The sequence below is a fragment of the Bufo bufo genome, chromosome 1 (assembly GCF_905171765.1).
Source record: "Bufo bufo chromosome 1, aBufBuf1.1, whole genome shotgun sequence".
In the NCBI taxonomy this organism is placed as follows: domain Eukaryota; kingdom Metazoa; phylum Chordata; class Amphibia; order Anura; family Bufonidae; genus Bufo; species Bufo bufo.
Window position 1 is genome coordinate 710,831,594 of NC_053389.1, and position 405,732 is coordinate 711,237,325.

Genomic DNA, 405,732 nt, shown 5'->3' on the forward strand with positions numbered 1-405,732 from the left:
GTAGACATTACTGATTGTCTCCCTGCTGGGAAGGCTGGGAGGGTCCATAGTGGCATGTATGGGGATAGATACATAGGTAATCGGAAAAGTTTACGAATCCCTCTCCACGTAGCCAAAGTGTCTTTCAGAAGCGTATATTTCCTCAAAGCCAGAGGAATGTCTCGGATTCTGGTGTGTAGAATAGCACTCAATTCCCATGGAGCGGCTAATTCCTTCTCCAAGGGGGTATTAGAAAAGTTTGAGGAACCAGATAACCAATCTTTAATATGTCTCCAGAGGGAGGCTAGGTTATAATTCCTAATATTTGGCATCTGTATGCCCCCCTCCCACTTCAATAAACATAACTTCGCATATGCGATCCTCGGCCTCCTGCCTCGCCATAAAAAGCGTGAGAAAGCCCTTTGGATCCTGGCAGCATCTGTATGTGTCATCAGGAGAGGAATTGTTTGCATGGGATAAAGTAATCTAGCAAAGCTGACCATCTTCACTAGATGGGCTCTCCCGAATAAAGACAATGGCAAATTCATCCACTTATCAAGTTCTTCCTCTATTTTTTTGATTAGTGGACTATAGTTTAATTTATAAAGGGACAGCGCACTTCTACCTATTTTAATCCCCAAATAGGTCAAATACTGGGGGACTACCTCCACCTCCTGGAGCATAATTGGTGCGGTGCGATCTCTAGTAAAACCTTTTAAATATAACAATTGACTTTTACTCACGTTTACCCGATAGCCTGTCACCTCCCCAAAATATTGTAGGGAATCTAACACTTTATTAAGATCTGTTTCTGGAGAGTTTAGGAAAATAAGTATGTCATCTGCGAAACATATAAGTTTAGTTTCTTTAGTTCCCACCTTTATCCCTTGATACACATCAGAATGTATCAGGAATCTAACTAAAGGTTCCAGGGCTAAGTTAAAGAGGAGCGGGGACAGGGGACAACCCTGCCTCGTGCCTCTGTGGAGGCGGAAAGGCGTCAACAAAAAACCAGGTAGATGGACCTGGGCCGTTGGACCTGCATATAATTTATCTAGGAACGTCCGGAAAGGTCCTGTAAAGCCAAAGGCCTCCAGTGTTTTCCCAAGCCAATTCCAATTAACATTGTCGAAAGCCTTTTCCGCGTCCACAGACAGCAGAGCAGGGCAGCCATCTGGACTCTGATTATAAAAAAGGTGATCTTGTATCGTTAAGACTGTTCTGATATTGGTGACTGCTGCTCTCCCCTTTGTGAACCCGACCTGGTGTGGTCCTATCAGGGATGGCATGAGATCCGCTAGTCTATTGGTCATTAGCTTAGTCATGATTTTAAGGTCCTGGTTAAATAGCGATATTGGACGGTAAGATCCCATCTGAGCAATATCTTTACCTGGTTTAGGAATCAATTTGATATGGGCCAGCTTACCTGTAGACATAATGTCCCCCCCATGTAGACATGAATCAAAAAGCTCCTGTAGAACTGGTGAGACATCTGCCGCTAGGGCCTTGAAGAACTCCGCCGGGAATCCATCCGGACCCGGAGCTTTCCCATTACCAAGTGATTTAATCGTACCCTGGACCTCCTCTACTGTAATTGGCTTATTAAGGCTATTTAGCATATCTTCTGAAAGTTTGGGGAGAGAGATATTAGCTAGAAGTTCTTCCGCTCGTGTCTGGTCAAACTCGTCTTGGGAATAGAGTGCTTCATAATATTTTCTAAAACATTCAATTATGTCTTTCGGGTTAGTGAGCTTTTTCCCTTCTTCATCTAAAATTGATTTAATGGCAGGGTTATAGCGTTGTGTGTTAATTAAGTTAGCTAGCATTCTACCTGCCTTGTTGCCATATTTAAACAGCTTGGCCGAGTGGTAATCCATATGGAGCTTGACTTGCTGCTCTAGCTTGTAGTCGTAATTGTGTTTTGCTGTCACCCACTTAGTCCTATTTATGTCGGTTGGACTCGCCAAGTATGAAGTGTAAGCAGAGCGGACCTCATCTGTGGCATGCTGGAGCCCTAGCCACATTTTTTTCGCTGCTGTATATGAAATGATATTACCGCGAATGACTGCTTTAGCCGTGTCCCACAGGAGGCAAGGATTATCCCGATGGCCCGAATTGTTGTCCAGGAATTCCCACCACCATCCTTTCAATCTATCTAAAAAATCCTCATCAGACATAAGGTAGCTAGGCAAACGCCAAACTCTATTAGTGCCTCTGGGGGTGCTTTCTGTAATAGTGATGCATACCGGGGCGTGGTCAGATATCACCATGTCCGTGATCTCAGCCTGAAGGACTTTTTTCGAAAGTTGTGGCGAGGTCAAGGCATAATCAATCCTGGACCACGACCGGTGAACATGCGAAAAATGGGTAAATTCCCTTTCTACTGGGTTCAGGAATCTCCAAATATCTATCAAACCTGTGGATTTAATAAAAGGTTCTAAAGAATATCTTCCGCCCCTGATAGGTTGCGTAAATTGGAGCGGAGACTGCGTCTGTTTCCTATCTTCCTCTAGATTATGCACTGCGTTCAGATCTCCCATAACTAAAATCTGATTTCCTGCCTCCTGTAGAATTTGGCTTTCCAAGGCCTTAAAAAAGGGGGCCTGACCAGTGTTAGGTCCATATACATTGAATAGGTCTATAGGACCCGCGTCTGTGGACATTTTAAGATGTATAATCCTGCCCTCTCCATCACATTCAGTAACGATAACATTATGGCTTACTCGCTTATGTATAAGAATTATCACCCCCGCTTTCCTACCACATGATGGGGATCCCATGACATGTCCTACCCAAAGACGTTTCATGCGCCCTAGATCAGCCTCCCCCAGGTGCGTTTCCTGCAGTAATGCAATATCTGCTTTCAATTTCTTAAGGTGTTTGAGAACCATCATTCTTTTCTGCGGGGCCCTGAGGCCCTTTACGTTCCAAGTGACTATTTTCATAATTTGTTCCTAATAAAGGGTTTGTAGAGGGTATCACCTGGTGGAGGCCTCCCCCAGCCGCTTATGCTAAATAAAGACAGTGCAGAACATCCATGGAGCATGACCGTAAAAATGGCAGAAAACATTTCCCCCAACCTGTAAATAACAACATTAACAAAAAACCATTGAGTGAGTATAACCCACATAAATCCGCCATAAGGCACTTTAGACTTCACTTTTTTCGCACTGAACTGGCGAGTACATTCGGACTCTGTCCCGCCAGATTCCCTTCTATGAAAATACATTTTATATATAACTCCACAACCCATAGATGAATAACCCACAAGACCCTCCACTCTGTTCTCCTCTCCCTCCTCCCTTCTGCTTTCACTTGAAGATATACATCTAAATGACCATCTAGAACAGCGGTTCTCAACCTAGGGGTCGCGACCCCTTTGGGGGTCGATCGGCCCTTTCCGGGGGGTCGCCTGAGGCTTCCTATTGTGGGTCGCCCGCACAACGGCAGCGGCCCCTTATCCTCGTGCACAGGAAGTGATGTCCTATCACTGCCTGTGCTTGAAGGAGCCTGACGTCTGGACGGGTAAGTCGGGCCGCCTGTCTGCTGAGGTCCGAGTTTTTTCGTTAATGACACCGCCGCTGAGCACCACTGCCACCAATGATTTAATTGAGCCTGGCTGAGCATGGCTAATTTTATTTTAAATTTTTGGCTGAGCAAGGCTTAATTTATTTGGGGGGACATGAAGCACCGCTGATTTATTTATTTGGGGGACCCTGAGCACTTCTGATTTATTTATTTGGGGGACCCTGAGCACCATTGATTTATTTATTTGGGGGGACATGAAGCCCCGCTGATTTATTTATTTGGGGGACCCTGAGCACTTCTGATTTATTTATTTGGGGGACCCTGAGCACCATTGATTTATTTATTTGGCGGAAACCTGATGCACCACTGATTTATTTATTTGGGGGGTACCCTGAGCACCGCTGATTTATTTATTTGGGGGAGACCTAAGCCCCGCTGATTTATTTATTTGGGGGACCCTGAGCACCATTGATTTATTTATTTGGGGGAAACCTGATGCACCACTGATTTATTTATTTGGAAGACCCTGAGCACCGCTGATTTATTTATTTGGGGGAGACCTGAAGCCCCGCTGTTTTATTTATTTGGGGGACCCTGAGCACTTCTGATTTATTTTTTAGGGGGTATTTGTTGTTTATTATTTATTTTAAAGTTATTTATTTGGTTTACAAATATTTTGTATTTATGCTAAAGTTCTGTGGTTATGAATGAATACTTGTGTATTTGAATTAACATTTGGTGCATTGGTGTCTGTGCGTGTTTTTGGTGGGTCATCATAACAGTAGCAAAATTAGTTATGATGTAGCAAGGAAAAAAATGTAATGGTTGGGGGTCACCACAACATGAGGAACTGTATTAAGGGGTCACGGCTTTAGAAAGGTTGAGAACCACTGATCTAGAAGGTAGCGGCATGGGAATAAACATAGTCCCGACAATATCAGGTTAATAACTCACAAATTATGCATATTCATCTTTCCGCCATAGCTGTTTGTCACAGCAGATATCAGTCCCAGTCTGATCGGGATATCTGGCTAAAGGCTTCGCCGGGCCTATTCTGAGACATGTCACCAGGTCTCTGTGATAATTGATCCCCAGAGCGTCTTCCCCTGGGTGAAGTACGACCCCTGGGTGATGATCTGGGCCTCGTGCCGTCCGAGAAGTCGCCGTCTTCTAAGGCCTCTGTCGCATCTCTCGGCGTTAAGTAGGTGTCGGTTCCTCCATTTTGTTTAAATACACGCAATACAGCCGGATAAATGAGGGAAAAGCGGATTTTCCTCTGGACCAGCTGTGTGCATATCTGGGAAAACGCTCTCCTTCTCTTAGCTACTTCCATAGAATAATCGCCAAATAAAAGGAGCTTATTCCCTTTAACTCTGAGAGGTTGAGTCAGGCGTCTGTATTTCCCCAGGACGGCCTCCTTGTCGGCATAGTTGAGAAATTTAACAATGACCGGTCTCGGTCTGGATGGCTGGTTATCAACGCGTGGTTCTCTGGGGGGGCCAATTCTGTGGGCCCTCTCTACAGTAAGCGGCGACTCAAATCCCAGCGCTTGTGGGAGTTCAGAGGAGCAGAAACGCGTCAAATGATGTGCTGGGATATCTTCAGGTAGACCCACTATCCGAATATTGCTCCTGCGGGAGCGATTCTCCAGGTCTTCCACTTTATCTTGCAGGGCCTGGTTAATACGAACTATGGGCCAGATTTATCATTAGCTCAGGTCAGAATAATGGAGTGAAAAAGTCCCAAAAAAGTCCCAAACGCTAAAACTGCGCACAAATTTGCGACTTTTTTCTGCTCTGCACTATGCTCGCCAGTTTTCTGAAAGTGGGCGTGTTTTCTTATGTAAATGAATCTCTAGACAGATTTACTATTGGGACTATTTAAAAAAGTCGCAAAAAAGTCCCAATTTTACTCCAGTGAGGACCATGCTTATCTTATGAGACTTTTTAATTGAACATGCGACTTTTTCATAAAAACGTGCGACTTTTTCGTAAAGATGTGCGACTTTTGTAAAGCTGCTTACTGACGGATAAACTGCTACCGTCAAACCACATTTATTACAGTCTTAAAGGGCCGATCATAAATCTGACTTGGCTAAAACTGACTTTAGCCCTATGTTAAAGTGGAGTGAGCTGTCAGAGTAATGATAAATCTGGCCCCTTGTCTCTTACTTGAGACTGAGTTTTGCAAAGCTCGTCTTCCAGGGTCCCTGTCCTCTGCTCTAATTCCCTAATATGGGAAGAGTTTTGCGCAATGTCCAGCTGCAACTGTTTCATAGTCCCAGCAATAGTGGACTCCAACGTGGCCTTAATATCTGGGGCCAGTATTTGCGCCACCGCCAATGCAATTTCCTTGCTAGGGAGCTCCAGTTCCTGAAGCTGCAGCGACTGCTGCGATTGCGGTGGCATTTCCCCACTAGATGATTCTTCTGCCTCGGGGGGTAGGGGGGGCTGTGAAGAGGAGCGGGTTGCTCTCCGCTTACCCTCCGCCATCTTGCCGGATCGCGTCAGCACCGAATCTAGCTGCAGGAGTGAAGAGGTCGTCAGTGGGGGGCCGCTGCGGACCAGGTATCTGTCCATGAGCCACCCGGTACAAGGTAGGTGGCCACGGTCCCGCCTCCGGTCACAGCAAACCCCCGATATATAGCAGGGTGTACGGAGCTCCTCCACCGCACGTCCTTACATGTGCGCGCCGGAACCGGAAGTATTTTGACTTGTTTTAAGGACATTACATCAAAGTTGGATCAGCCTGTAGTGTGTTTTTCCACTTTAAGTTTGAGTGTGACTCCAAATCCAGACCTCCATGGGTTGAAAAATTTGATTTCCATTTTTTAATTTTTGTGTGATTTTGTTGTCAGCACATTCAACTATGTAAAGAACAAAGTATTTCAGAAGAATATTTAATTAATTCAGATCTAGGATGTGTTGTTTTTGTGTTCCCTATATATATATATAGAAATTCCATCACCGAAAGGTCTAGTCTACATCATGAGTGGTGTTCTTGAGATATTTCACTCTAGGGCTCTCACACCTTATGAAAAATGCCATACCTGCAGTTTAGTTCAAACTAACTTTGCTCACCTAAGCATGCTATGGTGTTCTAGTTTTGGGTGCTGCTGAAAGCCACCTTAGGGTGGCTGCACAATTTATGTGCAGAAAATCCACATGTAAATCTGCATTATATCACATTTTCGGTGCAGATTTGATGCAGTTTTGCCACAGATCTCACCCTTCTATTGAAAAGGGTGAAATCCGCACACAAAAAAATGCAGTAACAATTGACATGCTGCAGATTTCAAAATCCACACAGCAGGTCAATTTCTACATCAAACAAAAAAGCAAAGTGTACATGGGATTTGTCTAATCTCATACACTTTGCTGGTACTGTATTATGCTGCGTTCAATCTGCACCGTCTGCAGCCACCCTTTGCAAAACCTTCAACCAGTAAGACTGCCATTCCTGCCGCAGGTGTTATTAATCATCACTACTGTACAAAAATGTACACTGTCAGCTGTAAAGAACCTGTTTTATAGGTCTCCCTCATCTCGTCAAACTGCTGTCGGTGAGACATGGCCTAATAGTTACCTGGCAGTAGCTATCGGACTGCATAATATACTGTACTACATAAATAGTACAATGTATTATGGAAGCGATTTGGTATCGCTGTAATTGTACTGACCCAGAGAGTAAAATTATTGTGTTATTTTTGCCGCAATATGAATGTCGCCAAGATCCTTACGTTTGCTGCTTAAAACAAACAATTGAATGTTGAATCATTTAATTTTGATGTTCCGGATGCAAGGGAGGATATTAGTAACCAATCAATGACTGATTTATTTAGGGAGGCTGAATCTCTGCTGTTGAAACAACTGCGGCAGAGATGGGAAATAAAATCCTTACAGCAATATATCCGTCGGGATATCATCCCAAGGGGCCTGAGCCTAACCAAAACACCAGCTCAGGACCTATGGGATCCTGAATTTGAAATAGAATGAAATACATTGCTGAAGGAACAATCAAAACTATTAATTTTATTGATTATTAAAAGGAAGACGGTAATTTTAGATAAAATAGTAAGTCAACTGAATCTTGTGAAAGAAAAAATAGAGAAACTGCCAAGGGATGACGAATATGAGGTGTGGCAACAAAGATTATGTAAAAGTCTTGATAAAACAGAACAAGATATTATAAATAAAAAAATCCCAAAAAATTGTGAAAAATCCTTCAACGAATAAACAAGATACCAATAGACAACAAGGAGTGCAAAATGGGAGTAGGGGTCCATTAGGGGAAAGACGAGAGAGAGAGATGATCAAGGCAACAGATATACAATACCAGTTAGCAATAAATTTGAATCATTAACAGATGAACATTTTTTAGATATAACTCCTTCACATTACAAGGTGCGAACACGAGGGAGGTCACAACATTCTCCAACAGAGTCATCAACTATTGTAATTTGGGGAGTGGAAGAATATGAGTACCTAAAGCAATTGTAAGATGAGGCCACGTACATTAAATTGAAATCGGACCCAACTAGGCTATATCAGGAGGAATTGAAACAATTATGTGAGAGAGGTCTCTCTAGAAATATATTAAATAAACAAGAATATGAATTTATATGCAACACACAAGCAAGAATGCCTATTTTTTTTACTGTCTGCCAAAAATTCATAAGAACCCTGCACAGCCACCGGATCGACCTATCGTATCTGGGATAGACTCTATCACATGTAATTTGTCAAAATACATTGATAGACATCTTCAGCCGACAGTAAAAAATATGAAGACATATATTCGAAACACAACACAAATTATCGAAATTTTTGAAAGGTTGAAATTTAACCCTAACTGGATAATGTGCACATTGGATGTACAGTCGTTATATACGATTATTGACCACCAACAAGGTGTAGAGGCTATGAGGGAACAATTAGTAATGGAAGGCAGACTGAAGAGGGAACAAATTGAATTTCTGGAAGAAAGTGTGAATTTTATCCTATCTCACAATTATTTCTATTTTGGGTCAAAAAAATTTGTACAGAAATGTGGCACTGCCATGGGCACCAGGTTCACCCCAAGCAATGCAAACCTCTTCATGGCTGATTGGGAGGAGAGTTGCATTGTGCCAAGGCTAGGGGCAGACCTAGTGCTATGGTATAGGTATATAGACGATATTATTTTAGTGTGGAATGGGGATCAAGATTCCTTAGTTTCCTTCATAGAATCATTAAATAAAAATGATAGGAATATACATCTTTCCTCAAATACTTATGTTAAAAATATAGAATTTCTGGATTTGAATATTCACATTGAGGGCGAAAATGTAATTTGTAATACATTTCAGAAAGATGTAGCCAAAAATGGTTTTATTCACTACACCAGCAGCCATCTACCAAGGTGGCTGCTAAATATACCTTATGGACAATTTTGGCGTATCAAACGCAATTGTACCAGAGATGAAAAATTTGAAGAAGAGGCAGGGAGAATGAAGGAACAATTTTTAACTAAGCAATATCCCCAAACCCTTGTAGATGCATCCCTAGCGAAAATACGGCAATTGGATAGACAATCGTTTTTTGAATCAGCACAATCCAAGAGAATAAATAGGGATGAGGAAACCATGAGAATAGTACTACCTTTTAATGTACAGTACAGAAAAATCCAACAAATAATTAAGAAGCATTGGCACTTTCTGAAGGGAGATAAGGTGATAGGTCCAATTTATCCCCACTATACCACAAATAGTGTATAAAAAAAGCACCAAATTTGGGATTGAAGATAGCCCCTACAACAAAAGTAAAGCAAACCAACCGACCTACAATACAGGCAGATGCGGTATGTGCCTCAATTGCCGCTCAACATGTTTTCCGCGTAAAACTTCAGAATTAATATCTCCGGTAAACCAATTCAGACCTAAAATAAGGGAATATCTTACATGCAGTACTACAAGTGTTATCTACATAATAAGATGTCTGTGTAACAAAATATATGTGGGAAGGACTAAAAGGACATTAAAGAAAAGGATTGCGGAACATCTCAATAATATTAGGAAAGAGTATATGGATCACCCACTCAAGACATTTTAACCCCTTAAGGACATAGGACGTACCGGTACGCCCTATTTCCCGAGTCCTTAAGGACACAGGACGTTCCGGTACGTCCTAACTTAAAATCAGGATTCCGGCGCCGCGGGGGTTAATCGCAACGGGATGCCGGCTGAAATCATTCAGCCGGCATCCTGTCACAACGCCAGGGGGGGGGGTCATGTGACCCCCCCCCCCCCCCCGTATCGGCGATCGCCGCAAACCGCAGGTCAATTCAGACCTGCAGTTTGATGCGCTTTTTGCAGTTTCTGATCCCCGCGGTCCCTGACCGCAGGGATCATAAACTTTATAATGCCCAAAATATATATATTTCACCTCCCCTGCACCCCTGCATGATTTTAGCCCGGTGGGAGGTGCAGGGGGAGGGTTGCAGGCGGTGCAGGAGGCTTGCGGTGCGGCTGGCGGGATTGCGATCCCCCGCCCGCATCCCCTTGAATAATCGTTGGCGTCTAGTGGGTATACCAGGGTGTCAGCACATTGCTGGCACCCTGGTATAAACGGCTGACATCTGCGATGCGATGTCAGCCGTTTAACCCTTTCCATACAGCGGTCCGTACGGACCGCTGTATGGAAAAGGTTAACAGCTCAGGGAGCTCCCTCCCTCTCCCATCGGGGGGCTGCTGTGCCTTTGCAGCCTCCCGATGGAGAGGGAGAGAGCCCCCAGACAGCCCCCTGACAGATCCCCTCCTTACCCTTCCCCGTCTGCACAGTTCTGGCCAGTACTGAGCAGACGGGGAAGGTTCCCATGGCAACAGGACGCCGTCTCAGGCATCCTGCTGTCCATGGTGCTGAACAGATCTGTGCTAAAAGGCATAGATCTGTTAAGACAAAGTGTAAAATACAGTACAGTACAATATATATTGTACTGTACTGTATTATACAGACATCAGACCCACTGGATCTTCAAGAACCAAGTGAGTCTGGGTCAAAAAAAAAAAAAAGTGAATAAAAGTGAAAATAAAGTAAAAATCAAAAAACACATTTATCACTGATTAAAAATGAAAAAAAAAAAAAAATTCCCTACACGTTTGGTATCGCCGCGTCCGTAACGACCTGATCTATAAAACGGTCATGTTACTTTACCCGAACGGTGAACGCCATAAAAATAAAAAATTAAAAACTATGATGAAATTGAAATTTTGCCCACCTTACTTCCCAAAAAAGGTAATAAAAGTGATCAAAAAAGTCGCATGTACGCCAAAATTGTAACAATCAAACAGTCATCTCATCCCGCAAAAATCATACCCTACCCAAGATAATCGCCCAAAAACTGAAAAAACAATGGCTCTTAGACTATGGAAACACTAAAACATGATTTTTTTTTTGTTTCAAAAATGAAATCATTGTGTAAAACTTACATAAATAAAAAAAAGTATACATATTAGGTATCGCCGCGTCCGTATCGACCGGCTCTATAAAAATATCACATGATCTAACCCCTCAGGTGACCACCGTAAAAAAATAAAAATAAAAACTGTGTAAAAAAAGCCATTTTTTGTCATCTTACGTAAGTGTAATAGCAAGCAATCAAAAATTCATATGCACCCCAAAATAGATGCCAATCAAACCGTCATCTCATCCCGCAAAAAATGAGACCCTACTTAAGATAATCGCCCAAAAACTGAAAAAACTATGGCTCTTAGACTATGTAGACACTAAAACATTTTTTTTGTTTTAAAAATGAAATCATTGTGTAAAACTTACATAAATAAAAAAAATTGTATACATATTAGGTATCGCCGAGTCCGTGACAACCTGCTCTATAAAATTACCACATGATCTAACCTGTCAGATGAATGTTGTAAATAACAAAAAAAAACGGTGCCAAAAAAGCTATTTCTTGTTACCTTGCCGCAACAAAAAGTGTAATATAGAGCAACCAAAAATCATATGTACCCTAAACTAGTACCAACAAAACTGCCAACCTATCCCGTAGTTTCTAAAATGGGGTCACTTTTTTGGAGTTTCTACTCTAGGGGTGCATCAGGGGGGCTTCAAATGGGACATGGTGTAAAAAAAAAAACAGTCCAGCAAAACCTGCCTTCCAAAAACCGTATGGCATTCCTTTCCTTCTGCGCCCTGCCGTGTGCCCGTACAGAGGTTTACGACCTTATATGGGGTGTTTCTGTAAACTACAGAATCAGGGCCATAAATAATGAGTTTTGTTTGGCTGTTAACCCTTGCTTTGTAACTGGAAAAAAAAATATTAAAATGGAAAATCTGCCAAAAAAGTGAAATTTTGAAATTGTATCTCTATTTTCCATTAAATCTTGTGCAACACCTAAAGGGTTAACAAAGTTTGTAAAATCAGTTTTGAATACCTTGAGGGGTCTAGTTTCTTAGATGGGGTCACTTTTATGGAGTTTCTACTCTAGGGGTGCATCAAGGGGGCTTCAAATGGGACATGGTGTCAAAAAAACAGTCCAGCAAAATCAGCCCTCCAAAAACCATACGGCGCACCTTTCACTCTACGCCCCGCTGTGTGGCCGTACAGTAGTTCACGGGGTGTTTCTGTAAACAGCAGAGTCAGGGCAATAAAGATACAGTCTTGTTTGGCTGTTAACCCTTGCTTTGTTAGTGGAAAAAATGGGTTAAAATGAAAAATTAGACAAAAAAATGAAATTCTCAAATTTCCTCCCCATTTGCCAATAACTCTTGTGCAACACCTAAAGGGTTAACAACATATGCAAAATCAGTTTTGAATACCTTGAGAGGTGTAGTTTCTTAGATGGGGTCATTTTTGGGTGGTTTCTATTATGTAAGCCTCGCAAAGTGACTTGAGACCTGAACTGGACCCTAAAACTTGAGTTTTTGTAAATTTCTGAAAAATTTCAAGATTTGCTTCTAAACTTCTAAGCCTTATAACATCCCCAAAAAATAAAATATCATTCCCAAAATAATTCAAACATGAAGTAGACTTATGGGGAATGTAAAGTCATCACAATTTTTGGGGGTATTACTATGTATTTCAGAAGTAGAGAAACTGAAACTTTGAAATTTGTAAATTTTTGGTAAATTAGGTATTTTTTTGTGGAAAATTTTTATTTTTTTTTTACTTCATTTTACCAGTGTCATGAAGTACAATATGTGACGAAAAAACAAACTCAGAATGGCCTGGATAAGTCAAAGCGTTTTAAAGTTATTAGCACTTAAAGTGACACTGGTCAGATTTGCAAAAAATGGCCTGGTCCTAAGGTGAAAAAAGGCTGTGTCCTTAAGGGGTTAAGGAACATCATGACCAACAAGTTAAAAACCTAAGCTTTGCTGCAATAGAGAAGGTGGAAATGAACTGGAGAGGTGGGAACCATATTGATAAAATGTCTAGGATTGAATCAAGATGGATCTTTGAGTTGAATACCCTTATCTCATTTGGACTAAATGCAGAGTTGGAAATCTTTGGCTTTTTGATATAAAGAGACAGAATAAGTCTAAATAATCGTATTTTAACATTAATTACTTTGCAGATTGTTCTTTGGATCACAATCCGGGCCGGGATTCTGTTGCAGCTATTGGTATGATCCAGGTCAGGATTTGGCTATAACTGGATCCAATTAGGAAATAAGGTATAAAAAAAGGTGTTGCGATATGTGCCAGGTTACCACTGAGGAAAAAGTCAGTCACCTATAGGACTTCGAAACGCGTCTGGGAGAAATCTGGACTTTGCAACACCATTGTCTCTGCGTACGCTGAAGATCGCTTACTTACCTGCCGATTAGGAAACTGAACCGTCCTCTCGCAAACAACTGCTCCAAAGAACACTTGGAGTCTGGCGAATCTACTCTCACGTGACTGGAGCAAGCGAGGATTGAAGCACGAGGGACGCTGAAGCGGCGGAGTTCAGAGGAGCAAGCCGAACACTGACTTGGAGGTAAGCGAATAATATAGCTCCAAACAGGTGGGACGCCACCTAGAGCTTAATTCCCCCACTGTTAAGCATCTGTAACTATACCTTACACAGAGATGATAATGGCAACGTGACTTTTTGAAACATATGGTGCGGCTATATCCTATACTTACCATTCAAATTGACGACCTGAACTTAATCCTATGTGAAGCTGATTGATCTATGGAGATGCAATATTTGTAACCCGGTATACCCGAGTTAATTATGGTGGCTACTATTTAGTCCTATTTTAAACTATTTATTCCTAATTACGTCATTTTAGTGGTGTTATAATATATCATATTATATTATTTTGTTGTATGTTTTTATGGATGAAATTTATGGTTTTTATTACTTACTGTTATGATATATGAATTAATAATAAATCAAGGTTATTCAATAATTTAAAATGGCTGCAGGCAACCTGTCATAAAATGTGAGCAGGATTGGTTGCTTCCATTTATAGAGCTGCCTAGGGGGTGAAGGGTGAGGGCCTCACTATGCTCTGGCACCACTTTTTGACACATTGCTGAGTGTTCCTGTCGGGCTGCTCAGCCATGATGGCATATCATAGGCAGGATCACATTGTTACCATCTATTGGAAAGCAGTGAAGTGGGGGTGCAGCCAATAGCAGGCCGTGACGGCGACCAGCCTCCCTAGCAGCTCACGCGGATCAAAACATTGGGTGACAGGGAGATGCGGCAGCCGTGCAGGGATCCAGAGGGAGGCGGGTGCCAGGGAAAAGGTAACTATGCTCTAGAGGAGGTGGTCATTATAAAGATTGGATAACCCCTCTGAGTCCTTAAACAAGCAAAAAAAATAAAAAAAGCCTTTTACTAAAAATTGCCATCAGACCAAATTTTCCCAAATATGCAATAATTCCAGGTATAAAGCTGCGATCTTCAGTCTCCACACATGCAGATACTAGTACCTCTCCTGGATTTCGGGGTGGGTCATTAAGCTTCTTCTATTTTGTGGATGAGGAAGCGCAAAATTACCTGTTGCTTTTCTAGGTGAGCTAAGGCAGGTGCAGAATTGTGAAATAAGTATAAACAGCTTCATCTTGGACAGAAATATATTTATTGTCCCCCCCCCCCCCCCAATCATTATACAAAATCATAGACAAGCTTTTTCCTTCATAGAAGAAAAGGTTATTCAGTGTTCAGTATGGTGGACTGGGTCGCCTGGAGCACTGTGCTTCGAGCAGATACCATGACACTTGCTGCAATATCTCCACATCATTGCAAAGTTCATAACTATAGCAGCGCAATAGACTATTATGGAACTTGTGGCACTGCTATTGAGAGAAGATTGGATTGCATTGGATTATTCCCTGAGTTCACCCCCTGATTTTTCAACCAACACACAGTAGAGAAAACTTCCTGAAGAGTAAATTCAACTGCTAATGTAGTGTAAGGCTACTTTCACACTGCTGTTTGGTGCGGATCCATCATGGATCTGCACCGACGGATCCGCACTGATAATACAACCGTCTGCATCCGTTCCGAACGGATCCGTTTGGATTATCTTCAACATAGCCAAGACGGATCCGTCTTGAACACCACTGAAAGTCAATGGGGGACGGATACGTTTTTTATTGTGTCAGTGAAAACGGATCCATCCCCATGGACTTACATTGTGCGTCAGGATGGATCAGTTTGGCTTAGTTTTGTCAGACGGACACCAAAGAGCTGTAAGCAGTGTTTTGTTGTCCGCCTCTAAAGCGGAACGGAGCCAAACTGATGCATTCTGAGCGGATCCTTTTCCATTCAGAATGCATTAGGGCAAAACTGATCCGTTTTGGACCGCTGGTGAGAGCCCTGAACGGATCTCACAAACGGAAAGCCAAAACGCCAGTGTGAAAGTAGCCTAAGTCTGAGTAGGACTCACCTGATACTTGGGTTATATATAGAGCTGTACTACCAAAAGCTAATAAGGCAGCACATGAGGCACTGAGGGGAGGAGGAGGGGGGGGGGGGGAACCTAGTGAGAACAGGGTTCATGGTATAGGAAGAGCCATGAGCAGCACTTGAGGGCTGATTTAGAGTGATTTGGGGATAAGGGCTCAAGCACACAAACATATTATATTTTTTTTTTTGCAGCCTGTAGGCCATGCACTTCAATGGAAGCACAAAAAATAAAACTCGGTGTCCATTCTGCAAAAAAACAGAACAAGAACAAGTCCTATTATTGTCCACATTACGGACAAGAATAGGACTGTTCTATAAGGGGGCCGGTCTTTCCGTTTTGCGGAATGTACATGGCCGATATCCATGTTTTGCAGATATGCAAAACATCCAACAGTTGTGTGCATGAGCCCTAAATGCTGGAGTGCAGTTCCTAGGACATTCAGGATAGGTTCAGACAGCTAAAGTCTGCTGCTTAGAAAACAATGGCAGAGCTGTAGGCTAATCTGCATCTGGGAGCAGCATGGTTTTGGTGGTGGAAACATTGCCAAAAATGCACAAAAACCGCTAGCGATTTTAGCTCTTCCCCAACATCAATGGGGAACACGGCTGTGAAGTGGACTGGACCACGATGTCCACAATTTCCCGATTAAAGTCGAAGGGACGCTGCTGTTGTAATTTTGAAAAGGGATTACACAGCAAATATGGCTCTTTTCCACTATGGAATCTATGGCGGATTTTAGCCATGGGAGCATAGCTTCAGTCAGAGGTAAAGTCCAGAACAGCTCTGATCATTCATGCTCTCCAGTTCTCCCGTCCTCCTCAGTGTCACAAGAAAGGTGAATTGGGCTGCTATCCCCCACCCTTTTGTCACCTACAGCTAGGGGGTGTGACAGAATGTAGGAATACAATAAAGACACTTTGCAGGTTACTTTACTCTGGGACCTGCACCTACCTCTAAAACAGAGCCCGCAAAGAGAAGGAGAGCACACTACACATGCACGACCGCCCTCCATTCATTTGTGTGGGAGGGCTGAAAATAGACGAGTGGTGCTCTTGGCCACTTTTGGAAATCCAAAAGAAATGAATGGGAAGTGCACAACACAAGCATGGCCACTGCTTTATTCACTTCTATGGGGCTGACAGAAATAGCCAAGCTGGCTCGGCTGTTTTCGGCAGTCCCATAGAAACAAATGGAAGGGGTGGCCGCAAACGGGCAGTTTGCTCTCCTTCTCTTTGCAGGCTCCATTTTAGAGATAGGTGCCGCCTCTAGGACCCACACCTAATGGATATTGGGGGCATATCCTAGCGACATGTCCCCAATGTATGAGATGACATGACCCCTTTAAGACTTCTTGTACCATCCAATAGCAGCAGGTGGGAAAATAAAAAGTCTGATAGTAGCGGAAACCTGTACTTTAACAAAACTGATCAGCTATGACCTATGCCTTCACTTGTAGCTCACACTTGGATCAGAAGTAGCTGATACGTCATGTGAAGCCTGTGCCCATGCACACGACCGTTGGATGCTTTGTGGTCTGTAAACTGTGGATCCGAAAAACACAGATACTGGCCATATGCATTCTGTATTTTACGGAACAGCTGGCCCCTAAGTGAACAGTCCTATCCTTGTCCGTAAAGCAATTACTGACGTGTCCAATTATCGGACATGTTCTATTTATTTTTTGCGGAACGGACATACAGAAACAGAATGCACGTGGAGACATTTCAATTTTTTTTCCCTTTGCCACCCAATTGAAGTGAATTTTACCACTTATGGGCCAGAAAAACACTCAGAGCAGACTCCTGTTCCTGTGCATGAGACCTTAACTGTAAAAGGAAGTCTTCAAAAAGGTGATGGCCATCTCTACTAGGTGGACATGCCTCATTTAAAATCACTGAAGGACGCTATATGTGAACATTTGTAAAGCTTCATACCACTTATTAAAAACCAAATACACAGATACAACACTATACCATCACTTTATGATCACTAGGACCCCCATCGATCTGGAAAATAAAAAGGCAGTGGCTCTGGCTTAGCTCTGCGTCTCCTTCAGTTTTTCCAGCACTCGTCCCTTCTCATAGGCCTTCTTTTTTCCTTTTAGCTAAATGATTTTAAAACAGACAGACATGTCCCACAGAGGAGCCAATAAGAGAGTCTGAGGGCAAACCAATACCCAGAGTGATTCATGAGTAATGCCCTGTGTCATCACCCTCACTGGCCCTGTACTGGGCACAATACGGGGTACCAGCTCTCCAGGCCAAGCAGCAGCCGGCATCTATGATCCTTCTGCTCTCAAATAGAATACACTCATCTTACATGATGTTCTGCCAAATCAGTGAGAGCGTGATCCCAATGCCTCTACCTCTCCGATGGCATAAACTAAGTGAAGGATTTTACTTGGATTCTCACTAGGCTTTTTTCTAATATTTTTAACCACAGTGGTATTTCACTGCCACATGTACAATATTAATAAATTATCAATTTGGGGTTAACTGTACAAACACCCAGACATTAATTATTAGTAAAGCTTGGTGTCATCGGGCCTGTACCATTCTGTTCTGGGTCTATAACCATGGAATACCAGTGTGTTCTTTCTGCTGCATGATCGTACATTTGCTGGGCAAACTGAAATAGTTATAATACAAAGATAAATATCACTAAGGCTTAAAAGAAAAAAATTTGCCAAAAGCAAACACTACCATAAAAAAAAAAAACAGGGGGGAAGCAAAGCTCTAGTCTGCAATATCAGGAAACAAAGGACAAATTTAGCAGCACTTTATAACCATCCGGAGCTTTATACAGTCCTGACATCTTGAAGCTGGCTCTTGGATGAAGATTATTTGGTAAAACAACAGAATATGGGATAAGAGTCCATAAGACGGTAGTGTGTCGAGCATTTTTTTTTCTTATATTACTCTGATCATGTAAAACACCTTTCGATAAATGCTCCTGGTGGTGAATCCCACCAATGAACACAAAGTTATTATACTGGTGTAGATAAAGTGACAAGCTGGTTCTGTTAAGACTGCATACATCTATTCCTCCTTGAGATCTCAGCCTCCTGTATCAACAGGTCTCTTTGTATACTGCACAGGGTTGGGCATTTGATCTGCCAGCAATCTGCTCATGTTTGACATAACATTAATTGTGACATTGGCAGAGTGTGATTTTTCTTTCCATGTTTCATAGTATATGATATAAAATACTGGCAGCACAATCCCAATTAAAAGCATAATACAAACAGCATTCCACCATCGTATGCCCCAGTCTGCTCCTAGATTGGGTTCTTTATGCTTCATGATGGTGGAGAGGTGATGGTTGCCTTTCCCAAGGTCCAGTGAGTCACTGAATAGCTCCTGGTTCTGCGCTGCAGCCTCAATGTTCTGGTCGATCTCCCGGAAGTACTGGGTTATATCTTGGTTTTCCGTTGGCGTGACCGATGCCTCATCACCAGACTCAATGACAACGTCGATAGAATCTGCTGATCGGTGTCCCTCTGTTAAAATGCCATGAACTTTGACTGGAATCTTGATGGTCTTTAAGGCGTACATGTCCTGCTCTTTCAGAAAGTTGTTGATCCTCTTAATATCAGCAACCTGCAGAAAAGAAATGACACATCAACGTGGAAAGTTAGTGCAGTTTGCATAGAACAGTGTACATTACAAATACAGTTACATACATGTGGGTAATGACAAGAATTCAGTGCAATTTAAATAAGACTGAATAATATATAGCATATCCCTACAAAAGGTGTAGAACTTAAATAGCCATCCCACACCGGTATCTGGACGCAAGGCAACTGACTACACCAGTAGCTTTTTCCTATAGTGTGCAAGCACGGCCACCACTGAAGGACTGCAGGGTGCTCTGTAACCATGGAAACAAGCAGTGTATAATGTGATGGAAAAAATGAATCCAGCCAGCAAAGGAAGCAATATGGATAACAATAATATATTAGTAAGTGACTTGTATTAACTTTCTCTACATGATAAATGCCATTTGCTGAAGTGAGACAACGCCCTTTTTTTTTTTTTTAAATCAGATCATTTTTTTTGTAAAAATGTACATCAATAGAACATGGTTACAAATACAAGCATATTATATCCCATATTTTGATATACAAAGACAGTTCCATTGGTGAGTATAATACAACAGGTATCTATATAAATTATAATACTACCGCAACATACCCTTCCCACCCCCCCAACTCCCACTTAAGCACTTTATGGACTTATCCGATTTTATTCGGTGATAAACCTCCAGCGGCCCCACAATTTTTCTAATTTTTGCGGGCATCCTCTCTTCTTAAACACCATTTTCTCATAAACTAACATCGTGTTTACTTTCCTTCTAAATTCTTCAATGACTGGAGGGCATGACTGAATCCAGTGTAGGGCAATGAACTTCCTTGCCACATATAATAGTCTGCTCGCTACAATCCTATCTGTCTCTTCTTTCCCAATATCTGACACAAAACCTAAGACACATACTTTTGGTTCCCGAAGTATCTGCAGTGAAAAGATATTTAGAATCATTGCCAAAACGTCCAACCAGAAGCCATCTAATTGTGAACATTGCCACAGCATATGCAATAAATCCGCCGATTCTGCTTGGCATCGCGGACACTTTGCATCCGCTCTGATGCCAATGCGGTGTAAAAGGACCAGAGTTTTATAGACTCTGTGTACAATGAAAAGTTGAGACAACTTCCCACCTTCGCTCAATGATACTGTCTGTATGGCTTCTAATATAGCTTTCCACTGCTCCTGAGATATTTCCCCTATATCTTTCTCCCAGGCCTTCATTCTGGACAGGGGAAACGCTTCCAGATATTTATTCAGTAACATTTTATATATCATTAAAATGATCCTTTTTTATCCCCTTTCTCCACTATTAAATGTAAAGACGCGTCTTTATGTATCTTGGTATTGTCATTTTTACACATCTCATTACCAGTAAAAACTGGTAAAAGCTGTTCTTTGGTATACCGTACTCCTCCTGTAATTTAATAAACAGTTTTGAGTACCCCTTTCTCCATTATATCTCCAAATTTGGTCACTCCCCTATACTGCCATTGTTTGATAAATCCTCTGAGATGTAAGAATTCAGGTACATTGCGATTGTTCCATAAAGGTATAAGTTCCGTGATTCCGACTGCACCCCTCAACTGCTTGACCTTCTCCCAAACCTTCCTCATCAGACACATCAAATGTGAGCGATTATCTACAAAGGGTGTTCCTGATCCTTCCAATATCCACAATAACTCCTTACCCCCCAATGCATGTTTCAATATTTGACCTGTCATGTCCGTCATGTCACTATTTATCCATCCCCTAAAGTGCTGACATTGTGCCGCCAGGTAATATAACCATGGATTGGGCACTGCCAGACCCCCTGCTTCCTTTGGATATTGTAAGGTCTCTAATTTAATTCTGGATTGGCCTTTCTTCCATATCAGGTCTCTAAATATAGAATTGATTTTCCGAAATCTGTCAAGTGGTATCCACGTCGGAGCATTGTGTAGTATATATAATAACTGGGGCATCATAACCATCTTGATCAGATTAACCCTGCCTATCACTGACAAAAAACAGTTTGCACCATGTCTTGGAGCAAAGCCTGAATTTTATCAGTATTGGGGACAGGTTCAACGCCTCAAAGTCCGTCAGTTTAGGTGATATGTTGATCCCTAAATATTTAATAGTTTTAACGCATGGGATATTGTTTAATGTAGCTTTTGCCGAGGATGCCTGTCCATCTAAGAACATAAGAGCCGATTTGTGCCAGTTTATAGTCAGGCCTGATAACCCTCCAAAGCGACCAAGCAATGACATAGACTCGGCCAGGGATGTCGACGTGTCTCCCAGAAACAGCAAGGTGTCATCAGCATACATGGCCACCTTATTGTGAAAAGAACCATATTTAAATCCCACGATCGCCTGTGAACACCTGATCGCAGCCGCTAGGGGCTCAATTGCAAGCGCAAACAACTAGGGGTGCACCGAAATGAAAATTCTGGTCCGAAACCGAAACCGAAAATTCAGGATGCCCTTGACCGAAAACCGAAACCGAAACCGAAACTGCCTTTTTGCCCAAATACTTTTAAAATACTTTTTTTTTAATGATTTTATTAATAATTCTTTTTCATGAATGAAATTCATCTGTGGGTGGCTCTGTTATGGAGAGGGGGATCTGTGGGTGGCGCCGTTATGGAGAGGGGGATCTGTGGGTGGCTCTGTTATGGAGAGGGGGATCTGTGGGTGGCGCTGTTATGGAGAGGGGGATCTGTGGGTGGCGCTGTTATGGAGAGGGGGATCTGTGGGTGGCGCTGTTATGGAGAGGGGGATCTGTGGGTGGCACTGTTATGGAGAGGGGGATCTGTGGGTGGCGCTGTTATGGAGAGGGGGATCTGTGGGTGGCGCTGTTATGGAGAGGGGGATCTGTGGGTGGCGCTGTTATGGAGAGGGGGATCTGTGGGTGGCGCTGTTATGGAGAGGGGGATCTGTGGGTGGCGCTGTTATGGAGAGGGGGATCTGTGGGTGGCGCTGTTATGGAGAGGGGGATCTGTGCACTGTTATGGGCATAACAGTGCACAGATCCCTTTCCCCATAACAGTGCACAGATCCCTTTCCCCATAACAGTGCACAGATCCCTTTCCCCATAACAGTGCACAGATCCCCCCTCCCCATAGCAGTGCACAGATCCCCCCTCCCCATAGCAGTGCACAGATCCCCCCTCCCCATAGCAGTGCACAGATCCCCCCTCCCCATAGCAGTTCCATAGACCGATCCCCCTACCCATAACAGCCCCGGCCCTGCTGCTCACAGCATCTTTATTTTACCTTACAATCGTGAGGCTCCAGTAACTAACAACTCTGCAGGCAGAGCGGAGGGCGGCGTAACGTCACTTACTCACGTGACGCACCTGCTCCGCCCACTTTATGAATGAAGGAGGCGGAGCAGGCGCGTCACGTGAGTAAGTGACGTTACGCCGGCCTCCGCTCTGCCTGCAGAGTTGTTAGTTACTGGAGCCTCACGATTGTAAGGTAAAATAAAGATGCAGTGACAAAGTAAACCGCCCGCCCGGCGCCCGCCCGCAGATGGTGGGTGACAAATCCCACACCCCATATTTTCGGCCGATATGTAACAATATCGGCCGAAGTGGATTTGGTGCATTTTCGGCCGATATTTTCGGCTGCCGAAATTTCGGTGCACCCCTACAAACAACAAAGGAGACAGTGGACATCCCTGCCGTGTCCCCCGAAACAGCTTGAAGCTTGATGACAACTCTCCGTTAACTCTAATACGTGCCCTTGGTGCAGAGTATAGCGTTTGTGCCCACTTAATGAAGCATTTCCCAAAGCCCATTGTCCGCAGTGTACACCATAGATAGCCCTACTCTATACTATCAAACGCCTTGGCCGCGTCTAGTGATAAAATCGCTCTGTCACCCTCATTATCTGCTGTACACTGTATACTAGCAAATACTCTTCTTATGTTTATAGAAGTGGATTTCTGAGGCATAAAACCAGTCTGTCAGGGTGCACTATTGTCAGTATTACCTTTGATAATCTCATCGCCAAAACTTTAGCTAATATTTTAACATCCGCCGCTAATAGTGAGATGGGCCTATAGGAATCAGGTAACTTGGGGTCCTTGTCTGGCTTAGGCAGTACCACTATAAGAGCATCTTGCATTGAAGCTGGAAGGGAACCTGCTTCTAAGGACTGTTGGAGAACCTTTAGTAACTCCGGGAGCAGAACACCCCTAAATTTCTTGTATATCTCCGCAGGGAGCCCATCTGAGCCCAGGGCCTTGTCATTTGCCATGGAGTCTAGTGCTACATCCAGTTCCTCTAAACTAATAGGGGCATCTAGCATTATTCTATTCTCAGGTGACAGCTTAGGGAGGTCAATGCCATGCAGGAAATCTACCATCTCTGACTCCACACAACTAGTCTTGGATGTGTAAAGATCAGAATAGAAGTCCTCCATAACCTTTAGAATGTCCCCAGTGGTCCGCTTACTCTGACCCTGCTCATTTACTAACTCTGTTATACACGTTGACCCCTGTTGAGCTTTTGAAATAACCGAGAGTAAATGTCCTACACTTTCCCACACTTGCATGGGATAGGCATAAGGCCATCTTTCATATAAGATAGGGCCAGGGGCTATCCATAGTATTTAGTATATTGGGCAGACTAGATGGGCCAAATGGTTCTTATCTGCCGACACATTCTATGTTTCCCCTTCTGTAAAGAACTGCTGTTTGTAGAACTGTCTCTTCCTATCTGCCACCTGAATCAAATGGCATCTTAAATCTTCCTGAGCTAACTTCAAGTTCCGGCTCGCCCCCTCTGACGGATCTAATACATATGCCACTTCTGCATCTTTGACAGCTGCATGCATACGAACATCAGGTCTCCCTAGAGCGAGATTTATGTCTGTTAATCTGTTGGATTAGTACACCTCGCAGGAACCCCTTCATGGCGTCCCAGACAATGTGCAAAGGGGCTGTACCTGTGTTAAAACAAAAATACTCCTTCAACGCCCATTTCACATCTTCCAGCCCACCTAGCGTCTGCAACCAAAAAGCATTACATTTCCACAGTTTGGAGCCCAGTCCAGCTTTTCTTACTAAAGCCAATATTCTATTTTAAGAGGGGAGTAGTCTGAGAGGTATCTGGGGAGATTCTCTGGGGAGTGCACCACAGGAAACGCAGCTGCGTTAATCAAGGTTAAATCTATTCTCGATAGCGATGCAAAGGTGGATGAATTACAGGAATAATTGCGAGACCCTGGGTGCTGTATCCTCCAGATGTCCAGCAGTCCCACTTCCGTCATTATATTATTAAGAGGAGACGTTCTCCGATACCTGCCAATATCGTGAACTCTGCATCTATCTATTCGCTCATCTGGGACATTATTAAAATCCCCAATTATTAACCAAGGGACACTAGCATATTGCGCTAAGATATCAAATATTTTCCTTAAAATGGACCACCGAAAACGGAGGAGGACTGTAAACTGATATCAGAACCATGCGCACTCCATCTATTTCACAAAATAAACATATAAACCTGCCCTCCTCATCTACATGCTGCTGTAAACATAAGAAGCGGATACTTCTGTGTACCATTATGCTTACCCCCATTGAATGTTAGGAGAAAATCCCACCCAGGCCTTACTCACAGTATGCAGTGATCGTTTATTCAAATGAGTCTCCTGTAAACAGTATATAGCTGGGTGAAACCGCATCATATAATTAAACACACTTTGGCGTTTCGTCGCATCAGCTAGTCCCCGCACATTACAACTATTTTAGTCACTTGAGTCATTGACAATTATGTTCCTATAATTATGCAACACATTTGTTTGAACTTGTAGGTACCCTAATGTCTCTCCTCGCCACCACTGCCATTTAGTGCTGAAGCATGATAGCCAGCCCAGCCCCCCCCCCCCCCCCCCCATGTTAACTCCCCATTCCAACAACAGGTAAATTGATTTCTTATACTGAACATTTCCCGCCCTAGGTGGGCAGCTACAGCAAACACTACCTAGCTTGCGATGCAGCATAGCCTAGCTCTGTGTTAAACACTCACACAGGCTAGAGTCCTTGGTAAGGTTATGCACGCTGCTCGTGCTCCTGCCATCAAAATGTCACCGTCACCATATGAATAATAATAAAAATTAACATTAAAACTAAACAGATTCCGCACTCCGGGCCGGTCAGAAGACTGTTCTCTCCATAACAAGTGCAGGTTCTCCCCAACCGTAGGGGGGTCAAGGAATGCAAACAAAGAATTGGACAACATTACCACCAGCATTGTCCACTTCAAGTGTCCGGTTCTTTATGCTTCAGACGCTTTTCATGTAGATCCAGCCACTTTAGCGCGTCTTCCGGATTTCCAAAGAAATGAGTGGCTCCCAAGGCTGCCACCCTCAATTTTGCCGGGAACAACATGGAGTATGGTACTTGAAGGATTCTCAGCCTCCGTTTTATATCCAGGAAGCGCGCCCTGCGCTTTTGAACCTCTGAGGAGTAGTCGGGGTATATTGAGATCGTCGCTCCATTAATGGATAGTTCCGGAAGGTCACGCCCTTTCTTCAAAATAGTGTCCCTATCTTTGTAGTGTAGTATCTTAGCTAGGATCGGACGTGGGGGGCTCCCCGGAGGAAGCGGTCTAGTGGGCACCCTGTGTGCCCTTTATCTTGAAAGTTTTCCAGCAGCCACTTTTCAATAAAATCTGTGGAGTGAGCTCCCCCAGCTTTTTCAGGGATACCCACGATTCTAATATTGTTGCGTCGCGACCTATTCTCAAGGTCGTCTGTTTTAGCAAATAACTGTGCAATGTCCCGTCCAGACATCTTGGCAGCCATTTTAAGGGGTGTCATTTCATCCTCTAAGCCAGACACTCGTTTTTCCACCTCAGTGGTTCTTTCAGATATCTTGTGCAGGTCCAATAATCACCAAATCTTCTCTAAGTCCCCCCACTTGCAATGTCAGGGACTTAAGGGTGCTGCTGCACTGTGTCACTGCTCTCATGACATCCTGTAGTGTTGGCTCTTTATCATGAGGCGCTTTTCCCCCCTCAGCTGCATGGCTCTGCTTACCAGATCTCACAGAGGCCCGGGCTCCCTCCAGACCGCTCTCTCCCTCCACCGAGGAGTCTCTCTCCCCATCCAAGGACACCTCCGTCTCCTCACGTTCCTTCAAGCCCGCTCATGTCTCTCCCAAATCGCGGGCATATCTGCTGAGCCGCGCCGCCACATTACAACTCATCTCTTCTTGCGGGTCCTCCCCCTCGGCGCCATGTTGCGGCCGTTCCTCCCGCTCCTCTCTGAAGCTTACCCGGGGTCCCTTTAGACATTTTCACCGGCTTCTGCGAGCTCCTGACCATTGTCCCCAGGATCGGGCGGCTGTTACACCGCTGCAGAGACTCGGTAAGTGCCTTGGTGACGACTATCAGGATAAACGGCAGGAGCTCTTCACATGTGCGCCTTACTCCATGCCGCGCTAGGCCACGCCCGAGAAAACCCCTTTAACGTAATAATGACCAAGCATTATACATGTACAGTGTGGGATAAAGCTCCTGCAATCTAGCAGGTGGTCAGTGACAGCAGAGTACCTCTTCTGCTTTCTCCTTTCCTCAGTACAGAGCACTCAATGAGCGTTATGCAGTGAAATTTTGTGTCATTAAGACTTCCTGTCTTGGGGGCAGAGCAGAGCTGCTGGGTCTTAGCAGACCCTGATTAGCTCTGCCTGTGTTTAAAGGGACATGTCCACAGGTTAGAGGTCACAGTACTTGGCAACCCATGATACACCACTGCATGTGTATACAAGTAGACTCTCATGCAGCAGATATTTCTGATATCTGTGTGCCTACAAAAAACAACTCCATTCATACAAGTGGAGATGATTTTAATTCACAGAAATTTCTGCTTCAAATCTACAGCATGTACAGCCACTCAAGGGAGAGAATTTATCAAGCCCTGCACTCCAGAATTCTGACGATTATAAAAAAAAATCTCGTGGCTGCGCATCTGCCTAGTGATCTCCAACCCTGTACTATGAAAGGGGCTCATTAGCATGCCATTGTTAGAATTGGGACCACTGATCAGAACGGGAGAAAGTCCAGTGCATTCAAGGGGAAAGTGCACATTTACAAAGCGGTTTGTGTTCAGTTACAGGGATGTCCCGACAGATTCCCTTTAACCCCTTAAGGACTCGGCCGCATTTCACCTTACGGACTTGGCCATTTTTTTGCAAATCTGACCAGTGTCACTTTAAGGGCTGTTTCACACGAGCGGATGCCGTGCGTGACATCCGCTCCGTGAATGACAGCCAAGACCCGATGCAGACTGCAGAAGCACGGAGCATTAACATGATTGATAATGCTCCGTGCCTCTCTGTGATCTCTTTACTACGAAATCACAGTGAGATAAAGTTGTGAAACAGCTTTAAGTGCAGATAACTTTAAAACGCTTTGACTTATCCAGGCCATTCTGAGATTGTTTTTTCGTCACATATTGTACTTCATGACACTGGTAAAATGAAGTAAAAAAAAATAATCATTTGTATTTATTAAAAAATATCAAATTTACCCCAAAAAAAAAAAAAAAATATTGCAAATTTCCAAGTTTCAATTTCTCTACTTCTATAATACATAGCAATACCTCCAAAAATAGTTATTACTTTACATTCCCCATATGTCTACTTCATGTCTGGATCATTTTGGGAATATTTTATTTTTGGGGGATGTTACAAGGCTTCGAAGTTTTAACCCCTAAAGGACACAGCCCTATTTCACCTTAAGGACCAGGCCATTTTTTGCAAATCTGACCAGTGTCACTAAGTGCTGATAACTTTAAAACGCTTTTACTTATCCAGGCCGTTCTGAGATTGTTTTTTTCGTCACATATTGTACTTCATGACACTGCTAAAATTGGTTCAAAAAGTTAATTTTTTTGCATAAAAAAAATACCAAATTTACCAAAAATTTTGAAAAATTTGCAAATTTCAAAGTTTCAGTTTCTCTACTTCTGTAATACCCCCAAAAATTGTGATGACTTTACATTCCCCATATGTCTACTTCATGTTTGTATCATTTTGGGAATGATATTTTATTTTTTGGGGATGTTACATAGCTTAGAAGTTTAGAAGCAAATCTTGAAATTTTTCAGAAATTTTCAAAAACCCAATTTTTAGGGACCAGTTCAGTCACTTTGCGGGGCTTACATAATAGAAACTAGGGGTGGGCGATATAGGCGATATAAATTTGTGCCACGATATGGATTTTGAGCATATCGCCGGACTGCGATATGATCGCGCACCATGTTCTCCTGAGCCGGCACAGTGGAGAAGGAGGGAGTCCCTCCCTCCCCACTGAGCGCGGCTGCCGCTGACTACTAATGACAACAGAGTAGGAGGAGGAGGGTAGGGAATGTGGCCACTGCGTCACCAATGAATGCCTGAATAACAACGTAGCGTTCATGTGCCGGCCATATCCCGGCCCCTATCACTGCACGCTGCGATCCGCCGAAATGAACCCCTCAGTTGAGGGGTTAATCGCGCGGATCACAGCATCCTGTCAGAGGTAGGGTGCCAGGAATGTTCTTCAGTCTCTGCATTGGTGGCAGTGGGCAGTTCCGATCGGAGTCCCAGCAGTGTAATGCTGGGGCTTCGATCGGTTACCATGGCAGACAGGAGTCACACTACTGAAGTCCTGGCTGCCATGGTATGTTAGTGAGCAGCATTATACTCACGTGCGCTGTGGCCGCCGGTCGCTCCTTCTTCTGTCTGTACGGCGCATCGCACCGCACAGATCTATGAGAAGAAGGAGCGTCCGGCGGCCACGGCGCACGCGAGTATAATGCTGCTCACTAACATACCATGGCAGTCAGGACTTCAGTAGCGTCCTGGCTGCCATGGTAACCGATCGGAGCCCCAGCATTACACTGCTGGAACTCCGATCTGAACTGCCCACTGCCAGCAATGATGGGGGGGGGGGGGGGGGAGAGGAGGGGACCCTGTGGCCACTGCCACTAATGATTAATACTGGGGAAGGAGGTTTGAGTTACCAGAGGGGGCTGATAAGAGGGAGAGGCTGGGGGGCAGATCAGAGGCTGGCTGCCATGGTCAGCTCCCTGCTGTTGTGTGCACAAAGCACAGGGCAGCAGGGAGAGTGTAAAGTCCTACTCACCCTAATAGAGCTCTATTAGGGTGAATATGACAAGGGTTCTAGCCCTTAAGGAGGCTAATAGTTATTAAATAAAAAGTAAAAAAAAGTAAAAAAAAAAAAAAAAAGAAGTTTAAACATCCCCCCCCCCCAAATATAGAAAACAATATATCGCGATATATATCGCACATGCTTAAAATTATAATCGCAATATAGATTTTAGGCCATATCGCCCACCCCTAATAGATCCCACCCAAAAATTACCCCATTCTAGAAACTACACCCCTCAAGGTATTCAAAACTGATTTTACAAACTTTGTTAACCCTTTAGGTGTTCCACAAGAATTAATGGAAAATAGAGATACAATTTCAAAATTTCACTTTTTTGGCAGATTTTCCATTTTAATAATTTTTTCCCAGTTACAAAGCAAGGGTTAACAGCCAAACCAAACTCAATATTTATGGCCCTGATTCTGTAGTATACGACCACATATGGGGTGTTTCTGTAAACTACTGTATGGGCACATGGCAGGGCGCAGAAGGAAAGGAATGCCATACGGTTTTTGGAAGGCAGATTTTGCTGGACTGTTTTTTTTGACACCATGTCCCATTTGAAGCCCCCCTGATGCACCCCTAGAGTAGAAACTCCAAAAAAGTGGCCCCATTTTAGAAACAATAAGAATTAACAGCTGCCTTAGATATCGATGCTTAGGTACATTTATTGATGTTAGTTTAGTTAGTTTGAAACTAACATCAATAAATGTACCTAAGCATCGATATCTAAGGCTGATGTTAATTCTTATTGGATCTATTGGGGTGGAACCCTACAGTCAGTCTCCATACAGAGTGCGCTGAATACAGATCCCATTTTAGAAACTACGGGATAGGGTGGCAGTATTGTTGGTACTAGTTTAGGGTACATATGATTTTTGGTTGCTCTATATTACTTTTTGTGAGGCAAGATAACAAGAAATAGCTGTTTTGGCACAGTTTTTATTTTTTGTTATTTACAACATTCATCTGACAGGTTAGATCATGTGATATTTCTATAGACCAGGTTGTCACGGATGCGGCGATACCTAATATGTATACTTTTTTTTTTATTTATGCAAGTTTTACACAATGATTTCTTTTTTGAAGCCAAAAAAATAATCATGTTTTAGTGTTTCCATAGTTTGAGAGACATAATTTTTTCAGTTTTTGGGCGATTACCTTAGGTAGGGTATGATTTTTGTGGGATCAGATGACGGTTTTATTGGCACTATTTTGGGGTGCGTGTGACTTTTTGATCGCTTGCTATTACACTTTTTGTGATGTAAGGTGACAAAAAAAATTGTTTATTTAGCACAGTTTTTACGGTGTTCATCTGAGGGGTTAGGTCATGTGATATGTTTATAGAGCCGGGCGATACCCAATGTGTATACTTTTTTTTTCCCCCCCTATTTTTTACCAATTTTTTTAAACTTTATTTGCGGAAAATGAAGTTTTTGTTTGTTTTTACTTGAAACTTAATTTTTTTGGGGGGAAAACTTTATTTTTTCAACTTTTTTTTTGTCCCACTTTGGGACTTGAACTTTTGGGGGTCTAATCCTTTACAATGCATTCCAATACTTCTGTATTGGAATGCATTAGCTGTATGAGTAATACTGTGTGTATTACTCATACAGCTTTCGGCCTGTGAGATCCAGGTGGCTGGATCTCACAGGCTCATCACAGGAAGGCAACGCCGATGCCTCAGGAAGGCATGGCGCTGCCTTCCATGCCATCAGGTCCCCCCTACAGCCCCATGGGAACCCGATGGCACTGCCGCCACCGCAACTTAGAAAAGCCGCAGGTCTGAATTGACCTGCGGTTTGACCTGCGGACCGCGCATTTAGCCAAGGGGCCTGCTCAATGATTTGAGCAGGCACCTTGTTCCAATCACCACCTGCCACACTCACGCGGAAAAATCGCGCATTTTCCCGCAACGCACCCACCTCTTATTCGGGCAAAAAACATAGCGCCCGTGTGAAAGAGGCCTTAACCGCCTAACGCAGGATCGCGTTCCGGAGGCGGCAGCTCTGCGCAGAGTCACGCATATACGCGTGATTTCGCTCAAAGCCGGCCCGCACATGCGCATCGCGGGCCGGCAAAAGTTGGAGGGGGGTCACGTCATCAGCTTGGCAGCCAATGATCGTGGCTGGCAAGCTGATGATTTAAAAAAAAATAAAAAATAAAAAAAATCGAATCAGAAGCCAACACATTATATTTGTAAATATGATGTGTTAAATGGCTTCTCCGCTCCTGGTCCTTTTCGTCGGTTGGTTCCAGCAGAGGAGCAGACATCACAGTGAGTAGCACCCAACACTTCACTTAGCCCCAGATCACCCCCCATCACCCCAATTAACCCCTTGATCGCCCCTGTCAATCACCTAGTGAAAGGAAAAAAGTGATCAGTGTAAACTGTCACTTTTTTTTTCACTGGTATTGACTGTTAGGTTTTAGGATAGTTTAGGTCCCTTGGTTAGGTAGTTTAGCGATTGTTTAGCACCCAGCCCACCGCACCGCAGTCACTTATTCGCTGATTAGCGTATTGCTAATCATCATTTGTACTTTTATAGTATCTGTAAGTGATCAAAACTGATCACAGTCAGATCTATAATTGTATTAGTGTCACCTTAGCTTGCCCTCCACCCAAAACGCAGTGTTTGCCCGATCAGGCCTGATCGGTCGCCCACACGTGCGTTCACCCACGCCCGCCCCGCAGCAGTGACAAATTTTTTTTTATTTTTTGATCACTGCACAATCACTTTACAAGCGCTGCGGCGATAAAAAAAATCTGTTTTGATATTTTTTATCAATCGCAGCGGCCTCCGGTACTTCGCTAGCCTCCCCTTTGTAAGACAGGCTTTCTTTTTTTTCTTGGGTAGTCTCAGGGAATACCCCTAAATTTAGTAGTCCAAATGTCAAACAGGGGGTATTCTTCTGAAGAGGCCTACAGGATTCTGACCCAGTCGGATGAGGAATGGGAACCCTCATCTGACGAATCTAGCGAGTCAGAATATGAACCTGTAGAAAGCAGTGGCAGTCTGACCCAAAGTTCGGACGAGGAGGTTGAGGTCCCTGATAGCACCAGGCGTACCCGGCCCCGTGTCGCTAGACCACAGGTTGTGCAGGATCCGTTTCAAGGGCAGCAGAGTGGGGCTGGCGCTGTCGGATCACGTGGTGAGGCATACACCAGCAGCGCAGCCCTCCCTAGTACCAGCACTGCCGTACAACATGGTGAAGTGGCGAGCACCAGAAGGGCAGTTGAAGCTGGTACGGTGGCACGTGCAGTAGTCACCCCGTTGCAGCCACCGCACAGACAGGCCCCTAGAGTCCCTGAGGTGCTGGCAAACCCTGATTGGCAGTCCCCAACTTCAGCCGCACCTGTAGTTCCCCCTTTCACCGCCCAGTCTGGAGTTCGGGTTGAGACAGCTCAGATCGGTTCGGCCCTGGGATTTTTTGAGCTGTTGACTGCGGAGCTCTTGGACTTAGTCGTGGCAGAAACAAATCAGTATGCCACTCAATTTATAGCCGCCAACCCGGGAAGCTATTATGCCCAGCCTTTCCAGTGGAAACCAGTCCAAGTTTCCGAATTAAAAAAAAATTCTGGGCCTTCTCCTGAACATGGGTCTAACCAAAAAGCATGAATTGCGGTCATATTGGTCCACGAACCCGATTCATCACATGCCCATGTTCTCTGCTGCTATGTCCAGGGCACGTTTTGAGACCATCCTGCGTTTCCTGCACTTTAGCGACAACAGCACCTCCCGTCCCAGATGCTACCCAGCTTTTGACCGGCTCCACAAAATTCGGCCCCTCATAGACCACTTCAACCAGAAATTTGCAGATTTGTATACCCCTGAGCAAAACATCTGCGTAGACGAGTCCCTTATACATTTTACCGGGTGCCTTGGCTTCAAACAATACATCCCAAGCAAGCGCGCCCGGTATGGGGTCAAATTGTATAAGCTCTGTGAAAGGGCCACAGGCTATACCCACAAATTTCGGATCTATGAGGGAAAAGATCAGACCCTGGAGCCGGTCGGTTGCCCTGACTAACTGGGGAGCAGTGGGAAGTCTGGGACTTGGTGTCACCCTTATTTGGCAAGGGGTACCATCTTTATGTGGACAATTTCTACACAAGTGTGGCCCTCTTCAGGCATTTGTTCCTAGATTGGCTGCTGTGGCACCGTGCGACCTAGTCGCTGGGGCTTCCCCCAACGGCTCGTTACCACCCGTCTTGCAAGGGGGGAGAGGGCTGCCTTGTGTAACCAAGAACTGCTTGCGGTGAAATGGAGAGACAAGCGTGACGTTTACATGCTCTCATCCATTCACGCAGACACGACAATACAAATTGAACGGGCAACCAGTGTCATTGAATAGCCCCTCTCAATCCACTACTATAATGCGCTCATGGGAGGGGTGGACTTCAATGACCAGATGTTGGCTCCCTATTTAGTTTCCCGACGCACCAGACGCTGGTATAAGAAGGTGTCTGTATATTTGATTCAATTGGCGATGTACAAATAGTTTTGTTCTCTACAGTAAGGCTGGGAGAACGGGATCCTTCCTCAAATTTCAGGAAGAGATCATCGCGAACCTCCTGTATCCAGGAGGTTCTGTGGCCCCATCCACCAGTGTAGTTAGTAGTCTACACAAGCGACATTTCCCCAGTGTCGTTGCTGGTACCTCAACCCAACCGTCACCCCGAAAAAGATGTCGTGTCTGTAGCAGGAGTGGAATAAGGCGTGACACCCGCTATTTCTGTCCTGACCACCCTGCCCTATGCTTTGGAGAGTGTTTCCGGAAGTACCACACACAGGTACACCTAGCATAGGGATTGCATCTCACAGGACAGGCACACAGGGCTATTAGGGCCCTTACACTCACAGCTGCTGCAAACCTCTCCTTTCACCTGGGATAAAGTGCATAATGTACTTCGCCACATCTTTGGGCAATTTGCGCTTTGCACATTGTCCCATGGGGAAGGAGAGATTTGTCCTATAAAAAGGTAAAAAAAAAAATAATCACCGGTAAGCAAAAAAAGTTAACGTTCAGTTCAAAAGTTTATATGTTATGTTCAAAAGTTATTATAAAGTTAATAAATTTATTGCGTTGCGGCCTGTTTTTTTGTTTTGTTTTTTTTACCTTCCAGGTGGACCAACCGATCGACTAGCTGCAGCACTGATGTGCATTCTGACAGAAGCATTGCGCTGCTGTCAGATTACACACAATTAGGTGTATGCGGCGCTGCAAGACGAGATTTCTCCTCTGCAGTAAAAGATACGTTTGCCGAGGCATATGAGCTGAGGAGGTGGCGGTGTTCATATACTTTGGCAAACACTTTGTATATATATAAAAAAAAAAATCCCGGCAATGATTTATTCATCCACATCGATTGATGTGAATGGAGAAAAATCGGGTTTGCCAGGGCATACGGGCTAAGTGGGTATGGATGTTGGGCGGAGCTCCTACGTCCTGGCAGACGCCTTTCCCCTCCTTTTTATTTTTTGGCAGAGATTTTTTCATCCACATTGATCGATGCGAATGAAGAAATCTGTGCCGTTCATTTTTTCTTTCAGCCCAGAGGCTGAACGGAAAAAAAAAAAAATCTCATTACCCGTATGCTCAATATAAGGAGCATAGCAGAAACTCCTAATGCTGGCCGTACATGTAATGATTGCGGAGACCCTCAAATGCCAGGGCAGTACAAACACCCCACAAATAACACCATTTTGGAAAGAAGACACCCCAAGGTATTCACTGAGGGGCATATCGAGTCCATTAAAGATTGAAATTTTTGTCACAAGTTAGCGGAAAGGGAGACTTTGTGAGAGAAAAAAAAAAAAAAAATTTCCGCTAACTTGTGGCAAAAAAAAAAATAATTTCTATGAACTCGCCATGCTCCTCATTGAATACCTTGGGGTGTCTTCTTTCCAAAATGGGGTCACATGTGGGGTATTTATACTGCCCTGGCATTTTAGGGGCCCTAAAGAGTGAGAAGAAGTCTGGGATCCAAATGTCTAAAAATGCCCTCCTAAAAAGGAATGTGGGCCCCTTTGCGCATCTAGGCTGCAGAAAAGTGTCACACATGTGGTATCGCCGTACTCAGGAGAAGTTGGGGAATGTGTTTTGGGGTGTCATTTTACATATACCCATGCTGGGTGAGAGAAATATCTCGGTCAAATGCCAACTTTGTATAAAAAAAAAAAAAAAAGGGAAAAGTTGTCTTTTGCCGAGATATTTATCTCACCCAGCATGGGTATATGTAAAATGACACCCCAAAACACATTGCCCAACTTCTCCTGAGTACGGCAATACCACATGTGTGACACTTTTTTGCAGCCTAGGTGGGCAAAGGGGCCCACATTCCAAAGAGCACCTTTTGGATTTCACCGGCCATTTTTTACAGATTTTGATTTCAAACTACTTACCACACATTAGGGCCCCTAGAATGCCAGGGCAGTATAACTACCCCACAAGTGACCCCATTTTGGAAAGAAGACACCCCAAGGTATTTCGTGATGGGCATAGTGAGTTCATGGAAGTTTTTATTTTTTGTCACAAGTTAGTGGAATATGAGACTTTGTTAAAAAAAAAAAAAAATTATAATTTTCCGCTTACTTGTGACAAAAAATAAAAAGTTCTAATGAACTCACTATGCCCATCAGCGAATACCTTAGGGTGTCTACTTTCCGAAAAGGGGTCATTTGTGGGGTGTTTGTACTGTCTGGCCATTGTACAGTCGTGGCCAAAAGTTTTGAGAATTACATAAATATTGGAAATTGGAAAAGTTGCTGCTTAAGTTTTTATAATAGCAATTTGCATATACTCCAGAATGTTATGAAGAGTGATCAGATGAATTGCATAGTCCTTCTTTGCCATGAAAATGAACTTAATCCCCAAAAAACCTTTCCACTGCATTTCATTGCTGTCATTAAAGGACCTGCTGAGATCATTTCAGTAATCGTCTTGTTAACTCAGGTGAGAATGTTGACGAGCACAAGGCTGGAGATCATTATGTCAGGCTGATTGCCATTTTAACCCAGACTTGACATGTTAAAAAGGAGGGTGATGCTTGAAAACATTGTTCTTCCATTGATAACCATGGTGACCTGCAAAGAAACGCGTGCAGCCATCATTGCGTTGCATAAAAATGGCTTCACAGGCAAGGATATTGTGGCTACTAAGATTGCACCTCAATCAACAATTTATAGGATCATCAAGAACTTCAAGGAAAGAGGTTCAATTCTTGTTAAGAAGGCTTCAGGGCGTCCAAGAAAGTCCAGCAAGCGCCAGGATCGTCTCCTAAAGAGGATTCAGCTGCGGGATCGGAGTGCCACCAGTGCAGAGCTTGCTCAGGAATGGCAGCAGGCAGGTGTGAGCGCATCTGCACGCACAGTGAGGCGAAGACTTTTGGAAGATGGCCTGGTGTCAAGAAGGCCAGCAAAGAAGCCACTTCTCTCCAAAAAAAACAATCAGGGACAGATTGATCTTCTGCAGAAAGTATGGTGAATGGACTGCTGAGGACTGGGGCAAAGTCATATTCTCCGATGAAGCCTCTTTCCGATTGTTTGGGGCATCTGGAAAAAGGCTTGTCCGGAGAAGAAAAGGTGAGCGCTACCATCAGTCCTGTGTCATGCCAACAGTAAAGCATCCTGAGACCATTCATGTGTGGGGCTGCTTCTCATCCAAGGGAGTGGGCTCACTCACAATTTTGCCCAAAAACACAGCCATGAATAAAGAATGGTACCAAAACACCCTCCAACAGCAACTTCTTCCAACAATCCAACAACAGTTTGGTGAAGAACAATGCATTTTCCAGCATGATGGAGCACCGTGCCATAAGGCAAAAGTGATAACTAAGTGGCTCGGGGACCAAAACGTTGACATTTTGGGTCCATGGCCTGGAAACTCCCCAGATCTTAATCCCATTGAGAACTTGTGGTCAATCCTCAAGAGGCGGGTGGACAAACAAAAACCCACTAATTCTGACAAACTCCAAGAAGTGATTATGAAAGAATGGGCTGCTATCAGTCAGGAATTGGCCCAGAAGTTGATTGAGAGCATGCCCAGTCGAATTGCAGAGGTCCTGAAAAAGAAGGGCCAACACTGCAAATACTGACTCTTTGCATAAATGTCATGTAATTGTCGATAAAAGCCTTTGAAACGTATGAAGTGCGTGTAATTATATTTCACTACATCACAGAAACAACTGAAACAAAGATCTAAAAGCAGTTTAGCAGCAAACTTTGTGAAAACTAATATTTGTGTCATTCTCAAAACTTTTGGCCACGTCTGTAGAACCTCAGGAAACATGACAGGTGCTCAGAAAGTCAGAGCTGCTTCAAAAAGCGGAAATTCACATTTTTGTACCATAGTTTTTAAACGCTATATCTTTTACCCAAACATTTTTTTTTTATCAAAGACATGTAGAACAATAAATTTAGAGAAAAATTTATATGTGGATGTCGTTTTTTTTGCAAAATTTTACAACTGAAAGTGAAAAATGTCATTTTTTTGCAAAAAAAATGTTAAATTTCGATTAATAACAAAAAAAGTAAAAATGTCAGCAGCAATGAAATACCACCAAATGAAAGCTCTATTAGTGAGAAGAAAGGGAGGTAAAATTCATTTGGGTGGTAAGTTGCATGACCGAGAAATAAACGGTGAAAGTAGTGTAGGTCAGAAGTGTAAAAAGTGGCCTGGTCATTAAGGGTGTTTAAGCTAGGGGGGCTGAAGTGGTTTTCCACGATTTTGATACCGATGACCTACCCTTAGAAATAGGTCATCAGTATCTGATCAGTGGGGTTCCGACACCCAGGACCCACGTTGATCAGCTGTTTGAGAAGGCACAGGTGCTCACCAAGCACAGTCCTGTACATTCTATAGCGGCTGTGCTCATCGCCACTCGCTTCTATGGGGCTGAGCGCGATACCAAGCACAGCTGCTATTCAATGTACGGTACTATGCTTTGTGAGCCGCGAGAAGGCTGCGGCACTCACAGGAATGCCAGTGCCTTCTCTAACAGCTGATTGGTGGTGGTCCTGCGTGTCAGACCCCCACCGATCAGATTCTGAGGATAGGTCATTATTATCAAAATCTCGGACAAAACTCCTTTAATAAATAAATTTGTGACAATGGCCTGCAATGCATTTATTCAAGTGTGTGTGGGGGTGTAAATTATTACCTTGCAGCCATACTGCAGTGCCAGTTTGTTAAGGTTGTCATTCTCTGTAATGGCATGCTCCAGCAGAACGATATCGCCAACTTTTTCCCTCGATGCACTCTGTCTATGAAGCTTTCCTCCTCTCGCTCGCAGCTCCAAGATGTTAAGTTCTTCTTCTGAGGAGCTGTCGAGGTCTGATGACCCATTAGTAAATGTGTAAACATGGCTTCCTCGAGATGAATGGACGGTAGCTGGTGGATGGAAGGAATGAGAAGGTCCCTTTTTCAGACGCATGGTTATCACAGCCCTGGAGAGGCAATGCAGACATTGAGCATGAAGTTACTGAAGCAGAGGTTAGGTATGTAACGTAACATAAGGAAGACAGCAGCAGACCAACGCTTACATGGCAACCTCAATCACAGTAATGTATCATGTAGCTTCAGGGAGGCACATCTGAAATTACATGGGCACGCTGTGCTCAGCACTGAAGGTTAATGCAATTAAAATCTCATCCCGTTTCAGACGGTGTTCATAATCTTGTGGCTGACTGAACTGTGCTCCATGTACCCAACCAAGACGTTGCAGTCTGTGTGGTCAGCATTCCTGATAAGACTAGAAGCTGGGTGTTGAAGTGTGTACACAGCGGGAGCGACACGTCCAAATAAGAGACTCACCTGGATGTATGGCCGCTTGCTGCAGGTCAGCCAACATTACACGTGTAAGGTAGTAAACATGTCACTGTATGCTCTTCCTTTCCAACAAATCCTGACAAACCGCCAAAGAGGACGGACAGACTAAGGCTACTTTCACACTAGCGTTTTTTTGCGGATCCGTTACGCTTCCATTACAATAATACAACCGCATGCATCAGTCATGAACGGATCCGGTTGTATTATGTCTTCTATAGCCATGACTGATCCGTCTTGAACACCATTGAAAGTCAATGGGGGATGGATTTATCAATGCTTTATACCAGTTTCCACCACTTTTTTTACCATGACAAATCCTGCATGGTGTGGTTTTTAGCCTAGCCTGAATTGATTAAAGGCAAGTTCCCAACCAGCAGTCAACCAGAGCACACAGTGCTGCAAGGTTAAGCATGGGGGATGAGGGGCACCTGACTGAGCATGTGAGGGATTCCAGACCTCCATTAGACAATGTTTTTTTTTTTTTTGAGTGCTTTAAAGGGCGCCTGTCACCTAATATAATAAAAAATATATATATATATATGTTGCACGACAAATATGGTTGTGTAGCCCTAGCCTTATGCAGCACTTCACCCCAGATTTCTCCTCTCATACGCTTTACCTGGCATCCTCTGCCCTGATGTCACTGAGCTGCCTTCTGAAATCTTGTGTAGGCGCCATGCATTGTGCTGCCTGCACCTGTGCACAATGTTCCCTCAAGTGGACAAGCACCTCACAAACTGGATCTGCACATGCGCAGGGGCCTACGCTCAGGAGAGGGTCGTCAGAAGCGGAGCATTAGACTCACAGGTGGCTGCCCAAGTTGAAATACTGGACTGGATGCCTCCACACGCTAGCTACACCATCTGCAAAGGCAAGTACGCCCATCTGCACTAGGAATTATGGCTCATTCACACATCAGTGTTCGGTCAGTGATTTCCATCAGCGATTGTGAGCCAAAACCAAGTGCGGCTCTAAACACAGAACAGGTGCAGATCTTTCCCTAATACCTTATGGGCTCCAATCCGGGTTTTGGCTCAATCACAATGAGGCTTTCAACACCCTTTCGGTGACAAACGTATCAGGGAGTGATTACAGCAGGCATCCTCAAACTGCGGCCCTCCAGCTGTTGCAAAACTACAACTCCCAGCATGCCCGAACAGCCTGCAGGTATCAGCCTACAGCAGGGCATTGTGGGAGTTGTAGTTTTACAACAGCTGGAGGGCCACATTTTGAGGATGCCTGGGATTACAGCAACCAAAATACTTCCTTTACTACTCCACATCTTGTAGACCAGGGCTTGACAAATTTCCTTGGAATCTAGGAGCCAGCTAAAAAAGTTAGGAGCCAGGCGGAGACGCGTCATAAAATCTATATTGCGATATAATTTTAAGCATGTATATCGCAATATATTGTTTTCTATATTGGGGGGGGTGTTTAAACTTTTTTTTTTTTACTTTATTTAACCACCTCAGCCCCCAGTGCTTAAACACCCTGAAAGACCAGGCCACTTTTTACACTTCTGACCTACACTACTTTCACCGTTTATTGCTCGGTCATGCAACTTACCACCCAAATGAATTTTACCTCCTTTTCTTCTCACTAATAGAGCTTTCATTTGGTGGTATTTCATTGCTGCTGACATTTTTACTTTTTTTGTTATTAATCGAAATTTAACGTTTTTTTTGCAAAAAAATGACATTTTTCACTTTCAGTTGTAAAATTTTGCAAAAAAAACGACATCCATATAGAAATTTTGCTCTAAATTTATAGTTCTACATGTCTTTGATAAAAAAAAAATGTTTGGGTAAAAAAAAAATGGTTTGGGTAAAAGTTATAGCGTTTACAAACTATGGTACAAAAATGTGAATTTCCGCTTTTTGAAGCAGCTCTGACTTTCTGAGCACCTGTCATGTTTCCTGAGGTTCTACAATGCCCAGACAGTACAAACACCCCACAAATGACCCCATTTCTGAAAGTACACACCCTAAGGTATTCGCTGATGGGCATAGTGAGTTCATAGAACTTTTTATTTTTTGTCACAAGTTAGCGGAAAATGATGATTTTTTTTTTTTTTTTTTTTTTCCTTACAAAGTCTCATATTCCACTAACTTGTGACAAAAAATAAAAACTTCTATGAACTCACTATGCCCATCAGCGAATACCTTGGGGTCTCTTCTTTCCAAAATGGGGTCACTTGTGGGGTAGTTATACTGCCCTGGCATTCTAGGGGCCCAAATGTGTGGTAAGGAGTTTGAAATCAAATTCTGTAAAAAATGACCTGTGAAATCCGAAAGGTGCTCTTTGGAATATGGGCCCCTTTGCCCACCTAGGCTGCAAAAAAGTGTCACACATCTGGTATCTCCGTACTCAGGAGAAGGTGGGGAATGTGTTTTGGGGTGTCATTTTATATATACCCATGCTGGGTGAGAGAAATATCTTGGCAAAAGACAACTTTTCCCATTTTTTTATACAAAGTTGTCATTTGACCAAGATATTTATCTCACCCAGCATGGGTATATGTAAAAAGACACCCCAAAACACATTCCTCAACTTCTCCTGAGTACGGGGATACCAGATGTGTGACACTTTTTTGCAGCCTAGGTGGGCAAAGGGGCCCATATTCCAAAGAGCACCTTTCGGATTTCACTCCTCATTTTTTCCTGAATTTGATTTCAAACTCCTTACCACACATTTGGGCCCCTAGAATACCAGGGCAGTATAACTACCCCACAAGTGACCCCATTTTGGAAAGAAGACACCCCAAGGTATTCCGTGAGGGGCATGGCGAGTTCCTAGAATTTTTTATTTTTTGTCACAAGTTAGTGGAAAATGATGATTTTTTTTTTTTTTTTTTTTTTTTCATACAAAGTCTCATATTCCACAAACTTGTGACAAAAAATAAAAACTTCCATGAACTCACTATGCCCATCAGCGAATACCTTGGGGTCTCTTCTTTCCAAAATGGGGTCACTTGTGGGGTAGTTATACTGCCCTGGCATTCTAGGGGCCCAAATGTGTGGTAAGTAGGTAAATGACCTGTGAAATCCGAAAGGTGCTCTTTGGAATGTGGGCCCCTTTGCCCACCTAGGCTGCAAAAAAGTGTCACACATCTGGTATCTCTGTATTCAGGAGAAGTTGAGGAATGTGTTTTGGGGTGTCTTTTTACATATACCCATGCTGGGTGAGATAAATATCTTGGTCAAATGCCAACTTTGTATAAAAAAATGGGAAAAGTTGTCTTTTGCCAAGATATTTCTCTTACCCAGCATGGGTATATGTAAAATGACACCCCAAAACACATTCCCCAACTTCTCCCGATTACGGAGATACCAGATGTGTGACACTTTTTTGCAGCCGAGGTGGGCAAAGGGGCCCATATTCAAAAGAGCACCTTTCGGATTTCACAGGTCATTTTTTACAGAATTTGATTTCAAACTCCTTACCACACATTTGGGCCCCTAGAATGCCAGGGCAGTATAACTACCCCACAAGTGACCCCATTTTGGAAAGAAGAGACCCCAAGGTATTCGCTGATGGGCAAAGTGAGTTCATGGAAGTTTTTATTTTTTGTCACAAGTTAGTGGAATATGAGACTTTGTATGAAAAAAAAAAAAAAAAAAAAAATAAGCATTTTCCACTAACTTGTGACAAAAAATAAAAAATTCTAGGAACTCGCCATGCCCCTCACGGAATACCTTGGGGTGTCTTCTTTCCAAAATGGGGTCACTTGTGGGGTAGTTATACTGCCCTGGCATTTTCCAGGGGCCCTAATGTGTGGTAAGTAGGTAAATGACCTGTGAAATCCTAAAGGTGCTCTTTGGAATATGGGCCCCTTTGCCCACCTAGGCTGCAAAAAAGTGTCACACATGTGGTATCGCCGTATTCAGGAGAAGTTGGGGAATGTGTTTTGGGGTGTCATTTTACATATACCCATGCTGGGTGAGAGAAATATCTTGGCAAAAGACAACTTTTCCCATTTTTTTATACAAAGTTGGCATTTGACCAAGATATTTATCTCACCCAGCATGGGTATATGTAAAATGACACCCCAAAACACATTCCCCAACTTCTCCTGAGTACGGCGATACCAGATGTGTGACACTTTTTTGCAGCCTAGATGCGCAAAGGTGCCCAAATTCCTTTTAGGAGGGCATTTTTAGACATTTGGATACCAGACTTCTTCTCACGCTTTGGGGCCCCTAGAATGCCAGGGCAGTATAAATACCCCACATGTGACCCCATTTTGGAAAGAAGACACCCCAAGGTATTCAATGAGGGGCATGGCGAGTTCATAGAAATTTTTTTTTTTTGGCACAAGTTAGCGGAAATTGATATTTTTAATTTTTTTCTCACAAAGTCTCCCGTTCCGCTAACTTGGGACAAAAATTTCAATCTTTCATGGACTCAATATGCCCCTCACGGAATACCTGGGGGTGTCTTCTTTCCGAAATGGGGTCACATGTGGGGTATTTATACTGCCCTGGCATTCTAGGGGCCCTAAAGCGTGAGAAGAAGTCTGGAATATAAATGTCTAAAAAATTTTACGCATTTGGATTCCGTGAGGGGTATGGTGAGTTCATGTGAGATTTTATTTTTTGACACAAGTTAGTGGAATATGAGACTTTGTAAGAAAAAAAAAAAAAAAATTCTGCTAACTTGGGCCAAAAAAATATCTGAATGGAGCCTTACAGAGGGGTGATCAATGACAGGGGGGGTGATCAATGACAGGGGGGGTGATCAATGACAGGGGGGTGATCAATGACAGGGGGGTGATCAGGGAGTCTATATGGGGTGATAACCACAGTCATTGATCACGCCCGTGTAAGGCTTCATTCAGACGTCCGGATGCGTTTTGCGGATCCGATCCATCTATCAGTGCATCCGTAAAAATCATGCGGACATCTGAATGGAGCTTTACAGGGGGGTAATCAATGACAGGGGGGTGATCAATGACAGGGGGGTGATCAGGGAGTCTATATGGGGTGATCACCACAGTCATTGATCATGCCCCTGTAAGGCTTCATTCAGACGTCCGGATGCGTTTTGCGGATCCGATCCATCTATCAGTGCATCCGTAAAAATCATGCGGACATCTGAATGGAGCTTTACAGGGGGGTAATCAATGACAGGGGGGTGATCAATGACAGGGGGGTGATCAGGGAGTCTATATGGGGTGATCACCACAGTCATTGATCATGCCCCTGTAAGGCTTCATTCAGACGTCCGGATGCGTTTTGCGGATCGGATCCATCTATCAGTGCATCCGTAAAAATCATGCGGACATCTGAATGGAGCTTTACAGGGGGGTAATCAATGACAGGGGGGTGATCACCACAGTCATTGATCATGCCCCTGTAAGGCTTCATTCAGACGACCGGATGCGTTTTGCGGATCCGATCCATGTATCAGTGCATCCGTAAAAATCATGCGGACATCTGAATGGAGCTTTACAGGGGGGTGATCAGGGAGTCTATATGGGGTGATAACCACAGTCATTGATCATGCCCCTGTAAGGCTTCATTCAGACGTCCGGATGCGTTTTGCGGATCCGATCCATCTATCAGTGCATCCGTAAAAATCATGCGGACATCTGAATGGAGCTTTACAGGGGGGTAATCAATGACAGGGGGGTAATCAATGACAGGGGGGTGATCAGGGAGTCTATATGGGGTGATCACCACAGTCATTGATCATGCCCCTGTAAGGCTTCATTCAGACGTCCGGATGCGTTTTGCGGATCCGATCCATCTATCAGTGCATCCGTAAAAATCATGCGGACATCTGAATGGAGCTTTACAGGGGGGTGATCAATGACAGGGGGGTGATCACCACAGTCATTGATCATGCCCCTGTAAGGCTTCATTCAGACGACCGGATGCGTTTTGCGGATCCGATCCATGTATCAGTGCATCCGTAAAAATCATGCGGACATCTGAATGGAGCTTTACAGGGGGGTAATCAATGACAGGGGGGTAATCAATGACAGGGGGGTGATCAGGGAGTCTATATGGGGTGATCACCACAGTCATTGATCACGCCCCTGTAAGGCTTCATTCAGACGTCCGGATGCGTTTTGCGGATCCGATCCATCTATCAGTGGATCCGTAAAAATCATGCGGACGTCTGAATGGAGCTTTACAGGGGGTTGATCAATGACAGGGGGGTAATCAATGACAGGGGGGTGATCAGGGAGTCTATATGGGGTGATCAGGGGTGATTAGGGGTGATCAGGGGCTAATAAGGGGTTAATAAGTGATGGGGGGGGGGGTGTAGTGTAGTGTAGTGGTGCTTGGTGCTACTTTACTGAGCTACCTGTGTCCTCTGGTGGTCGATCCAAACAAATGGGACCACCAGAGGACCAGGTAGCAGGTATATTAGACGCTGTTATCAAAACAGCGTCTAATATACCTGTTAGGGGTTAAAAAAAACACATCTCCAGCCTGCCAGCGAACGATCGCCGCTGGCAGGCTGGAGATCAACTCTCTTACCTTCCGTTCCTGTGAGCGCGCGCGCCTGTGTGCGCGCGTTCACAGGAAATCTCGCGTCTCGCGAGATGACGCGTATATGCGTGACTGTGCGCAGCGCTGCCACCTCCGGAACGCGATCCTGCGTTAGGCGGTCCGGAGGTGGTTAATAACTATTAGCCTTCTTAAGGGCTAGAACCCTTGTCATATTCACCCTAATAGAGCTCTATTAGGGTGAATAGGACTTTACACTCTCCCTGCTGCCCTGTGCTTTGTGCACACAGCAGGGAGCTGACCATGGCAGCCAGCCTCTGATCAGCCCCTCCCCCCCTCCCTCTGATCAGCCCCTCCCAGCCTCCCTCTGATCAGCCCCTCCCCCCCTCCCTCTGATCAGCCCCTCCCCCCCTCCCTCTGATCAGCCCCTCCCCCCCTCCCTCTGATCAGCCCCTCCAGCCTCCCTCTGATCAGCCCCTCCAGCCTCCCTCTGATCAGCCCCTCCAGCCTCCCTCTGATCAGCCCCTCCAGCCTCCCTCTGATCAGCCCCTCCAGCCTCCCTCTGATCAGCCCCTCCAGCCTCCCTCTGATCAGCCCCTCCAGCCTCCCTCTGATCAGCCCCTCCAGCCTCCCTCTTATCAGCCCCCTCTGGTAACAAACCCACCCCGCCTCCCTCCCCAGTATTAATCATTGGTGGCAGTGGCCACAGGGTCCCCCTCCTTCTCCTCCCCCCATCATTGGTGGCAGTGGGCAGTTCCGATCGGAGTCCCAGCAGTGTAATGCTGGGGCTCCGATCGGTTACCATGGCAGCCAGGACGCTACTGAAGTCCTGGCTGCAATGGTATGTTAGTAAGCAGCATTATACTCACGTGCACCGTGATCGCCGGGAGCTCCTTCTTCTCATAGGTCTGTGCGGCGCATTGCTAATGCTATAAGCATTAGCAATGAGCCGCACAGACAGAAGAAGGAGCGACCGGCGGCCACGGCGCACGTGAGTATAATGCTGCTCACTAACATACCATCGCAGCCAGGACTTCAGTAGCGCGACTCCTGGCTGCCATGGTAACCGATCGGAGCCCCAGCATTACACTGCTGGAACTCTGATCAGAACTGCCCACTGATGCAGAGAGTCGAGACTGAAGAACCCGGCACCCGACCTCTGACAGGACGCTGTAATCCGCGCGAATAACCCCTCAACTGAGGGGTTAATCGCGCGGATCACAGCGTGCAGTCATAGGGGCCGGGATATGGCCGACACATTCATTGGTGGCGCAGTGGCCACAGTCCCTCCCCTCCTCCTCCTACTCTGTTCTTAGTGGCCAGCGGCAGCCGCGCACAGTGGGGAGGGAGGGACTCCTCTCCTTCTCCACTGTGCCGGCTCAGGAAACCATGGTGCGCGCCGAGAGCGCATCTTTGAAAACGGGCTGACAAATACCCAAGCGCCAGGACCAAATTCCTGGTCGCCATGGCGACCTGGCGCCCGGGATTTGTCGAGCCCTGTTGTAGACCACATAAAGAGAAAAGCTTGCTTACACAGATGTAATATTAACAGATTTTTTAGATAGATAGGAGACTGTCCATATTGTGTCCTTTGCTGGCTTGATTAATTTTTCCATTACAATCTACACTGCTCTTATCCAGGGGTTGTGACCACCCTACAATCCAGCAGTGGTGGCCGTGGCTTGCATACTATAGGAAAAAGAACCGGCCTCTCTGGCAACCAGGGACTGTGGGAGCGCGCATAGGCAACATATGCTCAGCAGCTCTATTCTCGGCCACCTCGTGTCTGCGCTGCGGCAGTGGTCGTAATCCCTGGATATGAACAGTGTACAATGCGATGGAAAAAAGGAATCAAGCCAGCAAAGGAGACAATATGGACAATGTAGCATCTCAAGACACAAGTGGTAGACTTAAAGATGCACCAAATTTATTAAAACAACATCGCATTGCCGTAATGTTGCACAAACTCCTGCCAAACTGACTTTAAAAATTCACCTCGTGATAAAGCTCTCCTATAGTAGGAAATTAAGCAGAGCTGAAAGATGGACCAAAACCATTTTCCTCTATATCATATTAGCACAACCTACAATGAGGAAGATCATGAAGTTGGGCACCAGGTGGGAGGACTGAAATCAGGTCCATGAGATCCAAGACCAAACATCACGCCTCGAGGCGGCAGTTCAGGGTAACGTCGGCCCTGCAGATACTGACCTTGTTCGCACCGCACGATAGCGCGCTGCAGCAGAAGGCTTCCTCCCCTTCGGTGCACTGATGTCTGCTTCTTACATGCAGGGCTGTTGACATTTCCTCCCAAGAAATGGCTGTGTACACAACTTTTCAACAAGCGCTCACAGACGCGGCCTTGTATGACAGATGCGACTACAGAGCCCAGCAGAAATATATAGTGGCAGACATCCATAGCCCACAGCAAAGGAAACCACAATTACAGCAGTCAATTCATGGCTTTACTTAATGAACATCAAACGTGGTTCAGATGAATTGACCTCTGCATTTCTCACCGGGGATGAGAAGTCGCCACTGAATGAAGAATGCACTCGTGTCTAGGAATACAGGGCTCAGATTTACAGAATATACTGGATTTGAGCATTTGGATTCTACCCAGGAACATCTAAAGCTGTATAAAGAGTAACTAAACCTTTGAGTAAATGTCAATAAGATGTCCCTAATGCCCTAATAAATGTTTTTCTAATATACTTTATTTATGGATTTTGTATTTTTATTAGACTTTTCCCTACCTAAAGCGCACCATTCCCTGTACGCTTAAAACTGAAATTTCTGTACCCCGCTGACTGCTCGATGGTGTACGGAGTACACATTTTATCAATGGGGCCACAGCAGCAGGGAGTATGGGCAGGAGCACATATTTCTGCTCCTGCCCGTGCACCGTTCCCCCCGTACCCATGTAGCTGAGAGGAGCGGGCTCCCGCTTGTGCCTGCTCCGCTAAGATAAGAGTCCTGCATGTCAGCTCTAAGCTTAGCTGAGCAGGCAGAAGCAGGAGCCCGCTCCTCTCAGCTAATCCTGGCATAGCACATGGGTAAGAGTATCCATGTGCTATGCCAGGACTTAGTAAACCTCTGGTGGGCACGGGCAGCAATATGCGCTCCTGCCCGTAGGCACTGCTGCTGTGGCCCCATTGATAAAATGTGTACTCCGTACACCACTGAGCAGTCAGCAGGGTACAGAAATGTCATTTTTAAGCGCACAGGGAATGGTGCGCTTTAGGTAGGGAAAAGTTTAATAAAAATACAAAATCCATAAATAAAGTATATTAGAAAAACTTTTATTAGGGCATTAGGAACATCTTATTAAAATTTTAGTAAAAAGGTTTAGTTACTCTTTAAAAATAAGGTCAATGTTACATCACATGTCTTTTTAAATCAAAAGGCGGCTCTAATAAGTGGTCCTTCATCTAAAAAGATGCACAGTACGGGGAAAGAGGTCTACCATCCGTAATGATATAATCCACGTCACTGGAAATTCTGCATTGACATAGCACACGTTCTGATAACAGGCTGTGGCGATACATCAGGGACACGTGGCGCTGCACAGGCTCTACTTATCTCACAGGGTCGCTCCGTCACAGATCACTTTTGATGTAGGTTCCTTCTCCAACCCTTGATATGTAGGTCTGTCCCCTAGTTAAAAAGTGGTTCTGTGGCCCAGCTGCAGCAGGCATTATATAGCATGCATAGTTCTGTGGCCCAGCTGCAGCAGGCATTATATAGCATGCATAGTTCTGTGGCCCAGCTGCAGCAGGCATTATATAGCATGCATAGTTCTGTGGCCTGTACACAAGTATTTGTATCTGTCCATCTTATTGGTTTTCACCTAGAAACCATAGAAAATCTGATGTGTTTAACAGGCACATAGTCTTCTATAGAAAAAAAAAACGCCAAACGTGCATACATTTTCTCTAATTTGCATTCTTGTCGGTTTTATATATTTTTTTTTAACTAGATAAAATGCCATTTGATTTTGGAGGGAACTGCCGGCGTGCAATGATCTCATCCTTGTGAGATCAGGAATACACTCACGGATTTAGCAGTGATGTGAACCATTAGCAATGTATTTTCACATTGATCCTCCATGGTTGTTTAAGAACTACTTAACTTCTAAAAATCCCTAATCTCTAGGAATGAGAGAGCACGTGGAAGTTCGGGTTCGCCAGGTTCGGCTGAACTTCAGGTCCATTATAACATTATTATGTTGGAAAATAATAGCAGTCTTAAAGGGCTTCTGTCACCCCCAAAACCCCTTTTTTTTTTTTTTTGGGCTTGTTAAAATCCTTTTATATATAACTACTATTCCCTATATAGGGCTCTTACCTTTGGCTGTGGCTTCTTTTCCTTAAAAAACGATCTTTTAAAATATACAAATCACTTCACTACCAGCAAGAAGGGCGTCTACTTGCTGGTAGCCGCCGCAAAAAAACGCCCCCTCCTCCTGCTGATTGACAGGGCCAGCGAGCGCTCTCCTCCTCCGGCTGGCCCCGTCATCATTTCAAATCCCACGCCTGTCTTCATTCGGCGCGGGCGCACTGAGAGGAGGACGCTCGCCTCCTCAGCACTCCCCCAGTGCGCCTGTTCCGACGACGTCACCGAAAGAGAAGACGTCATCGGCGCAGGCGCACTGAGGGAGTGCTGAGGAGGCGAGCCTCCTTCTCTCAGTGCACCCGCGCCGAATGAAGACAGGCGCGGGATTTGAAATGATGACAGGGCCAGCCGGAGGAGGAGAGCGCTCGCTGGCCCTGTCAATCAACAGGAGGAGGGGGCGGTTTTTTGCAGCGGCTACCAGCAAGTAGACGCCCTTCTTGCTGGTAGTGAAGTGATTTGTATATTTTAAAAGATTGTTTTTTAAGGAAAAGAAGCCACAGACAAAAGGTAAGAGCCCTATATAGGGAATAGTAGTTAAATAAGGATTTAAACAAGCACAAAAAAAAAAAAGAAAAATGTGTTTTGGGGGTGACAGAAGCCCTTTAAGACAGAAAGCAAAACAATATGGCCATTTAGGGGTTAAAAACAACTTACCTCATCCACCTGATCGCGCTGCAGCAGCTTCTACCATCCTCACTGAACAGGACCTGCGATATGCATGATGATGTCACCACAAGGGAGAGCGCGGGACATCATAGCGCACATTGCAGGTCCTGTTCAGAAGAAGGTGTTGCAGTGTGATCAAGTGGATGAGGCGAGTTGTTTTTTCTTTTTAACCCCTAAATGGCCATATTCTTTTGCATTCTGTCTTAAGAATGCTATTATTTTCCGATATAACCATGTTAGAACGGAAAATAATAAAATCAACCGAACACTGAACCCGGACTTGAGTGATAAAGTCCAGGTTCAGGTCTGGGTACCAGAACTCGCAAAGTTCGGTACGAACCCGAACTTTGCAGTTCGGATTCACTCATCCCTACTAATTAGGGGTCCTATTTGTCAAATGTTGCAGTTAAGGGCTCACATACACAAACGTATTTTCTTTCAGTGTCCGTTTTTTTTGCAAACCGTATGCGGAACAATTAATTTCAATGGGTCTGAAGAAAAAACAGAAGGTACTCAGTGTGCATTCCATTTCCGTATCTCCGTTCCGCAAAAAAATAGAACCTGTCCTATTATTGTCCGTATTACGTTCAAGGATAGTACTGTTCTATTATGGGCCGGCTGTTCCGTTCCGCAAAATACGGAATTCACATGGACGACATCCGTATTTTTTTCCGGACTGCAAAATACATATGGTCGTGTGCATGAGCCCTAAGACTGAGAAATATATAAGAATGTGAGTCCCGATAGGGGAGCTATTACCCACCCTGTGTATCTCGTGTAAAGAGAACTGGCGGCAGGAGACTTCCCCCACTGCTCTATTGGCAGTAGGAAACTAAGAATGTTAAAGGCGTCATGCATCCTCCATTGGCCTGTTCTTAAGACAGAAGACCAATATTAGATGGGTGGGGGTGCCGAGATTCAGACTCCCACCAATCAGCTGCTTGAAGGGGCCATGGCGTTGGAGAGATACAGCTTCTTCATTATTTACATTGGTCTAGACACTGTTCATACTGCGCATGTTATACTGTTACTTGTGGCTGTTCTGGGTATTGCAGCTTTGTTTCCGTCACTTGATGCCCCCTGTATTACATCAGATAGTCCCATAAAATGCAGAGTAAGCATACGTACAAGAAATACTGCCTCTGTGACCCGCTACCGGTGAACTTCTAGCTGAGCGAGAACATCCATTAGAACTAGGTGGAAGAATAAAAACATAATTAATAAAAAGACATAAAATAACACAACTATATTAACGTTACAAGTTTCTATCACCGCTTGGGTTCTCATCAGGTATTTCTCCTACCACAGGTGGTGTACGTACAATGTCCACTCCCTGAAAAATAACCCTACCTTTCTTGTGAAATTCTGGTCCTCTGATCTTGAGAAATGCTTTTTTTATTTTATTTATTTTTATGCAAATGTGGTCTCCGGTGCACAGTGGGCGGGGCCACTCCGTTCTGTGCACCTGGCATCCCCTGTGCCATTACTACCAGCTCTGAAATCTCAGGGACGTCTACTGAACAAGAGGGAGAGGCACTGGGTGACGTTACTAGCGGGGACATGGTGGACCAAATGCCCATGGTGCTCCAAAAACCTTATCTGCATAAAGATATGAAGAAGCGTTCCTCAGGATTAGAGGGGCAGATATTCACAATAAAGGCATGGCTATATTTCTGGGCACCTACTGTACATGGCAGTGTGCTTACTCTGAAGCCGATAAAGGACCTCCCCTATGACACTGGCTGACCTGTTACATGTGCTCTTGGCAGCTGAAGGCATCTGTGTGGGTCCCATATTCATATGTGCCCGCATTGCTGAGAAAAATAATGTTTTAATACATGCAAATGAGCCTCTAGGAGCAACAGGGGCGTTGTCATTACACCTAGAGGCTCTGTTCTCTCTGCAACTGCTGTGCCGTCTGCACTGTGATTGACAGGGCCAGACATAATGATGTTGTCAAAGTGTAGCGGGCGCAGCAATTGCAGAGAGAGCAGAGCCTCTAGGTGTAATGGTAACGCCCCTGTTGCTCCTAGAGGCTCATTTGCATATATTAAGACTTACTTTTTCTCAGCAATGCAGGCACATATGCACTAGGACCCCCACCGATGTGATAGTTATCAGTAGTTAATAGTCTATTTAATCTAACCAGAATACCCCTTTACCGATGATGCATAAGAGTGAGATTTGGGGCAAATCCACGTTGAAACCAGCAAATGCACGTACAGATTTCAGTGCAGAAAAGTAAAAGAAAACAGATGAACATTTGCATAAACTACACTGGAATAATGTGTATGATGGGTCCCCGCTCTCCCCGCACCACAGATATTAGGGGAAAGAAGGATCCGGCAGGCTGAATTTCAGCATGCCCAGCACTTCTATTCTCACCTCCAGAGCCGGTGCCAGGTAGAGGCTTACTCCCCACTGAGGACACATGCATGCCCAGCCGAGCCAAGCTTGCATGTGTGCTGCTGGAAGCAATAGTCGAGTATTTGGCAGACACCAATGTACGTAGCGGTCTGACATCTTCCCAGCTGTCCACTGGGAACTGACCGCTGTAATGCTGGTTGTACTGGGAACATCAGTACAGCTGTTATATGGGGGGTCGGAGGTAGGCTCTTTACAAGGTTACAGCCCTGTGGAATCAAACCTGTCTGGATGACCTTACAATAGGGATCTGCTGCAGAGATCAGCCTGGCAGTGTGGAACTACAAGTCCCATCATGACCTGCAAAGCCCTGCTCAGAAGAACTACAAGTACCATAACTCCCAGCCTTTCCCGTATATGCAGGACGCAGCCTAGAAGTACATAGTCCGTCACATTCCGTCTACCAGAAACTACCATTACTCTCCGGCAGCCATACACATCATACATGCGCCCAGCTACCTGCGTGGCTTTCTCCTTTCACAGCGGAACAGGCCCGAAATCCCCGAGCTGTGCCGCCCCCCGTGGCCGCTTTCCTCCTCCCCTTTCTCGGTTGCAGCGCTCAGCCTGATGATCCCAGCCACCAGGACTTGCGGTACATGGAAAGCCTAAGTCCAGGTGCACTTGACCAATCACCTTCAGGGATGGCGGCGCCGCAGCCAATCACAGTCCACCTAGATCAGGAGTGGCCAATGAGAAGGCGGAATACTTTGGCAGAGCCAATGGGAAAGGGCGGAAGCGCTGAGGTAACGGAGGGCGGGCCGGCAGCTGCCGGGCTGTGACGTGTCTGTGTGAGAACTGAGGGCACTGGGGCTTGGACCTTTGCTCTGGGGCGTCGGCCATTGGTTAGTGAAGAAGGTTGGATGTGGAGGAGCGGGTGGAAAGTAAAGGAGGGAGTTTTATCAAAACTGGTGTAAAAAAAAACTGGCCTAGTTGCCCATAGCAACCAATCAGATTCCACCTTTTATTCTTCACAGCTCCTTTGGAAAATGAAAGGTGGAATCTGGTTGCTATGGGCAACTAAGCCAGTTCTACTTTACCCCAGTTTTGATAAATCTCCCCCAAGATATTTAGTCCGTCCCCAGCCTGGAATGGCTGCCAACAGAGAAAACTAGCTGACATTTACAGGCTCAGGAAATGTAGACAAGGCTGTGTTCACATCACGTTTTTCCCATCCTTTGAACGTATCCAAAAAACGTATACGTTAAACGTTTGCCATACAGTGGCATCAATTCACCATGGAGTTCCACTGTAAAAAAAAAAAGAATATACTTTATTGTTTTACAGATACAAGAACATTGTGTGTTGCGTTTTTGTATCCTTTATTTTGTAACGTATACGTTAAATGGAGGCATAAAACGTGATGTGAACTGACCCTTAGTGCCGCAGTATCACCCAGACCGCCACAAGTGAGCACAATACTGCCGAACCCCAACAGAGGTATTTTTTTTGTGAAAGTGACAACAGGAAGTGCGGCCATATTGGTTGTCACCTTAGCGACCACCAAAACACATTTTTACCACTTAAACCTGCACTTCCGCCTTTTTTACCGCTCGGCCGGTTTTCTAATGACAGCTGGGATCGAAGGAACCCCTTACGCTGGGTTCACACCTGAGCGTTTTACAGCGCGTTCCTACGCGCTGTAAAACGCTCAACAGGCAAGAACCAATGATCCCCTATGGGCATGGTTTCTTACCTGAGCGTTTTACAGCGCGTACGAACGCTGCAAAATGCCCTACGCCCCAAGAAGTACAGGAGCTTCTTTGGGGCGTATGGTCGCGCATTCCCGTACATAGACTTCCGGGAACGCGCGACAATGGGCGTTGCTTGTTGCCGGAGCCGCGTCTGAAAACGCCCGATAAAATCGCGCAATACAGAGCGCTCCTTCGGTACGCTCAGGTGTGAACCCAGCTTTAGATGTCGCAGTCAATAGCCACTGTGAGATCTGAGTTGTTTCGGAAAGTTCCTGGCGTTCTTTTTTTTCACCTTGTGATGCAGCGCTATGTGACGTTGGTTACTATGGCAACTAGAGCCCTAACATTAGACCCTGCCAGAGGTAATAGGGTCCATGGTAGTGTACAGGAAAGGCATAATATGCAAAAAAATGAAAAAGCTATAAAATGATGTCAATAAAAACTGCAACTTGTCCTGCAAACAATACGGCCTCGTACAGAGCTCTGCCAATGGTAAAATCAGACAATGATGGCCCTTGTTATGTGCAACCGAAATACTACGTTCTTTTTTAAGTGTTTTTATTATGAAATAGTAACAAAACTGTAAAAAGCTACAATAAATAAATCTGGTATTGCTGTAATCCTACTTACCAGAGAATAACTTTATCATATTATTTATACTGCACGGGGAACACTGTAAAAAGAAAAATTCTTGTTTTTTCCCCAAACATGTACCCAAAAATGGTGTCTTTAACCCCTTAAAGGGGTATTCCCATCACAATGATCACTGTTAAATTGTTAATGATTTGACAGTGATCATTTTTGTAAATACATTTAATTACCCAATTCCCACCCTTTTTGAGAAAATAAGTCCCCTCTTACCTTATCGTTGTCTTTGGTCTTCCCTGGTTATGGCCACCTCTCCTGTCGAATCCCATCGGGCCGCGCTTGCGCAGAAGACTGAAGATTTTCTCCCGGCCGCGCAATGTCCTGAACGCGCACGCCGCCGCGCATGCGCCATGATGACTTCTTCCTGGCCACTATAGTACAGAGCCGCGAACGCGCACGCCGGCTCTGTACTATACAGGCCAGGAATAAGTCACCATGGCGCGTGCGCGTTCAGGACATTGCTCGGCCTGGCCGGGAGAAAATCTTCAGTCTTCTGCGCAAGCACGGCCCGGCCGGGAGAAGAATCCAGGAAGTGAACGTCGCGCTCAACGTCATTCTAAATAAAAGTGGTACAATACCGACTATACAGTCCTGATCAAAAGTTTAAGACCACTTGAAAATGGCAAAAAATCTTATTTTACATTGTTGGATCTTAACAAGGTTCCAAGTAGAGCAACAAGAAGAAATGAGAGTGAGACAAAACATTTATTCAGCATTCAATTAATTGAAAATAACGATTAAACTGAAACAGGCTGTTTTTCAGCTGATCCAAGTTTTAGGACCACATGCCTTTAAAAGGCCAAATCTGTGCAAAGATATGGATTCATTGTCATTTTCTGTCAGGTAGTCACACGTTGTGATGGCAAAGGCGAAAAAACTCTCCCTTTTTGAACTTGGTCGGGTTGTTGAACTACATAAGCAGGGTCTCTCACAGCTGCTGAGGTGGGACGCAGTAAGACAGTCATTTGGAATTTCTTAAATGATCCTGAGGGTTATGGAACAAAATAGTCAAGTGGAAGACCCAAAAAAACTTAATCAGCACTGAGCCGGAGGATCCAATTGGCTGTCCGTCAAGACACTGGACGATCCTCGACCCAAATGAAGGCCCTTACTGGTGCTGACTGCAGCCCCATAACCATCAGACGGCATCTGAGTCTGAAGGGCTTCAAAAACAAAAAACGTCTTCAAGGACCTCGTCTCCTTGAACGCCACAGAACTGCTCGTTTGGACTTTGCAAGAGAGCACCAAACATGGGACATTCAAAGGTGGAAGAAAGTTTTATTCTCTGATGAGAAAAAATGTAACCTTGATGGTTTCCAACGTTACTGGCATGACAAGCAGATCCCACCTGAGATGTTTTCTACACGCCACAGTGGAGGGGGCGCCATAATGGTCTGGGGTGCTTTTTCCTTCAGTGGAACAATGGAGCTTCAGGAAGTGCAGGGGCGTCAAACGGCCGCTGGCTATGTCCAGATGTTGCAGAGAGCATTCCTCATGACTGAGGGCCCTCGTCTGTGTGGTAACGACTGGGTTTTTCAACAGGACAACGCTACAGTACACAATGCCCGCAGGACAAGGGACTTCTTCCAAGAGAATAACATCACTCTTTTGGCCCATCCTGCGTGTTCCCCTGATCTAAATCCAATTGAGAACCTTTGGGGATGGATGGCAAGGGAAGTTTACAAAAATGGACAACAGTTCCAGACAGTAGATGGCCTTCGTGCGGCCGTCTTCACCACTTGGAGAAATGTTCCCACTCCCCTCATGGAAACGCTTGCATCAAGCACGCCGAAACGAATTTTGGAAGTGATAAACAATAACGGCGGAGCTACTCATTACTGAGTTCATGTTTGGAAGTTGGATTTCTGTTTTGGGGGGGTTTATTTTTTTTTTGGAGTTGTGGTCCTAAACTTTTGATCAAAACAGCCGGTTTCAGTTTATTCGTTGTTTTCACTAAATTGAAAGCTCCAAAAATGTTTTGTCTCACTCCCATTTCTTCTTGTTGCATGTTGAAGCTCTACTTGGAACCTTGTTAAGATCCAGCCATGCTAAATAGGATTTTTTGCCATTTTTCAAGTGGTCTTAAACTTTTGATCAGGACTGGATATATGCGCTAAGAGCTTCCATTACTCATTTATAGTCGGTATTGTACCACTTTTATTTAGAATGACCCCCATTTCTTAGCTCTATTGTTTGTATATATAACGGTGTGCAGCCATTTATTTATTTTTTTATTATGTTTGCTTCATGGATATGCACCTGCGATTATGAAGGTTCTAGTCTAAATTTTCTTGCAATATATTGAGGGTAGCGCCTCTTTTAGACTTCTGAGCAGAGTACGTATGTAGCTGGTTCCTACACTGCCCTGAATATTGTAGGCTTAAGTAAGTCCAAAGAGAGGCAGTATATTTAGTGTTAGGGACCCATCTGCGGAAGCCACCTTGACGCCTGGTAGATGGGCCCGACACGTATATGCGCTAAGAGCTTCCATTACTCATTTATAGTCGGTATTGTACCACTTTTATCTAGAATGACCCCCATTTCTTAGCTCTATTGTTTGTATATATAACGGTGTGCAGCCATTTTGTTATTTGTAATTATGTCCTATTATTGTCCGCATTTCAGACAAGGATAGTGCTGTTCTATCAGGGGCCAGCTGTTCCGTTCCGCAAAATACGGGATGCACACGGACATCATCCGTATTTTTTGTGGATCCATGTTTTGCGGACTGCAAAATACATACGGTCGTATGCATGAGGCCTAATTGACAATCAAAAAATGAAATGACTTGGGGTGTGAGTTGATGGCTGAGCTCTGTCTGCCGTCCTGTACTCCCCGGATGCGCGGGCACAGGGCAGTAGACCTGCAGTCTATTACATTCCTATTGGGTTACTTTACGTATTTCCTTTGTCTCAGCCAAAGCTAATCTTAGTTTGTCTGTTTTTTTTATATAATTCTGTAGCCACATTGCATCATCTGATTGTTCTAAGCAGACGACATGGGTGACCTGGTACGATGTAACATCTGCTTTTGGCAGCCTGGCAGGGAAACCTCTCGATTTGCCATTTCAAACTGTGGTCATGTCTTCTGTGAACGCTGCCTGCAGAAAGGTACGGTAAATATGTGTTACATGTGTAGTGACTGTTAAAGGACATCTGTCAGCAGATTTGTACCTATGACACTGGCTGACCTGTCACATGTGCACTTGGCAGCTGAAGGCATCTGTGTTGGTCCCATGTTCATATGTGCCCGCATTGCTGAGAAAAATGATGTTTTATTCTATGCAAATGAGCCTCTAGGAGCAATGGAAGCGTTACCATTACACCTAGAGGCTCTGCTCTCTCTGCAACTGCTGTGCCGTCTGCACTCTGATTCACAGGGCCAGGCATGATCACATTTTCACTGCCTGGTTCTGTCAAAGTGCAGAAGGTTCAGCAGCTGCAGAGAGAGCTGAGCCTCTAGGAGTAATGACAACGCCTCGGTTTCTCCTAGAGGCTCATTTGCATATACCGTTTTTCTCAGCAAGGAGGGCACATATGACCATGGGACCAGCACAGATGCCTTCAGCTGCCAAGCGCACATGTAACAGGTCAGCCAGTTTCATAGATACAAATTTGCAGACAGTTATACAACCCCTATAATGCCCCTCTAATGCCCAGGCCCGCTTCGCTTTTGATTCCTGCACGGCTGCTGCATCTCCCTGAATCGCGGATCAAATATCCCATGACGGGGGGGGGTTGTTGCAGCCAATAGCAAGCCGCGACGGGAACAATCCTTCCTAGCATCGCAGGTAACGCTAAGAAGGCTCGTTCCCATTGTGGCCTGCTGTTGGCTGCTACCCGATTGCCAGATGGTTTAGTCTGTGCAACTCAGAGATGCAGCTGCAGCCGTGCGGACATCAGAAGCGATGCGGGTTCCAGGGAGCAAGGTAAGTACAAACCTGTGTGAGGGGCCCAGGCATTAGAGAAGGCATTGTAGTGTTTGGATAACCCCTTAACTATTCCCACTGCATACACCTTCTGATACACATTTAAGCCTCATTCACACATCAGTATTTGGTCAGTGATTTTCATCAGTGATTGTGAGACAAAAAGAGGAGTGGAGCCTCCACAGACATAAGGTATAAGGCCTCTTTCACATGACCGTATGGCTTTTTCAGTGTTTTGCGGTCCGTTTTTCACAGATCCGTTGTTCCGTTTTTTGTTTCCATTGTGTTTACGTTTCTGTTCCGTTTTTCCGCACACACTATGTGCTCTCCGCATCCACATTTCCGGAGCGCGGCCCCGAACTTCCAGGCTTCGGCCCTGAACTTCCAGGCTGCGGCTCCGCAAAAAAATAGAACATGTCCTATTCTTGTCTGCAATTGCGGACAAGAATATGCAGTTCTATGGGGGGTGCCGGCCAGGTGTATTGCGGATCCGCAATACACCACGGACATGTGAATGGACCCTTATGTAGCTGTAAAAAAAACAGAGGTGAGGAAGAGTACAGGGTTACCGTTTGTGACAACCGCCAGCAAACTGTAAGGCTGGGTTCACACGAGCGGATGCCGTGCGTGGCATCCGCTCCGTTAAAGAGTGCCATGACCCGATGCAGACTGCAGAGGCACGGAGCATTAACATGACTGATAATGCTCCGTGCCTCTCTGTGATCTCTTTACTACGAAATCACAGTGACAACTTTATCTCACTGTGATTTCGTAGTAAAGAGGTCACAGAGAGGCACGGAGCATTATCAGTCATGTTAATGCTCCGTGCCTCTGCAGTCTGCATCGGGTCTTGGCACTCTTTAACGGAGCGGATGCCACGCACGGCATCCGCTCGTGTGAACCCAGCCTAAATCTACCACTTATCCTCTTTTACTACTCCAGTTTGTAGAGCTAAGGCTACCCCTAGGTGTTCACCAGAGCCTGCTGCAAGGCAGGATGAACTTGGCTGCTAGAGACTCAGGCTATGTCTGTGGAGTAAGGTAGCAAAAAACTGGTGCAAGCTCAGGGCTAGCAGGCCTATCAGATAGCTAAGAGTAGCAGGAGAGTTAAACAAGCCTGAGTCAGGAGGGACCATAAAGTCAAAACAGCAGACAAGAGATAAGCCAGAAACAGGCAGAGGATTCAAAGCCAGGAGAAACTTAGGCTACTTTCACACTCGCGTTTTGGATTTCCATTTGTGAGATCCGTTCAGGGCTCTCACAAGCGGTCCAAAACGGATCAGTTTTGCCCTAATGCATTCTGAATGTCAAAGGATCCGCTCAGAATGCATCAGTTTGCATTGCAGCGTTTTGCTGTCCGTCTGATGAAACTGAGCCAAACGGATCCGTCCTGGCACACAATGTAAGTCAATGGGGACGGATCCGTTATTTACTAACACAATCTGGCACAATTGAAAACGGATCCGTCCTCCATTGACTTTCAATGGAGTTCATGACGGATTAGTCTTGGCCATGTTAAAGATAATACAAACGGATCCATTCTGAACAGATGCAGATTGTTGTATTATCTGAACGGATCCGTCTGTGTAGATCCATGACGGATCCGCACCAAACGCGAGTGTGAAAGTAGCCTAACTGAGGTCAACACACAGGAAGATCAAACGGAAATGCAGCAGACAGAACAAACTGGAGCCAGGAAAAGAAAATCACAGGTAAGGGCAACAGTAAACACGCTGACAAGCTCTGGGATTGGAGCCAGAAATCTTATTGACTTGGCGTCCAGTCTCACAGGATAGATTGATCAGTTGGGGCTTGGCCAGTTGGCACAGCAATTCTCCTAAAACAGCCATGCTCTCGATCACGGCTAGGTCATTTCCTGACAGTAGCACTATCTTTACCTGGTAGAGTGTTGTGGCATTGTAAATCTGAACAGAGCCTGAAATGTTGATCATGTGTTTATGATGCTTATATTCTCCTTGCAGGAAAAAATGAAGAGTGCGGTGTGTGCAAGTCACGTTGTCGCACAATATTTCTTTCCAATGAGGTATGTGAAGGATATATGAAAAATCTCAATGACCGTCTGAGTCTAAACATAATGGGTAGATTTCAGTTGCACCCAGCGTGCAGTGTGTGTGCAGTGAGACGAGGTGTCCTCAGCTTCATCTCCATAGACCAATCACCTGTAGTTTATATATCCTGTAACTTAATGTGCCAATGCTGGTTTTGATACAGGCAAGTTGGTTTTGGTAACTACTTATATTCTACATGGAATAGCAATTCTGGAGCATCTATTTTTATAATTGTATGTTGTGCCATTCCTCTGTTATTCCTGCTATACAATATGAAAAAAAATTGTAAACTGGATGTTACCATTCCCCTTGTTAAAATAGTGTGTTCCTGCAACGTCTGTTTGGACAGTGTTACGCTGGGCAGGGACAAACCCCCTAACTGGTAACACCCAATTGTCAATTTATTCATATATTTCTAGTAGGGATATAAGGCTACATGCACATGACCGTATGTGTTTTGCGGTCCGCAAAAAAAACTGATGACGTTCTGTATGGCATCCGTTTTTTTTGCGGATCCATTGTAATAATGCCTATCCTTGTCCGCAAAGTAGAAAAAAATAGGACATGCACTATTTTTTTTTTGCGGAGGAACGGACATACTGATGCGGACAGCACACGGTGTGCTGTCCGCGTTTTTTGCGGACCCATTGAAATGAATGGGTCCGCATCTTATCCGCCAAAAAAAACGGATCGGACACGGAAATACGGTCGTGTGCATGAGGCCTAATAGAGGAACAGCACAATGTAGAGGTAGAACAAAAGATTTTCCAGAATCGTCATGCCATGTGGAATACAGTTATGTACATTTATAGACAGACATGTCAGGAGTGGTGACACGTAATCTTTAGGTTGCTCATTTGTCATGATGTTTTCTTATTACTTATGTGCAACAAGGCAGAAAACGGTTACACATAAGTTGTGCTTGCTGGAGTTACACACAGTTTATGTAACAGCCATCACTGGGGCTGCATTTAGGGCTTATGTGCTCACACCCCTATTAGATTAGCTGTAGCTGCCTGTTGACCTAAGGGTATACAGTAGCAGCATAAAATGATTTTGACCACGCAGTAAAAATGCTGTTGAAAATGCATGATTGCTGTGGTTTTGTGATGTTTATTGGCCATGCAGTTTATAAAAGTGAAGTACATTATGTTACAATTGTAACCTGGAAAAGGCACGGCAAATAACCACATCACAAACCACAGCAAACCTGGTAAAACTAAATGTAATTTTGACTCATCTAAATATTCCTTTACAGAACTGCCTAAACCTAATACACAAGTCCTGAGGTATCTCCATCAAGGGATGGTGCATGCTATAATTGGGAAAATCATAGCATGCTCCATCCAGCCATCATTGTCCCTCAAGATTCATTCACTCAAGTGCGTGGGTCTGCAAGAAAAACAGACAGGAGAGATACTGGAGTCACCTTTCTCCTCATTTGACCAATCCAATGTCTCCTTATCACTTACTTTGATTAACTGCAGCACCAAGGTAGGGGATTTAACCTGGAGAGATTACTGTTACAGTAGCTGCAGGTAAGCAGTGTGAGGGTTACCTCTCCTTGTAGCAACAATAAACCAGTTAGTGATAAGGAGACATGAGAAGCAGCACTAAGGTGAAAGAATCTACATACATTATTAGGCCTCTTTCACACAGGCTTTGCGGGAAAAGGTGCGGGTGCGTTGCGGGAACATGCGCGATTTTTCCACGCGAGTGCAAAACATTGTAATGCGTTTTGCACTCGCGTGAGAAAAATCGCTTATGTTTGGTACCCAAACCCGAACTTCTTCACAGAAGTTCGGGCTTGGGATCCGTGTTCTGTAGATTGTATTATTTTCCCTTATAACATGGTTATAAGGGAAAATAATAGCATTTTTAATACAGAATGCATAGTACAATAGCACTGGAGGGGTTAAAAAAAATAAATTAAACTCACCTTAATCCACTTGCTCGCGCAGCCCGGCATCTCTTCTGTTTTTTTTTTTGGGTTGTGCAGGAAAAGGACCTGTGGTGACGTCACTCCGGTCATCACATGGTCCATCACATGATCCATCACCATGGTAAAAAATCATGTGACGGACCATGTGATAGAAACATAGAATGTGTCGGCAGATAAGAACCATTTGGCCCATCTAGTCTGCCCAATATATCTGAATCCTATTAATAGTCCCTGGCCCTATCTTATATGAAGGATAGCCTTATGCCTATCCCATGATGACCGGAGTGACGTCACCACAGGTCCTTTTCCTGCACACAGCAAAAAAGAAGACAGAAGAGAAGCTGGGCTGCGCGAACAAGTGGCTTAAGGTGAGTTTAATTATTTGAAATTTTTTTTAACCCCTCCAGCCCTATTTTACTATGCATTCTGTATTCAGAATGCTATTATTTTCCCTTATAACCATGTTATAAGGGAAAATAATAATGATCGGGTCCCCATCCCGATCGCCTCCTAGCAACCGTGCGTGAAAATCGCACCGCATCCGCACTTGCTTGCGGATGCCTGCGATTTTCACGCAACCCCATTCATTTCTATGGGGCCTGCGTTACGTGAAAAACGCACAAAGAGGAGCATGCTGCGATTTTCATGCAAACCACAAATGATGCGTGAAAATCACCTCCCGTGTGCACAGCCCCATAGAAATGAATGGGTCCGGATTCAGTGCGGGTGCAATGCGTTCAACTCACGCATCGCATCTGTGCAGAATACTCGCCCGTGTGAAAGGGGCCTTAGTCTTCTCTGTGAAGTGCCATCCCCACTCCTTCCAATGACCTAGGCACCCGCCTTTATATGCCTTTGTGAAAAAATGGCCCTGGCTATCACACTAAAAAAAGTCAAGTCACTGTCGACTGTCAGCAGGGTACTGTGCATTTAGTGACTCTTATTTTTGTCTTCACAGACAGATCCTGAAATAAAAATGTTGTTTATGGATATAAATGTTCTTTGCAAAAAGTTTTCAAATGAGCTTACACAAGTAAGTAGCAAGTCATTCATTGAGTTGCCACATAATTTTTTTCAGCGATCCAAAATACAAGGAAGTCAAGGAACATCGATATAAACTATATAGTACAGACAAACCAATCATAGCCTTAGTGGTAGGCACATCATGGCTTCTATTTATGACCCAACATGACAGATTTTGTCTCAAGAAAATCCAGATGGACACAGAAGGCTCTCACAAACTTTTATGGGTTCCAAAAACATTGTTGCAGACTGAGCTGTTCTTGCTGTCAAAAATACTGAGTAGTTAGACAGACTCCTCCAGTGATTGTGAGAACAAAGTCTAATTTATGATTACCGCCTGATAGATTTCTTAAAGTGGTTATCTCAAATCAATGTAAAAAAAATTAAAATTAGACATCATATAGTACATGGCATTCATTTTCTAACAAAGCTAGGGCCAGCCCTGTACCTCACATGGATCCAGAGATCTCTCCATTCATTGCTCCATTTGTTCTGCTAGATTTATTTCAAGCTGGCAGCTCAGGGGTCGTGTGCTTTCTGCTGCAGCTCTCTTCCTATAAGGCCTCATGCACACGACCGTTGTTTGCTTCCGCGTCCGTTCCACCGATTTTAGCGTTTCAGGTGCGGACCCATTCATTTCTATGGAGCTGTTGAAAATGCGGATGGTGCACCGTTTGCCATCCGCGTCCGTGGTTCCAGTACGTCCAAAAAATATAACCGGTCCTATTTCCGCGGAAAATGGTTCGCGGACCCATTCAAGTCAATGGGACCGCTAAAAAACGCGGAGGCACACATGGTTATAAGTTAAAATAATAGCATTCTGAATAAAGAATGCTAAGTAAAATAGGGCTGGAGGGGTTAAAAAATAATTTAACTCACCTTAATCCACTTGTTCGCGCAGCCGGCTTCTCTTCTTTCTTCTTCTTTGAGGAAAAGGACCTGTGGTGATGTCACTGCACTCATCACATGGTCCATCACCATGGTGATGGATCATGTGATGGACCATGTGATGAGCGTAGTGACGTCATCAAAGGTCCTATTCCTTACAGAAGAAGACAGAAGAGATGCCGGCTGCGCGAACAAGTGGATTAAGGTGAGTTAAATTATTATGATTTTTTTTTAACCCCTCCAGCCCTATTTTACTTAGCATTCTGTATTCAGAATGCTATTATGTTCCCTTATAACCATGTTATAAGGGAAAATAATACAATCTACACAACCTTGAACCCAAACCTGAACTTCTGTGAAGAAGTTCGGGTCTGGGTACCACATTCAGTTTTTTATCATGCGCGTGCAAAACGCATTGCACCCGCGCGATAAAAACCTGAACGGAACGCAATCGCAGTCAAAACTGACTGCAATTGCGTAACTACTCGCGCGGGTTTGCCGCAACGCATCCGGACCTTATTCGGACACGCTCGTGTGAAAGAGGCCTAAGTGTCATAGCTTTTAACAGAGGATACAGCTGGTGGCATTTTAAGGAAGGAACTGAGCATGTGCAACCACCACAGCAAGGTGGACAGAGAAAAGAGGAAAAGAACAAACAGCAGGTGATGCTACACAGATACATTTTATTGAATAACTCAGTGTCAACATTTTTAACTACATTCAGTTACAAAAAATATTCAGATCCAGGTACTGGTTTAAAAAATTTAGAGTAGGCCTTGTAAATTGGTAGATGTGTTGTACTTTACTGTGATTGGATCAAAGAAAGAGGTGTAGTATAATTCTTTTCTCAGCTCCACCTTATATTTTGACCTTAGTATGGTAGCTGGCAGTGCAGGGCCACATAGGATAATAGAGCTTGGTATTATAGGGGCACTATGGCTGGCACCACTTATACACATTTCTCTATAAGAATAATTCTTTAGTTTCTATTCTAATGTAAATATTTATTTGCAGGTTGTAGAATTTCAAGGGAGTCATAGGAATCGATTACTAGCACATTACAAGAGAAAAGTAAGTGCCATTGGCTAAATGAAGGGTTAATTTACACATACTATTTTTGTTCTTTTAGCGTTTTTTTTTTTACTGTTGCCGTATTTTACTACAGACACTCTTTACCAACATGGTGGAAAATTACTGTTTTTCAGAGCACACTTCAGTTTTATGTTTCTTATTTCTTTTATATTATTGTTACATTGACATCGAAGTACCATTTTTAGATTTATCTTAAAAAATCTATATTAAAAAACAAACAAATTAATATAGGTATGTTCGAATTTTTACAATCATCCCCAGTCTGAGCAGTGGTACTTTTTATTACTGTCCTGTTAGTGTCTCCTGGCTGCAAACTGATCGATTTGGTACCCATGCTTTTGTCTTGAGTTTACCCTGATCATTTGTTTTAGGCCGAATGCACACGGTCGTGTTCCGCGGCCGTGAACGGTCCGTGGTATCTTGGCCTGGCATCCTGCTGACAGCAGGAGCGCACGGCGTCATTGGTTGCTATGACGCCGTGCGCTTCATGCCGCCGCTGCACTACAGTAATACACTGGTATGATCTATACGAGTGTATTACTGTAGTGCAGCGGCGGCATGAAGCGCACGGCGTCATAGCAACCATTGACACCGTGCGCTCCTGCTGTCAGCAGGATGCCAGGCCAGGATACCACGGACAGCTCACGGCCGTGTGAATTCGGCCTAATTCATTTGTTTCTGATGGGTTTTTTTCTCCGCCTGGTTCAGCAGTTTGGGTTTGACTTTAGTGTGTGAATCTGGTGACACTATGTGCTAATACTCCTTACAAAGGACCTGTTTAAAGGGTAACTGTCATATATATATATTTTTTATGTAATTGGATTGGTCTGACTAAGTTTACCTTAGTTCCCTAGTTAATACTTTTGTATAGGTGTTGAATTACCCAGTAATTGCAGCTTGTTCTTTCCTCCCCCAGGCATTTCAGTGGTGCGGCTAAAACAGCGTTGCTAGGTGTCCTCCGTCCCCCATCTTCTATATACAGAAGACAGAGGACGTAGTAGTGGGCAGTCCCGAACGCTGCGTGAGTGCTCCCGTCGGACCGGGATAGTGCCGATATTCGCAATAGAAATACTTGCGATAAGAATTTGCGATTAGAGTATTCAACTACTCAGGAGAAAGCTGATTGGTTGGGGTGAGGCTCTGCGTTCCCGAGATGAGCCGAATGAATTCTGGGTAGTTAGGGAGGGAGTTCTTAGCCTCAGGGTATGGGCATCGGCGGCCATCTTGAGAAGATAGTCAGAAAGAAGTCTTGTGAGGAGCGGTTGCTATGGACAGAATCTTATTAAACAAGTGGTATGTGAGCACGATAATTTGTGATTATGGATTACCACAGCAGTAACAACATATATGAAAATTGAATTTTGAGTGAAAATATGACAGTTATCCTTTAAGTAATCTGGTGGCCATTCCTTTCCTTAAGGCTACATTCACACGACCGTATGTGTTTTGCGGTCCGCAAATTGCGGATCCGCAAAACACGGATACCGGCCGCGTGAATGTAGCCGCCCCTATGATAGAAATGCCTATTCTTGTCCGCGATTGCGGACAAGAATAGGACATGCTCTATCTTTTTTGCGGGGCCGCGGAACGGATCTACGGATGCGGACAGCACATTGTGTGCTGTCCGCATCTTTTGCGGCCCCATTGAAATGAATGGGTCCGCACCCGTTCCGCAAAATTGCGGAACGGATGCGGAGCCAAAAATACGGTCGTGTGAATGCACCCTAAACATGTGATTTTTTTTTATAGGGCAGATATACAAATGCTCAATTCTGAGTAATGGCTCAGTGTAAACAAATTATCATTTGTGAGCAGCATGTTGCCCCAAACAATGAAACTGTATGGAGACGAGTGATCGTAGTAATTATCTTCATCCCCATACAGCGGTGATGATTGCCGCATGTAAATGCAGCTTATTGAGGGGGCATTGATCGGGAATGAACAATTCGTTCAAGATCATTCCCCTGCATATCAGCCCATGATATTTACAGCTACTTTTGGAGTTGTAACATTTTTTTGGAACAATAGCAGTGCCCAAAGAAAAATTCAGTGATCCAAGTCTGCTTGCAGATCACCTGCAGAGATTTTAAAGGCTATATTATACACCCTCCGAGGCAATTTTTGTTTATGATTGCATTTTACTCATTTTTGGCTAAGGGTACTTTCACACTAGCGTTGTTAGAATCCGGCAGGCAGTTCTGTTGCCGGAACTGCCTGCCGGATCCGGAAATCCGTATGCAAACGGATATCTTTTTTTTACGGATCCTTTAGACTTATTCACTGAAATACTGGATCCGTCTTTCCAGAATAACAGATCCGGTATTTAATTTTTTCAACGCTAGAAAGAACTGCGCATGCGCAGACTGAAACCGGATCCGGCGATGCAGCAATTTCTGGAATACTTGGTACCGGATCCGGCATTAATACATTTCAATGGAAATTAATGACGGATCCGGCAAGTGCGGTAGTGTTACGGAATTTTGTCTGGAAAAAATACAGCAGCAAGCTGTGGTATTTTGTCTGGTCAAATACCGTACAAGGGACGGAACGGAAGATTCCTGATGCATACTGAATGGATTGCTTTCTATTCAGAATGCATTGGGACAAAACGAAAGCGTTTTTTTCCGGTATTGAGACCCTTTACTGGATTTCAATACCGGGAAACAATAACGCTAGTGTGAAAGTCCCCCAAAAATCTTCAATTAGTGTTTATTTAAAATATTGAGTAATTCTGTCAAAGGGTTAACAGTTTTTCTAACTGTGTGACTGGTACTTTCACTTTGTGCTGGTCATCTAATAACCCTTATCTCTAAACTACTGAGAGGTCATAAACACTTATTTAAGCCACAATTATATCAGTAGGATAAGGGTACTTTCATACTTGCGGTAGAGGAATCCGGCAGGCAGTTCCGTCGCCAGAACTGCCTGCCGGATCCGTCAAAACGTATGCAAAATGATGGCATTTGTAAGACTGATCAGGATCCTGATCAGTCTTACAAATGCATTGAAATGTCGGATCCGTCTTTCCGGTGTCACCCGGAAAAACGGATCCGGCATAAATTTATTTCGGTCTGCGTATGCGTAGACCGGAAGGACGGATCCGGCATTGTGGTGTTTTGAATGCCGAATCTGGCACTAATAGATTCCTATAGAAAAAAATGCCTGATCTGGCATTCCAGCAAGTGTTCCGGATTTTTGGCCGGAGAAAAAACTGTAGCATGCTGCGGTATTATCTCTGTCCTGAACAGTCAAAAAGACTGAACTGAAGACATCCTGATACATCCTGAATGGAATGCTCAGTTCTTTTACGGTATAGAGCCCCTAGGGCGGAAGTCAATGCCGGAAAAGAAAAACTCTAGTGTGAAAGTACCCTAAGGACTGAGCTATAACGAGTGTTTATAATTTCAGAGAGCAGAGATAAGGAGTCCATATGCTCCCCAGATGACGGAAAAGACAGCTCTGTACACAAAAAAGGATTCCATATTTTTTAATAAAAATAAATAGAAAAAAATGATTTTTAGCTTAAAATAAGTACAATGCAATTAATAAAAAATTGTCCCCAAAGGTGTACATAGCCTTTAACCCCTTCCCGACATATGACGTAATAGTACGTCATGGCGGTAGGTGCATTCCCGCATTTTGACGGGAACCTCCTAGGCAACCTGTTAGTGTATTACACTAACAGGCAATGCATTACAATACAGTTGTATTGTAATGCATTGCAGAGGGGATCAGACCCCCAAAAAATTAAAAAAAAATTAAGTTTCAAGTAAAAAAAGAAAAAAAACGTCCTTTCCCCTGATTTTATGAAAAAAAAAAAAACACACACATATTAGGTATCACCACGTCTGTAACGACCGGCTCTATAAATATATCACATGATCCACCCCAGCCGATAAACACTGGAAAAAATTAAAATAAAAACTGTTTAAAAAAAAGCTATTTTTGTCACCTTACATCACAAAAAGTGCAACACCAAGCGATCAAAAAGCCGTATGCCCCCCAAAATAGTACCAATCAAACCGTCACCTCATCCTGCAAAAAAAGAGACCTTGGGGGGCGGAGCCAACTGAGCATGGTGGAAGACGTGTGAGCTCTGAGCTCCTCTCCATAGCACCCGACCAACAGCCTTTTTTACAGCTCTGACCGAATCGATAATGGGCAAACTCAACAAGGAGAGAGGTGGAGAGGTCACCCAGTCGACCAAGGTGAAAAAGTCGCATGGAGACTTGAATAAATGCATCTACAAGAAGACGGCGTCTCCAGCAGTGAGGGGGAAGATGGCGGCGGCTGAGGAAACTGCCGCGGCTCTGGACATGGAGTCGGATGACGCTAGCTCATGTGCCCCGTCGGACCTGCCGGAAGATTCGGACCCTGCTCCGATTACCAGAGCCTTCTTACAGCACTCCCTACAGCAATCTTTGGCCCAGGCGTTGTCACCAGTGCTGACGGAGCTGGCGGCCATTAGAACGGAGGTAACACACGTGGGGCAAAGAGTGGAAGCGCTGGAAGATTTCCAGATAGCAGTAGTACACCATAGCAAAGGCCTCCAAAATCAAATGAAGTCTCTCAGTTCCCAGGTGGATAACGTATACCTCCACTTAGAGGACCAAGAGAATAGGGGGAGAAGGAAGAATGTGAGGTTAAGGGGCATGCCCGAATCAGTGGCGGCAGAAGCACTATTGGACAGTGTCAGGCAGATATTTGCCATGCTTGTAGGAGAAGAGCGGGCTGAGGTTATCACCATCGAAAGGGCGCACAGGGCGCTTAGGCCTAAACCTGCTGCAAGCGACCCGCCAAGGGATACAGTTTGTGCCCTCTTGAATTATCTTGACACAGCGGCAGTTCTCAAAGCGGCAAGGGAGAGAGAAGAAATAATCTATGAGGGGAACAAAATCCTGTTGTTTCAGGACTTAGCAGCTAGCACCCTAGCAAAACGCAAGGCGTTGAAACCCCTTACAGCTGCATTGAGGGAGAGGAAGCTGCCTATGAGGTGGCTTTTCCCCTTTGGACTTAGCACCACAATCAATGGCAGACAGATAATAATCCGTCATCCTGATGATCTCTCCAAGATGTGGGAAGCCCTGGAGATTTCGCCTCTGGACATACCGTCCTGGCTCCCGTCTGCCAACATGGAAAAGTTACCAAAGCTTGCGGCACCATCACCCTGGCAAGCGATGTCCAAACAAAAGTACACCAAGAAGAAGACACTGACAGGGGACTGATTTGCTTCCCGTTGTTGTTAAAGAATCCAGGTTTATTATCTCTCGCTGTTGTTGTTTCAGTGAGCGCCATTTTTCTCCCTATTTTATAAGTAGGCATTATAGTGCTTGAAACTCGTTGTTTCTAATGTTTAATAGTGTTGATAAATGCTATTCCAAGCACACTACTTTTATATTCTACATGATGTCACTTTGAGACCGAAAGTGTGGTTTTGCTGTTTGAGCTTACTGCAGATATTGAGGAGATGGGTGATGACATCTTCCCTGTCTCTTTAAACTGCCTGTCAGAATCAAAGGTTAACAGGTTTAAGTTATCGGTCAGTTTGATTGCTAATACTTAAGAGGTCGGGTGAGTGGTACATCTAGATTTTTCTAGTAGTCTCTACCTATGTCCCCTCCCCCAATCTCTTACCTTAAACATGTCATTGCTAAATTGCGCATTGTAGCGCCTATGGGGCTCCTAAGCCCTTTTATTCTGTTGATATTTGTTTTATTGTTTTTTGCTTTTATTTTTCTGAATCGAGCTTTAAGGTTCACGAACACCAGTCTTAAAAGTAACACAAGCCTTAAATCCCATTGATATGGCACACGTCACAATTTACTCACTAAATGTGAATGGAATGAACATCCCACAGAAACGCAGTCAGGTTTACCACACCCTTAGGAAAGAAAACCCTGATATTGTGCTTTTACAGGAAACACATTATAGACACGACCACGTCCCCAACATGTCCAGTAGACACTTCCCAGATTGGCATCATGCCACCCACTCCTCGGCATCAAGAGGTATCTCTATCGGTTTTAGCAAAAACCTCCCATTTAAAGTGACAGCAAAGTTGATAGATCCTAATGGAAGATTTCTATTTATAAAAGGGAAAGTCCTTAACTCAATGATCACTATAGCTGCTATATATGCTCCAAATAAGGGGCAAGTTAAATGGCTTATTCAGATGCTAGAATCTTTGAAAACCTTCACAGAAGGGCTCTTGATATTGGGTGGAGATTTTAATCTCACACTGGATCATGAGATGGACTCCACATCTGCCACACCCCATATTTCAGAAAAACAAAAGCGTAGATTACAAATTGCTTTGGCGGAGGGGAATTTATCTGACGTATGGAGATTACTTCACCCAGAAGTCAGGGACTTCACCTTCTTTTCTAAGGTCCATGGCTCTTATCAGCGCCTGGACTACATATTTTTATCCAATATTGCTATACCCGCAATTAAAGAGACTTCCATAGGATCTATCACGATTTCGGATCATGCCCCTGTGCTGTTGAAGATATGCCAGGGAAGACCTGGACATGGAGGCTTAACTCAACTTTGTTAGAAGAAAAAGAACACAAGGAAAAGATCAATAAAACACTCATAGATTATTTTAGTCTAAATGAGTCCCCGCAGACAACGTGCCCGATTTTATGGGAAGCCCATAAGACTGTAGTAAGGGGGGAATTTATTAGCATAGGTGCCAGAGTTAAAAAACAGAGGACACAGATAATAAATTCCCTGCTCTTGCAGATTTCCACGCTAGAAAAGCTTCATAAAACAGATCAGACGGAGGATGTACTGAAACAACTGAAATCCTACCTTGTCTGCCAATGATAAGACAAACCTGTTGAGACCATTTACAGAGGAGGAAGTTACTAAAGTCCTTCAAAGCATCCCTATCGGGAAAAGCCCAGGTCCGGACGGCCTCCCCATTGTATATTACAAGAAATTTGCTGATGTACTGAATCCGCACTTTACTAAACTGTGTAATTCTCTCCTCAGTGAATAATAGGTCGTCAGCAAATGGCAGCATTTGCTGACGACCTATTATTAATGGTCACCAATCCTATTGAGGCGATGAAACATATACTAGAGACCTTCCGTGTCTTTGGGGAAATCTCTAATTTTAAAATTAATTTAGAAAAATCTGAGGCCATTGGAGTTTCTTTGACTCCCACACAAATGAGAAAGTTGAAGGATATGTCCCCCTTTAAGTGGCCATCCACAGCGTTAAAGTATTTGGGAGTGATGATACCAGCCAATCCTACCCATCTGTTTCACCTGAACTACCCACCACTATTAGCTAAAATCCAAGTGTTTCTAAATAAACCCTTGAAACCCAGGATTTCCTGGATAGGCAGGAAAAATGTTATAACCACATATATTCTGCCACAAATGCTATACCTGTTACGCTCTCCCCCAATAGAAATACCTAGATCCTTTCTGGACAAAATAAGGTCTATTATTGGTAAATTTTTATGGGCTAATAAGAAAGCTAGGCTGCCATTCTCCCTGCTCACCAGGAAAAAGAAACATGGAGGGATCTCATTACCTGACATGTATGCGTACGTGCAGGCAATTCATCTAGAGAGATGGTTAGCTTTAGCTAGACAGAAAGAACCTCCCCTGCATGTGCGTATGGAAAGAGAAATACTAGGGAAACAAGGTGCATGTCTGCTATGGCACAAAACCCCTTCTTTGGGTCCACTGGGACTCATAAGTGCCATTACCAAGGGCACTATTAAGGAATGCCAGAAGTCACCTGCACTGAATCTTAGTAGAGGGGGATTATCCCCGGTTATGCCTCTTGATGTATTACCCTATACTCTCTCGGACAAGGTGATGGAGGCTAGCCCAGTTTGGGACTCAGTGTCTGAGTTCAGAATAGGAGATCTATTGAAGTTAACTTCCACCTCTGATTTCTATAAATCTCTCAGTGGTGAACCGCCGAGAGTTGGTTCAGATATACAGAGATGGGATTTTGAAGTTACATGTAGGAAGTTTCTTTCTTCTAATCGCCTGCAGAAGGTTGACCCCTCTTGGCTGGAGACCATGGTACTGCTACCAAAATCACCAACTAAGGGCCTATCACTAATATATCGTCAGATTTTAGAAAAAAGAGGAGATTTGGCCCCTTCTTACATAGGTGATTGGGAAAAAGAATTAGGTATTAGTTTAGATAACTCGAGCAGATCCTTCATTATGTCACATTCGCATGGATTCTCTAGATGTGTCAAAGTGCAAGAGAACTCACTTAAAACCCTCACTAGATGGTATCGTACACCTAAATTTCTATATAAAATCCACATCAGTAACTCGAGTGAATGCTGGAGATGCTTAGAAGGTCTAGGTAGCCTTTCCCACATATGGTGGTATTGCCCGAAAATTAAGCAATTCTGGAAATTAGTGGAGGACACCATAAATAAGATCTGCCCAGGACATTTATCACTCACTGCTTCCCTAGTTTTACTATGGAAACCAGAAGGCAAATTTTTTCCCCATAAAAAAAACTTTCAGACACATATGATTGCAGCGGCCAAATTACTCATCCCAACATTATGGAGAAACCCCGATCCACCTAGTATAACAATGTGGTATGAAAAAATGAATCACATATGTAGAATGGAGGAGCTAGCGAGCTGGGAAAACCATAATAGACAAGGTTTTCTGGACACTTGGGAACCATGGAAGTTGCATATGGAAACTCAACAATGAGAGTAAATACAACCTAGATGTATGTACTGGGGTTCTCGTTCTTCCCCTACTCTTCTTCCCTCCTTATGAGGGGGTTGGAGTGGGTGAATTAGGAGACCTTCTAGGGGTTAACAAGAGAAGATGGAGTTGAAAGTCAAACAACATATCATCTACAGGGATAAGTATAAATTTGTGTGAAAGGATTGTGTATCCAGACTAAAATATAATATAGTGATCTTGACCAAAAGCTATAAAGATATAGCTTCTATTGGAGTGAACCTACTCAACATTTCAATGTATTTTATTTTTATACATCGATTCAGTGTTCTATGTGTTTTATGTTTTCTTACTTGTGAAAAGACTTTCACTACAGAACTTTTGAATTAACAATGTATGTGAACCGTATGTCTCATAATGCGTGATGAGTCAGGTTGGAAGACTATTGCTTAAATAGGAAACAGGTTATATGTGTGACATGCGATGTAATTCTTTACTGACCAGTTGTTCTGGTATGCTTCTTTCTCAAAAGTACTTAAATATTTGTAATGTATGATTTATTTTGTTGATAATATATTAATAAAAAGAGAATTATTAAAAAAAGAGACCTTACATAAGACAATCGCCCAAAAAAAAAAAAAAAAAACTATAGCTCTCAGAACATGGAGACACTAAAACATCATTTTTCGGGTTTCAAAAATGCAATTGTGTTAAAGTGAAATAAATAAAAAAAAGTGTACATAAATATCACATGAATTAACCTCACACAGTAAAAAAATAAAAACAAAAACAGTGTCAAACACCTTACATCACAAAAACTGCAACACCAAGCGATCAAAAAGGTGTATGCCCCCCAAAATAGGACCAATCAAACCGTCCCCTCATCCGGCAAAAATTGAGATCCTACTGAAGGCAATCGCCCAAAAAAAGAAATAAAAATTATATGATTCTCAGCCAGTGGAGACACTAAAATATTCTTTGCTTCAAAAATGCTATTATTGTGTTAAAGTGAAAAAAAAATAAGTCAATATCGCCGTGTCCGTAACAACCTGCTCTATAAAAATATCACATGACCTACTGTAACTCCTCAGATGAATAACGTAATTTAAAAATAAAATAAAAACAGTGCCAAAAAAAGCCATTTTTTGTCACCTAACATCATTTAAAGTGCAACACCAAGCGATCAAAAAGGCGTATGCCCCCCAAAATAGAACCAATCAAACCATTATCTCATCCCACAAAAAATGAGCCCCTAACTAAGACAATCGGTCAAAAAATAAAAAAGCTATTACTCTCAGACTATGGAGACACTAAAACATCATTTTTTTTTTCAAAAATGCTATTATTGTGTAAAACTTAAATAAATAAGAAAAAGTATACATATTAGGTATTGCCACATCCGTAACGATCTGCTCTATAAAAATATCACATGACCCTCAGGTGAACGCTGTAAAAATAAATAAATAAAAACTGTGCCAAAACAACAAATTTTTTTGGTCACCTTGCCTCATAAAGTGTAATAATGAATGATCAAAAAATCATATGTGCCCAAAAATGATACCAATAAAAACGTCAACTCTTCCTGCAAAAAATGAGCACCTGCACAAGACAATTGGCAGAAAAAATAAAATAAAATATGGCGTTCAGAAAATGGAGACACAAAAACATATTTTTTTTCCAAAAATGCTTTATTATGTAAAACTCAAACAAACAAAGTAGACATATTTTATATCACCGCATCCATAGCAACCTGCTCTATAAAAATAGCGCATGATCTAACCTGTCAGATAAACGTAAAAAATAAAAACTGTGCCAAAACAGACATTTTTTTGTTACCTTGCCTCACAAAAAACATAATATAGAGCGATTAAAAATCATATGTACCCCAAAATAGTACCAATAAAACTTTCACCTTGTCCCCTAGTTTCTAAAAATGGGGTCACTTTTGGGAGTTTCTACTGTAGGGGTGCATCAGGGGGGCTTCAAATGGGACATGATGTCTAAAAACCAGTGCAGCAAAATCTGCCTTCCAAAAACCATGCGGCAGTCCTTTCCTTCTGTGCCCTGCCATGTGCCCTTAAATCAATTTACGACCACATGTGGGGTGTTTCTTCAAACCTCAGAATCAGGGTAATAAATGTTGAGTTTGGCTGTTAACACCCGATTAAAATGGAAAATCTGCCAAAAAAGTGAAATTTTTACATTTTATCTCCATTTTCCTTTAATTCTTGTGGAACACCTAAAGGGTTAACAAAGTTTCTAAAATCAGTTTTGAGTAACTTGAGCGGTGTAGTTTCTATTATGTAAGCCCAACAAAGTGACTTCAGACCTGAACTGGTCCTTAAAAAGTGGATTTTGGAAATTTTCTTAATTTTTTAGAATTGCTTCTAAAATTCTAAGCCTTCTAACGTCCCCAAAAAATAAAATGACATTTACAAAATTATGCCAACATAAAGTAGACATATGGGGAATGTAAAGTAATAAATATTTTATGAGGTATCACTTTCTGTTTTAAAAGCAGAGAAATAGAAATTTTGAAAATTGCAAATTTTTTTTAAAATTTTGGTAAATTTGGGATTTTTTCATAAGTAAAGGTGAACTATATTGACTCAAATTTATGACTGTCATGAAATACAATGTGTCACGAGAAAACAATCTCAGAATGGCTTGGATAAGTAAAAGCGTTCCAAAGTTATTACCACATAAAGTGACACGTCAGATTTTAAAAAAAATGGCCTAGGCAGGAAGGTGACAACTGGCCTGGGGTAGAAGGGGTTAAGAAATTTCCTCATATACCTTTTTAATCAGTAACATTTGGTGACCTAGTTTTGCTCATTACATCTATTGGCTCCACGTGTTCACATTGGAGATCCGGGTGAAAGTTGAAAGTTATCTGAACCCACTGATTTTAGCAGAAGCAGCTGACTGTTTACGGTAATGTACACATTAGGCTCCATTCACACGTCCGCAAATGGGTCCGCATTCGTTCCGCAATTTTGCGGGAACGGGTGCGGACCCATTCATTTTCTATGGGGACGGAATGGATGCGGACAGCACACAGTGTGCTGTCAGCATCCGCATTTGCGGAGCGCGGCCCCGATCTTCAGGTCCGCAGCTCTGCAAACGATAGAACATGTCCTATTCTTGTCCGCAGCTTGCGGACAAGAATAGGCATTTCTATAGGGGTGCCGAGCGGGTGTGTTGCGGATCTGCAATTTGCGGGTCCGCAACACACCACGAACGTGTGAATGGAGCCTAAAGCCTCATTCACACATCAGTGTTTTTGTCAGTGATTGGAGCCTCCACAGACATAAGGTATAAGGGAAAGATCTGCACCTGTTCTGTGTTTAGAGCCGCACCCGGTTTTGGCTCAAAATCACTGATGGAAATCACTGACCGAACACTGACGTTTAAGGCTAGGTCTACACAACGACATTTGTCGCACGACAATTTTTATAATGACAGTCTATGGTGTCGCACTGCAACATGCGACATGCTGCGACTGAGACGCGACAGTTGCAAAGAATCCATTCGAGATGGATTTTTCTGCGACTCTCGTCGCAGTCGCAGCATGTCGCAGTGCGGCACCATAGACTACCATTATAAAAATTGTCGCGCAACAAATTTTGTGGTGTAGACCTAGCCTAAGGCCTAGTTCACACAAACTTTTTTTTGCAAGTGTATGGGACGTTTTTTTGTGTTCCGTATACGGTCCGTATACAGAACCATTCATTTCAATGGTTCCACAAAAAAAACGGAATGTGCTCCGTATGCTTTCCGTATTTCCGTTTTTCCGTTCCGTTGAAAGATAGAACATGTCCTATATTTGGCCGCAAATCACGTTCCGTGGCTCCATTAAAGTCAATGGGTCCGCAAAAAAAAAGGAACACATATGGAAATGCATCCGTATGTCTTCCGTATCTGTTCCGTTTTTGCTGAACCATCTATTGAAAATGTTATGCCCAGCCCAATTTTTTCTATGTAATTACTGTATACTGTATATGCCATATGGAAAAACGGAACGGAAAAACGGAAACACAACGGAACTCAAAAACGGAACAACGGATCCGTGAAAAACGGACCGCAAAAAACTATAAAAGCCATACATTCGTATGAACTAGGCCTAATGCTACTTTCACACTAGCGTTTTTGCTAGATCTGGCAGGGTTCAGCAAAAACACTTCCGTTACTGATAATACAACCATCTGCATCCGTTACGAACGGATCCGGTTGTATCATCTGTAACATACCCAAGACGGATCAGTCATGAACTTCATTGAAAGTCAATGAGAACGGATCCGTTTTCTATTGTGTCAGAGAAAACGGATCCGTCCCCATTAACTTGTATTGGGGGTAATGCTGGATCAGTCTTCCAGAGCTGGTGATTTTTTTTTTCATGGAATCCCATATTTCTCTCCAAATACAAACATTTCAAGATGATCACATGGTAAACTTCTTGTTGGTTTAGATCGCAAAGCTAGAAGAGACAATTAAGGACCTCACACAACAACTACAGAGGTAAGATGGCTTTTTTGTCAGTCATTACACACCTTATTTTTTTGTGCTTTTCATTAGTTTTCATGGCAAAATTTTTATTATATTTTCTGGCCAACTCCTCCACATTTTATGCTTTGGACTTATTTATTAATTTAATGTGAACTCACTTTTATATCACACATTTCTTCTTAAGTTGTAGTTTAAGAGCTTCTCAGTCTTACAGTCGACTGCCATCATCCAGTTCATTAAGGAATATGGACCCAAGTAAGTTGAATTAAACATAATACGTATTCACAGCCAGACTCATATTTACTATAGTTTGCTTTCCTGATATTCAAATACTTGCTGCTCCAAGTCCGTCTCCCTAGTTTTCTGTTTTGTAATGAACATGACATAAAGGGATGAGTGCACATCCACAATGTGGTTATTCTTAAGTGAAGTGATGTTGCAGTATTACGTGATGTTACATACATGAGAAAGACCTGGGACCCAGGGAAGGATGACCCAGAGTAAGTAAGTACCACGCTGAATATTGAGCCACAATTACAAAATAAATGTGTATTTTAGGCTCTGCTCACAGTGGTGTGATGGTCTCTGTTTTTACAGGATCCTTGGCAGATATATCTAATCTGTTGTGATCCATCTTTTGTTTCTGGCTTCAGGTGGATCTATTACAATAAGTTGAGATCTGCTTGATTTGCACAATTTATTTATGATGTTTCCATTGGGTATCTCTTGATTTTTTTTTAATGGACAGAATATTGCTTTATGCTTCAAAGAGCAACCTGATGGAAAAGAACGAATCAAAGTGTAAACAGGACCTGACAAATGCTTTTTTCTCCCTGGCTGTGACGCTCTGCGCTGCGATTGGACAGCGCTAAAGCCAGGGAGAAGGAGACGTCTCAGTCTCCTCCTCATTTTTCCGATGCTCAGTATTAGCATACTGAGCGGGAGAAATCAAGCGGGGCACAGCCGGGGCATAGGAGGCATATTTTAAAAAATCAAGCAGTGTGGCAGCATCAGCAAGTATAGGTACAGTACAGACCAAAAGTTTGGCCACACCTTCTCATTCAAAGAGTTTTCTTTATTTTCATGACTATGAAGGCATCAAAACTATGAATTAACACATGTGGAATTATATACATAACAAACAAGTGTGAAGCAACTGAAAATATGTCATATTCTAGGTTCTTCAAAGTAGCCACCTTTTGCTTTGATTACTGCTTTGCACACTCTTGGCATTCTCTTGATGAGCTTCAAGAGGTAGTCCCCTGAAATGGTCTTCCAACAGTCTTGAAGGAGTTCCCAGAGATGCTTAGCACTTGTTGGCTCTTTTGTCTTCACTCTGCGGTCCAGCTCACCCCAAACCATCTCGATTGGGTTCAGGTCCGGTGACTGTGGCAGCCAGGTCATCTGGCGCAGCACCCCATCACTCTCCTTCATGGTCAAATAGCCCTTACTTTCAAAGTTTTCCCAATTTTTCGGCTGACTGACTGACCTTCATTTCTTAAAGTAATGATGGCCACTCGTTTTTCTTTACTTAGCTGCTTTTTTCTTGCCATAATACAAATTCTAACAGTCTATTCAGTAGGACTATCAGCTGTGTATCCACCTGACTTCTCCTCAATGCAACTGATGGTCCCAACCCCATTTATAAGGCAAGAAGTCCCACTTATTAAACCTGACAGGGCACACCTGTGAAGTGAAAACCATTTCAGGGGACTACCTCTTGAAGCTCATCAAGAGAATGCCAAGAGTGTGCAAATCAGTAATCAAAGCAAAAGGTGGCTACTTTGAAGAACCTAGAATATGACATATTTTCAGTTGTTTCACACTTGTTTGTTATGTATATAATTCCACATGTGTTAATTCATAGTTTTGATGCCTTCAGTGTGAATCTACAATTTTCATAGTCATGAAAATAAAGAAAACTCTTTGAATGAGAAGGTGTGTCCAAACTTTTGGTCTGTACTGTATATATCTCCCTTAATAAAATCGCATGAAAGGTCCTCTTTAAAGGGTTATTCTGGATTTTTACTTTTTTCATACTTGGTATTTTATTCTCTTGCAGTGTCAAGGATACTTACCTCTAGCAGTATCTCTCCTTCCATCCTGCTCATGTACTCTGCATGATAACGCCATAGGTGCATACAGTACTGTTAAGGTGGTCATATATATTAGTCTAAAGTTGATCACAACAAATAATTTCAACCAAAATGATTGTTTTAGCCAACTGATGACAGACCATTGGAAAATAAGTTGGCCATATTTAAAAATTTTCGGCCAATAGACTAAAGATATTTTGTTTGTCACCTATGTTATTGAACATGTATGACCAGTTCAGATCACTGCAATGGCCAATATGGACTAAAATATGTGTGGCTGTGTCTGCAAAATGATCAATAGTGGATTAAAGTGGGGGCCCAGAGGCTCCTGGGGGCTCCATGGCTGCTCAAAATACCTATCAATATTCCTGGGCGTCTCTAGGCCAAAACCCAGGGCCCCGCCGTTCACTCTCATAGACCACAGGCCACTAGACCTGAAGCCTATAAGTCATTACCCGTCAGTGTGTTTGCTTTTTGCTCAGAAATCTAGCTCTAAATCATATAAATCTATAGGTCAAAGAGCTCAGCTTCTCTCCCTCTATCATATCCTGATCTCAGTTAGGACAGAAAAAAATCACCTGACAAGTTCACTTTAAGATGGTTCTCTGCAGAAATAGTCCAAGTATTGATGATGCCAAAACAAACAAGAGGAACTGCAGCACTCACCATAAAATATCCTTTATTGTATGTACAGCCTCAACAAGGCAGTAAGGATGTGAGATCACTGGTGGTGGATGTTTTGCATCTAGTTGCCCTTCATCATGTGACATACAACACATTTAATAGGCAGTCTGCCCCCCATGATCCTGTATATTGCTTAAAGTGTAACAAATGTTTCTTTTTTTTGCTAGTTTATTAGAGCTAGGCACGTATACCTGAGTTAGTCTGTAATTACCTTATAATAACAGCTTTCATTAATGTCATTGCTCTCTCTTTCCACTGCTCCCTTAAAAGACCATTGCTATGGCTCGTCTGTCTCTGGCTAAGAAGACAGGAAGACGGACGGGCGGTCCTCCACACCGCATGCCTGCATTAGGCTTCAGAGTGAGGAGGCGTGTCTCTCAGTAATCCAATCTGATTGGCTCCCAGGGAGCTGCTGGCTACAGCAAGTGTGTATGTGAAGTGAGGGAATGCAATTTTGGCCTCAGAGAACTGGCAGAGAAGTCACCTTGAGAAGATCCTCATATTGTAACTGTTTAAACAGCCGTAACTAAGGGAAAAACTTAAGGAAAACAGTGGTATGTGAAGAAACTAAAGATTGCTTTATGCATAATGCTGCTGCAGCAGTAACATATGCTAAATTATTTTTTTATTTTTATGAAAATTTTATGAAAACATGACAGTTACCCTTTGAAGGGGTTTTCCAAGTGTTTTTTTACTGATGACCTATCCTCTAGGTAGGTCATCAGTATCTGATTGGTCTGGGTCTGACACCTGGGACCCCCGCCTATCAGCTGTCTGAGAAGGCAACAGCGCATTCAGAAGTGCTGTGGCCTTCTCTCTGCTTACCAAGCAAAGTGCTTGGTATCACAGCCTACCTCCATTCACTTCAGTGGGGCTGAGCTGTGCGTAGGCCATGTGACCAATGTACATTGACGTCACATGACCTAAGAAAAGCTGTAGAAGGCCGCAGCAGAGCGCAGGTGCCTTCTCAAACAGCTGATCGGCCGGGGTCCTCTGTGTCTGACCCCCACTGATTAGATACTGATGATCTATCCGGAGAATAGGTCATCAGTAAAAAACACTTAGGGAAACTCTTTTAAATAGCACTTACTTAAAATAAATTGGAAATACAAGTAGAATATATCAGTTATTATACACAGTGTTCACTAGTTAACAGATTATGGCAATAACATATGTGTGTGTGTGTGTGTGTGTGTGTGTGGGGGGGGGGTTATTATACCCATATGCCAGTTTTAGCTTTTTACAGCACCTTTCCCACTTTCCCCAAAAGCAAACATTACACCAGTAATCTACTTCAGCTCTTGGCTGGAGTAGATTTCATTTGTGGCACACGGGCAGCTTACATGCACCACTATTATTAGGAGGTGTGCACGGCTTCCTAATTGTGGCACACACAATGCCGGTCCTAACCCCCTTAGTGACCACCCATACGCCTTTTTTACGGGGGTCACTAAGGGGCCTTAGGCTGGGTCGCTGTAAAAAAGCAGGGAGCGGGGAACCGGCTATCACACATTTATCTTACCGTTTTCCCTCTAACTGGCAAAAGATTAAATACATGTTGATACCACCCAAATTGTTATCCGAGTCTTCAAAAGATATTTGCAGTATGCAGATTTATTATAATTTTTTTATGTAATGATTAAAACAGCCTTGTTTTATTTCTACTTCAGTACGTACGGAAGAACAATATTCTCCATCTGTTTCACAAATGCCCAGTATAAAGAAGTAAGTATGGTGCACAGAGGTCTCTAACATAGCCCTCAAGTACAGTATAGACCACAGCAGACCTCGCTGCTTGGATAGTGCCTTAACTAGTTAAACATCTTTGCAGTTTACTCTTCCAGATGCACCAAATTCCTGTCACATAGGTGTTAAAAAAAAATATTATTTTACACAGAAATGTAACTTGAAAGTCCAAATGCTGCATCTGTAAAAGATCTTTGTGTACCCCATGCCATAGCGCAGTTATTTTCTCAAACAGCAGATAGGCTATTGGGCCTCGTTAGGGCCAGGATGTGATTGCAGCCACTGTAGTTACACCCCTAGTTTTACATTATATTATATTATATGTGTGGTGTACTAATCATTTATGTTTGCACAGGATTGAGGTAACAGACTTCACTTCTAGTGCAGCCAGGAAGAAGAATGTAAGTCTAAGTGTAAATGTATAAGCTACGTGTCCATCAGGCATTTATACTGTATTATTGGTATAAACTATACATTTTGTATTTACAGTTAACCACATCTGGTCCAACTAGATTTTCACTGATAAGCCCTCCTCGAAGTGGGCTCATAGGTAAGCTTATGCATTTTGTTAAACTGTTAATTAATGTAATTCTAATCACACACCCATTGAGGAAGATTTACTGAAGGCCTTTTTACATGGGCCAGTGCCCAGGAATTGTTTTTGTTTTTTTAGCGTTTTAGGCTACTTTCACACTCGCGTTTTGGTTTCCATTTGTGAGACCCGTTCAGGGCTCTCACAAGCGGTCCAAAACGGATCAGTTTTGCCCTAATGTATTCTGAATGGAAAAGGATCAGATTGTCTCACTTTGCCTCCATTCCGTCTCCATTCTGCTTTGCAGCGTTTTGGTGTCCGTCTAACGAAACTGAGCCAAACAGATCCGTTATGACACACAATGTAAGTCAATGGGGACGGATCCGTTTTCTATGACACAATAGAATAAGGATCCGCCCTCTATTGACTTTCAATTGTGTTCAAGACGGATCCGTCTTGGCTATGTTAAAGATAATACAGACTGATCCGTTGTATTATCTGAACGGATCAGTCTGTGCAGATCCATGACTGATCTGCACCAAATGTGAGTGTGAAAATAGCCTTACTCTGCACTTGCAAAAATCAGAACCTGCTTTTTGCTGAACGATTCTTACTGTTATTTAGGGTATGTTCACATACGTTATGGTGCAGTTTTGCCATAAAGACAGTACATAAAACATATATACAAGGCATTCGTAAAGTCTTCAGACCCATTCACTTTTTCACATTAATGTTCTGTTGCGTCCTTGTACTAAAAAAAAATAAAAAATTGTTTTCCCTGACCAATCGGCACTCAGTATCCTATAAAACAGAATTTTCTGACATTTTTGCAAATTTATTAAAAGGGAGTACAAAAATTTCACATGGATATAAGTATTCAGACCCTTTGCTATGACATTTTAAACATTTAGCTCTGGAGCCTCCTATTTCTCTTGATCATCTTTCAGATTTTTCTTCAACTTGATTGGAGCAGTCCACCTATGGTTATTTCAGTTGATTGGACATGATTTGCAAAGACCAACATCTCTCTATATAAGGTTTCACAGCTGACAGAGCAAAAAACAAGCCATGTGGAGGACCTGTAGAACTCAGAGATGTGTGATGTGCAGAAGGGTACAAAAATGTTTGCTGCACTAAAGTTTCCCAAGAGCACAGTGGCTTCCATAATTCTTAAATGGAAGAACTTTGGAAAAACCTGGAATCTTTCTAGAGCTGGCCGCCCCACCAAAATAAGTAATCAGGGGGAAAGGACCTTGGTAAGAGAGGTGACCAAGAACCCAATGGTCACTCTGGCTGAGCTCCAAAGATCCTGTGTGCAGATAGATAAACTTCCAGAAGGTCAGCCATCACTGCAGCATTCCACCAATCTGGGCTTTATGGTAGAATGCCCAGAAAGAAGCCTCTCCTAAGTAAAAGACACATAAAATCCCTCCTTGAGTTTGCAAGAAAGCTCCTAAGGGTCTCCCAGACTGTGAGAAAGAAAATTTCCTGGTCTGATGAAACCAAGATTGAACTTTTTGGACTTAATTCTAAGCGTCATGTCTGGAGGAAACTAGGCACTACTCAATACCTGTCCAATACCATACCTAAAGTGAAGCATGGTGGTTTCACTATCATGCCAGGAAGGAGGGGTTCAGAGACTGGGGCAGGGAGACTGGTCAGAGATGAGTAAAAGCTGAATTGAGCAAACAGTTGAGATATTCCTAATGAAAACCTGATCCAGAGTGGACCTCAGACTGGGCTTAAGGTTCATCTTCCAACAAGACTGGCTTGGGGACAACTCTGTGAATGTCCATGAGTGGCCCAACCAGAGCCCTGACTTGAACCCAGTCGAACATCTCTGGAGAGACCTGAAAATGGTTATCCACGAATGGTCTCCATCCAACCAAACACAGCTTGGGAGGATCTGCAGACAAGAATGGCAAAAAATCCCCAAGTCCAGATGTTCAAACCTTGTGGCATCATACTCCAGAAGACTGGAGGCTGAAATCGCTGCCAAGTCCTGACTAAAGGGTCTGAATACTTATGTCAATGCAAGATTTTAGTTTTTCCTTTTCAATAAATTAGATTTAGATTTCAAACCTTCTGTTTTCATTTTGTCATTATTGGATATTGAGTGCAGATTATTATTATTTATTTATTATTAAAGCACCATTCATCCCATAGCGCTGTACATATGAAAAGGGGTATACATACATAATACAGACAATTGCACTTAGGGTACTTTCACACTAGCGTTTTTCTTTTCCGGCACTGAGTTCCGTCCTAAGGACTCAATACCGGAAAAGAACTGATCAGTTTTATCCCCATGCATTTTGAATAGAGAGCAATCCGTTCAGGATGCATCAGGATGTCTTCAGTTCAGTCTTTTTGACTGTTCAGGACAGAGATAAAACCGCAGCATGCTGCGGTTTTATCTCCGTCCAAAATTCCGGAACACTTGCCGGAATGCCGGAATCCGGCATTAATTTACATTGAAATGTATTAGTGCCGGATCCGGCATTAAAAATACTGCAATTCCGGATGCGTCCTTCTGGTCTTCGCATGCGCAGACCTTTTAAAATGTGAAAGAAAAAAAAAGAAACTGATCCATTTGTCCGTATGACAGACGGATCCGTTCTTGTAATGCATTTGTGAGACGGATCCGCATCCAGATCTGTCTACAAATGCTGTGTGTTTGCATGCAGATTGCTGGATCAGCTCTGCTGGATCACTCTGCCGCAAGTGTGAAAGTAGCCTAAGCATGAACAAGACAAGTTACAAACTGGTACAGAAGGAGAGAGGGCCCTGCCTGTAAGGGCTTACAATCTACATTGATGGGAAAAACTTTTTTTCTAAATTTTAGCACAAGGCTGCAACATAATAAAATGTGAAAAGGCCTGAAGACTTTCCAACCGCATTATATAACACTGTGATGATTGGTTGTGGACAGCATTCTTATCACCCGACACATAGCAATAAATGACATCTGTGACAAACCCAGAAAATCCTTGCAACAGCTGATGGTTTTTCTGTAGTAAATGTAAGTTCTGAGCGTGCATGTGTGTGGCTGGGCTGTCATCTACTGAAAGTTTATGGTCACCTTGAATAAGAGTAGGGAAAGTTTAAGGCCCCTTTCACACGCGGGTGCAATGCATGACGTGTTGCACCCGCACTGAATCCGGACCCATTAATTTCTATGGGGCTGTGCACACGATCTGTGATTTTCACGCATCACTTGTGCGTTGCGTGAAAATCGCAGCATGTTCTATATTCTGCGTTTTTCACGCAACGCAGCCCCCATAGAAGTGAATGGGGCTGTGTAAAAATCGCAAGCATCCGCAAGCAAGTGCGGATGCGGTGCGATTTTCACGCATGGTTGCTAGGAGACGATCGGGATGGGGACCCGATCATTATTATTTTCCCTTATAACATGGTTATAAGGGAAAATAATAGCATTCTTAATACATAATACATACAATAGGGCTGGAGGGGTTACATTTTTTTTTTATAATAATATAACTCACCTTAATCCACTTGATCGCGCAGCCCGGCTTCTCTTCTGTCGTCTTCTTTGCTGTGCACAGGAAAAGGACCTTTGATCACGTCACTGTGCTCATCACATGGTCCATCACATGATCCATCATCATGGTAAAAGATCATGTGATGGACCATGTGATGAGCGTAGTGACGTCATCAAAGGTCCTATTCCTCAAAGAAGAAGACAGAAGAGAAACCAGGCTGCGCAATCAAGTGGAATAAGGTGAGTTAAATTTTATTTTTATTTTTTTAACCCCTCCAGCCCTATTGTACTATGCATTCTGTATTAAGAATGCTATTATTTTCCCTTATAGCCATGTTATAAGGGAAAATAATAATAGCTACACAACACCGATCCCAAACCCGAACTTCTGTGAAGAAGTTCGGGTCTGGTTACCAAACATGCAGATTTTTCTCACGCGCGTGCAAAACGCATTACAATGTTTTGAACCCGCCCGGAAAAAACGCAAACATGGAACGCAATTGCAGTGAAAACTGACTTGTTTTAGTGTCAAAATCGCACCATTTTCCCTGAACGCATCCGGCCCCAATCCGCAACGCCCGTGTGAAAGGGGCCTAAGAGCACAGTCTAAAGGGATTGAGGCCAGGGGGTTTAAAGTGTCACAAAGTTTTCATAAAACTTTTGATATGTCATAGAGACATGTTTTGATCATGGCGGTCCAAGTGCTGTGAACCCCACCGAATGCAAGATCGAGGAGAGGCAGCGTGATATGCAAGCACTTCACTGCCTTACGTCTTTATTCTAGCGATCGAGGGTCAATCAAAGCCCCACCAGTCAAAACCATTGAAACGTCTCTATGACATATCAGAAGTTTCATGAAAACCCACTGACCCTACAGATGTCTAGCGGCAGTGCATAGGGAGCTTAATTTTGACAATTAGCTAGTCTTTTTTTTTTTTTTTTTTTCATCAAATTCACAGTCTTTTATGTTCCCGACTTTTATCTTCTCATAAATATCAAATACAATATAGTATTTCATTTTACAGATTCCTATAGAAGTAATACTTCAGGTGGATCTGGTTTAAGGTAAAACATTATTTGGGTGATAAGTAGGTATGGATTTTTTTTGTCTTGGTTCACACCAGTTTGGGGGCTTACATTCAGTGTGTGTTTTAGCTGGGCTACTAAAAGCTTGCCGCAGATATACACAACTGTAAGCTTATAGATATGTCTTCCACTGAGCGCAGAAAAGACGGCACTGTACGTGTTTTTTTTTTTGCATACAGATGTGTAGAAAGGTGCAGTTAACAATCTTTTTCAGTGCAGTTGAATAAAAGCTATACCGATATATAGCTGCCAAACAATTGCCAACAAGGTATATTTTTGGCATTTGCTTGACCAATAGAACTCTATGGGCACATTCAATGTATGTGTCGAGAGTATTGTCTAAAGCACAGCCGGAAGCAACAGAGCCTTATTAAAGGGAACCTGTCACCAGAATTTTGTGTATAGAGCTGAGGACATGGGTATCTAGATGGCCACTAGCACATCCGCAATACCCAGTCCCCATAGCTCTGTGTGCTTTTATTGTGTATAAAACCCGATTTGATACATATGCAAATTAACCTGAGATGAGTCAGAGCTTGAAAATATGACTCTTCTCTGGTCACACAAGTAAGATATGACTCTTTTATGTTAATTTGCATATGTATCAAATCGTTTTTTTTACACAATAAAAGCACAGAGAGCTATGGGGACTGGGTATTGCGGATGTGCTAGCGGCCATCTAGCAACCCGTGTCCTCAGCTCTATACACAAAATCCCGGTGACAGGTTCCCTTTAAGGTTATTTTTACAAAGATAAAGTTAGGCTTCATGTCCACATACAGACCAAAAGTTTGGACACACCTTCTCATTCAAAGAGTTTTCTTTATTTTCATGACTATGAAAATTGTAGATTCACACTGAAGGCATCAAAACTATGAATTAACACATGTGGAATTATATACATAACAAACAAGTGTGAAACAACTGAAAATATGTCATATTCTAGGTTCTTCAAAGTAGCCACCTTTTGGCAACTCTTGGCATTCTCTTGATGAGCTTCAAGAGGTAGTCCCCTGAAATGGTTTTCACTTCACAGGTGTGCCCTGTCAGGTTTAATAAGTGGGATTTCTTGCCTTATAAATGGGGTTGGGACCATCATTTGCATTGAGGAGAAGTCAGGTGGATACACAGCTGATAGTCCTACTGAATAGACTGTTAGAATTTGTATTATGGCAAGAAAAAAGCAGCTAAGTAAAGAAAAACGAGTGGCCATCATTACATTAAGAAATGAAGGTCAGTCAGTCAGACGAAAAATTGGGAAAACTTTGAAAGTAAGGGCTATTTGACCATGAAGGAGAGTGATGGGGTGCTGCGCCAGATGACCTGGCCTCCACAGTCACCGGACCTGAACCCAATCGAGATGGTTTGGGGTGAGCTGGACCGCAGAGTGAAGGCAAAAGGGCCAACAAGTGCTAAGCATCTCTGGGAACTCCTTCAAGACTATTGGAAGACCATTTCAGGGGACTAACTATTGAAGCTCATCAAGAGAATGCCAAGAGTGTGCAAAGCAGTAATCAAAGCAAAAGGTGGCTACTTTGAAGAACCTAGAATATGACATATTTTCAGTTGTTTCACACTTGTTTGTTATGTATACACTGCTCAAAAAAATAAAGGGAACACAAAAATAACACATCCTAGATCTGAGTTAATTAAATATTCTTCTGAAATACTTTGTTCTTTACATAGTTGAATGTGCTGACAACAAAATCACACAAAAATAAAAAATGGAAATCAAATTTTTCAACCCATGGAGGTCTGGATTTGGAGTCAAAATTAAAGTGGAAAAACACACTACAGGCTGATCCAACTTTGATGTAATGTCCTTAAAACAAGTCAAAATGAGGCTCAGTAGTGTGTGTGGCCTCCACGTGCCTGTATGACCTCCCTACAACGCCTGTGCATGCTCCTGATGAGGTGGCGGACGGTCTCCTGAGAGATCTCCTCCCAGACCTGGACTAAAGCATCTGCCAACTCCTGGACAGTCTGTGGTGCAACGTGATGTTGGTGGATAGAGCGAGACATGATGTCCCAGATGTGCTCAATTGGATTCAGGTCTGGGGAACGGGCGGGCCAGTCCATAGCATCAATGCCTTCGTCTTGCAGGAACTGCTGACACAATCCAGCCACATGAGGTCTAGCATTGTCTTGCATTAGGAGGAACCCAGGGCCAACCGCACCAGCATATGGTCTCACAAGGGGTCTGAGGATCACATCTCGGTACCTAATGGCAGTCAGGCTACCTCTGGCGAGCACATGGAGGGCTGTGCGGCCCTCTAAAGAAATGCCACCCCACACCATTACTAACCCAATGCCAAACCGGTCATGCTGGAGGATGTTGCAGGCAGCAGAACGTTCTCCACGGCGTCTCCAGACTCTGTCACGTCTGTCACATGTGCTCAGTGTGAACCTGCTTTCATCTGTGAAGAGCACAGGGCGCCAGTGGCGAATTTGCCAATCTTGGTGTTCTCTGGCAAATGCCAAACGTCCTGCACGGTGTTGGGCTGTAAGCACAACCCCCACCTGTGGACGTCGGGCCCTCATATCACCCTCATGGAGTCTGTTTCTGACCGTTTGAGCAGACACATGCACATTTGTGGCCTGCTGGAGGTCATTTTGCAGGGCTTTGGCAGTGCTCCTCCTCTTCCTCCTTGCACAAAGGCAGAGGTAGCGGTCCTGCTGCTGGGTTGTTGCCCTCCTACGGCCTCCTCCACGTCTCCTGATGTACTGGCCTGTCTCCTGGTAGCGCCTTCATGCTCTGGACACTACGCTGACAGACACAGCAAACCTTCTTGCCACAGCTCGCATTGATGTGCCATCCTGGATAAGCTGCACTACCTGAGCCACTTGTGTGGGTTGTAGACTCTGTCTCATGCTACCACTAGAGTGAAAGCACCGCCAGCATTCTAAAATGACCAAAACATCAGCCAGGAAGCATAGGAACTGAGAAGTGGTCTGTGATCACCACCTGCAGAACCACTCCTTTATTGGGGGTGTCTTGCTAATTGCCTATAATTTCCACCTGTTGTCTATCCCATTTGCACAACAGCATGTGAAATTGATTGTCACTCAGTGTTGCTTCCTAAGTGGACAGTTTGATTTCACAGAAGTGTGATTGACTTGGAGTTACATTGTGTTGTTTAAGTGTTCCCTTTATTTTTTTGAGCAGTGTATAATTCCATATGTGTTAATTCATAGTTTTGATGCCTTCATAGTCATGAAAATAAAGAAAACTCTTTGAATAAGAAGGTGTGTCCAAACTTTTGGTCTGTACTGTACATGTCAGTATTTCAGTACACAAACAATGGATACGGATATAAATACGGATACCTTCTGTATGTACGCCACATTTTTCTTACTCTGATCAATAGAAAGGACTATTCTCATCTGAAATACAGTAAAAAAAAATAGGACATTTGTGGTACAGCCATGTGGATCTTAAAAAAATACAGATGTTAATGGCCCTGTAGAAATGAATGGGTCAGTGTTATGTCCGCAAAATATTTGGATAGCACAGGGATGAAAATAACGGTCATGTCCTTGAGGCCTTAATTTGGTGTAGTAGAAGTCCGTCTTCAGCTCAGAGGCCATTCTGCCGTGATGTATAGAAGTAAGAATAATGGCTGTCAGACAACCCCAGTGAAACTTGTGCGGTTGTTAGGGCTCATGCATATGAACGTGCCATGTTTTGTGGTCCGCAAATTGCAGATATGTAAAACATGGATACCGCCCTTGTGCGTTATACAATTTGCAGAACAGAACAGGCCGCCCATAAAATAAATGCAATTTCTTGTCTGCAAAACGGACAAGGACATGTTCTATTTTTTTTGTGCCCCACAGAATGGAGCAACGGATGCGGACATTTAAGTGAATGGGTCCACATCAGAGCCGCAAAAAATGCGACTCGGATGCAGAACCAAACCACATTTGTGTATATGAGCCCTTAGGCAGTAAATTCTTTTCTGGAAGAGATTTTGGGGAGAACCATTTTAGAATATGTTAGCTCTCACCTTGCGGTTTAGTATAATGATAGATGATAAAAATCCATATACTGTACTAGACATACAGTATGTGCCAATTACAGGATTTGTTTAAACCTGTTATACAGGTTTCCCTCCTGTTCATGTTGAGTCAAAAGCATGAAGTGCTGCACAAGAACTTTATATTTTGTATAAACACAATTCACATATGACCACCAATATATGCAAAATGTCAAGACTAAAATACATTGCAAGTAATACCTTGGCATATATCGAAGCTAGCTGCATTCAAGTTTTCAATATACTTAGTCAGGTCCATAAATATTGGGACATCTACACAATTGTAACATTTTTGGCTCTATACACCACCACGATGGATTTGAAATGAAACGAACAAGATGTGCTTTAACTGCAGACTGTCAGCTTTAATTTGAGAGTATTTACATCCAAATCAGGTGAACGGTGAAGGAATTACAGCAGTTTGCATATGTGCCTCCCACTTGTTAAGGGACCAAAAGTAATGGGACAATTGGCTTCTCAGCTGTTCCATGGCCAGGTGTGTGTTTAGAGATTAGAGTTTGCCAAACGACATCTAAAAAAGCCTTCACAGTTCTGGAACAACATCCTATGGACAGATGAGACCAAGATCAACTTGTACCAGAGTAATGGGAAGAGAAGAGTATGGAGAAGGAAAGGAACTGCTCATGATCCTAAGCATACCACCTCATCAGTGAAGCATGGTGGTGGTAGTGTCATGGCGTGGTCATGTATCGCTGCCAATGGAACTGGTTCTCTTGTATTTATTGATGATGTGACTGCTGACAAAAGCAGCAGGATGAATTCTGAAGTGTTTCGGGCAATATTATCTGCTCATATTCAGCCAAATGCTTCAGAACTCATTGGACGGCACTTCACAGTGCAGATAGACAATGACCCAAAGCATACTGCAAAAGCAACCAAAGAGTTTTTTAAGGGAAAGAAGTGGAATGTTATGCAATGGCCAAGTCAATCACCTGACCTGAATCCGATTGAGCATGCATTTCACTTGCTGAAGACAAAACTGAAGGGAAAATGCCCCAAGAACAAGCAGGAACTGAAGACAGTTGCAGTAGAGGCCTGGCAGAGCATCACCAGGGATGAAACCCAGCGTCTGGTGATGTCTATGCGTTCCAGACTTCAGGCTGTAATTGACTGCAAAGGATTTGCAACCAAGTATTAAAAAGTGAAAGTTTGATTTATGATTATTATTCTGTCCCATTACTTTTAGTCCCTTAACAAGTGGGAGGCACATATGCAAACTGTTGTAATTCCTACACCGTTCACCTGATTTGGATGTAAATACCCTCAAATTAAAGCTGACAGTCTGCAGTTAAAGCACATCTTGGTCGTTTCATTTCAAATCCATTGTGGTGGAGTATAGAGCCAAAAATGTTAGAATTGTGTCCATGTCCCAATATTTATGGACCTGACTGTACCTTACTGTTCTTACTCCACGCTCAGCCACTGTGGTTTTCCAAATGATGATGTGTTGTGACCAATCAGTATGGACAACTCCTCTTCACATAGGCATATCCGTGCACTAAAAATTATAATGTTACGGTTTTAGGCTCATAAAAAGTATTCCATTTCTCAGAATATTCTATTAAAGGCGTTGTCTCACTTCTGCAAATGGCATTGTTTATGTAGAAAAAGTTAATACTTACTAATCTATTGTGATTGTCCATATTGCCTCCTTTGCTGGCTGGATTAATTTTTCCATCACATTATATTGTTTACCGTATTTTTCGCCCCAAAAGAAGCACTTTTCCAAAAAGTGGGGGGGAAATGTGCAGCCAGCCAGTCGCAGGGGGTACACGTGAGGTTCACGGTAGACCATATCGGGGTCAAATGGTATAACACACAGTTCATCAGTTTACTCACGGTTAGCAGATAGCCTCCCTGGGCTGGCAGCACAGTGTTGAGGTGGACAGCACGAAATCCTCCGGGGCACGCTCTGCGGTAGAAAGCATCAGCCAAGATGTTGGTTGAGGTGCCCTTGATGATAAGGGTGCTTGTTGCGGCTGAGTCCTTTGATGAAATTTGTCATGACACCAGTACCGTTAATGGTGGTACAACCATAGGTAGTAATAATGAGGTAGACAGTGGTAAAATGCAACTCACAACTTTTACTTCAGTGGATTTTCAGTTGCTGTGGTACACTTATGCAGTCTTTAGATGGTACAGAGACGATACTGCAAATCCACTGTTTAGGGCTTGTCAGGTGCTTGGTTGGTTTTGGAGCAGTGGGTTAGGTGTACCTGGTTCCTTTAGATGCCTTGGATCCTATTCCTTGTCTTTCCCCTACAAGCTAAGTATGTGTAGACAGGAAAACTCAACTGTCCCTCAGAAGAATGGTGTGGCTGCCTGAATCTATAAACCTCCACCATGCAAAGGTGTCTGTGGCCCTGAATAATGGCTCTTATCACCGATGAATTCCTAGGAATGCTTGTTTCTTTTCCAGGGAGGCAAACTCTTCTCCTACTGGTTGAGGATGCAAGTCTATAGTCCAGCTACAGAAGGAAAACGCTCTTCTGCGCCTAAACATCTGAGTAAACACCTCCTAGCGAAGTTGGCTCCTCTCACTACATCCTAGTTAATCTGATCTGCCTTGACTAATCTGTCTCACTAGGCCTGACCTGAATATATATAGGACATGCACTTCATTCCCATCTAGTGGTGGGATGTATAAATTGCACCTAATAGGCCTGTTAACAGGGATTTTGCAGTCACACAAATGCGAAGTTACACATAACAACCAAATGCTTGTAATAATATAAAAAAGTGCTTTTAAGCAGTGCCCACACACACGTAGTGGGACACTGCAAATGCCCCTGCGTCTTATGGGGCGAATGCTGCCATTTTACATCGCAGACTGCGATGTATCAGCTGGACGGGGGAGGGGCCGGTGTCATGCAAATGCGGCAGGGCGGTGCGGTCACTGTACTCCGGCCCCACCGCTCACTCACTTCCTTAATGCCTAAACATTTTATAATAATAGCTCTCATTGAAGTTCCGATCCCCAGCCCCATCTGTACTACTTACTAAATGTCCTGTAGCAGGCAGAGCAGGGCGGGCGGCCGGCCGTAACTCGCTGACTTCATTCATAAAGTAGGCGGCGCAGGCACGTGACGTCAGTGAGTTACGGCCGGCCGCCCGCCCTGCTCTGCCTGCTACAGGACATTTAGTAAGTAGTACAGATGGGGCTGGGGATCGGAACTTCAATGAAAGCTATTATTATAAAATGTTTAGGCAATAAAGCAGTGAGTGAGCGGTGGGGCCGGAGTACAGTGACCATACCGCCCCGCTGCATTTGCATGACACCGGCCCCTCAGTATATTATATATTAGGGCATCTGTGGATGCCACTATTATGGGGTGGGGAATATGTGGATGGCACTGTCATGGGGGGGGGGGAAGAGATCTGTGGATGGCACTGTTATGGGGGGTGATCTGTGGATGGCACTGTTATGGGGTGGGGGATATGTGGGTGACACATATATAGCAGTGCCATCCACAGATCCACCCCCCATAACAGTGCCATCCACAGATCACCCCCCCATAACAGTGCCATCCACAGATCTCCCCCCCATAACAGTGCCATCCACAGATCTCCCCCCCATAACAGTGACATCCACAGATCCCCCATAGTAGTGTCATGCACAGACCACCATTAGTTCAAAACCCACCAAAAGCACACCTTTTGGTTAAAACATTTTTTTTTCTTATTTTCCTCCTCAAAAACCTAGGTGCGTCTTATGGGCCGGTGCGTCTTATAGGGCAAAAATACGGTGTATATATAGTTCATATCCAACGGTTATGACCACAATGCAATGCAATTCTTACTTGTCATACTTGCATACTATAGATCAGTGATGGTGAACCTTTTAGAGACCGAGAGCCCAAACTGCAACCCAAAACCCATTATTTATCGCAAAGTGCCAACACGGCAATTTAACCTGAATACTACAGTCCAATATAGTATATCTTCCATGTATTTTATCATTTAGCTATAATAGCCTGCCTACATTCAGTGCGCTGCCTGTGCCCTTCATAGCGCGCCCTGCGCTGATGAATGGCAGGAAAAGTCTAGGGCATATTGGTACACCATAGACTTTTTCCAGGGTGCGAGTGCCCCACAGATAGGGCTCTGAGTGCTGCCTCTGGCACCCGTGCCATAGGTTCGCCACCACTGCTATAGGAAAAAGCCCTCACTGCTACTGTTTAAACTGTTTATTAGTCTGTTATTCTGTAATGTCTGATCTTGCCTGTACATGTACTCTCTGAAAATGTAAAGCAGTATGGAATATGGTGGTGCTGTATAAATAAAGTTTATTACTTTATTTTATTAAATTGACAATCAGGTGTTACTATTCCCCTTCTCAAAAGTCTGATGCTGTCAGCACTGATTGTTCTGTGCAGGGACACCATTTGACAAGAGGAATAGTAACGCCCAGTTACCAATTTATTCTTATACTGTACTTCAGGGAGTACTGTATATTTCGGGTTTTAGAGGAGGACAATAAGAAAAAAATATTTTTCATTAGACCTCAGGTCAGACCACCAATCAGGCCCTCAATGTTAATAAGACCCTCAATCAGACCTCAGATTAGACCCCAATGTGAATGACCCCCAATCATGCCTCAGATAAGAGCCCCAATATAAATAAGACCCCCATTCAGGCCTCAGATCAGCCCCCGTGCCTCACTCATGTCATCAGCCCCCGTGCCTCACTCATGTCATCAGCCCCCCGTGCCTCACTCATGTCATCAGCCCCCCGTGCCTCACTCATGTCATCAGCCCCCCGTGCCTCACTCATGTCATCAGCCCCCCGTGCCTCACTCATGTCATCAGCCCCCCGTGCCTCACTCATGTCATCAGCCCCCCGTGCCTCACTCATGTCATCAGCCCCCCGTGCCTCACTCATGTCATCAGCCCCCCGTGCCTCACTCATGTCATCAGCCCCCCGTGCCTCACTCATGTCATCAGCCCCCCGTGCCTCACTCATGTCATCAGCCCCCCGTGCCTCACTCATGTCATCAGCCCCCCGTGCCTCACTCATGTCATCAGCCCCCCGTGCCTCACTCATGTCATCAGCCCCCCGTGCCTCACTCATGTCATCAGCCCCCCGTGCCTCACTCATGTCATCAGCCCCCCGTGCCTCACTCATGTCATCAGCCCCCCGTGCCTCACTCATGTCATCAGCCCCCCGTGCCTCACTCATGTCATCAGCCCCCCGTGCCTCACTCATGTCATCAGCCCCCCGTGCCTCACGTCACATAAAATAAAAAAAATACACTTACCTCTCCTACTCTGGATGCCACTGCTCCTCTACTCCAGCGCTCTTCTTCTTCCTGCCGCGGCTGCGCTGTGACCAGACGTGCACAGCATAAGGTCACAGAGCGCCCTAATGCTGTACGCAGCCACAGCACAGCCGATGGCCGAGGAACAGGAGATGGCGAGTACAGTGCCCGGGGAGTGCTACATTCACTGCTTCCCGGTCCTCCGGTACTAATGAGCGCTTCCATAATGGAAATGCTCATTAGTATTCGCCCATGAGACGCACTGACATTTTCATCCCATCTTATGGGGCAAAAATAGAATAGTTACTTTATGGGGATTTTCCATGGGGATTTTTGTGTACGTTTCTGTGCTGAGTCTGCACTGAATTTCACATGTTACATGCTGATTTTGTCGCAGTATTTGTACCAGATCTCACCCACTGCATTGCGAAATCAGGGTGAAATAAACAATAAAAATCCCCACAAACAATTGTCATGCTGCAGATTTTAAAATCCACACCGCAGGTCAATTTCCACGTGGAAAACGTCTGCATTTAGAAAATGTCATCTACCTAGCTGATACTAGATTTATATTGGATAGGTCATCAGTATCAGCACCCCCACCAATCAGCTGTTTCAAGAGAGGGCAGTGCTTTCTCTTCAAACAGCTGATTGGCGGGGGTGCCGTCAGTCGGACCGCCGCCAATCTGATATTGATAACCTATCCGGAGGATAGATCATCAATGTAAAAAAAAAAGCAAACACTTTAAGCTGCTGGGTTTCCACACAAAATCTTTGATGCAATGTGATATACACTGCTCAAAAAAATAAAGGGAACACAAAAATAACACATCCTAGATCTGAATTAATTAAATATTCTTCTGAAATACTTTGTTCTTTACATAGTTGAATGTGCTGACAACAAAATCACACAAAAATAAAAAATGGAAATCTAATTTTTCAACCCATGGAGGTCTGGATTTGGAGTCACACTCAAAATTAAAGTGGAAAAACACACTGCAGGCTGATCCAACTTTGATGTAATGTCCTTAACACAAGTCAAAATGAGGCTCAGTAGTGTGTGTGGTCTCCACGTGCCTGTATGACCTCCCTACAACGCCTGTGCATGCTCCTGATGAGGTGGCGGACGGTCTCCTGAGGGATATCCTCCCAGACCTGGACTAAAGCATCTGCCAACTCCTGGACAGTCTGTGGTGCAACGTGACGTTGGTGGATAGAGCGAGACATGATGTCCCAGATGTGCTCAATTGGATTCAGGTCTGGGGAACAGGCGGGCCAGTCCATAGCATCAATGCCTTCATCTTGCAGGAACTGCTGACATACTCCAGCCACATGAGGTCTAGCATTGTCTTGCATTAGGAGGAACCCAGGGCCAACCGCACCAGCATATGGTCTCACAAGGGGTCTGAGGATCTCATCTCGGTACCTAATGGCAGTCAGGCTACCTCTGGCGAGCACATGGAGGGCTGTGCGGCCCTCCAAAGAAATGCCACCCCACACCATTACGGACCCAATGCCAAACCGGTCATGCTGGAGGATGTTGCAGGTAGCAGAACGTTCTCCACGGCATCTCCAGGCTGTCACATGTGCTCAGTGTGAACCTGCTTTCATCTGTGAAGAGCACAGGGCGCCAGTGGCGAATTTGCCAATCTTGGTGTTCTCTGGCAAATGCCAAACGTCCTGCACGGTGTTGGGCTGTAAGCACAACCCCCACCTGTGGATGTCGGGCCCTCATATCACCCTCATGGAGTCTGTTTCTGACCGTTTGAGCAGACACATGCACATTTGTGGCCTGCTGGAGGTCATTTTGCAGGGCTCTGGCAGTGCTCCTCCTGTTCCTCCTTTCACAAAGGCGGAGGTAGCGGTCCTGCTGATGGGTTGTTGCCCTCCTACGGCCTCCTCCACGTCTCCTGATGTACTGACCTGTCTCCTGGTAGCGCCTCCATGCTCTGGACACTACGCTGACAGACACAGCAAACCTTCTTGCCACAGCTCGCATTGATGTGCCATCCTGGATAAGCTGCACTACCTGAGCCACTTGTGTGGGTTGTAGACTCCGTCTCATGCTACCACTAGAGTGAAAGCACTGCCAGCATTCAAAAGTGACCAAAACATCAGCCAGGAAGCATAGGAACTGAGAAGTGGTCTGTTGTCATCACCTGCTGTAAGGGTACGCTCGGTTGCGTTCCAGCGTGGAACGCAGAGGCCATCTGTAATAGGACGCTGGTTTGCGTTCCAGCGTGGAACGCAACGGCCGCCGGGCCATCTAGTGGCTCCGCCCACTCACGCTCCGGCCAATAAATGGCAGCCAGGGGCTGTACAGGGTGTTCCACTAATTTGGAGTGCGCACCCTGTTAACGCCATTCACCTAGAGGACGCAATTCCCGATTGGAACCCCAACACCCTGGAGGACTCCCCACCTTCGTCCACTGGCTCCCCCGCTGCTGGCTCCCACGCCACTGACTTCTAACTGCAAGTATCTGGCCGCAATCAGGCTTATTATTACAACAGCAATTGAAAGTGGAGGGAACCCCCGGTGCTGAGAGAGGGTATTGCAGGCTAACTCCTCACCTGAGGACATGATATGAAATACTTTGTATCCCCTTCAACTAATAGGGGACATTCCTCCTCATAGCTACCAATTAGATTGTTATGCGGTATATGATTTTGTTAACCCCAAACTCTCCGCTTGAGATTGAGAGAGCCGCCTGGGGTTGATACTGAGCAGCCGCAATTCACACAGCCAAACACTCAGGCAGTGTGGTAGAAGTGGATGTCCTTTGTTTCCGCAGTTGAGATCCTAACTGATCAACTTGGTGCGTTACACCTGCAGAACCACTCCTTTATTGGGGGTGTCTTGCTAATTGCCTATAATTTCCACCTGTTGTCTATCCCATTTGCACAACAGCATGTGAAATTGATTGTCACTCAGTGTTGCTTCCTAAGTGGACAGTTTGATTTCACAGAAGTGTGATTGACTTGGAGTTACATTGTGTTGTTTAAGTGTTCCCTTTATTTTTTTGAGGAGTGTAGTTTCACACTAGCAATGGATTTTTGGCATGTTGTTCCGGTAGAGCAGGGATGCTCAACCTGCGGCCCTCCAGCTTTGCAAAACTACAACTCCCAGCATGCTCGGACAGCCTACAGCTATCGTCCTACAGCAGGGCATGCTGGGAGTTGTAGTTTTACAACAGCTGGAGGGCCGCAGGTTGAGCATCCCTGCGGTAGAGGAACCTCCTGCTGGAGTTGATTGTATCCAGCATAGCCGGATACTACCCTTTTCCCTCTGAGCCCAATGACTATAATTGGACCTGGTGGGGATCCGGCATTAGTGCCGGGATTCAGTCAGACAAAAAACTATGCTTTTCGGGTATGCCGACTGTCCCTGTTTAGCGCTAGTGTGAAACTAGCCTTATACATTTAGCAACAAACATGAATATTTATGCATTTTTACAAAGTGTTGCATGAAGGCATCTAGTAGTGTAAAGTGTCATTTTCATAATGTACCAGGTGTCTTCTTTTAGAAAATATATTTGCGGATTAATTATGAAAACTGCCCTGCAACCCTTGACAGAGAAAGAATTAACGCATATATTGGTGGTAATATCTGAAAACTCCTTTAATTTAGGCTACATGCTAAATCTAACTTACCTCTTTCTATACAGATCAAGTGTTGGATCTTCACAGCACAATATTTTCCAGCAGCGTTCAAAGTCTCCGTCACCAACACACCAAGGAAGCAGCTGGCACTTGTCTGGCTATAGATCCGCACAGATATTATTACAGACACCCTTGCCTTCCCAGACATCCAGTGCTAGGCAGCCCATTACTCTTGCCAACATTTTGCAGCGTCATCTTTAAATAGTAATAGAAAAATGTCATTTTCTTAACTTTATGTCTTTAGGGAAGTGGGCCATATGACCTGCCTAATACTGCTAATACATAATGTAATACATAGATTTTTTTAAATTGAAACTCTGAGCAAAATGAATAATTATTAAAATTGAATTGCTGACTGTTTGCTTGCTGTCATGTGTGTCTTGTAGTGTAAATGACTGGCAGCAGTGGTTGTCATTACCACTCCCCTGTTTCTACCATTATTCAGGGCTCTGGAATTATTGGCTGAACTGCAGAGTACTGACTGATGTCAGGAGGGTGAGGTCAGTGCTCCACATATTACTGGAGGTCCAGTAGCTGCAGAGTACTGACTGATGTCAGGAGGGTGAGGTAAAGACTCTACGTATTACTGGAGGTCCAGTAGCTGCAGAGTACTGACTGATGTCAGGAGGGTGAGGTCAGTGCTCCACATATTACTGGAGGTCCAGTAGCTGCAGAGTACTGACTGATGTCAGGAGGGTGAGGTAAAGACTCTACGTATTACTGGAGGTCCAGTAGCTGCAGAGTACTGACTGATGTCAGGAGGGTGAGGTCAGTGCTCCACATATTACTGGAGGTCCAGTAGCTGCAGAGTACTGACTGATGTCAGGAGGGTGAGGCAAAGACTCTACATATTATTGTACGTCCACAGGGCCGTCTTTGCCGCAGGGCAAAAGGGGCAGCTGCCCTGGGCCCAGTTGCTCCTGGGGGCCCAAGGCATCTCCGTTTCCCGACTCCCACATTCACTTGTTGTCTATGCGAGCGAGCGGCGTGTGGCTCGCTGCTCGCATTAGTGAAGGACTTGTCTGTCAATTACAATTACTTACTGCCGAGTCTGCCGGCCAGTGCCATGCTAGCTCCTCCTCCCGACCTCCAACCAGTGCCTGCCCTTGCGTCCCTACGGTACGTACGCTGCCTGCCTCTGCGCCACATTCTCCCGCTGCCGCCTGCCTCGGCCCTCAAGTTCCTCAACTTGCAAAGGCAGCCGCGTCACAGAGGAGACACCCAGTCCATCACCACCACCATCACTAGTCTAGACACTCAGTAACAGTTTGGTTACTCACCTGAGTCACGGTCACCTCTAGACTATCTGTAAGTATGGCTGTACAGTACAGTCAGAGTGGCATGTGAGTCTGTGACACACGATGTGGCAATAATAATGTGTCTGCTGGCCTACAGCCTGGACCAGTATCTGTACACGTATGTATGGCATAATTAATGGAATGACACATCACACATGACATGACATGAATGACACAGGTCTTTACCAGGCAGCCTGGTAAAGACCTGGGTCACTCATGTCATGTGTGATGTGTCATTCCATTAATTATGTCATACATACGTGTACAGATACTGGTCCTGTTCTCCTGTGAGGCTGCAAGGCAGGGGTGTGGTGTGGAGTAATTAGCGTTTATCACCAATCCTCAGGACGACCGTCGCTTGGTAAAGCTTAAAGTGTAACTGCCATTTAATTTATTTTTTTGCTAAAGTGTAGGGCAAGTGATAGGTAACATTTTTAGAATATAGTTTATTTAGCCAAAACGTTTAATTTTAGTAGAAAACTGTGGCTGAAATGGCCCTTAGCAGCGCTCTCTGAAATGAGCGGTGCTAAGGGCCACCCGTCTTCTATTTGAAAAGGGGAGACGGGCTGTGCGGGAGCTGTGCTTCTGCCTCCTGTGCCCCCGCGGTGGCCACAGGCGTCTTAAAATCTAATGCTCGGGTACACTAACTAACCTGCCTTCCCTGCGATAATCACTCATGAAGAGGGATGGACCTTAGCATTTCAGGGGGCCCAAGGAAATTCTTGCCCAGGGTCCAATCAATATTAAAGACGGCCCTGTGTCCAGTAGCTGCAGAGTACTGACTGATGTCAGGAGGGTGAGGTCAGTGCTCCACATATTACTGTACGTCCAGTAGCTGCAGAGTACTGACTGATGTCAGGAGGGTGAAGTCAGTGCTCCACATATTACTGTACATCCAGTAGCTGCAGAGTACTGACTGATGTCAGGAGGGTGAGGCAAAGACTCTACATATTACTGTACATCCAGTAGCTGCAGAGCACTGACTGATGTCAGGAGGGTGAGGTCAGTACTCTACATATTACTGTACATCCAGTAGCTGCAGAGTACTGACTGATGTCAGGAGGGTGAGGCAAAGACTCTACATATTACTGTACATCCAGTAGCTGCAGAGTCAGACTGATGTCAGGAGGGTGAGGTCAGTGCTCCACATATTACTGTACGTCCAGTAGCTGCAGAGTACTGACTGATGTCAGGAGGGTGAGGCAAAGACTCTACATATTACTGTATGTCCAGTAGCTGCAGAGTACTGACTGATGTCAGGAGGGTGAGGTCAGTGCTCCACATGTTACTGTACGTCCAATAGCTGCAGAGTACTGACTGATGTCAGGAGGGTGAGGTAAAGACTACATATTACTGTATGTCCAGTAGCTGCAGAGTACTGACTGATGTCAGGAGGGTGAGGTCAGTGCTCTAGGTATTACTGTACGTCCAGTAGCTGCAGAGTACTGACTGATGTCAGGAGGGTGAGGTCAGTGCTCTAGGTATTACTGTACACCCAGTAGCTGCAGAGTACTGACTGATGTCAGGAGGGTGAGGTCAGTGCTCTACATATTACTGTACGTCCAGTAGCTGCAGAGTACTGACTGATGTCAGGAGGGTGAGGTCAGTGCTCTACATATTACTGTACGTCCAGTAGCTGCAGAGTACTGACTGATGTCAGGAGGGTGAGGTCAGTGCTCTATGTATTACTATAGGCCCAGTAGCTGCAGAGCACTGGCTGTTGTCAGGAGGGTGAGGTAAAGACTACATATTACTGTATGTCCAGTAGCTGCAGAGTACTGACTGATGTCAGGAGGGTGAGGTCAGTGCTCTAGGTATTAATGTATGTCCAGTAGCTGCAGAGTACTGACTGATGTCAGGAGGGTGAGGTCAGTGCTCTACATATTACTGTACGTCCAGTAGCTGCAGAGTACTGACTGATGTCAGGAGGGTGAGGTCAGTGCTCTAGGTATTACTGTACGTCCAGTAGCTGCAGAGTACTGACTGATGTCAGGAGGGTGAGGTCAGTGCTCTAGGTATTACTGTACGTCCAGTAGCTGCAGAGTACTGACTGATGTCAGGAGGGTGAGGTCAGTGCTCTAGGTATTACTGTACACCCAGTAGCTGCAGAGTACTGACTGATGTCAGGAGGGTGAGGTCAGTGCTCTACATATTACTGTACGTCCAGTAGCTGCAGAGTACTGACTGATGTCAGGAGGGTGAGGTCAGTGCTCTAGGTATTACTGTACACCCAGTAGCTGCAGAGTACTGACTGATGTCAGGAGGGTGAGGTCAGTGCTCTACATATTACTGTACGTCCAGTAGCTGCAGAGTACTGACTGATGTCAGGAGGGTGAGGTCAGTGCTCTACATATTACTGTACGTCCAGTAGCTGCAGAGCACTGACTGATGTCAGGAGGGTGAGGTCAGTGCTCTAGGTATTACTGTACACCCAGTAGCTGCAGAGTACTGACTGATGTCAGGAGGGTGAGGTCAGTGCTCTACATATTACTGTACGTCCAGTAGCTGCAGAGCACTGACTGATGTCAGGAGGGTGAGGTCAGTGCTCTAGGTATTACTGTACGCCCAGTAGCTGCAGAGCACTGACTGATGTCAGGAGGGTGAGGTCAGTGCTCTAGGTATTACTGTACACCCAGTAGCTGCAGAGTACTGACTGATGTCAGGAGGGTGAGGTCAGTGCTCTACATATTACTGTACGTCCAGTAGCTGCAGAGCACTGACTGATGTCAGGAGGGTGAGGTCAGTGCTCTAGGTATTACTGTACGCCCAGTAGCTGCAGAGTACTGACTGATGTCAGGAGGGTGAGGTCAGTGCTCTATGTATTACTATAGGCCCAGTAGCTGCAGAGCACTGGCTGTTGTCAGGAGCGTGAAAAATAAAAAAGTTATGGCTTCGGGAAAACAGGAAAGAAAAATGAAAACACAAAAAAAAAAAAAACCTCAGGTATCCAAGGGGTTAAATAGTAATGCTAGGTATGTTTAGATTTTACCTTGTATTACACTGTGTATTCACTAGCAGGAACCTGTCATATGATTAATACAAGCTAGACTTGTAAATGTAACCCTGCTATGTATATAAGCAATAGAACATAAAAATGTCTGCAAATAATCCTCAGTTCTAAATATAACGTCTCATTTGTGTACTTGTGATAAGTATGCAGCAGCCATAGGAGGAGGTCCGGCTATATCACTTGTGGCTCACATCAGAGCATATTAGTTAATCAGAAAATAACCGTATAAATGACACTGTAGAATACTGACTGCAGTACAATGGAAAGACATGTACAGTATGAGCTGCCCACTGTCACAAGTCTGTGCAACTATATAAATACAGTTGTCAATGAAATTGGCATTTATTACATAGGTGCCCAAAATGAATATGGATCTTAATTTTTTGTTGCAAGCTGAATCTGTTGCGGGATACTGCTGAAAGCTAGCATTGTATGGGAGAACTATCGGTGCTGTGGTATGACTGCTTTGCGACAGGCGCTATGAGGGGATTAAAGAGGATGACTCTGTTAAAGAGGCACTGTGGAACCTAATAAACTTGCCAACGCTTGAACTCATATTTATGTCTCTTTCCCACCTCCAACAGTTCTAGATATGCATTCAGCACTCTCTACAGCACCGCATCTCTTTCCTATGACTCTTTCCAAAGCTCCCAACCAACAGTTAAAACTATTTGGTTAAAATCTTTTTTCACTGGTTGCACTTGACATAGAAACTTTAAAGGGGTTGTCCAGGTTCAGAGCTGAATCTGGACATACCCCTATTTTCACCCACACTGCCCCTCTGATATGAGCATTGGAGCCTCTCATGCTCCGATGCTCTCCTTTGCCTTGGGCTAAATCGCGCAGGGCAAATCCTTTTTCTGGATATCTGGTGACTTACTGGGTTCTCCATGGGTAAGCTAGGCAGAGGCTTCTGTGTAGCAGTGTGCCCGCTGACGTCACCAGCACTAATGGGCGGGCTTTAGCGCTGCCATGGCCTGTAAAACAGTAGGTAGCTGGAGGCCTCCGCCTAGTAGTGTTAAAAACATAAACAAACAGCCCTTGACCTGCGCCATCCAGCTCAGAGCAAGGGAGAGCATTGGAGCATGAAATGCTCCGATGCTAATAGCAAGGGGGCCGGAACGGTGAAAATGGGGTTATGTCTGGGTTCAGCTCTGAACCTGGACAACCCCTTTAAGAACCACCCATGGCATATCTGGTTCATTGAAGGCTACGCAAATGAATGATCTAAATCCTGTGTACAGTGATTTACAGGTATGTCCAAGAACAAATAGGAACAATTGGATTTCGATTTGAACTCCTTCTAGCAGGTATACTCCACCTGTACATCATATTTTGAGTCGGTAGAAGAGGACCTATAAAGGCATACATATCATCTGATGGGGGGAATCCCATGATGTCATTATGACATTACATGGTTCGATTTCTACGCTATCACTACCCAGTCTACCACATGCTGGTTCAGAATGGCTTTAAATGGGTTCTCTTAGCTCTCAAATGGGAGAACATAACAAAAGAACATACACTTTATCACGTTTGTGGACACGTGGGAAGTTGTCTTATAAATTGGTCAACCTGTCACCTTAGTTAGGGAACAGTGCAGCCCTGTGCTCCAACCAAACTGCCTACTTGGATGATCTGTCGTAAATAGCAGCCCCCAACTGGGCGACGATCCCTAACCTAAGTGCATGAGACCTAAACTGGTTAAAGGGGTCAAAACCTGAGTATCATGTCACAGAACCAAAGGAGAGAAAGCATGCAGGGTCAAATTCCAGGCAGAATCAAAAACAGAAGATAACGTTAGAGGCAAAGTGAGCATGACAGAGGTGAAGTCACAAAGAAAAGCAGGTCAGAGATCCAGAAAGCAAACAACAAAGCTTGTGAGGCAGGAAGACAAATCACAGGCAACTGTGGGCAGCAGATGCCTATTTAAATAAATAACCTACCGACAGGAAGCACATGACACCAGCGCTGAGCCTGATTGGCCCCGCGTCCCTGCTCCCTGCTAGCCCAATAAGCCTCACAGTCAGCTGGGCTTGTTGCCACAGTAATGAAGTGATGCCAGCAGTGCCACATTAGAGAGGTGAGGTTGGCTGCACGAGTGTAGACAGGTAAGTACGACACAACCCTTTTAAGCAAACAGGTATTTTTTTTATATTAGGAGATCTGTGAGAACAACGTAGCCCATAGCAATTGGCCAAAACTTTATTTTCTAAACTCTTGTATACGATGACCACGTGGCTTTATGACATTTTCCTGGACGTGGCTTCGAGTATTATGCTTATTTATTACCAGAATTTAAAGCAATTCAGAAATAATGCACACAACATAGAGGTTATAACCCTGTGTTATATTGTAACAAAGCAAAAATTACATCACTTTTTCATCTCAATACAAAAATAGCACCACAAATAATTGTAAAGTATACAGTACCATAGTAACAGTGGAACATTGTAGTGATCAGTCAGCACCATTGTAAAATGCTACAAATAGCTAATTTAGTCCATGCAACAGACTAACATACAAACCTAATGTAAAAGCAACATCACTGGTTTGTTGGGGCTTGTTCATAGTGTGTATCTGCATCAGACTGAACTGCTACATAGTAGTAGGATTTACATACATTGGGAGGTATATTCTTTTATTTCTGTTCGTATATCCATTATGTGCTACAGTATATTGTGGTAGAAGGTAAAATATACAAACTGCTCACTCACCAGTCACACATTAGTCCAAACCCATCTCACTACCCTCCAGTTCATCAAAGTTGTTTATTTAGTAGCCAACCCCCATTTTAGCTAGGGGGAAGAAAGCACTGTAGCTACAGTTAAAAGAAAGGCACCCATCTGCTCCCTGCATCTCTATGACAGAACTAAAGGGTCCAATCCAGCTCCTTTTACCAGACATACCAGCAGCGATGTGCTGGTTGGAAAAAGGTCACCGCTGAAGCCACAGATTGGCTACAGCGGCACATGTGACCCTAAGCCAGAAGTTTACACGTCAGGGACTGGACCAGACCTTCAGCACAGGAACACAATAGCGGGGAACAGGTAAGTGCATTTTTTATTTTAGCTACAGAACTGTCCTGACCCTAGCTAAAAAAAAGTGTTGAAGCTGGAATACCCCTTTAAGCTGCCCATACACATTGGATGAGGCGAACCTGCTGATTTTGGCAGGGGCGGACGACCATCTTATATATAGGGGGGCTTACCAATTGTCTCCAGATGGCAGATGTTACGGGAGTTCAGCTGCCTGGTCCTTTTGTTCTTGAGGAGATGCTTGGCTGATCCAGGCTTACATGTGTATGGAGGAGTTTATCCTAAGCCTCCACTCCCTTGTTCTTGTGTGGAGTTTTTCATGAAAAACACTTCCCTCCTTATTTATGCCTTTAAAATATTTCAAGGTTTCGATCATGTCCCCCTTTTCCTTTCTTTCCTTATCGCTATACAAATTAAGTTATTTAAGCCTCTCCTGATATATTTTATGCTTCAGACCCTCTTTTGCACCCGTTCCATTTTATCTACCGTATATCTTTTTGTAGGGGGGGGGGGGGGGGGGTCTCCGGAACTGGACACAGTATTCCAGATACACAAGTGCTCCATACAGCGGGATCATGATTTCCCTCTTCCTACTGGTTATACATCTACACAGCCAAGCATCCTACGTGCTTTCCCAGCTGCCTGCCTACACTGGGCACTCATTTTGAAGCTGTCTGATCTCAGGACCTCTGTTATCCTTCTCTTCTGAAGTCTTGGCAAAGAACCGCCAATATAATAATCAGATAGAGGGTTCCTTCTCCCCACGTGCATTATTTTACATCTGGACACATTGCACTGCAGTTTCCATCTTTTGGACCAATTATTCAGAGAAGTGTGTTAGCACCAACATTGGATCTAGAGGTAAACTAGGAGGTTCGCACCATGCTTGGGGTTTCTGTTTGAAACGATGTGCAAAACTTATGCCCCAGACGTATGCAGCTGTTCAATTCAACAGCATGTACCTGCATATCACTTGTATACAGCTCTATTGAAAAGCGTAGTCGGCTACTCCCAGCCAAACGTTCCCACAAATGCACTTGTCCAATTACCTGTTCTAAAGTTTGGCTTTCATTTTTGTAACTGCACCATATGGTTGCTGGCAGTTTACATAAAGTATAGACTCCCCCTATATTTCAATCACCTTAGTGTAACCACATGCTAGTGAGTTGTAGTTCCTATTGTTATCCACCAGGTGTCAGTAAATAACAGTATAATAAGGAGAGGGATGTGTGACTGGGTGAACTGACAGCTGATGACCTCCTGTATGTTCTGCCTCCCACCCCCCAAATTATTAAATTATCAACTATCTAAGGCTCTACAAATAAAACGTACTCACTGCATCTGAATCTTCTTTGTACAATGCTGAGTACTTTGTTTTATATGATAATTATCATATTTTTATCACAACTTAGTGTCTGTGTTTATATACAGAATTTAGCAATACATAATATATATATATATACACACGTTTCACCTGTGGTATGCCTTGTGCTAGTGGTATAGATGTCTAGATCTCAGCCCAATACACATCTAATGGCAATTATATAAACATCATGGATAAATCCAATAATGAGAACACCTATCCACTCTGTGGCAACCTTCAAACACCTACTGCAAGGTGGGGCAGGGGTCTGAGAACTAAAGCAATAGAGTAAATGGGGACATTAGGTTGCCATACATTTGCTTCCAGAATACAATGGCTTCCTCCAGTGGACTTCAGTTACAATGTACAAAGTGCATGGTAAGGGCTCGTTCACACGATCGTGCCCTTTTTTGTGGTCCGCAAAACACGAATGGCGCCCGTGTGCCTCCCGCAATTTGCGGAATGGAACAGGAGGCCTATTATAGAAATGCCTATTCTTGTCTGCAAAACGGACAAGAATAGGACAGAACTCATAATTTTTGCGAGGCCACAGAACGGAGTAACGGATGCGGACAGCACACAGAGTGCTGTCCGCATCTTTTGCGGACCCATTGAAATGAATGGTTCCGGATACGGAACGCATGCGGAACGCAAAAAACGGCCTGTATACGGAATGCAAAGTACATTCGTGTGAACGAGCCCTAAAACAGATTTTTTTTTTTTTTTACTTTGGCAAATCAGGCGTGCTCTCTTTTGCATCTAGGAATGTGAAGCGATGGTAAAATGGTAAACTAAAAAAAAAAATGATACACTGGGGTATTCCCAATTCTTGGTGCATCCGTTTTTCACTGAAGACTGATCGGAGATGCTTTGGACATACATTTTCAGCTGCGCAACGACAGAAAATTAGGTATGACACATGGATGGGAAAAACAGACACACACACAGACCAACCATGGATCCTTCACGGACATCTTCACAGATGAAACACGTACGCTTTTTTTCACGGACGTGTCACTGTGGACGAGGCCTAAATCTGCATGTATTGAGCTCCCTCCAGTGGAGACTGTAGGTAGTACTTGATAGTCTTAGCTGAGACCAAATGTGAATTGACTGTGAGGATCCACCTCTCCATTCAAGGGCTTATGCACACAACCGTATGTATTTTGCGTTCCGCAAAAAATACGGATGACGTCTGTGTGCATTCTCTATTTTGCGGAACAGAATAGCTGGCCCCTAATAGAACAGTACTATTTTTGTCCGTAATGTGGACAATAATAGGACATGTTCTATTTTTTTGCAAAATGGAATTACGGAATGCACACAGAGTAACTTATTATTTTTTTGGGCGGACCCATTGAAGTGAATGGTTCCTCATACGGTCCGCAAAAAAAAAATGGAACGGACATTGAAAGAAAATATGTCCGCATGAGCCCTAAGTCAGTGGATATTGTGGAAACATACAAGGGTGGGACGCCTTTTCTTATGGCCAGAAATAAATTGCCAGCACTGAATTCATGCACATCTCTTGGCTGGACAGTTCCCTTCAATTCTATTTGGGAATAAGTGCTCTTGAGCCTATTACCCTTAGGCCCCTTTCACACGGGCGAGTATTCCGCGCGGATGCGATGCGTGAGTTGAACGCATTGCACCCGCACTGAATACCGACCCATTCATTTCTATGGGGCTGTTCACATCACTTGTGCGTTGCGTGAAAATCGCAGCATGCTCTATATTCTGCGTTTTTCACGCAACGCAGGCCCCATAGAAGTGAATGGGGTTGCGTGAAAATCACAAGCATCCGCAAGCAAGTGCGGATGCGGTACGATTTTCACGCACGGTTGCTAGGAAACGATCAGGATGGAGACCCGATCATTATTATTTTCCCTTATAACATGGTTATAAGGGAAAATAATAGCATTCTGAATACAGAATGCATAGTAAAATAGCGCTGGAGGTGTTAAAAAAAATAAAAATAAAAATTTAACTCACCTTAATCCACTTGCTCGAGCTGCCGGCATCTCGTCTGTCTCCTTCTTTGCTGAACAGGACCTGTGGTGAGCATTCATTGCAGCAACAAGACCTGTGGTGACGTCACTCCGGTCATCACATGATCTTTTACCATGGTGATGGGTCATGTGATGGATCATGTGATGACCGGAGTGACGTCACCACAGGTCCTGTTCCTGGAATGAATGCTCACCACAGGTCCTGTTCAGCAAAGAAGGAGACAGAAGAGATGCTGGCAGCGCGAGCAAGTGGATTAAGGTGAGTAAAAAAATTTTTAATTTTTTTTTTAACCCCTCCAGCGCTATTGTACTATGCATTCTGTATTCAGAATGCTATTATTTTCCCTTATAACCATGTTATAAGGGGAAATAATACAATCTACACAACCCCGATCCCAAGGCCGAACTTCTGTGAAGAAGTTCGGGTTTGGGTACCAAACATGCGCGATTTTTCTCACGCGAGTGCAAAACACATTACAATGTTTTGCACTCGCGCGGAAAAATTGTGCGTGTTCCCGCAACGCACCCGCACATTTTCCCGCAACGCCCGTGTGAAAGAGGCCTAACAGTTGTTAAACCATTACTTAAGTATTAACGGTATTTGCACAAACTGAACCACTTCATGGTCCAGATTATACTCTGTGAATTACGTTTTTTGGTGGTAAGAAGCTATAATGGTTCTGCCTTTATTGCACTTGTCATGTACACAACTAGCCTTGTACCCACTGTCTGTAGCCAGGCTAAAGCTAGTAAATGGGTTACCCACCCTTAGGTTTAACTTGGTGCATTCTGACTCTCTGCGCCCCTGCCGATCAGTTGTGCTCAGTCCGGGTGCTGTTGTACCCGGGGCACTGTACTTTTAGTAGTGTTGCAATTATACTGGGTATTGCGGCTTTGTTTCAGAAAAGCAGCTACTATTAGTATGAACAGCATCCAAAACAAAGAGGAGGCTGCAGCGCACCTTCCTCAAACACCTGATTGTCAGGGGTGCCGGGAGTCGGACCTCCACCCATGTAATACTGAAGGCCAATCTTAGGTACAGGCCATGAATAACTACCACCGCTTTAAGCACTGAGTGCCAGGATAGCACAGTCAACAGAATTCTGTCCACAGACACACTGCACCGCATGTGGCACAATATATAAGCTAATGGCAATACTAGAATGAAGCTTTTCTATGTTCTAAAATCACCTGCTGATTAGCAAATGATGTCACCTCGTGACATCATCATTATTGCACTTGTTAATACAGGTAAAATAATCAGAGACATGCCTTGTTTTCAGTATTTTTCAGCTTACTGAGGGACTATGGATGAATTCACACAGTTAAAAAAAAAAAAAACATTTTTCATGGTGTTTTTAACAGTTTTTTTTTGGTGCATTTTTACGTGATGATTTATTAAAGTCTACAGGGAAATATGAAATGCACTACCAAAAATGCTTTTTTTTCGGGAGCTTTGGTGCCGTTTTTGAGTCAGTGGAAGTGTCTTTTTTGACATTTTTCCCTTCTCTATGGGACTTGATATATGCCGAAAAATTGCATTTTACTAGTAAAACACGACCAAAACTTTTTAGTGCACAGTGAGTATATTCTGCTGCTGATGGATTAAAAGCTGCATCTTGGAGGCATTTTGTAACTGAAGTCCACTGTGTTCACAACCGGTCCCAATATATATGTATCCTGCTAAAATATATATATATATGGCTGTAGAATATAAGGACGGAATATAAAACAGGGTAACAAAAAATATACAAGGAGATATACATAGAAGCTGATACATCAAAGTATCAATCTCAACTTTTTTTTTAACAACCTTTAAAATTCACAAAGGGTTTGTGCGACAGGAGCTGTGGAAGACTTTCCACCTGTCAAAAAAAAAAAAAAAGACACAAAAAGTATATAGACATTAACACAAGGATGGAGAAAAGTGATAGCTGTCTGGTAACTACAGGGAGCGTGAGAAAATAGTGGTATTCTGCTGTGCTCATCGCCACTCACTCTGTAGTAATGGGGCAGATTTATCATAGCCTGGCGGTGTACACCGGGCTATAGTAAACAGGCGCACTGCCTGTGCTTGATTTGTGACGAGGCGTATGCCAGGCCTTGGTTTCAGTGTTCTTCAATGTCAGAAAACTGATGAAGAAGAAGATGATAAATGTGGTCTGGCACCCCGCCCCCCCTTACTACACCCCCTTTTCGGTGGCACTTGTGTAAAAAATTTTTTGGGTAAGTGCCACTAAAAAAGTAACAAACGTGCAGTCTGCGACTTTTTCACGCCACATCTTATGATACATCTGCCCCTATGGGTTACAGCCACATTATTATGTCCATAATTAAAATGGAACGAAAATGGTGTTTTCCATAAATCTAAGTAACGGTGGATTAATTGCACAAAAATTGAAGAAGGGCTTTAAAACTGTTTAGTGCACCCCAGATATGCGAATAGAGGGATCCATAAATGACCAATTAAGTAATGTAACATCTGGCTTCTGCATGTATTACCAGTAGAAAAATAAATGCACCCTCTGTTGCTTGACCGAACAAATGGAAGCAGTAACTGATGGAGGAACCTTACACAGCTCCTTATCCTGTGTTGTTGCTGATTGAGATTACATCCAACCTCGAATATAAAACAGTGCTTCCATTTAAAGGGGTTCTCCAAGATTTACATATTGATGACCTATCCTAACGAGGTCCGACTCCCGCCAACCATGCCGATCAGCTGTACAAAGAGGCAGCGGTGCTCAGTGAGCACTTTGGCCTCTTCCTAGGCCATGTGAAGTCACGTTCATCGGTCACATGGCCTAGGCGCAGCTCAGTCCCATTCAAGTGAATAGAGCTGAGCTGCAATACCAAGCACAGCCGCCATACAATGTACATGAATGGATCCACAGGATTTACTTTATGCTGTTAAAAACAAAGCAGGGCGCACCATAGGGTAATACCGTTGGTAGACAGATAAAATAAATGGTTCCAGTACAGGGCTTACCTTTTGTGGTTGTGCTATCTGTAGGCACAACTCTAGTAAAAGCTTGTCAATACATGTGATGGAGTCACGGTTCGCTGGTGGATCTGCAGCCGCGGAGGGATGACTTCTTGTCGGAGATCCCTGAAGTCTCCAAGAAGTGATAGGATACAGAGGTAAAGAGATAAAATATCCCAGGGCGCAAGAATCCAATCCAGATAGTTGTAGTAAATAGAAAACTTATTTATTGCAGAAGTACAACGCGTTTCGGGGAGTAGTTCCCCTTCATCAGGTACATATGCAGTGTTATGTACCTGATGAAGGGGAACTACTCCCCGAAACGCGTTGTACTTCTGCAATAAATAAGTTTTCTATTTACTACAACTATCTGGATTGGATTCTTGCGCCCTGGGATATTTTATCTCTTTACCTCTGTAGCCATACAATGTACAGCACTGCACTTGGTAAGCTGCCAGGAGGCTGCAACACTTACTGGAATGCTGTAGCCTCTTAAAACAGCTGATTGCCAGGGGTGTCGGGAGTCGGACCCCCGCCGATCTCATATTGATGGCCTACCCTATCACAGGCTACAAAACTGTAAAATCTGCCAGCATATAGTTTCAAAGTAAAAATTACAAGGAAAAGAACTATAAATGAGTGGTGTATTCTAGAAGACACATCCCTCTCTTCTGGCACATTACACAGTAAACGGCAAGTTGCGTCCCCCATATTCACATTTTACAACAGTAAAACCTAATGGATTTACTGTTATGTCTAATGTTCATGGTGTGAATTTACCCAGACAAAAAAAAATAACTAGTGAAGGTGTAGATGTAGACATGTAGCTTTTGTTAAAGACATAGGTTGTCATCAGTATGCACCATTTGTGCAAATATCCAGTACTCACTAAGCACCATAGTACGGGCCAGTGCTTTGTATCAAGCACCACTTTACAGTTGATTTCTTAGCACAGCAGATTAACCTAGTGTGCAACTGGCACCCATGAAAAGAATGTCATTTTGCATCTCATTTTCAATTTTTGAGCAAACCATTAAAATACATCACAGTTTCTCCAGCCTGCCTGATTTGCCTGAGAATAGGTTTGCGTAATTCAGATTAAGTCATTTAGCGTGATCCAAGAGATACCCAATGAAGCTTGAGAACAAACTCGACAGTATACAGTGTATCTGCCACTTGTTCTTTGATTTCAGATCTGACAACCTGGGTCCCCTGGCATCAATCACCCAGCACCATTGTGTTCAAGTCTTGTTTGGTATCGTAGCACTGCTGTTCTGTGTTGCAATGCTTGGTTCAGCGCTGTGGGTCACTAGCTTTGTGGCTGCAGTTGGGTAGCGTAGAAGTCCCTGCATGTCTGGCAGCAGCGCTGGTACCACCGCATGTCCTGGCACAGATTTTTTTCTCGAATAACCCTGCAGTAGACTGTCCATTGGTCACCTGTACACTTGTAAGTCAGGGCAGCTGTAAGAAAATAATCAAAATAATTAAGAGAATGGTATATCACAGACCTTTAGCAATGGTAAAGCTTCAGTATAAATTAAAGGGGTTGTTTGCGTTATTTTTTTGTACTTTGCATGTTTCTAACTAATTAAGTGGTTTACCATTGACTTACTTCATCTGCAGTGGCTCCTTTCTGAGATTTCACTGAGGGTCACATGACCTGTGATGTCAGCTTCTCTCCCTGCTCTAATGATGTCTACACAAGCCTAGTCTGTGTCTGTGCATGTCACTCTGCTGGCCACGCCCCCTGCACTGCTGCTGCTGTCTGCCCTGTGTCTCCGCCCACTGGATTCTTCAGTTAAGTTTAAGCCCTTCTACCACCAGCAGCACAGATTCAGGGCTGGAGACTTTGCTGAGCAGCTGCAGGCAGTGAACTTGATAGACATGTTGTCTTTTCAACCTATGTAACTAATTGCAGTGCCACATAAGCAGAGCTCATAGCCAGGTAACAATGCCCAAACAGTTATGTAGTAATGGCGTAATGCCCATAAAATAGTGCCAGTCAGACAGTATGCTCAAAAGTGCTGTCAGCAACAGTCCAATATTACAGATTGCTTGTCTACAGATTTATTTCCCAACATCTGTCTCTACTATAAGATGGTTTGGAAGTATGAATTAAAACCCAGTGTCCATCCTACATCAGCTTAACAACCAACAATATAACAAGGGAAATCTTTCCATATTACTAACCAAGTCTGGGCGATGTGATGGTGTTGGCATTCACTTTTTCATTACAGGCTTCTTGGTGACATTGCCTGTAGGCCACTGGCTTGAATAAGAAGGAACATTCATTTCCATGACGGCCGGTCACCTTGTGCATACACTGTACCACTCGAGACTGCAAGCCTTTCCCACAGGTGGAGGAGCACTGCAAGTGGAAAATATTGGGGTGACAAGGGAACTCCACTAGCATGATACAAATGAAACATATTCACGTGTGAAAAGAAAAGAGTCAAAGTTAACACCCATGTGAAGTACAGTAATACAACCCTATGTTCCCTGTTATCAGCCAGTTCAGGCTGACTTGTATTATTAAAGGGGTTGTGCCATGATTCATGTAAAAAAATGAAAATCATACATAATCTAGAAAAAGACAACCTCTTTCTAACAAAGCTAGAACCAGCCCTGTACCTTATTGTTCCAATTGTTCTGCTAGATTTATTTCCAGCTGGCAGCTTTCGGTGTGTGTCCTTTCTCAGTGGGTGTGGTATTTCTGCTGCAGTTGATGGAACTGAGCATGTGCTTCCACATCAGTGAGCAGGACAGAGAAATTTGAAAAAGTGCAAACAGCAGGAGGCGCTATACAGATAGCTATAATAAATGTTTAATCACATGCAATTACAAAAGTAGTCAGAATCAGGTGCTGGTTTGAAAACTGCAGAATATTATTTGTGGGACAACCCCTTTAAATATGAATGTAAATCGAGAGGGAGTCTAGAAAAATTCCTGACACTATTATCACTACTTTATGACACTTATCACCAGGTTTAGGAACCTCCAGAGACATTTACATACATACATGTGAAACTCGAAAAATTTGAATATTGTGCAAAGTTCATTTATTTCAGTAATGCAACTTAAAGGTGAAACTAATATATGAGATAGACTCATTACATGCAAAGCGAGATATTTCAAGCCTTTATTTGTTATAATTTGGATGATTATGGCTTACAGCTTATGAAACCCCAAAGTCACAATTTTGAGGTACCCTTTTGCTCAGGGGGTATGAATTAATTAGCTGACTAGAGTGTGACACTTTGAGCCTAGAATATTGAACCTTTTCACAAAATTCTAATTTTAAGCTGCATTAATGCAATTACTTTTAATTTGTATTACTGAAAAAAATGGACTTTTGCACGATATTCCTATTTTTCGAGTTTCACCTGTATGTGATATGGTGCACTGACGACAGATCAGTCGACAGATCTTTGAAAACAGCCTAAGCTGTACCTTTTAAATCTTTAAACTTTAGTTTTAACGTCCCTTTAAATGGGAATTATTGGGATGTTCTTAATCAATTATGCATTTGTAATCGCAAAGATCTGTCATCCATGCACCATTTTTGGAGCTGACCCAAGTTCACAGCAAGGAACCTAACAACTAAGTGAGAATTAGATGTCGTGAATGTTCTTCTTAAGGACCTCAGTGACGTCAGTGTTTTTCACATTTAATAGGCAACACATGTGCTTTAAAGAAGAGACCACTTGCTGTTTCAGCATTATTGCTTTACAATTCAATAAGTTACGCATGCAAATTTCTTCATGAAATGAGTCTATGAACATTCTGTGATCTACTAACTTTGGACCAGTCTCCAGTCTTCCACTCATAGCAGCCAGTGTAGTCCTCACATTCTTCCTCCTCTCTTGGCATTGTTGTGGAATCACATTTACCCCTGGTATTGGTGCAGGATATTCGTCTCTTCTTGGTGCCTCGGCCACAGTCAGAAGAGCACTAAAATACATGTATATAAGTGGAGTGATGTAACTGATGAGCACTTAAAAAAAGGGGGTTGACCTCCACATTGACAAATGACTCTCCTAACATGTCTTACAGTAAATAACTGTTTTTCCCATGAAACACCGTTGTGCTATTCTACTACTGGAAATGCATAAAAAAAACTGGGCATCACCATTCCCCTTTGCCAATGGGGAGTGTCCTTACGCAGTCTTGTCCCCTTTGCCCCCTCCATCAATAACAAATGTAGCTGTCCTAGTGGAGGGTACCCTACATTAGAACACTTCTTTCCATGAAGGTACGGCAAGGTCAAGGCATCATTGCAGTAAGGCTTCAGGATCTATAGAATAGGTCCATATAGTGCTGAATGTCCATCTGAATGAGGACTAAACCCTTGACTTTTGTGTTGCATAAAGGCAGCGGGCTATCTATGGTGTGAGGATGCATCCAACAACCCTTCAAATGTCAGCTTCCTAGACCCCTTTGAACGCAGTTATACCTGCATGTTTAGGTTTTCGGTATAGTAGGGTTCTAAACACATAAATTTTATTCAAATCATATTACAAAAAATGTACAAAAAATATCACACCAAGAAAGAGTTGTTGGACTCAAATAAAACATTGTATGTGTGAATGTAATGATGATATACGTAAGTGATTACAATATTAGAACAAAGGATATTTATTGGGAAAAACTGTACAATTGAAAGGAGGCTCTAGAACCCTGTTGGGTCACCTCTAGCCTTGTTACAAGATGAGATACAGTTGGACATGGAGGTATACGGGTTCTTTATGATATCCTGCGACAATTTTGACCACATATGTTGCAGCTGGACCTGTAGATCCTGCACACTTGTAGGTTTCCGAACATGGTATCCTAGCTGGTCCAATAAATGCTCGATTTGGCAGTAAATTGGGTGACTGGGCCGGCCAAGGAAGTGTTGTAATCTGGTAGATACTTTACTTGGAAACCCTTGATGTGTGGGTGAGCATCTTGCTGATAAATATATATCGCTGACCTGTTAGTGTCCCTCGTATCACTACTAGGGCTGACCGACTGTGGCTCCCCAGATCATCACACCAGCAGTTGGGGCAGTGTGTTGCTGCACAACAAAGGCAGAATTGAAGCATCAAACCTGACCGTCGGTGGATTCCAAACCTGGATACAGTTTTATTCTGTAGCATTTCAGGTTCCTTCACAGCACCACTGCAAACAAAGGCTGGCTGTCAATGGCAGGGCACATAATGGATGCCGTGACACCAAATTTGCTTCTGCTAAGCCAGTGTTTCCCAACCAGCGTGCCTCCAGCTGTTGCAAAACTACAACTCCCAGCATGCCCGGACAGCCTTTGGCTGTGCAGGCATGCTGGGAGTTGTAGTTTTTCAACACCTGGAGGCACACTGGTTGGGAAACACTGTGCTAAGCAACTGGAAATGGTCCAGGTGAAGACAGGGGTGTGTGATGAAGGTGCCACATGTGTATAAATGGTGGACAATAAGATAGTGGGAGCTGCTCATGCTTTTTGGTGGATCAATTGATCCTCTCTCCTGGTGATCTGTCTGAGCCATCTGGAGCTTGTTCACCATGTGTGCATGCTCTCATGTAACCGCTGTTCCCAACACCTCCTATCAGCTACGCTACAGGTGAAACTCCAAAAATTAGAATATTGTGCAAAAGTCCATTTATTTCAGTAATGCAAATTAAAAGGAATTGCATTAATGCAGCTTAAAATTAGAATTTTGTGAAAAGGTTCAATATTCTAGGCTCAAAGTGTCACACTCTAGTCAGCTAATTAGTCCATACCTCCTGAGCAAAGGGGACCTCAAAATTGTGACTTTGGGGTTTCATAAGCTGTAAGCCATAATCATCCAAATTATAACAAATAAAGGCTTGAAATATCTCACTTTGCATGTAATGAGTCTATCTCATATGTTAGTTTCACCTTTTAAGTTGCATTACTGAAATAAATGAACTTTGCACAATAGTCAAATTTTTCAAGTTTCACCTGTAGGTCAGAACAGCCTAGATGGCGGGCAATCATAGAAACAACTATCCTGCTTCTCTCAGTCTGATGATGCGCCCCTCTAAAAGTCTGTAAATTGTGGCAAAATGTCTTTGAATGCGATGTAGAGGCATGTTTAGCAGTCAACAATCTCTTGACAAGAGGTACACTACCCAAAGGTAGCCTCTGAGAGCCTTTTTATAGACCAGCAGGGAAAGCACTTTTGGAACCAGTGTCTAATCAGACTACACCTGTAATCATTTACAGTGTACATGTCTGCCTGAGACATAACGGCAGGTCGTGTTTTGCAGCAATCAGACATTTCTATCTCTGTGCATTATTTATTTATTTTGTCAATGAGTGTAGTACATAGATAGCATATAATTGGCCCTGAGGTATGCAGAATTTGATCTGTGAGCTGAACTGACTGAACAGTGGCCAACAAGAAAAATAAACCCTCTAATCAAAGCAGCAGCAAAAGTATTTGATATTTGGAAATCATCCATTTTATATTTTATAAGCCGTGACTTATTGACCTTCAGTCGGAAGTAATTCCTTAATAATGAATATAAAGCAGCAGAACCCACTTGTGCCCACTTTAAAGCAGAATCATTCATTCATTGGGAATGTGACTCCATCCTAGTGCCTGGCATCTAAACTGACCTAGGTCTAAATGTAAGACTAGTCCATTTTGGTCTGAGTTCACATCTGTGCCAGGTTTCCCACTTTCTGTTCTGTTCCAGGAGCATAAACAAAAAAATATCAGCACTGGATCATATGACGGGAACAAACAGCACCCGACGGACCCCACTGATTATAATGGGTTCTGCTAGGCTTCCATCAGGGAGCCTGACATTTTACTGAACAAAGTAGTGCAGTATGCTATGCTACAGTTTTTTAATGGAACCTCCAACTCATGTGGATACAGCCTAAGGCCTCATGCACACTACCGTTCAATTTTCTGCGGTCTGCAAAACACAGAAGCCGCCCGCAATTTGCGGAACGGAACAGGCGGCCCATTGTAGAAATGCCTATTCTTGTCCGCAAAATGGACAAGTATAGGACATGTTATATTTTTTTTGCGGGGCCACGGAACGGAGCAACGGAGGTGGACAACACACGGAGTGCTGTCCGCATCTTTTGCAGCCCCATTGAAGTGAATGGGTCCGCACCCGAGCCGCAAAAACTGCGGCTTGGATGCGGACCAGAACAACGGTTGTGTGCATGAGGCCTAACAGGGTTAAAGGAACACTAAACATCAAATGCACAAAAAAAAATTACAAATATCCAAGCACTTCCTCCCTTCATCTTATCCTTTCCTTTAATCCTACTGTATATTCTATTACAAATAAAACTGTGAAATATATACCGTAAATTAATCTTCTTTGCATGTCCCAGGAGCTCAGCCATAACCTTCTCTTATCAATAAAGTTCAATGCTGTCCTATTGCGTTTTTTGGCATCATTTTTACAAATCCAAGCAATTTGCAACACTTTTGAGAAATTCATATCAAAGACGTGTGAATATATCATTGTAGGGTCAACTTTTAAGATAAAAACCAGAATGTTATTGGTAACCTGCATCGTTTCTTAGGACACTTCTACGTCCTCCACCCCAGCTCACAGTTATCAGTAATCCATAGCATGGAAATGGAACTTGGGACATTTAAGAGATGATTTACTCTAGAGGGTGAAGGGTCGGTTATGCTAAAAAAAATACACATTTTATGTTGAGCATTTAAACAATGACATCAAGCTCCAACTTAGACGACTGTAATGTTATTGAATCCATACCTTTGACCACTCTGAAGCCTCCCAGATAGACAGGCAGTCTTGACCTTCACACATCTGTCTGGTTTCTGGTTTGGGTCCTGTGCAGTAGATATCCCGGGTGTTGACATAAGTGCCATTCTGCAGCTGGAATACACAGGACACTTCCCTCTGCTGAAAGCCTCTTTCGCAGGTGGCTGAGCACTGACCCCATGAACCTGTCATCCATCTGAGGAATGAAAGTCAGGATTACATTGTCTACAGATCACAATGAAACTTTAGCGGATAAAGATGGTAGTGAACTTTTCTCAAGATCCATGTAATTAAAGCGTAATCTAATTATAATGGGTTGCTACGCAACTTGTGGAAGTAGTCCGGGAAAATACTCCTAAAGGGCAGGAGATGCCCTGCAACAACCCCATCAGGCGTGTAAGTGCGGGTTCACAGCACCGTTATGGATTCCGTTTTTGTTTTCCGTTATAATCATGTTAAAATAATGGAGTCCATATGATGGAAGTCAAAACGGAAGCCTTTAAGAGGTATTCCGTTTTGATCCCTCATAATAGAAGTCTATGGGGAGCATAACGGATCCGTCCTGGTTTCAGTTATGCAGGACTGGACTCCTGCATAATGGAAACCAGGACGGATCCGTTCTGCTGCCCATAGACTTGTATTATGAAGGATCAAAACAGAATGCGCCATTCAGCGCATGGCAAGGGAGAGCATCGGAGCATGAAATACATATCAAGGGGGCTGCCTGTGTGAAAATGGGGGTATGTCTGGATTCTGCTTTGAACCTGGAAAACCCCTTTTTAAGGGTTCGGTCATACTTGGTGGGTCCGCAGCCGTAGCGTGAAATCTGCCAGGATTCTACAACAGCTAAATCTGCAGCAAGCAGGGCAGAATTTGTCAATGAGATACTGCAGATTAGTGGCGTCATAACAAAGAGCGAAATCCGAGTAAACATTCGCAACATAAACCGGCATGCTGTGGATATAAAATCTGCGCCGCATGTCAAGTTTAGTACGGATTGTTGCAAAAAATCTCAGCCACTTTGCTGCTACTGCAAACACTGCAGATTTTCAACATGCACTTCCACTGCGGAAAAAAAGCTTTTACACCACATTTGGCCATAACCTTATAGCGACCTGCACACAGGTGTGAGATGTCGTGCAGAAATTCTCCACAAACTTCCATGCAGATTTCTGTGTGAATTCCCACTATGTCTTAGGGCTCATGCACACGAATGTATTTTCTTTCCGTGTCCATTCCGTATTTCCGTTCCGTTGAAAGATTGTACTGCGTATGTCTTCTGTATCCGTTCCGTTTTTGCGGAACCATCTATTGAAAATTTTATGCCCAGCCCAATTTTTTCTATGCAATTACTGTACACTGTATATGCCATACGGAAAAACGGAACGGCACAGGAAACACTACTGACGGAACGGCACAGGAAACACGTTTTTGTAGATGGGAAAAAATACTGCGTGCAGGACTTTTTTCCATCTAAAAACCGATCTCAGACGGAAATGGGTCAAACAGATGCCAAATGTGCATAACTGATGCACAGGATCCATTTTTTCCCATTATTTTTCAGTTTTTCTGACGGATCAGAAGAACTGAAAAATAATGGTCATGTGAACTCTCACTTATAGGCCTCATGCGCACGCCCGTGCCGTTTTTTGCGGTCCGCAAAACACGGAAGCCGCCCGTGTGCCTTCCGCAATTTGCGGAACGGGCGGCCCATTCTAGACATGCCTATTCTTGTCCGCAAAATGGACAAGAATAGTACATGCCACATGGAGTGCTGTCCGCATCCTTTGCGGCCTCATTGAAGTGAATGGGTCTGCACCCGAGCCGCAAAAACTGCGGCTCGGATGCGGACCAGAACAAAGGTTGTGTGCATGAGGCCATAGTGTAACAGTTGAAATTTAATAGCACTCAACTCACAGCCACAAGATCTGGTGATAACACGTCCTCCAGGCTCTCGAGGTGAGAGGAATATTTTGTATTTTTTTCTTATATTTTTATCCCAGAAAATTGTTGTACAGGGCTTAATAAATCTCCTGGGTCAGTGTCGGGGTAGATGGTTAGCATTACTGGTAAAGCTATTCCCTTATCTTCTAATATTCAGTGCCGGCTTTATAACGGACTGAACACCTTTTATAGTCTGGCGATGAAAAGTGAGGCGGCGTCACAGGACACACAATACCAGAACTTTCTTTTCATCTCTGCTTTTCATAAAATGTCACAGACTGTCCACCTGCCACTGGAGACCAGTGAATTTTTCCAGATGCCACATAACCCTTTGTATGCTGGAAGCGTCCGTTTTCTCAGATGCAGAGGTGGTTTCCTGATGGATCAGTGACTGAAGCCATGCTCCTCTCTGCATGTGAACGGTCTCCTGTCCCAGGAGCGTAGTAAAAGCCAGCCACTTACCATGTGCCACTTCTGCACTGTGTCACATAAAACTTTATGGAGTAAATGGCTGAGAAGAAGACAACCCATTTTACCAACATATTCTGGAACGCTGCCCCTAAAGAGAACACAGGATGGCGAGTGGGACGTATAATAAAATATGTTAGGGATAATGTATCGCATCGAGTCATAATTTAATGGCCATTGTGTCTGGTTAGTGTAAGGTAATGAGTCGATATGACAACTGGGAGTGCAGCTCCACTGAAGCGTATTGCTTGGTATACAGGCTCCTCCATCTATTTTCTATACGGGATGTGGAATGGATCAAGAACTTCTCCTCAGTCTTCTCGTGGTTGGAAGAGGGCATCTTATGGCTAAACTGTAACTTAGGAACCACTTTAATGGTATGTCCACACACGAGGTGACTTGCAGCAGCAAAATCCGCAACCAACCCACTGAGTTAGGCCTCATGCACACGACCATATTTTGTTTCCGTGTCCGTTCCGTTTTTTTTGCGGATAGGATGCGGACCCATCGCATCAGTATGTCCATTCCGTTGCTCCGCAAAAAAAAATTGTTCATGTCCTATTTTTTTCTAGTTTGCGGACAAGGATAGGCATTATTACAATGGATCCGCAAAAAAAACGGATGCCATACGGAACGTCATCAGTTTTTTTGGCGGATCCGCAATTTTCGGACCGCAAAACACATACAGTCATGTGCATGTAGCCTAATACACAGATTTGCTGTGGATCTGTCATGGATTTCATTGCGAAGGTAGCAATCTGCAGCGTTCTGCACATTTAAAATCCAGACTCAATTTAGGCCATGATTACACAGCAAATTTCCCTCGTGGAATTTGGCCAGCTTTCCGCACCAAGATGCGCCTGGATTCTGTTTTCACACCACCTCCCATTGTTTTCAATGGGACATCCACGAAAAAATTTAATAAACATCACCACAGCATTTTCAATTTTGGTGCAGATTCTGCGGGGAAATTCCCATGGGAGACCTAAAAACCACATTAATATCCACGTGAAAGATGCACCCAAAAGGCGTCAAACTGAAAACCACATTAGGGTACAGCCACACGGTAAAGTTTCTGCATGCAGTTTTGGAAGCCTAAACCAGGAGTGAATTAAAAAAAGAGAATTATTTATATTTGTGCTTTATATTTTCTCTCCTTTTAATATCCACTTCTGATTTTGGCTTTTAAAACTGCTTGCGGAAAAAGCATGACATTTTTATGTGGATTTCTCACTTAAATTTTCAGTGTGCCAATACAACAATGTGAACATACCCCCAGGCCGAGTCCATACGTGAATGAACAGCTGCGGATCTGCCCTCACAGATTTTTATGCAGAGTTGTACAGTGCTGGCAAAGTGGATGAGAACTTTTAAATTCTCATCCATATGCGTACAAAATATGCGAAAGATTTTTCCGCTGAATTTTCAGTCGCTTGTGAAACTAGCCTTAGGCCTCATCTACACTTCTGTTTTTCACGGACAGCACATGTACCCATTGATTTCCATGTGTCTGTTTACACATCTGCATTATTTAACTGACCGTGGATCAGTTGGGTGAATGGGTGTGGTTCACAGTCTGGCTTTGTTCACATTGCACTGGCTGTCCTGCTAGGCGGTTGTGTGGAAGCTGGATTACATCACCTTCAGACCGTGTTCACACCATAGTTAGCGTAGTGGTAGGACCCTTTGCCATGCTGAGTGACCTTGACGTGGTGCATGAAGGGCTCCGATATTTTCCTGACAGGAATATATTGGCGAAAGTCTCAGCTTTTAATATCTGCATTTATAACTAGCCAGTATAGTCAGTGGCATATCCGTGTGATGCATTTTTTTGCTATATGATTGTATTTACATCCGCACAATGCTCCGTTTTGTGTAGGATGTCCTTGTGGTGCATGTGGACCGCGCCGACATCCTCCACCGTATGCATTTTTTGCTGGGGATAGTCGTTTGCTGCGGTCCACATGCGGTGGGGCTGCTCCCCCAATGAAAAACACGCTACAGTGTTAGGGGCTGAGCAGCTCCTCCAGAATTGCCACTATATTTCTGTGTTTTTGTCTTGTTTTATATGTAGTGTATATGCCTTTACCTGGCATTCAAACACTTTTATGCACCTGGTGACCTCCATCACATGGTCTGATATGGGTGTGGTTCACAGTCTGGCTTTGTTCACATTGCACTGGCTGTCCTGCTAGGCGGTTGTGTGGAAGCCTGGCTGTGAGCTGGATTACATCACCTTCAGACCGTGTTCACACCATAGTTAGCGTAGTGGTAGGACCCTTTGCCATGCTGAGTGACCGTGACGTGGTGCATGAAGGGCTCCGATATTTTCCTGACAGGAATATATTGGCGAAAGTCTCAGCTTTTAATATCTGCATTTATGACTAGCCAGTATAGTCAGTGGCATATCCGTGTGGTGCATTTTTTTGCTATATCAGTAAAAAAATCACGGAGACTTGCACTTCTTTGGTCCGTGAAGTCTATGGGTCTCTGAAAATCACAGACACAACACAGATGGCATCTGTGGTGCGTCCGTTTTTTCTGGAAGACAGATAAGAAATGCTCTTGAAATTAATTTTCAGCTGAGCAACGTCCGTGCATTACAGATGAGACACAGGTTAAATAAGGATGTTTTTTTCACGTACGTAATACTCACACGGAAATGTGAAAGAGGCCTTGGGGCTATTACCAACAAACGTAAGGGCTATGTGCCCATATTGCGGACCACAATGCTGCGGATTGACTTGAATGGGTCCATGATCCACAAGATATCATCAAAGATAGGACAAGTGCTATCTTTTGCAGAGCGGAGGCACGGATCAGAAGCCCACCGTGCCTCTGCACCACAAAAGATAAGACATGTCCTATCTTTGTGAACATGTCCTATCTTGCGTTCAGTACGCTCTGGTGTGAACCCAGCGTAAATGTTTGTGGGCATGAGCTTTTAGGGTGGGTTCACACCTGAGCGTATTGGGTATGCGAATTTTACAGGCGTTTTTATCAGGCGTTTTTGTATTTAGGAAATGCTCGTAATACGCGCGTTTGTGTGATTGACAACAGAGGCATCCAATGAAAAACTGTCTGGATGACGCTGTTATGTGGGGGATCTGTGGATGACTCTGTTATGTGGGGGATCTGTAAAGGACACTGTTATGGGGGATCTGTGGAGGACACTGTTATGTGGGGGATCTGTGGAGGACACTTATGGGGATCTGTGGAGGACACTGTTATGGGGGATCTGTGGAGGACACTGTTATGGGGGATCTGTAGAGGACACTGTTATGGGGGATCTGTGGAGGACACTGTTATGGGGGATCTGTGGAGGACACTGTTATGGGGGATCTGTGGAGGACACTTTTATGGGGGATCTGTGGAGGACACTGTTATGGGGGATCTGTGGAGGACACTGTTATGGGGGATCTGTGGAGGACAATGTTATGGGGGATCTGTGGAGGAAATTGTTATGGGGGATCTGTGGAGGAAACTGTTATGGGGGATCTGTGGAGGACACTGTTATGGGGGATCTGTGGAGGACACTGTTATGGGGGATCTGTGGAGGACACTGTTATGGGGGATCTGTGGAGGACACTGTTATGGGGAATCTGTGGAGGACACTTATGGGGGACCTGTGGATGACGCTGTTATGTGGGGGATCTGTGGAGGACACTGTTATGGGGGATCTGTGGAGGACACTGTTATGGGGGATCTGTGGAGGACACTGTTATGGGGGATCTGTGGAGGACACTGTTATGGGGGATCTGTGGAGGACACTGTTATGGGGGATATGTGGAGGACACTGTTATGGGGGATCTGTGGAGGATACTGTTATGGGGGATCTGTGGAGGTCAGTGTTATGGGGGATCTGTGGAGGACACTTATGGGGGACCTGTGGATGACGCTGTTATGTGGGGGATCTGTGGAGGACAGTGTTATGGGGGATCTGTGGAGGACACTGTTATGGGGGATCTGTGGAGGACACTGTTATGGGGGATCTGTGGAGGACACTGTTATGGGGGATCTGTGGAGGACACTGTTATGGGGGATCTGTGGAGGACACTGTTATGGGGGATCTGTGGAGGTCAGTGTTATGGGGGATCTGTGGAGGACACTTATGGGGGACCTGTGGATGACGCTGTTATGTGGGGGATCTGTGGAGGACACTGTTATGGGGGATCTGTGGAGGACACTGTTATGGGGGATCTGTGGAGGACACTGTTATGGGGATCTGTGGAGGATACTGTTATGGGGGATCTGTGGAGGACACTGTTATGGGGGATCTGTGGAGGACACTGTTATGGGGGATCTGTGGAGGACACTGTTATGGGGGATCTGTGGAGGACAGTGTTATGGGTGTCTTCTTTCCATTTTGGAAAGAAGACACCCCAAGGTATTTCTTGATGAGCATAGTGAGTTCATGGAAGTTTTTATTTTTTGTCACAAGTTAGTGGAATATGAGACTTTGTAAGAAAAAAAAAAATCATCCTTTTCCGCTAACTTGTGACAAAAAATAAAAAATTCGAGGAACTCGCCATGCCCCTCATGGAATACCTTGGGGTGTCTTCTTTCCAAAATGGGGTCACTTGTGGGGTAATTATACTGCCCTGGCAATTTAGGGGCCCTAATGTGTGGGAAGTAGTTTGAAATCAAAATGTGTAAAAAATGACCTGTGAAATCCTAAAGGTGCTCTTTGGAATGTGGGCCCCTTTGCCCACCTAGGCTGCAAAAAAGTGTCACACATCTGGTATCGCCATACTCAGGAGAAGTTAGGCAATGTGTTTTGGGGTGTCTTTTTACATATACCCATGCTGGGTGAGAGAAATATCTCGGCAAAAGACAACTTTTCCCATTTTTTTTATACAAAGTTGGCATTTGACCAAGATATTTATCTCACCCAGCATGGGTATATGTAAACTGACACCCCAAAACACATTCCGCAACTTCTCCTGAGTACAGCGATACCACATGTGTGACACTTTTTTGCAGCCTAGATGCGCAAAGGGGCCCACATTCCTTTTAGGAGGGCATTTTTAGACATTTGGATTCCAGAGTTCTTCTCACGCTTTAGGGCCCCTAAAATGCCAGAGCAGTATAAATACCCCACATGTGACCCCAATTTGGAAAGAAGACACCCCAAGGTATTCAATGAGGGGCATGGCGAGTTCATAGAAATTTTTTTTTTTGGCACAAGTTAGCGGAAATTGATTTTTTATTTTTTTTTTCTCACAAAGTCTCCCTTTCCTCTAACTTGGGACAAAAATTTCAATCTTTCATGGACTCAATATGCCCCTCACGGAATACCTTGGGGTGTCTTAAAATGGGGTCACATGTGGGGTATTTATACTGCCCTGGCATTTTAGGGGCCCTAAAGCGTGAGAAGAAGTCTGGAATATAAATGTCTAAAATTTTTTACGCATTTGGATTCCGTGAGGGGTATGGTGAGTTCATGTGAGATTTTATTTTTTGACACATGTTAGAGGAATATGAGACTTTGTAAGAAAAAACTAAAAAACCAAAAAAATAAATAAAAAATTCCGCTAACTTGTGACAAAAAAAAAATAATCTTCTATGAACTCGCCATGCCCCTCAAAAGTGATCTTTTTATAGCGCCGCAGCGATTTTACGGTGTTTTTGCAGTGATCATTAAAAAGAAAATTTCTGTCACTGCGGTGGGGCGGACTGAACGCAAGTGTGCGCACAAGATCAGGCCTGATCGGGCGAACACTGCGTTTTTTGTAGAGCCTATGGAACAGGTCCTATTCTTGTCCGCAATTGCAGACAAGAAAAGGCATTTTCTATATAGTTCTGGCAATGTGCGGATCCGCAAAATGCGGAAAGCACATTGCCGGTGTCCGTGTTTTGCGGATCCGCGGATATGGGGTGATCACCCCCCTGTAAGGCTCCATTCAGACATCCGTACGTGTTTTGCGGATCCGTGGATCCGCAAAACACATACTGACGTCTGAATGGAGCCTTACAGGGGGGGTGATCAATGACAGGGGGTGATCAGGGAGTCTATATGGGGTGATCAGGGGGTAATAAGGGGTTAATAATTGACAAGGGGGGGTGTAGTGTAGTGGTGATTGGTGCTACTTACAGAGCTGCCTGTGGTCTCTGGTGGTCGATCCAAGCAAAAGGGACCACCAGAGGACCAGGTAGCAGGTATATTAGACGCTGTTATCAAAACAGCGTCTAATATACCTTTTAAGGGGTTAAAAAAATATTTATACTGCCCTGGCATTTTAGGGGCCCTAAAGCGTGAGAAGAAGTCTGGAATATAAATGTCTAAAAATTTTTACGCATTTGGATTCCGTGAGGGGTATGGTGAGTTCATGTGAGATTTTATTTTTTGACACATGTTAGAGGAATATGAGACTTTGTAAGAAAAAAATAAAAAACCAAAAAAAAATTCCGCTAACTTGTGACAAAAAAAAAAAAAATCTTCTATGAACTCGCCATGCCCCTCAAAAGTGATCTTTTTATAGCGCCGCACCGATTTTACGGTATTTTTGCAGTGATCATTAAAAAAAAAATTTCTGTCACTGCGGTGGGGCGGACTGAACGCAAGTGTGCGCACAAGATCAGGCCTGATCGGGCGAACACTGCGTTTTTTGTAGAGCCTATGGAACAGGTCCTATTCTTGTCCGCAATTGCAGACAAGAAAAGGCATTTTCTATATAGTTCTGGCAATGTGCGGATCCGCAAAATGCGGAAAGCACATTGCCGGTGTCCGTGTTTTGCGGATCCGCGGTGTCCGTGTTTTGCGGATTCGCGGATATGGGGTGATCACCCCCCTGTAAGGTTCCATTCAGACCTCCGTACGTGTTTTGCGGATCCGTGGATCCGCAAAACACATACTGACGTCTGAATGGAGCCTTACAGGGGGGTGATCAATGACAGGGGGGTGATCAGGGAGTCTATATGGGGTGATCAGGGGGTAATAAGGGGTTAATAATTGACAAGGGGGGGTGTAGTGTAGTGGTGATTGGTGCTACTTACAGAGCTGCCTGTGGTCTCTGGTGGTCGATCCAAGCAAAAGGGACCACCAGAGGACCAGGTAGCAGGTATATTAGACGCTGTTATCAAAACAGCGTCTAATATACCTTTAAGGGGTTAAAAAAATCGCATCTACAGCCTGCCAGCGAACGATCGCCGCTGGCAGGCTGCAGATCCACTTGTTTACCTCCGGTTCCTGTGAACGCGCGCTCCTGTGCGTTCACAGGAAATCTTGCCTCTCGCGAGATGACGCGCCGGCGCGTCCAGGAGGAATGAATCGACCGCCTCCGGAACGCAATCCTGCGTTAGGCGGTCCAAAGGCGGTTAATGTCATTTACATATCTCTCTTATTTACTCCAGTTTTTCTTTCCCTTATCTTTCCTTACACATTAGCAACATGAATCCCTCACAAGAACAACCGACTAGTCAACCCATGCCGGTTAACTATGAAGTAGTAACCACGGAGTCCATCCAACATATGGTGGACCAATCTGTTTCTAGATCAGTATCAGTGGCCATACAATCTGCCATGGTTTCTCTCCAAGACTCCATTTCAAAATCTCTTTCTTTAGTAATAGACCAAAGAACACCTCAGGTCTACCCGTCTACCCCTTCAGATAACTTCCTTTCCGCAGAAGATTCCATCACGGAATTAGCTAAAGGATTCAAAAAATCAGGCAAGATTGCCAGAAAGAGGAGGTTCTGTAGCGACCCTAATATCCCCAATATTTCTAAAACCCAGACCATGAGGACGGGTCAAATACCCAATGAAAACCCGCATATTTTAAGCGGTAATGATAAAGGTGGCGAAAAATCACACAAAAGACCCTCCGCCCGGGAGGAGACTAATAGCTGGGCTATGACAGCCAGTAAGAGGGCTAAGAATATCTCTTACAAAGAAATGTCTTCCATATCCCCTTCCAGTGAGTCTGACTCTGACTCGGAAGACGGATTGCCTTTTTATTCTGAAGAGGACTCATCAGATAATCCTGAAGAGTCAGTCCCAACTATCCAGCTCTCGGACTCCCTAATACTAGATAGTCAGGGCATTCCCTTTTTCAGCCCTGACCAAATAAAACACCCCAGATCTGGGGAGTGGGTTCCCCACTCTCAAATCTCAAAATTATTATCTTTATGGGTCAACAAATCCCTAGACAAAGCTTCCAGGAATAAATTGATAGTGGAGTGTCCCGAGACCTACCCTGCCTCAGAAAATTTCCCAGACTCCGGAATTAGACCCCATCATCACCAAATACCTAAATAAAACGGGTAGAAATCCCAAAAGAGGCCTGGACAGATCATTCAAATGATGTCAAGACAAACTCCAAGACCTATTAGGACTTTCCGAACAAGTGGCTGCTACAGGCCAACCAGTAGATGCTGCAGTACTCCGCGGCTGGGCCCAAAGAGCCATATGCTTCTTCGGCAATATTAATTCTGCCATCAGCGCAGAGAGAAGACAAAATATCTTAATGAAGCTGGACCCACAGCTTTCTCACCTGGCTAACTCAGAACCAGATTCCTCGGCAGCCAGGACGCTACTGCAGGCCTGGTTGCCATGGTTACTTAGCAATATTACAATATTAGAAGCATCATACTTACCTGCTGCGCTGTCTGTGACCGGCCGGGAGCTCCTCCTACTGGTAAGTGACAGATCATTAAGCAATGCGCCACACAAACCTGTCACTTACCAGTAGGAGGAGCTCCCGGCCGGTCACAGACAGCGCAGCAGGTAAGTATGATGCTTCTAATATTGTAATATTGCTAAGTAACCATGGCAACCAGGCCTGCAGTAGCGTCCTGGTTGCCATGGTTACCGATCGGAGCCCCAGCGATTAAACTGGGACTCCGATCGGAACTCTCCGCTGCCACCAATGATCGGGGGGAGAGGGGAGGCCGCACACTGGCCACCAATGATATTAATACAATAGAGGGGGGGCCTCACACTGGCCACCAATGATAATACAATAGAGGGAGGGAGCGGGGGGCCGCACACTGGCCACCAATGATATTACAATAGAGGGGGGGCCGCACGCTGGCCACCAATGATATTACAATAAAGGGAGGGGGGGCCGACGGAGGCCGCACACTGGCTACCAATGATATTACAATAGAGGGAGGGAGGGGGGGCCGGGGGAGGCCACACACTGGCCACCAATGATATTACAATAGAGGGAGGGGGGGGGGCGACGGAGGCTGCACACTGGCCACCAATGATATTACAATAGAGGGAGGGGGGGGGCGCACTGGCCACCAATGAAATTAAAACTGGGGAGGGAGGGGGGTCTGCCCCCTGCTGCCTGGCAGCCCCTGATCTCTTATAGGGGGCTATGATATGCACAATTAACCCCTCAGGTGCAGCACCTGAGGGGTTAATTGTGCGGATCACAGCCCCCTGTAAGAGATCGGATGCTGCCAGGCAGCAGGGGGCAGTCATGTACACAGTTCGTAGTATATTCTAACTAGAAGCGTCCCCATCACTATGGGAACGCCTCTGTGTTAGAATATACTGTCGGATATGAGTTTTCACGCACACTGGCCACCAATGATATTACAATAGAGGGAGGGGGGGGGCCGGGGGAGACCGCACACTGGCCACCAATGATATTACAATAAAGGGAAGGAGGGGGGGGCGAGGGAGGCCGCACACTGGCCACCAATGATATTACAATAGAGGGAGGGAGGGGGGGCCGGGGGAGGTCGCACACTGGCCACCAATGATATTACAATAGAGCGGGGGGGGGGGGGGGGGGCGCACGCTGGCCACCAATGATATTACAATAAAGGGAGGGAGGGGGGGCCGACGGAGGCCGCACACTGGCCACCAATGATATCACAATAGAGGGAGGGGGGGCCGGGGGGGGGGGGGCCGCACACTGGCCACCAATGATATTCAAACTGGGGAGGGAGGGGGGTCTGCCCCCTGCTGCCTGGCAGCCCCTGATCTCTTACAGGGGGCTATGATACGCACAGTTAACCCCTTCAGGTGCGGCACCTGAAGGGTTAATTGTGCTGATCACAGCCCCCTGTAAGAGATCGGGTGCTGCCAGGCAGCAGGGGGCAGTCATGTACACAGTTCGTAGTATATTCTAACTAGAAGCGTCCCCATCACTATAGGAACGCCTCTGTGTTAGAATATACTGTCGGATCTGAGTTTCACGATGTAACTTAAATCCGATGGTATATTCTAACATAGAGGCGTTCCCATGGTGATGGGGACGCTTCAAGTTAAAATATACCATCGGATTGGAGAAAACTCAGATCCTATGGTATATTAACTCCTGACTTTACATTGAAAGTCAATGGGGGACGGATCCGTTTGCAATTGCACCATATTGTGTCAACGTCAAACGGATCCGTCCACATTGACTTGCATTGTAAGTCAGGACGGATCCGTTTGGATCCGCACGCCAAGGCGGACACCAAAACGACTTTTTTTTCATGTCCGTGGATCCTCCAAAAATCAAGGAAGACCTACGGACGAAAAAACGGTCACGGATCACGGAAAAAAAACGGTCGTGTGCATGAGGCCTTATCAAATAGATTTCCTATCCCCTCCATCCCAAAACCACATACCTCAACCAATACTCTTCTCTACCACAGACCAAAACCTCATAGAATCAGAGATAAAAGATCTCTTCTACAAAGGAGCCATCATCCAAGTTCCCCTCCTATCACCGGGTTTCATCAGCAACATCTTTCTAGTAAAAAAGAAAGATGGGGGTCACAGACCGGTCATAAATTTAAGAACCCTCAACGACTTTGCAACTTACCATCACTTCAAGATGGAGGGAATCCATCTTCTCAGGGACTTGTTACTCCCTCAGGATTGGCTCATAAATATAGACCTAAAAGACGCCTATCTTACTGTTCCTATACACTCTCCCCATCAATCTTACCTACAATTCTTTTGGAACGACCAAAAATGGCAATTTACTTGCCTCCCATTCGGCCTATCATCGGCCCCTTGGTGCTTCACCAAGCTAATGAAACCAGTGATCTCATCATTAAGATCCCGGGGTGTACTTCTAATCATCTATTTGGATGACATCCTAATTATGGCACAGTCCCTTCCTCTAATTCGACTTCATGCACAGTGGACATTATCCCTTCTCACCAATCTGGGGTTCCTAATCAATTCCAAGAAATCCATTCTTTCCCCATCCAAGGAAATATAATTTCTAGGTTTCAATATAAATACTGTTTCCGCTCTCCTGAGTCTTCCTACCAGGAAACTCTCCCTGATTCGGAAGGAAATCCAATCAGTATTAAACAAACATTTGGTATCCCTACGCACTATTGCACGGATAGTAGGACTGTTATCGGCCTCCATACAAGCCATCTTTCCTGCCCCCTTACACTACAGGGCCCTTCAACGACTCATGGCACAACATCTACGGGAAGGCCTACAATATTTCAACAAACTTTCCCTATCTCCAGAAGCCAAAGAAGAACTTCTATGGAGGCTCCAACACATCCAGATCTGGAATGGTAAAATGATATTCAATTCCTTACCAGATCTGGTCCTAGAATCAGACGCCAGTCAATCAGGCTGGGGCGCTCGTTGCGGCCCTTATTCCTCAGGAGGGAAATGGTCAGAAACAGAATCTCTCCTACACATCAACTGCTTGGAGCTCCTGGCAGCTTCATTCGCTCTTAAGAGCTTTGCGAAAGACAAGTCACACTGCTTTATCCTACTGCGTATGGACAATATTGCCGCAGTACAGTACATCAATCGTTTAGGGGGCACCACTTCCAAAATGTTGAGCGACATTGCCAAGGATTTTTGGCCTTTCTGCTTGGACAAGGACATTACCCTGAAAGCAGAATACATTCTGGGTTTGATCAATTCGGTTGCCAATTGGAACTCCTGATACCTATCGGAATCCAGCGACTGGCAACTGAATCCTCTCCTTTTACAACAAATCAACAACTTATGGGGTCCCCTCCACATGGATCTATTTGTGTCACGACTAAACACCCAACTACCTATCTTTTTCAGCTGGCGCCCAGATCCGGATGCTCTGGCCATGGATGCCCTTCGCCAAATCTGGCCACAGAGACGCCTTTACGCTTTTCCCCCCTTCGCTTTAATCCCCAGAGTTCTGCTTCAGACGATATCCCAGAGATCCACATTAGTGATCATCACTCCTTGGTGGCCGTCTCAAACATGGTTCCTCACTCTACTCAGCCTGGCCATAGATATTCCAAGAATTCTCCCACTTTCCCAGGATCTCCTCCAAGATCCTTTAGGACATCCTCACCCTCTGATCTTGTCGGGACACCTATCATTAGTAGCCTGGTTGATCTCAGGCAATCAAGATTCGATCACGGCCTTTCACAATCTACTCTCGACATCCTCTCTGACGCATGGGCACCAGGTACCAGAAAGGCTTATAGATCAGCCTGGAAAATTTGGCTTCATTGGTGCTCTCAACGGAACTTGGATCCCGTTCATGCATCTATTACCCACATCTTACATTTTTTATCCGCATCCTTTGAATCAGGAAAAGCCTATAGAACCATAAACCTTTACCGATCTGCCATATCATCGGAACATACCCCCGTTAACTCCATCCCTGTTGGTAAACACCCGATGGTCTGCAGACTTATGAAGGTCATACGTTTTAGGAATCCCCCTGAGCCTAGATATCATTCTACTTGGGATATTACCCTCCTCCTAAACCTCTTCTCATCTTGGAAAGACAACGAACACCTATCTCTAAAACTACTTTCCTTTAAACTCACGGTTCTCTTATGTCTCATCTCTATTAAGAGAGTCTCAGACGTCAGAGCGTTGGACATCTCTAACAGATCTTTTACCCCTAACGGAGTAACCTTCCCGTATTGTTAGACGAGCCAAAACCAATCTGGCTCGGCTATTTCCGTCGGCCCCATCGAAATGAATAGGGGCGGTGGACGCTTCTACCCAGCTTTCCCCTCCCATAATAAATTATGTGTTGTCCGTTGTCTAAAGACATATGAACTTATGACCCAAACTCTACACACCCCTCATGCGTCCCAACTTCTTATCTCTTTTCGTAAACCACATCTTCCGGGATCCTCTCTTACGCTACCCAGATGGGTTAAGCTCACCATGCAGATGGCTGGGATTAACACATCAATCTTTGGTGCCCATTCAGTTCGAGGCGCAGTATCCACTAAAGTATTCCAAAAAGGAGGCTCCCTCTCTGATATTCTGAAGGCCGCAGACTGGTCTTCAGAATCCACTTTTAAAACGTTTTATTTCAAACCTGACTCTCATGTCTCTATGTCTATGTTATGAATCTTTATTACTTAGCTTTAAACTTGCACAATGAGAGCCTCCTGTTGCAATAAAATTGAAGATTTTCCTAGCTATTGTAACGGAAAATATAGATTCTCCTTCTCTATGGCTGAGGAGATCAAAGGTGTGGATTAGCCTGCCCTTCCTCCTCAGCTGCAGAGTTAACCCCTTCAGTACTACTCACACATCCATAGCCCTTCCTTAGTGCTATGTTTGGGGACCTGTGTGACCAGTGAATGTCATTTACAAAATGATCCAAACATGAAGTAGACATATGGGAAATGTAAAGTAAACTATTCTAGGAGGTATTACTGTCTGTTTTAAAAGCAGAGAAATAGAAATTTAGAAAATTATGAATTTTTCCAAATTTTTTGTAAATTTGGTATTTTTTTATAAATAAAAATGAAATATTTTGACTCAAATTTACCACTGTCATAAAGTACAATGTGTGACGAGAAAACAATCTCAGAATGGCTTGGATAAGTAAAAGTATTCCAAAGTTATTACCACATAAAGTGACACATGTCAGATTTGCAAAAAATGGAAATGGCAGGGTCCTTAAGGGGTTAAAGCTGTTATCCCATTAGACAATGGGGGCATATCGCTAGGATATGCTCCCATTGTCTGATAGGTGCGGGTCCCACCTCTGCGCATGCGCCCTCCATTCATTTCTATGGAGCCGCCGAAAATAGGCGAGCGCTGGCTCGGCTATTTCCGTCGGCCCCATCGAAATGAATAGGGGCGGTGGACGCGAATGGCGGTGCGCTCCCATTCACTTCAATGGGAGAGGCGGGGAGCTGCGCCTGGTGGTGGACGGACCCGGGAAACCCGGAGTCCTCCAGCCACAACTCTCCCCGGCTCCGTTCTCCTTGTAGGACCCGCACCTATCAGACAATGGGGGCATATCCTAGCGATATGCCCCCATTGTCTAAGATGGGATAACCCCTTTAAAAACTGCAACAAAAAATGCATGTGTGTTTCCATCCTAGTTGGTTGAAAGAAAAAGGAAAAAGTCTGGTACCGTGTTAGCCAATAGAAAACTAGTTTAGTGCTCTCGTTAAGAGAAACAAAGTATTGCAGGTTAAAAGGTATCAAACCTGCAATACTTTGTTTCTCTTAATGAGAGCACTAAACTTGTTTCCATCCTAATCATGGGCATAACTATAGCCATAGCACTTGCTATGGAGCCCAGAGATTGGGAGAGCCCAAACAGATTCAAGAACATTGTACATTTTTGTTGGGAATAAACATATGGCGGCTTTTTGCTATAATGTGCGTTTTCTGACATATGGTGTTATTATACAGTATAGTACATGACTTTAAATGTGATCCAACAGCAGATTTGTACCTATGACACTGGCTGACTTGTTACATGTGCGCTTAGCAGCTGAAGTCATCTGTGTTGGTCCCATGTTCATATGTGCCAGCATTGCAGAAAAAAATAATGTTTTAATATATGCAAATGAGCCTCTAGGAGCAATGGGGGTTTTGCCGTTACACCTAGAGGTTCAGCTCTCTCTGCAACTGCTGCGCACCTCTGACCAGGGAGGCATGTTCACATTTAGGGCTCATGCACACGAACGTATTTTCTTTCCGTGTCCGTTCCGGGGTTTTTTGCGGACCGTATGTGGAACCATTCACCTCAATGGGTCCTCAAAAAAACGGAAGGTACTCCGTGTGCATTCCGTTTCCGTATGTCTGTATTTCCGTTCCGCAAAAAAATATAACATGTCCTATTATTTTCCTCATTATGGACAAGGATAGGACTGTTCTATGAAGGGCCAGCTGTTCCGTTCCACAAAATACGGAATGCACACGGATGTCATCCGTATTTTTGCGGATCCGTTTTTTGCGCACCGCAAAATACATACGGTCGTGTGCATGATCCCTTAGGGTGCCTTAAAAAAAACTGCTGGCCATAGACTTCTATTATGATGGAATGCAATACAGAATGCCTCTTATAGGCTTCCATGGTGCATGCCGTCATAGAATTCCGTTATGGTCCGTGGTAGCGGAATCCATAACGGGATTCTTGGATAACCTGAACCCAACTTTGGACGCCGAACTTAAAACAAAAGTTCGCTCAACACTACTCATGAACCATTGCTAGGAGGTGCTCTGGAAATAAATATTCAGCCTAGCAGTGTCATGGTGTCTGTCATCTTACTGAGTTTGCTTCACTATTCTGTCTGGCATTTTTGCCAGAATCTGAGATGTAGGTCCTAACAGACCCTTCCAGGAACAAAGCCTTAAGTTCTCATGAATTTACCGGTTTACAGCCTAAAGAGAGATTCGAACGACATTATTTGTCATGGGGACCATATGACTTTTGGGCATCTGTCAATACATGCATCATTTTAAATTGTGTCAAATTTCAAGGAATTTCATATGGAGTATATAGAGTGTAGTTAATCACCTGACCAGCAGAGGGTGCAGCTAGACATAACATGGCAAACAGACTAAATGAGACACAGCTAAGGGGTTAAACTCATGCATCCATCCAGACAGAAAATAATCAGGTAAATGTGGGTTTGGGTAGCAGGTCCCACCACACCCAGTCCCTCCAGAGTAGCAGGGAACGTTTTAGGATAATACAGCTGCACCAGTCCAACCTTGCAGTCCAACACTAACATTCCACTGTGATTGCAGAGAGAGGCTCCCTGCACATTTTCCAACCCGGTAGTCTGACTGTCTGGGCTGCCAGCACTAACAAGGAGAAATCCCTGCTCTGCTGATTAACACAGATCAGTTGCAATTCTGAAAGCACCTATGTGGAGCTGCCAGTTCAATACCATGAAAGGGGCCCATACTGTATGAAAGAAGCGCTGTACATCTCCTCTGCGCCTAATACGCTGTGTACACGGCTTAGAATACTGATGTGCAGCATGCACCAGAGTGAAAAGTAGTTAATGGAAAAAGTTACATTATAAATTATATAAATTTCACAAATATGTATAGGGGGGTTCTGCTTTTCTGACTGCTATATGATATAATTCTAGTTACCAGTATCCTCCACTAGGGGGAGCAAATTGCATGCGGATTTATATAGGTCGTTTTGAACTCAATGGGAGCAGCATAGATCTGTATGCATGATGCTCCCCAGATTCGCAAGCAGGGTAAGCAGATCAGTACCTGGCCCCATAATCATTGTATTCTTGTGATTCCCACCCCCTTAAATTATTGCCCAGCATTTTTAGTAGTGTTCTTTTCATATGGGGTATTGGGACATTTTGGGCCCCTCAGGGACTGGGTACAATTGTTACCTTTGCACTACTTACATCCAGTTTTAACCCCTTGAGGACATGGTAATTTTCTACTTTTGGGTTTTCATTTTTTACTTTCTGCCTTTGGGAGCCAAAATCTTTTTATTTTTCCATTCACATAGACAGGCTTGTTTTTTGAGGGAAAAGTTGTAGTTTCTAATGGCACCATTTAATATTGCAAGCGATGTAGTGGGAAGCTGGAAATTTTTTTCCAAATGGGGTTGGAATTGGAAAAAAATGTTGGAGTGTGTGAGGTTTTTTTAATCACTTTTTATTAAATTCTTTGGGTAGTGAAGTGATGGCAAATTGGCCATTACGCTATTCACTATATGGGATCAATATGTTTATATTTTAATAGTACAGGCATTTTGGGGTGCAGCAGTGCAAATTATCTTTTTTATGTTTAATGTTATTTTTAATATGAGGAAAAGGAAGCGATTAGAATTCTGTAATATTTTTTAAAACTTTTATCCACACATACTTTAAGCCTTTGGAACTACGCTATCACAAGGAATAAACAGATCCTCAGATCGCAACGCTGCGCTCCAGGGGAAAGCTGTTTCGCGTGTTGTCCGCATCCATGAATCCATTCCGAAAAATGTAAAACATATCCTATTCTTGTCCGTTTTGCAGACAAGAATAGTCGTTTCGAGTAGAAAACTGTGGAATGCACGCGGACGGTATCTGTGTATTGTAGTTCTGCGACATGGTCATGGGTGTGAGGCCTTAAAGGGGTATTCCAGTTATGTAAAGTTATCCCTTATCCACAGGACAGGGGATAGCTATTAGATCGTTGAGGGTCCGACCGCTTGGACCCCCACCAGTCACAGGACACAGCAGCTAGGGAGAGACAGAGGCAAATACAAATGGAAATGCTGCTGGTAACTCTAGCAGGTTTTCTGTCTCACTACCGTGAAGGATTCACAGCTACACTGCTCAGTACTGCTGTATAATGTCTTCTATACTTGGTGCTGCTTTTGAGAGTGTGCTACAAAGGGATAAGGAAGCAGTATCTCTTCTCTGTATGTTCAGTGTATTGAGGACATCACAGCAGCTTATCTCTGCCCACTAGATCAGGGAAAAATGACAATTAAGACTCGGACCAACGCTATCACAAGGAATGAACACTTGCGGTGTGCCTTTACGGTTTTGAGATCCGGCAGAGGATCTCAAAACCAGGTCAAAATGGATCAGCTGCGCTTTTGTGTCTGGTCTGCGAAACAGAACTTTAGTTTAGATTAGTTTTTTTTGTTAGCAAAAAAACGGATCCGGCGCTCATTCACTTACAATGATTTTCATACCATATCCATTTTTTTCAGTTAAGATTTAATACAACAGGATGTATTAAATGACCAAAACGGATGAACCCGGATGTATTAAATGGCAAGGATCCGTTTAATTCTGGTTTTGAGATCCTCTACGATCTCAAAACTGGAATTAACAACGCACGTGTGAAACAGACCTTAGAGATGGAGTCTACAGAGGGGAGAACTGGTGAAAAATGAAGAGTACAAGAAGAATGTCCTTTTGGGCTTTGGCCAGTCCTGACTGCAAAGTTCAGCGGTCAATAGAATTAGTATTTTTTTTTTGTTGCCTTTTGTGATTTAATTTTGCTATGTGATAATAATATTAAAGAATACATTTTGTGGTGATTTACTGTTAATATGTATAAAGCAAAGTGGAGATTTAGGGTTGTTTTACTTGTAGAGCAGGCAGAACTCTGCATCCCACATATTAACTGTCTATGGAGGATGGGGACAGAAGAGTGACGTAACAATAGTGGTGGGTATAGGGGTATGGAATAAATCCTGCTGTCCAGTATAACTGTAGGTCACATTTGAAGAACAGTCACTCTTCTGAATCAAGGCCAAAGTGGTAATCTCTGCTAAGCGAGGAGATACACCTTTCAGTCCGGAAAGTGTGGGCAGCTCCATGCAATATCCTTAGTGTCCCTGGAAGCACACTCTCAGGGATTTGAGGTTGCTTTACATCCCCCGGACATGTGCTTAAGGCTTGCACACAAAGCTTGCCATTCACACAGCGCCCCTGAGAAGGATCTGGCATATTGGGTTTCAGTTTTTATTTCCACTACACGAAGAAATAGAAAAGATCCTTTCTATAGCAAGAAAGTTACAAGACTGAACTTCACATACCCTCTGTTTAAACAGCCAGGACTTCCTCTAAATCAATCACCCCTTTCTACACACAAACACATGAAGTATATTTTATATCAGATATAAGACGCTCTCAGCAAGAGCGCACAAATACGGCGGACATGGACTAAACCTGTGGCTTTGATCAACTTGGGGCAATGTTCCAAAAATGATTTTCTGAATAGAACAATAAAATAAAAATGGCGTTTTTTGGCCAAGATCACACTTTACTGTTTTCTGCAAATTTTCCACTTCACTTTTTTTTTTTAAAACAAGGAGACCAAATGTTACATGAATGTGAATTAGGGCTCCTCGGTACAGTAAAGCCATGTGCACGGATCCTGTACAACTGGACCCATCTGTACGTCACCACGTTACCTCCTAGAAGTAATATGTGACAGCAACTGCGCCATAATATGCCATAAGATTGAGCATGCCATGGTCTTTTTTCATAAGGACTCACAGTCTCTAGTAAAAAGAATCCTTCACATAAAATCACATATCACAAACTATGAGGCCATAGCAGGTTATGGACGTTGTTATTGTGGGAATGGAAGATGTATTAGTTATAGCTGTTTCTACACGCAGTAGAAGAATTTACAAGCAGGAAAGATCCAACATTAAGGTCTCTTTCACTTTCAGTGATGACATCCGTGACAAGATAATCAGTAGTTCATCCGTGAAGGATCCATGTTGGGCTCATGTGTCCGTTTTTTGCTCTCCATGTGTCATCCGTATTCCACTGCTAGGCTGAAACCAGCGTGACAACCACTACCAGACATAGATGGCATCCGTGTTGCGTCTGTGGTTTTCACAGATTCATAGGGATCCGTAATCATGAACAAAAATAGGGCATGCTTTCCATGGTCTGTGGAAAACCACTGATATGTGAATACACACAGTCAATGGATACATGTGTAGAGAACAGGAGACGGTACATGTCGTGATTCACTGACACGTGAAAGAGGCCTAACTCTGCAGAACTGTGGGGAGGAAATACCCCATGGTTTCCCTGCAGGTGCTGTCAGAAGAATATAACTATGCCAGCCAGTATTTTATCAATAAAGTGCTGAAGTACTGCCAGGCATGATGCCATCTGTTTGCACTTTACTGAAACAATGCAAGCTGTAAATGACGTATGCACTCTGCCAATGGGTCCTGTGGGGAAGGGGAGGGGAATTTTAAGTTCCAGGAACACTGAAGGGGTTACACTATAATTGAAAGAAAAAATTCAGTGGCAAATCGCTAGAATATGCCACAAATGTCCGATAGGTGCAGGTGCCACCTCTGGAAGCAGAGTCTTCTTCATTCACTGCTATGGGACTTCTAAAAATACAGTAACCGAGCAAGCACGCACAGCTATTTTCGCGCAGCTAAGTCCCATAGCAGGGAATGGCTGCTCTCCCGGCACCCCATTCTGGAGATAGGAGCATGTCCCAGAGGTGGGACCTGCACCTATCTGACCTAGCGATATGCCCTAAAAAGGGTGTTTTATTATATCCAAGGGTCCTAAAAATACAGACAGGGGAGCAGCTTTACTAATCCTGTCTAATATTTAGACAGAGTAAACTGTGTAAACCAGGCAGTCAAGATGGCACCAAATTGGTGGTTCATGCTGGACAATAAATCTGGTGCGTTTTCAGGCACTTTTTTCTATTGGTTGGTTTATTTGTGCCATACTTTTGACACGTTTCCCATAAGCCACAGCTCTACAGCTCTTGGGTTTTGCTGCAAATTAAGCCAGAATTCTGGCACATTAACCTTAAAATTTCAGACACAATATTTTATGTATCACGGGCTGTTTAAAAAATTGAAAAGACTGATGTGATTGGTTGTTATTGGTATGAATCCACTTTTTCTCTGCATTATTTGTTACCTATATCCCCTACTGGGGTTTCGAATAGCACTAAAGGGGTTTTTTGGATGTAAAATATTGATGACCTATGAAAATCAGATGAGTGGGGTCTGACTCTCAGCACCTCCACCAACCACCAGTTTGAACAGCCCGATACGGCCTCTTCCCAGACCAGTGACATCGCATTCATCGGTCACATGACCTATGTGCAGCTCTGTCCCATTCATGTGAATGGGCCTTCGTTGTAATACCAACCACATCCACTATACCAACGTACAGCGCTGTGCTGTGTTAGCTGTGAGGAGGCTGCAGCACCTAGCAGAATGCCGCGGCCTCTTCAAGAAGCTGATCGGCGGTGGGGCTGGGAGCCCAACCCCTACCGATCCTGAGGATAGATCATCAATCCTGTATTCCCAAAAACCCTTTAAATAAAAGTGAAACGAAAGAATATTTTTCGTATTATGTAGATTTTTTTTTTTTATGCTTACATTTCCATTAACAATAGTTCAACTGATGTATACTAATCTGAGAAGGGTTACAGTTGCTTTTTTATGGGTTCTAGGTAACCTCATAAGCCAGGGAACCCCTTTAATGATCTGTTTTATATGTCAGACTATTCTAAAGCAGCAAGTCTAAAGTGAGTGAACCATCTTCCCAACCAGTAGCCAAAAAATATTAAGGGTTGGTCTTCTTCCATGATCAGCCTACAGAAGCAGCTGTTAAGCTGATGTCAAAGTGAGAAGTCGGCAGTAGAGTCAGCGAGTGGGTGGAATGGCGAGATGTGTAAATTCAGATCCAGAGTGTGGAGCCTAGACTGCTCCTGGAACCTGCATCTGCACAGTCAGCACGTCCAGTACCTGGAAACTGAGATGTTATCAATAGGTTTAAAAAAGAAAACCATGCTGCTGACAGAGATCCCAGGACCGGCGCTGCAAGTGTGAATGCGGTCAGCGAGCGTGGGAATGCGGTATGTCAAGTCAATATAGAGCTGCCAAGTCTCCAGGAATTTCAGCACTTTCACACAGCTATGTACTTCTAGTTAAAGAGGCAGTAACAGAGACAGCAAAAGGTGAGAGGGGCCTGGGAAAGAGAAAAGAGGTTTATAACAACGCTTGCTCGGCAGACGTTAACACCTGCTAATGAAAACACATGAAAGCTGTAACTGGCCCAGTAAAAGGGATTACAGATCAGTAAAATTAAAGACAGGCTGAGCACAGTGCACCCTGAAAAACGCTCGGATTGTGAAATGTGAGAGAGAGAAAAGGAGCCGCTAATATTGCAATTTCCTTTGCACACCTGAAACCACAAGCACTTAGGCAGCATGGCGGCTCAGTGGTTAGCACTACTGTATTGCAGCACCAGGGAGGGTTCTTGTGTCCAAATATGACCAAGGAGAGCATATGCATGGAGTTTGTATGTTCTTCCCTGTTATGGAAGCGGATGTGGATCTGCTGTCTCATGGAACCGATTTGGCTTTAACCACCTCAGCCCCCAGTGCTTAAACACCCTGAAAGACCAGGCCACTTTTTACACTTCTGACCTACACTACTTTCACCGTTTATTGCTCGGTCATGCAACTTACCACCCAAATGAATTTTACCTCCTTTTCTTCTCACTAATAGAGCTTTCATTTGGTGGTATTTCATTGCTGCTGACATTTTTACTTTTTTTGTTATTAATCGAAATTTAACGATTTTTTTGCAAAAAAATGACATTTTTCACTTTCAGTTGTAAAATTTTGCAAAAAAAACGACATCCATATAGAAATTTTGCTCTAAATTTATAGTTCTACATGTCTTTGATAAAAAAAAAATGTTTGGGTAAAAAAAAAATGGTTTGGGTAAAAGTTATAGCGTTTACAAACTATGGTACAAAAATGTGAATTTCCGCTTTTTGAAGCAGCTCTGACTTTCTGAGCACCTGTCATGTTTCCTGAGGTTCTACAATGCCCAGACAGTACAAACACCCCACAAATGACCCCATTTCTGAAAGTACACACCCTAAGGTATTCGCTGATGGGCATAGTGAGTTCATAGAACTTTTTATTTTTTGTCACAAGTTAGCGGAAAATGATGATTTTTTTTTTTTTCCTTACAAAGTCTCATATTCCACTAACTTGTGACAAAAAATAAAAACTTCTATGAACTCACTATGCCCATCAGCGAATACCTTGGGGTCTCTTCTTTCCAAAATGGGGTCACTTGTGGGGTAGTTATACTGCCCTGGCATTCTAGGGGCCCAAATGTGTGGTAAGGAGTTTGAAATCAAATTCTGTAAAAAATGACCTGTGAAATCCGAAAGGTGCTCTTTGGAATATGGGCCCCTTTGCCCACCTAGGCTGCAAAAAAGTGTCACACATCTGGTATCTCCGTACTCAGGAGAAGGTGGGGAATGTGTTTTGGGGTGTCATTTTATATATACCCATGCTGGGTGAGAGAAATATCTTGGCAAAAGACAACTTTTCCCATTTTTTTATACAAAGTTGTCATTTGACCAAGATATTTATCTCACCCAGCATGGGTATATGTAAAAAGACACCCCAAAACACATTCCTCAACTTCTCCTGAGTACGGGGATACCAGATGTGTGACACTTTTTTGCAGCCTAGGTGGGCAAAGGGGCCCATATTCCAAAGAGCACCTTTCGGATTTCACTCCTCATTTTTTCCTGAATTTGATTTCAAACTCCTTACCACACATTTGGGCCCCTAGAATACCAGGGCAGTATAACTACCCCACAAGTGACCCCATTTTGGAAAGAAGACACCCCAAGGTATTCCGTGAGGGGCATGGCGAGTTCCTAGAATTTTTTTTTTTTTGTCACAAGTTAGTGGAAAATTATGATTTTTTTTTTTTTTTTTTTTTTTTCATACAAAGTCTCATATTCCACAAACTTGTGACAAAAAATAAAAACTTCCATGAACTCACTATGCCCATCAGCGAATACCTTGGGGTCTCTTCTTTCCAAAATGGGGTCACTTGTGGGGTAGTTATACTGCCCTGGCATTCTAGGGGCCCAAATGTGTGGTAAGTAGGTAAATGACCTGTGAAATCCGAAAGGTGCTCTTTGGAATGTGGGCCCCTTTGCCCACCTAGGCTGCAAAAAAGTGTCACACATCTGGTATCTCTGTATTCAGGAGAAGTTGAGGAATGTGTTTTGGGGTGTCTTTTTACATATACCCATGCTGGGTGAGATAAATATCTTGGTCAAATGCCAACTTTGTATAAAAAAATGGGAAAAGTTGTCTTTTGCCAAGATATTTCTCTCACCCAGCATGGGTATATGTAAAATGACACCCCAAAACACATTCCCCAACTTCTCCCGATTACGGAGATACCAGATGTGTGACACTTTTTTGCAGCCGAGGTGGGCAAAGGGGCCCATATTCAAAAGAGCACCTTTCGGATTTCACAGGTCATTTTTTACAGAATTTGATTTCAAACTCCTTACCACACATTTGGGCCCCTAGAATGCCAGGGCAGTATAACTACCCCACAAGTGACCCCATTTTGGAAAGAAGAGACCCCAAGGTATTCGCTGATGGGCAAAGTGAGTTCATGGAAGTTTTTATTTTTTGTCACAAGTTAGTGGAATATGAGACTTTGTATGAAAAAAAAAAAAAAAATAAGCATTTTCCACTAACTTGTGACAAAAAATAAAAAATTCTAGGAACTCGCCATGCCCCTCACGGAATACCTTGGGGTGTCTTCTTTCCAAAATGGGGTCACTTGTGGGGTAGTTATACTGCCCTGGCATTTTCCAGGGGCCCTAATGTGTGGTAAGTAGGTAAATGACCTGTGAAATCCTAAAGGTGCTCTTTGGAATATGGGCCCCTTTGCCCACCTAGGCTGCAAAAAAGTGTCACACATGTGGTATCGCCGTATTCAGGAGAAGTTGGGGAATGTGTTTTGGGGTGTCATTTTACATATACCCATGCTGGGTGAGAGAAATATCTTGGCAAAAGACAACTTTTCCCATTTTTTTATACAAAGTTGGCATTTGACCAAGATATTTCTCTCACCCAGCATGGGTATATGTAAAATGACACCCCAAAACACATTCCCCAACTTCTCCTGAGTACGGCGATACCAGATGTGTGACACTTTTTTGCAGCCTAGATGCGCAAAGGTGCCCAAATTCCTTTTAGGAGGGCATTTTTAGACATTTGGATACCAGACTTCTTCTCACGCTTTGGGGCCCCTAGAATGCCAGGGCGTATAAATACCCCACATGTGACCCCATTTTGGAAAGAAGACACCCCAAGGTATTCAATGAGGGGCATGGCGAGTTCATAGAAATTTTTTTTTTTTGGCACAAGTTAGCGGAAATTGATATTTTTAATTTTTTTCTCACAAAGTCTCCCGTTCCGCTAACTTGGGACAAAAATTTCAATCTTTCATGGACTCAATATGCCCCTCACGGAATACCTGGGGGTGTCTTCTTTCCGAAATGGGGTCACATGTGGGGTATTTATACTGCCCTGGCATTCTAGGGGCCCTAAAGCGTGAGAAGAAGTCTGGAATATAAATGTCTAAAAAATTTTACGCATTTGGATTCCGTGAGGGGTATGGTGAGTTCATGTGAGATTTTATTTTTTGACACAAGTTAGTGGAATATGAGACTTTGTAAGAAAAAAAAAAAAAAATTCTGCTAACTTGGGCCAAAAAAATATCTGAATGGAGCCTTACAGAGGGGTGCTAAATGACAGGGGGGTGATAAATGACAGGGGGGTGATAAATGACAGGGGGGTGATAAATGACAGGGGGGTGATCAATGACAGGGGGGTGATCAGGGAGTCTATATGGGGTGATAACCACAGTCATTGATCACGCCCGTGTAAGGCTTCATTCAGACGTCCGGATGCGTTTTGCGGATCCGATCCATCTATCAGTGCATCCGTAAAAATCATGCGGACATCTGAATGGAGCTTTACAGGGGGGTAATCAATGACAGGGGGGTGATCAATGACAGGGGGGTGATCAGGGAGTCTATATGGGGTGATCACCACAGTCATTGATCATGCCCCTGTAAGGCTTCATTCAGACGTCCGGATGCGTTTTGCGGATCCGATCCATCTATCAGTGCATCCGTAAAAATCATGCGGACATCTGAATGGAGCTTTACAGGGGGGTAATCAATGACAGGGGGGTGATCAATGACAGGGGGGTGATCAGGGAGTCTATATGGGGTGATCACCACAGTCATTGATCATGCCCCTGTAAGGCTTCATTCAGACGTCCGGATGCGTTTTGCGGATCGGATCCATCTATCAGTGCATCCGTAAAAATCATGCGGACATCTGAATGGAGCTTTACAGGGGGGTAATCAATGACAGGGGGGTGATCACCACAGTCATTGATCATGCCCCTGTAAGGCTTCATTCAGACGACCGGATGCGTTTTGCGGATCCGATCCATGTATCAGTGCATCCGTAAAAATCATGCGGACATCTGAATGGAGCTTTACAGGGGGGTGATCAGGGAGTCTATATGGGGTGATCACCACAGTCATTGATCATGCCCCTGTAAGGCTTCATTCAGACGTCCGGATGCGTTTTGCGGATCCGATCCATCTATCAGTGCATCCGTAAAAATCATGCGGACATCTGAATGGAGCTTTACAGGGGGGTAATCAATGACAGGGGGGTAATCAATGACAGGGGGGTGATCAGGGAGTCTATATGGGGTGATCACCACAGTCATTGATCATGCCCCTGTAAGGCTTCATTCAGACGTCCGGATGCGTTTTGCGGATCCGATCCATCTATCAGTGCATCCGTAAAAATCATGCGGACATCTGAATGGAGCTTTACAGGGGGGTAATCAATGACAGGGGGGTGATCACCACAGTCATTGATCATGCCCCTGTAAGGCTTCATTCAGACGACCGGATGCGTTTTGCGGATCCGATCCATGTATCAGTGCATCCGTAAAAATCATGCGGACATCTGAATGGAGCTTTACAGGGGGGTAATCAATGACAGGGGGGTGATCAGGGAGTCTATATGGGGTGATCACCACAGTCATTGATCATGCCCCTGTAAGGCTTCATTCAGACGTCCGGATGCGTTTTGCGGATCCGATCCATCTATCAGTGGATCCGTAAAAATCATGCGGATGTCTGAATGGAGCTTTACAGGGGGTTGATCAATGACAGGGGGGTAATCAATGACAGGGGGGTGATCAGGGAGTCTATATGGGGTGATCAGGGGTGATTAGGGGTGATCAGGGGCTAATAAGGGGTTAATAAGTGATGGGGGGGGGGGTGTAGTGTAGTGTAGTGGTGCTTGGTGCTACTTTACTGAGCTACCTGTGTCCTCTGGTGGTCGATCCAAACAAAGGGGACCACCAGAGGACCAGGTAGCAGGTATATTAGACGCTGTTATCAAAACAGCGTCTAATATACCTGTTAGGGGTTAAAAAAACACATCTCCAGCCTGCCAGCGAACGATCGCCGCTGGCAGGCTGGAGATCAACTCTCTTACCTTCCGTTCCTGTGAGCGCGCGCGCCTGTGTGCGCGCGTTCACAGGAAATCTCGCGTCTCGCGAGATGACGCGTATATGCGTGACTGTGCGCAGCGCTGCCACCTCCGGAACGCGATCCTGCGTTAGGCGGTCCGGAGGTGGTTAAAGTACTCCTGAGGACATTAAGTGGCCCCTGGTCTTCACCCTTTAACCCCTATACAGGGATCTAGACACTGCAGGGGAACCACCAGGCGCTACCTGGTCGAGAAACACCAGTGCGGAGCACTGAGGGATCAGGCAAAACCGTAATCAGGAAACAAGTCGAGGTCAGCACAGGCAGATTGCATGCAATCCAATAAACAGTCCAAAGGTCAGGTTGCCGGCAGCACTGGGTCAATAACAGGAATAGGCAGAGGTCAGGTTAAGAAGCAAAGGGTTAATAGGCAGGGGTCAATACAAGGGCAAACAAACAGAAGAATTGCACACCTTTCCAGGAGACTAGCAATGATAGACTACTGCATAGATTAAAGCGGTTCTCCGGGAAAGATAATAATGAAAATACTAGGGGACAATCAGTGAAGGAGATAAAATGGCGGCTCTTAGATCTATGATCATAAAATCCGTCTTTCTTGTGTCACTGCAGGACGGCCGGTGTGAGAAAGCAAAGCACAGAGCCCTATGTAAAGTCTGCCGATGTCAGCGCTGTGAAGCTGTATATTATGTGCAGATGACAGCTGAGATAACTGCTCCGCTGTGTCCCTGTGCTTCAGAAAGGAGTTTACCTCACCCCATACTCCGAGACTGAAGGGTAGGAATGAGGACCAGACGCGCTGCTGTGGGGGAAGAGCGTCATTAGAAAACACTTCAGCCTGTGAGTACGGGATGAGGAAACTCCTTTCTGAAGCACAGGGACACAGCGGAGCAGTTATCTCAGCTGTCATCTGCATATAAGGGCTTTACATAGGGCTCTGTGCTCTGCTTTCTCACACCGGCCGTCCTGCAGTGTCACGAGAAAGACGGATTTTATGATCATAAATCTAAGAGCCACCATTTTAGCTCCTTCACTTATTGTCCCCTAGACTAAACGAGCCATTATAAATAATTAAAGGAATTTAAGAGTTTTAATGTAATAGCATGTTTTTTCAGTATTTTCATTATTATCTTTCTTGGAGAACCCCTTTAAGATCTGCGTCCTGGGCCTTTAGGAGCTGGAGGAAGTTCATGCACTCTACAGAGATAGGCATACCAGGCCACAGACCAGCGTGGAGTGAATAGAGCAGCAAGATGCTAAAGGACACATACTGCCGAAGCACAGGAGCCTGTAATCAGGTAAGCACACTGGAGGCCATGTTCCCCGGGGAACAGAGGAATGGCAGCGGTCATGTTTGTGCAGTTTCTTCAGGGTACACCGGTTTATTCCCATGCCCTAAAAACATACTGTGGGGATTTGCTCTGGTAGACAGATTAGCCCCAGCCATTTTTCAGATCCCAAAACACACAGGGACTGACAGCACTCCACTGTCAGAGAGTTGTAATCCACACACAGCTGAGACTGCTGGCTGGGTTTGATATAGGCCAGTAAAGACCCGGCCTGGAGCGTGGGGAGCAGCCACCCACCCAGCACTTTGGCTACTCCCAGTAAGAGCCGGCCCGGATCGACTTACAGCCATACTAAAATAGCAACGTGTCAACCAGCACTAGCTGCCGCTGACACTTGAAAATACCGGCTCTTACTTCACCGAGGCCAGCATAATATGCTAGATGCCATTAGACAGGGTGTGATGCAAACTATAGCAAGACCCAAAACATTCATGGCACATGAAAAAAATCTATTGTCCAAAAACAGAACAAGTACTGTGACTATCAAATAATATGGGGTTTTCTGGGATTTTGACACTTATAATCTATCCTTAGGATAGGTCATCAGTATCTGATCGTTTGGAGTCTGAATCCCGGGACCAATCAGCTGTTTGCAAAGGCACCGGGGATCCTATGAGCACTGCGGCCTTCTCTGTGCTCGCCAAGCGTAGTGCTGTACATAGTATAGCAGCTGTGGTTGGTATTGCGCTCAGCCCCATTCAGCACACTGTGTGCTGTCTGCATCCGTAGTTCCGATCCGCGGCCCCGCAAAAAAGATAGAGCATGTCCTATTCTTGTCCGCAGTTGCATTTCTGTCATAGAGACAGCTACATTCACACGACCAGTATCCGTGTTTTTGCGTATCCGCAATTTGCGGAACGCAAAACATATACGGTCATGTGAATGTAGCCTTAAACCAGACACAATGCCTTATTGGGCTAGCTCAGCTAAATGTAACAATACCTTTCACTTAGCAATCCGATGCTTCATTCTGGAGAAATGAGCAGTTAAGTGCACCGAGGACGGGCCCAAGCAACTCTGTGCACCCTTGTTCCTCCTGCTTCCTTTGCCAGCCCCCTACTCTTCTTCTTGATTGACAGGGGAGGGGCAGGCAAGATGACTATGCAGGAACCTGTGTCAACCAAAAAGGGGAGGTAAGGGCTGCCGGAGGAAGCATGAAGAGCAAGCCACCGCTGCAGCTCAGATACAAGGTGGCTGGGACAGGAGCTGCGGTGCATGCATGTCTTTATGCTCGCTCCCACTGTCCTAGCTACCAGAGAGGCCAGCACTTTTTCTATATAGTGCAAGCACGGCCACCGTTGCAGGATTGCAGGGTGGTCGTAACCCCTGGATACGAGCAATGTATAATGTGATTGAAAAATGAATCCAGCCAGCAAAGGAGGCAATTCATTAGTAAGTGCCTTGTTTTAACTTGCCTGCATGATAAATGCCATTTGCTGAAATAAGACAACCCCTTAAGCCTGGAATTTTAATAAAACTGTCAAGAAGGCTTATGTATGTAGCATATTATATGTTCCCTTTGTTAGGCACATCATAAAGTACTATGTCCCTTGTTTATTAATAACGTCATATTTTACACCATCTATTAAAAGATGCAAGCTGTTATAGACAAAGTTGATAATGTGTTCCATCTGGAAGAACTGGCTAAATGGGACTCGAAGAACCACACCTCCTTTAAGACAGTATGGGTCCGTTTCAGGGGGTACACTACATAAAAATGGACACACAGTACGAGGACCTGCGGTCCTAGAATTGATACATCAATTCTTGGGTCTCACCTCTCCTATTGTAACAGCACTCTACAATAACAACGTGTGGCACCTTATCTGACCACAGTGTAACATACATAGTTTGGCCATGCTTCTCAGGCAAACCCCCCCCCCCCTTTTGTTCCTCCTGCCCCCCCCCACCCTTCATTATGCTTATGTTTTTCAGCGTTTATTGGGAATTATATATTTGTGACTCATACCGGTACACACATGTCAATTAGCTGTATACTAAATTCAGAGGGGGCTTTCCTCCTGGTTTCTGTAGTTCTGATATTATGCTTGTTATGTATATGGTTCTCTCCTTCTACCTCCTTTCTAATGAGGTCCATCCTGACACGATGTACCGTTATCTGATGAACCAATGTACAATAAGTGATTTATTATTTTTCTGTATTTCTTGAAAATCAATAAAAATAATTTTAAAAAGATGCACAAATGTGGTACTCATTTTTATTCGTGGTGGAGTCTTTTAATAAAAAAAAGTCAAAAAGTCACAATTATTCCCACGTCTATGTTGGAAAAAGTGGAACAGGTGCTTTATAAATATGGCACCCATTCTGAACACCATACTTCTCAATGTATTTACACCAGACAACTGCCATAAACACATTGATAGAAATCCTATATGCAGCTGTAAATCTACGGGTTCCTCTCACAGTTTATTATAAAACTGGCTGCCTGAATCCACTACTAGGAAAAGCTCAGTGCAGGAATTTATACACCTTCTGCTGAGCTCAGTGGAAGCTGTAAAGTGTCAGCTCCCCCTAGTGGCAGCTGCAGGACAATCCTGTTTATTTATGTAGGTAAACAGAAGAAGGAGTTTATTGTGAGTTCCCCTTCCACCCCGGGCCCCATAGCAATAGTGTGGTCTGCCTCCATGGTAAGTATGCTGACTGATCTGTACCTACACTGCACTTTTTTTTTAACTCTCCCCATTTGATAAATGTGTTCCAAACTACAACTCCTACAAGAGCATGCCCACTTTTCTTAATTTTGGAAAGAGTTAGGAAAAGTTTTTGAAAAAATGCACAACCACACAATAACAAACATTTTTTTTTAAATTTCACCAAAAACTGTGTACACGTGGACACGGTCAGGATGTGCACTAGGCAAATCCATTACAAATTCTGAAGATAATCCATCAGCAGATCAACCAATGAGTCCATCCATGAATTTTCTCTATTGTACCTCAGTGGAGTTTGCTTGAGTTTTACAATGGAATCCACACCAATAATGAACATACCATAGATTTAGAAATCTGTTTCACATTTAATATTCTGCACTACTTTTTCTACAGCATGTGAACGAGGCATAAAATATGAAATGTGTTGCTGGATGAATGGGATTTAGGTGCAGAAGCCGCAAATCATTATGATCTGCTGCCTGTGCAAGACTCACCTTGACTGGCATGGATGCATGTTGCACTTCCGGATCTGTGGGTCAGGACGTGGCACGTGAAGGCACATGCTGTCATTTACAATCAGCATGGTTTTGTTCACCAGTTTTGTGCAGGACACAAGAGTCTTTCGTTCACCTGGAATGATGGGGTTTTCTACATCAGTAAATGCATTACAGACAGCCTATTCACAAAGCAGCATCCAGAAAACCTTACAAATTGCAGCATGTACTTTCTGCACTGAGTGATACTTGCCACATCTTTACAATGCCAGTATATCTATGTTTTACAGAATAATTCACTGTGGGACTTTATGACCTCATATAAAATCTGTTTGAGTGTGTGGCTCCAGCTATCCAAGACAATTTTGCATTGTAAAGGAAATGTTCTAATGAACACACTGTACAAGTCTTGTGAAAGCACAGTTTCTTCTTTGATATTTCCACTACACACATCTGTTCTATTGTATGTGCTCTAAGCTCTGGAACATATGAAGCCAGCATCTGGTATACAACACAAGAAGGCTCTCATTAATGACACATGTAATAAGCACATAAAAAGACTAAAACATCACAGAAGTTCACCATGCAGACAGATACTACCAAGATGGCCTATACAATAATATATGTTTACAACAAGGTCACAGAAGTTAGTCACAATGTGGTGTGTCCAATGTCACCTCAGTATAGAAAGATACAGGCTGTACCTACAGATAACCGTTATATGCTAGAAACAATGCAAATAAGCTCAAGTCATGCAGACTTCTCCAAAACGAAGAGCAATCATGGCAGCTGTTTTGGGGTTTCTGCCCCTTATTAGTACAGAGCAGGTTACTGGTTGGATGGATGAGCTGCCTTAGATGTAGTTCAGTACGGGTACAGGTTCTCATTAAAGTGACCCTGCCGGTATCGGATAAGAACACCAAAACAGCTGTCTACAGATGGCTTGGCTGACATGAGTTAATTTGCATACTTTTTCCCATGGAGCAGGGTCTTCAAATTAAGGGGGTCATTTACTATGCCAAAACACGCTCACACCAGGTCTAAAATTGTTGGCGGGGAAGGGGACAGGCTGTTTTAGGCATAGAAAAAAGTCTAAATGTAAGACCGCTCAGAAGCTGACTTACATTTAGAACTGGTGCTGGATGCGCTGAAGTTATGGCGAGGCCTGCTCCTCCTTATAACTTTGGCAGATCCACCGTCAGTTTAGGGCTTTATTAAGACCGGCGTCTAAAACTCCGGTCCTAATAAATGTGCCCCTAAGTCTAAGTCATACATGCACTGGATCTCTTCTAGAAACAAAAAAAAATACTACTTCTGTGGGTACATGGACCAAAATGGGTTCAGACTGAAAAGTGGTCACCTGGTTCCTGCTGATTTCACAAAAGTAGCATGAATCCAAATCTGATGAGGGTTGTACAATGACACGAGGGAGTTTTATCTTAACGGCTTATATAACTTGGAATACCGAACATTTATTACATTTGAGCATATTACTACACCAGTAGCTCAAGCTTTACTTCATTGTTTGTTAATGGTGACTAGTTCTAGGCACTTAGAAAAAGAAGGACAGGTGCTCTTGTTGTGACTCTGGGTAGATGGCTACTTGTGTAGTTTTCACTAGCATCTAGTGCTATGAAAGAAAATCATGGTCAAATGGGAATACTGTACAGCTACAAATGTAGAGAACGGCAATGTACAACATTAGCAATGGCTAGTAAACGGTCAGACTGTTCATAACTACCTGATGAATAACCCAGAATAAACTGGTGGTTGAAGCTTGTCTTTATGCAAGGAAATGGTAGAGCTTCTCTTTTATTAATTTCCTTGCATCTGCATATCTCACAATGTATAATAATTGTCAGACATCTTTGCTTTACAAATCAGTATATGGCAAACTTGTAGGATACTGTAACTCTTAGACATGAATGCTGTATAGCCAGCTGTTTCCCTTTAGGTGTCATGGGAAGACATACAGTATAATCCATATAATGAAGGAATCACAGTCCTTGGATCTCCATGAAGTTGAATTTTTATCAGTGCATACCTCCCAACTTTTGAAAATCATAAAGAGGGACAATATATGCCGGCATGCATCGCGGCAATTTTTTTAATACTAGGCCTCTAACTCCGCCCAAAGCTGACCCTCGTCACAACTGCAGTAGCTGGGGATCGGTTGGGTGAGTGCAAGTTCTTATTTTTTTTTACAGCATGTGGAGCCCCTGGGACAATTATTTCTTGCGCTTCAATATCCATTTAAATATTAGCTCATAAATGATCGGATTATAGATATTTTAAGTTAGAAATTGCACAAAATAATAAAGTTCTGGTCTAATATACAGGTAGAAACCATACAGACACTTTAGTAAGGCGCAATTTAGTACATTTATCAATGCACATTTATGCATTAAATCCCCAGGTCAAAAAGAGGGACATTTAAGGGTCAAAGAAGGACAGAGGGACTTGGGTCAAAAAAGAGGGACTGTCTCTCCAAAAGAGGGACACTTGGGAGGTATGTCAGTGCCCTGCATAAGCCTTAATTCTTTAGGTATCCGGATACATTCTGCAGTACGTGTGGCATCTGGCTCCTTGCAAATCTTTTTTGTATGTGTCCAATTGCCATTCAAATACTTATAGGATTACAGTCTAAAATCCTAGGTAGCGTGAGTATTTCTGATAAACCTGATGTACAGGTAAGAACCCTGTTCCCCCAATGTCTTTGTAGCTCTGTACATTGGCGACGGCCATCAATATTAAGGTTATCACTGTAGTGTGCTACCTACGGTACTGGAATATCCTAAAGACTGTATTCTTTGCTGCCATCAATCAGTGTTACCTTACCTCCTCCACACTGTACGCTGCACCCCTCCCAACTGCTGTGTGTCCACATGTACAGATGATCTGGTTGTCTTTCCACCTCAGTCTTCTGCTCTGTTGACTGGTTCACTGGGATGGTATATTCATAATGAATGCCATAGTTCTGATCGTGGAAAAGCAAGACCTATTCATATATATAAATAAAAAAAGCTATTAATGACAAGATATTTATGTGCATGTAATGTGGTTTTATTATTAATATGGATTAACTAAGGAGAGCAGTCACTAGTGCCTGTCTGCTATCACGCATATTATTATTGTTTTTATTATACTCACAGGCATTAGCATCATGCTGTCCCCAATGGGGCTCACAATCATATGGTTAAGCTTTACTGTTACTGCCCTAACTGGCCATTATCTGCATCTTTGTTCATTTCTTTTCTTCCGCAATGAAAAGGAAATATTTGCCTCCCCTTGCTAAGCCAACTACCAGCATAGGAAGGAACACCTTGGGGGTGTAGAGACTCTAGTGGGGAACAGATCTTATAAGGTCTGTGACAAAGGTGGCAGTCACTAAGAGCTGTCTTGAGCCAAGATTATCAGAAATGTTCTCACTTGTAAAGTGAGAAATTCCAATAATAACATTACAAATAATTACAGTAATAGTTTAAGTGCCTCTAAACTGGAGCTTGACTTGAAGAATCCGATTTGTAATATACAGTATATACTGCATACACCTGTCATCCATAATATTTAAACCACCTGCCTAATATTATGGATCCTTCAAGCCCTGGACTCTACAAGACCTCTAAAGGTATACATGTGGTATCTCTATGGTTAAGTAAGCCTTGGGCATCAATGACCCCACAGCTGGCTCACCAGTTGTCCTTCTGTGAACCACTGTTGGTGGTATGTATTAGATAGACGTCCAGTCAGTTTTGAGATAAGCCAACACAGACAACTACCAATCACCGTTTTGGCCCTTGTCAAAGTTGCTCACATCCTTATGCTTGACATCTTTCCTGCTTTTTCCACCCCTTTACAGGTGCCAACGTTATAAGATAATCAATATATATATATATATATACATACAGTATATATATATACAGTATATATATATATATATATATATATATATATACACTGCTCAAAAAAATAAAGGGAACACTTAAACAACACAATGTAACTCCAAGTCAATCACACTTCTGTGAAATCAAACTGTCCACTTAGGAAGCAACACTGAGTGACAATCAATTTCACATGCTGTTGTGCAAATGGGATAGACAACAGGTGGAAATTATAGGCAATTAGCAAGACACCCCCAATAAAGGAGTGGTTCTGCAGGTGGTCACCACAGACCACTTCTCAGTTCCTATGCTTCCTGGCTGATGTTTTGGTCACTTTTGAATGCTGGCGGTGCTTTCACTCTAGTGGTAGCATGAGACGGAGTCTACAACCCACACAAGTGGCTCAGGTAGTGCAGCTTATCCAGGATGGCACATCAATGCGAGCTGTGGCAAGAAGGTTTGCTGTGTCTGTCAGCGTAGTGTCCAGAGCATGGAGGCGCTACCAGGAGACAGGCCAGTACATCAGGAGACGTGGAGGAGGCCGTAGGAGGGCAACAACCCAGCAGCAGGACCGATACCTCCTCCTTTGTGCAAGGAGGAACAGGAGGAGCACTGCCAGAACCCTGCAAAATGACCTCCAGCAGGCTACAAATGTGCATGTGTCTGCTCAAATGGTCAGAAACAGACTCCATGAGGGTGATATGAGGGCCCGACGTCCACAGGTGGGGGTTGTGCTTACAGCCCAACACCGTGCAGGACGTTTGGCATTTGCCAGAGAACACCAAGATTGGCAAATTCGCCACTGGCGCCCTGTGCTCTTCACAGATGAAAGCAGGTTCACACTGAGCACATGTGACAGACGTGACAGAGTCTTGAGACGCCGTGGAGAACGTTCTGCTGCCTGCAACATCCTCCAGCATGACCGGTTTGGCATTGGGTCAGTAATGGTGTGGGGTGGCATTTCTTTGGAGGGCCGCACAGCCCTCCATGTGCTCGCCAGACTGCCATTAGGTACCGAGATGAGATCCTCAGACCCCTTGTGAGACCATATGCTGGTGCGGTTGGCCCTGGGTTCCTCCTAATGTAAGACAATGCTAGACCTCATGTGGCTGGAGTGTGTCAGCAGTTCCTGCAAGACAAAGGCATTGATGCTATGGACTGGCCCGCCCGTTCCCCAGACCTGAATCCAATTGAGCACATCTGGGACATCATGTCTCGCTCTATCCACCAACGTCACGTTGCACCACAGACTGTCCAGGAGTTGACAGATGCTTTAGTCCAGGTCTGGGAGGAGAACTCATCAGGAGCATGCACAGGCGTTGTAGGGAGGTCATACAGGCACGTGGAGGCCACACACACTACTGAGCCTCATTTTGACTTGTTTTAAGGACATTACATCAAAGTTGGATCAGCCTGTAGTGTGTTTTTCCACTTTAATTTTGAGAGTGACTCCAAATCCAGACCTCCATGGGTTGAAAAATTTGATTTCCATTTTTTAATTTTTGTGTGATTTTGTTCTCAGCACATTCAAATATGTAAAGAACAAAGTATTTCAGAAGAATATTTAATTAATTCAGATCTAGGATGTGTTATTTTTGTGTTCCCTTTATTTTTTTGAGCAGTGTATATATATATATATATATATATATATATATACACTGCTCAAAAAAATACACAATTTGCATTCTAATGAACCCGAATTTCTTCTGATTTGTTTTAGGTGAATCAGAAAGAGACATGAGTAATGCTATACCTGAAAAGAGAAGTGCAAGACAGTTCTCCTCCCAAAAGGAAAAGAGTACTGAATGTATTATGCTTCTGTAAATGACATGTGCAAATCACTTTTCCTTCTGCAAAGGAAAAAAAAAACGGAGTGTCTCAAGAGAAAGTTGTCCTTGTTAGCTGAGTGGCCTTTGTGGTGGTCTTGGGGATGGTCTTTCTCATTAGGGAGACCACCTAGTATGCATGAGGAGTATTGTAGTCCAGCCAATGCTGCTCTGCATTTCTGGGAAACATATAGGAAAATTAGCATATCTTACTTCTGATGGAATCAGAGAGGTTTAGTGTTCTTTTCTTTTTGAAAGGAAAGCTAATTTGCATACCTTTGGGTCTCTCTCACACACATCTTCTAGGGCTTATATTTTTACTCTGGTTTTTGACAAAATACGTTTCAAGAAATTCGCTAATTTCTATAGATAATCTATGGACTAATTGAGAAGTAAAATTGCCTACTATTGTATTAATGTCATTTTTGAATGTATCACCTTTTCATTGTTTTACGAATTATTGTTTATGTGTGTATATACTGTATGCTTTATATAATATTTACTATATAGCTTAATATTTTTTTTCATCTGGTTACGGAGCGGCTATCTTGCTGAGCAGCTGCCAGGATTTGCTTTACAGCAGTCACATGGACATGAGAAGCTGAAATCAATCTATTGACTTCCATGGGAGAGTGCTCTGTTACATGTATGGAAGTTACTGCTCAGGTAGGGGGAGAAGTGAGCTGTGTCCAATGATTGATCCTGTGTTATGTGCCTCCAACTAACTGAGATGTTCTATTTTATTACAATCCTGCCTGTGATGATAATGTGTTGACTACTGAGATCTCTACAGAACATGAAGTATGAGCCTTACTTGTGTGCTCAGGGTGAAAAAAACATGAAAAAGACAGAGTCAAAAACGTGGAAAGACTATACTTAACATATAAACTTGATTTAAACATTAGGTCATTTTCTCAGACTACATTCCTTTTAAAGCCATTTTATTGATGCGGTGGGGGTCATTTGCTAAAGACTGGCGTTTCACTCGTCAGTCTTAGTAATACCCCGCTGGAGAAAGTTATTAAAGAGTAACTAAACCTTTTTATAACTTTCTTTAAAACTATTGTAAATAGCCCAAAAATTCATTTTGTAATCAATTATGTTGTTTTCCTATTCAAAAAAGGACCCAAAGTCTTGGATTTTACAGCGCTGACATGGATATAACAGGGGTCTGCAGCGAACACTGCACTGGCCGGAGCAGAGATCGCTGTTCCTACCTGTGCTCCCCTCAAGCTTGGCTTAATTCTGGCACAGCACATCAGTACCCTGTGCCCTGTACAGATGTGCTATGCCAGGATTTAGCTGAGAGGAGTGGGCTCCTGCCTAAGTCCGCTCCTCTCAGCTCAAGGCTCTCTACAGCACATCAGTACAGGAACAGCAATGTGCTATAGAGAGCATTAAGCAGGGCGAGCTCAGGCAGTTGCTCGCTCCGCTTAATTCTGGAATAGCACATCTGTACAGGGCACAGGGTACCGATGTGCTGTGCCACAATTAAGCCAAACTTGAGGGGGGCACAGGCAGGAGCAGCGATGTGTGCTCCGGCCTGCGTAGTGTTAACTGTGGCACCCTGCTAAAATCCATACACCATTACAATGCAGAGAGGTCAGGGCTGTATAAGAATGATGAATTTAAGATGATTGAAAGAAGCAGTAAAATCCAGGACTTTTTTAAGTAAGAAATCACCATAATTGATTAAATAAATAGATTACAAAAATTATTTTTAGGCTATTTAGAACAGTTTTAAAAAAAAGTTGTAAAAGGGTTAAGAGGTGCAAGGTTCTTAATAAATTTGTTCTTTTGCTGACTGTGCGTTTCTGGTGCATATGTTAAATAAGTCAAGCTGCAGAGCTCCTGCCAACGGCCTGCCTCCTCCCCGCACCCCACCCAATTTTTGGAAAAGTGGAGAGGGTGTCAGAAAAAGCTAAAAAGTTTAAAAATTTGTTGCAAAATGGCATTTGCGACAAAATTTGTGATTTCTCTACACATAAATGATGACCTTTAAGATACAGAAATACAGTTGGAAAATGCTGTTTTGTGGAAGAACATGTTTATTGCTTGCTATTATTACTGCAGGCAAGCAAGTCCCTGAAATCTTTTCAGAGTGCTGGATTTTCACTGTCAGCGTAAGTTTTGGATCAGGCTTTGTTCTGATGTGGCTCTATAATTGTTTTCTGATGCTGCTCACAAAAGCTCCAGACTCTTTGCAAAATGCTGCATCTTCTTCTACATTGTTTAAATCGCATCCCTCTATTCACATCCCCTCTTTCAATCCTCTCTTTGATTAGGTTTTTCAGGTCAGCCCATTTCCAATGTGAGGTGCTGTTGGGTGTCAACTCCCTCCCTGAATGCTTGCCTGTTCAGGGAAATAATTTTCTGATGCGTTAGTTAAAAGCAGCAGAAAGCTTTGTCTATACTGGGATTGCTGCCCAGCAAAATACAGCACCAGAAAAGTCCCCCTGCAATGGCTTCCTTTGATGTTTACCATGGGACACTTTAGAAGTGCTAGATGCATGCAGTATTCTTCTCCGTGTGTCCACTACTGGAACTTGTCGACATTGCAACAATGCTATTCTAGGTCCAGTCTGAATCTGTCTTTATTAAAGGGAATGTGTTATCAGAAAATGACTTATTGTTTACATCACGTTTTTATGTTTAACATACTGTATTTTTAAAGAATTTTATATGATGCCATTTTTGCACTGACAACTAAGCCTTCTAAAAGATATCACTTCTTGGTCTGTACAGATGACTTTACTGCAGTTACCTGCTTATCTGTCATTATAATCCAGCCTATAATGCTATCACCTCTGTGTATGGATAAGACAGGATCCTCCATTCATAATAGATGATTGTCAAATCTTATCTACAAACCGGATTCCAAAAAAGTTGGGACACTAAACAAATTGTGAATAAAAACTGAATGCAATGATGTGGAGATGGCAAATGTCAATATTTTATTTGTAATAGAACGTAGATGACAGATCAAATGTTTAATCCGAGTAAATGTATCATTTTAAAGGAAAAATACGTTGATTCCAATTTTCACGGTGTCAACAAATCCCCAAAAAGTTGGGACAAGTAGCAATAAGAGGCTGGAAAAAGTAAATTTGAGCATAACGAAGAGCTGGAAGACCAATTAACACTAATTAGGTCAATTGGCAACATGATTGGGTATAAAAAGAGCTTCTCAGAGTGGCAGTGTCTCTCAGAAGCCAAGATGGGTAGAGTATCACCAATTCAAACAATGTTGTGCAGAAAGATAGTGGAGCAATATCAGAAAGGTGTTACCCAGCGAAAAATTGCAAAGACTTTGCATCTATCATCATCAACTGTGCATAACATCATCCGAAGATTCAGAGAATCTGGAACAATCTCTGTGCGTAAGGGTCAAGGCCGTAAAACCATACTGGATGCCCGTGATCTCCGGGCCCTTAAACGACACTGCACCACAAACAGGAATGCTACTGTAAAGGAAATCACAGAATGGGCTCAGGAATACTTCCAGAAACCATTGTCAGTGAACACAATCCACCGTGCCATCCGCCGTTGCCAGCTGAAACTCTACAATGCAAAGAAGAAGCCATTTCTAAGCAAGATCCACAAGCTCAGGCGTTTTCACTGGGCCAGGGATCATTTAAAATGGAGTGTGGCAAAATGGAAGACTGTTCTGTGGTCAGACGAGTCACGATTCGAAGTTCTTTTTGGAAATCTGGGACGCCATGTCATCCGGACCAAAGAGGACAAGGACAACCCAAGTTGTTATCAACGCTCAGTTCAGAAGCCTGCATCTCTGATGGTATGGGGTTGCATGAGTGCGTGTGGCATGGGCAGCTTGCATGTCTGGAAAGGCACCATCAATGCAGAAAAATATATTCAGGTTCTAGAACAACATATGCTCCCATCCAGACGTCATCTCTTTCAGGGAAGACCCTGCATTTTTCAACAAGATAATGCCAGACCACATTCTGCATCAATCACAACATCATGGCTGCGTAGGAGAAGGATCCGGGTACTGAAATGGCCAGTCTGCAGTCCAGATCTTTCACCTATAGAGAACATTTGGCGCATCATAAAGAGGAAGGTGCAACAAAGAAGGCCCAAGACGATTGAACAGTTAGAGGCCTGTATTAAACAAGAATGGGAGAGCATTCCTTTTTCTAAACTTGAGAAACTGGTCTCCTCGGTCCCCAGACGTCTGTTGAGTGTTGTAAGAAGAAGGGGAGATGCCACACAGTGGTGAAAATGGCCTTGTCCCAACTTTTTGGGGATTTGTTGACACCATCAAATTCTGATTCAACATATTTTTCCCTTAAAATGGTACATTTTCTCAGTTTAAACTTTTGTTCCGTGATTTATGTTCTATTCTGAATAAAATATTAGAAGTTGGCACCTCCACATCATTGCATTCAGTTTTTATTCACGATTGTATAGTGTCCCAACTTTTTTGGAATCCGGTTTGTATTCTTTCTTGTACAATGAGCTCTGCACAGGTCACAGAACATGCCTAGAAAACTCTCCCATATAAGTCAATGAGGTCCCCTCCTGATCATTGTGTCTATAGCCCATGGGGCTGCTGTAAAGCAATTTTCTTAATACTTTCTAAATGCTGTTAAAACAGACAAGATGGCCGCCCCCATAATCATGTTCAGGAAATAGAATAAATAAATCTGTAATCAGAAAATAAAAACAGATTATATATGTAAAAAAAAAAGGATATGCTGTATGTCGCTATCTGGTTTTAATTGATCGATAAGATTTTTCACACATTTAATGGTGTAGCCATGCAGGGAATTAAAATGTTTTTTTATTATGTGATTTGTACAGTAGTACTGATTTGATAATTTTTTAAAATTGTTATAAAGAAAATCTTAAAATATTACGGTTTTCATATTGGCCACAAGAGAATGCACAATTGGGTGACACTTCCAGTTTTTGGCAGATCAATGTGTCAGCTGTGTTGTGTAGTCTGGGGCAGGGTCAGAACTGGGGGAACCATGAAAATACAGTCCAATCTGAAGGTAACATGTTGCAGAACAAGAGGAGCTGAGTAGATTTGTGACATATTTGTAACATATTAAATTTAATTTGTAATCAACTCTTTGTGTTTCCTATGTTCATGCTCAGTGTTTCAAAGATTTAATGGCCGAATTGTAGCGTGTTGACCAGCTGACTACCCCCTGCTGGTTTATGGCCTTATATTCTTTTCCTAGACTGGGCAAGGTGAGTGGAGGATTAAGGGATTGTTAAGGCTCCATCTTGAGTTTAGTTTTTTTTTTTTAAGAGACTAGAAATGGACCTCAAACCCATCAAAGCTCTGGTTATCAAATGGATTGGCTGGAGGGCAGGACACATCTGATAACATTATTAGTTAACCATCTGGTTGGGCAAAGGAAACAGAGTGTGTTTGCCCAGGAACAGTGAGAGTGGGGACTACGAGATCTGAATGCCGAGCTCCACTGGCAGGAATACCTGAACCACATCTTTTAGGGATGTGAGTTTAGTTTTTATGTAAAGTTATTGTCCTTCTGTAACTTGTATGCACTGTTGTTTACTCATATTCAACCATTAAGTTTAATAGATGCTGTGCAGTCCTGTTGATGGACCCCGGTTATATTTAGTATTGCACTCTACTGTGTAAAGCAGTGTATTGGTTCAGATGCAGAGCGGTAACCTCTCCAGTTGCTGTGCAGTGGGTGGTAATATTCCTAGCAAAGATAGGAGTCCCAGCAGATAAGGGTTGGGTCCTATAATATAGTTTTATAATAGTTTCATAATATACTGGTTAAGGGGAGCCGTGATTTATATCTGTATTGGGGAGATTTATCAGTGTAGTAATGCCAGTTTTCTGGTGTCAATACATTGACAAATATGGTGTTCAGAATGTGCGCCATATTTCTAAAGTTTCTTTTATTTCCGTTAGCAGTTGGGTAAAGTGGGTGACGCAGAGAACAACTTTTCTTAAAAATTGCCTCCACTTAAAAAAAAAATTGTCATTGGGAGACATACCACTGTATTTTTCGGACTATAATACGCACTTGGTTGGGAATGACAGTGCGCCTTATGGTGCAAATGCAAATGACCGCTTCCATTATGGTTATTAGTATGCAGAAGACGCCGGAAGAGTTAATTAAAGTCCTGGTCTGGCTGTACTTACGACTCCCCAGTCTTCTTCCTGGTGCCGCACTGCACATGTCCTGACTGCATACAGCATCAGGACGTAGTGCACATAGGCACGAATTATGACCTGACGCTGTGCGACTTCAGGTCACAGTGCAGCGCAGGCCAGAAGAAGACCAAGGAGCGATGAATGTCAACGCAGTCCGGAGCAGGAGAGGTAAGTTAATTTATTTATTTATTTTTTGTCTGATGGACCTTATGGGTCTGATCTGAGGAGGAATGGGGGTATGATGGGAGTCTGATACAGAGGTCTGATGGAGCTTGGGGGTTCGATGGGGGTCTGATTTAAGGTCTGAGGAGGAATGGGGGTCTGGTGGTGGTCTGATCTAATGGCTAAGAAGGAATGGGGTCTGTTACAGAGTTTTGATGGAGCTTGGGGGTGTGATCTGAGGTCCAAAGAGGAATTGGGGCCTAATCTGAGATCTAAGAAGGAATAGGCGTCAGATCTGATGTCTGATGGAGATTCGGGGTCTGATGGGGTTCTGATCTGAGGTCTGATGACTTTTTATTTTATTTTACTTCTCTATATCTTAGGTGTTTCTTATGGTTCAGTGTGTCTTATAGAGCGACAAATATGATACGTTTTGCTGTGCACACCCCTGGTTATTCTACAGAATTCCCTGAACTACATTATGCTAATACAGTATAATTACTCTCGTGGAAGTCTTTATGAAGTTCCTGTGTGTCATAGGATGACAGATCGTAAAGGAGAGTACATTGGCCACCCTTTGTTTTATGACACTTGCTGCAGCTTGTCCAAATGGGGGAAAGTGATGAAAAACGTGACTTTTTTTATTAAAAGATTTCTGCATAAACATAAAAATTAGCACATTTTAAAAAAATATCACATAGGTAGCTCTTTACTATAGGTTCCTATGATATCTTTTTTATGCTTAGGAGTCCAGTGGGTTGTTATCTGCTTGCACAGCACCAAGGTAAGGCTGTCAATCACTGATAGGACTGTCCACTGGACTCCTAAGCAAATAAAAAGAATTTAAACAACTGAAATACAAGTTATACAAATTTTTTCCCCACAAAGTATACATATCGATCTGCTCATCTCATCCTGACTGCTTGAACAAAATGACAGGTTGCCTGTATTAACAGGTCTATATAAGGCAAGATAATAGCACTATATAACACAGATAAGGTTCTCAACTAGAGATGAGCAAATTTCCGCTTATGAAATTTGTTTGCGATTCGTTTACTGGTAAAAGCAGAATTGCATTATGGATTCCGTTACCACGGACCATAACGCAATTCTATGACGGAATGCATAATGGAATGCCTTTAGAGGCATTTCGTTATTCATTCCGTCATAATAGAAGTCTATGGGCTGCATAACGGATCCGTCCCATTTCCGTTATGCAGGGGAGTCAAAATATGAAATTCGCTTATCTCTATTCTCAACCTTTAGTTTTTGGTGGAGGAGCGGTAATTCATCACTTACTGGAAACTGTAATAGTCTATGATATTAAAGGCTCCTTTACACTGCTGGAGCACACAATTGTCCCCATGCAGAATCATTGTTTACCAGCAGCAGAGTGCTGTTAAGACGGTATGATCTGCTGCCCACAAACAATAATTTAGGTGACTGCCCCATTGATCTATTATCCAATGAATGGCCATGTTGCTCATGCATTGGGTAATCGGCAGCAACTTTAAATGGGCCAATTATTACTAACGAGCGTATATACTAACAATCGTTAGCAATAATCTGCCCGAATATAGGGCAGTGTAAAGGGGCCTTAACTCTTATTACAGCTGCCACAAACAGCACACACCCTGCTATACTGTACATTTTTGTACAGCTTTACAGTGCCAATTTTTGGCCCAATTTTGGCCAAACTTTTTACCCAATGTTAGCGCATGCTATTGCTAAGCCACAACCGACCTGTCAGGGAAAGTACAAAAAGTGTGTAATAAAAATATTTGATGTAAATTGAGCCAGGATTCTAGAACATTTAGCTTAATACATCTCCCTTGCTGTGTTGTGACTATTATGGTAGAAAGAATCTGGACCTACTGAGAGCTATCATTTCAGTGTCAACTGTAATAACCAATCCAGCAATGAGCAAAAAAGATCCCCACTACACAGTACAAATGTAAATGCACAATTATGTTTTGTCAGGCTAAAACCCAAAAAGGAGATGCTTTTTTAGCTGCAAGAAATCAAAAAACATATTCATGTTATTCAGCCTAGACCATCGTACAGGCCTAAAATCCTCAATGAGTGTCTTGTATACAAAGAAGGGTAAATATATTACCATCAGATGCAAAGGAGTTTTTGTAGGTCCCTTGGCAGACATCTTCTCCCAGAGTCCCCGGCGTACATAACGGATGGTGGTCCCTGCAATTTGAAACTCACCAGGTAGCTCAATTTTCCAGTCGCTGTTAATGGACTTCTTAACAGAGTCTCTCAGAGCTGAAAGAGTTAAGCATAAGGTATATAAGATATGATATAAGGTGCGCATATTCCATTTATCCATTTAAAGTCCTCATTCTCATCTACAATGCTCTCCACAGTGCTGCACCCCCTACAACTCTTCCATCATTTATGTCTACCATCCTACCTGTGCCCTCTGTTCAGCTAATGAGTTACAACTAGCATCCTCCATAATCCGAACCTCTCACTCCCAACTCCAAGACTTCTCTCAAGCTGCACCAGTTCTCTGGAATGCCCTACCCCAAGCAATTAGGTTAATTCATAAGATCCACAGTTTTAGGCGCTCCCTAAAAACATATCTTTTGAGTTAAGCCTACTGATCTAACTCTCCTCCATTCACCCCCCCCCCCCCCGCCACTTCAGAATCATTCTTCTGAACCTGATCCATCAGTATCCACTAGTTAGCCAAGAAATTCGATTCTTTAACATTAATTTGTCACGAATAGCTATAAATCAGGTATATCCAAGCCACTTTGCCTTAGAGTACAGCCACACGGACTGGCTGTGCTGCGGGCGGGTTGCGGCGATGCTGAGGTGAGTCGCAGTGCAACACCATAGACTCATTATAAAAAATGTTGCGCAACACATGTTTCCAGTGTAGTTGTGCCCTATGTGTCGCACGACTTATTGTCGCGCAACACATGTCGTCATGTAGCCCTAGCTTAATTGTTGACCTGTTTGCTGCAGGAAATATTTACCATGGTGTAAAGTGACAATTAAGCTCTGGGCACCTTACAGGGCTCTGGTCTCTGTGCACATGCGCTTATTGCAATATAATCTCCTGTTTCTGCTCTTTGCTCCCCAGAACAGTATAACAAATTCCCACATTCTCTTTTCTCATTTTACAGTTTTTCCATCACTTTTTCTGCCAAATTCTCTTCTCTTCTGCTACCTATAGCCCATGTGCTCCTGCTCAGCATCCAAGAGCTGAAATGGCTACAAGCATCAAATTACTTTCTACATCCCTGATTTGTTTGTTAGCAAACATTTTGTTTTCTTTGGCTACTGCAGACAGAGGGGTCTATGCAAGGCCTGTTGCTGGTGCCTGCACACATTTCTGCATGGGATGTGATCTTATGATGAGGATTTTTTTTTTCTCTATTCATCAAAAAACTAAAATAACCTTTAAAATATTGAGCTGGGTCTCAATTTTAAGTGAATGTTAAATTTTGTTTTAGATCCAAGTACCCACACATGTCTGAGTATATCTTAATAGTATAGCCCCAAATCACCTGTATAGACATAGAGTTGCCTGCAGCCACCACCAGTTGGAGATAGAAGATATATCACATACCGTTTTATAACCGAGTTCACAATACAAATAATGTCAGTAAACTCTAAAAGTGATAATCCTATCTCAAAAACTGATGGCAAATCATTGGGATATGTCATCAGTTTATGAGTGATGCGGATCCCCCACACACCTAAGAATGAAGGGGACGCAGCGCTGGTTTAGTGCTGCATCCCCTTCTAATATTTCCCTGTTGATGGGCTCCCAGCCACCCAGCTGTGCAGGGAACCACAGCCAGAACCACCGAGGCAGGGGAAAAACAGTTATAAGCTGATGTTGGAAGCCCCCGGCATTCCCTTTACTCTCAGGATCATTGGGGGTCCCAGAGGTCTAACCCTCACCAATCATGCAGTGCTATTTGCCGCCCCTTTAAGCTTCCCCCTAACGATGGCTGCCTGCATTCAGAGTTTAATCATTTTATGTACTGTATATGTTTAAATCAGAGCTCAAACCACCATAACAATGGTATTTAAAAGAGTGGATATTCACCTCAAGCTTCTTAGTGTCACATGCCCTATACAAACTTAAATATAAACACTGAATATCCTCTCAATAATTCTGTTATACAGTGCCTTGTGAAAGCATTTACCCCACTTAAACAGATTTTTGTGGGTACAATTAAGTAAAACCTGTAATTTATACATTTATATCTTTGCTTTTTCCACTTCCTGTTATTAGCTATTGGTACAGGTTATAACACCTCCCTCCTGTACTGATAGGAGGTAGAAAATGCAAAGAAATAAATGTATAAATTACAGGTTTTATTTAATTTTACCCCAAAAAATATAGGGTATATCAATCTGCTTGGCTTCTCCTGCCATATAAAATGCCGCTTTCAGAATGCATTGCATTTTGTGGCAAAAGGTCCTCTTTAAGTGCAGAATGATGGGGAAAATTTTTGTTTGTTTTTATTTTAGAAAATAACAAAATGTGAAAATGTGAAAGGGTCTGAAAACTTTCCGAATGCATTGTAAGTCATACACTCCACAGAGTGGGGGTTGTATAGAAGAGTGGCCAGAAAAGGCCATTGCTTCAAGAAAAAACAGAAAACATGTCTGGAGTTCACCAAACAGCTTGTGTCAAACACATGTGACTAAAACTGAATTTTTTGGCCATGATGGGAAATGATATGAGTGGTGCAAACCTAACATTTCCTATCACTCTTCAGGATTATAAGAAAGATTGATTCATAGTAAATACAGGACAATTCTTGGGGAAAACCAATTTCAGTCTACCAGATATTTGAGACTGTAATGGAGGCTTACCATCCAGCAGGACAATGGCCCAGATTTAGTAATGTGTCTGCACCTAAAATCTATCTAAAATGTGTTGCAATTTAGTGCAGTTTGGTGTAACCAGGGGTTGTGCAGTTTTGCTTGAAGGGGAGTTGCAGAGCTTTGTGCAAAGTGGGCATGGCCTAAAATGTGCCAATTTATACCAAGATTGTGCCACAATTTCAATTCTGTCTCAAAGTAAGCCAATACTTGGTGTAGAGCTAGGCAAAAGTGTTTATCCCTGCACCACATTTATCATCCAGCCTGAGCCACTGATAAATCTGGTGCAGGGATAAACATGTTTTCTCCATCTTTAGGATTAGCAAACCTGGGCCAGTGGAAGGTTTCAAGGGGGGGATATTAAAACATCTTAGAACAGACTAGCCAAAGCCCAGACCTCAATCAAGCTGAGAATCAGAGGCATGACTCCAAGAATGATGTACACCAACACAATTTAAAAGAGTTGAAGCAGAAATTGGAGCCTGGTCTCTAGATGTGCTAAGCTAAGGCTACTTTCACACTAGTGTTTCTATTTTCCGGTATTGATATCCGTCATAAGATCTCAATACCGGAGAAAAACGCTTCTGTTTTGTCCCCATTCATTGTCAATGGGGACAAAACGTAACTGAACAGAACGGAAGGCTCCAAAAAGCATTACGTTCCATTTGGTTGCATTCCCATACCAGAGAGCAAACCAAAGCAAGCTGCAGTTTTCTTTCCGTCATAGGATGCGGAGCAAGACGAATCCCTCATGACACACAATGCAAGTCAATGAGGACGGATCCGTTTAACTCTGACACAATAGAAAACAGATCCGTCCCCCATTAACTTTCAATGGAATTCATGACAGATCCGTCTTGTCAATGTTAAAGATAATACAACCGGATCCGTTCATAACGGATGCAGATGGTTGTATTATCAGTAACGGAAGCATTTTTGCTGAGCCCTGCCGGATTCAGCAAAGACGCTAGTGTGAAAGTAGCGTTAGAAGGACATACCCAAGAGACTTCTGCACCTGTAATTGCACCAAAAAGCCGCTCCACAAATTATTGACTTTTAGTGGGTGAATACTTATGCACATTACAGTTCTCGTTTTTGTCCTAACCATTATTAGTGCTATAGTAAAAATATTTTGCACATTTACAAGGCATGTTGTGTAACTTAAAATGATACAAACTCCACAAAATCCATTTTAATTACAAGCTATAATGCAACAAAACAGGAAAAACAAAAGGAGTTGGTAAATACCGTCACAAGGCACTGTATAAACTACATAATATTTTAATTATAACACCTTTTCCATATGCTACATCGTAATACTACCAAGTGCTATGTCAAGTCATCTGAAGCCATTTTCATTCCAAGAAACATTTGCATTGTTTTGCTTCAATGTCATTTAATACCCATGTGGTAAGGTGTATGGTAAAGTGCTGGAAGGCGTGTATATTTCGCCCAGAGTCCTCAGATAGGTGAGGTAAATGAAATCCAGTTGTTCTATTCTGTTAGTTTTTGTTCTGGGCTGGATTTTATTTGGATTGGTGGGTAGGTTTGGTAGAGGGATCTGCCAGTCCACACGCTTCCAAAACGGCTGTTTCCTGTAGCCAGAGATGATCCCAGGTCTGATTTCTGGGATCGTTACTGGGCAATAAAAGAGACCTCAGAATGTCAGCCAGGGTCAGAAAGCCTGGGAAGTTAGCTGATCTGCTAGCTGTTTGAGTCTGATTCCCTTTGTGTGTGAACTGCACTCTATAGGTGAGATAGAGACGACCTGTCTAGGTAGTTCCCAGATGGGCAGGAGTTTATATTGCTGTTTATGTGGCGCTAGTGCTGCAGTTTCACCCCACCAAGTGAAGTTATCACTTAGATGCTGTTTGTTAGTTATGTTGAGTACCAGAAAATAAACAGTTTGAACTTTTTAATCTGCTGTTTTTGCTGAAGTCTGTCATTGCTGACCTCACCCTGAGTACAGATATCTACACCCAGTACAAGAAGTTCTCCCAAAACAGTAAGATGAAAGGGCTCATATGAGATTCTGTAGTGTGACTTTCATAAATCTATATCATAATACTGTAACTGTCTTTTTTATGCCCCATCAGTGACCCAAGCATTATGTGATTTAGCAGTACACTCCCAGGACCCCTCTTTCAGACTTCTGCTGCTTAAAGTCTATGGACTGAAATACATGTACTTTTGGATTAAAATCATTTTTACAATTATGTTTTATTAAAAATGTTTAACGGTTTGGCTTATGCAGCTTCTAAGTATCACAGAACATAGCAAGCTGCCCTTTGCCGTTCAGTCAAATCTGTCAAAGAGCTCATCTGACAGCCCTGTCTCCAGCGACTTCTGCATTCTCCTTAGCTATCATCTATTCTCAATTATGATCAAATCAAAGTTGATCAAGTTTAATGTGATCATAATAGAGCTTTTATTACTCAGAAGAACACAGGAGTGGCTGGAGACCAAGTTACCAGACAAGCTCTCTGACGGATTTTCAAGGAGAATCACTTTAAAACCATGGAATAGGTGCCGTATGTTTGCTGGTTCACAGTAACAATGATGTCATGTTTTACTGATGCCTCTAGTTCTCATGATCAGATATCAACATATTTTACCCAGAAAACTATGTGCTGGCTTATCTTCTACTACACGAATCCTCCTTGCTCCCGCGGGGATGATAGCTGCTTCAATATAACCTGCAAAGAAATGAAAACTATGAATTTACTATGTCTGGACAGAGAACACTGATGGAGCCCCAAGAACACCTGAAATGTGAAATGGCTGTATAATGTAATAGCTAGAACAAGCTATAAAATGCTGAAAGTGTACGCTAACCTTTGGACATAATTTTACAGCTGACATATAGGTATAATTTACATATAAAAACATAGTAAAACTGCAAGTATTTTGCATTATGAATGCTGTAGGGATAGAGGGCAATAGTATGTATTATAGCCCAATGCTGCTTTATACACTTTGGAGGCTTCAGAGCTGAAACTCCCACCATTCTTTGCTGATTCAGTATCTGCTAAGTGATTGCTCTGATCAACCGCAGTCAAGGAAGTGTAAGGCTAGGGCTACATGACGACATGTGTCGTGCGACATTTTGTCGCAGCAATGTGGCGTGACAATTTTTATATTGATAGTCTATGGTGTCGCACTGCGACATGCGACGCCATAGACTATCATTATAAAAATAGTTGCGCGACATCAATGTCATGCAACACATGTTGCAGTGTAGTTGTGCCCTATGTGTCGCGCAACTTATTGTCGCGCGACACATGACGTCGTTTAGCACTAGCCTAATCCTACAGCAGGCCCTCTACAATCTTCTGTCCTGATGCATTATATGAACTTGTCAACTGTTTCCACCAATATCAACATCTTAAATTGTGACTGCAGCTCTGGCCGTATCATTATGGGGAAAATAAAAGTCTTACAATGTATCAACAAAGTTCATCAATGTTGTATGACGATTATATCAATACATGAAATGTAAGACTGTGTTCAAAAGTGAGCATACTCTTTAAGCATGATAGAGACAATATAAAGAGGAAGAAGAATGTACATTGGTTGGCATGCATTCTATGAAAAGAAGGACACTTTACAGTGGAAAAGACATACGGGCCACACATAGTGTTCTCATTTGTCTCAATCTATAGGGTCATGAACTTGGTTGGCCGATAGGTCAGATTTCATCTTGCAACCCTCAGTTCTTAGTGGTACTAAGGTTGAGTTATAAGGCTTTCCCATGCTGGTATATTTTTAATTGGTTCTTCCTCTGATTTATTTTGTGTCAGGATCTGTTGGAGGACAGATAATCTGGTAACAGGGCATTGACCTCTATTGAGTATTAAAGTGCCCCTGGGCATAGATCTGAGACCTGTCATCTGTCCTGCAAAGGCACTCAAATACTCTGTACGTTACTTACGGTATATGTTTTGCCCACCTCCGATTAATAATGAAGAGGATCTTGATTATAAAATACTTGTGCACAAAAAGTGATCCACCTGATCTGGTCTATTGATGGGAAACCGGAAGACCACTGTCTGCAGTATGTATGGCCAGTATGAAGAACATAGGGAACATATTATATACTTGAATAGACAATATATGGATAAACACGTGCATCATGTGAAAGTTTATTGGAGGCAAAAAAAATCCATTCCTGAAAACCAGCAAAAGATCAACATCAAAAGGTCTTTGCAAAATCCTGCAGATAGCCAATGGATTTGCACACGAGAAGAGGTCACACAAGGAAGTCAATGTCAGCCCGAGCAAAGCCCAAGATCAGCATAAAATTTCTTTTGTAACTGTTTTGTAGTCTAGCAAAGCTTGAACAAATACATGACATCACAAAGGCTTACCAAACATGCGTGAGAGCTGCTACATTGTAAACAGTCTGTAGATGTTGGGTTTGGCAATGAGATGCTGACGTTGTTCTCATGCCAGACAGTCTGACACTTCGTCTGTCATCATGAGGGATGGTGCTGCAGGCCTCTGGTTCCTTAAGTTTGCTAAGCAAGGACTCAAGAGGACGCCATGGAGAGGTCAGATCTTGGTTTATGCCCAGGATGACATCACAACAATGTTTTTTGACACAAACGTTGCGTTCATTGGTACCAGGAAGCACTGGGACTTCCATGATAGGCCAGGCATGCACGTTCAAAGTCACAATACCTTGCAAGCAGATACTAAAAACACATTCATCAAAGTGTTTCTTCAATTGTGTGTTCTGATTTGACAAAGAGGACAAGAATGACTATTCTGTATTTACTAATGATATTGCCCAGAGACCCACAGTAAATGTGATATGAGCTATAAAGAGTTAAAGAGGAAAAGTCTAGGCAGGTGTAGTGACTGTTACAGTATGGTTTCTACACTTTAGCAGCTTGTTACTATTGTAATTATGACATTTTATTCCCTGTGTCAGCCATATGTAAATGACCTGGTTTTACTTAGTTGGTAGATACACACAACCATGTGATAGCTAAACTCCACCATTATACAATTTCAATGAAAGCTCATCATTTGAATCCGATGGAGTTGGGTTATTAGTGCAAAATTATATAATAATTGATGTTTTTTGTTTTTGAACTAAAATTGTGACTTGATAACAGATTCTTTAGCTTGGAACTGTTCATTTTTTAATCAGCACTTTAACTCTTTTTAACACTTAGGGCTCATCTGTCTAATGGACCCCTAGGCTGCCATATGGGGCCTCTAAGCGTCTAGAGGAGACTACCTCTGTAATATGGCACGCCACACTCTGTCTTAGCATGGACTTAAAGGGGTTGTTCTCACCTGAGGGGCCTTTCAGGTAGACCCCCGATGTGGCCGGACCTGCAGAGGGCATCATACTTACCTAATCCCTGCTGCTTCGTTCCCCCGTAGCCAAAGCAGTTCTCTCCCTGGCAACATCCGGTTTCACGCCAATGACTGGCCGCAGATGTGACATGTTCTCCATGTGTCCAGTGACTCAGTGACATGACGCATGGGGGAACTCGTCACCACTACAGCCAGTCATTGGCTGCAGTGGCCAGGTGACCCACTTCAAACTGGGATGTTAATGCAGGGAGAAGGGACAGCTTCAGTGGCGCTGGGGCAACGAAGGAGCCAGAACCCAGTGGCGGGTATTAGGTAAGTATGATTCCCTCTGCACGTCCAGCCATGTTGGGGGATCTACCCAAAAGACCCTGAGGGGTGAAAAACCCCTTTAATATGAATATGAGAAAAAAAAAAAGCTGTGTGCCTCTGTATAAAGCAGACTACAGACCCATAAAAGAGCCATGTGCATAAGGCCTATGTCTGCCTCTTAAATCAATAATCCTTACCTCTTTGAAGTAACACTTTGATAAATTGTTATTTACATGACCAACCAATTATGAAAGGAAGCGTCTCAACCCCTTCATTACCAGCAAGCATTTACTATACACTCTGCTATGACCTATGCGTCTTAGTATATGGTGAGATATTTCATATAGGGGTCCTTTCTTAGCAATGTGTTCGCATCTTGAGGACATAATAATGAAATAATAACATTTATTATTCACTGTAGAAACTATGCAAAGTCTTATCAGATATTCCTCTGCATGGGGTATTAGGCCGGCGCTGGCGTCTGTCCAGATTTGTTGGACATGTGATTCTATTTTCTTTGCAATTGAGCGATAATTGTTCATACTGATATCATAGGCAGGTTTTCCATCCCGTCTGCGAAGTCTGACAATGTAACGGAGTGACCAAGCAGGGAAATGTAGACTCTGCCTAGTACAGTCGTTTGTAGTACTTTTGGGAATGAAGGGGTTAATTGCCGTGCACAAGTGATGGAAACCATTGACACTTTGCAGTTCTTGTAAAAATGACAAATCCCAAAGAAACACCAAGCAAACACCAAGCAGAGGCACCACACAATGACCACACCGCTCTTACATGTGAAACACTTGGGAACGGTCTTTGGCTTTGGCATGACACATGTGGAAACCTTCTTACAATGACTACTGCTGACTGGGGAACACAAATGGTTCATAAAGTCACAATGTGACAAGCAGATACCTGATACGGTCACTACTTCTAAGCTGGTGAAGATTTGGATTGGCTGAATATTGGAAGATAATGCACTGTGAAACTTTGCAAAACAATATCTAAGTACTGTTTGTCATCGAAGAGACCTGGAAACTTATTTTAGAGAAAGTTCCATGGGAAATATATGCACATTAGCTCATAGCTGTAGACAGCCCTGTTTCTGGGTTCTCACCGGTACAGATCCAGCACAGGGGAGTACTGGTTCTCTTTGAGAAGATCCAGTGATGTATGGAGAATTAGTCAGTAATGCTTCATGTGAAAAAGTTTGCAAAGAAACCTAAACAATGTCTGTCAACAGATGGGCATCGCTGTACTCGGCCAACTCTGACGTTCCCATAGAGAATGAATGGATCGACAGTGCGCACACACGACCTGTCCCTCCATCAGAATGGGGGCAATGGGACCACCAATCTCGTGATCGGACCCCCCCCCCCCCCCCCAGTGATCATCTAGTTATTCCCTATCCACAGGATAACTTGAGAACTTGACACAGCCCCTTTAAGATGTTAAGATGAAATTACTATTCTTGAGCATCTTTTCTTATATCTCTATGTTGTGCCGTTCCTCTAGCATTCCTGCTGGAAGTTTAGGAATAAAGGTATAACTGGGTGTTACTAGACACTGTCCAATCAGGGCTGGCTATGGCAGACTGCGCTGGACCCCCCCACAACTGGTAACACCCAGCTAGTACTTTTATTCATAAACTTCTAACAGGAATAAGGTACGGCACAACATAGAATAGTTGCTCCAGAATTTTTATTCCATGGGGAATGCAGGCAGCTATTAAAACACACACTGGTCACTGATCAAACACTGACTGTGTGAAAGCAGCCTTATCCTGGGCCATAGGTCACCTTCAGTGGTGCCTGGTGGCAACTTTTCGCCGTCTCCCTATTGAATAAGCTTGTTCGGCTGATATACAGTCAGGTCCATAAATATTGGGACACCGACACAATTGTAACATTTTTGGCTCTATACACCACCACAATGGATATGAAATGAAACAAACAAGATGTGCTTTATCTGCAGACTGTCAGCTTTAATTTGAGGGTATTTACATCCAAATCAGGTGAACAGTGTAGGAATTACAACAGTTTGCATATGTGCCTCCCAATTGTTAAGGAACCAAAAGTAATGGGACAATTGGCTTCTCAGCTGTTCCATGGCCAGGTGTGTGTTATTCCCTCATTATCCCAATTACAATGAGCAGATAAAAATCCAGAGTTCATTTCAAGTGCGCTATTTGCATTTGGAATATGTTGCTGTCAACTCTCAAGATTAGATCCAAAGAGCTGTCACTATCAGTGAAGCAAGCCACCATTAGGCTGAAAAAACAAAACAAAGCCATCAGAGAGATAGCAAAAACATTAGGCGTGGCCAAAACAACTGTTTGAGACATTCTTAAAAAGAAGGAACGCACTGGTGAGCTCAGCAACACCAAAAGACCCGGAAGACCACGGAAAACAACTGTGGTGGATGACCGAAGAATTCTTTCCCTGGTGAAGAAAACACCCTTCACAACAGTTGGCCAGATCAAGAACACTCTCCAGGAGGTAGGTGTGTCATAGTCAACAATCAAGAGAAGACTTCACCAGAGTGAATACAGAGGGTTCACCACAAGATGGAAACCATTGGTGAGCCTCAAAAACAGGAAGGCCAGATTTGAATTTGCCAAACGACATCTAAAAAAGCCTTTACAGTTCTGGAACAACATCCTATGGACAGATGAGACCAAGATCAACTTGTACCAGAGTGATGGGAAGAGAAGAGTATGGAGAAGGAAAGGAGCTGCTCATGATCCTAAGCATACCACCTCATCAGTGAAGCATGGTGGTGGTAGTGTCATGGCGTGGGAATGTATGGCTGCCAATGGAACTGGTTCTCTTGTATTTATTGATGATGTGACTGCTGACAAAAGCAGCAGGATGAATTCTGAAGTGTTTCGGGCAATTTTATCTGCTCATATTCAGCCAACTGCTTCAGAACTCATTGGATGGCGCTTCACAGTGCAGATGGACAATGACCCTAAGCATACTGCAAAAGCAACCAAAGAGTTTTTTAAGGGAAATAAGTGGAATGTTATGCAATGGCCAAGTCAATCACCTGAGCTGAATCCGATTGAGAATGCATTTCACTTGCTGAAGACAAAACTGAAGGGAAAATGCCCCAAGAACAAGCAGGAACTGAAGACAGTTGCAGTAGAGGCCTGGCAGAGCATCACCAGGGATGAAACCCAGCGACTGGTGATGTCTATGCGTTCCAGACTTCAGGCTGTAATTGACTGCAAAGGATTTGCAACCAAGTATTAAAAAGTGAAAGTTTCATTTATGATTATTATTCTGTCCTATTACTTTTGGTTCCTTATAAAGTGGGAGGCACATATGCAAAGTGTTGTAATTCCTACACCGTTTACCTGATTTGGATGTAAATACCCTCAAATTAAAGCTGACAGTCTGCAGTTAAAGCACATCTAGTTAATTTAATTTCAAATCCATTGTGGTGGTGTACAGAGCCAAAAATGTTAGAATTCTGTCGATGTCCCAATATTTATGGACCTGACTGTAAGTCTACATGCATGTTCATGGAAGAAATACTGTAACTGATGGCCATCAACTAACTCATGTATAAAGACCGTAAGTTCATCTCTGCTACTTTTACATCTTATTACATGTTATTAGTCTGTGTAGCGGATATCTACCTTTCTATTCACATTTGCTATATTGCTGTTGTGTACTGGATTACCAATAACTAATTGTAACAAGTTTAATATTGAGAAAGGTTTGATATATATTTGCACTTTTTTAAATCAATCTCCCCAAATGTGTCCTTAAACAGTAGGTGGCTATCAAACGCTGACAGCATCCGTGTTACTTACTCACCCATCCCCTTGGTGTGGTTGAAGTCCCCTTTGACAACTTTGCAGGTTTTGCCATCACCGTTGCAGACCCCACAACGATCTTCTTTTGCAGTTGAACCGATAATCCCATCACAGCCGATTTTCTAAAAGAAAGATAAGCTGTTACAAATGGATCTTATTTGGAAGAGGCACAATGTGACATACGGACAACTGAAAGGAGCCTTGTTAAGTTAGGCCTCATGCACATGACCGTGTTTTCAGTCTGCATCCGATTCGCTTTTTTTGCGGATTGGATGCAGATACATTCATTTCAATGGAGCTGCAGAAGATGTGGACGACACAGTTTGCTGTTCACATCCGTATGTCCATTCCACGACTCCGCAAAAAAAAAAAAAAATCCTATTCTTCTCCATTTTGCAGACAATATTAGGCATTGTGACATAGTGCGGGACCGACCTGCAGAAGGGGAAAATGCAGGATGCACATGGCTGATATCTCAGATAAAGTCGTGTCCATGAGGTCTTAAAGGGAATGCATCACCTATGTTTCTTGTGCTAATTAAAGCCAGATAGTGAAATCTTTCTAGGCATGATTTGTGACCTGTGCAGAAGTTACTACACAGGGGGGAGAGTAAGATAATTTGGGACCATCACCTATTGTGAATGGTGGATTCTGTTTTATCTATACATAGGTGTTATCTGTCATTGCAATCCTGCCTGTGATAATAATGAGATGATTACTGAGAAGTGATCTCTATAGAACAGAAAGTCTCAACATATTATTAGGCTTAGTGGCCAGAGTGAACACTGCAGGACCTCTCCAAAAATTCTTATTACTTATGTTTAACATAAAAATGGTACTGATCCAGCAATGTTTATGCAAATGATAGAGGAGAGAAATTATTTTGTTATTATAGTATTGAGTGAGAGTGAGGGCTAGCAACAATAGGTGTGGATGCCATCTTATTACTTAATGTCATATTTGACACCATGTACTGAACGGTTTTTGTACGGATGCGCCAACTGTATCTGGGCCTCCTTCCGTTTACTCTGTACTCCGCTTGAATCTATTTAATTATCTTTTATCTATAACCCCCTGATGATCCCACACCGTGGGGGAAACGCGTTGGGGGTTTACCACGGGTTATTTCTGTGGCATCTAGAGCTATCTTACCTAGGAGTTTTTTGTAGTTTTGTAATTGGATGCACCGTGTACCTGATGATAGACCCTATCGTCGGGGCCGTATACACTGTGCTTTTTTATCATTTTTTGTTTTGATCCTCTCTGTCCATGCCCACACCAGCCCAACATCCTGTACCATACCTAATAGCCATCCCCTTAGGGTTGTACAGGAGTTGTTAGCCAGGTTGGAGGACAGGGGGGCTCCACCACTAGGAGCCGCCTCTGGGCTTAGGGCCTAGCTATAGTATATGTCAATAGGGTCAGTTACCCCACTCCCTAACAGTTATATGGTTGGCCTGGTGTGCGCCTGGACATATAAAGGATAAGATTTTGTAATTTATTAATAAATATTTACCTATAGATTAGTTAGGGTTATGCTTCATCTGGACTACTATGTGGATGCCACAAGGCCTGGTAGATTAAAGAGCTACTTTACTGTGTGTACTCTACACACAATTCCATTTAATTTACTAGAGAATGGTGTAACTACCACATTTCTAAATCACTTCATATAAAAAAAATATGCCTGCATCCAACAGAAAAAAACGGTTATGGCCACTAGGGGTCTCACTTCCACCTAAATTGCGGTCCACTGCCTGTTGTCAGGCAAGATCAGTCCTTAGTAACAGAGACACAGAAGACAGTGGGGAAGAAGTGGGGTCGTGTCAGAGCTAAGATCCGGAGCCTGATAACAGAACTGCTTTTACACAACTCCTGAAGATTTATGAAAACTCAGGTACATTTTAAAAGGTGTCCAAGATTAGAAAAAAGGGTCTTTTTCCCAGAACAGTGCCATATCTGTTCTACAGAGAAGATGATAGGGAAAATGGCAGAACAAAAAACACACCTTATCTAGTACATGCTATGTTTTGAAAAAGAAAAAACCACTGACCCAAAATAAAATAAAAAGCCACCAAATCGGTATAAACAAAAAAGCATTTTTGCATCCACATTTGGATGGGGAAGGGGGTGAACAAACACCAGGGAAATGTAGCTTTTGTTCCCCCCAAAAATTCTGTGTGTGAAACCCCCCTAAAGACCATCTGTCAGCTCTCCCTTTCTCTTCCCCATAAATTAATGAATAAATTGACAACAAGGTGTTACCCTTCCCCTTGTCCTCTTGTCCCTACACCGTCTGACACTGTCAGCACTGATTGGACAGTGTCTGAGAGTGGTACCCTCAGTTCTCAATTTATGCATACATTTCTAGCAAGAATAACAGAGGAAAGCTCATTGCAGTGTGCTAAGAAATGAGGCCCCAGTATAAGAACGGAATGGAACGCATTTTGGAGCCTTCCGTTCTGTTCAGTTACGGTTTTTCCCCATTGATAATGAATGGGGACAAAACGGAAGCCTTTTTTCCACTATTAAGACCCTATGAGGGAACTCAATACTGGAAAATATTAACGCTAGTGTGAAAGTAGACTTAGTTTTCTCCCTAGAAGAAAACTGCCAATCTGGTGGGTGAGGAGAGAGGGAGCTCATGAATAACCAGGACTCTTCTCAGGCAGCGGGGACTCATTTGCAGGCCTAGGCTGCTTTGATTATCCTGCCTGTTCTCTGCAACCACTTAAAGAAGACCTGTCCCCGCTCCTGACCTGCCTGTTGTAATAGCTTCATGTATTACCCATGTAATAACAATTCTGGAGCCTCTATTCTTATGGCTCTATGCTGTGCAATTCCTCTATTATTTCAACTAGAAGTTATGAATTGCTAGCAGTCTGCAGTAAGGGTATGGAGGGGGGGGGGGGGGGGGGGGGTGTACCTGCACAGACTCACTCTATCCAATCAGTGCTATTGTTAGACTGTGCAGGTACACCCCCCCCCCCCAACTGGTTACTACCCCTCTGTACCCTTACTGCAGACTGCTAGCAATTCATTCATAACTTCTAGAAGAAATAATAAAGGAATGGCACAACATAGAGTCATAAGAATAGAGGCTCCAGAATTGTTACATGGGGAATCCATGTAGCTATTAGAACAGGCATGTCAGGAGTGGTGAAAAGTCCTCTTTAATATTAGCTTATCAGTGACAAACCACTGAAAGCAACAGGTTTGTCACTACTATATGCTGTTTTCCCTTTAAAGAGAACCTGTCACCAAGAAAATGCTAAGTAATCTGCAGGCAGAATGTTATAAAGCAGGAGGAGCTGAGCGGACTAATATATAATTTTATGGGAAAAGATTCAGAACAACATCTAATCTACTCATTTATATCCATTCTCATTCTGGGCTTTGAAGTTGAGGAGGCGGTCCTGTCGGTGATTGACAGCTCTCTCTGTATACACAGTCATAGAGGGAAGGCTGTCAGTCACTGATAGGACCGCCTCCTGGAATACAGAGCCCAGAATGAGCACGGCTATAAATGTATAAAATACAAATTATACTGAATCTTTTCCCATAAAACTATATATCAGTCTGCTCAGCTCCTCCTGCTCTATAACATGCTGCCTGCAGCTCAGACTTTATGTTCAACCTGACAGGTTCTCTTTGACTTATAATCCCATACTTGTGGTGTCAGGCTCTGCATTATGCAGAGCAGTATGCTATGTGGTCAAACCTTAGTTTGCCGGTTATGTTCGGGTTACTATTTCTCTTGATTTTGGAGGGTATGCATTGGGGAGTCTAAAACAAAAAACTCAAAATGTCTGGCATTGAAACAACCAAGGTAGTTAAGAGCGGATGAAAAGACGGCTTTGTGATTTGAGACTCAATGGTCTGTAAGCAGTTTCAGCTGTCAAAATAACATAAAGATAGGAGAAAATGAGCTTAACGTGTCCATTTTAGAGTGCGGTGCTCAGGGACGGTGGTGGTCGCCCCTTAATACTAATTTAATGAGGAAGCAGGCTAGGAAAGAAGAGCAGAGCATGACATGAGGGAAGTTGATACCATCTCTCCATAATACTCTAAGTACACACAGGCCAGCTGGGAAATGGAGGTTCAATGTTACTGTAATCAAGGTGATATGGAGAGGGGCCTCACAGGGATTCAGGTCGACGACTAGCCAAGACAGCTTAACTGCAACTCTTAACCCATTTCCCACAGGGATCACACTCATCCAGTCTACTGTCATGCCATAGGGGATGCATTACGGTGCTGATCACCTTTCACAGGCACTTCCAGGAGATTACAGGTTAAAGCAATGGCAGCAGGGGAGTAATATCTGGAATTAGGCACAACAGTGTCGGCCCAGTTACTGTGGTTTTTACAGAAAACAAGGTTAATACGTCAACCCAAATCAAGTCAGAAACGTCTCAATAAGTTGACGTAGTTACTAATGTCTCCCACATGTTGCTGTATTAATGTTCCCTCACAGGGTGATTTACCCTTATGGATGCCAGATGTTACGTCAGGGACTGTATTTTCCGATGTTAAGTAGTAATAATATAAGGGAAGGCTACTATGCATTTTAGGTATATAGAGGATCAGTGATCACAATAAGGTGGTAAAGTGGTGGATGGCAGGTATGTGTTACTGAGGCTTCTTGTCTTGGGGGGGGGGGGGGGGGGGGGGGATTTAGGACCGGTGATGCTTTGTCACTGTGTCGGGTCCAGGACTTAGGAGTGAATGAGGAACCAGGGTGGGAAGGTCGCTCCCATACTCCTGTCTACCTGAACAGGAGACCAGGTGGATGATGAAAGGCAAACTGCCCAAGAAAGCAGAAGAAAAGTATGTGAGCCTAAAATCATCACTATGCAAAATGAACTGGATCTGCAAACTGGGTGACAAGCACTGGATTTTGAGTTTCCGGTATGAATCCCGACAATAAGGACCTTTAACTTCTGATTTTGTTGCTGCAGTGAGCCTGTGGAAGTTGCTCTCTTTGGCATGCATATAATAAACCCTGGACAATTGAACTTCCTAATTTGCTGGTACGTGTCTGTCTGTGTGACTACTATACTGTGTCTGCTGGGTCCCTTCTCACAATATAAAGGATTTCTATTGAAATTGGTGCGCTCAGATTTCCATAGATTCCCCAGGTGTCAATCCCGTGCATCATAAAGATCATGTTATATGTCTCTCTGTTTGATCAAGAATGTTGCAGTGATGATTAGATTAGTTCCTGTTAAGTTCACAATAGCATTTCTTTTTTTAAATTAACAAAGGGTTAAGAAAACGAATGCAATTAATCCATCAGTCTTTCATCCCACTTTCCTTTTAATTCATTCCATGTAAATGCTATGGTACATTTTCCTGAAGTCTTCCAGAACTATATAAACACATTTTACATTAAAGTGACTCTTCAGTTCTGGTAAAAAATAAAAAAAAAGTGAAATGTGAAATAACAGGGGAGTGTATGCAGTTATCCAGCAGATCACTGCTAAAAGGGTTAGTCTACCAGTAAGGGTTAATGTACTTTCCCATGCCATTTATGTGATTGGAAGAGCTGAACAGGGAAAACAGTTTAGTTCTTGTGCAGCAGGAAGCTTGGACCGTCCCCCTCTGAGCCAGGCTGGTCTAGGCAGCCGAAGTGTCAGGAGCTGCATGTGCCTGCGAAGTGTGAGGCCTACTACAGGGACTCTCCATCCCTGCATGCTGAGGAAAAGTGCCACACCTATGAGAAAAAGAATCTACAAACTGATGAGTGCCATTACAAAGGGCTGGTGCAAGAAGAATTAGTGAGGTAATCGCTCGTTTATGGCAACTGTAAGAGATCAGCTCTATTTCGGGGGTCATTGTCACAATTACTTCGCCACAGACGGGTTGCAGGTCCAAAGGTGAGATTTATTTTACAGCAACAACAAAACAGTACAAAATAAAAGCCTGCCCGTCTCTAAACATAACATAACCCTACCTCATTTATAGCACCATTCACACACGGTACCAACATGCGGCTTTCTTAGCCAATACTCCAGCACTTCCAGGCTGTAACAAAGTCCAGTAACTTTGGGGGATTGTGGCCCAGAAGTCCGCCTGACTCTGGGCTAGCGACCGTCGATTCCCAGACCTCGCAGAGTCCCCCAATGTTCAGGCTAACACCTAGCCCTATGGCTCCTCAGCTCAGCCAGTCTGGCTGAGACCACCCTTCCAGAGCCTCCAGCAGGCCTCTGTTGCACCAAGACTCTCTCTCTGACTGACAGTCTGGGCTGGGCTCTTATCCCAGACTGATTGTGTCACCTGGTGCTGCCTCAGACCTGATGACTGACGGGGAAGACACAGAAACTCCTGCCATGAATCTCCCATAGCAGCTATGAGGCCTATCACTGCCTCACACAACATACCTTACTGCTGGTGGAGAGGGTATATTGCTTTGGTGCCCATTTATACGGCTGAGCCATCCATTTGAAGATCTGCACCCTTCCATGGGATCTGTAGTGCATAGTCAGAGAGACATTTTGCACCCCTTACCGATTTGGGAAGTTGTTTGGATGTTAGAGAGAGACTTATTGTCAGCTACTATACAGCCTGCTTTCCCATATACAGTCATGGAAAGATTGTGTGTGTGTGTAATCTGAAGAGAATGAACTTATCCTCCCAAGTATGATTTGCCAAGATTATCTCAGTAAAGTTTGTTGGACTTGTTACCTTACACTGGACTCCTTATTGCCTTCACCACAAGGGAGCCTTGCACCTCACAAACCCATCTACACCAAGGGCACCCTGCCTAACACCAGGGAGAAGCCCCCAAAAGTTCAGGGTGTGCCCCGAAGAAAAGAAGAGGTGTGTCCTTCCCATCACTGCACGTGTGGAGCCACAGGGAATGCTGGGGAGTAGGATTAGCCACAGTGAGAACTACAACCACTGACACCACTGCCATGCTCTCCAGCTCCAGCCACCACACCTCCCCCAGCGGACCGCTGCATTGCATGTATAGTGAAAGGGGGTCTGACCCTAATGTCTCAGAGCTCTTGCGCCAATATACTCCTGGCTTAGAGGGTACAATGCTGTCTGTTTACCATTATTAACCACTTCCAGACCAGGCCATTTACCCTCTTTCTGACCAAGCCTGATTTTGGGAATCTGTGATATATATAAAACCGCGGCACTCGTGTAAATAGATAAATTGTACTTCTTTATTATTCATGCCAACACTTGGTATCGATACATAGACGACGTCTTCTGTATCTGGAAGGGGGACACTACGTCTTTTTTTGATTATATCAACCGACAGGACCCTGACCTAACTTTCACCTCTCATGTTGATTTACAATCCATCAGTTTTCTGGACACCGTAGTCATTAAAACACAGACGGGCAAACTTACTACGGATTTACATAGAAAACCCACGGACCGCAATACATTACTCCACTATTCTAGCTGCCATCCTAAAAATACTAAACATTCGCTTCCCCGCTCCCAGTTTAAACGAGTAGCTAGAATTGTTGAAGATCCGGTGCTCAAGAACAAGCGCCTGACCGAAATGGCACAAAAATTCCAAGAGAGAGGTTACCCTACTACACTTCTCCAGCAGGAACTCTCCTCAGTCCAGTCTAGTTCCTCCACCATACCCAAATCATCATCCCCTCAACGTGTTCCCTTGGTACTGACCTACCATCCATTCGCACCTAAAATCCAGTCAATAGTCAAAAAACACTGGCCCATTTTACATCAATCCTATCCAAACGTTACTGAATTCCAACACCCCGTCCGCATGTGCTACAAGAGACCGGCTAACCTAAAAGATAAACTAGTACGTGTCGATATAGGTCCACTTAAACCTAGACTGAGACAAATAATCACTCTAGCACCCAAAAAAACAGGTACATATCCTTGCCTCAATTGTGCCCAATGTACCAATGTAATTAGAGGCAATAGAATCATACACCCACATTCAGGCAAGGTATACCATTCTGAGAGATTTCATTACTTGCAATTCTTCCTATGTAGTTTATTTAATTAAGTGCCCATGTGGACTAGCCTATGTAGGTGAGACTACTCAGAACGTTCGAGAACATATCTCAAAACATAAGTCTCACATTCGATGCCATAAAACTGAACTTCCCATCCCATGTCACTTCTTCTCCGTGAAGCATCATATCAATCAACTTAAATTTCAAGTTTTGGAACAAATACCGATTAAGGGGTTCTATATACCTGCTTCCACAAAATACTGATTGAGGGGTGCAATGTATCGGCTTCCACCAAATACTGATTGAGGCCTGCGATATACCTGCTTCCACAAATATTGCTCTTCTCTAGGGACTTTGCCACAATATCATGTTGAAAATGACAGGCAGAGGAAGAGGCAGGCCGTTCCGCAGGGGTGGTTGGGGTCGGGGAGGTGCGCCAGGCCGGAGCCTAAGTGGGAAGTTGGAGAAGGTGTGTGTGATTACGTCAAAGGACGCACCAGTGTTTGTTGAGTGACTCACTCAGACTTCCGCTTCTGCACCCTCCTCACTCTCTGCTGTGTGCAACCCCAAAGACACCACCACCACCATAGCCCCTCCAATAAGGTGAGAGGAATTATTTTCCCATCCATTCCCAGACCTTACCGATGCGCAGCTATTCTTGGCATCGGATGAGGAAGAGGAGGTAGCAACGGCCGCCACCCAGCGGTCTGACGACAGTACCTAGATCAGCCCAAGAATGGTGGTCCCCGCTGTTGCTGCCTACTCCGAGATCTCTAATGTCAGTGGTGGTGAAGGTGATGATGATGACCTGTCAATGGACTTCACGTGGGTGCCCACAAGAGAGAAAGAGGAGGGGAGTTCAGAGGGAGAGACGGAGCAGCAGATAAGGAGGAGAAGGAGGAGAAACAGGGAGAACTCGCAGTGCACAGGAGGCAAAAAGCAGACTGCAAATGTATCTGGAGCGAGCCATCCACCATGCACGGTCACATCTTACGCTGGCACATGGCTCCGCATGGTGTGGGCTTTTTTTAACATGTCAGCTGCTGACAATAGTGTTGCCATCTGCAGCCTGTGCTGTCAACGCATAAGTCGCGGTAAGCCCAACACTCACCTAGGGATGACCGCCTTAAGAAGGTACCGGGCCCAATGGGAGCAACACTGTCAGAATCCACAAAGCCACACTCCCGGCGCTCCGCGTCCTGCCTCTTCTCCTCTCTCCTCCCATTTGTCATCAACTCCACCTTCCCCCATGCCGTCGTCGCGTTCATATGGCAGAAGGCAGGCTTCTGTGGCCTAAATTTTCGAGCTTAAAAAGTTGATGACGCCGGATAATCCTCTTGCCCAACGGCTGACCACTGGCTTGTCGAAACTGCTAGCCCGCCAACTACAGCCATATAAACTGGTGGACTCGGAGGCCTTTAGAAAATTTGTGGCCATTGGCACACCGCAATGGAAGGTCCCTGGAAGAAGTATTTCTCCCAGAAGGGCATCCCAGAGCTCTATGGCCACGTTCAACGGCAATTAAATATATCTCTGGCACACTGTGTCGGTGCCAAGATACATCTGACCACAGACACGTGGTCTAGCAAACACGGGCAGGGAAGGTACATAACTTTTACTGCCCACTGAGTGAACCTTCTGACGGCCATCAAGCATGTAACCTGTGGCACCCGTGTGCCATGGATAGCATGCAGGCCTGCCTCTTCTTCTCCTACTCCATCCTCCGTCTCCTCCTCGGCTGACTCCTCCTTTTCCACTGCTACCGTCTCTTCCACTGCACCCCCAAGCTCGCCAGAACCTATTCGATGTGCCAGGTGAGACGTTGCCATGCTGTGCTGCGGCTGTTGTGCCTGGAAGCCAAGAGCCACACCGGTCCTGCACTGCTTTCAGCTCTGTGGTCACAGGCCGATCAGTTGCTAACCCCGCTCAATTTGACAGTTGGTAAAGTGGTGTGCAACAACGGCCCAACGCACTGGAAGTGCACCTTCTATATGCTTGATAGGTTGCTCCAGCAGCAACGTGCCGTTAACGACTACCTGTACGAACTCTGCAGCAGGACAGGTTCTGGGGAGCTTGGTTTCTTTTCACCGCGCCAGTGGCTGCTCATGTGCGATGCATGCAGACTTCTGCGGCCATTTGATGAGATCACCAAAGTGCTCAGTCGCAGCCAGGGCACCATCAGTGACATCGTACCTTACGCCTTCTTTCTGGAGCGTGCATTGCGTCGTGTCATTGATCAAGCCGTCGAGGAGCTGGAAGATGAGGAAGTCGCAATGCTGAATGAATTCCCATGGAGACAAGTCAGCAGGAGTCTGAAGAGGAGTCAGAGAAGGATGGTGGCTGGGGGGAGGAGGAGTAGGAGGAGCAAAAAAAAGCAGGCTTTGAGGGGGACTTGAAACTTTTCGGGGATCCCTGGTGTTGTCTGTGGCTGGGGGGGGGGAGGAGACCCAGGATGACATTCTCTTGGGCAATGAGCAGGAGCCAGGGCGCTCCACCGCTTCCAATTTAGTGCAAATGGGGGCCTTCATGCTCCAGTGTTTGAAGAGGGACCCCTGTATAAAAAGCATAAAGGGAAATTACCAATACTGGGTGGCAACGTACTTAGATCCCTGGTACAAACACAAAATGGCAGACATGTTACCATTATCACAGAGGACTGTCAGAATGCAACATTTCCAGGCCTTGCTGCGAGAGATGCTGCATTCTGCTGAGGAATTTCCACCCACAGCAAAACAGGTGCGGGTACCAATCCTACCACGCCTGCAAGAAGAGGGCGGTTTGAAGATGTGTTGGTCACTTCGGATATGAGATCATTCTTGCAGCCAGCCCATCGAGAGCCGCCCTCCGGATGCAGCCTCAGAGAACGCCTAGACCGACAGGTGTCCGACTACATCGGGTTAAAGGCTGATGTGGACGCTCTGAGAATCGAGGAACCCCTGGACTACTGGGTGTGCAGTCTTGACCTGTGGTCAGAGTTGGCACAATTTGCCATGGAACTTTGGGCTGGCCCCTCGTCGAATGTCCTGTCCGAAGGACGTTCAACGCAGCAGGGGCGATCGTGACTGATAAGCGCACTCGCCTAGCTCACGACAGTGTGGACTACCTCACAATTCTAAAAATGAATGAGGCATGGATCTCGGAGGAATTCAACACCTGTGACGACCACATATAATTGAATTTCCTCATGCCAGCCCACACATATTCGCCACCACCCAGAACAAAGAATGGTCCTTGTCTTATGTATATACAGCGGCATAAAAGGCCTTTTCAGTCAAGTGAATGCCTAATTTTTGGGGCCTCTACTCCAGTGGCCTACAGTAAAATTGTTATCCAGTGACCGCCTAATGTACCTCCAGACACATAATCACTAGTTCTTTTCTGTCAGGTGAATGCCTAATTTTTGGGGCCTGTACTGGCCTGCAGTAAAATTTTTAGCCTGTGACCGCCTATTGTACCTCCAGCCACATGATCACAAGTTCTTTTCTGTCAGGTGAATGCCTAATTTTTGGGGCCTGTACTGGCCTACAGTAAAATTGTTATCCACTGACCGTCTAATATACCTCCAGCCACATAATCACTTGTTCTTTTCTATCACGTGAATGTATAATTTTTTTGGGGCCTTTACTCCACTGGCCTGCAGTAAAATTGTTATGCACTGACCGCCTAATATACCACCAGCCACATAATCACTTGTTCTTTTTTGTCAGGTGAATGCATAATTCATGGGGCCTGTACTCCACTCTCATGCAGTAAAATTGTTATCCACTGACCGTCTAATACCCCTCCAGCCACATAATCACTTGTTCTTTTCTGTCTGGTGAATGCCTAATGTTTGGGCCCTGTACTCCACTGGCCTGCAGTAAAATTGTTATCCACTGACAGTCTAATATACCTCCAGCCACATAATCACTTGTTCTTTTCTGTCAGGTGAATGCCTAATTTTTGGGGCCCGTAATCCCGTGGCCTAAAATAAAAAAAATTTAGGCTCCAGCCGGGCACATTTTTGAGAGTTTCCCTTTAAGACGCATATAATTGAGCCCTGATTAAAATACATATTTTTTGTGGGAATTTTTGCCATTGATCCCCCTCTGGTATGTCACTGTCCATGTTGTAGGACTATTTGTGCACTTCTAGTAAGTATTTGGTGGCTGCAAATATGACCTGAAGGTTTTTCAGGTTCGTCTGCCATTAAAGTGAATAGGGCCCGCCGCAAACGCGTGGTTCGCGAACATTTGATCGCGAACGCGCTATTTGGAAAAAGCTTTCCTCCTGAGTCCCTTTAAAAACTGTGTGTAACTGTTCCTGGAACTAATGCTGTTCTGAAGCAAATACCGATACAACAAATACAGATTTTATTTTCATTCACTATGTATTTTGTTAATTCATAAAACAAAACTATTTACACTTCTATTTTTGAAAGAATTATTACTTTAATTTAAAACTTTTGCACAGTACTGTAAATTCCACCAGCATACTGTAACAGCCAAGAGTGTATCATATCCATACAAAGAAGGTTAAAGACAAGAATATGGGATAATAGATTGAGACTTTTTTCCCATAAAGGCCGAAAACCATATCGCAAAAACAAAAAGTAACAGGGAAAGGCAAACATTATCTTGAAGACAAAAGATACACATTTGGTCGCTGATACCAGTTATTGCTTCACAGTATACAAGCTGAGATTCGGTTACCTCTCTTCACAAGGATGAGGGAGGTCTCTCCCTGTGACTGACTGCCAAGAAAAGCTGAAAAAGAGATGATAGAGGAGCTACAATGGCTACAACAGTAGCTATCAGATTGCTGCTTTCTGTCTTAGAAGGTGAAGGCAGGGGAAGTCTACATACAACAGCTTACTACTACAACAACAATAAAATGGATGGATATAGAACACTGTCACAGAAAATAATATGAGTTAATATAATGTGAACAGCTACGACACTTGTTATTGGAAAGGAACCAGCTGCATAGTGATACAAGAACAGACCATTCTTTTCTATGATGAGAAGTACTCTCGTCCAAATCTAACTGTCAGCTACAACTTTCAGGGTCATTCCCACAATGAACACTTATCACCTAAATGTTATACTACTGGCATCTTCAAGATCCCTGGAATGGGGATCCACGGTCAACTGTTCCGCTACACCCTCAAGAAAGAGGTAAGGAGGAGTATGAATGGAGCAGCAGTCAAGCATTTCTCCATTGATACACCAGCTCCGACCCCTTTGCGAACCGACGCGGGGATGCGTTCGCATGTGCGCCGGAGGGGAAGACAGAATGGCTTTCGGGGACAGGTTGGCCGGGCTAGTGGCAGTACTCTGCGGCCGAGCTTGTCTCCGGTGCCTATTGCAGATTCCATTCCGGTGGCCATGTCGACGCGCTCGCGCACTCTCGCAGAGCCTGTCGTGCATCCGCATTTACGTTAGAAAACGGCTTCGCAAGGGGATACGCGGTCGCGCGTACACGCTTCTTATGCGCTTCGCCGACCAGCGAAGGGAATAGCACCTGGCCGCAAGTTCAAGGTAGATTAGGGGGCCGGCATTGGTCTAATTGACAAATGACCGACCAAAGCCTTGTACAACAGGTGTAGGGCAGGATCATGACCTATGGGGAGTGGACACTTGGCGCCCTGGGATTTGTTAGCAGGCACATAAAAGGTGGCCTCCCAGGTCGGTCAGTGCCCACTGTTATCCTTCCTTATCCAGGTGCAGGTCAGTACTGCTAGCTACTGACTGAAGATTACTGGGACTTCGTCCGTTCCAGTGGGACCCAGGACCCGGGACTTTCCGTGACGCATCCGTTTACCTGGCAAGTTGCACAGAGACTTATGCACGGATCGGGACTACTCCTGACTTTCCTTCGTTTTTTGTTTGCCTGATATTTGCCCAGTGAAGTTTACCTGGACTTTGTTTATTTTGTTAATAAACCCCTTTGACTTCATCCTCACTGGTCTGTTTCGTTGGTGCCTTGCATTACAGCTCATTTATGAGACACACTTCGGGAATTAGCTCCAATCTTGGCACTTTTCTGTAACACAAAGTGACCATTGCAATGGTCAAGTTTTCTCTTTGCTACTACGTGTTCCAGCACATGGCTTCTCTCATGTTTACTGCATCATGGACCTACACATAGTACACATTAAAAAAAAAAAGCAATTGTGTCACCCTTGTGTTTAGGAAAGTATGACTAGTCTTCTGGAGAAGAGTCTTGGGAAAACATAAAGGCTGAAAATATTTACAAAGGTGTCTTTAAAATGAGGTTCGACCTTGTGGGATGTATCAGATACTTCTCATGAGAAAAAGTAAAAATACATCCAACACTTGCAAAGATTTATGCTACCAGTATTTACCAGTAGAATGAATTGTGCAACACACTGAATAATAGATGTTCTCCCCAAATGCACTCCATCAGACAATGGGAAGGTTAGCAAACTTGAACTAAAAACGCAAGCTTCAGCACAAAAGAATAAAAAAGCTTAGACCGCTATTTACTGCCATGTTCTAGAAACTCACTTGCTGGATATTCACTGAACAGCGAAATCCTATGCTGCAATAGTAACCTTTTCTGCAGAATATGTCCCTTGGTTCTTTATCCACGTCCCAAAGCTGCTGATTGAGCACTTCCAGCAGTTTGCTGGCATAAAACTTTCCCAGCTGTTCCGTAAAACTATTTCTGTCTGATTAACACAGTTCTATGAGACCTAATCGGAATAACATGCACTTATTAGCTCTCACCCCAAAGTAAGAACATGTACATAGAGCACTTATGTAGGCAGGATTTGCTGTAACTTCAGTATGCACTCAGATAAACAGAATGGGATGCATAACTTGTAGTTCTTGGGCCCCAATTCAAAATCATTAACAGGGCTCCCACCTATCATGCATTATAGTACTGCTCTCCTCATATGAGTAAGAAAGACATTATGGCCCCGGATTCAAACACACTTTCTATAGTCATCCCCAACGTAGTGCCCCTAAGCCCTCATGCACACAACTGTATTTATGGTCCTTATCTGATCCCCATTTTTTGGATTGGATGTGGACCCATTCATTTCAATTGGGCCGCAAAAGGTGCAGAGAGTACACTGCATCCGTGTGTCCGTTCCGCAGCTGTCACGGACGTTCCCGTGACAGGTGGCAGGAGATCGGTGAGAATGGCAACACGTGGTTTGATCTGACATATTTTCCGTTTGGATCAAATGACGTCTGTGTTTTTTCTGGTGCTTGCCACACCTTCTTTCCCCAGGTGAGGCTATTATGAGCAAACCTTATTGCGGATGCAAAAAGGGGGGGCATGGTGCCATGAACCCTCAAGGTTTGCATGAGCAATATATTGATTGGAAATATAAACTTACCTGGGTTTCAGATACAGATGCTGTAGTCTGTGTGTCCTCGAGGCTGGGGACGAAGATGTTGATTGGAGAATCGGGTAACTGTCGTCTCGGAGCACCTGTATTTGTGCTTATATTTACAGTTTGCTTGCCATTTACAATTGGTTTCGTTGAATGAAAAGCAAACTCCTTTCTTTGGAAGTTGTTGACGAAAATTATGGGACCTTTGTGGAAGCATAAGATTTATCCATAGCCCCACATCTTTATGCCCTTAATTTAAATCAGAATATACTGCAAGCTTTTGGCGAAAGGATTCCTCGTATGAATACTATGCTGAACCGCCAAAATTTCTATACGCCTCCAAAATGGAATCAAGATGTTGGAATAAACCGCTGCAGTGTTTAGGATGTTTTTCTCCTAAAACCGCGGAATAAATGCAAAATCCCTGTAACCAATTAAAAAACAATTTTTGAGGACTTCTTTTCTATTCATCATCCTCCTTTTTGCAATCGGTTTTGTTTGATGGTAAAAGAGAAAATATATCTACGTATTCTTTATGCCATATTTTCTCTTTTACAGCTTTGGACAAATTAAACCCCAGAGGGGATATCTGGCAAGGCATGGTCTCTCCAAAGGCGCTCTCTCTAATTCCACTACTCGCAACTACCGAAGGTAAAAGGCACTTGTCTTTACTTAAAGATTTAGAGGGTTCTGGATAAATTTGATTATCAGAATCAGAAGACGCGTCCTGAGAGGACCACGCTGATTCCTGAATATGAACTTTGTCCTTTTGCGACATAAATGACAGGAATTCCTTAAATAGTTGAATCTTATCCTGAGGAACATCTTGTGTTAGCTGATCATTGGGAATACCTGGGGATCTAGTGCCCTGTAATAAACAGTCACTATTAATGTTGACAGATACATGCTCACCGTCCTGAATGTTAACTGATGGCTTTTATTTTTCAGGTGCTCGCGATCTTCTTGTCGCCGTTGAGGAGGATTGTTGGTGAGTATTGGATCCTTGTCGTTGGTCTCTTCTCGCGCCATGTGTCGCAAAAATTTTCCTAATCCTGCGTCTTCTGCTGTCCTGTGAAGGTGAGAAAGCCCTCTATTCTTTTCTAATTCTTTTTTGCGGAGGAGAGGAGGTAGAAGCGTCACTGATTGGCACCGCAATAAGATCTGCGATCCCGTCCAGCCCTGCGTTCCTGTTGACGGAGGAAGCGGCGGCTGAATTAATCGATGACCTGTTGCAGGTAAGAACGAAGCCATGCTTCTCCCCCATGTTCCTCTGCCTTCTGGATCAGCTGCAGTATTAGGTCTTCCATAGCTTGACAAGCGCAGGTCTGTTTTCTTCTTCGTTCCTGACGAGAATGGGTAATAGTCGCTCATAGAGCGGACTAAATATTTAAGGTTATTGGTTAATGGTAACTATTTAATAGTTTATAAATGGTTGAAAATTAAAATGGTTGATAATTTAGTGTAAGGTAACCATAAACACCGTGGCCAATTATATGCCAACATATATACAATTATTTATTAAAGAGGACCTTTCACTAAAATAAAAAATGTAAACTAAGTATACAGACATGGAGAGCGGCGCCCAGGGATCTCCCTGCACTTACTATTATCCCTGGGCGCCGAGAGAAAAAAAAACCTCTCAGGCTATGAGCTGAGCGCTGCGATTGGCCAGCGCTACAGCCTGGGAGAAGGAGACGCCGGCAGGCTCCACCCAATTGAGCCGAACATATGAAGATACCGGAGCCTATACCAGGAGAACAGAGCGGCGCCCAGGGATAATAGTAAGTGCAGGGGGATCCCTGGGTGCCGCTTTCCATGTCTGTATACTTAGTTTACATTTTTTATTCTAGTGAAAGGTCCTCTTTAATCTATCGAGGTCTTTGTCTGGATTAATTATTAGGTAATAGATGGGTAAATATGACACCATGGTCATTTAACCTCCTCTATTTATTGTTGTTTCTTCCACTATGCTATGCGGTTTATAGCTTCTGTTTGAATTGTGGATTGCTGGTGTGTGGATCTCGGCTGTGTTTTCTTTCCCTTTTGTATTTTGTTTGGGTTATTTTGTGTGTTACATTGTGTGTTCTTCCTTCCTTTCGGAGGAAAAGGTTGTCTCAGTCCTGACATTGGTAACAGGGTCCTTTAGGGTGAGTTAGGACACTAGGTATATACTAGTATATATATATATGTATGAACTCACCTACCTCTGGGGTCTGTTCATACTGGTAGTTAGTCAGGACTTTGATTAGGGTTTTACTAGGAGGTGTCCATCTCCTTTCCCTAGTTTCCAGGCCTTATTACCTCACCCCCTTTCCCTCCTATGTTCGGTGTGGTGTTTCCCTCCCACACCCGTGACGTGACAGCAGCCCCGCATGAAAAACAGAACATGTCCTATTCTTGTCTGTTTTGCAGAGAAGAATAGGCATTTTTAAAAATAGGACAGGACGTGCAGAAGAGAAAAATATGGCATGCACACGGCAGGTATCCGTGATCTGCGGGCCATAAAAATGGCTTGTCAATGGGCTTGTCAATTTATACTGCAGATCTCCACTGCAGATTTCACCCTTTACAATGAAGAAGGTAAAATCCATTCTCTCTAGCGCCACCTATAGATGGCAGCCACCCTGTAAGTCAACGTCTGACCATATAGGGCAAGTTTACACATGACAGACTTGTTGCAGACATTTTTTTGACAAAAAAATTGTTCTATTTATCTGAACGGGGATGTTTCTGCAGTACAGCTGGTGGTGGCTATAATAAACAGATATACAAAAAAGATATACCACGGCACTCATGTCTTCATCATTCCAACATTTAATCACCAAATCACAGCGACGTTTCGACCGGTGTGGTCTTTTTCAAGCCGAAAGGTCGCTGTGATTTTGTGATTAAATGTTGGAATGATGAAGACATGAGAGTGCCGTGGTATATCTTTTTTTGTATTTGCGGGGTGCTACGGACTGGCACCTGACACCGCGGGCACCACCACTGAAGGATCCAATTGTTGTGCTGCTATATCTCCTTTTTTTGTCTATAATAAACAGATGTCATCCTCTGATCCTATTTAACCCCTTCGATTCTACAGTCAATAGCAACTGGTTTTAAAAGGCCCACGCCCTTACAAGATATACCAAAAATATACCAAGTATACTGAGTATACCAAGCTTTATAGAAGCAATCAAACATTGTGAAGTCCCCTAGTTGGCTAAAGTAATATGTTAAAAATATATAAGCTATAGCTCTTGAAATGCACTAAAAAGGCCTGTAGGGGAAGGGGAAAGGAAGAGGAAGGAACAGCTGGAGACAGAAACACACGAACAGATGCTGCTGGATGTAGTAAGTTTTCTGTCTCACAGAGAGATAAAGTAACTGCATCTCCTCTTCTCTGTTTGCTGTGTATGGGAGATATCATAGCAGCTAATCTCTGCCCAATAGTTCAGGGAAGCTAACAAGTAGAGATGGAACATGCAGGCTAGAAAACTGGTGAAAAATGCAGGTTCTGTCCCAATCTAAATTATAGATGTAATTTTCTGAATTGCTATGCACCTTGCATGAGCCTACTACACAGGAACAGCACTGTCTATATACCACAAAATGGTTCCCTAAATATACAGGGAGTGCAGAATTATTAGGCAAGTTGTATTTTTGAGGATTAATTTTATTATTGAACAACAACCATGTTCTCAATGAACCCAAAAAACTCATTAATATCAAAGCTGAATATTTTTGGAAGTAGTTTTTAGTTTGTTTTTAGTTTTAGCTATTTTAGGGGGATATCTGTGTGTGCAGGTGACTATTACTGTGCATAATTATTAGGCAACTTAACAAAAAACAAATATATACCCATTTCAATTATTTATTTTTACCAGTGAAACCAATATAACATCTCAACATTCACAAATATACATTTCTGACATTCAAAAACAAAACAAAAACAAATCAGTGACCAATATAGCCACCTTTCTTTGCAAGGACACTCAAAAGCCTGCCATCCATGGATTCTGTCAGTGTTTTGATCTGTTCACCATCAACATTGCGTGCAGCAGCAACCACAGCCTCCCAGACACTGTTCAGAGAGGTGTACTGTTTTCCCTCCTTGTAAATCTCACATTTGATGATGGACCACAGGTTCTCAATAGGGTTCAGATCAGGTGAACAAGGAGGCCATGTCATTAGATTTTCTTCTTTTATACCCTTTCTTGCCAGCCACGCTGTGGAGTACTTGGACGCGTGTGATGGAGCATTGTCCTGCATGAAAATCATGTTTTTCTTGAAGGATGCAGACTTCTTCCTGTACCACTGCTTGAAGAAGGTGTCTTCCAGAAACTGGCAGTAGGACTGGGAGTTAAGCTTGACTCCATCCTCAACCCGAAAAGGCCCCACAAGCTCATCTTTGATGATACCAGCCCAAACCAGTACTCCACCTTGCTGGCGTCTGAGTCGGACTGGAGCTCTCTGCCCTTTACCAATCCAGCCACGGGCCCATCCATCTGGCCCATCAAGACTCACTCTCATTTCATCAGTCCATAAAACCTTAGAAAAATCAGTCTTGAGATATTTCTTGGCCCAGTCTTGACGTTTCAGCTTGTGTGTCTTGTTCAGTGGTGGTCGTCTTTCAGCCTTTCTTACCTTGGCCATGTCTCTGAGTATTGCACACCTTGTGCTTTTGGGCACTCCAGTGATGTTGCAGCTCTGAAATATGGCCAAACTGGTGGCAAGTGGCATCTTGGCAGCTGCACGCTTGACTTTTCTCAGTTCATGGGCAGTTATTTTGCGCCTTGGTTTTTCCACACGCTTCTTGCGACCCTGTTGACTATTTTGAATGAAACGCTTGATTGTTCGATGATCACGCTTCAGAAGCTTTGCAATTTTAAGAGTGCTGCATCCCTCTGCAAGATATCTCACTATTTTTGACTTTTCTGAGCCTGTCAAGTCCTTCTTTTGACCCATTTTGCCAAAGGAAAGGAAGTTGCCTAATAATTATGCACACCTAATATAGGGTGTTGATGTCATTAGACCACACCCCTTCTCATTACAGAGATGCACATCACCTAATATGCTTAATTGGTAGTAGGCTTTCGAGCCTATACAGCTTGGAGTAAGACAACATGCATAAAGAGGATGATGTGGTCAAAATACTCATTTGCCTAATAATTCTGCACTCCCTGTATATATATATATATATATATATACACATAATGAAAAAGTAATAGTTCTGTTGTTAGATCCCATACATTAGTTTATGAGTCAAACACCGTTCATAATATCTATTTTGACACCAGTGTACATTCTTGCCATAAAGGTCCATGTTTTCTAGTGGATAATACATTAAATTACAAATCACATTGGAAATAAATTAAATTTGTTCATCAGTTCTCTGATCCATTTGGATCAGTTCTTCAATAAAGCCAGAAAGGAAAAAGTGCTGGAATATTAGAAATCAAGAGGCACTTATATACTGAAAAAACATAATGTTTGGTCAAGGTCTCAATATTTCCTATCAGACACATATATAGTAAAAGCCGACATCTATTACATTCTGGAGCATTGCTTCCTATCAGACACAAATACAGTAAAAGCCGACATCTAACAGAAGGTGTTAGCGTATTTAAATGACAAAGTGGCTCCCCTGTTGGCTGATATGGATAGGTGCACTTATCAGTGTGATTCACCCAATCACGTTTGTTTTTAGTTTTGTCGCAAAAGATAATGATAATGATAGGCACTCAACATCCGAAATCGCATCAAATGTGTAACATTTATTCATTAAAAACTCATCACTATAAATTTAAAAATGAATATTCCAGATGACTAAAACAATAAAAATTGTAAAAATGGCGATAAATCTTAGTAGTAGGAGATCCTCATGTGAGATATCGCCACATTTGTGGCATGTGTATATGTACCACATGTCACAAATACTCCAAGATATATGCCTTCATTCAATGTAACTCAGAATATTAATGCACATTATATGACAAACTAGCAAGTCGGCGAGTATCGCATAAGGTTCTAATACAGTCGGTTGTCTATTATATCAGTCACGTTGAGACACTATGTAGACTAAAGAATTGTTGGATACTTGTATCAATCTTGTTTATATTTCAATTGAACGATATATTGTACCTCAGCAAGTCCAAAGCTCCGAAACGCGTATGGTATGGTTGGGGACAGTCCTATGTGCAAGTACCTTCACAGCAACTTTTAAATCTACTTCATATGGAGCGCTCCAGAAATCTCATCTGAAAAAAATCCCGCTGAACAAAGGAGATTGGCTGGTAGAGATTCCACTTACTGAACACGTGAGACGCCGACCGACTCTCCGAACCACACGAGAGTCAGTGTGACAATACACTACTCACCATCAGAGGGTGGATACGGAGGCAAGATCGATCGGTGCTGTGCACCACATGGGACGCCACGGCCGGCACTCGACTCCGTTTTCCATGCATCATCGGTGAGTAATCAAAACCATATTGTGCAACTGTGAGGGTAATCAGTTCAAACTATTACTGACAAATATTCGAACAATACTCGGTCAGGCCACTTAAGGTGAAAAGGAATTTTATAATCTGAACGAACTAACAATTCCACCTTGTGAGAGACTGGCCCTACTCTGAGGTACAATATATCGTTCAATTGAAATATAAACAAGATTGATACAAGTATCCAACAATTCTTTAGTCTACATAGTGTCTCAACGTAAATGATATAATAGACAACCGACTGCATTAGAACCTTATGCGATACTCGCCCACTTGCTCGTTTGTCATGTATAATGTGCATTAATATTCTGAGTTACATTGAATGAAGGCATATATCTTGGAGTGGCAGCTTCTCCGGCAGGGCTTTTGTCACACCGGTTATTTGTGACGTGTGGTACATATACACATGCCACAAGTGTGGCGGTATCTCACATGAGGATTTCCTACTACTAAGATTTATCGTCATTTTTACTATTTTTATTTAGTCATCTGGAATATTCATTCTTAAAATTATAGTGATCATTTTTTATTGAGTAAATGTTACATATTTGATTCCAGATGTTGAGTGCCTATCATTATCTAACAGGAGGTGCCAGATAGACCCCAGTGACCTATAATAAGGTCTGAACCCTCTGTAAAAACTTTATTTTCTCTGACAATAGGACCAGGTTTACTTTGATGCCCTCCATCCGAATTTTTGCCTGAATGGACGTTATGTCAGAACCATATGATCTTGGAATGGGTTGGTCGACACTCTCAATCCAAAAGCAGGGTAGGTGTCATATCAATGCTGTGCAGGCGGAAACATTAGGAGGAAACATCAAGGGGATGGTGGAGGCTACAGTAGACAGAGTTTTCAGCTCAGGGAAGGGTGTAGTAGGGGTTTAAATTTCTGGCTGATCTTGCAGTACTAAGGGAAGTGTTGTGGATGCAGCTCATCGACGTCCACAACCTGGAAGTTCAGGTTAAACAATGGAGCACAGCTGGAACTTAGGCTGAAACAATTACTCAAATTAATCGAGTAACTTGATACACCAAAAAATCCTCTATGCAAATTTTGTGCATTGAGGATTCTTTTGTGCCATGTGACCACGGAGCGTGAGTGAAGCACTTGCTATTACTCACCATTCCGTGGTCTCCCGCCGGCCCACACAGTGCTGCACTGTATCCTAAAGTACACACGCACTATGACCTGATGCTGTGTGACGTCAGGTCCCAGTGCAACGCGTGAAGAAGAGGATATAAATACAGAAAATAAATATAGAAAGCATAATTATCTGAAATGGAAATCTCTGATCTGCTTCAACACGTCCTGCACTAAGAAACAAAGAAACCTGAGAAGAGGGAAAGGTTTGCAAAAAAGCATGTGAGCTACTCCACCTGGCACCTGCCATGAACGCAGAGATCCGCCTCATAAGGACCACACGGTGTTCCATCCAGGACTCTATCTGACACCAGCATTGGGGTATCTCGGCCAACGGGAGTACAGTACAGCTCACATGGTTTATCTAGAAAATAAATATAAAAGCCACATATATTTTTATTGAAATGCTCAAATTCTGTAAAATGATCAAAGAGGTAATACATTACCGATCTCCCACTGCTCTTATTCAGTACTTCCCGTGTTCCCCACTGGTCTCTGTACTGCCAGGTCCCTCTCAACATGGATGTGTGACTGCTGCAGCCAATCACTAGCTGTCATTGCTGCAGCCAGAGATTGCCTGTAACATTCCAAGTGTGTGTTGAGAAGGACCAGGAAGTACACAGACTGGGACCAGGGACCCTGGAAGTGTCTGCATAGGAGCGTCAGGGATTGGTGAGTATGGCCTCTTTGTTCATTTTACACCATTGTGAGTTTTTTTATTTTATTAAATAGCTTAAGAACCCCTTTAATAAGACATATTGATAAGACCTACCATCCATGATTACAGCTGTAAGGAGGTTTTTCTTCTTGTTGACACTGCGGTCATGAGATTGACACTGATGATCCCGAAAACTGGAAACTCCTTTGGGACAGGGTGAATTCTCACAAACCATGTGCTCTACACTTGTTCCTTTACAGCTCTGACCACCAAGTCCAGGACTGCCAAAAAGAGAACACCTGATCACAATCTGAAGGCTCGTTAACCAGGACATTCTGATCTCTGATGTGTATTGTTTCGGCTACATCCTTTTTGTAATACCAGAATTGGAAAAAAACTAATTCCAGGCCTCCTTTGTGTTTCCTGGAAGTCTTTCAGTCTGCAGGTTAATAAATCTGAACTTGAACTAGTTCTGGACTAATGCTATGTCTATCTACATAACAGAGTTACATTTCCGTTCCTTCTCCTACTAATACAAACAGCTCATTACAATGATTTATGGAACGCATTTGCAAACTCTTCTGAAACACAAAATAATAATTCTTCAGAAATACTGAATTAAATGTCCACTTTACTATAGAAAACAATGAAAGCACCAAGCCATCGTCAGGAATGCATGAAGTACGAACAGACATTTATATGGTGCATGAAACAAATTGAAGTTGCAATCCTTAGAAGGTGCATCTCACATAGAAGGCATGATACATAGTTTAAGGCTTCAAAGCCCTAAGAACTACACATTGGTCCTCATATAACAAGGCATATGACTGGGCAGGGGCATGCACAGATCTTATAGGACCCTTAGCAAAGCTTAGTTTGACGCCCCCACTGCACCACTAATTTTCCAGTTTGCATGCGTCAAACACTCCCAGGCAATGCTGAACACAAAGTGTAACGCCCAAGATTTCTGATGAATGTATTATCTTTTTCATTAAGGTGCAGAATTTGGAATTTAAAAAATTGTTATAATAAAAAGTTGTCACTACCTATTTTATCTGACCTCTATATTGGAAAAAGTGGAAGTAGTGCTTCAAAATATGGCGCTCATCCCGAGCACCCTTTTTATCAATGTATTTACACCACACAAGTGGCATAAATAGATTGATAAATCTCCTGCTTCACTTCACATATCAGAAAGCTGTCTGCCGGCAGCTACCACTAGGGGGAGCTCAGTACGTAGGAGTTTATACAGTTAGCATACAATCAAGCAGTGTTTTCACATAGGAAACAAATGAAGGAGCTCAGCTCTGGGACCCTTCTCCCCCGGGCCTCGTAGCAGTTAGACATAATAACCCGTATTTCTCAATACATTTTCTCCTTGTTCGGCTCATTTTACTCTATAGTGGCGTCTTGCTGTACAACATATTTATTAACCATTTGTTCCACAATTTAGGGACATAATAGAAGTGAACAGTACTTGGCCTGGACACACTAATGAAATACGACTCAAATTACAAAGAATAAAAATTCTCAACTCTACTTATCTCTACACTTCATCCACACCAAACAGACACTGGCATAGAAAAAGTACTGTCATTTTTACATTTTATTTTAAAGTGATAGGATATACCATTAAAAGGGTTTTCTGGTACTTAGATTCTTAGGATAGTTCATCGGTATCAGATCAGTGGCGGTCTATCACCTGGCACCCCCACCAATCAGCTGCTTCGGGTAGCCACTGTGCAGTGACTGCACTCGGGAACTGCAGCTCAGCTCCACACAGCTGCAGTACACCAGCACCGGAAAACTACACAATGGAAGGAGCCTTCCTCCACTGTTTATTTTACGGTGCCGGAGGCCGCCCAAAACAACTGATAGGTGGGGGTTCATGTGTGGCTCTCTCAATTAACTTGCATTTGTATGCCAAATAGGCATATTCAGCTAATTTCAGAGCAACTATCGGACATTAACAGAATGTCCCGTTGATATTCTATAAATTTCCAGATGGAAATACCCATCTTAATGCAGTCGTGCATGTTGTTACAGATTTAAAAAAGGGGCTGATGAAGCTATATATTTGCAGCAACATATACCAGGCTAAAATGACCCCACTTTTGACAAATGTGGGCCATAATCTAGCTATTGTCCTAACTAGGGATGAGCGAATCGATTTCGGATGAAACATCCAAAGTCGATTCGCATAAAACTTTGTTTGAATACTGTATGGAGCGAACGCTCCATACAGTTTTGCAATGTTGCAATGAACTGAAGTTATTACTTCGCGAAGTCTCGCGGAACTTCGTGTAATAACTTCATAAATTGATTTCTACTGTGGTACCTTGGAACCGAACACGAGTTCGGGAAAAAGTTTTTAACAGTAGAAATGTATTTTTGAAGTTATTACCCGAAGTCTCGCAAGACTTCGCGAAGTAGTAACTTTGGCTCATCGAAGCCAATACATTCTAATACTGTACGGAGCGCTCGCTCCATAGAGTATTCTAACAAAGTTTCATCCAAAGTCGATACGCTCATCCCTAGTCCTAACCTACCTGAGTAGTGCTACATTACAGTCTTCAGTGGTAGTTTTCATAGCTCCAGTCAAATCTGAATTCAGCTGCAACATGTTCCAAAAGTTTTCCAAACAAGAGACACTCAGATGACCGTAAGTGTTTTGCGGTCCGCGGAACGCACATGGCCAGCCCTATATAGAAATGCCTATTCTTGTCTGGGATTGCGGACAAGAATATGACATGCTCTATCTTTTTTGCAGAGCCATCTTTTGCGGCACCAATGAAATGAATGGGTCCGCACTCGTTCCGCAAAATTGCGGAACGGATGCGGACCCAGAACTACAGTTGTGTGAATGCACCCTAATACAGTGTTGCCTTGTTCAAGCCTTACTTCTTTATTGTAAAATCATGGCATCCGGCAACACGGGAGACTTGTGTGCCTCCTCTGGATGGTAGACTGTGCTGACATAAGCAGTTCTTTTGGTAGTCACATAAATTGAGTGAATTGTCATCATTTACTTGTAAGCTCGTATTTTATCCAATTCACTCTATAAACCCTTAAAGGGATTGTCCAGCTTCTTAGAATTTTTTTACATTCTACCCACTCCCCACCAGACTTGTGGACTAAGCATACCTACCTGCTCTCCACCACTGCGTTATGGCTCATTTGGTCCACCATTCTCTTCCCCATTTTCTGGTCCCTGCATGTATACTTCCAGCATGGACAGGGGGCACGTGTTCCACTGCAACCAACTGGCCACAGCGGTGATGTATCCACCAAGTGGCATGTGACCCAGTGATGTGCTGCTTGGGGAACATGACACCGCCAGTCACCGACAGTGCGTTGAAGAAAGCAGTATACCGAAGAATCCAAAACCAAGTGGCAGAGAGCAGATAAGTATGATCGAGTCCACTGTTCTGAGGAGAGGAATTTAAATGAAATGCTAAAAAGCTGGATAACCCCTTTAAAGCGGTTGTCTCACTTCAGCAAGTGGCATTTATCATGTAGAGAAAGTTAATACAAGCCACTTACTAATGTATTGTGACTGTCAATATTGCCTCCTTTGCTGGCTAGATACATTATCCTCACATTATACACTGCTCCTATCCAGGGATTACGGCTTCTGCTGCAGCGCAGACACAAGTAAGCCGGGATGGGAGCCGCTGCGGATGTGCACCTATGTGAGGTCCCACAGTCCTGGCCAGCAGAAAGGCCGGCGCTTTTTCCTATAGTGTGCACTGGATTGCAGGGTGGTCATAACCTCGGCATACAAGGAGTGTATAATGCGATGGAAAGATGAATCAGGCCAGCAAAGAAGGCAATATGGACAATCACAATACATTAGTAAGTGCCTTTCTCTACATTATAAGTGTCATTTGCTGAAGTGAGACAGGGGTTGTCCCATGAAAAATAGTCTACAGTTTTCAAACCAGTACCTGGATCTGAATACTTTTGTAATTGCATTTACCGCATTTTTCGCTTTATAAGATGCACTCCCCCCCCCCCCCAAAAAAAAAGTGGGGGGAAGTGGCCATGCGTCTTATAATGCGAACAGAGCAGTATTACATGGCCGGCACATCGCAAGTCGTGCTGTGCTGCATAGGCATAGCGGCCTGCGATGTGCCAGTGACATGTAAATAGGGGAGCTATCAGGGTAGTAGCGGGGCCCGACGCAGCCACTGAACTTCATTAAGCCGGGCCCAGGTCAGTGCCGCCATCACATTGAAAGTGTATGCAGCAGCCCCTAGCAGTGCTACTTTGCTAAACTAGCTGTAATCGCTTCTCTGCAGTACTCACTATGCATGCAGCGGGCAGGGCGGCAGCGCACCTCAGTCACTCACTCACTCAGTCACGCTCTGGCCCCGCCCACTTCATTAATGAAGTGGGCGGGGCCGGAGCATGACTGAGTGAGTGACATTCAAAATATATTAACTTCCTGCACAAAAATAAAATTTAGCCCAGCCAGTGAGTTATTCAATAAAATGTATCTATATTGCGCCACCTGCTGTTCTTTGTCCTGCTCACTGAGATGGCCGCACATGCTCAGTTTCATCCTTCAGCTGCCTCCTGAGCTGTGATTCGCAGAGAGCTGCAGCAGGACACGCCCCCTGAGCTGCAGCAGAGAAGACACTCCCCTTTAACTTTTCAGCTTGATATAAATCTAGCAGAGCAATGAATGGAGAGATCTCTGGATCCATGTGACGTACAGGGCTGGTTCTAGCTTTGCTAGAAAGAGATTATCATGTACGTACCATATGAGCTCTGATTTCCATTTTTTACATTAATCATGGGATAATTCTCCAATAACTGTACCATGTATTCTCGTTACTTTACACAGTGTAAAACTTCTTTCTTAAGACCGAAACTATGCAGCACTAAGGGGGAGTAACAGGTCACTTGAGACAAGTTAATTAATACATACAAAATATATGTCTAGTGTTAGAAATGACAACGTTGATACTATTTGCCAGCCTGTCAACCCCCTTGACCCTTTGTACTGTTTTCTTTGCTGAGTAATCTGCCTTGCTAAGTAACAGAAAAAAATGGAGAGCTTGATTTCATGCCCTAGTTATACATGTAGGACCACCAGCTACACTGCTTGTGGGCGGATTATTCATTTCATCAAAACCCTCTGCCCTGGAGTCAATTTGCCAATGCCGAGTCTGCATATTATTATTATTCCATACCACAGACAAGTCCTTTGGAGCTGTGAAAACCTATGAGGTGACACATAACGTGATAATTTCAGCATCTCTAACATGATGCTTCCTGCCATGATTCAAATAGCTCCATAACACATATGTGTCAGGTTCTAGGCATACATAGGAAATACTGAGATATACTTCAATGACATGCTGCCAGGAGAACCATATGGATGTTGGTTAGAATGTATAATTTAGAAACCAACTAAGCTTTTCCTAGTAATCATCCACTGGTGACTGCTTCAGGATCTCTAATTAGTATAATACGAGTTGTAGGCTGTCTACTACGATAATATATTCCAGCCATTGCTGGGCCGGAGGTAGTGTACTCAGCAGGTATTTATACAAGATCTCCTGTCTACTCGGAGAGCTTCCTCACCAAGAAATACCCCTAGGAACTTGGGTCATCATAGGAGAATACTACACACACTAAGCAACAATGTACTGTACATGGCTCATCCTCAGAGTTTTCATATAGTGAGTATGTAAAGCGAGACACACTGCAGATAAAATGTCGCCATTGGAGTCAATATCTTTGCACTTTTAAAACAGCATAAACTGCAAAGTCAGCTTACAGTCATGAGAAAAGCACCCTCTTTGAATTCTATGGTTTTACGTACCAGGAGATATAAATAAAAAATCTGTTCCTTAGAGGCTTAGAGGGTCTTGAAAGTAGGTAAATACAACCTCAGATGAACAGTACACAACCGAATCCACCGGGTCATTATTTATTTTAAAAGAAAATTAAGCCAAAATGGAAAAGTGTAAAAAGCTAAGTCCACCCCAAGAATCAGTAGCTTGTAGAACCACCTTTATCAGCAATAACTTGAAGGAATGGTTTTCTCTATGACTTTGGCGCGGCCGAGAGCGGTCCGTGGTATGCCGGGCTGGATTCCTGTTCAGAGCAGGAGCCCACGGCGTCATTGGTTGCTATGACGCCGTGCGCTTCATGCCGCCGCTGCACTACAGTAATACACTCGTATAGTGTATAACTGTAGTGCAGCGGCGACATGAAGCGCACGGCGTCATAGCAACCAATGACGCCGTGCACTCCTGCTCTGAACAGGAATCCAGCCCGGCATACCACGGACCACTCTCGGCCGCGGAACACGGCCGTTTGCATTCAGCCTTTATCTTGCACAGTGTTCTGGAGGAATTTTGTCCTACTCTCCTTGTTCGTTCACAGAACATTGTTCCAGAAGTCTTGTAGTTTCTTCATATGCAACATTGCAAACTTAACCCTTTCATGACCAGGCCCAAAAAAGGCCTGAATGTTCAAGCAACTTTGTGATTTTGTGCACGTGGTGGTTTAGTGACCGTAGCTAATTTGTTTGACTACCAAAATAATTTTTGATTTTTTTTTTAACTTGTTTTAGGTTTAATTTGGAAGAAAACTGCTAATTATTATTAAAAAGTATATATTTTTTTAATTATAGCTTTTTATTTCTTAAATATTTAAACTGACACAAAAATGTATTATTGCAATGGGTTCCCTATTTTGTGCCGATCGATTTTCATATATAATATGTATAGGTTTGAGAGAATGGGGCGAGTACATTAAAAAAAAAAATTTCATTTTTTTTATTTGTTTTTTTTTACATATATTTTAATTTCTTTTTGCCACATAATATGTCCCCCAGGAGGTCATTAAAGACCTCTAGAAGATACAGATTTTTTTTATTTTTTTTACTTTTTTTTGCACCCGCAGGAGACCCAGTTACAGGGGGAAACAACCCCCTGTGGGGGCATGACACACAGGCAGAGCTGATCAGGGTCTCCTTGGACCCAGCAGCTCTGCTCCTGTCCCTGCTCCAGACACCCCCGGTGGTCACGTGACCGCCGGGACTAAAAGACGAAGCGTCTTTGCCGCTTTCTGCTCCCTGCAACATGTGCTCGTTCAGCGCTTTCCTGATGGCACAGGAGAAGGCAGAAGCGGTAATAAACCTCTGCTGTCTTCTCCTCAGGGTCCCTGCTGTGTCTGTCAGCCGGGACCCGACCTGCTCCTGCTAGATTGCAGAAGCAGGAGCTTTAATCCCAGCACTGAGATTAAAGCGCTGCCTGCACATGTATATACGTCCTATCTGCATGGGGCATGTGCAGATAGGACGTAAATACACAGTGGGAAGTCGGCAAGGGGTTAAGGCATTCTGCAATGAACCCTTCTAAACAAGCCATACTTGTTCAGTCTTTTTCTAATTGTACTGTCATTAACATGTAACAATGTAACATGCTAAATGAGTCCTGTAAAGTTTTGGATGTAGCACTTGGTTTTTTTGCAGTGTCACTGATCATTGCACAGTCTGAATTTGGGGTGAATTTGCTGGGACTTCCACTCCTGAGCAGACTATCAACTGTCTCGAATGTTTTCCACTTGTGAATAATCTTTCTCACTATAGTGGAAATGGCCTCATAATTCTTGCTAGATTGACAGGCAGCAACAATTGCATCTCTAAGATTATTGCTGATGTCTTTCCTCCTTGGCATTATGTTTACCAATACCTGAATGCTCCAGACCAGCAAACTGCCATAACTTCTTATAGAGGTAGTCACACTTGCTGATGATCAATTAATCAAGGGTATTTAACTAGAGGCACCTGACTGCTACTTGCCTTCTTATAGGGAATCTGTTACCAGCATAGACACATTGCTCTGGTTCACTTGATTAAATGCTGTTTTTCTTTTCTTGATCAGAGCCCCCGTTCCTAAGTTCCCATACTTTTCTTAATATGCAAATTAGACTTTTGGCTCAATGAAGGAGTCACCATTTCTCTTGTTGCACCCAAACTCCGCTCCTTTCTGTGGCCTGGTCAATTAAAGTAAAAGGAGGGGCTGGCCACAGAAATGAGTGGAGCATGGATGCATCAAGAGCAATGGAGATGCCCTATTTGCACCAAAAGTCTAATTTGCATATTAAGAAAAAATATTAGTCGGGAAAGGAGCCTCAGATTATTAAAAGAAAAACAGTGTTTTAATCAGGTGAACCACAGCGCTGTGTCTATGCAAATAGCTGCACAGGGAGGTCGCAGTAGGAGTGTACTTTGGCCTAGTTTTTGTTAAATAAATAATGACACGGTATAATTCATCATGTGCTGTTGTTCATATGAGTATTTAGTTTACCTAATTTTAAGGCGATCTAGGGACCAGATGTATTTTATTATGTCCTGTTACGTGAAACCATAGAATTCAAAGAGAATGTACTTTGTTTTTCTCATGACTGTATGGCATTCAGTAAAATAAAAGCTCCATTCACAGCTCTTTTTGAGCCTCCATTGGAGGTATATGTGAGAATCTTTTGAGTCTATGTCAGGAGGACCTCAAATGACTTACGGTACCTCTGACACAATGATGTGACATATCCTACTGTAGAGGCACACAATGAGATATGTCACCTATAGGCTTCCTGTAATGGCGGTTGCTGACCGCTGATGTTCCCCTACACACCACCTCTGTACTCCCTGGCCCCCTCCATCAATGTCCGCGTCTGGCTGCATTGCAGGGTGATCAGCTGCCGTTGTCTTCCCATTCACCACCGTGGTCCTGGGCTCTGTCATTACAGACACCATCCTTCCTGGAATCCGCTCCACGGTTTCCTTCTATCCCTGGATACAGCATGCCTTCCAGTCTGTTCCACTGTATCACCTGGTCAAGGGCCAGCACATGTCACTTCCTGTGATTTAAGGGGTTTTGCACCTGTGACCAGTGCGACCAATCCCAACCATCCTGCACCTATATAAGTGGTCCAGCCCCCTTCCCAGGTGACTGAGCGTCAAAGGTCCTTGTGTCCTGCAAAGGTTTCTGTTGTTTGTGCCTGTGTTGCTGCATTTTTGACCCATGCTTAAATTCTGGACTTCGCTTCTTGTATGATACTTATCTGCCCTGTCTAGTCTCGCCTGTTGCTAACCCAGATTGCCTGACCTGTATCTGAGCCACCTGCCCTGACCCATTCCTTGTTCGACTTCACCTCTGCCTCATCCTTTGGTCCTGGGCAGTTGATCCTGGTTACGACTCGGCCTGCTGACTGCGTCTGTACCTCTGGTACTTTGCACTGGTCCGCCTGGACCAGCTAGTTCTTGTGCCAATCCAGCTCAAAAGGTAGCGACCTGGTGTTCCGCTCGGGAAAGCCTATCCCCACCATCATGGGTACTGTGAAGAACGAGGGGTTCACTTAGGCAACACCCTTAGAGGAAGATGGTCATGTGGCACAGTGGGTTCACACCCGCTGGTTCGTAACACTTCCGTTGAAAAAAAAAAAGTATATAGTACGGTATACATTTTTTACTGTGTCTCTCTGCATAAGAAAGTGAATGCCAAAAGTATAGGCCAAAGGACACGTGGGGGAATACTCCCAATGAATACCTCTGTAGCGAAACGGGATGTAAACATACACTACTAACTGTTAATGCCAAAGAAACCTTTACTACTTTGCTCACACTGTATTGTAGTTAATTGAGTTTATTTGAATATATTAATATTAACTGCCTCACTCCTAAAAATGATGTACATATCACAGGAATTTATGGTATATCCACTGGATATGCCATAAAAGTCCTATAGATGTGAGTCCCATGAGCAAATGTGCTCAGCTTTTAGTAGTGAAAGGAGAGAGCTACACGTGCCTCTCCATTCACATTGAAATTGCCACCAATTTCCACACCTAGAGCATGCTAAATGTGAGACACCATAAAACACAATATGTAAACTGGACCATAATGGGCACCACATCATGGATGCTAAAGGTATCAGGGAGGTCACTACTGAAACTTGTTACCAGAGACAAAACAAGTCACAGTAAACACTAGAGTAAGAGCCATGGCACTTGCTCATGATATCAATAGGCTTTTCCCTTTTTAATACTCAATGTGGGTCAAAACCACCAGTCAATATAGAAAGTAGCTTGCAACCTGCAAAATATTGGGGACCTTTGGTACTCTACTAAAATATTGGGGACCTTTGGTACTCTACAAAAATTTTGGGGGCCTCTGGTACTCTACTAAAAATGTTGAGTAGAATGTTGGACCTCTGGTAACATACATAGTAACAGTTTGTAAAGCTTAAAAAAGACATCTGTCCTTCCAGTTTAGCCTGTTATCCTGCTAGTTGATCCAGTAAGGTAGAAGCCAATGTTCCTGATTTTAGGGGGGGGGGGGGGGGGGGGGGGGAAATCCTTCCTGACTCCAATCAAGCAATAACTCCTTAGATCAACAGCCCATCTCTAGTAACTATATAACATGTAATATTATTACACTCTTGAATTCTTTTAGTGAATTCCCCATCACCACCTCCTCAGGCAGAGAGTTCCATAGTCTCACTGCTCTTACCGTAAAGAATCCTATTCTATGTTTGTGTACAAACCTTCTTTCTCATAAACAACCCCTCAATCTCACCCTCAGACTGTCCCTGCGTGGGACGTAACTTGTTCATTGTTTAGTTTACCTGAGCGTCAAGGCCTTGACGGCTCAGTGTTGTTACCATCTTTCTGTACCTCTTTTTGCTTTGGGCGAATGATCGGGCAGCCCACTTTGGCGCCGCACGCAGGGACAGTCTGAGGGTGAGATTGAGGGGGTTGTTTATGAGGTAGATGCAGGGCAACTATAGGTCTGAGAGACCCGATCCTGTATCTTTTCCATTTTCACCTCCTATGCCTCCCTTGGTCTCTAACAGTGTATACGCACCTTGTATGCTACTGGTATTCATATTCACCATTCACAGTGGTGGGGCTTATTTTATTGATTGATTGATTGAATAAACGTTATGTTTTAAAGGGTTACCACATATATATTTTTGATCTATCCCAGGTACCTCGCTTTGCAAGGTTAGATCCCCTTACACGGGGTCAATTCTCTTCCTTGCGTGCTATACATATATTTTTTCACAAACCTTCTTTCCTCCAGACACAGAGGATGTCCCCTCATCACAGTCACGGGGATAAATAGATGATGGGAGAGATCTCTGTAATTAGATCTCCCCTCAGTCGTCTTTTTTCTAAAGTGAATAACCCTAATTTTGATAATCTTTCAGGGTACTGTAGTCCACCCATTTCAGTTATTACTTTAGTTGCCCTCCTCTGAACCCTCTCCAGCCCTGCTATGTCTGCCTTGTTCACAGGAGCCCAGAACCAGTGATTTTTAAAGTGGTAGGACTATGTTCTCATCACGGGCATCTATGCCCCTTTTGATGCAATCCATTATCTTATTTGCCTTGACAGCAGCTGCCTAACACTGGTTTCTACAGTTTAGTTTGCTGTCCACTAAGATTCCTAAGTCCTTTTCCATGTCAGTGTTACCCAGTGTTTTACCATTTAGTATGTACGAGTGACTTGCATTATTCCTTCCCATGTGCATAACCTTACATTTAAACCTCATCTGCCACTTCTCTTCCCAAGCCTTCAACATAGTCAGATCCATCTGTAGCAGTATACTGTCCTCTCCCGTGTTAATTACTTTACACAGTTTAGTGTCACCTGAAAAAATTTATATTTTACTGTGCAAGCCTTCTACAAGATCATTAATATATTAAAAATAATAAGGCCCAACACTGACCCCTGAGGTACCCTACTAGTGAAGGTGACCCAATCTGAGTGTGTACCATTAATAACCACCCTCTGTTTTCTATCACTAAGCCAGTTACTTACCCACATACACACTAAAAAGAGTAGGTACCTCTGATACTCTACTAAAAAGAGTGGGAACCTCTGGTCCTCTACTAAATGCTAAGGACCTCTGGTTACTAAAATACTGGGGATATCTGGTACTCTACTAAAAAGAGTGGGGACCTCTGGTTCTCTACTAAAAAGAGTGGGGACCTCTGGTTCTCTACTCTATTAAAATGCTGAGGACCTCTGGTACGCGACTAAAAATACTGGGGACCTCTGGTACTCTACTAAAAAAATACTGGGGACCTCTGGTACTCTACTAAAAATACTGGGGACCTCTGGTACTCTACTAAAAATATTGGGGACCTCAAAATGCTGGGGACCTCTGGTACTCTACTATAAATGCTAGGGACCTCTGGTACTCTATTGAAAATGCTGGGGACACGCACAATGGGCTTTGGCCAACGTTTTAATGGGTACAAGTACTATATTCGGACCCAAGAGCGTATATTAGAGCTAATGGAGGGGTATCCTCTATTTTTTAGGCTAGTCAGAGGGACCCGGCAGGGATTTCCACTGTCCCCTTTGCTATTTGCAATAGCGATTGAACCGCTAGCGACAGCAGTGCATAGTTCGCCAACAATAAAGGGCTTCCAATATGGCCCGATACACAACAAAGTAACTATGTACGCGGATGACACCCTGCTGTTTCTAGGGGACACGTTGGCATCTCTGTCCGAAGCCATGTCTCTGATTGGCCGCTTTGGGGAAATTTCAGGTCTGAATATAAATTCAGCGACTGCTATAGAGAACAATATACCATGTGTGGACAGCATTAAATATTTGGGGATTAATATCTCACCCCATCTATTGGACTTTGAGGAGCTAAACTTAATACCAATACTCATTAAATTTCAACAAAAGACCAAGGCATGGTGTCAGCTGTTTTTGTCAGTAGTGGGGAGAGTTAATCTCTTAAAAATGATAATGATGCCTCAACTCTTATATATATTACATAATGCCTCGGTATGGATACCATTACATAAGTTCCAGAAGAACAATACTATTTTTAGGGAACTGGTATGGCGGAGGGGTCACCCTAGATGGAAACACTACAATACGCAAAATCGGCTGGGGTTTGGCCCTACCTAACCCGTGGATATATTATCTGGCGGCACAATGCCAGCATTACAGGGGTTGGATAGACTAGAATAGGCAATTTATTAGAAAAGGGGGTACTTAGAACATTTACTAACATGCAGGAGATCTACAACATACCAAGAGGGAACTTCTATCAATACTTGCAGATAAGGCACGCATATAACTACGTCTAAATCCGGTAATGTCGTGATCTCTACATTTAATGATCTCGGGAGAGGACAAAAAAGGAATAATATCTACAATATACCAAATGCTCCGAGATAAGTTTCTGGAATCTCACCCACTGTCCAGAATGAGAGCTTGGGAGAAAGATGTAGGGGAGATAACTAAGGAACAATGGGAAGACATCTTAGAGGCAGTAACGAAATCGTCTTTAAATGAAAATGGGAAACTATCACAGCTGTTTATCATACAAAGGGTCTACGAAACGCCACTGTTTTTACATCGCATTGATGTCAGTGCAGATGCAAAATGCCCAAGATGCCAGATGGAACCAGCAGATTTACTACACATGCTGTGGCAATGCCCAAGACTGTATACGTTTTGGACGAGTATATTGGAACTAATTCAGAGAGTCTTCTCAATACGGGTTCCTCATGAACCTAAAGTATGCGTTTTGGGATATATGGCTGAGGTTCGTGCAGACGAGGTGGGTAGGATTGAAATAGGGAGGCTATTATATGTAGCCAGGAAATTAATTGGATTCAATCGTGACCCCCAAGGGTGGAGGAATTTCGAAGTAAGGTTATTCTATTCTGATGTATGAGAAAGCGGGATTCTTGAAGCGTGGTTGCTCTCATAAGTTCAATAAGTTATGGAGTCTTTGGATGGGAAACGGTGGTCTTACCAGATAATTACTACCGGGTATACTAATGCTGGAGTGTGGGGGTGGTGGCGAGGTGGGGAATGGGAAATGGGGGGCTATACTTATAGTAAGGGAGGGAGATATGGGAGGGGGGCCAGAATAATTGTCTTAATTACCTTTGTAATTGCTCATATTGCTTGCAATAGACGTTCTATTCTGAGTGTATTGTAAACATAAGAAGACACAACTTGTATTGATTATACCTATTGTATTTTATTGAGCTGCAAATTACAATAAAAAGAATCTGATTTAAAAGAAATGCTGGGGACCTCTGGTACGCTATTAAAAATGCTGGGGACCTCTGGTACTCTACTAAAAATACTAGGGACCCCTGGTACTCTATTAAATAAAGCTCCAGTATCTGTGCTTGACTTACAGCTGTGAGACCCTACCTGACATCATAGTGATGGCTGCTGAAGCCTGTACACGATACTGTAGTGTGTGCATTGCAGAAATCGCCTTCAGAAATAGTTACATGATAAGAAATACAGATTATGCTTCCAGCAGAAATCTCCAGGGCTGGACATGACCTCGAGCAGCTTGGCTGGGACCACAACACTGTCCAACATGCATTTGATTAGTACTGCAGGCACAGCTCAATTTCAAGATATGGTCTCTGTGTACTTGGAAGGGTCACTTGCCCCACCTCATTTCCCTTTTTCGGGCTTGGCTCATACAACTGTTAGGGTGAAGCTGCCAGCAGCAATGTTTTATTTTCACTAAACACAGGAAAGCTCTGCTGTCCCTAGGATCAAAAAGTCACGCATTCTGCACTCACCAAGCATCCTCAAGGTGGTGTTACCTCCTCAACGCTCGGTGGAGTACCCTGTCATCTTGGTGCCAAGCAGAAGAGTGATCTACTTACAGAGTTCACCATGTAACATTTTATTATAACTAAAAGTCTAGACACAAGCTATTGAGGTCATACACAGAACTGAAAACATGGTGGCACAAAATATATGGGGGTTATTTGGGGGATATCCCAAAATGGACAGTACTGCAAAGAAGGAAATGTTTCATAGGTGTAAAAGATATGTCTAAAAAGTCTTCAAATATGAAAAGTATATGAGAAAGAGATGGAAGGTGGATCTCAAAAAGACAGTACAGTAAAATGATGCCATAGGAACAAAAGACAGAAGGGGAACCAAAATTGCCACTTCATTCTCTCTGACAATGAAGGAGTATATGAGGAAGGATAAATGTCTAAAGGAGGGATCAGCAACCTTCGGCACTCCAGCTGCTGTGAAACTACAACTCCCAAAATGCACATTTGCTCAGCTGTTCTTGTAACTCATAGAAGTCAAAGGAAGATTCTGGGAGTTGTAGTTTCAGAACAGCTGGAGTGCCAGAGATTGCTGATCCCTGGTCTAAAGTAATGGAGGCCTGGAAGTTGACCTGGCTATTATGGAACACAGGACAGTCAGGTACCTAAAGAGAGAATTAAAGCTGGCCATACACATGATATATCTGTTGGCCGAGCACTCATTTGGCCAACAGTTTTCTGTCCTGATCCTCTCATACATATGTATGTTTGGCTCGACCAGACACCTCTGACTGTTTTTTTTCTTAGCAGGACATACAGTATTAACAGCATTGCTCAGCAGGCAATGATGATGTTCAGGTAAATGTCCAGTCTGAAACATGATGTGATTGACACAAAGAATTCAAAAGATTAGTTAGGCCCCTTTCACACGGGCGAGTATTCCGCGCGGGTGCAATGCGTGAGTTGAACGCATTGCACCCGCACTGAATCCTGACCCATTCATTTCTATGGGGCTGTGCACACGAGCAGTGATTTTCATGCATCACTTGTGCGTTGCGTGAAAATCGCAGCATGCTCCTCTTTGTGCGTTTTTCACGTAACGCAGGCCCCATAGAAATGAATGGGGTTGCGTGAAAATCGCAAGCATCCGAAAGCAAGTGCGGATGCGGTGCGATTTTTATGCACGGTTGCTAGGTGACGATCGGGATGGGGACCCGATCATTATTATTTTCCCTTATAACATGGTTATAAGGGAAAATAATAGCATTCTGAATACAGAATGCATAGTACAATAGGGCTGGAGGGGTTAAAAAAATATATATAATAATTTAACTCACCTGAATCCACTTGTTCGCGCAGCCGGCATCTCTTCTGTCTTCTTTTGTGAAGAATAGGACCTTTGATGACGTCACTACGTTCATCACATGGTCCGTCACATGACCCATCACCATCAGCTTTGGATAACCCCTTTAAGACTCTTTGCTAAACTGTCTACAGTCTAATTTATTAATTTATTCTGTCACAATTATCAGTTCGGAGATGACTCCTGACCAGGTTGTTCTCAATGCTCCAATACTGAATATGCCCCAACTTTCTAGAACATGTGTTCTTGGCAGAGAGAATTTCCTTTGCAGGAACAAGGAAATCTTGTACTGTTCCTCTTGAGTGGCTGAAGGCTAAATTAAATTAAATTATGGTAAAGCATAAAATCAACAAGTTTTCTTAAATAAAAAGATGTGATATTCAGAGGTGGGGGTCCCAGGATCATCTACTATACTACTGATTGATGTGCAGGTTCCTTCCCATCCTTTCCCCATATGAGTTGCTCCATATGTGTTACATGTTTGCCAAATGTGCTTGTCTCAGTGACGTCCTAATGAAGTGCAATTTTCCAAAAATGTTACTGTTTGTTTTGTTCCTAAGCCTTTTGATGAATAGCATTCTCTTTTCTTTAACTTTGATAAATTCAAAAAAATTAAAAACAGAACAAAAAAAATCCCAAAATGCAAAAAAAATATTTTTTCTCCATTTAACACATATTGTTTACTGCACCACTGATATTAATGATATATTAATGCAGACAGTAGAGACACCACATTGACAAAGGAAAGGGGAACCCCAGTTGTCAATTCATTCATGCGCCTTCGGGAGGAATAAATCACACAATGCAGATATCTAAGTAAAGATGCTCTAGAATTATTATTTATGCAGAATAGAAGGCTTCCCCAGGCATGTCAGAGAGGTGACAGGTTTAGGCGTTACAGGTACGCCAGGGACACTGGCATAAGGGACAGTGGACTAAAGTATGAGGTAGACTAGGGGACATAGTGATATATGCAAAAAACATTACAGAGATTAACATCTGCAAAAGAAATGCAGAGAACCCAATAAGTAGGAGAGCACAACTACAAAACCAGAGGAAGGGATAAGAAACATGCAATGGCACACTAGACACTCACGGTGGGTTGTCACATTTTCTCTGCCGGAATCTTGCTCCAGTTCCACAAGTGCGGCTGCACATGCTCCAGGGGCTCCATGCACTCCAGTCTCCATCTACATGCTGAGGGATCGGGGTCTTGCTCACACACTCCCCAGCTCTGCACCACTGTAATACAAATTCCCAACACTGACTGGACTATCCAAACAAAATGTATAGTATTGGCCCTGCATGACCGCTTACAGATCTATGAGCAACTAGATGAGCATAAGGCCTCATGCACATGACCATGCTGTTTTTTGCGGACTGCAAACCGCGGATCCGCAAAAAACGGAAGCCGCCTGTATGCCTTCCACAATTTGCGGAACGGAATGGGCGGCCCATTGTAGACATGCCTATTCTTGTCCGCAAAACGGACAAGAATAGGACATGCTATATTTTTTTTGCGGGGCCTCGGAACGGAGCAACGAATGCGGACAGCACACGGAGTGCTGTCCGCATCTTTTGCGGCCCCATTGAAGTGAATGGGTCCGCACCCGAGCCGTAAGGCACTTGTCTGAGCTCTCAGTGGTGCTGGTGTCATTGAAGAGATTCAGCTGGGCTATGGAGTCTTACAATTAATGCTCCACGGGGGAAAGAGTATGAAAATTTGTTCTTATTCAGAATGAAAAAATCAGTTTCTCCAGTGATTCCTATAGCTAGCTACACTGTAAGTCACTGTCTAACCCATTAAAGATCAATGACACATGACTTGGGATATTAGCCTAACTAAATAAGGGTCTGGGTTGGCTAACATCGCTAGTCATGGTTCAAGGCTCTATTATGGGTCAGACATTGACTTACATGGTAGCTGCCTATAGGTGGCAGTAGAGAGACAGTTTTCTTCCTTCTGGATCAGAGTAATCTGCATGCACTTGCCTGAGAAATGTCTAAGTATTTGAGGTAATACCTGATCTTCATTATTGTGTGTCTCCTCTTTAGCCAGATTCAGTATTCATTCATATATGTCTCATGTAAATGATGGCCTCAGCTACTTCAGAGATGCTGATGCAGTGAAGGCTTGTAACGGAAGCCAATATCTGAAGGGCCGATCTCTATGAACTTATTTGGACCCTTAGTTCTACTATTTTTCATGGTTAGAACAGTGCAGCAGACTGAGAGATTATTGCCGTCACAAATATCTGAATGGCCAACAAAATCCTCAACAGAAGCTCCTAAGACATGTGTGAAAATAGCTTAAAGGCTATGAACACCTTTGGGAGCATTCTACCCATTTTGGGCTACAAATCATTTTTTCATTTGGTCGTCATTAAAAATTTCTATCCCTTTTCTCTGGATAGACGTCAATCTCTGTCTATTTGTAGACTAGCAGGCTTTCTGCTCACAGTGAGTCCCATCAGATAGAAGCCCCGACCCTTCTCTCTAAATTCTTGGCAGCTCATAAACACTAATTTAAGCCATATTCTTATCAGTTTGATAAGGATTTAGCCATAATGAATGTTTATGAGGTAAGGAGATTAGAGATAAGAGCTACACAGGAGCTGACAGGACTCAATGTGATCAGAAAGTGACAGTCTGCAAATAGACAGAAATTTAACCCTTGTATCACAAAAACTGCTGAAAATGATCAACAAAGACCAATTTAAAAATATATATTTTTTAGACCAAATTGAGTATAATGCAGTCATTAAAAAAAATTGCTCCGTGGGCATCAATAGCCTTTAAATAGCAGGACAGCTTAAATGCAAAGTTAAATGCAAAGAGTATCTATAGTTTGTGATATCATACCAAATTGTTTTCACATTTAAAGGGAAACTGTTGAACATACAGTCTAATCTGATCGTGTTACACAGCAGGAGGAGCAGAGCAATTGATACACAGCTTTTATAGAAAAGCTCCAGTATTACTTCTCATTTAAACTTCTGCTCATTCAGGGCTTAGGAGTCCAGTAGGTCCTATTTAGTAACTGACAGCTATCTCTGTATGCATACTCACACAGGGAAGGCTGGCAGTTACTAAGTAGGTCCGCCCACTGGACTCCTCCGCCCAGAAAGAGTGGAGAGGTAGAAAAATAACTGACAAGTTTTACTGAATCTATTCCCAAAACTAGCTATCAGTCCGCTCAGGTCCTCCTGCTCTATAACATACTGACTGTGCACTGGACTGCATTTTTAATGTGAGGGGGTTGTTTTAAAGGGTTGTCTCACGAAAAATAATTCACGCTTTTCAAACCAGCACCAGCATCTGAATACTTTTGTAATTGCATGTGATTAAAATTTTAGCATAGCCACTCAATTATTCAATAAAATGTAATCGGTATAGCGCCACCTGCAGTTTTTTTTCTTATTTCTTTGACCTGCTCACTGAGAAGGCCTTTCATCCTTCAACTGCCCCCTGAGCTGTGATAAGAAGAGCACGGACACACCCCCTTAGCGGTGATAGGGAGAGCTTAGACACGCCCCCTTATCTGCAGCAGAAAAGACACTCCCCTTGAGCTCTCAGCTTGATATAAATCTAGCAGAGCAATGAATGTGGAGATCTCTGGATCCAGGTGAGGTACAGGGCTGGTTCTAGCTTTGGTAGAAAGAGATTGTCATGTACTATATGATGTCTGATTTTCATTTTTTACATTAGTCATGAGAAAACCCCTTTAAGTTTACAGACTTTATTACAATCCATCACATATGCTCACCTTATCTGCTCCACATTCAGTCCCATCCAGTGGTGGGTCCAGTTTGGTTTTGCAAGAAACATCTCCTTCTACCAGACACCACAGACCAGCACACATCAGATGCTGAAATTAAAATTGTACACACAAGTGACATTAACATCGTTATAATGTGTGCAGAAGTAAAGTTTATCAGAATACACCATAGGGACACAACATACACTACTGCCGTGGTGGCTAACCTCCGGTACTCTAGCTGTTGTGAAACTACAATTCCCAGCATTCCCCATTCATTTTTATGAGCGTTCTGAAAACAGCAGAGCAACAATGCATGCTGGGAGTTGTAGTTTCAAAACAGCTGGAGTGCTGGAGGTTAGCCACCACTGCACTACTGCAATGTGTTATGTCTCACGTACAGTAGCTGCTTTTAGAAGTTGCAGCAGGAAGGAGGACACTCTACTTGCAGTCAGGGCTGGGACAAGGTCCACCACCAACAGAGGCTGAGCTTGCCCAAGTGCCTCAGATCAGACCTCAGATGAGACGGAAAAGAATATTATCTTTATTTAAGAACTCTTACTTTACTTCAGGGCAGACTCTCACACTCTATCCCTGCTTGGGCCTGGGCTGGGTGGTGACACAGTGCTGTGCTGCTGCCTGCTGCTGCCCGCACTGCTCCTGGTCTCCAGAGGGCGCACATGTGACCTGACTGCGTACAGCGCGTCAGGTCAAAGTGCGCGCTGTACGCAGCCAGTCAGGCAACGACTGAGCAGAGACCAGAGCAGCGGAGCGGCCGAGCCAGGAGGCGGAGCGGGGAGGGAGCACGTAAGTCAGTGCCAAGTGCTCACTACTCCCTCCGTCCTCCAGCGCGGCCGGCGCGGCAGCAGCAGCGACGTGGTCAGTGGCCTGTCTGCCGCCCAGAGGCTGGCCTGTGCCCTGAGGCTGGAGCCTCCCCAGCCTCTGTGTCGGCCCGGCCCTGCTTGTAGTGGCTCTTAGCAGCACACCTATTTGACGAAACATAAACCAAGTTGTTGCAGGAAACTTCAAGTAAAATATATTGCAGAATTTTTATATAATTGTGAATTTATATTTGTACCGCAATCTCCAAATTTACTTAGAACGATTAATGAGAGCCATGCACATAATATTCCCGTTGTAGAACTCTTGCTAGCTTATGTAAAAGTGTCTTGAATATATACCAATTGGCTGGTAAGTCCTCTGTAAAATCCCATGTGCATATGCTGATGTCACAGGTGTAGTGACAACATAATGAGAACTGTCATTGACACTGCCTGACATGCCCTCTTTATGGCATTTGAGCAGGTGAGGATGTCACAGTTGAGGACATGTTGGGCAGGCAGCTCGATAAATTGAGCGCCGGCTGCCAGACAACTGCTGCTGCACTCAGTAGCAGTGGTGTATATCACCTTTACAGCTCCATAGTGGGTAATGACACCATGGGTGCGATGTCACAGGGGATAATGTCAAAGCCTGACGTGCCATGCATGATGAATGATGTCATAGGTGAGGGTGTGGTTGGTAATTACATCATAAGGGGTAATAGCTGGGACCCACAACTAGCAGACAGCCTCACTGCCTACACCTGGAAGCAGAGACTTAAAGGGGTTCTGCACTTTGTTTTAACTGATGATCTATCCTCTGGATAGATCATCAGCTTCTGATCGGCGGGGGTCCGACACTCGGAACCCCCTCCGATCAGCTGTTTGAGAAGGCAGCGGCGCTCCAGTAGCGCCGCGGCCTTCTCCCTGTTTACCGCCTGCCCACTGACGTCACGACTAGTATCAACTAGCGTGGGCGGGGCTAAGCTCTGTTCACTTGAATGGAGCTTAGCCCCGCCCACGCTAGTTGATACTAGTCGTGACGTCAGTGGGCCGGCGGTAAACAGTGAGAAGGCCGCGACGCTACTGGAGCGCCGCTGCCTTCTCAAACAGCTGATCGGCGGGGGTCCCGGGTGTCTGACCCGCACCGATCAGATGCTGATGATCTATCCAGAGGATATATCATCAGTTAAAACAAAGTGCAGAACCCCTTTAAGACTACATAATTTCAGGGGTTGGCAAGGGGAAAAGTGCCAGTTAGCTTTTCAGTTTACTACTAGCTGAAGGACCCGGCTTCGCACGGGTATATTTAATCTATTTAATTTAATGTTTGTGCATGTCGTTAAAATATATCGACAGTATCCACTATAAGGCCTCATGCACATGACAGTTGTTTTTTGCGTCCGCAAATTGTGCATCCGCAAAAAAAAAACGGATGCGGCATCCGTTTTTTTGGGAGGAATTGTTTTTTTCCACAGATCCCTTGTAATAAATGCCTATCCTTGTCCGCAAATGTGAAAAAAGTAGGACATGCACTATTTTTTTTGCTGAAGGGAAACACAGACAATGGACGCGGAACACAAACGGATAAACTATCATCATTTTTTTGCTGACCCATTGAAATGAATGGGTCCCCATCTTATTTGCAAAAAAAACGGAACGGAGGCAGAGAAAAACAACTGTCGTGTGCATGAGGCCTAACAGTGACATCTACAGCCCCCCCCCACCCCTTAACACTGCCCCCCCCCCCACACAGTGCTCCGTCTCCTTAAAATGGGACCTCCACAGCAGCCCACCCCCTTAACTTTGACCTTTACAGCGGCCTGCCCCTTTAACAGTGAGTTCCACAGCACCCCACCCCCTTGACAGTGACCTCCACAGGGGCCCGTCTCCTTAACAGTGACCTCTACAGCACCTGCCCCTTAACACTGATCATAGGTTACAGTCCCCTTAACTGACCTCCACCATTCCCGGCCCCCTTAACAGAGGCCTCCAGAGCGACTACCCTTTTAACATTGACTGCCACAGTACCCCGCTCCCTTAACAGTGACCTCCACTGTACCCCACCCCTTTAACAATGACCTCCACAGTGCTCTGTTCACTTAAAATGTGACTTCCACAACACCCCACTCCCTTAACACTGACCTCCATAGCGGACCGTCCCCTTAACTGTGACCTCCACCATTCCCTGCCCCCTTAACAGAGACCTCCACAGTGCCCGCCCCCTTAACAGTGACCTCCACAGCGGCTGCCCCTTTATTAGTGACCTGCACAGTACCCCATCTCCTTTACAGTGATTTCCACAACACCCCACCCCCTTAACAATGGCTTCTACAGCAATCTGCCCCTTAACACTGACCTCCATAGCGGACCGCCCCCTTTACTGTGACCTCCATGGCAGTCTGCCCCTAGGGTGGCCAAAGGTCTGGTTTTAGGCCGGACAGTCCAGCTTTCAGACTCCCTGTCCTCCGTCCAGTACAGGGCCTGGACGGACACAGGGATGTCCTTTTGAACAGCTCACTTTAGACAGCAGCACTGTGCTGTCTTGAGCGTGAGATGCAGGGAGAAAGTCACCCTCCCACCCCTGCAGCTGACAGAAGTTGATTTTTACCTTCATTTTTTGGGAGTGGGAGGGGGCATGGACAAACCAGATCGGGTGGCGTGGCTTAGTGGGACCTAGGGGCAGGGTTTTTAAGTCCGTCTTTTGAGGGTGGCCCTACCTGCCCCCTGAACTGTGACCTCCACAGCACTCCGCTCCCTTAACAGTGTCATCCACAGTGCACTGCCCCTTTAAAGCTGACCTACAGCAGTGAAGATAAATGGCTGGATTGTTATGGAAACCTGGAGTAAAACTGTGTGTATGATATCCCTGATAAGGGTCATGTGACCGTGTGTATGGCAGTTGGGATATGAAGAGAAAGACCTGTAGGCTTCTAATGACTAATGTAGGTCATGTGTTGTGCCATATTTGCATTTTTTGGGAATATCTCAGGAATGGTACATGCTAGAGAATTGAGACCTGATCTAAAACCTTCCCGGACACCTGATGTACCTGTGTGCCAAATTTCGTGATTTTAAATGCAACAGTGCTGATTCCTTAAGCGGACATACACACACACACATACATACACTCAGCTTTACATAGTATATTTAATTAGATATGTTATACTCCATGAATAAGTGAACCTTACTATGCATAGATTTTGGTAGGTAGATTTTTAATCTCTTTTTATACCTATACTTGTGCATTACAAAACTGTATAATGAGCAATTAGCACATTCATATAGTATAACTATTTACTGAATATACAAGCAATGTAGAAATCAGAGGAGCTGTAGCAACACCCATTAGCGCAACAGCTCCCATGCTCTCTCCATTTATACAATACAGGCTGGAAGACAATCAACTGTATTGTGTGGATAGTGGAGCACAAGGTCCAAAGTCATCTTGTTCAAGGAACTTGTCGCTGCTGCACAACCAGACATGACCACTGGCGGGAACTGCAGTCACTTGGTGGGATGTAGCTCGGGTGAGGTAAGTAACAAGCAGATTTACTGGTTTAAAGGGCATCTGTCAGCAGATTTGTACCTATGAAACTGGCTGACCTGTTACATGTGCACTTGGCAGCCAAAGGCATCTGTGTTGGTCCCATGTTCATATGTCAAACTAATTTAATCAGTTTCTATGAGGAGGTAAGTTCAATGGATGTCGTATATCTGGACTTCTCCAAAGCATTTGACACTGTACCACATAAAAGGTTAGTATATAAAATGAGAATGCTTGGACTGGGAGAAAACGTCTGTATGTGGGTAAGTAACTGGCTCAGTGATAGAAAACAGAGGGTGGTAATTAACGGTACACACTCAGATTGGGTCACCTTCACTAGTGGGGTACCTCAGGGGTCAGTACTGGGCCCTATTCTCTTCAATATATTTATTAATGATCTTGTAGAAGGCTTGCATAGTAAAATATACATTTTTGCAGATGACACTAAACTGTGTAAAGTAATTAACGCGTAAGAGGACAGTATACTACAACAGAGGGATCTGGATAGATTGGAGGCTTGGGCAGATAAGTGGCAGATGAGGTTTAACACTGACAAATGTAAGGTTATGCACATGGGAAGGAATAATGCAAGTCACCCGTACGTACTAAATGGTAAAACACTGGGTAAAGGCTCATGCACACGAACATATTTTCTTTCCGTGTCCGTTCCGTTCTTTTTGCGGACCGTATGCGGAACCATTCACTTCAATGGGTCCGCAAAAAAAATGGAAGTTACTCTGTGTGCATTCAGTTTCCGTATGTGGGTATTTCCATTCTGCAAAAAAGTAGAACATGTCCTATTGTTGGCTGCATTACGGACTTGGATAGTAGGGTTTTATTAGGGGCCAGCTGTTCCTCAAAATACGGAATTCACACGGATGTCATCTGTATTTTTTGCGGATCCGTTTTTTGTGGACCGCAAAATATATCCGGTCGTGTGCATGAGCCCTTACACTGACATGGAAAAGGACCTAGAATTTTTGTGAACAGCAAACTAAGCTGTAGAAACCAGTGTCAGGCAGCTGCTGCCAAGGCCAATAAGATAATGGGTTGCATCAGAAGGGGCATAGATGCCCATGATGAGAACATAGTCCTACCACTTTACAAATCACTAGTTAGGCCACACATGGAGTACTGTGTACAGTTCTGGGCTCCTGTAAACAAGGCAGACATAGCAGAGCTGGAGAGGGTTCAGAGGAGGGCAACTAAAGTAATAACTGGAATGGGGCAACTACAGTACCGAGAAAGATTATCAAAATTAGGGTTATTCACTTTAGAAAAAAAGACGACTGAGGGGAGATCTAAAAACTATGTATAAATATATCAGGGATCTCTCCCATCATCTATTTATCCCCAGGACTGTGTCTGTGATGAGGGGACATCCTCTGCGTCTGGAGGAAAGAAGGTTTGTACACAAACATAGAAGAGGATTCTTTACGGTAAGAGCAGTGAGACTATGGAACTCTCTGCCTGAGGAGGTGGTGATGGTGAGTACAATAAAGGAATTCAAGAGGAGCCTGTATGTATTTCTGGAGTGTAATAATATTACAGGCTATAGCTACTAGAGAGGGGTCGTTGATTCAGGGAGTTATTCTGATTGCCTGATTGGAGTCGGAAAGGAATTTTTTCCCCTTAAGTGAGGGAAATTGTCTTCTACCCCACACAGTTTTTTTTTTTGCCTTCCTCTGGATCAACTTGCAGGATAACAGGCCGAACTGGATGGACAGATGTCTTTTTTCAGGCATACAAACTATGTTACTATGTTATATGTGCCCACACTGCTGAGAAAAATGATGTTTTAATATATGCAAATAAGCCTCTAGGAACAACAGAGCCAGGCAGTATAAATGTAATCACACCTACCTGGCCCTGTCAATAAAGCGTAATGGGCGTGGCAGTTGGAGAGAGAGCAGAGTCTCTAAGAGTAATGGCAACGCCCCCGTTGCTCCTAGAGGCTCATTTGCATATATTACAACACCATTTTTCTCAGCAGTGCGGGCACATATGAACATGGGACCAACACAGATGCTTTCAGTCAGTGTCATATGTACAAATCTGCTGACAGATGCCCTTTAAGGTCATTGTCATGTTGGAAAGCCCACTTTCGGGGAGTTTAATTCTTCCAGACAGATGGTATAAAAAGAATTCAATATACAATATACCAAATAGAATCCATCTTGGATTTTATGGTGGACAGCAGGGAAGCAGCCCTGAACTATAACATTTCCATCATCATGCTTTAACGTTGGTATCAGGTTTTTCTGGTTAAATGTTTTTTTCTGTTTTTCGTCTAACATGTTATGTAAGCCTGTATTTCCCTTGTCTGCCCTGAGCACACTGTTAGGCTACTTTCACACTAGCTACCGCAAGTCCACAGTGCTGATGGAAGTCCGCTTCGGCCCCCTTCACTATAATGGAGGTCCAGCCGCAGCACGGCAAACATGCCAAGAGGCAGCCGGACAAAAACCGCAGCGTGTTGTAGTTTTATTCTGGCCGCCTCTCGGCATGTTGGCCGTTCTGCGGCCGGACCACCCTCATTATAGTGAATGGGGCCGGAGCGGACTTCCGCTAGTGTGAAAGTAGCCTTACAGACGTTTTTGTGTTCATGGGCAAACTTAAAGTCTTGCACTGTTGTTCTTTCTGGACCAAAACATTCAAGAGATGGATCGGAGACGGGAAGAGAGGTATAATAAACTCCTGGTAAAGGGTATTTCTGCCAAACAAGTACGGTACATGCCAGGTATTACTTACTTTTTCCACTGGCATAAATAGTATAACTGCAAATTTAATGTTTAATGAATTGTTTCAAATACTGCTTATTGTTCCTTGTTCAGTTATATGTCTGCAATGGGCAGTGGGTGTGAGCCTACTGTACCAACATGGCTGTGGGCAACTTCTAAGGGCGTTATTCTGAAAGTCCCCTGGTATTCACCCTTTGACAAGGATCTGGTCTTCCCTGCAGGGGAGCCACCAGGCCACTACCTCTTGATACACTCCCGGGGTAGTTGGCAGTTAACCCATGGGGTTCAGAGACACCGATGTGACGCACCGAGGGGTCAGGCAATAATCGTAGGCTAGGGCTAAACGGCGACATATAGGGTACAACTACAGTATGACATTCATGTCGCATTAATGTTGCGCAACATATTTTATAATTGTAGTCTATTGTGTTGCACTGCGACATGCTGCGACTGTGACACGACAGTCGCACAAAAATCCATCTTGGATGGGGTTATTGGGACTGTCGAGTCGCAGTCACAGCATGTAGCAGTTCGACACCATAGACTACCATTATAAAATGTGTCACGCAACATTACTGCGTCAAATAGTCTCGCAACACATGTCATCATGTAGCCCCAGCCCAATACTGATGACCCATAGCGACTGTGTTTGATATCACAGTTGAGCCCCATTCACTTGAATGGGACTGAGCTGCGCCCAGGCCATGAGACCTATGAACGTGGAGTCACAGGCCTAGGATAGGTCATCAGTATAAAACATTTGGAAAACCCCTTTTACATACAGTATGTTAAAAATTAATTAAAAAAAAAGATTACAAGCTGTCTTTACTTTTTCACATAAAACTGTACGATTTATTAAGACCTGTGTTTTATACATCAGTCGTAAATTGTGATCCACTGGTATCAAATGCTCCACAATTATTAGAGGAGCACACGTCCTCAGACAGTGGCGCATCACGAGCTGTCAATGCACCAGAACTGAAATCTATGCCAGTTAAGAGCTACTGTAGATTTTGGGTATATTTTATGAAATTTTTCTGATGTAGATTATAAAAAATGTGCAGGGCTGCCTAAACCCTGAGTGCGGAACACCTCCTAAAATGTGAAAATTATTTGTGCGAGTTAAGCCTGTGCTCATATTTACCGTACTTTTTTACAATAGAAACCTGCAGTTTCTTTCTTTTTAGACATCACATGTATGACCGTATCCAAAAATTTCAGATCCACAAAATACGGATCCCAGCCATGTACATGTCACTGTTTTTTTCAAATTCCTGTAGAAATGTCTTATCTTTTTCTGCAAAACGGACAAAAACAGGACATGTTCTATCTTTTTTGCGGGGCCGTGGAACAGACTTACGGATGTAGACATCACACAGTGTGCTGTTCGCATCTTTTGCGGCCCCATTGAAATGAATGGCTCCGCATCCCAAAAAATCTGCAAAAAATGTGGATCGGAAGCGGACCGTAAATACGGTTGTTCTGCCAAAACAAAGAAATATAGATATTATAAAACCAAAAACCTAAAAAATAAGATGCAGACAGAACGAGGCTGAAAAATCTACTCTTACTGCACATGAGATTATTAGTTCAGCAAACTGCAGTCTCTTTAATTAGGAAATAGCAGAATTCCATGGCACAACGGCTTGTGACGTGGGAGGATAAATGCAAAGCACATTGCTGGAAGCAATGTCAGAGATACAAGTGACTTATTTAGGTTGTCCTCCAGCTTCACCACTAAGAATCTGAGAAACTTGTCACTGTCTATAACCCTCACTACATCTCACCTATGCTTGGGTGTCTATGAGAACACTAGTGCAAAATCAAGCAATAAATGTTATGTAAGCACTGCAGATGTTCTTCAGTTCTTGCATAAGAGGCAGGCGACTCTAGCTGTCCCTGCGAGAGCCAGGAACAAAGAAGTGGAGAAACCGAATTTGTAAAAGAAAACTTCATATTACATGGATATCATATCAGGCTGAAGTTGGCTAGAACTGATGGAAAGAAAAGATAACAAAGGTCCAGTAGAAGACAACCTATTAGACACTGATTGCTGATGAGCAGTGATAACAAAGATGACAATAAAATTAAAAGTGGACATGGACATGCTCTTAATGGATGGGATATTCTCCTCTGGTGGGTCCAAGGACCGCAGCGCGATGTTTGGAGACCTATAAATTACTGAGATACTAAATTCAATTTCAAGAATATATTTAGGGAAGTGCTTGAGTTTTAAGGCTACTTTCACACTCGCATTTTGGCTTTCCGTTTCCGAGATCCGTTCAGGGCTCTCACAAGCGGTCCAAAACGGATCAGTTTTGCCCTAATGCATTCTGAATGGAAAAGGATCCGCTCAGAATGCATCAGTTTGCCTCTGTTCCGTCACCATTCCGCTCTGGAGGCGGACAACAAAACGCTGCCTGCAGACGAAACTGAGCCAACGGATCCGTTTTTGCAGATCCATGACGGATCCGCCCAAAACGCAAGTGGGAAAGTAGCAATGCTTCATAATCTTTACAATGGGCTGCCCTAATGGAGGAGGTAAAGTAACCTATACTGTATTATCGGAGACAAGTGTCTTTCAGGGCAGAGAGGACTGAGCTTGGAGCGATGATACTACAAGTAAGAAGTATTATTTGGCGGCGACAGCTAAAGAAGGGAAAGGAGGAGCAGTGGGTGCCACTATTAGGCAGTTCACACTTGGTGGATACACTGTGGATTTGATGTTGCAAAGTTTTGTGGCAAATCTACAGCACTGTACAGTAATATCAAAGAGGATGAGATTGTAAGAAATATCATCCACATGTTGCAAAAAAAGAGCTAATAGAATACCACGGTAGCTTGCTTGGCCACGTCTCAAGCGTGTCACGGCCGAACTGTCAGTATTTATGGAGAGTGGGTCCCATTTTCTTTGGTGTAATAGCTTGAGGTTCTGGATGTTAGAGGGATATCAGGACAATGTAATTTTCTCAGTCCACCTGCTGAGCTATCACAAAATGTGATACACCTGAGGATCCTGAGTTTAGAATGCACCGTTCAAATCCGTCAGCAGATTTGTACCTATGACACTGGCTGACCTGTTACATGTGCACTTGGCAGCTGAAGACGTCTGTGTGGGTCCCATCTCCATATGTGCCTGCATTGCTGAGAAAAATGATGTTTTAATATATGCAAATGAGCCTCTAGGAGCAATGGGGGCGTTGTCGTTACACTTAGAGGCCCCACATTCTCTGCAACTGCTCCACCATCTCCACTTTGATTGACATTTACACTGCCTGGCTTTATCAATCAAAGTGCAGGGAAAGTGGCAGTTGTGGAGAGAGCAAAGTCTCTTGGTGTAATGGCAACGCCCCCGTTGCTCCTAGAGGCTCATTTGCATATATGAAAACTTCATTTTACTCAGCAGTGAGAGCAGATATGAACATGGGACCAACACAGATGCCTTCAGCTGCCAAGCGCATATGCAACAGGTCAATCAGTTTCATAGGTACAAATACCTATACTTTAAAAGTATTTATATTTAAGAGGCTATTAATGAAATCTTTAGTATTATCCATTTTAAATGTGTTGGTTGCTTTATTGGCACTTATAATACAGATGACTTATGTGGTAGACTGAGCACACTCGAGTACTAGGGATCGGATCCCATTGCTTTCTCTGCCCCTCATGTAGTTACCCAACTACCTGACCCCCCGGCCTCTTAGTACTTTAGACGATAAATCCACTTCTGGCTAAACTTCTCTTTTAACAAGGCAAATCGGCAGCTTCTTCTTGATATATGGGAAAATAATGTAGTTCAAAATAGCAGTAAAAACAGCATACACGGAAGCAAGCAGATAATACAACAGAAAGAGAAATCTCATGAAATGTCAAAGTATATGACTATACCACATTTACTGACCAGAAGTTCCATGGTCCCTTCCTTTACTCTCTCACCTCCATGTTTTTGCAGAAGGTGGCGTTGCTGCCAAACAGGATCTGGCACTGCTCGCTGGCACTGTAATGCATCCCAGGCAGCTTATGGGGAAGCCTGACGGCATGATGACTGCGAGGGTCTGTCACTAGCAGACATGAGCTCACTTTGGACCTGTATGAAATTCAAATGACTGTGAGGTTCAGCACAATACAATGAGACCTACGTATTAAGTCCAAAGTGGAAAATACCAGTAATAAAGAAATGAATTCCTCACTTACAATGCAGAGTATACTGAAAATTACATAAACCGTTATATACAGTTGTACAGAATAAGCAAGAATAAAGTGAATGTCCACTCTCAATACTACTTTTTTAATATAAACAGGTCCAAATCCAGTGCTGATTAATTTTTCAGTATTTCTTTATCAGCTGATAATAATGTGCACTTTGCAATATTCTATATATTGTAGATGAATTTTTAACTTAGTCAATGATTGTCTTAGCTTTTTTTTAATACGTTTTCCTGACTTCTAAAGACATCCACTGTGTCTGGAAATAGGCCTAACTACCAGATGCAAGAGGATGCAAAAGTAAAGTAGGTCCCTTTGTAGTCTGCACTGCTCGCTACAAGTGACAAACTCCAAAGCAATCATTAGTTCACAGTCTATCATTTCTTCTTCTGGAAAGCACATTTTCTTCTGCATCCTCTGGCAGAATGTCTGGCTACCTCCATTCACAGACCTTGGTGAATGATAATACTTTCAGATTCTTGTGTCCACATTACCGACCATCTTGAATTGGCCTCTTTATACTGATGGCCTATGAAGCTCCAATTGTTTTCTTCTCACCCTAATTTGGAAGCAAGACTGGTCTATCAAGAGCACAGATGTGGGCCATACTATGACCTCTGCCAGTGAAAGCAATGATGGCCAATTCTTTAAAGGAAACATAAACCTTCAAGAAATGAAGGGGGAATATGAATTAAAACGTAACTTTTACTAAGTATGCAATAAAAAGTGTCGAAAAAAACACCATTAAAGGAAACCTGTCACCAGGATTTTGTGCATAGAGCTGGGGACATGGGCTGCTAGATGGCCGCTAGCACATCTGCAATACCCAGTCCCCACAGCTCTCTGTTTTTTTAACACAATAAAAGCACAAAGAGCTGTGGGGACTGGGTATTGCAGATGTGCTAGCGGCCATCTAGCAGCCCATGTCCCCAGCTCTATGCACAAAATCCTGGTGACAAGTTTTCTTTAATGTAGTACATCCATCAAGGAATATAGCTGGGGGGGAATTCCCAATAATCGTGCGTACCCCAGTGATTGGTAGTAATCACAAAAAAGATGTCCAGAATAAATTATATTTGAACTGTCTTACCAGATCCAATGTAGATCTGTTACTCAAATTAAAAATTCGAGCCAGGGACCAGGTCCACTGAGAGTCATTCAGATAGGATCCAGTGGAGGATTACTCAGAAGGTCCTGGAGTCTGTGTAGCGTACATCATAGACATAGTAGCCAGTCCCTAGTTGACCCTAACAAGGAGGGAGGGAGCTAGTTAGGTCCTACCTATCTACACAGAGCACCCGCCCCGAAAGGGGGGACCCTGTCTGGATACATGCCCCTAAACACGGCCAATTCCCTAAACTAGAGTCCCTAGTGCCCAATCCCGACGTGGCACGTTTTTCTCAATGATAACTCATCAGGGGAGAAGAAAAGGGTATCCATTCAGAGACTAAACTGTAGTGGTTTAAGAAATTGCAGTAGACCAGACTAATAGAAAACATAATTAAAGAAAATATATATAGCATGCCATGCTTGATGGATGTACTACATTAATGGTGTTTTTGCGACACTTTTTATTGCTTACTTAGTAAAAATTAGGTTTTAATTCACCCCCCCTTCATTTCTTGAAGGTTTATGTTTGATTTGAAATTGGGAGTGCCACAGGGGCCAATTATTGGGACTACCTGATTTTTGTCTTCAATACTTTAAAAGCCTGAAATGTTGTCTGCATTTTGATGTCTTCATTTGTGGAATCAAGAAGTACTTTTTCCTCTGGTCATGAAGACATTTTGCAACTACTTAACTGGGGTGTATCGAACCCAATACACTATGGCCATCTACTGTATGTGGCCATTTTACCACCAAATTTTATACTTTTCTAACACATTCATCGATGATTTAAGAGGAATCTATTCAGAAGGTGGAGACAGCTGCTATAAGCACATCTTATGAAGATAAACTCACTTCAGGAAGTTCTCCAGCTCCTCACGACTGCAGGTTGACCATGAGAGATCACTTGGGCTCCGACCTTTAACCCACTCTCCAGACATTATGTGTGAACGACCAGCACAAGATGGCTGGTCATCGTCATGACTCATACCCATGCTGCAGAATAAAACAAGACAATTACAGTCACAAAGTAATATCCACACAACATAAGTGTCACACCAAATGTATCTGATCTTTACTCAAAATGTAGACAATGCAAGTAAACAGATAATACAACTTGTAAATGTCTAAACTGTCATTATTTATTAAAGAAGTATACCAAATCCCCACATTAGTATGTGACCCCTAACGACCATCAAGACCTCCAACAATCATTTGGACATGGTGGTCATAATGTTTTCAGTTCACTGTGTGCCCTTGTAGGCTTTTCTTGGCTGAGAAGCTGTTGGTCACTCATCAAACTGCAGAAGATAACAAGTGCACATTTATTTTAAGGGCCAGTTGCTCTTTAACACAAGTAATATAGGCTGGATATCCTTGTGTGCTGAAAAATAAAAAAGTGAATTGGGCTATCTCATGACAATCCATTCTTTTTCCCCTTTTATGAGGTTTTTAATTAGGACAAGTTTTAAAAGTGTGATAAATGGAAGTCTGGCTTCTAGCGCTACCACCATTGGTCAGAGGCCCCATGTCCCCGTTGGCAGCCAGAGATTTGGCCAGAAACTCTCCAAAGAGAAAGGGGACCTGAGTTTTTTTTTGTTCTCAGTATATAGGTGGCAATAAACTTTAAATAGCTGACAACTATTTCTCCTGACCCCCAACCGACCATTCTCCACTCAGCCAGGCATACATGTGTTCTCGGTAGGGACGGTGGAGTAAACCTATGCCAGACAACTCTTGGAGTGGGTTATGTCTCTTGAAAACAAAAAACTGATATGTTGAAATTTAACATGCCCAACTCCCCCGAAATCTGGTACTGGGATCCCACCAGCGTTTTCAGTCAACATTTATCTAATGTGTATGGCCACCTTCAATATGGGTAGCAGGAATCAGACTCATGCCTAGAGCATCATACTTTTATGACCTGTCAAACTTACCCTGTAACTCCATCATTTTACTTCGTACTTTATTAGACTAACAGGGGTCAAGGAAGCAGATCACTGGTATTTTCATTTTAGAAAAATTTTAGGAAAAAATTATTCCTGAACCTGTAGAGCCACTGAACATAGTGCTCCCAACATGTCAGAGGCAGATATAGGATCACCTATACCAGCTCCACAATATGAGGACTCCCAATGAACCTGACATGGGGTGATGGGATATTAGTGTTAACTATAGTCAAAGCTGAGTTTACACGTTTTGTGTTAAGTACATGCAGGAATGATTCAGAATCTGTATAATGTGTTTACTCAGGTTCTCATTGTCTAATATTACATTTTGCTTAAAGATCAGAAAATACTGAGGGTGACAAGTATGTAATAATTGGGGACATTTGGAAGTGGACAAATAGTTTTTTACAGCACTGACCTCACAGGTGGATAACTATCTCAATTTTCAAAATATAAAACCAGAACAATTCATTCAGCTCGACTTTTAGGTGCTCCATGCGGTCTACATTCAGACAGCCTGTTCTCACAAGTTCACATGGGGAAATATTTGGCAAACAGAGGTGTACTTGAGCTAAAGCAAAGTCATGTTTAGGTGGCATGTCTAGAAGCCAAGAGATGTGGATGTTGTTTTGCATACAGAGGAAAAAGCTACACTTAGGCCACAGAATGATTAACATTGCCCAATATGGGGCTGGATCCTGTACCAGCAATGCAGGAGGGGGTTAGGCTCAATTCACACATTTTCTGAGGTCCAGGCCAGTATATGATGGGAAAGTCTCCTGACGTACATGTCAATGTGTTTATATGGCATATGTTTGGGTGGGACTCATCTGGACCCCATAGCTCAAACAATATTCAACGCTAATGTATTACCAGTCAATGGAAATTTATTTGGCATTTATTTGGCAGGACCTTTCAAATATAATCTGGCTACCTATGCACGCCTCAAACGTAATGGTAACCTTTTGTGTTACGTAAACCATGCTAAAGCTTTGTTCAAACTGGTAGCATTTTTGGCAACAAAAATAGTGTACTCTGCAGTGCTATTCTTGGCAACGGAAACCTGACAGACCCTAAAATAAGGGTCCATTCACATGTTGATCCGCAAAACACGGAAACCGGCCATGTGTGTTTCGCATTTTGCGGAACGCACATGGCCGCCACTATAATAGAAATGCCTTTTCTTGTCTGTGTTTGCGGACAAGAATAGGACATGTTTTCTTTTTTTTGCAGGGCCACGGAATGGAAGTCCTGATACGGACAGCACACAGTGTGCTGTCCGCATCTTTTGCAGCCCCATTGAAAATGAATAGGTCCACACCCGTTCCGCAAAATTGCGGAACGGATGCGGACCCATTTTGCGAACGTGTGAATGGACCCCTAGTCAGGTGGGGTTCATCAGGATTTGATGGTATGCGACTGCAAAAAAAATCCAGCATAGCTGTCATACCACCATTATTATTAATGGAAGCCGTTATTATAATGCAGAAAGATCCTAATGACTGCCAGGAGCAGTATATTACATGTGCAGTTCTGCCTAAAGCACCCAGAGACTTTTTTCAGCCTCCAACTTTCAACTCAAATTCTGGCTATATTATCCTCCATAAGATACATTTATTGGTTCACTTGGTGTAGCAAATTTGTAAAGTTAAGGCTGGTTTACACGAGCGTATTCAGTCCGGGTAACACGCTCCGCGTGGCAGCTGTGTTTCCCAGACTGAACACTGCTCCTCTTAAGTCATAAGTAGACTCACAGTCAGGAAGGAATTCACAACATCATAAATAATTATGACGCTGCGAGTTCAGTCCAGAGGAGCAGTGTTCAGTCTGGGAAATACAACGGCCATACAGAGCTTGTTCCTCAGACTGAATATGCTCTGTGTGAATCTGGCCTTACACTATAACTTGGTACGTGTTACATGCATATACTGTATTTTGCAGTATTCCATGAGGTTAAAGATATAAATGTGTTTACAAAATATATTTCCATTTTCCCATGAAAATTGTCTATTCTTGCTACTGACAACCAAGCATGTTTTCAGGGTTTGAATGCTATTTTAGATATTATACATCTAACGGATCTTTACAGATACCAAAGGGCAGAAACCATCTGGTGAATAGCCAGCCTAACATTTCTCTATTTCTCTATTTCAGGAATGCTATCAATAAAAACTCCAATAAAAAGGTGACACCGGCTTTTTTGGATTGCTAATACAGGAAACTCGCCTATTTTCCTGACGTTGCATAGTAGAATATCTTAGTTCTGCTTTGCAACATTGTAAAATATGGATTTTTTGGGCTTAGTTTTCAGCCTCCGACCATCTGGAAAGATGTGGATATTTTACTAAGAAAAGTGGTGGATGCATGACCATGACCCTGGTGCTAAGAGCAGCTTACAGATTCCCACATTTCAGACTTCTTTCTCCCAGTGCTGGTGGATATTTCTATCAATCTTTTTCAGGGGTATTGGGTTCACCCTGTGAATTTACACAGCCTAAACTAAGCATTTTGGATTATTTGGTTGCTGTAGGAATTAGTCATGGTGCCAGGTGCTCTTGTTCTTAAAGCTCCAAAACCTTGTTGCTCAACTTTCAACTAAGAAATAATAAAAGAGCTGCAGTTCACCAACAGCCGGGGAGGACTATGCTAATTTTGCTATTTCCAACTAATACATTCTAATCTCCACCATGCAAATGTCTGCACAGAACTATTCTTTTGTAGCACTACCCAAAAACTTCCAAAAGCAACGGCATTTGTGTGTGAACAGAAATTATGGTGCACTGGAGGAAAGTTTTGCCACATTTTAATAAAATAATAAACTTATTATAAGTGAGATTCTCCTTGACAAAACATCCTTTTTTGGTATTATATTTCTTAGACATCAAAGGTCCAGTACAAATTGCAAAATGGGTGAACTTTGAGCACCTCACCAGACTGCCCATTACATGCCAACTCAAATAGGAAGTGCTCTGATAAATACCTCTTTGAGAAAATTCAGTGAGGCGTACAAAGCAATATAGAACACACATGTTGGGATATCCTTAGTACTTGTATTGTACTTTTGTGTTTTTATCATCATTGGGCTACAGTTTACTGAGATGTGCCAAAACACAAGTCATGTCCAAATGCGGAATGAAGAGAAGTACAAGGGCTGCAATGCAGACTACAAAAGCTGTATTATAGTTCTTAAGACCGTAGGCATCATGCACATGATGGTATAGTCCCCTAATTGTATGAAGCATAATATGACCCCAAAGACTTGAGAGGTCTTTATATCATACCATATGAATCTGACAGATAAAGAAACTAGTGACATGCTCCCTTGGATGTCCTATTACTGGCATTCTCCTCTCAAAGAATTATTAACATATGTTTTAGAGACTGAATACAGCTTATGATAGCCTAAACATACAATATATGATTTTGGCTGATAGGCAGCCACCTGGCCTCCACTTCTCCAATCTGCCCTGCATCTGATCTTCTACAAACACTCATCCAGCACGTGATAACACTAATCCAGGCAACTATGTGGTCAAAAAGAATTTCTATTTTAGTATGTATAATTTGTATTTTACTAAGCTATAATTTTTACTATTTTTAGCTTTGAGGTTGAGCGCCATGTTCTGAAACACGATCCTGGATTCCCTTGAATCTATTATTGTTGGCAGCTTTGTCCTTACAAGTGATTTGAAATATTAAAAAAGTCTCTTCCCTATTCAGAGCCTCATGTGTTTTTGGAAAACTTACTTTTGGACAAGGACATGTTTATTACTGCATGTCCTTGTTAGTGGTAAATCTGACCAAGTATGTTAGTCCTAGTATGAATGTAAAGAAATGACATACTCTCCTCATTACTGAAAGTGCAAGACCATAAAGGAAATTTCATGGAATTAAGGAAATCGCAGGATTGATGGACATCTTAACTGGATGACAAGTTTAGGGACTACAGATGATCTTTGGACAGAATGTATGCAGGGAAAAGAACGGAACCGGTAAATGAAGTATATTCGTAAGCTGTAACTATGCACTAACACTGTCTGGGGAAAAAAAAAGTTTAGTTACTATTTAAGGCTACAAGAGGAAATGTCAGAAGATCATCTTTAATTGAGATGGCAAATATTATTTTACCATGTCCCCCTCCCCAGTTGATTTACAGGTGTCCTGGAGGTAGTTATATAAACCAGTTACAGCCCAATAGCTAGGAAGAAATTGGTGTTCAAAAGACAGATATACAGTATGACCTCTTTCCCTCAAATAATTTAGTTAGGTTGGGCTATTCAAAGTGTATCATGGGGACCAATACATTTATTTTGGGCCTCAACCACAAATTTCAATAACAATTTGGTGGGGGGGGGGGAGCAAAAAATAATTTCTACAAGTTCCAGCTTTTCAGGCATGACAGCAGAGCAGATGTTCAAACTAGAAGAGCTCAGGTAGTTTTTTTTGCACAGCAATTGTTTACTACAATACAGTACCTGTCACTTATGACGATACTCTGCTATATTACATAAAAATATGACTCAAAACATGTTTGCGTGTTATAGTTTTATGGAAATCTATCTAAAATGAGGAAGAGGAGCCACTGGACTTGCCTGAGGTCATGGATGCCTGAAAAGAACATACCTCGCACATGCATCTTAGACCTACCCCTGCTTTGTCCTATCCATGCCTCTCAGTAGTGGATGAGGGCAGCCAGAATTTATCATTACCTCTATGAGTGTATAAAGCGACGAAAGAGGTTTGGGGTTCTGTAGAAGAAAATCAACCCTAAAAATACACACTATGAAGTTAATCAGCACAGAATTTTGTATATAAAATCCTTGTAATAATATTTTATTGTTTGCGTAAACATTAGATAATACATATTAAAAACACAGTAAAAAGCTTAAAGGGGTCTGCCACTTTAAAGTTTATAAATGTGAATGGTAATGTTCATTATTGTATGGCACCTACCTTTATTTGGGGGTTGAAGCCACAGCACAACCCTAAGCCACCTACCCACTCAAATAACATCATCATGCCTCCTCCACTTAAACATGGTGCGCTTGTCAACTGCACATGCGCAGGCATGGATATCTGGACAATGCTGTGTTTGGTTGTGTGTCCCTCCTTGTGCAGCCATTTTATGCATGGGAGTGCCATCTGAACAGCTGGCCAGATAGGTAATGGGGGGTAGGGTTCGGGTGTGCCTTTTTTTTAATGAGAAAACAGCCCCAAATATGAAATAAAGATATTGTAATCAGTGCCATGTAATAATGTCGGACTGACTTTCATTGGGCCCACCAGAGGAAATGATTCTGAGGGCACTCTCATATACCCATTCCCTGTTAGGCCATTTTTCATATCACTGCATATTCAGGACTTATTCTCTATAAGGTTTAATAGTATATCTGCTGGTTATTGGTTTCTAGGTCCATTCCAAATTATCTTCTGCTGGACCTCAGGGGCCCTGCATTATAAGGGTCCCATTATTGTGTCAGAGCTTGGATCCTCTGGTACTATGGTGGGCCAGCCTGATCCTGCAAAAATGGACATTACTATTCACACGTAGAAAGGAATGCAAATGAGCTGTTAACAAGCTCTGCCTCTGATGCCACCAGATGTAAGGCAGCTATCCTATAAGTCAATGTTCGACCCTTTAAATAGGCCTTGAGACATGACTCGGATTTTAAATAAGCCAGCATCTCATCTGCAGACACCTGTATTGGGGTGATTGTCCCTCATCAATGCAAAGCAGAGAGTACTGTCCTTAACTGGGTGAGATGCCTAAATCAGGATTTGGGGGAGCACTATCTCTCCTTGGGGAGAGAGCACCTTAAATCGGTGTGATAAGAATTATAGGCCATACATGCTCCTCTGGATTTCTGCCTTCTCTTCAAACTTCAAGCTAATCTGCGGGGATGACGATAGGTCACCAATATAAAACACGTGGACAGCCCCTTTATTATAGGAATTATATTTTCTAGTATTTTTCTTAATTTTTACTGGCTCTGTAAAGGGTTTCTCCAAAATGTAAACATTGATGTATAACCTTGTCCCCTTCATTCATCTAGACAGGCACAACAGCTCATCCAGACAAATGACTGTGCCTGGTACCTCTGCTAATGCCATTCAAATGAATGGGACTGAACTGCAGAACGAGGCAGAGCTGTCATGTGGACAAGACACTGTGTCTTTAAACAATAAAAGGAGGCATGAGGTCAGACTCCCACTGATCAAACAACCTAGGATAGGCCATCAATGCTTATGACCCTGTGAGACTCTTTAAAGAGAACTGGTTCCCTCCAAAAACTCCCCTGGTGCATAGAGAGGACTCCTAGGACTTGTTTATCAGCATGCAGCACACCCACAATGGGGGAACGCAAGTGGGTAGACATCAAAATGGCATTCAGAATCAGTGTCTACTGATTACTGTAGTATAGGGGGTTTTCAGAGGTGACAGATGGTCATTTATAGCATATTCACAGGACCGGCACTTATCTCAAGAACCGAGACCTGTCTCACAGCTGCATTGAAAGGAGAGGTGGCCGCACCTGCGTGATTCTCTCCCTTAACCTCTATGAGAGTTCCAAAAATTGTCGATCACGCGTCCTCTGATATGTTCGTAACTTCCACAGAAGTGAATGGAGAGAGCTGAACAAGTGTGGCCACCTCTCCACTCAGAGCAGCTGCGAGACAGGGGTCAAGGGACCTCTGTTCTTGAGATAGGCGTGGGTATCACATCTGCGGATATGTCATAAATTTCCAGATGGTAACAGCCTTTAAGCTACAGAAAAGAGAAGTGATAGTCAGCACCAAGTCTTTGAGTATTTTGGCCATATAATACTAGAAATATCATCTACGTTTCGACTGTCATTTCCAAGCCTATGTTGTTTCTTTAGGTAAATTACCGTAATGTCAATGACACTGTTTATTTCTTAGTCCTTCAGACTAACGCATTAGCATTAGCTGCACATTATGATGAACGAACTTCATGTTCCTATACCATCCATTTGTATATTTATATCACTCATAAACATGGTACACGATCATCCTGGTCACATCCCTTTGGTATTCGATTTGTAGACAGATTAATGTATTCTGCATTCTCCAGATAAAAATAAGCAAATCCTACAGATGAAAAACAACTGCTCTAGCTTGGATTTACAAGGACATTAAAGAAGCAGGACAGGTAAAAAGCTTACTGCTTTTGAACTTTGGATCTGAAAACGTTTGAGAACAGTGATGGCCAGTTCACAGTGTTCGCCAGCGATGCACAGGTAAACCCTTATCTGTGCCGGGAGCCGGTCTGAAACAAATGCGATCACCGGGAGCAGGCAGTTCCGAGAACAGCCCGATGAAGGCCCCCGGCGGCTGTTCTCAGAACTGCCTGCTCCCGGTGACCGCATTTGTTTTAGACCGGCTCCCGGCACAGGCACAGGTAAGGGCTTACCTGTGCATCGCCGGACTTGTGAGTCAAGATGGCAGCCCGCATGTGTTCACTGGCGAACTGGTCATCACTGTTTGAGAATACTATGGTCTACAAATACTTGTACCTAATTTCACTTGCAGCACCAAGAAATAGAATCGATAGTACATAACAAACAGCAATAATAAAAGACAATTAAGCAATATAAACATGAAGAACAATACGATTTTTGCAAGATTTCTCACAAAGTGACATCTATGAAAAGACCCCTGCATGGACCACTGACAGGATGGAGTACACTACGTTTGCACTGGCGCACATGTACTTTTCATGGACTATGCAGTGCTATAAATCTAGCGTCAGACTATGAGTGTAACATATCAGTAGCAGCCATAACAGCTGCTATGGGGCCCAGATGTTCAGTCAGGTGCAAGAACATTGTATTTTTTTTTTAGGAAATAGCAATTTGGTGTCTTTCTGCGATCTAGCACTACTATTATCCATACCTCTGAAGGGGTTTCTCTGGGACTTAAAGAGGACCTTTCACCGATTCTTACCCTATGAACTAACTATACAGATATGTAGAGCGGCGCCCAGGGATCTCACTGCACTTACTATTATCCCCGGGCGCCGCTCCGTTCTCCTGCTATGCCCTCCGGTATCTCCGCTCACTAAGTTATAGTAGGCGGAGATACCAGTCCCTAAGTTATGGTAGGCGGAGTCTGCCCTTGTTCTGCTCTAGCGCTGGCCAATCGCAGCGCAGAGCTCACAGCCTGTGAGGTTATTTTCTCCCAGGCTGTGAGCTCTGCAATGCGATTGGCCAGCGCTAGGGCAGACTCCGCCTACCATAACTTAGGGAACGGAGATACCGGAGGACATAGCAGGAGAACGGAGCGGCGCCCGGGGATAATAGTAAGTGCAGAGAGATCCCCGGGCGCCGCTCTCCATGTATGTATACTTAGTTCATAGGGTAAGAATCGGTGAAAGGTCCTCTTTAAATATTGATGACATCCTCAAGGATAGGTCCTCAATATCAGACCAGTGGGGGTCCAGCTCCTGGAACCCCAACTGATCAGTTGCTTGGAAGAGCTTGGGGTGCAGCTAACGGCTGTGCTTGTTATTGCAGCTCATTCCCTAGGGACTGAGTTACAGAAAGCAATGTGACTGATGGATGTGATGTCACAGCCCATAGAAGAGGCCGTTCCACTTTGAAAAGCCGATTGACGGGGATGCCCAGAGACCCCCACCAATATGATATTGATGACCTATCCTGAGGACAGGTCACTAATAAGAAACAGCTGCTTCAGTTTCCTGTTATCTTGTGCTGGGGGCCCATCTGATTTTGCTATGGGGCCCTATAAATTCTATGTTTATTCTATGGGGAAAGTGGAGAAAGCTGCTGTCAGACACTTCTGGCAGCGGCTTATCTCCCGGGAGAACAAAATGATCAGGTCAAAATATTCATATAAGTGTGTTGGCCGAACCTGCCATTCTTTGCAAAAGAATAATTTCTATGGCCAGCTTAAAAGGGAAAACGCCCTGTGGTCAATTTGGACAGTGTATAGCATTTTCTGGGCACTGTATAGATGTGTAATTTGGGCAGTATATGGTGTGATTATTCAGCAGTCTGTGGCAGCATTATTTAGGCACTTAGAGCCTAATGTATCATGGGCTGGTGCATCCTGAACAAGCGACCCAGACTAGTAAGACTATGTTCACATTGCGTTTTTGCCCTATGTTTAATCTATATACATTGGGAAAAAAGAGGACGCCACGCTTTTCCATCCTGCAGAATCCACAAGAAAATGTATACGTTAACGGATATATTTTGTTTACAATGGAACTCTATAGTGACGGGTGCCACTGTATGGAATCCGTCAAAGGCATCCATTTGACGTATACCTTTTTTGCCTACATTAAACACAAGACAAAAGCGTCAAGCGAACCCAGCCTTAAACGGATGTGTCCTTTCTTTCCCCAATGTACATCTTAAATGTGGGATTAAAACATGATGTGAACAGCTTTATTATTTAAAGGGGTTGTCCAAGATTTTGATATTGATGACCCATCCTCAAGATAAGTCATCAATATCAGATTTGCAGTGGTCGGACTGATCAGCTGTTTGAAGAGGTAAGCGACGGTTGTGCACGAACTGCTTCCCCTTCAAGATTACCTGCACGCTGTCTCCTTTGCAGCAGCGCAATGCAATTATACCTGCTCGTTCCATTCAGTGCTGTGATTGAAGTGCTGTGCTGTACACCAGTGATGTCACATTCATCGGTCACATGGCCTAGGCGCAGCTCAGTCCCATTTAAATGAATCCGGATGTGTTGCGATACCAAGCACAGCCACTATCCAATGGATGTTGCTGTGCTAGATAAGCTGAGAGGAGACCGCAGCGCTCACTCAAGTGCTGTGACTTCATCTACCAGCTGATCAATGGAGTGCCGGGTATCGAACCCCCACTGATCTGGATAGGTCATCAATAAGGATGAGTGAAGTCGATTCGCATAAAACTTCGTTTTAATACTGTACGGAGCAGGAGCTTCGTACAGTATTAGAATGTATTGGCTCCGATGAGCCGAAGTTATTGCTTTGCGAAGTCTTGCAAGTCTTGGGTAATAACTTCATAAATGAATTTGGACTGTAAAAAAACATTTCCCGAAATCGGGTTCTGTTCCAAGTTACCACCATGTTTCATCCGAAGTCGATTTGCTCATCCCTAGTCATCAATATCAAACACCTGGAAAACCTCTTTAAACATATAGCATTCATATTAGGCCACTGTATGATACAGCTATTAGTAAAATGTGGTGGTGTTACAGTACTTTGTTTTTTTTCGTACTTTTTTTTTACTTTTTGCACTTCTAAACTTCACTGCTTACAGATGATGTCTCTTAAAGTGGTTGTCCAGCCTTCACTAACTGATGGTCTATCATCAGGGTAGGCAATTACTAGCTGATCAGCCGGGGCCAACACCCTTGCACACCTGCTGATCAGCTAGGTTGACAGAGATGGGTAGTTCCAGTGCCAACATCCATCGACACAGCTACATCGACGCAGCTGATCAGCGGGGGTGCAAGGTGTTGGACTCCCGCCAATTCAGCTAGTAATGGCCTATCATAAGGATAGGCTATCACTTAGTAAAAACTGGACAACCCCTTTAAAAATGAATATGCAGTGTCCTGGAAGCCCACTGCAAAGGGTACTATATTTTACGCACTGTGTATGTCCCATAGGCTGTATATGGAGTGGGAGGTTTCTAGTTACTGTTTCTAGTCAGAACTGGCACCACCTCTCCATCTCTAGGAGGAAGCTGCTTGAGTCTAGCATGCCCTGTGGAAACATCTAAGAGCAGTGAAGAGCAGATTTACAGGGAGATCTGTTGCCCTGTGTATGAAATGCAGACAAAGCTTTAGTGTATGTTCCAGCCCTTTAGGGAAAAAGAGTTTACTGAATGCAGCAGAAAGTTCAGCAGCCATGCCAGGAAGATTACCTTTCTCTAACAAATGCTTTGTAACTATCCTATATTCAGACTACAGACTTCTCTGCATACTGGTGGGAGAAAATAGCTTCAGGTTCCTCATCATATCAAAAGGATAGAAGAGCCCTCTGTTCAGAGACTGTATTTCACTGAGGATACTACACATCGCCAAAGTGAGAGAGATTAACTGCACTCCTTGGTCGAGTTGGAAGGATTGTGCAGAATTTAAGAAAGAGGCTCAGTCCTCTCTCTGTCATACACAGCCTTAGCAATTGCATATGAAAACTGTAAAGACTGCCATCAATATGTACGGTGTTTGTGTAAAATATGGCCTCACCATTGTATGCACTAACACCAGCACCATCACAGTGCATCATTGCGTGAAGTTTCAGGGAACCCTGCCTTGCACCTCGAAACCTTACACCACCAGGGGACCCCAAGCCACCATTAGGCAGGAGAAGTCCCAAAGCCAGGGAGTGCCCTGAAGAGGGAAAAAAGCTGTGTCCTTCTCATCATTGCATGGCCCAGGGGAGCGTCAGAGTGAGTCACTACAACCTCCATTATTGCTACTACTACCACTCCTATCCTGCAAGGTAAATAAGTTGTAAAAACAATCCCAAGCCTCAAGACTTAGCTTATTTTGGGAAATCATCCATAATAACTGCAATTACATTGCTCTATTAGTGAGATCACTGCAGAATACAGGTAAAGTGGTGAAAGCCTAAATATACCTAAATATAGACCTTTACCTCATTATATACACATTGAAAAAAACTGTGTGTGATCTCAATAACCACAACATTTCAAGCCTATACATGTACATGCAGATCACTATACCCATTATATAAGTATATTGTCAGGACCTAATTTGTTCAGCCTCTGATGTGTGCCGCTTAATGCATACGATGGAATCATTCCCCGGAAATAGCTTTGCAACACTCACCTACTGTCAGTATACAGGCATCAGTATACTTAATAATGACTTGTACAAAGAGATGCTGAGATGTGCTGTCATAATATGTCACTGGAGATGTGATCTCAGGTGAACACAAATCATATCACACCTTCTCAAAGCGTAAGAAGTAGTGTCATCATCATTATCATCACTGAAAGCAAGCAGACTTTATCCTAGTGAAGGTTAGCATTGGATCCTCACTAGCTTATAACATCACTGGTTTATTGGAAGCACATCACATGAAATGCTAACGAAAGTCAATGATTGTTTTATACAAGCGAATAGTACAAGTGGTACCGCAGGCTTCAAAGTCCTGCCGCTAGTTAGATGGCTGGATGCTATCCAATAAACTAAGTACAGGCTCACACTGAGCACTTACAAATTACAAGCACACAAATTCAAAGGAGCCACAAAAGGCCACGTACACATAGTTGACCAAGTCAAATCCATAATTACGTACAAATGCATTTTTTCTCAAGGAAGTTAATTGCTTATACTAATTATAAGCCAGCCTTATGTGCATTACCTAATAAGAGATCTGTAGGAAACCCTTTCAAAATTCAAAAGCTTTTCCAGACTTTTAATCACTGAGCAGAACTACTTATTAGACGTCAATCCTTCAGACATTTGGAGTTCAAGTTTGGAAAATGTACTGCCCCAACGTCTTATAATTATTTCCCCCGGTAGTACAACTCTAGATATGAGATCGTATCACTTAGGCTTCTTATTACAATTCCATAAAAGAGCACCTCCTGGCGTCAGAGATGATTAACTAATCAATATGTGTTCTCTAGTCAATATCTCGAGCAAACCGATGGCGATACAGAACGAAGAAAAGATGTATGTTTACATCTGTCTTGGGCTTAGGGTTCATGCACATGAATGTGTGTCGCCTGTGGCGTGCATTGGGGACTGCAAATTGCGATCCCGAATGCGTGGGCACGATCTGTGTGGCCTGCACTGACGGATCCAGACCCACCGTCTGTGTGGCCTGCGCTGAAGGGTGCAGACCCACCGTCTGTGTGGCCTGCGCTGAAGGGTGCAGACCCACCGTCTGTGTGTTGCCTGCGCTGAAGGGTGCAGACCCACCGTCTGTGTGGCCTGCGCTGAAGGGTGCAGGCCCAATCAACTTGAATGGGTCCACGATCTGTCCGCATGGCTAAAAAATTAGAGCATGTTCTATTTTTCTTCCAGGGCGGAGGCGTGGACCGAAATGCCACAGAAGCGCTCCATAGTGCTTCCGTGGCCTTCCGCTCCGTGCCTCCACTCTGTATCTTCTCGATTGCGGACCCATTCAAGTGATACGATGCACGTGGCCGGTGCCCGTATATTGCGGACCCGCTGTTTGTGGGACGCAATACGGGCATGGCCAGCACATGTTTGTGTGCATGAGCTAACAGAAAAACAGAATTCAATGTGGTGATGGATCTGTCACATAATGGACACCAGGGGAGCCTGAAAGACCTCTCTGACTAAAATCCGGTCTATCTCACCAGGAGAGAGATAGTTTGTGGACTCTCATTGCAGTCTTTGGTGGCCATTTGGCACCGGGAGTGGTGTGGAGTGGGCCCGACATGCATGTTGGTGCCTGCATTCCTTGGATATAATGGAGGCCATTTTGGCACCAAAAATGACAGAAAGTAAAGAAGGCCCAGCATGCATGTGGAACCTACACTCGCTGAGTTGTGTGGTAGCCGTCATGGCACATAACGGGTAGAATTTGGTGTTGGGAACCCGTCTTACAGAGATCGCCTTGACGTGCGGCAGACGGGCTCAAATAATTTTGTACAAAATGATTTGCCAAGCATCTCTAATTTATAAGTATAGCACTAGCAATTATTATGCAATTTTGTACTTTATTTGGTTTGCAGAGAGCTGTTGCATTGCATGTTTTGTTTTACAGTGTTGTTATCAGCCATAGCAATGTGCCCCTGCGCTTTGGGATGTGCTGACTGACCCCCTTTTTCTTTATTGGTTTATGTTATGGTATCCATCACTTTTTAACACTTTTTTTCTGGAATTTTTTACGGAATCTGAAACAGATTCTCCTAACAGAGTCTCGAACCCAGAAGTGAACCTGTCACCTGGAATTTGGCAATAGAGCTGAGGACATGGGCTGCTTGATCACCGCTAGCACATCCGCAATACCCAGTCCCCATAGCTCTGTGTGCTTTTATTGTGTAAAAAAAAAACTATTTGATAGATATGCAAAATAACCTGAGATGTGTCCTGTCCCTGAGATGAGTCCAGTGTGAAGGAACCCAGCACCGCCCCGCATACTCCGAATCTCCTTCTTGCTCCCCGACGTCACAAAGCTAGAGCGCCGTAATCTCGCGATGCGTGAGCTAGTGCATGCGCAGTGTCGTCATAGTGTTCCTTCCCTGTGCTGGCATCAGTTTCAGGGAACGAACTGCGCATTCGCTAGCTCGCGCATCGCGAGATTACGGCGCTCTAGCTTTGTGACGTCGGGGAGCAAGGAGGAGATTCGGAGGATGAGGGGCGGTGCTGGGCTCCTTCACACTGGACTCATCTCACGTACAGGACACATCTCGGTAATTTACATATCTATCAAATAGTTTTTTTGACACAATAAAAACACACAGAGCTATGGGGACTGGGTATTGCAGAAGTGCTAGCGGCCATCTAGAAGCCCATGTTCTCAGCTATATTGCCAAATTCCAGGTGACAGGTTTCCTTTAAAGGGGTCTTTCAACATTTCACAAGTGATGGTCTATCCTCAAGTATCCATTTGATTGGCAGGGGTCCGACAACCCGCGACCCTGACTATGAGTCGCTCCATGTCGGAACTACTCCCGTCCGTTGTGTAGTCAATGGAGCTGGTTACTGAAACATTTACTTCAATGGAAGCGGCGCTGCAGTAACCAGCACTGCAAATGAAAGGAGCCGTGTAGCTCTGGCGCCAGAGCTACTGAAAAACAGATGTTGGACCCCACCCCCAATTATAAAAAAAAATGGGCTATCATGAGGATAGGCCATCACTTGCAAGCATTTGGACAATCCCTTTAATGGTGCAACCTAACCACTGTTGAGTAAAAACATTTTCTGTGGATAAAGGTTTTTCGTGAATAAAGATTATTTTATTTGTAAGGAAAATGTATTAAATATTTTTGTTTAAAATAAGCATTAAGTATAATTTTCACCATGATAAGGATTTATTCTATAAAACTGGAAGACTGATGCACAAATTAAAGATAAAGATAAATCTAAGCTGAACGTCTGATTATTCATGTGTCATGGCATGGTAAATCCAAGTGCGTGGTGACATCACAATGTGTTAAACGGCATATTCAGCTCTGCTATACTTTAATGTTGGCCCAAGATGTATAGAAGAGACTGCTTATAACAGGCTGACTTACCTGATGGGTGCTCTCTCCAATAATTATTTTAGCTAATATCTTAATATGCTGTGGCGGGAGACAGACTGTAAGCATTAATTATATCAGAAAGCTGGGAATTAACACATAATATCAATGGGCATGTTTTGAGCAACACATAGCACAGAGGACAATGCTGAAATGATGTCTTACTTGTGACCAAGCTCATGTGCTATAGTAAAAGCCAGGTTGAGGCCATTGTCTTCTGCCAGGACACACTTCCGTTTAGGGCTGCATGCTCCTCCGAGGTAGGCAATTCCTGCAGATGAAATTGAAAACCATTAGTTCTGAGAGTTTATGTCAATTTAAAGGAAAAGTTAAAGACTGATCATTTGGGTATGTTAACAAGGGGCAGATTTGTTGCAAAAATGGCAGAAATGGTCCAGTTCATCTGAACTGAGCTGTATGGGATTACTTTTGCAGAGAACAAATTTAAGAAAAATGCACAACCTATCCTGTCGCTGTCCTTTTCCCCTAATAGAGCGTGTTTTCCATTGGTTTACAAAAAAATGCAGGACTGCAAACACTTCTAGGAAAATACTCACCTTTGTGCTCCTTAGGGTGCATTCACAGAACTGTATCCGTTTGCAGTCCGCAAATTGTGGATCTGCAAAATATGGATGTAGTCCGTGTTTATCCCGCACTTTTCAGGGGCCCCATTAAAAAATGCTTATTCTTGTCTGCAAAATGCACAACAATTGGACATGTTTTATAATTTTACAAAATGTTTTATAATTTGCGGCTCGGCTGCACGCATGTGAACAGCACAGAGATATGTTGTCCGCATTTTTTGCAGTCCCTTATAAATGAATGAATCCGTGTGCGATCCACAAAAAATGCAGATTGGAAGCGGACCGAAAATACGGTCGTGTGAATGCACCTTTAGTTTAAATAGCACATGGTCTGCTGTAATGTAACTAAGCCACATCACATAATCATGATGAGCATGCTGAAATATGAATGGTGTTTTGTGATGTGACATTCTGATGTGATGGTGCAACATTATGTGACATCACCTACATAATAAATAAAAATGGAGGAAAATGCATGTATTAGGGCAGTGTGTAAATGATGTTTTTCTGATACAAATCCCCTTCAGATCCATTAAGTTCAATTATAAAGAATAGGTCTGCTGCAACTACCACTAGGGGGAGCTTAGGAGCTTACTGCCTACTGTTTATTATTAAAAATCAATGTATGAGATGTATGCAGTAAGCTCACATGGTTCCCCTACAAACAGCCAGAACTGTATCATTATGGCGGTTTTTCCAGAAGTTAAATATTGATGACCTAGGTCAGGGATAGCCAACCTGCGGCTCTCCAGCTGTTGCAAAACTACAACTCCCAGCATGCCCACACTGCTTACAGGTATCATCCTACAGCAGGGCATGGTGGGAGTTGTAGTTTTACAACAGCTGGAGAGCCGCGGGTTGACCATCCCTGACCTAGGTCATCAAAATAAGATCCAAATAAGATTGCTGACACCGCCCCCACCATTCAGCTGTTTTAACAGGCGGTGGCGCTCACCTTCCTAGGTCGGCAATGTCATGTTCAGTGGTCAGATGGCTTATGTGCAGCTCAGTCCCTTTCAGGTGAATGGGCCTAGGCTGTAATACCAAGCACCGCCACTATACAATGTATGGAAACTTAAAGCTCACTGGAGTGATGAGACCTCTTCAAACAGCTGATCAGCGGACCCCCACTCATCTGATATTAATGACATAGGCCATCAACATCGAACTCCTGAATAACCGCTTTAACTCAAAAAGAATCAAGATGAGGATTGCTACATCTGTACAAGTGAATTGTATATGAGATGAATGGATGGATAGATGACAGATAAATAGATAGACCAATAGATAGATAGATAAACAAGTAACAAATAAGATATCCCTCCAAAATCAGGTGACAGGGTGGTAGACCCGCTTTATTTACACCAAATGCAAAGTTTCATCCTAACACAATAAGGCCTTTCTCAAGGCTTGAGAAAAGCCTCAAGTGTTGGTCTGAAATGGTGCATTTAGAGTGAAAAAAGTGGGTCTACCTCCCTTTCACCTGAGTTTGGAAGGATACCTTATTTGTTACTTGTATACCTTTCGACCTAAAACCCACTGTCTTGGAGGGATTGAACCCAGGCTCGGACTGGCCCACAGGGGTACAGGGGAATCTGCCGATGGGCCCCTGAGCAAGGTGGGCCCCTAGTCTCCCACCACCTGCACAAGTAGCACATAACACTTTAGATTTACTGCACTACTTACATATATTCAATGTACGGCATCTCAACCAGCCTATGTTCATATAAAAAACCTGATAGATTATTTATTATACTTGAATGTATCCGTATGGTGGGCCCCCAAAATAAATTTTACTGCTCGGCCCTAGGTACCCCAGTCCGACACGGATTGAACCCACAGCTATCTGGACTGAGAGTGCTGCTATTATTTTCATTCTAGATAGATAGATAGATAGATAGATAGATAGATAGATAGATAGATATTAGTGAGGCAGACAGAAATTTCCATCTTCTACATCTGATTTGGCAAGAACTTTGCATACTCTAATTAGAGTTTCCTTTTCTCCTCCCTTATAATCTGCAGGCTGAGAAGCTTCAATTACATTAATACAGATGGATCCCTTATGGGCGATTATTTTATTAACCTATGACTAACAAACAAGTGATTTGCTGCCATTTACAGGGCTTCACTCTATTTCTAGACTGCATTAATCATTACAAAAACACTGATTTATGAGGCCAGGATAAGGATAAATGCTATCATGTCTATCATTAGCTTTGGTACTCCTCTATATATCTCATTCATTTATGTGTTGGGGCAGTGCTGATGTTATTATACCAAAAGTGTAAATGAGCTCATGTAACCAAAGAGTCTACTAAGAATAATTGCTTCCTTTTCCAATCTCACATTCCAGGCGAGCAAAACTGCAAGCTTGCACATCAGTGAGACACAATACCGTGTAGTGGTAGCATTGCTTACAGACATGTAGTGAGGCCTGTACACACTTGCTGGCAGGGTTACATTCAGCTTCCTCGCACACTGCTACTAGTGGGTTACCCCAGGACAAGTCCTGAAGAAACTGTGGTGGAATTTCATTGCTTAAATGGAAAATGTGATGGGATCTTCTCATATAAACTACGGTATTTTCATTCCTACAAGTGACTTCAGATAAAACATCTGTAGCTCACGCTTTTCATGTCATTACCTTCAGTGGTGTAACATGGGGGGATGGAGGGGCAGTTGCCACGGGTGCCATTCACTGTGTCCAGGCCCGGTGGACCTGTCTGTCAGGGGGCTGCTTAACAAGATTAAAGGGGTTGGCCACTCTGTTAGCACTTATTAAAACTTAAAAAAAAAGTAGGGAGATATTACACTTAGGCCCTTTTTTTTTTCCGTTTCCGTTTCATTTTTTGCCTTCTGTATACGGACCGTATACGGAACCATTCATTTCAATGCATCCGCAAAAAAAAACAGAAGGTACTCCATATGCCTTCCGTTTCCGTATTTCCGTTCCGTTCAAAGACAGAACATGTCCTATTATACTATACTATAACGGACAAGGATAGTACTGTTCTATCAGGGGCCAGCTGTTCTGTTCCGCAAAATGCGAAATGCACACGGACGTTATCCGTATTTTTTGTGGATCCGTTTTTTGCGGACTGCAAAATACTGAAAAAGCCATACGGTTGTGTGCAAGAGGCCTTACTAATATATCTTCTTAAGCAGATCTGCCTGGTTTTCCTGCTATTGGCAGCCACGCCCCCTCCTGTCCTGCTCTCACAGCCACGCCCCCTCCTGTCCTGCTCTCACCACGCCCCCTCCTGTCCTGCTCTCACATCCACACCCCCTCCTGTCCTGCTCTCACCACGCCCCCTCTTGTCCTGCTCTCACATCCACGCCCCCTCCTGTCCTGCTCTCACCACGTCCCCTCCTGTCCTGCTCTCACCAGCCCCCTCCTGTCCTGCTCTCACATCCACGCCCCCTCCTGTCCTGCTCTCACCACGCCCCCTCCTGTCCTGCTCTCACCACGCCCCTCCTGTCCTGCTCTCACCACGCCCCCTCCTGTCCTGCTCTCACATCCACACCCCCTCCTGTCCTGCTCTCACCACGCCCCCTCTTGTCCTGCTCTCACATCCACGCCCCCTCCTGTCCTGCTCTCACCAGCCCCCTCCTGTCCTGCTCTCACATCCACGCCCCCTCCTGTCCTGCTCTCACCAGCCCCCTCCTGTCCTGCTCTCACCACGCCCCCTCTTGTCCTGCTCTCACCAGCCCCCTCCTGTCCTGCTCTCACAGCCACGCCCCCTCCTGTCCTGCTCTCACCAGCCCCCTCCTGTCCTGATCTCACCACGCCCCCTCCTTTCCTGCTCTCACAGCCACGCCCCCTCCTGTCCTGCTCTCACCACGCCCCCTCCTCTCCTGCTCTAACATCCACGCCCCCTCCTGTCCTGCTCTCACCACGCCCCCTCTTTTCCTGCTCTCACCAGCCCCCTCCTGTCCTGCTCTCACCAGCCCCCTCCTGTCCTGCTTTCACCACGCCCCCTCCTGTCCTGATCTCACCACGCCCCCTCCTTTCCTGCTCTCACAGCCACGCCCCCTCCTGTCCTGCTCTCACCACGCCCCCTCCTGTCCTGCTCTAACATCCACGCCCCCTCCTGTCCTGCTCTCACCACGCCCCCTGTCTCCTCCATCCCTGCACATGCCATGAAGGAGCTACCTGGTCCCTGCCTGAAGGAGTGTGCTGCTGTTTGGGTCCTAAAGCACCCTGCTTGTATCAGAGGTGCTTTCCTTCTGTGACTGGCACTCCTGGCCGTGCAGGGCTGGCAGGGGCTTAGTAGGGACACTTGTTAAAAGCTAAAATAAATAAACTTTTGCAGGAGGAAGGGAGACTGAGGGGAAGCTGTGATGGCTGATCTGACTGCAGGCTCTGCCCCCTCTGTTTCCCCTGTACTGAGAGGATCCTGTGGGGATGTAGCAGAGCCAGGGAAGCGCTGTGGACCACAAACTGTGAGCAATCCCAGTGTCTGTCCTGTTTATGGCCCCTCTGCTCTGTGTTCTTATCACAGACATGGCAATACATGGCATATATGCCCATACTTACACCATTCACCCAGACAATTAATAAATAACATTAAATAAAAAATAAAAAAAACACAGACTAGAGAGTGGAGATAAAAATTGGCCATGGCCTGTTTATTAAACTCAAACTTTCAACTTGAACTTTAATATACCAACTCTGAGCCTAGTCATAAACTCCGACTCAATCAAACCATAACCGTACATCAGAGTCCATCCCATCACGGGATGACTATCCAAACCACCCTCCTTAGAACCATGGCCATCATTCAACCATTGGGGCGGGCGGAGAGGGGGCACGAAGGATTCGGCTCCACGGGCAGGTGCAAACGAAAGGCAACCCAACCGGCGGAGCACGGACATTTATAGCCCATCCACCGACCCCTTCAACCAATCCTACCATTGTTACCAGGGTCTGGGTAACCCTACCCGGAACCCTTGGTCACAATAGGTCAATCAAAGGGGGATCACTGCACTAAATCCGCATTGTGGATAATGTAAAGAAAGAAAAATTCAACGTATTGTATTATGTTATATTATGTATTTATTGTTTAATAAAAACGATTTGATTTAAAAAAAAGGGGGATCACTGGGCAGCATCAAACTTCTGCCCAGAGATCCAGGCAGAAGTGGGACAACTTTTCCCTCCAAAACTAACAGGCTAAAAATAGGCTGTCATCACTGGGCAGAAAACCTATATACCCAAGTGATGGTCACCTAAAGGTCAGCAGGCAATGCAAATATTGCCATGTGTACCCCTCCTTAATGTCCGGGGTCCCTCCATGATATTACAGCCAGACCAACAGTTCAGGAGCTTTAACCCCTTGTGAGCTGTCAGTTTGGCTGAGGTCAGTGATGTCAGCAGTAGTCACCGGTCTCACCATCTATAAATGTGTGCCCTCTCCTTCCTGCACTCTGTATATGGTGATATGTGACCCCCACCACTGCATATCGAGATCCGGGACCCCCTGTACACTGTTTATAGTGATCTGTGCTAACGGTAGGCTACGAGTGCCGCCGGAAGTCCGCTCCGGCCCCATTCACTTTTATGGGGACAGGTCGGCGATGAGGCCACAGCACGGAAAACATGCCGAGAGGCGGCCGGATAAAAAAGGCAGCGTGCTGGGCATCAGTGAATGTGAATGGGCCGGAGCGGAGTTCCGGCGGCACTCGTGGGCTACCGTTAGCACGGATCACTGTATACAGTGTAAAGGGGGTCACGGATCTCGATATGCAGTGGTGGGGGTCACATATTACCATATACAGAGTGCAGGAAGGAGAGGGCACACATTTATAGATGGTGAGACCAGTGACTACTGCTGATATCACTGACCTCAGCAAAACACTCGTAGGCTAGCATTCGCACGGATCCGGCAGGGGAACAGCCTGCCGGACCCTGCTAACGCTAGTGTGAAAGTAGCCTTAGTCGTGTGATGATAGAGAGGAGGCTCTTCTCTATGTGAGCAGAAATCTGAAATCTACTGAAATGTATCTAAAAAGATAAATTTTCCGGGCCACTGGCCCCGCCACACTCCATTTTCGGGAAAGTGCTGAGGGTGGTGTAAAAACTTAGATCGGCTGTCTAGACCTGCAGCAGATTTAGCACAGGGGCTCAGGCTGGATGTTAAAGGGAACCTGTCACCTCAAAAACGCATATAAAACTGCCAGCATTACCTTATAGTAGCCCCCAGTCTGTTCATAATCATATGTTTAATCCGGTAGTCTGATGCTCAATAGCTTAAAAAAACTATATTTTAAGCGCCATCAGCGCTATCTTGCCGGTCAGATTCAAGTCAAGGTAAGCACGCCCCCTAACCGTCCCCTCTGATTGACAGCCAGAAGTCTCGCGCATGCGCGGTGCACTCCTTGGTAAGGCACGATCCCGTCTCCGGCTGTCGCTGTTAGCCGGATTTTAGGCAGTCTTCTGCGATCCCGTTAGACTTCTGCGATCCCGGCCGCACTTCAGGCAGTCAATCAAGAGAGAGGACGGTTAGGGGGCGTGCTTACCTTGACTTGAAGCAAGAAAGCCGCTGCCCCCTTGACTTGAAGCTGACCGGCAAGATAGTGCTGATGGCGCTAAAAATATAGTTTTTTTTAAGCTATTGAGCATCAGACTACCGGATCAAACATATGATTATGAACAGACTGGGGGCTACTATAAGGTAATACTGGCAGTTTTATATGCGTTTTTGAGGTGACAGGTTCGGTTTAAATGTGGGGCAGGGAGAGACACTTTTCTGTGACTCCACAATAACTATTTGTGGCAGAATTTCCCCATCCTTTCATATCCCTTGGTCGAACTTCTTAGGGCTCATGCACACGAACATATGTATTTGGTGGTCCGCAAAAAACGGATCCGCCAAAAATACGACAGATGACATCCGTGTGCATTCCGTATTTTGCGGAATGGAACAGCTGGCTCCTAATAAAACAGTCCTATCCTTGTCTGTAATGCGGACAATAATAGGACATGCTCTATTTTTTTGCGGAACAGACATACGGACACAGAATGCACACAGAGTCACTGCCGTTTTTTTTACGGACCCACTAAAGTGAATGGTTCCACATACGTTCCGCAAAAAAAACAGAACAGACCTTACACATGGCAATTTGGGTGCAAAATGTTGGATCCTTGTCTGCGGAGCCACATCCCATCCCTGCTAAGCACAACTTGGTGCAGTGGATTTTTCTAAAACTAGACACATAAAAGTTTGCCAAGAGTGCACCAAATTTTGCCGCATTTTGAGACAAGGTCTTCACATTATTAAATCTTAAGGCAATGAAGCACTTTACATTTACTAACACAACAGTTCCTGAACTAGTGTAGATGATAAAAATAAGAAGAATATAACACTACTAGCACAAAACATATACAGAATTAAGAACTTTATAAAGAATGAGAGAAACATACTGTATTTTATTTGAATACTAGCAGAAGGCCCAGCTTTCCACGGGTATATTTAATCTATTTAATTGAATGTTTGTGTATGTCGTTAAAAGATATCGACAGCATCCACTATAACAGTGACATCTACAGTACCCTGCCCCTTTAACAGTGACCTCCACAGCGGACTGCCCCCTTAACAGTAATATCCACAGCATCCCGCCCCCTTTAACAGTGACCTCCACAGCAGCCGCCCCTTTATTAGTGACCTCCACAGTACCCTGTCTCGTTAACAGCGATTTCCACAATAACCCGCCCCTTTAACAGTGACCTCCACAGAGCTCTGTTGCCTTAAAATGTGACCTCCACAACACCACGCACCCTTAACAGTGACCTCCACAACACCCCGCCCCTTAACAGTGGCCTCTACAGCAATCTGCCCCTTAACACTGACCTCCATAGAGGACCGTCCCCTTTACTGTGACTTCCACAGCAGCCTGCCCCTAGGGTGGCCAGAGGTCCGGATTTAGGACGGACAGTCCAGCTTTCAGACTCCCTGTTCTCCGTCCGGCGCAGCTCACTCTCAGATAGTAGCAATGTGCTGTCTGAGCGTGAGCTGCAGGGAGAAAGTCACCCTCCCCCCCACCCCTGCAGCGGACAGAAGTTGATTTTTACCTTCATTTTTTAATCCCCGTCGGCTGTGGAGTGGTTGTGGGCGTGGCTTAACCTGATCGGGGCGTGGTTTAGTGGGACCTGGTGGCAGGCTTTTAAGTCCATCTTTTGAAAGTGGCCTGAATGGCCACCCTACCTGCCCCGTGAACTGTCACTTCCACAGCACTCCGCTCCCTTAACAGTGTCATCCACAGCGCCCTGCCCCTTTAAAGCTGACCTACAGCAGTGAAGAAAAATGGTTCGGTTGTTATGGAAACCTGGTGTAAAACTGTGTGTATTTGGAGACTAAGGGCCTGCGAGCTTCTATTGGCTGATAACGATCATGTGACCAGGCTTCTATTGGCTAATGCATTATTTTTTATTTATTTATTTTTTGTATCTCAGGAACGGTACATCCTAGAGAGCGGAGACCTGGTCTAAAACCTTTCCGGACACCTGATGTACCTGTGTGCCAAATTTCGTGATTGTAAATGCCATGGTGCAGATTCCTTTAGCGGACGGACATACATACACTCAGCTTTATATATTAGAAGATGGGGGAAACCAATAACCAATTTAGAAAATACACATAGAAGTGCAAGAATAAACCTGGGGTGTCACTATAGGGAGTGCAGAGGCTGTATCCAGAACCCGGAGCCTGAGGGAAGCCACAAGATACCTGGTCTCTTTATATGGGGAACAGAAATCTGGTGGACCCCCTCTGGCTCCAAGGCATGGGGGGGACACATCAACATCTACCAGATCCCATCATTCTCGATTCCTGTGCATGTGTTTGCATATATTTCATATATCACTGAATAACATGTAAGGGGGTTATGTAGCTTTGTAAGGGCTCATGCAAACGAATATGTCCTGGCCAGGCCCGTATTGCGGCCCACAAACAGCGGGTCCGCAATATACGGGCACCGGCTGTTTGACCCATTCACACGTGCAGTGCGGAACGTAGACATGGAACCCCACAAAAGCACTACGGAGTGCTTCCATGGTTTTCTGTCCGTGCATGTTCTATTTTTTTGCGGTGCGGACGGATCACAGACCCATTCAAATTGAATGGGTCTGCACCCGTCTGCAGCAGCCACATGGATGGTGCCCATGCATTTTCACGATCCCCAATGCCTAGAACAAACAGCAAGCGTTCGTGTGCATGAGCTCTAATACTGATGACCTATCCCCAGGACACATTATTGGTGGAGTTTCGAATCTCGGCACCCCCACTAATCAGCTGTTTAAAGTGGCTGCAGCGCTTGCGCAGCAGCTGCTTAAATATTTACATCACTCTGAATGATGTTCATACTCCTCACACCATATTTTTCGCAGCATTTGTTCCGAGTATTGTTCTGTTCACTAGAAATCTGGATAACCTCCTTTTAATTGTGGTTTCCAAAATCACAGCATCATGGCCAACAAATAATACATTTATCCAGATGCTGTTCTTATAGTCTTTGTGGGTAGAAACAGATCGTTTTCATCACTTATAAAATAAGAACCTTAACTGTTTGGTACAGAATGTCCTAATCACAAGTTGCAGAGTTAATCTCCATATAACTATAGCATCTTTATAGTGAAAGAATAACCACAGCTTCTACCAGATGTTACCAGACACTGAGGATGCTCTCCCTGCATTGTTCAGTAGAGTGCAATCCATGCGCAGCAACTTAACAGCAGTCATTATATTGTCTATGTTAATATTTTCTCTTTGAGGAAAACAAAAGGGCAGATACTAATGTGTATATTTCCATGACTTCCTCCTTCACCCGTCCAGATGTTACTGATCTATATACTGTATGACATATTCCCCTCAGTCATAGGCACTGACCCAGATGGCTATCTTACTAATTGGCTTTGATGTCATTCATTCTTATGTCAATGGGATTTGTTAAATCCAATCTTAGTAAATACGAGAGCTGGCTTGTGACCCGCCGCATTTTCCTTGAGTCGGGAACAGACCAGCAGGGACCTGGTGAGAGTCAAAACACAAAAGGAAGGGGACTGGTGAGGGACAGTAGCCTATCTGACAAACTGTGACTGTAAAACAAAGATTTAAAGGGGTTGTCCAGGCTACAGACAGGTCATTAATATGAGATGTTCTGTTCACTGTGTAGTTTCCGGCACCAGCGTACTGCAGTGAAGTTCCCATTCATGTCAATGGAAGCTGATCTGTTGTATCCCAGGCATGATAACTACACCGTGTACGGGCATGTTCTCTGTACACAACATTGTATACATGTATTATGCCGTGGCTGCCCAAAACAGATAATCAGTGGGGTTCCTGGGTGTTAGACCCCCCCACTTATCTGATACTGATGAGCTATCCTAAGGATAGGTCATTAATATCTGTAGCCCTGACAACCCCTTTAACTTCCTCCGCAGATTTTTCACAGATTCCTTCAAGAACTTATTGGGGGAAATTTAGCAAAACTGATGTAGAGGAAAACTGGCTTATTTGCCCATAGAAACCAATCAGATTCATCCTTTCATTTTCCAAAGGAGCTCTGAAAAAATAACACCTGGAATCTGATTGGTTGCTATGGGCAACTAAACAAGTTTTCCTTTACATCAGCTGTGATAAATCTCCCCCACTGAGTATGCCATGCATAATTTAAGGTAATGTTTGTGTACAGTCGTGGCCAAAAGTTTTGAGAATTACATAAATATTGGAAATTGGAAAAGTTGCTGCTTAAGTTTTTATAATAGCAATTTGCATATACTCCAGAATGTTATGAAGAGTGATCAGATAAATTACATAGTCCTTCTTTGCCATGAAAATTAACTTAATCCCAAAAAAACCTTTCCACTGCATTTCAATGCTGTCATTAAAGGACCTGCTGAGATCATTTCAGTAATCGTCTTGTTAACTCAGGTGAGAATGTTGACGAGCACAAGGCTGGAGATCATTATGTCAGGCTGATTGGGTTAAAATGGCAGACTTGACATGTTAAAAGGAGGGTGATGCTTGAAATCATTGTTCTTCCATTGTTAACCATGGTGACCTGCAAATAAACGCGTGCAGCCATCATTGCGTTGCATAAAAATGGCTTCACAGGCAAGGATATTGTGGCTACTAAGATTGCACCTCAATCAACAATTTATAGGATCATCAAGAACTTCAAGGAAAGAGGTTCAATTCTTGTTAAGAAGGCTTCAGGGCGTCCAAGAAAGTCCAGCAAGCGCCAGGATCGTCTCCTAAAGAGGATTCAGCTGCGGGATCGGAGTGCCACCAGTGCAGAGCTTGCTCAGGAATGGCAGCAGGCAGGTGTGAGCGCATCTGCACGCACAGTGAGGCAAAGACTTTTGGAAGATGGCCTGGTGTCAAGAAGGGCAGCAAAGAAGCCACTTCTCTCCAAAAAAAACATCAGGGACAGATTGATCTTCTGCAGAAAGTTTGGTGAATAGACTGCTGAGGACTGGGGCAAAGTCATATTCTCCGATGAAGCCTCTTTCCGATTGTTTGGGGCATCTGGAAAAAGGCTTGTCCGGAGAAGAAAAGGTGAGCGCTACCATCAGTCCTGTGTCATGCCAACAGTAAAGCATCCTGAGACCATTCATGTGTGGGGTTGCTTCTCATCCAAGGGAGTGGGCTCACTCACAATTTTGCCCAAAAACACAGCCATGAATAAAGAATGGTACCAAAACACAATCCAACAGCAACTTCTTCCAACAATCCAACAACAGTTTGGTGAAGAACAATGCATTTTCCAGCACGATGGAGCACCGTGCCATAAGGCAAAAGTGATAACTAAGTGTCTCGGGGACCAAAACGTTGACATTTTGGGTCCATGGCCTGGAAACTCCCCAGATCTATATCCCATTGAGAACTTGTGGTCAATCCTCAAGAGGCGGGTGGACAAACAAAAACCCACTAATTCTGACAAACTCCAAGAAGTGACTATGAAAGAATGGGTTGCTATCAGTCAGGAATTGGCCCAGAAGTTGATTGAGAGCATGCCCAGTCGAATTGCAGAGGTCCTGAAAAAGAAGGGCCAACACTGCAAATACTGACTCTTTGCATAAATGTCATGTAATTGTCGATAAAAGCCTTTGAAACGTATGAAGTGCGTGTAATTATATTTCACTACATCACAGAAACAACTGAAACAAAGATCTAAAAGCAGTTTAGCAGCAAACTTTGTGAAAACTAATATTTTTGTCATTCTCAAAACTTTTGGCCACGACTGTACATGGCAAATTTGTGGCAGAAATAAAAAAAAAATGCATTACCTAAACGTGAATGGGGTTGTTTCTGCAGCATGTGCATGGATTTCTGCACGTCCCATTTAGGTGAATAGGAAAGTTGCAGAAACTTATGTAGCGTAAAGAATTTGTTATAGAAAAAAAAGGGTTAACTGTGTTATTGAAAAAGTGTGGCTCAATGTAGGGACTGTAATACAAACCGGATTCCAAAAAAGTTGGGACACTATACAAATCGTGAATAAAAACTGAATGCAATGATGTGGAGGTGCCAACTTCTAATATTTTATTCAGAATAGAACTGAGCGGGAGCGGAGCAGTCTGACGAGGTAAGTATTTTTTTTTTAAATGTGCACACCACCACTGCCTGGCTATAACTCACAGGGGGGCACCTGGCATGGAACTAAATGTCAGGCAAGAAATCCTCCACAGGGGACCAATGGGGAACACAAATATATTTCAATAAGAAAAAAAGGCAAAAAAAAATGGAAAAAAAATTAAACAGATAACAGAGGGGGCAAAAATGCAATATATACACACAGGGGATAAATGATTATGGAATATATACAGAGGGGGCAAAATGGATATATACAGGGCCCCTCTATTTATATCCATTTTGCCCCCTCTGTATATATTCCATTTTCCCCTCTTTATCGATATTCCACTTTCCCCACCTGTGGAGCAAAATTGTATATATCTTATTTTGCCCCCTCTCACATTGTATATATTCTGAGTGAGAGGGGGCAAAATAAAAATATATTCTGAGTGAGAGGGGGCAAAATAAAATGTATTGTGAGTGAGAGGGGGCAAAATAAAATGTATTGTGAGTGAGAGGGGGCAAAATAAAATGTATTCTGAGTGAGAGGGGGCAAAATAAAATGTATTCTGAGTGAGAGGGGGCAAAATAAAATGTATTCTGAGTTTGCTGACATTGCTGTTCTGATGGGGACATTGCTGTGCTGATGGGGACACCGCTGATGGGGACATTGCTGTGCTGATGGGGACACCGCTGATGGGGACATTGCTGTGCTGATGGGGACAACGCTGATAGGGACACGGGTGTCCCCATCAATGGTGTCCCCATCAGTGGTGTCCCCATCAGCACAGCAATGTCCCCAACAGCAGCGTCCCCATCAGTGGTGTCCCCATCAGCACAGCAATGTCCCCAACAGCAGCGTCCCCATCAGTGGGTGTCCCCATGATGGGAATATTGTTTTTCTGATGGGAATATTGTTTTTTTGATGGGAATATTTTTTTTTTTATGGTAATATATTGCTTTTCTGATGGGGACATTGCTGTTCTGATTTGGCCATTGCTGTTCTGATGGGGACACCGCTGATAGGGACACGGGTGTCCCCATCAATGGTGTCCCCATCAGCCGCGTCCCCAACAGCAGTGTCCCCATCAGTGGTGGCCCCTATCAGCTGCTAATGGGGACTCCGCTGATGGGGACATTGCTGTGCTGATGGGGACATCGTTGATGGGGACATTGCTGTGCTTAAGGGTGACACGGCTGATGGGGACATTGCTGTGCTGATGCTGACATTGCTGTGCTGATGCTGACATTGCTGTGCTGATGCTGACATTGCTGTGCTGATGGGGACATTGCTGTGCTGATGGGGACATTGTTGTGCTGATGCTGACATTGCTGTGCTGATGCTGACATTGCTGTGCTGATGGGGACATTGCTGTGCTGATGGGGACATTGCTGTGCTGATGGGGACATTGCTGTGCTGATGGGGACATTGCTGTGCTGATGGGGACATTGCTGTGCTGATGGGGACATTGCTGTGCTGATGGGGACATTTTTGTGCTGATGGGGACACCGCTGATAGGGACACGGGTGTCTTTGCGTTGTTTTGCTAAAGTTTTTTCTCTTTTGTTCTCAGTCATATCATGCTGATTACAAAAACGATCCATGTAAAATATATACATTTAATTTAATACATAACTGATTTTTTTTTCCGGCCCCCGAATACTTGTAAAATCTTCAATGTGGCCCTCCTGTTGAAAAGTTTGGAGACCCCTGCTTTATAATATTCAGAGGCAAAGGCGTCAGTTCTGGAGCTGAAGTGAGTGCAAAATCTCCTCCTCAGTTTTAGATGAGTTTAAAGACGCTAGGTCTGAAGGGGACAGTGAGGGCAAGGAAAGTGATGCCAAAAAGGAAGCTATACAAGCTGGGGAGGGTGGAGGGTGGTCTCATCTTGTTGTAAGTTATATGGGAAGAATAAAATGAGGCAAAAGTATTTGCGATTTCTTGCGGATGGGTAACAGGGAGTTTTAATCTCTCTATTTTAGATTCCGCCATTTTACGCTTCAGTTGGTGGGCTAGCAACGCACCTACTCTTTCACCCATATGTTAAAAGTTGGTTTTCATGGTCTCAACACCTGCTCATGATGGTATAGGAGAAGGTGCGTGTGTAGAGTCTGCACCTCGCCGAACAAGGTGGGGGATGGATGAGTCTTATACTGTCTGTTCAGTGGCAGCAAGTTTTTGTAAAGCGTCTTGAAGTTGCTGTTCTCTACATTTTTTGAGACGAGTGTCAGACTGAGGAAAGATCCCTCTCATGTACGCTTTATGTGTGAGCTATAAAGGATTAATGGATTAATGGGTGTCATTAGTATAAAAGAACTCCTCTAAATGAGCACAGTAGTCATCCCCCCTTCCAGCACACTTGAGAAGATAAGAGTCTAACCGCCACTGTGGGGGTGGGGGATGCCATCATCTATCACGATACTGACAGGCGCATGATCAGGCCAAGTAGCACACCCAATGTCCAACCTGACAACTTTATGTATTAATGGGGTCATGTATCAAACTGGTGTAAAGTAGAACTGGCTGAGTTGCCCATAGCAACCAATCAGATTCCACCTTTCACTTTCAAAAGCAGCTCCGAAAAATGAAAGGAGGAATCTGATTGGATGCTATGGGTAACTAGGCCAGTTCTACTTTATACCAGTTTAATAAATGACCCAGAAGTCTTCTAGTAACCAAAAAATAGTCTATACGGGATTTATATAAATGCACTAGTGAAATAAAAGTAAAATCTCGCTGATCGGCATGCTGGTATCTCCAAATATCATAAGGTATGTCTCTAAGAACATCCTGCAGATCCGCACAATGATCGCCTGTCACAGTGCAGTGATCAAGATCTGCATTTACGAGGATATTAAAATCACTGCCAATAACCACTGGACCTTTCGTCTTACGCTGTATCTTTTTGTAAAGTCTGTTAAAAACGCTACCTGTTGGACATTGAGTGCGTACACAGAAACAATAGTATATTATACACATCAAGCAAGCAAAGGAGAATAACATATCTCCCTGCTGAGTCTATTATACACTTATGTAAGGTAAATGCCACAGAGGAGCAGACGCACATAAATATCCCCGCCTTCCGTCGCTTAACAGCAGGTGAATGGAAAATATCAGGGAACCATCGGTGGGTACACCTGTGCAAGTTTGGCTCTAACAAATGTGATTCCTCTATCAAGGCAATGTAACATGTAGACGTAAAGGAGTTTTCCGGGAGTTTCCAAAGGATAGGTCATCAGTATCTGATTGGTGGGCGTCTGACACCCAGGACCCCCGCCCATCAGCTCTCTGAGAAGGCACTCGCAATACCAAGCACGGCAGCTATACAATGTATGGCACTGTGCAAGGTAACATGCAAAAAAGGAGATGCCTTCTCAAAACAGCTGATCGACGGGGTTCCGGGATGGCGGACCCCCACCGATCAGACATTGATGACCTATCCAGTCAGACCACTGTTGGTAAACCCAACGCCTCATTCACACGTCAGTGTTTTGGTCAGTGAATTCTATCAGTGATTGTGAGCCAAAACCAGGATTGAAGCCTTCACAGACATAAGGTATAAGGAAAGATCTGCACATGTTCTGTGTTTAGAGCCGCAACTGGTTTTGGCTCAAAATCACTGATAGAAATCACTGACCAAACCACTGACGTGTGAATGAGGCATAAGGTCGTTTCAGCAGAAAAAGCAGAACAACAATGGATCCTTGCAGATGAAAAGTCACTTACACGGCTTGACCATGAAACACCCTGAGAGCACAGAGCAGATAACCTTCTCAGGCAATGTCGCAGTCAGATGATATCTTATCTGGTCTGGCAGATACTTATTTAAGAGACTGTGGTAAGGCCCCATTTGTGCAGCCTATGAGCCACTGCTTGCGGCGTGCGACGGACATGCTGAGCCGCGTTAACAATCAAAAGCTTAACCCGGTGTTCAATGTGATGCTCCTTCAACACCTTGGTAAGTGGGGCATATTTGGGGCACGTTTGGCCAGAGTGGCCGCAGAGAGATCAAGGAATACTGAGATTCCTTGAAAAACATCCGTGGGTGTAGGATTTTGCCTCAGGGCCCATAGAAACAGCTCTCTGACCTGATAGAAATGGATCCACTGCACAACATCGCGTGGGAGTGAGGAATCCGATTAATGCGAGCTATGAGTAAATCCATCTCCGAAACGGATGGTAGTGCTGCTTTAAGAAGGCCCTTAAGAAGAGATTCTAAAGTTTCTGCTTCCACTGACTCTGGTATACCCCAAAGACGCACATTATTTCAGTGGTGGCGATCCTTCATATCTTGCACTTTTGCTGTGAGTTTAGCCAGGTCATCCTCCACAGCAACATGGGCATCAATAAGGGTGTTGTAGGAGGCATCAAATTCCGCCATCTTGCCCTCTAGGTATGATGTGTGTTCCCCAAGGCTCTGTAGTTCTCGGTTGAATTCTTTCAGTAGGTCCAGCATGTCCTCTTTAAGGGAAGAGTGCAGGGTATCCAACATGAAGAGCATGGCTACCTCAGTGACAGGGTGAGAGGGCTGCCCGGTGTAGTCTGCCGCTCTAGGGAAGAGCCAGGTGATGAAGCAGGTGAGGCAGAAATAGAGTGAACAGGCAGAGAAGTCCGCGGTGCCCGGCTTGCCAAAAAAAATGTTTGTTTTTATCGGAGCTGGTCTCTTTTTAATTCTCCCCCTCTTACAGCCAGGTAATTTGTTCTCTGTGCTCATTTTAATGTTTCTGATAGAGCCGTTGTGAGCCACTTTCGGGTGCAGGGGATCAGTGAGCGGATCAAGTGACTGGCGCCATCTGCATGCAGGCCATGCCCCCCGTAATACATGAGTAGTATTGCAAATAAGGAGTATAGATTGCCATTTTTATTTTTCTTACTGCCCCCACTGTCAGCGCTCAAAGCTGCCCTGAATTGCACAGTCCAGACTGCTGGGCTGTGCTAACCTAATGGAGAGGACTCATGTGCACAACAGTCCTGACAATGTACTTCTTCTGCCCAGTGTTAAACAGACTGTGAGGGAAAGGGAGACAGTAGCAAAATAAACAAATATGAATGTGGACCACTTATCTACAGTGCTAGTGCTATTTGTGTATTACTAAAGATAATAGTCTAAGATCATGGTGATAGACTCCCTTTAAATCTGTGCCTAGTTATGAAATGATACATACCCTGGTCTGAACACTGCCTTGCACAATGGATTTTATGAAAGCAGGTTGGCAACCTTTGTGATTGCTATAAGCCAAATTGAGTATCCATTAGCTTTCCAAAAACATATAATCAATTTGAAGTCCACCCAGGAGCTGCAGCACGTGTCCACAAGTGGATTAGCCACACTAAATAGGATCAATCTGTGTTTGGATCTGCAGGACTAAAGCCTCATTCACACGTCCGTGCTCAAATCCGTGAGAAGGTGGTCAGTGATGCATCCGTGAAGCTGTCCGTGAAGGATCCGTATTGGGTCCATGGGTCCCAACACTGAACAACACTGAACAGCTGAAAAATAATTTTCAAGGCATCTCTTCCTAATGATCCGTGAAATACAGATGCAACACGGACAAAATAGAGCATGCATCCGTGCTAAAAACACGGACCCACAGACCGTGCTAAAACACTGATGTCTGAATACACACATTAAAATAAATGGGGACGTGTGCTGTCCGTGGAGAACACATACAGCACATGTCCGTGAAACACTGAGGTGTGAATGAGGCTTAAAGAGGACCTTTCACTAGAATAAAACATCTAAACTAACTATACAGACATGTAGAGCGGTGCCCAGGGATCACCCTGCACTTACTATTATCCCTGGGCGCCGCTCCGTTCTCCCGTTATAGCCTCCGGTATCTTCATAGTTAGGCTCCACCCAGGGGAACCTGCCAGCGTCTCCTTCTCCCAGGCTGTAGCGCTGGCCAATCGCAGCGCTCAGCTCATAGCCTGAGAGGCTGCTTTTTTTCTCTCAGGATATGAGCTGAGCGCTGCGATTGGCCAGCGCTACAGCATGGGAGAATGGTAACCTGCAAAGAAACGCGTGCAGCCATCATTGCGTTGCATAAAAATGGCTTCACAGGCAAGGATATTGTGGCTACTAAGATTGCACCTCAATCAACAATTTATAGGATCATCAAGAACTTCAAGGAAAGAGGTTCAATTCTTGTTAAGAAGGCTTCAGGGCGTCCAAGAAAGTCCAGCAAGCGCCAGGATCGTCTCCTAAAGAAGATTCAGCTGCGGGATCGGAGTGCCACCAGTGCAGAGCTTGCTCAGGAATGACAGCAGGCAGGTGTGAGCGCATCTGCACGCACAGTGAGGCGAAGACTTTTGGAAGATACCCTGGTGTCAAGAAGGGCAGCAAAGAAACCACTTCTCTCCAAAAAAAAAAATCTGATTGATCTTCTGCAGAAAGTTTGGTGAATGGACTGCTGAGGACTGGGGCAAAGTCATATTCTCCGATGAAGCCTCTTTCCGATTGTTTGGGGCATCTGGAAAAAGGCTTGTCCAGAGAAGAAAAGGTGAGCGCTACCATCAGTCCTGTGTCATGCCAACAGTAAAGCATCCTGAGACCATTCATGTGTGTGATTGCTTCTCATCCAAGGGAGTGGGCTCACTCACAATTTTGCCCAAAAACACAGCCATGAATAAAGAATGGTACCAAAACACCCTCCAACAGCAACTTCTTCCAACAATCCAACAACAGTTTGGTGAAGAACAATGCATTTTCCAGCACGATGGAGCACCGTGCAATAAGGCAAAAGTGATAACTAAGTGGCTCGGGGACCAAAACGTTGACATTTTGGGTCCATGGCCTGGAAACTCCCCAGATCTTAATCCCATTGAGAACTTGTGGTCAATCCTCAAGAGGCGGGTGGACAAACAAAAACCCACTAATTCTGACAAACTCCAAGAAGTGATTATGAAAGAATGGGCTGCTATCAGTCAGAAATTGGCCCAGAAGTTGAATTGCAGAGGTCCTGAAAAAGAAGGGCCAACACTGCAAATACTGACTCTTTGCATAAATGTCATGTAATTGTCGATAAAAGCCTTTGAAACGTATGAAGTGCATGTAATTATATTTCACTACATCACAGAAACAACTGAAACAAAGATCTAAAAGCAGTTTAGCAGCAAACTTTGTGAAAACTAATATTTGTGTCATTCTCAAAACTTTTGGCCACGACTGTACTTGAACTTTGGCAAAATCCAAGAAATACGACATCATCTGTCTCGTGTCTTAGAGTACTTTCTCAATATTCGGCTCATACTGTGCAAATATGTTTTTAGTCTACTAAAATGTTTACCTGACATCTGAATCACGAGTGAAGAATAGAGACCTTTATACCTATTGCTGCATTTTATTAGGTGTTTCAGTTAGACAGCAATTCACTGAAATGTTACGTTCCTGGAACCCAGAGGAATCCTACATTTTTGAGACCAACTTGAATCTTAGCACACTTGTAATTTTATTGAACTCTAGTGACTGACAAGATGCTTCAGGTACAGAATGATTTATAGACAACCTGATGACCCCTGCAGGAAGAGCTTCCCTTGTGCGAGGTGATATCACTCCCTACACATGTAAGAACCTATTTGGATTATGAAGGCCTGGGGCACTAAAGAGGAATCCCTTTTATGTCTTTGCCGTTACCCAGTGAGATAGATCACACAGAATTAATTTTGGCTCTGAACACAATTTTTGTTATCCTCAGGAAGATATCCCACTCACGGACGTTCTCCTTATATAAAATGAACATTTCGTTGTGGCTAATGTGTTCAGTAGATAGTGTATCTTTCTGATATACAAATCTGAGCTACCTCTACAGGAAGCAGGTTACTTTGAGGATCATTTTGTGATCTTACATTTCCTTTTTAAGGCCAGGTGTAATGTATCTTACAAGATCAATTTCATAAATTCCATTTCTGGGCTAGGTGCATAATTTTAGGTTAATATATTTTAGTTACCTGTTAATGTCAAAGGAAATTTATACAAAGTTGTAATATTTGAGGCAGGCATAGATCATCAATCAAAAAATAGATCATCAATCAAAGTTTGAGGGTTTTTAGTCTAGAAACATGGGAAGAGGGTACGCAAATATTATGTTACTCTGCCTCTAATGCCACCAGATGTAAGGTAGCTATCCTATAAGTCAATTTCCAAAATTTTAAACAAGCCTAGAGACATGACTTGGATAATAGTTAAGACAGCATCTAATCTGCAAACAGCCATTTTGGTGTGATTGCCCCTCATCAGTGCCGAGCAGAGAGGGCTAGCTTAACTGGGTACCTTACATCTGATGGCATTAGAATAAAAACTTGTTAAGAGCTCATTTGCATAACTTCTTCTCAGAATTCCAGAGAAGCATTGCTTAACCTATAAGTCTTCATGCCAATTAGGCACTCTCCATTAGATGATATAGTATACCCCGGAGCCAAGAAACATGGAAGACAGGAGCATAAGGGCAGAAAAAGACTGTATGGTCCATTTAGTCTGGTAGATTTTTATTCCTTTTATTGTTCTCTTATGATATATATTTATTATCTGTCCAACAAGGGCCAGGTTAAGGCTACATGCACACGGCAGTGGAAAAACGGACATATGATGGACGTTTTTTTAACGGCCATCACACGTCCATTTTAAGACCAATGGTAGTCTACGGGGTTATTCACGTGGCATTTTTTTTTTACTGTGAAAAACGGACGTCAAAAAAATAAAACATGTTCTATCTTGCCCGTTTTTCATTGACAGACGTTTTTAGCGTCCGTTTCTCAGAAAGGCATCAGTGAAAAAAACGTCCATTAAAAATGTCAGTTTTTAACGGTCGTTTTTTTTCACTGTCGTGTGCATGTAGCCTAACACATATAGTTTAAACTAAGTTCACATTGTAAACAAAAATAAATAAACTGACATATATCTTTCTGGCAACCAGTGAAAAGGAGAGTCATCTAGGCTTTAGATATAAAATAAAAGGTATGCCAGCCAAAATTCCATCTTGGACATTGGGGGCTAGGATATGATAGGTGCGGGTCCCAGAAGTCTATACTGCCCTTCATTCATTCCTGTGGGGGGCTTTCGTCCCACTGGAATGAATGGGAAGCGCACCACGCAAGCGAGGCCACTGCTCCATTGACTTTTATGGGGCTTTTGGAAAGAGCTGAGCTTGGCCATTGTTGGCGCTCCCAGAGGAATGGAGAGAGGCTGCACATGCGCGGTGCACCCTCTGGCACTTTGAAGGCTCCGTTATAAGTATAGGTGCTGGTCCCTGGGCGATATTTCCCCAATGTCTAAGAAGGGAAAAGCCCTTTAACTTCTGTTCACATCTGTGTCAGAGGCTCAGTTGCAGATTCCAACATTTTTGATGGGAAAGACAGCACTGCATGCACAACATAACAAATGTGAAAGACAGATGAATTACAAGTAGGTCATCCAAGTCCAGAATACTGTGAATATTAAAGGGATTGCCCACTTTCTGGCTACTTGTGACCAATGTGTATGTAAGATGACTAGGCGGCACTTACTCATATGGCCTTTGTTGACATTCTGTTCCATTTATTTCATAAGCCATGTGCCTTTGCTGAGCAAACCTTCTCTGCTGTCCCCATAGAGGTCCTGCTCATAGGATGGCCGCTGAAGGAGGGTAAAGTGACAAGGCAAATGACTCAGTCTCCTCCATTCAAACACATTGCACCCGCACTAATCCCAACAGTTTGAGTGTAGATGAATAGAGGAGTGATTGTCCTGGTCACATGACCCTCCATCAGCAGCCATTTTATGGACAGGACCGCTGTGTGGACAGCACAAAAGTCTTGGCCAACAAAGTGCCATAGAGTCATGTTACTAACACATTGGAGGAGATTTATCAACACTGGTGTAAAATAAAACCAGCTTAGTTCCCCATAGCAGCCAATCAGATTCAACCTTTCATTTTTCAAAGCAGCTCTGCAAAATGTAAGGTGGAATCTGACATTTTTAGACATTTTGCTGTAATTAGTTATTATTACTGCGGATAAACCACACACTCCCATTCCTACAGAACATCTCTGGTCAGTCAGCAACATAAGGAGATAGAAGTACATAAAACAAATCAAAACAAAAAAAAAAACATTTTGAGGGAGATTTATCAAAACTGGTGAAAAAGGAAAACTGGCCTAGTTGCCCCTTTTGCAACCAATCAGATGCCACCTGTCATTTTTCAGAGCTCCACTGCAAAATGTAGGTGGAATCTGATTGCTTGCTATGCATAACTAAGATAACTAAGCCAGTTTTTCTTTATACCAGTTTGGATAAATCTCCCCCTTTGACTGTAGGATATATTTAGTAATATTTTGCAGTACCTGCAGAAAGCAGTATTTTTAAGAGCATTTGCATCTGAAAGTCTGCCACGGTATTCAACTGTTATCTGAGTATGTAAAACTAAAAATCTTGAAGACTTAAAGGGGCTTTGTTGGATTATTTAACTGATGACCTATCCTCTGGATAGGTTATCAGTATCTGATCAGTGGGGGTCCGACGCACGAGAACCCCACCAATCAGCTGTTTGAGAAGGCAGCAACACAGAAATTAGGGATTTGTTTCTTTATTCCTCTGCTGAAATTCAATAAAACAGATATAAAAGCAACACAAACAACAATAATCATGTGAAAATATTATTTAACTCATGACCTATCATCTGGATAGGTCATCAGTATCTGATTGGTGGATAGGTCCGACACACGAGACCCACACCAATCTGCTGTTTGAGAAGGCAGTGGTGCTTGCAGTAGCGCTGCAGCCTTCTCTCAGCTTTCCCTACGCCATTGTTCATTGGTCACATTGCCAAGGCGGAGCTCAGCCCCATGGAAGTGAATGGGACTGAGCTGCGAGACCCAGCACAGCCGCTATACAATTTACTTGGTGAGCAGAGAGAAGGCTGTAACCCTATTGCGAGCGCCGATGCCTTCACAAACAGCTGATCAGTAGGGTTCCCAGGTGTCGCACCTCCATCAATCAGATATTGATGACCTAACCAAAGGTATATTTCCCCTTGAGGCCAAATGGAAATGAAGGCTATAGGTTTATAAGGATGTAGGTGAAGGATTAATTTCTACTCTCAATCTTTCTGGGTTCTTTTGTCCCTTGGTTACTACAAGTATACACAGCATGCAGGTAGATATGGTGGAAGAGGAATACACAGCAAATAGTAGTAATACACATGAAGCAAGTCACAGATACAGAAGTTATATGAAACTAAAGGCACATAATGTGGTGCTAGTCAATATTTATTTGCCCAAAAGCCTATTTTTAAATCTTGAGGTCCTCATATATATTAGAGTATTTCTGGCCAAACCTGAAGAACCATCTAATGTGTGTATGAGGGCTCCCTAATTTTAACACCCTATCCTTCTGTTGTCCCAGGAAATAAGCCACCATCAGAGGTGTCTGACAGTGGTTTTCTCCTCGCTTCCCCATACGTACATGTGGAAATCGAAAGTGATAGCTGTCAGCTGAGCGCTATTGAGGGTGTATAAGCACCTTTAGCATCCATTTCCAGCCTCACATCATCAGTGGAATGTGTTTATTTATGAGGACAGATTAGCACTTTTATTGGACGACAATTCTTTGCTGTTATCCGTTCCTTGTAACCACCAGCTTGAAGAAACTCTGTAATTTACACCTAGGTAATTTTGTAGAACATCTGCACCAATAAAACGAGCTTCCGCCAGGATGAGGTCCTGCATCTTCTACACACATTTATTTCCTTTTACGTGTTATGTTTTCAAAGCCACCAAACAATTTATTCCAAGAAAGTCAGGTTTCAATCTGTAAAAGCTTATATCAGTCATTTTTGGTATTGGTAAGTCTCTAGAATACTGTTCTCTGTAGACCAGATTCAACAAATTGTGTAAACGGTATGCAGGGGTGTAGCTTTAGGGCAGCGATGCACAAACTGCGGCCCTAGAGCTGTTGCAAAACTACAACTCCCAGCATGCCTGGACAGCCAACAGCTATTAGGGCATGATGGGAGTTGTAGTTTTACAACAGCTGAAGGGCCGCAGGTTGAGCATCCCTGCTTTAGGGGATGCACATTCAGGCTCTGGTGCCTTAAAGGATTCAATGCCAGAAAAAGAATAAGACACCAGTATTATAAATGGCACATGGTAGGTGGGGGGGGGGGGGGGGGGGGGGGGGGGGGGGGGGGGGGCGCTTTCTCATTGGGTCACAGAAGCACCTCAATTATACTCAAAATATGACTGTTGAGAATACATCTAGCTCCTAGCAAACAGTCTTTCCCAAACCAAACACAATCAGCACCGAAATCCTCCATGAAAGCTATTGCATTAAAAGCAAAGTAAGAGGGAGCGTGCATGCAGCTCGTCTGTGCAGCTAATGTGACCACTGTGGAGCTTGCAGCTATCGGACCACCTGCAGCACTGGGCAGACAACCCACAAGCAGCAACCTCCCTGTTTCCTATTGCAGAACGCAGCTCCTGTCCACCATCTCAGCCTCCATTACAGAGACATTTCTATTCAGCTCAGGATCCCATATGTTGGCGTTAGTCTCTCATCCCTAGACTAGGACCAGATGGCATAGAAACTTGTCTGTCCTGTAACGGTAAACCGGACCGTGCTGAGCTAGTCCACATTATCCAACAACTCTTCTGAGGCAAGCTTTCTTGGCCCATTATTGATTTTACATTACAAGACTTGGGTCAAAGAATTGCCGACGTGGAGGTCCAAAATGATGACGTTATCACGACTCTGTATGCAGGTGGTATGGAATCAGAATGCCACATCTTCCAATTGCATGCAGTAAAAATGAAGCAAACCTGGGAGTAGGTCCAGGAAGCAAACTTCAGCCTAAAGGCTTGTTCATACGACTGTTGCCCCACCGTGCTGTGGAATGCAATTGCTGTGCTGTGGGGCTGCCGCATGCAGATTGCGACCCCATTCACTTGAATGGGGTCCGCGATCCGTCCGTTACGCAAAAAGATAGAGCAAGTTCTATCTTTTTGCGGTGCTGAGGCACGGAACCGAACCCAGGAAAGCATTCCGCATCTCTGGATTTGCAGACCTATTCAAGTAAATGGGTCCGCATCCACGATGCAGAATGCACACGGCCGGTGCCCCGTGTATTGCGGACCTGCCGTATGCGGGCCGTAATACGACAACAGAGGGGCAACGGTCGTGTAAACAAGCCCTAAGGGTGTATTCACATCACCATATGTATTTTGCAGTCTGCAATACATGGATCCGCAAAATATGGATGATGTCCGTGTGATGTCTTTGTTGCATCTGTTTTTTAGCAGACCCATTGAATTCATTGGGTCTGTGGTCCACATTTGAGCCCAAGAATAGGACATGTTCGGTCTTTTGCAAAAGGGACATACAGATGTGGAAATCACATGGAAGACACCAATATGTAAGCATCCATATGTCCATTCCGCAAAATATAGAATATGTGCTATACTTGACTAATTAGTAGAGGACGTACCTGCTCTTACCTAAGTTTTTTACAATTTATATATTGAAAGAATTTTTAGGGTATTTTCTTTTTTTTGCTCTCTTTGGCCACCTGCCATTAATTTTGTATATTTGCAGATTTTCTCTTTTTTTTTTTTACAGATTTTATTAAGCCCTTTGTATACTAACACACTAACACACCCCCGCAGGAATCTTAAACATGTCGACTTTCGCTTGCTTTCTGACTCTCTTCTCCCACTCTCTACCATCTATTTCCTCCAAGACCCAGATGCCGCCCCCACCCTATATAACACCACAATAAGTACAGCTCTGGACTCTGTTGCCACCCTCACACACAACAAAACCCGAAAAATCAACAGACAACCATGGCACACCAACCTGACCAAAAAACTCAGACAAGCTTCCAGGGCTGCTGAGCGGCGATGGAAGAAATCCCATTGTAAAGATCAATTCCCCGCATACAAGCAATCCCTCCTCATATTCAGATCCTCACTCGCTGATGTAAAACAGGTCTACCTCTCATCTCTCATATCTTCCCTGGCCCACAGCCCTAAACAACTTTTTAACACTTTTAACTCCCTTCTCCGTCCCCCAGCGCCCCCACCCTCTCCTCTCATCTCAGCTGAGGACTTTGCCACATACTTCAAACAAAAGATAGTCAACATCAGAGAAAGCTTCAGTACACAGTCCCCACAGACGCTCTACACAACTGCTCGGTCCTCTTCTCCCAAAACCCACTTCTCCACCATTAGAGAAGAAAAACTCTCCACTCTACTCTCCAGATCCCATCTCACCACCTGTGCACTTGACCCAATCCCATCCCATCCCTAACCTTACCACAGTGTTTATCCCAGCCCTAACTCATCTCTTCAACCTATCACTAACCTCTGTCTTCCCCTCTGCTTTAAAACATGCTACCATTACACCCATCCTCAAAAAGCCTTCACTTGACCCATATTCTTTGTCCAGTTATCGCCCCCTATCACTTCTTCTGTATGCTCAAAGCTACTTGAACAACATGTCCATTCGGAACTGTCCTTTCACCTCTCCTCCTGCTCCCTCTTTGACCGGCTACAATCTGGCTTCCGACCCCACCACTCGACTGAGACTGCCCTTACTAAAGTCACCAATGACCTACTAACAGCCAAAACCAAAAAAACATTACTCTGTCCTCCTTCTCCTTGACCTGTCCTCTGCCTTTGACACTGTCGACCAATCCCTTCTGTTGCAAACTCTCTCATTTCTTGACATCACTGACCTGGCCCTCTCCTGGATCACATCATACCTCACAGACCGGACGTTTAGCGTCTCCCACTCACACACCACCTCCTCGTCTCATTCCCTCTCTGTTGGTGTCCCGCAAGGCTCTGTCCTAGGACCCCTGCTCTTCTCTATTTACACTTTTGTCCTAGGACATCTCATAGAGTCCCATGGCTTTCAGTATCACTCTTATGCTGACGACACACAAATCTACCTCTCTGGTCCAGACATCACCACCTTATTATCCAGAATCCCACAATGTCTATCTACTATATCATCCTTCTTCTCCTCCTCTCGCTTTCTAAAACTTAACATGGATAAAACAGAATTCATCAACTTTCCCCATCTTGCTCAACCCCCCGAACAGACCTACAGTGGATATAAAAAGTCTACACACCCCTGTTAAAATGTCAGGTTTCTGTGCTATAAAAAAATGAGACAAAGATAAATCATTTCAGAACTTATTCCACCTTTAATGTGACCTATAAACTGTACCACTCAATTGAAAAACAAACTGAAATCTATTAGGTACAGGGAAAAAAAATATTAAAATAAAATAATATGGGTGCACAAGTGTGCACACCCTTAAACTAATACTTTGTTGAAGCACCTTTTGATTTTATTACAGCAGTCAGTCTTTTTGGGTATGAGTCTATCAGCATGGCACATTTTGACTTGGCAAGATTTGCCCACTTTTCTTTGCAAAAACACTCTAAATCTGTCAGATTGCGAGGGCATCTCCTGTGCACAACCCTCTTCAGATCACCCCACAGATTTTCAATCGGATTCAGGTCTGGGCTCTGGCTGGACCATTCCAAAACTTTAATCTTCTTCTGGTGAAGCCATTCCTTTGTTGATTTGGATGTATGCTTTGGGTCGTTGTCATGCTGAAAGATGACAAAGTGTTCTTTTGGTGATGTGCAGCGTTGTTTTTGCACTAAACATATCTTTTGGAATTATGGCCAAAAAGTTCAACCTTGGTTTCATCAGACCATAACACCTTTTCCCACATGCTTTTGGGAGACTTCAGATGTGTTCTTGCAAAATGTAGCCTGGCTTGGATGTTTTTATTCGTAAGAAAAGGCTTTCGTCTTGCCACTCTACCCCATAGCCCAGACATATGAAGAATACGGGAGATTGTTGTCACAAGTACCACACAGCCAGTACTTGCCAGATATTCCTGCAGCTTCTTTAATGTTGCTGTAGGCCTCTCGGTAGCCTTCCAGACCAGTTTTCTTCTCGTCTTTTCATCAATTTTGGAGGGACGTCCAGTTCTTGGTAATGTCACTGTTGTGCCATATTTTCTCCACTTGATGATGACTGTCTTCACTGTGTTCCATGGTATATCTAATGCCTTGGAAATTCTTTTGTACCCTTCTCCTGACTGATACCTTTTAACAATGAGATCCCTCTGATGCTTTGGAAGCTCTCTGTGGACCATAGCTTTTGCTGTGGGATGCAACTAGAAAATTTCAGGAAAGACCAACTACAGCAGCTGAACTTTATTTGGGGTTAATCAGAGGCACTTTAAATGATGGCAGATGTACGCTGACTCCTATTTAACATGATTTTGAATGTGATTGCTTAATTCTGAACACAGCTACATCCCCAGTTATAAGAGGGTGTGCACACTTGTGCAACCACATTATTTATTTTTTCTTCCCTTCAACTCAAAAACATCTCCCGCTTCCGTGCTTTCCTTAACTTTGAATCTGCGAAAATGCTTGTACATGCCCTCATCATCTCCCGCCTAGACTACTGCAACAATCTCCTCTGTGGCCTTCCATCTAGCACTCTCGCACCCCTCCATTTTATCCTCAACTCCGCTGCCTGACTAATACACCTCTCACCCTGTTACTCCTCTGCCTCTCCCCTCTGCCAATCCCTTCACTGGCTCCCCAAGTGAATTCAGTTTAAAATACTAACAAATACATACAAGGCCGCCCACAACCTGTCCCCTCCCTACATCTCTGAGCTACTTTCCCGATACATCCCCACATGCAATCTCCGATCCTCACAAGACCTCCTTCTCTCCTCTCCTCTTATCACCTCTTCCTACAATCGCCCCCAAGATTTCTCCCGTGCATCCCCCACACTCTGGAACTCACTACCCCAACATATCAGACTATCACCGAAAGTGGAATCCTTCAAAAGAAACCTGAAAACCCACCTCTTCAGACAAGCCTACAACCAGGGACCCTGCTGCTTCTATACAGCCATGACCAACTTCACCCTCACCTACTGTGTCCTTCTCCCATAGCATGTAGATTGTAAGCCCGCACGGGCAGGGCCCTCTCTCCTTCTGTACCAGTTTGTACCTCGTCTTGTTCATGCTTAGTGCAATTGTCTGTATTATGTATGTATACCCCTTTTTATATGTACAGCCCTATGGAATGAATGGCGCTTATAATAAATAATAATAATAATTTCAAAGGCTACAGCTGACCCCTCAGATTAGTATTTTTAAATACTTTTGTCATTTATTGCACTTTTTACAGTAGCAATAAGCCATGTTAGGTTTAATTTTAGCCGTTTATACCTACAGGAATACATTTTGCAGTATATTTACCCAACTCAACCTGGGGAAATTGACCTTTTTAAAATTAAGTTTTTTTGCCTTCCCAGCCAGAGTTTGTTTTGTACAATTAAGGGGGAATATAATTATATTGTGGTCACTATTACCAAGTGTTTCATGAACAGCGACATTTCCAACAAGTTCTACATTGTTAGAAATTACTAAATCCAACAAAGCATCGCCCCTAGTGGGAGCTTCTACAAACTGGCCCATAAAGTTAAGGAATTTTATCTCTTTTGCAGTTGTTTTCTACTGGCTTTCTTACACTGTCTATACTGATAGTGGTTCAAGAGAGCTGTACTCCAGATTTTACAGTAAGTGTCAGGCTTATTTGCCATTTGCCACTGGGCAAACAAGAGACAGACATGAGGAAGAACCTTATCTAGACAGAATGCTACAGCCTTAGTTAGGCTAGTTTCACACTATCGCTAAAATGTTCTGGCAGAGGAACAGCCTTCCTAATGCCAGGCCCCATTGACAGACATATACCAGCGATTTTTGCCTGGCCGAATCCTGACACTAATGCTGGAAACAGGCCGGATCCCCACTTGGTCCTATTATAGTCAATGGGACGCAGCAGGGATCCGGAACAGCCTGCCGGAACATTTTAATGCTAGTATGAAACTAGCCTCAAAGGGGATGTCTAGCCTAGTGATGGCCTGTTCTCAGTATAGGCTATTACTAGCTGACCATCAACATCCCACACCCCTGCCGATCAGATGTTCAGGTGTAGCTCCATCACTGGAAGTCAGTGCCAGAACTACACAGGGAGCCTACTAGTACAGTGCAGCCCCCATTGAAGTGCTGTGTAGTTCTAGTGATGAAGCTACACCCAAACAGCTAAATGGCAGGGTTGCAGGTGTCGGACCCCACAGATCAGATCAGTGATGGCCATCACTGGACAACCCCTTTAAACTGGGTCAGCAATGTGTCTTGGCCGTTTCATGCATATTGCTAAAAAAAAAAAAAAGGACATTGCGGATGCAGCTTTCATGCTGTATTCTATACAGTATGTATCTATATACGTAATATACAGTACAGACCAAAAGTTTGGACACACCTTCTCATTCAAAGAGTTTTCTTTATTTTCATGACTATGAAAATTGTAGATTCACACTGAAGGCATCAAAACTATGAATTAACACATGTGGAATTATATACATAACAAACAAGTGTGAAACAACTGAAAATATGTCATATTCTAGGTTCTTCAAAGTAGCCACCTTTTGCTTTGATTACTGCTTTGCACACTCTTGGCATTCTCTTGATGAGCTTCAAGAGGTAGTCCCCTGAAATGGTTTTCACTTCACAGGTGTGCCCTGTCAGGTTTAATAAGTTGGATTTCTTGCCTTATAAATGGGGTTTGGACCATCAGTGGCGTTGAGGAGAAGTCAGGTGGATACACAGCTGATAGTCCTACTGAATAGACTGTTAGAATTTGTATTATGGCAAGAAAAAAGCAGCTAAGGCTAGTTTCACACTTGCGGCAGGACGGATCCGACATGCTGTTTACCATGTCGGATCCGTCCTGTGGCTGTTCGCCGTGCCCCCGCTCCGTCCCCATTGACTATAATGGGGATGGGGGCGGAGCTCCGGCGCAGCACGGCGGTCCACGGAGAAAGCCGCCGGACTAAAAAACCTGACATGCAGTAATTTTAGTCCGGCGGCCTTAAGCCGTGCACCGCCGTGCTGCGCCGGAGCTCCGCCCCCATCCCCATTATAGTCAATGGGGACGGAGCGGCGGCCCGGGGGCACGGCGAAACAGCCGCAGGACTGATCCGACATGGTGAACAGCCTGTCGGATCCGTCCTGCCGCAAGTGTGAAAATACCCTTAGTAAAGAAAAACGAGTGGCCATTATTACTTTAAGAAATGAAGGTCAGTCAGTCAGCTGAAAAATTGCGAAAACATTGAAAGTAAGGGCTATTTGACCATGAAGGAGAGTGATGGGGTGCTGCGCCAGATGACCTGGCCTCTACAGTCACCGGACCTGAACCCAATCAAAATAGTTTGGGGTGAGTTGGACCGCAGAGTGAAGGCAAAAGGGCCAACAAGTGCTAAGCATCTCTGGGAACTCCTTCAAGACTGTTGGAAGACCATTTCAGGGGACTACCTCTTGAAGCTCATCAAGAGAATGCCAAGAGTGTGCAAAGCAGTAATCAAAGCAAAAGGTGGCTACTTTGAAGAACCTAGAATATGACATATTTTCAGTTGTTTCACACTTGTTTGTTATGTATATAATTCCACATGTGTTAATTCATAGTTTTGATGCCTGCAGTGTGAATCTACAATTTTCATAGTCATGAAAATAAAGAAAACTCTTTGAATGAGAAGGTGTGTCCAAACTTTTGGTCTGTACTGTATATACCTAACAACTATTCCTAATCAAGGTGTAAAATGGCTTTATAGAGAGTTATTTTCTATTCTATGCTCATATATTGAATGAACACAATATAACAGACTTGTAGACATATGATAGTTCACACACCCAGCTTTATATACAGTCAGTTACTTCTGGGCTGATGTCTATAAATGAGCTTTTATTCAATCAGTGCCAGACAGGCTGAGGTCATGTAAAATATTGTTTTTACCATTCAACCATCAGAAGTGCAGGAGTTAACTGGAAGCTTCTGCGGCAGCCCCACCACAGGCAGACTGGGTACCCTGTCTTTCCACTGGTCGATCTATGAGGTAATGCAAGGTATATGGAAAAGACATTCTGTTTTATGCACATCTCTCCACGTGAACAGCCCTAGATGAGAACCTCACAGAACCCACCATCAAATTCTGATTCCAGCACCCCCTCATCATTACATCAACATGCTGCTAAATATGGCTATGGACTAGATAAATTATCCTAAGTGTGCATGTGTGCTCTACCATTAGATACATAAGTGCCAGAGACTTGGAACAAAATACGCAGTGTAGGATTAGTCCTTCCAATGAAGACGTCAGCTTCTCTGAAGGGTAAATTAGCATGACATGATGGTGGTAAATCGGTAATTGGATGTCAGCACTCTTTTCTGCTGTCTCCACAAGACGGCACTAAACATATTACACAAAGAAGATGCCAGCCAAGTATGACAGCACTTGATTCATATATTTCTAAATGTGTTAATGAAATAACTGTTAAAATAAATTATACTCACAGGGAAAGAACATTTATCTCCACAAAATATAATGAATCATGGCACTATACTACTGCCACCTGTTACTCAAGTCTGGGTATAACCGCCATCTATCTGTTTAGTGAATTATTTATAATGGCCTACAGAAATATTACAGCTGGTGAACCAACTTATCTACAGTACTGCAAAATGAAAAAAGAACGCCTGCAAAACGTAATGCTATTGAGCTGAGATTGACAAAGTATAAACTGCTGGTGGGGCTTGGTCAATGATCACACAAGTAAGGCCGAATGCACACGGCCGTGTTCCGCGGCCATGGTATGCGACCTGGTTTCCTGCTGACAGCAGGAGCGCACTGCGTCATTGGTTGCTATGACGCCGTGCGCTTCATGCCGCCGCTGCACTACAGTAATACACTGGTATGATCTATACAAGTGTATTACTGTAGTGCAGCGGCGGCATGAAGCGAACGGCGTCATAGCAACCAATGACGCCGTGCGCTCCTGCTGTCAGCAGGAATCCAGGCCGGCATACCACGGACCGCTCACGGCCGTGTTCCGCCTAAAGTGGTGTCCCCTTTATTTTGTATTCTGTAGCAGGGTATATGATGAGGCAGGGTCATATTAATACTAGGTGGCATCTCCCGTAGTTCCGCAAGGCGGTTGTTGGCTGGTGTGCATGGGAGATCCTTCGCCCCATCCAGTCCTAGATATTCCCGATGGGGGAGAGATCTGGCGATCGATTTGGCCAGGAGAGCTGCTGGATACCCTGAAGAGCATGTTGTGCAGGGCAGGCAGTGTGTGGGCAGGCATTATCTTGTTGGAACTCCATGATTCCTAACGAGTCAAAAAAGGCAGTAGAACTGGTTCCACAATGTCCTGGACATACTGAAGGCAAGTCTATGTTCCCTCCACAAATACCAGACTGGAAGAGCCATGATAGCTAATGGCACCCTACACCAGTGGTCCACAACATTTTTTGCACTCACCACATAGGATTTTTTTAAAATATTTTAATAGTTTGGACTTTTCAGGCGTGGCGATATGTAATATGTTTATTTATTTATTGTTTATATATATTTAGAGCGGCATGAGCACCTCCCTCTTTCTACTGGTAATGCCTCTCCCCAAGCATTCTGCTAGCATTTCCTGCTGTTCTATGACATTGTCTGCCTACCTTTAAGTCTTCTGAAATAATGACCCCTAAATCCCTTTCCTCAGATACTGAGGTTAGGACTGTATCACTGATTTTATATTCTGCTCTTGGGTTTTTACGCCCCAGGTGCATTATCTTGCACTTATCAACATTAAATTTTAGTTTGCCAGATTGTTGATCATTCCTCTAGTTTTCCTAAATCCTTTTTCATTTGGTGTATCCCTCCAGGAACATCAACCCTGTTACAAATTTTTTGGTCATCAGCAAAAAGACACACCTTACCATCGAGGCCTTCTGCAATTTTGCTGATAAAGATATTAAACAATATGGGTCCCAGAACAGATCCCTGAGGTACCCCACTGGTAACAAGACCATGGTCTGAATATACTCCATTGACTACAACCCTCTGTTGTCTGTCCCTCAGCCACTGCCTAATCCATTCAACAATATGGGAGTCCACGCACAAAGACTGCAATTTATTAATAAGCCTTCTATGTGGGACAGTATCAAAAGCCTTACTAATGTCTAGATAAGCGATGTCTACTGCACCTCCGCCATCTATTATTTTAGTCACCCAATCAAAAAATAAAAATAAAAAATATCTAAAAAAATAATAATCAATAAGATTAGTTTGCCATGATCTCCCTGAAGTAAACCCATGCTGTTTTTTAATTTTCAATCCATGGGATTTTAGTTGTTCCACAGACCTCTTCTTAAGTATGGTTTCCATTAATTTCCCCACTATTGATGTCAGGCTTACAGGCCTATAGTTGCCCGATTCCTCCCTACTACCTTTCTTGTGAATGGGCACAACATTTGCTAATTTCCAATCTTCTGGGACGACTCCTGTTGCCAGTGATTGGTTAAATAAATCTGTTAATGGTTTTGCTAGTTCACCGCTGAGCTCTTTTAATAGCTTTGGGTGTATCCCATCAGGCTCCTGTGACTTATTTGTATTAATTTTAGACAGCTGACTTAGAACCTCTTCCTCTGTAAAGACACATGCATCAAAAGATTCATTAGTCTTCTTTCCTAACTGAGGTCCTTTTCCTTCATTTTCCTTTGTAAAAACTGAACAGAAGTATTCATTGAGGCAGTCAGCTAGTTCTTAATCTTCTTCCATATACCTTCCTTCTTTTGTTTTTAATTTGGTAATTCCTTGTTTTAGTTTCCTTTTTCATTTATGTATCTGAAGAATGCCTTATCGCCTTTTTTCACTGACTGAGCTAATTTCTCTTCTGCCTGTGCATTAAAAGCTCTTATAACTTGTTTGGCCTCTCTCTGCCTAATCTTATAAATTTGCCTGTCATCCTGTTTTTTTTATTTTATTTTTATTACTAAATGGTATCTTTTTGTTTTTAATGATTTTGGCCACTTCTGCTGAGTACCACAGTGGTCTCTTCCTTTTTTTGCTTTTACTGACAAGCCTAATGCAATTTTCTGTTGCCTTCAATAGTGCCACTTTTAAGTAGTCCCATTTCTCCTGGACTCCATTGAAACTGGCCGGCATCACAGTTGGAAGGAACGCTCTCCTTCCTGCCCACTGTGTGTGACGTGCGCGTCTGGCGTGCATGCGCCTGGCGTCTCCGCTCCTCTGTATTGTTGCTGCCCGGCAAAAAATCCACCAGAGCCAGGGCTGCGGCCCAGTGGTTGGGGACCGCTGCCCTACTCTCCAATCTTCCTGCGAACTCTGATGTGGCCATCGAAGGCAAACAATAGTGTTCAAAGGAAAAAAAATCACTTTCTGCCTTGGTACTAATGATAGCCACATCAGACTGGAAGAGGGTGACCGATCTCCCATGCACACCTTGTCCGAACTACAGGTCCAAGGTGAAAGACCTTGGAATGACATACCACAGGAGAATATCCAGTATCTGTATGACCGTTACCATGCCAGAGTTGGACAAGGGGAGATGACACCCAATATTAATGTGACCCTGCCTCAATATATACCCTGATGCAGAACCCAAAATAAAGGGTGCACCATCTTGGTTGTGTGACCAAGAACCACTAGCAGTTTAAACTTTTTCAATCTCAGCTCAATCACATTAAGTTTTCCAGGTCTTCTTTTTTTATGTGTGTAGTTCTTTGGACAAGAAAGAAAGCCATCAGTTCGTTTCAAGGCCATGTTCATGGAGGCGGTATATTTTGTCAAGTAAGTCAGGGGCAGAAGAAAATAGCTTAAATGAGTTGTCCGACGTCCACCACAATTGGAGTTACATGCCCGAATCTGCACTGTCTAAATAAAGATCGTCACTTACCCAGTCACTTGGGCTCCGTTTCAGAACAGAGTGTCTCTACCCTGCTGCATCTGGCCCCTGTGGATCGAATGTGCAATGTCCCTTCCGTCATCACGGGGTACTGCTGCAGTCATTCACTGGTCTACTTCCGTCATCACGGGGTACTGCTGCAGTCATTCACTGGTCTACTTCCGTCATCACGGGGTACTGCTGCAGTCACATGATGCTTGGGGACACATCACCACTTAGGACAGTGAATGATTGCAGTGGTGCAGGTGACAACAAATTGTCACACTTCAGAGCCCTTAGGCTCATGTATATGGCAAGGTCACACAGAGATATAGTATGGCCACACGTGTATCCATACTGCACTGATTTGTAATACTGCAGTGTGCATCAACCCTAGGTCCACAAAGTAAGCTCCAGTTCTTAGCCACTCTGGATTTATTTTTTATTTTTTTATGTACACTGTGTTGTAAAAATGGATATCACACATTTTTCTGAATAGAAAAGCTGCTCCATTCAGAAGTATAATGGGGACTTTAGTCACTGTTTCCTTGCAGCAGTGAGGTTCTGAGTACAAATACATATTCTCCAGTTTCTTCACACACTTCAAAAATATACTGATACACCAATTCCTAAAGCTTGCCATACACATGAGTGCTGGCCAAATAATCCGACAAATATCTCTCCTCATCCTTCTATACATATACAGTGCTGCCCATAATTATTCCTACCCCTGGCAAATTTTGACTTAAAGTTACTTTTATTCAACCAGCAAGTCATTTTTTGACGGGAAATGACATAGGTGTCTCCCAAAAGATAATAAGACGATGTACAAGAGGCATTATTGTGGAAAAAATTTCAGCTTTTATTTACATTTGAGCAAAAAATACAAGATGTTCCGCACTGTGGAAAATCTCAGGGGACGTGGTGGGAAGCCAAAAGTGACACCTGTGCTGGCCAGGGGGATAGTTAGAGAGGTGAAAAAGAATTCAAGGATCACCACCAAGGCCATCCTGGTGAATCTGGGCTCTGCTTGTGGCAATGTCTCAAGGCAGACAATCCAACGGACACTGCACACTGCTGGGTTCCACGGATGCAGACCAAGAAGGACGCCACTTCTCCAGATAAGGCACACAAAAGCTCGCTTGGCCTTTGCAAAAGCTCATCTGGACAAAGAAGAAGACTTTTGGTCTTCTGTGTTATGGTCAGATGAAACAAAAATTTAATTGTTTGGTCACAATGATGTTTCCTTCATTTGGCGTTAAAAAGGAGAAGCCTTCAACCCAAAGAACACCATCCCCACTGTCAAACATGGTGGTGGGAACCTAATGCTTTGGGGGTGTTTTTCTGCCAATGGACCAGGGAACCTAATCACAGTAAACAGCACCATGAAAAAAGAGCAATACATGAGGATTCTCAACGACAACATCAGGCAGTCTGCAGAGAAACTTGGCCTTGGGCACCAGTGGACATTTCAGCATGACAATGACCCAAAACACACAGCAAAAGTGGTGAAGAAATGGTTAGCAGACAACAACATTAACGTTTTGGAGTGGCCCAGCTAGAGTCCAGACTTGAATCCAATTGAGAATCTGTGGAGGGAGCTAAAAATCAGGGTGATGGCACGAAGACCCTCCAACCTGAAAGATTTGGAGCTCATTGCTAAAGATGAATAGGCAAAAATACCTGTGGAGACATGCAAAAAGCGGGTCTTCAATTATAGGAAGTGTTTGATTGCTGTAATAGCCAATAAAGGATTTTCTATTGATTATTGAGAAGGGTATGAATAATTTTTGACTGGACACATTTTGCTCAAATGTAAATAAAAGCTGAGAAATGTTTTTTTTTCCACAATAATGCCTCTTGTACATAGTCTTATTATCTTTAGGGAGACACCTATGTCATTTCCCATCAAAAAATTACTTGCTGGTTGAATAAAAGTAACTTTAAGTCAAAATTTGCCTGGGGTATGAATAATTATGGGCAGCACTGTACATGCTTGGCTCAGCCAAGAAGGGAGAAAACTGCTGCCAGACAACTCTGGAGACAGATTATCTTATCGTGAAAAAAAGAACTGGGCAATTTAAATTTTACATCCCCAATCCTTCAGCCATCAATAGATGGTTGAATAAACCTGCCAAAATCGGAAGGTTCGGCTTACATAGAACTAATGAGTATGGCCTGCTAGTGTGTGTGTGTGTGTGTGCGTAGGACACAAGAAATCAGACTGATGTGAATGATGATGATCACTGTACAGCACTGCAGAATATGGTGGCGCCATATAAGTCACAAGAAATAAATAATATTATATTTTGAACCAACTTTTCACAAGCTTACAGTGTTAAAAATGAGGAAGAAGATAAATTGGAGCAATCATATGTAACCATCTATATACCATAGTACAGCTGGAACTGGACCTGATTTATTACTTTGTCATGCCGGTCCGGCTGGTCACTTTGTAAATAAGAGATTAATGATGTTTCACAGGTAGGAGCTGCCAGCTGACTCCATCACTGGACTCCCTCCCAGGGAACTCCTGCTTACGACTGGGCTTTTTAAATGTCCTGAGTTCCCCCCTCTCGGTATTCCTGTCTGACCCCGTCCTGACAGCTCTGTCAAAACACTTTCCCACATCCTGTGAACTGACTGCAGCAAAGATGATGCCAATGCAGCTGCTGTGTATCTGTTTTAATTGTAAAGTTAGACATCCAGACCAAGCCATATAATGCACACTTAGTACTGCGCTACACCCCCCACTACCACCTATTAACGCCAGCCTTTGCTAACTGTATAAATATATATAGGAGGGACAAAAAATATATAATAAGGCACCGAGAAGGAATTGTTGGAATCGAATGAAACTTTCTATATGTGAATGTAATGATGATATACAGTGGATATAAAAAGTCTAAAAAAACCCTGTTAAAATGTCAGGTTTCTGTGCTGTAAAAAAATGAGACAAAGATAAATCATTTCAGAACTTTTTCCACCTTTAATGTGACCTATAAACTGTACAACTCAATTGAAAAACAAACTCAAATCTATTAGGTAGAGTGAAGAAAAAAATATAAAAATAAAATAATATGGTTGCATAAGTGTGCACACCCTTAAACTAATACTTTGTTCAAGCACCTTTTGATTTTATTACAGCAGTCAGTCTTTTGGGTATGAGTCTATCAGCATGGCACATTTTGACAAAAACACTCCAAATCTGTCAGATTGCGAGGGCATCTCCTGTGCACAGCCCTCTTCAGATCACCCCACAGATTTTCAATTGGATTCAGGTTTGGGCTCTGGCTGGGCCATTCCAAAACTTTAATCTTCTTCTGGTGAAGCCATTCTTTTGTTGATTTGGGTCGCTGTCATGCTGAAAGATGACGTTCCTCTTCATGTTCAGCTTTCTAGCAGAAGCCTGAAGGTTTTGTTCCAATATTGACTGGTATTTGGAACTGTTCATAATTCCCTCTAGCTTAACTAAGGCCCCAGTTCCAGCTGAAGAAAAACAGCCCCTTGGCATGATGCTGCCACCACCATGCTTCACTGTGGGTATGGTGTTCTTTTGGAGACGTGCAGTGTTGTTTTTGCGCCAAACATATCTTTTGGAATTATGGCCAAAAAGTTCAACCTTGGTTTCATCAGACCATAACACCTTTTCCCACATGCTTTTGGGAGACTTCAGACGTGTTTTTGCAAAATGTAGCCTGGCTTGGATGTGTTTCTTCGTAAGAAAAGGCTTTCGTCTTGCCACTCTACCCCGTAGCCCAGACATATGAAGAATACGGGAGATGGTTGTCACATGTACCACACAGCCAGTACTTGCCAGATATTCCTGCAGCTCCTTTAATGTTGCTGTAGGCCTCTTGGTAGCCTCCTAGACCAGTTTTCTTCTCGTCTTTTCATCAATTTTGGAGGGACGTCCAGTTCTTGGTAATGTCACTGTTGTGCCATATTTTCTCCACTTGATGATGACTGTCTTCACTGTGTTTCATGGTATATCTGATTCCTTGGAAATTCTTTTGTACCCTTCTCCTGACTGATACCTTTTAACAATGAGATCCCTCTGATGCTTTGGAAGCTCTCTGTGGACCATGGCTTTTGCTGTGGGATGCGACTAAGAAAATTTCAGGAAAGACCAACTAGAGCAGATGAACTTTATTTGGGGTTAATCAGAGGGACTTTAAATGATGGCAGGTGTATGCTGACTCCTATTTAACATGATTTTTAATTTGATTGCTTAATTCTGAACACAGCTACATCCCCAGTTATAAAGAGGGTATGCACACTTATGCAACCACATTATTATTATTTTATTTATTTTTTTCGTTTTCTTCCCTCCACCTAAAAGATTTCAGTTTGTTTTTCAATTGAGTGGTACAGTTTATAGGTCATATTAAAGGTGGAAAAAGTTCTGAAATGATTTATCTTTGTATCATTTTTTTACAGCACAGAAACCTGACATTTTAACAGGGGTGTGTAGACTTTTTATATCCACTGTATGTAAGTGATTACAATATGGATGCATAAAGGTTCTGTAGGGCATCCTGCAGCACAGTTGGCCACAGATGTTGCAACCAGGCCTCTGGATCCTTTACAATCTTAGGCCTCATGTTCATGACTGAGTCCGTATTGCGGTCCACAAATCACGGATCCAAAAAATACAGACATAGTTTGTTTGAAATCTGCATTTTTGTCACTCCCATTACTAGAAATTACTATTCTTGTCCGCAAAACAGACAAGAGTAGGAGGCGTCCCAGCTGGTTCCGCAAATGCTTGATTAAATCTTGTGACAGGGCAGCCAAAGAAGTGCTGCAATGGAGGAGACATTCCTGGGAAACCCTTGCTGTGTGTGATAGAGCATTATCCTGCTGAAAATGCCAATTGGAATCCCTGCCTTGAGAGACAACACATGTGGTGGCAGGATGTCCTCCTGTACATATCGCTGAGCTGTTAGTGTCCATCATATCTCTACTAGGGGTGACCGCCTGTCACATGTAATGGCTTCCCACATCATCACACCAGCAGTTGGGGCAGTGTGTCTCTCCACAGCAAAAGGCAGGATGGAAGTGCTGACCACGAGGTCTTCATACTTGAACCCCACTTTGTAGGATCCCAAAAGAAAACTTGATTCATAGCTAAAGACGATACAGTTTATGGTAGAGGAATGTCTAGCAGTCAACGATCTCTCACCAAGAGGTACACTACTAAATAGTAGCCTCTGAGAGCGTTTTAATAGGTCAGCGAGGGAAGCATTTTTATGCCTTCTTGCTTCAAGACCCAGGGGGAGATTTATCAAAACTGTTGATTGCCCATAGCAACCAATCAGATTCCTCCTTTCATTTTTCAGAGTTCCTTTGGAGAATGAAAGGTGGAATCTGATTGGTTGTTATGGGCAACTAAGTCAGTGTTCCTTTATACAAGTTTTGATAAATCTCCCCCCTCCCAGTGTCTAATCAGACCACACCAGTAATCATTTACATATCTGTCCGAGACATAGCTGCATGCAGAGTTTTGCAGCAATCCGACATTTCTATCCGGCTGCTTATTATTATTTTTTGTCAATGTGATACACACACAAGGGTACAAATGCTGGCTCTTAACTGGGTTCTTCTTTGAATGTTCCACATACGCCAATGGATATTGTCATTTCTAATGGCATTAACATACATGGATCTCTACATTCCAGACTTTCCAGCACTTTTCAATGTATATGAAGTCAGTGATCTAATTATTATTCTTGTATTTATGGACAAGGCAAATGTTTCCTGGACTAAATGTTCTTGGTAAAGAACAGAGACAATGAGCTCATGTAAGTTTTACTATTTGGGCAGAGAGGTCCTTTAGGTCCAAACATGACTGGCAACAGTACCTTACTGAGCTATATTATATAGTAAATGAATCCTTGTTTTAGCACATGAGTGAATGGTTTCCAGCAGGGACTGAAACTTTACAAAGTGCACATGGAGCATCCACATTACAACATGGAGCTTGTACACACAGCTGTCTAGATGAACCTAAGCCTAAAGTGAGAAGCTGTTGTTCGGATGACAACTATTTTACCCAAACGTGGATGCTTGGCACGGCATAGAGATAAAGGAATATGCACATGGCCAAAAATACACGTTGGAAAAATCCACTGTGGACCTGAACCTTGGATTTCTGCAGTGGATTTTCAGTTTGTCATCCTAGCACACCCGACTATGGATTAGCCACATCCAATGGAGCTAATTTACATGCGACTACCCAGCCAACGTTTCTGAAGAAAAAAATCTGTGGCAGTATAGATTTAGCATTGCTCACTGCTATACAAAACACGCAGGAAAGTTATGCGACTTATATAGGACCAAGCAGGTGAATTATGTACTGTATTGCCTTCAAGTGACCAGGGGCGGATTGGTCTAGACTTTACAGGGAAATTTCCCCGTGGGCCGATGCCCAGAGGGGCCGCCTGAGCCCTCCTGACGGCCGGCCAGGAGAACTTTTTGGGGATGTATTTTGTGCTGCTGAAAGTATTTTGTGATAGACTGTGGTATTTGGCTCTGTTGTGGTGGTATAATGTGCCACAACATGGTATTGCTGGCCCTGCCTTCCATCAATTTAGATCCAACTACAAAACGGGGCCACTTTTTGTATTTTTTTCCAGGGCCCCTTTAAGTTCCCAGTCCGCCCCTGCGAGTAACAGACTTAGATCCTGATGTCTATACCTGCATGGGGTTCCTTATCTCTAACACCCTTCCAAGTGCTGCTGATCACAGAAGGTAGACCAATAGTTTTGTGCAGGTTGTAGAGGACACTGATCATTCAATCCCTGCATGTGCGAGGCACAGAGGCTGGGTTCACACCTCAGCGTTTTACAGCGCGTTCCTACGCGCTGTAAAACGCTCAACAGGCAAAAACCAATGTTTCCCTATGGGCATGGTTCTCACCTGAGCATTTTACAGCGTGTACAAACGCGCTGTAAAACGCCCTACGCCCCAAGAAGTACAGGAGCTTCTTTGGGGCATATTGTCGCGCGTATTGTGGCAGTTTTTCATTGGATTAAATCACACAAACGCGCGTACTACGCGCGTTTCCAAAATACAAAAACGCCCCAAAATACGCCTCAAAAACGCACGATAAAAATGCCTGTAAAAAGCGCTTATCGAATACGCTCAGGTGTGAACCCAGCCTTAGATGCATTGCGAGGGAAGGTGTCAACTTTCATTTTTGATATGGGTCCTTCCCTTCACACTGTGTGCCCCGGAGATGGACCTACCAGATGTACCTTATTTGTCAGTACATGAGAAGCAATGGTTTATAGAAAGTTACTACAAAGAAAAATGGCAGCGCGGTTCCAGCTCCCCTGAGGAAAATGCTCCTGTCAAACACCTCAAATTTCAGGATTTCGAATGTTATGACATTTCCACAGAGCATTTCACAAAAACTCATAACTAAACGACAGAAGAATGTGGAACATTTATTTTTTTTATTTACCCAGACGGGACTAAGCTATAAACATAATACCCATCTGTGATAAATAACCGATGGCAGACGTTCTCCTCTCTGGAAAGGTCTAACAAGGTCGCTCTGCAAAAAGACGGTAGCGGAATGCAGGGCATTTACCCTCAAATCCAGTGGATTAATGACAATGTAAACAGCTTCTTCATAGTCACATAAAATATGCTGAACACATACGAACCTCAGTGATCATAATCACACTATAAACGGCCAAAGCGGTGTGTTTTTTTTTCTCTCTTTAACACTAATTTGATCCATGTTTCATCTTTAAAATAACAAGGTCAGCAATTCCTAAGGCTTGAAGGCCTTGTTGTTGTAAAGCATTTAGATCGCCCCAGCAATTTGAAAAAGTTGCCATTAAATGGTTAAACGGGTGATATCTATCTAGCCAACCTGGAAAGAAGATGGAATATACTGTAGGTGCATATGACGGAACAGGCTTTCCTTGCTAAGCAATGGGATACAGAGATTCATCTAAATTACTTATCTCAACCTTGAGCCACAAAGCATGTCCTCATAGGACCTCTCAATGCCTGTGTGCTCAACATACATTGTCTGGTGATTCAGATTCAGTTTCCAGTGTAAAGTAAAGCTGGACTATTGGAGCCTCTTTTTATAATATAAACCCCTTAAACGGGCCTTCCTATCTCAGACATTGATGACATACTGTATCCTAGCGATATGCTATCAATGTGAGATAGATGTGGCTTCCACCACTGGGACCTGCACCTATATGTAGAATGGGACCCCCAAAGTGCATGAGGATACACCATGCAAGCGCAGCCACCTTGCATTTAATTCTATGGGAGTGCCAAAAATAGTCAAGCGACGGCTATTATAGAACAGCCCCTACCTGATAGGAAGTTTTAAAAGGGCTTTCGAAGACTAAAAGGGGTATTCCCATCTGGGATATTTATGGCAAATTACTAGGATATGCCATTAATATCAGACAGTTGCAGGGCCCTGAAGTAAGGCGGGAGATCAAGCCACGCATGTGCAGCCACCCTCCATTCACCACTATAGGACTTTCGATAATGATGCCTTGCATGCACGGCTGTTCTCCATTCGCTTTGGGGCCTATTCTTTAGACATATCCTACCTAACCATATGCCATAAATGACCCAAATGGGACAACCCCTTTCAAAGGCCTTGTTTCATCAGATACAATCCCTTTCACATCAGGCTCCTGGGGATTCTGTCAAACAATTTATTTTGCTGAGATGAGCTGCTACTAGCCAGACATTTCCCTTGCAAAGGTGAAATTCAGTATCACACGGCGGCCATACAGATACCTGGCCACTGATGTAAATCATAAATGTCTTAAGTCTAATAGAGCGAGACCAGTTGTTATAGAGTGTCTCTCCGTTATGGCTCATAGAAGGGACTCCCAAGTAATGGATAACCCTCTATAATGTTCATATGAGCTAATGAGGCATATGGATAGGGGTTGTCTTCAGAAACCAGCTCCTTTGAAAATTCATGGCCTCTCCTTAAGATTGGTGTGTTTAATGGATGGGGGTCTAACCATCAGGACCCCTGTCAATCAACATAATAAAGGTGCCCCTTCACTATTTACACAGGTACACATGGGTGGCTATGCACAGTACTGCAGTTATGCCCCATTTAAGTGAATGGGACCGAGCTGCACTACCAGGTACAGCCATGCCTGCATATATGGCAATTCCTTCATTCTTCTGATCGGCAGGAGTCCCAGAGTAAAGACTTAATGGCCGAGGACACTTTAAAGGATGATTGTCTGCGTTTTTGAATCCATAGATAGACATGCGTTTTTCTGTGTGTTGCAAATATCAGTAAAACCATTTAGTCAACTACACAGGACACATGCTGGTTGTTACTCAAAGTGTCTGTTTAGACCAGAACCAATGGTGCAGAACATCCTCCTGCATGAGCTCCAGGCTCATACATATCATTTTGAGAGCATCTACACCTATAGTGGAGGTAGTGCCATCAGGCAAAGTAGAAAAGTTAAAAAAATTCCTAGTGATTGGTGAGGCGTGAGTAACATCTTGACTAACATGAATGAGTGTGTGTATTAAAGCCATTTACTTCTCTACCTTCCCATTGGATGCCACATCTTTTGATGATGATGTAAAGAAAACTTTTTCCGGAATAGTGCCTGGTATCCAAAGCAGGATAAGCTGTAAAGAGCATACAACAATCCTCAACAAACTAAGGAGCAATGCAAGTATATCAGGTTTTACAGAACCCCATTCACATGCTGAAAAAAAAATCAAGCAGATTTAAGGAATCTGAATTTGAAAATCTGCTGTGGATTTGTTCTGGATTTTGCCATGGATTCTCCATTAACCTAAAACCTAACCAGCAGCAAGATCTGCCTGTAAAACATACACATGATTTTTCCAGGAGATTTCACGTTACTTCTACAGTGATTATAAATGGCACCATTATTCTGCTTAAGGCTCCTTTACACAAGCTGATGATCTGGATCACTCATCCCCCTACAGAGGAGCTGATTGCCGCATGAAAACGTAGCTCTCACCTCCTCTGACAAGCAGGCAATTATCAGGAATCAGTACTTCAATAACTGCCTATACAGTCTGCCCATGTAAAGGAACATCTAGATCCCTGAAGGAGCAGCCATGGATAATATGATTGGCTGAGTGGTCATTTCTCTCATGTGGAGAGGCACTAGGTACAGTAGTACTTTACACCATTTGGAGGATTTTCTAAATAGTTTTTATTGTCAAGACATAGCTGCATGCTATATCTACCTTTCTGGAAAACCTGTTCAACCCGGCACCTTTGCTCATTATGTATGGCTCTAAATGATTTAAATAAGAACTGTGTAATGCTTAATTTTTCCTGTGGTGGTTCTGCAGAGGCATCAAACACTTGCTGCTGGGTTCTCCCATAGAGTACAGCTAATTACTTTGGTTGTTAAGGTCCCTTTACACGAGCCAACACAGCAGGCAATTATCAGGAACAAACCATTTGTTCCCAAAAATTGCCTGCTCATCAGATGAGGTAAAAGCTGCATTTACGTACAGCAACCATCTCCTCTATATAGGATCTAGCATTCGTTACTTTCATCACTCATCCCCATAGAGAATCATTGTTTCTGGGCATCAGATAGCTGTCTAGAAAGCATGCTCTTCTGCCCAGAACCAATGATTTAGGTGACCACAATGCTCCTTCACTGATCAGCGGAACCTTTAGACAAGGCAATTATTGGAAACCAGTGTTCCTAGGAATGTTCCTTCCTGATAACTGCCCCGATTATTGGCCTGCGTAAAGAGGCCTTTAGCAATAGAAGATCCTGTGATCAGCTTATCATCGAGGATCCCTTATACAAACAAGAAGTTGCCCCTTATAATCTCCTTTAACTAAGGCACTAGCAACTATGCAACCGTTTTTTTTTTTTTCCATTCATTCATGCTACAAGGGTGGTTTCACTATAGGACTTGGAAAAACACCAAAAAACTGTAAAACACATCTTTTACAAGCCAAAAAAACACAGAGAAAAGTGTGTGTGTGTGTGTGTGTGTGTGTGAATGAAGCTTTAGAGTCTGCATCATTTTTGAGTTATTTGTATCTAAGTCATGGCACATTCCATTCTTACACACAGGCACATTTGATTGCCCACTTTCTTCCATTATAACATTCTTGTTCTACAGAGAAATAAACAGTAAACCACCTGTGATCCACATGAATGTGACAGGTTACATTAAGGGTTAAATGTTGCAGCAGAAGAGGCTTCCTCTGGGAAGATGAGCAGCCAGTGGCAACTTGCACGTGTTGGTCTGTGACCTCATGTGTATTAGGCATTACTAAGAGCTTCCACTGGAATGTTATGGAAATATCTCCAGCCATCAAATTAATTTGGCACCAGATAACATATACATATATTTATAAATATATATATATATATATATATATACTGCTCAAAAAAATAAAGGGAACACAAAAATAACACATCCTAGATCTGAGTTAATTAAATATTCTTCTGAAATACTTTGTTCTTTACATAGTTGAATGTGCTGACAACAAAATCACACAAAAATAAAAAAATGGAAATCAAATTTTTCAACCCATGGAGGTCTGGATTTGGAGTCACACTCAAAATTAATGCCTTCGTCTTGCAGGAACTGCTGACACACTCCAGCCACATGAGGTCTAGCATTGTCTTGCATTAGGAGGAACCCAGGGCCAACCGCACCAGCATATGGTCTCACAATGGGTCTGAGGATCTCATCTCGGTACCTAATGGCAGTCAGGCTACCTCTGGCGAGCACATGGAGGGCTGTGCGGCCCTCCAAAGAAATGCCACCCCACACCATTACTGACCCAATGCCAAACCGGTCATGCTGGAGGATGTTGCAGGCAGCAGAACGTTCTCCACGGCGTCTGAAGACTCTGTCACGTCTGTCACATGTGCTCAGTGTGAACCTGCTTTCATCTGTGAAGAGCACAGGGCGCCAGTGGCGAATTTGCCAATCTTGCTGTTCTCTGGCAAATGCCAAACGTCCTGCACGGTGTTGGGCTGTAAGCACAACCCCCACCTGTGGACGTCGGGCCCTCATATCACCCTCATGGAGTCTGTTTCTGACCGTTTGAGCAGACACATACACATTTGTGGCCTGCTGGAGGTCATTTTGCAGGGCTCTGGCAGTGCTCATCCTGTTCCTCCTTGCACAAAGGCGGAGGTAGCGGTCCTGCTGCTGGGTTGTTGCCCTCCTACGGCCTCCTCTACGTCTCCTGATGTACTGGCCTGTCTCCTGGTAGCGCCTCCATGCTCTGGACACTACGCTGACAATCACAGCAAACCTTCTTGCCACAGCTCGCATTGATGTGCCATCCTGGATAAGCTGCACTACCTGAGCCACTTGTGTGGGTTGTCGACTCCGTCTCATGCTACCACTAGAGTGAAAGCACCGCCAGCATTCAAAAGTGACCAAAACATCAGCCAGGAAGCATAGGAACTGAGAAGTGGTCTGTGGTCACCACCTGCAGAAACACTCCTTTATTGGGGGTGTCTTGCTAATTGCCTATAATTTCCACCTGTTGTCTATCCCATTTGCACAACAGCATGTGAAATTTATTGTCACTCAGTGTTGCTTCCTAAGTGGACAGTTTGATTTCACAGAAGTGTGATTGACTTGAAGTTACATTGTGTTGTTTAAGTGTTCCCTTTATTTTTTTGAGCAGTGTATATATATATATATATATATATATATACACACACAGTCGCAAGAAAAGGTATGTGAACCCTTTGGAATGATATGGATTTCTGCACAAATTGGTCATGAAATGTGATCTGATCTTCATCTAAGTCAAAACAATAGACAATCACAGTCTGCTTAAACTAATAACACACAAAGAATTTAATGTTACCATGTTTTTATTGAACACACCATGTAAACATTCACAGTGCAGGTGGAAAAAGTATGTGAACCCTTGGATTTAATAACTGGTTGAACCTCCTTTGGCAGCAATAACTTCAACCAAACGTTTCCTGTAGTTGCAGATCAGACGTGCACAACGGTGAGGAGTAATTCTTGACCATTCCTCTTTACAGAACTGTTTCAGTTCAGCAATATTCTTGGGATGTCTGGTGTGAATCGCTTTCTTAAGGTCATGTCACAGCATCTCAATCGGGTTGAGGTCTGTTTAAGTCATTTTGTTGTTGATTTACTTCTATGCTTTGGGTCGTTGTCCTGTTGCAACACCCATCTTCTGTTGAGCTTCAGCTGCTGGACAGATGGCCTTAAGTTCTCCTGCAAAATGTCTTGATAAACTTGGGAATTCATTTTTTTCTTCGATGATAGCAATCCGTCCAGGCCCTGACGCAGCAAAGCAGCCCCAAACCATGATGCCCCCGCCACCATACTTCACAGTTGGGATGAGGTTTTGATGTTGGTGTGCTGTGCCTCTTTTTCTTCACACATGGGGCCAGATTTATCATGACTCTGACAGCTCACTCCACTTTCACATATGGCTAAAGTCAGTTTTAGCCAAGTCAGATTTATGATCGGCCCTTTAAGACTGTAATAAATGTGGTTTGACGGTAGCAGTTTATCCATCAGTAAGCAGCTTTACAAAAGACGCACATCTTTATGAAAAAGTCGCACGTTTTTATGAAAAAGTTGCATGTTCTATTAAAAAGTCTCATAAGATAAGCATGGTCCTCACTGGAGTGAAATTGCGACTTTTTTGCGACTTTTTAAATAGTCCTAATAGTAAATCTGTCTAGACATTCATTTACATAAGAAAACACGCCCACTTTCAGAAAACTAGTGAGCATAGTGCAGAGCAGAAAAAAGTCACAAATTTGTGCGCAGTTTTAGCGTTTGCACATTTTTTTGGGACTTTTTCACTCCATTATTCTGACCTGAGCTAATGACAAATCTGGCCCATAGTGTTGTGTGTTTCTTTGAAACAACTCAACTTTGGTTTCATCTGTCCACAGAATATTTTGCCAGTATTGCTGTGGAACATCCAGGTGCTCTTGTGCAAACTTTAAACGTGCAGCAATGTTTTTTTTGGACAGCAGTGGCTTCCTCTGTGGTATCCTCCCATGAAATCCATTCTTGTTTAGTGTTTTACGTATCGTAGATTCGCTAACAGGGATGTTAGCATATGCCAGAGACTTTTGTAAGTCTTTAGCTGACACTCTAGGACTCTTCTTCACCTCATTGAGCAGTCTGCGCTGTGCTCTTGCAGTCATCTTTACAGGACGGCCACTCCTAGGGAGAATAGCAGCAGTGCTCCACTTTCTCCATTTATAGACAATTTGTCTTACCGTGGACTGATGAACAGCAAGGCTTTTGGAGATACTTTTATAACCCTTTCCAGCTTTATGCAAGTCAACAATTCTTAATCGTAGGTCTTCTGAGAGCTCTTTTGTGCAAGGCATCATTCACATCAGGCAATGCTTCTTGTGAAACCCAGAACTGGTGTGTGTTTTTTATAGGGCAGGGCAGCTGTAACCAACACTTCCAATGTCATCTCATTGATTGGACTCCAGTTGGCTGACACCTCACTCCAATTAGCTCTTGGAGATGTCATTAGTCTAGGGGTTCACATACATTTTCCACCTGCACTGTGCATGTTTACATGGTGTGTTCAATAAAAACATGGTAACAATTAATTCTTTGTGTGTTATTAGTTTAAGCAGACTGTGATTGTCTATTGTTGTGATTTAGATGAAGATCAGATCACATTTTATAACCAATTTGTGCATAAATCCATATAATTCCAAAGGGTTCACATACTTTTTCTTGCAACTCAGTCAGGTCCATAAATATTGGGACATCGACACAATTCTAAAATGTGTTGTTCTATACAGCACCACAATGGATTTGAAATGAAATGAACAAGATGTGCTTTAACTGCAGACTGTCAACTTTAATTTGAGGGTATTTACATCCAAATCAGGTGAATGGTGTAGGAATTACAACAGTTTGCATATGTGCCTCCCACTTGTTAAGGAACCAAAAGTAATGGGACATAATAATAATCATAAATCAAACATTCACTTTGTAATACTTGGTTGCAAATCCTTTTCAGTCAATTACAGCCTGAAGTCTGGAACGCATAGACATCACCAGACGCTGGGTTTCATCCCTGGTGATGCTCTGCCAGGCCTCTACTGCAACTGTCTTCAGTTCCTGCTTGTTCTTGGGGCATTTTCCCTTCAGATTTGTCTTCAGCAAGTGAAATGCATGCTCAATCTGATTCAGGTCAGGTGATTGACTTGGCCATTGCATAACATTCCACTTCTTTCCCTTAAAAAACTCTTTGGTTGCTTTTGCAGTATGATTGGGGTCATTGTCCATCTGCACTGTGAAGCGCCGTCCAATGAGTTCTGAAGCATTTGGCTGAATATGAGCAGATAATATTGCCCAAAACACTTCAGAATTCATCCTGCTACTTTTGTCAGCAGTCACATCCTCAATAAATACAAGAGAAACAGTTCCATTGGCAGCCATACATGCCCACGCCATGACACTACCACCACCATGCTTCACTGATGAGGTGGTATGCTTAGGATCATGAGCAGTTCCTTTCCTTCTCCATACTCTTCTCTTCCCATCACTCTGGTACAAGTTGATCTTGGTCTCATCTGTCTATAGGATGTTGTTCCAGAACTGTGAAGGCTTTTTTAGATGTCGTTTGGCAAACTCTAATCTGGCCTTCCTGTTTTTGAGGCTCACCAATGGTTTCCATCTTGTGGTGAACCCTCTGTATTCACTCTGGTGAAGTCTTCTCTTGATTGTTGACTTTGACACACATACACCTACCTCCTGGAGAGTGTTCTTGATCTGGACAACTGTTGTGAAGGTTGTTTTCTTCACCAGGGAAAGAATTCTTCGTTCATCCACCACAGTTTTTTTTTCCATGGTCTTCTGGGTTTTTTGGTGTTGCTGAGCTCACCGGTGCGTTCCTTCTTTATAAGAATGTTCCAAACAGTTGTTTTGGCCACGCCTAATGTTTTTGCTATCTCTCTGATGTTTTTTGTTGTTTTTTTTTCAGCCTAATGATGGCTTGCTTTACTGATAGTGACAGCTCTTTGGATCTTATCTTGAGAGTTGACAGCAACAGATTCCAAATGCAAATAGCACGCTTGAAATGAACTCTGGACCTTTTATCTGCTCATTGTAATTGGGATAATGAGGCCATGGAACAGCTGAGAAGCCAATTGTCCCATTACTTTTGGTTCCTTAACAAGTGGGCGGCACATATGCAAACTGTTGTAATTCCTACACTGTTCACCTGATTTGAATGTAAATACCCTCAAATTAAATCTGACAGTCTGCAGTTAAAGCACATCTTGTTCATTTCATTTCAAATCCATTGTGGTGGTGTATAGAGCCAAAAATCTTAGAATTGTGTCCATGTCCCAATATTTATGGACCTGACTGTATATATTATCTAGTGGCCAAATAATTTTGTTGGTGATATAGTGGTCATAAATATAAATTATTATTGGTAGAATATTTTTTATATAAAATATTTATTCTTCTAATGCCCTCTTGATCATTGGTGGTATCAGTGGGAATAAAGCGCTGACCAATTAGGCAAATACTTACCACATAGGAGGATCCAGTGACGTCACAGCTCTCTCCTCTCTGCGATGCTAGCTGTCTTCTCTTCCGGGAGCACTGTGACGTATTCAGTGTAGGCGCAGTGAGGAAGCCGGCAGTCGGCGAGCGTGCTTCATTCACTGCGCCTGTGCCAAATACTGAACGGGATGGCGCAGGCGCGAGATTTCGCCAGCAGACGGCAGGTAAGAAGAGACCAACGCTGGCATGGCCCTGTCGATCCAGTGTACAAGGACGTGGAAGGAGGTGGGCGAAAGCAACTGTTACAGGGAGGGACCGCTATGGGACTAATATCTTTATTGTATAAAACCCTACTTGACAAATTCACCTCTCCAGACCCCCTGCCAGTCAAAAATAATTGGGAACGGGACTTGGGTGTGATCTCCCATGCATAATGGGATGATTTCCTAGCCTTGTCCCCTGCTCTCACACTTAGCGAGTCTCAAAGACTGTCTCAACATTATTTGATTCACAGGGTGTACAGAACCCCTAAATTCCTATTTCAAATTGGACTCCGTTCCGATTCATCCTGTCCGAGATTTGGGAGTGCTCAAAATTGGGAGACTTCTGGACGGGGATAAGACAAACGATAACCAAAACAACTCGAATTCAGGTTCCCAGGGACCCTAGGTTCTGTGTATTGGGCATATTGGATTCAGCAGGTATAACTGCCCTGTGTGTCCAGAGGATGCTTTTTCACGCAAGAGTACTGATTGCTAAGCATTGGATACAGGCGTGCCCCCCCTCTGTACGAGAATATATAAACAGGATGAATACTGTGATACAATTTGAAAGGGGAATTTATATGAAAAGGAAATGTCTTACAAAATTTGTTACGATATGGCAGGATTGGCTAGATACCCCTGGCATGGCGTCTGCAGCGCTACTGAGAGATTGTCTGAGAGACCGGTTGACGTCCCTATTTTAGGATTGAGCGAGGAATAGAACTAGTGACCATACAATAAACTACCCTAACAGTTCATGCAATATCTGCTCTCATACGTGAAGAGATCTAGGTGGTATAGAGCTGGAGTATATGAAGTGTCACCACTAAGGGATGCAGTTGGGATAAGGGTGGGGGGTTTTAATTGTTATGTTAGGAGGTGTCCGAGGAGCGGATTTCAATTCATTAATTGTTGTCATAAGATGTTGACTATATTTATAACCTGTTTATGATCTGACTTTGCTGCTGATTCAATATATGTCAAATATTGTATGATGTATGGGAACTTAAGGGAAAAAAGGAGACACCTCTTATTTGTTGTATCTTTTACAAAATATATTACAATAAAAATTAGGTTTGATTAAAAAAAGAAAGCGGTGGGCGAACGGAGCCTCTAGGAGCAGGTGCAATCAAAATAGGACCAAAATAGAACATAAAAGTTTTATGTTTGGAGGAAGGAAAACGCTTCATTCCAGCATAAAAACCTCATCCCATCTGTGAAACATAATGGTAGTAGTATCATGGTTTGGGCTTGTTTTGCTGCATTACACCAGCAAATTCTAAAGGAAAATGTCAGGACATCTGTCTGTCAGCTGAATCTCAAGAGAACATGGGTCATGAAGCAAGACAACGACCCTAACCACACAAGTCGTTCTACCAAAGAATGGTTAAAGAAGACAGGATGGCCAAGTCAAAGTCCTGACCTTAATCCAATATTAAAGGGGTATTCCTATCACATACAATGGGGGCATATCGCTAGGATATGCCCCCCATTGTCTGATAGGTGCTGGTCCCACCTCTGGGACCCGCACCTACAAGGAGAACGGAGCAGGGAGAGCTCTGGCTGGAGGACCCCGGGTTTCCCGGAGTCCGTCCACCACCAAGTGCTGATCCCCGCTGCTCCCATACAAGTGAATGGGAGCGCACCATGCACGCACGGCCCCTGCTCCTATTCATTTCTATGGGGCTCGGCTATTTTCGGCGGCCCCATTGACATGATTGAAGGGCGGCTGTGCATTGTATGTGATGGTAAAACCCCTTTAATGTTGTGAAAGGACCTGAAGCGAGTAGTTCATTGGGGAAGACCCACCAACATAACAGAGTTGAAACTCTTTTGTATGGAGGAATGGGCTAAAATTCCTCCAACCTGCTGTGCAGGAATCAACAATTACAGGAAATATTTGGTTGCAGTTACTGGGGCACAAGGAGGTCACACCAGATACTGAAAACTAAGGTTCATATGCTTTTGCCACTCTGAGACATGTGATAATAGATCATTAGAATCTGTTGGTTGACACAACCACTGTGTAACAGCTTGGGTTTCTGTAAAATCCTATTATGTAAAATCTGACTACTGTAAAAAGAGGCATGGTTGTCTTTTTTTGTGACTGTTGCAGGGGGCCACAAATCCTCAGCTAGTCAGAGCTTAAAGGTGTTGCCCATCTTTGAAACAAGGTTTGATCCTTGTATCAAATCCTTGTGACTTTGGACAAGTCATTATATCTGTGAGCTTTAGGCAATGAAAATTACATCATAAGATGCATGAAAGAGAAGTGCAGAGGACATGAAAAAAATATTTACTTGGTGTCAAGAACAGTCTTTGAAATATTAAAAAGATGTCACACTGGTAAACGGTGAATCTGGCCAAAAAGAACCTGATCAGACTTGTTTGCAGACCTCTACATTAGAATAACCAGGTTTTAAGCATATTTCATGGTGGTTGTTCAAACATGTACCCCCCACCACCACCCTCTCAGCCAGACCTGTGGAGGGACGCATGCTTAGGCTACTTTCACACTAGCGTTCGGAGCGGATCCGTCTGATGTTTCATCAGACGGATCCGCTCCGATAATGCAGACGTTCGCATCCGTTCAGAACGGATCCGTCTGCATTAAAACTTAGAAAATTTTCTAAGTGTGAAAGTTGTCTGAGCGGATCCGTTCAGACTTTACATTGAAAGTCAATGGGGAACGGATCCGCTTGAAGATTGAGCCATATTGTGTCATCTTCAAGCGGATCCGTCCCCATTGACTTACATTGTAAGTCTGGACGGATCCGCTCGCCTCCGCACGGCCAGGCGGACACCCGAACGCTGCAAGCAGCGTTCAGGTGTCCGCTCACTGAGCGGAGCGGAGGCTGAACGCTGGCAGGCGGATGCATTCTCAGTGGATCCGTCTCCACTGAGAATGCATTGGGGCCAGACGGATGCGTTCGGGGCCGCTCGTGAGCCCCTTCAAACGGTGCGCACGAGCGGACACCCGAACGCTAGTGTGAAAGTAGCCTTACTTGCTCCCCGCCGCTCCCAGCTACTTTGGTTGCTGCGCTTCGGTTCCCTGCTTGTAAACTTCCAATGACTGGTTGCAGTGATAACGTGCTCCTCTAGCGGCAGGTGTCTCAGTTACCTTCCTCTTGAGGGCACTTCTCTGCTGCAGCAGCATATGTGACCTCCCTTTACATTGGAAGGTGACAAGCAGGGAACTGGGTGTGGAAATGAAAAAAGCCGAAACCTAGCAGCGGGGAGCAGGAAAGTATGCTTCCCTCCACAGGTCCGAAGGGGACGAGGGCTGCCAAAAATTGTTTCAAAGCTGGAGATCCACAAAATGGATGCAGTTCACATTTGCTACATAATGGATACTGCCTGCTTAGCTAAAAAAGAAGTATGTAACCATGGTTTTAGAAAAAGAATTTTGTATGATATCTTCACACCAAACAAGTTCTCAGAAAACATTGCCGCTAATAAGGCTGAGTTTACATTTGGGTCGGAAGTACCATTTGGGATCCCCATCACACATTCTGTCAAAAATATTGGACAAAAAAGTCCCGGAAGTGGAACTATTTCCTCTAGTAAAATGATGAACTCCCTAAAATAAACACAGTGGAACTAATCAAAGTCAATAGGATCCATCTGCTGCCATTAGTTTCAGTTATGTGCCGGACTCCGCACTTGCATTATTTTGTTGTTATGCTCCTATAATGGAGAAATCTTTACCGGTACTGAAAGTAGCTTAATGTGTGAGTGCGTACATCATTGTGTCAGGGCACAGCCATGTGTGGTGGGTCCACTCAGTGGAAAATCCTCAGTGAATGTGCAACCAAATGATGCGGATGTTATAGTGAAAATCGGTGAAAGCCACGACAGTTTTCTGCGACACAAAATCCTCACTGTATGCCAAGGTTTGTGTGGAATTTGTTGCAAAGACAATCCATTGCATTCACACCACATGCAGTCATATCAATTGCCTATTGGGGTATAGATTTATTATAACTTAACTAAAAATGTTCCATATCATAATTATCCCAAACCATAATACAAACCATAATATACACAAATGTCAGAAAATTTGCTGGCCAAAAACGTTCAGTCTGTTGAGACTTCTGACTTTTCTCTATCTTGCCAACCTTCCAAGTAATAGAGACCCAATACAGAAGATGCAGTGGGACCATTTATGGCTTGCAGTTGGTGGGGAAGGATTTAGACCAGCAATGGCAAAGGGGGCTATGATATGTATATTTTTGGATACACTAACATGCAGACCAAGGTCATTGCTGTAGAAACTACTAAACGGTATGTATTGAGATTGGGCCCAAAAGACCTCCAAGTATGTGGAGAACATGCATACTCTACCTATGTGCAGAACTGAATCCATGGTCAAAGTACTATTATTGTACGGCCACACGTCCGTTTTGGAAGCCAGAATCATGAGTGGATCATAAAAGGAGAGAAACTATACAGGACAGATACTTGCCCTCTTTTTTATGAATTCACTCCTAGTTTTAGCTTCCAAAACTGCATTAGGAAACCTGAACGTGTGGCCGTACCCTTAGGGTATATACACAAGTAGCAGATTTGTGTGGATTTCGACATTTAGATGTATGGAACGGCGTAAGGAATTTCTGCAACAAATCTGCCACGTGTGTACGTACTTTAAGGCAGAACCACTAACCATTTCCCCACAATTAGGCTTGCTTATTGAATTTACCAACAATTTGGCAACTAGGTTGCTTGTTATTTGACAACGTCACTGTATTACTGCAATGTTATTCTAAAAAGGAACAAAAAGGATAATAAAAAGGAACATGGTGCTGAGTTATACTGTTAATTGAATGCAATAAATTTCAGTATTTATTACTCACAGACTTATAATCAGCATAGAACAAGATGTCCTGTGACAATGTGCAAATAAAATACTCAGCATTATTACATCATTTCTCACCAGAAAAGAGAGGCTTCGGAAAGACTCTAACTCTTACATTACATTAGGTCGCCTATTCATTTGAAATCAGTGACTACCATATGAGCTCATTGGTGACGGTTAGAAAAGCAGCCTGGCTCACTTCAGTTAATTATGGGACATTTAATTCTAAAATGGGGTTTATTTTATGAGACAAGTATTTTAACATAGAGATGTTAGTAACAGGGACAGGAAAGTGACAAATTGAAATTCATAAAAGAGAATGAACTATGGCAGATTCCCAAGTCCAATAAATATGTTCAACATCAATGTCATTATATATGCACAGAGATTAAAAGGGTTTTGTGCTTATGGCACATCATTTTGATAAACCATAAATATCCAATGTGTGGAGTTCTAACCACTGAGATCGCACTTATCTGGAGTACAGGAGTGTTTAGTCCTTCATTCTTGGAGAAGTCTTGGCTAGATGTATGTTTCAGTTCTCCCTAAATTTCTAACTGAGATATTGGGACAGCCAAGTCAACCCATAGACGCAGTGTCAAACTGATATGCCATAAAATGTAAATGTGAGAAAAACATTTGGAAACAAACATAAGATGTAAACTTACTGTAAAAAATCAGTGTGGATTTTGCCACAATTCCATGAAAAAATTTGAGATGAATACACAGCAAAATCCACGAGTTATTGTACATGTGGATTTGTCACTGATTTTTCACTCCAGTTTTTTTTTTAAATGGGTAGGAAAGTGATCATGGTTAGCCTGTCAAGCTGATGTAAGCCACATTTATCAACTGAAAAAAAAAAAATAAGAAAGTGGAGTATCAATAGTAATAAGTAAGAGCAACTGGACTTGTATTTATTCTTGAAGACGCTTCACTAGTCACCAGTCTGGCTTTCTCAATTAGAAACATGGATTCACCAGTTTCCCCATTGTAGCTAACCTGTACATGGAGGAGGTCAAACGTTAAGCCCTAAACACCTTTTTGGGAATTGCAGAGGAGGACTGGTTCAAAAGAACCAGGAAAGATTAAAGGACCTTAACATGTATAGCTTGGAAGAAAGACGAGACAGAGGGGATATGATAGAAACTTTTAAATACATAAAGGGAATCAACAAGGTAAAAGAGGAGAGAATATTTAAAAGAAGAAAAACTGCTACAAGAGGACATAGGTTTAAATTAGAGGGGCAAAGGTTTAAAAGTAATATCAGGAAGTATTACTTTACTGAGAGAGTAGTGGATGCATGGAATAGCCTTCCTGCAGAAGTGGTAGCTGCAAATACAGTGAAGGAGTTTAAGCATGCATGGGATAGGCATAAGGCCATCCTTCAAATAAGATAGGGCCAGGGGCTATTAATAGGATTCAGATATATTGGGCAGACTAGATGGGCCAAATGGTTCTTATCTGCCGACACATTCTATGTTTCTAAGTATCAACAAAGTTATTTTTGTTAAGTTGGAGAAGCCAAGCTTGAAAAGAGGTAGAGGGGTGCAACATCTATTGTCTGCCACTTACAATGTTGTTTTAACACCTCTCCCGAGACAGTTTACCTACACCTAATATTTTCAGTCATTCAAATGCAATCAAAACCTTACCTCCATGACTAAAGCACAAATTACCAGTGTGTAATGTGGGAGAATTCTCATACAAGTTATTCTAATTGAGAAGTTGGATCACTTGTAAAACGTTTTTCAAGAGAAATTACAACAAGTCCAATTGCTCTGACTTATTACTATCTTGATATATAATGATCTGGATGAATGAGAACCTTCACAGATGTAGAAAATGGAGTAATATCCTAAGACAGAATTATTAGACTAAAAGATGTACCACATTTTTCAAACAAATTTTACAAACACTGTGCAGCATTTGATAAATTTGGCAAATTAGGGAAATGCATAGACCTGCAAAAGTGACAAAAAAAATTACCCTCGTGATGAAACTCCCCAAGTATGAGTACCTGCTGTCCTATGCAAAGCTAGTGTAGACATAACCGTACATATTTAGCACTGTGCAATACATAATTCATAAAAGGCAAGATACAAGGCTCAACAAAAGCTTTTTCCATGCTATGTAAAACACCTCCACTACATACATGTAGCACATTTTATCATCTCAAGTTGTATCAAGAAGTCTCAAGACTCAAGAGCCATCCACGAGTGAACAATCATAGCCAAAACGATGATACCAAATGTAAAGGAGGTTTAATCTTGTACTTACCTACAGTATCACAGGGTTCATCCTTATGGACACAAAAATCAGTTCTAAAAAAAGAATACATATTCCATCAATAACACTGGATGGAAGGATTATTTCCAACACACCTCATTACATTTTCTGCATCAATTTTGTATTGAACTTCAAAAGAAAGATCAAAACTCATCAAAGAGCAGAACACAAGTGAATCAGGGATTTTCTCCATACCTGGTCACAAACACAGCTACATCAACAGGCACATCATCTTTGGCTCCTGGCACATAATTGTTTCCCAAGTACTTAGGTCCTCCGTACTCTTCATTTTGCCAGTGGCAAAAACTCTCCAAAGACCTTTCTCCATGATGCCCTATAGAAAGCTTGGTCTACAACATGGAAAGATATAGTCACAGTTGTCCCCCCCTAGCTCCATGACATGCTTTTGTACCAAAAACATTTTAGAAAGTTATTGGCTTTCAAAGCTTACCGGTCGGCTGTGAAGTAAAACCAGCTTGGTGACACGGATGACAACTTTAATTCCAAGGCTCTGGTGTTGGAACATATTGTAGACCTGGACAATCAAAATAAACCAAAGTTTCATCATAAAAGGTAAAGAAAAATTGTGTAAAAATGCTCATCATTTGTCTTAGCAATGATACAACATTCCACTGTATGTTGTAGAAATGTTAAAGCAATCATCCCACAGATGTTCAATTTATTAAAATATAGCTGCAAAGAAAAGCTAAAAACAAAACTAACTGGACTTTTTTTCCCTTTTACATCTCCTATGGGGATGTCTGTAAACACAAGTCATGGGCAAAACATCAAATGAATAGGATGTAGAAGTCAAGAACTTCCTTTATTTCGTTGATGACTTCTCAATGGATCGCCTAGTCGATTTTTCTCATATTTACAGAATTTTTGTTCAGTGTAACAAATAAAACAATCAAATAAGGGGTACAGTGTTCACACAGCTGACAACAAATATGACTACTGTTATGCCTCACACAATATGCTCCTGGAGTTAAAGAGGTTTTCCGATATATTTTTAATGATGACCCATCCTCTGTATAGGTCATCGATGTCTGATCGCTGGGAGTCCGACATCCGGGACCCCCACAGATCAGCTATTTGAAAAGGCACCGGTGCTCGCAGTAGTGCAGCGGCCTTTTTGCAGCTCTCCCTAGGTCATGTAATGTCATCTTCATTGGTCACATGGCCCAGGCCAGTGGTGGCGAACGTATAGCACGGGTGGACACCCGCACCCTGGAAAAAGTCAATGGCATACCAATAAGCCTTAGACTTTTCCTGCCATTCATCAGCGCAGGGCGAGCTATGAAGGGCACAGGCAGCGCATTGAATATAGGCAGGCATTTATAGCTAAATGATAAAATACATGGTAGATATACTATATTGGACTGTAGTATTCAGGTTAAATTGCCGTGTTGGCACTTTACGATAAATAAGTGGGTCTCTAAAAGGTTCGCCATCCCTGGCCTAGGCGCAGCTTTGCCCTATTGAAGTGAATGGGCTGAGCTGCGATACCAAGCATAGCCGCTATACAATGTGTGGTGCTGTGATTGGTGATCACGGAGAAGGCTGAGCTACTGAAAGCGCCAGTGCTCACACCGATCAGATACTGTTTACCCGGGAAAACCCTTTTAAGTCACGAAGGTTCATCATTCCGGGTGAGAGGTTGTAATGTCACTTCAGTTGGTTGGGGGTAACATTAGGTAGGTACAGACAAGAAGAAAGAGAAAGGATATATACATAGAGAGTGGGTGTGGAAGCTGAATAGTAGGGAGATTGTAATTACTATTATTACTACCATTGGATTAGAGGGAGATTGTAACAATCTTACTAAGCCCATGATTTTAGAAGCTTAGAAGTAATTTTACGGGGTGGGGGGGCGTGGCCTGGCATGGCATGTAAGAGGACGCTGATACTCGCGCTCCCGGACGAGAATCCTGCAAATCCTCCTGCATCCACACAACATCGTACAGAACAAGTCCTCTGAACGACGATATTGAGTATGGGAGACCGGAGTAGCCAGTAACGAGCAGTATGACGTGCCAGAGTAAGAAGGATTGGAGGGAGAGAGTACCTGCGGGTGAGGCAAGATGGCGCTGGAGCGGGGATAAGGGCAGCGGAGGTGGCAGCGCGACTGGAGCAGTTTGCTAGATTGGCTCCTGCAGATGCCCCAAGTGTCCCTGATAAATCACAGAGGGGAGACACTGGACTTTTGGTGCTTCCCCTCTTACCAACTGCAATAACAGTCCAGAAAGTACAGGGGGCCAGGTGGCAGATGAAGAGGCCACAATAAATATGGGGAGCCAATAGTGCAGTACCAGCACAAGAAATAACTCAACCCACAATTGCAGATGTCTTCAAAGCTGTCAGCAACGCGGTGCTGCGCTTGTTTCCCTCAATACTCAATTGGGGAACTTACAAGAGAATATGTCTTTCATTAGACACGACTTAAGGGAGGTCTCTGAGAGAATTAAAGAAGTAGAAGAACAGGTCAGCTGCTTGGAAGATGCAGTACCTCCTCTAAGAAAAGACCTAGGAAAAGTCGCCCATGATGTCTCATATCTGCTAAGCAAAGCTGATGATCTAGAAAACAGACTCTGCAGGAATAATCTGCGCCTTGTGGGTATACCAGAAAAAGTGGAGGGAACAAACGCTGTAGTCTTTTGTGAGCAGTGGCTGACAGTGAAGTTTGGAAAAGACTCTCTGTGAGCTCTTTCAATAGCAAACATATTAGACAGAGTGCCCTTCCGGTCACCACCACCAGGGGCTCCTCCAAGACCGATCCTGATCAAGCTGCTGCATTTCAAAGACAGAGACACCATTCTGCGTAAAGCAAGGGATCACACGGATTTATTAATAGATGGCAGAAAAGTATTCATCTTCCCAGATTTCTCAGCAGAGGTGCAAAGGAAAAAGCAAAATATGTAGAAGTGAAACGTCGTCTGAAGGAACGCCAGCTACCATACTCGATGCAGTACCCATTTAAGCTGAGGGTCGTGGTAGAGTCAACAATCTCGCTGCCGGATTCTGCGCCATCTTCTGGATGATCTCCTGATACCTGGAGAATGAGCGGGACTGAATCTGCTGTTGGGGATACCGCTACATCAGATGCTAAGTAACTCAGGGAGAATGTGTCTTTAATATAGAGAGTGGTTAGGAGGTCTGGGACTTTGATTCTGCAGTGCCAGTACTAGGAGTCCACATAGTGAAGGGGGGGGGAGAAAATACAGTAAAAAAGCGTTATGTTATATGATATTGCACTATTTTATATAGAATAGGATGCATATATGCTACCTAATAAAAGAAATCCGGGAGAAGAGTGAAATGGAAGAGGAATAGCGTGAGATTGTTTTTTCCCCTTTTATTTCTCCATTATAGGTCTTATATAAGCTCAAGTTGCCCACGGTTGTTGGGCATACTCTAGTTTGTTAGCCCTAATCTCCACGTTGAAAGGGAAATGTGCTTCTTTGATTATATTCTGTTTGTATGTTATGGGGAACCACATCATGACCACACCAGTATCTATTCTTGTGCTACGGGAATGTTCTATAGTTATGTGCCAAAACAGAAGGATATGGGAGATAGGGGGAGCGTTAAGGAAAATGTATTTCTAGGTTTTGATAATGGCGGTTAATGTGTTAGCCTGGAATGTGAGGGGTCCCGGGGACGCATCCAAGAGTTATGCTGTACTTAATTTGATGCGGCAATTCCAACCTGCCATTGTATGCTTATCAGAAACACATATGACAAAGGAATCCATGGGCACTGTAAACCGTTCATGGATAGGACATTCTACCCATGCCAGGGGGGTCACTGTGCTTATACAGAAACAGCTTCCATTTCAGTGTTCTAAGACAAGTATAGACCCTTATGGTAGGTACGTATGCCTGTAATGTACGATATTTCAGACAAAACTTTTAATTGTGGCGATATACATCCCTCCCCCATACACAGGAGTGGTGTTAAAACAAGTGATAGCATTTATGGCTGCGTCTCCGGGTGCCCCTACACTTATTGTTGGAGATTTTAACATGGTGTTTGATTGCAACTTGGATAGAAACCGGGAGGTTACAAACACGGAAGAGGTGCTGTTATCAAGCATGGCAAAAATACTCATGGAAGCAGAGCTCAGTGACATATGGAGGATGCGTAATCCTAAAGTCAGACAATTCTCGTGCTATTCTAGTTCCCATAACACACTGTCCTGAATTGACCTAGCAGTAGGCAACCAGCAGGTATTGAGACTGGTGCAAACAATTGAGTATTTACCAAGAAGTATCTCTGACCACTCTCCTATTAGGGCTCATTCAGACGGCCGTATGCTGTCCGCAAAAATGCGGAACCGTTTTTTTGCGGACGGTTCCGCATGTCCGCAAATTGAATTCCGTTTTTTTGCTGACCCATAGACTTCAATGGGGCCATGTCCTGATTGTTGCTATTCTTAGGTAATGTAAAACAATCACTGCCACATGTAATGAAACAAATTAAGGTTTATAATACTTATTCTGGCTTAAACATAAATTGGGACAAATCAGTGATGCTACCTTTAGACCCTGTAACTGAATCCTTTAAAGAGGAGATAGCCCCCTTACAAATAGATACAACCTTTAAATATTTAGGGGTGCAGGTATTGTCTAGACCGCAAGATTATATTAATATGAACTAGCTTCCATTACTTGACAGAAGCACTAAGAAAGTAGCCAGTTGGTGTAAACTGCCGCTCTCAGTCATAGGACGAGCAAACTTAGTTAAGCTGGTGCTGATTCCACAGTTCCTCTACATACTGCATAATAGTCCAGTGTGGAGACCTATGCGCCATTTTAATAAAATTTAGCGTCTGTTTAGATCCCTGATATGGAACAAAAAATCTCAGAGAATCCGTTTAGAAACTCTACAAAGAGATAAAGAACAATGGGGGGTTAGCGATTCCTAACTCATGGTTGTACTTTCTAGCGGTACAAGCCCAACAGTGTAAAACTAGGGGTCAACTGGACAGTGTCTTATTTTATGGGAGGGAGGCCACCTGGATATATACTAGAAATTGGCTCGGTAATACGTCCTCCAGACAATATCCCAAGTATACATCTCATCTGCAAAGTTTGGCAGAAATTGAAAAAATCACGAAACTTTAGGGATATCATGCCCTTACTCCACTCTGGAATATTCAAAACTTATTAGAATTAAAGGGATTAACTGGTTTTGGTACTTGGGAGAAAAAAGGAATATATTGGATGTCACAGTTGTACATTAATGGGGCAATTACAAGTTTTGAGCAAATAAAAGCTAAGTTTGATCTCCCAAACTCAGTTTTCTACCAATACCTACAACTTCGACATGCCTTAACAACACAGAGTAAGGTAATTGACCTTACCATACATACTTCTATGTTGGCAGAACAAATTAGAAGAGGGGGAGAAACTAAAGGGATGATCTCAGTTTTTTTATAAATTACTGCTGTCATTTCACCAGGAACGTTTCCCATTATCAGTACGGGAGAAGTGGTCTCGAGATCTGCGTCTCTTAACTGATTCACAGTGGTCGGAGGTGCTATTTATGAGCCCCTCGTTATCATTGTGTGAGACGCACAGACTATCATAACTATTATTGATACATAGAGTCTATAAGATGCCCATGTTCCTTCATAGGTTGGGTATATGTGACACATCTAACTGCCCTAAATGTGGTATTTCTGAGGCGCATATAATGCATATGTTTTGGGAATGTACTGCCCTGGGCATTTTCTGGAGTGCAGTACTGGATGTTATTTTTGAGGTATATAAAATAAGACTCTCGGCTGAACCGTTAATATGTATACTGGGCGCCTACTACAATATGATTCCTCAGAGGGACCTAGCATTGGCATAGGTAGACTACTATATCAGGTTAGGAAATTAATAGGCAAATATTGGATTAGTAACACCGTACCAACCAAAGAGGAGTTCATAGCACGTATGAATGTGATAATAGGGATAGAGAGAGGAGTATACTGTTAAAAAGTTTGACTCCAAATGGGGACCGTGGTTGCTGGTACCTGGACTGCCATCCAGACGCCTTCTTTCCTATCGAATAGGAAGGGGGGGGGGGTTTACTAGTAGGTAAAGATAAGATGGTGATATTCTAGCTTGGTTGGAATGTGGGACTTAACTGTGGCAGGCTGTATGTTATTGCAGGTCGGAAAAGTAGGGGAGATGGTATGGGTGTGGTATGGTGCGGTTCAGGGGAGGGAGGGGGGGTTTGGGTTAGCTTATTGAATAAGTTCTGTCTTTGACAATTGCTGTACCCAACTGGGTATATATTTATCTTTACAAATGACAATGTGCTACTGTCTTTATTTATTTCTTGTTTATGTATAAAACCAAGAAAATCATTAAAAATGATTTGAAAAAAAATAAAAAATCATTTTACTAAAGTAACATTTCAAAACTTTTGAAATCACTAGAAAACAACCAAAACCAACTAAAAATTTTAGACACATTGGTTACCTAGCTTTTGGAACCCATCTTGTGCAGTTTCCTGCAATATGAAATAGAGCATCCCCAAGACCCACCTGCCAAACTATTCTCAAAGATTATGGGGCCATCTGGTATACGAAACCGTGAGGTGAGATCAGTCCGTTGCTCAACACAAGAAATATGACACTACTCGTCATATTAAAAATGGAAAGTGAAATCTATTTCTTCTACTTGACCCTCGTTATCTAAATCAGAAATGTTTCCACACACGGAGAATAAAACTGCAGATTCTAAATATGTGGCATGCTCCAGGATGAAGGAAATCGTACACCATGAAAGAGAAGACCCCATGAATCAAATGACACTTACGAATCCTTAGGAAGGTCCGAAATACCCAAGGCCTTTTCATTTATGGTCATGCAAAACTGTCCTAAGTGTTTATAGGCTAGATGTTATTTACGTGGCCTAGATTACATCATGCCGGCCCATGAAAAAGCCACCAACTTCACAGACATTCCAGCCGGAGACTGTATTCTGCGGACATATCTATACAGCTGCTATGGAGTTTAAATAGAACAGTCATCTTATGTTATGGATATGTGCAAGTGTAAATGAATATTACACAACCATGAATGACAAAGCAGCCCTGCAATCTGCATATATGTATTCTTAGATCTGGTGGCATGGGGGAGAAGGAACCAATACAGAATATCATGCATCCAGCAATATTTCAGATAATTTTGAACATGATAAATGCATGGAAAAGACTGTGCAACTGCCATTCTCGCCGTGCACTTCTACACTACTACAGTTGCTGCGCTGTCATTGCTCGCTATGGGCAACAAAGACAGTTTTTCCTTTTAGACAATCAACTGCTTTGGCCTATAAGTGATGTATATGGTAGTATGTTAAATGGGTTGTCTCACCACAGACAATGGGGGCATATCGCTAGGATATGCCCCCTTTGTCTTATAGGTGCGGGTCCCCCTGCTGGGACCCGCACCTATACCGAGAACGGAGCCCAGAAAGTGTTGGAGGGCGCAGCCACCCTCCATTCATTTTCTATGGGGCCGCCGAAAATAGGCGAGCGTTGATTCGGCTATTTCCGTCGGGCTCATAGAAGTGAATGGAAGCTGTGGCTGGTCATGCGCAGTGCGCTCCCATTCACTTCTATGGGGAGCGCGCTTGGTGGTGGCCCGACCGGAGTTCTCCAGCGATCATCTTGTGGGGCTCCATTCCCGATATAGGTGCAGGTCCAAGCGGTGGAACCCGCACCTATAAGACAATGGGGGCATATCCTAGCAATATGCCCCCATTGTCCGTGAAATAACAATTCTGCAGCATCTTAAAACTATGTTGTGTCGTTCCACTGTTATTCTGAAATTTATGAATAAACTGACAACTAGGTATTACCATGACCTTGTCAAAAGAGTGTTTGTCCCTACACAGACACTGTGAGCACTGATTGGACAGTGTACGTGTGTAGGGACATATTCCAAACTAGTAAGGCTGAGTTCACACTTCAGTTATTTGCTCAGTTATCCTGTTGCCGTATTGCGGACGGCATATGCAGATCCGCAATACACGGGCAGTGTTCCGTGTGTATTCCGCATCACGGATGCGGACCCATTGACTTAAATGGGTCCGCAAATCCGGAGATGCGGAACGGAACCCTACGGAGTGCTTCCATGGGTTACGTTCCATGCCTCCGCACCGCAAAAAGATAGAACTTGCTCTATCTTTTAGCGGAACGGACAGATCGCATGTGGCTGGCCCATGGTTGGTGCCCATGCATTATGGACCGCAATTTGTGGTCTGCAGAACGGGTACGGGCAGGAGGCCTTATTGTGATCCAATATCAGTAGTGAAGCCTACTCAGAGATCAGGTGTAGTGATTTGATTTGCATCTATTCTGTGTTTTTCACTCGCACCTGGTTTTGGCTCAAAATAACTGTACGGTGAACTCAGTCTAACGCCCAGGTGTCGATAACAGAGGACTTATACACAGCGTTATAAGATGCTCCAGGACTGATATTTTATGAGGAACGCAATTACTCTCTAAACAGACATATGAGGAGGGGTGACAGGTCCTCCTTAAATGACACATCTGACTGCATGGGACATATCGTCTTAGTGTTCAGTGTTAACTGTGCGTTATCCAGTTCTCTTCTCTTGTCTGCCCAGCTGTGCTGTAATCAATGCGTCATTGGGTCTAATCTGTATCGTTTGCTTGCCATGTTGGTAATTCAATCCACATTTTTCTCCGCAATCAACTTAAAATAAATCTGTGTCTGACAATGGCACGTGTACTATAAATGTGCCAAACTTAGCGAAACAATTCTAATATACTTCTTCATTCTTTTGTACAAAATAATAATGGCCAGATCCTACCAACAACTTAATGAAATGGCAAGTCTTCAGCTTTCACATCTGCCATACCCTTGTGTATGCATTTAGTTACTGATTTATAGTAAGCAATGTCCCTCATATCAAATATAATAATTCCAAGCTTACTACAGTCATGGAACACAAGTGAATCTACAACAAGGAACAACCAAAAGTTTATGGGAATTTTTCCAAGAATGGGCCACCATTAATTGAGAGTGTCCTATCAATAATGGTGGGTGCAGCTGTGCAATGCTCCAGAGGGGCTCGTAGTGGTGTGTCCCACAAAAACGCTGAGTCATACAAACCATGTTCATGACAGTAAGAATAAATCTCTGTGCAGCCTCAGGTCCATGATATTGCACCATGTCAGCATCGGCCACCACCAGGGTCTCTACAGTGTGCCCATCAGCAAGTCTAATTGCGTTCCTCCGCTCTCGCCAATCACCTCCTTCTCCACTCTTATTTGGCTTCTTTCTTTTTCCTACAAGGGATAAAAGAAAATAAAGTCATAAACTAAAAAAATACTGTAATTCACAGCGATCTCATTGCCCTTTGGCAATAAACATGCATGCTCGGGTGATCTGAATAATCAGAATAAGCAAAAATGTAAATGAATGAAATACAGGTTATACTGAATCTTTTCCCATAAAACTACATATCAGTCTCCTGAGCTCCCCCTGCTCTATAACATGCTGCCTGCAGCTCAAACACCATATTCAACGTGACAGGTCCTCTTTAACAGTGGAAGGCACATGAAAGGATATCTATGAACATTAAAGGGGTTTTCCATCTTATTGTCCCTTATTGTCCCTACTTCTACAACGAAAACGAAGTAGGGAAATGAATGGAGGGAGCACTGCGCATGAGCAGCCACCCTCCATTTATTTCAATGGGGCCGCCGAAAATAGCCGAGCGCTGGCTCGGCTATTTTCGTCTGCCCCCTAGAAATGAATGGGACCAGTGGCCACGCGTACGCGGTGCGCTCCCATTCACTTGTATGGATTGTATGGAAGCAGCGGGGAGTAGCGATTGGTGGTGGACGGACCCCGGGAAACCCGGAGTCCTCCAGCCACCACTGTCCCCGCTCTGTTCTCCTTGTAGGTGTCCTATCAGACAATGGGGGCATATCCAAGTGATATGCCCCCATTGTATGTGATGGGAATACCCATTTAAAGTTACTACTACAACTTTAGAGCAATTAGTAATGTAAGCAACTTTGCCCCAGCAGACAAGGAACATTTACACATAATTATGTTAGCTACCAATAAATTACTAATAGGAGTCTACTATAAACCACCTAATATACCAGAGTCCACAGAAAATCTACTACTAAACGAGATAGACAAGGCGGCAAATCATAATGAGGTGGTTATTATGGGGGACTTCAACTACCCAGATATAGACTGGGAAACTGAAACTTGTATATCTCATAAAGGAAACAGATTCTTGGCAATAACCAAAGACCATTATCTCTCCCAACTGGTTCAGGACCCGACTAGAGGGACGGCCATACTGGACTTAATATTAACCAATAGACCTGACAGAACAACAGACGTGCAGGTTGGGGGACACCTGGGAAATAGTGACCATAAAGTAATAACCTTCCAATTATCATTCAAAAGAGCGTTTCTACAGGGAGAAACAAAAATACCAAACTTCAAAAAAGCTAAATTTAGCCAACTAAGAGAGGCCATAGGCCTAACTAACTGGGACAAAGTCCTCAAAAATAAAAATACAGCCAAAAAATGGGATATCTTTAAAAACATCCTAAAATCTCATTGTGAGAGGTACATACCGTATGGTAATAAAAGGTTAAGGAACAAAAAGAAACCAATGTGGATAAACAGAACTGTAAAGAAAGCAATAAATGACAAAAAGAAAGCATATAAAACCCTAAAACAGGAGGGTAGCACGGAAGCACTGAAAAACTATAAGGAAAAAAACAGAACATGTAAAAAACAAATAAAAGCGGCCAAACTAGAGACCGAGAGATTAATTGCCAAACAGAGTAAAACTAACCCTAAAATGTTCTTCAATTATATAAATGTTAAAAAGTATAAATCTGAAGGTGTCGGCCCTTTAAAGAGTAATGAGGGGGGAGTCGCAGAGAGCGACGAGGAGAAAGCAAAGCTGTTAAATATTTTTTTCTCCAATGTATTCACTGAGGAAAATAAACTGTCAGATGAAATGCTGAATGCTGAAATAAATTCGCCATTAAAAGTGTCCTGTCTGACCCAGGAAGAAGTACAACAGCGACTTAAAAAAATCAAAATAGACAAATCGCCAGGACCGGATGGCATACACCCCCGTATCCTAAGGGAATTAAGTAATGTCATAGCCAGACCCTTATTTCTGATATTTGCGGACTCTGTACTAACAGGGAATGTCCCACAGGATTGGCGCATGGCAAATGTGGTGCCAATATTCAAAAAGGGTCCAAAAACAGAGCCTGGAAACTATAGGCCGGTAAGTTTAACATCTGTTGTGGGTAAACTGTTTGAAGGTTTTCTGAGAGATGCTATGTTAGAGCATCTTATGGGAAATAAGCAAATAACGCCATATCAGCATGGCTTCGTGAGGGATCGGTCATGTCAAACTAATTTAATCAGTTTCTATGAGGAGGTAAGTACTAGACTTGACAGCGGCAAATCAATGGATGTCGTGTATCTGGACTTCTCCAAAGCATTTGACACTGTACCTCATAAAAGGTTAGTATATAAAATGAGAATGCTCGGACTCGGAGAAAACGTCTGTAAGTGGGTAAGTAACTGGCTCAATGATAGAAAGCAGAGGGTGGTTATTAACGGTACATACTCAGATTGGGTCACTGTCACTAGTGGAGTACCTCAGGGGTCAGTATTGGGCCCTATTCTCTTCAATATATTTATTAACGATCTTGTAGAAGGCTTGCATAGTAAAATATCAATTTTCGCAGATGACACTAAACTGTGTAAAGTAATTAACACTGAAGAGGACAGTATACTACTACAGAGGGATCTGGATAGATTGGAGGCTTGGGCAGATAAGTGGCAGATGAGGTTTAACACTGAGAAATGTAAAGTTATGCACATGGGAAGGAATAATGCAAGTCACCCGTACATACTAAATGGTAAAACACTCGGTAACACTGACATGGAAAAGGATCTAGGAATTTTAATAAACAGCAAACTAAGCTGCAAAAAACAGTGTCAGGCAGCGGCTGCCAAGGCCAATAAGATAATGGGTTGCATCAAAAGGGGCATAGATGCCCGTGATGAGAACATATTCCTACTACTTTACAAATCACTGGTCAGACCACACATGGAGTACTGTGTACAGTTCTGGGCTCCTGTAAACAAGGCAGACATAGCAGAGCTGGAGAGGGTCCAGAGGAGGGCAACTAAAGTAATAACTGGAATGGGGCAACTACAGTACCCTGAAAGATTATCAAAATTAGGGTTATTCACGTTAGAAAAAAGACGACTGAGGGGAGATCTAATTACTATGTATAAATATATCAGGGGGCAGTACAGAGATCTATCCCATCATCTATTTATCCCCAGGACTGTGACTGTGACGAGGGGACATCCTCTGCGTTTGGAGGAAAGAAGGTTTGTACACAAACATAGAAAAGGGTTCTTTACGGTAAGAGCAGTGAGACTATGGAACTCTCTGCCTGAGGAGGTGGTGATGGTGAGTACAATAAAGGAATTCAAGAGGGGCCTGGATGTATTTCTGGAGTGTAATAATATTACAGGCTATAGCTACTAGAGAGGGGTCGTTGATCCAGGGAGTTATTCTGATTGCCTGATTGGAGTCGGGAAGGAATTTTTTATTCCCTTAAAGTGAGGAAAATTGGCTTCTACCTCACAGGGTTTTTTTTTTTTTGCCTTCCTCTGGATCAACTTGTAGGATGACAGGCCGAACTGGATGGACAAATGTCTTTTTTCGGCCTTATGTACTATGTTACTATGTTACCAAAAAGTGATCCCTGACAAACACAATTGCTGCAAAGCTAAGGGTACATTCTACTTTGCCAGATTGTCCTATTCATCTGCCTTCTTTGCATTGTGCATTCTGGTGCCATCTCTTTTCACACAGCGTAATGTAAGAGAGTATGTGATTTATCAGACCAGGTCACCCTCTTCTATTGATCCATGGTCAAGTTCCAATTCTCAAGTGTCCACTGTAAGAGCGTTTGGTTGTGGACAGGGGTTAGCGTGGGTACTCTGACCGGTCTGCAGCTATGAAGCCCACACACAACAAGCTTTGATGCACTGTGTGTTCTGACACCTTTCTGTCATAACCACCAATAACTTTCTCACCACACTGTGCTACAGTAGTTCTTCTTTAGGATGGGACCAAGTAGTGTGGCCTTTACTCCCTATGTGCATTAATAAGCCTTGGACGTCCATAACCTTGTGGCCAGTTCACCAGTAGTCCTTTCTATGACCACTTTTGGAAGGTGCTTGCCTAACCACTGCATACTGGGAACACCCCATAAGACCACCTACACTCGCCATACAATCTGCCGCCCACTCAGTAGTTAGGTCCTCTTAGTGCTCCCAAAAAGTAGAGTTCTCCCTTAGTACACCCACATAGTAGAATGCTCCCTTAGTGCTCCACACAGTAGTTATGCAGTAAATACAGTCATACAGTAAAATCTCCTGTTAGTGCCCCTTACACAGTAGTTATGCCCCCTTAGTGCCCCCCACTGCAGTTTTACCCCCTTAGTGTCTCCACACAGTAGTTATGTGCCCTTTGTTCCCCTGTACAGAAGGCCCCCCAAACAGTATGTATGCCCTCTCCCATACAGAATGCCCCCTTATTGCCCCCCCCCCCCCACATAGCTTATGCCCTCTTAGGGCCCGCACACAGTAGTTATAAAAGTGCCCCCCTCTCAGTAGTTTGTCCTCTTAGTGCTCCCATGCTGCAGTTATGCCCCTTTGGTGCCCGATTCACAGTATTTACACACTCTTTACAGTAGCATACCCCCCTTAGTGCCGCCTTCACAATAGTTATGCCTCATTAATGCCCCTTCAAAGTAGTATGGCCCCTTCATTAGTGAAGCCTCTATGGTGTTGATAAAATAAAAAACATTAATACTCCTCTAACCCTGTTCCCCCAATGAACAGAGCACATCCTGCTCTCCCCAGCAGGAGTGATGCAGTGATGTCATTGCTCCTGCTGTGTAGGAGAACACACAGACAGGGAATGATCCTCAGCCGTGCAGTCTTCTACTCAGCACAGTAGGTGAGATGATGTCACTGCATCTCGCCTGCTGGGGAGAGCACCAGGCCTGTAATGGATGACAGACATCCATTATGGCCCAGACCCCCCCCCCCCCCCCCCCCCCCACGCACACACACACACACACTACTGCAGGCCCCAGTTCCACCCCTGTTCACATGGCTTCCGTTTCATACAGAGGCTTAAATAATATGGCTAATCGAATACATTATCAAAAAGGAGTCATAGGAGCCTTGTTTCCCCATTAGTAGAGGGTTCCAGAGATGGGACCCTTACTTGTCATTTATAGCATATTTTGTGGATAATATTTAGGCTGGGAATACTCTTTTAAAGGAGTTCTCCAGGACTCCAAAGACACCCCTGATATGAGAACTCTGAGTCCAGTGCTGAGCTTCCTTTTCCGCAGTTTCTGGTCCTTGCTGGACCAGAACTATGAAATGCCTTCTACATGCATGTCACCACTGCAGGCCAATCAATTCTCTTGTTTCTCTGCATGTGTGTAGTTGCACTTTACATCTCAATGCAACGCCAAAGTCAGGCCTCTTGCACCTAAGCATATTCGGAAACCCGTATCACACAGATCCTGATCATTATATTTCAGTGGAGATTTGCATGACATCATGAGGGTAAATTGCAAAAAAAAAAATTAAAAAGGCAGCGTGCTCCATTACACGCTATATTGAGTGCTTCTAGAACAGGGATCAGCAACCTTCGGCACTCCAGCTGCTGTGAAACTACAACTCCCAGCATGCAAACATGCTCGGCTGTTCTCACAACTCCCATAGAAGTGAATGGAGCACTCTGGGAGTTGTAGTTTCAGAACATCTGGAGTGCCGGAGGTTGCTGATCCCTGTTCTAGAAGTTAAAATGATCTGTGAAACTGAAGATTGCTCATATAAGAGACCACAATATAGTGCACCATACAGGCATATGAGAATAGAAGATATGTACACATGCAGTATAAATAGGTTAGGTTTATGCCTCACACTATGAGCCATATTGCACACGTTTGTATTAATGAGACTCTTACAGTATTTGTAAAGTCTGACAAAGCTGTAACCTTACCTAACCTATTAGCACGGCATGTATATCTTGTATTCTCATATGTCTCTACTTGTTCTACCCATCTACTCCATACATTAGTCTACAGCTGCAAGTAATGCCATATCGTGACTTCGTGAGTTGAGAAAGCTGTCTTCTCCAGCGCTGTTCAATCATTCAGCTGCAGAGGTTTTGGCTCAATGCATCTTGCTGGAACTGATAATTCCCAGGGGCTAGAATTAACACCTCTTCAAAAACCAGACGCTGCTCATTGACCAGACTTTCAGTGAGAGACTGGAGCAACCTCACCACCCAAGATAGGTTATGGAGTTTGAAAAAATATATTTGTGTATAATCATGATTCCAGCTTGGATAAATTGTTCCTTCTTTTCTCTACATGTAAAATAAGGATTACCTCCAATAAGTAGTATCTATACCAGGTAGATCTCCATTTACTAACAAAGAAATTCTGACGCCTCCACCTGCATATTCAAGAGGGTAGTCACTTTGAAAGACATCAAAGGATGTGCAACAAACAAAACAATGGTGTGGTGTGCCAAATATATCTTTTTTTGGCCGCTACCTCCTTGCAGTGCAAACAGCTACACACAGGGTTGGACAGAGGATCCTCCAGTGGGCCCAAGCTCTGATACCATAGTGGGCCCCAAAGGTCCAGAAAAAAAGAAAAGCAGCCTTTGGAGCCAATCACTTGCCACTAGACTTCATTGAGGATTCGGAATAATTTCCGCTGATGGGCCTAATGAACCCCAGTCCATCACTGGCTACACATATGCACCATAAGAAAACAACACAAAAGCAGATGAGCAAATCGTTCTTACGCTTATTAGACAATGATGTATGTAATCTCATCGGACAGTGATACTTCAATATACAGATAACTGATTAGCTGCAAGTACTACCTTCAAGTACTACATTAAGTACAGTGAAGAGATACTGCAGGAGACTGAAGAGATTGAAGACATACTGCAAGAGATTGGCTTAGAGTCTGCATCTGGCTCATCTGTGTTGTTTTTTTCTGACCATTGCTTGAAAAGAGGTAAGGAATTTGGTCAGCTGTTTGCTATTGTGCGTTTGCTAATGAGCCTAGCTCACTAAGGTGTTACATTTGTTGCTGGGGGAGGAGTTTGGGAAGCAGTGTGTGTATATATAGAGACAGACTCATTAGCTGGCCTAATTCATTAGCTGCAAGTACTACCTTCAAGTACTACATTAAGTACAGAAAAGAGATATTGCAGGAGACTGAAGAGATTGAAGACATACTGCAAGAGATTGGCTTAGAGTCTGCATCTGGCTCATCTGTGTTGTTTTTTTCTGACCATTGCTTGAAAAGAGGTAAGGAATTTGGTCAGCTGTTTGCTATTGTGCGTTTGCTAATGAGCCTAGCTCACTAAGGTGTTACATTTGTTGCTGGGGGAGGAGTTTGGGAAGCAGTGTGTGTATATATAGAGACAGACTCATTAGCTGGCCTAATTCATTAGCTGCAAGTACTACCTTCAAGTACTACATTAAGTACAGTAAAGAGATATTGCAGGAGACTGAAGAGATTGAAGACATACTGGAAGAGATTGGCTTAGAGTCTGCATCTGGCTCATCTGTGTTGTTTTTTTCTGACCATTGCTTGAAAAGAGGTAAGGAATTTGGTCAGCTGTTTGCTATTGTGCGTTTGCTAATAAGCCTAGCTCACTAAGGTGTTACATTTGTTGCTGGGGGAGGAGTTTGGGAAGGAGTGTGTGTATATATAGAGACAGACTCATTAGCTGGCCTAATTCATTAGCTGCAAGTACTACATTAAGTACAGTAAAGAGATATTGCAGGAGATAGTCAGGAGGTAGGCTGGAAGGTGGAAACAATACAAAAAAAAAGTAACATTTGTTTGATTTAAATTTACATTTTTTTTATTTATTTTTTCCTCCTCTTTAAAATGGCAGACTTGGTTCAGTGCAGGAATTGTTGTGCATTTATTTCATGTTCCACTCTTTGGAGATTCGGATGCTGTCAGATCTGTAGACAGTTCTCCTTACTGCAGCAGGAAATTGCATTTTTGAAATCTGAAATATTTAAATTATCTGTTAAACAAACTCCAGCTAGGACTGCTGCAATGCCACTGCCACAGAGGACCCCCAGAAATGGCAGATGGGTTAATGTAGGTTCTGGAAGACTTAGAGTGGTGAATAGAAGACATGTCCCACAGTCGGTGGTTCTCCATAATTCATTTGCAGCACTCTCAGAATGTAAGGACAACATGGATATGGACTCAAGCACAGAGGGTGAGAAACCATCGACTCCTATGTCTAATGTATGCAACAAAAAAGATAAAGTGAAGTCTCAAAGGAAGCAGCTGTTGCTGGGTGATTCAATCATAAGAAGTGTGGAGCTTAAAGAAAATGGTTTTGTGAGATGTCTCCCTGGGGCTACTGCTAGAAGAGATAGAAGACGTATTATTAATATTGTTAAGCAAGCAAAGCAGGAAGGGGACGTGGATGTTCTTGTCCATCTAGGGACAAATGACCTGGCTTGCAATGAAGTGTCAGAGGTGAAAAAATCTTTTATCACACTTGGTAATGACGTACAGGATTTTGCATCCACCATTTCATTTTCTGAAGTTCTGCCTGTGCATAATGTTCAGAATTATAGGCAGAGGCGCATAAAGGAGTTCAACATATGGCTTGGTAAATGGTGTCAAGAGCAAGGATTTGGCTTTGTTTCTCATGATAGCTCTACTTGGAATAGAAAGGAACTGTACAAAAAAGATGGTTTGCATCTTTCTCTCAAAGGAACAAATGTACTTAGTGAACAACTCCAAGAATTTGCGGAAGAGTATTTAAACTAGGAAGGGGGGGCAAAAGAGTGAAAATAAAAGAGTCCAATTGCCCCCCGAAACAATGCCAGAACAGGTCAGAAGCACAGAGGTTAAGAAATGATAAGCTCAGAGTCCTGTCTACAAATGCTCGCAGTTTAGGTAAAAAAATCTATGAACTTGGGTCAATAATGGCATCTGAGAATGTAGATTTAGTGGCTGTTACGGAGACATGGTTTAATGAAAGAAATGACTGGGACATAACCATACCAGGGTACTCTTTATACAGAAGAGACAGAGAAGGCAAGAAAGGAGGAGGAGTGGCCCTGTATGTGAAAGATAGCATTAAATCTAACCTAATACAAGTTGGTGAGGCCAACATAGAGTCAGTTTGGGTTACGTTGCAGTTTGCTAACCATGCAGTAACTCGTGTAGGTGTGATATATAGACCACCTGGTCAAGTTAAAGAACTAGATGATCTACTAGTTGAAGAAATAGCTAAAATGACAATGAAAGGAGAAGTTATCATTATGGGAGATTTCAATCTTCCAGATATAAACCGGAAAACCAAAATAGCAAGTTCTACCAGGAGTACAGATATTCTAAATTCCCTACTGGGGTTATCTCTACAACAAGTGGTTGAGGAGCCAACCCGGAGGGAGGCCATTTTGGATTTGGTATTCACAAATGGGGATTCGGTATATGATGTCATTGTAGGCGAAACCTTGGGATCTAGTGATCACCACACAGTGTGGTTTAATATAAGAACTGTGAAAGAGTCCCACCACACAAAAACAAAAGTTTTAGATTTTAGAAAAACAGACTTTTCAAAAATGAAATTAGTCATAAATGAGTCCTTATCAGACTGGAACGGATTACATGGAGTCCAGGAGAAATGGGACTACTTAAAAGGTGCATTATTGAAGGCAACAGAAAATTGCATTAGACTTGTCAGTAAAAGCAAAAAAAGGAAGAGACCACTGTGGTACTCAGCAGAAGTGGCCCAAATCATTAAAAATAAAAAGCTAGCATTTTGTAATTATAAAAAAAAACAGAGCAATGAAGATAAGGAAATCTACAAGATTAGGCAGAGAGAGGCCAAGCAAGTTATAAGAACTTCTAAAGCGCAGGCAGAAGAAAAACTAGCTCAGTCTATGAAAAAAGGGGATAAGACATTCTTCAGATATATAAATGAAAAAAGGAAATTAAAACAAGGAATAACTAAATTAAAAACAAAGGACGGAAGGTATGTAGAAGAGAATAAAGGGCTAGCCGATGAATGAATACTTCTGTTCAGTTTTTACAAAAGAAAAAGGAGAAGGACCTCCACTAGAAAGGATGACTAATAAATTATTTGATGCATGTATCTTTACAGAGGAAGATGTTCTAAGTTTGCTGTCTAAGGTGAAGACAAATAAGTCACAGGGGCCTGATGAGATACACCCAAAATGATTAAAAGAGCTTAGTGGTGAGCTGGCAAAACCGCTAACAGATTTATTTAACCAATCATTAGTAACAGGAGTCGTCCCGGAAGATTGGAAATTGGCAAATGTCGTGCCCATTCACAAGAAAGGTAGTAGGGAGGAATCGAGCAACTATAGACCAGTGAGTCTGACATCAATAGTAGGCAAATTAATGGAAACCCTATTAAAGGATAGGATTGTGGAACATCTAAAATCCCATGGATTGCAAGATGAAAAACAACATGGGTTTACTTCAGGGAGATCATGTCAAACAAATCTTATAGATTTTTTTGACTGGGTGACTAAAATAATAGACGGTGACACTGTCCCACATAGAAGACTTATCAATAAACTGCAGTCATTGAGCATGGACTCCCATATTGTTGAGTGGATTAGGCAGTGGCTGAGTGACAGACAACAGAGGGTTGTAGTCAATGGAGAACATTCAAAACAAGGTCATGTTACCAGTGGGGTTCCACAGGGATCTGTACTGGGACCAATTTTGTTTAATATCTTCATAAGTGATATTGCAAAAGGCCTCGATGGGAAGGTGTGTCTTTTTGCTGATGACACAAAGATATGTAACAGGGTTGATGTTCCTGGAGGGAAACGCCAAATGGAAAAGGATTTAGGAAAACTAGAAGAATGGTCAGAACTCTGGCAACTGAAATTTAATGTGGATAAGTGCAAGATAATGCACCTAGGGCGTAAAAACCCAAGGGCAGAATATAGAATATTTGACACAGTCCTGACCTCAGTATCTGAGGAAAGGGATTTAGGAGTAATTATTTCAGAAGACTTAAAGGTGGGAAGACAATGTAATAGGGCAGCACGAAATGCCAGCAGAATGCTTGGATGTATAGGGAGAGGTATAAGCAGTAGCAAGAGTAAAGTGCTTATGCCGCTGTACAGAACACTGGTGAGACCTCACTTGGAGTATTGTGCGCAGTACTGGAGGCCATATCTCCAGAAGGATATAGATACTCTAGAGAGAGTTCAGAGAAGAGCTACTAAACTAGTACATGGATTGCAGGATAAAACTTACCAGGAAAGGTTAAAGGACCTTAACATGTATAGCTTGGAAGAAAGAAGAGACAGAGGGGATATGATAGAAACTTTTAAATACATAAAGGGAATCAACTCGGTAAAGGAGGAGAGCATATTTAAAAGAAGAAAAACTACCACAAGAGGACACAGTTTTAAATTAGAGGGGCAAAGGTTTAAAAGTAATATAAGGAAGTATTACTTTACTGAGAGAGTAGTGGATGCATGGAATAGCCTTCCTGCAGAAGTGGTAGCTGCAAATACAGTGAAGGGGTTTAAGCGTGCATGGGATAGGCATATGGCTATCCTTCATATAAGATAGGGCCAGGGGCTATCCATAGTATTCAGATATATTGGGCAGACTAGATGGGCCAAATGGTTCTTATCTGCCGACACATTCTATGTTTCTATGTTTCTATGTTACTTCACTACTATAGCATTATTATTATTATTATTATTATTAGTGTATGGTTGGTGGACCAATGCACAGTATATAGGTGAAACTCGAAAAATTTGAATATGGTGCAAAGTTCATTTATTTAAGTAATGCAACTTAACTCCTTAAGGACACAGCCTTATGTCACCTTAAGGATCAGGCCATTTTTTTGCAAATCTGACCAGTGTCACTTTAAGTGGTGATAACTTTAAAACGTTTTGACTTCTCCAGGCCATTCTGAGATAGTTTTTTCGTCACATATTGTACTTCATGACACTGGTAAAATGGAGTAAAAAAAAATCATTTTTATTTATAAAAAATACCAAATTTGCCAAAAAGTTGGAAAAACTTGCAAATTTCCAAGTTTCAATTTCTCTACTTCTATAATACATAGTAATACCTACAAAAATAGTTATTACTTTACATTCCCCATATGTCTACTTCATGTTAGGATCATTTTGGGAATGACATTTTATTTTTGGGGGACGTTACAAGGCTTAGAAGTTTAGAAGTAAATCTTGAAATTTCTCAGAAATTTTCAAAAACCAACTTTTTAAGGACCAGTTCTGAAGTCACTTTGTGAGGCTTATATAATAGAAACCACCCAAAAATGACCCCATTCTAGAAACTACACCCCTCAAGGTATTCAAAACTGATTTTTACAAACGTCGTTAACCCTTTAGGTGTTCCACAAGAAATAATGGAAAATAGAGATACAATTTCAAAATTTCACATTTTTGGCAGATTTTCCATTTTAATATTTTTTTTCCCGTTACAAAGCAAGGGTTAACAGCCAAACAAAACTCATTATTTATGGCCCTGATTCTGTAGTTTACAGAAACACCCCATATGTGGTCGTAAACTGCTGTACGGGCACACGGCAGGGCACAGAAGGAAAGGAATGCCATAAGGTTTTTGTAAGGCAGATTTTGCTGGACTGGTTTTTTGACACCATGTCCCATTTGAAGCCCCCCTGATACACCCCTAGAGTAGAAACTCCAAAAAAGTGACCCCATTTTAGAAACTACGGGATAGGGTGGAAGTTTTGTTGGTACTAGTTTAGGGTACTTATTGGTTGCTCTATATTACACTTTTTGTGAGGCAAGGTAACAAGAAATAGCTGTTTTGACACTTTTTTTTATTTTATTTACAACATTCATCTGACAGGTTAGATCATGTGGTATTTTTATAGAGCAGGTTGTCACGGACGCGGCGATACCTAATATGTATACTTTTTTTATTTATGTAAGTTTTACACAATGATTTCATTTTTGAAACAAAAAAAAATCATGTTTTAGTGTCTCCATAGTCTGAGAGCCATAGTTTTTTTTCAGTTTTTGGGCGATTATCTTAGGTAGGGTCTAATTTTTTGGCGGGATGAGATGACGGCTCGATTGGCACTATTTTGGGGTGCATATGACTTTTTGAACGCTTGCTATTACACTTTTTGTGATGTAAGATGACAAAAAATTGCTTTTTTTTTACACTTTTTTTTTACGGTGTTCGTCTGAGGGATTAGGTCATGTGATATTTTTATAGAGCCGGTCGATACAGATGCGGTAATACCTAATACAGTATGTATACTTTTTTAAATTTATTTAAGTTTTACACAATAACAGCTTTTTTAAAACAAAAAAAAAATTATGTTTTAGTGTATCTATATTCTGAGCCGTAGTTATTTAATTTTTTGGGACGATTTTCTCAGGTAGGGGCTAATTTTTTGCGGGATGAGGTGACGTTAGATTGGTACTATTTTGGTGGGCATACGCCTTTTTGATCGCTTACTGTTGTACTTTTTGTGATGTAAGGTGACAAAAAAAATGGTTTATTTAGGACAGTTTTTATTTTTTACGGTGTTCCTTTGAGGGGTTAGGTCATGTGATATGTTTATAGAGCTGGTCTACTTTTTTATTTTTCCCTATTTTTTACCAATTTTTTTTAACTTTATTTGGGGAAAATTACGTTTTTGTTAATTTTCACTTGAAACTAAATTTTTTGGGGGGAAAACTTTATTTTTCAAACTTTTTTTTAACTTTATTTTTTGCCCCACTTTGGGACTTCAACTTTTGGGGGTCTAATCCCTTTTACAATGCATTCCAATACTTCTGTATTGGAATGCATTGGCTGTATACAGTGTGTATTACTCATACAGCTTCCGGCCTGTGAGATCCAGGGGGCTGGATCCACAGGCTCGTCACCGGAAGGCAGCGCAGATGCCTCAGGAAGGCATTGCGCTGTCTTCCATGCCATCGGGTCCCCCCTACAGCCGCATTGGGGACCCGATGGCACCGCCGCATAAGGTAAAACCGCAAACCGCAGGGGGAGTCACGGGACCCCCCCCCCCTCGCATTTAGCCAAAGTGATTTGAGCAGGCACCTTGTTCCGATCACCGCCCGCCGAGCGGCGGTGATCGGAAATACATAGGACGTACCCGTACACCCTTTGTCCTTAAAGACCGGGAAATCAGGGCGTACTGGTACGCCCTATGTCCTAAACAGGTTAAAGGGGAAACTAACATATGAGATAGACTCATTACATGCAAAGCAAGATATTCCAAGCCTTTATTTGTAATAATTTGGATGATTATAGCTTATGAAACCCCAAAGTCACAATTTTGAGGTACCCTTTGCTCAGGGGGTATGGATTAATTAGCTGACTAGAGTGTGACACTTTGAGCTTAGAATATTGAACCTTTTCACAAAATTCTAATTTTAAGCTGCATTAATGCAATTCCTTTTAATTTGCATTACTAAAATAAATGGACTTTTGCACGATATTCAAATTTTTCGAGTTTCACCTGTACTTGTGCCATAAATTAAAGAAGTTGTAAACTTTTGCAACATAGTTTTCCATTGTAATAAATATTAATTTCCAAATTATAATAACCATTTGGCCAATACCACATACCTGTATCAATTCCAGTCCCTGTTGCAATAGAATGGAAGATGCCAGGTGGGACCAAGTGGTGGTGGCTTTGGCAAAATAGTTTTTTGCATTTTGTTATAATGGATGTAGGAATTTGCTGTGATATTTCAATGTATATAACAGATCCATAACCCCAACTTGTGCATATGCTTAGTGTCCTCGTACCTTTAGCCACTTAAAGGGATTCTGTCACAAGGATTATGCCTATAGAGGCGTTCATACAATATCTCACAAAAGTGAGTACACCCTCACATTTTTGTAAATATTATATCTTTTAATGAGACCACACTGAAGATATGACACTTTGATACGATGTAAAGTAGTCAATGTACAGCTTGTATAACAGTGTAAGTTTGGAGTGCCCTCAAAATAACTCAAGCACTGCCTTGATAAAGAAACCTTGAGGGTAAAGGTGCTGGACTGGCCAAGACCTAAACCCTATTCAGCATCTGTCTCCAGACCTAAACCCTATTCAGCATCTGTGGGGCATCCTCAAACGGAAGGTGGAGGAGCACAAGGTCTCTAACATCCACCAGCTCCATGATTTCATCATGGAGGAGAGGAAGAGGATTCCAGTGGCAACCTGTGAAGCTCTAGTGAACTCCATGCCCCAGAGAGTTATAGCAGTGCTGGAAAATAATGGTGGCCACACAAGATATTGACACTTTGGGCACAATTTGGCCATTTTGACTTAGGGGTGTACTCACTTTTGTTGCCAGCAGTTTAGACATTGATGGCTGTGTGTTGAGTTATTTTGAGGTCACACCAAATTTACACTGTTATACAAGCTGTACACCGACTACTGTACATTGTATCAAAGTGTCATATCTTCAGTGTGGTCCCATGAAAAGATATGATAACATATTTACAAAAATGTGAGGGGTGCACTCACTTTTGTGAGATACTGTATGTGCAGTTAGGTCTCCTTCAGCATGTTTTAATATACTTGTGTTACTGCCATCAATGATTTAGCCAGCACAGGGAGAGAAGACCGCGCGGTGACAGAATCTCTTTAATTAAGTGTTGCAGGGACACGTCCCTCTACCATAGTTTTATCACATCAGAAATTAAACAGGATATTTTATTTTGTGAAACAGGAGATCTTACAACTGCCCAGAATACAGAAAGGATGTTGGAAAATCTCAGATATAAACATGAAAGCATCCAGGCAGGAAATCGCTGTCATCAGAAGACTAATGCCAGGAATCTTCCCTTACCCATCCAGGGGGCACGATATGGCTTAGCTGTGCTGGTGGCTCTCAGTCTGCCAACGTCATCAGGTACAACATGATAAATGTCTAATGTCATATGACTGGAGGATTAATCTCAACAATTTTCAATACTTAAGGAAAAGATTTTAATTTAAAGAGATTGGGGAAATTTGTGAAAAGCCAAGAGCAGAGTAGTAGTTTTTTTTCTTAATTAGAAAAGTAAATAAATGATGCTTAATCCACATTCTTCAAAGCATTTGTTTGGGAAGTGTGAGAAAACACAAGCAGGAAGCTTCAGGGATATGGCATTTAGCCCAAATTCAGTGTATTTACAAAATTTACTGAATTTTAGGCAAGTGTGAAAAAAATGCTGCAAACTAACAATGTTTTCAAAAATAGACGTGAAGGAAGAAAAATCTAAATGAAATCAATATTTGGTGTAACCAGGCTTTACCTTTTAAACAACATCAGTTCTTCTAGGTACAGTTACACAGCTTTTGAAGGAACTCGGCAAGGGGGTTGTTCTAAACATCTTGGGGAACTAACCACAGATCTTCTGTGGATGTAGGCTTGCTCAAATTCCTTCCGTTTCCCAGGCAGACTGGATGATGTTGAGATCAGGGCTCTGTGGGGGCCATATCATCAATTCCAGGACTCCTTGATCTTCTCTATGCTGGAGATAGTTCTTAATAACATTGCTGTATGTTTGGGGTCATTGTCCTGCTGCAGAATTAAAGAGGACCTATCACCTCTCCTGGCATGTCTGTCTTAGTAACTACTTGCATTCTCCATGTAATAAGAATTGTGGAGCATCTACTTTTATGACTCTGTGCTGAGACATTCCTGTATTATTCTTGCTAGAAGTTAGCAAAAAACATGATGGCAGTATGCAATAAAGGTACTGATGGTTGTTACCAGCAGCAGGTGTGTCTGACTCTGTCCAATCCATGCTGCTGGTGTCAGACTGTGCAGGCACACACTCCCAACTGGTAACACCCTTCTGTACCAATACTGCAAGCAGCTGACAATTCATTCATAAACTTCTAGAGGAATGGAACAACACCGAGTCATAAGAATAGATGCTCCAGAATTGTTATTACATGGGGAATGCAAGTAGTTACTACAACAGACATAACTGGAGAGATGACAGGTTCCTCTTTAATTTGGAGGCAATTAGACGCCTCGCTGATGATATTGCATGTTAGATAAGTATCTGACTGTATTTCTCAGCATTGAGGACAGCATTAATCTTGACCAAATCCCCAATTGCATTTGCTGAAATGCAGCCCCATCTTTGCAAGGAACGTCCACCATGCTTCATTGTTACCTGGTGACGCTCATTAATGTACATCTGCAGTCCTTCTGTTACAGCTAAATATTTCACATTTAGACTCATCAGTCCAGATCACCTGCTGTCATTTTTCTGCACACCAGTCCTTACGTATTCCTGCATACTTGAGTTGCTGGGCCTTGTTTCCACATCATAGGTATGGCTTTTTCCATGAAGACCACTTCTGGCCACACTTCTCTGACCAGTCGATGGGTGTACCCGAGTCCCACTGGTTTCTGTTAGTTTTGAGCTGATGGCACTGCTGGACATCTTCTAATTTCGAAAGAAGTAAAAATGATGTACCGCACTTAGTTTTCTTGGCCGACCACTGTGTCTATAGTCTTCAACATGGTCAGGAATAATGATGTCCTCAATGCTGAGAAATGCAGGCAGGTATTTATCCATCATGCAATACCATCAGGGAGGAAACTCATCTGCTCCAAATATTTTCTGCAGCAGGACAACGACCCCAAACATACAGCCAATATCATTAAGAACTATCTAAAGAAGAACAGGGAGTCCTCAAAGTGATGATATAGTGCCACAGAGTCCTGATCTCAATATAATTGAGTCTGTTTGGGATTACATCAAGAAACAGAAGGATTTGAGAAAGCCTACATCCATAGAAGATCTGTGGTTAGTGCTTCAAGTTGTTTGGAACAACCTCCCTGCTGAGATCCTTCAAAAATTAAGTGCAAGTATCTAGAAGAATTGATGTTTTGAAGGCAAAGTGTGGTCACACCAAATATTGAATTAATTTAGACTTCTCTTGTGTTCATTCAATTCGCTTTTGTTAAAGGGGTTGTCCGGGTTCAGAGTTGAACACCCGACATAACCTCATCTTCACTCATTTAGCATGTATAAGTGGCCTCATCGGAGCACTTCAGAAAACCAGTGTAAATACATTAGTGCATTAAGCTCATTGTGCTACAAAGAGAGAAGGCGGTCAGATGTATTGCTGTTAAGTAAATCCCTGGTTTAAAGACATATAATAATAACTGGTCTACTGTTAATTTAGACTACAATGATAAAAGTGCACATAGGGTAAGGCAGAATGAATGTTATGCCTCTAAGCTGTTTCTGAAAGACAGGAGGATTGATCATTATTTTTAGCTTTACTTCAAATGAAAAGGGATATCCTGTTCAACACAGCAATGATAACATGAAGAAGAGTAATTATATGTTATTATAGTGACATGTCAAGACACAGATATGTCATTTCTTAAACACATGAGATATGGAAGTAAAACTTTACTCTTGAAATCAACGGCCAATTTAGTAAATATGAACAGATAGAAACAATGCTCCAACCAAATCAATGGTAAGTACATAGATTTACATTTTCAGGTTGTCTAGGTCCTGAAGGGGCACACCATTACACCACCACCCATGACTGCTGGAATAATATTCTTACTGTGGTGTTCTGTATTTGTCTTAGATCTGATACAATGGGATCTTGTGTTTTCCAAAAAAGTTCCACTTATTTATTTATTTAATGCACTTATATAGAGCTGCTATATTCCGCTTTTTTATCCCAAACAGCTTGGGGATAATCCCGATGTTTGTTTCTTATATTTATCCAAATGTGAGACAAGCATTGATAGCAAGGGTTTCATCCTTGCTACTTTCCCTGAATCCCATACATTTTTTTGTTGATGACGTCATGAAGGATAACCTTAAGGCTCCATTCACACGTCCGCAACGTGTTTTGCGGATCCTCGGAGCCGCGGATCCGCAAAACACGGAAAGCGGCAATGTGCGTTCCGCATTTTGCGGACCGCACATTGCCGGCACTAATAGAATATGCCTGTTCTTGTCCGCAATTGCGGACAAGAATAGGACATGTTCTATTTTTTTGCGGAACGGAAGTGCGGAATGAATGGGTCCGCAATTCCGTTCCGCAAAATGCGGAACGAAATTGCGGACGTGTGAATGGAGCCTAACTTTTCTATAGATGTTTTCTAAGATGTTTTGCGATTTCCTGGATGCCCCTAGAGTAATTTTGGCTAGAATTTCACTTCTGGGAAGATCCACTACTTTCCACTAATACTTTGGAGATAATGGGGGTCATTTACAAAAAAAAAAAAACTGTATACTATACTGGAGAGTGAAGAGGGTGTGGTGGGGATGGGTCTTTTAGCCCCAGCAAATTCACTATTATTTACGCCAGGAAGCTAGATTTCACTCCAGGCGCACAGATGAGCGGAGGGTGCGCCTAATTTGTGACAAGGCCTGTGCCTCGCCATAAATTAGGCACATTCTCTGGCAGCGCAGGAGGAATCAAAGAACAGCATAAAAAGCCAATTCACCTGGTTTCTTGGACTCCTGCGCTCAATTGTGCATGTGTCCACAGGACAGCACTACAATTGAGCATCTGACAGCGCTGTCCTGTGGACAAGGGAACAATCAGTTTCCTGCCCTGCCACTCCAGTACTTTTGAGTGACACCTGCAACGTTCCACAGAAGCAGACCCACCAGGAGAGGGCAGGCCTGCCGCACCATTGCACCGTAGGAATGCATCCTAACCATATGCCACCAATGCTCAACCAATTTAAGGATTACATCAAAGAGTGCTGGCAACAGTCAAGTCTAGTTCTATGTTCAGCTAGCTGGATCCAGTTGTGAATGACTTTGAGTGCCTGTACTTGTAGAGATAGCATGCTGCACAGCAGGGAACCAAGCAGCAAAACTCATACATGGTTTAAGAGTTGCTGCAATTTTGCAATCTAGTTCTAGGGAGATGGGGTTTAGCAATGCACTCCTGAGAGATGCAGGTGATTGATGGTCACATGGAACTGCTGCTTGCTCACAGAAAGTGGAGAGACCATAGCTGCAGAGGGACGAGTAAATAAGCTAAAAAAGGTGAAAATTAAACTGGAGAGCTTTTTATTGATATAATTAAAATAATAGTGTGACTTACCTCTCCAGATATTTTTGTTTTATTTGTGAGACCTACATAAAAACCTAAGCATTTGCTCTAGCACTAGTCCTGAGTTACAGCAGGTACCCATAAAGTTGCCAGTTGTCACTGCAAAAAGTCTACTAGCATGTTGTCACACATATCCCTAACAGCTTAGCTGAACTCTGATAATTCAGGGAGACAGTTTCTTTAAGGTTACATTCAGGCTGCATTTGCAGTGTAAGTTGGAGCTATATGTTGGGAGTATTTCCAGAAGTATAGCACTGACAGATGCCTCTGGTGTATGCAACTGTGTATAAAGATACAGTGTCAGAAATCACCCATCGACCTACATATTAAATAAACACATACTGCATTGTACATGTTTTTTACTGGATGCCTCTGTATGGAAAAGTGTAGTAAATTATACTATGCTATATAGCAAAAAAACTAAAACTTTAATGATGTACAAGGGACACTGGGAGCTTTGGCATACCCCAAACATCCTTACATCAGAAAGCTGTAGAACATACACTTTCCAGAGAGCTTACCTCCACTGATACTTAGGAAACCATTGAAGTACCTTGTGTATGCCATTAAACATTAATGTCCAAAACACTGCGTGCACTGATTAATCCAAAGCCTAGCATCAATTAGATAGCTGGGGTCCTAAGTTACCCTTATTATGCCTTCATTCCTGGATGAAATTAAGTGCACAGATGTGAACCTGACCAAAATAATACAGGTAACTAAGAAATCCTTTAGGCCCCTTTCACACGAGCATGACGGATTAGGTCCGGATGCGTTCAGAATGCGTTCAGTGAAGCTTGTACCGTTTTCCAAGCAAGTTCAGTCAGTTTTGTTTGCGATTGCGTTCGGTTGTTCAGTTTTTTTTTTTTTGCGCAGGTGCAATGCGTTTTGATGCGTTTTCCACGCGCATGATAAAAAACTGAAGGTTTACAAACAACATCTCTTAGCAACCATCAGTGAAAAACGCATTGCACTTGCTTGCGGATGCAATGCGTTTTTCACGCAGTCCCATTCACTTCTGAGGGGCCAGGGCTGCGTGAAAAATGCAGAATATAGAACATGCTGCGATTTTCACGCAACGCAGAAGTGATGCGCGAAAAAAAAAACATTGCACCTGCGCTGAAAACTGTGAAAGAGCCCTTACTCTTATGATATTTGACATAACATGCAGAAAAGCACATTTAAAATGAACCTGTCGCCATGAGAATGCAGTGCAATCTGCAGGCAGCAGGGTATAAAGCAGGAGGATGAGCAGACTGATATATAGTAAAACCTACTCACTTAATTCACTGCTCACGTCGGTGGTCCTAATCAGTGACTGACGGCTATCGCTATACACACAGTCAGATAGCAATGCATCTTCACGATGACAGATTCACTTTAGTTCCTATGCTTTTCCGCACGTTATGTCAACCATCATAAGTGTAAATTATCTGCATTATTATGGTCAGGGTCACATCTGTACAGTTCCTCCAGGGATGAGGGTAGACACGTTCACTGTAAGTATTTGCACCATTTCCACATAGTTAGGGCTTAGGCACATGGCTGTATGTATTTTGTGGTCCGCAAAATGGGGATCTGCAAAAAATACGGATGACATCCATGTGTTGCATCCGTTTATTTGGGGACCCATTGTAACAGTAACTATTCTTGTCTGCAAAACGGACAAGAATAGGACATGTTCTATCTTTTTTGGAGGACTGTGGAACGGTGTGCTGTCCGCATCTTTTGTGGCGCCATTGAAATGAATGGGTCGACATCCAATGTGCAAAAAATATGGATCGGATGCGGGCCAAAAATATGGTCTATGGTCGTGTGGACGGAGCCTTAACCAGACATGTTATACTTTTAGGGACCACCATTAATAAAACAGTTCTTGTATGGCAGCAGTCATTGTGTGTTGTGTGGTTGAAATGGTGTGACCACGACACCATGAAACAAAAACAGGTTATATATGTATACTAGCTGAAGGATCCGGCTCTGCACAGGTATATTTCATCTATTTCATTTAATGTTTGTGTATGTCGTTAAACAATATTGACAGTATCCACTACAACAGTGACATCTACAGTACCCTGCCCTCTTAACAGTGACCACCACAGCCCCCCACCCCTTCACACAGACCCTGCCCACAGTGCCGCATCTCCTTAAAATGGGATGTCCACAGCAGCTCACCCCCTTAACTTTGACCTTCACAGCAGCCTGCTTCTTTAACAGTGGGTTCCACAGCAACCAACACCCTTGACAGTGACCTCCACAGGGGACCACCCCCTTAACAATGACCTCTACAGCACCCGCCCCTTAACACTGACCATAGGTTACAGTCCCCTTAACTGTGACCTCCACTATTCCCGGCCCCCTTAACAGAGATCTCCACAGCGACTTTAACAGTGACTACCACAGTACCCCGCTGCCTTAACAGTGACCTCTGCAGTTAAATCCTCCCTCAACATTGACCTCCACAGAGGCCTGCCCCCTTAACAGTAACATCCACAGCGCCCTCCCCTTTAACAGTGCCCTCCACAGTGGCCGCCCCTTTATTAGTGGCCTCAACAGTACCCCATCTCCTTAACAGTGATTTACACAATAATCCGACCCTTAACAGTGACCTCCACAGAGCTCTGTTCCCTTAAAATGTGACCTCCACAACACCACGCGCCCTTAACAGTGACCTCTATAGCACCCTGTCCCTTAACACTGACCTCCATAGGGGACCGTCCTCTTAAATGTGACCTCCACAGCAGTCTGCCCCTAGAGTGGCCAGAGGTCCGGTTTTTGGCAGGACAGTCCGGCTTTCGTACTCCCTGTCCTCCGTCCGGCGCAGGGCCTCGACGGACACAAGGATGTCCTTTTGAACAGCTCACTCTCAGACAGCAGCACTGTGCTGTCTGAGCGTGAGCTGCAGGGAGAAAGTCTGACCTACAGCAGTGAAGAAAAATGGCTGAGTTGTTATGGAAACCTGGACTAAAACTGCGCGTATGTGGAGACTAAGGATCTGTGAGCTTCTATTGGCTGATAAGGAACATGTGACCGTGTGTATGGCAGTTGGGATATGAAGAGAAAGACCTACTGGCTTCTATTGGCTAATGTAGGTCATGTGAAGTGCCATATTTGCATTTTTTTTAAATATCTCATGACCGGTACATCCTAGAGAGCTGAGACTCAGTCTAAAATCTTCCCGGACACCTGATGTACCTGTGTGCCAAATTTCGTGATTGTAAATGCGACGGTGCAGATTCCTTTAGCGGACATACACACACATACACTCAGCTTTATATAATAGATATACAGTGTGGCTGATCATATTGGTATCTCATAAATGACAATAGTGACATTTCCCATAGCACACCTGATATAACTTGGCAGTTCCTATGGGACGTCTCAGGCTGTAAAGAAGAGGTCCCTTCTGCCTGACGCTTGTGTCTTATTATATGTTCTCTTCCAGAGAAGTGAGCGCTGGGGTCTACCGCTGTGTTGCTCGGTTGTATCGTCAGCTGCTCTTCTCCTAGATTAATGAATCCAGTCTGTGAAGGAGATAAAGAAACATCACACACATTTTGTACGTCGTAATTACCAAGCACGCCAATACTAAAGATATTGTGACAAATCACAAATTCTACAACTGTTTTATGCCTGTTTCACACTTGCGTTTTGGTTTCCTGTTTGGAGATCCAGCAGAGGATCTCAAAACCGGACCAAAAGGGTTCAGTTTTATGTTAACACATCCGGAAGCATCCGTTCCGTTAGGATGCGGGTGTTACATTGAAACGGAACAAACCAGATCCGGCACTAAAAGATCTGGGGGGTTTTCAGATCCGAAAAAAATGGATTTGGCATTATTGACTTACATTGATTTTGCTTCTGGATCTGGTTTGTTCCGTTTCTCAGTCCAGACACAAAACCGCAGCTTTCAAAGGTTTACTGTTGGGTCAAAAAACGCAACACAATGGAACGGAACGCATCCTGATCAGTTTTTTCCCCACTAACAATGAATGGGGGGGGGGGAAGGAACCGTTTTGGGCCGGTTTTTAGATCCTCTGCAAATGCTACAATGCAAGTGTGAAACAGCCCTTACATTTATATTTGTCATGGAGTTTTATCAATGATGCCAGTAGTTCCAAAAGGTAAATCACCTCACCCTCATTACATAACAGCGTTAAAGCCAAATTCCACAGCAGTAGCTGTGTACAGGTTAATATAGTATATGTGGTGGCTCACCTGTCTTGATATCTGTATTTAAGGTGCTTTGTTATATGAAAGTTCCACCCAAAAGCTTTAAATATGTGTATTTATTGCTGATTAACATTCGGAGCTGCATTAAAAACTAAATATTTTAATTAAATATAAATATAAACTTGGATCCAAAGGAAACTATAAACTAAAAACGGAAAATATGAATACCATCAATAAATCACTCCTAATAATTCATCAAGATAGCATCACTGCCAATACATATATCATTTCATATCAAATTCATAGAATAAAAGTAAAGAATAAAATAAATTATAAATGACGATTCAGTTCCCTAGTTGATGTTTGCTTCTATTGTCCCCCATTGGTTATAATTTGTTTTACGTGAATGTAAGTTTATTCTTCTTCCGGCAGCTCTTGGTATAAAGCCTCATTCACACGTCAGTGTTTTGGTAAGTGATTTCCATTAGTGATTGTGAGCCAAAACCAGGATTGGAGCCTCCACAGACATAAGGTATAAAGGAAAAATTTGCACCTCTTCTTGTTTCAAGACACACCTGGTTTTGGCAGAAAATCACTGATGGAAATCGCTGACCAAAGACTGACTGTGTGAATAAGGTACGATGGCTGTTCCATGATCCTACCCAGCCAAGAAATGTCTATCATCATTCAAGCCTAAGGTAGTTGATGGGTGCACTGTCATCAGAAAATAACCTATTGTTTAAATCACATTTTTATGTTTAACATTTATTTTTTTATTTTCCATGTCAATATCTATATTTAAACAAAAAAACAATCCTGCAGTTTTTGCACTGGCCACTAAGCCTAATAATTGTCGCCCCTTCTTGGCCTGTACAGATCACTTTACTGCAGTTATTTATTATTCCAATCCTGTCTGTATGCAGATAAATGAAGATCCACCCTTCACAATAGGTGATTGTCGGATCTTATGTATTCTTTCCTTGTACAATGACCTCTGCACAGGTCACAGAACATGCCTAGAAAACTCTCCCGTAGAGGTCGGTGAGGTCCCCTCCACCATTGTGTCTATGGCCCATGAGGATGCCGTAAAGCAATTTTCTTAATGCTGTGTAAATGTTGTTAAGAACATCTCAGGCAAGATGGCCGCTCCCAAATCATGTTTAGGAAATAGAATAAAAAATCTGTAATCAGAAAGTAAAATCAGAATGGAAAAAAAGTAGATGTGCTACTATCTGGTTTTAACTGGCAAATAAAATGTTTGGTGACACATTTCCTTTAACTCTCATAGACTTTATTAGGGAGCTCTACATGCACCAAATAATTTGCTCAGGGTATTTTCTCAACCGCAATCCGGCTCTGTATGTACCTACTGTATATGTTGTATTTTATACACAATAGACAGTCTGTTCATGCTACACATCTGCGGTAAAGATCATATGTTACAATTATCAGATTTGACGTAATTGTCTTCTTCCCACTAAGTATTTTTTGTGTCAGATGTTCATTCTATCTGAATGTACATACTTAAAGGGGTTGTCCCACGAAAAATATTCTAGTTTTCAAACCAGCACCTGGATCTGAATACTATTGCAATTGCATGTAATAAAAAATTAAGAGTTATTTAATCAAATGTATCTGTACAGCGCCACCTGCTGTTTGTTATTTTTCTTATTTCTTTGACCTGCTCACTGAGATGGCCGCACATGCTCAGTTTATCCTTCAACTGCCTCCTGAGCTGTGATAGAGAGAGAGCTGCAGCTGAATGGACACGCCCCCTGAGCTGCAGCAGAATGGACACGCTCCCTGAGCTGCAGCAGAAAGGACACTCTGCTTAAACTGTCAGCTTGATATAAATCTAGCAGAGCAATGGATGAGGAGATCTCTGGATCCATGTGAGGTACAGGGCTGGTTCTAGCTTTATGAGAAAGAGACTGTCATGTAATATATGATGTCTGATTTTAATTTTTTTACATTAGTCATGGGATAACCCCTTTAAATAATTTATGCCATGATTAATGTAAAAATCTAATGTAATATAACAAAGCTAGAACCAGCCCTGTACCTCACATAGATCCAGAGATCTCTTCATCCATTGCTCCAGTTGCTGTGTTAGATTCAGACTGGCAGTCTGGCATGTCTCTATGGATGTGTGTCCCTTCTGCTGCAGTTCAGGGGGTGTGTTCACTCCCTTAAACTGCCAGGGAGATAAGACTGATGGTGTGGGAATGATGCAACTGGGGATGTGTGTCCACCTCAGCATACGGATGTGCACATTAATATACAGATTAAACACCAGGGAGTGCCATCATACAGTGAGGAACAGAAGTATTTGAACACCCTGTGATTTTGCAAGTTCTCCCACTTAGAAATCATGGAGGGGTCTGAAATTCACATTGTAGGTGCATTCCCACTCTGAGAGACAGAATAAAAAAATAAAAAACAGGAAATCACATTGTATGATGTTTAAAGAATTTATTTGTCTTGCACTGCTGAACATAAGTATTTGAACACCTGAGAAACAGCAAGAATTCTGGCTCTCAAAGACCCGTTACTGTGCCTTTAAAAAGTCCACCTCTACTCCACTCATTAATATAACTTAGTAGCACCTCTCTGAGCTCTTTAAAGACCCCTGTCCACCCTACTGTCAGTCAGACGCCAACTACTACCATGGGCAAGGCCAAAGAGCTGTCAAATAACACCAGAGACAAAATTGTGGACCTCCACAAGGCTGGAAAGGGCTACGGGGCAATGGCCAAGCAGCTTGGTGAAAATAGATCAACTATTGGAGCAATTGTTAGAAAATGGAAGAGGCTAAAGACGACTGTCAGTCTCCAGGTACCTTCACACTAGCGTTTTTCTTTTCCGGTATTGAGTTCCGTCACAGGGGCTCAATACCGGAAAAAAAACGGATCAGTTTTATCCTAATGCATTCTGAATTGAGAGCATTCCGTTCCGTATGCATCAGGATGTCTTCAGTTCAGTGCCTCTTATGTTTTTTGGCTGGAGAAAATACCACAGCATGCTGCAGTTTTCTCTTTGGCCACAAATCCTGAACACTTGCTGGAATGCCGGATCCAGGCATTAATTTCGATTGAAATGCATTAATGCCGAATCCGGCCCCAAGTGTTCTAGAAAAACGGAACCGGTTTTGTGGTCTGCGCATGCGCAAAAAGACGGATCCGGTATTGCAATGCATTTGTGAGACGGATCCGTCTCACAAATGCATCCGTTTGCGACGGAACTGTCTGCCGGAATCCTCTGCCGCAAGTGTGAAAGTACCCTCCCTCGGACTGGGGCTCTATGCAAGATCTCACCTCGTGGGGTATCACTGATGATAAGAAAGGTGAGGAATCAGCCCAGAACTACAAGGGAGGAGCTGGTCAATGACATGAAGAGAGCTGGGACCACAGTTTCAAAGGTCACTGTCGATAGAACACTACGACGTCATGGTTTCAAATCATGCATTCCACGGAAGGTTCCCCTGCTTAAGTCATCACATGTCCAGGCCCATCTGAAGTTTGCCATTGACCATCGGGATGATCCAGAGGAGTCATGGGAGAAAGTCATGTGGTCAGATGAGACCAAAGGAGAACTTTTTGGTCTAAACTTCACTCGTCGTGTTTGGAGGAAAAAGAAGGATGAGTTGCATCCCAAGAACACATGTGGTAACATCATGGGGTGGTAACATCATGCTTTGGGGGTGCTTTTCTGAGAAGGGGACAGGACGACTGCACTGTATTAAGGAGAGGATGAATGGGGCCATTTATTGTGAGATTTTGAGCAACAACCTCCTTCCCTCAGTCAGAGCATTGACGATGGGTCATGGCTGGGTCTTCCAACATGACAACGACCCGAAGCAAACAGCCAGGATAACCAAGGAGTGGCTCCATAAGAAGCATATCAAGGTTCTGGAGTGGCCTAGCCAGTCTCCAGACCTAAATTCAGTAGACCTTCTTTGGAGGGAGCTGAAACTCTGAGTTGCTCAGCGACAGCCCCGAAACCTGACAGATCTAGAGGAGATCTGTGTGGAGGAGTGGGCCAAAATCCCTGTTGCAGTGTGTGCAAACCTGGTCAAGAACTACAGGAAACATTTGACCTCTGTAATTGCAAACAAAGGCTTCTGTACCAAATATTAACACTGATTTTCTCAGGTGTTCAAATACTTATGTTCAGCAGTGCAAGACAAATAAATTCTTTAAAAATCATACAATGTAATTTCCTGAATTTGATTTTTTAATTCTGTCTCTCAGAGTGGGAATGCATCTACAATGTGAATTTCAGACCCCTCCATGATTTAAAATCGCAGGGTGTTCAAATACTTCTGTTCCTCACTGTAAATATGTAAAGAGAATATCTCACTAGTGAAGCATTTGTCTAGCAAAGGAAAGGACAAAAGTGACTAGTTTTCATTTGGAATTATATTAAAATAACATGAAATGGTGGCACAAGCCCTTTAATGTAATTCCAGCCATGACAAGCATACATCCATGCACCTTCCCTCTTCTAAAGCCAGTGTAGTGAGGCTGGCAACAGAGAGGTTTTGAAGGATCCTTGAAAACCTGCAAACCGCAGCAAAGGGAGAGAATCCTCAGGAGCCTAGAGCTCAGGAGAGACTTCTCATCAGACAAATCCTGCCAAGAACAACACACAGATTTTACTGTAAAAATAAAACCCTTGAAGCACAGAAAGGACCTACAGCAGAGACCGGGTCCTTGTGACGATTCCCGTTCATTGACCTGGTAACAGGGCGTGGATGAATCAGAGAGGTAAAATATCAAGACGGAACAAATCACTTCGCTGTCTAGGAAAACTTCCACTCTGCAACGCTTCAGAGAACCAAGTAATTAATTCCAGCATGAGGTGTGGAGATAAACAGAAGTCCAATTGTACTGTATCCAAGAGTACAAAAAGGCATGTTTACAGCGCTCTCAGATGGCTCCCAACTAATATCATGTCTTTAGACAGCTGAAATATAATATAATGAGGGGGAAATGTAAAACTAGTAATAAAAGGTTGTGATTATAATATCTGCTATTAAGGAAGGAGGATGAAATAAGGTTCAAGACCACGATGAAGGAGCAGAAGGGACTATATATTGCTGGGACCACCATCAATAAATTAAGGCATATCCAAATGAGATGCCTTAAAGGGTTATTCCGGTTACATCACGTTATCCCCTATTCAACCCCTTGGACCTCCATGAACACAAGAACAGGAGCCCTATACCCCATGGGGACCCCCTGAAATGAACTGAGCAGTAGGTCAGTAGGTCATCCGCACTGCCACTCCATTTATCTCCATAGGAATGCCGGACATAGCCAACCCCCAGTAGTCAGGCCCCACAGATCTAATCGTTTTCTCCTATTCTGTGGATAGGGGACAACTTGACGCAACTTTAGTTGTACACATAAAACCTGTCAGAGCACTCTAGAAGAACATTACATTTATCTTCTTTAGTAGCCAGAAAATCTTCTATGCAAGATACAAGAATCATGCTAGCAAGATGGAACTGACACTAACAATACAAATACTGCCAGTGCTGCCTTCAGAGGAGGCGCTACATACATGTGCTACTTGATGGAACATGCAGTACACGTAGGTCAGTTGGTTAAAATAATTGGGCACCTTTTGGGAGTTTTTGGCAAACTCCCCTCCTGGGCAGACCTGCAAATGGAAACATAATTACTTGTTCCCTGCCGCTGGGTCCCAGCTCCTTCACTCCCTACTTTGACACTGTTGCAGCCAATCGCTGGCCGCATTGGTAATCTATTCCCCTTGCAGCATGTAACCAACTGACATGAAGGGGACAGGTCACCGCTGTGGCCAGTGACTGGCTGCAGCAGTGTCAAAGCAGATGTTGACAGCAGGGTACCCAAGTAAGGGAACAAATGAGCCAGGTCCCAGCAGTGTAGAGCAGGAGAGTAGGCTTCCTTTTGCAGATCTGCCCAGGAGGGTTGGTTTGCCGAAACCTCCCCAAAAGGTGGCGAACCTCTTTAACCCTTTATGGTTTCACGAGCGCCATAAATGCCAGGTTTGAACAGCAGAGGCCGGGGGCTAATGTCTACGATCGGCAATAATGCCGATCACACACATTTAAACTCTGAGATGCCGTGGTCAAATGTGACCACAGCATCAGAGAGCACTAAAACCAGAAGCTGAGCGTTTCCTGACCCAGGTCGCCTTACCCTGGCTGAGATCGGGGAAGGCGTTCCATACTTGTAATAGACCTGTGCCTGTACAAAGCTTCCAGGCCAAGCAGTAGTATATTCCAATGCTGGCCTGCAGTTGGCAGCACTGCATTGGAATATTCTGAACCCTGTATTCTCTAATGGATAGAAATCCATTACAGAATACAAGTGCCAGTCTAATAATTTCATGTTATAGTCTCCTCCTGGTGACTTAAAAAAAGTAAAAAATAAAAAGGTTTTTTAAAAATCTAGAAAAAAAAAGTTCTAATCACCGCCTTCCCCGGCCTAGAATAAGAAAAAATTATTAAATGCGCATACTATTAAAATATAAAAATATTATTTCTATATGGTGTAACTGTAAAAAGTGATCAAAAAGTCATACAGATTGCAGAATAGTACAAATAAAAACTACAGATTCGTCCCCCCAAAAAAGAGCCCTTGTGCAGCTCCGTAAACATAACTATAAAGCCCCATTCACACGTCCGCAATTTCGTTCCGTATTTTGCGGAACGGAATTGCGGACCCATTTATTTCTATGGGGCCGCACGATGTGTGGCCCGGCTCCGGAAGTGCGGACCTGCACTTCCGGGTCTGCATTTCCGTTCCCGAAAAAAATTGAATACGTCCTATTCTTGTCCGCAATTGCGGACAAGAATAGGCATATTCTATTAGTGCCGGCGATGTGCGGTCCGCAAAAAGTTAGTTAAACTTTCATTTTCAGGTGAAAGGTCCTCTTTAAGTCCCACTAGGGACTTTTACATGCGATCGTTGATCGCTTCTCCCATAGACTGCAATGAATTACCATTGTAATCTATGGGAGATTAATTATGTTCCTATGGATCCCTGCCACAGACAGGGCTCTATAGGAACATAGCTGTGGCAGGCCTTGGAGCATTCAGAAGGCTTGAGGCTGCCACAGCAACCAAACAGTTCCTCCGATCTTGGCCGGGGAAAGCTCTCTCAGACCATGGCATCTGAGGGGTTAAATGTGTTATTGCTGATAACAGACATTGCCTATGGTTTCTGGGTGAGCGCCATGTTTAAAGACCCAACTTCTGCCGCACGGCGGAGGTCAGGAAGGGGTTAAAATTATTGTATATGATGGTAGCTGTAATTTTGTAATGTATTTCTTCTTCCTTCATTGCTCCTAGCTCCCGTTCTGGGCAGCTCTTTCTTATTTCCTGTGATGTTACCTCCATGTAGGGGCAGTGATAGGGTAGTGTCTATGTAACTAGCTTTGTCGGAGGGGTTATAAACTAGCTGGATGTTAGGGGCGGTGCTGGAGCTTTGATAGAGGAAGAAGTGCATCATGGGTTTGGTTGGATACAGCAACATGAAGTGCTACATTCAGGAGGAATGTGTTTAAATGGTGAAAACGGGTCAGGAGAGTCCAAATTGAAAAATAAAAAACCATGGAGAACATGTTTCATGAGGTAAGCAATTGCATGAGCAAATCTGTTTTTAAAAAAAATCATGGTAATCCTGGAAAATCATTTAAAGGGAATCTGCCACCACAATTTTGCCTATTATGTGCAATAATACATGAGTAGTACTGCAGATAAGGATTCCAGGTCACCATTTTTTGTATTTTTTTACTGCCCCACGTTCCCCCCCTGTCAGACTTTAAAAATTTAAAGCTATGCTGAAATAGTGCACGTTGTCAGGACTGCTGTGCATGCACACAGGAGTCCTCTCCATTGTGTTAGCGTCCTGGCTGTGTATTTCAGTGCAGCTCTGTGTGCTGACAGCGGAGGAATAGGGGGTAGTAGGAAAATTACAAATAGGAATCTGGACTCCTTATCTGCATTACTACTCATGTATTACTGCAGATAATAGTCCAGAATCATGGTGCCAAGGGGTTGTGTCACTAATATAAATGTATTCTGCCCAACAGATATCACTGTTATATCATTTTTCCCAAATATCACAGTTTATTAAAACTGCCTTATTCTAAAGTTATTAGCCTACCACAGCACCCTGTGGCAAATCTGTTTTGCTGCTCAGTTGCTGTTGGTTATGTAGTACATTGGCACCTTGTAATGTACGACAGCACAGTGTGTCCTGTCCTTCTCTTCGATAACTACTCCTCTATGTGCAGTGACCAGGCCCATCGCTAACAGACAGGCAAAACAAGCAATTGCTTGGGGCCCCGAGCTGGCCCGGGGCCCCAAGCAGAGCCGGTGCTTGTTTTGCTTCCTCTTTAAGGCTGCAGCCGCCTGAGCGCTCTATAGAGAGCCTCAGGCGGCTGCAGCACTCCTGGTTACCTCCTGAGTTCTCCTCCTCTACCTCCTGGCTGCTGCTCTGTAGCGTGGCCGAGCTCTCCTCCTCTACCTCCTGGCTGTCACTCAGTCCGGCCGGGTACCGCGCGGTACAGGAACAGGGGATTCAGTTTCCTGTTCCCGGCCGGACTGACAGGAAGTGTACACTGAGTGCTCACTTCCTTTTAGTCCAGCCGCGGCCGGGAACAGGAAACTGAATCTCCTGACCTGTACCACGCGGTTCCCGGCCGCACTGAGTGACAGCCAGGACTGGAGGTAGAGAGCGAGGAGCTCGGCCACGCTACAGGCTCCAGGGAAGGAGCCGGAGGACTGAATTAACTTAGGAACTTATCTAAGGTAGGGTAGGGAGTAAAAAAAAAAAAAAACAGGGAAGGAGGGGGAGAGTAAGTAGGACATTTGTTGAAAATGTTCAAATTTCATGCACATTAACTGCCTCCGGACCGCCTAACGCAGGATCGCGTTCCGGAGGCGGCAGCCCTGTGCAGAGTCACGCATATATGCGTCATCTCGCGAGACGTGAGATTTCCTGTGAACACGCGCACACAGGCGCGCGCGTTCACAGGATCGGAAGGTAAGCAAGTGGATCTCCAGCCTGCCAGCGGCAATCGTTCGCTGGCAGGCTGGAGATGCGATTTTTTTAACCCCTAACAGGTATATTAGACGCTGTTTTGATAACAGCGTCAAATATACCTGCTACCTGGTCCTCTGGTGGTCCCTTTTGCTTGGATCGACCACCAGAGGACACAGGCAGCTCAGTAATAAGTAGCACCAAACAACACTACACTACACACCCCCCCTGTCACTTATTAACCCCTGATCACCCCTGATCACCCCATATAGACTCCCCGATCACCCCCCTGTCATTGATCACCCCCCTGTAAGGCTCCATTCAGACGTCTATATGATTTTTACGGATCCACTGATACATGGATCGGATCCGCAAAACACATACGGACATCTGAATGGAGCCTTACAGGGGGGTGATCACCCCATATAGACTCCCTGATCACCCCCCTGTCATTGATCACCCCCCTGTCATTGATCACCCCCCTGTAAGGCTCTATTCAGATGTCCGTATGTTTTTTACGGATCCACGGATACATGGATCGGATCCGCAAAACACATACGGACATCTGAATGGAGCCTTATAGGGGGGTGATCAATGACAGGGGGGTGATCACCCCATATAGACTCCCTGATCACCCCCCTGTCATTGATCACCCCCCTGTCATTGATCACCCCCCTGTAAGGCTGCATTCAGATGTCCGTATGTTTCTACGGATCCACGGATACATGGATCGGATCCGCAAAACACATATGGACATCTGAATGGAGCCTTATAGGGGGGTGATCAATGACAGGGGGGTGATCACCCCATATAGACTCCCTGATCACCCCCCTGTCATTGATCACCCCCCTGTAAGGCTGCATTCAGATGTCCGTATGTTTTTTACGGATCCACGGATACATGGATCGGATCCGCAAAACACATACGGACATCTGAATGGAGCCTTATAGGGGGGTGATCAATGACAGGGGGGTGATCACCCCATATAGACTCCCTGATCACCCCCCTGTCATTGATCACCCCCCTGTAAGGCTCCATTCAGATGTCCGTATGTTTTTTACGGATCCACGGATACATGGATCGGATCCGCAAAACACATACAGACATCTGAATGGAGCCTTATAGGGGGGTGATCAATGACAGGGGGGTGATCACCCCATATAGACTCCCTGATCACCCCCCTGTCATTGATCACGCCCCTGTCATTGATCACCCCCCTGTAAGGCTGCATTCAGATGTCCGTATGTTTTTTACGGATCCACGGATACATGGATCGGATCCGCAAAACACATAAGGACATCTGAATGGAGCCTTATAGGGGGTGATCAATGACAGGGGGGGTGATCACCCCATATAGACTCCCTGATCCCCCCCCTGTCATTGATCACCCCCCTGTCATTGATCACCCCCCTGTAAGGCTGCATTCAGATGTCCGTATGTTTTTTACGGATCCACGGATACATGGATCGGATCCGCAAAACTATACGGACATCTGAATGGAGCCTTATAGGGGGGTGATCAATGACAGGGGGGTGATCACCCCATATAGACTCCCTGATCACCCCCCTGTCATTGATCACCCCCCTGTCATTGATCACCCCCCTGTAAGGCTCCATTCAGACATTTTTTTGGCCCAAGTTAGCGGAATTTATTTTTTTTTCTTACAAAGTCTCATATTCCACTAACTTGTGTCAAAAAATTAAATCTCACATGAACTCACCATACCCCTCACGGAATCCAAATGCGTAAAAATTTTTTAGACATTTATATTCCAGACTTCTTCTCACGCTTTAGGGCCCCTAGAATGCCAGGGCAGTATAAATACCCCACATGTGACCCCATTTCAGAAAGAAGACACCCCAAGGTATTCCGTGAGGGGCATATTGAGTCCATGAAAGATTGAAATTTTTGTCCCAAGTTAGCGGAAAGGGAGACTGTGAGAAAAAAAACTAAAAAAAATAAATTTCCGCTAACTTGTGGCAAAATTTTTTTTTTTCTATGAACTCGCCATGCCCCTCATTGAATACCTTGGGGTGTCTTCTTTCCAAAATGGGGTCACATGTGGGGTATTTATACTGCCCTGGCATTTTAGGGGCCCTAAAGAGTGAGAAGAAGTCTGGGATCCAAATGTCTAAAAATGCCCCCTTTGCGCATCTAGGCTGCAAAAAAGTGTCACACATGTGGTATCGCCGTACTCAGGAGAAGTTGGGGAATGTGTTTTGGGGTGTCATTTTACATATACCCATGCTGGGTGAGATAAATATCTCGGTCAAATGCTAACTTTGTATAAAAAAATGGGAAAAGTTGTCTTTTGCCGAGATATTTATCTCACCCAGCATGGGTATATGTAAAATGACACCCCAAAACACATTGCCCAACTTCTCCTGAGTACGGAGATACCACATGTGTGACACTTTTTTGCAGCCTAGGTGGGCAAAGGGGCCCACATTCCAAAGAGCACCTTTCGGATTTCACCGGCCATTTTTTACAGATTTTGATTTCAAACTACTTACCACACATTAGGGCCCCTAGAATGCCAGGGCAGTATAACTACCCCACAAGTGACCCCATTTTGGAAAGAAGACACCCTAAGGTATTTCGTGATAGGCATAGTGAGTTCATGGAAGTTTTTATTTTTTGTCACAAGTTAGTGAAATATGAGACTTTGTAAGAAAAAAGAAAAAAAGAAAAAATCATAATTTTCCGCTAACTTGTGACAAAAAATAAAAAATTCTAGGAACTCGCCATGCCCCTCACGGAATACCTTGGGGTGTCTTCTTTCCAAAATGGGGTCACTTGTGGGGTAGTTATACTGCCCTGGCATTCTAGGGGCCCTAATGTGTGGTAAGTAGTTTGAAATCAAAATCTGTAAAAAAATGGCCGGTGAAATCCGAAAGGTGCTCTTTGGAATGTGGGCCCCTTTGCCCACCTAGGCTGCAAAAAAGTGTCACACATGTGGTATTGCCGTACTCAGGAGAAGTTGGGCAATGTGTTTTGGGGTGTCATTTTACATATACCCATGCTGGGTGAGATAAATATCTTGGTCAAATGCCAACTTTGTATAAAAAAATGGGAAAAGTTGTCTTTTGCCAAGATATTTCTCTCACCCAGCATGGGTATATGTAAAATGACACCCCAAAACACATTGCCCAACTTCTCCTGAGTACGGCAATACCACATGTGTGACACTTTTTTGCAGCCTAGGTGGGCAAAGGGGCCCACATTCCAAAGAGCACCTTTCGGATTTCACCGGCCATTTTTTACAGATTTTGATTTCAAACTACTTACCACACATTAGGGCCCCTAGAATGCCAGGGCAGCATAACTACCCCACAAGTGACCCCATTTTGGAAAGAAGACACCCCAAGGTATTCTCTGATGGGCATAGTGAGTTCATAGAAGTTTTTATTTTTTGTCACAAGTTAGTGGAATATGAGACTTTGTAAGAAAATTTTTTTAAAAAAATCATCATTTTCCGCTAACTTGTGACAAAAAATAAAAAGTTCTATGAACTCACTATGCCCATCAGCGAATACCTTAGGGTGTCTACTTTCCGAAATGGGGTTATTTGTGGGGTGTTTGTACTGTCTGGGCATTGTAGAACCTCAGGAAACATGACAGGTGCTCAGAAAGTCAGAGCTGCTTCAAAAAGCGGAAATTCACATTTTTGTACCATAGTTTGTAAACGCTCTTTTACCCAAACCATTTTTTTTTTACCCAAACATTTTTTTTTATTAAAGACATGTAGAACAATAAATTTAGAGAAAAATTTATATATGGATGTCATTTTTTTTGCAAAATTTTACAACTGAAAGTGAAAAATGTCATTTTTTTTCAAAAAAATAGTTAAATTTCGATTAATAACAAAAAAAGTAAAAATGTCAGCAGCAATGAAATACCACCAAATGAAAGCTCTATTAGTGAGAAGAAAAGGAGGTAAAATTCATTTGGGTGGTAAGTTGCATGACCGAGCAATAAACTGTGAAATTAGTGTAGGTCAGAAGTGTAAAAAGTGGCCTGGTCATTAAGGGTGTTTAAGCTAGGGGGGCTGAAGTGGTTAAATGCAACAGCAGTATTTGCACTGTAAACCTCCTTTTTTATTTATATAAAGTGTGGGTGAACTTAAACTGTATGGCTATACTGTGGTTGCTGTAGGCTTTGCGTGCGTAAGGTGGGGAGGGCGTGGAGGGGGGGGCCTCCATGTCTATTTTGCTTGGGGCCCACAAATTCCTTCAAGCGGCCCTGGCAGTGACTGTGTGGTAAAAAGAAAAGGCGTGGTTAGCATCACGTAATGTACTAATGTCATGCCCTAAGGCGTGATAGGACAACAGAAACATGACAAACCAGGAAGTAGGATTCAAGCCTGGGGGATAAGAGAAAACTGCAAATGACGTAAATTTGAAACAAAAAAACTAAAAAGTATCCAAAGAGGAATGAGAGCTAGAGTAATTGTTAAAAATACACTTTAAATTGAAAAGTAGTTTATGTCACAACCCCTTTAAAGGGGTTTTCCAACCCTTATAATGACCTCCCCAATGCCCAGGTCCCTCATATAGATTACACTTACCTGCTCCTCGGGACCTGCGTCGCCCCTGATCTACACACGGCCGCCGCTGCATCAAAACATGCGTCGACGGGGGGAGCAGCCAGTAGAGGGCGCGACCGGGACAAGCCTCCCTAGCATCGCAGGTGATGGTAGGGAGGCTCACCCCCGTCACAGCCTGCTATAGGATGTTCCCCCCACCGTCGCCGAATATTTTGATCCATGCGACTGGGAGATGCAGGGGGCGGCCATGGGGGGATCAGAAGCGACGCGGGTGCCGAGGAGCGATGGAGGTAGCAGCCAGTAGAGGGCGCGATGGGGAAAAGCCTCCCTAGCATCGCGAGAACTGGAGCGATTTCATCCATCCGGAGCCGGCGCCATCTCGTGAGAACAGGAGCGTCTTCTCCCTGGCTAAGAGTGGAGCGCGCTGATTGGATGTGCTCCGTGCCCCTTCCTAGGATAGAAACTACCACAGACTGAAAGTGACTGCTGCATTCATGAACCCATGACGATCTCTTGTCTGAAGTGGTGTCTAAATCAGTGTGTATATATACACTGCGTGCAGAATTATTAGGCAAATGAGTATTTTGACCACATCATCCTCTTTATGCATGTTGTCTTACTCCAAGCTGCATAGGCTCGAAGGCCTACTACCAATTAAGCATATTAGGTGATGTGCATCTCTGTAATGAGAAGGGGTGTGGTCTAATGACATCAACACCCTATATTAGGTGTGCATAATTATTAGGCAACTTCCTTTCCTTTGGCAAAATGGGTCAAAAGAAGGACTTGACAGGCTCAGAAAAGTCAAAAATAGTGAGATATCTTGCAGAGGGATGCAGCACTCTTAAAATTGCAAAGCTTCTGAAGCGTGATCATCGAACAATCAAGCGTTTCATTCAAAATAGTCAACAGGGTCGCAAGAAGCGTGTGGAAAAACCAAGGCGCAAAATAACTGCCCATGAACTGAGAAAAGTCAAGCGTGCAGCTGCCAAGATGCCACTTGCCACCAGTTTGGCCATATTTCAGAGCTGCAACATCACGGGAGTGCCCAAAAGCACAAGGTGTGCAATACTCAGAGACATGGCCAAGGTAAGAAAGGCTGAAAGACGACCACCACTGAACAAGACACACACGCTGAAATGTCAAGACTGGGCCAAGAAATATCTCAAGACTGATTTTTCTAAGGTTTTATGGACTGATGAAATGAGAGTGAGTCTTGATGGGCCAGATGGATGGGCCCGTGGCTGGATTGGTAAAGGGCAGAGAGCTCCAGTCCGACTCAGACGCCAGCAAGGTGGAGGTGGAGTACTGGTTTGGGCTGGTATCATCAAAGATGAGCTTGTGGGGCCTTTTCGGGTTGAGGATGGAGTCAAGCTCAACTCCCAGTCCTACTGCCAGTTTCTGGAAGACACCTTCTTCAAGCAGTGGTACAGGAAGAAGTCTGCATCCTTCAAGAAAAACATGATTTTCATGCAGGACAATGCTCCATCACACACGTCCAAGTACTCCACAGCGTGGCTGGCAAGAAAGGGTATAAAAGAAGAAAATCTAATGACATGGCCTCCTTGTTCACCTGATCTGAACCCCATTGAGAACCTGTGGTCCATCATCAAATGTGAGATTTACAAGGAGGGAAAACAGTACACCTCTCTGAACAGTGTCTGGGAGGCTGTGGTTGCTGCTGCACGCAATGTTGATGGTGAACAGATCAAAACACTGACAGAATCCATGGATGGCAGGCTTTTGAGTGTCCTTGCAAAGAAAGGTGGCTATATTGGTCACTGATTTGTTTTTGTTTTGTTTTTGAATGTCAGAAATGTATATTTGTGAATGTTGAGATGTTATATTGGTTTCACTGGTAAAAATAAATAATTGAAATGGGTATATATTTGTTTTTTGTTAAGTTGCCTACTAATTATGCACAGTAATAGTCACCTGCACACACAGATATCCCCCTAAAATAGCTAAAACTAAAAACAAACTAAAAACTACTTCCAAAAATATTCAGCTTTGATATTAATGAGTTTTTTGGGTTCATTGAGAACATGGTTGTTGTTCAATAATAAAATTAATCCTCAAAAATACAACTTGCCTAATAATTCTGCACTCCCTGTACTCATAAGCACTTCCTACTTTGCTCTTGCTATATACAGTATATATATGCTGTGAACTGGGAATAGTAATGCTTTCTAGTGCAATGTTTTTTGTATTTTTTCTAGTGTAATGCTTTAGTTTAAATGTCAGTTCTTGTTCCTCTGTCCATGGCATCTAGGATTGCTCCAAACAAGATTTCATTGTATTGTACATTGTATTACATTGTATTGTACAGTGACAATAAAGGCATCTTATCTTAATAATGACACGCCCGGGAGAACTTTTGAAGGCCCGCCCAGTTGAGCCGAATGGCTCATTATCATACAAGGCAGCAAATATTCCAGGGGGCAGCGCGGACAAACGGGGGCACTGATTGAAAAATGAATGACTGAATAAGCAATACTGGGGGAATGTAAGTAAGGCTATATCTTTAGTTTAACTTTCATTTTCAGGTGAAAAGTCCTCTTTAAAAAAAGGAAAAAAAAGGAAAATTTTTTAAAAAAATATAAAAAAGATAAACACTTGAATCAACCACCTTTCCCCATATTAACAATAAAAATAAACAACAAAAAATTTATATCTTTAGCACTGCTGTATCCCAAAATGTCCATAATACTAAAATATAAAAATATTTATCCCATACGGTGAACGCCGTAAAAATTGTCCCACAAAATATGAACCCTCACGCAGCTCTGTACACGCAACTATAAAAAAGTTGTGGGAATAGAATATATATATATTTTTTTAAGTATTAAAACACAAGAAAAAATATATAAATGTGGAATCGCTGTAATCATACGGATGTGGAGAATGAAGGGAACAGGTCAGTTTTACAGCATAGGTAACACTGTAAAAACGAAACCCACAAAACTGTTGAAGAATTGCATCTTTTCCGATTTCACCCCTGACTGGAATTTTTTCCATTATCCCCACTACATTGTATGCAATAGTAAATGGTGCCATTCGAAAGTGCCCTTTGTCCCTAAAAAACAAGCCTTCAAATGGGTAAGTCAACAGAAAGGCAGGGAGTAAAAAACAAAAATGTGAAGACAAAAAAAAAAAAATCGCAAGGTCTGAAGGGGATCAATAATTTAGATGCAAATTGGAAAACCCTCTAAAGAAGTTGTTTGAGTTATTACTAGTATGCGCTGTATCGTGCAGGGCAAGGTCACCGGCACTGATGGGCAGGCTTTAGCGCTGCCCTAGCCATTTTACAGGCTATGGCAGCGCTAAAACCCGCCTATTAGTGTTGGTGACGTCAGCGGGCTCACTACTAGATGGAAGCCTCCAACTAGCTTACCCATGGAGGGCCCGGTACGTCACCGGATTTTCAGAAAATGCCTTTGACCTGCACGATTCATGCTCAGATGCTCATATCAGGGGGCTGCCTGGGTGAAAACGAGAATATGTCCGGGGATACTGTATTTACGCATGTTTTTCATTCCAGGAGGAAATGCTCATCAATGAAACTATACTGTATAGACATTGAATTACAAAAACGTCTTGCTGCAGATTTTCTCAAGAGTTACCTCTATTATAGGAATCTTTAATTAAAAACCAGATACTGACTCCTTATCATAGAACCAAGTGAAATAAGTTAAAAAGAAACAGCTAGGAATGCAGTTCTGCAGCCAATTGACAATTCACACTGAAAGATGTCAAACCCGGCAGCCAAACTGCTCCTAGATGAAACGTTATCATATCGCAGTAACACGCGTGTAGGTGCCAGGATGAATTAAACAGTGAATCTGCAGTCTACACAACATGCAAGGATCAGGTATTGGGATTTCTTTCTCATGTTCAGTTTTCTTTACATTCCAGGATACAATCATCAGTAGTTAATACTGAACCTGCACTTCCTCTCGATGCACATATTTTCCAATAACGTGGCCTACCAATCGGCAGAGGACTGGACTAGAAACAACAGTGTCCTATAAAAAGGCAGGACAGGCTGTAAGTAGGCAGCTAGGTGGCCAAGAAGTATGTATACTTACAATCGGACAGTAATGACTAGGCATGGTAGGTTCTCTGTACTACATAGCTGAGAATCTGAGACATCTTCCAAGTTCTTCATATTTAAAGGGAACCTGTCACCGGGATTTGATGTATAGAGCTGAGGACATGGGTTGCTAAATGGCCGCTAGCACATCTGCAATACCCAGTCCCCATAGCTCTGTGTGCTTTCATTGTGGAAAATAAAGGATTTGATCCATATGCAAATTACCCTGAGATGTGTCCTGTACGTGAGATGAGCCCAGCATCGCCCCGCATCCTCAGAATCTCCTCCTTGCTCCCCGACGTCACACAGCCAGAGCGCCGTAATCTCGCGATGCGCGAGCTAGTACATGCGCAGTGTCCTCATAGTGTTCCTAGGAACTGCTCTATACATCAAATCCCGGTGACAGGTTCCCTTTAAAGGCTATGTACACCTTTGGAGGCAAATTATTTTATGATCGCATTTTACTCATTTTGGACTAAAACTTTTTTTTTCAATTGGTCTTCATTAAAAATATTGAGCCATTCTCTCACTGTTTGTCTAGCTGTGTGAATGGAACTTTTTTACATTCACTTTGTGTAGGTCATCTAATATACCTTATCTCTAATTTACTAAGAGGTCATAAACACCTATTTAAGCCACCTTCTTATCATTAAAATAAGAACTGAGCTATAAGTGTTAATAAGGTCAAAGAGCAGAGATAAGGAGACTATCAGGTGAGCAGGCTGACAGAGCAGAGAGAGATATCAGTTCCTGCTACTAGAGAATCTCAGCCCTGTACAAAGAAAGGGGTACAAATTATTTTTAGTTAAAAAACGAGTACAATGCAATAATAATAAAAAAAATTGTCCCCAAAGGTGTATAGTTTAAAGAAATTTCCCAAGTGTTTAATAGTTATGACCTATCCTCAGAACAAGTCATCAGTACGTGATTGGTGGGGGTCCGACACTTGGCACCTCCGCCGATCAGCTGTTTGAAGAGGCTGCGGCGCCCCGGTGAGCACCACAAACTCCTCACAGCTAATCAAACACAGCGCTTGGTACTGCAGCTCAGTCCCATTACCATGAAAGGGACTGAGCTGTGCCTAGGCCACTAGACCGATGAACATGACGTCACTGGCCTAGGAAGAGTCCCACGGCCTCTTCAAACACCTTATCGGCAGGAGTGCTAAGCCTCGGACCCCCACTGATCAGATACTGATGTCCTACTGTGTCCTGGTGCCTGTGGGAGACCAAAGTCCACTCTGCCACATAAGAAGACACCAGTATATCAATGGCACATGGTATGTGGCAGCCCTGTTATAGATTTTGCAATGGGGCCCAGGAGCCTCACATTATACTTCTGCATATAACCTCTCAAAAGACACAAGCCATGTCATCACCACAGTCAGTAGAAGCCAAGTATTCAAATAATATTAAGCCTGAGCACCGGTCTCCAAAATGCTCTTCTCTGGCAGCTCAGATGTCAGATGTCCAAGCAGAGAACACCTGGGTAGAAATGTGGACCATTAAGTGGATGGTGGCTCTGTGTCAGCTAGAAGGGGGTATCTCTGTATGCCAGCATATAATAGCTTCCTGGTCAGAACTATATGAGAACTGAGTGCCTGGTGGTTTGGCACTGTGGCTTGCACTGTTATTGAGTTACCGGTTAATGTTATACAGGCAATAACTGTAACTGGAAATGTTATAGGGGCACCGATTATGGCTGCCAAGTGTACCTATCTGTCATTTTGTGCCTAGTGGAGGGCCAAGTTTTTACCTCAAGTGGAGTGTTCAGTTACATTGGTAATATGACCAAGCAAACCCATCTTTGAGCTTTGTAGGGATGCCACCTGACTTTGTGTTGGACACTGAAGACATGGCATTGATCACAATGATAGGCCCATCAAAGCTGGGTACCATGTTACACCTCCTGCTGCACTACTTTGTGGGTAACAAAATAATACCTTTTTAGAACTCAACACTGCAATATGCACAAAGCAGAGCTGAGGAGGTGTGGAATATACCTGTGGAGACCTTGCCTCCTAACCCTTGGACCACTGTGGCTTACACAATATTTCCAACATGTCAGAAAGGGGTGGCCAACCTGTGGCTCTTGAGCCGCATGGGGCTCTTTGCTTCTTCCAGTGCGCCTCTAGCTGTGGAGCCGGGAAGCAGTCAGGCCGACTCACTCTCCACCCCATGCTCAGATCTCTTTTCCTGATTGGGCACTGTTGCTACTTTGCAGCTCCAGCTCACTCTCCACTACGTCCTGATGCACACAGTGTGAGAACGTAGTACATGGAGACACTATGACCTGAGGTTGTGCTCATCAGGTCACAGTGGAGAGCGTGTCAGACCTGCAGAGTAGCAGGTGCCCGAGCAGGAGCCCAGTGCCTGATCAGGAGAGGGAAGAGATTTTTTTAAATTATAGAACTGAGCATGGGGGTCAGATCTGAGCATAGGGGGGGGTCTAAGCATGAGTTGGTCAGGTCTGAGCATGGAGGGGGAGATCTGAGCATGGGGGGGGGCATCTGGGCATGGTGGAGAGATCTGAGCATTGTGGGGGATCTAAGCACTGAGGGTCTGACACTGGGAGTCTGAATTGTGTTGTCTGATCCGAGCATTGGGGGTCTTATTTTGGGGGTCTGATTTAGAGGTCTGATGAGGTTTGGGGATCTTATTTTAGGTCAGATTGTATAGCTTGTGGCTCCTGGTAGTCATACTTTTTTTTATTTGGCTCTTTGTGTCTGTAAGGTTGGCCACCCCTGGACTAAATGATACATGACAATCAGTGTCTGAATGTGCTCTGAACCATCCATGTACCCATGTACATTGCCCCACCATATACTTTATGGAAGTGTGATGACTCCATCAAATGAACAAAGGCATTTGCCTATAAGAATTAACAGGTACACACCAGTCCTGAACACGTGCTGACCGATGCAAAAGACTTGTTGTGGTTTAGAACTTCTCCAACATAGAAACAAAGCTCATCCTCTGGAATTTGGGTTTGGATTTTGTCTCCGAGTTCTGTCCTTTCCTCCACTACAAAGCCCGAGGCCAGGAAATCATGGACCCTCTGCAGGTGCAAATGAAGGTCCCTGCCAAGTGCAGGCAGATGGATGTACATATTATCCGGATGGGCTGCTGTGTCTCTGGGAATTGAGCGTGGCCTTCGGATGTTAGTGAAGATTGACTCATCTCCTCCCAGTGGCAGAGAGATCGGCCCAGACCATATTAACTGTGGAATTACAACTTCATCTGCTGGGTCAGAGGATCCAACTAAAAAACAGAACGTGATTTTCATGATTCAGACAGATGTGTTAACAACATAGCTTAACAGGTTACAATGCTGCCTAGGCCACAATATCTGCATAGACATATAGAAAAGTAACACAGTTTAAAGGGGTGTCCCATCTCAAGCACTTCTGCCTGATAAGTTGGGGGGCTCACGTCTGGAGAAACTTATGAACAGAGCCATAAACCGCTGGGAAGAAGCCTTTCCATCAAAGCCAACAAGTGACCACTTTACATCGGAAAGTTGGGGTCTTGGTGCTCCTGCTCTCCAGATATGGAAGACCTTGATTTGTTTTTCACCCTAGTTTATATATGCTTCTCAGTGCAAATATAAAGCAAAGTCTATCTGTATGAACCAAAGCAGAGATCCTCAGCTGACCCACTAGTGACCGCCCTCTTCTATCCACCTCTGCTTAGAAGGGTCACTGAAGCCAAAACCCTCTGCAGAATCAGCTGTGCTCCAGGCAGCAGAACCCAGCGCTCAGCTCCCAGCCGGACTCCAGCTCCTAATGAACGGAAACTATGATGTTCAAGCAAAGGAGCCCCTGCCAGGAGCGGCTCAGGTTGAAACATCAGCTATGAAAATATAAAGGGCCTCTTCACACAGATCCGTCCTCCCCCCTCCGTGCACATAGCACACGCACAGCAAGAGGTGCAGTGATATCTGGGTTGTCTGAGGGGCTGCAGTTTGACGTCAGCTGCTATTTTACAGGGGAGTAAGGCTTTACCTACTAAGCTGCAGGCTGCTTCTGGACCCTGGAAGACAGAAATACAACTTCTGGCTACCAAAGTAGTCAGGATCGAGAGCAGTGCAGTTTAGTCAACATGGGCCACTGGGCCGCCACCAATTCTTATTTCATTTTATCACTAATTTTCAGGATCCCTGCCTGGATGTAATTGGAAAAAAGTTTAATCCGCATTCCAAAGAAAGGTTTAACCCTTCGAGAAGGCGAGCAAGGTGTCTGCACTGCAGCGATGTTCCCTCACTCAAGGCTCTCAGAACTGCTACAAGGCTCTTAACGGATACAATCCATGCTATAAAATGCGCAATATTCAGAAGATATCATAAACTATTCAGAACATCAATAGATAAGTGTAGATTCTATACTGTAATAACGGCTTAGCATAAAGAAACGTGCAATACCCTGGACAGCACTCAACCGCTGTCTGCACGTAGATCCGATCAACCGTGGACTCCAGACCTGTAACCAATTCCATTCGGCCAGCATAAATGGGGCACCCACCAGGGCATCCTATGTCGACCCGTGTGTTGTATCCCTCAGACGTCACATGACACCGAATACCACACAAGCTGCGAACCTCTCTGTGATGCAACCGCCCGATGTCTAGACTGTCAGCCGTGCACCGTGTTCTTGTAAGGAAACAGTGCATCACCTTAAGATCGCTTTCACCCAGTCAGTGTTTCATCAGTGATTGTGAGCCAAGACCAGGAGTGGAGCCTCCACAGACATAAGGTATAAGGGAAAGATCTGCACCTGTTCTGTGTTCAGAATCACTGATCAAAAACGGATTGTGTGTAAACGGTCTTAGGCCTCCTGCACATGACCGCATCCGTTTTGTGGTCCGCAAATCGCGGATCCACAAAATACAGATTTATCCTGCAATATTTGATGGACCCACTGTAAAGAAGCCTATTCTTGTCCGCAAAATGGACAAGAATAGGACAGGTTCTATCATTTGTGTCACTTAAAGGGTTTCTGTCACCCCACAAAACTCTTTTTTTTTTTTGGGATAGTTAGATTCCTTATAGGGCGATATAGGAGAATATAATAGTCTTATTTACTTTCATGCGGCCGATTCTTTATAAAACGAAGTTTTATAATATGTAAATGAGGGCTCTACCAGCAAGTAGGGCGTCTACTTGCTGGTAGCCGCAGCAGCAATCCGCCCCCTCGCCGTGTTGATTGACAGGGCCAGCCGTGATCTCCTCCTCCGGCCGGCCCTGTCAGTAATTCAAAAATCGCGCGCCTCTGGTCATTCGGCGCAGGCGCTCTGAGATGAGGAGGCTCGTCTCCTCAGCACTCCCTCAGTGCGTCTGCGCCGATGACGTCTTCTCTTTCGGTGATGTCATCGGCGCAGGCGCACTGAGGAGACGAGCCTCCTCATCTCAGAGCGCCTGCGCCGAATGACCAGAGGCGCGCGATTTTTGAATTACTGACAGGGCCGGCCGGAGGAGGAGATCCCGGCTGGCCCTGTCAATCAACACGGCGAGGGGGCGGTTTTCTGCTGCGGCTACCAGCAAGTAGACGCCCTACTTGCTGGTAGAGCCCTCATTTATATATTATAAAACTTCGTTTTATAAAGAATCGGCCGCATGAAAGTAAGTAAGAGCATTATATTTTCCTATATCGCCCTATAAGGAATCTAACTATCCAAAAAAAAAAAAAAAGAGTTTTGTGGGGTGACAGAAACCCTTTAAGCAAATAGCAATCATCATGTAGAAGAAGTTAATACCAACCCAGGCACTTACTAATGTATTGTGATTATTCATATTGCCTCCTTCGCTGGCTGGATTCATTTTTTCATCACATTATATACTGCTTGTTTCCATGGTTACAACCACCCTCTACATAATAAATGCCATTTGCTAAAGTGAGACAACCCCTTTAAGGTGATGCACTGTTTTCTTACAAGAATAAAGCCTCATTCACACAGTCAGTATTTGGTCGGTGATTTCCATCAGTTATTTATTGTGAGCCAAAAACAGGTGCAGATCTTTCCAATTTTACCTTATCTCTGGGAAGCCTCCGCTTTGATGAATAATTTTGGTATTAGATTTTTTTTTTAACTGGAAAAAACATTTTAAAACTTGGATCCGATTGGAAACTCGGAACCGACGGATCTCTGTACAGCATTAATCCGAAGTTTTGAGCGAAGCGTCTTCGGATCTTGGATCCCAAGCTCACTTCACTGATCGCTAATTGTGAGCCAAAACCAGGAGTGGAGCCTACAGAGAGATAAGGTATAAGGGAAAGAGCCGCACCTGTTCTGTGTTTGGAGCCGCACCTGGTTTTGGTTCAAAATCGCTGATGGAAATCACTGACCGAACACTGACGTGTGAAAGCGGCCCTGTAAGAAGATAGCTTGCACTACTGTGCCATACCTCAGGACTGGGGACTTCTTATTTACATGGTTTTACCTGTCTCTCCTGCAGTCTCTTAGAGACATCCCTATCACGGACTGGAGACAGCACCAGTCCAGATGTCTTCTTCACTACTCCCAAGTCTAGTGCATGTGTGGCAGTCTCCAGCCTCTGGCTGCAGGCAGAGACCTGGAAGGTCCAGCAGTACAGACAGGATGCCTGGAAGAGGGAGGACTGCGTCAAGCCAGAATCCGGGACTATCCAGCGCGCCTGCGCTGCCAAAGGGACATTAACCCCTTAGCTACCGGCACCACAGAGGAGCAAAAGGGATTCTGCTCATTCAGAATGACTGTCTGGTGCACTGTGACTTGCAGAGGGTGCACCTACCGTATGCTGTAGTACTCTGCAGTAGTATATACATCACATCACTGGATCTAACCAGGGCAGCATCTGTCAGCAGTTTATATGCCTGTGTCTGAGGTGAGGTGACAGGGACTGATCACAATCTATACAATATCATAAAGTGAAAGGTCCTATATAATGCAACCAGCCACAATAGGAAATAACAGCACAGTCTGCTTACCTGGTGCAGTCAGGAGGCACAAGAAGCCGAGAAATAGCATCCTAAGGCTCCACTATGGGGGTGCAGGGTGCCAAGGTGCCACAGTCAGCCCCAGGTGGCAGTGAATCAGGACCAAGTACTGCAGTGTATTCAGTGCCAGTTCCAGCAGTGCAGCCCCTATCCCTTGCCCGGTGCAGTGAAGACGATGCAGTGAAATGCCCGGTATTTGCAGTTCTTCAATCTTTGGAAAAGCAATTACCACAGCAGCCAAAACTGCACTGGATGTTCCCGACCCGCCCGCAGGGCACAGGGAGCGCCAATCAGCGCGCGGCCAGCACCGGGGACGGCGAATGTCAGCTCAGGTATTGGGAGAGGGAGACAGGGGGAGGAGGGATCTGCGGCAGTACACGTGGTTGGCTCGTAGTGCCCACACATGGACGCTAGAGGGAGTGCGAGGTGTGCGAGAAGAGGCGCTCGGCAGGTGTGAGGGGGAGCGGGAGGGAGCAGCGTCTGTCAGTGATGGGTGCAGACACCGTGTGGAGACGGGGCAGGGGCCGCAGGGCACGGGGGTACGGAAACTCACACTGCCACCTGCACAGTCTCACCTCAGGGACTGAAACCATCGGCTCTCTTTTACACTTTTTTAATTTTTTTTTATCGTTTTGGACACCAAGGGGGTCATGAACAAAATAATGTTGCCATAAACAAGTTGCAAGACCCCTTTTTGCTATGGAAAGAAAATGCGTTCGTCTGCATGAGCCCTAAAACAATATTTTGTCACACAGTCGTTTTTGCGTCATTCTCAAGACTTGGGAATGGCGGGGGCGTGACAGAAGCCGGGGCAGCACATTGGCTCATGCACACGAATGTATTTTGTTTCAATGTCCGTTCCGTTTTTTTTTTCCGGCTCATCTGCGGAACCATTCACTTCAATGGAGCCACAAAAACCCCCCAGAAATTACTGTGTGCATTCCATGTCCGTTCCGCCAAAAAATAGAACGTGTCCTATTATTATCCGCATTACGGACAAGCATAGGACTGTTCTTTTAGGGGCCGGCTGTTCCGTTCCGCAAAGTACAGAATGCACATGGATGTCATCCGCATTTTTTGCGGATCCGTGTTTTGCTGACCTGCAAAATACATGCAGTCGTGTGCATGAGGCCTTAAATGTAGGAAAAAAACTACTCCAGTCAGGAGCTAGAGTACTTTTTACACCAGGGGCATGGACTGCGGAAGGTGCGCCTACTTTATGATGAGGCACAGGCACATCCTTCCATGGCACATCAAAGACCAGCGCCAGTCTTTGTAAATGACCCCCTTTCTGGCATTTTTTAGCAGTGCCTTATTTTTCACTAGCGTTTTTCCAAATACTATAGAGAAAGGAAAAACTGTCAGAAACCACATACCCAGAGCACTGACCCCATAAACACCACAAAACAGGTGTTGATCATTTTCTATAGACTATAGGCTTATGGTGTTTAAAAAAAGGCACAAAAAATGCCATTTAACGAAAAAACACCAGTAGTAAAAACTGCACCAAAAACACGTGTGCAAAAAATCCAGTGCAAAAGGGCTGAAAAGGGCCACCCATAAAATAACATCTGGATGCAAAAATACTATAAAAAACACCAATGCAACAGAAAAAATGTAAAAGTTTCACAAAGCAGTGTGTGAACCCTGCCTTTTACAGTTACACAAGATTTCTGTGCAGTTTTCCCCACACAATTGACCGGTGTTTTCCCAGTGATAAAAGGTTCCAACCAAGTTCTCGAGGAGGCGTTTGGAGGCTCTGTCGATCCTGAAGTGAAGGATAGCCCAGCCAGTACCCTATTCTTCCTGTCAAAGTGGCAGACCCTTGGTGCGGCAGATCTGGCACTGGGTCATGGTTTTGTGCCCTGAAGTGGGGAATAAAAAGCACCCAGCACTATTTCTATAGGATGAGCCCCCAACCTACAGCATCTGACTGACAAATAGTACATATGACCCCTCCAGCAAATCCCTAAATGAATAGAGACCTCACACCAGACCTGTGAACCCTTCACCCTATATTTCTGCATAAGTTTGACCTAAAACTACAGGGTGGCCCATTAAAAAGTAGCCTGCCTCCAGCGATAGTATAACAAGATGAACGAGCAAGTGGATTTTTTTATTTTTATTATTACCCACAATGCTGAAAGTGGTTCCCATTCAGGTCCCTGCATCTTTGGGCACGTCGGAGTATGTTGGCTGATGCTGCTTGCAGGTGTTCAACAGTGATGACACTAAACTGTGTAAAGTAATTAACACTGAAGAGGACAGTATACGGCTGCAGATGGATCTGAATAGATTAGCGGCTTGGGCAGATAAGTGGCAGATGACGTTTAACACTGACAAATGTAAGGTTATGCACATGGGAAGGAATAATGCAAGTCACCTGTACATACTAAATGGTAAAACACTGGGTAAGGCCTCATGCACACGGCCGTTGTGCGGCCGTTCCTTGCATTGGGGACCGCAATTGCGGTCCCTATAGCACAGGCAAAATCTGTGCAGCGGGCCGGATCCAATTAAACTTGAATGGGTCCGTGGTCTGTCCGCACCTCAAAAAAATATGGCGTCATATTTATTTGCAGTGCAGAACAATGGAAAGAAACACAACGTAAGCACTCCGTAGTGCTTCCGGTGTTCCGTTCCGTGACTCCGTTCCGCATCTCCGGAATTGCGGACCCATTAAAGGGAATGGGTCCGCATCTGTGATGCGTGGTGCACATGGCCGGCAGCCATGGATTGCCGACCCGCTGTTTGCGGGCCACAATACGGTCATGGCCGCCCAACAGCTGTGTGCATGAGGCCTAACACTGACATGGAAAAGGACCTAGGAATTTTAGTGGACAGTAAACTTAACTGCAGAAACCAGTGTCAGGCAGCTGCTGCCAAGGCCAATAAGATAATGAGTTGCATCAAAAGGGGCATAGATGCCCGTGATGAGAACATAGTCCTACCACTTTACAAATCACTAGTCAGACCACACATGGAGTACTGTGTACAGTTCTGGGCTCCAGTGAACAAGGCAGACATAGCAGAGCTGGAGAGGGTTCTGTGAGAGAAGGATTTATGATTTTATGAATATATAATGAGAATATTCTGTAGTACACATTTCTGTCCACTAGATGGCTGCAAACCATATGTATGAGAAGGTCAATGAGGGAGGGGGAAGAGGGGATTCTGAAACCACTCCTATCAGGTTAAGGAGCCAATAGCCTCTTCTTAAGGAACACCCCTTTTGTGATGTCATGTCTGCTATTTAAGTGAATGTACTGTGAATAAAAGTCTCTCTCGCCTGCTCTCTTCTACCAGGGCTCAAAGAGGATGAGAAGATGCTTTCATGAAACCACCTAGTGTCTGGTCTCATTATAAAGCAGTATGCTGTACACATACTTATTCTTCTAATTGATTTGGCACCACACAAAGAAGAAGGAGAGTCGCATGAATTGCGACGACAAAATGGCGCCCAACGTGGGGCAGATAGCTTGCGTAACTTCCGATTCAAACGCCACGAGAGCGACTTAAACGGAACCATCAGACGAGATCAAATGCCGGCAAGGTAAGAAAGCTTTATTTCTTATAAATCTCCTCTGTAACTTCCGCTTTTGTGGGTTCTCAAGAGTTGAATTGGTGTTATCGCGATATAAGGGTTCAAGTTATAGCTGATCTGTCTGTTAGAAAGAACCTATTGAAATATTCCTTCTTTGTGTGGTAGAACATGCTGAAACTAAACGGAAATTGTTAGACAGCTGAGCCGGATATCCTGAATTGTTTCCCAGCCCAAGATTCTGACGAGAATCTGGAGATAAGGGTTAATACCAATTGCCATAGGCAATTGGAAGTTATTAAGATTTTGTATCCCGGTGAATTGACGAGGGGTCTTCACTTTGAGAGATTGTGGGGTCAATACTATTATTTCATTTGAGCTGTGTGCAACTGCGCTTAAGTTTGTGGGTTCGGTGGCGATTACTTTAAGTAATCGGATTCCGTTTGAGCTTTGTGCAACTACGCTTAAGTTTGCGGGTTTGATAAGTAGCAATTGTTAGAGCTTTGTGCAACTACAATAATGGGAAATTCTAATGTTACAGGACAGAGTGAAAAGAGATATTAACGGCGACTCAGTTGATGCGAGAAAAGAAAGGAAAAGTTTCAGTTAGAAATAAAAGTTGAAAGCATTCTGTCATACTAAGTAGCAGCGATTTCCGGTATTATCCGTAAATATGCAGTTTTGTGTAAAAGTTCCCACTAGAGATTGCAAATGCAGTAGGAGATAGATTAAATTAAAGTTGTGGAAAAGTGTAGAGGGAAAGTTGAAAATAATTGAGAAGAATGGACAATACTGCTATAGTAAAATGGAGGATTTGAGTGTGGTAAGGGAACAAAGAGAGTTGGCCATGCGGCATTCCCTTCCCCCCACCACATGTGTTGTAACTAAGTAATCCTGGGTCTTGTGGTCCATCAAAGACTACCTATTGCTTTTTCTGTCAGCTCCTCCTCTACACCAGGTGCTGGAATGTGCTAATCAGCACCACCCACTGTGCCTTCCTGCTCCCTCTAGCCTTTCCCCACCCCCCAAAAACTCTTTCCTTAGGCTGAAAATAACCCTTCCCAATTGTATGTCCCATCAGTTAAAAATGTACCTGCAGTAATTGCCCCTATGATGACTACTAGAAATATTCCCATGATGCTAGTTGGAAGTGTCCTATCAACTAAGGTTGCACCCATTCTAAATCCTTATTCAGGTATGAGTGAAAGTGTAGGGATATCTGCATCATTATATGATATATGACATATATTACACCCAGTAGTAACATCAATTTTGCCATGATGAATAGAATTCCCAATTCAGAGGACTTACTTATGCTGCTTTATAGAAAATTAGTTAAAATATGGAGAGTTTTCTCATATTATTTATGAGATTTGGAAAATTGAGTCCAATGTAGACCTGGGGATTTAATGCATAGTGAAGATCAGTGAGTCTGTGATGAAGTGTTTAGATCATCGGTCAGTCACATTGTCCTCAGGACAGAGTATGTGGAGAAAGTTTTCACTAGACTCCAGAAAAGTTGGGTGGATTTGGATTTTTGAGATTACTTTAGCTATGCATGAGAAAATCCTAAGTGCTGCCTTTGTGTATGATCTTGAGAATCATCTAGAAAGGTCTAGTGTTGGCTAGGCTTGAGAGAAGTTAATTTTGTCCCTATTTTGTCATATTGTTACAGTTAAATCAAACAAAGACCTAAGGCGGGGGTGGCTGCATATCAGTCCTCCCCACAAGGGGGGGGAGGAAGACTTTGTATGTACTTGGCCACTTCCTCGCCTGTGGGAGGGAGACAAATGTTCAGCCCCTTCAAATGAAACACCCATAGGAAATTAACAACCCAGAATCTAATACTGGATCCCTATTATTTATATAATCCTTGGGATCTAATTACATTGCCTCATAGCAAACATGTTCCATGATCTCTCATGGCTAAGGGTAGTATCACATGTGTAGGAGCATCTAGTAATGCAATTCCTACTCCTCTCACCAATTAATCACCGTCTTAAGGGTGTGCAAAATTAGATCCGATCACTCTGCTGCATCTGGAAGGGGGGAGTCTGGGAGTAGTAAATACAAATATAAAAATATAAAAATTGAAATTTAATGTATCCAATTAATAACCACATTTTTGAGTTTCTGGTAGATCATTTCAGGTTCCTGGAAGATGGATCATTTCGGACAGGATATGCTGTTCCTACTTAATCTGATGTTGTCAAGAAAGAACCACTTCGTCCAGCAATGGTAGTGCAGGAGACAGAGCTGAAGACACTCGCTGAGGTTGGTAAGATGGCTGAGGGTAAGACTACTAACATCCAGGTATGCCTTCGGTATCACTCATTATTATGGTCTAATCTAGTGAAGCAGAGATTTTGTTGGATCCATGGCTAAGCCCATCAATAATGAATGCTGAGTGTATGAAAGATGTTTGATGCCCTGATGCTGCCTGAGAAGGTAGAGGTTACATTATTACCTGAAGTCTACGCTAAGTGGAAATCTGTGTGAAAGAGGATGGCTTATGGCCAGTGGACTTCCAAAAAGTTTGCCTTTTTCAGATACAGGTTACAGAGGCTGAAAGGAAACATCAAAGGATAAAGGTAGAAGTGATAATAGGACTCTGGAGAGTTGGTAATAAACTCTTCCTTCAGAGGGCACTCTACCTAAAGAGGATGGATTTAGAACATGGGCAAATCGAGAGAGAGAAGGTGTGATTGGGTTCTGTGGTGGATGACTCCTGGGTTCAACAATGCTGCCACTAGGTTAGTTGCTGTAATGATGATGGGAGAACTATGGGAGTTCCAGGAAGGCATATGCCAAGGTCATCTTACCCGTTTCAGAGACTGCGGATTGACTACATTCAGAACAAAGGTGGAACAGTGTGAATACAGTCATGTGAAAAAATTAGGACACCCTTTGAAAGCATGTGGTTTTTTGTAACATTTTTAATAAATGGTTATTTCATCTCCGTTTCAACAATACAGAGAGATTAAAGTAATCCGACTAAACAAAGAAAACTGAAGAAAAGTCTTTTCAAGATCTTCTGTAAATGTCATTCTACAAAAATGCCTATTCTAACTGAGGAAAAAGATAGGACACCCTTGCCCCTAATAGCGAGTGTTACCTCCTTTGGCTGAAATAACTGCAGTGAGACGGTTCTTGTAGCCATCTACCAGTCTTCGACATCGGTCTGAGGAAATTTTACCCCACTCCTCAATGCAGAACTTTTTCAGCTGTGAGATGTTTGAGGGGTTTCTTGCACGTACAGCCCTTTTCAAGTCACCCCACAGCATCTCAATGGGATTCAAATCTGGACTTTGACTTGGCCATTCCAGGACTCTCCATTTCTTCTTTTTCAGCCAATCTTTGGTTGATTTACTAGTATGTTTTGGGTCATTGTCATGTTGCATGGTCCAGTTCCGCTTCAGCTTTAATTTTCTAACTGATGGTCTCACATGTTCTTCAAGCACCTTCTGATACACAGTAGAATTCATCGTGGATTCTATGATGGTGAGCTGACCAGGTCCTGCAGCAGCAAAGCAGCCCCAAACCATGACACTTCCACCTCCATGCTTCACAGTTGGTATGAGGTTCTTTTCTTGGAATGCTGTGTTTGGTTTACGCCAAACATGTCCTCTGCTGTTGTGTCCAAATAATTCAATTTTGGACTCATCTGTCCAAAGAACATTATTCCAGAAGTCCTGGTCTTTGTCAACTTTATCGCTGGCAAATGTCAGTCTGGCCTCGATGTTTCTCTTGGAAAGCAAAGGTTTCCTCCTTGCACACCTCCCATGCAAGTTAAACTTGTACAGTCTCTTTCTGATTGTAGAGGCATGTACTTCTACATCAACAGTAGCCAGAGCCTGCTGTAGTTCTCGAGATGACACTTTAGGGTTTTTGGATACCTCTTTTAGCATCTTGCGGTCTGCTCTTGGGGTGAACTTGCTGGGGCGACCAGTCCTGGGCATGTTGGCAGTTGTTTTGAAAGCCCTCCACTTGTAGACTATCTTCCGGACAGTGGAATGGCTGATTTCAAAATCTTTTGAGATCTTTTTAAATCCCTTCCCAGACTCATAGGCTGCTACAATCTTTTTTCTGAAGTCCTCTGACAGCTCTTTTGCTCTCACCATGGTGCTCACTCTCACTTCAACAGTCAGGAGCACACGAAACTAAATGTCTGAGGTTTAAATAGGGCAAGCCTCATTCAACATGCAGAGTAACGATCTACTAATTATGTGCACCTGGTGTGATATACCTGTGTGAGATCTGAGCCAATTTAAGAGGGAATACATGTGAGGGTGTCCTATCTTTTTCCTCAGTTAGAATAGGCATTTTTGTAGAATGACATTTACAGAAGATCTTGAAAAGACTTTTCTTCAGTTTTCTTTGTTTAGTTGGATTACTTTAATCTCTCTGTATTGTTGAAACGGAGATGAAATAACCATTTATTAAAAATGTTACAAAAAACCACATGCTTTCAAAGGGTGTCCTAATTTTTTCACATGACTGTATGTCTGTGTCTATATTGATCTCTTTCCAGGATATTCGGAGATTTGGCCTGTAGCGAAAGGCTACAGCTAAAAGATACTGACTGAGGTGAGAGTACCTATCCCTGGGGTTTTTCTTCCTCCGATATACATCTAACCGGAAGATAGGCCTAAGTCCTTATGAAGTACTCTTTGGGAATGCTCCTGGATTAGGTGTCTATTTCCCCAATAGTTCCAGATGCAGCATAGTAGTTTTCCAAATTATGTTGTCTGTTGCACAAGTTATTGTCTAATGTGTATTTCCAAGTTTTAGTTGTTTCCTAGAATCCAGACTGTATAGAAGCGATTCATTCTTCACAATCAGGAGATTGGATAGTGGTGAAACAAGAGACGTGTGGAAAGTCCTAGAGCTACAGTTTGAAGATCTACATCAAGTCCTGATAACCGCCGTCACTGCTGTCGAATTGCAAGGAGAAACTGATCGTATTGCAATCAAGTGCCAGGACTATAAGAGCCATAATGTTGTTTCATGCCTTATTGTTTGTTCCATATTGTACAAAGGGGAAATCACAGTCAAATCAAATTCCAACGGTTTTATATTCTCAAGATGAGTCAGGAACAACTAAGTTGACTTTTGCAGTATAGTGGACTGTAAGACAGATGACAGATAGGACACTTGGTTTTGGTCTGATAAGTACATCTGTGTGACGGGGACTGACCCAGTCTATGGTAATTGTATTTAAATATGACCATACCAACTGTGGATATTGGAAATTAACCGAATGGAGTACTAGTCTAAAGTGTTAGGAATATATACCAGTGGAAACTACCTCTAGAGTCAGTAAAGGTGAAGGTTTGTCCCATAGAATGACTATCCTGAAGGGAACCCCACCAAACAGTTGTAAACATGATGAATGTAATCCTCTGTTCCTGTCCATTAGAAATCCTATACAACAGGATTCGGGGATATATGTGTTAGGAGCATGTGTAAGTGACCAAGATCCCCTAGGCAAATTTAGAATGTTGGTAAGGGAGAAATCTCAAAGTTCAGTTGCTTCTGTGGCTCCTACATCCTTACCTATAATTGACATTAAATATTTGGCCAAATTTAAAATATAATGACAAAATGACCTTAGAGACAGGATTTATACAGGAAAGCCCTTTGGTGTTTTCCTTCCAGGATATTGTTCTTACATAATTCAGCTGAAGAAGACAAGTAGTGACTCTAACGTTTACCCTGACAGTTGGTTTATCAACCAAAATTATCAAAACGCAGATATCTGGTGATTGTGTGGAGATTTGAAACTCCGACCCAGGATGCAGGTAGAATGAAGTGGCCAATGTACCCTGATCAAGTCCTGATCGGGTACTGATGCCATTTGTTCTATTCTCACCTCCTGAGTAGGATCAAATCAGAAAACATTGTCTGGTCACGACTAAGGAGGTCACTGCCTACATCCTTTGACTCACGTTTATACATGGATACATGGATGCCATAGGAGTCTGTAGTAGAGTTTCTGATTAATTTAAAGCAAAAAGTCAGATAGTTGCAGGATTCGAGTATAAAAAAAATTTAATAATAATAATTTTTTTGATTGGATTAACATATCTATTGTCATCAACAGAGATTTGTGAATAATATCTGTGATGCTGTTGAGGGAATGGTGGAACAACTGAGCTCTTTTCCAGTGATGACTCTACAGAACCGACTGGTCCTTGACAGCAGAAAAAGGAGGGGTCTACAGGAACTGCTGCATCTACATCCCGGACAACACTGCCCCTGATGGAAGGATCACCAAGGATCTGAAGAAACTGATGAACTCTATCAAATGAACTGATGGGAAAAATTCTGAAATTAATATCATGGCCAGAATAATGTTTTGGGAACTGGTTCAGCGACTACAATGTTATTAGAATTTGGTTTTAACAGGCTGTCAGATAGTTCTACATTTTAGGAAAATTGTTTTTGAAAATGTATAATACATCCATGCCCACACTATGTATATGTGCTGTGCCCCTGTCAAAGACAAAGATTATTCCATCCTTAAGTAAATAAAACCTTGTTGATGGTTGCGGTGTAAATAGGACAAGGTGAAGGCAAACCCGAAAGGGAGTTGAGGGGACCTGGTGAAGCAATAAGGAAAGTCCAGCTCTTCGCTGTTTAGGGCGTTGGGAGAGTACCTCACTTTTGCCTGTTCACCTCTGGTCTATTTCCCGCAAAAGGAGGGATTTGTGAGAGAAGGATTTATGATTTTATGAATATATAATGAGAATATTCTGTAGTACACATTTCTGTCCACTAGATGGCTGCAAACCATATGTATGAGAAGGTCAATGAGGGAGGGGGGAAGAGGGGATTCTGAAACCACTCCTATCAGGTTAAGGAGCCAATAGCCTCTTCTTAAGGAACACCCCTTTTGTGATGTCATGTCTGCTATTTAAGTGAATGTACTGTGAATAAAAGTCTCTCTCGCCTGCTCTCTTCTACCAGGGCTCAAAGAGGATGAGAAGATGCTTTCATGAAACCACCTAGTGTCTGGTCTCATTATAAAACAGTATGCTGTACACATACTTATTCTTCTAATTGATTTGGCACCACACAAAGAAGAAGGAGAGTCGCATGAATTGCGACGACAGTTCAGAGGAGGGCAACTAAAGTAATAACCGGAATGGGGGACTACAGTACCCTGAAAGATTATAAAAATTAGGGTTATTCACTTTAAAAAAAAGACGACTGAGGGGAGATCTAATAACTATGTATAAATATATCAGGGGTCAGTACAGAGATCTCTCCCATCATCTATTTATCCCCAGGACTGTGACGAGGGGACATCCTCTGCATCTGGAGGAAAGAAGGTTTGTACACAAAGATAGAAGAGGATTCTTTACGGTAAGAGCAGTGAGACTATGGAACTCTCTGCCTGAGGAGGTGGTGATGGTGAGTACAATAAAGGAATTCAAGAGGGGCCTGGATGTATTTTTGGAGTGTAATAATATTACAGGCTATAGCTACTAGAGAGGGTTTGTTATTCAGGGAGTTATTCTGATTGCCTGATTGGAGTCAGAAAGGAATTTTATTCCCCTAAAGTGAGGAAAATTGGCTTCTACCTCACAGGGTTTTTTGCCTTCCTCTGGATCAACTTGCAGGATAACAGGCCGAACTGGATGGACAAATGTATTTTTTCAGGCTTATAAACTATGTTACTATGTTACTTTGTGATGCTGTGGATAGTGTTTGTGATGTTCTTCTTGCATTCATCCAGGGGATGTGGATTGTTAGCGGACACTTTCTATTTTAAATTTTCCCCACAGATTTAAATCACATGTAGACAAGTTTGGGGAACGTGGTGGCCATAACCCAGCGCTCACTGTTCTCTCCTCCTTAAAGGGGTTATCGAAGACTATTAAATTCCCACCCTATGCCTGGGCCCCTCACAATGAATATATTTACCTCACTCCCCGCTCCCTGTGCCGCTCCTGGTCCCCGCACCGCCGCTATTGCTTCTCCCCGTGCGCGGATGAAATCATCCGATGTAGTGGGGGAGCAGCCAATGACACGCGGGGACAGAGACGAGCCTCCCTAGCGTTTGGATGCATTGTGAGGGGCCCAGGCATATAGTGGGAATTTAATAGTCTTGAATAACCCCTTTAAACAGTTCAGGAACCAGTGCCAGTGAGCTCTGTGATGTTCCCCATCTTGTTGGAAAAAGCAGGAAATTTTTTCTTCCGGTGTTAGTTGGTTGTAGAACTGTTCAAAGATGTCCAGGTAAATTGCGGTATTCACAGTTGATTTGAAGAAAATTGGGCCCCCACTATTCGTGTTCCTGACAATGATCACCAAACGCCAAATTTCTGGTCATGAAGCAGTGTTTCAAGAGTCAAATAGGGACCACTGCCAGTACCTCGTATTCTGGAGATTTACGTGACCTGATAAATTAAACCAAGCTTTGTCCGTCATAAAGTACAGCAATGGGTCCAAATGTCTGTCAGCAATCATAGTCGGCAACCAAGTCCAGACTCTTTCAGTTTCTGCACACACGTTGTTTGGTACGGTTTCAGGTTCAGAGATTTCAGCGCTCGCTGACACAATTTTGTTGCAAAAATTGTGAGACTTAAATCAGTTCCGTTCCTATGAATGGGGAAGCAAGCACATGGATTTCTGCAAGTTCCATTCAGGTTAATAGAACTGATTTTCGGTTGCAGAATTTTATGCAACAAAATCTGCCATGTGTGAAGGTGCCCATAGGGTTAGTAAATAATTTAAAGGTGAAATTAGAGTCAGATGTAATAAATGCTATGACAGTCAGATGTCAGTGGGCGACCTGTTTTATTTAGATAACAGGGATCTGTCAAAGACTGATTGTCACAATTACATGTTTGTGAATGCGTATCATGGCATGAACAATGGAGATTTCTGACTCGATGCTGATCAGGCTGGAAAAGTTTATAAAGCCATCAATAAAGAGTTTGAACTCATTCTTAGACTCCACCAATCCACAGTCAGATATTGTATACAAACGGAGGGAATTCAAAACTATGATTACCTTCCCCATCAGTGATCGACCAACAAAGATCAAGCAAAGAACAAGGCGCGTAATAGTCCACAAGGAACCCAAGGTAACCTCTGAGCAACTAAATGCCTTTCTCACATTTGCTAATGTTAGAAAGCCTCGGTCAGCATGATCAACCCTATTAATCCAGACACACTGCCTAGTAAGATCAAACATGCTGATTAAAATGATACCTTTTTTTTGTCTGTATGTTAAACAGCAGCAGAGATAGATCTGGTTTTCTTAATATGCAATATGAGCATGTTGGAGTACCAGGAGGTGGGGCTGAATGCTTGGAGCACTGCTTTTGTAATACCCCTGTGCTCTGCACAATCACCCCTCCCCATGATTGATAAGGTTAATCCTTAAATCCAGAGGAAAAAAGCAGGCTGGTTTAAGAGCTGCATATATACAAGCAGGCAAATAACACGAGTTTGTGAGCGTTCGCGTGTTTGAGTTCCAGTGTAAGAAACAGTCATGTAATGTCTCTAAGTTTCATTATCCTGGTACCCCTCCCCATGATTGATAAGGTTAATCCTTGAATCCAGAGGAAAAAAGCAGGCTGGTTTAAGAGCTGCATATATACAAGCAGGCAAATAACACGAGTTTGTGAGCGTTCGCGTGTTTGAGTTCCAGTGTAAGAAACAGTCATGTAATGTCTCTAAGTTTCATTATCCTGGTAAACTGTGTTAAAATTTAATGTAAAATGCCTGCAGTATTCGTTTGGTCAATAGATGGCAGCATAGGACCAATTTGCATTGGAGTTTACCATAGAGAAAGTGTATTACTGTGATACTAGTTCTTTAAGGCAGCAGCTAAGTGTTGAAGTGACACGCCCCTTATGATGTCACCCTGCCTCAGTGTGAGCAGGAAGAAGGAGGAAGAGATACTTGAACTACAACTGCCGCCATATTGGCAAGATAGAAAACAAGTTCTGTGTTGTGTAAGACGTGTGTGGAGATACTAAAGGACTTCCCTGTGTGGCCAAGCTGTTTGAACTTCGGTCTAGAGACGGATGGAGTACAAAGAAACAGTGCATTTAGTGAAGCCAAGTTAAAAAGGACTGTGTGCAGCAACTAACCTGTGGAGCCGACATTGGGCTGTGTGGATTGCCCCAAACAGTAAAGAGACTCACAGTGTGTCACTACCAGAGCTCGGAGGAGTTCTCACTGCTCTGTTTCTCCGCCCCTGTGATGAGCTCTTTACTTTCTGTTTCCTTCCTCCCAGCTGTTCCTCCTGCGTTTGATTTCCCTGCCTTTAAATCACCCCTCCTCCTTTTGTAGTGTGTGGATTATATTTCTCATTTGAGTTGTAGCTCTTCCTTGAGTATCTTCCCTTGTATGCTATCCTTTCACTGGACCTGTGTTCTGCTGCAGCAAGTACTCCGGATATTGCCAGCCTGTCTTTGGATCCGTCTTCACTGCGGCTGCAGCTCCTTCAGCTAAGTGTGCAGACATAGTAGTGTATCTATGTGTTTTCTGACTGGATCTGAGGCGACCACGGTTCCCTCCATATACTGAGCAGGGCACCGGTGGCCGTGCCCCTTCCACTATTGTAGGGGTTACAGTGGTCATCAGTCTTAGGTACGCGGGCATGCCTCATTCCACCATTTGGATCCGGGCATGGGCTTAGAAGCATAGGGAGAGCTTTGAGGGTCTGACAGGGGTCACCCTTTATCCTCCCTAGTTTGGGTCCGGTCAGTAGCTCTATTTTCTGTGCATGCTCTTGTTGCTCACATACAGCCGTGACACAGTGCTGTCGAGGTACCGGACAGTAACTGTAATAATCCTGGATTATATTCAACTGGTTTTCCGGCCTGCTGAGGAGGACTTCTTTGTTGCGGATCCTGCACTGGTTAAAGGAAAAGGACGACATCGGGCCCCACTGTGCACTTCCACAAACTGTAAGCGGTCCACTGGGATAAGGGGGGTGCGCATCGGCTTGAAAGTTAGGGTCAGTTAGGAACAGTTTCTGGGACTATTATTTCTTAGTGTCCGCACTGCGAATACGGACACAACAAAGGTGAAAATTGTTGCAGTGTTTAACTTGTATTGTTTATACTGTTTTGAAGATTTTGCTTGTCTTTACCTCTGTAACTTCACTGTTAACCTGCTTTTATTCATTTATAGTAAATGCAATTTTCTTAATCTTGACTTCTGCGTACGCACTCTTTTCTGGTGGCGGAGTCAAATCACCTGCCTTGCTCTCAGTTCACAAATTGGCGTAGTCGGCAGGATCCGCCTACCAGAATGGACGGCGACGCACCCGTTAGGAGGGATGGTGCTGGAGGAAGAATGCCAGCAGGGGCTGTAATGAGTCAGTTAGCAAAGTTTGATGGCAATAATATGTCTGTGAGTGTGTGGGCAGAGCAGATACGGAATGGTACAGCGCATGTACCAGACCGCACCAGAAGTACTAGTAGAGCTAGCCATATTGACGTTACAAGGAGATGCTAAGACTACAGTGATATTGCGGCCATTTGAACAAAGACAGACATTTGAGCAAGTTGTCCAGATTCTAGAAACTATCTATGGAGAAACCGCATTGCTGGGGTCCCTGCAGGCACGGTTCTTCCAGCGGGTACCGTGAGGAAAGTCTCCCTCAGTATGCAAATGCCCTACAAGAACTGCTCCAAGATATTCAAGGGAAGGAAAGAGGGGGCTCACCAGCCTTCTGTAACCCTGATCGGACACTCCCTGACCAGTTTATTCTGGGGATCCGTGATGGCAGTTTGACTGTTGCTATGCAGGACTTTATACGACGGGAGACTGATGCTAAATTTCATGACGTACAGGTAGAGGCCATCTCACGTGCCAATAGTATGGTTCAGAAGCCTCAGACTGCAGTTGGAGTTACATTGTCGCAGGGGGCTAGCTCTGGCCCAGAAACAGTGGAAAAAGGGACAGTTAAAGAGATACTTACAGTAATGCAGAAATTGCAAGAGCAAATGGAACACCTACAAACCAGTTGTAATGAGAATTCTATGAGAATTGCAGGCCTCCAGAAAACTAGAGACGAAGGGGTGGGCCGTTCACACCAAGAAGGTCAGAATCACCCACAACCCCGCTGGAGGGATGAGGATAGGACCTACCGAAGGGGTCCCAATAATGTAGTACAACTCTCAGGAGAGACCAATGGGGCTTACCGAAGGGGCCCAAACCGATGGCCAGAGCGACGGGAAATACGCTGCTAGGAGTGTGAATGCGTGGGCCACATTGCTGCTAGATGTCCAGAGCAGCGACAAGTTTATGAGAGACCGCCGTTAAACTGAAATCCCCTGCTGCAGTAGGGCGGGCAGTAGGGGAAACTGAGAAGGAGACTATGAGGGGAGAATGCCCTGAAGAGGACCTGATCGCTGCAAGTCTCATCATACAGATGGAATTGGAAGGTATTGCGGTTACCGGGATGATTGACACGGGTTCCCAAGTAACGACCCTGAGTAGAGACTGTTACGAACGGTACTTTCAGCAACATGTGAAATATGATCCCCATACATTCATACGAGTGGTTGCAGCTAATCAGTTACCAGTACCGGTGGTGGGAGTGGCCTGGATGAATGTCAGATTATGTGGCCAAGATCTAGGCAAGAAAGGCATTGTGGTGGTACAGGAGTCACATAAAGTAACTGTCATCTTGGGGATGAATGTATTAAAAGAATTGGATCAGATTCTCTTTGAAAAGAAAGGTCACGGTTATTGGAGAGAAACCACTAGCCATCGGCCTACTCAAATGGCCTTCCAGCGGCTGGTCCGAACATGTGGCTTACAGAAAAGTTCAGATGCACAGGGTCCTCTTGCTCGAATTTCGGTCCCTCTGCATACAAATGTTACGTTGCCACCCAGACGGGAGATGATAGTGTCCATGCCTGTAGGCACCTGTAGGAAACTAGAGGGCATAGCTGTGTTGATAGAACCACTGCCAACAGCCGAAAGAAGATCCACTAGTAGCCCGTTCCTTGGCAGTGGTCCGCAATGGGAGAGTACCCCTCCGATGTGTGAACACCCAGGATCAGAGTGTAGACCTAGCCCCAGGAAGGCTGCTGGCTAACCTCTATGTGACTCCAGAGGAAGTGAGGAAAGCGACCCCGATGCAGTTGAGGCCGGCTGAACGAGGTGAATGGACCGTAACCGTATCTATTGGGGAAGGCGAGAACCCCACCCCTAAATGGAATGGCGGTGCAATTCGAGAACAGATGAAGATAGAGACTTCTTCGTGTTCTCTGGAACAGATCCGGAAGGTAGATGAACTGTTATGGGAAAACCGCACAACCTTTGCACGTCATGCTGAAGATTTTGGATGTACAACAGGGATCTACCATGAGATTCCCACAGGAGACACCCCTCCAATCAGAGAGCACTACCGACAAATTCCTCCACAGATGTATCAGGAGGTGAAAGAACTGTTGACCCAGATGCTGCAGAGTGGGATCATTCAAGAAAGCCAAAGTCCCTGGGCAGCTCCAGTGGTAATAGTAAGGAAGAAAGATGGGTCCATTCGGTTTTACGTAGACTATCGAAAGTTGAACACCTGCACCGTACGAGATTCCTACCCCTTACCTCGGATTGAGGAGTCCCTTTCGGCACTAGGAAGAGCCCGGTACTTCTCCTCGCTAGATCTGGCTAGTGGATATTGGCAGGTGCCAATGGCCGAGAAGGATAAGGAAAAGACAGCCTTTATCTTACCCATGGGACTATACGAATTTAACCGGATGCCCTTTGGGTTGACAAATGCACCTGGAACGTTTCAACGATTGATGGAGAAATGTCTTGGTGACTTCAACTTTGAGTTCACTCTCATCTACTTGGACGACATTATAGTGTACTCTGCAACCTTTGAGGACCATCTCCACCAGTTGGGACAAGTATTTCAACGATTGCAGGAACATGGGCTAAAACTGAAACCCAGTAAATGTCGGTTGTTCCAATCTGAATTTGATTACTTGGGTCATTGTGTATCAGGAGAAGGGGTAAGGCCGTCGAGGGACAAGATAGCGGCTATTCAAGATTGTCCGACACCGACTACCCTGCAAGAGCGTTCCTGGGAGTAGCCGGCTACTATCGGCGGTTTATAAAGGACTTTGCTAGTTCATTTAAGTTAGAACTGTTGGCACTGGTATGGGCCATGACTGAGAAATTCTCTGAGTATCTGACCGGAGCTGAAGTCTTAGTACTGACTGATAACAACCCATTAGCTCACCTGGAAAATGCCAAGCTCGGGGCTTTGGAGCAGAGGTGGATAGCCCGAATGTCTAAGTTCAATTACCGCATTAAGTATCGGTCCAAGACAGAGAACCAAAATGCCGATGGACTTTCTAGGGTGACTACCCAGGCCCCCAGCGGAGACATGGATCATAAGTTAGAGCATGTGGAGGTGCCTGACTTCAGCAGATTTTCACAAGCCTTGGTCATTGCTATGCAGAGGGCAGTGGAAGGGACCGAAACGGCTCCTTTCTTTGGCCCCTCACGACAGGAAAGGGTGCAAATACAGCAGGCCCATGAGGGGCTGGCGAAAATGATCAAGTTTGTTGAGAAAGGCAAGAAGCCCTGTAAAGAGGAAAGAGAACGACTGACACGTGAAATGCTATCAGTCCTGAGTCAGTGGGAAAAGTTAGAGATGAAAAATGGAGTGCTATGCCGAAAGGTGTATCTACCTTCTGAAATCGACATTCGTTACCAAATCGTAGTGCCTAGTGAACTGGCTCAATCATTGGCTCTTGAGGCTCATAATAAGAATGGACATTTTGGTCATGAGAAGACCTTTCGTTGGCTACAGCGACTGATTTACTGCCCAGGCCTCAGTCAAATGGTCGAAGAAGTATGTCATAGATGTCGAACTTGTGCGATCCATAAGGCGATAGAACAAAGAGCTCCCCTGCAAACCATAGTGACCTAGGAACCTTTGGAGATCGTCATGATAGACTACCTAATGGTGGGCCCATCCAACAGTGGGCACCAGTACTGTCTCGTAATGGTGGACCACTTCTCCAAATTTGCGGTGGTGACCGCCACCAAGGACCAGACCGCTGAGTCGGCAGCTCGAGCCCTATGCCAAGATTTCATCCGAGTGTACGGGTGTCCACAACGCATCCACTCTGACCAAGGGGCTTGCTTTGAGGGACATGTGATGAAAGAGGTTCAACGTATCTACGGGATAAAGAAGTCGCACACGACTCCATACCATCCCCAAGGAAACGGAGCCTGCGAACGATTCAATAGAACTCTGCTACAGATGGTGCGGACTTTGGAGGAGGACAAGAAGTTACAGTGGCCTCAGTTCTTGTCTGAGATGGTGTGGGCCTATAACAATCAGGTCCATTCTACAACAGGGTATTCTCCTTATACTCTCCTCTTTGGACGGTCTGGGCCAAGTGTCGGAGAGTTACAGTTAAATGATGTGGATGGGTTCCCTCCAAGAGATCCAGCCTCCTGGGTGCGGGCACACCTGCAGAGACTTGAGACAGTTCATCGATTGGTGCGGCAGCGTCTGCAAGAAAATTCTCATCCTGATAAGACCCCGGTGTAAAGGGCACCATTGCAGCCAGGTGACCTGGTGCTGGTACGTGTCAAGAAGCCTCAAGGAAAATTGGAAAGCAGGTGGGAGGCTGTGCCGTATCGTGTAGTTGCCCGCAAGTATGCAAATGGACCAGTGTACGAAGTCCAGAAGGAAGGAATTGATTGTGTCCAAGTACTTCACAGAAATATGTTGCGCCTGTGTCAATCTGAAGAAGCAAATTGTGATGGAACTGATAATGTCAACAAGCTCCCACAGTCAGAGACTGGTGGTGTGGAATGGGCTTACGATGATAAAGATGATTGTTGGCCAATCCCCACTCCTGAGGATGTTCCACCTGTGACTACTGTGCCCCCAGCCTGTGCCCCCTCTGGTGCGGAGTCTGCTGGTCCTTCTCAGCCTATGGCTACAGCACCCCAGAGTATACCAGTGGTTCTCAGACACACCACTAGACAAAATGCTGGCAATCCCCCTGTTCGGTATGCGCAGGATGAGTTTATTTGGCCTGCCATACAACAGTACATTACCACTCTACAGCCCTCTGGATATTCAGTCATTGGAAGGGACTGCCAATCTTAACCACTTGCCATCTGGGCCATTTGCCCCCTTCCTGACCAGGCCAAATTTTGCAAAACTGACATATCTCACTTTATGTGGTAATAACTTTGGAACGCCTTTATTTATCCAAGTCATTCAGAGATTGCTTTCTCGTGACACATTGTACTTCATGATAGTCATAAATTTGAGTCAAAATATTTCACCTTTATATATGAAAAAATCCCAAATTTACCCAAAAATTTAAAAAAATTGGCAATTTTCTAAATTTCAATTTCTCTGCTTTTAAAACAGAAAGTGATACCTCATAAAATATTTATTATTTAACATTCCCCATATGTCTACTTTATGTTGGCATCATTTTGGAAATGTCATTTTATTTTTTTAGGACGTTAGAAGGCTTAGAAGTTTAGAAGCAATTCTTCAAATTTTTAAGAAAATTGCCAAAACCCACTTTTTAAGGACCAGTTCAGGTATGAAGTCACTTTGTGGGGCCTACATAGTGGATACCCCCATAAGTGGATGACTCCATTGTAGAAACTACACCCCTCAAGGTATTCAAAACCGATTTTACAAACTTTGTTAACCCTTTAGGCGTTCCACAAGAATTAAAGGAAAATGGAGATCAAATTTTTAAATTTCACTTTTTTGGCAGATTTTCCATTTTAATCAATTTTTTTCTTTAACACATCGATGGTTAACAGCCAAGCAAAACTCAATATTTATTACCCAGATTCTGCGGTTTACAGAAACACCCCACATGTGGTCATAAACTGCTGTATGGGCACACGGCAGGGCGCAGAAAAAAAGGAACTCCACATGGTTTTTAGATGCCATGTCCCATTTGAAGCCCCCTGATGCACCCTTACAGTAGAAACTCCCAAGAAGTGACCCCATTTTGGAAACTAGGGGATAAGGTGCCAGTTTTATTAGTACTATTTTTGGGTACATATGATTTTTTGATCATTCATTATAACACTTTATGGGGCAAGGTGACCAAAAAATTGGTTGTTTTAGCACAGTTTCTATTTCTATTTATTTATTTTTACAGCGTTCACCTGAGGGGTTCAGTCAAGTGACATTTTTATAGAGCAGATTGTTACGGACGTGGCGATACCTAATATGTATACTTTTTCTCATTTATTAAAGTTTTACACAATAATAGCATTTTTTTAAACAAAAAAATTATGTTTTAATGTGTCCATGTTGTGAGAGCTATAGTTTTTTTTATTTTTTGAGAGATTTTCTTATGTTTCTTATGCTCATTTTTTGCGGGATGAGGTGACGGTTTTATTGGTACTATTTTGTGGGACATACGCGTTTTTGATCACTTGGTGTTGCACCTTTTGTGAGGCAAGGTGACAAAAATTGCTTGTTTTTACACAGTTTTTTTTTTTTTTTTTTACGGTGTTCACCTGAGGGGTTAGGTCATGTGATATTTTTATAGAGCTGGTTTTTACGGACGCGGCAATATCTAATATGTATACTTTTTTTTTATTTGTTTCACTTTAACACAATAATAGCATTTTTGAAACCAAAAAAATGATGTTTTAGGGCTCTTTCACACCTGCGTTATTGTCTTCCGGCATAGAGTTCCGTCGTCGGGGCTCTATGCCGGAAGAATCCTGATCAGGATTATCCTAATGCATTCTGAATGGAGAGTAATCCGTTCAGGATGCATCAGGATGTCTTCAGTTCCGGTACGGAACGTTTGTTGGCCGGAGAAAATACCGCAGCATGCTGCGCTTTTTGCTCCGGCCAAAAATCCGGAACACTTGCCGCAAGGCCGGATCCGGAATTAATGCCCATTGGAAGGCATTGATCCGGATCCGGCCTTAAGCTAAACGTCGTTTCGGCGCATTGCCGGAGCCGACATTTAGCTTTTTCAGAGTGGTTACCATGGCTGCCGGGACGCTAAAGTCCTGACAGCCATGGTAAGTGTAGCGGGGAGCGGGGGAGCAGTGTACTTACCGTCCGTGCGGCTCCCCGGGCGCTCCAGAGTGACGTCAGGGCGCCCCAAGCGCATGGATCACGTGATCGCATGGATCACGTCATCCATGCGCATGGGGCGCTCTGACGTCATTCTGGAGCGCCCCGGGAGCCGCACGGACTGTAAGTATACCGCTCCCCCGCTCCCCGCTCCTACTATGGCAACCAGGACTTTAATAGCGTCCTGGGTGCCATAGTAACACTGAAAGCATTTGGAAGACGGTTCCGTCTTCAAATGCTTTCAGTACACTTGCGTTTTTCCGGATCCGGAGTGTAATTCCGGCAAGTGGAGTACACGCCGGATCCGGACAACGCAAGTGTGAAAGAGGCCTTAGTGTCTCCATGTTCTAAGAGCTATAGTTTTTTTATTTTTTGAGAGATTTTCTTATGTAGGGGCTCATTTTTTGCGGGATGAGGTGACGGTTTTATTGGTACTATTATGTGGGACATACGCATTTTTGATCACTTGGTGTTGCACCTTTTGTGATGCAAGGTGACAAAAATTGCTTGTTTTGACACAATTTTTTTTATTTTTTTTTACGGTGTTCACCCGAGGGGTTAGGTCATGTGATATTTTTATAGAGCTGGTTTTTACGGACGCGGCAATACCAAATATGTCTATTTTATTTTATTTTTTCTATTTTTAAATATTTTTTTTTATTCCTTACTTGGGAACTTTTTTTTTTTTTTTACATGTGAAACTTTATTTTATTTTATTTTTTCAACCCTTTATTTTTTTTATTTTATTTTACACTTTTCGTCCCCCATAAGGTCATACAAGACCTCTGAGGGACATTTACTTCACTTTTTCTTTTTTTTGTTCACTGTTGATTTCTCCTGTAACTGGGGCTGACATAGTAGCCCCAGTTACAGGACAAATGCACCCCTAGAGAGGCTGTACAGCAGCAATCCAGCGCTGTACAGCCTCAGAGCAGGGCTGATCGAGGTCTCTGAGAGACCTCACACAGCTCCTGCACTCTCCGGTCACGGCGGTCACATGACCGCCGGGCCGGAACAGGAAGCGCACAGCGCTTCCTTCTCTGCAGACACAGCGCTCGGTGAGCGCTGTGTCTGCAGCGATCGTGAAGGCAGGGACACCTGGGCATTGTCCCTGCCTTGTCTTAGGGTTGCCCTGCTGTCACTGACAGCGGGCAACCCGATCAGCAGCTGCACGATTAGCGTGCAGCTGCTATTTCTGAAAAGACGTTCTGGAACGTCCGTTCAGAAATAGACGTCCACCCATAGGACGTTTATATCCTATGGGCGGACGTAAAGCGGTTAAAGTGGGGGGGAATATGTAAGAAACAGTCATGTAATGTCTCTAAGTTTCATTATCCTGGTAAACTGTGTTAAAATTTAATGTAAAATGCCTGCAGTATTAATTTGGTCAATAGATGGCAGCATAGGACCAATTTGCATTGGAGTTTACCATAGAGAAAGTGTATTACTGTGATACTAGTTCTTTAAGGCAGCAGCTAAGTGTTGAAGTGACACGCCCCTTATGATGTCACCCTGCCTCAGTGTGAGCAGGAAGGAGGAAGAGATACTTGAACTACAACTGTCGCCATATTGGCAAGATAGAAAACAAGTTCTGTGTTGTGTAAGACGTGTGTGGAGATACTAAAGGACTTCCCTGTGTGGCCAAGCTGTTTGAACTTTGGTCTAGAGACGGATGGAGTACAAAGAAACAGTGCATTTAGTGAAGCCAAGTTAAAAAGGACTGTGTGCAGCAACTAACCTGTGGAGCCGACATTGGGCTGTGTGGATTGCCCCAAACAGTAAAGAGACTCACAGTGCTGTCGAGGTACCGGACAGTAACTGTAATTATCCTGGATTATATTCAACTGGTTTTCCAGCCTGCTGAGGAGGACTTCTTTGTTGCGGAGCCTCCGCTTGTTAAAGGAAAAGGATGACATCAGGCCCCACCGTGCACTTCCACAAACTGTAAGCGGTCCACTTGGACCACTGGGATAAGGGGGGTGTGCATCGGCTTGAAAGTTAGGGTCAGTTAGGAACAGTTTCTGGGACTATTATTTCTTAGTGTCCGCACTGCGAATACGGACACAACAAAGGTGAAAATTGTTGCAGTGTTTAACTTGTATTGTTTATACTGTTTTGAAGATTTTGCTTGTCTTTACCTCTGTAACTTCACTGTTAACCTGCTTTTATTAATTTATAGTAAATGCAATTTTCTTAATCTTGACTTCTGCGTACGCACTTTTTCTGGTGGCGGAGTCAAATCACCTGCCTTGCTCTCGGTTCACACCAGTGTGTGTTTGTATTAAGTGTGTGACTTTAGATTACATGACTTGAGATTCAGAGACTTTAGGAGGGGACTACAGTAAGTTAGATTCTTATCACTGCACTATATTGTATTTTTCTCTTTTCTTGCGTAATCCCCATTTAGTAAGTGTTCCATTATTGACAGCGCAGTCCAGTGCACATCTTGTCTAATGTATGTAGTCCTGGAACAGCCGTTTGAGGGTGCATATCTTTGTTCAAAATGTGAGCAAATTGCCCGTTTGGAATCGCACATCGAATATCCAAACGGGTGAATTTCAACACTGAGAAGCGCTGACAATTTGGAAAATAGTTTGCTGCTCACTGAGCAAGCACTCTATGGGGTGGATGTGGAGGAGGGTGGTAGCGAGGAGGCTCAGGAAAGTGAGGTAGCTAGCTGGGTAACAGTTAAAAAACAGGGTAGAGGGAAGAGTGCCAGGGAGGCTAGTCCTGATCTGACACACCCCAACAAGTTTGCACGGTTGGCAGATGAGGGGGATGTCAGTTCAGAGAGAGCACTGCTGCAGCCAGACACTTCCTCTGCCAGTCAGGGGAATGTCAGCTCCAGGAGAGCAGGGGACCAGGAAAGCAGGGCAGGTGCTCGAGTTTGACACATCACAGATCGGGTTGACAGATTACTGGGAGGGGCTGGAGAAGATCCAGCGGTCATGGTCCATATTGGAACCAATGACAAAGTTAGAGATAGGTGGAGCATCCTTAAAAATGATTTTATGGATTTAGGTCAAAAACTTAGGGCAAAGACCTCAAAGGTAGTATTTTCCGAAATACTACCGGTACCACGAGCCACACAAGAAAGGCAGCGGGAGATTAGGGAGGTTAACAAGTTGCTCAAGAACTGGTGTAGGAAGGAGCGGTTTGGGTTCCTGGAGAACTGGGCCGACTTTTCTGTTGGCTACAGGCTCTATCGTAGGGATGGGCTGCACCTCAATGGGAAAGGGACAGCTGCATATCATTGTGGTGCACCTTTCGCAGTGATTTATGTATTTTTATATTTGCATCCACACATTATTCCATCTTGTGTAGGATGCCATTGTGGTGTATGTGGTCATCCTCCATTGTATGCATTTTTGCTAGGGATTGCCGTTAGCAACGGATTACATGCGGAGGAATTGCTCCCCCGGTTATAAACACGCCACAGTGTTTGGGGGTTTTGAGCATTTCCTCCCATTTAGGCCACTTTATTTCAGTTATTTTTTTTGATATGTTTAGAATGTGCCATTGTGTACTGCTGGTAGCATTCTGTTGCACCTGGTAGCCTGTGTCACATGGCCTGTTATAGGTGGGGCTTGCAGCCTTATCATCTCTCCCACTACATGAGTGATTTCACTATGTGGGAGCTTGGCTGTAAGTTGTATCTAAGCACCTCTCAGACCGTGTTCACATACCATAGGTAGTCTAGTGGTAGGACCCATGCCACACTGAGATACCTTGACGGTGGTGCAAAGGGCTCCGTTGTGTGACTGACAGGAATACATTGGCTAAAGTCTCAGTTCTTAACATCGGCTTGAGGGATTAGCCAGTATTGTCAGTTGCATATCATTGTGGTGCACCTTTTGCAGTGATTTAGGGACTTCAACTACCCAGATATAGACTGGGAAACTAAAACTTGTATATCTCATAAAGGAAACAGGTTCTTGGCAATAACCAAAGACAATTACCTCTCCCAACTGGTTCAGGACCCGACTAGATGGACGGCCATACTGGACTTAGTATTAACCAATAGACCTGACAGAACAACAGATGTGCAGGTTAGGGGACACCTGGGAAATAGTGACTATAAATTAATAACCTTCCAATTGCTATTCAAAAGAGTGTTTCTTCAGGGAGGAACAAAAATACCAAACTTCAAAAAAGCTAAATTTAGCCAACTAAGAGAGGCCATAGGCCTAACTAACTGGGACAAAGTCCTCAAAAATAATAATACAGCCACAAAATGGCATATTTTTTAAAAGCATCCTAAAATCTAATTGTGAGAGGTACATACCTTATGATAATAAAAGGTTAAGGAACATTAAGAAATCAATGTGGATAAATAGAACTGTAAAGAAGGTAATAAATGACAAAAAGAAAGCATTTAAATCACTAAAACAGGAGGGTAGCAAGGAAGACCGAGAGATTAATTACCAAAGAGAGAAAAACTAACCCTAAAATGTTCTTCATTTATATAAATGGTAAAAAGTATAAATCTGAAGGCGTCGGCTCTCTACAGGAGAAGTGCTCACTAACACAGATTTAGACAGATTTGTGAACAATATTTGTGAGTAATGGGTCTTTTGTGTATGTAGAAAATGTTTTATATCTTTGAGTTCAGCTCATGCAAAATGGGAGCAAAACCGAAAGTGTTGCGTTTATATTTTTGTTCAGTGTATATAATACAGATAGTTAGTGGGAGATAGTCAGGTTAGATCGTGATATAGTGTAGCTGATAGGTTCCAGTGCAGGGTGATAGGTTCTGCTGTCCATACATACATACATACTGTACATAGTGCTGTGATGTCACAAGTTCACAACAATGCTTACTGATCCAATCAGTAATATATAATCAGACCTGCAAAAATGTGAAGTTGCACGTATAGCGCAAAAATATGCGCATCATTAATTGCCGATTTGGGCAATCGCGAATATATTGGAGCACTCTATCTGCATATAAAGCTATTGTAACATTCTGCTGTGCCAACCATTTTCTCCAGTCTCAGGAAACTTCTAGCAGCTTGAAAAATGTAGCAACAGTGACCCATGCCTGTATTGGTCGCGCAATAAGCGCATATTACATTGCAGTTTTCGCAATCAGGAAAATGATCACGAATTCTCCAATTCTCAAATATATGACAAATATTTGCCCAAAAATGTGCAAAATATCACGAATTCGAATATTGCCCCTGCCGCTCATCACTACTTATGACTTGTATTACAAATTTTAGTAAAAATGTTTTATTTATTTTTTTATGTTTTAACAAATTTATTTCTACCGTCACTTCATTTTCAATTTCGGATGAAAATTTCTACTATGTCCTATATAATAGGTGATGCTTGTTGAGCCTTGTGGGACTTATTGCTCGACAATTACATCCCACACATTGGCAACAGATTGAGAAGAAGTTCTTGGAAATCTGCCAATTCCCAAGTTGTGTCAGTGCAGTGGACGGAAAACATATACAGAATATAAAATCTTGTGGTACAGGCTCTAAATTTTGTAATTATAAAAAATATTTTTTGATTATGTAGATGGCCATTTCTGACACCGAATATAGGTTTGTCGCTGTTGACATTGGTGCATATAGCAGAACTAATGACTCAATTGCTTTCAAAAATTCATCAATGGGGCATCTATTATATGCACAAGATTTTGGATTGACGCCACAGAGACCATTGCCAGGTACAGATGGACCACCAATGCCATTTGTGGTTGTTGGGGACAAGGCTTTGCGGATGTGTTTAAACCTTATAAAACCCAACTCAAGTTGTGACCTGAACCGTGTTAGACATGTCTTCAATTACATCACTGCAGCAATTGCAGTGGTGAGCAGTGTAATTACAAGTATGGCGTCACCATTCACTTCTATGGGACGGCTCTGTCTGTTCAAGTAAATACTACAGAGCCATCCTATAGAAGTGAATGGGGACGCCAAACTTGTAATTAAACTTACTCACCACTAGCAGATAAATAGAGCAGAGAAGGCAGCACTCGTACGAGCACTTCCTTCTCTTCAAACAGCTGATCAGCGAGGGTGCCAGGAGTCATATTGATGACTTATCCTGACGATAGGTCATCAATAGTAAAAAGCGGACAGCCCTTTTAAGTGTAGGTGAAGTGCTGCATGTTATTGCTGCAATGACCTCAACAGTATGCGGACAGTGGATCACTTTTTTGATCACTTGTTCTCATACATTTGCATTGTTTCATAGCAGCAGATCGCTGTAGACTGCACAATCTGCTGCACAGAAACGATAATTCATGTGCCTGCACCGACAATCATTTCAGTTGATGAATGAGCTTTTGGCTCATTTTTCATGTGATATGCAGCATACACTAGGAGATGGGGGCAACGAGCATTTGCAGCAGGGGCGTAGCTATAGGGGGTGCAGAGGTAGCAGTCACTACTGGACCCAGGAGCCTGAGGGGGCCCAAAGACCCTTGTGCCACATAAAAAGACACCAGTATTATAGAAAATGCATGCAGGTCAAGTTACACCTCCAGCTGGAGGGAAGCAGTTAGGTCAGTGATGAGCAAACTACGGCCCGGCTGACCTTTTTATCCGGCCTGCAGAGCTGCTCATGCGCCTGCGATGGGAAGTGACGGAGCCGGGGTGGAGTTCAGGCGGCGATTGAGAATTCCGAATTCCATGCTTCCTCCCAGGGCCGTTTCTACAGCCGGGCGAGGAGGACAGAAGAGGAGGGCGCGGGAGGGGGGCCCTTACTGTCCGGAGGTAGCAGGAGTGGAGATAAGCGCTTCCATTGTGGAAGCGCTCATCTCCATATTATTCTGTATCGCCGTCCTCAGTACAGCGATACAGATGAATGGTGCGGAGGAGCAGGGAAGAGGCATCTCCCTTGCCTGTTCCTCTCGTAGGCTACAGACACTAGGACTGTAGCCTATCAGAGGCGGTTGCAGGCGGCACGATGACGTCATCGCGCCGCCTGAGCCGTACAGAGTAGGACACAGGCCGGAAGAGGCCTGCATCGCATCACTGACAGCAGCATAAGCTAAGTATATGTGTTTATTGTTTTTATTATTTATAGTATACTGTGGCAAGAAGGGGGTGGGGGCCCTATATACTGGCACAATATGGATTGGTACTATGGAGAAGAGGGGAAGCACTATGGGGGCCACTATGGAGAAGAGTGGGAAGCACTATGGGGGTCACTATGGAAGAAATACATTGCATAAAAGTTTTGTACAATAACTCTTTTTATGCTTTTCTACCTTGAATTAAACTAAACCTTTAATGTTACAAAATTTAAATTGAATTTATATTAATTCACACAAACGCCCCATCCATCTACTCTTGGTCTGGCCCCCGGGTCCAATATATGAACCTATTGTGGCCCACGAGTCAAAAAGTTTGCCCACCTATGGGTTAGGTCAAGAATTTGGCATGGGGAAGGGGTGCCATTAAAATTTTTGCGTCAGGCAGCACGAAGGCCACAAAGCACTGAGGGAAAGGGGCCCAAGCTGAACTCTTGCACCAGGGCCCATATGCCTTCAGCTACGCCCCTGATTTGCAGGAATGTTCGTACCTGATAATCTGCCTGATTGTCTGTACCTGAAATCGACCAAGTGATGAGGTAATCAAATATGATTATCTCATAACTATGGTTGTCAACAATGGTCCTTGAAGGTGAAATAGAAGCAGTTCTGTAATAATTTAATACATCAAAACACACACTATTAAAGTAGAATATAAAAAATATATATTTATTTAACAAATATATAAATAAACACACACAAAAAAATAAACCGCCTATAGAGACGACGGAACTGTCGTGGGGGGGGTGGACCATTGCAGTGTGGATGCTCTTTGGCAATGTTAGCCCCTCTGTCCTCAGACAAGCTGCCCAATAAAACATCACGGGCTCTGGGAAAGAATGCAGGAGGATTTTGTGGAGGGAGGAGTGGTCGGATGGTGAGGAGCTTTCCCAAGCATGGTAGGAGTGGGGAAAGTCCTGTCACATTATTATGATTACGTGTACTGGTCGCCAGCAGCCCCCTTCACTGATGCGCATTTGTCCATACCTCGTATACAGTGTAGCAGTGTCATGGTCATAAGGCCTCAACCACACAGCCGTTGGCCATCCATGCCTGTATTGTGGTCCGCAATATATGGGCACCAGGCCGCATGTGCTCCGTATTACGGATGGGGACCCATTCACTTGAATAGGTCCGTAATCCGTAAGATACAGAGTGGAGGCACGAAGTGGAAGGCCACCGAAGAACTACGAAGTTCGGTTCCATCCATCCACACCGCAAAAAAATAGGACATACACTATTTTTTTATGGTACGGACAGATCGCAGACCAAAGGAGAGCAGGACATTTAGGTAGAAGCATGCAGTGGTGATTTCCTCATCTCAAACTGTTTATTGAAACAAAAGTGGTGGGTATATCCCCACAAAAAATTTCAA

The 405,732-nt window shown here is 43.5% G+C and overlaps 3 protein-coding genes across 5 annotated transcripts; 1 reads left to right on the forward strand and 2 right to left on the reverse strand.

The window, feature by feature from the left end:
• Positions 1 to 18,099: 18,099 nt before the first annotated feature.
• On the reverse strand, positions 18,100 to 53,524 carry LYSMD4 (LysM domain containing 4). The gene is made up of 4 exons (XM_040414240.1): positions 53,374 to 53,524; positions 51,619 to 51,683; positions 38,304 to 38,589; positions 18,100 to 19,008 (listed from the first exon to the last, which is right to left on the reverse strand). The coding sequence occupies exons 3-4, from the start codon at positions 38,574 to 38,576 to the stop codon at positions 18,466 to 18,468; spliced, it is 816 nt and encodes a 271-aa protein (XP_040270174.1). The 5' UTR covers positions 38,577 to 38,589; positions 51,619 to 51,683; positions 53,374 to 53,524; the 3' UTR covers positions 18,100 to 18,465.
• On the forward strand, positions 53,520 to 102,365 carry LOC120985983 (probable E3 SUMO-protein ligase RNF212). 2 transcript variants are annotated; one of them, XM_040414238.1, is made up of 12 exons: positions 53,520 to 53,657; positions 58,216 to 58,363; positions 61,163 to 61,224; positions 64,150 to 64,224; positions 66,117 to 66,173; positions 79,348 to 79,397; positions 79,570 to 79,640; positions 83,836 to 83,890; positions 84,267 to 84,312; positions 84,401 to 84,461; positions 88,971 to 89,010; positions 102,011 to 102,365. In XM_040414238.1, exons 2-12 carry the CDS (start codon positions 58,252 to 58,254, stop codon positions 102,204 to 102,206), a joined length of 825 nt encoding a protein of 274 aa, XP_040270172.1. In that variant the 5' UTR covers positions 53,520 to 53,657; positions 58,216 to 58,251; the 3' UTR covers positions 102,207 to 102,365. The 2 variants fall into 2 exon arrangements, with proteins under 2 accessions (XP_040270172.1, XP_040270173.1); XM_040414239.1 differs by lacking the exon at positions 88,971 to 89,010.
• Positions 102,366 to 116,146: 13,781 nt separating this feature from the next.
• Positions 116,147 to 375,968, reverse strand: ADAMTS17 (ADAM metallopeptidase with thrombospondin type 1 motif 17). Of its 2 annotated transcripts, XM_040414241.1 has the most exons (24): positions 375,678 to 375,968; positions 371,612 to 371,976; positions 350,219 to 350,393; positions 326,749 to 326,924; positions 318,061 to 318,144; positions 317,805 to 317,959; positions 317,601 to 317,644; positions 256,860 to 256,965; positions 240,371 to 240,511; positions 238,139 to 238,289; positions 227,103 to 227,204; positions 224,433 to 224,578; positions 207,494 to 207,660; positions 206,958 to 207,085; positions 183,794 to 183,914; positions 180,762 to 180,836; positions 176,948 to 177,028; positions 171,589 to 171,746; positions 160,276 to 160,435; positions 157,438 to 157,573; positions 123,456 to 123,660; positions 119,505 to 119,657; positions 117,897 to 118,074; positions 116,147 to 117,167 (listed from the first exon to the last, which is right to left on the reverse strand). In XM_040414241.1, exons 1-24 carry the CDS (start codon positions 375,715 to 375,717, stop codon positions 117,016 to 117,018), a joined length of 3,399 nt encoding a protein of 1,132 aa, XP_040270175.1. In that variant the 5' UTR covers positions 375,718 to 375,968; the 3' UTR covers positions 116,147 to 117,015. The 2 variants fall into 2 exon arrangements, with proteins under 2 accessions (XP_040270175.1, XP_040270176.1); XM_040414242.1 differs by lacking the exon at positions 180,762 to 180,836.
• Positions 375,969 to 405,732: the final 29,764 nt, after the last annotated feature.

Coding starts and splice junctions, on each gene's coding strand:
- LYSMD4 (XM_040414240.1), bottom strand. CDS start 38,576: ATGCGTCTGAAAAAGGGACCTTCTCATTCCTTCCATCCACCAGCTACC. Junction 19,009..38,303: donor CACTGCAGTATGGCTGCAAG/GTAATAATTTAC, acceptor TCTTTTCTGCAG/GTTGCTGATATTAAGAGGAT.
- ADAMTS17 (XM_040414241.1), bottom strand. CDS start 375,717: ATGCTATTTCTCGGCTTCTTGTGCCTCCTGACTGCACCAG. Junction 326,925..350,218: donor GAACTGCCAAGTTATATCAG/GTGTGCTATGGG, acceptor TATCCCTTGTAG/GAAAAAGAAAGAAGCCAAAT. Junction 317,960..318,060: donor TTTTACTTCACAGCCGACCG/GTAAGCTTTGAA, acceptor TCCATGTTGTAG/ACCAAGCTTTCTATAGGGCA.
- LOC120985983 (XM_040414238.1), top strand. CDS start 58,252: ATGGGTGACCTGGTACGATGTAACATCTGCTTTTGGCAGCCTGGCAGG. Junction 58,364..61,162: donor TGAACGCTGCCTGCAGAAAG/GTACGGTAAATA, acceptor TTCTCCTTGCAG/GAAAAAATGAAGAGTGCGGT. Junction 83,891..84,266: donor CAAATGCCCAGTATAAAGAA/GTAAGTATGGTG, acceptor ATGTTTGCACAG/GATTGAGGTAACAGACTTCA.